At 53.5% G+C, this 438506-nt stretch overlaps 140 protein-coding genes and 1 non-coding gene across 141 annotated transcripts; 63 read left to right on the plus strand and 78 right to left on the minus strand.

Moving 5' to 3' along the window:
• Positions 1 to 34871: 34871 nt before the first annotated feature.
• On the plus strand, positions 34872 to 35483 carry MFIFM68171_04761 (uncharacterized protein; the record flags this gene model as incomplete). Its single annotated transcript, XM_071060181.1, has 3 exons — positions 34872 to 35126; positions 35178 to 35306; positions 35415 to 35483. The coding sequence occupies 3 exons, from the start codon at positions 34872 to 34874 to the stop codon at positions 35481 to 35483; spliced, it is 453 nt and encodes a 150-aa protein (XP_070916282.1).
• Positions 35484 to 49720: 14237 nt separating this feature from the next.
• On the minus strand, positions 49721 to 50739 carry MFIFM68171_04762 (uncharacterized protein; the record flags this gene model as incomplete). Its single annotated transcript, XM_071060182.1, has 5 exons — positions 49721 to 49828; positions 49893 to 50238; positions 50299 to 50349; positions 50405 to 50467; positions 50528 to 50739. The coding sequence occupies 5 exons, from the start codon at positions 50737 to 50739 to the stop codon at positions 49721 to 49723; spliced, it is 780 nt and encodes a 259-aa protein (XP_070916283.1).
• A 2064-nt stretch (positions 50740 to 52803) lies between these two features.
• On the plus strand, positions 52804 to 56394 carry MFIFM68171_04763 (uncharacterized protein; the record flags this gene model as incomplete). The annotated part of the gene is made up of 5 exons (XM_071060183.1): positions 52804 to 52903; positions 52967 to 54139; positions 54187 to 56163; positions 56223 to 56297; positions 56357 to 56394. The coding sequence occupies 5 exons, from the start codon at positions 52804 to 52806 to the stop codon at positions 56392 to 56394; spliced, it is 3363 nt and encodes a 1120-aa protein (XP_070916284.1).
• Positions 56395 to 57037: 643 nt separating this feature from the next.
• On the minus strand, positions 57038 to 57862 carry MFIFM68171_04764 (uncharacterized protein; the record flags this gene model as incomplete). Its single annotated transcript, XM_071060184.1, has 7 exons — positions 57038 to 57086; positions 57176 to 57334; positions 57411 to 57453; positions 57524 to 57601; positions 57664 to 57670; positions 57735 to 57755; positions 57812 to 57862. 7 exons carry the CDS (start codon positions 57860 to 57862, stop codon positions 57038 to 57040), a joined length of 408 nt encoding a protein of 135 aa, XP_070916285.1.
• Positions 57863 to 58162: 300 nt separating this feature from the next.
• Positions 58163 to 59873, plus strand: PGS1 (CDP-diacylglycerol--glycerol-3-phosphate 3-phosphatidyltransferase; the record flags this gene model as incomplete). The annotated part of the gene is made up of 3 exons (XM_071060185.1): positions 58163 to 58426; positions 58477 to 58548; positions 58611 to 59873. The coding sequence occupies 3 exons, from the start codon at positions 58163 to 58165 to the stop codon at positions 59871 to 59873; spliced, it is 1599 nt and encodes a 532-aa protein (XP_070916286.1).
• A 2026-nt stretch (positions 59874 to 61899) lies between these two features.
• MFIFM68171_04766 (uncharacterized protein) lies at positions 61900 to 62622 on the plus strand (the record flags this gene model as incomplete). The annotated part of the gene is made up of 1 exon (XM_071060186.1): positions 61900 to 62622. The coding sequence occupies one exon, from the start codon at positions 61900 to 61902 to the stop codon at positions 62620 to 62622; it is 723 nt and encodes a 240-aa protein (XP_070916287.1).
• Positions 62623 to 62864: 242 nt separating this feature from the next.
• Positions 62865 to 63641, minus strand: MFIFM68171_04767 (uncharacterized protein; the record flags this gene model as incomplete). Its single annotated transcript, XM_071060187.1, has 1 exon — positions 62865 to 63641. The coding sequence occupies one exon, from the start codon at positions 63639 to 63641 to the stop codon at positions 62865 to 62867; it is 777 nt and encodes a 258-aa protein (XP_070916288.1).
• Positions 63642 to 65034: 1393 nt separating this feature from the next.
• MFIFM68171_04768 (uncharacterized protein) lies at positions 65035 to 67048 on the plus strand (the record flags this gene model as incomplete). The annotated part of the gene is made up of 8 exons (XM_071060188.1): positions 65035 to 65242; positions 65317 to 65449; positions 65506 to 65843; positions 65909 to 66024; positions 66090 to 66233; positions 66292 to 66689; positions 66745 to 66888; positions 66952 to 67048. The coding sequence occupies 8 exons, from the start codon at positions 65035 to 65037 to the stop codon at positions 67046 to 67048; spliced, it is 1578 nt and encodes a 525-aa protein (XP_070916289.1).
• A 165-nt stretch (positions 67049 to 67213) lies between these two features.
• MFIFM68171_04769 (uncharacterized protein) lies at positions 67214 to 68724 on the minus strand (the record flags this gene model as incomplete). The annotated part of the gene is made up of 3 exons (XM_071060189.1): positions 67214 to 67772; positions 67914 to 68455; positions 68518 to 68724. 3 exons carry the CDS (start codon positions 68722 to 68724, stop codon positions 67214 to 67216), a joined length of 1308 nt encoding a protein of 435 aa, XP_070916290.1.
• Positions 68725 to 69995: 1271 nt separating this feature from the next.
• MFIFM68171_04770 (Rhodopsin domain-containing protein) lies at positions 69996 to 71514 on the minus strand (the record flags this gene model as incomplete). The annotated part of the gene is made up of 3 exons (XM_071060190.1): positions 69996 to 70768; positions 70826 to 71372; positions 71437 to 71514. 3 exons carry the CDS (start codon positions 71512 to 71514, stop codon positions 69996 to 69998), a joined length of 1398 nt encoding a protein of 465 aa, XP_070916291.1.
• A 799-nt stretch (positions 71515 to 72313) lies between these two features.
• On the plus strand, positions 72314 to 74199 carry MFIFM68171_04771 (Pfs, NACHT and ankyrin domain protein (Fragment); the record flags this gene model as incomplete). Its single annotated transcript, XM_071060191.1, has 4 exons — positions 72314 to 72534; positions 72627 to 73159; positions 73244 to 73478; positions 73536 to 74199. The coding sequence occupies 4 exons, from the start codon at positions 72314 to 72316 to the stop codon at positions 74197 to 74199; spliced, it is 1653 nt and encodes a 550-aa protein (XP_070916292.1).
• Positions 74200 to 74531: 332 nt separating this feature from the next.
• MFIFM68171_04772 (Peptidase S9 prolyl oligopeptidase active site-containing protein) lies at positions 74532 to 76627 on the minus strand (the record flags this gene model as incomplete). Its single annotated transcript, XM_071060192.1, has 3 exons — positions 74532 to 75639; positions 75700 to 76466; positions 76526 to 76627. 3 exons carry the CDS (start codon positions 76625 to 76627, stop codon positions 74532 to 74534), a joined length of 1977 nt encoding a protein of 658 aa, XP_070916293.1.
• Positions 76628 to 77765: 1138 nt separating this feature from the next.
• On the minus strand, positions 77766 to 79669 carry MFIFM68171_04773 (MFS gliotoxin efflux transporter glia; the record flags this gene model as incomplete). Its single annotated transcript, XM_071060193.1, has 3 exons — positions 77766 to 78106; positions 78174 to 79317; positions 79403 to 79669. 3 exons carry the CDS (start codon positions 79667 to 79669, stop codon positions 77766 to 77768), a joined length of 1752 nt encoding a protein of 583 aa, XP_070916294.1.
• Positions 79670 to 81057: 1388 nt separating this feature from the next.
• Positions 81058 to 82928, plus strand: MFIFM68171_04774 (FAD-dependent isoamyl alcohol oxidase; the record flags this gene model as incomplete). Its single annotated transcript, XM_071060194.1, has 3 exons — positions 81058 to 81317; positions 81398 to 81598; positions 81656 to 82928. 3 exons carry the CDS (start codon positions 81058 to 81060, stop codon positions 82926 to 82928), a joined length of 1734 nt encoding a protein of 577 aa, XP_070916295.1.
• A 560-nt stretch (positions 82929 to 83488) lies between these two features.
• On the minus strand, positions 83489 to 85241 carry MFIFM68171_04775 (6-hydroxy-D-nicotine oxidase; the record flags this gene model as incomplete). The annotated part of the gene is made up of 2 exons (XM_071060195.1): positions 83489 to 84923; positions 84988 to 85241. The coding sequence occupies 2 exons, from the start codon at positions 85239 to 85241 to the stop codon at positions 83489 to 83491; spliced, it is 1689 nt and encodes a 562-aa protein (XP_070916296.1).
• A 518-nt stretch (positions 85242 to 85759) lies between these two features.
• MFIFM68171_04776 (Cytochrome P450 monooxygenase) lies at positions 85760 to 87675 on the plus strand (the record flags this gene model as incomplete). Its single annotated transcript, XM_071060196.1, has 7 exons — positions 85760 to 85846; positions 85933 to 86123; positions 86181 to 86808; positions 86871 to 87090; positions 87146 to 87210; positions 87278 to 87385; positions 87448 to 87675. 7 exons carry the CDS (start codon positions 85760 to 85762, stop codon positions 87673 to 87675), a joined length of 1527 nt encoding a protein of 508 aa, XP_070916297.1.
• A 620-nt stretch (positions 87676 to 88295) lies between these two features.
• MFIFM68171_04777 (2-oxoglutarate-dependent dioxygenase tropC) lies at positions 88296 to 89316 on the minus strand (the record flags this gene model as incomplete). The annotated part of the gene is made up of 2 exons (XM_071060197.1): positions 88296 to 88946; positions 89008 to 89316. 2 exons carry the CDS (start codon positions 89314 to 89316, stop codon positions 88296 to 88298), a joined length of 960 nt encoding a protein of 319 aa, XP_070916298.1.
• An 806-nt stretch (positions 89317 to 90122) lies between these two features.
• MFIFM68171_04778 (Early conidial development-2) lies at positions 90123 to 91537 on the plus strand (the record flags this gene model as incomplete). The annotated part of the gene is made up of 4 exons (XM_071060198.1): positions 90123 to 90265; positions 90325 to 90463; positions 90536 to 90731; positions 90792 to 91537. 4 exons carry the CDS (start codon positions 90123 to 90125, stop codon positions 91535 to 91537), a joined length of 1224 nt encoding a protein of 407 aa, XP_070916299.1.
• A 2935-nt stretch (positions 91538 to 94472) lies between these two features.
• On the minus strand, positions 94473 to 96215 carry MFIFM68171_04779 (Efflux pump patC; the record flags this gene model as incomplete). Its single annotated transcript, XM_071060199.1, has 1 exon — positions 94473 to 96215. One exon carries the CDS (start codon positions 96213 to 96215, stop codon positions 94473 to 94475), a length of 1743 nt encoding a protein of 580 aa, XP_070916300.1.
• A 4372-nt stretch (positions 96216 to 100587) lies between these two features.
• MFIFM68171_04780 (uncharacterized protein) lies at positions 100588 to 102015 on the plus strand (the record flags this gene model as incomplete). Its single annotated transcript, XM_071060200.1, has 1 exon — positions 100588 to 102015. The coding sequence occupies one exon, from the start codon at positions 100588 to 100590 to the stop codon at positions 102013 to 102015; it is 1428 nt and encodes a 475-aa protein (XP_070916301.1).
• A 1961-nt stretch (positions 102016 to 103976) lies between these two features.
• On the minus strand, positions 103977 to 104790 carry MFIFM68171_04781 (uncharacterized protein; the record flags this gene model as incomplete). Its single annotated transcript, XM_071060201.1, has 2 exons — positions 103977 to 104538; positions 104588 to 104790. 2 exons carry the CDS (start codon positions 104788 to 104790, stop codon positions 103977 to 103979), a joined length of 765 nt encoding a protein of 254 aa, XP_070916302.1.
• Positions 104791 to 105790: 1000 nt separating this feature from the next.
• MFIFM68171_04782 (uncharacterized protein) lies at positions 105791 to 106784 on the plus strand (the record flags this gene model as incomplete). The annotated part of the gene is made up of 5 exons (XM_071060202.1): positions 105791 to 105860; positions 105920 to 106027; positions 106102 to 106229; positions 106276 to 106534; positions 106600 to 106784. The coding sequence occupies 5 exons, from the start codon at positions 105791 to 105793 to the stop codon at positions 106782 to 106784; spliced, it is 750 nt and encodes a 249-aa protein (XP_070916303.1).
• Positions 106785 to 110107: 3323 nt separating this feature from the next.
• On the plus strand, positions 110108 to 110458 carry MFIFM68171_04783 (uncharacterized protein; the record flags this gene model as incomplete). The annotated part of the gene is made up of 1 exon (XM_071060203.1): positions 110108 to 110458. The coding sequence occupies one exon, from the start codon at positions 110108 to 110110 to the stop codon at positions 110456 to 110458; it is 351 nt and encodes a 116-aa protein (XP_070916304.1).
• A 1940-nt stretch (positions 110459 to 112398) lies between these two features.
• MFIFM68171_04784 (uncharacterized protein) lies at positions 112399 to 124734 on the minus strand (the record flags this gene model as incomplete). Its single annotated transcript, XM_071060204.1, has 4 exons — positions 112399 to 117209; positions 117265 to 120264; positions 120338 to 124255; positions 124335 to 124734. 4 exons carry the CDS (start codon positions 124732 to 124734, stop codon positions 112399 to 112401), a joined length of 12129 nt encoding a protein of 4042 aa, XP_070916305.1.
• A 2056-nt stretch (positions 124735 to 126790) lies between these two features.
• On the plus strand, positions 126791 to 128136 carry MFIFM68171_04785 (uncharacterized protein; the record flags this gene model as incomplete). The annotated part of the gene is made up of 4 exons (XM_071060205.1): positions 126791 to 126980; positions 127040 to 127541; positions 127616 to 127773; positions 127835 to 128136. 4 exons carry the CDS (start codon positions 126791 to 126793, stop codon positions 128134 to 128136), a joined length of 1152 nt encoding a protein of 383 aa, XP_070916306.1.
• A 600-nt stretch (positions 128137 to 128736) lies between these two features.
• Positions 128737 to 130083, minus strand: MFIFM68171_04786 (uncharacterized protein; the record flags this gene model as incomplete). The annotated part of the gene is made up of 3 exons (XM_071060206.1): positions 128737 to 129728; positions 129797 to 129930; positions 129980 to 130083. The coding sequence occupies 3 exons, from the start codon at positions 130081 to 130083 to the stop codon at positions 128737 to 128739; spliced, it is 1230 nt and encodes a 409-aa protein (XP_070916307.1).
• A 1714-nt stretch (positions 130084 to 131797) lies between these two features.
• Positions 131798 to 133375, plus strand: MFIFM68171_04787 (uncharacterized protein; the record flags this gene model as incomplete). Its single annotated transcript, XM_071060207.1, has 1 exon — positions 131798 to 133375. One exon carries the CDS (start codon positions 131798 to 131800, stop codon positions 133373 to 133375), a length of 1578 nt encoding a protein of 525 aa, XP_070916308.1.
• A 2118-nt stretch (positions 133376 to 135493) lies between these two features.
• Positions 135494 to 137020, plus strand: MFIFM68171_04788 (uncharacterized protein; the record flags this gene model as incomplete). Its single annotated transcript, XM_071060208.1, has 5 exons — positions 135494 to 135667; positions 135726 to 135849; positions 135905 to 136028; positions 136128 to 136582; positions 136698 to 137020. The coding sequence occupies 5 exons, from the start codon at positions 135494 to 135496 to the stop codon at positions 137018 to 137020; spliced, it is 1200 nt and encodes a 399-aa protein (XP_070916309.1).
• Positions 137021 to 137282: 262 nt separating this feature from the next.
• Positions 137283 to 138221, plus strand: MFIFM68171_04789 (uncharacterized protein; the record flags this gene model as incomplete). The annotated part of the gene is made up of 1 exon (XM_071060209.1): positions 137283 to 138221. One exon carries the CDS (start codon positions 137283 to 137285, stop codon positions 138219 to 138221), a length of 939 nt encoding a protein of 312 aa, XP_070916310.1.
• A 752-nt stretch (positions 138222 to 138973) lies between these two features.
• On the plus strand, positions 138974 to 140163 carry MFIFM68171_04790 (uncharacterized protein; the record flags this gene model as incomplete). The annotated part of the gene is made up of 2 exons (XM_071060210.1): positions 138974 to 139107; positions 139164 to 140163. The coding sequence occupies 2 exons, from the start codon at positions 138974 to 138976 to the stop codon at positions 140161 to 140163; spliced, it is 1134 nt and encodes a 377-aa protein (XP_070916311.1).
• Positions 140164 to 141664: 1501 nt separating this feature from the next.
• Positions 141665 to 143649, minus strand: MFIFM68171_04791 (Glucose oxidase; the record flags this gene model as incomplete). Its single annotated transcript, XM_071060211.1, has 4 exons — positions 141665 to 141876; positions 141978 to 142597; positions 142654 to 143251; positions 143322 to 143649. The coding sequence occupies 4 exons, from the start codon at positions 143647 to 143649 to the stop codon at positions 141665 to 141667; spliced, it is 1758 nt and encodes a 585-aa protein (XP_070916312.1).
• Positions 143650 to 144493: 844 nt separating this feature from the next.
• On the minus strand, positions 144494 to 145535 carry MFIFM68171_04792 (Aldo/keto reductase subgroup; the record flags this gene model as incomplete). Its single annotated transcript, XM_071060212.1, has 2 exons — positions 144494 to 145198; positions 145251 to 145535. 2 exons carry the CDS (start codon positions 145533 to 145535, stop codon positions 144494 to 144496), a joined length of 990 nt encoding a protein of 329 aa, XP_070916313.1.
• A 1135-nt stretch (positions 145536 to 146670) lies between these two features.
• MFIFM68171_04793 (Protein kinase domain-containing protein) lies at positions 146671 to 147855 on the plus strand (the record flags this gene model as incomplete). The annotated part of the gene is made up of 1 exon (XM_071060213.1): positions 146671 to 147855. The coding sequence occupies one exon, from the start codon at positions 146671 to 146673 to the stop codon at positions 147853 to 147855; it is 1185 nt and encodes a 394-aa protein (XP_070916314.1).
• Positions 147856 to 153195: 5340 nt separating this feature from the next.
• MFIFM68171_04794 (uncharacterized protein) lies at positions 153196 to 154520 on the plus strand (the record flags this gene model as incomplete). The annotated part of the gene is made up of 3 exons (XM_071060214.1): positions 153196 to 153435; positions 154043 to 154389; positions 154466 to 154520. 3 exons carry the CDS (start codon positions 153196 to 153198, stop codon positions 154518 to 154520), a joined length of 642 nt encoding a protein of 213 aa, XP_070916315.1.
• Positions 154521 to 155544: 1024 nt separating this feature from the next.
• MFIFM68171_04795 (EKC/KEOPS complex subunit BUD32) lies at positions 155545 to 157002 on the minus strand (the record flags this gene model as incomplete). Its single annotated transcript, XM_071060215.1, has 5 exons — positions 155545 to 155750; positions 155825 to 155984; positions 156042 to 156349; positions 156398 to 156717; positions 156797 to 157002. 5 exons carry the CDS (start codon positions 157000 to 157002, stop codon positions 155545 to 155547), a joined length of 1200 nt encoding a protein of 399 aa, XP_070916316.1.
• A 2556-nt stretch (positions 157003 to 159558) lies between these two features.
• On the plus strand, positions 159559 to 160409 carry MFIFM68171_04796 (Alpha N-terminal protein methyltransferase 1; the record flags this gene model as incomplete). The annotated part of the gene is made up of 3 exons (XM_071060216.1): positions 159559 to 159788; positions 159889 to 160227; positions 160280 to 160409. The coding sequence occupies 3 exons, from the start codon at positions 159559 to 159561 to the stop codon at positions 160407 to 160409; spliced, it is 699 nt and encodes a 232-aa protein (XP_070916317.1).
• A 100-nt stretch (positions 160410 to 160509) lies between these two features.
• YAR1 (ankyrin repeat-containing protein) lies at positions 160510 to 161256 on the minus strand (the record flags this gene model as incomplete). Its single annotated transcript, XM_071060217.1, has 2 exons — positions 160510 to 160919; positions 161061 to 161256. 2 exons carry the CDS (start codon positions 161254 to 161256, stop codon positions 160510 to 160512), a joined length of 606 nt encoding a protein of 201 aa, XP_070916318.1.
• A 2863-nt stretch (positions 161257 to 164119) lies between these two features.
• On the minus strand, positions 164120 to 166297 carry MFIFM68171_04798 (uncharacterized protein; the record flags this gene model as incomplete). Its single annotated transcript, XM_071060218.1, has 3 exons — positions 164120 to 164581; positions 164649 to 165146; positions 165206 to 166297. 3 exons carry the CDS (start codon positions 166295 to 166297, stop codon positions 164120 to 164122), a joined length of 2052 nt encoding a protein of 683 aa, XP_070916319.1.
• A 1006-nt stretch (positions 166298 to 167303) lies between these two features.
• On the minus strand, positions 167304 to 169076 carry SPO11 (endodeoxyribonuclease; the record flags this gene model as incomplete). Its single annotated transcript, XM_071060219.1, has 9 exons — positions 167304 to 167572; positions 167627 to 167639; positions 167835 to 167939; positions 168012 to 168083; positions 168140 to 168220; positions 168273 to 168362; positions 168422 to 168530; positions 168592 to 168658; positions 168728 to 169076. 9 exons carry the CDS (start codon positions 169074 to 169076, stop codon positions 167304 to 167306), a joined length of 1155 nt encoding a protein of 384 aa, XP_070916320.1.
• A 482-nt stretch (positions 169077 to 169558) lies between these two features.
• On the plus strand, positions 169559 to 171954 carry ERG7 (Lanosterol synthase (Oxidosqualene--lanosterol cyclase); the record flags this gene model as incomplete). Its single annotated transcript, XM_071060220.1, has 3 exons — positions 169559 to 169822; positions 169878 to 171590; positions 171664 to 171954. 3 exons carry the CDS (start codon positions 169559 to 169561, stop codon positions 171952 to 171954), a joined length of 2268 nt encoding a protein of 755 aa, XP_070916321.1.
• Positions 171955 to 172560: 606 nt separating this feature from the next.
• SGT1 (Cochaperone protein) lies at positions 172561 to 174070 on the plus strand (the record flags this gene model as incomplete). Its single annotated transcript, XM_071060221.1, has 2 exons — positions 172561 to 173418; positions 173471 to 174070. The coding sequence occupies 2 exons, from the start codon at positions 172561 to 172563 to the stop codon at positions 174068 to 174070; spliced, it is 1458 nt and encodes a 485-aa protein (XP_070916322.1).
• Positions 174071 to 174553: 483 nt separating this feature from the next.
• HSX11 (Ceramide glucosyltransferase) lies at positions 174554 to 176214 on the minus strand (the record flags this gene model as incomplete). Its single annotated transcript, XM_071060222.1, has 2 exons — positions 174554 to 176045; positions 176105 to 176214. 2 exons carry the CDS (start codon positions 176212 to 176214, stop codon positions 174554 to 174556), a joined length of 1602 nt encoding a protein of 533 aa, XP_070916323.1.
• Positions 176215 to 177232: 1018 nt separating this feature from the next.
• On the plus strand, positions 177233 to 179263 carry SEN2 (tRNA splicing endonuclease subunit sen2; the record flags this gene model as incomplete). The annotated part of the gene is made up of 1 exon (XM_071060223.1): positions 177233 to 179263. The coding sequence occupies one exon, from the start codon at positions 177233 to 177235 to the stop codon at positions 179261 to 179263; it is 2031 nt and encodes a 676-aa protein (XP_070916324.1).
• A 193-nt stretch (positions 179264 to 179456) lies between these two features.
• Positions 179457 to 184315, minus strand: MFIFM68171_04804 (ABC transporter fgm5; the record flags this gene model as incomplete). The annotated part of the gene is made up of 5 exons (XM_071060224.1): positions 179457 to 180306; positions 180388 to 180492; positions 180555 to 181001; positions 181051 to 184046; positions 184106 to 184315. The coding sequence occupies 5 exons, from the start codon at positions 184313 to 184315 to the stop codon at positions 179457 to 179459; spliced, it is 4608 nt and encodes a 1535-aa protein (XP_070916325.1).
• Positions 184316 to 184827: 512 nt separating this feature from the next.
• On the minus strand, positions 184828 to 186201 carry MFIFM68171_04805 (Tyrosinase copper-binding domain-containing protein; the record flags this gene model as incomplete). The annotated part of the gene is made up of 4 exons (XM_071060225.1): positions 184828 to 185054; positions 185115 to 185482; positions 185541 to 185637; positions 185703 to 186201. 4 exons carry the CDS (start codon positions 186199 to 186201, stop codon positions 184828 to 184830), a joined length of 1191 nt encoding a protein of 396 aa, XP_070916326.1.
• A 1553-nt stretch (positions 186202 to 187754) lies between these two features.
• Positions 187755 to 188462, plus strand: MFIFM68171_04806 (uncharacterized protein; the record flags this gene model as incomplete). Its single annotated transcript, XM_071060226.1, has 3 exons — positions 187755 to 187839; positions 187896 to 188023; positions 188082 to 188462. The coding sequence occupies 3 exons, from the start codon at positions 187755 to 187757 to the stop codon at positions 188460 to 188462; spliced, it is 594 nt and encodes a 197-aa protein (XP_070916327.1).
• Positions 188463 to 189721: 1259 nt separating this feature from the next.
• On the plus strand, positions 189722 to 190501 carry MFIFM68171_04807 (GW domain-containing protein; the record flags this gene model as incomplete). Its single annotated transcript, XM_071060227.1, has 2 exons — positions 189722 to 189755; positions 189843 to 190501. The coding sequence occupies 2 exons, from the start codon at positions 189722 to 189724 to the stop codon at positions 190499 to 190501; spliced, it is 693 nt and encodes a 230-aa protein (XP_070916328.1).
• Positions 190502 to 191767: 1266 nt separating this feature from the next.
• MFIFM68171_04808 (Major facilitator superfamily transporter) lies at positions 191768 to 192546 on the plus strand (the record flags this gene model as incomplete). Its single annotated transcript, XM_071060228.1, has 2 exons — positions 191768 to 192264; positions 192330 to 192546. 2 exons carry the CDS (start codon positions 191768 to 191770, stop codon positions 192544 to 192546), a joined length of 714 nt encoding a protein of 237 aa, XP_070916329.1.
• A 1471-nt stretch (positions 192547 to 194017) lies between these two features.
• On the plus strand, positions 194018 to 196769 carry MFIFM68171_04809 (Zinc c2h2 type domain-containing; the record flags this gene model as incomplete). The annotated part of the gene is made up of 3 exons (XM_071060229.1): positions 194018 to 194186; positions 194282 to 194319; positions 194379 to 196769. 3 exons carry the CDS (start codon positions 194018 to 194020, stop codon positions 196767 to 196769), a joined length of 2598 nt encoding a protein of 865 aa, XP_070916330.1.
• A 284-nt stretch (positions 196770 to 197053) lies between these two features.
• On the minus strand, positions 197054 to 198642 carry MFIFM68171_04810 (6-hydroxy-D-nicotine oxidase; the record flags this gene model as incomplete). The annotated part of the gene is made up of 2 exons (XM_071060230.1): positions 197054 to 198481; positions 198568 to 198642. 2 exons carry the CDS (start codon positions 198640 to 198642, stop codon positions 197054 to 197056), a joined length of 1503 nt encoding a protein of 500 aa, XP_070916331.1.
• A 2696-nt stretch (positions 198643 to 201338) lies between these two features.
• MFIFM68171_04811 (uncharacterized protein) lies at positions 201339 to 202646 on the minus strand (the record flags this gene model as incomplete). Its single annotated transcript, XM_071060231.1, has 1 exon — positions 201339 to 202646. The coding sequence occupies one exon, from the start codon at positions 202644 to 202646 to the stop codon at positions 201339 to 201341; it is 1308 nt and encodes a 435-aa protein (XP_070916332.1).
• A 39-nt stretch (positions 202647 to 202685) lies between these two features.
• Positions 202686 to 203260, minus strand: MFIFM68171_04812 (uncharacterized protein; the record flags this gene model as incomplete). The annotated part of the gene is made up of 2 exons (XM_071060232.1): positions 202686 to 203008; positions 203185 to 203260. The coding sequence occupies 2 exons, from the start codon at positions 203258 to 203260 to the stop codon at positions 202686 to 202688; spliced, it is 399 nt and encodes a 132-aa protein (XP_070916333.1).
• Positions 203261 to 204160: 900 nt separating this feature from the next.
• On the minus strand, positions 204161 to 205424 carry MFIFM68171_04813 (Glycoside hydrolase family 93 protein; the record flags this gene model as incomplete). Its single annotated transcript, XM_071060233.1, has 2 exons — positions 204161 to 204818; positions 204895 to 205424. The coding sequence occupies 2 exons, from the start codon at positions 205422 to 205424 to the stop codon at positions 204161 to 204163; spliced, it is 1188 nt and encodes a 395-aa protein (XP_070916334.1).
• Positions 205425 to 209258: 3834 nt separating this feature from the next.
• On the plus strand, positions 209259 to 210070 carry MFIFM68171_04814 (Scytalone dehydratase; the record flags this gene model as incomplete). Its single annotated transcript, XM_071060234.1, has 2 exons — positions 209259 to 209466; positions 209775 to 210070. 2 exons carry the CDS (start codon positions 209259 to 209261, stop codon positions 210068 to 210070), a joined length of 504 nt encoding a protein of 167 aa, XP_070916335.1.
• Positions 210071 to 213345: 3275 nt separating this feature from the next.
• Positions 213346 to 215370, plus strand: MFIFM68171_04815 (Kinase-like domain-containing protein; the record flags this gene model as incomplete). The annotated part of the gene is made up of 3 exons (XM_071060235.1): positions 213346 to 214212; positions 214279 to 215275; positions 215336 to 215370. The coding sequence occupies 3 exons, from the start codon at positions 213346 to 213348 to the stop codon at positions 215368 to 215370; spliced, it is 1899 nt and encodes a 632-aa protein (XP_070916336.1).
• A 489-nt stretch (positions 215371 to 215859) lies between these two features.
• MFIFM68171_04816 (uncharacterized protein) lies at positions 215860 to 216210 on the minus strand (the record flags this gene model as incomplete). The annotated part of the gene is made up of 2 exons (XM_071060236.1): positions 215860 to 216048; positions 216109 to 216210. 2 exons carry the CDS (start codon positions 216208 to 216210, stop codon positions 215860 to 215862), a joined length of 291 nt encoding a protein of 96 aa, XP_070916337.1.
• Positions 216211 to 217092: 882 nt separating this feature from the next.
• On the plus strand, positions 217093 to 218284 carry MFIFM68171_04817 (Mg2+ transporter protein, CorA-like/Zinc transport protein ZntB (Fragment); the record flags this gene model as incomplete). Its single annotated transcript, XM_071060237.1, has 4 exons — positions 217093 to 217198; positions 217270 to 217817; positions 217880 to 218032; positions 218081 to 218284. 4 exons carry the CDS (start codon positions 217093 to 217095, stop codon positions 218282 to 218284), a joined length of 1011 nt encoding a protein of 336 aa, XP_070916338.1.
• A 1144-nt stretch (positions 218285 to 219428) lies between these two features.
• On the plus strand, positions 219429 to 221015 carry MFIFM68171_04818 (Potassium channel AKT1; the record flags this gene model as incomplete). Its single annotated transcript, XM_071060238.1, has 3 exons — positions 219429 to 219820; positions 219931 to 220602; positions 220793 to 221015. 3 exons carry the CDS (start codon positions 219429 to 219431, stop codon positions 221013 to 221015), a joined length of 1287 nt encoding a protein of 428 aa, XP_070916339.1.
• Positions 221016 to 221518: 503 nt separating this feature from the next.
• On the minus strand, positions 221519 to 223172 carry MFIFM68171_04819 (Amine oxidase domain-containing protein; the record flags this gene model as incomplete). Its single annotated transcript, XM_071060239.1, has 4 exons — positions 221519 to 222414; positions 222472 to 222887; positions 222940 to 222977; positions 223038 to 223172. 4 exons carry the CDS (start codon positions 223170 to 223172, stop codon positions 221519 to 221521), a joined length of 1485 nt encoding a protein of 494 aa, XP_070916340.1.
• Positions 223173 to 226527: 3355 nt separating this feature from the next.
• MFIFM68171_04820 (uncharacterized protein) lies at positions 226528 to 226929 on the plus strand (the record flags this gene model as incomplete). Its single annotated transcript, XM_071060240.1, has 1 exon — positions 226528 to 226929. One exon carries the CDS (start codon positions 226528 to 226530, stop codon positions 226927 to 226929), a length of 402 nt encoding a protein of 133 aa, XP_070916341.1.
• A 321-nt stretch (positions 226930 to 227250) lies between these two features.
• Positions 227251 to 228928, minus strand: MFIFM68171_04821 (uncharacterized protein; the record flags this gene model as incomplete). The annotated part of the gene is made up of 2 exons (XM_071060241.1): positions 227251 to 227565; positions 227636 to 228928. The coding sequence occupies 2 exons, from the start codon at positions 228926 to 228928 to the stop codon at positions 227251 to 227253; spliced, it is 1608 nt and encodes a 535-aa protein (XP_070916342.1).
• Positions 228929 to 229428: 500 nt separating this feature from the next.
• Positions 229429 to 230481, minus strand: MFIFM68171_04822 (uncharacterized protein; the record flags this gene model as incomplete). The annotated part of the gene is made up of 1 exon (XM_071060242.1): positions 229429 to 230481. One exon carries the CDS (start codon positions 230479 to 230481, stop codon positions 229429 to 229431), a length of 1053 nt encoding a protein of 350 aa, XP_070916343.1.
• Positions 230482 to 231639: 1158 nt separating this feature from the next.
• Positions 231640 to 232195, minus strand: MFIFM68171_04823 (uncharacterized protein; the record flags this gene model as incomplete). The annotated part of the gene is made up of 3 exons (XM_071060243.1): positions 231640 to 231671; positions 231745 to 231865; positions 231935 to 232195. The coding sequence occupies 3 exons, from the start codon at positions 232193 to 232195 to the stop codon at positions 231640 to 231642; spliced, it is 414 nt and encodes a 137-aa protein (XP_070916344.1).
• Positions 232196 to 233393: 1198 nt separating this feature from the next.
• On the plus strand, positions 233394 to 234763 carry MFIFM68171_04824 (uncharacterized protein; the record flags this gene model as incomplete). The annotated part of the gene is made up of 3 exons (XM_071060244.1): positions 233394 to 233496; positions 233556 to 234385; positions 234446 to 234763. The coding sequence occupies 3 exons, from the start codon at positions 233394 to 233396 to the stop codon at positions 234761 to 234763; spliced, it is 1251 nt and encodes a 416-aa protein (XP_070916345.1).
• A 198-nt stretch (positions 234764 to 234961) lies between these two features.
• MFIFM68171_t58 lies at positions 234962 to 235056 on the minus strand. The gene is made up of 2 exons: positions 235019 to 235056; positions 234962 to 234997 (listed from the first exon to the last, which is right to left on the minus strand). It is a non-coding gene; the product is annotated as a tRNA-Ile (tRNA).
• Positions 235057 to 235517: 461 nt separating this feature from the next.
• On the minus strand, positions 235518 to 237657 carry MFIFM68171_04825 (uncharacterized protein; the record flags this gene model as incomplete). The annotated part of the gene is made up of 7 exons (XM_071060245.1): positions 235518 to 235679; positions 235771 to 236584; positions 236642 to 236663; positions 236720 to 237067; positions 237124 to 237255; positions 237311 to 237509; positions 237568 to 237657. The coding sequence occupies 7 exons, from the start codon at positions 237655 to 237657 to the stop codon at positions 235518 to 235520; spliced, it is 1767 nt and encodes a 588-aa protein (XP_070916346.1).
• Positions 237658 to 239062: 1405 nt separating this feature from the next.
• Positions 239063 to 239579, minus strand: MFIFM68171_04826 (uncharacterized protein; the record flags this gene model as incomplete). Its single annotated transcript, XM_071060246.1, has 2 exons — positions 239063 to 239299; positions 239355 to 239579. The coding sequence occupies 2 exons, from the start codon at positions 239577 to 239579 to the stop codon at positions 239063 to 239065; spliced, it is 462 nt and encodes a 153-aa protein (XP_070916347.1).
• Positions 239580 to 242289: 2710 nt separating this feature from the next.
• On the plus strand, positions 242290 to 244293 carry MFIFM68171_04827 (uncharacterized protein; the record flags this gene model as incomplete). The annotated part of the gene is made up of 4 exons (XM_071060247.1): positions 242290 to 242633; positions 242702 to 243107; positions 243169 to 244056; positions 244120 to 244293. 4 exons carry the CDS (start codon positions 242290 to 242292, stop codon positions 244291 to 244293), a joined length of 1812 nt encoding a protein of 603 aa, XP_070916348.1.
• Positions 244294 to 245996: 1703 nt separating this feature from the next.
• Positions 245997 to 246762, plus strand: MFIFM68171_04828 (uncharacterized protein; the record flags this gene model as incomplete). The annotated part of the gene is made up of 2 exons (XM_071060248.1): positions 245997 to 246016; positions 246078 to 246762. 2 exons carry the CDS (start codon positions 245997 to 245999, stop codon positions 246760 to 246762), a joined length of 705 nt encoding a protein of 234 aa, XP_070916349.1.
• Positions 246763 to 248367: 1605 nt separating this feature from the next.
• On the minus strand, positions 248368 to 248862 carry MFIFM68171_04829 (uncharacterized protein; the record flags this gene model as incomplete). The annotated part of the gene is made up of 1 exon (XM_071060249.1): positions 248368 to 248862. The coding sequence occupies one exon, from the start codon at positions 248860 to 248862 to the stop codon at positions 248368 to 248370; it is 495 nt and encodes a 164-aa protein (XP_070916350.1).
• A 2055-nt stretch (positions 248863 to 250917) lies between these two features.
• On the minus strand, positions 250918 to 251667 carry MFIFM68171_04830 (uncharacterized protein; the record flags this gene model as incomplete). Its single annotated transcript, XM_071060250.1, has 1 exon — positions 250918 to 251667. The coding sequence occupies one exon, from the start codon at positions 251665 to 251667 to the stop codon at positions 250918 to 250920; it is 750 nt and encodes a 249-aa protein (XP_070916351.1).
• A 993-nt stretch (positions 251668 to 252660) lies between these two features.
• Positions 252661 to 254440, minus strand: MFIFM68171_04831 (uncharacterized protein; the record flags this gene model as incomplete). The annotated part of the gene is made up of 2 exons (XM_071060251.1): positions 252661 to 253177; positions 253239 to 254440. 2 exons carry the CDS (start codon positions 254438 to 254440, stop codon positions 252661 to 252663), a joined length of 1719 nt encoding a protein of 572 aa, XP_070916352.1.
• An 861-nt stretch (positions 254441 to 255301) lies between these two features.
• Positions 255302 to 258305, minus strand: MFIFM68171_04832 (uncharacterized protein; the record flags this gene model as incomplete). Its single annotated transcript, XM_071060252.1, has 6 exons — positions 255302 to 255508; positions 255580 to 257337; positions 257426 to 257802; positions 257874 to 257955; positions 258019 to 258150; positions 258219 to 258305. The coding sequence occupies 6 exons, from the start codon at positions 258303 to 258305 to the stop codon at positions 255302 to 255304; spliced, it is 2643 nt and encodes an 880-aa protein (XP_070916353.1).
• A 3536-nt stretch (positions 258306 to 261841) lies between these two features.
• On the plus strand, positions 261842 to 263839 carry MFIFM68171_04833 (uncharacterized protein; the record flags this gene model as incomplete). The annotated part of the gene is made up of 1 exon (XM_071060253.1): positions 261842 to 263839. One exon carries the CDS (start codon positions 261842 to 261844, stop codon positions 263837 to 263839), a length of 1998 nt encoding a protein of 665 aa, XP_070916354.1.
• A 252-nt stretch (positions 263840 to 264091) lies between these two features.
• MFIFM68171_04834 (uncharacterized protein) lies at positions 264092 to 265627 on the minus strand (the record flags this gene model as incomplete). The annotated part of the gene is made up of 5 exons (XM_071060254.1): positions 264092 to 264725; positions 264791 to 265164; positions 265232 to 265299; positions 265358 to 265394; positions 265451 to 265627. The coding sequence occupies 5 exons, from the start codon at positions 265625 to 265627 to the stop codon at positions 264092 to 264094; spliced, it is 1290 nt and encodes a 429-aa protein (XP_070916355.1).
• Positions 265628 to 267035: 1408 nt separating this feature from the next.
• Positions 267036 to 268275, minus strand: AAD14_1 (Putative aryl-alcohol dehydrogenase aad14; the record flags this gene model as incomplete). The annotated part of the gene is made up of 2 exons (XM_071060255.1): positions 267036 to 268001; positions 268060 to 268275. The coding sequence occupies 2 exons, from the start codon at positions 268273 to 268275 to the stop codon at positions 267036 to 267038; spliced, it is 1182 nt and encodes a 393-aa protein (XP_070916356.1).
• Positions 268276 to 269054: 779 nt separating this feature from the next.
• Positions 269055 to 270131, plus strand: MFIFM68171_04836 (uncharacterized protein; the record flags this gene model as incomplete). The annotated part of the gene is made up of 2 exons (XM_071060256.1): positions 269055 to 269750; positions 269817 to 270131. The coding sequence occupies 2 exons, from the start codon at positions 269055 to 269057 to the stop codon at positions 270129 to 270131; spliced, it is 1011 nt and encodes a 336-aa protein (XP_070916357.1).
• Positions 270132 to 270501: 370 nt separating this feature from the next.
• On the minus strand, positions 270502 to 270913 carry MFIFM68171_04837 (uncharacterized protein; the record flags this gene model as incomplete). The annotated part of the gene is made up of 2 exons (XM_071060257.1): positions 270502 to 270594; positions 270653 to 270913. The coding sequence occupies 2 exons, from the start codon at positions 270911 to 270913 to the stop codon at positions 270502 to 270504; spliced, it is 354 nt and encodes a 117-aa protein (XP_070916358.1).
• A 2587-nt stretch (positions 270914 to 273500) lies between these two features.
• Positions 273501 to 274978, minus strand: MFIFM68171_04838 (uncharacterized protein; the record flags this gene model as incomplete). The annotated part of the gene is made up of 2 exons (XM_071060258.1): positions 273501 to 274135; positions 274207 to 274978. The coding sequence occupies 2 exons, from the start codon at positions 274976 to 274978 to the stop codon at positions 273501 to 273503; spliced, it is 1407 nt and encodes a 468-aa protein (XP_070916359.1).
• An 841-nt stretch (positions 274979 to 275819) lies between these two features.
• Positions 275820 to 276778, plus strand: TFS1 (carboxypeptidase Y inhibitor; the record flags this gene model as incomplete). Its single annotated transcript, XM_071060259.1, has 4 exons — positions 275820 to 275965; positions 276065 to 276093; positions 276146 to 276670; positions 276741 to 276778. 4 exons carry the CDS (start codon positions 275820 to 275822, stop codon positions 276776 to 276778), a joined length of 738 nt encoding a protein of 245 aa, XP_070916360.1.
• Positions 276779 to 277885: 1107 nt separating this feature from the next.
• On the plus strand, positions 277886 to 280635 carry MFIFM68171_04840 (uncharacterized protein; the record flags this gene model as incomplete). The annotated part of the gene is made up of 7 exons (XM_071060260.1): positions 277886 to 278065; positions 278174 to 279002; positions 279073 to 279184; positions 279234 to 279300; positions 279360 to 279405; positions 279474 to 279900; positions 279954 to 280635. 7 exons carry the CDS (start codon positions 277886 to 277888, stop codon positions 280633 to 280635), a joined length of 2343 nt encoding a protein of 780 aa, XP_070916361.1.
• Positions 280636 to 280853: 218 nt separating this feature from the next.
• On the minus strand, positions 280854 to 285044 carry MFIFM68171_04841 (uncharacterized protein; the record flags this gene model as incomplete). The annotated part of the gene is made up of 3 exons (XM_071060261.1): positions 280854 to 282355; positions 282405 to 283498; positions 283555 to 285044. The coding sequence occupies 3 exons, from the start codon at positions 285042 to 285044 to the stop codon at positions 280854 to 280856; spliced, it is 4086 nt and encodes a 1361-aa protein (XP_070916362.1).
• An 896-nt stretch (positions 285045 to 285940) lies between these two features.
• MFIFM68171_04842 (uncharacterized protein) lies at positions 285941 to 287807 on the minus strand (the record flags this gene model as incomplete). The annotated part of the gene is made up of 5 exons (XM_071060262.1): positions 285941 to 286126; positions 286207 to 286349; positions 286409 to 286730; positions 286793 to 287310; positions 287375 to 287807. The coding sequence occupies 5 exons, from the start codon at positions 287805 to 287807 to the stop codon at positions 285941 to 285943; spliced, it is 1602 nt and encodes a 533-aa protein (XP_070916363.1).
• A 1247-nt stretch (positions 287808 to 289054) lies between these two features.
• MFIFM68171_04843 (uncharacterized protein) lies at positions 289055 to 290083 on the minus strand (the record flags this gene model as incomplete). The annotated part of the gene is made up of 1 exon (XM_071060263.1): positions 289055 to 290083. The coding sequence occupies one exon, from the start codon at positions 290081 to 290083 to the stop codon at positions 289055 to 289057; it is 1029 nt and encodes a 342-aa protein (XP_070916364.1).
• Positions 290084 to 291547: 1464 nt separating this feature from the next.
• Positions 291548 to 292924, plus strand: GTR1 (GTP-binding protein gtr1; the record flags this gene model as incomplete). Its single annotated transcript, XM_071060264.1, has 2 exons — positions 291548 to 291750; positions 291832 to 292924. 2 exons carry the CDS (start codon positions 291548 to 291550, stop codon positions 292922 to 292924), a joined length of 1296 nt encoding a protein of 431 aa, XP_070916365.1.
• A 420-nt stretch (positions 292925 to 293344) lies between these two features.
• On the minus strand, positions 293345 to 294692 carry SHP1 (protein phosphatase regulator; the record flags this gene model as incomplete). Its single annotated transcript, XM_071060265.1, has 3 exons — positions 293345 to 294089; positions 294149 to 294567; positions 294630 to 294692. The coding sequence occupies 3 exons, from the start codon at positions 294690 to 294692 to the stop codon at positions 293345 to 293347; spliced, it is 1227 nt and encodes a 408-aa protein (XP_070916366.1).
• Positions 294693 to 295318: 626 nt separating this feature from the next.
• MFIFM68171_04846 (uncharacterized protein) lies at positions 295319 to 295751 on the plus strand (the record flags this gene model as incomplete). Its single annotated transcript, XM_071060266.1, has 2 exons — positions 295319 to 295576; positions 295638 to 295751. 2 exons carry the CDS (start codon positions 295319 to 295321, stop codon positions 295749 to 295751), a joined length of 372 nt encoding a protein of 123 aa, XP_070916367.1.
• Positions 295752 to 296334: 583 nt separating this feature from the next.
• MFIFM68171_04847 (uncharacterized protein) lies at positions 296335 to 297835 on the plus strand (the record flags this gene model as incomplete). The annotated part of the gene is made up of 3 exons (XM_071060267.1): positions 296335 to 296394; positions 296475 to 297266; positions 297326 to 297835. The coding sequence occupies 3 exons, from the start codon at positions 296335 to 296337 to the stop codon at positions 297833 to 297835; spliced, it is 1362 nt and encodes a 453-aa protein (XP_070916368.1).
• A 731-nt stretch (positions 297836 to 298566) lies between these two features.
• On the plus strand, positions 298567 to 299336 carry MFIFM68171_04848 (uncharacterized protein; the record flags this gene model as incomplete). The annotated part of the gene is made up of 3 exons (XM_071060268.1): positions 298567 to 298746; positions 298861 to 299012; positions 299156 to 299336. 3 exons carry the CDS (start codon positions 298567 to 298569, stop codon positions 299334 to 299336), a joined length of 513 nt encoding a protein of 170 aa, XP_070916369.1.
• Positions 299337 to 299855: 519 nt separating this feature from the next.
• On the minus strand, positions 299856 to 300994 carry MFIFM68171_04849 (uncharacterized protein; the record flags this gene model as incomplete). The annotated part of the gene is made up of 3 exons (XM_071060269.1): positions 299856 to 299921; positions 299978 to 300700; positions 300788 to 300994. 3 exons carry the CDS (start codon positions 300992 to 300994, stop codon positions 299856 to 299858), a joined length of 996 nt encoding a protein of 331 aa, XP_070916370.1.
• A 623-nt stretch (positions 300995 to 301617) lies between these two features.
• SPE2 (spermidine resistance protein) lies at positions 301618 to 303189 on the minus strand (the record flags this gene model as incomplete). The annotated part of the gene is made up of 1 exon (XM_071060270.1): positions 301618 to 303189. One exon carries the CDS (start codon positions 303187 to 303189, stop codon positions 301618 to 301620), a length of 1572 nt encoding a protein of 523 aa, XP_070916371.1.
• A 1635-nt stretch (positions 303190 to 304824) lies between these two features.
• On the minus strand, positions 304825 to 305820 carry CFD1 (cytosolic Fe-S cluster assembly factor cfd1; the record flags this gene model as incomplete). Its single annotated transcript, XM_071060271.1, has 2 exons — positions 304825 to 305715; positions 305788 to 305820. 2 exons carry the CDS (start codon positions 305818 to 305820, stop codon positions 304825 to 304827), a joined length of 924 nt encoding a protein of 307 aa, XP_070916372.1.
• A 1117-nt stretch (positions 305821 to 306937) lies between these two features.
• Positions 306938 to 309343, plus strand: MFIFM68171_04852 (Glucan 1,4-alpha-glucosidase; the record flags this gene model as incomplete). The annotated part of the gene is made up of 1 exon (XM_071060272.1): positions 306938 to 309343. The coding sequence occupies one exon, from the start codon at positions 306938 to 306940 to the stop codon at positions 309341 to 309343; it is 2406 nt and encodes an 801-aa protein (XP_070916373.1).
• An 884-nt stretch (positions 309344 to 310227) lies between these two features.
• Positions 310228 to 311828, plus strand: MFIFM68171_04853 (Benzoate 4-monooxygenase; the record flags this gene model as incomplete). Its single annotated transcript, XM_071060273.1, has 2 exons — positions 310228 to 310535; positions 310595 to 311828. 2 exons carry the CDS (start codon positions 310228 to 310230, stop codon positions 311826 to 311828), a joined length of 1542 nt encoding a protein of 513 aa, XP_070916374.1.
• A 617-nt stretch (positions 311829 to 312445) lies between these two features.
• On the minus strand, positions 312446 to 314034 carry MFIFM68171_04854 (Trichothecene 3-O-acetyltransferase; the record flags this gene model as incomplete). The annotated part of the gene is made up of 2 exons (XM_071060274.1): positions 312446 to 312848; positions 312968 to 314034. 2 exons carry the CDS (start codon positions 314032 to 314034, stop codon positions 312446 to 312448), a joined length of 1470 nt encoding a protein of 489 aa, XP_070916375.1.
• A 493-nt stretch (positions 314035 to 314527) lies between these two features.
• On the minus strand, positions 314528 to 316048 carry MFIFM68171_04855 (uncharacterized protein; the record flags this gene model as incomplete). Its single annotated transcript, XM_071060275.1, has 1 exon — positions 314528 to 316048. One exon carries the CDS (start codon positions 316046 to 316048, stop codon positions 314528 to 314530), a length of 1521 nt encoding a protein of 506 aa, XP_070916376.1.
• Positions 316049 to 316818: 770 nt separating this feature from the next.
• MFIFM68171_04856 (ASCH domain-containing protein) lies at positions 316819 to 317483 on the plus strand (the record flags this gene model as incomplete). The annotated part of the gene is made up of 2 exons (XM_071060276.1): positions 316819 to 317132; positions 317195 to 317483. The coding sequence occupies 2 exons, from the start codon at positions 316819 to 316821 to the stop codon at positions 317481 to 317483; spliced, it is 603 nt and encodes a 200-aa protein (XP_070916377.1).
• Positions 317484 to 319440: 1957 nt separating this feature from the next.
• Positions 319441 to 320554, plus strand: MFIFM68171_04857 (Spherulin-4; the record flags this gene model as incomplete). Its single annotated transcript, XM_071060277.1, has 2 exons — positions 319441 to 319850; positions 319963 to 320554. The coding sequence occupies 2 exons, from the start codon at positions 319441 to 319443 to the stop codon at positions 320552 to 320554; spliced, it is 1002 nt and encodes a 333-aa protein (XP_070916378.1).
• A 1404-nt stretch (positions 320555 to 321958) lies between these two features.
• MFIFM68171_04858 (uncharacterized protein) lies at positions 321959 to 322177 on the minus strand (the record flags this gene model as incomplete). Its single annotated transcript, XM_071060278.1, has 1 exon — positions 321959 to 322177. One exon carries the CDS (start codon positions 322175 to 322177, stop codon positions 321959 to 321961), a length of 219 nt encoding a protein of 72 aa, XP_070916379.1.
• Positions 322178 to 325039: 2862 nt separating this feature from the next.
• On the plus strand, positions 325040 to 325885 carry MFIFM68171_04859 (uncharacterized protein; the record flags this gene model as incomplete). Its single annotated transcript, XM_071060279.1, has 2 exons — positions 325040 to 325543; positions 325781 to 325885. 2 exons carry the CDS (start codon positions 325040 to 325042, stop codon positions 325883 to 325885), a joined length of 609 nt encoding a protein of 202 aa, XP_070916380.1.
• A 963-nt stretch (positions 325886 to 326848) lies between these two features.
• Positions 326849 to 327766, minus strand: MFIFM68171_04860 (uncharacterized protein; the record flags this gene model as incomplete). Its single annotated transcript, XM_071060280.1, has 2 exons — positions 326849 to 327374; positions 327462 to 327766. 2 exons carry the CDS (start codon positions 327764 to 327766, stop codon positions 326849 to 326851), a joined length of 831 nt encoding a protein of 276 aa, XP_070916381.1.
• Positions 327767 to 330877: 3111 nt separating this feature from the next.
• Positions 330878 to 331229, plus strand: MFIFM68171_04861 (uncharacterized protein; the record flags this gene model as incomplete). Its single annotated transcript, XM_071060281.1, has 2 exons — positions 330878 to 330988; positions 331047 to 331229. The coding sequence occupies 2 exons, from the start codon at positions 330878 to 330880 to the stop codon at positions 331227 to 331229; spliced, it is 294 nt and encodes a 97-aa protein (XP_070916382.1).
• Positions 331230 to 332435: 1206 nt separating this feature from the next.
• MFIFM68171_04862 (Rhodopsin domain-containing protein) lies at positions 332436 to 333624 on the minus strand (the record flags this gene model as incomplete). Its single annotated transcript, XM_071060282.1, has 2 exons — positions 332436 to 333356; positions 333442 to 333624. The coding sequence occupies 2 exons, from the start codon at positions 333622 to 333624 to the stop codon at positions 332436 to 332438; spliced, it is 1104 nt and encodes a 367-aa protein (XP_070916383.1).
• Positions 333625 to 341370: 7746 nt separating this feature from the next.
• MFIFM68171_04863 (uncharacterized protein) lies at positions 341371 to 342735 on the minus strand (the record flags this gene model as incomplete). Its single annotated transcript, XM_071060283.1, has 1 exon — positions 341371 to 342735. One exon carries the CDS (start codon positions 342733 to 342735, stop codon positions 341371 to 341373), a length of 1365 nt encoding a protein of 454 aa, XP_070916384.1.
• A 979-nt stretch (positions 342736 to 343714) lies between these two features.
• Positions 343715 to 344413, minus strand: MFIFM68171_04864 (uncharacterized protein; the record flags this gene model as incomplete). The annotated part of the gene is made up of 1 exon (XM_071060284.1): positions 343715 to 344413. The coding sequence occupies one exon, from the start codon at positions 344411 to 344413 to the stop codon at positions 343715 to 343717; it is 699 nt and encodes a 232-aa protein (XP_070916385.1).
• Positions 344414 to 344595: 182 nt separating this feature from the next.
• Positions 344596 to 344948, minus strand: MFIFM68171_04865 (uncharacterized protein; the record flags this gene model as incomplete). The annotated part of the gene is made up of 2 exons (XM_071060285.1): positions 344596 to 344889; positions 344946 to 344948. 2 exons carry the CDS (start codon positions 344946 to 344948, stop codon positions 344596 to 344598), a joined length of 297 nt encoding a protein of 98 aa, XP_070916386.1.
• Positions 344949 to 346699: 1751 nt separating this feature from the next.
• Positions 346700 to 346960, plus strand: MFIFM68171_04866 (uncharacterized protein; the record flags this gene model as incomplete). The annotated part of the gene is made up of 1 exon (XM_071060286.1): positions 346700 to 346960. One exon carries the CDS (start codon positions 346700 to 346702, stop codon positions 346958 to 346960), a length of 261 nt encoding a protein of 86 aa, XP_070916387.1.
• Positions 346961 to 350168: 3208 nt separating this feature from the next.
• Positions 350169 to 351680, minus strand: MFIFM68171_04867 (Amine oxidase; the record flags this gene model as incomplete). Its single annotated transcript, XM_071060287.1, has 2 exons — positions 350169 to 351413; positions 351468 to 351680. 2 exons carry the CDS (start codon positions 351678 to 351680, stop codon positions 350169 to 350171), a joined length of 1458 nt encoding a protein of 485 aa, XP_070916388.1.
• An 802-nt stretch (positions 351681 to 352482) lies between these two features.
• MFIFM68171_04868 (Wsc domain-containing protein) lies at positions 352483 to 353864 on the minus strand (the record flags this gene model as incomplete). The annotated part of the gene is made up of 6 exons (XM_071060288.1): positions 352483 to 352520; positions 352597 to 352752; positions 352810 to 352847; positions 352903 to 353294; positions 353358 to 353609; positions 353679 to 353864. The coding sequence occupies 6 exons, from the start codon at positions 353862 to 353864 to the stop codon at positions 352483 to 352485; spliced, it is 1062 nt and encodes a 353-aa protein (XP_070916389.1).
• A 2181-nt stretch (positions 353865 to 356045) lies between these two features.
• MFIFM68171_04869 (Rhodopsin domain-containing protein) lies at positions 356046 to 357438 on the minus strand (the record flags this gene model as incomplete). The annotated part of the gene is made up of 5 exons (XM_071060289.1): positions 356046 to 356490; positions 356555 to 356913; positions 356978 to 357045; positions 357120 to 357176; positions 357240 to 357438. 5 exons carry the CDS (start codon positions 357436 to 357438, stop codon positions 356046 to 356048), a joined length of 1128 nt encoding a protein of 375 aa, XP_070916390.1.
• Positions 357439 to 358523: 1085 nt separating this feature from the next.
• On the minus strand, positions 358524 to 359645 carry MFIFM68171_04870 (CHK kinase-like domain-containing protein; the record flags this gene model as incomplete). Its single annotated transcript, XM_071060290.1, has 1 exon — positions 358524 to 359645. One exon carries the CDS (start codon positions 359643 to 359645, stop codon positions 358524 to 358526), a length of 1122 nt encoding a protein of 373 aa, XP_070916391.1.
• A 2102-nt stretch (positions 359646 to 361747) lies between these two features.
• Positions 361748 to 362422, plus strand: MFIFM68171_04871 (uncharacterized protein; the record flags this gene model as incomplete). The annotated part of the gene is made up of 1 exon (XM_071060291.1): positions 361748 to 362422. The coding sequence occupies one exon, from the start codon at positions 361748 to 361750 to the stop codon at positions 362420 to 362422; it is 675 nt and encodes a 224-aa protein (XP_070916392.1).
• Positions 362423 to 363531: 1109 nt separating this feature from the next.
• MFIFM68171_04872 (uncharacterized protein) lies at positions 363532 to 365512 on the minus strand (the record flags this gene model as incomplete). The annotated part of the gene is made up of 3 exons (XM_071060292.1): positions 363532 to 363699; positions 363756 to 365040; positions 365103 to 365512. The coding sequence occupies 3 exons, from the start codon at positions 365510 to 365512 to the stop codon at positions 363532 to 363534; spliced, it is 1863 nt and encodes a 620-aa protein (XP_070916393.1).
• Positions 365513 to 366429: 917 nt separating this feature from the next.
• On the plus strand, positions 366430 to 367653 carry MFIFM68171_04873 (Beta-1,3-glucanase, Osmotin/thaumatin-like superfamily, glucan endo-1,3-beta-glucosidase; the record flags this gene model as incomplete). The annotated part of the gene is made up of 1 exon (XM_071060293.1): positions 366430 to 367653. One exon carries the CDS (start codon positions 366430 to 366432, stop codon positions 367651 to 367653), a length of 1224 nt encoding a protein of 407 aa, XP_070916394.1.
• Positions 367654 to 369278: 1625 nt separating this feature from the next.
• On the plus strand, positions 369279 to 369584 carry MFIFM68171_04874 (uncharacterized protein; the record flags this gene model as incomplete). The annotated part of the gene is made up of 1 exon (XM_071060294.1): positions 369279 to 369584. The coding sequence occupies one exon, from the start codon at positions 369279 to 369281 to the stop codon at positions 369582 to 369584; it is 306 nt and encodes a 101-aa protein (XP_070916395.1).
• Positions 369585 to 370073: 489 nt separating this feature from the next.
• MFIFM68171_04875 (Isoflavone reductase P3) lies at positions 370074 to 371036 on the minus strand (the record flags this gene model as incomplete). The annotated part of the gene is made up of 1 exon (XM_071060295.1): positions 370074 to 371036. The coding sequence occupies one exon, from the start codon at positions 371034 to 371036 to the stop codon at positions 370074 to 370076; it is 963 nt and encodes a 320-aa protein (XP_070916396.1).
• A 1702-nt stretch (positions 371037 to 372738) lies between these two features.
• On the plus strand, positions 372739 to 374212 carry MFIFM68171_04876 (ATP-dependent zinc metalloprotease FtsH 2; the record flags this gene model as incomplete). The annotated part of the gene is made up of 4 exons (XM_071060296.1): positions 372739 to 373084; positions 373149 to 373582; positions 373634 to 373864; positions 374141 to 374212. The coding sequence occupies 4 exons, from the start codon at positions 372739 to 372741 to the stop codon at positions 374210 to 374212; spliced, it is 1083 nt and encodes a 360-aa protein (XP_070916397.1).
• A 5008-nt stretch (positions 374213 to 379220) lies between these two features.
• MFIFM68171_04877 (uncharacterized protein) lies at positions 379221 to 380393 on the minus strand (the record flags this gene model as incomplete). The annotated part of the gene is made up of 2 exons (XM_071060297.1): positions 379221 to 379815; positions 379882 to 380393. 2 exons carry the CDS (start codon positions 380391 to 380393, stop codon positions 379221 to 379223), a joined length of 1107 nt encoding a protein of 368 aa, XP_070916398.1.
• A 636-nt stretch (positions 380394 to 381029) lies between these two features.
• Positions 381030 to 381770, minus strand: MFIFM68171_04878 (uncharacterized protein; the record flags this gene model as incomplete). Its single annotated transcript, XM_071060298.1, has 3 exons — positions 381030 to 381417; positions 381514 to 381603; positions 381748 to 381770. The coding sequence occupies 3 exons, from the start codon at positions 381768 to 381770 to the stop codon at positions 381030 to 381032; spliced, it is 501 nt and encodes a 166-aa protein (XP_070916399.1).
• A 643-nt stretch (positions 381771 to 382413) lies between these two features.
• MFIFM68171_04879 (uncharacterized protein) lies at positions 382414 to 383586 on the minus strand (the record flags this gene model as incomplete). Its single annotated transcript, XM_071060299.1, has 3 exons — positions 382414 to 383315; positions 383381 to 383410; positions 383544 to 383586. The coding sequence occupies 3 exons, from the start codon at positions 383584 to 383586 to the stop codon at positions 382414 to 382416; spliced, it is 975 nt and encodes a 324-aa protein (XP_070916400.1).
• Positions 383587 to 383685: 99 nt separating this feature from the next.
• Positions 383686 to 384421, minus strand: MFIFM68171_04880 (uncharacterized protein; the record flags this gene model as incomplete). Its single annotated transcript, XM_071060300.1, has 3 exons — positions 383686 to 383691; positions 383787 to 384251; positions 384320 to 384421. 3 exons carry the CDS (start codon positions 384419 to 384421, stop codon positions 383686 to 383688), a joined length of 573 nt encoding a protein of 190 aa, XP_070916401.1.
• Positions 384422 to 384467: 46 nt separating this feature from the next.
• MFIFM68171_04881 (uncharacterized protein) lies at positions 384468 to 385044 on the minus strand (the record flags this gene model as incomplete). The annotated part of the gene is made up of 2 exons (XM_071060301.1): positions 384468 to 384814; positions 384888 to 385044. The coding sequence occupies 2 exons, from the start codon at positions 385042 to 385044 to the stop codon at positions 384468 to 384470; spliced, it is 504 nt and encodes a 167-aa protein (XP_070916402.1).
• A 1797-nt stretch (positions 385045 to 386841) lies between these two features.
• Positions 386842 to 388551, plus strand: MFIFM68171_04882 (Aldehyde dehydrogenase domain-containing protein; the record flags this gene model as incomplete). The annotated part of the gene is made up of 4 exons (XM_071060302.1): positions 386842 to 386883; positions 386945 to 387313; positions 387428 to 387838; positions 387913 to 388551. 4 exons carry the CDS (start codon positions 386842 to 386844, stop codon positions 388549 to 388551), a joined length of 1461 nt encoding a protein of 486 aa, XP_070916403.1.
• Positions 388552 to 389637: 1086 nt separating this feature from the next.
• On the minus strand, positions 389638 to 391275 carry MFIFM68171_04883 (F-box domain-containing protein; the record flags this gene model as incomplete). Its single annotated transcript, XM_071060303.1, has 2 exons — positions 389638 to 389738; positions 389937 to 391275. 2 exons carry the CDS (start codon positions 391273 to 391275, stop codon positions 389638 to 389640), a joined length of 1440 nt encoding a protein of 479 aa, XP_070916404.1.
• Positions 391276 to 392192: 917 nt separating this feature from the next.
• On the minus strand, positions 392193 to 392930 carry ade5 (Bifunctional purine biosynthetic protein ADE5,7; the record flags this gene model as incomplete). Its single annotated transcript, XM_071060304.1, has 2 exons — positions 392193 to 392464; positions 392522 to 392930. The coding sequence occupies 2 exons, from the start codon at positions 392928 to 392930 to the stop codon at positions 392193 to 392195; spliced, it is 681 nt and encodes a 226-aa protein (XP_070916405.1).
• A 3637-nt stretch (positions 392931 to 396567) lies between these two features.
• On the plus strand, positions 396568 to 397946 carry MFIFM68171_04885 (uncharacterized protein; the record flags this gene model as incomplete). Its single annotated transcript, XM_071060305.1, has 3 exons — positions 396568 to 396865; positions 396922 to 397087; positions 397145 to 397946. The coding sequence occupies 3 exons, from the start codon at positions 396568 to 396570 to the stop codon at positions 397944 to 397946; spliced, it is 1266 nt and encodes a 421-aa protein (XP_070916406.1).
• A 564-nt stretch (positions 397947 to 398510) lies between these two features.
• MFIFM68171_04886 (D-mandelate dehydrogenase) lies at positions 398511 to 399907 on the minus strand (the record flags this gene model as incomplete). Its single annotated transcript, XM_071060306.1, has 2 exons — positions 398511 to 399373; positions 399442 to 399907. 2 exons carry the CDS (start codon positions 399905 to 399907, stop codon positions 398511 to 398513), a joined length of 1329 nt encoding a protein of 442 aa, XP_070916407.1.
• A 762-nt stretch (positions 399908 to 400669) lies between these two features.
• Positions 400670 to 401186, minus strand: MFIFM68171_04887 (Integral membrane protein; the record flags this gene model as incomplete). Its single annotated transcript, XM_071060307.1, has 2 exons — positions 400670 to 401051; positions 401110 to 401186. 2 exons carry the CDS (start codon positions 401184 to 401186, stop codon positions 400670 to 400672), a joined length of 459 nt encoding a protein of 152 aa, XP_070916408.1.
• Positions 401187 to 401849: 663 nt separating this feature from the next.
• On the minus strand, positions 401850 to 403935 carry MFIFM68171_04888 (Glucose-methanol-choline oxidoreductase N-terminal domain-containing protein; the record flags this gene model as incomplete). Its single annotated transcript, XM_071060308.1, has 2 exons — positions 401850 to 403356; positions 403412 to 403935. 2 exons carry the CDS (start codon positions 403933 to 403935, stop codon positions 401850 to 401852), a joined length of 2031 nt encoding a protein of 676 aa, XP_070916409.1.
• A 1065-nt stretch (positions 403936 to 405000) lies between these two features.
• MFIFM68171_04889 (uncharacterized protein) lies at positions 405001 to 405975 on the minus strand (the record flags this gene model as incomplete). The annotated part of the gene is made up of 2 exons (XM_071060309.1): positions 405001 to 405447; positions 405847 to 405975. The coding sequence occupies 2 exons, from the start codon at positions 405973 to 405975 to the stop codon at positions 405001 to 405003; spliced, it is 576 nt and encodes a 191-aa protein (XP_070916410.1).
• Positions 405976 to 406564: 589 nt separating this feature from the next.
• Positions 406565 to 407686, minus strand: MFIFM68171_04890 (uncharacterized protein; the record flags this gene model as incomplete). The annotated part of the gene is made up of 1 exon (XM_071060310.1): positions 406565 to 407686. One exon carries the CDS (start codon positions 407684 to 407686, stop codon positions 406565 to 406567), a length of 1122 nt encoding a protein of 373 aa, XP_070916411.1.
• A 3310-nt stretch (positions 407687 to 410996) lies between these two features.
• MFIFM68171_04891 (uncharacterized protein) lies at positions 410997 to 411511 on the minus strand (the record flags this gene model as incomplete). Its single annotated transcript, XM_071060311.1, has 2 exons — positions 410997 to 411281; positions 411482 to 411511. 2 exons carry the CDS (start codon positions 411509 to 411511, stop codon positions 410997 to 410999), a joined length of 315 nt encoding a protein of 104 aa, XP_070916412.1.
• Positions 411512 to 412207: 696 nt separating this feature from the next.
• Positions 412208 to 412540, plus strand: MFIFM68171_04892 (uncharacterized protein; the record flags this gene model as incomplete). The annotated part of the gene is made up of 1 exon (XM_071060312.1): positions 412208 to 412540. One exon carries the CDS (start codon positions 412208 to 412210, stop codon positions 412538 to 412540), a length of 333 nt encoding a protein of 110 aa, XP_070916413.1.
• Positions 412541 to 414997: 2457 nt separating this feature from the next.
• Positions 414998 to 415658, plus strand: MFIFM68171_04893 (uncharacterized protein; the record flags this gene model as incomplete). Its single annotated transcript, XM_071060313.1, has 2 exons — positions 414998 to 415354; positions 415452 to 415658. The coding sequence occupies 2 exons, from the start codon at positions 414998 to 415000 to the stop codon at positions 415656 to 415658; spliced, it is 564 nt and encodes a 187-aa protein (XP_070916414.1).
• Positions 415659 to 419432: 3774 nt separating this feature from the next.
• Positions 419433 to 420598, plus strand: MFIFM68171_04894 (uncharacterized protein; the record flags this gene model as incomplete). The annotated part of the gene is made up of 3 exons (XM_071060314.1): positions 419433 to 419612; positions 419677 to 420046; positions 420111 to 420598. The coding sequence occupies 3 exons, from the start codon at positions 419433 to 419435 to the stop codon at positions 420596 to 420598; spliced, it is 1038 nt and encodes a 345-aa protein (XP_070916415.1).
• Positions 420599 to 421839: 1241 nt separating this feature from the next.
• On the minus strand, positions 421840 to 423676 carry MFIFM68171_04895 (uncharacterized protein; the record flags this gene model as incomplete). The annotated part of the gene is made up of 2 exons (XM_071060315.1): positions 421840 to 423237; positions 423290 to 423676. 2 exons carry the CDS (start codon positions 423674 to 423676, stop codon positions 421840 to 421842), a joined length of 1785 nt encoding a protein of 594 aa, XP_070916416.1.
• Positions 423677 to 424002: 326 nt separating this feature from the next.
• Positions 424003 to 425601, plus strand: MFIFM68171_04896 (uncharacterized protein; the record flags this gene model as incomplete). Its single annotated transcript, XM_071060316.1, has 4 exons — positions 424003 to 424270; positions 424348 to 425023; positions 425084 to 425520; positions 425582 to 425601. The coding sequence occupies 4 exons, from the start codon at positions 424003 to 424005 to the stop codon at positions 425599 to 425601; spliced, it is 1401 nt and encodes a 466-aa protein (XP_070916417.1).
• Positions 425602 to 427824: 2223 nt separating this feature from the next.
• MFIFM68171_04897 (uncharacterized protein) lies at positions 427825 to 429602 on the plus strand (the record flags this gene model as incomplete). Its single annotated transcript, XM_071060317.1, has 3 exons — positions 427825 to 428663; positions 428724 to 429081; positions 429144 to 429602. The coding sequence occupies 3 exons, from the start codon at positions 427825 to 427827 to the stop codon at positions 429600 to 429602; spliced, it is 1656 nt and encodes a 551-aa protein (XP_070916418.1).
• Positions 429603 to 430335: 733 nt separating this feature from the next.
• MFIFM68171_04898 (uncharacterized protein) lies at positions 430336 to 432524 on the plus strand (the record flags this gene model as incomplete). Its single annotated transcript, XM_071060318.1, has 2 exons — positions 430336 to 430805; positions 430865 to 432524. 2 exons carry the CDS (start codon positions 430336 to 430338, stop codon positions 432522 to 432524), a joined length of 2130 nt encoding a protein of 709 aa, XP_070916419.1.
• A 1596-nt stretch (positions 432525 to 434120) lies between these two features.
• On the plus strand, positions 434121 to 435564 carry MFIFM68171_04899 (uncharacterized protein; the record flags this gene model as incomplete). Its single annotated transcript, XM_071060319.1, has 4 exons — positions 434121 to 434416; positions 434477 to 434627; positions 434763 to 435386; positions 435451 to 435564. The coding sequence occupies 4 exons, from the start codon at positions 434121 to 434123 to the stop codon at positions 435562 to 435564; spliced, it is 1185 nt and encodes a 394-aa protein (XP_070916420.1).
• Positions 435565 to 436453: 889 nt separating this feature from the next.
• MFIFM68171_04900 (uncharacterized protein) lies at positions 436454 to 437505 on the minus strand (the record flags this gene model as incomplete). Its single annotated transcript, XM_071060320.1, has 3 exons — positions 436454 to 436855; positions 437009 to 437199; positions 437280 to 437505. The coding sequence occupies 3 exons, from the start codon at positions 437503 to 437505 to the stop codon at positions 436454 to 436456; spliced, it is 819 nt and encodes a 272-aa protein (XP_070916421.1).
• Between the last annotated feature and the right edge of the window lie 1001 nt (positions 437506 to 438506).

Consider the following 438506-nt stretch of genomic DNA (forward strand, 5'->3'; position numbering starts at 1 on the left):
TCAACGTATTCCTAGAACAACCCCCTTTATAATTCTGATCCTTCTGTTCTACTGTTAGCCGAGATGGCACCTACGATGAGTACCTCCCGTGAGCTGGGAGTAGAGTTGAGTCCAGAGGAAAACACCTCCCAATCACCTACAAATCCTATGCACCTTTATCGGTCGGAATTACCAGGATTTCGACCTCGCATATCTTCGTATACCCTTTCGGACTCCCGGATTCCGCGTCAAGCTCCTTACTATGATAACCTGTTGGAATCAACCCATCTTCGGATACAGTAACTGGAAGTGCTAAAACAACTGCGAGAATAAGAAGAGGGTTTACTTCGAAAGCTAGGCATCTCACTAGGCGAATCCTCACCGAAATGCAGGCGATATCGTTCTCCTTTAGCAGATTCTAGTGACTATAATAAGGACTAAAAGGCGATTAAGGTAAAGCATCTGATTCAGTTCCCTGACAATACTACCTATCGACGCCGTTTGGAATAGCTCCAAGATCTATAGCGAGTATTTATAGGAGACCTAAAACAGTTTAAAATGGGTATGAACTGGATTCTTTTCGCCTTGGATCAAATGGAAAAATGTCCTTGTAATCGATGGTATAGTTATTACAATAATCTTCTGATAGATGTACGATAAGAGGTCGAAAACGACTGGAAAACATTTGAAGATTGGATACTAAACTATATTCGAGATCTTATAGATCAAGGATCTACTGTTATAAAGTAACTTAATGTAATCCATAAGCGAGCAAGCCATACAAGCGAGCAAGCCACTTTTTAACGCGACCCCCCACCTTTGCACAAAACATCAAATTCCTCTACAACTAACAATGGCATGTCGGATGTACAGCACCTCTGAACGTTCGGAGTTAAATTTGGGATGGAAATTCAGATGTAAATTGAGGATGTCTTGTTTTCTTCCTTGTCTAACGGAGGTGAGCTTCCTTCTTATTCCCAATTTCCTGGACCACAGAGACCCGGGTTAACGGGTCTCCGAGAGATCGGATCACACTTATCCGAGTCGCACTAATCCGGATCACACTGATCCGGGTTCGTGTTTTGCAGATCCAGGATCCAGCTTCTTGACCCTTTTGACATGGCAACGCCTTCGTATGAGGCCAGGATGAACCTGTCGGAAACACGGCACCTCTGAATCTTGGGAAATGACAGTTGAGGTTTTTATGTGTCTTCTCTTGATTGTGTTGATTGTGCTTCTTGTGTGTTCCTCTTTTCTCTCGTCTATCTTTACTAGAGAGATTGCTCCTTTTATAGACGAGATACGCGTACAGGATAACGTCCGTACAGTAGCGCAGTTAGCTGCCAGCCTGCTTTAGCTGACTAGAATACATGGGTTTGACTCCTGCACTAGATCCTGTGATCCTAATCCTTGGACTAGCGCCTGACCCTTTTGACAGAACCTAGCTGTTAGGGCTCTTGAAAAGGATCCAAAGCTTAGTATCTGAGCTGCAGCAAAGATCTACAAAGTTGACAAGGATACCCTTCGATGCCGACGTGCCGGTCGGCCTTCACGACGCGATATTTCAGCCAACTCACGGAAACTTACGGATTTAGAGGAGCATATGATAATTCAGTATATAACTGAGTTATCTGCACGGGCATTTCCTCCTCGGCTTCGTTTTGTGGAAGATATGGCCAACCGACTGCTACACGAATGCGACGCACCCCCTGTCGGCAAGAACTGGGCTATTACGAGTTGACAGGTTTGAACCTCGGCCCATTGTGGGTCCACTTTGTCACATAAATAGTGCAGTTCTTCCGCCCTCACTTGCTTTGAGGGACGAGCAAAAACTAGAACTTTACATCATCTTTTTGCTTCGCAATATGGGCTCACAACTTCGTCAAATGCCAACCAGAACTCCAGACGCGTTTTACGCATAGATACGACTACCAGAGGGCCAAATGTGAAGATCCAGAGATTATTCACAAGGGGTTTGCGCTTGTATATAACACTAAAGCCAAGTACGGTATCCTTGACGACGATTTGTACAACTTTGACGAGACCGGCTTTATAATGGGTATAATTACCACTAGTATGGTAGTTACCACCTCTGACGGCTATAGTAGGGTTAAAAAGGTCTAGCCTGGTAATCGTAAGTGGGCTACAGTTATCCAAGGGGTAAATGCTCAAGGCTAGGCCATCCCACCATTTATCCTCTTAGCTGGGAAATATCACCTTGCTCATTAGTATCAAGAATGCAACCTTCCAACTACCTGGTACATCGGAACAACCGACAACGGTTGGACTACCAATAAGAAAGGTCTAGATTGGATCCAGCACTTCGATTCCTATACAGCAGCTCGTACAAAGGGTAAATACCGGCTGTTAATCCTTGACGGCCATGAGAGCCACCACTCTGACCAATTCGAGGCCTACTACCAGGAACACAGTATCATCACGCTTTGTATGCCTCCGCATTCCTCACATCTAGTCTAGCCACTAGATGTTGGTTGTTTTGGGCTGTTGAAGAAGGCTTACGGCTATCAAATCGAGGAACTTATACGTATGTATATCACATATATTACCAAGTTGGAATTCCTTTGTACGTTTAGAGAGGCTTTTTTTACCTCCTTTACCGACAAGAATATCCAAGGAGCCTTTGCCGGAGCTGGCCTTATACCGTACGATCCAGAAAGGGTGATTTCCAAGATGGATATACGGCTTCGAACTCCAACTCCACTACCCTCACCAGATACAACATTACCTTGGCTATCTCAAACGCCACACAACCCCCGAGAGGCCACCTTATAGAAAGACTTTATCAAAGGCCGGATATCCAACCACCAGGGTAGTTCTCCGACACCAATGCTGGCTGCTGTAGACCAATTGGCTAAAGGTACAATGGCTGTGATGCACGAAGTGGCTCTTTTGCATACGGAGGTTTCGGCACTACGAAAGGCCAATGAGGAGCTTAGTAAGCGACGGGAGGCTAAAAAAACACGTATACGGCTTGGAGAGTCTCTTACCGTATAAGAGGCACAGGATTTACTGGACTAGAAGGCTGTGGATGAGCAGTTAGTCCAGGAAACACGGCCAAATAGTGGTGGTGCAGGGAGGGTTCGTACGAAGATTCAGTGTTATGGTCTGTACGGCAAGCCTGGCTATAATGCACGTACATGTCAGGAGGCTGGAGAATCGTCTGATTCATTGATTTCTAGTTCAGTTATTGTTATTTCCTAGTATTGTGGTTTGATAATTGTAGATTGTAGTGGTAGAGTAGTGGAAAGTGGCTTGCTCGCTTATATGGCTTGCTCGCTTATGGATTACGTTAATGATACTAAGTAACGAGAAAACCAGTCTTCTTTAGACTTTTATTAGTACTTAGAATCCCTTAAGGCCTAATTCCCGAAGTAGGATGAAAAGGCTTATATTCTTACCTTTTATATAAAGCATTTATCTATAATTAGTAACTATATCGATTTATATATCTATAATAAGCTAGAGACTTGAGAAGAGATAGTTAAACTTACTACCTAAATTTAATATAGTTTCTAGTACCGAAAACCTTAGGAAACCCCTAAGTATTCGTCCTAACATCCTTCTTACTCTTCTCCTTCGTTATGTTCTTCTCTAACCTATAAATCGTTATTTTATCCTCGAAGAGTGTTATTATCCTATTATTACTAACGAAACGTATAGTTAACGACGTTATATATAAAACCTAATGACTACTCTATATTAACTCTATCTCATTTCAATCAGTTAAACCCTATAGACAGTTAGAGAAACCCTTTAACTTATTTTATTTATAGTAGTAATATCTATTTCACCAATAACTGCCTATAAAAGGGAGTATCAATGAATAAAGCTACTAGGTACCCTAGTTACCGAGGTAGGGGATCGCGCTTAAATCGGCGGGGAAACGGTAGATACCGGTGGACGTAAACCCTGATCACGTTGGTGAAGACGATATACTAGGGGTTCTAGTTAAAGAACGAATATATACTTCTATAACCTTATTAAACTATACTCCTAAATCCATTATAGTCGATCTCGATACTAAAGCAGAGATTGATGTTGTTAGTCTGGAGTTCGTGAAGTAGAGGAAACTCCGATAGATCGGGATGCAATTACCCTGTATTCGGTTTATAGACTATTATACCGTTAAAGTATTTGGTATTTATAAAGTTCCTTTGGAACTGACAGACTGCTAAGGAATTACTAAAAGAATATATATTTCTTATACCGCTATTAATTACCCCTTTATCACAAACGATTCCCCTATTCTTCTTAGGATACCAAGTTTAATATCCTATAAGATCTTGTTATATCTAGAAGGGAATTTATAGTAGTTTATAACGGAATCGGAGTGTATTTAGATTGAAAACCCAAAGAAATTCTTAAAAATATATCGAGGAGAAGCTTGTATTTACTCCTTGATGCAGTACCTAGATATACCAGAGGCGCTTTTTCCGGAGGAAGAAGAGGAGAATACCCCCTGAAAACCTGAAGACATCCTTCCTGAAATCTCAGACTTTATGGATATTATAAACTCTAGTAATATAGATATTCTGCCTTCTTTCAAAAGTACTGATTATGCTATTGATCTACTCCCCAATACTGTTCCTCCTATTGGACCTCTTTACTCTCTATTACGATATAAACTTTCGATTTTAGAGGAATATCTGTACGAAAACCTGGTGAAAGGCCGTATTCGCCTATCCTAGAGTTTAGCTGCAAGTCCTATCTTGTTTGTCCTAAAGAAAGATGGTACTCTATGCTTATATGTAGATTACTGCGAACTTAACTGGATAACGGTTAAGAATCGGTACCCTTTACTATTGATCTCAGAACTTTTGGACCGAGTATCCGGAGCAAAGTATTTCACGAAGTTGGACCTGAAAGAGGTATACTACTGGATTCGTATCCGAGAAGGAGATGAATAGAAGACAGCTTTCTGTATCTGATACGGTCTGTTTAAGTATCTTGTTATACCTTTTGGCCTGACAAATACTCTTACGACCTTCTAAAGTTATATTCAAACTGCTTTAGGCAGGCTACTAGACGATTGTTATGTATGTTATTTAGATAACATTTTAATTTTCCCTCTAGACCAGGAAACCTATACGACTTACCTCCGACGAATCCTAGAATGCCTGAGATAAATATAGTTATACTACAAGTCCAGTAAATATTTATTTTATTAGAATAAAGTAGAATTTCTAGGTTATATTTTAACTCCCGAAGGTATCGGTATAGATTCGGTACGAATTCAGACTATCTAAGATTGGCTTAAACCATAATCCTATCGAGATATCCAAGTTTTCTTAGGATTTTGTAATTTTTACTGTTAATTTATTCGAGGTTATTCGGAGATTACATTACTATTAAGTAATTTACTAAAGGGGTTATAGAATAGACGAAAACCGGGAACCCTCTAGTTAGAGGCTAAAGAGTATACGGCATTTGCACAGCTTAAGAGAGTATTTTAAAATATACTAGTTTTATATTATTTCGACCCCGAACTCCCTGTTATTATTGAGACAGATGCCTCTGACTTTGTAATGGGAGCTGTCCTGTCGTAGGTCCTGAAAGGGGGCTGAAAACGTCCCGTTGTATTTTAGTCGGTGAAGTTTTCTGAACCGGCCTAGGACTATAGAACTCCTAACAAGGAGATGATAGCTATTATAGAAGCCTTCAAGTATTGGCGATATTACGTTGAAGGGAGTCGCTATAAAGTTACTATGTTTTCGAATTATAATAACCTATAAAGGTTTATAAAGTAAAACCGATTGAACGGCCGATAGGCTAGATGGTATATGTATCTGGTAGGATTTGATTTCACTATCAAGTATCAGTCTAGGAAGTGAAATCCAGCCGATAGCCCCTCGAGAAGACTAGATTACGAGGATAAAGAACGTCCTGATAGACTCGAGTAGATACCTACTTTTAAAAGCAAAATTGCTTGGGTAAACCGGATTAGAAAGCTGATTGCGGAAAGAAATAAGATTGCCTATTATATAGAAGAGAGTAAATTAGCTTGTATAAGAAACCCTAGTAAATTAGCTAGTACCCGGGTTGGAAAGACGACTGTAGAAGGGATTAAGAGAGCCTACTATATACTAGAGAATAGCGAAGATACTAGTGTATAGGACCCTAGTAAACTAACTAGTTAGAAACTCGAAATAATAGGTTGTCCTTCAGAAGTTATTATAGGATCGCTGAGTATTTACCTACTAGGACCTCAGGATTACTAAGAAGCCGATTGGCTTAGACGAGAGCAGATTATTACTCATTAATATACAAAAGAGTATACTCGACTGGAAGCGGTTTATACTGCAGACCTGTCGAAGTCTATAAAAGAATTGATCTTAGAGCTGCAAGCTACGGATCCAGTAACTCTGAAAATCAAGGAAAGGCTAGTAAGTCCAGCCCGAAACTAAAGAGTTTCATCCGAATAGGCACTTGGATATAAGTAAGAACTACTATATTAAAGACGATTATTCGTCCCGGTAGAGCAAGCCATTAAATAGGAGTTACTCTAGCTTTTTTATAACAATCCGTTAGTAGGTTATTTTAGTATTAAAAAGACTTTTGAACTGTTATAAAGAAAATACTTCTGGTATAGTATAACCAAAGATGTTAAAGACTACTATAGAACTTGCTATACCTACTAAGTCAATAAGACAAGACGGTATTAACTATATAGATCGCTCGAATCGTTGCTGATTCTTATATGACCTTAGAGCGAAATTACTATAGACTTCATCGTAGGTTTTCCTGTAGTAAAGAGTCCTAATAGCTCTGAGAAGGATACAATTCTAGTAGTTGTTAATCGGTATACGAAGATAAACCGATTCTTCCTAATATCTACTACTATCACCAGCTAAGAATTGGTAGAGCTTATTCATAAAGAGATTGAACTTAAGTATAGCCCTATTGATAGTTATATTAATAATCGAAGTTCTATTTTCATATTATAGTTTTAGAGTAATTTATATTACCTATAAAAGATATATAAACGGCTTTCGACCGCTTTTTACCTATAAACCGATAGGTAAACAAAGCGAGTAAATTAAATACTTATTTAATACCTCTGTTACTTCGTATACTAAAACTAAATTACCTAGGTAAATCTCCTCCTAGAAGCAGAATTTGTTATCAATAGTACTATCAATTCTATAATCAAGATAAGTCCCTTTAAAGCACTAATGGGTTATCAACCTCCGATTTCCTGCTATATCGAGGGCGATATATAAAAGAGGAGGATATCCAATATAATTAAAAGAATTGAAAAACTTACTGAACTGAGAAAATAGTTAGAACAAAATTAGGCTGAAGCTATAGCAGTCCAGAAACGATATTACGACGAGAAGTATACGAAAAAGGAGTTTAAGAATAGAAGTTTGGTATTATTATCAACCCGGAATTTGAAATTCAAGTTACCGAGGAAATTGGTACCTAAGTTTATCGGTCTATTTCGTGTTCTAAACCGAGTCGGATCGTTGGTTTATCGTCTGGTACTCCCAGACAAGTATAATCGTTTGTATAATGTATTTCCTATATCAATGTTAGAACTGTGGTATAGCCGAAAAGGAGACGATTCGTCTGTAATACCGATGCCAGACCCTGAGGACGACGGAGAGTAGGAAGTTAAAGAGATTCGAGATAAAAGAAAATTCTAGGGTAAAACCTTCTTTTTAGTCAAATAGGCAGGCTGGCCTTCGGAGTATAATCAATAGGTATCAGAGGAAGATATAGCGAATATACTAAAGTTAATGTCGTAATTTCGAAAAATACGCAAAAACTAGCGAAAGTATAGACGATAAGACATTAATTAATATCTACCTATATTAAGCTATGTCCTGAGATATCTCAGATGCTAACCCTAACCTAAATAAAAGAAAAACCTCCTGAAAACGATATAACACTCAAAAAATTGAGGTCGGTACTAACACCAAGTCCGGAGCTATCTCTACCCAGACCTACTAGGCATCCTCCTCTATATTAGCAGCAACCTCCTCCTTTACCACATTAAGGAAACGGCACTTAGTACCCGACTAGCCTACAAAACTAATATCGCTAAGCAATACACGAATAACAGACTATATCTCCTAGGTACGTACCTTGGACTCGTACTATAAAACGTTAGTAATAACATAGTAGAAATATAGTGACTGAGACTGACCTCGATATTACAGCCGCGGTTCCGGCTAGGGCAGGACGACTACTATAGACGGAGTTAACTACGAAAAGTAACTAGGAAGTAATAGGTTATATAAACTTGCTATCGAAATGTCAGCGACTTATATACGAAAACAAGCCGAAAGATAATATTCACAGAAGACGGCTTAGTGGTGCTAGAAATGCCGAATTGACGGCGATAAGCGGTTTCGACAGTATCGAACGCCCTGACTAGGTTTTTAACGGTAGCAGCGATCTTCTTATAGCTACAGCACAAGAGAATAGAGATAAGAGGGCGATTACTCTCCTCATCGAGTTCGCCTTCGGCGTCCTCTATACGATGGTCGACGACGGCGCGAACTGCATTAATGAGAATTATAAGGTCAACGGAGTCGCCAACTATTCCAGCTACAGCCTACGATCGTTAGTAAATTGCCTATTAATCCTCTATAAATCGAATACGAATTTACCAGAGTATATAACTCTTTCTTTACGTTGTAATGCGAGTAACGCGACGACGTAGACTACTCGAACGAGTAGATAATAGAGAGAACCTCGCTGGAGCAAGGGTTAGCGTTCTTAAGTACCGAACGAATATATTTCATATACGGAGTGAGTTCAGCGGTAGGGGTGGCAAGGACGTCCATCGCAACAGAAAGGTAGCCGAAGTAATGCCGAAAAGAGAGAGATTAAGAGAGAGAGAAAGAGAGGGAGGGGAGGACAGAGTAGGCAGTAGACTATATACGAGAGCCAGGCGAAAAGCGAGCGAAGTGAAATATATAGAAAAGGGCCTGAAGAAAGAAAAGTTTTGGAAAAGGTAGGAGAGGAGAAGAGTATTTATACCCGAGGAGAAACGGCTAATATACATCTGTAAATTTGTAACTGTATACAAGCCTTACGATTGAGTAGTCGTATAATCTTTATATGTTTTGAAGTTACGAGGACAATATATGAGTTCGGATGGAAATTCGGACGATTCGGCTGTAATTCGGATCTCAGGCCCGAACCGGGAAAGTGGGACCTCGGAGCCGCGAACCTCACTACGGCCCGATAACTGGCTGAACTTTTCCTGAAAATCTCCCGACTATAAGACGACTTACTCCTTACCTTAAACCATCGTTTCTCTTTTCCTACTATACAGCTTGTTGGAGCGGATAGACTGTGAGGTCTACCGGTTCAATACTTATCTATTTGTGCAGCTATGAACAGTACTCGACGTATACCTGATATCTACCCAATGTCATCCTAAGTCTTACCCCCTAAGTTCAGACGATCCTCAGCAGTAAGGAACTTGAGGACAGGTTCTATAGAGGGGAGGATAATTTGTAACGAGAGTCTCTAGACGAATTTCAGGAGGACCTGCTGAATAATGCTGGATGATGTCACGATATAGGATAGATAAGAACCCCGTGAGGGAACTCTCTTACGCGGGGCACTTCTGATCCGTAAGGATCAGTCTCTGTGTAATTGATAGGAGGCTGTTTACCAAGATATCGCCCGCTGGTCCAGGTCTTTTCGGTATTAAGATATTGTGATCCATCTCCCTCAACGTGTTCCCAGAACAACCCCTTTACACTTTGTCAACGCTACTCTAGAAGATACTATCTATATATAGATACCTCCCAGCTACAAAAGTCCTAGCAAAGTTCTATAGCTGAAGAAAGCTCTATATAGCCTCCGCAAGTTAGCACTGCTTTAGCAAAAAGAACTCAAGATGACTCTCTCGATCCTAGGGTTCCAGGCCGTCCTATACAAGCTCTGTATCCTAATCAAGGACGGAATCCTAATTTTCTTCTACGTCAACGATATTGTTCTAGGTTATAAGAAGGAAAAAACAGCCGACGCCCAGACCCTGATCAACCTACTGCAGCAGAAATACCAGCTTACCGGTAGGGATAATTTACAGTAGTTCCTAGGCATCGCAGTTATAAGAGACCAATCCAAAGGATTGATCTGGCTGTCGTAAACGGCTTACTTTAACAAGATTATCAACCTGGCTATAACAAGCCCAATGGCCAAGATCCTAATAGCTACAGCCAAATTATTACCGTACGATAGTAAAGCAGAGTACTCGTCAATTACCAGTTATCAGCGGAAGACTGGATCTATCCTATATACTGCTATAATTACGAGGTCCGATATAGCTTTTACAGTATCACGGCTAGTCAGATTCAATACCAACCCTAGGCCCCAGCACTACAAAGCTGCAGACTAAGTCCTCTACTACCTACATCACATACGTAAAATAGCCCTGCAATTAGGGGGTAGCAACGACTACGTTATTACTAGTAATGCCTCCTTCGCTAATAATAGCCTTAATCGAAAGAGCTCTTAGGTATATACTATAAAGTTATTTGGTAGGCTTATAGGTTAGAGGGCCAATAAGCAAGAAACTATCACTACATCTACTACAGAGGCCGAATTACTAACCTTGACACAAGCCGCTAAAGAATCTCTCTTCGTAAACTGACTACTAGCTAAACTGTCAGTTAAACTGGACGACTACTACATCAAGATTTAGTATAACAATCAATAGACTATATGACTTATTACAGCTGAAGTGGCTACCCTTTAGACCCGACTACGACACGTAAATATTCACAACTACTGGTTACGCCAGGAAGTAGCAAGCAAGAAAATCAAGGTAGAATATACGCCCTCAGCCAAGATAATAGTAGACGAACTGACTAAGGCCCTTAACTACCCCTTGAACCAAAGATTTATCAAGCAATTAGGGCTAACGTAGATACCCAGTCTGTAAGAGAGAAGTCCAGATTTAAGCCCTTAATAGATTGAATCTGAGGGGGTGTATTAAAAGGGTCAGGAAGCTAGATCCTAGATCTGCAAAGCACGAACCCGGATTAGTGTGATCCGGATTAGTGCGACTCGGATAAGTGTGATCCGATTTCTTGGAGACCTATCAACCCGGGTCTCCGTAGTCTAGGAAATTAGGAATAAGAAGGAAGCTCACCTCCGTTAGACAAGGAGAAAAACAAGACATCCTCAATTTCCATGCTCAATTTCCCATCCTGAATTTCCATCCTAAATTTAACTCCGAACGTTCAGAGATGCTGTGTATCCGACAAAACCTAGTAAGATACCTACTTACAAGCCTTCCTAGAAGAACCTAGATTACAGGATATAGAGCTACAAGCTCGTTGTATAAAAGATAGCCACTAGAAGAACCTGACCGGATTTAAGCCCAGATCAATAGGGTACCCGGATAGAGGGATCGATCTCAGGTACACAGAATACTATAGAGAAAATCTATATAGAGGCATGGTTTAAGCCGCTCCTAACGCCGTTGCCGTCGCTACCAGCTGCAATAATCGCCGCTACGTTCTATAGATTAATAGAAGTACTTAGAGATAGACTTACAGGCAATCAACGCCAATCAAGTAGGATCAATTATACTTATAAGATCAAGCTCTATTATACTAAAAGCTAGAAAGCTGCGTTCCTAGGAGGAACTCAGATAAGCGAGATCAACCAAAATAGTTATAAGCTCTTAAGAGCATAGATAGCAAGGAAGTCGATTAAAGACCCTCTATTGAAGAACCGGGTAATGATTACCTATAAGGAAATAGAAAGAAGGCTCAGATTAAATAAGTGTATCCACTACAGGGAACTCCTAGAGCTACCTAACAAGCACTACGATCTCAAGGATTATCCCTTAGGGTCGCAATTCGAAGAAGCTAAATACGATCACCTCGAAAGCTACAACTATATAGAATCCTAGCTCGAGGTTAGAAAAGCCGAGGCGATAGGGTATAAGATCCTCGACTACCGATAGATATACATATATAAGTTCAACAAGTACAGTATCTTTGCTAAAGCGAAGGTACATCTTATAGTAAGAGGCGATTAATAGATCAAAGATCCGGATCAAGAGACATATATTACAACACTTACTAGAAGATCTTTCTGCACGATCATAGCGATCGCTGCGTACTTCGATTTAAAGCTCCTACAGTACAATATATCCAACACCTTCATCAACATAGATCTCAACAAGGTAGTATTTATATACATAGCACCTAGATACCGCAAAATAGAGACCATCTTACAGCTCAGAAAAGCCCTTTATAGATTACAAAGATTACTACTTCTATAGCAACGAACGTTTACAACGACTATAGTCGCAATAAGATTTAATCTAGTTCCCTACAAACTATATACCTTCATTAAAAATAGGATCATCATCTTCGTGTATATAGACGATATCGTCCTGGCATTTCCCGAGTACCTAAGAAAGGCCACCCTCAGTACAATCGCTGGGATCAACACGCGATACAAATTAACAAGAGGAAATCTACTACAGTAGTTCTTAAAGATCGAAGTCTTAAGAGATTATAAGAAGTGCCTGATCTGGCTATTCCAATCTATATACATTAACAAGATCGCTAACCTAGTACAATCAGAATAGCTTATAGCAACGCCTTTAAGCCACAACGAACTCCTCCTATACAATAGGAACGCCACCTACAATAAGAGATACCGATATATACGCAAAGTCGGATCAATCCTATATACAGCCGTGATCATACACCCAGATATTACCTTCACGATCTCGTGTCTCGCGCACTTCGTTACGAATCCCGGACCGCTCTACAATAAGGCAGCTAATAGAGTTTTACTCTACCTTAAGAGAACAAGCTCCCTAACGCTCTAAATAGGAGGTAGTAATAGCCTCCAAGTTGCTAGCAATGTATCATTCGCGGATAACACGCCTAATCGTAAAAGCTCCCAGGCATACACAATAAAGCTGTTTAGTAGGATAATAGGATAGCACATAAACAAGCAGGATACAGTGACGACGTCTACTACAGAGGCTGAGCTCCTCGCTCTCTCGTAGGCAGTAAAAGAGTCGCTCTATATAAACTGCCTATTGAAGGATCTAAACGTTTCCCTCGACGACAAGCACATTACAATAGAATATAATAACACGCAGACGATACAGCTGGTAAGCATAGAGTATATAGCGTTCAAGACGAGCCTAAGGCACGTTGATATCCACAACTACTGGCTACAACAAGAAGTTCAGCGAGACGCGATCAAACGTCAAGTACACGAAGAGCGCCGAGATAATCGCGGACAGCCTCACAAAGGCACTGAGCAAGGAGAAACACGATCACTTCGTAGCCCAGATAAGCCTCGTGGATATAGAGAATAGACTGGCAGAGCGCAGAGAAGCAGAGGATCAGCAGCAGGAGCGCCTGGACGCAGAGGAAGCAGTAGCAAAGGATCACGATGGAGATACCCTAATAGATTACGATTGATCTGACGGCCTACGATGGATTTAAGCGATTTGAGCGTTTCTAGGCGATTTGAGCCAGTTTCGCCCTGCGGGCTCAACTAGGGAGGTGTGTTGGAAATAAGGACTGTCGTCGCAAATAAGCGACCCACTTTGTACAGCTGGGGCACCTGCCGACAGGTGTCGGATCATATGACGAGTGCTCCCAGGGGTCAACTTTCTGAGCTCCCTGCTTCCTGAGCGATATCGGCAATGCAACCACACAACAACAGGGCGACTGCCCAGCCCATTGACGAAGACCTTCTAGATATGTGTGGATCTGTGCCCAACGAGCCTGACTAATTAAGTAGGTGCCACAGACAGTAGTTCCAACAGGATCGCTTACTGTACAGGATGCACAGGATTTGCAAGGCCAGAGGGACATAGATATGCAGATCAGGGGGGAAATGCAGGCCAGGAGTGGTCGGAGGCCGAGGACTGAGACACGCGCACGGCGTTATAGCAACTGCGGCGAGCCCGGCCACAATTCGCGCACCTGTCAGGTAGTCGCGGAGACGTCCGAAGAAGACGATTCTGAGTAGTTTCAATTGTTTTGAGCTGTTTTGGTGGAATCATTGGATGGTTTTGTTGCAAAGGTGCGGTTTGTTGGCACACTCGTCCGTGTGGCACATTCGTATGTGGAATACGTTAATACTCGTTGATTCTTAGGTAAATATATAAAGCAGCTGTCACGAACTGACTGCATAAGCGACCGGAACGATGCAACCCGGGACGCGGGACGATCCGGAGATGTCCCGCGTCCTGGAGGCCAATCGCTTAAGGACCAATCAGAAGGAAGCACAAAAACGTCACCACAGTCACGGTGATTGGGAAAATATATAACGTACATGATAAGCGAGTGACCAGAACAAGCAAGTGATGTTGGAAATGAGGAATGTCGTCGCAAATGAGCGACCCACTTTGTACAGCTGGGAGCACCTGCCGACAGGTGTCGGATCACGTGACGGGTGCTCCCAGGGGCCATCTTCCTGAGCTCCCTGCTTCCTGAGCGATATCGGCAATGTAACCACAGAACAATACACAACAACAGGGCAACTGCCCAACCCATTGATGAAGACCTTCTAGGAGGTGTGGATTGTCGGATGCACAGCACCTCTGAACGTTCGGAGTTAAACTTGGGATAGAAATTCAGATGTAAATTGAGGATGTCTTGTTTTCTTCCTTGTCTAACGGAGGTAAGCCTCCTTCTTATTCCCAATTTCCTGGACCACGGAGACCCGGGTTAACGGGTCTCCGAGAGATCGGATCACACTTATCCGAGACGCACTAATCCGGATCACACTGATCCGGGTTCGTGTTTTGCAGATCCAGGATCCAGCTTCTTGATCCTTTTGACATGGATCTGTGCCCAACGAGCCTAATTGATCAGTGGGAACCACAGACTGTAGTTCCAACAAGTGACCACTTTTCCACCAAACACACCACCCTACCACCAACATCTCAATTTCTCAACAACGCAAAATGGAGATTATTTCAAACGAAGCCCAATTAATTCTGGTTATTGCCGCTCTTGAAAAAGATCCAAATCTTAAGGTTGCAACTGCAGCAAATATCTATAACGTTGATCGCAGTACCCTTAGGCGTCGACGCGCCGGTCAGCCTGCACAACACGATATTCCAGCCAACTCGCATAAACTTACGGATTTAGAAGAGCGAACAATCGTACGATATATAGTTGAGCTGTATACACGCGCATTCCATCCCCGGCATACATACGTGGAAGATATGGCTAACCGATTGCTATACGAACGCGATGCACCCCCTATTAGCGTACGATGGGCTCACAACTTCGTCAAACGCCAGCCAGACCTTCGTACACGTTTTACACGTAAATACGACTACCAGAGGGCTAAATGCGAAGATCTAAAGATTATTCGCAAGTAGTTTGTACTCGTATAAAATACCAAGACCAAATACAGTATCCTCGATGAAGACTCGTATAATTTTGATGAGACCGGCTTTATAATGGGCATCATTACCCCAACTATAGTAGTTACTACCTCAGATAGCCGTGGTAGGGCTAAATAGGCCCAGCCTAGTAATCGTAAGTGGGCTACAGTTATCCAAGGGGTAAATGCTCAAGGCTAGGCCATTCCACCATTCATTATCCTAGCTGGGTAATACCACCTTGCTAACTAGTATCGAGAGTGCAACCTTCCGGCAACCTAGCATATTGCAACAACCGATAATGGCTGGACTACAAATACAGTAGGCCTTGATTGGATCAAGCACTTTGTGAGGACCGGCTGAGCGGGGCTAGCGTAAGGCGCGGTCCGGAAGCCTTGGAGCCGCAGCGTAAGCGAGCCTCAGAAGCAACAACGGTACTAAGCTGGAATGGCATAAATAGCACGTCAGATGAGCGTCGAAGGAGCGTACTAGCAAGGAGGACGACAAAGCAGCAGAGCGGGGAAGTAAGCCCTAGCGATACTATCACGGGCATAAGAAGGAGGGCGGGAGACAGAGCTTAGGAGAGAGGCAGAGTTCAATAAGACCACCATTCGACCCCTAACGAGCACTCTACTCCTACATTGCATGTGTACTGCTTGTACCCAGACACTCTGGTCTTACTACCCTTGGATCCTTGATCTTTATACATTGAACTCTTTGCCTTCTGGGCGACTAGACCGTCCGGGACGAGCATAGTACCAAGGTATCAATACGCTACTCTCAATTAGCTTGCAAGCGAAACAGAAGGCTCGCTTACGTCAAATAGCCAGCCTTCTAGTAGCGCTCAACTCCCTGATATCCCTGAGATTCCCGACGCTTAAGTCCTTAATCCCCTTAGTATGACCTAAGGACGCTTGCCTGCGGACGATCCGCTCGCTAGCCGCTCTCCTGTAGTGCAGCCAGGTACGCCGCTGCCTAAGCGCTAGCAGCGACTACTAGAGGAGGAGTAATGACTTAACAAAGAGATCGCTATCGCTCGAAGACAGGTAACGCTATACTATAAGAGAGCTGAGCTAGAGCTGCTCCTCTAAGACTAACCTGTCCCGGAGCCCGAACCTCTGTCTCACCTAACGGTATATCCTTCCCGGGAGGCTCTCTTGACCCCCCTAACCCCACTCTTACGAGCTCCGTAGGTATAACGTCCTAGCAGCTCGGAGCAGTCGTACTAGGAGGAGTAACTTAGAAGACCCTGGCGTTTACCTATCCTATATACAATAGGTCCAGTGCGACTGCCCTTCGCAATTTCCTCTTCGACTATAAAGCGAACTTCGCCTTTATCGGCAACGTTCTAAGTAACGACCGTGTTATATATACGGTAAGCTGCTTCTATAGGACTCTAAAGAACGCTTAGGTCAACTACATTAGTAAAAGGGAAAATGACCCTGCCTTCGACCTTACCCTAGTTATATAGGAAGAACTCGTTGAATTCTTTTATAGCTAGCTCTCGGACTCGGAGACATATACCCTTTCTACGGCTATACAGTTTGATAACCTATATTAGTATAACGACGAAACGGTTATAGAATTCGTAGATCGATATACGACTATTACTACTGACCTCCCCTACTAGATAGAAGAAAGTTAATAGATAATCGACCTCCTCTCGAAGTTCTGTAGGGAGATTCGCCTAGCAATTACCTGCTATAGTACCTTACTAGCTATGTACTAGTAGTTGGTAAATACCGCTCGGCGGATCGAAGATAGTTAATAAGCCGAAGGAACGTCGGGCTACCGCTCCTAGCCGCGACCCCCTACTGCCCTCGAGCTAGGCAATAGGAGCGCTTAAGCCCTACTAATGCGACTAGGGTATAACATTATCTACTATAACTGCAGAAAGGAGGGCTATATCGCTAGGAATTGTCTATCGGAGCCGTCCAACCCCCCAGTACCGAAGAGGGCAGACAAGCAGTAACAACGCTACTATACCTATAACTAGCCCGGGTACTACTCGACTAATTGCCCCTAAGCAGTCTATGGATAATACGACCAGGCAGGCCATACAGCGCTCCGATACCCTAACAACAGCCTTATTAGCAACAGTAACCAGACCCCTCTACAAGAACATACTAGGGCTGTAGTAGCAGAGTGATAGGACAATACGGAGGGCACCTCTCGTCGTATAGAATCCGATATTATAGTTAGATTGTAGGGGAGTTGGAAGAAGGTACCTACAATACTTGACTCGGGAGCAGATTACAATCTAATCAGCTATAGCTACCTTACTAAGCACTCCCTCCTCGAACACTTCGAGCTGTCTATAGGGCTTACTGGTATCGGAAATAAACTTGTACGAATTTATAGAGTATGTCCCCTCTACGTGCGTGCTACCGACTGCAAAGGCAGAACTTAGATATACCTTCTGCGCCTTATAGTTGCAGATATCGAGCCCTTTATCGTTATTCTCGGCCAGCCTTAGCTCGAGATAGCTAACCCCGATATCGACTTCTAAAGCAAGATATAGATATACCTGCCTGAGGTACTACGAATGGGCTTACGCGTTGAGCCTAAGCAACTGTAGGCAGGATCTATATTCGCCCTCATAGCTGTTGTCCCCTCTAACGAGGACCCCGCTAATATAACGTACGAGCTAGAGCAGCTGCAGCTCCCCGAGGCTTACCGGGTATACGAGAAGCTGTTCTATAAATCTAGGATTTTGCCTTTCCCCTAGACGACGACGAAGCATCGTATCGAACTCGTAGACGGTGTGCAGCTACCCTACGAGCCGATTTACCTATTGGGGGCAATAGAGCTCGAGACCCTATACAAATGGCTTAGGGCCGCTATAGAGAAGGGCTGGATACAACTCTCAATAAGCCCTATAGGTGCCCCTATCCTATTCGTCCTAAAGAAGGGAGGTGAATTACGTCTTATTGTCAACTACTAAGGACTAAATGCAGTAATACGTAAGAACTGCATACCTATCCCGCTGATTAGAGAGATCCTTGACTGCCTGTTATCGGCTAAGATCTATACCAAGATCGACTTAAAGGATACATACTATCGTATTAGGCTTAGCGAGGGCGACGAGTGGAAGACCGCCTTTCGCACACGATACGGCTACTACGAGTTCCGTATAATACTGATAGGGTTAGCCAACGCCCTAGCGACCTTCCAGATATATATCAACCAAGTGTTATCTAGACTAGTAGACGTTATGTACATCGTCTACTTGGACGATATCCTAATCTACAGCGACAACGAAGCAGCGTATAAGCAGTATATAAAAGAAGTCCTCGATCGATTGGAAAAGGCTGACCTCTATACTAATCTTAAGAAGTACCAATTCTATACCACTGAAGTCGAGTTCCTAGGGTATATAATCTTACCCGAGGGGATCGCTATAGAGCCGTCCCATATCGAGTCCGTTATGTAGTAGCCGCTCCTCCGCAGCGTACACGATATCCAGGTCTTCTTAGGATTTATAGAGTTCTACTGTCGTTTTATTAGAAACTATTCGAAGATCTCTGCCCCTCTGACAGACCTCCTATATAGCGACCAGAAACGCCTATTCGTACTCACGGAGGAGGTAGCCGAAGCATTCGAGCTACTAAGAAGTAAATTCAGCGAGGCCCCTATCCTTAAGCATTTCGATCCCTCCCTGCCTATCCGTATAGAGATAGATGCCTCGAAGCGCGCAATTGGAGCTATACTCTCGTAGCTCTACGAGGATCGGTGGTATCCGGTCGTCTTTAGGTTAAGGAAGCTTATACCTGAAGAGACGCGCTATAATACCAGAGATAGGGAGCTGCTTATACTCGTCGACGCCTTCCGTACCTGGTCTCAGTACCTCCTCTATACCCAAGTCCCGATTATAGTCTTAACAGACTATCTTAACCTAGAGTACTGGAAGACCAAGAAGAAGCCGAGCCAACGATAGCTATGTTGGAGCGACGACTTAGCTGCATTTGACTTCGTCATTAAGTACCGCCCTGGTATTCAGAACCCCGTTAACGGTCTCTTATATAGGCCAAACTATATAGAAGAGGAAGAAGTGGACGAAAACGCTGAGAACCCGCTGCTTCAACTCCTATAGGACAGGGTCGAACGAGGGTAATAAGAGAACCCCGGCCCTTGCCTTGTTGTTGCGGTAGTCCGAGGACTACTCTGACTATATCCCAAAGCTGCGTTGCCGCTATATATAAGGATAGCTGAAGACGAAGAAGCTATTGAAGAAGAAAAAGAAGAGTTTAAGAGGTTGCTACTAAGCTAAGAAGGCCAGAGCGATATAGTCGTCTAAAAGGTCTAGGACTATAGTAAGAAGCGCGGCTATAGCTCTATAGATAAGGACGAGGGCGTTATATCTAATGTTTATAAGCAGATATATATCGTTAGCGCTAGCCCCTCTAAGGGACTATATTGTAGTTATTATACTATATTCGGTATCGGGGGCCTCTACTATCGTATAGGGAATAACTCTTACGATAAGGCTATACCTAATTACTATATATCTATCGTAGGCGTCTCTGGTGCTAAAAACAGAGATCACAGGACCTAGGCGAAAGGAGGATAGCTCTCTTTAGAAGAGTTGTTACTTGAAGAGCAATAGAAAGATCAATAGCTTCAGTTGGATACTCGGAGGAAGCGGTATAGCAGTAGCGAAGGCTCGTAGAGAAAAAGAGAGGACGGGCTCGTCCGTTACTAAGGTAGAGTATATATTCCCCCCTCCCTTAGGCACAAGCTGATTGAAAGCTATTATAATGCACCAACTGCGGGCTATAGAGGCTTTAGGAAGATACAGGAGCGCCTAGGGCGCAACTACTTTTGGCCGTCTATAAGAGAGGACGTAGTAGCGTACATTAACAGCAACTATATAACCTGCCAACGTACGAAGCCGTGTATACACCGCCCTTATAGCTTGCTTACAGCGCTGCCGGTACCCGACGGACTATAGTAGACGATTACAGTGGACTTTATTATAGGCCTACCAACCTTAATTGACCCTTAAATAGGCAAGGCGTATAATACTGCCCTAGTTGTAGTAGACAAGTTTATAAAGTATATTCTCTATATCGTAATAACTACGACGTTTATAGCAAGTGCCTTCGCAGAACTGTTCTTCGACTACGTCTACCAGCCCTTCGGACTTCCCTAGTCTATCGTATCCGATAGGGGTAGCCTATTTATAAGCTCCTTCTGGAAGACCTTATATGAACTCTTGGATATCAAGCAGCACCTGAGTACTGCGTATCACCTACAGACTAACAGGCAGACGGAGTGCTAGAACCAAATACTCGAGCACTACTTACATGCGTTCTATAGCTACGATCAAGCGGATTAGGCATATCATCTACACCTAGTAGAGCATGCCTATAACAGTTCCTACTATACGGCGATACGGTTAACCCCGACCTTCCTTCTCTATAAGTTCTACCCTCGAGATCCCCCAGACCTTATAGCAATTCCTAAGAGTACCGTCCCTACTACGGATAAGCGAATGAGATGCCTGTTAGCGAGCTATAGGAAGATCTATAATATCCTTATCGCTACTAATAAGAACTATGAGAAGTAGTATAATCGTAAACGGGAAGATAAGGCGTTCGAGGTTAGCTAATAGATCTGGCTCTCAACGAAGTACCTCAAGTAGTGGCGCCCGAGTAGTAAACTTGCGGATAAGTATCTAGAGCCCTTCAAGATCCTCAAGATTATTAACGATAGGAAGATAGTATATGAACTGGACCTGCCGTAGCGTTACTGTATCTATCGAGTCTTCCCAATTACCCTACTCGAACTATTTAAGGGCAGTAAGGAATAAGCTCGAGAGTAGTACGAAAGAGTCGATATCAAGCCAGAGGAGCAGTATTATAAGGTAGAAGCTATTATCGACTATAGGGGCCTAGCGAAGAACAGGCAGTTCCTGATTAAATAGAAAGGGTATCTACCTAAGGATAATACCTAGAAACCCAGGGAGTACCTAGATAATAGACTACTGTTAAAGGCATACAAGGTAGAACTAGCAAAGGTATAGAGGCGACGTAGGGTATAAGTATATAAGGGTATACTAGGGTGAGAGAAAAAGCTTCGATTTATCTAAAAGGGTATTAAAAAAACCTACGAAAAGCTGTATATTAGTAGCGCTCCAACTACTCCTTACTCTCAACCTCAATATCCTCCTCCTCTATAGGGGCAAGATAATTAGCGATATACGAAAGTAGCTCCTCTATATCGCCTAAGTGTTTCTAGATGTTGGTTAGAACTGTAGTCTACACTTCTAGTAATAGAGGGAGCTCAGGAGCAGTACCCGAGAACGTAGGCGAGCGACTAGCACTACCAAAAGAGGCGAATAACAGGCCCTCAGCAACCCTACTAAAGCAGCGGAGGCGCAGTATACGACTAACGCACTTAGTACTAGCACGGTAGGCGGCGAGATTGGAGGAACGGGGCGTAGAAGCAGCGAAATCCTTAAGTGCGTGCAGGGCGGTATTACTAGCCTCCTAGGCCTCGATTGCGAGAGCATTAGTCTAGATAGGAAAGTACTATTAGTATAGGGAATATACAGCGAGGAAGTAGAAGGGAGAACTTATAGACTCGCTAAACTTAGAGAACTCTATATAATTGAAGGTCTCTACGAAGCAAACTACGGCAGTTAGAGTATCAGGAGGAACCTAGAAGGATCAGACGCTACTATTAAACGTTACAGGAGCAGTATAAACTAAGGAGGGAGGACCTACCGGCAGGTATATATAATTATAGGACGTATAGCGGGAGCAGCGGGTACCGGAGTTCCTCTGATTCTTACAACTAGCAGAGGAACCCTTTTTCAGTATACGGCAGAGATATATACGGTAGCTATATACAATCAGTAGAGAGCTAGTAGTAAGGGAAAGGATACTTACAAGATGATACGGCGGGCACCCTCAATAAACTTATTGCAAGCTTTGGGGGTACTAGTAGCGACCGAGGAGGACAAGAGAGTATTGTCTTCGACCTAAGGGAGTAGGTCAGAAGCAGTAAGAGTATAGAAAAGGAGGATCCAATCTACTGGGGAATCAGGAGACGCCGGGGCGACCTTAGACTTCTTGGAAGAGCTAGAAAGCTCTTTATCATCTTCAGCCTAAGATGAGGTCAATATACATAAACCCCCTATAGCAGTAGCGAGGGCGCTATATACAGGGTATTTGTCTAATATAGCGGACTAAGTAGAAGGGGTATAGAGAGCAGAGTAAGAGTAGCAGAGCGAGAGTAGCGTAGCGAGAGTGGTAACGGCTACTATAACCCACTAACAAGTCAGCAGACTAGCCTACAAGTACGTAGTATAAGCGACAAAGGAGTGTAGTAGGTACGGGTAAGAAGGAAAGAGATAGAGGAGTAGGAAGGGCGTAACCTACAAATACAAGACCGTAAAGAAGAAAAGAGGAAAAGAATTAATAGGAGGGAAGGTCTATTTATACCTAAGGCCAGGGCTAGGCCTACTTTTCCTAGGACGAAGTAAAATTCAGTGCAAAAAGAATAGCGAGATAGTAAATCGAGGATAACTACTAGGAGCCTGGACAGAGCTGCCTCTACGCTACGACTACGTAACCCAAGTACAACCCTTCTGCATCACCAACTCCGACTTCCTTCCCTCAGCAAAAATTCCCTTTCCCCTACCTCTAAGTCATTAACGTTGTATATATACTATTGTTAAGCCCAGTAGGAGGGCAATAATAGGCAATTCCATCAACTACCACGTGACTCGACACGGCGATCCCGATATACCCGCGCCTACAGCCCGCAGTATTAGTGCACCTGTAAATTCCAAAGACTGTAAGCGCCTAGACAACTAGCAGGTATAAGAGCTAGGGAAAATGCCGTAGTATAGGCGACCCTTCAGTTATCGGCGCCTTAGGCACTATACAGGAGGGGCAACTACGCAGCTCACGCATATAGCTAAGGTAGCCGGAATTCGGGTAGTGACCGCTTATAGGAGCATATAGCCCGGGCGGCTCCTGAGGGTAGGAGCCCGGAAGGAGGGAGGCTCTGTAAGGACCGGCTAAGCAGGGCTAGTATGAGGCGCGGTCCGGAAGCCTCGGAGCCGCAGTATAAGCGAGCCTTAGAAGCAACAACGGCACTAAGCTGGAATGATATAAATAGCACGTCAGATAAGCGTCAAAGGAGTGTACTAGCAAGGAGGACGACAAAGTAGTAGAGTAGGAAAGTAAGCCCTAGCGATACTGTTACAGGTATAAGAAGGAGGGCGGGAGACAGAGCTTAAGAGAGAGGCAGAGTTCAATAAGACCACTACTCGACCTCTAACAAGCACTCTGCTCCTACGTTGCGTATGCACTGTTTGTACCTAGATACTCTGGTCTTACTACCCTTAGATCCTTGATCCTCACACACTTCGATTACTATACAGCATCTTGTACGAAGGGTGTATACCGGCTATTAATCCTAGATAGCCATGATAGTCACCACACCGAGGAATTTGAGACCTACTGCCAGGAATATAACATTATCACACTCTATATGCCTCCGTATTCCTCGCACCTACTTCAGCTATTAGATGTTGTTTTTTTTCACCGTTGAAGAAGGTATATAGCTGCCAAATTAAGCAGTTGATACGGATGAGTATTACATACATCAGCAAGCTGGAGTTTCTCTGTAGGTTCAGAGCAGCTTTTTTTGCTTTAATTACGGAAGAAAATATCTAGGGTGGCTTTACTGGAGCTGGCCTTATACCGTATGACCCAGAGAGGGTAATATCTAAGCTGGATATACGCATTCACATCCCAACACCCCCAAGTTCAAGGCCAGGTACAGCACAACCTTGGGTCTCACAAACACTACACAACCCTCGAGAAGCCACCTCACAGTTAAAGCTTATTAAAACCCGGATATCCAAGCATCAGAGTAGCTTTCCAACACCTATGCTAGCTGCTATAGACCTGTTAGCTAAAGGAACGATGGCTGTAATACACGAGGTAGCTATTTTACATAGCGAGGTTTCTGCACTACGTAAGGCCAATGAGGGGCTTAGTAAGAGACGGAGAGCCAAAAAAACACGTATACGGCTTGGAGAATCACTTACTGTACAAGAAGCATAGGATCTACTGGATTAGAAGGCCATGGGTAGGCAGGTAATCTAGGAAACACAACAAAATAGTAGTAGTATAGGGGAGGTATGAGGATCAAGGATCCAAGGGTAGTAAGACTAGAGTATCTAGGTACAAGCAGTGCATGCGTAATGTAGGAGCAGAGTGCTCGTTAGGGGTTAAGTGGTAGTCTCATTGAACTCTGCCTCTCTCCTAAGCTCTGTCTCCTGCCTTCCTTCTTATGCCCGTGACAGTATCGCTAGGGCTTACTTCCCCGCTCTATTACTTTATCGTTCTCCTTGCTGGTACGCTCCTTCGACGCTCATCTAACGCGTTATTTATACCATTCTAGCTTAGTACCGTTGTTACTTCTAAGGCTCACTTACACTGCAGCTCTGAGGCTTCCGGACCGCACCTCATACTGGCCCCGCTCAGCCGGTCCTCACAGAGCCTCCCTCCTTCCGGGCTCCTGCTCTCAGGAGCCGCCCGGGCTATATATTCCTATAAGCAGTCACCGCCCGAATTCCAGCCGCCTTAGCCGTACGTACAAGCTACGTAGTTGCCCCTCCCGTATAGCGCCCAAGGCACCGATAACCGAAGGGTCGCCCGCACTACTATATTTTCCCTAGCTCTTATACCTGCTAGTTATGCAGGCGCTTATAGTCCTTGGAATTTACAGATATATTAACGTTACGGGTTGCAGGCACGGGCATATCGAGATCGCCGTATCGAGTCGTATAGTAGTTAATAGAATTACCTATTATTGCCCTCCTACTAGGCTTAACAATAGTATACGTATAACGTTAATAACTCAGAGATAGAGGAAAGGGAATTTTTGCTAAGGGAAGAAAGTCGGAGTTGGTAATATAGAAGGGTTATACCTAGGTTATATAGTCGTAGCGTAGAGGCAACTCTATCTAGGCTCCTAGTAGTTATCCTCGATCTACTATCTCGCTATCCTTTTTATACCGAATTTTACTTCGTCCTAGGAAAAGTAGGTCCAGCCCTAGCCTTAGATATAAATAGACCTTCCCTTCTACTAATTCCTTTCCTCTTTTCTTCTTTATAATCTTATATTCGTAGATTGTACCCTTCCTACTCCTCTGTCTCCTTCCTTTTTACCCGTACCTACTATACTCCTTTATTGCTTATACTATGTACTTATAGGCTAGTCTGCTGACTTATTAGTGGGTTATAGTGGCCGTTACCGCTCTCGCTATACTACTCTTACTCTACTGCTCTTACTCCGCTCTCTATACCCCTTCCACTTAGTCCGCTATATCGGACAAACGCCCTGTATATAGCACCCTCGCTGCTACTACGGGGGGGTTTACACGTACTGACCTTATTTTAGGCCGAAGATAATGAAGAGTCTCCTAGCTCTTCTAAGAAGTCCAAGGTCACTCCGGCGTCCCCTAGTTCCCCGGTAGATTGGATCCTCCTTTTCTATACTCTCGCTACTTCTGACCTACTCCCTTAGATCGAAGACGATACTCTCCTATCCTCCCCGGTTGTTACTAGTACTCCCAAGGCTTGTAATAAGTTTATCGAGAGTATCTACTGTATTATCCTATAAGTATCCTTCCCCTTACTACTAGCTCCCTACTGATTATATACAGCTACTGTATATACCTCTACCGTATATTAAAGAAAGGTCCTTCTACTAGTTATAAGAATCAGAGGAACTCCGGTACCCGCTGCTCCTGCTATACGTCCTATAATTATATATACCTGCCGGTAGGTCCTCTTTCCTTAGCTTACACTACTCTTATAGTACTTAGTAGCAGTATCTAATCCTTCTAGGTTCCTCCTAATACTCTAACTACTGTAGTTCGCTTCGTAGAGACCTTCGATTATATAGAGTTCTCTAAGCCTAGTAAGTCTATAAGTTCTCCCTTCTACTTCCTCGCTATATATTCCTTATATTAATAGTACTTTCCTATTTAGACTGATACTCTTACGATCGAGGTCTAGGAGGCTGGTAATACCGCCCTATATACGCTTAAGGATTTCGCTACTCCTGTACCCTGTTCTTCTGATCTCGCTACCTACCGTACTAGTACTAAGTGCGTTAGTCGTATACTACGCCTCTGCTGCTTTAATGGGGTTGCTAAAGGCTTATTACTTGCCTCTCTTAGTAGTACTAGTCGCTCGCCCGCATCTTCAGGTACTACTCCTAAGCTCCTTCTACTATTGGAAGTGCAGACCGTAGTTCTAACTAATATCTAGAAACGCTTAGGCGATATAGAGGAGCTACTTTCGTATATTACTGATTATCTTACCTTTATAGAGGAGGAGGATACTAAGGTTGAGAGTAAGGAGGAGTAGTTGGAGTGCTACTAATACATAGCTTTTTATAGGTTTTTTAATGCCCTTTAGACAAATCAAAGCTTTTTCCCTCACTTTAGTATACCCTTATATACTTATACCCTATATCGCCTCTACGCCTTTACTAGTTCTACCTCGTATATCCTTAACAGTGGTCTATTATCTAGGTGCTCCCTAGGTTCCTAGGTATTATCCTTAGGTAGATACTCTTTCTATTTAATTAGGAACTGTCTATTCTTCGCTAGGCCCTTATAGTCGATAATAGCTTCTACCTCGTAATGCTGCTTCTCTAGCTCGATGTCGACTCTTTCGTATTACTCTCGAGCTTGTTCCTCATTACCCTTAAATAGTTCGAGTAAGGTAATTAGGAAGACTCGATGGATATAGTAACGCTATAGCAGGTCCAGTTCGTATACTATCTTCCTATCGCTAACAATCTTAAGGATCTTAAAGGGCTCTAGATACTTATCTACGAGTTTGCTACTCAGACACTACTACTTAAGGTACTTCGTTAAGAGCCAGACCTATTAGCCAACCTCGAACGCCTTATCTTCCTGCTTACGATTATACTACTTCTCGTAGTTCTTGTTGGTAGCGACGAGGATATCGTAGATCTTTCTACAGCTCGCTAATAGACGTCTCGCTTACTTATCTATAGCAGGGACGGTACTCTTAGGAATTGCTGTAGGGTCCGGGGGATCTCGAGGGTAGAACCTATAGAGAAGGAAGGCCGGGGTTAACCGTATCGCTGTATAGTAGGAACTATTGTAGGCGTGCTCCGCTAGGTATAGATGATATACCTAATCCGCTTGATCGTAGCTACAGAACGTATATAAGTAGTGCTCGAATATTTAGTTCTGGTGCTCCGTCTACCTATCAGTCTACGGGTAATATACAGTACTTAGGCGCCGCTTAATACCTAAGAGTTTATATAAGGTCTTCTAGAAGGAGCTTATAAACAGGCTGCCCTTATCGGATATAATAGACTAGGGAAGTCCGAAGGGCTGGTAGACGTAGTCGAAGAACAGTTCTGCGAAGGCATTTGCTATAAATATCGTAGTTATTGCAATATAGAGAGTATACTTCGTAAACTTGTCTACTACGACCAGAGTAGCGTTATATGCCTTGCCTATCTAAGGGTCAATTGAGGTTAGTAGGCCTGTAATGAAGTCTACTATAATTGTCTGCTATAGTCTATCGGGTACCGGTAGTACTATAAGCAAGCTATAAAGGTAGTACATATATAGCTTCGTATATTAGTAGGTTATACAGTTACTATTAACGTATACCACTATATCCTCTCTTATAGACGGCTAAAAGTAGTTGCGCCCTAGGCGCTCCTATATCTTCCTAAAGCCTCTATAGCCTATAGTTAGTATATTATAATAGCTCTCAATCAGCTCGTACCTAAGGGAGAGGGGAATATATACTCTACCTTAGTAATAGATAAGCTCGTCCTCTCCTTTTCTCTATAAGCCTTTGCTACTGCTATACCGCTTCTTCCGAGTATCCGACTAAAGCTATTGATCTTTCTATTGCTCTTTAAGTAACAACTCTTCTAAAGAGAGCTACCCTCCTTTCGCCTAGGTCTTATAATCTCCGTTTTTAATACTAGAGGCGCCTACGATAGACGTATGTTGATCAGGCGTAGCCTTATTATAAGAGTTATTCCCTATACGATAATAGAGGCCCCCGACGTTGAATGTAGTATAATAACTACAATACGGTCCCTCGGGGGGGCTAGTACTAACGACGTATATCTACTTATAAATATCAGATACAACGCCTTTGTCCTTATCTATAGAGCTACAGCTGTACTTCTCGCTATAATCCTAGACCTTTTAGACGACTATATTGCTCTAGCCTTCTTGGCTTAGCAGCAACCTCTTAAACTCTTCTTTTTCTTCTTCAATAGCTTCTTCGTCTTCAGCTGTCCTTATATACAGCGGCAATGCAACTTCGTAACACAGTCGAAGCAGTTCTCGGACTACCGCAATAACAGAGCAAGGGCTAGGGTTCTCTTATTGCTCTCGTTCGACTCTATCCTATAGGAGTTGAAGCAGCGAGTTCTTAGTATTTTCGTCTACTTCTTCCTCTTCTATATAGTTTGGCCTATATAAGAGACCGTTAACGGGGTTCTAAACACTAGGGCGGTACTTAATAACGAAGTCAAATGCAGCTAAGTCGTCGCTCCAACGTAGCTGTCGTTAGCTCGGCCTCTTCTTGGTCTTCCAGTACTCTAGGTTAAGATAGTCTGTTAAGACTATAATCGGGACTTAGGTATAGAGGAGGTACTGAGACTAGGTACAGAAGGTGTCGACGAATATAAGTAGCTCCCTATCTCCAGTATCGTAGTACGTCTCTTCAGGCATAAACTTCCTTAACCTAAAGACGACCGGATGCCACTAATCCTCGTAGAGCTGCAAGAGTATAGCTCTAATCGTACGCTTCGAGGCATCTGTCTCTACACGGATAGGCAGGGAGGGATCGAAATGCTTGAAGATAGGGGCCTTGCTGAATTTGCTTCTTAGTAGCTCGAATGCTTTAGCCGCCTCCTCCGTGAGCACTGTTAGATCGAAAATTGGGATTGCTGTGAGAAAAGGAGAGTGAAAGGATGATTTGCATTGAAGGAGCGGCGTCTGTGCAGCTATCGCTTCTAAGGAGGTGGTAGGTGACAGTGTTGAACTCTGAACGTTCCAAAACTTCCGGCGAAGCCGGTAATTTATAGGCTCCTAACCCTAGCAGTGCCCCGCCTACACCTGACACCCTCCTGCACCTGATAAGCACGAATAGGCGTTTCTGGTCGCTGTATAGGAGGTCTGTTAGAGGGGTATAGATCTTCGAATAGTTTCTAATGAAACGATAGTAGAACCCTGTAAATCCTAAGAAGACCTAGATATCGTATATACTGTAGAGGAGCGGCTACTATATAACGGACTCGACGTAGGACGGCTCTATAGCGATCCCCTGGAGTAAGATTATATACCCTAGGAACTCGACTTCAGTAGTATAGAATTAGTACTTCTTGAGATTGGTATAGAGGTCAGCCTTTTCTAATCGATCGAGGACTTCTTTTATATACTACTTATACGCTGCTTTGTTGTCGCTGTAGATCAGGATATCGTCTAAGTAGACGATATATGTGATATCTACTAGTCTAGATAACGCTTGGTTAATGTATATCTAGAAGGTCGCTAGAGCGTTAGCTAACCCTATTGGCATTATACGGAACTCGTAGTAGCTGTATTGTATATGAAAGGCGGTCTTCTACTATCGCCCTTGCTGAGCCTGATACAATAGTATATATCCTTCAAGTCAATCTTGGTATAGATCTTAGCCAATAGTAGATGGTTAAGGATCTCTCTAATTAGCGGGATAGGTATGCGGTTCTTATGTATTACCGTATTTAGTCCTCGGTAGTCGACGACAAGGTATAATTCGCCTCCCTTCTTTAGGACGAATAGGATAGGGGCGCCTGCAGGGCTTATTGAGAGTCGTATCTAGCCTTTCTCTATAGCGGCCCTAAGTCATTTGCGTAGAGTCTCGAGCTCTGTTACCCCTAGTAGGTAAATCGGCCCCTAGGGTAGCTACGTGCTATCTACAAGTTCGATATGATACTTCGTTGTCGTTTAGGGGAAAGGCAAAATCCTAGACTTATAGAACAGCTTCTTATATATCTGGTAAGCCTCAGTGAGCTACGGCTACTCTAGCTCGTACATTATATTAGCGGGGTCCTCGTTAGAGAGGATAACAGCTACGAAGGCGAATATAGATCCTACCTACGGTTGTTTGGGCTCAATATATAAGTCCATTTGTAGTACCTCAGGCAGGTATATCTATATCTTACTTTGGAAGTCGATATCGGGATTAGCTATCTCGAGTTAAAGCTGGCCGAAAATGACGATAAAAGGCTCGATATCTACGACTATAAGGCACAGAAGATACATCTAAGTTCTACCTTTATAGTTAGTAGTACGTATATAGAGGGGATATACTCCGTAAATTTATATAGGTTTATTTCCAATATTAGTAAGCTCTATAGACGGCTCGAAGTATTCGAGGAGGGAGTACTTAGTAAAGTAGCTATAGCTGATTAGATTATAATCCGCTCCTAAGTCGAGTATTATAGGTACCTTCTTCTAACTCCCCTATAATCTAATTATAATATCGGATTCTATATAATAAGAGGTACTCCCTGCATTGTCCTATCGCTCTGCTGCTACGGCCTTAGTACGTTCTCGTAGAGGGGTCTAGTTACTGTTACTAATAAGGCTGTTATTAGGGTATCAGAGCGCTATATAGCCTGCCTAGTTGTATCGTCTGTAGACTACTTAGAGGTAATTAGTTAAGTAGTACCTAGGCTAGTTATAGGTATAGCAGTGTTGTTACTACTTGTCCGCCCTCTCCAGTACTAAGAGGTTAGACGACCCCGATAAACAATTCCTAGCGATATAGCCTTCCTTTCTATAGTTATAGTAGACAACGTTATACCCTAGTCGCATTAGTAGGGCTTAAGCACTCCTATTACCTAGCTCGAGGGCGATAGGAGGTCGCGGCCGGAAGTAGTAGCCCGATATTTCTTCAGCTCGCTAACTATCTTCGATCCGCCGAACAGTACTTACCAGCTACTAGTATATAGCTAGTAAGATACTGTAGCAGGTAATTGCCAGGCGAATCTCCCTATAGAACTTCAGGAGGAGGCCGATTATCTATTAACTTTCTTCTATCTAATAGAGGAGATCAGTAGTAATAATCATATATCGATCTACAAATTCTATAACCGTTTTATCGTCGTACTAATATAGGTTATCAAACTACGTAGCTGCAGAAAGGGCATATATCTCCGGGTCCGAGAGCCGGCTACAAAGGAATTCGACAAGTTCTTCCTATATAACTAGGATAAGGTCGAAAGTAGGGTCATTTTCCCTCTCGCTAATATAGTTGACTTAAACGTTCTTTAGGATCCTACAGAGGCAGCTTACTGTATATATAACGCAGTCGCTACTTAGAATATTACTAATAAGGGCGAAGTTCGCCTTACAGTTGAAGAGGAAATTACAAAGGGTAGTCGCACTAGACCTATTGTACGTAGGATAGGTAAGCGCTAGGGTCTTCCAAGTCACTCCTCCTAATGCAACTGCTCCGAGCTGCTAGGGCGTTATGCCTATAGGGCTCGTAAGAGTGGGGTTAAAGGGGGTCAAGAGAGCCTTCCGGGAAGGATATACCGTTAGGTAAGACAGAGGTTCGGGCTCCAAGACAGGTTGGTCTCGGAGGAGCAGCTCTAGCTCAGCTCTCTTACAGCGCAGTATTACCTGTCTTCGAGCGATAGCGATCTCCTCGTCAAGTCATTACTCCTCCTCTAGCAGTCGCTACTGGCACTCAGGCAGCGGCATACCCGGCTGCACTACAGGGGAGCGGCTAACAAGCGGATCGTCCGTAGGTAGATATCCTTGGATTATACTAAGGGGATTAAGGACTTGAGCATCAGGAATCTCAGGGATGTTAGGGAGTTAAGCGCTACTAGAAGGCTGGCTATTTAACGTAAACGAGCCTTCTATTTCGCTTGTAAGCTGATTGAGAGTAGCACGTTAACGCCTTAGTACCATGCTCATCCCGGACGGTCTAGTCGCCCGGAAGGCAAAGAGTTCAACGTATAAGGATCAAGGATCCAAGGGTAGTAAGACCAGAGTATCTGGGTATAAGCAGTACACGCGTAACGTAGGAGCAGAGTGCTCGTTAGGGGTTGAGTGGTAGTCTCATTGAACTCTACCTCTCTCCTAAGCTCTGTCTCCCGCTCTCCTTCTTATGCCCGTAACAGTATCGCTAGGGCTTACTTCCCCGCTCTGCTACTTTGTCGTCCTCCTTGCTGGTACGCTCCTTCGACGCTCATCTGACACGTTATTTATACCATTCCAGCTTAGTGCCGTTGTTGCTTCTGAGGCTCGCTTACGCTGCGGCTCCGAGGCTTCCGGACCGCGCCTCACGCTGGCCCCGCTCAGCCGGTCCTCACAGGAGGCTCGTACGAAGATTTGGTGCTGTGGCGTATGCGGCAAGCCTGGTTATAATGCGCGTACGTGCAAGGAGGCTGTAGAATCGTCTGATTCATCTGTTTCCAATTCAGTTATTGTTATTTCCTAGCGTTGTGGTTATGTAATTGAGGATGGTTGTGGTGGGGTGGTGAAAAAGTGGTCACTCGCTTGTTCTGGTCACTCGCTTATCATGTACGTTACATGCTAGCTAAGTAGTCACTCTTCCAGACGAATTTGGGAGTTCGTCAATAAGCAATGCAACTTGTTAGCGTCCGCTACCATTGAAACATTCCCTGTACGATTGTTGTGAACCTTCAGGCTTCACCGAATCTCCAACTCACGGACAGCGCATTGCGAAACCCTCTCAGAAACACGGGTACCGGGATTCGTCACAGCAGTGTGTAGCACAACAATATATATAAATGAATGACCTAAATATCAATGATATATAGAGATATTACACTCTTGTACGCAATAGCTCCGGCCTATCCACCAATAGAGGAGCCGGGTAAGCCGGGTAAGCTGGGGAAGCACTCACCGCATTTGTCTGCGCAACCCCGCCGTAGGCTGGTAGTAGGGTTAAAAGCAGACAGCTGAAATCCTACAATGTATAAAGTATTAGCCAAGATTTTGGTAGAGCCTGGTTACGAACAGGCCACAATTATTAGAACGGCTGCGTAAGGCACCTAACTCCAACTACTAATTTGTAACGAGAGTCTCCAGACGAAGGTCAGGAGGACCCGCCGAATGATGCTGGATGATGTCACGATACAGGATAGATAAGAACCCCGTGAGGGAACTCTCTCACGCGGGGCACTTCTGATCCGCAAGGATCAGTCTCTGTGTAATTGATAGGAGGCTGTTCACCAAGATATCGCCCGCTGGTCCAGGTCTTTTCGGTATCAAGACATCGTGGTCCATCTCCCTCAACGTGTTCCCAGAACAACCCCTTTACATAATTAGTATTTCGAGCTCCTAACCCGCAAGGCATACAAGGACGTCATCAACAGGCGCGTATCGACGTCGCCTCGGAATTGGAGCAAGGAGCTAGTCCCCGCGTCAGACTCCGCATCTGCAGCCTCTTCAGTAGCAGCCCCACCATACTCAGTGCCCTCCATATAAGCGATGAACTCGACCTGCAGCCTCCAAATTCCCATTCCTCAGACTTAACTAGAATGCACCATTCCGGGACCAAGGGCTTACCGCAACCATTGAACGGATTAACTCGGCAGCCATTGGCTGGCTGCTCGGTGGGATCCTGGTCCTTGCTGTCATCTCTTCCTCGCCGCATCCGCTACCCGCCTGGTACGAATTTGCTCAACGTTGCTCCTCTCTCCCCCTCCCCTTCCTCCCCCCTAAAGAAGGCGCTGAGGGCCGCATATATTTGCTTTTATGCTTTGCTTGGCGGATTTTTAAGGTGGTGAAACAAACGAATTTAATACTTTTCGGGAGGCTGGAAGGCGGGGGGTTAGAAGAGTATTTCGAGCGGAAACACGTACCAGCAGGGATATAGAGCGAGTCACAGCCTTGCTGCCACATCGTATAGCTGCCAAGGCAAAGTTTCATTCGCGCTCCAAGTGGTACTACGGCTGGATCCTGTGCGGGGAAATGACAAAGCTCGGTGAAGCCCTTACTACCAATAAGGGCGACATCCTGCGGGAGAGTTCATTAGAGTTGATTCACACCCTTCTAGAATAAGCCCTTTTGAAGGATTCCCGCCCAGCGTGCTTCTTCCAGTGCCTGGTGCCTGTCTCATAGTGTTGCTCGCCCAGCCTGTCTTGAGATAGAAAAGGCAGGTCAACTTCGTAGACTAAGTGCCAAATGCCATCTGATTCGACACCAGCACCCCCTCGGGGGCATCATCACACTTCACGCCTCGGAGCTTGCTTTGCTCTATGCACCTTGGGAATCGAACTGGCCAACGTGGGCCGTCCCAAGCAGTCTGTCCAAAACCATGAGCCTTGAGATGATACTTATATAAACGGGTGTCTCCTCTTCCGAAAATTAGGTCTGGCTTCCACCCTCATCACTTCCATCCACGTCTCCTCCTTCTCCTCTTCATCATAACACTTTCAGCCTACCTATCCCTAACCCAACATGCACTCCAGCCATATTCTTCTAGGCCTAGTCGCCTCTGCCTCCGCAATCGACATCTTCTTCCATAACCCCAACGACTGCTCCAGCGCCGCCACCGTTTGCACCGGCATCGACCCCAACATCTGCTGCACCGGCAACTCCGTCACCCTTGCCTACCAGGGCGTCCCGACCAACTGGCACATCAACGCCCAGGGCTTTTCCAGCGGTGGCTGCGGGTCACCTAAGTGGTTGGCTGATCTCAATGGACAGAGTTCGGTGTGTATGGGTGTTAGCTCGACAGAAGACTACACGGGGTCGTACTACTAGTTTGTTAACCTCAGGAGTGCTGAGAATAGCAACTGTACGGAGTCAGTTAAACCCGACACGCTAGTGCTTGCGGATGGGACTACGAAGTATGATATTGTCGAGTTGGACGATGTCAAGGTTGAGGAACTGGTAAGTATTATCTTTATTTTGCCTCCATTTGCCGACTAAAGCCACCATCACGTGGAGGCTAGGAGAGTTCATCACGATCATGAGCTAACTGGTCTTCTCTTTCACAAGCTTGCTATTGCTAGTTCCGGAGTTGGTCTCGAAGGGATGCCTAAGGAGTTCCAGGTGCGGCGCAAGTAAAATAGACGCGCAGGATCCCTCAGATACGGAGGCAGAACTCATAGTGTGACACGACTAAGATGAAGCGGTTCTTTCTACAAGAAGGGGAGGGTCTGCAGAATGAAATCTAGTTAGGACTTTTAGTTTCGCCCAGTACACGGCAGTGAAAAACAAAGTCATCCTCCAGTATGTATCATCGTTTTCTTTTTCCAATTAATGAAGTGATGAGAATCGAGGTGCTCGAGCGAAGCAATCCTCATAAGCTGCCACAAGAAAATCCAGATCATGCTACCAATGTTCTGTGGGGCACACAGCCGAGCGGTTTGTTGTGCTTCTCCCACCGCGGGTTGCAGGCCACTTACCCTAGTGCCACGTAGCTCCAACCCGAGGGTTTAAGAATCGCCTTCTCATAGTTCTTTGTTGATAGGATGCCATTGCCATAGGCCACTCTTTCAAAGAGTGGTGAGAAGCAGTCTTCAGCTGCGCCCGATGCATGACCCAGCGAGCCACAGATGCCTTAGGCATCTATTACCTACAAATAGCGGCGCCACAATCTCGTGTATCATTATTGGCGCCAGAGCCGCGCCGGCTACCTCCACGACGCCCATACAACCCCGCCTTAACTGCTCCAAAGACCAAAACCCAACGCTGACTTCATCGCAAATCCGTCAAAAAGTTACTCACGCGGTTCTATAGAGCTCTGCTCTTCCTTAACAGCGCTTCGCCAAGACAATGTCTAGCAATTCATCCGCGCAGAAGCCAGGTGAAAACCAGAATGGCTCCCCCGCAGCCGGCTTGTTTGCGACGCCATCGCAGAGTGGTCAGCAGCAAGTGCCTCCCGAAGTACCCCCTCAGCGCCAAGATCTTTCGACTCCCAACAGGGCGACACACAAGATCTTGGACGCCACCACAGTGGTCAACGTCATCTCCCAACCCAGACACTCTGGGAACCCGGCCTCTGGCAGCCTTAGAAATATATTCCACTACTCTCCTCTGTTGAAGCAGGGTAATATTCGCCTGCTTCGCTTGTTACCGCACAGGGATACAAAGGCGCCTATTCAATGCCGTCTCTTCGAGTATCCCCTGGAGGAGCTAGGCCAAGGAGTACATCTGTATGAGGCCCTGTCCTATGTGTGGGGTTCAGAAGAAAACAAGCAGCCCATCTATATCAAGTCGGATGACAATGATGACGGTCTTTCTGCGCGTCCTTCTGCCGGAAACCACCGCCGCCTGCTCGTCACCGCAAACCTTCACGGAGCGCTGTCAGAGCTTCGGGATCGCATCCTTGAACGTGTTATTTGGATAGATGCTGTCTGCATCAACCAGGAAGACGATGACGAAAAGGGACAGCAGGTTCAGTCGATGGCCAGGATCTATGCTTGCGCTAATCGCGTCATTGTTTGGCTCGGAGAGGCGGCAGGTGATAGTGGCGAGGCATTTGAAGCACTACGAAAGGCCGCCAAGGGACAGCGGACACCCCAGACCATCTACCATCCGACCCATCAAGCCATCTTTGCGCTGCTTGACCGGCCATGGTTCCAACGTATTTGGGTACGTGACAAACAACACAAAATTTGCGAGACTTACTCTGACAAACCAAATTAGGTTGTTCAAGAGGTTGCCGCAGCTCGACATATCCTGATCAAGTGTGGTCATTCGGAACTTGATGGATTTACATTTTGCTTGGGCATCGACGCATTGAAGATACTCTTTAATACACGGCCGGATCTACAGAGTTTGATCTCTCCTATAACCTACCTCATACGAGACGCAATCTTCCGGCCTCGGTACGAAACGCATCAGTCCCAAGCGAGCCAGACCGAAACAAGCCAGCCGAGTACATTTTCTCTTAACATCCACCCTTTGGGTGAGCTGGTGGACATGTACCACGCTCGCAAGGCTACAAACCGTCTGGATAAGGTGTATGCCTTACTCGGTATGAGCTCTGATAGACCTGGGACCGCAGGGTTATTAGCCGACTACAAGAAACCATGGGGGGAAGTCTTTCGGAAACTCATGAAATTCTCCATCTCCGATCATGTATTGGTGGATACATGGGACGACTACGGTATAGTGGTAGTTCAAGGCAAAGGACATATCCTTGGTAAAGTTTCCTCGGTTCAAAGTGATGATACTCGAGGCGATATGCAGAGCATCGGCATCGCTTGGAAGAACGCACTTGGCCATTTCAACACTGCCGAGGACAAAGTCTCTCGATTCAATCTCCGGGCATCAGCAAAGCTTATTCATGTCGGGGACGCAGTGTGTCTTCTCCAAGGAGCATCAAAGCCTACAATCGTCAGGCTATACGACAGCTATTCGGCAATCGTGAGGATCACGGCTCCCTTGATGAAAATATATGGAGAGTTCTCGGGAGGTTTGCCTTCTGTCAAAAGGAGTCCAACGGACTTCGTCCTTATCTGGGACTGTGACGTGCCTGAACACGAATCACCAGGTCGAGACTACGGATCTTTCATAAGCAACCAAGGGGGACGGCAACGGCAGTGGACAGAGTTACGAGAGTCTCTAGCCAAAGCTATTAGAATATGGAATTTCGGAGTCTTCCTGAATGGAATGGAAAGATATAGCGACGCAAGGGTGCAGCTGCAAAAAGCTGTCGAGGTGTATGGCACGGTACGGAGGAGAACAAGCTTTTACCTAGCATATAGAGCTTGGATAGAGGCGAAAAATGAGGTATTGATCGCGATGGATTATCTAGATGTTGGAAGCAAGGACGGCCTTATAGGGGGTGGAGCCTTCGACGACCAGACGCCGCTGTTGTGGGCTGTAGACAAGGGGCACGAGGGCATTGTGAGGTTGCTGCTCGACAAAGGAGCTGCTGTTGAAGCCAAGAGTAATACTGGCCAAACGCCGCTGATGTGGGCTGCTGAGAAGGGGCACGAGGGCGTTGTGCGGTTGCTGCTCGACAAAGGAGCTGCTATTGAAGCCAAGAGTAATACTGGTCAAACGCCGCTGCTGTGGGCTGCTGAGAAGGGGCACGAGGGCGTTGTGAGGTTGCTGCTTGACAAAGGAGCCGCTATTGAAACCGGAAACAATACTAGCCAGACGCCGCTGCTGTCGGCTGTGGAGAAGGGGCACGAGGGCGTTGTGAGGTTGCTGCTCGAAAAAGGTGCCGGCATCAAGGTCGCACTAGGGCAGGCTACGAGAAAGGGACAGGAGGGCTTAGTGAAGCTGCTACTTGAGAAGGGCGCCGACGTGAATACGAAGAGTGTCTACTACGCTCGCACGCTTCAGGTCGCCTCATATTTGGGCCACGAGAAGATCGTCCAGATGCTTCTCGAGGAGGGTGCCGACGTGGATATACAAGGTGGCGAATACGGTACCGTACTTCAGGGTGCCTCATATTGGGGTCGCGAGAAGATCATTCAGATGCTTCTTGAGAAGGGTGCTGATGTAAATGCACAGGGTGGCCGGTACGGTAACGCACTTCAGGCTGCGTCATGTGTTGGTCACGAGAAGATCGTTCTGATACTTCTCAAGAAGGGTGCCCACGTGGATATACAAGGTGGCGAATACGGTACCGCACTTCAGGCTGCCTCATATTGGGGCCACGAGAAGATCATTCAGATGCTTCTTGAGAAGGGTGCTGATGTAAATGCGCAGGGTGGCCGGTACGGTAACGCACTTCAGGCTGCCTCATATGCGGGCCACGAGAAGATCGTTCAGATACTTCTCAAGAAGGGTGCCCACATAGATATACAAAGTAGCAAATACAATAATGCACTTTAGGCTGCCTTTTATGGGCGCCACAAGAAGATCGTTCAGATACTTCACTGGAAAGGTGGCTACTAACATAGTATCTACTAGTGTTACTACTAATATCCAGACCTAGGCTATTAGTTACTTAGTTGTATCTTGGTCTTAATTATCTCTCTGAGGATTGTGAGGATAGAGTACATTTCTATGTGTCTAAATAGAATCTCAACCTCTCTCTTATTTCTTCATCGGCAATGTATTATAGAAGGAGCATAGTAGCGTCGTTTGATTTATAACTTTATATTAATCTATTCGCAGTGTTCTAGTGTCGCGTTGGAAATCGCATTTGTGGAGCTCGTTTGTTGACCGCCGAGCTCAGCAACCTGTTACGTGAGCTCGCCCAGACCATTTTCATTTATATTTAAGCCAGTTATTCAGTTTCCTACTGTAGTAGATAGACCCTCAGAGACTTTAACCATTTTACGCACTTCCTACGATCTCTGCTGAGCTCTTGTGTACGTGATATCTAGCTTTTTCGAGGTATTTCTTTCTCTTCGTAAGTTAACGTAACGTAATCCACAAACGAGTAGACCACTCAAGCGAGTAGAGCACTTCCCCCACAATGCGTCTTCTTCCACACAACAACCATTTTTCTATACAAGCCAATATAGCTTCCACTTCAAAAGAAGTCAGGATAGTCCTAGCCCTCGAAGCTCTTAAAAAAAAACAGAAATCTTAGCCTTCGAGCCGTAGCCAAGCTCTACAACGTACTGTATACGACTCTCCGACGACGACCTGCTGGCAAGCTTACACGACGCGATACTACGGCTAATTCGGGGAGGCTTACCGAATCCGAAGAACACGCTATTGTTTAATATATTATTGATCTAGTTATACATGCATTTCTATCTAGACTATAGGGTGTAGAAGATATGGCTAATATCTTACTATGTATACATGATATGTCTTCTGTTAGCAAGAACTGGGCCTATAACTTTGTCCAACGTAAGCTAGAGCTTAAGATATGTTTGGTACGTCGATACAACTGTCAAAAGGGTCAGGCGCTAATCCAAGGATCAGGATCACAGGATCTAGTGTAGGAGTCAAATCCATGTATTCTAGTCAGCTAAAGCAGGCTAGCAGCTGACTGCACCACTGTACGGACGTTATCTTGTACGTGTATCTCGTCTATAAAGGAGTAAACTCTTAAGGGAGACGAGAAGAGGACAGAGGAGACGATAAGGAAGACAATCAAATCAAGACACACAAAATCCTCAACTGTCATTCCCAAGATTCAGAGGTGCCGTGTTTCCGACATGACATCATCTACCATCATTCGGTCGGTTCTCCCGGTCTTGCCCAGTAGCTCTCATTATAGTATACTAGACCAGGTATTCCAATGTTTATAGGCTATGATAGCTAAGCCATAAATGCTACAACTCAGTAATCACTTTACTAAGCTATTTTTAGTATAAGTATTGAATCTATTACAGCGTATAATGAAAGCTGTATTAGAATAGGAGCGAGGTAAGTGTTCCAGAATAAACTAGTCGTATCGATCCACTAGGTAACAGAGAACAAAGCTATTTGTAATGAGAGTTACGGGGCAAGACCGGGAGAACCAGCCGAATGACGGTGGATGATGTCACTGTACTAGGGTAGATAAGAACCCCGTGGGAAACCCTCTCACGCGGAGAACTTCTGATCCATAAGGATCAGTCTCTGTGTAATTGATAGGAGGCTGTTCACCAAGATATCGCCTGCTGGTCTAGGTCTTTTCGGTATCAAGACATCGTGATCCATCTCTCTCAACGTGTTCCCAGAACAACCCCTTTACACTATTGGATCTTTGTAAGCAGTTGTTGCCAGGACTTATATCCTACTAAATACCTTACTTTTGCAATTCCTGTTATTATGTGGGATTTCAAAAATAAGATAAAATTTACGCTATCTAAGAAAGCTCTAGACAGAGTGTGTAGGAGCACCGAAATATATGACAGAAAGTGGGTCAGTGCCTGCAGAAGGTTCCAGAATCCCAGAGATCATAGAGACCCTAGGATCTAGGCCATTTGGTCTGACCTAGTGCCAAACCCCATAACAGTTGTAAAGATACCAGGTTGTAGACAAACCTAGGGTAGTAAGCTACATCTTAAAGTTATAGGATATAGTATTGCCATATCTGATACCTCTAAATCTAGTGAAATGGAGCGGAAAACACACATCCACTCCATCAACAAAATAACAAGATAACAAAACAAGAGGAGGGACAACGACTGAGAAACCTGACAACAAACCAGGATTCCCAACAACGTGGCTTGGACCAAAGTAGCAACAAAGACAGACAGGACTCTCTCTGATCAGAGAGAGGCCACAAAGACAGCTCCCAATGGAGTAAGTAAATCGAAAGAAAGAATTGGTTGAACTGTTGATCTTAATTGTCCTTAACTGTCGAGGCCGACAGTCAGGACAGTCTTAAATACAGAAAAAAAGTGGGTTCTCAGTCCGATCACTTGATCCAGCCCGGAGGGCCGGGAACCCGATACCCCGGACCTACACCGCCGGATCCGAAGTCTCAGAGTTGTCTTAGAGTGCTATCCGGCCAGTGCACTATCTCCCACTTCACTAGATATCTATATCTCTGTACCCTTAAATAGGTACTAGACTACTACTAGTCTATATATAGTTACTAAGCTCAGCTCTCTTATAATCATTGAACTTATATCTTTAGTTAAAAATGTAAATAATGAAATAGAGCGGAAAACACATATCTACTCTATCAATAAAACAACAAGATAATAAAACAGGGAGAAGGACAACGACTGAGAAACCCGACAATAAACCAGGATTCCCAGCAACGCAGCTTAGACCAAAGTAGCAACAAAGACAGGCAGGACTCCCTCTGATCAGAGGGAGACCGCAAAGATAGCTCCTAATGGAACAAGCAAATCGAAAGAAAGAATTGGTTGACTGTTGATCTTGATTTCTTTTGACTGTCGAAGGCCAACAGTCAGGACAATCTTAAATACAGAAAAAAGGTGGGTCCTTAGTCCGATCACCTGATCTAGCCTGGAGGGCTGGGAACCCGATACCTCGAACCTATACTATCGGACCCGAAGTCCCGGAGTTGTTTTAGAGCGTTATCCAGCCAGTGCACAATTTCTTACTTCAGTAGTAGTGGAAGATAAAAGGCTAGACTAAGCTTACCTCTAAGCTTACGGCTGTAAAGCCTTTACCTTAGTGTCACAGGACCGGCTGAGGGCGCAGCCCCGGGTACGTGATATAAGCAAGTGGTACGCAGCGTTCAATCACAGAGTGATTGAACTGGCGGATCTTTTGGTTCATTGGCAGAGTGGTTTACTGCACGCCCTCTTATACTTAGCAACAAGTACTTAAAAAGAGGTATTCAACAAGCCTAAAATCTTCGGCAATAGAATCTAAAGCTAGAACCAAAAGCCTGAATCGGCTACCTTATTAGATACAGCTCTTCAAATATTTATAGGATCTGGAATCTGGTAGCCAACAAGGTGATTAGTATAAGGGATATAGTATTTAACGAAAAGAAAATCTTTAACGAAGATATCTAAGCTTTAAAGAACAATTACTTGTATCTCTAACTCGATGAACTGAGCTACCTCCTTATAATGATATAACTATCCGAACTAGAGATACTAAGATCTATGGTATTAGAAGAAGTTGTCAAGCAGCTAATATTAGATACTAACGAGAACCAGGAAGATGAAGTGGCTGAAGAAGTAGCTGAAGAAGAGGTGGAATTTCTATATATTGAGTTGGGAAAAACAGTCCCTAAATGTTACGTGGGAAAATCAAGATCAAGTTCGTTGTTGTCTCTCTTTACTGTCAAGAGTGTAGAAGCTCAGTAATATATGACAGAAATGGGCCAGTGCCCAGAGAAGATTCCAGAATCCTAGGATCATATGACCCCTAGGATCCTAGCTGTCTGGCCCATCTAGGCTCCCACCACGTAACACTAAAGGATAGGGTCTCTCTGCTCAGAGGAACATAGTTGCTAGGATGATACCCCGAGGGTTGGAATTTGCCGTAGATCCATTTTTCTTTCGCACCATAAGTAGGACTGTCCTGGCCATTGCTCCTTAGACAAGACAATCAATTCAGTACTTTTCTTCACACTTATTGCAAGCTCAATTAACGAGCTTTCTTTATGTGCAAAGCGATCTCTCTCTGATCAGAGAGAGCTCTATCTGCACATGTTGTTTTGACCTTGTTTAGACTGTAGAGACCCGATTTGTAGTATGTCATCTAGCCTGTCTTGTCTATCTTGTCTGTCTGGCATTTGGCTGTCTTTGCCCTCCCCCTTGTTTTAGTAGGTATGTGGATGTAGATGTGTGTTTCTACACTATTTCAATATGTCCTTAAGATTTAAGCCATATCTTATACCTCTTTTGATATTACTAGCTACATTACTTACAGCTTCAATCTAGTAAGTTAATCAGTAAGCTGTACTAGATATAACCTTCAGAGATACAACTTTCAAACACTAGATAACTACCTTTATAACAGGTCAGTTATAGCAACCGGTTCGTGTATACGATGGTCAGATACTTACAAACACAATGATATAACGACTTGCTAGACTGCCTTATAGCTCACAGACCCTCTATAGCTAACATTTACCTCCTTTACCAAGGTGGTACTACCAGCTCAAAGACTTGTTAGAAAACACGGCGCCTCTAAATCTTAGGAAATTACAGTTGAGGATTTTGTGTGTTTTATCTTCCTTGTGTTCCCTTTCTGTATTCTCGTCTCCCTTAGAGAGTTTACTCCTTTATAGACGAGATATACGTATAAGATGACGTCTATACAGTGGCATAATCAGCTGCCAGCCTGCTTTAGCTGACTAGAGTACATGGGTTTGACTCCTATACTAGATCCTGTGATCCTGATTCTTGGACTAGCACCTGATCCTTTTGACAAGACTATCTATTCAAAGACCAATTTATCCAAGCTGAAAAGGATCACTTACAAGTAAATGCTACAATAGATTGTTAAACCAAAGTTGACTGGTAAGAGCTATAGAAAGAAGACAAGTACGTTTTAGACTGTATATAGGTATATATCTATAAGTTCAACGAAGATAAAACCTTCAAGAAATACAAAGCAAAGCTAGTTGTTAGAGGTAACCAATAAAGACTATCAGTATAGAAGACCTATGCAGCTACCTTTGTTGTTAGATCATTTTGCATCGTTATAGCTATTGCAGCTAGATTTGACCTCGAATTACAACAGTTCGATGTAGTCAATGCCTTTATCAACTTTATACTAGTAGATGCTATCTATATACAGATACCTCTCGGCTATAAAAGTCCTGGTAAAGTCCTATGGCTGAAGAAAGCTCTATATAGCCTCTACAAGTCAGTACTGCTTTAGCAAAAAAAACTTAAAACGACTCTCTTGATCCTAGGATTCTAGGCTATCTTGTACAAGCCCTATATCTTAATTAAAGTCGGAATCCTGATTTTCTTCTATGTTGAAATAGGGAATAGTGCACTGGCCAGATGGCGCTCTAAGACAACTCCGAGACTTCGGGTCTGGTGGTGTAGGTCCGGGGTATTGGGTTCCCAGCCCTCCAGGCTGGATCAGGTGATCGGACTGAGGGCCTACTTTTTTCTGTATTTAAGACTGTCCTGACTGTTGGCATTCGACAGTCAAGGACAATTAAGATCAACAGTTCAACCAATTCTTTCTTTCGATTTGTTTGCTCCATTAGGAGCTATCTTTGCGGTCTCCCTCTGATCAGAGGAAGTCCTGCCTGTCTTTGTTACTACTTTGGTTCAAGCCGCATTGCTGGGAATCCTAGTTTGTTGTCAGGTTTCTCAGTCGTTGTCCTCCCTTTGTTTTATTATCTTGTTGTTTTGTTGATAGAGTGGATGTGTGTTTTCTGCTCCATTTCAATGTCGACGATATTGTCTTGGGTTATAAGAAAGAAAAGGCAGCTGTCACCTAGATACTAATCAACTTACTGTAATAGAAGTACTAGCTTATAGGTGGAGATAACTTACGATGATTCCTAGGTATCGAAGTTATAAGGGATCAATCTAAAGGATTGATCTAGCTATCGTAAACAGTGTACCTTAACAAGATTGTTAACTTAGCTACAATGAATCCAATAGCCAAAATTCTAATAGTTACAGCCAAATTATTACTATACGATAATAAAGCAGAGTATTCGTTGATTACTAGTTATTAGCAGAAGACTGGATCTATTTTATACACCGTTGTAATTACAAGGTCTGATATAGCTTTTATAGTGTTATAGCTAGTTGGATTCAATACCAACCCTGGGCCTGAGCACTATAAAGCCGTAGACTAAGTTCTCTACTACTTATATCATACATGTAAACTGGTTTTACAATTAGGAGATGGCGACGACTATATTATTACCAGTGATACCTCTTTTGCCAATAACAGCCTTGATCGAAAAAGCTCCTAGGTATATACTATGAAGTTATTTAGTGGGTTTATAGGTTAGAGGGCTAACAAGCAAGAAACTATTACTACATCCACTATAGAAGTTGAACTACTAGCCTTAGTACATGTCAAAAGGGTCAGGCGCTAGTCCAAGGATCAGGATCACAGGATCTAGTGCAGGAGTCAAACCCATGTATTCTAGTCAGCTAAAGCAGGCTGGCAGCTAACTGCGCCACTGTACGGACGTCATCCTGTACGCGTATCTCGTCTATAAAAGGGGCAAACTCTCCAGCAAAGATAGACGGGACAGACGAGAAGAACAGGGACAATCAACACAACCAAGACAAGACACGTAAAAATCCTAAACTGTCATTTCCCAAGATTCAGAGGTGCCGTGTTTCCGACAGTACAAACTGCTAAAGAATCTCTCTTCGTAAGCTGACTACTAGCCGAACTATTAGTCAAACTGGATGACCACTATATCAAGATTCAATATAACAATCAGTAAACTATACAACTTGTTATAGCTGAAGTAGCTACTCTCCAGATCTAACTATAGTATATAGATATTTACAACCACTAGTTACAGCCAGGAAATGGCAAGCAAGAAGATTAAAGTAGAATATATATGTCGCGCAAAAGCGACGCTGCAATTGCTTGTCCAGCAATTGCACCTTAAGTGCGACAATATACCCTCAGCTAAGATAATAGCAGACAGGTTAACCAAGGCTCTTAACTACTTCTTATACCAAAGATTCATCAAGCAATTAGGACTAAAGCAGATACCCAGTCTGCAGGAGAGAAGTCTAGATTCAAACTCCTAATGGGTTGAATCTGAGGGGAGTATGTCAAAAGGGTTAGGTGCCAGTCCAAAGGATCAGGATTACAGGATCTAGTACAGGAGCCAAACCCATGTACTCTAGTCAGCTAAGGCAGGCTGGTAGCTGACTGTGCCACTGTACAGACGTTATCCTGTACGTGTATCTCGTCTATTAAAGGAACAAGCTCTCTAGCAGAGATAGAGAAGGAATACGGACAATCAAGACAAGACACATAAGATCCTCAACTGTCATTTCCCCACGATTCAGAGGTGCCGTGTTTCCGACAAGTAGACCTATTAGCGTAGATTTTTAGTTTTCGCCAACCTGTCAGCGAGAATGATAGCATTGCAAAGCGACCTGCTTAAAATCGAGTATAGAACATATTCGATGTGTTTTCGTTGTCAGTGGCAATTCGACGGCATCAGTTCCTTATGGTTAGCTTAAAACCCGCGACCTTTTCGTCCATTCGCGCTCACAATCCGATGAGAGATGGCTTTAGAGTGAGGCGGGAATGATATTTCGACTTACACTTACGGAGAGGCTCATACCTAGGATAGAATTGGACAATTGCCACCGTTCACCGCACCTCCCGTCAAGAGCCCGATCAGGGTGCCGTGGCGTGGCGTCAAGCGGAAAATCAGGGCGCCAGAAGTGGGCGGCCAATTGGATAGCTGGCATTCTCCTGCCCCGTGAGCTCGATTCCACTAGAGCTGCGATGCTGCCCAATGCAGGGGGCGGCGAATTGGCCGGTGAAACTTGGCTAAAATCTAAACCCGGGTTCTGCTGTTTGTTGTAATCGACATCATACTCGAAAGCCCCGCTAATCCTACATGCGGCGAGCAGAGCACGAGCGGGCGGTATACTGCCGTTCTTGGTCGACTTGACGGGACTTTATCTAACGGATGTAGAAACATTTTTCCCATCATAAGAGGAAGCGCCCCGGACACGTCATAGATGTACAAGACATGATCAAAGCTTAAACAGTTTTATTACCGAGGTCGTACCGTGTCAAGAGACAAGGTTGCTCATTACCAACAGCACCCATCCTTACCTGGCCTTCATCCGTCACCAGCCAGGCGTGCAGCGCCAAAAGCGATGGTGAGTCCCAAAAGACAACCTACTAGTGTTGCAGAGTATCGGCAGGGCTTCGGGCACCGAGGATTTCTCTATTCAAGAGCGGTTAGGTGGCTTGTATGCATTGTTGACGTGGACGGGAGAACAAGGTAGTAAGCTTCCTGTTCGTAGAGAAGACAACTAAGTCGCCGTACCCACTTACCGGACACCCCACATTTCGGACAGCCTGTAAGACAATAAGACTCCGCCAGAACCCACACTCATGAAATTACCTCTCCTTTGCCCGGGCTTATATCCAGGAAACCATTGAACTACTGGATCAGTGCAGAATCATCATGGACATCTTATTGCACCCACATACCCATCAAACAAGGTGGAGGGCAGACACAGACAAGGCTAGCCGACACCTCTACAAATCGGGTCCCTGTACGCCAGACAAGGTTAACACAGCATGAGCAGATAGAGTTATCTCTGACCAGAGGGGGAGTGATTTGAACGCAAGAAAGGCAGATTCACGGTGCGAGATACGCACTTAACTGTTGAAAGTGACACAAATGGGGCACGATATGTTACATGCAAGAGGCATCGCCGATAACATGATCACCCCTCGAACTCGAGGATATACGCGGCTAAGTAGTGCAGATTTAGAGCGCCGTGACGTTGGCATACCGTGTCAATCTGTGTGAGTCTTCCCGGAAAACAGTGCCAAACGAATGAATTTCTGTTGGTGGTGCCAGTACGCTATTAATTACTGTCTTGCCTGAATCGTGTCATCCTCCTTCGATGAATTTTAGCAAAAGCAACTGCCAGTCAGTGCTAGTGGGTCAACCCAGTCGCAGTACGTTAAGTCTTTGGACTTTGAAGTCGCTGTCATCGACAGATGGCTACAAGCCTGAGACTGCTCCAACTCTCACTTCAATTGACGAGCGGCCTAACAACCGAACTGGATGCCGCACCGAGTTGTCGCCGTGAACCAAACAAACGCCAACGCAGACAACGACGACAACGGCACCATAAGCCCAATTGACATCATCGCCCTTTCCTCCCCCCTCCACGATCGACGTCACATGGCCCTTAGCCACTGCTAGGGCACCACCATACCCGCCTCGGCTAAAATCATCATCACCACCCCCCGGGACACCTCCATCCGGGAAGAGGCGCCCACAATCCCCGACTTCCCCGGCACCCTCACCGACGCCATCGCCCTCGCCCACCGCCTGCGCATCCCCCGTCACTGGATCGACTCCCCCCACATCATCCAAGACGATCCCGTGCAGATGGGACAGGCCTATGTCCACGCACATTTCACTCCTGCGTCCGCCTCCGCCTAGGACCGGGCCCAAGGCTGCTATCACTCAATGGGGAGCTGGAGGTTGAGTGGTACAAGTTGCTGATGGATCATATTCGGCTGAGATTTCCTAAAAAAAAGACACGCATATCTTCCCGTTATAGGGTGTATAGCGAGGGAAGCCCAGTCGCGGGGTCGGAATGGCGAGTACTAGTAGTGTTGTGCTGGCTTACGGCAAGAGCATGAAGAGAGGGGCGGGGGACTGCGGTGAGTCGTGTTCTAGCGTCAAAGCAGAGCGCGACGATCCGCTGGCGTGCCGCAGGTGAAGGGTTGTAGGAAGGATCGATATACGGTGCCGCCCCGGTCTCGGGCGCTGATCAGGGTTCAAGTAGTACCGCTTTGGGAGCCCAAGAAAGACAAGGGGGAGGCGATAGCGAGGATGGCGATGGGGAGATGACAGCTTCAAGAGGTACTGAACATGGAGGCGTCACGTCGAGTAGGTCATTATGGAATGATCACAGTGGGATACCCCGGATTACCGGCGGGTTTGAGAAGGGGTCCTTAGTCCGGGCCGTAGCTCATTCCACGTAGGCTGTATCCGGAGGTAACATTCATGATCTTAAGAGCAGCGGCGTTAGGTTCGACGACCCGTTGGACTACGCAGACGAGGGTTCGTTTCGCGTTGCGCCGCGGGTTGCATGGTGAAAGGAGTGTTGGGTTGTCACAACGGGTGGACAAGCCTTAGCAAGCCGATATGCGACTGGGAATTGCTATTATAGAGGAGACATCGTGGCGGGAGATCTCGACGAAGGACGTAGTTATTGCACGAGAAGCACTAGGGGCTTGTGTCGAGGACATACCAGCACAATTTCCGTGATGTGCGCTTAGGAAAGCCTCTCTATCCCGGCGACTCATGGACCCGCCCTATTCGCATTCGGCGCCGCCTCACTCCATACAGGCCCGCCAGGGGCGACGTAGTTAACTTGGCCCTGCTGTATCCTCCAGAGTGCGGTGAGGATCTGAAGTTTTACACGAACCACGTTAGCTAATGACTAAAGTGCGCAAAGGAACATCCCCACTTACACCCGGATCGTCCGGTTTATACGCTCCTGGGAGTGCAATGCCCTGCGGCAATTGTGTGTTGCCGCCCTGCGTGACGCGAATCTGTGTGCAACTCGGATAGAACTGGGCTCCCATCCGTGTTTCTGCCACATGCAACCCCAATATTTCGTGCCTGAGAAGGTACTCGCCCGGTGCGAGCTTTGGGGGAATGGTCACCGACCATTTGGCTCCTTGCTCACGAAGTAGGTCGGACGCCCAAGGTGGCCTGGCCGACGGGTTGTACGATAGCTGCTCGATCTTAACCCACACATTGCCTGTGTCGCCTTTGAATGACTTGCAGTCGTCGTTGGGGCAGTGGGCGAGGTATCTGGTTATAGGGAGGGAACATTAGATAGGGCCTTCTGGCAACAGTGACGAGACAACTCACGTCATTACCGGGCCGCTGTGGGAGCTGCCCCATTGGTCCCAATTCAGCTGGCTGGCAATCAATCTTTATCAGCACCTGAGAATTAGTGTGCGGCAAGAGGTCATACACTTTGTCGCCGGCCTTGAGCTCAATTACCCCTTCGGCGGGAGTATTTCCCCCTGCACCACAGCTGGTTGTATTCCATCAGTGATTGCTATTTGCGCATCCTCGGTAATCGGAAGCAACATACGTTATATCCTTAGAGGTGAAGTCAGGCACTGGGCCATTGTTGGCGAGCTTGCGCGCGTATCGAACCGGAGTAGGGTTGACGTAGTTGTCCTGGCCAACCTGCCAAGCGAGGTAGTTCTTCCCATTGACGGTTATGCTCTTGAGAAAGCCATGGCCAGCCGTCAGGCTGGCGAAGGTGGTGAGAACCAAGGCAACGGATACCAGAGGGGCCATATTCATCGAGAGCGTATGACTGACCGATCTTTGTATGAGTCCAAAAGATCGATGGGAGGAGCAATCTCAAAAGGTGTTGGTGCCTTCTTATGCCGGATCTGAGATGAGAGCTAGCGTCATATCGGACACCCGAGAAGGCTGGACGACACTTGTGGTTGTTTCGTCTGACTCTCTACGAGCAAAGAGTAAGGTTCTCTGATTGGACGGATTAATTTAACACTGCCTGAGATTGGCTGCTAACCCGCCCAACGGGGTAGTAGCATCCGCGGTTGTCAATACTTGGTTAATAAACAGAATTCGGTAGTAGCAGGTCGTCGCGACACTTCCAGATGAGTCTGATCCAGATTACCGCACGTGCAACAATACCTTTCAGCATTAACGAAAAAACGGTCATAATTACTAGAAGATCTCCAGCTGCCTCGAGGCTGGGCGCGGTTCGACGGCGCTACCCAGTGAGCAGCAGTTCTGGGGCTAAACATCAGCCTAAGGAAATAGCTATAATTGGTAAATGAACCCAGCTCGTTGATGTTATTCTCATACGTGTCATCTCCATCATTGTTACCTCTATTGGCATCTCGGCGTGTAAGAAATTATCGGAGTGAATTGAGGGTTTGAATGCTTCGATTTTAACATCATCTTCGTAGCTATTGCAGCAATTGGAGAGTGAAGTGAGGTCCAGGACTATCCACACTTGGAAAGAAGGGTCAGCAGCTTTAAGGTTTCCCAATTCAGTGATTCCTAGCAGCACCTAATACGGCTGCGGGAGAACCCCAGTAGAGAAATCGGGATGATCTATTCATTAATAACCAGGAAAGGAAATAAACGCCTTATGAGGTTCGCTCACTCAAGCCGGGTGCACGCATGCTACCTTCGCTGAATTCTGCGCGTTGTAGAAATGACGTTGGTGATGGCTGGGTCGGCACGTCAATAAAGCCCGACAACCAATTTGTTAGGTACCTCCCTACACAAAACCGGTGCAACTTCAGTCGACAGCGTGTGTTAAAGATCAGAAAAAAAAAAAAAAAAAAAAGCCAACTTGGAGTATAACTGACCACATGTCCCCGAAACACGTGAGAGACGTTGCCCAAGAATCCAGGGCATAAGACTTAAGGCGGGCTTCCAAAAGGTAGGAAGTGGTGTGGGGACCCGAAAATGTCTCATAAAAATGAGCTTTCGGCGAAGAGATTCAAGAGCGGAAGGAACCAGACCAATAAGGCCCCATGGAAAGATGTTTGTGGAATGTGAGGAGTCCAAATCGTCCAAACATTTCGCCAGCTCGTCTTGGGATACCTAAGGTACAGTACCTTCCTGTTGATGGTCGGCTTCAATCGGGACAAGGCTCGTGGCTAGGTACTCTGCGAGCCTGTCTGGGTGACGCGCAGAGCCCTGTGCAATGGTGCTGTGCGTTGTTTTTGTGCCGAGTTGCGCCCTGTTATGGCCGCCGGTTGGTGTAACGTCTCCAGCGGGTGGAAGGATGGGATAATGGCAGTCGAGCTGACGGACAACCGGGTCAGGCGGGCTGGGCATTGGCTTCGCTGCAGTTATCTGCATGCTTGGACATTGGAGCGACCCCGCCCCCGCACTGAGACCCCAGGAATCGCCGGTTTCGATCACGTTGCCACCTTGGCACCGCTCGGCAGGCCGGCGTGTCGACCCATCCAACAAGCTCTGGAGAGCCCCTCAGGAAGTTGCGTGGTTAGTTACCCGCCGGGTATTTCTGGAGCCGCTGCTGGAACAAGGGTTTAGACGGGACCGGGCCCCGCAGGGGTAGAGCGGGGTAGGTTCGCACTGAAGCCAGCATCCCGGCAGGCACCGTCAAACAAACTGCTCCCCCTCCGCTCCTCACCGCATGTCTCGGGTGGAATCTCCCCCATGGCTTGATCGTCTGCGACTAAAGTTGTGCATGTCGCGTAGGCCAGGCACGCTGTAGCACCCAAGCAGATCGGTTTTCAACAAACTCGCCCTCGCCGACGTCACTGGCTGTCGCGTCGCGTCTGCATGTGAACAAATGATCACGCCCCCCCTTGCCTGCCTCGACGGCGCAAGCGTTCGAAGGCGACCATAATGTCGCGCTCTATCCTCCGGCCGGCATTGGCCTGCAGTGCTGTGCGCGTCCCTCGATCCGCCGGACACGTTTCTCTTCAGACGGCAGCCCGTGTCCTCGGTGAGCGCGCCACGGCCACCTAAGCCCTCAATTGGAGCTGCAGAGTCCTAATTCGAGCTACAGACTTGGTTTCCGTCCGCTCCGGCGCTGTCGCTGGGCACCAGCGAGCGTGGCACAACACTCTGCGGAGAGAGCGGCCAACCCCGTCCGCCCTAGCGCTCACTGTCCCGAAGCTTCAGTCTCTGCAGCTCGTTCGCCACGCCTCCGTCGTGACTGGTAGCCCGTCTCAACCGTCTTCTAGTGGCGCCTCGGCGACCGAGGCCCCAGTTGTGCTGCCGCCTACTACTCCTTACTCCCAACTATCCATAGGAGTGCCCAAGGAGACGTATCCCAATGAACGTCGCGTAGCGCTCTCGCCGCAAAATGTCGCCCTCTTGCTCAAGAAGGGGTTCGCCAAGGTTCTGGTCGAGAAGGGCGCGGGCGCCGAGGCCGACTTCCTTGATGACGCCTACGCCGCCGCCGGGGCAACTCTCGTCGATGACGCCTCTTCTGTCTGGAAACAGGCAGACATTGTGCTCAAGGTGCGGGGGCCCAGCGCTGCCGAAGCCGACAGCGTCAAAGAAGGTCAGACCATTGTCAGCTTCCTCCAGCCGATGCAGAACAAGGCCTTGGTCGAGAAGCTCGCCAGCCGAAAGGCCGTGGTATTTGCCATGGATATGATCCCGCGCATCTCCCGAGCCCAGGTTTTCGACGCGCTGAGCAGCATGGCCAACATTGCCGGTTACAAGGCGGTGCTCGAGGCGTCCAACAACTTTGGTCGCTTCTTGACCGGCCAGGTCACGGCTGCAGGCAAAATCCCGCCGTGCAAGGTCCTTGTCATCGGCGCTGGTGTCGCTGGGCTGAGCGCCATCGCCACTGCTAGGAGACTCGGGGCGATTGTTCGTGGGTTTGACACACGTTCTGCTGCTCGAGAACAGGTCCAGTCTCTTGGCGCGGAATTTGTCGAGGTCGACATCAAGGAAGAGGGAGCTGGTGTAGGCGGTTACGCTAAAGAGATGTCCAAGGAGTTCATCGAGGCTGAGATGAAGCTCTTCACCGAGCAGGCCCGAGAGGTGGACATCATCATCACCACAGCTCTGATCCCCGGAAAGCCCGCACCCAAGCTCATCACCAAGGCCATGATCGAGATCATGAAGCCCGGGTCCGTTATCGTCGATCTCGCGGCTGAAGCCGGCGGAAACTGTGAAAAGACCGAGCCCGGCAAGCTGGTTACATACAAGGACGTCAAGATCATTGGTATGTTATGTTGCACTGAGATTACGATTTTGTCTGACACCCCTCAGGGTATACCGATTTCCCGTCGAGGCTGCCGACTCAATCGTCTACCTTGTACTCGAACAACATTACCAAGTTTTTGTTGTCGATGGCGCCGAAGGACAAGGAATACGGCATCGACCTGACAGACGAAGTTGTCCGAGGCGCAATCGTCACGATGAAGGGCGAAATCCTTCCGCCTGCTCCTCGACCGGCTCCACCCCCACCCCCAGCTGCTGCGCCAACCGCTGCCAAAGAGGCCGAAGTTGTTGCCGTGACGCCGTTCCAGAAGACCTCGCGCGAGGTTGCATTGGTGACCGGCGGTATGGGCACCGCTCTCGCATTGGGCAAGCTCACGGGCCCTCTTTTCATGGGCAACGCATTCACCTTCGCTTTGGCGTCGCTCATCGGATACCGCGTTGTGTGGGGTGTTGTGCCCGCGCTGCACTCGCCACTCATGAGCGTAACCAACGCCATATCAGGGATGGTCGGTGTTGGTGGTCTGTTTATTCTCGGTGGAGGTTACCTTCCCGAGACCATTCCCCAGCTGTTCGGCGCAGCTTCGGTCCTGCTCGCGTTCGTCAACGTTGCCGGCGGTTTCGTCATCACGAAGCGCATGCTGGACATGTTCCGCCGTCCAACCGACCCGCCCGAGTATCCCTGGCTCTATGCTGTCCCTGGCGTGCTTTTCGGTGGCGGATTCCTCGCAGCAGCGTCAACAGGAGCTGCTGGGCTGGTTCAAGCGGGATACCTCGTGAGCTCTGTGCTCTGCATCACCTCGATCTCCGGTTTGGCTTCTCAGGCAACGGCTCGCATGGGAAATATGCTAGGAATGCTTGGTGTGGGGAGCGGCGTGCTCGCCTCGCTTCTCGCTGTCGGGTTTTCTCCCGAAGTCTTGACGCAGTTCGGAGGTCTAGCGGCCATCGGCAGCATCCTTGGATTCTTGATCGGAAAGCGCATCACCCCCACCGACCTCCCCCAGACAGTAGCCGCACTCCACTCGGTTGTCGGTCTCGCTGCGGTTTTGACCAGCATCGGCAGTGTCATGGCTGATTTGGCCCATGTCTCAACGCTCCACCTCGTCACTGCCTATCTGGGCGTCTTGATCGGTGGCATCACCTTCACGGGCTCCATCGTGGCTTTCCTGAAGCTCGCCGGCAAGATGTCGTCACGGCCGCTGATCTTGCCCGGCCGACACGTGCTCAACTCCAGCCTCCTTGCTACCAACGTCGCCACCATGGGTGCTTTCGTAACCATGGGCCCCAGCTCGCCTCTGATTGCTGCTGGCGCACTTGCCGCCAACACTGCCCTATCCTTCCTCAAGGGTTATACCACCACCGCCGCCATTGGTGGCGCCGATATGCCTGTGGTCATCACCGTCCTGAACGCGTACAGTGGCTTCGCTCTCGTCGCGGAAGGCTTCATGCTCGACAACCCCCTGTTGACCACTGTCGGAGCCCTCATCGGTGTATCCGGTTCGATTCTGTCATACATTATGTGCGTCGCCATGAACCGCTCGCTCGTAAATGTTCTCTTCGGAGGCATCGCCGCTCCAGCCGCAACAGACTTCAAGGTCGAAGGAAGCGTAACCCAGACCAATGTCGAGGAGACTGCGGAGGCGCTCACCAACGCAGAATCGGTGATCATCGTCGTCGGCTACGGCATGGCGGTGGCCAAGGCGCAGTACGCGATCTCGGACATCACGCGCATGCTGCGTTCTAAGGGCATCAAGGTGCGGTTTGCCATCCACCCGGTCGCCGGTCGCATGCCGGGGCAGTGCAATGTCCTTCTCGCGGAGGCCAGCGTGCCGTACGATATTGTGCTGGAGATGGACGAGATCAATGACGACTTTGGTGAGACGGACGTGACGCTCGTCATTGGTGCCAACGACACGGTCAATCCGATCGCCCTGGAACCGGGCAGCCCGATCGCCGGCATGCCAGTCCTGCACGCTTGGAAGAGCAAGCAGGTGGTTGTCATGAAGCGCAGCCTGGCAAGCGGTTACGGTAAGAAGCCCTGGGAGCTAGATACGGAGTTTTCGCTGAGATGATTGACCGTGATACAGCCGATGTTCCGAACCCGATGTTTTACATGCCGGGAACGAGGATGTTGTTCGGAGATGCAAGGGTCACGACGGAAGGTGAGTTGCCGTGGCGCCCAATAGTGATATGGATTGTAACTGACGCATTCTCTCCACAGCCATCAAGGCAGCTATCGAAACCCGAGTCAAGAATTAGTAGGATTGCCGGCAGATATAGAGCCCGTACATACGCATGTTCTCCCTCTCTCGAGACCGTGTCTCTTTCTTAGAGCAAGATCCTGTCGCATGCATCCGTTGGCGGAATTGACATTCTTCTAGACGCGAGTAGAGGGCGGCTAGATCGTCGTTGTTAGCACCTTTCTTTCATTGTTATTGTTGTTGGTTTCAACCGACGACCACGTGTCTGAGGTACTTCAAGTTGTCTTGTTTGATGTGTTTCGTTTATTTGCGCAGATATATGTATCGTTGCTGCCACGTGCTTTGAACCGAGCATGAGCAAAGGGATCACCTACCGTAGTTATACTGTAGATAGGAAGCGCTTGTTCTACGTCCTACTTATTTTACATGCTACAATCGCACAGTCGTGCCAACTCCTTTATCGAGTCGCAAGATTTGCACCGAGAACCGTGCGTCCCCTTGAGTACTCGGCCAACACCTAGGGAGCTTACCCAATGGCCGTTGTATATCAGTACTCGATACCCTTAAAACCAGACAGCAACCAGAGCAAAAAGCAAACGCTGTAGACTAAATCGGTTACATTGAACGGCAGTCTATTGACCACAACGGCAGCATATGTACACGTCCAAACCCAACCTCTAGGCTGTTTCCTACCGCCGTTTCTACCGCGGGGCGGCGAACGGCTCCCACGACTGGATCTTGGGCTTCGTCCTGTGACCGCCGTCAGCACATCCGCAGAACCAAAACCTACGGCATGGGACTTGGGGGGGAAGGGGAGGGGGGGTTCTGCATCGACGCACGTGCTGTATGTCTTGTACGCTCCCCGCGAGAAGGTGAGATTGGGCACGTGGGTGCGAGGCACCCAGGGCCGTTCGGCCAGCGCCCGGAGCGGGTCCTGGTTGGGCGGCGTGTCGACCGCGTACGAGATCCAGGCGTGCCAGAGCGGTTCGATGTGGCCACTGCGGTGGTGATGGGAGGTTGTTGGTTAGCGGAGAGGATGGGCGACGAGAGGGGAGGGGAGGGGGGGAAGCATACGCATCATAGTCCTGCTTGGCGTAGTCCACCCATCTTGTGCGCACTACAGTTGTTGGCGGTTAATACGAGTCCTTTGCGTTCCGTGGTGAGGTTGGTTGGTGGCGATCACGTACGCGGCAGCTCCTCGGCGTTCTCGTAGAACTTGTTGCCGAACCTGTCGGTGCCGACCAAGACGCCGGCCTTGGTGTCGCCTGTGTTCTCCTACGTCAGCGCTGTCCGCCGGTAATTTGTGAGTGTCAAACTCCAAGCGTACCAATGTACTGTGGTCGAGGAGCGGCGGGGTTAGCTGTGCGCGAGAGGTCAGAGACGGCGAGGGGAGCGCACATTGAGCTGGTGCCAGTATTCCTGTGGTCGCATTGTCAGCGCCCGATCGCTTCCAATGGTCTGTAGCCAGTACAAACCTTCAGGCCAATCTTGCGCAGATTGCCTAGGGTCCGCGTGATAGTCGACATGGTGGCTTGGGCGGGTCAATTGACCTTCACAGATGCTGGAATGTGCAATTCGGGCAGTTGTTCTGGCGGTTGCGGCCAAGATGGGCCGACTGACGCAGCGGATCCGGGCGCTGCTGGGGCTGGGTAATTCCGAGCCAATAAGCACACCCAGTGTGGAACCCTAGTTGCCAAGACCCGTCGCAAAGTCGGAGCTCGCTTTTCTCGGCTTGCACAACACCGAGTTCCTAGAATTCAGACGAGGTTTAGTAGCTTCCCGGCACCCGCTGTCCATAACCCTTGCAGCTTCCGTCTCTTGCGGCTATGCTGGCCAGGAGTCTTTCACGATGCTCCAATAAGCTCAGAGCTCCGGTCCCGCGGCCGCTCACACGGTATGCGAAACCACAATGCCGGCACTTCTCAATGCCTGCGAACGGAGCAGCACCACCGGGCTCTCCTCCGTCCTCGAGCGCCGGCATGCTTGCGCCGTTCGTGGGTGAATTGGATAGGATAGCGCCGTCGTTCAAGATCAACGGCTCGCAGATCCGCGTCTTGCAGTCGCCGGCCGAGTTTTACGAGACCCTAAAGGTTGTTCTTTTCGAGCCTGTCGTCGTGTACCCAGTCTGACCAGGCAACAGGACAAGATCCGCAATGCCGAACGGAGAATATTCTTGTCAACGCTTTACATCGGCAAATCTGAGAGGGAGTTGGTCAGTACTATGCACCGGCGCATCAGCATTCCCCGCTCTCTACTAACCGAATGACTTCTCAGATCGCGACGCTCCAAGAGACACTCCGCGCGAAACCCGAGCTCAAGCTCAGCATCCTCACCGACGCCCTGCGAGGGACCCGCGAGGCACCTGATTCATCATGCGCATCGCTCCTAGCCCCATTGGTCGCTGAGTTTGGCGCCGACCGCGTCGAGATCCGCATGTACCACACCCCCAATCTGACCGGGCTCAGGAAGAAGTACATCCCAAAGAGAATCAACGAGGGCTGGGGCCTACAGCACATGAAGCTGTATGGCATTGACGACGAGGTCATCCTCTCTGGCGCCAACTTGTCCAACGACTACTTCACGAACCGTCAGGATCGTTACCACTTGTTTTCGTCCAAGGATATCACCGAGTACTTTGCGAATCTCCAGAATGCTGTGTCGTCGCTAAGCTTTCTTCTCAAGCCGTCGAGCTCTCCAGCCGGCTTCGAGATGGTTTGGCCCGAGAACAATGCGGCACCATCACCGCTAGAAGACTCTCAACAGTTTGTCAAAGAGTCGACGGGCCTGTTAGCTGGCTTGATATCGCCCAAGACGGCTCCGCTGACTGCCTACGATGCAACGCCACCGCAGAAGAGGGATACGTCGGTTTACATGTTGGCTCAGTTCTCGCAGCTTTTGTCACCAGACACCTCAACGGAGCTCCCTGCGGTCACACATGTCCTGAGGACATTATCGTCTCCGCAGTATGCCAAGTCGTCATGGACCTTTACCGCGGGCTACTTTAACCCGGCACCCTCGCTTACGAAGCTTTTGCTTTCGGCTGAATCGCACAACAATACCGTCATCACCGCGTCTCCATTTGCAAACGGCTTCTACAAGTCCACGGGCGTCTCGGGGCTCCTCCCAGACGCCTATACTCTGCTGGCACGGCGATTTGTCCACGCGGTCCATAAGCACCAGCGCGAGGACTCGACGGTGCTCAGGGAGTGGCGCAAAGGCACGGTCGGCGAACCAGGAGGCTGGACCTACCACGCGAAAGGCCTTTGGATCACGCTCCCTGGGAACGAAACGCCGTCCATTAGCCTGATCGGTAGCTCCAATTACACGAAGCGCAGCTACTCGCTCGATCTAGAAGCGAACGCCCTAATCGTCACGGAGAATGAGGAGCTAAAGAAGAGATTGGCCGAGGAACAGCAGTGGTTGAAGAAACATTCCACCATCGTCACGAGGGACGACTTTGCGAAAACGGATCGCCGGGTTGGGCTCAAGGTCCGGATTGCCATGATGATTGTGCAGCTCCTAGGAGGGGCACTCTAAAAAAGGCGAAGTTGTGCGTGCTCTTGAGCATTCCGCGATGCCGCCGATTTCCTAAAGACTTGATCCGACCATCTCAAGACACCCCAGCCCCGAGGCACCTAGGCGACGGCCCATGCTGCGCCATTGGCTTTTCCATCAATGAGGATTGTACAACATTGTAATTCATACGATAGAGGCATTATACCCAAACACTATTGACCCAGATCCTTCTCCTGCGATTTCATTTCTTTGTGTCAGTGATGCCCTTTCTCCTTGCAAGGGGCCCAGAACGAAAGCACAGCATTGGCGATTCCTGACATGAAAGGTACAATGCCACTGTCTATCGTGAACAGTACGAGATAGTTTCTGTCCTTTATGCCCACCGCTACATAGCAAATAGCACTTGCAGCGGATCTATAAAACTAAGCGAATCGTTCTCTTGTTCTGTATCACCTCATCTCATCCGCAACCCCTGACGTAAGAGCTTCAACTTAAGAACCGTTAACGTTGCACACACCACCAAGTAACTTACCACAAAAACACCAACACAGAAATGCGTTTTGTGTCGCTCTCTGCCGGCATCTCTGCCGTCGTTCTTTTGAGCTCAAGCACTGTCGGCGCTGCTGAAAGTGCAAATGCGGGTGCGGGTGCAGCAGGTGGTGGTCTCTCGGGGCCGCCGCCGCATCCCTGCGACCGAGATGGTAAGATTTACTGCTTGCGAGACAACTACATTGCCGTCTGCAGCTGGGGCATGGCGCACCCGCGACCGATTGATCCCGCCTTTGCGTGCAAAGATGGAAAGCTCGTGTTGAGGATGTGACTCCCAAGCTGCAAGGCCTTTGTCGAGGTTAAGTTCATGGAGTGTCCGGTGTGTGCTGCGAAACGTTGCCATTGGGATTAATTAGAATCCAAAAACCGTAACAAGCTCGGATGGGCTTGACACGCTCGCCAGCTCCTTGGCGCCTTTTCCTTTGTTCCGAAGTTTCTTTTCTTTCCTCCAGAAATTGAAGCTCTTTTGGGTACCAATATAATACAAACACTTTCTCACTCCTCTGCGTGATTCCTAATCAGTGTGACACAGTTAAGCTTGATTTCAAATGCTCTGTGCATTATTGACAATAACTTTCTTGAAACTTTTAACGGAATATGTACTTACTGTTGATGATGCCGGGTGGGTAGAGAGAGCGTTGTTCCGTATTTTACCTCATCCTGTCTTACTAGTTCTAGTTAATGTTGCAAGTCAGTAGTACAGTTACGTGTTTGTAGCAATTTGGAGAGTCTTGTTTTTGATGCCCTATACTTTTACTTTACCTTCGACGCTGAACATGCAGCACAATCGTGGTTCGCCAGCAACGCTGTTTATGGCGGAAGGAACCTGTTTATGCCCGTAGTCCCAGCTTTGTTTTTTTACACACGAAACAACACCAATTTTTCTTTGCAATGGTTGGCCGTCCCTTCTCGAGCTCACACCTAATAATACAGTTGCCAGAGCGCCGTCACTATCAAGGAGCCTGGCTTCTATTTTTGCGGAATGATCCCTTCAAGATCAATCTGTACATATAGGTGATCTGAACAACAACTTCCCGACATCATGCTGAACAATTTATCCATGGGCTCTGCCTTTTGGCCAGTTGATTATCCGGTCAGTGAAGTAGGGCTAGGGAGGAGCTACCATCTGAGCAAACTTGAGCATTCATACATGTAGACATTCGGTGTCGTAACCGGCTGGAGAGATTAACAGCATACTACGTAACACAGCGCCGCTGCAGCATGCAGTGCTACTGGGAACTGCTTCGACCGCATCACAACAGCAGGCAGCACCCCGCAATCGTCACCACCATCACCATCCTGCAACCTGCGGGGCAGCCTTGGCGTACACCCCCGATATAACCCCCTATCCAGGCATCACCGCCGTTGACGTGGCCAGAGCCTCCTTAAGAGGCCCTTACAGAAACGACGATGCGCCCATCCATCATCTCCACGAACCCCCAGCCTCCGAACCCCGAAACCTCGCAGCTCGCAGAGAGTATTAGAAACGCAAAAGAAAATGGCCTTCCTCCCCCCGGAACAACTGACCCTGACCGGGTCCTGCCTGTGCACCGCGATCCGCTACACCATCACCGTCCCGCCGCTTCCCTCGCGGCCCCTCATCCCCAACGCCCTCCCCACCCCCGTGGACGCCACCGCCACGGTCCCCACCCGTCTCCCGCTGGTCAGCCTCGACCACTGCGAGAGCTGCCGGCGCGGCTGCGGCGGGCTCATCCAATGCTGGTTCATCTGCCCGCAGGACTGGGTCGAGTTCACGCTGCAGCCCCGCCGACAGCAACGAGCCGCCACCGATCCCAGCACGGCGGCGGCGACGGGGCGGGATGCGGGTGACGGTGACGGCGCCGCGGACCGGGTGTACCCGTCGGCCAGCGTCGCGTCGAACCCGCCGCAGAAGCTGCTGGACGAGACATACCTGGCCCACTACGAGTCGTCCCCCGGGGTGCACCGGTGCTTCTGCAGCCGGTGCGGGACGGGGCTGACGTGGTGTAACTCGAAGGATCGCGGCCCCGGCTGGACGCTGGGGCCCATCGTGGACGTGGCGGTGGGCACGCTGGACCGGGAGAGCATGGAGCGGGTGCGACCCGAGCGGCAAGGGTGGTGGGAGGATGGGGTGGGGTGGGTGAAGAGGCTGCTGAGCGAGGGCGATGGGGGGCTGATTAAGCACCCCAGTGGGAGGGTGAGTGAGCAGGTTGGGGTTGGTTTTTCCGGGGGATCGGGTTAATCAGGTAATCTGGTGTTTCGAAACCAGGAAGTGGAATGTCTGGACGACCCGGCGGGTCGGGAAGGGAGAGAAAGAGAGGAGCAAGGACATCCTTGGCAGGGGTCGCACGGATATATCGAAACGCCGCATCTCTGGCCAAGTCTTGGAAAGCAAAAACGCTCTGCAGCTCGGATACCATTCGCGATCTCTGATGATACAATCTAGCACCCAGTAATCTTACAACATGGCGGTGGAAATATTGCTTAATGTGACCTCAAAACCTCAAATATGCTGCTCATGCTGGGCGTCGTTCTGATACTCCTGTCGGCCGCAAGTTGCGGGGTCCGCGTAGGCGACGGCTCGAGCAAATCCAGCCCTGGGGTAATTGGTTCCGGTTCTGGTTCGAATGGAGAGAAAGCAGCGGGAAATCCACCCATGTTCGGGGTGGTAGGTGACGGCGTGGCTGTTGTGGTCGTCGAAACGGGCGCATCGCTGAAGTACGCGAGCAACAGATGGTGCAGCTCAGCTGTCGCGGTGGGTGAGAGGAGCATTGGGCGGCTGATCCTCTTGTACGATCTGGGCCGAGGCTCCGGAGACGGACTGGCCGGGGTCTCCTGGCGCCCGGCAAGGGCAGGAGTGGATAGTGTGAACGAGAGACGGTGGGATCGGTCGGAAGGTTGTTCGGACGGGTCAGGTATGGCCGTGACCGTTATCGTCGTCGATTGTCGGGACGCTGTCGGTTGCGATGCTGTCTTAGACCACCCTCGCGGCTCTGGTGCGGACGAGATTCTCTTGCTATGCCGTCGTTCCAGTTCTGCCTGCAGCGTCCTCACCGGTGACGAGGGCCGGTCGTGTTTCCTCTTCGGCTTAGAAGGGCCCTGCTCGAAGAGGGCGATGGCCTGCGAGACGGGGACATTGCTCGGGGTGGTGTGATTCAAGTCGTCCAGGAGAAGCGTGATCTGCGTGTCTTCCAAGTCTGCCAGCAGATCGAGGACGCGGTCGATCGAGGAGCGCGACCGGTGGTGTGATTTGGTAGGCATTGCTGTCGAGATGATGGGCAAACGAATGAATAGCGGAAAGCTCGCGCAGAGGGAATCCGGCTTCAAAGGAGAGGACCAACAGCTCACGGAGGAGCACGTTGTTGAGGGACACAGGAGCCCTGAAATTACGGCGAGCCAGCAGAAATTAAGGCCGGAACGCGGTCGCGCTAACTTGGCATTCGTACTGTATGTACATTATGTACTTGAGCAGATGCCCCAGCGGCCTGCTGTGGGGACTTCCGCTTTTGGCAGGGCGGTGGGACACCCGAGATTACGCTAGTCGTGAGAGCACCGACTCAGGTCGTCACAGCATTCCATCCCAGCATCCCGGCATCCCGGCTCAGCCGTCATGCTTCTTCGTCCCGCCCACGGCTTCCAGAAGCTACCAGTCCGTGTACAGTACATACAGTACGTGTATACAGGTGCAGGGGATGGATATTATTTTTGGCAACACTCCGGTGGGTGCCATCAATTGCAGAGCTCCTCACACCGATGCCCAAATACGAAGCTTGCAGAGAGGGGGCGCAGGGATCATCATAACACTATCACCTTTGCACCATAACTGGGCGTGGAGAGATTGATAATGTCGCTCGCCTGCCAATCATTCAGCCAAATCTTGGCATCTCCCCCGCGTGCTCGTCTCCGTTGTGGCGGTCTCATTCCCCTTGCTTTTTCTTCACCGACAGCAAGTGCCGCATGCGTTGCCTTGCTGCCGTCACAAATGGCGTGCACCCAGGCCCCAACTTGGTGCGTTGGATTGGCTGGTAATTCGGCGTGCTGGATCTCTCGCAAACTTGCAATGCAACCTTAAAACCCTAGGCCGAATCGCTATGCTGCCCGCCACTACATAACACACGACACCAGTACACTGCGGAGTGACGATCACTCGGTCATGTTCTGCAGCTGTGTCAGGTAAGACTAGGCCGCATGGCTGTCCCCAGATATAGGGGCGCTTTGGTGATATCGCTTCGTCGCGACACCAAAACCAAGAAGCGGAGCCAGACGTACATTAGCGTCGATATCACGGCCAGTCAACTCTGCCCTCCTTGCTGTACCGTGGCCTAACGGGCCAGCCCGACTATGGTTGGACAAGATACGGATACCGAATCGCAGAACGCTCTGTTCTGGTAGGGCCGAAGCCATCATGCACCAAGCCGCAAAGAGCATGCCTCTCGTCGAGCGACGAGAGCGCAAGGACCCGCTGCCATGCAGTCGACTAGTACGCGATCCAACATCGTCGACTCACGCCTGCAGTCGCTAGCCGTCGATCTGATTACGCTCTTTCTCCTCACCATGGAGCCGGGCCCTCCGGGATGTACATATGGACCATCTCCTGCCTCGTTCGCCCCGACGCGGCAATTCTCCGACCAGCCTCTCCCTTTGTGGTAAGAATATGGAACTAGATCTGCCGAGCCCTCTGGCCGTCCTCGGACTCGCTATCGTCATTCTGTCAGCCGCGTACCGTGTTCTTCGCCTGGTGCGCGACTGGCACAGACCCCCACTCCCTCCTGGGCCCCCACCAGATTTCCTTCTTGGACACTATCGCACGGTGCCCGAAGATGCTGCCTTTAAGTGGTACGATGAGCGGGCAAAGGAGTACAGTATGGCATCGAAACGGTAGCCGCATCACCGCCGAAGGGGGCTAACAACTGGCTTCCACTCATTGCTCCTACAGAGAGCGATGTGCTCTTCTTTCAGACGTTTGGTACAAAGTGGATCGTCTTGAACAGCCTCCGGTCAGCAACGGAGTTGCTCGAGAAGCGGGGCTCGAACTATGCCGACCGGCCACGTTTCGTCATGTTCGAGGAGTGAGCTCAGCGCATCGACGCACAAGCTACATGCCAACGCGCTGACTGCCGTACAGGATGGGCTGGTCCCCGACCCTGACCTGGCTCCGCTGGGGCCCAAAGTACCATCTGCATCGGAGAATTCTGCAGCCGCCTTTTACCAAATCCAACGTCGGCCAGTATGCCGCGATGCAGCAGAAGCAAGCGCTCCTATGCTGCAAGGGGATGCTTGACGCCCCTGAGGGCTGGGCCACTTCGGTTCGACAGTTTTCCGTGGCGATTATGCTCAAAATTGCGTATGGCCTCGAGGTGGATGGTCCGTCAAGCCCGTGGATCCGGCTGGCTGAGGAGTCTGCGAACGCGATCGGCAAGTCTGGCGCTCCAGCGAGTTCCATCATGGACCGGTTTCCTGCGAGTGAGTTATTGTCGACTTGCCTAGTCTGGTATTCACAAATAAATCTAATAGAACCGTGCATCCAGCTCGTTACCTACCGGACTGGCTTCCGTTCATGGAGAGACTTCGCTATGCTCGTACCTGTAGGTCCGCTATCGAGGATATTACTAGATTGCCGTTTGAGGCCGCTCTAGAGCAGACTGTAGGTTTTTGCCTTTGATCAGGGGGGGCGCGGCGTCCGTCAGCTGACTACTTCTGGACCTCTAGGATTCAATGACGGACTGCAAGTCATTTGTTCATTCCAGGGTTAGCACCTGGCGTAGAAACGCTCGTCAAGGGCTATCTGATGAGTTCACGCTCGAGGACATCAAAGGGGCAGCCGCAACCATGACGATCGCGGGTAATGACACGGTGAGTCATGTTATGCGGGCTGCAAAGTGTTGAGCCAGGGTACTGAGCTATCGATCAGACCACAGCCACGGTCATGCTCCTCGTTCTATACCTAATGCAGAACCCCGAGGTGCAGCGCCGCGCCCAGGCCGAAGTTGATCGCGTCGTAGGTAAAGATCGGCTCCCTACCTGGGACGATATTCCCAATCTGCCATATATGAACCTCGTCCTACAAGAGACGTACCGGATGAACCCGCTCTCTCCCCTTGGCATCCCACACGCCAGCATTGCCGATGACGTTTACAACGGCATGTTTATTCCTAAGGGCACAATCGTCTATCAGAACGTCTGGGCCATGATGCACGACGAACTCGTCTATGCCGACCCATTCCGTTTCCGGCCCGAGAGGTATCTGCCAAAGATTCAGGGCGGCAACGACGAACCACTCCCAGTAGGGAATTTCGGATTTGGAAGGCGGTAAGCAAGGCACGGCCTGGTGGTGGGTTGAGTGAGATGCTAATGCCGAATAAAGCGTATGTATCGGCAAGCACCTAGCTACTAACAGTCTTCTCATTATCTTGGCCACGATGCTTGCAACCGTCGATATCAGCTGGCCACTAGGGCCGCACGGCAAGCCAGTCCATTTTGAGCCAGAGTGGTCGTTTAAGGGGCAGGCGTAAGTCAGCATGGCTGCAACGGCCCCAACGGGCACTCAGGCTGTGCTAATCCTACCATACAGAATTGTCTTGCCGTTCAAGGCATCGATCACCAGTCGCTCTGCGAAGTCTAAGGCATTGCTAGAGGCCGAGGTTGCAGTGATGGACGCAAACCCATGATGCAGCTGAAGGGACTGCGAGCACAAGCACACACGCAAGCATCATCCAGGGTTCAGCTCATGAGTCCGTAACGTCATTCCCTTACGTCTCGTATGTACTTCGCTGCAGATACCCTGAATCGCTGTATTTACACCCCCATTTTGTTCATCTCTCTTCAACCCCACCTCAATCAAAGAACTCCAGCGGGAACCCGTCCGCCATGGCCTGGAACCCAGCCACGTTCGGATGCAGATGATCGCCGCCATCATAGCGGCTCGCCAGCTGGCTGGGCCGGTTGGGGTCGCCGACGATGGTCGCGAAGTCGACCGTCGCGTTGAAGGTGCCGCTGGTCAGGATCCACTGGTTGACGCGCACGCGCGTCTGGTCGCGGGTGGGGTTCGAGTAGGACTGGCCGCTGCCGCTGAACTGCGTGATGGTGGCGCCGATCGTCTTGATGCCGGCGGCGTGGCAGTCGCGCGCGATCTGCTGGAAGGCCTGCTGCAGCCGGTTGCCCAGGTTGGTCTGCGAGCCGCCGTCCGTAGGCCCGCCGCCGATGTCGTTGACGCCCTCGAAGATCATGACGTACTTGACCCCGGCCGTCTCGAGCGCGTCACGCCGGTACCGCGTCAGCAGCGTCGGCCCCAGCCCCCCCTGCAGCACCGCGTTGCCGCCCGCCGCCTGGTTGTTCACCCCGATGTGCGTCAGGCCCGCCTTTTGCATGCGCGCGATCAGGAGGTCGGGCCAGCTGTTTTTGGTTGGCGAGGTAAACAGAACCCCCATTCGTTAGTTATTTGTTGTGTGAACCAGGGGTTGGATGAATATATGCTCATGTTGTAGAACGCATTAAAAAAAAAAAAAAAAAAAAAAAAAAAAAAAAAAATCTCACCGGTTGTTGCCGTCGTCCGTGCTTCCGCGCCCGTCAGTGATGCTATCGCCGAGGATGACAAAAGCGCTGTGGTTTGCTGGCGCCCAGGCCTCGACGGCGCTGACGAAGTACCAGTGCTTGGTGTTGGACCCCGAGAGCGTTGCCGCGTTGACGCGGTTGCCGGACTGCATGTGCGATGTCGTCCGGCTGCCGGGGTGGCCCGTGATGCTGCTCCCGGACTGGCCGCTCTGCGAGTACAGCGAGATGGCGATGTTAGACTGGGGTTCGATCTTGAAGTCGATGGGGTCCGTGTAGGCGACCTGGCCCCGCGGGATCGTGATGGATGGGGACCCGTTTCGGAAGGTGAGCGGCTTGAGCGTGGCCGTGTCGATGCCGGCCACTCCGGCCCTGCCGCCCGAGGGCAGGGCGATCGAGGCTGCCGTGATAGGCAAGTCGCTCCCACCGAAAGTATTGCTGATCTGGATCCGGACCCGTTCAGCGCCGATTGACATGTGCAGTGTCTGCCGTAAGGTGGCATCCCTGAAGACGGCGCCGCCTCCGTTCTGTATCCTTATGTCAGTTTTCCCCACCACTCTATGCTTTGCCGTTCTTGCAGGGAACCTACGAAGGGCGAGGGAGGCATGTTATTCGGCTCCACGAGCTGTGGCATCGACGTCCAGGTGGCAACCCAATGCCAGTCGTCCTCGGCAGCAGCGACCTCCGCCGCCATCCGGGGACCCAAGTCATCCCCTGACGCCGGGATTGCAAGGACCCATCGTGAAGAGAGCAGCAGGGACGCCGCAACGGCGGCCAAACGAGAAGCGGAAAACATGCTGGGCAGCTTAGCTGGCAACTCGTAACGTCATCCAGCACTAAGGGCTAGTATAGGAAAGAAGCTGAACGAGGACATTGCGGCTTGTTTGTACTCGGTGTCGGGCGTTGATTTCCGGACGATGATTGCCCGAGGTTAATTTACACATCAGGGGAAGGACGTGTTGATTTAGCCAGAACAATGGCCGCGAGGGGACATGGATATGGTTTGTAAATCGGAGATTTATCCAGCGGGAATATGTTATAATTGTGCAGTTGCCTCGCGCCGCTCCACCAATGGGGGGAAGCCGGATGAGCGGCGCGCCGCTCGCCACTTTTGCTCGCCCCAGCGGCTCACCCGCAGGCGAGCAAGACGGAGCCAGGCGGTCATTCAGCGTTGTAGGTGGATCGGAACCACTTGGGGTCAACCCCCACCTAGTGCATCTACAGTTGGCCCATTCTCGCGCTGAGTAGCTTTTGAAGACAAAGGGGCTTAATGACACTCGGTGATTGTTCAACCTTGTGTTTACGGTACACAGCTGTCCACCTGGCGGTGGTAGTAAGCCTCTCTCTCCTTCTTAGTTAATCCCGCCTCCGATATTTTAGAGGTCCGTGTCAAACCGAGGTACAGATAGCGGCGATCGGTGTTGCGTGCCCATGTGGTACGGATGGCCTACGCTGCTCCTCTCTGACCTACAACTAACCTCCTTGCTTACCACAGTCCCCACCGGAACGGTCTGTAAATGCGAGTAATTGCAGTACAATAGAGCAATGCTGGTTGAGTAGCGATGATGGCGATCCTAGGAAAGGTGTGAAGAGGCAAGCTGGATAGGTGTGGTGCGGTTGGCCACATCGTAGAGCGGTGGTACAAGACCAGGGGTACCAACATTCATACTCTAGTAACCATCGTCCAAAGTCCTACCCATGGCATGATCTAGACAGTACGCCAATACATTAATGGGGGTACCAGTGGCGTAGTCAAGTGCACACAAAGACCAACTGCTCCTAAAGGTTCTGTTCAGGTGAACGGCGCGTCGGTAAGATAGCTTTAACAGTCAACCGCCATGACAAGATCATCAGTGAGGACTACAGTCTAGCCAAACATCCACAAAGCCTAGGCTTGATTCGTGTTCCGCAAATGTTATTATTGAAAGTCCATGTTAGTCCTATCTGCAGCCAATATCCGACTACACCCGCCTCGTCAGTCATTACCAGTATTGAAGTCTCGGTGATAAGCGTCTAAGTTACATTTTTAACTAGCAAGATCCGACGCTAATAGCTTTTTCAAGAGGGCTATTGTCCATTTGTTGAATAACCCGCAAACCTCGGCAGTTGCTGCCCGGGTAAAGATTCGTTTCCATGCGAAGAGGAAGCAGGGCTTGAAACATGAGCATGATACGATGATGCGTTTCCATGCGAATAGTAAGTAAAACTTGGTATTTGCCAGTCATATGAAGTGGCTGGGGAGACGCTGGCGACTGCTACTTTTTGCGTCCTGAGAATGGCATGATAATCTGACTCTGCGGGATCGATAGCGGAATCCAGAGGAAAGAAAGTAGTAGTCGTGGCGGTAGTTGTCGTCACGCTGCTTCGGTTGTTTCTGCGGATAAAGGTTCGAAGGCCGGAAAAGGTGGGTGGTGGAATCTTGGGGAAGTTCTTGAGGAAAGGTGAATCATCATTGGAGCCTGACATTGTTGTGTTTAACTCGAGGGGTTTCTCCTTGCTGCTAGGCTGTGCTCGTGCCAGCGAACGGAAGCGGGATAAGATTCTGTGTAGAAGGCCCCCGGCAGGACTATGAAGCGTAGTGACCTCCGCGGTCTTTGTCGGCTTGACGAACAATGTACGGAAGGCGGTGATGGATGCCATCATGACAGCCACAACGCCTTCGACGTGCTGCCAAAAGAATAAAAAGGTGTCGTCTTCCTTGCCCTCGTAATAGAAGCCGGCTACCCTGACGATGGCGCAGATCGCCATGAAGATGGAGAGGCATAGGAAGACGCCCAGGCCCCACTTGGTAGACCTGCTGAGCTGCGAGCTACGGAGAACTATGATGGGGAGGCTGATGACTGTGAATTGGCGTTAGCTTCTAACGCTAGTAAACCCTGGGGAGGGGGTTATCATACTGAATATGTCGCTAAGTATATCTAGAACCGTGACGAGTGAGGTAAGCCCCAGCGTCTTACTTTCGTCCACGGTAGAAGAAAAGCATTTCACTGCGTCCAGACCGAAGTAGGGGCAGATGATGAAGGGATCCGCGACGCAAAACGCCCAGGAGATAGCGGTGAAGTACACGATGAACCAATAATACCGGTTCATGTGCTTTGAGATGTGCCAGACCAGCGGACGCAGGAACGCCAAGAAACAGCCCTTGACGGCAAACGTGGTCGTCCATATGAGGGCTAGAAAGGGATACACTTTCTTCTGAAGGGCGAGAAGCTGGTTGAAGTTGGCCAGAAGCTCAGGCAGAACCTGGGGTACGTGCAGAGCAGCTGAGTGCAGGTAGAGGAAATAGGTGATGTGGTACAAGATGCCGACGGCCGCCACCAGACAGGCAGCGGCTAGAATCAGAAAAGCGTCGTCTAGGCGTAGACGCTTCTGGTATCTGAGCCGTATCCACATCCGCGCGACGAAGCATAAGAGGGCCAAGCCGGTCAAAACTCCAATAGCCACCTGCAAAGAATGTTAGCGGCCGCTATGAACAGCCACGAGGATCAGGTTGGAGTCTTGGAGATACCTGGAAGGCATTCATGTGAATCTTGCCAGCTGACTCAATGAGCCTCCTAAACTCCTGAGGGTCTGAAGACGTGCTCATGTTTGCTTTCGGCGGATGCCCTGTGTAATTACTACTTGGCGCGCTTATGGTCACGGTAGCATCCATCGGCATTTGACGGGGGATGCAGTTAAATACCTTACCTACCTTAGGTACCTTATCTCTCTAGACCGGGCTCCTCACTCATGGGGCCATGTGCGCGTGAGCAAAAGTGCCGCTCCCTCGCAGGTTTCAAACCACCCGCGCCGCAGCGTGCGCTCTTACTTGCCTTAGGGCTGAAGGTAACACGACACCTGCAGATCGCGTGGCCATAGCCCCGCAATAGCTGCCATTGCTGCCCTGCGATGGGCCGCAAGTGCCAAATTTATCCCTTTACAATTGTCGGTCTTGAGAAGAGAGCAAGAGAACTCCATCGCCACTTGAATTGTACAATACTGTATCCTGGTCTTTGAGAGTAGCCGTAGGAGACGGAAGATTGTTCGAAGAGCCGTTTGACCCGGAACCCGCAGCTGACCGCACCAAATTCTTAGCCGCGGAACCACACCTCTGGGATGGCGCAGAGACTGGGTCGCTTGTGGGCGTGCCGCAGGAACTGTTGTGGGGGGAGAGGCGCGAATTGAGGCGTAGTTGGGGCGCAAGCACGCTTGGCCCCTGTATAACGCGCGTGGCCGCGGGGTGTTCCACCAATTGTGAACTCTCATCGAAGCAGCTCCGCGACGGCTCAAAAAGAAACCAAAGAGCCCCCCCACCCCCCAGGCAACATCACAAGCGGACTCGAGCCGAATCGCAACTATTCTCTCCCGTCCTTCGCCGAGAAGGACGCATCCGCCCAGGGGTTGAAATGCTTTTCGATCTTGTTGCAACCCATCTGGTTGGGCTTTCCTTGTTGCTCACCACCGCGCTCTGGTTCCGGTACGCAGCCAAGCGTGGCAGCTTCAGAGCGTACAGGAAGCGCGACAATGCCAAAGCCGCTCCGCCGACGTTCCCCTACTTCTTGCCGTTATTGGGGAGCCTGCCGATCAAGTATCTGTGGAGTCCGAGACGGTTTGTTTCATGTCCAAAGTAAGCGAGCAGCTGGTTCCGTTTGCCACTCAGCCGCATGTCTCCTTATCGTGCTCGCCGCGCGCCACTGGCTGACTGGCGCCTATCATTAGTAATTTCTTCCAGAGCCCCCACCCTGTTCTGGTCAAAATACTCCACCATGAGTTTTACGTGATACGGGGCGCGGACAACATCAAGGCCCTCTTCAAGAACTCGTGGGCGTGCACTTCCATCCCCTTTGTCAAGTTCGCTCTCGGATACGCTTTCGGCTTGCCGGCCAAGGCCCTACGTCTGTATGACCGAGACGACTCGGGAGGCGGCCAGGTGCCTCACCCGGACAGCACAGTCGAAGCCCGCAACCGAATCGACTACAATGTGTACCAGTCCCTAATCCGGTTCTTGGAGGGCAAAGGCCTCTTGCCTTTTTGGAATAGGTTTGCCGACAATATCACGGATCGACTATACCGCCTGCAGCATCAGCTTGGGTCCGATTGGGTGTCCCACGACGACCTGATGAAGCTTGTAGGAGATGAGGGCGTCATTGCTATCATTAATGCCCTTTGCGGGCCCTATCTCTTGAAGCTGAACCCGCGCTTCCTGCAAGACTACTGGGATTTTGACCGCAATCTGCAGACATACCTCCAAGGTAACTCTTCAAGATCTGAAAAGAGAGACAAAATAAAGTATTAATTCGGCTCGCTGACACAATCATCTTATTCATTTTCTGTAGGCATCCCTTGGTTCCTCACTCCAAGAGCCTACGCAGCTCGAAAGAGGGTGTTGGACGCCGTCAAAGTCTGGCAGAAGCATGCACGAGAGCACTTCACCGACTCAGCTGTGGGCGCCGACGGCGACGATCCGTTTTGGGGGAGCAGCTTCTTCCGAGAGAGGCACGACATGTTTCTCCAGATGGACGGATTCGACCACGACGCCATCGCATCCGAGGATTTTGGAGCGATATGGGCGTAGGTACCGCACATCCCCCCTCCAAGGTGTTTACTAATATTTTTTTCCGGCAATAGAGCGAGAAATGCCATCACCGCTGCGTCTTGGACCATCTTGGAGATCTACCGAGACCGGGAACTACTCGCGGCCGTGAGAGCCGAGGTTGATTCCTGTGCTCAAAGGGGCGATGACGGCCGCATCAAGTTCGATCTCGACCAGTTGCTCCGCCTGCCGGTCCTCCAAGCCGTCTACGCCGAGACCCTGCGCCTCAGGATGCACTTCTACATCATCAGGATGGCAGACAGGGTTGATTTGGACATCCGCGACTGGATCATACCAAGGCGCAAGGTCATTGTTGCACTGACAACAGTCGCGCACATGGATCCCCAGGCGTGGAACACGGGCGTGAACAACGAGCACCCCCTTGACCAGTTCTGGCCTGGCAGGTTCCTCAAAAGTGATCCATCGTCATCATCGAAACCATCGTTTTCGACCAAGGAGCTCGAAGGGGCATGGATTCCTTATGGTGGAGGACCACGACAATGCCCTGGTCGGCATTTTGCCAAGCGTCAGATATTGCTGACAACCGCCCTATGGGTATCTCTGTTTGACTGCGAGATATCGAAAGAAGGGATGAGCGTACAGGAGGACTTTACCCTCATGGGCTTTGGCAGTGGTGTGTCACATCCGGTTGGCAAAGTGCCCATGAGAATACGGCGGAGGGAAGTACTCGGCTCCTAAGGCCGGTCTAGCACATGCAACGCCCATTAGGCACCTAATTATAGCAAGGCTACTCTGGAGGACACTGGATAAGAAACGCATGGCACGATGGGAACGGAGAACAGACGGTGTTATAAAGTTGCAGGTGGTGATTCAAGGGATACTTGGTGCTTCGAATAAATAATGATATGGACAAGTTTGACCTATTGAGCCTTTAGGATTGCGGACGCGGTTTATATGGCGATGAGTGAGCACCAATCCCTGTGATCCCCGGTTCTGGCACGGTTCGGTCCATCAATACTCGACCTGCAGTTACGGTAATTGAGGTAATTGAGCAGTTCTTCGACTTCAAGCTATTCCTTCTTGAGCAGCGTCTTCCGCCACCATTTCTCGCCCTCAATCAGACCGATGCGCAAGTTTTCAGCCCGTTTATATATATGGCCTTCGCCTTCAAGCACGATCAACTTGACCTCTCCGCCTCTTGACTCAATCCTACGTTTGATCTCTTTGCTCTGCTCGATGGGGACCACGGTGTCGGCGTCGCCATGTACCAGCAACAGCGGCGCCGTGATGTTCCCGGCGTGGTACAGCGGGCTGCGTTCGTAGTACAGCGCCTCCTTCTCCTCCTCGGTTTTCCCTTCGAACTTCAACAACCCTTCCACATAGTGCGATTCCATCTTGTGGGTCTCAGCATCCAGTGCCTTGACGTCGCTGACGCCGCAGTGCGAGATGCCGCCCGCAAAGACATGCGGATGCCCCGCCAGGGCGCACAGGACATTGTAACCCCCCGCGCTTCTTCCCTCGATGCCTACCCGCCCCTTGTCGATCAGGCCTTTCTGCGCGAGGTAGCCGATCGCTTCGACCGCGTCATCCCGGTCGACCACGCCCCACTCCCCGTTGAGTGCTTCGAGGTAGGCCTTGCCATGACCCGAAGAGCCCGTGTAGTTTATGGCGAAATAGGCGTATCCGCGGCTGGTGAAGTACTGGGCGTTCATCTTGAGACCCGGTGCGGTGTGCGACGTGGGGCCGCCGTGGGGAACCACGATGAGGGGCGGAAGCGTTCCCTCAGGGGCCTCGAATCCGGGATTGTGAGGGGGCCAGAAGAAGCCGAATACCTCACGCTCCGGTTTGCCGAGGGTGGTGAACCTGATGGACGCGGGGGTTGAAAACAGTGACTCCGGGAAGCTCTCATCGACTGATGAGCTTATCAAGGTGATATTTGTGGCCAGGCCTGGCAGGATGTCTACGCGGTACACGCCTTGTGGGGTTGTGTGGCCGCTTCCGATAACGATTACCGACGCTTCGGATAGACCCGCGATGCAATCATAGCGGATGTCGACCAGAGGAACTTGGAGCCGCGTGAATTTCCGCGATTCAAGGTCTATGTGCACAAGCTGAGAGGTCCCAAACCACACAGCAGCCGCGACCACGGAGGTTTCTGTGAGAAACACATATGTCTGGCTATCTCTTTGTCAGGTCCCCCATCCTTTGGGATGCTTAGCTGAAACCTTAGGTACTTACCATCCAATTAGGAAGCTAGCATTCCCGAGCTCGGCGTGCTCTAGGCCAGCAACAGATAGTCTTTCCACTTTCCCTTCGGCGTATCTGCAGAGCTGGCTAAATCCAGACTTGTCGGACCCAAAGTACAGTTTTCCGTCAGGGCCCCAACTCGGTTCCGCAATCGAGTCGCCATCATCGCCGGCAATCAACTTCACATCGGTAATCGACCCGTCCGCCGCGTTGAATGCGGCCGAGTACAGTTGCACACCTCGCCATGGGAGGTTGGGATGATTCCATTGCAGCCAAGCAACCTGGCGTCCGTCTGGGCTGAAGCGCGGGTACGCGTAGAAGTCAGCACCAGCAGCCAGTCTCTTCACTGTCTTGGTTTCGAGATGGATGGCAACAACATAGTTCTTGACATTCGCAGGCTCGGGCCTGGCATGGTCTTCCTCGACAGCTAGGACCCAAGAACCATGTCCGTGTCTTGTTGCAATCAGCGGCTGGCTGTCAAAATCAGCATACCGAAGCGAGGGCGACTGTAGAACCTCCTCGACTGTGCCGTTGTCAACGTCGAGGAGATTCACTGATTTTTTGCCGGCATCGGAGAAGACAATACGAGCTCCATCCCCTGGAACGACTGCGTAGTCCGACCCTCCGTACTCATACACGGCGGTGCTGGCGCTGAAATCAGATGGGAGGACATGTCGGGGGCCGTCGTTCGTGACTTCGACGATGGCGTTGGTCCCATCGCTGCGGGATTCGGCGAAGAAGACCCTTCCGGTCGTTGGCTATACAATCATAAGTATGTGAGCAGTACCTTTGGGGGGGAGGGCGGAGAAACACCTACGCAAACACGCGGTGATCTCAGGGACTTGCTCCCCGCAGTAGCGGCCTCCGCGCTGATGTGACTTTCCCAGTCACCATAGGAGGCGACCTTTTTCTGGGCCATTGTGTCGGATGCGACAGCCAATCTCTAGCAGTTTCTGATTAATTACAAGCCCTGGCCTTGGAAGTCTTGCGAGTGCTTACCGCGGAGTCGGAGCCGGAGATGGAGAATCGACGGGGCTTTTAACGAGCAAAAGCGGCGCCGCAATTGCCGAGGGCCCAGGAGCACTTACTAATGCACCTCTTATGCCATTGGGCAATTATCCGGTACAACCCTTCACAGTATCCACCCAAGGCGTGAGTGGTAACTGAAGTTGTCACCCCGATTCTCTAAGGTCTATTATTACGAGCTTCTCGAGGGCTGCCACTGTTTACTCGAAGCGCCGCGCAAACGGGAGGCGGGCCCATGCCCCGGGTACCCTACCCCAGGTCAACCCCTGTATACCTTATTTAAGCTTTCTCAATGTAACACAAAACTCCTGCTCTGGGGTAGGCCATGGTACATACAGCACAATAGCCTCCATAGTTTCGGCAATAGGCGTTAGGTTGAGCTCTCCTCGCCGCCGTCTTCGACGGCCCCGACGGCAATGCCGTAACCGTTGATGGACAGTGCTTCCAGTTTGGGATGATTCCGCAGCCCATTATTTGAGTGTCGTGATATACGTTGATGGGGGAGTCTGCTGCGCCCTGCTGTTTTGTCTTGGCCGGTGTTGCGGCACTGGGGGTATACTGCTTCCACGCTACATATTGCATCAATAATATGATTCATAGGCTTTCAGCCAGTACTAATAACGTCTTTTAGTGTATCTCTCCAACAAATAAATTGAAATCATATATTCGGTCCGCTCTGGTGAATAAATGCATCGCTGGTGATGTTGGCAATGTAGGCGGGAGCAATATCAGAGATCACAGATAAGCCTACACCATCGCAGTCAAGAAGTATGCAAGGCTCCGGCAATCTACCACGAAGCGAGTCAGCTGGGATCAGTTGTTCTATTTGCGTCATTTGGTTCGGCAAACTACCTTATGGAGCCGTTTTACCTATTGGCAGCTCCCTCGGTGGCCGTTTTGGAACTAATTAATTCGATGGTTGCCTCAGCTGACACCGCAACACATGTTTCATTCCACGACATCTCTTTTTATATATAAAAAAAGGTGAAAGAACCGACCCAGAAACACGAGTTATAGTATGGCACCATCTTCTACGCGGGCATGACAGTCGGAGCGGACTTCCCACTTTCCTCTCCGGCCTTGTTTGCATGAGTTGGGAGCCTGCCCCAGGGGATGAAGAGGGTGGCCAAGAAGGCGGCAGCGGAGAAGCCAATCGAGACGGCGAAGACGGCCTTGAGGCCGTGCATGTATGCGGCGATAATTCCAGGAAGCTCCTCTGGCGTGAAGGCTCTCCACAGCTCGGAAGCACCCGTCGCTATCAGCCGGGCACCGTTGATGCCGGGGGCTGTCTCGGGGAGCCTGGCCAACATCTGGTTAACGAAGGCAGCCTGGGCCGAAGAGACTGTAAAGGCACCGCCGACGGTTTGGAAGACTGCACGTTCTCGTTAGCTTTGGCCGAGGTATCGTAAGATCAGAAGAATGAAAAGAAAGAGACCTACAGTAGAGGTTGGCTGTGACGGCCGGAAGGTCTTCGGGGTCCACGCTCGCCTGGGCAATGTTCAGACCGTTTTGCACGGCAAACGCGATGGCGGCCCCGGTCAGAATCTGGTAGCCGACCCACTTCCCGGTCGAGGTGTCGGTATCGAGCGTGTAGAGGAGGCCGCACCCGATCGTGGAAACGGCCGCGCCGGCAAACATGGTTGGCGTCGGGTAGCCGGTCATGGAGACAAACACGCCACCGAGGACGGCGAAGATGGCAATTGAGATGACCATGGGCAAGTTGTTGACACCGGACTGGATCGGACTCGCGCCTAGGATGGACTGGAAGTAGAACGGGAGGTAGTAGAGGAGTAGAATCATGTTGCCCAGGAAGAAGAATTGGTAGGGACAGACGCTCCAAAGCGCCCGCTTCTTGAACAAGCGAGGCGTGAGCATGGCGTACTCGTCCAGGTAGATGGACCAGACGACCAGGGATATCGAGATCACGCCAAAGCCGATGATAAGGCCGATTACCTCGCTGGAATTCCAGGGGTGGGAAGCGCCCGCATACTGTAGGCCGAGGATGAAACAGATAATGGCGGCCATAGTTAGGCAGATGCCGACGGGATCCAGATGCAGCAGCTTATTCTTCAGAGTGGTCGCTGGAGGCTTAGCGGCAGCGGGAAGGTGGAAAAAAACTGTCACAATAACGGCAGCGACGCCTCCGACGGGCAGGTTAATGTAGAAACACCATCGCCAGGTCACGTAGTCGGTGAATGCTCCGCCAATCAGGGGACCCAGGACGGAAGCTAGGCCGTATGTCAAGCCGATGATGCCCATCAGGATCGGTCGCGTCTTTGGCGGGGTGCTGAAGGCGACGATGCTGGTGCCGCCCACCGAAATGCCAGCGGCGCCCACACCAGCAATCGCGCGGCCCACGATCAGCGTGACGGAATTCGGGGCGACACCGCAGATCAGACTGCCGACTTCGAAGATGAACAGGGACAGAATGAAGGTCCACTTGATGTCAAAGTACTTAAAGGCTTTGCCCCAGGCGGCCTCGAGGCCGCCAAAGGTCATGAAATATGCCGAGTTGTACCATGAGACGTCGCTTAGGCCGCCGAACTCGTCTGTAATCTTGGGAACCGCTGTGCCGACGATGGTCTGCCCTTCATGTTAGTGCTGGCGCGGGGGAAGAAAAAAAATAAAATAAACAAATAAATAAACATTAGGCGTGGAAGCTACTCGCCTGGTCCAAGGAGATCAAGAAGACACCCATGATGGACGCTCCGGCAAGGAGCACAAGGCGCATGCCCGTTGGGTACTCATCCGCACCGCCAGAAGCAGCGGCAGCTGGCTGGCCCGACTGGCCGCTGTCGCTCAGGGCCTCGACCTTTTCATTCCCTAGCGAGGTAGGCTCGTCGCTACTGTCCAGCGGACGGGCGGTTTCGTCCAACTCATGCTGGCCCTTGGCTGTGTCGGGCGAGTCCGTTGCGGGCTCTTGTGGCACACCCATGTTGCGTGCTTGCTACCCTAGCGCAAAGGTGTGCGTGAGGGCTTTGGTGTGTGCTTGCGGTTCGCAAGGCGAGGAGGAAGGGGGGCGGGGAGGTGGTTGTTGATAAACCAGGATCGAATAACAAACTGTTGGGGTAGCAGAGCGTGCAACGCTACGGCGGGGATTGCCGTATCGCGTATTCGTGGTGAAGATTGTGTATAGGTGTTGAAGAGTGCGTTTCCAGGTACAGGTATGGGCGGGCGTGTTGAGTTGATTACCAAACAGGGCAAACAAGGCGATGCTTAGAAATCACCAATTGGGGTTTGCTGTACGACTCGGAATGGCAGGTTCCATGTTCATACTCTCTACATCGGGTACGTGCAGGTAGCCGAGATCGTGGGGTAACACACAATGTTGGGCCGTGGTTGCTTAGAAATCAGAAACGGCCGGCGGCTTTCCTCTGCTGCCCAAGTCTTGGGTATTTCAGCTCGGGCCTGATCAGGGGAATCGGAGGTTGTGATTGCGCAATTAAGCCCGGCCACAAAGCGCAAAAGACTAAGAAGCTGCACTCGGGGTGCCTGGCCAGAAGCGTCTTCTGGATCCTGGTTGAAAGGGGGCGACGAGCGCGTAAGCTCAAAAGCTTAATTGAGCCCTATCGGGAATAAAACGCGGCTCCGGCCACGTAACCATGTAATTCAGGTTCCTGTATTACTCTAGATCCCAGGTCTGTCCGATTTTCCGACGCACATCCTGCTCTGGCCGCCGGCTTCTATGACTAGTAAGCCGCGAGCTAACCTGCGGCACCGATAAAAGAGGATCCATTGGGGTCGGCCGTGATGCTGTCCCAAGAGACCACTCAGACGGGGGCAGTAATATCTTAACAATTGTCCTCTCCCTTCGGAGGGACATTGGCCCATGTCCTATATGATTGGCCGCGGTGGCAGTGATGCAACCCAGAGTTTTACACCTGATTGGCCCTGAAATTCGGCCATTTATCTGCCTCAGGTTTGGACTGCAACCAACCCCCTTTCGAGTTCGGCGGTTTCTCACTCACTTGATTGGACCAATTTGCATCTTTGAGGTCAAACGAAAGGTCTGGATCTCAACGGGACTCGTGCATACCTATATACCATGCTGATTAATTCGCGACACGAGGACGCTGGTCTTGGGGTGGTGGCTCCGATCCCGCGCATGGAGTTGTCAACGACACGGGCATCATAGTTCAGCGATCGACAATCCTCAAAATCACTTCAGATCCCGGATCCGACTGTCGGGTCCTTGCCGACAAGGAACCGTAGCCGGTGATTTGGTAGCACTTCCCGCCTAACGTCAGCTGACTAGGGCACCTTGGTATCTGGTGAGCATTGAGTGGTCGAGCCACAGTAGTTGCGTTATCAACTTTGATGGAGATGGCGATCCGAGCCTTGATGTGCCTGTTGGCCGTTCCGGCCGTTCTAGCCTCCGGTTCCCGATGCAGGTATATTCCTGGAGATGCAGGATGGCCAAGCCGCAGAGATTGGGCTCGGCTCAACGCTACCGTGGGCGGCCGGCTCATCGCGACGGTTCCGTTGGCACACGTCTGCCACAAGGTTGGGCCGTTTGCGGCATACGACGAAGGGGCATGTGAAGATTTGGGCGATGCGATTCAAGACGCCGGCCCGTCAACCCTGTTTGTGCTACTCCTCTTGCCCGTTATTGCTCCAAGCTGCAGCTCGACGAACTTGTATTAACAACACCATCACCATCCAGATGCACGGTCCCTGGCGAGATTTTCAATCCCTATTGGCAAAATGATTCTTGTTCACCGTTTACGTCTCCATGGGCTCCATGCACACTCGGCAATCGCCCTGCGTATTCTATCAACGTAACTGGCCCTGCTGACGTGCAAGCGGGCTTGGAATTTGCGGCCAAGAATAACGTCCGTCTGGTCATTAAGAATACCGGCATTGAGTGCGTTTGACCATTCACCGCTACTTGAGTAACGTGCATAAGCTGACGCGGAGCAAGCTATTTGGGCAAGTCCACCGGCAAAGGGGCCCTCGCATTGTGGACATACAACCTCAAGACTACCGAGATCATTGCCAAATACGAGAGCTCATTCTACTCCGGGCCGGCGTTGAAGCTTGGCGCCGGCATTATTGCTGGCGAGGCGTACAAAGCTGCACACGAGGCTGGGTACCGTATTGTGGCCCCGGAATGCGGGCTCACGGGTGTCGTCGGCGGTTATCTTCAAGGCGTGGGCCAGTCGCAACTCATCACAGCCTATGGCTTGGCGGCTGACCAGGTCCTCGAATGGGAGCTTGTCACACCTCGGGGCGAGTATCTGACGGCCACGCCAGAGAAGAACACGGACCTGTACTGGGCCTTGGCGGGCGGCGGTGGCGGCACGTACGGCGTGGTGCTCAGCGCGACCCTCAGAGCTTATCCCGACGGCCCTGTGGCCGGCGGCGAGATGGTATTCCGGAGCCAGAATACGACGGCGTTTTGGGAGGCAGTCGAGATCTGGTACAACCAGGGACCTTCTCATGTGAACAGCACTCGCGACAACATCCAGTTCATCGTTGGAAATGATGCACTAACGGTTCTTTGCTTCGTCATGCCTGACCAGAAAGGCTCGGCCATCGACCATCTTATGGCCACCTTCATCCCCGAACTGGACCGGCTCAACATCCCTTACAACTACACCGCCGTCGAGTATCCCACCTACGTCGATAGTTTCGTCGCGTATTACGGAGACCTGCCTTATGGATCACTCTGCCCCAGTTTCCCCATCATTTCAAGCCGCCTTGTCCCACGGTCCACCGTGCTCGACAGGACTACCAACAAACAGCTCATGAATGTGTTCCGCAACATCACAGAGGACGGGAATTGGTTCATCGGGTGCTCGTTCTTCAGTGTTGATGACTCCCCTGGCTCGATCCGCCCGCCGCATCCGCCCAACTCCATTCACCCAGCCTGGCGCGACGCAATCGCCTACTGCAACCCCCAGACGTATGAGGGGTATAGCTGGGACAATCCCCAGAGGACCCTGGAGCTGAGACAGAAGCTCGTTAATGACTACTTCCCGGCGCTCGAGGCGGCCACGCCGGGCTCAGGTCTGCAGAACGAGCTGGATCCGACATACAAAGGGGACTGGAAGCAGGGTCTCTATGGAGCACACTACGACCGGTTGCTTGAGATCAAGCACAAGTATGATCCAAATTATCTCATGTATGGGTTGTTTGCGGTTGGCTCGGATGAGTTCTCGCTTGATAGCGGAGGGAGACTGTGTAGGGCCTGATGGTAGGATAAGGTATCTGATCTGGCGTGGAAGAAGTGGAATCTTTGATATAAATGCACCACCCCTTAACTACCTACTAGACTAGTCTTAACAATCGACCGGATGATGACACACAAAGGTCTGAGTAACCAGGGTGGCGACAACTCAACGTCAGAAATATCTGATAACCCCTCCCCAGATTCCACCTTCTAGGTGGGCATCTGTCGACGCTGTATCCCTTAACCTCCGCACTACTGCCAACAATGCAAACCTGATTACTACCATCGGCTGCCAAGCCGGTTATCAGGATCAATATCTGCGCCATCATATTGCCTAGTTAGGTGTCATCCTTTCACAGTTGCTGGCACAGGGTGATGTCGGGGTAACACAAGCGGCTCCTTTCCCCCCAGGTGACACCGCAAATGATATGCCGCCAACGAAGTTTTCTCTAGCCTGCCATTGCAGTGGCCTAATGTGTATCTGACTGCATCCGCGTGCACTTAATTCGCCGACGATTTACGCCGTACCCGCATCCCATATACCTCCATTTCGTCGGCCCTCAACCCCTCCCCCATCCTTCGTCAAGGAGCCTCGCACATCCTCCCATCAGGCCGCACCTCCCACTTCTCACTCCCCACCGCAATCCGGTTATAAAACACCCCCTCGGGGTCGTACCTCCTCTTGACCCGCAACAACCGCGCATAATTCGCCCCAAAGAACACCCGCTGCCAGTCGGCCTCCTGGTAGTCGGCCTCGTTGATGTACGCGCCAGCGCCGGGCGCGACGGCGTCGACAACGGGCATGACGGCGCCGGTGATGCGGTCCTGGCGCGCGCGCATGTCGGCGATGGGCGCGCGGACGTCGTAGGGGAGGCAGAAGGCGGACGAGGCGGCGGCCTCGCGCCACTGCGGCAGGACGGCGCGCGCCGCGCTGCCGAACCGCGACACGTCCATGGCCTGCCCGATGAAGGTGGCGCCCATCTGCAGCGTCGCGTTGATGGCCGGGCCCGCCGCCCGCAGGTGCGCCCGCGTCAGCAGCCGGCTCCCCAGCAGCTGCTCGCTCACCGTGCCGAACTGCCCCGCCGGCAGCGGGCCGAAGTAGTGCATGTAGAAGTCGTGGTACGAGGCGAACTGCGTGTAGGTGGGCTGCAGCGCAATGTCCATGGCGGCGAGCGACGCGATGAACGGGGCCAGGGCGGCTTCCAGGTCCGCTTGTGTGCGGTTGTACCCGGTGACCGGGTGCACGAAGAACTGGTCTTTGGTGGCCAGGTATGTGGCCATGGCGCCGGCGTCGAGAATGCCCGGGAGCGTGGCATGCCATGCGTTCAGGACGGCCGAGAAGTCGATGTTGGGCCCCCGGAGGTCAAAACCAACACCGCTGGTCACGGCGTCCGGGTACGCTTTCATCGTGACCGAGACCACGACGCCGTAGTTCCCGGCTCCGGCACCGCTCAGAGCCCAGAAGAGGTCTGAGTGTCTGGGCGAGGATGGCCTTGCCGTGACGAAATGCCCGTCCGCGGTTACTACCTCAAACTCAAGCGTCTGGTCGGCGCCGAGGCCGAATGCCGTGGCCAGGGGAGAGTGGCCCCCGTTTTGAACCCAACCACCTGCCACCCCGACCGTGGGACACTCTCCGGTCGTTACGACCAGGCCGGCGGCGGCGGCGGCCTCTAGAACTTCATGGCCCAATGCGCCGGCACCGATCTTGATGGCCTTGCCGGTATACCCGTCATCAGACCAGTCCTTGACTTGTGCACCTTTTAAATAGTGCGTCCAGACGCTGAGTCCGCCTGCGCCAGTTGATCGGCCCATGTAGTCGTGGCCGGTGTTCTTAATGACCAATCGGATATTGCGCTTTTTTGCAAACCGGATGGTCGACGCGATCTCCTCGGGCCCTGTCACGTTCACGGCATAGTGTACGTAATTGCCTAGCAGACATGCGGAACTCCGCGGTGTAAAGGGGTCACAACTGGCATTAGCGAATATCGCAGCCTGAATTGACGAGGGCGAAACGAGACTGCGAATTAGGAGCAGTCAGCGGTGCTGAGTTGGTTCCCGGACAACTGGCAAAGTCCACTCACTGGGTTGGCGCCAGCTTCCACTGAGCCCTCACTTCCTCGCACAAAGCCTCGTTGTAATGCGGATCGTGGCATGGCGAGCCAAGAGGGATCGTCTTGATCAACCGACCACCCACGGTGCGGTTGAATGCATCCCACTCATGCTCCGAAGGCCAGCACGCATCTCCCGGGAAGCATTTGCAGGTCTTTCCCCGAGTACCAGCGACCGACGCGGCAAGTTGCCCTAGGCAAAGTCCCGCAATTGTTAGGAATCTCATGATTGGCGGCTTCTGTTCTGGCTCGAGTCATTCACAGCTGTATGCCAAGCGATATAACACTCTAGTAGTGCTCCTTTCGCTTGGGCCCAGGATGAGATAATGAGGAAAACACACTGCCATTGGCCTCTCCCTGGCTAACCAAGACTGGTTGCCACGGGGTGGTTCCGGTCGCAAGTGGTCAATGCCGAGCGGCCGTCTGGACCGCGTCTCGGCGGTTTAAATGAGTAAGCGCCGACAGCTGAACGCGGCTCGGGGCTCGGTGGCACAAACTCCATCTCGCGTATTCCCCCGTCCGCTTGCTTACTGGGCTTCTGTGTACTGTAATTTGCCATCTTACGTATCTCTGTAAATAACCGACATGGTCTGATGTATGTTTTACAACCAGCGATGCCATCGCTTGACAGGGGTCGGTTCTATTATCACGTCTTTGACCACTTGCACCTGGCATGACGACGAGTGCAGCCAGTCTTCTTAGGGACTTGAGACATTTTACTCTTAGAGGCTAGAATCAAGGCAAAATGCCTGCATTAGACTGGGCACTGTTAGCACTTCCTTTTGCTGGTCTGTACCTGACCACGCGGTTCTATGGAGTTTGGATTCTAGAGGTATGCTGTGTGCAACAACTCTCCCTGTTTTATCATTCGCCCCTAGGAAGGTTATTTCATCCTGCAGGCGCTAACTGGGACGGCAGACGGTGGTTTCATGGCTTCTCGAAACCTTCAATTCGGGCGTCTTGCGGAATGGCAAGCAGATCTCGGGCCCCAGGTGGCAGTACCCCAATGGCACAGTCTTTGAAAGGTTCGTCAATGGACGAGTCAACTCGGAGAAGTGGCGAAAGTATGGCCCTGTGTACCGGATATGGTCCGGGACGCACCCTGAAATGTAAGCTGTCTCCAGAGTCGGCCAAGCCGAGGCGCTCTCTTTGCATTTGTCTCACAGGGTCAACAGCGTCATCACGACACCGGAAGATCTCAAACATTTCAGCTCGGACGCCAATGACCACCCCAAAACCCCCAACGTAAATCTGGGCTGGTTTGCCGGGGAGCTGCTTGGCAAAGCCATGGGCCTTCTCTACGGCCAGGACTGGAAGCGACTTCGAAAGATCTTTGACCCGGCCTTCACGCATAGTGCGGCAGTGGCTCGGATTGATGCTGTCGACCGCGCAGCTAGGAAGTATGTGGATGGATTGCCTCTCATGGCTGAGGCAGGGAAACACGAGAGCGAGTCCTTCAGCCTTCCTGTGTTAAAAACCTTCACAAAGTTCCCTTACTTCCTCACAGCTAGTGCCATATATGGGCCCATGACTGAAGACGAGGAACGCGACCTATGGAGTGTGACGGAAAAGAGGATTGCGCTAAATCCTTACTGGATTGGTGGAGGGCCATACCGGTCCGAGATGCTGACAAAGTTGTATGACGGCGAAGCGGTTCAACGCCTCAGAGAGTTCAACAATGGGTGGCGTGATTACAATGAACGCATGGTTAAGGTGAGGAGGGCTCGAGGAGAGCGGCCACCCATCATCACCTACTGGGAAGAAGTTGAAAAGGGGAATATGGCCATGGTAGAGGTGAGATTCCAGGGGAATTGGGTCTCACGAGCGGGACTAATTATTTGTCGGAATCCTCTCAGCTTCTGCATACCTTGGACGAATTGCTCATGCTCAATCTCGACGTCATCACCCACGTCATCACCTGGTTCATCACGCTCGTCGCCGACCACGAGCATATCAAGCGGGAGTTGCGTGATGAAGTGGCCGCAAACAAGGACAACCTCCTTGAATACCTTGCCAAGACCGACACCCATCTGCACCGATGCTTCGTTGAGTCGATGCGCGTTCGACCATTCGCAAGTAAGTCTTTTTATCGCAAGTCTCGACGAAATGTCGCGCTAACTGCATGGCTCAGTCTTTACAATTGGCGAGAGCTCATCCGCTGTAAAGAACTTTCACGGCGTTTTGGTGAAACCCAATGTGAGTAATTAGCATAGCAGTGGGCTTTGGATATTGGATCAGGATGCTGAGATAAAACCATATCTAGACCCAAATCCTAGTCGATGTCCTGGCCATCAACGTCCGTAACCCATTCTGGGGTGCCAATAGCGAGGCCTTTGACCCATCTCGGCTTAAGGGTATCAAACAGTCCGACGTACGTAAAAATCCTCATAAAAGAAAGCCACGTTCCCGTCATGAAGCTTACTCCGCTGGCAGCTTCGATATAACCTTCATTCGTTCGGCATCGGCAGCCGCAAGTGTATGGGGCAGTATGTGGCCGGCCACATTGTCAAGTCGCTTGTGCTTCACCTGTTCGATAGATACGAAGTCAGCGTCTTGGAGGGACATCAAGGTGGTGATAGTTACGACGTCGACAAGTCCAGCTGGACACCTAAGGCAGCTGCGTCTTTGCAGTTAACCAAGCGAGAAGCATCACTAGTTTGATTGTGGGTATTGTGGTAGGTATACGGATATCTAAGGCGATGCCGATTGTGCGAGATAGTATACAAAATAGCTACGTGGTATCTGCTTGATGGAAAAACAGGAGCCCCAAAGACGTTGTTCCAGTGCACATATATCGGTGTTAGGCTTGGCTGCAAAAGATTTAGACATCAATTGACGGAAGCCTCGGTATCTCGAGGGGCTCGTGTTTCTCTAACGCGGACATGATTATCTGAATCTGGGAGCGAGATGTTCTTTAGTTGTTACTAATTAGGAATAATACCTTACTGTGCTAAGCTCGTGCATGACAACATAAATACCTAAGGTATTGGTATTGTTAGTGCTGGGCGGGTAGTCTTGGGGCCGCTAGAAGATTGACTACGGAATCTTGTTAACACACTCCCTGTTCACATATATGAGATCGAATACTTGTTATAGTAATTGTAGAGATAGTTAATATTGTGTCAGCAAGACGCAGCGCTACGTTGAATCAAATAGGTTTGCAGAGCGTCAAAAAGGAGGGCCCAACCCCAATTTCCGTCAAGATAATTTCGGATCAAATATGTTGTGAGCCCAAAGGTCAAGTTAGATACTAGCAGTACACCTGTGAAACCCATACAGGATCAGGCCGCGCCAACCTCAGCCAGAGCCTCCTTGGTGAAGGAATATTGTTTTCGGAAGCGCTTGGCCAGAAGCTGACCGACCGTCTCCCTGTTCGGGTCATCCGGCTTCAGGGGGTTTGTAGCATGGACATCACCGTGCCAAAACGTCGCACATGACAGTCTCTCCCCTTCGGCCTTGTTGATGACTCTGTGTCTGGCACTCTTGTATGCACCCCCAGACCACCGCTGAATCATATCCCCGCAGTTGATGACATAGACGTCCTCCAGTGCCGGGACGTCAATCCACTGCTCCAGACGGTCATGCCATACCTCCAAACCGTTCTTCCCAGGCTGCTGGAACAGGATCGTGACGCCGCCGAAGTCGGTATGGGCACCGATGCCGAACTGGCCCTCGCGTGCTTGGCTGTGCGGAGGGTAGCGGATCATCTTCATGGGGACGATGGGCCGCTTGGCAAATTCGTTCACCATGGCTGCCGGTTGCCCGAGGCCCTCGAGCAAGATGGACCAGATGGTCTTGCCCAACTCGCTGGTCTGCTGGTAGTACGCCCAAACAGGCCCGCGAAAGTCTTCCTCCGGGAGGTTGGGCCAGACATTGGGGCCATAGAAGCCTGATAGCTCGACTACTGGGTCTTCCCGGCCAACAAAGAAACACTTTAGATGCGTAATTGTTAGCAACGCGGCCATTTTGCCTGACAAAACCTCTCGCACGTACCTCCTTTGCGTCAGGCAAAGCGTCCCCTTCCCGATGTGACATTCCGGAGGCTTCGTAACCCCGGCGGCAGGGATTCTCCAGGAATGACATTTTGAGTTTTTCCTCTTGGGGAAGGTTGAAGACGTTACCCATACATCGAACGAGCTCTTGCTGCAGATTCAGAGGAATGCCATGGCCCTTGACTTGGAAGAAGCCATATTGACGGGCCGCATCGCGCACCTCTTCGATGACCCGCTCCCTGTCCTCTGGGGTTTTGGGGTTGAGGTATCCACTCAGGTCGATAATCGGCAGCGCGACCTCGTTAGACATGGTTGCTGATGGACAGGCCTGGTGAGTTCCGACAATGAGAGAGCGAAGTGATGATGTTGCGGTCGTCAAATGGCTCCAGTAGTGTGAAGGTCCGAGTGTTGCATCCACACAGGTATTAGAACAACGTCTTCCCGGACTCCCCGACCGAACATTGACTAAACATTAATCACGGGCTCGATTATTAACCGCCAGAACATGTTGCCCCGAACCATCCGATCCAAGCCATGACGTAGAACAACGTCGAATGGGTTGATTCTGGGGTCCGAATCATGTTACCAAGGCTAAGATAGACAACCATTGTGCCGTCGGACAACGTCGGGGTGCGAGTTATTTGACCCGAGTGGGTGCGTGAGGCTGGAGTCAGCCCCAAATTCCCGACGGTAGCAGTCGGCATTGTGGCTTCGGCGATTTTCAATGCACGCTTACATATGCCGGTATCACGAGTTCTCTGTCCTGATTCGGCGGCTTTCTGTTTTAGCCGTTCCAGTAATTCGGCACCATCTTGTGCAACAACTAACATTACCGGTTTATGTTGCTTTGGACGACAGTGATTCGGCAATGATGTTTGTTGCCAAGTGTCTCCGAGTACCTTGTCGGCGCTTGCTGCGATGGCTTACATCTCGACGGATATGGGTCAATCGATGAATACCCAGTTGCTCAGGTTAACTGCAATTAACTGGGGTTTGAACTACATTACCTAACATCCACCACCACCTCTAGTGCTTGAAAGGGCAGCAGGATTCAAACGGACGGCCGTTGGACTTGCACCCAGAACTCCTCTATCCATATTTTCTTAGTCATCCACCATGCATGTCTTGATTGTCGGAGCAGGTGTCGGCGGGCTCGCCCTTGCACAAGCCCTAAGAAAACAAAACATCTCATTCGAGATATTCGAGCGCGACACTGCCGCCGATTCCCGCTTTCAGGGATGGGCGCTTGCCTTACACTCGTACGTACCGGCCGAGGGAAAAATCCAAGCTGGTCTGACCTGAAGGAAACTCGGAATAGCATGGTTGAGGCTCTTCTCGACATTCTACCATCCGACCTGCCTGACCTGAGGAAAGCGACAGATCACTTGCTGCCTCTGAAGCTTCCCGGCCAACTGGCTATCTACCTGCCGGGCAGAGATGACCGTTGGGGTTTTCAGGTGAGGTCATCGCAAGGTCTGCCGCGAAAATTGGATTGGAGGTTATTAATTTGTCTCCATCTCATGACTTAGGACGCACCGAACTTTCAGTTTATCCGTTCCGAGCGTCGCCGTCTTCGGAATTGGCTAACAACCAACATTCCCGTTCAATGGGGCCGCCGTGTAAGGCGTGTTGAATACAACGACGACGGCGTCTCGGTCCATTTTGAGGATGGTGGTAGCGCCAAGGGAGACATTCTTATTGGCGCTGATGGCATCAACAGCGTTGGTATGTCGCTCTGGACATTCGGTCACGAGTATAATAGTAACCAGGCTAACGATCGAACAGTACGGCAGCACCTCCTCAACCGCCCATCGGCCGACCTCCTCAATGTCGTGCCTCTTGCCACGATCGTTGGCCAGCTGGAGCTATCCGGAGAGGCCTTCAAGCGTCAGCTGGCCATCGGCCATAGTGGGTACATGCTGATCCGGCCGGACCTGGGCTTCATCGGCTTTGCAGGGCTGCACTATGTGCACCCGGACGGCAAATCTGCGCGGTACTACTGGAACTACATGGAAACCGACCACGACGTTGCCAACCCGGACCACTGGCTCCAAAAGGCGAGCCAGAAGGAAAAGCTGGACCACGTTCTCAAAGCCATCGCCCCGCTTGCACCCAAGTTCCGCGAGATTTTTGAGACGACCCGGCCCGAGCAGATCCGGCAAGAGACGCATGTCTGGCGGGACCTCGAACTCGACAGCCTTCCGGCGGGCCGCGTGATCTTGATGGGTGATGCGGCCCATGCCATGACGCCGTTCCGCGGGGAGGGTGGTTACCACACCCTTGTCGACGCCATCATCTTGAGCAAGAAGCTCGGGGAGCTAGCCACCGGGGATAAGTTTAAGGACATCGCCGCGGTTAAGGAGGTTGTTTCCAGCTACAATAGCAACATGCTGGAGAGGGCCGGGCGCGCGGTGCGCGATTCACGGAATCTGCATGCCGATGCCCAGCGGTTTGGTCCAGATGGGAAGCCATTGGTAGTCAAGATGATGCCTTTGCCGGATGTGGAGATTGTGCTAGGAGCACAGGCTTGAGTTTGCATACTAGTGTACTTACCTTAGGCTTTTATGGAGATACTAGTCTATTAGAGAGAAATCTTATTCTGTTGTAACCTTCGTTGATACGAGAGGCTACGCTATATCTGTGTGCGGATCCTAGCTCAAGCAACACGGAGATTTTGAGGCACATGGTGATTGCTCTTCTGCCAGATTTTCGTTGAGGTTTGACAAATCGCCGTTATGTCGGCAATACCATGAAGCAAGCAATATAATTGCCGGTACTTAGCGCTAATAGAGCATTCTCAATGTCGGTATTAATTAAAATGAGGCTGTTTCCCAGTATCTCTGTACTGAGTTTGTCCCGGTGACCTAGTGAAGCTCTCCGCTGCTGATTGAGTCCTCCTCTTTGAAGAGACCTAAAGTAACCGTGACATTGACTACAGTAACAGTTCGGCGCGGATTTCCTTTAATCTATTAGATGGAGCGAGCCCGAGCACCCTGTGGCCAGATGGGATGGAGAATCATAGTGCCATAATTATCAACGCAAGGTATCACGCTAGCAAAGAACTTCGTTTCCGGAGAGGGCCCGTTTAGACAAAAAAAGAAATGCCTCGGTACCTGTACTTGCGTGCGTTGCCCGCCCTTTCAAGCGGCTTAAGTCCAGCGTCTTAGCAGCACCCGCTGTATCAGCGGACTTCTTGGTAGAAGAAGCATTTCAGACTGCGCGGCGCACGCATTTTCCTGGCCAGTTGCCGTGAACTGTCTATCAAATCGGATTGGTTGACTGTCAGCTGATCGGAGGCCGGCAAGCGGTTAACCAATTCGACAGCGATTCTCTGGCCTACTGTGCCGTAGCTCGGGTGGCGGCCTTAACCCCTCCTTCGTTGATCCCGACTTCTCCCCTCCGTATCTCATCAAGCTAGCAAGCATCCCTCACCTCGGCACAAATCGACCGACTGACCGCTAAGCGAGCATCCGTAAAGATACAACATTCTTCGCCAACCAACTCCGCGCCTTAGACATCAGCATTATTCTATCCCTTCTTTCAAAGCGATAATGGCATCTGACGCCATCGTTATAGGCGCTGGGATCTGGGGCGCTGCGACTGTCGAGGCATATGAGAGGGCAGGCCGATCCGTGATATGGATTGATGACAACGACGATGAGCATTCAACTGCAGCGTCGGCGGACATTGTTAGAATTGTTCGAGCAGAGTATTCCGACCCGGCGTACCGAGAATTGGCAAAAAAATCGTTGCAAATTTTCAGGACGCAGGAACCGTACTCGAAATATTTCCATCAGTCCGGCTGGTTCCTAGTTCAGGACGAGCAACAGGCCCAACACGGAAGCGTTCCCAAAGGGATGGAGGCCGTACCAATTGAGGAATTCCGACGGAAATTCCCAGCTGTTGATGCCAACGATGACTTGCTTGTGACGAGAACAGAAAACGTGGGTTGGGTGGAGGCGAACAACCTTCAGCAGGCATTAAGTGCCGAAAGCCGTGTCAAGAAACGAAGGGGAACGGTGACTAGTCTGATTCTCGATGGCCGATTCTGCCGGGGAGTACGGCTGGGTATGGAGGACGTACTCGGCGAGGCGGTTATCTTGGCGACGGGATGGCGAACTAACAGACTTCTGGCAGCCCACGACCTTACACAAGTTGACTATCAGATCGTTGGAGTGCCAGTGTTGGGCGTTCACCTCACCGACGAACAGTATATGAAGTACAGAGATATGCCCATCATCTGCCAACCCGGAAAAGGTATTCATGTCCGAAAGCCTTATCTCCTCTGCTCCCACGACTAACATCCAATCAGGCGAAATTCTTCCCCCGACGGCAGAGCGAATTATGAGAGTCAATAACTCTAGGTCCTTCTCCCTTGACTCTGACTCCGAAGCACCAGTTCGTCTCCCCCCGACGCATTTATGCTTCAAGGAAAGCTGGGATTTCTTGGCGACATACTTCCCAGACTTGGCCGATCGCCCGGCGGTAATTTCCAAAATGTGCTGGTACGTTGCCACTACGCCGCTGGTAGAACATATGCGCCTGACATCTATAGGGATGCTTTGACAGACAGTCAGTCCTTCTGTATTATGCGAGTGGAGGGAACGAACAACTTGTACTACGTTGGGGGTGGATCCTTTCATTCCTGGAAATTTCGTCCGGTTCTTCCTGAATTGATCGCCGCGCGGCTTGGTATCAAGGGGGACGACAATAGCCAGGAATTGTGGGAGTCATTGACACAGGAGCAGAGTAGGAAGCATGCTGACTTGATTCCTACTCGGCATTGGGAAGGCAACAATGGTCGGTGTTAAGACTTGTTTTCAACACATTCTCGAGATTTGGCCCGTGGTCAAATATTTAACAATAGCTATCAAAAGGAATCGGCTTCGCTCTCTCAACTAATATACCTAACCAAGACTGACATCGTAATTAGTGCTCTCCCGGTGTTGCGTTTCTCATTATTTTAAACCATTCGTGCTGAACATAATAGTATCTAATGTGGTTGCGTTACCATTGCAAGATCCAACGGGAGACTAGATGCACTATAACCCTTCTATACGCATTTATTACTGTTTACCCCTCACTTGGATTTAAGATACGATTTACATGTATTTTTTGCCTTGGAATTTGAAAGCGTTTCTTGAGAAAGGAGATATGCCTACCATGTACGTAGCACTTTGGCTTCGTAGGCGGCCAGACTTCAGGTGAGGAAACGAAAGTGGCCAAAATCCAAGTAACCAGATTATAAGGTCATGCTTCTAATCTAATACCTCATTAAACTCATGAATTCGTATCCCTCTAAGTTACCAACAGAACCGCTCCGTAAATGCTCGAAAGCCGTTCAATACTCCTAAAACTCCAGCAATGCCAATTATCGCACGAATGCTCCAGCCCTTCCTTCTCCTCAATGCTACAGACACATCGGCCCGTCACAACCCGGAATATCTTAATCCCTTAACAACCCACTCATGCAGTCACAATCTCGCCAAACAATTTTTCCCTCTTCATCCCCGCCGCCGCTAGAATCATGATTGCACCCGACGAAATCACCAGCACAAACGACCGCTGCATGGCGCTCACAATCGAGCCAATGGCTGCCGTCCGCAGCTCCCCATCGAGCGTCTTGAAGACAGCGCTCTGCGCACCCGCCGTCATGGCCGAGATCTCTTCGGCGGTAAATCCATGGCCGGCCAACGCAGCCGTTAGATTCCGCACGGCGTAGGACTGGAAGACCTGGCCGCCGACGACGAGAGCAACGGTGCTGCCGCCAATCTGGGCAATGTTCTGGATGCTGATGGCGTTGCCGATGTCTTGCGTGCCGACGACGAGGGTGGCGACGGCGTAGCCGAGCTGGATGGTCAGGCCGCTGCCGACGGCGACAACGACGCTGAGACCGTAGATGACGCCTTCGCTGGTGGCGGGATCGAGATAGACCATCAGCAGCGAGCCGCCGATGGTGATGAGAATTCCGCCGAAGAGGTAGAGGGGCATGTAATAGCGGATGGTGGAGAGGAAGCGGCCGGCCGAGACGTTGGTCACGACGCTGACGATGATGAAGGGCAGCAGGCGGACGGCGGCTTGGATCGGATTGTCAGAGTGGACAAACTGGAAGTAGATGGGGATGTAGTAGACGACCACGAAGAGCGTTGCGGTGCTGGAGGCTGTGGCGGTCAGCAACATGAGCTGCGTACGGCTCAAGAGGAGATGCCCTGGGACGGCACGGGCCGCGGCAGTGGTGAAGACGTTGAAGTACTGCTGGAGAAACGAAGCGATGAGCAGAGCGCCGAACACCACGATGACGGCGATGGAACGGCCGTCGCTCCACTCCCACTCGACACCGGCCACGGAAAAGGCGACGGTGAACAACACCCATGATGCGCCGACAAGGGTGAATCCGAGCAGGTCGATGCTAGTGACGCGCTCGCGGATTGTCTTGCCCTCCACGGGATGGATAGGCGGGAGGTAGAAAAGCAAGATTGGGGCAACGGCGGCGCCGATGACGAGGTTGATGTAGAAGGCCCAGCGCCACGTCGCGCTCGACTCAGCGAAACTGCCTCCGATGATAGGCCCAAGCACGGCACCGACGCCCCAGAAAAAACCGATCAAGCTGATGTACAGGCCACGCTCCTTTCGGGCGGTGAGATAGCTGAAGTAGTTGAGGCCGCCGAGGTAGATGCCTGCTCCGCCGGCACCAGCGAGAACGCGGCCGACGATAAGGGCGTCCATGTTGGGTGCCGCCCCGCACAGCACGGATCCGACCTCAAACAGGACCACTCCGGATATGAAAATCCACTTCATGTTGAAGTTGTTGAACAAGCTGCCGACAAATAATATGACCGCAACAGACCCGAGGGGGAAGCCGGAGCCGATCCATGCCAGCTTCTCAACGTTGCCAAATTCTTCTACAACCGGTCCCTGGACATCAGCAGCGATGGTGGTGTCGAGACCGTAAAGAAAAGCCGTCACGTATAGAGACGCGCAGATGAGAAGCCATTTGAATCCGTGGATCGTCCTGATGCCGCTCTCGTTGGACGATTGGAGAGAGTCGGACGACAACCTCGGACTGTGGCCGCCGGCCTTCTCAGGGTCTGCCTCTCCAGCCGTCTTCTCCATGGTCGGCGCTGTGCTAATGGCAGGCGTAGTAGCGCTACTCATGTCTGACGCGAGGGGCTTTTCTGCCTGTGCAGGTGCGAGTTGGTCCAACGCCATTGATGTGATTTGCTCTTTTTCTTGTTGAGAAAGGACCGAGGATTGAATCTTGAGGACGACTTCAAGGGCTCCCCGCGGCGATGACAATTATCAGGTCAATGCCAAAACCTTGTCGGTGTTATAGACCTGGCAGAACCCGGAGTTGAGTGGTGTTTTTGTGCCTGAACCGAACTGCTGCCGCACACAGTTGTTTGCTATTTTCCATCTTCAAGTTCGAGTTCAGAGATGCGGGCGAGTTCATTTTGTAGATGACGCATTCGAAGCCCGTGTAGTTCTCTCGTTGTTGTATAGAATTAGCAATCTTCGATTACAAATGGGGGGAATTGTCAGATTACTGTACTTTTCATGACGGGAGTACATTTTTACAGCGGAAGCTTGCTTCTATTGGCTACTTCACAATTTTCCAAGCGTACGAGTGGGATTGGTTGACCGTCTGAGCACTGCGAAGGGCGCGCCTGCTTTGAAATCCAGCCGCTAATCTAGCCATTTTCGGCTTAGACATTCCGCACAAGAGCTAATCTGATTTAGGGAAACACGCATAAACTCCGGATTCTCCGAATTTCGATGCAGTTTGTCGCTTGTTTCAAAAGACACGGGCGTATCGGACGTTTCGCCCCGTATTTACGACTGAGTCACGCGATAGCAGGCCACGGCAAGCACATTCTATATTCCTCGGACATTAGGGCTAGAAGTGAAAGTCCCGCTTAGTAACTTGCGATTAAGTAACGAATGCGACGGCATCGACTTCCGAGTTCCTTGATCAAGGCTGATGTCTGATCTACGATGACCTCAAGCATCGGCACTCAGCACGACATTCTTTCCCAACACCAAGACTTGAAGAATTTGACAGAAGGACCAGACCGGCGTTGCGGGGCAGACTTTCACCAACCGAACCCGAGGTCCCTGTCACCATTCAGACCGCATTAAGCATATAATCGGTTACCTAGCAAGAGAAGGGGGTCATCTGACATTGCCTCGACCGTATAGCCCAGTGCTGGTAATTCCGGTTGATGGTGACATTATGACACCCTGCTAGGTACCAACCTGACTTACCAAGGCCATTATAAAACCCGGCTGACGCCACATTATGTTGTCAGCACAGAAACTATTGCAAGCGCTGAGTGATGCGGTCAGGGTATGGCAACATCATAACCAAGACCCCCCGGCCCCGGCTAGGGAGTCTCAACTTGTCAAGTACTCTACGGCTACTACCAATGTACCGCCTTCAAGCCTTGATGGTGCGGGCATGTGTGTGTGGTTAGAAGTGTAATCATGTCATTTTCGAACGCTATACTCAACGGTGTTGAGATTCATCAGTGGTATTGGCATTTCGAGGTTGCTGTAGACCATTAATCAGTAGTGACTCTGTCTGACGTTCCAAGTCAGCCTCTAATTATCACCGATCCTCTCCCATCTTAGCGAGTCTGGTGGATCTTATATATTGCCAAGAACTGCTAAATTCCGATACAAAGTCACTCGACCCATCGGCAGACAACAGGCAACAAGGGTTGCCGAGGAGACCCAAACTGTCAAGCCGATCCACGGCAGCACGTTGATAGGGACAAGCCCAAGATACCGGTGCTGCTGAGGCGTGGTGATAGATGACGTGTTTGCGAGACTCTGCTGGTTATCCTATGTCTCGAAAGCGAGGCCTTAGAGCCGTAGGTCAATGAGCCGTGTCCGGTGGTAGCTTCTCCCCATCTCGGACGCTCCAGCTCTGTCTCTGTTCGTCAAGGGGCGCGGTCGGATTCGGCATCCCAGGCTGCAGCTCGCTGCCTGCTGGTGACGGAGTACAAGCACCAGGCCGTTGATGCTGGTATGAGCGTTTCTCCTTGGCAAGAAAGGCGTCGAACCAGGCTTTGATCTCGTCGCTAAGTTCTGGGACAGTGTGCCATCCCAATGAGCTGCTAACCTTTGCAGCCTCTTCGACTTGTTTCATCTTGTCACACAACGAGGCTAGCTCTAAGCTTGTGTTAGAACCCTTTCATCAACAGAGCTGTCCGACTATGAGTGGGGAATTATACCTCTTGGTAAAGTGTCGGCATCACTGTGAATCACCGCTGGATGTCTTGCATATTCGGAAACACGGTCCTTTAGCTCCCGCAATGTAGCCAGATTGCGTCTCCTTTGGATTTTCCAAGTGCCACATGTTGGTATAAAATAGCTGGATAATGGACCCTTTCTGGACTTGAGGCCGGCTTCGATTCTCGCAAGCGAATTTAGGAAAAAGTGCACCGACTCGAGGACGGGGTTTGCGGGTCGCCGCCGTGGCCAAAAGAAGATCCTCGAGAGCCATGATGATGTTAGAAGCGAAGCTGGGGAGCCCTGCGAAGCTGCGGACTGCAAAGAGGTTCTCGGATTTTTGATCAGCTGCCAGAAACTGTGACTAAGATGAGCGTTACTCGATATTTGACAATTGCGTCTTGGCTGGCAAAGAGTGGCAATTTAGAACATCCTACTTGACTGTTCCCTGCGTTGTCGAGTGTACTGGCTTTCCCGGCTCACACTCCCCAGAGAATGTCGACCCAAAATCTGCTTCCGGGGGATCCAATGCCATATTGTGAGCCAGCGGTTGTGCCATGGGGCTGCGTTGACGGCGTTCAAAAAGGTTTGGGAAACGACCATTAACGGGCATGGTACTGCGAACGGTACTGTTGATACGAATGAAGGAGACGACAGTGGTCGGCAGGGAGCAAAGCCGACAGAAAAAGAGAACGATGGGCTTGGGGTTATCCAGCTGCCTGGCACAGCCACGCTGGATTGCTTAAGACAAGCCATTTGTGGCACGGATAAATCCTCGGTTGCATCAAGTCCTATCAAGCCCTGGGAGCTGACAGCGTTCCCCGCATTGCATTGGCTTTGCCAAACTTACGGCGTCGAGTTGATCAAATAAAAAGCCTCGAAGTCCTTGGCATGCGGGATGCAGCCAGTGCCTAGAAATTCAGGTGGACGATCATGAGAAAAGTCGATGGGCGAATCGCAATAATATGCTGTTTCTGAGACTGGGCTAACCACTCGGGTGACAGTACTGCGACAGCATCATTGCGAGTCCGCCATCTGCGCAAAGTTGAGCAATTGCCAGTTCGAGCTGCCGGAGTCCAATGTCCCGCGACTCGATGGCATACTGGGCTGACATGACACCACATACTGAGCTGCCAATGGTCAAAATGGCAACCATAACACCTGAAATCCAAAACAGTACCAGGTTGAGCAGATTTGGGCCCCTCCTGCTAGTCCTCCAGAACTGTCGCACCCCGCAAGGCGACTCATTCAACACCTCTGACACTGGTGCAGGGGTCAACGTTGCCACCGAGGTGCATAGGTGTAGGACTGTGCCTAAGTAGTAGCTTAGGTATGTACCTAGTTATAGCTGCCCAATGAAACAGCACGTTAGATGGATTTTCCCCCGCACCCATCGTAGCGTTGCACTCTTCATCTCATCTGCCATCGTTAGACTGGGTTTGGCAGACCGACTGTACCCTAGCTGCAACTCACGACTAAGGCCGACGATGCCGTCACGCTTACTGGTCTTCTTCTTCCTGATCCGCTCCCTCACTTGGATTCTGGGCTATTGTATCCTCTTGGGACTGAAATTGATATCCTTGCTGCTACACATCGTTATCTTGCTGCTGTACCTCCTGGTTGCTTTCTTCTCACGTCATGCTTCAGAGGATGAACTCTGTTCAGAGGGTGGGAAACCTGTGGCCGGGCCCAGTTCTAGCCTAACTTGAAGCCGCACCGCTCGGACGCGTCCATATCGAGAGTAAGAATCCAACTTTGTTAAGAGGTACTTAGTAACCCTCAGGCTCAACAATCGCACAGATATGCATCCGGGCCAGATGAGAGTGAAAATACCACCCTATGTCCGCTATGTAACCAATTTACCGACGACCTCAACCTAGCAAAACCAGAGGATTATTACTATGATCCAGGACGCTGGTCCCGAGGGAACTCAAGCATCGGCCCCGGCTTTCAACACCATATGAGTCTCGGGAGCCTATCCGCAAGCTCTCGGAAATGTCCCATGTGCCTTGTGCTTCTTAGCGCTCTCCAATCTGTCCCTGGAATTGAGAGCTTCGTCACCTAAGAACGGCTCCATTTATTTCCATGGCGGAAATGTCACCTGCAGCTCACCCCGTCCATACCGGACAAAGGCATCACCATCGCCCTATCGTTTGCCTCGGAAATCCGTCCTGGTTTCTCCAACTGGTCCAAGCAGTTCCGGCGAAAGTTCCCCCAGTTCGTCAACATATATCATCCAGCGGGATTCCATCAGCCCATCCGAACCCACGGGAGCGATTCGCCAGAAGCATTTCAAAAGATGCGGGACTGGTTGCGGGACTGCCTGCACAACCACCCTAGCTTCCAGAAAATGCTACCAGACGCAGAACACTCCCGGCGCGCTTTATCGACGTGGGTGTGGCGGATTGTGGCGCTTCCCGCACTGCGCACACCCTCGTCAGAGTTCGGGGCAACGCCCTACGCTGCGCTAAGCCACTGCTGGGGTGGCGATATCCCAGGGAAGACGGTGAAGAGAAATGTAGAAGCTCGAAAGTTCGGTATTCCCAATCGGGATATCGCCCTCACCTTTCGAGATGCGATCCGGATCACTCGGGAGCTGGGGATACGTTATCTCTGGATCGATGCGCTCTGCATCATCCAGGACTCGGCCGAGGAATGGGCTCAGGAATCGGTCAAAATGATGTCGTTGTACGCCATGGCAACCGTGACCATCTCGGCACTGGAAGCCCGGTCGAGCTCTGCCGGGATTCTCAAGCGACAGAGCATCCCGTTCGCCGTGCTGAGCGACGACTACGTCGCCCAAATGAACCTCCGACCTTTCCCCGAGTCTCTAGGCGAGTGTCCGCTGGACAGCCGTGCGTGGTGCATGCAAGAGAGGCTCCTGGCGCCGGCGATCCTGCATTTTGGAGAGGAGCAAATGTTTTGGAAGTGCCGCATTCACCAGGCCTACGAGGACGGGAGGGTCGACCCGGAAGGAACCTGGTACTACGACAACGTGAGCAGCTTTATGAAACTGCGCAAGTCGATCAATCTCGGGACCACCGGCGAGTGGGGCACCTGGTACCATATTGTTGAGGACTACTCAAGGCGGAATCTGACCGTAGCGTCGGACAAGCTGCCCGCCATTGCCGGAGCGGCCCAGACGTTCCGCGAGGCGCAGTCTTGCCGGACGGCCCCGACATATGTTGCCGGTCTCTGGAAGCAAGACATCAGGCGCGGCATCGCCTGGGGGGCTCACTATCACCACGGAGCCAACCGCAAAGTCGGGGGCTACGCAAGCGACAGGTGCGCCGTCCTCACCAGGCCGCGCCAGCAACGTGCGCCGAGCTGGAGCTGGGCTTCGGTCGACAGCCAGGTTGCTTTCCGTTGGCGGGGGGACCATGACCTGAAGCTGGACGTCAGGATGGCCAGAGGCGAGAATAATTTGATGGAGGCAAGCCCAGCTGGGACGCTCGAGGTTTGGGGCACCCTTGCTTCGGTCCTCTACTATCCACCGGCAGAAAAGAGCCATGATGTTGGGTGCTTGGCGTTTGGCTCCGATCCAGACCCGAGCGACCGTTCCAAAACTCTGCCTGGTTGTGTGCTGGATACACATCGTGATCAGCCACGCGCTTGTTGGGCGGTCAACATCGGCACACATTCGGATCAACTCTGGCTCGTGCTGCATCTACGAGAAGATGGGCTTTTCGAAAGAATCGGGTTATGCACCGGGAACTTTGCTGGCCAGTCTTTTGTTTCGGACGACACTTTTGTGGAAAAGAGGGTGTCTATTGTCTGACAGCATTTTGTAGGCCTCCACGTAAAGGTAGACAGGGCAAGTTGTCACGGAGATGGGAGAAAGGGTTGAGGCAACCTCCTAGTAGACAAGAAACCGACCCCTTCATCGTCGACTATGCATCTTGCGCACTGTTGGTCGAATCGTCTTAGCCCTGCACCGCACACATGTGAACCACCGCCTCGTCCAACTGTCTTCTCGTCATCTCCGAGAATCACCACTCGAGGTAATCCTCGTTTGCTGGCTGAGATATGCTCTATCTTATTTTCCTATTTCCCTTATCTAAGGGGATAGCGCAGGAGAAGTGTTGGATACAAGAGGTTTTGGGGATAAGGCTGCAAGGCATCAAGGCTTGGCCATATGGATAAAACCACATCCACCCGATAGACCGAAACTTCCGCAGAACAACAATCAGCAGAATACACGCTGTATCTGATAGTAGCCGACTTGCTATACAAGTACGTTATAGATTTTTATAGTTCGTATATACTTATAACTTACAGGTAGTACTGCTAATGTATAATCTTTAGTACGAAAAGACTTTGATAATAGTGAGAAGTTATTTGTTATACATTGGATAGTTAAGTCTAGATTTCTTGAGCCTCTGGGAAAGAATGTGACTAGGTATAGTCGTCCTTCCTCGTCTTGTTGTCCTACGTATCTCCCTATAGCGTATTCGAGGTCCCAGCCTCTATCTCAAAAGGTGTAGTTAGGTCTATGAGAACTATGGTAGAGTCTTCGAGTATCATGTTCTATAGTTACTAGAAGGCTACTTCTTATTTTTCATTAAAACAGAACTCTAAGTCTTTCTTAGTAAGTTCATATAAAGATCTGAAGAATTTTTTTTTCGAAATTCTACGTCTAAAAGACTATCCGTCAAGGGTACGAGATATCCTAAATAGATTAAGATAGACCTAGCCAAGATCAAGGCTATAAAAGAATAGCCGACGCTAACAAACCTAACCAAAGTACGAAACTTTATTAGATTCGTTAACTTTTACCGGATTATTGTCTGAAATTTTCTTCTATGCTTTCTTATAGACAATTCATAGTAATGGAGTACATCTAGTACTCTTTATTATGTTCCTTGTAATTCCTAAGGGCCTTCAAGTAGACTAATATATTATCCAGGTAGTATACTACAAACTCGTCCATGAATCGTCGAATAACGTGGTCCACCAACGCCTAGAAAGTTACGAGAGCATTAGCTAGTTCCAACGGCATTACGAGGTACTTGTAGTGCCCGTAAGATGCCTTCCATTCGTCTCCCTCCTTGATGCGTACATGGGCGTACTCGGTCGGAAAGTTCAGACGTGTGAAGTATTGTACTCCTGCCAGCTGGTCCTGTAGCTTGGTAATGAGTGGCAATGGGTAGCGGTTCTTTACCGTCTGTTCGTTCAGCTGCGGTAGTCAACACAGAAACGCAAGGCCCCGTTCTTCTTAGGAACAAAGAAGACTGGTAACCTGCGGGGGAAGTTGATGGCCTGATGTGTTGATACCAGCTCCCGTGATAGTTAGCACCCTGGAGGTGGCATTAAATATCCTCGCGATGCTTTGTAAATGTAGATTGTCATCCGGTTGCACGTGGGTGATGGTCATTTTGTACCAGCGCGAAACAGCAATTGGCCGGTTAAGAGATGGTGAAGAGGATTCGTAAATTGGTAAGTCAAGGGCAAATATTAAAAGAGAAGGAGGGGAAGGAAGGAGACTAAGAGCGAGAGGGCATTATATACTCTGGAAAATTCCTGGCATCCCAGACCTCGACCACACCAGCTGGGTTCGAATGGCCATTGTTTCCAATTGAAAAGCCAAGTGATAACTGCCTACCCGATCTCCTCCCGAACCTTCCCCAAAGCAATTGGTCTGGGTAGACAGGTGAATACCATGTTCCAGCCCTAGACCCTTCACCTTGATCAGCCCAATCAGCTAGCGAACACGAAGGTAAAGAACCAAAATATCCCGAGCTACTCAATACCCGATTCCTCAGCATCCGTATACGTGCAGCCGATGGGCTGGCCGGCAACCGCCTCCTTGGCGGCAGCAGACGCACCGACGGAACCTCCCCCCTGAGCCTGAGGAACAGCTGCATGCATCTTGCCCGCTCGCACCATGTGTTTCTTGACCCAGGCCTTGCTCATCTTATGGTAGCCGCGGAAGTGCTGCAGGAGGTGATCACGGCGCGCGAAGCGCCGTTCTCCCTCGCAGTACTCACAGACGTGCGACGGAGCAACAATGGCGGTGGCTGCCGCAGGGCAGACACGGGCATGGCGACCCAGCGAGTCGGAACGGCTGAAGCGCTTGCCGCACTGCAAGCATTTGAGCCGGTTGTCAGGGGCCGGGCTCCGCCGCGGCACGGTGGATGGGCCGGCATGCAGGTTTCCGGTCTGGACGTGGGTCCAGCTGGGCGAACCGATAAGCATGCTCTCCGCCTGGACGGGAGTCGAAGATGGCCAGGCGTTCAAAGTAGTGATGGGGAAGGCTGTCCAATCATTTGCAGACGACGACCCGTTGCCGTGGTACTCTCTGCTTTTATGCCGATTACGTTAGCGCTTTTTTTTTAAAAAAAATCCCCTACCACGCATGCTGCGGGAGTGTCTCGGAAAAACCAATGGAGTGGAAATTGGCCGGATCCATGGCAGGGTCAGTTCGGTCCCAATTGGTTGAGAGCAATACAGGTGTGGTGGTGGTGTCGCTATTCCAAAGGGCGGCATCAAGGCTGGTGAGGTACTCCTGCATCCGGAGGTACATGGCGCCATCAGTCGGGGGCAGCTCGGACATGGCGGTACGCGTGCTTTTTGATGTGAGGGTCGACAAAGTGGTTGCAGCGTGCAGGTGACAGATGGTCGTGGGGTCCTCGGCCCTTTCAGTTGCTCTGCTCGTGAGCCAGGGGCTGGGAACGTATCGCTTGTTCCAAACGATACTGCAGTACTGAGAGATTTAGTATCACAGTTCTGATGCAACAGGGTGGACTAATGCAGCAGGGTGGATGCATGCAGCAGGGTGGATGCAGGCTCGATATTACTCAACCTCTCTCAACCAACCGTGTTTGTGAAGCTTGGGAATCGTTCCATTGCCCCGTTTGAGCTCATGTCGGTGATTCATCTACGGCAATGGCTTGAGATAGCCTTCACTACCAAGGAGCGTAAAGCAGAATTTATGTAAGTCAACGTACGCACTTACGGGACACCCGACATCCGGGACAGTCCCCAGGATTACACCGTCATTCTACCCACCCACTTCAACTTACCGTAACTCAATCACCATATTTTCAGCACTTCTTCGTCAATTACTTTTAAGAACGTAGCAGAGACAGAGGCACTTGATCGTTATCAGCGCCGTCATGGCCCGGTTGCTCTAGATTTTGTCTGAGCTTTTGATCAGCTTGCATTAGCTTAGATTTTTCTATCCTGACCCTTTGAGCTTCGCCTTTTCCTGACAAAACGCAAATGAAACCACAAAGCCTAACCACCCCAAGTCTTATGTGGTGTGACCAATCACGCTGAATAATCATCAGGTGACAAGCTAGGCGCACTTGCACATTGTAGGTCCCGAGGATAGTATCGTGGATTCACAGCCTACGACTAACAAACAGCCTATGACTAAAAAGAGCACGCAACTCAAGTTAACGTCCCCAACCCCGCTGGGCAGATATGATCGAGCCGCCTTTCCCCGCGTCACGCCCTTCTTGCTTTTGCCGCCCCTTACCTCCTCAACTGCTTACCCCTTTTACACACCAACTCTACATATGCCTAGAACCCACCGCTGGCAATAATCCATCATGCCCTGGAACCTGAAAGACCGCGTCAACGCGTACACTGAGACTACCGAAATCCGATACGCCATTTGGGGTGCGAAGCATGGCCTGCAGCCGCTCCTCCACTTTCCCGCTAACCGCACCGTGTCATAGCGCTGTGGGCGGGCTCCAAAGAAGCCTTTCGTAATGGCGGATTCCGCGCTCTCCTCGACATTCGCGCGCTGCAAGACGCTGGCTTCCATCTATGGTACAAGACGTTGAGTCCGTTATATTTTCTGCCCATTATTCAGCACGACCCAGCACAGAATTATCCTGACTTAGTTTCTGTGGGACAGATGTATTTGCTCTTGAATTCGAGCAGACGAAGACGCCACTCCCAAAGCTGATATCCGCCGCCGATGGGGTCGTGCTCGAAATCGGACCCGGTATCGGCAACCAGCTGCGACGGTTCGATAAGAGCAAGGTGACCCGCGTCGTTGGCGTCGAGAGCAACCCCCATTTTATTCCAGATCTCCAGGACCAAGTGCGCGATCAGGGGCTGGAGGGACTACGAGATCGCGGCGTGTCACGTGGAGGACAGCGACATCCTCGAGAAGCACGGCATCAGCGCTAACAGCGTCGATACCGTCATAAGCGTCCAGGTCCTGTGTTCAGTCCATGATCCGGTTGCCGTTATGAAAGAGATGTACCGCGTGCTCAAGCCTGGTGGCAAACTGATCTTCTATGAGCATTACCGCAGCTCGGATTGGCTCACCGCCGCAGTGCAATGTAAGCGAAAGCTGTTCTTCACACGACAGATCAGAGGCACGGTGCTGATTCTGATCCTATGACAGATTTATTGAACCCTCTATGGAGCTTCCTGCTCGGAGGATGCAATATGACCCGGGATACGAAGGCAAACGTGGCTGCGGCAGGCGAGTGGGAGAACCTCGCCAGTATGGAAGTCGATGAGAATCCCTGGACCACATTCCCAAGGGCGTGGGGAGTACTGATCAAGCCCGGCAGTGAACGGGCTTAATAAGTGAAGTGTGCTACATTCTGATGTCTTCGAGTGTCTACGGGACTCTTTGGGAAAGAAAAGAAATCAAAGTTTATCGGACATTGTTAGTACTAGGCAGTATGCTTCCGGCACTAATCCATGATAGCTCACAACATCCAAGAGTTTAGGTCAGAGCACCTCAAAGTCCAACAGTAACTTATTAGTAGCGACCTGGATAAACATCAGCGTATGAAAGAATTCCCGAAGAAATGAGCCAGGGGCCACCTTATGCTTGTGGATTTCGAGCATGCAGAGCTTCGCGATCGCCAGTCTCTCGGCTTATAGCCGTTAATGGCCAGAATGCATCGACCTCGAAGCACCGTCTGGTATGCTGCCCCATATCTCTGTGCCCAGTCCCAGTCCTGGTCTGGCTTTCGCTAACCCGGTACCGCCGCCTTACATGCTATATCGCGAGGTCCTTTACGAAAGCCTACTGATCGACAACAATAACAACACCACGCCGCCTGTGGGAAACCGCAGCCCTTATATAAGACCACACCGAGACGGTCTTAAATATGTACTCCAGCATCTGTACGGCCGCCGCCAGTCGGTAAAACCTTCGAGGCCGCTCATCATAGGCAACTAGGGGATAGTACTGTCACCGACAAGACGTTCTGTTCTGGTGCGTGAAACCCTACCTCCGGCCTGTACGGACCCCAGAGCTGGATAACTCGGTGCGGCAACTGAGTGTAGGTTTTCTCTCGCGGTAGCGTTTCTCTGGAACTGACACCCTGCGGTGAGGCTTCGGTATATATTGGCCATTTTATATGCACTCGAGACGCAGTTTGTTGTGCATGAAGTGGGTACAGCTCTGGCAGCATTGGGTTGCTCTGCGGCGTTTGATGCCTGTACAATTCCGCCCGTGATTGACCAGTGGAATTGCAGCTGCTAGCTTGTATGCCCTTTGAGAATGCAGCATATCACCTAGCAACGTGCACCAATTTGCACTTGCAGCTGGCTCTACAGCCTGGGCACCACATCCAAAATCTGCCTTTGTGTCGAATTATAACTGGTAAGGTAAAGGAGGGCTATGGTGCTATGCTCTACGACAGTGTCTTCATCGTGAAGCCGCGGCTGCCGCTACTGGACCACGGCTTTGCTCTTGATCTAGGAGACACTCAGCTTCTCGCACATAGCGTGAACTGCCGGCGTTGCACAGTACCAATCTCTGGGGCTGGCGGAGAGGAGTGTGGAGCTTCCAAGTGCTTGCGGCCGACCTCGTAATCATCGGTGAGTCTCGCATCCGTCCAGGTGGGGTAGCCGGCGCACTGGGTGGCAGATGGGGTGGGTGGTGCATGGAGTGGGGATTCGGATAGTATCCACGCCCGGTCGGGGACCGTACGTTTGTTGCGAATGCCAGCTTTGAGACGTGCACCGCCTCATTGCAATTGGCCGCCTTGCCACCGCGCGCCAACATCGCCGCTTCGCCGGTGTTCTCGCCATCGGTTCCCAATCCATCAGGAATCCGTTTCCGTTCCGCTGTCCTTCGATGCACCACCCGGATTCTCTGCCTTGTCGCTATGTGGCCCTACCTTTCCACCGAAAATGGGCCCAGCGCATGTGGGTGAACGAGGTCTCAGTCGCGACCCCCGCTCCAGCGCGAGGGACCAATCGTCCCTCAATCCTGATACCTGCGGTATATCCTGGAGCCGACGCCGGAGTCAACCTTGGTGGGTTATAAGGGATGTCTTTAGCACTAATGAAGGACTATTCCTCCAAGCCTTCGGTGCATTGAGCTGTCTGATAACAGCTCCTCGATGACTATCCCCGCCCCCCAAAGTTTCAGTGGTAAGACGGACGACGCAAGCCAACTGTAAGGCAGCCATGCGTCCAGTATGCGGCATTTAATGTGAGTGGTTGGGGACCGCCACTACGTTTGCCGTCGCCACTTCAACCCCCCCACCGGAAACAACAATCTCACTCCCAGGCCATCTGAACAGAAGTACTAGCAACTTGGCACCGCACGCTCGACCGTCTCTCGAAATGGCTTCAGCGGAAGATACAGTGCCTTCCTCGGGGCTTCGCAGCGAGGCTCTTAGCGAGTTCCTGCGTCGTTTGTTTCCGAAGGAGATGGATACTATCGTTGTCAAGGTAAGTAGCCAAATAAATGTAACGTGCAGGTGGATAGTGATAACCATGGGCTTCCAGAAAAATGAAGCGACGGCAACGTATGAGCTTAAGCTGCCGCGGACGCTCTCCGATGTAAGTCATCTTCGCAGGCCCAGAAAACCTTTGTTGCGTCTAACAGCGACACCGCAAAGGAAGAGAAACAGACGCTCAACAAATTTCGGGCGATCGATCCTGATGATTAATGGCAGGGTGAGGACGACAGTTTCACAAACTTGATGTTCTTCTTCGGAATCATACTCCCTGGAGTGGTGAGTCGGCCAACGGCGCTGATTCGTAGCATTTTGCATGCTCTACACTAGCGGGAAAGGTTGTTGATGTAGACCGGCACGGTAATTAGCTACAAGACTTTCGGTAGAATGAGGACTTTAAGTACTTGCCAGTGTACTCTTGGGCCCCTGTTGTACAAGTATCATTGAAGGCCTGTCGGTTGTCTTGTTTCATACCCACGGATCCGGAACCGATGGCTGATGAACCATACATGAAGAAAAACATCCCAGTATTCAATTTGCTTCTGGTCAGCCGAACAATGTTGCGAAACCTAAGTTTTGGTAGCGAAACTAGCGCCCATTCCATCCGCCTGTCTGTCTGCTGCTTCGTTGGCATAGCTCCCTACCGCCTCTCCGCGGTGCCAGGGTAAACGGACTGATGGTTTCCAGCTTCTCCATCTCTATCTCCTTGAGAGCATCTGCCACCTGGTAGAGTGGCGAGCGGTGCTGTCTCCTGAACTTTCGTATTCGAGACGTGTTTCTGCGAAGCGGGTTGGTCTCGGGATGGGTATAGATATCTGTCCACATCGTGGCAGCTCGTTTCCAGAAGCGGCCCCGAGTCGGAGGCATTATACATAAAGTCCACGGCTGGCAAGCACCCGCGCCTACCGCACCAAGGTCACCGCTTCCTGCGATTCTTCTCCACTATGTTAGCCGCTAACCCGGCGTATGTACGGCATATACGAGCAGTCACGACGATAGCGAGGGAATACTTTGGGGACCGGGTTTACGAATGGAGCAAGACGAGTGGTTCTGATCGGTACATTCAGCGCAAAGCCTGCTATAACTGAGCCGAAGTCTATGCGGTGCTGAGTCGAACAGGCTAAGCCAGCTCACAAGGCACCGGCCCGGCCGCGCTTCCACTTCGAGATAATGACGAAACTATCAGTGGGATCATCTCGCTCGATGTCGCGGTCAATCCTCTACGAGATCAAGCAGATCCCAGGAACAGACCAGGGTATGATCGCGACTTCCGATATTCCCAGGGGCGCACGCATCCTGCTGGAGGCCCCTGTCTTCCGAATGCCTGATACAATGGGAAACATTCGGGCTGTCGAGCGGGCAGTCCTGCACAAAGTAAAGTCCCTCTCCCGGGACCACCAAAGGGACTTCTTCACCTTGCACAACGCCTGTGAGGGAGAATGTCCCCTCGTGTTGGGCATCACGCAAACCAACATGCTGCCGCTCCCAGGCGACAGTGGCGGGCTGTTCCTCAATGCGCCGCGGATCAACCACGCCTGCCGGCCCAACGTGTAGCAAACCTGGAATGACGACGGCGGGTTCTTGCGGTGCATGCCCTGCGCGACATCGGCATTGGCAGTGAGATCGCCATCTCGTACATGGCCGGTGTCACCATGGCCCATACAGAGTGCAGGCGCCACCTGTGCGAGGCCTTCTCTTTCCTGTGCGCGTGTGAGCTCTCCAAACGGGCCCCGCATCCGCAGCGACGACCAACTGCAACGCATCATAACCCTTGAGGATAAGCTTTACAGAGACGACGTCGGCCCGCAGCAGGTGGGATACCGTGCCGTAAAGATGCTCCGCCAGGCACGCCGGCCAATGGAACTACTGAAGGAGGAGGGGAACTACGGTATGAGTTTCTCGAGGGCACGCTTCACTACTTTTCATATTTTCGCCATTGTTGGGGACAAGGTGCGGGCTAAGGTCTTTGCAGAGAGAGCTTACACCGTACGGAAGGTGATCTCCGGAGAGGATCACCGATGACAGTCACTCTGAGGCGTATGGCAGAGCGGCCAGCCGAGCACCCATTGTCCGGGGCGAATATGAGGTTCTTTGGGGTTGGCTGGGAGCCCCCGGCTAATCCTGTCGGGGGAGAATTTGAGAAATGGATCTGGAACGTGGAGGATACCGTGGACTAGCCATATATGTGCTCGGCTGTAGTCAGTGTAGCTTTACACAAATAGCAGGATGGCCGCCTAGGCGTGATCTAATACTCGTTGGAGGAACCCATAGCTGACAGTCAATATCACACTTTCGGGAAACCAACACCTCGTTTGCTCGCGCAATAGCTAGGGAACTTGCTGTTGTATGGAGGTACCAGTGCTGTCCAATTTCTTAAATAAGTCATGTGGTAGCAAGATAGTGAATCTGGGCCATAGAGCACCCTTCCGAGTATTACTGGAGTAGTTAAACAAGATCGTCTGTACCTGTCTCTATGTCTACACTTCATCTAGCCAAGCCTTGACCTTGCTAACAAACTAGACGGCAATCCCTCGTTTGACACCCTTCTCAGCAAGGGACTTGGCCTCAACATCTTGTGCGTAGTAGTAGCTACTCGAGATCGAGGCATCTTCTAATGCAATCCTACAGGCATCTCGGTAGCCATTCTTCCCGGCCGCGTCAGTCACCCCTGCGCAGAGTCACTCACAATAACGGTACAGAGATTTATCAATTGATTGCGGAATGTCAAGCTTAGGTGCATGCAAATGTGCGTCACCTCTCGAGTCTCTGGTATCGACCCGTTGGACCAGAAAAATAATTGGCTTTGTTACTTAATTATGTCGTCAAAGGGCGTGCGCCTTCGTTTGAGGCAGATGAAAGAGATGCCTGCTTTGATCAACTCCTGACAGGGAGGATCGTCTTGCTTATCCAGGTTAAAAGAGAGTCATTGTTGGGCATGGGCGGTGTCAGATTTGCTCGCTCTGGTTGGCGCAGCAGAGGAGGATGAGGCGTCTCAAGTACTCGTGTGGGAGGCTTGTCGGCAGGAATAGCAGAAGGGAAATATCCAGTCGCAATACTGAACCTAGGTGAGCCCAGTGGTGAGCCGGGGCAGGGTAGGTAATCGATGTAGGGTACTTCGTTGGCGACGTTGATGAAAATGGACATTTCCTCTCATCAGAAGCTAATTTGCGGCAGTTTGAGCATGAACGATGAGTGCGGGGGATCATAGGGCGTGACTCACCTTGACGATTCTGGCGAAGAGGCAATGTCACAGAAATGGCGGTACCGCGTAAAACGTCAATAACAATCTGGTTGACTTATGGAATCTCTAACTGTAAAGCCCTAGACGCCGTCTATCCCCATTTATAAGCGCATGAAAAAAAAAAAAACCCCAAAAAATAAACAATCTCAGATCCACCAACAAACTTGGACTCCTTAAACTCCCTAATAGTACGTAAAAAATAGGAACCTTCAAAAGACCGGTAAACGTCCTGCCCCACGTGTTATTCACAACATCATCTCCGATTCACAAGCTTTGCTCCTCCGTTAGCATTCCGTATAGTAGCCTCTTGCGACGCCAAGATATAGCTGAAACCCAGCGCCTTGATCCTACCCATCCACTTGAGAATGGGCATCCGCTCCAGATTGTTCTCCCGCCCCCTGCGTTCCTCGACATACTCGTCGAGCTGCTCCATGCGGATGGTAATCGGACTCTCGTGATGAACAAACCGGGTGACGTCCGCACCATCCACCGCGGAATTCAACGCAGCTTCGCAAAGCCAGCCAGCCATCAGCGACGCAGGTATCAAGTCGATCCTGCCCTCCCATCCCGTGGCATCGTACATGCACCCGGAGAGGTCGACGCAGCGGACGAATTCGTCCAGGGCCTGCTGCTTGGAGGCGGCCGGCTGCGCGGGCGCCTCGGCCGACGACGGGAGCATGCGGTGGATGAAGGACGGGACTGCAAGCGGGCCGGCCCCGGAACGCTCCAGGAGGCGCTCGCTGGCCCACTTGGATGCGACGTACCCATCGGAGCCGTCGACGGGGGGCACGTGGGGTGCGGCCGAAGACGGAACGGCGGCTCCGGCGGTCAGGAGTTGGTCGCGGGGGAGGACGCCGGAAGTGGAGACGAAGTGGATGGGGATCCGGCGGGGCGCGGCGAGCCGCACGAGCTCCCGGGTCGGGTGGACGTTGGTGGGGCGGAGCATGTGGTAGTTGTCCCAGAACGAGCGCACCGCGCCCAGGTGCAGAATCACGTCCACCTGGCTGGCCAGCCCGCGGAACTCGTCCACGCCGAGCCCCAGCAGCGGGAGCGACAGGTCGCCGACGTGCAAGACAACCTTGGGGTCGGAGAAGAGGCTGCCTTCTTGGTGACGCGGCTTATCCCGGACGGCGACGCAGTGGATCTTGCCCACTCGAGGGTCTGTCAACAGCCGTGGGAAGACGTGCTTCGCGAGGTTGCCCGTTGCGCCCGTGACCAACACGGTCTTGGGCCCCGATTCGACATTCGCGGGAACATCCGCCAAGAAGCTGGGAATCGATGGCGGGGTTGTCTCGAGCTCCCAATCAATGGGCTCGACGCTTGGGCTCTCCTCAATCTTTTGCGCCATCTGGCCGAGCGTGTTCGCATTTAAGAGGTCAACGAGCCGGACCGCGACGTTAAAGATCTGGCGAATACGGGATTGCAGCCGGACAACCAGCAGCGAGTTGCCGCCAATTAGGAAGAAATTGGTTGACGGTGTTATAGCAAGCCCCAGCTTCTCGCTGTTTGGAAGGATCTGCCGCCAAATCTGCCTTAACTGAACCATGGTCTCGGTCAATTCCGTGGTCTGCTGGTCATCGTCGACCGGAGCAACACGCCGTGGGAGAGCCAAATTCTTGATAGCCTTCCGATCCACTTTGGAGTGGTTAGTTAGCGGAAGCTTGTCAAGCGAAACAGCCATTACGGGTATCATGTATTGAGGGATTGGGAGGCGGCCGAGAAGGTGCTCCAGGAAGCTGGATCTGTTGTTGTCGTCGACGTTGTGCTGCGGGGCGAAGACAACATGGGCCACGAGGTAATCGGGATCGCCTTCCCGGAGCGTGACGACAGCTTCTTTGAGCACGCCACCTGCGGTTGAGATGATGTTGCTCTCGACGTCACGCAGGTCAATACGGAGACCGCGCAGCTTGACTTGGGTGTCACCGGCAATGCGGTTTCGGAATACCAGAGATCCGTCCTCCTGCAAGTGTCCGATATCCCCCGTCCGGTGCATCTGAGTCCAGCCGTTGGCGACGTGCTCGGGGGTCGCGTAAGGATTCGGTACGAAGACGCGAGCAGTGAGCTCTGGGTTGGTCAGGTAGCCGAAGGATACACCGGGACCGCCAATGACAACCTCCCCCGGCATGCCAATAGGGAGTGGTTTTAGATTCTCATCCAGAATGTAGGTTGCGTAATTGGGTAGAGAGAAGCCGCATGGGATAGGCCCGTCCTCCTCGGGTGGCCTCTCCAAGCTCTCCATGCGGTAGTCGATCAATCCCTTGTGCGAAGCAATGGAAATCTCGGCGGGGCCATACGAGTTGTGCAAGCGTAGCTGCTCAAGACCGAGATCGGCGAACTGCTTCAGGACAGTCCTGGTCATGGGCTCGCCACCTCCAAAGGCGAAGCGCCAGCTAGATGCCTGCCGAAGGTTGTCACCACCGTATTGCATCCACATAGAGTATTCTGACGGCGTGACTTTGGTGTACGTGATAGACTGTTCCCTCATGATCTCAGTAATCGAGACCGGATCCCCGCGTTTGCTCCAGGGCACCACGTATAGCATACCGCCGTTAACGAGGCCGGTGAAAATCTGGTCGACCGAGAAGTCAAAGGTGAAGGCGCTCTGCTGCAGAACGCGTTCCGCTCCCAGATTATACGTCTTTGTGTACCCCTCCATCTCGTTCCGGATGCCCGAATGTCTAATGATAATGCCCTTAGGGGTGCCTGTAGAGCCACTGGTGTACAGGATAGCTGCGGGTGAGTCAGGATGAGCAACATTAACGACACCGGCCGGAGCCGACGGCACCGGCCCGATGCGGGATACGTCAATGACAGTGGCGACGTTGAGCTCGGGCGCATCGTTGACGGTTGTGTCATCAGCGAGCACAGCGCTTGGTTGGCAGTGTGCTGCTTGGGCCGCTAGGCGTGCCATGGGGTTGCGGAGGTCCAGTGGTACATAGACGCCTCCGACGCGCATGATGGCAAGCAAGGAGCATATCCAGTCCGCGGAAGCTTGCTGGAAAACGAGCACACGAGACCCAGGCCCAACGCCGGCTATTAACAGTTGCTCGGCGATCGCCTGAACTCGGCTAATCATCGCCCTGTATGTGAGTTTGTTGCCGAGGCCGTCCATAAGCGCAACGTTGTCAGAGTGTTCCTGAGCGATTTGGTCGATCCGATGGGGTAGGGTTGCCGGCCAATCCGAAACCAAGTCGGGGCCTAGGCCGACACGTACAGCACGGGCAAGCTGATTCTCGCTAAAGAGTGGCGTGTCCTCCTGGGAGCACGATACGTCTTGCGACAGGACGTTGATGAAGTGCCCATACGTCTCTAGGAGAAGATTCGCTGCCGTCAGGTCGTAAAGCGCTTTCTGCACGCGAAGTGTGATACGCGCGTCTGAGCCAAAGTCAGCCACATCGAGGGACAGGTCGTAAGCAGTTCTCCCTGGATGCATCTCCTGAAGCTCGAGCTGGCAGTTGCACCAGCTCTGGCTGTCGTTGACGAGTTGCCGGTAGTCAAAGAATGCCTGGAATAGGGGGCTGTACGATGAGGAGCGCGCCACGTTCAATTCGTTGAGGAGCATATCGAATGGTAGACGCGAGTTCCCTAGCGCGGCGTAGGCCGTATTACGGGCTTCCACGACAGCGTCGGCAAAGGTCTGACGAGGTTGGCGACGGAACCGCAAGGCGAGGAGGTTGAGGAAGAAGCCGATGCTGCCCATGACATTGCCATCGCTGCGATTAGCATCGGCGATGCCAATAGTGAGGTCCTGGGCGTCTGTGAACGAAAACAGCATGGCTTTGAACGCGGCCAGGTAGAAGTGGAAGGGCGTGCAACGCTGTAACTTAGAAACCGATTTGACCCGCTCTGCTAATGCCGATCCGAGCTGGGTTTCCACCTGGTGAACGGCATAGTTTGTCATGGCTACTCTGGAACTCGACCGGGCCATGGGGAGTAGCGGTAGGATCGGCGGTTGCTCGCCGAGCGGGTAGATTCCCTTCCAATAGTTGAGCTCGTCGTGGAGTTCGCCCCTCTCCAGCGCTTGCCGTTGGGCTACTGAGAAATCGGGGTACTGTAGGGGCGGGGGGCCAAGGGGTTGGCCATTGTAGACCTTCTCCAATTCTGAGAGGAGGATACGGAAACTAGCCATGTCCATGATGATGTGATGGTAATTAACCATAAGATAGTGGGAGGTCGGCGACTGCGTCAGGAGCATGAGTCGCAGCAACGGGCCGCTCGAGAGATCGAACTCATGCGTGCGCAGCTTTGCATACTCAGCCGCAGCCTCCTCTACCGAACTGATTGCCTTGCGCTCTAGCCTGATGGAGGAGCGAGCTGAGACTTTCTGGGACGCCTGGTCTGCCTCATCCCCGTTTTCGATGAAGCATGTGCGCAGTGATTCGTGCCTGGCAGTCACGACACGAAGAGCCCTCTCCAGATCACCAACTCTCATACTGCCAGTCAAGTGGAAGCTCAAGGTGACGTTAAAGGTCGTCGGATCCTCGACGAGCAGCCGGAGGAACCAAAACCGAGATTGGCCAACCGAGATGGGCTCGCTCTTGACGAATATTTTGGATGCAACATCCGTGTCGGCTTGTACCGAGGTTTTCACATCATCCTTGTTTCCGAGGCGCAGTGGGTCCTCGGTGTATGTAGAAGCTGGCGTATATATTGTCGGAGGTGTCTGGAGCCCTGGAGTTGAGTTTTCGTATTCGGATGAAGAACTTGAAGCTCCCGTACTATTCGCGGTTGGGGCCGTAGGGCTGAGCAGCGAGTTTGACTGTGGAAGTTGCACCACGGGCTTCGGTGATGATGCGGGAACAGAAGCACTGGCAGCTTCTCCTTTCCCGATTTGGGTAGCAAGGTCGTCCGGGAGTTTCTTCATAGCCAACTCGCAGATCTCAGCGAGGGAAGACCCGCCGACTACTTTCAGAACCGGAATGTCCACCTTGAGCATCTTCAGAAACCAGGACCGTACTTCAACCGCAACTAGGGAATCGATGCCAAGCTCAACAAGAGGAGCATCCTCGGCGATATCCTGGTCAGCACTCTGGAGGACAACACGCAGCTTCGCTGAGAAACATTCTGTTTGCGTCGCATTAGTATAGTAATTGCGCTCGGGTGCTTGCTTCTACCCTACCTTTCAATACTGCCAATGCTTCCTCCATGGTTGCTGCCCTCGCAATCTGGTCCTTCACTGGGAGAGTGGATGCTTTGTTCTGGGACTGATCGCCCGCATCGTCCGAGCCTCTGGATTCGATAAGGATATGCGAAAAGATGGGATTGTTGTACCGTAGCGTATGGTAGCCGCTGGACGAGATGGTTCGAAGACCTGTCGTCATCACCCCTCCGGGGATGGCGCCGGGTAACTGGTCATTTTTGTCGGCGAAGCCGGCGTAAATGCTTTCCGCGAAGGCTAGCCGGACATCCGGCTCGGAAAGGGGCGCTATGCCGTACTTTTGTAGGGAGTCAATGACTTGTTGGCCCGCAGCCTCTGCTACGCCGATACCAAGAATCAGGCCGATATCAAAGGCAGAGGCAGCCAGGCCACGACTCCTTCTCTGTCTGGCAAGCCCGTTCAAGTAGCCGTTCGCCGCAACGTAGTTGGACTGACCCGAAGTCCCGACGACACAAGACATAGACGAGAACAAGACAAAAAAGTCAAGATCGTCGTTGTAAAAGGCCTGGTCTAGGTTGTAAGACCCGTCGACTTTGGGACCGAGGGCTTGCAGCATCAGTTCTGTAGACATCCCGGTGAATGGGGCGTCGCTGAGGACATTGGCTCCGTTGGCCACGCCTGCGATCGGCGGACAGGTTGCTCTGATGGTCTTGAGAACTCCGTCCAAACTGTTTTTGTCCGTGATATCGGCTGCAAGGACCTTGACCATTGCGCCAGTCCCCCGGAATGACTCGAGCCATGATTGATCCACCCTGGGCCGGCGGCTCGTCAAACACACACAACCCGCTCCATTGGATACCATCCACTCGCAAAGCGACTGTCCGATCTGGCCGCTAAGACCAAAGAGGATATAAGTCTTATCCTTGGAAAAGAGGCTGCGATTATCCAGCGGGCGCACCTCTACTCTAACTTGCCCATCTACTGGCCAGCGGACGATGCTCGTCGCATGGGCCGTGGAACGGTCATGAATTTGGTCGAGATCGAGAATGATATCTTTGCTTGACTCCTCCAGGAGCATGGATGGCGCAGACATCGATGTCCTGGCGCCGGTAACGGCATCTTGTAGCCGGCCTAACAGGGCCTCTCGACCAACCGACTGGGGGAGCAACGCTTGGCGCCGAGAGAGCTCAGAAAGGTCTATATGCTTGCAATACGGGGACAAGAGATTGGCAACCTTCAGGCCGACGCCATTCATCGCAGCCAAGTCGAGGAAGTGGGTAGGCTGCAAAGCCGCTAGCCGTTTTGCCACGGCATGGCCAGGTGTGCGAGCGCTCAGCTTGATCCACGACGGGTCCACGTCTTGTGCATCTTCGCACAAGAACGTAACGCGGACGGATTTTTCCGTAGCCCGCCGCGACAGGGCCGCGGTAAACGAACGGTCCCTGGCCGAACAGTTGACCAGGATGCTGCTCCCTTGAGCTAAGGTCTGAACCAGTGACGCAGCTAGCAGCTCGCTTGTGATGGCGACAATCAAGTGGTTGTCGTCAATGTCGGCGCGGAAATCTTCTGCTGCCGCCAAGGGCAAGGATGCGAGAGGTACCGTTGAGCGAGAATTATTTGTCGATAGCAGTACCACGCGACGTCTTAGCGAATCGAACTCCCCGATAGCGAGGAAGAGGAAAGCATCGGGGGCTGCACAGAGCGCCATGAGACTTGAATATCTGACTGTTACCGGAGCCTCCCGATAGTCCTTTGTCTTAGCGGGGACCGGGACGTCCTCGACTAGGCGCGTCGGCGACGTGGCACTGTTTGAGACGAGGGAAAAGTTCGATGTCGATACGGGAACTGTCTTGGTAATCTCACGCCTGGTGGAGTTTAGCCTGGCGTTCTGGTCGAGATTTGGCACGAGGCGAGGAACCAGAAGCTTGCCGTGGTGCAGGAACGTCTCGGGTTCCTTGGACCACATGATCTGCGGCTGATCCCATTCCTCGAGAGCACACTGCCGCAGAAGTTGCTCTGCAATGATATTGGAAGTGGCTCCGTCCACGCTAGTGATATCAAGGGTGTTTATACAGATGTGTGTCGCCTCATTGCTCAGCGAACGGCAAAAAGCAAGGCTTGCTGCGTGGTAAGGCTCTTCACCCCTGACGGCGCCGCGGGTGACCCACAGGACGTGCCTGGCCAACTCAAAGAGCCGCTTCAGGCCATCCATCTTGCCGTCGATCATGGACTTGAAAATTGGTGACTCGAGGTCTACGAGGTTGAGGAACGTGCTCATCGGGCTAAGAGCAAGTGCCTCGGCCTCGGTGGGCAGGCCGCTAAGGATGGTGACATTGCCACAGAAGCGGCTAAGACTGTCGGAAACGTCTTCGGCGATGCGCCAACTATCGATACTCCCAGTACCGAGAATGACAAGGCTATCAATGAAAATAGGAGGCGAATGTGACGATAGCGGCCGTCGCAGGAAGAGCACTTGGTCATCGATAGCCTGGGCAGCCATGACAGAGAAGGGCCAGGGGGAGCCAGAGCCGTCGGTTCTGGGCGTAATGGCGTCAATGCCTCCGAATCCGGTTTTGCGCAGGGCCGAATGCCATATCTGGGGCGTCGCGGTCGGTGCATACTTGCGGCCGTCGTGAACCCCTAGCCACCAAGCAGGAAGACCGCCCATCATGGTAGTAAACCGGATGGGATCATTGTCGGTCCGCTCAAGCAATACAAGGTATCCTCCAGGCCTTAGGAGCTGGCGGGTGTTTTCCAATACCTTTTGGAGCGAGGCCGTGGCGTGAAGGGCATTTGAGGCGACGACGATATCGTATGAATGCGGTTCATACCCCTGAGCTGACACCGCCTGGTCTATATCCAGGGTCTTGAACGTCAGGTCATACTTATATGTTCTGAAAGCCTCAGCAGCATTCTTGAGAGAGTCTGGCGACGCGTCGGTATACGTATATGAGGGCACCGCACCACCATGGCTCGCAATGGCTCCCAGGATTGCTTCCGTGGCCGCGCCGGTACCTGCGCCTGATAGATCCTGGGAGTCAGTGCTGACTGCATTGATAACGCATATAAGTAAATCTAGGTACTGAGTACTGACCTATTTCCAGAATACGAGCGTGCGGATAACGGTGGGTGATCTGTTTTACCGTATCGGCTAACAGGGAGTAAAATCTTGCACACCCAATGTCCCGGTCGAGGTAGTGGTCGAGCAGACCATCCGATTCCATATGCTCGAGTATCGTCGTCTGGCCTCGCACAGCTGCCGGGATATTTTCTCCGACGACTGAGATTAATCTGACCATGCGCTCGCCCGAGTGTTTGGAGATCAAAGCCTCGATGTCTTCAGTGCTGTCGTTCGCCCATTCGCGTCTCAACGTCGGATGCTGCCCACTCAATGCGCGAACGAGCGTGTAGTTGACAAAGTCGCGGAGATTCACATGGTGCGGTTGACCGCTGTTCGCCCATTCGTCGTCGCCGATTTCTGACTTCCACTTGCGCACGTAGTGATATGATATCCTCTCGCAGGCGGTTGCCACCTCTTCCTCATCCGCAGACGGCCGGGCTGAGTCCGCACCGACAAGGAAAGACGCGTCCGGTGCCGCAACACCGAATTTGGTCGACGTGTACATCCAGCGATCCTCGGCCTCGGTAGCAGGTGCAAAAGGCTTCAGCTCAAGGTCCTCAACCTGGATCATGCCTTGCTGACCATCCTCGCCAAGTATGTCGATACTCGCCGAGAACAAATCCGAGTTGCTATTCAGGGTGGTGAAAATTGGTACCCGGCACCCTGAGGTCGGCAGGGCGGTGCAAATCTCTGGATTGACTCGAATTGTCCGGATGCTTGTGGGGACATGCAAAGACCACAGACGTTCGTCTCCCGGCGCCGAGTACGCAAGCATTGACGATTGGATAGCAACATCCAGCATGCTCGGATGGACCAGATAAAAGGTCGACTCGTCGTCCGAGTATGCGTAGGCGTCTACGAGGGCAGAGGCGTGGTTGAGCCTACGTTTCATCGAGGATAGTCCTCTGAACGGGCCAGTGTAGCCGTATCCCAACTTGGAAAAGGCGGCGTAGACACGGTCGGTATCAACTTCGGTCATGTTGTAGTCTTCTACACGGGCCGTCGTGCACGGCAACGCTGCGGGGTCTGGGTCGCCCAGGAGGATCTTGACGGATGCGCTCGCCACGAGGTCAAGGTCTTGATCCGATCCGCTGCTTGCCGCGGGGCCAGAATAGATTGAGAAAGCAGCCGTGATGGTGTGATCCGAATGGTGCTCGATTGCGGTTAGTGTAGCTAAAATCTCCACGCCCGAGTCGCCCTCTTCAAATGTAATGGCTCTCGGAATGGCCAGGTTATGCAGTTCAAAGATCTCGACCGCTTGGTCACCCGCAACGATTCGGCACGCTTCTATTGCCATGGCAACATAACCTGCCGCGGGGAAGACAACAAGACCCTGCAATTGATGACCTTCCAACCACGCGATCTCGGACATCTTGAGCACGTTTGACCAGCGCATGTCGTGGGCGTTGGATTCCGGAGAGAGAACGCCAAGCAGCTCATGAGGAGCCTGTTTGCGGCCACGGATCTTTCTCGACCTTCGGGATTCGCTCCAGAACACCCGGCCGTGGTCCCACTGGTAGGATGGCAGATCGACCACGAGTTTAGGGGTGCGTGGTCCCCCGGTCACGGCCCTGTCAAACGACTGCAAATCGACCGCCTTGCAGCCCAGGAGCGTCCACACGAACCCTAAACACTCCGAGAAAGCCTCGACATCGTCATTTCCACGGCTTAGCACACCGGAGTATGGAAGAGGGGTCGGCCGCACATCGGCAATGTTTTGCGTGGCCGGGCCTTTGAGCGCCGGGTGCGGCCCAATCTCGAGGACGAGGTTAAGCTGGTCGTCATTGGAAACGGCATTCTTGACGGCATCAGCGAACAAGACTGTGTTGCACATATTGTCTCTCCAATAAATGTCTTGGAGCTCTTGGGTAGGCTCCATGACTTTGGCACCAGGGATCACACTCGAATACCAGGTGCAGTTGGTGTCCCGGTCACGATTAACTCGCACGCCACAAGCCCGCAGTGCTTCGACGTATGGATCGGCACAGGGAAACATGTGGTGGGAGTGATAAGCCGTGTCGACCTTCAGCAGCCTCGCAAAGATCTTCTTCTCGTCAAAGACCTTCTTCGCGTGAACAACGGCATCCGCGTCCCCCGACAAAGTTACGCTTGCCGAGGAGTTATGCGCAGCGATGGCCAGCCGACCCTTAAAAGCTTGCAACTCGACAAGCTCCTGTGCATCCTCCAGAGACGTTCCTACAGCAAGCATGGCGCCTTTCTGGCCGTTTGAGGTGTTGCCGGCTAGTCGCGCGCACACTCCGCGATAATATGCAACGCGAACGGCATCACGGGCCGAGAGGAAACCAGCAGCGTACGCCGCGGCAATCTCGCCCGAGGAGTGGCCTACTACAGAGGAAAACGTGATACCAGCTGCCCGCAGGAGGTCAACCAGGACGACTTGTATGGCGGTACACAAAGGCTGTGACAGGGCTGCCTCGGCAATGCGCGATCTATCGGCACCAGCAAGCATCTCCTCACGGAGGCTCCATTCCGGCCTATCCGCTGGCGGTAGAGTGGCCAGCGCCTCTTCAAGGTGGTCAATCCTTTCCTGGACGAAGCTCGAGGACCGGATCAACTGCGCGCCCATCGCTGGCCATTGTGCACCCTGACCGGTGAAGACGCCAAGAATGCGAGGCGCCCCAGGCTTGCCGCTAGATCGGATACCGATTGCCGTACCGGTGTTTTTCTTGACATTCTCAAGCTTGCTGTCTATCTTAGTGATCAGCTGTTGAATGCTCGACGCAGAGAAAGTCGCTCTGGTGGTGAGTTGGCTCCTGCGAGTATGCAGAGTCCAGGCCAAGTCGGAAGTGTCAATATCATCACATCGATCCTTGAGAATTTCGGAGTACTGTTGCAAGAGAGCAACCAAGGACGTCTCTGTAAGAGCCGAGAAGACAAAGGGACTGAAAGAACGCGGCAGCTTGTCGTCGGCACCGGCTTTGGGCCCAGGATGCGCGTACTCCTCCAAAATAGCATGGGCGTTGGCTCCGCCGAAGCCAAAACTGTTGACGCTGACGCGCCGGGGAACGCCATCGGGGAGCGCCGGCCATTTCGTCAAGGTCGAGGGAACCTGCAAGCCTTTGTAAAACGGCTCAATCTTGGGGTTCAGACGATTGAAATGGAGGTTCGGGGGGATCAATCCTTTCTGAAGGCTGTTGGAGGCTTTGAGGAAGCCTGCCAGCCCCGCAGCACCCTCAAGATGGCCAATGATGGTTTTGATGGACCCCACAAAGAGAGGATGGCTACCATCCAAATGGTTATGTCGACCAAGAGCCTCATAAATGGCGGCAGCCTCCCGGGGGTCTCCGGCTTGGGTGCCAGTCCCGTGCGCCTCAAAGTACTGTGGCCGGTCGTGTGGATTGTTCTCAGGGTCCAAGCCGGCCCTGACGTATGTCTGACGGATCAGTGCGGCCTGGGCCTCAGTGCTAGGCACAGTGATGCCGTTCGAGAAACCATCCTGGTTAGCACCAGTCTCGCGGATGATGCACTCGATATGGTCGCCGTCGGCGATGGCGTCGCTTAACCGCTTCAGGACGACGACGGCCACGCCCTCGCCACGGGCATAACCGTCCGCATCGGCGTCCCACATGCGCGACCGTCCATTGGGAGAAAGCATTTTCAGCTTGCTCTCACCGATAAACATGTCGTATCCCAGAATGACTTGGGTACCGCATGCCACAGATACACGCGACTCGCCATTGCGGAGGGATTGTACGCCCTGGTGAACGGCGATCAAACTCGACGAGCACGCCGTGTCGATGGTCATGCTCGGCCCATGCCAGTCGAAGAAGTACGACACTCGGTTCGAGATGATGGCCCGGTTGATCCCCGTAGCGAAGTATTTTGGGAGGGTGTTGGGATCTCGTGTAAGGGTGTCGTGGTAGTCAACGGCTAGGCACAAAAGCATACTAAGTCAGTCACATAGGACGGCATCGGTTGAGGCTACACGAGGTATGAATCATGTGCTTACTCATGGTTCCAACGTAAACAGAGGTGTCTGATCCGCGTAGCCCTTCAAGCGTGTGGCCGCCTGCTTCCAGGGCTTCGTACACCGTCTCGAGGAGGAGGCGTTGTTGGGGGTCGATTGCTTCGGCCTCGTTGGGGCTGATGTTGAAGAATGCGGCGTCAAAAACACGCACATCTTCGTCGAGAAGGTACGAGTGGCGGACATTTGTCGATCCATGTCTGGCACCATCATGGTGGTAGAAACCCGTTGTGCTGAACCGGTCAGGGGTAATCTCGCGAGACAAGTCACGGGGGCGTTCCAGGAGCTTCCACAATGAAGAGGGTGAATTGGCACCTCCTGGAAAACGGCACCCGCTGCCTACAACAGCAATAGGCTCTGGGTGCAATGGGGTTGCTTGGGTCATGATGGCGTCTCGGTTCCTAGCCGATCGAGAAGGATCGGAATTAGATGGTAGGATAGTGTTGAACACGCGGCGTCTCCTTGGCTGAACTCGCCTCAGATTTGCTCGAGGATTCGATGCTCCCAAAAAGATTTAGCAGAAGCGATAGTCGAGTAAGTATATCCACTTCTATTTCAGTCTATATTCCCATGGTCGGGGCTTACACGCCCGCAATGTCTTCTTTCGGCTTACAGGTAGTGCGACTGTCGGTCCTATTCCTCGGAGCCTCCATTCCTCTACGTCTATCCACCCTGCTTGTGCCCATCCAAGCCGTCCACTGACATGCCCCTGAACGTTCCAGATGCTTTGCGAAGGTACGCAGAGCACCGAACCTCGATAGCAGGGTCCTTCTGCTTCACTAATGCATAAGACGGGGGGATGCACATACAGCAATCGTCAGCCTTTTCAGGGATATCGCCGACGGCAAGATTCCCGCACCACATGGCGCGAAGCCGGGTTGCACCGAAGATGCGAGCGTCGGCGAAACGAGTATCTGAGCAAAGGGGGTGGGACAAACGGCGCGCCGAAGGTGTGGCTGGGCTTCTGGAACACAATGTTACTCTTCGGCGATTTATGACGCAGCTCACTGCCTCATGGAGCGAACGGCTGAGTTACAGGGTCTGCCTCTCCCGTTCTCGCTCTATAATCCGCATTCAGCCGCAATGACATGTCCGCAACTGCGGGCCGAGTCCCTAGCTGAATGGAGCTGAGGCGTCCGCGAGGTGTCCACGAGGCGTGCGAGACAAGTCACAGGCGACTCTATGCCCCCGAAATAGTGTAACAAGTTCAGTTGCAGCCTGCATATGCGTGGTACAGTACCAATTTGTGAGAGATTGGAAATCAGACCCTTGCAGTCTTGGCTGTTCTCCAAACTCTTGGGATTGGATTTGACAGCCAACGGAGTGCCTAGTGTCTACCACAGCACGCCCTGTCATACCGTCCTTTTGGATCAATGAAACCTCAGCACGTGGCTGTCGCAAGAACCTGGATCAAAACAACAAGAACCAGGGCCTATGTTTAAACTACCCCAATCCCGGCCGCGAACCGTCAGGTTCCCTCCCCAGACGGAGGATAATTACACTATTGATCGAATCTTGGTATTTTGGTGGAAGCCACCATAACGAACACTCCAGTAGCGGCCCTTGCGCTGCGACTCGTCGACTTGGGATCCGGGCTTGCATTACGAGAAATAAGTAAGGCTTGGATTGCGCGAAATTTTCACTAATCTTCTCCCTCCAGAAGGCACAGGAGGCGCCATCGCGGTACGGACGCCTCAAGGCGTGACCCAGCCGCTTCAATTGGTGCTTGTTCCAATAATTGTCTGGTGGTGTGTCGGACGGCGCAACGCCACAACTTCCCGAGCAGGTGATCTCTCTTACCCACCATTTCGTCCGGTCAGGTCAAACTATTGCTTCACTTGAAATGGTAGCGATTCTAGGCATCAGCTCGGGGTTCAGTTCCGTATCGATACTGGCAAATTACGTATCCTGATGAAGCTTGTGCGAGGTAAAGGTTCTTATATAAACTAGATCTCGCCTGAGCCAGGGACATGTAGTATTATGTGTTGCATGAGACATGTAGATCACTTCCCAACTGTCCTATCATGGCTCCCATTTTCCTTAAGCTTGCAGCGTCCCTGCTTCCGCTGGCGATCAGTGTGTCTTCCCTGTCTCCCACGTGGCACAACTGGCATTGGCCTCACAGGCCCCGTCCGCCTCACAACCACACCGCACATGCCAGTGACTTTTGCCGCCAGATCAGCCACCAATTTCCAGGGCTTGTACACTATCCGGGAAGTGCGGGCTATCTTGATTCGCAGACAGACTACTACACAGCCGAGGAGCGAGAGCTCGACCCTGGTTGCGTCTTCAGGCCCAGGGATACATCCGACGTTTCTCAGTTTGTCAAGCTGGTAGCGTCACGTAGCCGCCATGGCCCTCGTCATGACCGTCACAGACCTAAAAAATACGAATTCTCCTTTCGATGCGGAGGCCACAGCTTCTTTGGCGAAGCCGCAAATATGGATGGCGGTGTGACTGTCGATCTGCGCTCGCTGAACTCGTTCAAGTTGAGTGCCGATAAGAAAACGGCGTCCATCGGCGGCGGCTCGGTGTGGAGCGAAACGGTGTATCCGAACCTCGATCGCCAAAATCTTACTGCGCCTGGCGGCCGAATCACAGGGGTTGGGGTTGGAGGCTTCTTAACCGGAGGTAATCACTAACCATCCTTTATATATTCAACGAGACAATAGCTCTGACACGACCCATAGGCGGGCTCAATTTCCTCGGCCGGCGAGATGGTTTCGCCTGTGATAGCGTCCGCGGCTATGAGGTCGTTCTTGGCACCGGAAAAGTTGTTTATGCCTCGGCAGAGTCGAACCGTGACCTTTGGCTCGCTCTTAAGGGAGGCTCCAACAACTTTGGCATCGTCACTCGTTTTGACATTGCGACATATCCGCAAACTGAGATGTTGGGGGGGTTCATTTCATTCAATTTTACCGATGATACACTAAAACACCAAGCAAAAGCCATCAGCAGTTACATGGATCCTCGAAACTTCGACCCTTTGGCGCTCCTAGAGGTAAATTTTGCCTGGTTTGGTGGAGCGTGGCTTCTGTCCGATGCACTTTTCTACCTTGAGCCCAATATGAATCCCACCCCGTTCAAGGACGTCCTGGCGATTCCTGGCCGGGTGGAAACTAACCTGGCCATTTCACCCGTAACCGGCGTTGTGACAGCGGCCGCAGATCTGGTCCCCAAAACTGTCAACTGGTGAGCAGCTGCTTTAACAGACGTCTTAAACCCCCATGTATAAATAGCCGCTAATGTCAAAACCTGCTTCCTAGTGCTCTACAACTGACGTACACTTTCAAAACCGGCGACGCATCGGTTTATTATAGGTTGTTCACCTCACTCCGGGACGGAGTTAACTCATTCCCGGCTGTAGACGGCCTGCTGTTCAACTACTTGGTGCAGCCACTTCCGACCACAAATGGCACCAACTGTACGTCATGCCGATTTCCACACGCATCCTTCATTGTGCAAATGCTAACATGTGTCGTAAGCCCTTGGGGTCGAACCCAACAGAAAAGATCTCGTCATTGTGGATTTGGCCGCGGCCTACAATAACGTGGCCGACGATGCCATAGTCATCAACGGCCTGCAGGCAATCTTTGATCAACATGTGAAGATTCTCAAGGAGGCAGGTCTGTTCCATAAATTCATCTATCTTAACTACGCTGGCGATACCCAAGACCCAATCGGAAGCTACGGCACCCTGGAGCAGTTGCGGAGAGTTAGCAGGAAGTATGACCCGCAAGGCCTCTTTCAGAAAGCCGTACCCGGGCCTTGGAAACTGTTTAAGTAATAGATGTAGATAGGCGCATGGTTGTGACGTTCGTTTCTGTTCTTCCTATATTTACTCTAATCACTTCAATCTATGAATCGGCATATGAAGCTGGATCCAGATACCATTCTAGCAAACCGCGATGTCAGCTCTGAAAATCACTACCTACAGTGCTCTGAGTATTCCGTCCACTTGCACAAATACTGATGTTCCAATCGTTTAGACACCTCCATTACAACGTTATATGTGCTGATTTAGTACTACTTATGCGGCTAGTAACACATGCCCCGGATCAGCGGCCTAATTACACGTAATCCTGATAAGTAAGGTACCTTAGCTTCGCTCTCTATAGGTATACAATACCCTTATAAAACGTACCACAGCCGAAGTTTAACGTCCCTAACTTGAGCTACCTAATCACCGTTACATCAAACCGATAGCGGAAACTGTGGAAATTCCATCACTGCCAGTAGAGTATATTTTGCCAGCCCTCACAACCTTTACAATGACCCCAACTAGCTCTGAAAAGGTCAAACCTAAATGGTAGTTTAAACCCACAATTAAACCCCCCCAAAATAGCCATTTTCTCCGGCTTCACCCAGATTCTTTAGGTCTTCTAGGTCATCGGAATGAACTGGTTGGGCGCAGCCCCAGGCCGCTCTTCTCATACGCCATATCGAGCATCCTCATCTGGTTGATTGAGTCCTCTCCGGTGACCCAGTACTGCGTCTTGCGGCCCTTGATCCGATTCACAAACTGCTCGAGCTGGTGACGATACGACATCCACCAGTCCTGACCGGGCAATCCTGCAAACTCTCCGCCCGCCTCTTCAAAACTGTAGGCCTTGTGAGAGCTCGACTCGGTCCATTTCTTGATCGGCCGGCGGTCGACCTTGTTGCGGACGACGTATGTGTCCTTGACGTCGATGCGGTGCCAGGCGACGGCGTGCATGTAGCCGTGGATCGACACCACTCGCGTTCGGACCTTCTCCTGCGTTTCGGGCAGGGACTTGTCCAGAATGACGACCTCCTTGTGCGTCACCGTTGCTTCGGAAGGCTTCCACCAATACCCGGGCCCCCTTAGCGTGGTAGTGGCCTCGCCGATGCCGCCGTTGGGGAAGCGGAACTGGGCCCTAAAGTCAATGTCGCACTGGTCGTGGATGCCGTCGCCGAAAACATTTGTGGTGCAACTCAGGCACTCTTCGGGCTCGGCTTGGAAGGCCATGCGGAGTATGGCGAAGTTGTACGTCCCCAGCGCCATCATGCTGCCGCCTCCGAGTTTGTAATTGAACTCGATGTTGTCCTTGTTTGTGAACCACCACGGAACCATGGAATCGGTGTAGATGTGTACCACGTCGGCTGGAGAGACGAATGATAGAAACTTATGGACGGCGGGGTGGAATCGGCTGTGGAAGGCTTCCAGGATGATTGGGCCATTCGGCTGGGACAATTCGGGCAGGTTGAACAGGATCTTGGCCTCGGCTTCGGTATTGACGGATGGCTTCTCGACCAAAACATGCTTCCCAGCGCGAATGGAGCGGACCGCCCATTCGTAATGAAGGCCATTGGGTAGGGGAATGAAAATGGCGTCAATGTTAGGGTCCTCGAGAATTTCTGCAATTCACCAATCATTAGAATTAACCAGCCCGCTAAGCTGAGAGGTGTTGGGTAATAAGACGTGCCCTCATAAGTGTCCCTAACCTCGGGGATCCCATGTTTTTTTGCGAATTCCTCGGCACGCGCACGATCCCTGGCCGCAATGGCTTGCACAACGACTTCAGGATGCGACCTGGCTGGCGTCATTAACGCCATCGGCCTTTGCAGCGTTAGCACAACGTAAACACCAGGTGGACGGATATACTCACGCAATTTTAGCAGCACCCAGAATGCCAAACCTGATTGCACCCTCCTTCTTCTCAGCGATGGGGGGCCCGAAGGCCGTGAAGACACGATTCAGCAGCGCGAACATTTCGCAACTTGGGGGATGATCGTCAGGCACCAGTAGACTGGCATGCGTTCAAGAGCATGAACCCAAGAGGCCCAAGGTACGGGTTCGTGATGTTATCTACATGTGATTGCAACCCAGCCTTGAACCCCAAGTCCCCCGGCGCCTGCAGCCTGCAGCTCGGGACGGGCCAGGTTCTAGGTTCCCAAAGTGGATTTGTAATCCAAGCGGAGGTCGATTCATCCGAGCAAAGCCAATCGAAGCCGGAATAAACCGCCGAATGATTGACGACCACTCACCAGACATGTGTAGTACCACCATACATATGCTTTTAAAGGCTGGATCACGGCAAAGAACCATTATATGCTCAAGCCGCACACCAAGCCCACCGAAGCAGGAGGCATCTATAGTCGGAGGCGGGATATCCCATGGGCGTCGACTCCCTCGAGATGCTTCTGCGAGGAAATTTAGGAATCTGACTCGGTCCGTGGAACGGGCGGGCGGGGGGTGCGCATATGCTGTCAGAAATGCTGTGCATACAAATATTGTATCGGCAGTGCTTGGCCAAGCTGCCCCGTATGACGACTTCAGCGATGCCGAACGAAAAATGAGAGATCTGCTTACTTGAGATCTTCGCCCTAGCGAGGCTGGACCCCCGCCCGCGGGCCGGCGTAACAATACGCGTTTTTACAATACAAGACTGCGGCTGCGCTGCTGGACAGGGAAGTAATCCTAAGGGGCGTGTGGATAAAAAAAAAAAAAAAAAAAAACAATATAGGCATCTTTGATTTTCATTAGAGTAGGGCCACCAATTAGCTCGCCGCGGTTTTATGCGACACAACCTGCAACCTGCTGCAGCGAATGATCACGCCGTCTCAACCCTACCTTACGTAGCACCGAGCACTGGGCATGTCTACGGAACATTGCCGATCTTTGTGCAAGTGTGGTTGCAGGCTAGTTATTGCTTACTCGCCCTACTTGCGAGTGGCAGCCCTCTTCCTTGCATCTCCCTATCTCCCCGTCCCGAACGGCCGGGAAGCGAGAGCGGCTGAGGGCTCAAAGTAAGATGGAGGTTGAAATCTCCGGCCATCGTGTCCAACAAGGTACGAGGACTCAGCCATGATCGGTTCCTGCCGAAAAGAGACATAGCGGAGGTAGCAGCAGCAGCCTCCCACACCCATGGCGCCACGGCACACCATCACAGCGCTGCTCCAAGCATATCGCAACTCCAGGTTCACGCAGGGCCTACTGGCTTACACAAAGAATCTTGCCAAACGGTTCCATGGGATCTGAGCCTCCCCTTGGCGTAATGCACGTATGTGGCGATACACCCCCAATCAACGAGCGGTGAAGCCACGCCATACACGTCTTCTACACAAGTCCCGCCATCCGACACGTGGGACGCTTTCCGGTTTGGACAAGGCCGTCCCCGCTTGGAGTGGATAAACACCACGACCGGAGGGGGTTTCCTACCTAGGTAAAGGAGAGGCGTTATAAATAGGAGAGCTGTGCTCGCCCAGGCCGTTTATTCGACGATGGCGGGGCGTTACGTTAAGGTTATTCTACCGGACCCTTTGGCGTCTTGGCTGGCGCGGCTAAGGGACGCACCGTTCCGTTTATGCTTCTTATAAGTCGGTTGGGTCTTTTTTTGTATTCTTGGGCCAGCTCATTGTGAAGCCGTCGGTCTTTCTTTTTCCGCTTGTTGCCTTGCATGGCTTTGCATGGCTGCCAGCACATCATGACACCAGTTACTACTACCAATACGACGGCGGCGGCAACACCCCGGCGACAATCATGCGACCGCTGCCATGGGCAAAAGCTCCGGTGCACACGCCCAGATAACGCCAGGACGGGCGCCTGCGATAGATGCCTCCGCAAGGGGGCCCAGTGTGCCTACAGTTCCAGCTTGCCCAAGGGCCGCCCCTCTCTCTACCGCTTGAGCGAAGTGTCTGCGGGGGCCAAAAGTTCTGGGAAGTCGTCGAGTGCGTCCCCAACCCCTCCAGCAACAACTCCCCCCGCAGCCGAGAAGACGGCCGGCCCCCCAGTCTTCCCCATCACGCCCATCACGCCAGCGCCACGGGATGCCAAAACTGGTGCGGCTGCTGATGGGGACACCGATCGAGATGGCGACGTGGATATGGACCTGCAGGATGGTGCTTTCGTCTGGCCCGGACCCGTAGATGCCTTTGCAGATTTCTGGGGCTCGTGGTGGCCGGAAGACGCCAATCATCATATTCTAGAGAGCATGCCGGCCATGACTCCAGGTTCGATGTTTAATCTGGACCCGGCAAATGAAACGCAACCTTTGGCCAATTTGGAATTCGCAGCCCCTTTCCTTGGGAGTCCGGAAAGCGTTATAAAAGAGACGAGTAGTTGTGCTGGCCAAGGTCGTGCTTACCAAGACGGCGTCATCATTGACAGCAATCTCGGCGAAAAGAAAATCTGCACGAGCAGCAGCAACACGGGCGGCCGTCTTGTCTTTACAGCGGACAAAAATGGGGTCGACCTCAGCATTGCACATCTATCCCGACTTAGCACGCGGCTATCGACACTGCTTGGTTCCTCGAGGCGCTTCCTAGCGGAAGCACTAGATCCGTCGGATAAACCCAAGAACAAAGACCCGACACTGCAGGTCCAGCTTGGCATCGAGGCTGTCTTTAAGTCGATCAACGCCTGGCTCGTCAACGGATCCACCAATAACGATATGAGCGCAGCCTTGAGTCTTGAGGCGGGCCCGACGGACGGGTTCGATTTGTTGCATCACGTCTTCTCGGCATCCAACCATTTGCTCGAGATTCTGCGTCACATCCGCGTCAACGTAGTATCCAACACACCAAGCCCGACCACACCACCCTTCCCCTCTCCGCCAGCTTCCAGCCTTAGTATCGAGACCACGACAACAACGCCAACGTCGTCGACCGATGGGAACCTCCCCTCGACCTCTGTGGTTCACCACTTGGTGCTCGTCTGCATGACGCTGCTTCTCAACATGTACCTGGCCATTCTCATAGCACTCCAGCGCAGCGCCGACGCCATGAACATGTCGCGGCGCGAACGTGCCGTGGTTTTCAGCGAGCCTAACGATCACATGGACGCCTCCTCGCGGGTACACTTGCAGCTCGTCTCTGTCGTGCAGCTGTGTTCGTACTTCATCAAGCGGCAGAGCCAGATTTTGGATATGAGCGGCCGAGGGCCGGCACGAGAGAATGACCGCCGCCAGGCCGTCACAGTACCGTCGGATGCCATGACCGACCTGATGGCCGAGGTGGAACAACGTTTGACGCGGCTTCAAGAGAGCCTTTATATGCCTACTTGATCCGGCATTACTACTAGATTTCAAATCAATCAAACTCTACGTGATTTCTGTCGTTGATACACTGCCGCGTTTGGATTTCGAATGAACATGGTGAAACGTCGGTATGGCCGGCTAGGAGGTACGGTGTACCGTACGGTACTATCTGCTACAACGTGAGATATTAGACGCACAACAAAGGGACCGGCGAGCCTTCCCGACCTCCATCTACGTCCCGGCGCACCTACCCATGTACCTGCCTCGCCTCCGTTAGCAGGAAGTCGGGAACTCAATGCGGACATGTCCTAGAATGCATCTTTGGCCGCTGAACAGGCATCTTACATAAGGTATTCGCCGAGGATTTTGACTGCATGAAGTGGGTCCGCGATCATCGCCTCCTGCCCGGAGGCTTACTCCGACGGGAATACGACAGCGGAAATACGGCGGCGGGATCGGATTTGATTCGGGCGCGACCACACCATACTCCTGCACGCGGCTGCTGGGACTGGGGTCCAGATGGCTGTTTCTCTACCGTGACATTGCACTATCCCAGGACAGACGGGCATTGCGAGCCCCCGATCTTCATTCGGCCCTTCGCGTGCGCGCCCCGAAACCGCCGGTACAAGTATGCAGCTATGCTAGGCTGCCTTACCATTTACACGTGGACGGATTATTCACCGTGGCTTCCGTCGCACAGCCCGCGCCACGAGGGATAACTTCTCGGCTTAAAATCGACATCTCGCCCGTTGCGGACTAGGCTAAGGCCACAGCCACAGCCCTTGTCATCTCAGGTTTACCAATTGATGCTCTGCGAGCCCCTGGATACGATATACGTCAAAATAAGCTTCCCACGAATCCTAAGCCTCCACATCGCACCCCGCTAACCTTGCTGTTTCGACCTTGCCCACCGTGGGTTAGCTTGCTGATCTAGCGCGAGATCTTCGACAGGGGTGCCGGTTCGCACGCTGAGGGTACAGAATCTCTATTCCTTGGATGACCTAGCGTTCTGGGATTACGAACTCGGGGCTTTTTTCTGGGCCGGGTGGAAGATGTGGAGGGACCGGCGAACGATGGGGGCCGCCACTCCTCACGGGGCGGAACAAAACGGCCATGACCCTTGGCCGAAGACCACCGCCAGAGTCCCAGAACGTCGGCGGACCCCGGTCGCTCATCAGAAAAAGAACCGTGGTCAGATCCAAAATCAGAGTAAGCACCTTAACTACCTACCTTTTAGGAGATAGGTTTGTGGAGGTCCAGGGTCGTTTGTAACTTACACGTCACATATGTTACGTTACACGATGGGATTTATAATATGCACACTTCGGAAATCTGCCAATAGCACTCTGTATCTTCCCCGCCATTTTCTAAAGCCACACCACGGGAATAGATTTTCTCTCGACGACGAGGCAGTGTGTTTTAGCTCTGTGATGAGTCAATGAAAAGGGGCAGACGGAAAAGGTAGAGCAGCACGCGCGTCCGCCGCCCCGCACTCGTCTAGCCGGGCCGCTGTGCTCTATCAGTTTCTACACGACCTTCCCTTTTTTTTTTCCCTTTTAGTGACGCTCCATGAGAAACGAGCAGGCAATTCGACCCGAAACGCCTGTCAAGAGCACGCTGACGACAGTCAGACCCACCTGGGCCAGTAAATTCCATTCCTCGGCATAACCAATCACACCGAATCCTACGCGTTGCGGGGACTCGAGACTTAGCAATAATTATCTGTTGTCCATGCTGGTTTTCCTTTGCCAACAGATCCACGGCAGATACACCTGAAAGGAAAGCATAAACCGCGACATAATTTTCAGTTGTGATGCCAGGTGAGAGAGGGGAGAGTTCGGTGTATTTTGTGTATGCTGGCCAAAAAGAGGACAGAAAAAAAAATGCCCGATGCCAAGACCGATAAATGTCAGCATAACAAGGAAAATTCCTTACAAAGCGACTTTTAAGTAGATAACCTCGTTTTGCTACACATATCACTTACAACACGTAGTTATAGAATTATCGCGAATACATACCTTTAGTTGACCGCGGCGCGGGACCGATAACCATCCTGGACCGCTCCTTAGAGTCCAAAGGTTTACTTCAAGCCTGTCACAGACTTCGTTGGTAAATCTGCAGTTCACGGACAAGGACGCCAACACCATGGCATCCACCCTTCCTGATGCAGCCCTCATCGCCGAGGCAGAACAACTGGTCTTGGACCTAAAGACACATAACGGCTCTCCCGCCGACCAAACAAAGGCCGTGCGACGGCTAGACAAGCTCCGATGCCTCCTCCACAAGGGTCCAGATGCCTTGATGTTCCATGCGTATCCGGTATAGCGCCGCCCTTGCAGGACTGGATTTCTAGGACCTGAAAACTGACGCCGCATAGTTCCAAGTCCTCCCCGCGCTGAACGTACTGTCTGACTTTGGCGTGTTCGATGCGGTCCCCCTCGAAGGGAGTATCTCCATCGAGGAGCTTGCGGCGTCGGTCAAACTCGACGCTACGATCCTGAGTGCGCAAAACGGGCCCCAAATTACTTGCCAGGAGGGCTTACACAGGCATCCTAGACCGCTTCCTCCGCATTGTACTAACCCAGGGGATCTTTAACGAGAAGGCACTCGGTGTCTACGAACACACGCCTGCGTCGGCGATCTTTCGCACAGATCACGCCGCTAGCTTCTTCCGGTTGGGGTAAGTATCGGGGGAGAAAAAAAAAAAAAAAAAGAAAAAAAGAAAGAAAGAAAGAAACCGGCCCGGAACACATGAGAGTATGGCTAAGCGGGTTTCTAGGACGATGCAGTTCGCCAACTGGTGGAAGGTCTCCGACTATCTCAAGTGCCACTCGGCCGAGGACGCGCAGGACGCCACCCGAGTGCCCTTTGTCTGGGCAGAGGGCAAAGAGGGCAAGACGTACTTCGAGGCGCTCGAGGAGGACCCGGTCAAGGCCGAGGCGTGGCACAAGGGCATGATCATGATCGAGACGACGCAACCCATCGGCGGCATGTTCCCGTTCCGGTCCATGCAGGCGGCCGTCGAGGCCGAGCCGCACCGGCCTTTCGTCGTGGACGTCGGCGGCGGCCGGGGCAACGCGCTCGTGGCCATCATGAAGGAGTGCGGCGGCGGCAGCTTCGGTGCCAAGATGGTCCTGCAGGACCTGGCCGAGGTTGTCGAGGGCAAGGATCCCGTGCGGATTGATGGGGTGGAGACCATGCCGCATAACTTTTACGATGCGCAGCCCGTTAAGAGTAAGTTTGGCCACACGTTCCCCCCCACCCCCGGAACCAACCCCGTGCTAGGAGTGTGTGTGTGTGTGTGTGTGTGTGTGTGTGTGTACGTGCTGACGGGGTGCATTCTGATTAGACGCGCATATCTATTACCTCCGCAACGTGCTGCATAACCACTATGACGACCGGAGCCGGAAAATTCTACGGCGTGTCGTGGACGCCATGGCCCCGACTTCGCGCGTGCTGATTGGGGAGATGATCCTGCCTGCGACTGCTGCCCCTGGATCGGACCCGTTTCCGTTCTTCATGGATCTGAATATGTTCATGGAAGGCGGGGTTGAGCGCAACGAGGAGCAGTGGCACAAGCTGCTTGGCGATGCCGGCCTCAAGATTGAGAAGATCTGGAGGCTGCCCGACAATCCTGTCCAATGCACTATCGAGGCCAAGTTGAGGGATTGAGGATCCCGTCCTCTTCATGTTGGTTTGAGTCACGGTGAGGATTGATTTCTCCGGGCGCATTTTATTTTATCCGAGGTAAACTGGCTCGTGCGCGCGTAGCTGTGTGCGGTACAGTAAGGTGCGTAGCTTAGCAAATAGTACCTCAGGTTCAGGGAGCAAGGCTCCCATTGAAAACCGACATCGGCTGCGCGACCTGAATAGTATCTTACTTGAATCAATCAAGAATCTAAGGCAAAAATATCACGACGTATCGATTTGAGACATGGAATCCAACCGTTCCTCTGGTAGTGCGGCTCTAACCGCCCTGTCAATAGCCGAGCTCCTCACTCTCATTCTGCGCCACGTCGATGTCCGCACCCTCTTGTTCGCCCAGCGAGTGAATCGCACATTTCGTGCAGTCATCTCAGGTTCATTGGTTCTGCAACGCAAACTGTTCTTCCAACCCAGGCTGCTGCAGCGGGCTGCGATTGATGAAATGACGGCGAGTGAAAAAGAGAACACAGCCCAGCTGGTCACGTACGACGACGAATCGCGCCACGAACCGCGATATGTACGCCACGTGCGGCTCAACCCTCTGCTTGTGCGATCGTTTCCGAACTTCTTCCCCAAGAGCGACGTGGGCGGTAGACGCGAGGACTTTACCCGCCTTGACTGGGGCCGCAACGCCGAGCGCGCAGCCGCCTATGCGTGGCCGGCGGCGAGCTGGCGGCGCATGCTCCTCTCTGATCCGGTACCCGCGAACGCAGAGCTAGCTTGGACCACCTCGTACATGAGAGGCCACGATACATACCGCGTCGATCTCCAGCAAGATGGGCAAGAAGGTGTCAGGATGGGGCTGCTCTACGACCTGGTCCAGGAGCTTGTGATCGAAAAGGGCCGGCATCATAACGGCAGGTTCGCCGTCAGCTGGCCGTTAGCCAAGCCTTATACAGAAACAGAGCAGCTGCGCGAGCGGGTGGACTGGGAGCATCGTATTGTCGCAATCGAGGGCGAGCAGTTTGACCTGGAAGTCGGCGTCAATCACGTGCACTCGTGTGTCGATCATTATGACGACTACATCTACCTTCCTGGAAGTGACGTGGTTTTGCCAGTTTATCACGAGCGGGACATGGCGATATTTCGGAGCGAAGCATCAGATGTTGCAAACATTGACTCCGTCGAGAAGGAACATATGGTATATGGCATCGGGAGTCTTATTTAGATGAGGCATACCATTTCTCAACCGGTAATTACAGCTTTCGCCTTAGCGTTATATTTTCTTTCCCTAGACATCAGTCGAGGCCCCCCAGGGCCCCCACAGTAGCTAATTATTTTCGCGCCAACTTACTCACTAACCTCAACCGCTTCGGATGCGGGATGGATACTACCTTACGGAAGAGGGATCGATGGTAAGTATTGTGGCGGTTTGTCGGGTGGATCGCCGGGCCGAGGAAGACGCGGATGCCGGGTAAGACGCCCGGGGTCGCGAGCGGTGTTTGCCACCTTGCGGGGACATTCTTGGCGATCTACCTTCACCGGCACCTTCACCCAGAGTGCTCCCACTGGTCTTAAGATATTACGGTGGGGCGTTAGTCCAATACAGACAATTTTGGTGGACTGCCTAATGCTTGGCATACACACAATTCAATGGTTCTTATGTAAACAAGAGCATCGTGTTGTGGCTAGGTCCGGGCTCCAATGGTGATTATGAGTCAGACAGTCGACTGCCCGGCGAGGATCGCCTGTCGCCTTTCTCACATTAAGGCCGACCCGCAGTGACGATTCTACAAAAAAAAAGTGTATATATTCGCTCCCGTCTTCTCTCTGGCCCGTGAACTGGAGTCATAGAATCTTCAACCTCAAGGCACCGAACAGGCATCATTTCCTACAAGAAACTGTTTCACCGAACTTTTCGAGCTGCACCCATCCATGCTCAATCAACAATCGCCTACGAACAACCATAGCAGGTTCACGATGGAGTTCTCACGGCCATCCAGCACAGCTTCTCAGCAACCTACCTCCGGCTTCCCCTCCAAGTATTGCAATACTTGTGCCGCCGGGATGGAGAGTGCTGACCACCTGCGCGCCCACGCCAAAACCGAATGGCAGTAAGTCACACATCAAAGCTCTTAATAAGAAAATCCGGGTTAACGAATATTCCCAGCCTCCAAAATCTCAAACGCAGGGTATCCGGCTTGGAACCCCTAGACGCCGAATCGGCAGCAACACCAGCTGAGTTGGATGCAGGATCCGAATCGGAGCAGTCCGACATTGAAGACTCGCAGTCGGGTGAGATTTCCTCCACGACAAGTACCTCAGCCGAGTACTACTTGCCACTCGAGGAGGTACCAGAGTTCAACCCGACAAAGTGTCTCTTCTGTAGCACTACATCTGAGTCCTTCGACGACAACTGGGCCCATATGCAAAAGACCCATGGGCTCCTGATTCCGGACGCTGACAATCTTGCTACCGACCTCGAGACGCTGACTGAGCACCTGCACCTGCTGATCTTCTGGTATAACGAATGCCTCTCTTGCCGCGCTTGGTGGGGCTCGGCCGAGGCGGTCCAGCACCACATGCTGGCCAAAGGCCACTGCAGACTTGAGGTAGCCGGCTCTGACTCTGAGTTCTCAGATTTCTACGACTTCGACTCGGCCAAAAGCGAAGACGGAGACATCGGTGAGCACGCACTACAACTCCAAGACCCAGACGGTACCTTGGCCCGTCTTCCCTCGGGCAAGATTGTCAGCCACAGGTCTTCCGCACCTGCCCGCCGACACAGTTTCAGCTTCTCCAACGCTGCACGAGCCCTAGGTGTTTGCAAAGAAGCGCCCCGCGCGACGTTCCGGCCTGGTTCGGCCCCGAAACATGGCGGGACAGACTTCTCCCCGGGGATGGTCCCCTTCGAAGACGCCCCGCTCACGAGGCAGGAGAAGCGTGGTGACACCCTTGATAACCTACTGGCTTCGCTAAGGATCACAGATCGAGAGGCATTAGCCCACCTGCCGCCTTCGGAGCAGCGCGCTATACTCATGACGCAGAGAGACCAGGCGGACAAGGCAAGACGAATAGAGCAGCGGTACCGGAGCCGTCTCGAGATGCTGAACAACAAGACACTCATGAAGCATTTCACCAACGACGTTCCGGGACGGGCGAACGGCTGAACGGCCCAACGATTCGTTGCTGGCGGCGTAAACACGGCATGGCCTTGCTTGATACGAGTAGCTTCTGATGGTTCACTCCTTGCCTCCAGAGATGGCGCGGTAATCACATGCAGTAATCAATACAGTCTTGCAGAATTTTTATTTCAGAACTTCGTTCACTCCTTCTTCGATCGTGGTCTGATGGCAAATGACTTGTCCCGTGGCTTATGTTCGTTGTACGGGGGGTGAGCAATTACCTGAGGTAGTAGGAACATTCTCCTCTACCGAACAGGTCTCTGACGGATCAAAATGAGTCATCATGACTTCATACAGAGAACCGAGACCCCTGGCGTAACCACTAGTCGGCCTGGATCAACAAGTCAACATGCATCAGATTGGTCCGGCCCTGGCGCCAAATTTTCTTCGCGGCTTTGGGGCCTGATGGTGTACTCCTTCCCCTATAGGCTGGCCGAATAAACGTGGCGGATCCAGAACTTCCTCAGCTTGATGCTTACCTCCCTGATAGCTCCGATACCCGCGCTTATCAGCATGTCTCAGCCAAACGGCCGCTCATATCAGCCCATTTTTTCCCTACCCGAAATACGACGAGAGGCCCACTAGAGAATGCGGTAGCTGAACGGATGATCCTGTCCCCCAAAACAGCCAAGCCACCCAGTAACGTTTCGCAGATAGCGCCGGTATTACTCTCTGAGTGCCAGCAGCTACATCCCGCTCGAACCAATCAATTCATAAAGCATTCCTGCGACTGGCCAATCTCGGGAATTGCCTTCAGAGTAAGCTGCAATGATATATCCGGTTACATAAGGTATGATGTGAGATCGTACCGCTCATGACTCTTCGGCGCTCAGCCTCAATGAACGCTACCAATCTTATGATCTATCACACCAATGCCTGCAATCCTTGATTTTATGACGCGGTTATGTGTGTGAGTAACATAGGCAGCCTTGGACTTGAAGCTGAAGTGGGTAAAATAAGCTATCGTCCAGGCTGTAGTTGATAACCCCGCCATAAGTGCAGTGACCAGGTCTCCCAACGTCTCACAAAGTCCGGTCATCTCGATGCCGGCTCCCTGCCTGTGCAAATCCCATTCAAGGACTTGGCGGATGTAACCGGACGTTTCAATTCGTCGCGGTCTTCCCCATCCAGTGGTTACTGTCACTCTTTTTGGCAGATTATCGCTTGAAGGCTCCGTGGCGCTGTCTTTTGCTGCGCTCCAACCCTATTCGGTACAACGAAGCACTGCAGTCAGTGACATGACAGTTATGTGACACAACATATGAATGGACGGGCTCGGCATCATACGGTCAAGGCTGACAGTGTACGCAACAGTATCCGAGGAGTATGCACTTAGCAAGGGTCGGAATTCTCCATCGTCATAGATTCCCAGCCATGTATTATCCGTAACGTTACAGAATCTCGATAGAGACACCCCCTTTTTCAAGTAACAATACCTAAGTCGTCTTGAAGACTTTGGGTCTAGACATGCCTAGCTGCCTCGATGTTATCCGCGATCTGCTTTGATCAGCTCCGCCGCCCTTTCCGCGACTGCATACACGGGAGCCATTGTATGACCCGTCATCTGCATCGGGATGATTGACGCATCCACCACCCTCACGTTCCGCGTGCCATGAACCCTTACTCGAGAATCGACCACTCCACCGAGCTCTCGCGGCAGCATGGCACACGTACCAACAACGTGGATAGCATTTTGAACTGAGTTTTGAGAATGTGTCAGCACGGCTCATGAACTGCCACGATGGCAAGTCCCCTTCCCCCCCCCCCCCCCCCCCAAAAAAAAAAATAAGAATTCTTACCATTTCCGGTCACAAAAGCCGCCCATTGCTCGTCGGTTGCATCTAGGGGAAGCACGTCATACCCTGGGGAGATGTTGGTCGCCACCAGCTCGGTCAGAGGAGCGGTGCTGTAGGCTCTCTGTGACAAACGTCCCACGCCCGCAACCATGTCGCGGTCGAAATCAATGGTCAAGAGCTTGGAGTCAATGAGGGGCTCGTCGGTCTTGTCGGCCGCGCCGAGGTGGATGCTGCCCCAGGAGAAGGGCATGGAGGTCCAGAACTGGGCGAGAATCTGCGTCCCGGCCGAGGTCGGGAACAACTCGGCAATCGTGATGTTCTTTTCAAAGATCAATGAGTGCTGGACCCGGAATCTCCTTTCGACGGCCTCGGGACTCAGAGCTCCTTGGGTGCCCGCCGCGACCACTCTAGCCCACTCGGCCAGCTTTCCACGGGTCGATTCTGCAATCGCAGACGTCTCGTTACCCCATACGTCGTAGGCCGTAGGCATGGTCGCAAACGGAATCCGTCCCTCGATATTGCCGTTCAGACCGTACATCATGGAGACGCCATTGTGGTCCTGCATAGACTCTCCTACCCCTGGGAGGTTTACTTTGGTCTCGATTCCAAGTTTTTTGAGAATCCTGGTTGTCAAGATCAGCCAATATGCCCTGCATTAAGGGCCGCTATCGGCACTCACCGGGGGTTCCCGACTCCGGAGGCTTCGAGGATGAGGGGGTTTCTAAAAGCACTAGCGGACAATATTACTTCTCTCCTGGCCCCGATCTTGACTAGCTTGCCGGCTGGGTCGACGTATTCGAACCCGTCGGCGACGGCCTCCCTGCCACGACGGTTTGCCCATGTGATTCTCTTCACAGTACCCTTGATGATCTTGAGGTTCGGTCGACTCTCGACCGAGCGGTAATACGCGCGGGCAGAGTCATCTCGAACATTAGCATCCCGATCCACTGTCAGCGGGGCGGAGACGAAGCCGTGGCAATAGCCGTCATTGAGATCGGTTGTGGCCTCCATGCCCAACGCTTCCCACGTCCTGCGAGCGAGGCTGTAGAAAGAACTGTTGGACAGGACGAAAGGAAAGCCAACCGAGACGGGCCCGCTGTCGCCGTGAGCCCATCTCTCGTACGTGGCGCCGCTCGCGACTTGTGCAGGTGTTGGTGGCGTAAAGGTCTCGCCGCGCTTCGCAGAGGCAAACACGGCGTCCCAGTTCCAACCCGGGTTGCCGAGCTCCTCTTCCCAGGCATCGTAGAGCGCCTTGTCGCCCCGTATGTACACCATTCCTACGAGTTACCCCTCAGTCCCCCTTCAAAGCCAGCAGTACATGACCAGTTCCCTTAGAGAATGACATACCGTTGATTGAGCTGGATCCGCCAATGGCCCTTCCACCAAAATATGTCAGGTTTTTACCGCCGAGAGTGGGCTGCGGGACCGAAGTGTACCGCCATGTCAGGGACGTGTCGAGGCCGGCAAAGGACCAGTTGACCGTCGTGACATTGGGGTTGTTGCGCTGGTCATCGCCGGGCTCAATCACAGCGACCGAGATGTCTGGGCGGTCAGAGAGTCTGTTGGCAATGACCAAACCGGCCGTGCCGGCTCCGGCAATCACGTAGTCGAACGTCTCGCTCCGCACCCCGGCTACACATGCCAGCAAGAAGGCGTGGCGAACAGATGCGCGCATGTTAGGGACCGTCAAAACGAGCGACTATTGGCCAGTAATCTTGGTGAAGACTCGTTGAAACAAGATATTGAAGCGCAGGTAGCGATACCCAATGGAACAGAACCCGAGAACGTCTTAGCTATAGTACGTTGCAGGTTACATTGCAGGTACATCAGATGGTGAAGACGCGGGTTTATATGTACAAGCTACTTGTTTACGCCATCTGATCCTTTACTGTCCTCACCGAGCTTGATGCCCTTTACGAGACGTGTATACTGCTCATTGACTGACCACACAGCCGCGCCTACCCCTGAAATCACGACCCTGAGTAAAGCCGCCCCTTTGCGGCTCCCCACCGATGTCGGGAGTCATCCGGCTACCAATCACGCCGGGACAAGAAGTTCGGCGATTTATAAGCTGCTTTGCAGAAGGCCACACCGACGACTCCAAGTATCTTGGCACGTCAAATCTCCGGTTCGTCTTGGTCGCTCAATCTCAGTCCGATTGGTCGCCTTGCAGCACCAGGAGCAAGCCATGCGCTTCGCCGTCGGCAGTGTCCCGTCATTCGTGTAAGCAGCCTCCAGGTACTGGGTAGGCGTTCCTATCGATGCCTCGGTGCCAGATGCTCCGTAGTATGACGGTCAAAGTAAGCGTAGGTAGTCACATGGAGTCTAAAGGCTTCGGTGTAACTGGAGCCGAGAGCGAGACCGCTCCTTTGACTCGAGGGAGGAAGAAGCGAGCGTAGTTCGCTGTGTTAGAAAAATAGAGCGGATAGGATCAAAATTACGATCGCGGAATTGAAATGTCCCAAGTAAGAAATCTCTCTTTTGATACTGATACAAATGGACGAGATAGTAATTGAACGTTACGTCGGTGGCATGGGCAGCAACTCACGCTCGCGGCTCAGGAGCTCGTAATTGTCCAGCCACGCGTCATCCTTGATGCTCCCCCAGATTTCATCAATCCTCTTAGCAGCCTCCTGACTCAACGGCCCTTTCTTGATGGCAGCAACCGTATCCCTCAGCTGCTCCTTCTTCCTTGCGCCCACAATTACCGCATCCCCCAGGTCGCCCCGTAGCTTGGAGTGGTACACGATCCAGCGATAGGCCAGCTCAGCGTTTGTGACGCCCTCGTCCTTGGCAATCTGGTCCCAGACGTCGAGCGCGGCCAGAAAGCTGGGCTTATTGTACAAGCCGTTGTAGATGCCACTGAACAGGTTATTCTTCCCAAACCGGCTGTCGGCGTCGCTCGTCAACTCAGCCTTGGACTTGGACAGAAAACCGCCGGCAATGGGGCTGTACGCGTAGAAGGAAAAGTTGTGCTTGCGGAGGACAGGCATGATCTCCTCTTCGGTGCGGCGCGCGACGGCCGAGTAGTTGCCCTGATAGACGGTGGGAACGACAAAGTTGTTCTCCTTGGCAATGCGGATGACTTCTTCGATCTCGTCGGCGAGGAAGTTGGAGAGGCCGAGTCGCTTGAAGGCACCTTGCTTGTAAAGCTCATTGACACCGCTGAGCATCTCTTTCCAGGGGACGCGCCGGTCCGGAGTGTTGATGCAGTACACGTCGACCTAGATTGCGCCGTCAGTCGAGTCCAAATTCTTGCCTCCGAGTCTCACTTACCGCATCAGTCTGGAGCGTTGCCAAGCTCTTCTTTCCCTGCTCAATGACGACTTCCTTTGTGGAGGCGCGGTCGCCTGCACCACCGGGCAACTTGGTGTCGATGGTGAATCGCGAAGGTGCGCCAGCCTTGCCCAGCACCTCTTCGGAGTCGCCATACAGCCGGGCCGTGTCGATGGTATCGATACCGACCTCCTCAAAGGTTTTCAGCCATTCCGCTGTCTCCTCGACCGAGATGGAAAGGAACGTCGCAGATCCGAAGACAATCTTGACCCCGTTGGTAGCCATGATGCACAACTACCACTGTAGGTGTTATTCACGCCACGATGCAGCTCTTTTGGTTATCTCGCGGCCACGATTACCGGTAGCACCTGGAAAGGTTCTGTAGTTTAGTGTATCGTGCTCCCCCAAGTCGCTGTGTGTCGTGTTGCACGAATCTTGTTGGGGGCCTTATATAATGTGCCAATTACTCTCGGAACGATGCAGATTTGTGATTTCGGCATAAATCGACGCCGGCTTGCCAATTTGTCATCAAGGCGCCGTGAATCCCCGTTTGTGCAATATGCATCCACACAACGATGCTTACAAATCATACATTACCGGCGGCATGTCCTGCTCTAGTGCAAAGTGGCCTGTTTTACGGTTCTATCGTGCTCAATACAACGGGAACGCCATGCGCCATCGCTTTGCCAAATTGCTTCCCCCCAACCCACACCCTTGACGCTTTAGTAATATGGGCGACGGGTGTGTCTACCTTTACTCCGACCTACAATCCAATGATGCTCGTGCGAATATAGGATATGGGTCTCTATCCTAAGATGGGACCGAACCGTAACTATAGGATAGAACTCGAATGTTGACTGGTTCTGATATCCTTGTCAGCAAGGCGTCTACCATGACAAAACGCGCGTGGTGATCTTGTAAAGATTACAGGGGGAATAAAGATCTTGTGTAGGAACAAGTGCTCGGATTTGCTCTATGTACAACCATTACTGGATGAAAAGGCCCGATGCAGTGTACGTACTAGAACTGTACTGTAGGACAGCATGCTGCCAGATATTCGTACTATCTAGTATTGATGTTTTAAGAGAACTATTCGACATGTACTTTTATGAACGTTTCGCTCAAGTGTCAAATACAAAGAATGTTGTTTGCGAACAACCCAAGGTGCTAATTAGTACTGTACAGTTGGTTCTGATTGACAAGACACCCTTCCCCTTTTCCCCAATTCCGAAGATGGAGTTTCTTTGAACGGAAACGTCCAAGGTTTGCTCGATAGCCTATAATAAAGCAGGCTCCACTGTCTTAGTGGAATATTGAGCTGTATCATCCCTTAAGCTCCCCAGTATAGATTCACTTACTACGACGTACTAGCACCGAGACGCCAAAGCCTTGAGGGAGGAATCAGACCCCATCCCCGGATATGGAGGAGTCATTTTGGCGAGTGATCCATACCAAGGCCAAAGAAAAGGGCCATGTCTTCATTTTCCACTCACAATCCGGCGTGCCCTACGTCTTCCTAAAGTCTTACGGACAGGGCTTTCAGAACAAGGTGCAGTTAGTGATGAATACTGACACTACGGAAATCGCTGTCCAGAAGGTGAGCAATGACCAGATGCCCCTTGAAGGTGAGTTTAATCTTACCAAGCTTCCTAAAGACCGCGAGATCCGTATGCTAGATCACCTCAATGCGCTCGTTCGCAACCCCGTCAATCCGGATGCCATCGCGCTGAATCCTCGCTGGGCCACATACATTTCCTATGAGGCCGCTCCCCATTCCATCAGACTTGGGGCTAGGACCAACACGGTTGTACGGCGGGTCAGCTACTGGAAGTTTTGCAATGGTGGCTGCCTCGCCGATTGGAGCCGCTCGTGTAAGGAAGACTCACCCAGAACGTTAGTGTTCCCGGTTAGCATCGTAGCCCGGTGTATCGCCCAAGTGTGCCAGACTCTGGAGTTCATGTATACAGCCGATAGCAAGCCGATCTACCACTGCGATCTCCACCTGTCCAACATCTTTGTACACTTCGCCGATGACAAGGGCATCCTACCCGATTTCTATATTGGAGACCTCGGTCTTACTCGGACAGCTAGTGAATCACTGGCTGATACGCTGATGAAGGAACAGAGGGACGGCCTTAATGCAGCCTCAGGGCCAGTCTCAGTGACGACTCCACCGAACATTCCCCCCTTTGGCCAGCGTCGGCAATGGGACATTGGCCGCTTCATCGACTGTCTCGAGGAAATTACCCGGGACATTTTTCGCATGAAGTCCGGCGAACAGAGCGAGAGTTTGACCGAACTCCGCAGCTTGATGTCGCTGGTGGCGTGGCTCAACTCTCAAGAGGCCGCGCTTGCGGCCCGGAACCCCACTAGCAGACCCCCTTCTTTGCGCCCGATCATGGACCGGGCGAGGAAGTTAGAGGAAACAGCTCGAGCTATTGAGTTAAACACCGAGGCGTACAAGGCCTTCTGTGAGTTCGCTCATCACCGAAAACACATAATATTGCACTCTAATCCGTTCGTAGTGAGCGGTGAGAAATCAGAGGCGGAAGAATACGGACGGATGATGGTTGCCGGGCCGTGGACCGTGGTTCGGTCCATTTGAGGTGTGACATGATTGGAGAGATGTCTGCATGTTTGCAAGACCCTATGGGCCCGTAAATACGTACTAAGTAAGGTGATAAGTAAGGTAGTTACCTTGCTTCTTCTGTAAACATACCTAATGTTCAAAGCGCGCCGACAACGAAATTACCCACCTTGCCCTGTCTTAACCATATCGTCCCTGATTTAAAGATATCTAAGGTTTGCTAACTTTCCTAGTAATTACGAGCCTGCAAGCCAAGGAACGTGAATTGAGAACCAGCCGCTAGAAGCTGCCTTTAGTAAGCGGGTTTCAAGAAGCCCAGAGTGCAAAGGTTGTAAAGACTCATAATCCCAGCTATTAGACCCTCAATCTGACGACACTGCCACGGAAACATGGGTTCGATGTTGCTACCACGACTCTGTTTCCTGTCATGCAGGAACGCCGACAAAGAAGGCTAATCACACGACTGTCGAAGCACAAAGCAGCCCCAGCGTAGCGGTCCGAGGTAGATCCCGCCGCTACTTACCCAGGCCTAGCGGCCCCTAACATTTTAAGCACCGCCGGAATGACGCTGTCACTCTATCCTCGCGAATTTGCTGTTGCGACTAACCACATAGACCATGCTGCATTGAACGTACTACGATAACAATGGTACTACGATGCAGACCTACAGAATTTCTGGTTTTTACGCATTTGCCGCGCCATCTCAGCTGTATCTTTTACATAGATTCACCAGAACTTTTGCATAATTAGTATCGCGCAGCAAGAACACTGACCAATCCATATCCCATGTGTGCGACTCGGATGGTGAGGGCGGAAGCGTTCCCGAAAGGGATGAGTGGGGTTGCTTGCAGATTTTCTTAGGGACTCAACGTCAGTCGCGGACATTTTTTACCTCGTAGGTGTATATCAATTGGGCATCGACTATTTAATGCATGCAGTGGCAGGCTGTGATGCTTGAGAGGCTGCACTCGTAAGTGGCCGCGACTACCCCTGAATATGGAAGAGTCTTCCCGTCTGCGGCAGTATTTTCAGGCAACAGAGCCTGTCTTGGCCTGGTCTGTGTTCTGAAGGATGCTCAGGGAGTGACTGATGGCGCCTCCTACTATACATACTACTAGTGCTCGTATCTACCGTACCCTACCGTCGCTTAGTTTCATTGCGTTCCTCACCCCAAGTTGCCCAGATCCTAGATACCATAGCTACCAGTACGCAGTCGGGCATCACCATTGCGCAGCCTAACGCGCCGTACACCATCGTCAATGATCTCCCCCGCCCATTGCCTGGAGCGGGCCAGGCCTTGGTCAAGTGCCTTTGTGTCGGGCTGGACCCGGCGTTCGTATTCTACTGGGCGAAGTCCCTAAATGTGGGGTGTCCCATAAGTGGGTACGCCAACTTAAACCGCCGCTCAACCCAGGTCATCAGGGATTGCCGAGCAGGAGATGCAGGCGCTGCGCACTTCCCGGCCACTAGGTGTAGTTCATGCTCCGACACTTTTGATCCGCCGCCAACTTAACGATTGGCTGGCCCCGGGTATCATTCGCAGCTACTGGTCCTTTGTCGAAAGAAGAACGGCATGAATCCCCAGCCTGGTGCTGGAGTCATCCGACTGGCGGCTGCCCCAAAACTAGAAGCATCCAGAACCACTACACTTCAACCACAATGTTGCAGCCAATGAAGCATATTGGCGGAAATGATTAGCCGCGGGCGCGCGGTGATGCGACCTAGATAACTGCATGTTGGCACCACTTATGGCCGAGTAAGGTAGCTCGTCTCCGAAGACCGCGAATGCCGCGACAAGCGCAGTTTGGCGTCCCGCAATTCTGACGTGGACCAATGTTCCACCATCCTACGGGTCTCAGAGCAGCCAACGGCTTCTCGTCGAACACGCGTCATCGTAATACAAGTAACTTAACACACGGTGGCACAAATAATTCAATTGGATGAAGCCTGCGTGTCTATCATGCCCCGCAGACTGCTCACTCCCCCCGTTTGGGGAAAGCTATCCCCAGGAGGGACCTACTGGGGGTATTGCCTGGTTGGCAAGATTCCAGAGGAGAACCCATTTTGATTTTCACACTTTAAGTTGGGTCGTCATACCTGTTCCATAGGCTGGACAATCAACCGACATTACATTCAACACCCTTTTCCACGCTTGTCACTTGCCCTACTCGAGGGCTTTCCTTATGAGCAAGGGAGTCTCCCTCCGATTAGAGGAAGCCCCGTCAATCCATGTTGTTTTTGGTGTTGTCTGGGCTGTAGGAACCACTGTTGTGGTTGTCTGGCCTTACCTGTCCGGTTGGTTGTCTGTCTTTGCCCTCCCCCCCTGTTTCCATGGGTATGATATGGGTGTGGATGTCTATTTCTGCACCATTTCACTCCTCTCCCCCATCCAGTTTCCTTTCTCAGAGTTCTTCGGTCTCTCCTGATCTTTTGCTCTTCTGCGCTTCCGCCCGGCGGAAAATGCGGAAATGCCTTGACTTCAGTTTCGGGCATAGTCCATGTTGGGGCTGCGTTAACACGTCACAGCAAGGGGTACTTCAATTTCCGCGCGCATCCCCGGGCAACGATCGTCTGGGTGACTGTAAGTTGGGAGAGATATCCCTCAATTTCAAGTTCTTATGTGCTGACCGCAACTCCTCTCTAGCTCCAAGCCACTGTGCCCCCATTGCTGCCGTGCTCTTTATCGCTGCCAGCCGGGCCAGAAGCGAGGCACTTCCGTCGACACCGTGAACAGAGACGATTGCAAATCCCTTCCGGGCATTCCTGCTACTCACCGCCATGGAGAGATCAATATACCGGCGATTAAACCCGACCTCCCGTGAAATTCGACTTCTCCATCTACAACCTTCGTCCAACTTCAGGGCCCCTATCCGATGCATCTTGACGACAACCGCGGAGTGGGGTTTCTCTGAGCAGTACCGGGCACTCTCGTATGCCTGGGGTGATCCAAACCGAACCAAACTGATCATTGTGAACGGCACCGAGACTCGAGTCACCGTGAACCTCGAATTGGCGCTCCGGTACATACGTCACGACTCCGACCCAACAGTCCTCTGGGTAGATGCGGTTTGCATCAATCAGAAAGATGATGTGGAGAAATCCAATCAGATCAGGTTGATGGGCGACATATACAAACGCGCACAGACCGTCATCGTCTGGCTTGGAGAACCGGACCCCAAAACGGTAGAAGTCTTGTATTTCATACACCAGATGGAAAGCAATTGCGAGGGTCCTTCCTCAAAGTCCTTATCGGGCCTAGATGATGAAGATCCGAGGAAAATGAGTCTGGGGTTGCGAGCCATCAACACCCCCAAGTCTGATCATGACCGGGATGAAGAAACCAGAGTGATACGGGGGATAATTCGGGAGGCGTCGGCGGGCATGGACAGCATCTTACGCAAAGACTGGTGGAATCGACTCTGGGTCGTTCAAGAGTTTTTCCTCGCTAAGGATGTTGTCTTTAAGTGTGGTGTTCCGGAGGTGCCCTCGAAAGCCCTATTTCAATTGGGAGGGCTTGTATGGAGTGGACGTACAATTTCCAATTCGCAAACCCCGGAACGCGCTGCTCCACAAATCATGGACTTCCTCTCGGCAATAGATGAAACGGAGCCTCTCCCGTCAGGTCTCTACGACCTCATGATCCGGTTCGCATTCCGACAGACGACGAAGCCTGAAGACAAAGTTTATGCGCTCATGGGCCTCGCATCAGACGCTAGGGAATATGGGCCCCCTGACTACACGGCAAAGGTTGAGGACTTATACACCAGCGTTGCTCTGACTAACGCTAGGCTGTCCCGATCTCTTCGGTTTCTTACCCAGGCCGGCATCGGTCAACGGGGCGGCCGGCACGGATTGGATATCCCTTCTTGGGTTCCGGACTGGACTCGACTACAGTTTTCAGAATCCATTTTTTGGCAGATGGAATCGCCGTTTTGGGTCAGACCACCAAGATTTCGGGTGTCTAAAGATTCCCGGATCCTTTACGCTCAGGGAGTTGTTTACGATGTTGTGTCGAGCGTTCAGTCGATCCCCGCGGGAGGGACCGGCCTAGCACCCGTATGGGATTCCCTTCTCCCCGTCAACAATCTGCCCCAATACCGGACAGGAATACCAGTCCTGCAGGCCCTTTTCCTAGCTTTGGGCATGTTCTTCAATCCGGAGACACCAGAGCAGAGGGGTTCAAGTGGTAGCACTTGGCTGTTTGACTGCTTCACAGTCTTCTTCCGCCGCTTGGGCCCTACAATCAGCCTTGAGTCACTGGATGATTATAAAACAGGGGAGTTGGGGCACTTGATAGATGCCTTTCTCCGCTGGACCGGCGAGAGTCGGCGTGGTAGAAGTGACGAATCTATCCTAACGGCCTTTTTTGGTCGTAGTGATGCTCGCCGTTATCTGCAATGGCTGAGGGATAGCGACTACGAGCAGAGAGTCGAACACTATTTAGCATACCTCGGTCTAGTCTCGTTCACAAAGGGTGAGCGAACGCTCTTTAGAACGTGTCAAGGCCTAATTGGCAATGGGGTTACCGAGGTTCGACGGGGTGACCGAGTGGGCGTCTTACTCGGCTATCCATATCCGCTGGTGTTGCGTCCAGTACAGTCGCACTATATCGTTGTGGGATGGTGCTATGTTGTGGGTTTGATGGATGGGGAGGTGATGCAGGAACTGGACGAAGGGAAGGTCCAGCTGGAAGAGATTGGTATGATTTAGGCAGTCTCTAGGGTACAGCTTAGTTTCCTTTAGAAATGGAGAGATAGAGATGTTGTTTCTGTTTGTCAAATGTTATATAATTAAACCCTCTTCCAATTGTAGTTCTATTTCCGGTCCTTGGTATCAGGTTAGGGTTGTAAATTATATGAAGAATTTTGTCCCCTACGAGTAAAGTTATAATAAAAGCCTCTAATGGAGCTCGGTGATGACCGGCCAAATTATCTGGGATAGTGTCAAAATACCTGATAATAAGGACCTACCGAAGAGTCGGGAATGTCCTTTAGTTGCAGGAGGTCGTTTACAGTCTCCTTAGGTACATATTTTAAGCTCCCTTGGTTACGGTTGCAGCTGTTGGTATTGCGGTACAGCGGGGCATACCGGTATAGAGGTGTCTAGCGCCGGTACTAAGGGTGTGCAGCGGCTGTGCTAGGGTGTACAGCGCCTGTACTCGACCTCAAAAGCAGCAAGGGATTTCCAGGGGGCGGAATGAGTGAATTCAGATTTTATAACATCCACTTGAACGATAGCACATTTCCACAAGCTAGTCGTAGTTATAAGTCCGCAAGAGGCCCCAGGAAGTGTCCCAGACTCCCAGCGATGATTATCCAACTTACCTTCTTTCAGGTCGGCGGCTTCCTCACGGGCCTGATGCACGGTCTCTACCTCAAACGCCATGGCAGCGACGTCGTCATCCTCGACCAGGATCCCAGCGACGTGCGCAGCAGCCATCATGCCGGCATAACCTTTGGGCCCGCCGTTGAGGAGCTCTTAACACATGTGACGACACAGGTGTTCAAAGCTGCATTCCATCTGCCGCGACCCGCTTTGCCTACCGCAAACGCCGAGACTTCAAGCGCCCCAACGTCTTCAGGCACCAGACAAGCTGGGGTCTGCTATATCATATCCTCCGCGCTAACTTTGACGGCATGACGTCCGATGCCATTCCGAATCCGCCGCCGGGGAGGCCGGGCGATGGCAAGGCAGAGTATCACGCTGGGAAGCGGGTTACATAGATAGACTACAGGAACCAAATCGTAACAGTCACCTTTGTCAATCAGGCGGAAATGAGGGCCCCATCACGGCCGAATTGTCATTGGCGCCGACGGCACTCCACCGTGAGAACCCTCCTTCAGATACCAACAGTCAAAGATGGCGTAAAAGCGGATAATTGCAAAGCAGCAATTGCACCTTAACTGTCACAAAAGAATACTTAGGCGACATCGCCTGGCTCGGCACAGTCCCCGAGACCGAAGTCTCCGCGGAAACAGCCCGATACTTCGAAAACCACACCACCCTCAACCTGCTCAAGCACACCTACCTCGTCTGGTAAAAACCAGCCTTCCCTTCGCCAAACCCACCTTCCACCTAACCTTGCACTTACTTACTCAACACCCACTCCCACGGAGGAGGAAAAAGGGGGTGGGTTGAAAAACACAAAATCCCCGCCGGCACCCCTACCTTCGCTTTGGAGGCGCGGCTGATCAACTAGGTATAGTACGCGAAGGTGAGCGGGGCAAGGCCGGCAGGGCTAGACGCAGTACTGACGGGTGGGCCGGGGGTTCGGCACGGCAACACGGTAGGGGCGGGCTCGGTACGGGGCGAGGTGTGCCGGCGCCAGCTCGCGGCGGCCCTGCCGCCCACGTCTTCGTCACCAAGGTCAAGGACGCCGTGTGCAGTGCCCCGTCTCCAGCGCCGGCCGCGTCGTCCTCGTCGGCGACTCCCTCGCCGCCTTCCGTCCCACCTCGCCGCCGCCACCGAGCAGGCCGCCCGGCACTGCCTAGCTCTGGGAAGGGTTTGGGCCGGCAAGATCAGGATTGACCAGCGGGTCCGCGAGGCGTGGGCGTATGGAGAGAGGATGTGGTTGGCGAGTCGGGTGTTTGGGGTCTTTGGGCTCAGTGGGTGGTGGGCGTTTCTGAAGGTGCTTTTGTGTGTATGTGGTGTTTTGGGTGAGGTTGAAGTTAAGAAGGGAGTGAAAGGGGGTTAATTCAGGTTGATGACGACATATTTTCCTTGGGATTCCTGCGGAGCATCGTGGCCGGTTGTGAGCGTATAGAGCCCGCATTCTGCTCGCCTTGCCACAGGGTTACGCGAATCATGGAACTCCGTATGTGAATATGGAGTAAGGAATGGGGAGAGTTTGGTTTGGATGCAAGTTGTAGCTCGCTTGACCCAGGAGGTCGTACCTGGCAGGTGATCTTTTCCTAGAGGAAAAACAATGGCCCCGTACCACCAAGCAAACCTATCAACTACTGTCACGCGTGCAGGAGCTCAGCAGAGGTCGTGGGAAGTGCGTGGAAAGGTTGAAGTCTCTGAGGATCTATCTACTGCAGTAGGAGACTGAAGGACTGGCTTAAATACAAAGGAAAATGGTCCAGGCGAGCTCACGTGATGAGCTGCTGAGCTCGGCGGTCAAGAGCCGAGCTCCACAAGTGCGATTTCCAGCGCGACTACTACACATATACACAGGCCATTATCCTTTCGCACCATCATTGTTAGTCGTAACCACGCCGAGATTCCACAAAAGCTACCTAGTACGCTGATATTATGGTGAGATCAGTAGGTATTACACCTCTGCGCTAGTGTTAGAAATCTTGCTCGATAACGCTTGCTCCTATAACCTTTCCCTCACAACGTTGCCGTACATATGCAATTCTTGGATAGATCCGAGTTTCGTTCAATCCCCCCTCCCCCAGTGACCCTTCCTTCGACTTGAGAGGGGCCCTACAGCGTACTCCTACGCCGCTTCTCTGCCCTCGCGATGATGCTAGCCACCCATCAATTGCCAATCTGGCGGCGACAACGGTACGTATCTAATCGAATGGCAGGTGCTTCTCGGAGGCAACTTGTACAAGACCGATCGAGACATAGTCCCGGTTCTTCCCTCCAGATCGGTCTTTTTATCTTCGATATCCCCACGGATCTGCTCCGCTACCCACTCTTTCCTTAACAAAGAACGTGGCATGTAGAATTTGGGTAAGCGGCAGGATCAGTGTCGCTTTATACTGTGGTCGCGCTATTTTCAATGCCATGCTGATTCAGAAACTCGTCGTCGAAAAGATCCTCTGCGGTTGGGCGATCTTCAGGGAGCCAACACAACATCTTGCGAACCAAGGCGATGAGAAGCTCCTTGTCCTTGCCCTGCAAGCGCCTTTCACGGCTCTCAATGGTCTGCTTAGGAATAGGCGTCTTGGCAATCCAATTGCCTTTGATCGTCAGCAAAGCTGGTCTGTAGCATGACCAAGGGTTCATCCCGGTCCTCATCACGAGTAACACTTACCCTCCGAGTCCCAGTAACGACGGCACTTGTCGTTCAGATCCAGAAACCTCTTCGGCGGGGGCCCTAAAAGGGAGACCATCTCGGCGAGATGCTGCTCATCATTGAGATGACCATCTTTCACGGCACGGAAGAGACGACCGCCTTCGAATAGGTCCCAAATCTGCGCCATCAGGCTTAGACATGTGCACAATCAAACTTGGATCGCAGACGTACGTACCATGACCCCAACAGACCATATATCAATCTTAGAATCCCATTCTGCGCCAATGATGATCTCGGGTGCTCTGTAGACTCCCGGCATGACGTCCCCAGAGTGCTTCTGCCCTGGTTCCCCTAAGCGAGCAGCACCAAAGTCGGAAACAACCGGCGCTCCAAAGGTAATGGGCATGGTATAGGAAAGATAGATTATGCGATCCGACAGAACCTTCCGGGGGGAAGGGTTCTTCTGTTCTGCCTGCTCGATTTGAGCAAATATTGCCGCATCGTGGACTCCAAGCATTATGTTGTTGGGAGAGATGTCTACGACTGCGGTTAGTCACTATCTTGCCAGAGATGTCATGACGTGAGATGTACCTGTATGCACGACGCCGGCTTGGTGCAGGAAGTCCAGGGCAAGCAAGACCATGAGCAAACTTTGCCGCAAGAGATCAACATTGAGAGCGTTTTCGGGGAAAAGCTTTCGAAAGTCGGTATAGGTTAGACCTGGCGGGGTGAATAGCAAGCATTGGTGGCGCCCGAATGGTCCCTGGACCTGAAAGTTGTCCAACATCACACGCAGTCTCTCCTTGCCAGGGTGCTCTGCTTGGATAGATTTGATGTAGTTGGATATGGTCACCTCGTTTTCAGCATTTTCTTCAGCAACACAGACCTTGAGCGTCAGGAGCGTACTCTCACTGGCAATTGGTAAATCGATCACCAAATTAGTGCCATGCCACGAGCGCATGTAACCCGAGTAGCGATGGGCACACGTACTTGAGATCCCGGCAGAGCCAGACGGTCGATCCAGTGCCATAGCCAAGCTTCGCTACCACCTGGTATCTGGACTCAAATATCTCGCCGAGTCGGACGGGGTAATAGTTTTCAGCCTTGTAATTCGGGATACTCTCTTCTTCTATTTTCTTGGCCTCCAGGATGGCCTCAAAGCGCTTGATTGGGAAGGGCCAAGCCTGGGAGGACATCCTCCGTTATATCCGCGAACTCAGTTGGAGGGGTTGATTGGAGATGGAAGAAGGGCGACTAAAATGCAAGATGCGGCATATGAGCCCACGGCTTTGCGCGCTGACGAGGCGCGAGCATATCGGACTCATCACGTTCGGCGAAGGGAGAATCTGAGGTTTGCGGAACGGTAAGGAAGGAATGCTAGTGATGCGCGCAAAATAACAGCGAGTCAACGCTCCGTGCGTTTGTGCCCCAAAAAGCTAATTTGGTAAGCGGGGCGCCACTCTTCCCTCAATGACAGCGGCAGCCAACGCACCACGGCAGTCCAATTGACGACGCTTGCCCACGTTGGTGACCTCGAGTTGTCCGCTGTGGCTCCCATCATCTATCAGAAGCTTTATGATGAGACGCGGCGATCACATTCATCCAGGAACGATATTGCCGTCTTGAATACTAAATAATTCTCGCTACCTTGGTACGTACAATATAAAGTTAGGTACTCACTGATTACCTGGGTACTCACTAATTACCGCAACGCTACTAGTTCCAGCTACCGCGTCCATCTCGCTATAGCTACAGCTAGGACAGTTCTTCGGTCCGCTCATTTACCCTTACTCGCGTTGCGCGACGGGAACTCATTCCAGGTATTGTCGTCGTGTGCGTGAATAGAGGTGGCTCGGGTGCCCCTCTCGGTGTGATAGCTGACGGTGATGACATCCTGTTTGTCGCTAGGATCCTTGCGCGATTGATGGGGAAAGCCACCCCTAATAAACGTCAACAATTAGGTCAACTGCCCTCAAGCCCGAGCATTAGAGGCATTTGCGTCAACTCACTGGATTTTAGCCTCCGTAACTCTGGGATACTTCGAAAACTTAATTTGATGTGGGCAAAGCTTGGGGCCGATATTTCACTTACCTTAGACTCCATCGCTTTCCAGCCTCCTCGACCGTTGATCTGAAGCCACCTGGGAGGTCCTTCAGACCTGTGAATCCCCCATATCTGATCAGAAGGTAGCCGGTTCTCTGCATATTGAAACTAGCTATAGGCGGAGGAGGGAATCTGTGACAGCAGTGTAAGCGCTGGTAATGGACTGGAATATGAGAGGAGTGGGAGAAGCATGCCCGGGGCTTGAGCATCCAGGTGCTATGCCAGGATGAGAAATGGGGAAGCATGCGATGAGTGTGATTTTTGCTGCCCAATATGACACCAGCGCAAGCCCTTAGTGGCTAAAAACCCGATTCCTTTCAGCTTCCGCTCAAAAGCGGTCCTGTCCGCGAAGTGTGTTCTCGACAGACGTCTCTGACTGGACACAACAATTGGCCCCCATACAACCACGGTGTCGCTTATGCAAAGAACCTGCATGTCTTCAATCAAACTGCTGCTGATTTGCAAGACTCCGATCGAACTGGCAGTGCCTTAACCGGCACACGGGTTGTCGATGTCGCGAGATTCCTGGGATTATCATGAGCTGCTCCATCGACCACAGGAGCACCGTACATCCATCGCAGCCACTCGGCGGGTAGAATGGAACGGCTTGCCTTAGCCGAAGACCAGAGCGACAGTCTAATAAACTTTACAATCGAGCACAAAACCCGGTTACATCGAAGTAATACCGAGGGTGTGCCACACCGTTGCTGGGTCTTCTCCGGTCCTGGAGCTGCGATGATGACCTGGACCCAGAAGCTGAAAACTGACGGCGGCGTATGGACTCGGAGATCTTCGTCGAGAATTGGCTGTCCTGCTTGATACCTATGCATGGGACCCGAAGAAAAACCCGCTGCGTTGGTGATTACCGGTCAACCTGGACTAGTAAAAGAGCAATCCACGCAACGACTTCTGATCCGAAGACCATCCCCCACGTAAATAACAGAACATCGCCCTGTAGAGCCTCTCTCAAACGGCGCCGTGTCAAATTAAGCCATAGCCGCTCTAATTACACGCTCTCGATGAACGCGCCGGGATTCACAAAATCAGTCAGCGTGTCGCTCCCCTGTCAGCGGAAGAAGTGTCTTCCACTCGACCACTGGCTGCCCTTTAACAAGTAAGGAGATTCCGAAAGGGAGGAGCTGGCGCAGTGGCGCGATAGTAAAGTGTTGTGGCAGAATAGAAATTTGTCCATATACCGTTACCACGTTGTGGAGCCAAGAACCGGGCTCATCTCGAACCCTGTAAGTTACCTTACCTTAGGTACCTTAGTGAGCGGATCTCCATCCAAGACTGTGGCACGTCCGACACCTTGTCATCCGTCGGCCCACCATTGCGACTTTCATCCTCGGAACAAACTTGCTCTTACAAAAGTTCAGGTATTAATGCAGGACGAGCCGAGACGTCGAACACAAAATTGATCTGTTCTGAGCTTTAGCCGGGGTCGGGACGGAAATTTTGCACGTGACGGAGACTAATAAATGGTGGTGTCCAGTGGAGATTCCAGCGGCCAAGGCTTATTCAGGGTTAAGAGTTTGGGGCCGATGGAACCATGGAACCTAACCCTGCTGCAACGTTTTCGCCCGTGTGCCGCCATCATCCGAGCTCGTCGACCCGAGCCGAACGACTAGCACCCCAAGCGACGCCTTACCATGGCAGAAATCACGAGCCCTCAGAACCATACCATCGACGCCCTCATCAATAAGGATGATGGGCTAAAGTACTGGGAGGGCGTCAACGCCGACGTCAACGGCATGCTCGGCGGCTTTCCTCAGGTCAGCAAAATCGACATTAGAGGTTCGCGCACGTTTCTCGCCAAGCTGGGCATCGGATCGAAACCGGGTCAGCGCGTTGCAGCGAGCGCCTTGGAGGGCGGTGCAGGGTGAGTTTCCGCGCGTACCAGCTCCGCCAAGACACATCCATTCAGACCCTGGGTGTATGGCTGACCGAATCGCCTCCTTCTGCCTGATTACCTGCACCAGTATCGGCAGAGTCACTGAAGGTTTGCTCCTTGATGGCATTGCTCAGCAGGTCGACGTCATCGAGCCCGTTGCCAAGTTCACCAGAGCGCTAAGCGGGAAGCCGGGCGTGAGAAACATCTTCAACATAGGTTTGGAAGACTGGCGTCCGGCCGAAGGTGATCAGTATGACTTGATCTGGATACAGTGGTGTGTGGGCCACTTGACAGATGGGGAACTGGTTCGGTTCCTGGAGAGGTGTAAGACCGCGTTAAACCCAGACGGGGGGGTCATTGTGGTCAAGGAGAACAACAGCACGGACAAGGAGGATGTCTTTGATGAAGTCGACAGCAGCGTTACGAGGTGTGTGCGGCTCTCCCATTTCTAGCCTTCGCTGCTCACACGGATATCTCAGGAATGACCAAACCTTCCGTCGATTGTTTTCGGAAGCAGGCTTGCGACTCATCCAGATCGAGCTCCAGAAAGGCTTCCACAATATCGGGCTGTTGCCAGTCAGGATGTATGCACTGAAGCCAGCAAAATAATAAGGCCATCTTTTTTCCGCCAGAGGCTCTGCATCATAGGTATCAAGTCAGACAACGGTATCCCAATCCGTTTCATGTCGCAATTCATAAAATCATGTCATCAGCTTTTCTCCACCTCCTTCGCTTTGCCTTTTCCCTCTCCGTCTTGCGCAGAATTCCCCCCCTCCTTTTCATCATCATCCCCATCAGTGTCCTCCAACTTCACGCCCTCAGCACTCATCCCCTCCTCGGCATTCTCACTCTCCAGTCCGCCGGACTGGGCCAGGAAGTAGTCAACCACGTCAAACTTGTCCCCAAAGCTCGCCAGATCCAGCGGGACATAGTTCTTGTCGTTCGCAAGCGCCGGCGACGCACCGTTCTCGACGAGCAGCTTCACGACGGCGAGGTGGCCGCCAAGGGCAGCCCAATGCAAGCCCGTGTTGCCGAACTCGTTGGGGGCGTCTAAGAAGGCTTGTTTGCTCTCTTTGGCGGCAGCATCGGAGAAGTGCGAGAGGAGGAGGTTGACAATATCTCAGGACAGGGGGAGCGGATGTTAGTTTGGTGGGGTTGCTAGTGAAACAAGTAGAATTAGGTACTTGGGGGTGTAGGAAGCAAAAATAGGGGTATTATTTGTACAGAATACCAACTGACAGACCGAAATGGGTTACTCACCAACGTGGCCATTTCCCGTCGCCATGTGCAGGCAAGTCGATTTTCCCTCGTCCTTTGCATTTGCAAGGATATCGGAGGGTGACGTCTTTTCCCGCTCAGCCAGCGACGAGAGCAGGGTTGTCAGCTCGTCTTTGTCACCTGTGCGAGCCGCGTACAAGAGATCATCAATCTCATCTTCGCTGAGTTTGGGCGCCATTTTGTTGTCGATGGGCGCTTTGAGATTGTCGGATGCCGGGGGCAAAACGGGGAGTGTGCGTTGAGAGCCGCGCACTCACACAGAGAAGCCCGCGGAAAATTTTTGGGAGTCGTTGTGGCCCAAACAGTGCGAGAGTAGGAAACCTTCAATATCGATACGGTCCTACACCAGCAACGAAAAGCAGCGTGTATTCAGGAACCGTTCCTCGGAGGGATACTATTCGTAACTGGCGGTTACCTTGGGCTACCTAAACCAGTGTAATATTATCCAACCCCTTTTTGACCAGACCGACTGCCTCCGAGTAAACATAGCTACCCCCGTCTTTGAGCCCATTGAGGCCGCAACGTATGTACTCCGCACGCCCTGTTCGTGAATCGTGCAACAAGTTATCTTTGTGAATGTTGGGGGCATGGGTGCTAAACCGGATCCTTGGTCTTGATTTGGGATGTTTGAGTGTTTTCCAAGCCCCACGTGCTTTGGCTATTTGGAAGTACAAATGCCCATTCATGGCTGGCTAAAATGACGTATAAAGACTTCCAAGTCTCCCGTCCATCTCCGGCCCCATCACTACAGCAGTCAAGTCGCCTCAACCGAGTTGCCCGGGCATTGAGGGCCTTCAAAAATTATCAGTTTCTGAGAGATCGCAACATTCTTGACACGGCAACTCACTCCATGTGCACTTTTGGCAAAGTCGTTTACTTATGCGGCTGCTTCATGAAGTACACTCTCGATTTCCCCTGCTCCTCGGTTGCTATGGGCGGGGCCTGCGAGGGCGAGATTTTTGTCGACGACCCTCCGCATGTCAGAGGTTATAGATGCGGCAACCATGAGCTCTGCTAGTGCCCCTGGATAATCCCGAAGCAAGTGATGGATTTTGTCCTACAAATCTAGTGGTGGCAGGAGAGTCGGAACGGAGCCGAGCTACGGAAGGACATGAGGTGAACTGGGACAACGATAGAACCGCCGGGTAATGTTGCGTGGCCTGGATAGCGGGCAGGTAAGCTTAACCTGCCTGGTGCTTGGGGTTGAAGCATCAGTTGCCGCACTTGGGGTTAGGCGCGCGCAATACCTTGGTCACGACGGGACGACCAAACACGAGGCGGATTTCCACAATTCCAGAATATGAAACCGAATATGGCGCCTGCCGCATGACTTCTTTGTGTATGCACGCATAACCCCGACCCGCTTCGTTCACTGATAGTAGTAGCTGCCAAGCTCGTTTTGTCTGTTGATAATTACCTTCATGAGAGACCGGTAGAGCTTGCAGTTTGCAGTGAGGTTCTGAGATGATGGCAAGAGTCTCAAAACGCGATTGACTTCTTATTGACATCGCGATTCTGAGGGACCCCTAAGGCGTGTAGCTACTGGTGCAGGTGTTTCCAGTCGAAATAGGGTTCGAGCCGGCCAAGACGAGCTCCCTCTCTCGGAGAACACAACCAAGGCACGCACCAAGTCGGGAAGACTGCCGATGTCGGAGTCAGCCGTAGCACTTCTCCAAAGCCAAAACCCGAAACTCCTATCCCTTTGACACCCCCCCAGCCCTGGTACATTGAGACCCGAAAGCGTTCAATGTAGCGCCGTCCCTGGATAGGAAACGAAGATCAGGGCGGTGAGTCGAGGTAAACAATCAATGTGTACAGTTACGGTCCATGAGCAGAGAAGTGGAGAAAGGAATGTCATAGAGTATAGTTTACACAGATAGTATGCTTGCAAACCCCGTCAAACTTCAATCTACCCGGAATGTCGTGCTCTAGCCAGTCGCGCGTGATTTCACCTTGCCTAAAAACTTGACGGGCGATGTCTAAGCCGAGCTCGGCAGTTGGATAAGTACCTCGAAGAGAATGAACGTCCGATCGACCCCTCCATAGTCCTCCCGTCTCACCTGAAGCACGATTCCATGTCAAAGGAGTCGAAACAACTATGGCATACGTCTGTCCGGTCGACACGTTCGAGGGCCAACAAGGTACGTGCAAGGAAAAGATACAAGCAGCCAGGTTGTTGATGAGATGCTCGCCCTGGGAGCTGTAGCGTCCGCAAGACAACTCTCCCGCAGACTTTGATGATAAGAGCCGTTTCATTACGCTCTTCCATAGTTCTGAAAAGCTCTTACCCATATAGACAGCTCGGTGAGACCCATAACCACATAGTTGTGTGCACCATGCCCCTGGTCAACTGGCAACTCTCCTGCGGCGGTTCATCAAGGGGTACGTTAACGGGAAAGTAATACGCAGACGTCATATAAAGCTAGAATTGCCGTTTCCGAACATTCCGTAAGTAAAGTCCACGTCTCCAGAGAAATCTGTGACATTGATACCCAACCGGAATCTCTTGTACATGCGGTAGGGAGGGTGCAACCCTCCGGTGTTAAGTTGACGGCCGTGGTGACGATGACAAGGAAGAAAACAGCCCTGATGAATATTTCGACACTGCAAACAAGAAGCATGCGAGAAATCCAAGCTTGACGTATTCTAGAATGACAGAGATTGAGGCTTGGTCCCTCACTCATCTATTCATCTTCGAGGATATTCTGGGCTGTCAGCGTGATCAAACTACTGTAAAGTGCTTTGAACACAGAAACATGACTTCGTTGCACCTATGACACTGGTGCGCAGCCATACCATGCTAGATGACTTTGTGTGACATCTTCCTGCTGCGTAACCACGTTTTCTGTCGAAAGCTTGGTCTCCGTACCAACCTAGATGCAGGCTCACGGCAACACGAATCATACAGTAATATGAAGAGCCACACTTTTACAATCAAAGAGTTCCGATATATTACTTGTAAATCGGAGCGCTAGTGTTTTCACGTATAACTCAAGGTACATTCGCGATAGTGCTGGATCTGTTGCACGTTAGATGGTATCCTACTCGGACACGGCCGTTTGCGCGATTCCACCACAAAACACCAAAAACGCTAGCAGAAACCCCCCAATGGAAAACCCTCCCTGTACGTCGCCCCGCGCAACGGACCAACCCACGGCAACCACCAAGCAGGCCAGGAAGCCGGCACACCGGAGCACAAAGAATAAGAACCATTCTATTCCTTCTACCAGTTGCAGCCCCCAGCCCAGCGAGCTCCCCCGCGTCGGGCAGGCAGTCAGCTCAGCGCGCAGCTTCCGGGGGATGCGGTTCCAAATGGTAGGAACCACATCGGCGTGTTCGGGGTGTTCGAACAGATGCGCTTGGAGGTTGGGACCGATGGGCGGGATGATGTCGAGCTTCAGCTGCGCACCCGCATCAAAGGCATACTCGGTGCCGATTTTATCGGGAGGAGGAACCGACGGGCAGAGACGGATGTCGACGAGATGGCTGCGGTACATTTCGAACTGCGATTTTTTCCAATTAGCGAGGGGAACCAGGATGGTCAATGATGAGATATCATAAGTAAGGTACCTTCACGAAGTTGATCGACTTGATCTTGAGCAGCCACCTCCAAGGACTCCGATTCCTCTTGGTCCTGTAGTGGTGTCGGAGCAGCTGGACGAACTCCTGATCTGAGTTTATGCGGCAAATCTCGGGCTGATACAGCTTTGTGGCAACGCGCTTGAAGGGAATGCAGAGCAGCAAGAAGTCGTGGGCGCCTGTACCGCTTGTTCCTGTGCGGGAGCAGGCACCGGTGGTGATGACCTCTATCTCGTCCTGGCGGTAGCGCGGGAGGATGGCCGATGCTTTCGCAGAGGCGAATGCTAGTAGTTGAGCGCCGGCGGTGAAACCTTGTGAGATGGTCTGTTTCCAGTCTCTCGATTGTTCTTGGGCATTCTCCAGGTCAAACATCTCGATCGTGCTGTCGACCGTCGCATCCTTGCCGTAACTCTGGAGCAGGCTGTGCAGCTCAGTCAAAGTACCCCGTCGAAGGTCGACAAAGTCGTCATACAACGCCCTACCACAGACCTAGCACGCTTGAGGTCAGCTTTTACCTTGCTTGGCCTTAAATTTTAATCTAGACTTACACAGGTCCAATGAAGCCTGGTTCTGTTTTCCAATGTCGGCTGGAAATGCTTGCCGCCTAAGAAAGCATTCTCAAACCTTAGCTTAGCACGGTTCCAAATGCGCTCCCCGAACGAAGTTGCTTCCGGTGTCCGGAGTTTTACCAACGCTTTCACATTGGGTTGCAAGAAGAGGATCGGCTCGGTCCGGAAGAGGAACGCGTCTGCCGCTTCGGGAACGCAGAGTAACTCATCCTCTGCACCGATGTCGTTATTATAAGCATCAGGTTCACGTCTGATCTCCAATCCTTCCGGCTTCTTATGCCAACTGCCCACCAGCTGTGGTCCGGAGACATCGTGATAGGTTTCGCAGAGTCGCTGTGCAATGTTGACTCGCCATCGGCGGACAAGCTTGGACACTTGAATACGCAAAGCCCTTTCGGTGCTTGTAATCGACCCGTTGGAGGTCTCGTCGAGAGCAAGCTTGTGCAAGTCGTCGGAGTATCGTCGGAGCAACCGCTCGATGGTGCGGTGGGATCGTTGCCAAGTTGAGGATCGTGCAATGAGCTGCGGCCATAAGTATCGCAGGTCCCCAAAGTGCAAGAGCTTAGAAACGAGCAATTCGACCATGTTGTCGGCAATGGTTGTCACCGACGAGCCGAGTGAGACGGCGCTTTCTCCATCCGCGTTGTGAGAGCCATCCGGCTTGTCGGTGTCGCGGGACATCCGGTCGGAGTCGCCCCCTGCAGTAGCATCCGGAACATTATCTACCTTGGGTTCAATTTCAAATGCAACCTCCAACAAGGAAATCAGGTCCTTGCTCGAGGCAGCTCTCGCATTAGGCTCATTCCTAAACCAGCTGGCCGCGTGGTTGCTCAACCGGCGGCGATGGGGCCGTTTCGGTTCAAAAGGCTTGCCGTCCTCGTAAGCTGCGTATCGAAAGTTATGGCTACTGGAAGTACTCGAACTCGAGTGTTCGTTGCAGGTGTATCCAACCAGGATAGTTCTCCGCGCGATCGGGTGCCCCGGCTGCCCATATGCGGCGCATCTTTCAACGCGATGTTCGTAGCAAGGACATCGGCACCCCGCATAGAGCTCAAGGAGCTGATAGCACATGCCGGTCTATCAGTAGGTAGTCAAGAAAAGAGCTATAGGGGAGCGATTGGGGTATAAGCAGCGGGGTTTCTCGTTCAAAGATACAGCGAGGCCGCGTGCCCGAGGCGCTGGTTATCGGAAACGCAACCTGCGGTCTAACATCATGCTAAACAGCACCGGCACTAGACGGCTACATATCTGGTAGGCCACCTGCGATTCTCTAAGTCAACTTGGGCGGCCAGAGATGTATGGTCTGAAACCAAGGTACTGCCAATTTGTCCTCCTGGGACAGCTGAGGTAGGGATTCTGTGAAGGAGGTATAGCCATGTTCCGTCGGGGTGATCCTTGGCATTGTGGCTATGGCGCAGATAGCCAATTAGTGATTCGGCGGACCACGCCGCGGCCAATCTACGCGCAACAAACATCCATCATCCGGGTGGCGTCCAGCTGAGCCCTCCCCGATTACCAATTCACGACCCTTAGGAGAACTTGAACGATATTACAAGCTTAACCGCCCATCAACGGCGGATGACGCAATAAGCTGGTGGGTAGATTATAGGGAAGGCTTCACTTGGTTGGCAGCCCTCGCTTTAAACGTCTTGCCTGTTCTGGCATTAGTAGGAGACGGTGAGAGGACAACACATGTGATAAGATGGTGCTGCCTACTGTTTTTATCGAGTCCCTGTTGGGGCTCACGTTGGGCCACCCGGGCAGGGACTGTTCCTAGTCTCCCTCCCCGCGGCTAGAGTTGAACCAATGCCCAGTCAGCGCCAGTGCGACTACTGCCTAAAATGGTGCTCAGGGTGAGCAAGGGCGAGCAGCATCTAAGAAACCCGAGCAAAGTGGCGAGGTATCGTGTGGGTGTTGCCAGGTGGTAGTCGTCTGGATCCATCCATCTACAGTAACACGGGATGGTTTCCCCGCTTCCACCGTTATTATCAAGTCCATGCGCCTCAAAACCTCGCGAGCATGAAGTGTCAATGCCCCAAATGTTATTGTTTTCTCATTTTTGTGAAGCTTCTACGAGTTAGACCTTCAGCTTTGTGTCCAGCCAGTCGGCGATGTCGCCGTAGTTGTCTGCCGCTTGTATCTCTGCCTTGATGTTGAGAACTAGCATCCGCTGTAACTCATGTATTTGTTCAAGCGCGTGGTTGTCGACGGCCTCCATCAGAGATATTTCCCTCATGACTTCTACAGCTTTCTTCCTATCCTGTGGCGTAAGAAGGGAGACGGACTCGCTTGGAGAGTTCATTGTGCTGACCCTGGCCCTTTTTATTGGCCTCGGGCTCTGCGAGCCTGAGTCCTGAAATTAGCAAAATTACCATTAGGCGTCAGTGCATATAAGTTTACCGTCGAAGGAATGCTTCGCAGACCCTTGGTTAGAAGGTTCTTGGCTTGTCTGACTGGCGTTACCTTCGGCCCTCTCGCCGGCTTCTAGAGAACCATGTGATAAAAGGTCATCACTACGAATCCCAAGCTATCTGAGTCGCGGCGCGGTTATGTCCTGCTCATGATCTAGGCGCAGGCTCCCGTTCTTGTAGGTCCGCATAATCGCGACCCCGTGAGGGTCAAAGTCAACTAGAGCAAAGATGTCTAACTCTGGCCGAACGTTCTGCAACATGCTAACAAAGCGCCGAGTGGCCAAGTCCGGGAAGCCTTTGGCCTGTGCAGACTGCACGTTAGCAAGTCGTCTGCCGCTTGGGGGAATGTAATATGGAGGAAGATCACAACGTGCCGTGAGGAGGATCCCATGGCCTGCTTTGGAGAGCCTAGAGTACTGAGAGGCAGCCAATGTTCGAAACGTTGCCTTTACCACTATGAGCAACCCGTCCGCGAAATACTGAGTGAGGGACGGTCGCATACCTCTTTCTCAATGACCAACAGCCATCCGGTGGAGCCGAAGTCGATCGTCTGGATTAAGTTCACTGCGGGCAAAAGCAACCCCTGCGATTGTTAGCTAGGTGGCCAGCTGGGTATGCCAGATTGCTGTCCATACTGTATCGCTCGGAAAACCGCAATTGTTGACGGAACCATCTCGAAGTATCAGTTCTATCGGCCCAGAAATTAAACCTTTAGCAGCGGCTACCTAGGAGGAGTCAGTTGGGCCGCTTTTGTCTAGGTACTCAGTAAGAGAGCCGTTGTTACTATGTTTAGATCGCCTCGCCCTACTCCTAATGTGAATGCGAGATTGTCGACCATGTCGTCTACAACGCTCTGTGACTTGAATAGCGCCGGGTCTTGATAATAGATATTCCTAGGTGCGTCGGTTACCAGCGAGTTAGAAACTTTCCAAATTGCAGAAACAGGGTTCAAACCTCTTTGTAATGAGCTTGCCGGAGAGTAGGGCTTCGTGAGACAGCTCGAGGATGCGGAACAAGGCTCCTGGACAGATGCAGAGTGTCAGTAAGCAATCACACGTAATTCAAACCTTCTCTGCACGGTAGCTCGTACCGAACTTCCTTGCCTCCTGGATTGTCCGTCCAGGAAATCTTACACCATCAGACTGGCGGCGGTTTTTCTGAGCGGACCTCAATCTTGTGTCCGCAGGGAGAGACCGCACGTTTTGATACGGGATAACCAGCTCGACACCTGTATTTATGGCTTCTAATATCGTCTCTAGAAGGCTTTCGATCTTGGCAAGCGCGCCATTCCCGGACTCAGGTGGGACTTGAACTATGCTACTGGAGTTGGGGCTGACTGTCGGCGGCATCCGCGGACTTTGCCTGCGGGACACGCTGGAATACCGGGAGTACCGGGAACTGTTCGGCTCCCGCTGCTGGCTCGTTGGCGATGAAATCATGATTCGTAGGTGGTAACCTAACTAACAATGAACCTAGGGAATAAAGCGTGAGGCGATGGGCCATCAGTCACCTAGAATGACCAAGCTGGCTATGTTTTCGCTAAATGTGTGTTTCAACTCTCAGGATGACGAAGCGACCGGAAAAGAATTTATAGAGTAGGTAGCCTTGCACTTCTACCGACGTAGCTCCCGTCTGCACTTGCAACTCTTTCTCAACCCATCAACAGCGTTCCTTCCGCTCGCAACATCACAGGCGTGTTTCCACAGTATGAGTAAAATACATACTGTACTGTACAGTACCATTACGCTACTGGCAGTGTCGATGGTGGGGTTGTGGGGACCGTCGGGCTGCAGGCGGAGATTGGGCGGGTCACTCCGTTCAAGTGTCTGGGTCCGTATGGAATTGGTTGATCGGATTGGCGAATGGATTGAACCGCCGCGCAAGCTCGTCGTGACCACCGCAACGAGACATAGCAATCAAAATGGCACGGAAAAAGGCGAACGCGACGGTGGCGGCCGAAAAGGAGCCGCTCCTGAAAAAGGGATCGACCAGGAAACGACTCAGCGATGCCGGTGACTTCGACCACGCCACGAAACGGCAGCGGCTAGGAGAACGAACCGACTACTCTCGATGGCGCTTGCGGGATGATCATGGCCGGCATACCTGGCGCTATCTGGAGGACGACGAGGAAGTCAAGAAATGGCCGCAGACGTACGCCGACAAGTACTTCCTGGGTCTGCCACTGGTAAGCGCGCTGGAAGTTGTTGCTGGTATGCCGTCGCTGACCTGGTGTCTACCAGGATCTTCCCGACCTCCCCAAACCCAAGAGTCCCCTTGACGCGGTTCGGAACGGCCTCGAATTCTTTGAAAAGCTCCAACTTCCAAGCGGCCACTGGGGATGCGAGTATGGCGGACCCATGTTCCTCCTGCCCTGCGTCGTCATCGCGTGGTACGTGACAAAGACACCGATTCCGTGGCACCACGCGACCGAGATCAAGAACTACCTCTTTGCCCGGGCGCATCCGGAAGACGGTGGTTGGGGCTTGCATATTGAGGGAGAGAGTTCTGTCTTTGGCACGTCGCTCAACTACACTGTTCTGCGCATCGTTGGCGTGGATGCCGACCACCCCAAGATGGTCAAGGCCCGTGCTACGCTGCATAAACTCGGAGGAGCAACGCATGCTCCGCACTGGGCTAAATGGTGGTTCGCCGTCATGGGCGTTGCGGAATGGGACATTGTCAACCCGGTCCCGCCCGAGCTGTGGCTCCTGCCGGACTGGGTTCCGATTGCGCCGTGGAGATGGTGGATTCACATCCGCCAGGTCTTCTTGCCGATGAGCTATCTGTGGTCTAGGGGATGGAAGGCTGAAGAGACCGAATTGGTCAGATCCCTCCGGAAGGAGCTCTTCGTGGAGGACTGGGAGAGGATCAACTGGGCCGGAAACCGCAATACCATCCACCCCATGGACAACTATCATCCCAAAACCTGGCTTCTCAACACGGCTAATTGGTTTCTCGCCAACATCTGGAAACCCTTTTTCCGGACAAAGGCCCTCGTGAACAAGGCTGAGGCCTGGGCCATGGAGCTGATTGAGATGGAAAACGAGAACACCGATTGCCTAGATCTCGCGACCGTTTCCGGGCCCATGAACCTCGTTTGCCTCTACGCGCGAGACGGCCCGGACACGTATGCTGTGCGTAGGCACAAGGAACGGGCAGAAGAATTCCTCTGGGTGAAGGACGAGGGTATGCTCGCCAATGGCACCAACGGGGTGCAGTGCTGGGACACTGCGTTTGCTGTCCAAGCCATCATGGACGCGGGGCTCACTGAGGATCCGCGATGGAGACCCATGCTGCTCAAAGCTCTCGAGTTCCTCGACGACCAGCAGATTCGCGAAAACGTCAAGGACCAGAAGAAGTGCTATCGCCAGCAGCGTAAAGGGGCCTGGGCGTTCAGCAACAAGGACCAAGGCTATGCCGTGAGCGACTGCGTCTCCGAGGCACTGAAGTCCGTCATCATACTCCAGAAGACGCCCGGCTTCCCGACCTTGATCGATGACCAGCGCATCTTTGATGCGATTGACACGGTGCTGACGTATCAAAACCCGGATGGCAGCTGCTCTTCGTACGAGCCCCCTCGGGCTGGTCCGTGGATGGAGATGTTGAACGCTGCCGAGGTATTCGGTAACATCATGGTTGAGTACTCGTATCCGGAATGCACGACCGCTGCTGTCACCGCCCTATCGCTATTCCGCAAACATTGGCCCAACCACAGGGCCGAGGAAATCGAGCGGTTCATCGCCAGGGCCGTCACGTGGATCAAGGGCAACCAAAAGCCGCACGGTGGTTGGTATGGCAGCTGGGGCATCTGCTTCACATATGCAACCATGTTTGCGCTTGAGAGTCTGGCTAGCACTGGGGAAGTGTACGAAAACAGCAGTCATGCTAAGAGGGGTTGTGATTTCCTGATCTCTAAGCAGAGAGCGGACGGTGGCTGGTCCGAGCACTACAAGGTGAGTCCCCAGCGGCCGGTTCTTGTCCCGTGACTTCGGTAAACGTGGCTAACACGATGATGTTTCTCCCTAGGCCTGTGAGACTGGCGAATATGTCGAACACCCCACTGGATCCCAGGTTGTCATGACGGCATGGGCGCTGATCGGCCTGATGAAAGCGAACTACCCCAACATCGAGCACATCAAGAAGGGTATCAAACTGATTATGGACCGCCAGCAACCAAACGGAGAGTGGCTGCAAGAGGCGATTGAGGGCGTCTTCAACAAGAGCTGCATGATCTCGTACCCGAACTACAAGTTTACTTTCACCATGAAGGCTCTGGGCATGTTTGCTCGCAAGTATCCCAACGAGACGGTTGTCTAAAACCAGTAGTACCTAGCGTTTTGCGTTTTACTCCCGAGTCAGGAGACATGGCCATTGATAATGATAATAATCTTAGTTACTCCCTCCTTGCAATACTTGCAGGCTGCTATGGAGTTTCTGAGGTAGGATTTTGGTGATTCTCGTGACGTCTGATGCTGTTATTTAGGTACCTAGTGTATTCCGCATCGGAAGCTGGTTCCCGAGCGGGAAGGCGGTGGAGGCTGGTTCACAGATGGGCCCCACGTCAGGCACCCCTGGAAGCGGCAGAATAAGTACCTGGCTAACCCCGCCACATTGAGCTTCGCCCTGGAGAGCTTCTGCTGCCTTCGACCAACATCTTCTCCGGGGCTGGCCCTTGAATGGCTGCAAACACTCCCTTCGTTCCACCAGTTGTTTGGTAATGCGACCATTTTGATCCAGATGAGCCTGGGTTTTATTCCGCGACTCTGATCCAACGCTATCGAGTCAAGCAGGTGTGCTGAGTCCCGTGCTGCAGAACGTTGATCTGTTTATCGCTTCTCGTTGTCGTTAAGACCGTCTTACACACTTTAACGCATTTACTGATTCTGGACGCAGTTGCAAGCGCAACCCCTCCCCAAATCTATCATGTCCGCAACAACATTTGGCCACAAGGGCGTGGAGGCCGTCCAGAAAAAGGATTACGAAGCCGCCATTCCGCTTCTTGACAAAGCCCTTGAGTCGTCCAACTCGCCCGTTTGGCTCCTTGCGCGCGCGCAGGCTCACCAGCAACTTAAGAATTACGACGCCGCTCTCCACGATGCCGAGCTTGCCTACCACTCGGCGGCCGAGCGCGGATCTGGCAGCTCACGCAAGCAGATGATCGAGGCGCAATACCGCCGCTCTGTCATCTACCACAAACTCGGTCGCTATGCCGATGCGGATTGCTGCGCAAAATGGAGCATGCTGCTGGCAGAGGGCCGCCCGGCGCGCGAAGATGATGGCGTGGAGAAAAAAGTAGACAAAGATGGGAATTACACCGTTACCTTTGAGGAGGGCATTGCCGACAAGCAGGGACAACCGGACCAGGGCTCTCCATCGAATATCCTTGGAATGATGGGCGGGTCAGCGTCGGCGACGTCAAAAACCGGTTTTGAAGCAGACTGGAAGCGGGCCTACGCTTGGAGGAGCCAGGTTCTCAGCATCTTGAAGACAGTACCCGAGGATCATCCCGGTCGGAAGATCAGCGTCACCAAGATCCCCACCAAGCCCCAAAAGAAGGTTGAGAAGGTTGAGAAGAAGCCAGAGCCCAAACCTGAGCCGGAAGTCGACAGTAGCGACGAAGAGGAGCCGACCGAGTCCCAGGGCCCCGCGCCGGGTAGTGTACCCGACGACCAGCTCAAGCTCCGCGTCGACTTCTACCAGACCAGCCAGAACGTCACTGTGTCCCTCTTTGTGAAGGACGCCAAAAAAGAAGACCTCCGTGTCGATTTCTCCAATAACCAGGCAAGTTCCCGCGCTGCCCTCACCGTTTCGCTGTATCCTAACCTGCCATCAGGTACAAATATCTCCCTTGCCCCGCGCAGCGGCCCCGTACGTGAAGCCCGGCGACCGCGAGGCTACATCGACTCTGCTCCTCGGCGGGGACATTGTGCCGTCCGGCTCCCGCTGGTCCGCCACCCCTCGCAAGATCGAGCTCGTCCTGCAGAAGGCCAACCCCGGCTCAAAGTGGGGCTCATGGGGTAAAGAAGAGATCGGCTCAGTCGGCGACAGCGCCCAATTCACGGCTGCGCCCACCCTGCAGCCGGAGGCAGCAGCCCCAGCCCCAACCAAGGCCGCCTCAACCCCATCGACCGCTCCGCCTCCCCCGTCAAAGCCCAGCTCGAGCAGCGCCCCCGCGTACCCCACCAGCAGCCGGTCGGGCCCCAAGAACTGGGATAAGCTTGGTGAGGGAGAAGACGACGACGACAAGCAGGATGTCAACTACTTCTTCAAGCAGCTCTACAAGGACGCGACACCCGAGCAGCAGCGCGCCATGATGAAGAGCTTCATCGAGAGCAACGGCACGGCGCTCAGCACCGACTGGGACGACGTCAAGAGCCGGAAGGTCGAGACGGTCCCGCCCGAGGGGGTCGAGGCGAAGAAGTGGGACAGTTAAGCGGTGGGATTGGAGTCTTGGGTGGTTCGGGTCTAGGGTCTGACGGGGCATTACGGGGAAAGTTGATGTGCTCTTTGCCGAATTCGCTACGACATGGATTCACTTCGGGCGTTGTACGGCAGGAACGTGCGGTTGCTTTAGCTTCGCGGCGTCAGACGGTTAGTTGGGCGTGCGTAAAGGTTATTTGGCGTGTTACTTGGTATCAGAATCTCAACCTCTAGAAAGGTGTCTTCCGCTAGTCTCGTACGTTGCGCGCGCTCTTTCGATGGCCGCCTCAAACCCGGCATACGGCAATCCGACAGTAACTTCACAGGACTTGACTTCGGCTCCGGAGTGGAGACGATCTGAGGATTGGTCCCGAGAAGACAACCTGTAATGCTGAGTAAACATAGGTAAAGCATGGCATGTAGAAACGTATGTGTATTATTAATGTTCTATGCTCTATAGTCTAAGGGGTATAATAATGGTCTCGCTCCCAAAACTCTAATCTACACGGGCCTTGTTCCGAGACGCAGGGCGGCTCATGCCGGCCGAAGGGGAGGGTGCATGGGTTGCAGTGTCCCCAATCTCCACCACGCTCATATCCATCCTCACCCTGAACCGCTTGCCTCGCCAGGCCACCGTTGTGCCCAGCATCACGGCCCACGTCCAGATGGGCAACGCAAGCAACTCCCGTCCCAGCCAAGCCGGAAGCCACTCACGGAACGACCGCTGCTTGATTCCTCCCCTGCGGGACGATCCTAAGGCAAATGGAGGAGTGTTCTCATCCGCCTCTATGCTCTGGAGCTTGTGCATCATAGTGGTCAGACGCCGGTCGAGGAGCATCCATACAATGACTACCAGAGCCCAGAGGGCAGCCATGGCGCTCCATGTCTGAGGAATCGGGAGAACCTCATGGATCCACGGAAGGGTGGTCATCGCAAAGCCGAAGTGGAGGCCGCATATCAGCGACTCCACCCCCGGTTCCACAAGCGTGGCAGCCAACACGGTCCACTTCCGAACGCGCAGCCAGCGAACGCGACGGGCGATGTACGCGCCAACCGACATGCCAGACATGGGCTGTATCGCCACTTCGCCAAAGACGAGACCGTGGTTCTTGAAGCCGGGGATTTTGGACCTGAAGATCAGGTCGCCGATGAGGTGGTCCTCGCAGATATACGACGAGAAGAAGTCCAGGCCGCGGCCTCGCGAGGCATCCGACGAGGCGAGGATCGGGTTCTGCGAGGGATCGGTGAAGCGGTCCAGATGAGACTTGCGGAACATGTTGCTCTTCCCAACGATGCAGGGGGCGATCCCCACGGCGTTGATGGCGCCGTAGAACTTGGCATGCGAGGTCATCATGAACATTTCCTCGAGCCTTCCCCCATAGTCCAGGATGCTGTTGTTCGCGCGCGACGGGCTGGCGTCTCCAGACAGGAGCGTCTGTTCTTCGGGGGTCTTGGGGTCGTCGATGTCGATGTCGATGTCGATGACGAGAGGCAGCTGGTGCACAAACTTGTAGGGAGTTGCCCTCGCCCCGTTGGGACGGAAGCCGCAGAGCTTGTCGACCATCCTCCCCGCCGAGTACGTCCCAATCCAAACATTGCAGTCGACAATCCAGATCAAGTCGCCCTTCGCCTCTCGGTACCCGCGGCTGATGTTGCGGATCTTGGGATTCGGTCCCAAGTTGTTGGCGTGTCCTGCTGCGCCGTGTAACAGGGGATCGTCCTCCTCGACCAGGATCGTCGCGTCAAAGCCTGGGAAATCTGTAACAACTCGTTGGAGGATTGGATAGGCAGGGTCATCGGTGGACGCGACACAGAGGTAAATCGTCAGTTTAGCCTTTGGGTAGGCGAGCCGGAACGTCGACGCGAGGCATTCGTAGAGTCCCGGCTCGACGCCCTTGGCGGGCCGGATTATCGTAATGTGAGGGACGTCATCTTTCCCCAGCGACGGCGATACTGGCTTCGGATGCGGTGCGGAGTGGTGGCGGAAGCTACACGGGTCAGTCAGCAGACACGGGCGCGTCGCGCAGCGAACGGAGAGGCACCGTACAGTTTGTAGATGCCGATGCTCTGTACGACAAAGACAGTGCAGCTCCAGATGAAACTTACCAAGGCCGCGCCTTGGACAATTATAGACATTGGACCATCACCAGCAGTCATCGATGTCGAAACGGACCTGGAATGAAACGGCGGGCGGAAAGGATCTGGTGCGAAGGAGGATTCGGCCACGCAGAAATAAGACTAGCAATTGACCGCAAATCCATGTGGGGCGAGGAGGTCTCCAATTGATACTCGGAATGAGCGGCAAGCCACGAGTCGTGAAGAGGAAGCTGTTGACGAGCAGGAAATTTGAGAAATAAAAGGGAGGGCGTACGGATGTTTGGTTAACTTTTAGGTACTACCTGAGGTGCGGCGGAAAGCCATCCCACGGGAGGTCTGCAGTCTCTTCCCCGAGTCGCGTTCCTCAGACGGCAGATCCGAAGCTGATTCCCGCAGGCAGCCCACAAGGCTCTGAGAGGCCCGCCTGCAACCACTGCAAAACCACTGCACTGCAGAGCTTTGCTGAGGCCACTGTGCCTGGCACAGTGCCGGAGATATCCCGGCGGCCGCTGCCCCACCTTCCCGAGCAGCCGGAACAAATGGCTGCCTCAACAGTCAGGCGCAAACGGAGAATTTCTGGAGCTTCAAAAATCTGCACCCGAGCCGAAGTCTTCCGCGCAGTTCCGTGCGAGCTCTGGCAACCTGAAGTCTGTGAGCATCATGCAAAAAGCAACCACAAAACCATTCCTCCAAATGTGAGCCAAACTCGACGCCGGTTTCTCAAACTTCCCTACTTCCCTCTCTCCACTAGCGACATATCGCGGGACGCTAGACGGCCAAATTGTCCCTCTTGTTCGTGTAGTGGGTGGGATATCCCTCGTCCAAAGTAAGTCGATCTCAGCAAGGACTGTTGCCTTTTTTCGGCTTCCCCTCCCCTTCCAATTGCGGTGATGACATCCGAAATATTTGGTGCTTAGAGCAATGTACTTCAGTGTACGCTCGATGAATGCCCTCTATCATAGACTACAACGGTATCTGAGCAATCATTTGGCTTCCAGGAGGCGCGGTGCACTTTGCCGTTACCAGCCAAAAAACTAACATCTGCTGCACTGTTAGGTCGACATGAGGGGCAACGAACATGGCTGAAAGTCCAACGTCCACCGCGCCCTCGACCGGGAGGGATACCGGCAAGGTCGGCGAGCTGGCCTCAGGCGGCGTTCCCAGCGCAGTTCCTGACGGAAACCCACCTACCTCCGTCCGGCCGGCACCGCCGCCAAGGACACCTTTGAATCAGGTTTACACGCTACCCGCTCCAATCCGTATCTTTCCTCTCCCCTCCTTCTATCCGAACAACCCGATATCTCTCTTGCATCTCGCCTTTGCATGGCTGAAGCAGGTCCTTCGCCCGCCGCCTCCCGAGCCGTCTGTGGTCCATGTCGGGATATGGGATCCTGAAACGCGCTCCGTGCACGTCAGAGACCCGGCATCTATACGTGCGCTCTGGGAGCAAGGCTTCTATGGCAAAGGGAGCCTCAGCCGGAGCGAGCCAAACTGGCTTAAACGCGAGTTGGCCCGCCGCGGTTCGCCCGAGGGCAAGACGGTTAGCGAGGCACGCACCGAGTCGAGACGCGAGGAGCGTCGCCTTGCCAAGTGGGAGAGGGCAAAGGCGGAACTGGAGGCTATTGAACGTCAAAGGCTCGCCGAGGCCGCATCACACGCGGCAGTGAATGAAGCGAGCAAGCCCAACGGCGAAGTCAACGGCCCTCCCAACGGTCAAGCTGGACCCGGGGCACTGGGCAGTTCTGTGCAAACCGTCGCCCCCAAATTGGTTCCTACGGACATTGCGGCAGAGCGTACGGCGAAAACCGCGCCGCATCCCGAACCGGTTCAGCTTACGGAGCGTGATAGCGTTTCTGAAAGGAATCTTGCGGAAGCGAAACCACCTGTTGGCCCAGCAGAGCTTCTAGCGCTTCCCAATTCTTTGTCAAAGCCCACTGATTCCACGGATGCCCTCCCCAAGCAGTACAAACCACCGATTGGCCCCTTGGAACTGTTGTCATTGCCCAATTCTGCTGCAGATATAGCGCCGAAGTTGCTCGGCGGAAAGGCCAAGTTTGAGGTGGGAGCGGTTTCTCCCGACGATGCTACTACTAGTCATCGTAAAACCAACGGTCTGGTCAACGGCAACGGCCATGCAATCGAGGCGAGTGCCTTCCCCAGGGACCACTCCATGGACGAGCTGTCCATCAACAAGGCGCGGCCGAACGGCTTCAGTAATGGAATTTCCACTCCCGTCCCCTCTTCTCCATCTTCCGAGCCTGCCGCAAGCCCAGCGCCGGAAAACAAGGATCCTTTCAAGCGCCGGAAGAGCGTCCGCTTCTCGCCCAGGGTGCAGTCGACGACATTCCAACATTTCGACCCACCAAGCCCAAACCGCACGCCAAGTGTCTTGTCTAAGGGTAATGTCCTTGAAGCAGCGGTTCAGGTAAATGGAGTGGAGTCCAAAGCTGCTTCTACGCTTCCTGCAGCTACTCCAACCATTTCTGAGACTGCGCCAGCTCCGAGTACGGATACCACGGCCAGCGCGGCTCATATCGAAAACAAGGAGCACTTCCAGCTCGCCCCCGAAGAAGCCTTCTTCCTCGCCTTTTCAGTCGGGGCCCTGTCGGTCGTGGATCCTGTAACCACATCCCCCATCCCAACGGAGCATCTGCTCAGACTCCTCCGGTCACACTCATACTTCCCTCCTCGGTCGACAGGTCTCAGGTCCGACGACCCTTTCCTCGTGAATTACGCCGTGTACCACCATTTCCGCTCGCTGGGCTGGGTGCCCCGCCACGGAATCAAGTTCGGCGTCGACTGGATCCTCTATCAACGCGGACCAGTCTTTGACCACAGCGAGTTCGGCATCATGGTCATGCCCGCGTTTTCTGACCCGGCCTGGAAGGAGTACGAACACCAGCCACCGAAGAGGTCGTGGTCCTGGCTGATGGGTGTCAACCGGGTTCTTTCCCACGTCCTCAAGAGCTTGGTGCTCGTTTACGTCGACATTCCTCCCCCTGAAGTGTTTGATGAGGCGATGCAGAGTGGGGGTATCGCGGCTGCGCTGAAAAAGTACACTATCCGCGAGGTTATGGTTCGGCGGTTTTCGGTTAATCGGAATCGGTGATGGTCGGGGACGGGAGGTCTAGGTTGCATTGGGCATGGCGTTGCGGCATTAGTTGTACACTACTTGTGACAGATGGATGGATAAGGTCGATGCTAAGATGCATCCGGATGATACGAAGAGCTATGGTCTTGGTTGGAGCAATATACCACGGTCAATATCCGAGATAAACCATATTTCAAAAACAGCCCCCCTCTCAGCCCCTCCCGTTCTTCCCAACAAGCCACAACTCTCTAAACCTCGACCCCTCCCGCTCGACCAACTCGCGTGGCCGACCCACTTCCACAATCCTCCCTTCGTCCATGACCACCACGGTATCAAACCCCATCACCATGCCCAGCCGGTGACTCACCATGACGATCGTATACCGAGCAAACTCCTGGCGGATGATCCGCTGCATCGCCTCGTCCGTCTCCAAGTCAACGCTCGAACTGACCTCGTCGAGAAGCAGCACCCCACCGTCGTCGTCGTCGTTGTCGTGGTCGTCATCACAGCCGTCGCCGCCAACTCCCGAAGCCGCCGCCCTCCTCATCCCGATCCCACTCCCCCTCCTCCTCCTCCTCCTCCTCTCGCGCGCCCGCACCCGCCGCCGGAGGATCGCCCGCGCCAGGCTGAACAGCTGCTTCTGCCCCTGCGAGAACGTGTCGGGCGACATAGGCGCGTCCAGCCCGCCGCGCGACGCGACAAACTCCCAGAGGGAGACGAGCTCGAGCGCGGCGCGGCAGTCGTCGTTGCCGTCGCTGTCACTGTTACTATTGCTGGTGCTGGTGCTGGTGCTGGTAGTGGTGCTGGTGCCGAGGGGGTCGAGGTTGGCACGCACGGTGCTCCCCTCGGGAAGGAAGACGGGGTCTTGGGGGAGGGCGATGAGCCGGTTGCGGAGGGAGGGGCGGTGGACGGTGGCGAGCGGGAGGGAGTCGATTGTGATCTGGCCTGCTTGGATGGGCGGCTGGTCCTCGGGGCGAGGTCCGGGTTCCGCGGCGGCGGTAGGGCTCAGCGGTAAGGGGTCGAGGAGGCGGAGGAAGAGGAGGAGGAGGGAGGATTTCCCGCTGTTTGTTATGAAAAGGGGAGGTTAGCACGGGGAAACCGGTGCGGGATGGTGGGGAGAGGACAAAGCGAGGGCTACGTACCTCCCGCTGCGGCCGCAGATGGCAACTTTCTCGCCTGGGGATATCTCGAGGTGCAGGTTGTTGAGGGCAAGGGCCCCGGTACGATCTTGGTCTTCATCACCGTTCCTGCAAGGATGTCAGTGCGGGTGGTCCAGTAGCGCTGATTATGGGGTACAAGGGCACTGTACCCGTACGAAGCTGACACTCCATGGATCTGAATAGCACCCTTCGGCGGCCATTCCCCCGGCGGCACCACATCCTCGCCTTCCTGGTTCTCGGGCTTGACTTTCTCGGTAAACGCCTTGAGCCGGCTCACGGCCCCGATGGACGTCTCAAGCATGGTGTAGAACCGAATAATGTACGACAGGTTTTCGCCAAACGACATGATGGTAACCAGACTAGCGCCAGTAAATGCCGTATTAGAGCGCAACTGCGTTGACAGCGTCACAACTACGAGAGCGAGAAGTGCCACGATGAGCTGGAGAGTGAAGCCCAACCAGCGCTGGATCATGGCCAGCAGGTAAGCTGGCCTCTGGGACGTGTCCAAAAGTCGGTTATTCTGGGCGATGGCCTCTTGTACCCAGCCGAACGCGCGGAACGTGGCAATTCCCTTGATAGTGTCGATGAAGTGCGAGCTGGCGCAGGTTAGTGGCCCCTATTGCGCGATCCAGGATGGACACTCACTAAAGAGGGCTCTTGGCCTCGAGATCCAAGAGCCTGATCTGGCGAGAGGTGCGGAGGTAAAACATCTGCAGGCCCCAGAGAGCCGCAGCCAAAAATGGATAGGTGATGGCGAGATAAGGGGAGGCTGTGGCAATCACAGCAGCCATGCCTAGACAGGAAAATCCCTCTAATACGAGATTAACCAGTGCCATAGGAAGTTGGCCATCGATGAGCGTCATATCCTGCGAGAAGAGGTTGATTACAACACCGGTGTCGGTAGTGGTGAAGAATCTGAGAGGCGCGTTGATGACCGTCCTCAGCGCGTCCTGGTGCATGTTCGCGCCCGAAATCTTGATCATGGACGTGAAAGTGATGAGGGCTATGAAAAAAAAGGATGCAAGGGCGCCTATCTGGAACACGGCATACAGCCCGTTATAAAAGGCGTTCGAACGTGAAGCGTTGAGAGATGCCACATCTTCGGACCAGAACTTTAACCAAATGGTGGTAAAGTTGATGAAGAATCCCCAGCAGACGCCAAAGACAAAGAATGCCGTGAGAATAAGGCCATTGATGCGCGTGAAATAATACCGGTATACTTCCCAATCACCCGTCATTCTCGCTTGCTCTTCCGCTTTGGAAAGTCCCGCGGGTGGTGCGAGTGCGGGCTTCGGAGGCTCCGTTGTTCTCGGCGAGTCTTCAACTGGCGTGGTGCTGCCCCCAGACTCTGACCTCTCGCTTTTTGTAATCCCAAGGCTCTGCACGTACTTCTCGTTGGCCACCAGCTCCTGAAAAGTGCCCTGCTCAACAATAGTTCCGTCCTGGCCGAGAGCAACAATATGGTCCGCGGAAGGTAGGTGGCGAACGGAATGGGTGCAGAGGACTGCCGTGGCATTCCTCCGCCGGATGAGGCCAGTGGGTGAGAAGACCCGAATGAATACCTGCTCCTCGGTATCTGCATCGAGGCCACTCATGACATCGTCGAATACGTAAAAATCCGTGTCGAGGTACAACGCCCTAGCTATGGAGACTCGCTGCTTCTGCCCCCCACTGAGGCTGATTCCGTTACTCCCAACATTGGTGAGATCACCCTGTGCTAAGATGGACAAGTCCGGACGGAGCATGGTCGCTTCGATAACTTCATCGTACCGCTGCTGGTCAAACTGGGAGAAACCGATGATATTGGCTCGGATCGTCGAGTTGGACAAATAGGGCGTTTGATCGCAGTAGCCAATTTTGGGGGAAGCGTTCGACGCTATCAGGACGCGGCCTTGTGTCACGGGTATCTCGCCAAGGAGGGCCTTGGAAAGCGTCGACTTGCCGGATGCTACTGGGCCAACAACGATGGTGAGGCGAGACGACGGAACCTCGAGGTCAATGTCTCTTAGGATCATCTGCTCGGGTTGCCACCCAAAGTTTCCCTCGATAATCTTGACTTTTGCTGTATTCGGTAGTTCAGAACGTTGCAGGATTGACTTTTCTCCAGCAGAGCCCTCCAGGTCGTACGGGCCTGGTAACTCTCGAAAGTCTGTATGCGAGTCCTCTTCAAGAAATGCCTGGATCCGGTTTAGGCACGTGAAAGCGGCAAGCAGGCTGGGGATTGACTGGAACAGGGTGAGGAGAGGGTTGGCTAATAGTAAGATGTAAGATATAGACGTGAAGATGGTCGTCACATCCAGAGTCCGGGAAGCGAAGGCAAAGGTGACGACTGGTGAGAGACACAAGGGCACGTGGGCTACCACGGCGGCAATGACGAGCACTGTTCGAAACCTAGCTCCCGAGCTGAGTTCGTCGACTCTCATAGCCTGGATCGCCTTCTCCACAGGCTCAGCCAGCCCGGAAATCTTAAGGTGTTTCATCTGGCTGATGATGCCGGAGGTCAGGCCGATGCGCTTCTGGATCTTCTCCATCCACACTTTCTGTCTCGGCCCGGACAGCTTGCCCAAAACGGTCGAGCAGATGATGCAACCTCCAACTACGATGAGCGGGGCAACAAATGCTGGCCCGATCTGACGAGAGAGCAACCAGCATGCCAGCGCAACCTCAACGGTGTTCGCCCAGAACTCGTGCACGTTCAGGCAGCCGGAGATGATGCGCTCGACATCGGCGCTCATCAATGTAAGCGCTGCAGAGTCGCCGCCCGCCGCCAGCTTCGCTTCCGTTGTCTTTCGGTAGATGGTGCTGGCAAGGAGGCCGCGGGCCGTGTACATGACGCGTTCCTGGTAATACCAGTAGAAGGCGCCTGAGGCCGCAATGCCAACGTAAATCAGAATGCTTGCTCCGATAAGCCCGTAACCAATGTTCGGCGGAGATTGGTCAGCGGGCCGCTCAAGATAGCCCAGTAATGTTTCTATGAGAAACGGCTGGCAGAAGTGGAAAGCACCTAGGGCAATTCTTGGGCCGACGGGGAACAGTAGACGGGCTGCCAACGCCCTTACGAGCGCTTTGTGCAGACCGTACTTTTTGCCTCGAAACTGAAAAACGTCAATTTGGGCGCCGTATCTGGCTTGCAGAACCTCGGAAGCGATGTTCTGATCCAAAGGGAAGAGATCGCGTAGTTCTAGGACCTTGCGGTAGCCCGTCAAGAACAGGCGATTGAGCCAGAAATAAGCCCCTAGGCCGTATAGGCCGCTGGTCTCCTCTGGGCTGTGTTCTTTGACATCCCAGAGACGAATCCACGTCGACTTTGACTGGGATTCGAGCACGATGAGGAGGGCTTTGACAGCGCCACCGCAGGTGAAGACGCGCGAGAAGGCGAGCTCATCGCTGTTGGTCGATGCCAGCCACAGCGTCCGAACCTGTGCGACATCTAGCAAAATGGTAATGAGCAGGTATGCATTGAAGAGAATGGATGGCCGGGGAGCGCGCAGGTGCTCGGCATTTGAGAGAACAAGCATGCACAGCGCAGATGCTAGCGTCACAGCATCTGACGGGATGAACAATGGGCCGAATCTGCGGGACTTGGTACTGCTCAAGATGAGAAGGGCGAGCTGAAGGACGCTGTAGACGCCGATTGCAATCTGTCGCCCTCTTGGTGAGCCTGCTGCCGCAAAGCTATGCCGTTTGGGATTAGCCCTACCAGTTTCGCTGCGCGCAGGAGCCCGCCGCTCACGATGATGGGTTTGCGCGCGAGATGCACGATGCGGGCTAGCGCAAGCGCGATGAATACGGGCGCTGGAATGAGCGAGAAGAAGATCCTCTCGAACTTGATGGTGAAGTCAAAGTCGCCTCGACAACCTCGAACGGCGGGACCGAACGACTGATCGTCGAGGCAGCCTGAAAAGTCCATGGTGCAGCAGCGATGACGAGACTGATCAAGCGACGAGGGAAACTCTTCCGAGCGGCATTTCTTGCTGGTGTTTTCCGGGCGATTTTATTTCGGGGCGGGTATGCGGTTTTTGGCTTGTTGGCCGAACGTGAACGAATTCGGCGGTTGGGTTGGAACTTGGTCGAGATAATTACATGCATTCCATTGTATTCTGTTGTATTTAGCCTTTAGGTCACCTGCCTGCGCTACGGCACAGATTGGGAATAACTTGGGAATAGCACAAGAGCATTGGCAGGAACCAACGCTCACCTGGGGAGTTGGATCCGGGTTAAGTTGCCGCTCCCAGTTTCCTCGTCCGCTTGAGTCTGTCGCCAAAACCGGAAGGTAGAAGATGCAGAAGAGAGTTGACTGTGGCCCAATCAAAAAGAAGAAAGAAAAAAAAAAGTAATAAAAAAAAAGATAAGAATAATTATTGAATTGCTAAATCGCTAGGTAAGGTACTGTACCTTACCTAATTTGCTGTAATTCCTGTGCTACGCATATCGATAACACAACTCGCCTCCCTCGGGGTCCATGATCTGCGCAACTTGCACATCACCGTGGTGTTCCAATCCTCCCATCCATATCGAGTCTTGCAGGCTCGCCTGACTGGTACCCTTTTTGCTGCCGCTGTATTCCCTGAACCTGGTCGCTGGGTCCCGTCGCTGCCACTGAAGCCACAAGCGGTCGAGCTGTGCGTGGTGAAGGTACGAAAGCGGATCTATTTCCACTCAAGGTCAATTTGCCAATCCCACTTTTCTTTGGGGGAAACAAGCCTCACCATACGGCGCCGTGAAGCTGTAAAAGTCCCCCCTCACTGCGTTTGGGATCGCATTGTGCGGCCCGTTTTCAATGTCGAGCAGGAATTGCATGTATGTGTCGGCCTGCAGTGCTTTCTCGACAGCATCGGGGCTCAGCGCCTCCAGAGGCATGTCACTGAAATTGAAGCCCCGAGACAAGCAGTGTGGCTTCTTGGTTCCGCCGTAGAATAGGGGCTGCAACGGGCCGGCTAATGGGCCCGAGGTGACGCATCGGCCCCCGCCCACCGTCTCGGGCAACGAGGGATCGCCGTCGCCCCCGAATCCCGTCGTCGTGGAGAAGATTGGGGACTGAGCAAGAGACTCCCAGTCAAGAGTCCAGTCCCAGTATCTATCACGCCCGGTCAGCGAGAAAACGCGGCTTGATACTTGCATGGGACGAGACTTACGGAAGGCTGCCGCGGTAGCCACATAGTTCTTGGAGGTACTGTTCATAAACGTGGAGGAAACGGCGATGCCAAGACAAGAAGGCCACTTTCCCGTGGGCTGGCGCTCCGGCTGTCAGTGGACAGGAAGTGGTTTTCTACGCTAAACAGAGGACGACGACTGACTGTGAGGGGCCATCTGGTAGTGCACCCAAGGAAAATCATCGTATACTGTCCCGATGCCTCTGAGAACCGAAGGTGTACGGGCAAGACAGTTGACTGCATCAAGGTAGGCCAGTTTGTTCTGCCTAGAGAGACTTCGCCACTCTCGCCTGAGCGATGGATGGGTACAGTTGTTGTTGCGGTCTGCATGTGTTCCTGATGTCGTCTCTGGCGGCGATATCTTCGGCGGCGTGAGCGGTGGCATGGGCTGCATCACAGAACTGCTTCCTTCTTGATAGCCTTTTGCACGGCCAATCTGAAAAATCCACCAGCCACTACATAGGAGGGTGACGGCGCAAAGCACGCCGAGGCCTAAGATCTTGTACCATCTAGAGATCCTAGACCAACGGCTAGCTGCAATATGCAGAAGATACGGCCGCTTCTCGCCGCCGAGGTGCTCAGAGTCGGATTCGTCTGGGTCTTCTGGAGGCACAATGTGATAGGGGATCGGTGACGTGAACATGATCAGCGACGAAGACAAGAGAGGTGCTGGATTGATGGAAGCGGTGATCTGGACGAGGGCCACATTGGACGCCCAATTCCCCAAGTTACGGCGCTCAGAAACAAATTCCAAAGAGGTCTGCTCAAGAGGGCCCCAGAGAGAGTCACTTACATGCATGTAACGAGACAACGACCCCGACATGCTGATATTGTAGTACAGGGGGATCCTCTGACCGCCGCTTCCGCGAGATGCCGAGATCATATGGCATGCATGGAAGCGCCTCATCTTGTGGCACTCGACGACCCAACGGCCATAATCAAAGTAGCAGGCGCCGGGCAATTACAGGCATGACAATCAAGCTGTGCACCGGGTCCCGGAGACAACGGCAGTCACCTTCCCAATTCGGTAGAGTCTAGGGTGTTCCGGCCTGTGGACAGGGTATAGGACTCACGTCGGAAGGGATTATATTCCGTTCACACGCTAATCCTGAGTCATGTGCCCGGAATTATCAGACACGTAGTATGGCGATTTCTGGGTCTTCTGTAGACATCTACTTGGTGCAACTCTACCTTGTATGCCAAGCAGAGCCTTGCAGGTTGTTGGGGGCCGGAGTTGGGGGCGGAAAGTCGCACATGTTGTCTTAGTGGCGCTCTGCACGGGCCGTATCAAGCGGAGGTTCCCAGATCAGCTTCTGTCTTACCTTTTACGTCCTGAATCCTCCTGCAGGGGCAATGTCCTACTGCCAGGCTCGTGTGTAGGGTGGCAATGCATCGGCGCACTTGTCATCAAGCTCCGTTGTCGGTTGTTCTAGCCCCATTATCTCCGCCCAGCCCAAACATTCTCCATCCGAAAACGACTGCTAGATTCGCGACTAGGTGTCACTTGGGCATAGTGCTGGACCATGGATGTCATTCCTGGCGATGCTTGAGCACCAAGTCAGACTGTCATCCTTCAAAGACCGGAACGACCGGCAATTCTACCCTTATCCGGCAATCTCCGCCAGATCTACCCTCCTAGCGTCTCTCTACATCCCCTCTCTTGTTGGATTTCCACTCGCCGGGTGAATCTTACTGCCCGAAGCACGACTTGTGTGTTTCTCTCATCCCTCGAGTCCTCGACAACATCCGAAATTCCAGTCCGACTCGCAGTGCACTTGCGCACAAGAATCGAAGCTTCTTGCTCGTCGAGATGGCTGAGATATACCCACGACCTGAAAAGGAACCACTGTTCCTGGACTCAGAAGCGGGTTCGGCAACAGGCACCACAGAGTACAGCGACTCCTTGAGTGATCGAGATGTTTTTCTCCAGAAGAGCCGTCGGCGCTCATCGAGACCGTGTTGGCTCTCACAGGCTTCAATCGCCGTCATTATGGCGTACTTGACTTTGTTCTCTATCTCACTTCTGGCGGCATTCCTGACCGGAGTGACATTTGCCGAAAGAAGATGCGGCGAAAGCACACTAGGGGCGTACTGTGAGTTGGGTGTTTGGTGTTCTGAGATTTGCTCTGAGGGATGTGTCGCTGACCGTTCTCGTCTCCAGCCCCGGCATCTGGTTCCCTGGTGCCAGAGATCCAGATGTTCAATCTAAAAGAAAGGACAAACCCGTATATCAACAAACCAAGTCCAGAGCTTGACGCGGCCTGGTCTGAGCTACTTCAGTGTATGTGCACTTTCCAAGATCATTTGGACAAGATACTGATCCCGTTATCCATCCAGATTCCAACGTCCGGCTCACCGAAGCTGAAGTAGATGCCATTGCCCCAGACCGCAAGGAGTCCTCAATTAGGCTCCCCGATGGCGGCTACTTTGGAATGCTCACAATCCACCACGAGCTTCACTGCGTTGTAAGTATGAAAACACGACAGGACGGAATAAATCATAGCTTACGATATGCTACAACAGAAACATCTGCACAGATTCATCTATGCAGATTACTATTTTCCAGAGCTTAGCAGTGAAGAGCTCGGCCGCCGCAAGCTGCACATGGAACATTGCCTTGACCTCTTGCGGCAAAGCATCATGTGCCATGCTGATGTGCAGCCCATCACGATGCGCTGGGCTCAGAGCGTGCCTGTGCCGGGGGCCAACTACTCCACGCCACACAACTGCTACAATTGGGAGGCTGTTAACAACTGGGCGAAATCCAGGACGCTCGACAGAATCTTTGAACCGGGATATCTAAAGCATCCTGTATTTGGTGATGTCTACTCGTGGGACGGACTGGAGAACTTGACCCGAATTGGTCTGGCAACAGACCCTCCCAAAGGAACAGAGAGCAATTAAGGCGCGCTCAGACCCCAGAATTACTTGATAAACTATCGTCATTGCTAGAACAGTTTGTTTCTTGTTGACAAGAACTTGATATCGCCCATGATTCCGATTTGATCCCGTGCTCATGCAATATGATGACGTGCTAATTAGTTAGGTGTCTAAGGTAAGTGGCTAAGAAAATTAAGACTGCTTACGGAGTTCGCAGTGTATATCGCGTGTGTAACGCTGGCACTGACCCAAATCCCATCTAGGCGACGATCTTCTCCTTTTCCGGCCATATGCGATGGCCAATCCTACCCGAACTTTGATGCATAACCCGTTGGTCTCACGTAGAACTGCCCGTCCAACAAATGGGCATCAGGTAGCACAGTACCGTCTCCCCGGACTCTACCGAACCTGGCCGACCAACGAGCCGCGCCGCAATTTGTACAGTCCTTACCTGGATTAATTAACCGCCGAACCAATCACTGGGATGCATCTTACAACACCGGCGACTGGATCAAAGGCAATAGCAGTCGCAGTGCGGAGCCGACGCGGAAATAAGCCCGGCCAGGCAGGTCACAGCTTTGGTTAGGTAGAGCAGGATCGTCTCAGCCCTCACAATTACTAACTCACCGCTCTTATGCTGGCAAGAATCGCCCATGGTTACCTGCCATGCCGGGGAACTTGCTCCGGTTTGAAGTTAGTTCGCTTGTATCACCACCCCTCCACCAAGTTGGCAGTGTGAAGGAGAAACACAAGGACAGCGCCGGGACTTGCTGTATGGGGACGGCAGGTTGGTTTCTCCTTACAGTTCGTAATAGTAACCCACCAGCAGTAGTGAGCAGAGATGGTACTGTACCTTCTGACAGGCCGACCAGGCTTGATTAGCCCTCGCCACGATCCTTTATGCATCTCGTAGCATGGATGTGAAGCACCGCATGGCCAACGGAACGTCTACCCCTCAGAGAGTTGCAGGTGGATACGCACCACACTTCCTTCGGACGAGTTCCGTCTTCGGACAGCGAGCAGTAGGCGGAACATGAAGGCCATTGTGATCACATACACGGGCCAAATGACAAGCCAGATCATCACAGTGGCATGATATAAATGAGGCTCCCTCCAACTTGACGTCTCTCTCTCCAAGCAGCTCATCTTTCTGAAGCCTAGCCTCTCACGGGTCTATCGAACTCTCAACCCTTCGATCACTTTATCACTTTCTGACAGAAACACCCAACTTCATCCACCAGCCAACCAAAATGTTGTCCTCCAAATCCATATCCGCCCTCACCATGGCTCTGTACGCCACTGGTGTCCTCTCCGCCGGTATGTTCAACTCCACTTTATTTTTCCTCGGCGAAGGGGTTACGCTTGTCTCTAGAAAGAATGTGATTTACTAACTTAAGGCCCAAGCCATCGGCCGTGTCGTTGCTCCCCGCAATGACGCCGACGGCGCGTACGTGCAGGTTCACGAAGTGGGCAAGCGCCACAGCGATGCCGACGGCGCGTACGTGCAAGTCCACGAGGTGGGCAAGCGCAACGACGCCGATGGCGCCTACGTACAAGTCCACGAAGTGGGCAAGCGGAACGATGCCGACGGCGCCTACGTTCAGGTTCACGAGGTGGGCAAGCGCAACGACGCCGATGGCGCCTATGTGCAAGTCCACGAAGTGGGCAAGCGGAACGATGCCGACGGCGCCTACGTTCAGGTCCACGAGGTGGGCAAGCGCCACAGCGATGCAGACGGGGCCTATGTCCAGGTCCATGAGGTGGGCAAGCGCAATGACGCCGATGGCGCCTATGTTCAAGTTCATGAAGTGGATGCGCGCAATGATGCCGACGGCGCGTATGTCCAGGTTCACGAGGTGGGCAAGCGCCACAGCGATGCGGACGGCGCATATGTGCAAGTCCACGAGGTGGGCAAGCGGAACGACGCCGACGGGGCCTATGTCCAGGTTCATGAGGTGGAGAGCAGGAATGATGCTGATGGCGCTTATGTCCAGGTGCATGAGGTTGGGAAGCGGAACGACGCCGATGGCGCCTATGTGCAGGTCCATGAAGTGGATGCTTGAGTGCACCCATTCAAGTAGTTAGTCTTGTAACGTCCTAGGTACTTGGTTAGTACTGCCGTGGGAGTCCTACTGGACCCTGTCGGAAAGGTTCCGTAGCAACCACAAGGATAGCAGGTTGTGGAACCGACAATTGAACCCCCGTGTTCACCTTCCTGAGCATCTTCCTTCAACATAGCTTGTTGTTGTCACACCCCCCCTCCCCCCCCGGGGGTGCATATGAACCAAACACTCGGTGATAGGTATTAACTACCTGTACTTGCTGCGGGTTTATGGGTCCCCCTAGTTTGGGATCCAGGTGCTGGTCTCGACGTTATTTAGAATCCCTGCACTCGGTTGTACCGGACAGGCCGTCTAGAGCTTTGTTGGCGTACCATGGCTGCGGGGGCATGTTACACCGACTGATTCTGTACTGGTAGAGAAGCGTAACACTCGCGGGTATGGAGCGGGAGTCGTCTCGCGGACTTGAGTAACAGTGTAACACAACATAGGGCAGCTGTACGTTGGCTGTGATGCCAAATCTAGACGCGCCGAGAGGATCCGTGAAGTCGGTGGTGTAACAGGTGGCGCTGGAAGCCAATGTTTCTTGGAGAGCTTAGCTTGCGGCTGTGCCTTTGCCCTGCATACCTTAGGTACAGACCTGTAGCTTACTCTACATAGGATGCTGCGGATCCACAGACCACAAGGCAGGCAAGCACTCAGAACTTCCTCATATGTCGCCATGCAGCCAACAGGCCGATGTGCGGCAGCAGGTGACATCTTGGAACCGGTCCCGCCGGGGGAGGCGGATCATTTCCCTTGCGTGTGATGAGAATTGACCGACGTGCAGCTCACAATCCTGGCTGCTCCTGCATCGATGCAAGTTCAAACATCCTGACGGGCTATATGCATATCTGATTATCCGGACACACGCCTACTTGAATATTGATCTTCGCCGCCAAACCGACGAGGAGCCCAGTTCTTGCCCATGGTCTGCTGAGCTGGATCACATAACTCACCTCTTTCTCGCGACTTCTCCTCTCGTTGCCCAGTCAGCTCACAGGGTCTTCCCACTTCCCACTTCCTACCTCCCACCTCCCACCTCCCACCTCAGACTTGCCTGCCCTTTCCATCCCCCGTCCCAGGCTCCCTCCAAGAAAGCGTCCGTCTTCGTCCATAAACCCACCCTGACGGGCGCAATAACAATCACTATTTCGATACCGGGTTCCGCTGTGAACCTTGAGTCTTTCCTCGTCTCCTGGACTTTCCCTCAACAGTCTCCTCTTCGCCATGGGTTTCAAGGATCGCTTTTTCCCGCGCCAATTCCGGTACAACTCGCTCGACATCAACAGCGAGAAGTCGTCCATCAGTGATGGCGAAGCCGACCCTCTTCGGGGGCGTCTGCCACTGTCACCAGCACAGCGTCCCAGCAGCCCTAGACATTACTGTCTTCTCTTAGCTATCAGCGTCCTGGCGCTCGCCCTGGCGATTGCTTTAACAGTTGTCACGACAATGCACCTCCGCCTGGTCCGCGAGACGGCTCCTAGGGAAGAGATCAACTGCGGCAACTCGATGGAGGAAGCCCTCGAGAAAGGGTGCTCGTTCGACGAGCTCTCCAAGGCCTGGCTTCCGCCGGCTTGCCCGCGCTACGGCACGAACGAGTTCCTCGAATCGGCCGCCGAGCTGAACAACGGGAGTTGGCAGTACTGGACTGGGCCAGACGGGGCCGTCGAGCTCACCTTCGAGGAGATGTCGAAGAGGATAGAGAATAACCCTGGCGAGAGGTGGTACGTACATTTGTCCAACACAGTGCTGCAGAAGAGAAGGCGGGATGACTGACAGTCCGGAACAGGTCTTGGGCTGGCACTGACCGGGAGCATATGGCCCACTGCGCATGGCTGATCATCCGGCTCGCTCATGCGTATGATACGGGCGCGCGGGTGGATATGTTGACGGCCAACTTCCAACACACGAAGCACTGCACTCTGATGATGCTGCAGAGGGCCATGTCGGCGCCATACCTGGATGAGAAGATCACGAGGGGTGACGTTGTCTTTGGGTATTGTTAGTCAGCGATTCTCTAATTAGCTAACTGGAATACACGTTGGTTTCCGCCGCCGGGCTGCCGGGGCACGCAAAAAACGTCGGTTGCGCCACCTTCTTGCGAGCGAGAGATGGTGTTGGGGGCCGCTTACGTTCAGGTTTTACTCTACTCCACAGGATCGGGAGTCCCTGAAAGACCTGACATGCAGGCCAAGACTGCGCAAAAGCAACAGCACGCTCGCCGATTTCCGGGTGTTGGGCCAAGCGGACGGGAACCGCGATATTGCGCCGCGACTCAGATAAGGTAACTCGGCTGGGTCACGTCGCTGCGCTAGACGAAGGCGCATAACCTGACCAGATCGCGTCGCGTACCGCGGCTGCCGGAAGTCGTCGCCCATCCAGCGCTCCGGGGTTCCCAGACGGCGTGATTGATTCGCGAACGCCAGAGGGTTGCGCGCTCGCCATGGAAGATGGGTGCACAATGGAACCCGGCACGGCTGGTGGACAATGCAAATGAAACAGCTCCGCGGAACGCGCCGTTTGTCTCGGGCTCGTCATTGCTTATCTCGGCCTGGCCGCCGCGTCGCCAACGTGATTGCTGTTTGAGCTGGTGCCGGGGCATGGGGAACTGCCAATGGCGTCCGAGTCACCGAGGGACTTGCCGCCGCTTGCCCCTGTGGCCCCCGGGAGAGATTGGACGAGGCCCTGGGACCCCCACGCCTGTCCTCAAGGTCCTGCCCAAAAACCTGCCCAGCTGCAACAGCCCAACCTTGAACTTGTGTGGCCCTGGGACCCCTCCATCGGCAGCAGCCCGGGCCGCGCTGCTCAATGTCCCGCTCCCCGGTCCGGGCCGCGCTTCATTTTTCCTTTCCAATCAGTTCTTATCCGACAACGGCTCTCGATCGCCGTTGCTGCGCTGCTATCGTTTGGCAGCGAGTGGGTGACACAAGCGGAGAACAGCCAGGGGGGGTATTGTGACCGTAACAGATTGCCTGAACAGGACGGCGAGCGCGATGCCTTCGTCCCTCCACGTGGACAAAATGGAGGGTAACCGCCGGCACTGGTGGGGTGTGGAGATGAGCGTGGGGGGGCGTTCTTCCCGCTGCCCCATTGTGACATTGTGCACCCACTCGCCCATTGCCCTGCACCCAGCGGTCGCCCAGAAGCGAAGACGGGAGTGGAAGCGCTGCAAGCTGCTGCCCCGCGCCGAGCTATTTTTCCCCAGGAGTCGTGGTGAGCTTACAAACATGGTCGGGCCCGACAAACCCGACTTTGCTGTCTTTTCCATTTCCAATCGACTCCCGTCCCGAGCCGGTCTTCCAGAGCAGATCCGATGTCCTTCTTTTGCTCTGGATAGGCGCGTACGCTCCCGCGAGTCCGTGACCTTGCGGTCCCTGCAACTCACCTCCACTCACCTCCACTTGGCCGCCCGCCGCGAAGAATGAAACGCGGATCCCGCCACGGCAGCACAGTAACGGATAACCGCAGCCAGACCTCATGGAACCCCAACCGCAAGCTCGGCAACCCCAGAATGGCGCCGCTGCGGCTCCGGGGCCGTACAAGCGCGCAAGCCGCAAGGGTGCACCACGCCGTTTTGGCTGCGACTATCCGGGCTGCGATAAGCTATACTCGAGGGCCGAGCACCTGCAGCGACACCAGCTGAACCGTGCGTGACCTGTTTCGCGTCAGATCGGCCAGTGTGCCGTGTTCGTTCTCAAGGGGGGGGGGGGGGGGGGGATCTTGACTGACTTATTTCCTCAGATGCGCCCAAGGAAATCTACCGCTGCGACGTCGCCGGCGTACGTCTGTCGAGGCCAAGTTCAGAGGAAGGCGACACCTTGCTAACATGGTCGGGCAGTGCGAACAAAAGTTTGTACGTGCAGACCTCCTAGCCCGTCACAGGAAACGACATTCGGCCTCGTATATCCCCAGGAACCGGATGCCGAGCTTCAGTGCTACGACGGATACGTCTCCCCCGGCTGCGGCGATGTCACCTGCCGCCGCTGTCACCGAAGCCCGGCCGACTCTCGCCCGTGTTCCGCACGACGCTGCTATACTTCTGTCCCCGGATTCGAACACGCACCCTGCGCTGCCGAACCCTGGTGGACCCAGAATGGCTCAGCCCGCCAGCTGGGCTTCACAGCTGCCGGACCTCGGGGCGTGCAACGTGATCCGGCCCAAGCCGGGCTACTATCCCCGGGAAGAGCAGCGCGTCCCCGAGCAGCCCACAGCTGTGCCCTTCCACAGCGTCGAGTTCCAGCATGGCGATATATCCCGCGAGAACTTCGCCGTCTGGTTATTCGATCCCCAGGCGCCTTACAGCGAGTTCAGCGTCTCCCACCTTCCCTTCATGGATGGCGGGCTTGAATCGACCTTCAACAACAACATCCATTACGACTATGAATCCTTGACCAGCGGCCGGTCTCAGATGGAGACTCCTACGCGCTTTATCGAGGACGAACTCATTTCCGAGTTCCGCCGCCAGGAGATCCTTCGGTGGTTCCACATGTTCCGCCAGAAGCACCCCAAATCTGAGCCCCTGGTGGCGAACCTGGTCCACGACAGCAGCGGCGACATTCCCGCCCTGAGCCTGGAAATGATGCGCGACTGTTTGCAAGAGTACTGGGAGCATGTCTCGCCCCGGCTCCCCATCGTCCACCAGCCTACCTTCTCGTGCAACCGATGTTCCATCTTCCTTCTCATGGTCATGGTTGCCCTGGGTGCGGTGTCGCTCCGCGGCAGAGACTCGAGCGGAAATCTCTCGGACTATGGCGGCTTCGCAGACGTCGTTATCTTGGGGGTTAGGTCCGAGATCCTGACGGCAGAAGAGGCACAGCCTCCTGTCTGGCTTTGGGTTTCTCAGGCCCTGCTCCTCCTCGAGTTCTACGAGAAGATGTATTCATCGCGGCGCCTGCACGAGCGGGCCCACATCTATCACTCGGTAGCACTTACGCTCCTGCGGCGAGGAAGCCCCTTGATCGGACGCTCTGGAAGCGAATCACCCCCTGAGATGCCGTCGGCCGAGCACCCTCAGGGAGTCGGGCTCGATTCGCGCACATGGTGGTGCCGATGGGCGGAAACCGAGGCGATGCATCGTGTTGTCTTTGCGGCCTTCATGATGGACGTCATCCATGCCGCCATGTTTGGCCACGCGGCGGACATGGCGCCGCACGAGATTCGCCTGCCGCTCCCGTGCGACGACAATCTGTGGACAGCGTCAAACCCGGACACCGTGCGACAGCTCGACCAGAACCTCCGCATGTACGGCGTGCAAACCATCTCGTTTCTCGACGGCCTGAAGCGTGCCCTGCATGGTAAAGAAGTCAAAACGCACTCGTTCGGTCGGATGATAATCATGTCGGGCCTCCTCAGCGTCGGTTGGCACCTCAGCCACCGGGAGACACATCTCAAGTGGTTAGATCTAAGAGCACCGTCTACCGAAACCCAAGACGTCTGGAAGAAGATCCTGCTGAACGCCTTTGACGACTGGAAACGCAGCTTCGATGCCGCTCAGGGCATGGCGGGGGCGTCGAGCCTAGCCGAACCATCCCCGCAGTTCTCTGGAGCCAACGGCCCGATCCACAGCGCAGCTGTCCTTTACCACCTCGCCCAAATCAGCCTGCATGTTGACATTATCGACTGTCAGGTATATGCCGGCGCCAAGCGGTTGCTTGGAAGAAAGGTGTCCGTAAGAGACTACACGAACGTTGTTGGCCGAATGAGGTCCTGGGCTTCGTTGTCATCCACGCGCCACGCCGTTCTGCACGCTTTCAAGCTCCTCCATCGGGTGTTGGTAGACCCACGGCGGAGTACCGGCACGGGTGAACGCGAGCGACTGGATATTACCGGCGTCAGCCTCCCGCCTATCGAGGTTCAGTCGTATTCTTGTCGCAACGAGCCTGACCCACATCGACCGTGGGTTATGTACTACGCGGCATTGTGTATCTGGTCGTTTGTGCGCGCAATTAGCCGTCAGGATTCCCTCCAGGAGCCCCCTAGCCAGCCGCATACTTCTTTCCGCCCGATGAAGCCGTTGCCGGTCAACTACCGCCGCGTGGCTGCCTATCTCTCCAACATTGCGAGCCTCTCAGAGTTGACCGAGGCTGCCGCCATGGGCTTGGGAGACGGGTTGGCGGATTTGCTGGACGCTCTGCGTTCTATCTTCTCCGAGGCTCATTCCGAATTGCTGCAAGAAGCACACGAGCGCCTCAGGATCTGCAAAGAGATGCTAATTAGTGCGCCTGGTTGAAGGCTGCCATCATGAGATTGGAGTCATGTTTTGGCGAGGTATCCGGCATAACCAAGGCAATACCGAGATCATTCATCGGGAGAGGGTTATTTATACCATGGCTTGTAAGTTTGGCAATCTAATTACCTTATCTACACAGCCGCGGTCAGGACTTATGCTGACAAATTAACTACTAGTCCACTCTTAGATGTACCCCATGCCGATATGTTCCCTCGAGGATTATCATATATATATATATATATATATCGCCCTTATCCGACGAGTCTCCAGAGATGCGAGTTACTTCATAGCTTGAAATGCCCCTTCCACAACTCTCGGAACCGGCCGTTCGGATCCCACCTCCCCGCGGTCCTCCTCAACCTCTCCAAGTTCTCCCTCCCATACCCGGCATAGACATCCTGGGTCCTTCCCGCATAGTTCATATACACAAACCCATTCTTCGACCGCGCCCCGCGCTCCGCAGCCAGCGCGTCAATTTCCGTAATCAGCTGCTCACAGTTCTCCTCGACGACTTCGTCCAGCGCCGCGCTCGACCACGTCGCCGCAATCTGCATGATCATGAGCGGGCCGTCCTCGGGCTTCAGACCCAGCGCGTTCCCCCCGTTGGCCTGCATCGCCTCGATGATGTTGAGCGAGATGGGCTGGAAGATCAGAAACGGCGCCACGGTCGAGTTGTCGGCCTCGGCGGCCGCCGACAGGCGCGCGACGAACGCCTCGAACAGCGGCACCGTGTCCAGCAGCAGGTCCGGCGACGACGTGGCGGCCACGGTGGTGTCCCACCACGTCTGGCGCTCGCCGTAGGGCTGCGCAATGTCGCGCGAGAGGCGGGAGACGTTGGCGAGGCGGATGTTGGTCGTCAGCGCGGGCACCGAGTGGAAGGGGGCGAAGACGGCGGGCGGCGAGGCCGTGTCGGCGTGGGCCGAGTGGAACTGGTCGGTGAGCACGATGTAGCCGCCAAAGGCGGGCGCGTGTGTGATGACGAAGTAGAGGTGGGCGGCCGGGTCGGCGGCGAGGCCGCGGACGAGCAGGTCGTGCATGAGCGGGACGAGCGTCGCGTTGGCGCCGCCCGGGTAGATGAGCGAGCTCGCCCACAGGTCGCCCTGCGAGAGGGCCGCGAGGTCGAAGCGCGTGACGATGCCGAAGTTGGAGCCGCCGCCCCCGCGCAGCGCCCAAAAGAGGTCGCGGTTCCGCGTCGGCGACGCGTTGACCACGGCCCCCGACGACAGCACCACCTCGAAGTTGACGACGTTGTCGCACGCCCACCCGCGCCGGCCCGAGAAGTAGGAGATGCCGCCCCCGAGCGTCAGGCCGCTTACGCCAACGTCCGCGGACCGTCCGCCGACGACGGCCAGGCCGAGCGGGTCGAGCGCTTCCGAGACGTTGATCCACCTGTTGCCGGCCCCCACGGAGACGGTCTTCCGGTCCGGGGCGACGGTGATATCGTCGAGGTGGACCAGGTCGATGGTGATGCCGTCTTCGATATTGGAGCCCCCGCCGTAGGCGATGTGGCCGCCGGACTTGACGGTGAAGGGCGCGCGGTACCGCGTGAGGATCTTGACGGCTTTGGAGACGTCGTGGGCGGTCCGGGGCGCGACGAAGCACGAAGGTGTAAGCTCGGCTTGTCGGGTGGACCAGTAATTGTTGTGAGTGTCGTAGGCGGCCGAGTTGGGGAATACCACTAGCCCCGGGAGAGCGGCGGCCAATGCGTCACACTGCGAATAATTCAGTTAGGAATTAATTAGGGCACGTAAATGAATATTTGACAGTCGATGGCGGGTGCGACGCTTTGGGATCTTACGGGCTCTGTCTTGTGCTTGCTCGCCGCGACGACGGGCAGCGCTAATGCGCATAACACATGCCACTGTTGGAGCATCTTAGACGAGCCGAGAAGGGTCTAATGTTCTTTCAGTGCAGGCGGCGTCAATACCTTAGACAGCCCCCGGATTTGAAGGTGGGAAACCTTGACATTACATACTAGTCGGTAGTCCGAAGGTACCCGTTCGGGGCTATAACATGCAGATCGTAGGATCTGTCATCAAATATCCCATCCCATCCCTGCAACCGCGGCGAGAAATCCTGGGCGCCACACCCTCTGCAATCTGTACCACCCACCAACCGAGGAGTTGGACCACTGCGTCCACTGGTTATGGGGTTGCCCTGGCTCAACGTGCTGGCCAATCTGCCTGCGGCAAGCATCTCCACAGCGCTAGATCGGGTGCGATTTTAGGTAAGTTATCCATCTCCCAATCACGTACATAAGATGGTCCTGCTGTTTGCTGAGGAGGTAAAATGCACGACAAATTTCGTCTGGCGCGCGGGAGGCGCCCGTTCCGACATTAGTGCTGACCCCCGCATGCATGCCTTTTCACCCAACCAAGGTCTGTTCTTGCGCGTATTTTTACACACTATATTGCCACAACACTCCTGAGGGTATGGGTGTCTGCTCGTCGGGATGCCCGGAATTGGTGCGACCGCCGGTTCCTTACTACACCGAGCTAACCCTGCAACTGCTTTCGCTTCATACTATGCAGTGTTTAGCGTCTTTGAGGCTGTTGAAGTTTACGCTGTTAGTACTAGCAGTTAATCAAGAAGGGAGCGGGTCCAGTCATATTTTAGTAATGCTGACACCCATTGCGGTGAAGTTTGTGTCGGGCGCTGGCAGTAACCGAAATGATGACAACCTACGGTCGCGCCCACTATGTAGGTAGGTAACGCTGCCTTGTTAATGCCCAGCCAGGCACTACGGGCCCCGCATCAAAGTTGTATTGCCAGCGATGGGCGCAGAGGTGAACCGTGACAATATTTCGACAGAAACCGCTTCTGCTGCTCCGTATTTAGATAACCTATCATGATCTTGAGGCTAAATCCTCGAGACTAGGGCTGACACTGTTTTTATTCATTGATTTAACGGGACGGGCTGGATGACATGGGCTGATGATAGATTAATAGCGAAGGAAATATGGTACTGTTGAAATGATGCAGAAACACACATCTACACCCACATACCCATCAAAACAAGGGGAGGGCCAAAGATGGCCAAAGTGCTAGACAGGCTAGGCGACATCACCACAAATTGAATCCCTGCAGCCTAAACAAGGTCAAAACAACATGTACAAATAGAGCTCCCTCTGGTCAGAGGGAGATCCCCCTGCACGTAAAGAAAGCTCGTCAATTGAGCCCACAACAGGTGTTAAACAGAGTGCTGAATTGATTGTCTCGTCTAAAGAGCAATGGCCAGGATGGCCCTACTTATGGTGCGAAAGAAAAATGGGCCTACGGCAAGTTCCAGCCCCGGGGACAACATCCTAGCAACTGTTGGCCTCTGAACAGAGGGACCCTACCCTGTTCCCTGGGGGCTGTTCTCTCCAACTCATTACTTTGCACGTAAAGAAAGCTAGTCAATTGAGCCTGCAACAGGTGTGGCCCTCCGACCAGAGGGACCCCGCCCTCTGGTGATTGTTTTCCCCCAACTCACCATAAGGTTTCCAATAAGGATGGTTCTAATGTGGAAATTTCGGATGAGGAGAGATCCGACGAGGAGAGCTCCGATACAACCTGATGAAATACAGTGGACGAGAACAGGAGTGAAAGAAAAGGGAGAAGATCAAAAAGAGGATTAAGGTGCCAGGACGGTATATATTTATCAGGAAGAGATGACGTAGAGATGAAGCAACTGGTCCCTGAAGCTTCGGATCGGTTGATAGGGTGGGTGACTAAAGCAAGTCTCCAATGGGAGGGGCAATGGGCGTTACAATATGTTAAGTTACCAAGTTGGCAACAGACTGCAAGGCAGGAAGCCATGAATGCTAGACAGTAAGGAACAAAGGTTACTGCTGGGTACTCGGACAGTCAGGTCGCTGTCGCAACGGTTTGTTCTAATACGGCGCTTGATGGAGAGTGATCAAGATTATGGACAATAAACTGAATTGCTACCGTGAAGAACTAAGACAAGTTCCTTATAATGAATAATGAGACGCGAGTATCTTAACATATAGATTTATGGATGTTGTAGAGCTGTGACGTCCTAAGTCCTAACCTAATTGGTATCTATATGGACTTATAGGTCATTCCACTCCCATACAACCAGGCTGTACACTGCCATCGGCTCCCCTGGCAGCGGCCAGCTTCCAGTGCTGACATGAAACGCGAATAGCGCCGGCTTTGGTCGAAGGATCGCGCCCGCCCTCGAAACAGGGAAGCCTTCCATTCAACATCGTTCCGCCAAGAGGTGCCCTCCGTGGACGGTATGCTGAGAGCGGCGGTATGTTGTCCTAGAGTAAAGACTCTGTTCAAATGGTCGACGGGCAATCGGCCTGGGGAACTCGACTGTTCAAGCTTGGGAGGAACGGTCCTGCCCGGCCCCCACTCTCAGAACTCCAGAAGGGACAACCGCCTTCGGACTGGGCTCTCATCGATTCAATTTCACGATTGTCACAAACCCGTGGATCGGGGAGGGCATAAAAATAGACCCAATCACCATCACCACGTTTTTGGTATCCGTAACATCATTCATCCAACATGCCACAGGTAGGCACTCAAATCATTGTCGATAGATAATGTGCACTCAGCCTAGACCAGGGTGATCTGTTTTCTCTCGCCGCTGCCGTACTGGGCAGACCATTTATCCTGATCATGGGCGTATCCAACCCTGCGGAATTCATTCTCCCTTTTGCCATCAGTTCTCTCTATTATGAGAAATGTGTGCCAAAATGCACCCTCTGGTTTCCCGATGGATACCCACTGCGCCTCGATGTACGTGATCTGTAGGAAATAGCGCTTTGGTTGGGGGCCATTCGCCACTTTATGCTTCTCGTCCCAGAAACAACTTAGCTGTCCAGCAAGTTGGGTCTTATCGTACAGCGTCCCGATGGCCGTGATGCGTCCGCCTCTGACCTCGCCAAACGAGCCGGGAAAGACCTCATCGACGACAACGTCCAATACCTCCAAGCCATTGGCCCCCAACGCAGCCACGGCGGGATTTTTGGCGTTCACCGAGACACACCATAGCCACTTCACTCTGCCATCGACCGATGCCCAGCTCCAGGGCGGCGCCCGGTCGTTATGCCGCTCCGACGGAGATCCGCGCTCGACATGCCATAAAAGGCCTAGGACGATGTCCTCTTTCCAAAGTCCGGCCACATACGTCGCCCCGGTGGCCGCCACCATTCGAGACACAAGGCCAGACAATACTGGGAGTTTGTCCTTTGGGACAGTAAGACGTCGCTCCGAAACCTGAGACACCCAGGGATACAACGCCCAAAGCGGATTGGCCGGCGCTCGCATTTTTGGGCGCACCCTTTCACCCTGAGTGCTGGCAGCACTGGCGGCACTGGCAGCACTACTGGTGATTTGTGAGAGACGACGGACATTGGATGCCCAACTCCCCTTGGGTGTTTCAAACTTTGCCATGCCACTGCCACTAATGGGAACTAGCAAGTCGTGTTTCACTCCCTGTCGACAAGATCGGGAGCAGCAATCCCAATACAGACTGTGGTGGCAGACAAAAAGGGTGGCGATGGACACAAGCGTCTCCTGGAACACCCAACCTCTTGTGGAGAGAAGACTCGAGTCGGGAGAGTAGTCGCTAGGGAACTTGGGCTCGCAAACGACGACAACTTCAGCATTCGAGCCCTGGGTGGATGATGAGGATGATGCCGTACCAAGACGGACACTGTTGCGTTGCGGAGTGCGAGTTGCGCCGGCATCACAACTTTGAGAGTCCGCGACGGCGATGTTCAGCGAGCAGCCCTGGTAGATCGCCGTCATGGCTGTGGCTTGCTCCTGCCAATCGGCCGGGTTGTCTTGAATGATACACAAGGCGTCAATCCAGATGTAGCGGAAGCCCAAATGCCTCGCAAGGGGGATGATGTCTCGCATGATCGCGGGAAAGGCCTCGAGGGGTATCCCCTTTTTGTGCTAGCCAAGATTGTCCGTGAGAGTTCTCAGCGGGAGGCCGTCGCCCCAGCAGTAGCTCAGAGTCGCATACGGCGCTTTTTCACCCTTCATGTTTGCTTCGTACAAGGTAACCACATCGTCTGTACGGGAGATGTCGAGCACTCGTTTGGGGAGCGGAGAGTCCAGACGTGTCTGCTGGCAGATGGTATGGCCAGTGCAAGCATCGATCCAGCTTCGGATTAATTCGAGGTTCTCTTCCGTAGACGGATAGTTGTCCGGGACCCGAATGGCGCCATCTGCGGCCATCAGGACTTTGCCCAGCTGGTAGTTCTCATGGGCGTTGGCTGTGGTTGAGTTGAGGCGTAAGTGAAAGGGTAACGTCTTCCGTTCTTGCTTTACCGAAAATGCGCAGGTAGTGTCATTCGTGTCAAAGTGTATGGTTGCGAGGCGATCGCCGTATAAACTTCTCGATGACCAGTCGGAATCTCTCGAGCCATGAGGTTGCAAAGGTGGCACTCACTGCCGGATGCGGTGAGTGCCTCGAGGGTGGTATGATGTGAGATGTTGGATCCAGGCGTGGTAGATGTGATTGTCATGGGCAAGAGAATTGTGTTGGCCAAGTTCCGACAGGGCTGGCAGAGCGCGGTATCGATCCTACAGTCGGTGTGTCCCACGGGACAAATATTTCGAACCCCGGTCGGCTATCGTGTGTTAAATTTGCGATTGCTGACGGCATTGAAGGGGTAACTACTGAAGTAAGGGGCTGAAGTTTGGGAAGAAGGAAGGCCTGAAGGACGGTCAGTCTTTGATATCGAGTTTGGCGTCAAGAAACAAAGTCTTTTCAAGAATTCTAGTCGCTAGGTTTATTCCGCTTTGATTCAAGTGCGGATGATGTGATGCAGATGAATTCATTCGACAGATGCTGTTGGATGAACTCGGAGTTCAAGTTTCGCACAATCCCCGTTCGTGAGACATCGGCAAAGGCACCCATAGCTTAAAACATCAGGCCGCAATGCAACCGGTGCCCAATCCAATTAGGAACTGGGTGTGGGCTAAGTACAGTACTGTGCAGTACCTAGGCATGCTGTGCACCTAGTGGTCATGATGACTCTGATAGGCTGGTAGCAGCCGCAAAAACGGAAATCCCACTTCCCAGGCAGCCTACCAGATACCTCGTTTCCCCATCTAATGCGAAGATGACAGACAGGGAAAGAAGGTAATGCCCATCAACGCTCATGTCTTGTCTTCACCAGCAACAACACACCAGAGACTCCCCCATCCATGACTCCCTTCCTCTACTTAACACCTGCCTAAGTGCGCCTTGTTGTTCTGAGACTTTGAGCGGTAGAGATATGAAAGAGATCCCTCGAAGGAAGAAGTCTGGACATCAGAGACTATAGTCGGCCTTGACGGCTCTTCTCATGGACTGCAGAAAACGCGGCTGCCTGCATCACTGGAAGCTACTAACACATAATATCGTAAGACATGTAGCCAAATCAGACCAAAGGCTTTGCATCCCCCGGGCCCCACCTCAACAACTCCTCCACATCAACAACGCTCAACGACAACGGTCTATGCACCGCCCTTGAATACCTCGCGGCTCCTAAGATGACCAACTGATTTGGTCTCTCCCGCGGCACCAACAACGCGCGACTATACGCATTCATCTGCGGCGTTGCATGCGCCTCCCACCGATCCGGCATCCCCCCAAAACTATTAGTAAACACATCCGAGTGATCGTTATCACTGACGATGATGGTGCCATTGACACCCCCGACGGGGGTCCATACCACATACGGACTCGATCCGGGCTGGACACCCTTGACAACAATCGGTATCCCACGATCATTGTCAAACTCAAAAGGGGAGTTGGCGAAGCGGTAATACACGGGAAAGGTATTACTCCATTGCTCGCCGCCGGTAGCATTCAAGTCCGGAGTACCGGGGTACTCATACACCACAATCCATTTGCGAAGGGGAGGGATGTAGGTGATGACAGTCATGCCGGGGCGGTCGGTGTAGGTTTTATAGGCGACGTCGTTGACGACGGGACCCCAAGTGACAAGGTTGGTGGATTTTTGGTGGGCGAGTTTTTGCGCGTGGAGGGGGTCGCGTTGGTCGGAGTAAAAGACACCTATTGTACCGTTATGGGCGCTGTACATGATCATCAGCCAGAGGACCGTCTGAGAACGGGGCATTTGAAGGTAGGTTAAGGAGCGTGAATGCGTACAGGATATATGGCTCCCAGATACATGGGTTCCCATTCTGCGTAGACGGGCCGCTTCCCCTAGCCACGTTGCTCACAAACTCCCAGGTTCGTCCCTTGTCCTTGCTCGCATACAGATCGATGTTGGTACTGTTCCTTCCCCAGCTGTTTCCACTGGCCAGTACCGTGCCGGCGGGATACTTGCCAACCGCCCACGGGAGTTCGGCAATGGCCGGCTGTGCGCTCATGCCCAGCCCGTTGACCTGGTCAGTCAAGTTGGAGATCCATTCCCATGATGCGCCTCCATCCTTGGAGCTGAAGATGGGGAAGATGGCTGGGTTGCTGTTCAACCCGGCTGTCGCAAGGATGGTGCCATCAGATAGCTCTGTGATACGTGGATACATGATGGTGCTGCCATTGGTGCTGTTTGCGTCGGGCCACCATATGACATTTTCTGCGAATGTCCCGAATGGTTGTGGCTTTGCAGTTGCATTTTGGGCGTCCGAGAGGGCGATGACAGAGGCAAAACCAAGGGCTAGAACGTTCGACCACATGATGTCTGTTGGTGAAGGAATGCTGGCATCAATGTCGCGCTCACTGCCTCGAGCTAAGAAGCATCGGATTAAATATCTAAATACGCGAATACGACCGCTGCCATAAGTTCCCTTCCCCAGTTCCGGGGTACGCCTTGTCAACCTTCCTTGGCACGCATTCTGCCGTAAATAGTGAGGTCTGACCCGCTCTGCCTCAATGCTACTACAATCTCCGTTATACTAGCGCACCAATCGCGATTTCGGTCAGGGTCAACGAAGAAGCGATCTAAATACCACGTTCAATTCCTAGTCGAGCGCTTTGTGACCGCAATGCCACGAAACTGAACTGGACCGAGGTGCCAACTCGTCCTGGGTAAAAGGCTGTCCGGCTGTTTGCTCCGAGGCCAAGTGTTGCCCCCGACTGGTAGCCTTGTGTGCGTCTCCGTCCGCGAATCTGAATTTAGACAGGACAGAAACCTGGCCTGAGTGAAATTCCTGCTGACAAAATCTCCCCTACTATTGTTCTCTCTCTAGCCAAGTTACACCCGCCAGCCTGCAACAGCCCCCCGAGCCAGCTTACATGGCTCTTAGGCTCGCCTCACCGTTGCCGCGAGAGCTCTGTGAGTCGCAGGACAAGCTGGCCGTCGCATGATCTAGTGCACCTCCCAAGGCCTAATTAGTATTTGCTAAGGTCTCTGCGTGGCTAATGCCTGGGCGCCCGAGAGGGTGAACTTCAACCATACACGAGTGACAATCCATTCAATAAATATCTCGATTTTCCCAACAGTAACCTGCTCCCAAGAGCGTTTCTCCGTCCTACCCAGTGGAAGATGCGAGGCAATACCGGGTGCTCTCCGTTTAATATGGATGACGTAGAAGAACTTATAAATTCCATCCCGATCGTCCTTGCTCCGGGACGGCACCATCCTCTAGTCAAATAAGTTGACAAGTGGATGGTCCCTCGCCCTAGGGGTCACTTCTACCACTGCCATACACTATGGCACGGGTGTGTGCTTTGTTATAAAAGCTTCCCTGCAGCCGGGAAGTTCGAGGAACATCAACACCTCACACTCTGCCAGGTTGTGCATTTTCAGCCAGATGGCGTTTTTAATTACCGAGGAGCAGCAACAGCAACTTCTCGGCCGAAACAAACGTCGTTACAAGACAGATGAGTGGCGAAATGTACCGGATCCTCTTTCCGGGAGAGACAGTGTCCCTGGTATCAGTGACTCCTGTCGGATGGTTTCTAACAGGCTATCGTCTTAGTTCGGCGTTGGACGGGGAGCCTACGTCCCAAGGCAATCCAGGCTGAAGGGGGGGGGGAGAGCCCTTATGCGAGACGTCACATCCGAGGGTATTAAGGGGGCGCCGAAAAGGGAGAGCGAGATAATCGCGCATAAGTCAAGCTAACACTGTGTCGGAACTTTCACAATTAACAGAACGCCAACAACTCCTCAATAGCCCTCAAATGAAGATAACATCCTCATATTGATCTTGGCGGTGCGATGCCCGAGACACCAGCCTTCTGTTCTCTATTTCGGGGCCTCTTCAACAACCCTGAGTGGGATAAGACAGCTCGATGCAAGAGACAACGGGAGCAGCAGCAGCAGGAGGAGGAGGAGGAGGAGGCCGAGCTGCGAGGACAGGATGAAGTGAAGCCCTGAGTTACTCAAATAAAAAAAGAAGAACGGCGTAGAGAGAGTGCATAGAACCCTCGCCCGGTGTTCATGGACAGCACAACGACAAGCCCGGGGTCAATAACGATAATACCGGGGTGGGAGGGGCTAATGGAAGTTAGCCTGCGGACTCCAGACAGCGGCGAAGAAGTTGCGAACCTTTTGATGCCTGCTCACCAGTCAGCTCACGATGCAGCTGACGAGGCCTCCTGAACGCTACCGTCTTGGAAAGTCGGTTGATGAACTTGGAGGGGTGCAAAGTGCTCGTTAGGATGTTTTGAAGGAGGTTATGACGTTGCTGAGACGGACCGGACGGGATAGGGCGGTGGGAAGTCCCACCTGGAAGGTAAGGAAGAAAGAGGGGGTGCGAGTCGCTATGTGGTGAGCTGAATTGGATGTGAAATGTTAGGTGGAGATGAAGATGAAGGATCGCCGCCTGGATGTGGGGTTGGTAGACGAGTGGCAACCCTGATTAGGCTGTCGGTGAGCACAAGGTGAAGGCTGGTGGCTGATGAGGGTGCGGTGAGCATAACACTGGACGGATAACAGCCCCAAATCATCACACATCACTCTAATAAGCTCAATAATTTAGCTGCTTCCTTAACGATGTTTGCCGCTTCCTTCTGTTCTTTAGCCGCCAAGCTATCCTTTTCCTTCGATTCTCCAACTTTTAGGCCCGGTTCAGCAATTGGTAGTTATCATACTCCAACCTGCACTTGTTCCGTCCGCTCGCGTGACACCGGCACTCCCAGTCCCGCTAACCTGTTTGCAGACATTCCAGCAGACAAGCTGGCTGCCCAGAGCCCGTGCTTTCTGACAGCGAAAACGATTCGGTTGTCTTTCTTGAACATTCGGTCCCCAGTTTCTGTTAATAGATAGCAGATGTCTTCGATGTCATTGGCAGAGACTTACTCGGCTTTTTGGCGTTTATCTCATGTCCACGCAGTTGAGGTAGATTTTCTCGTTGACGCCTTTGCCCAGGCCGACAATATGCATCGGGAAGCCGTCTGCGTTACGGAGATACCGTCAATGACTCTTCCAGGTCCGATCAAGCCGACCAAAGTACTCTACCCCGGCGCCTCGACGGCTCCTGTTGCTCCTGAAGGCGAACATGAGGCTCTTGGGTGCGAGAGCATGCCTTATCTACCACCCGGTGACAACCCCTTCTTCAATTGAAGCCGCAGGCTTGTGTCCGCGGGAAACCAGAACCATGCGTTCATCCGCAGAGCCTCATCAAAAACGATGCCCTATTACCTAACTCAAGCTACTAACCACAGACGGTATCCCGACATTGCATAATCAATTTGTTGGCAAGTTCTCAATGGTCACCTGGCCCCATTTTCGAATGCCGAAATGGCGCCTTAGGTGCCCAACCATGCGGTTCCAACTTGGCGAAAGCTGGTCCGAGGAGACTGGCAGGGGGCTGACAGCATACAAGCCGATATTATTGCTATCCTTCCCATGAACACCATGGACCGCTCAGAGGAAAGATACGCCCGGATGACGAGTTCCTTTCCACTCCGAAAAGTGACGCCTGAGAGTTGGTTTGCTCGCAGAATCTGACATAAATGATACGTGTCTAAATCGTCCGGAGGGGAACTGGCGGGACTGGTAGAACCGGGGCTCCCCAGGAAGCTAAGGAGGCGTGGTCTCATCGAATGTCAGTCTACTTTGACCGGGATACAGTTATGCGTTTGGACTCCAAAGTCAAGAATTAATTAACCTCCCCCAACTCTGACGTCAACGAAAAGTACAGTACTTGGTTGTTCTGAGTAAGCGTTACTTTCCATCTTTGGTACCGACTGGGGGTAATGCCAATCCTTCAGCCGGAAAATCTCCCCGTCAGTTCCGCAGCGCCCAAGCCAAGAGGACCGAAGCATCGTGTTCTACTACCCCCCAACCGCAGTAGAGTGGGATTTTCTCTTCAACTTTTTTCAGTGAGCCTCACCATAAGAAACTAATGCAGGGCGCTTACAATCATCGACCCTTTGTCGATCATTCCCGTATTTGGTTGTCCTGCATCCGAAAAGGGACGGTCGAACTTGCTATGGTGTGTCCTCAAGAAGCCTGAGACTTCCCGTATTCTTCAAGCTGTTTGTGTTGATGTTCACTTCCTCAAGCACACGACAAAAGTGTCCTCACCTGTGATTTCTTTCCAGCAGAAGCGTCTGAGTATCAAATGAAGCCTTCCTTTTCCGCCGTGGGACTCTTCGGAGCTACTCTTTTCCAACATGTAGCCAGTCGTGCACCCAGAGCACCAGGCCTTACATACTTGGGCACCGCCAACATTACCCTCGCGCCACCTATTCCGGTTGGCCCTGGACCTCGTGGGGACCGCAACATATTTGCCATCACCGGTGGGATTTTCTCCGGTCCGCGTCTCTCTGGTATGTCATCTTTGTTTCCACAAGGACCTATTCCTTTCTCTGCCCCTTTCATCTTTCCTTTTTATCACCCCTTTCAAATGCCGGTCGATATCTTGGGTTTCTCTTAGACACTTTAAATTTTCCCCCTATGATTTCCTTCGTCCCCCACAGTCCATTTCAGTTTTATCGGCGTCACTTCATCTTTGTCCTAGCCTCTTTCCGCATTCCCGATGAACCGCCTTTTCATTTTTTCCTCTGCCGGTTCTGAACATACGCTCCTTCTTCTCCACAACTTCCTCACTCTAATTCTAACGGCAACACCTTGCAAGGAACTATCCCTGGCTTCGGTGGTGACTGGGGCCTGGGCGACCCTACGGCTGGTAACTTCTACGTCGACGCACGGTATCAGATACAAACGGCCGAAGGGGCAAACATCATGGTTGAAGCCAACGGTCCGCAGCAACCGGAGGGGATTTTGCACACTCGAAACCGGTTCGAGACAGGCCACCCGGATTATTACTGGCTGAATAACATAGTGGCTATCGGCATTGTCCAGCCGGGGCCGGATGTCAAGTACATCATCGTTGACCTGTGGAAGATGGAATCACCTGTGACGAAGGGTTAATGAAAGGCAAAGTGAGACAATGCATGTAAGCGTTGAAGATATTACTGAAGAATGGCACAACGTCGCTTTGGTTTTACTTACGAACAAAGCTGCGTAAACCGCCGGGCCGATAGTGCAGGACGAACTCTCGTTCCTAAGTAGATAGTACTTATCAGAGAAGGAAAATTTCCAATGTCATTAATCTCAGAGTCCTTCAGTACGTTATTAGGCCAGTAAGGACGCAGAATGTGATGATTTCTCAGTCGAATCGTTGCGGAATATTTAGGAGCGACTGATTCTGCCCCCGTTGAACTCGACAAGAGACTTGAACAGCAGAAAGTCTATCTCGCAGTAAATCAATAATCTGTTGTACCAAAACCGTAGGCACACCGAGAAAAATGTCTTGTGCAGCTTCTGTATACTAGGACCAGCCCGTTTGTTTGAATTCCGCCGTTATAAAGAAATGTAGGCCAAGGAGGGTAGTTCTCAGCGTCCTATAACTTGATATCTAGCTGTATACAGAATGGTCTAGAGTACCGGGCTTATAACTATTACGTGTATAGGAGCTTGGTAGAGGTTATAGGAAGTATATAGAAAGGTTGAAGTCTCTGAGGATGTATTTACTGTAGTAGGAAACTAAAGGACTGGCTTAAATATAAAGGAAACTGATCTGGGCGAGTTTACGTGATGAGCTACTGAGCTCGGTGGTCAGGAGCCGAACTCTATAAGTTCGATTCCAGTGCGATATGTGGTAAATAGGTAGGGGTGGCGCGTCGTGTCGAAAGGTACGTCACTCGCTCATATGCGTTACTCGTTTATAAAGTACGTTATGGGTGAGACTGAATCCTTCTAGGCAACTCTAAGAGGTTCGGCGGCCGCTTCGGGGGGGTCGGTGATATTGCAGCGCGACCGGCGGTCTGCGGTCGGGTCTTTGACGCATTTAGGTAATTTGGTCTGTATTCAGGGGAATGAGGTAGGTAGTTAGTTCTCTAACAGAAAATTCCGCAGAAGGCGGCGGTGTTTGGGCTCATGTTTGTGTAATCATTTCCAGTGCAAGTTGCTCGGCAACTCTACCAAACAAACTTCTCGGACGAGCAATCTGGCGTCCATCTCTACCAAGCTTACATTTGTGTTAAGCGAACCCCTTATTAATCACAGGGTTAACCAAAACTCATCACTTCCTCCCGAAATTCGCACGCCAGAGGCAATTGCTATATTGTGCAATAGGAATAGAAAGATGTTCATCAGGAACATGTCTGGACAAGACTACTAAAGCTAATCAGTATATCAATGCTACTCTTTCTGCCTATCACTAAGGCAAGAGTCAGCTTTAACTCTTGCGACAGCCCGTGAGAGGGAAGGCTCCCGTTGTTTATGTCCTCTTTACAAGGTCAAAGGCTCTCAGGGATGGACTACTGGATGCAACGGAAATGTCCTGAGAGAGGAAGGGCAGTGATATAATCGAAAGTGGCGGGCAATGTCTTGATATAACGTAGATAACCTTTAGGTATATTTCCAATTCCAGGGGAGAACGCCGAGAAATGACACTCCGTTATGCTTCCGGTGGTATCTCCTCGCAGAAAACTATCTAGGATTCACAAAGTGAAAATATGAGAATTCTGGGGTATTGCAGTTCTCCCAAATCAAAACCCCAAACATTCGATAGACCCGGTGGAGTGGCCGGACAAGATCAGATCTACTGCGAAGCGCCCCAAACCGAGATTTTGAAGACATCTTGCTTCAGCTGTAATTTCATGGTCGCGTCAGCTCCCAGCTTCCAAAGTTGACTATGCGCTGCACATACCTGGACCGAGTATTGACCCGCGTAGTACGTGTCAAGTTGCTTTTTGAGAGACGTTGAGCTGATCCAGGAGGGTGTAGTGAAGGCGGTCCAAGACCCGTCTTCCTCAGCTACCCATTGTGAACATCCGATGGTGTTGGGTGGTTGTGTGAATGTAGTGTTGCCCGTGGACTTAGATGTTTTGGCCCTGCTATTTGCCGCCATCATGGAATCATCGGGACCGAAGTTGGGAGAGTGAAGGGAGAGGTCGAAGGGACGGAGGGCAACCGGAAATCAGCAGACAGTGATGTGAGGGCGTCAGAATTAACAGGAGTTCACTGGTGTTCGATCATCTTTATACCAGTTAAATACTCAAGCGGTCAGAGAATTTTGCCCCGTTGAGGTAGGTACGGAGGTGAAACAGCTGACGAGGCACATTCCGGGTGGACCCTGTCCAGCTTAAACGCATCTCATCTTGACACGGCGTTTTTTTTTTTTTTTTTTTTTTTCTCTCCGTCTTGTGTTCCTGGAACTTTCGAGTTCCGAAGTTCGCGAATTGGTCAGGCTTTTTCGACGTGGCCCTTATCCCCGATGGCCCTCAGCTTTGATATGGCAAAGAGAACACACTTTGCGCAGGTGGAACCACCTCAAATCGTTGTCCGTCCACGAAAAGAGTTATGATTGGATAACATTCTTTGCTGTTCGGAGGCCGTTTCTTCGCCACAATCTAGGCAGACACGCGGGCGCGGCATGTTCGTCCTACATGGCGCCCAGCCCTGGGCGACGTGCTCCTATTTGCCCTAATCGAGGAAGGTCAAAATGGTCAACAGCTGCCACCGAGACGTGGCAGTTCCCAAGAGAGTTCATAGAATGGGGTTTGTGGCTCTATCACCTCGTGTCGTGTGGCCGATCGAGACGTGGTTTCCCGAGTCAAACCACGCGAAATGTGCTGCAATCAACATCTGGGCGCAACCGACTTTTTGAGTGGCAACCCCAGGTGGGAGGTTCTCACCGAAAACTCCAGGCATCCACCCCACCTGGCCGGCCTCACCCTCCTTACGTGCCCAATCAGACTGTTTAGCAGTTCTCAATATTTATTAGCTGCCACACTCTTCAGCGCCTCTCGGCACTGCCACGGCCCAGATTTCTGGCCTTGATGGCATTCAAAGTGCTGAAGTCGCTATGGACCAGTTACTCACCGACTAGCGGGGTGATCCGCTGAGGCAGCCTGTCAAGATGCCCGCCAACCAGCCTCATCGGCACTCTCTATTCCCAATCCGTGTTTGCTGCGCCATCGTTCGAATGCACGCATTGCAGCAAAATGCAGTTTTTTTTCCACGGGAGCAACCCAGGAACGCTGCGATCATCCGATTCAGGCTTATTGCCAGTGCCAAATCAAAGTTGACGCGCATTTAAGCCCTAGGGAGAGCCCGCGTATTATCGGGAGAGATTTTGTTGGGATGCTCTTGCATTTGCTTCATTTCCATTCGCACACATCGACATCGAGAAATACGAAATGCCACCTCTGCCGAGCGACCGAGTTGGCAACGTGGAGGTATCGGGTAGTGGGGCACAATCACAGCAACGAGTGGATTTGAAGTTCGGCCTTGATGGCTCCATCACCAAAGTCGTCCACGACCGGGGCGAAAAGGAATACCGCGAGGACTTCCCATCGGGTGCCGACATACCTTACGATTGCCCAGTGACCTTAAAACAGCTAGCCAGGGCTTTGAAAGGGGCAAAGGTGGACTCTTTTCACGAACAGTTCGCCTACATCCCGCGGAGTGAGCTAGAGAGGATCATGAGCTATCCGCAGGTACTCGCGGTCATGACAGAGTTGAAAGCGCTCCAATTCGGCAATGAGGACACGAAATCGTTCGCACACCGGATATGTTATGGCAAGAGCTCAAAACCGCCATGTCGAAAGCTCCTGGCCGTCCTAGTCGCTACTGAGCTCGAGGGCCTATTTCAAGTGGCTCTGAACGACAAAATGGACGACGACTGTCTCCCGCTAAAGTACACGCCCAGCAAGCAAAGTAGATCGCTCAGTTGTCGCATTCAGAGCCACAGGCACAGCGGATTCGAAAGTCAACTCGACATAGGCGATCTAGAGGCCCTAATCAGGTGGACTCGCGCCCTCACAGCTCCCTACATAAAACAGTTACCAAACAGACACTTTCACTATGTGCTTGAACATGGAGATCACCTTCCATTTCAGACCGCCGGACAGGTCATGCAAAATTTGGAAACCAGCAAGGTTACTTTCGTACCCAGCGAAACCCATGTGAACCCCAACGTGTACATGGCTCATGGCGGTTTTGGAAAAGTTTTCAAAGTCCAGATTCACCCTAGTCACTGGAACTTTGGTGGCAATGATACAGGGGTAAGTCCAAGCTTCACTGGTTCAGAGCGAGTCCGCGAGTTGGATCTTGGCTCACCAGCGAAATAGTACCTGAACCCACAAAAATGGTTCGCTCTGAAACAACTCAACGACAACGACGCCGGCAAGTTCGAAATGGAGCTCAAGTCACTCCTGTACTGTCTACACCATGAGTTTGTTGACGGAACCCTCCTCCGGGAAGGTCAAAAGCACATGGCTCACGTCCGCGCATCAATCGAGGTCCGTAACTCGATAAATAACAAGACGGACTACTATTTTCTCTTCGACTGGCAGAGCGGCAATCTTTCGCAGTTCTGGCAAAACGAGGAAGAACTCAGAGATGATCAAGACCACCCTCTATGGATGTCGCAGCAGATATTTGGGCTTGCGGCGGCACTTCAATGTGTCCACAACGATCGCAGCGATCACCAAACTCCCGATCGGAAGCTGAACAACGTCACTGTTTACGGCAGACATGGAGATCTCGGGCCGTCCAACATCCTGTACTCGCGAACGGAAAACGGCGACCTGGAGCTCAAGCTGACCGACTTTGGTCTTGCTCAACTTCACAGCCGCTTGTCTCGGACATTTGGGAATTCAACCTACACCCCCCGGACCGAGACGTACGGGGGTCCCGATTTCGACATCCAAGACGGCTACATCTCCCGCGCAACCGACATCTTCAGCTTCGGTTGCGTGGTTCTGGAGTTCATCACGTGGTACCTGCTCGGGTATAAGGGAGTTCAAGACTTCTCGGAAGCGAGGCTGGAATTCGAACCCCACAGGGCAGGCTTCCAATCAGACAAGTACTACAGCATCATCCCAGTGTCGCCGAACGGCCAAAAGGCGGTTCTGAAAGAAAAGGTCAAAACCCACATCTTCAACCTCGAGCAGAACGAGAGATGCAGCTGGTATCTCCGTGAAATGCTGCACCTAGTGCGAGACAAGATGCTGAATCCCGAACCCAAAAAGCGCATGAAGTCGCATGAGCTAACCCAAAAATTGAACGTTTTTCGCAAGACCTGCGAGGCAGACCCCTCCTATTATACCGTCCCCTGGAAGTCGGGTAGGTATTTCACTCCTTTCCTGTCATCGTCAAGATTGTCCAGGGGCTAATTTCTACAAGTTCATCACAAGGAGGCGTGGCAAACCGGCATTTGAAGTCATCCAGGGTGCATTCCAGCCCAGTTGAATCAAGTTGCCTGCGCCTCATCAAGCGCGTTCGCACAATCGATCGCTGATGGAATAAATGACGGAAAACCTAGCAGTTGTATCTCGTTCACCCCTCTGCCACCGTCACAGCGGCTTATGATATTACTATACCTGTATTACGAATATTTTTCCTTGGGACTTGCTTCACGAAAGTCATGTACATTCTCATTTTGTTTGATACCCCTGGGTGGATTTCCTTTCCTCGGCTGCTGATGTGGAATTCGACGGGCTGCACGTGTTTCATCTTTTTTTTTTTTTAACAAAAAATTCAAGGGATGGTAACTTGGGCTCAAAGGGGGGATAACCTCTCTATATCATACCAGGTCAATTGATAAGAACAGGTGGGTATATGCTTCGTACTAGCATATTCTAAGGCATTCGACCTCTTGCGCAATCTCTTCATCCCCTTGGCTTCTTACGGACTCATCTCGACCGCCCTCACTCGGGCATTATATTGTAATAGTAGGTCGGGTCATAATGCACCCGGACCTGACTTTCAATGTTCTCCATCTCATGCTTCGATATTTGCGTCAGTCTGTTGTTCGCGCACTTGAACGACGATACTTTCTTGCTCACTTCTTGCCAAGGTCTCGTAAGGCCTATCATCCACCGGTTGTTTGACTTGACCTGTAAGGATCATGTCTCATCAGTGTATTGCCCTTCCCTCAACTGCGATCACCAACTCACCTCCACCCGCCAGTTTCCAGGTCCATAAACAGCGTCCAAGTATTCCTTCAACTTGTCTGGATCGTTGTACTTTTGCTTCATCACTTTCTTGTGCCAAGCCATCGTCTAAAATGATGTTCACAGGGCCAAGTGACTTTTAGCGTCGTTAACAATTGTTTGAATTTGAGCGGGGAAGCGGAATCAAGCGACGGATCATCACGCCTAACGATGTCGTGATGGTGGTGTGCAACAGTAATCGGGTAGCAAAAACTGCAGTGCACCCGACACTGCCACCTCCCTTGACCAATGGGGAGGCCTCGGGTGGATTTATATGGCACGGCTTTCTGCGGGGTTGTCTCTTGACGCCTTATAAATGGCTGCGTCGCGGCCTGCGCGAGTTAACTGCATCTCGCCTACTCGTTCCCATTTGCTCTTTTGCACAGCCACTCTCCTTTTGGTTAGCAACATCGAACGAGTTACATTACCTTTTGACCCGGATTTAAGGGAAAGATGGATTTCTCCGGCCATATTCGGGATATGTCGGCCCACGATTTCAGCACGTTCAAATATGCGGAACGGCAGGCGGTGGTGGTACGGAGGTACAAGTCTAAGGTGTGAATTCCAATCATAGGCCATTCAACCGTGTGCTGATAATAGAAAAGGATATCAAAATCGACCGGCTAAGCGGAAAGGATCAGTGGGACGATTGGTTTGCCTCCGTATGCTTACTTATAATGCTACACTTTCATATCCGTAGGCAAGAACAGTTTTCTAACCGGGTATACTAGATAGAGAGAGAAGTGGATGAAAATAGAGGAGCCGCAAGTTACATTCTGTAAGTTAATTTAAATGTCACTCAAAGCTACTCGACTTTGGGAATGAAGACGATGCTGATAAGAGGTGGCAATTAGCATCTGTAGCCGAGCCCCTGATGTATCTGAAGGCCTGCCCGCCCCTGTGTCGTATCTACCATTCACCGCAGGGACCTGGCAAAAGCTGTCAAAAATGTTGCGCGTTCAGCGGAGTATAACACGGACAATCGCGAGGCGAGTTGCCTATTTCTCATCTATCCGCCGTAAATTGCAGGACGACCACTCTAGGCTGGAGATCAGTAAGTTCGAATAGGGTCACTCCCGGCAATCACGTAGTCACTCAGCTTATAACTTACCTTCTTATTTGGAGCATACACTGCCCGGACGTCTGCCGCATTTCCCGACGACATAGCTTTTTCTAGTAGATACATCACCACCAACAACACCAGTTACGCCGTCTTTTATGGATGCAACGAACGACAAACGCGGGACATTGTAACCAGCTTACGATCCGCGCCAAACGGCGTCGACCATCCACTGCTCTGCGTGGGCATATTTACAGAGCTCGAACGTAAACGTCTCGTCAACTTGGCTGAGGATCTCGTGGACAAGTTCACCGTCAATTCGGACACCTTGGAGAACCAGTCATGGAACCTGAACACGCTGGAGATGCAGGAGTCGCTCGCCATCTGCGTCCGCAGCCGCTCGCTGATGGACCAGATCCGTTCCGTCAAACGTCAGCTAACCAGGGCTTTGGACGAAGTTGCCCTACTTGGGCAAGAGGAGTGGCTGTCAGCTCCGGCTATTGATATGGGAATGCTGGTCAAACAAAAGATTGTCGATACACTGGATGAGTTTGAAGACAAGATTGACGAGTGCAACATGATGGCTGAGAACCTGTCATTGGCCATGCAGACTGTGAGTCGACGGAGGATTGCATCGGACTAATTGAAGAGATGGCTCACCATCTATTTTATCAGGGATGGAGCCAAATAGCCCGCGAGGATTCTATCGTCAACACTCAACTCGCAAAAGCAAACACAACGATTGCCATGGAATCACAGATTGAGAACTCGCAGATGAGGTCGATCGCCGTCCTCGGAATGGTCTACCTACCACTATCGTGCGTCGGGGTACGTGAACCTCTACCCACTCTCTTAGTATTACTAACTTCCTGCTAGTCTATATTCTCAACCACGATCTTCAATTGGCGACCCAGCGACGGTGAACCCGTCATCTCCAACTACATCTGGATACTTCTCGTCATTTCGGCTGGGTTGACTGGGTTGACGCTCTTGGCTTGGCACTTAACGACAAAGCGTGAAAAGACGAAACAAGATAAACGGAGCAAGAGTTTCGAGATCGAGCTGGATCGCATAGCATAGGGCAAATCTCTGTAAATATTATTATTATTCTTCCTACTCTGCTATGCCCTCTATATAGGGGGTGTTGGTCCTTCTGCTACTTATTGTACAAGGAAACTGTACCTCGAAAGCTGGATGAAAACCTGCACCAGATACTTTAGGTTCCTCTGCTCTACAAAATCCGGTTGGTTGCAAATGCCAGAGTAGTGAAATGGTGCAGAAACACACATCTACACCCACATACCCACCAAAAACAAGGGGGAGGGCAAAGACAGCCAAATGCCAGACAGACAAGATAGACAAAGACAGACCAGGCGACACCACTACAAATCGGGTCTCTGCAGCCTAAACAAGGTCAAAACAACATATGCAGATAGAGCTCCCTCTGATCAGAGGGAGATCGCTTTGCACGCAAAGAAAGCTCGTCAATTGAGCTTGCAACAAGTATAAAGAAAAGTGCTGAATTGATTGTCCTGTCTAAGGAGTACCGACCAGGACAGCCCTACTTATGGTGCGAAAGAAATTGGGCCGACGGCAAGTTCCAGCCCCCCCGAGGCACCATCCTAGCAACTGTGTCCCTCTGATCGGAGGGACCCTGCCCTCTAGGGACTGTTTTCCCCAACTCAGTGGGTCCGGTAAGTGGGTACATGAACTTAATCAATGAAATCGGCTGGGTGTACGGATCGCAGAGCAATCCTTCAACAACGGACTATCTAATCTATATATCTTATCGACACGTGATATCTGTCCATCCCGGCGTCCTCAGATACCGGTATCACCGACCCTGGGATAATGGATGGTGAGGGGAGGAAGAAATGACGGTGTGGCTGATACAAGTTAAATTGGCAGGTGCATCGTTCCTCGGCTCCGCCGCCAAATGAAGAAGCGCAGTCCAATGATCCCGGCGCTTTTAGCGAAGCCATGCAACATAGACCAGGCGGTGCCTGAATAAATCCTCATGGTGCAGCCGTGCGGTTTAATTTCAATGCCAACCCTATTGCTTGTATGTATTAAACCCCGTTGTACACGACCTGATCGATTCGCCCACCTAGTTGGGAAGATAGGTAATTAAGGCACTTCGGCTTCTCGCCAGCTTTGCGAACCTCGATACCCAACCCCAATATCTCCGCAGCGGGGGTGGTAGCCGTATTCCCGTTCTGGCAAGATGAGCTTCGGCGTGGGAGTGGGCGATCTCGCCCTCGTCGCTCGCTCCGCCTGGCGGCTCTACAAAGCCTGCAAAGAGTCCTCCGAGGACTTCGCCCGTCTGTCCACCGAGCTCCTCTCCCTGCACGCGGTCCTAAACGAGACGCACGAGTTTCTGATAGACAACCCCAAACTGGATACCTCACGGCGCCACCGCCTGTCAATGCTCTGCGACCAGTGCAATGCTGCGCTTGAGGGGCTGGACTCCATCGTTGCGCGGTACGAGAGTTTGGGCACCCAGGCTCAGCGGACGTGGGACCGGATGCGGTTCGGACTGAACGACCTATCGGACGTTAGAGAGCGGTTGGTTTCAAGCGTAACGTTGCTGACTGCGTTTAACACGGCCATGATCAAGTACGTACACTCATGACTACATGTGGTAATTAGGCGGAGAGAGTGTCCGACATCGCCGAGCATGAGGGTGACATTAATCGCACGCGAAAACTAACTTACGCTTGTTCCAGCTCTTCCACCGCACGCATCGAAAAGAAGCTCAACAAGTTCTTCGCTGAAGTCCAGGCCGGACTGCGCGAGGGCTCTGTCGTGACGACCGAGGACGTGGCGCATGCCATCGAAACGGCCGACGTATGGGCCGAGTTCCGCCGTGAGATAGCAGACGTGGGTATTACCACTTCGGCAGCCGAGGAGAATCACGAGTTTATACTGGAGAAATTGAGGGCTGCGCTGGCTGAGGGAGCACTGGACGAGCAGGTCGCGCCCGGCGACAACTCTACACCGAAGAATTGGGATGGCAAGTGGCCGTCGCCCGTGCCGCCGAGCGACTCTGGCTACGCCAGTAAAACGTCATTTTCCGAGAGAGGGAGCATCTCATCTACCATCAGTGCGGCGAATCAAGCTTTTGAAGCGGAGCTGCGGCGACAGCGGACCGAGTGGCAGCCCGGTATTACGGTCGAATATTCCCAGCCCGGGTCGACAGACAGGCGCATGACCAGCGATCCTGGCGCCACCGGTTCGTCGCCGCTGAGGGTGAAGAGAAGTACGAGGCCGGTAAGGTTGGTGAAGAAGTGGTTCGTGAACGAGACGGCGATCATTCAGGCAGCTAGCGACGGTGATGCCGGACGGGTAGCTGAGCTAATCGGCTTGGGGGTTGATGTTAATGCAAGGGATCGGTGGGGGTACGCTTATTTTCTCGTTTCCTATCCTTCCCCCTCCCCTTCTATTTCCTCCGCCCAGCGCCTTTTTGGCATGGTTGATTATTCTCTTGGATTTTTGGTTTGGCTCGAAAACCTTAACGGCTACCTTACCCGGATGGTGAGGGGAATGGGAAGCAAAGGCAGCGACGGATGCTAACTCTAGAAAATATAGCTGGTCGGCGCTTAGTATGTGCGGCTATAGTGGGAACAAAGCAATTGCTCGGATGCTCCTCGATCACGGTGCTGATCTCGATAATGTCGATGTGGACGGCGATACCCCGACGACTTTGGCAGCGCAGAGGGGCCATGCTGAGCTCATCATCATGTTTGATGAAGAGAGGGCGGTCCGCGATCTGAAAATCAGGGAATCTGATAAGGAGGCTCCAAGAAAGTAAGGTTGATACAAATGAGCCCTCAAATCAGTCAAGCGCTGACACTCTTATAACGTGATTAGGGTTGAAGTACAGGTTGATTCGGTTTGATTCACCGCGTTTTGGTAGCCTATGGTAAACTTCAGAGCGTTGGTATTTCATGTCGGCTTGCCTCCCTTATCTGTCAATCCTCATTTCCATTTGCGTCTGCCTTTTGAAGAAGCCGGCGAGGGCGATCCAGTTCAGATGCAATGTGGCGAGACCCATTAACAGACCCCTTCGTGGTCTTAATGCAGTTAGTAAACTGAATTGTTGGAAGTCCGAAGAACTACTTTACTGCTGTAGGAAATGAAAGACTAGCCTAAATACATACATGAAATGATCTGCAGAGCTAGCTGTCTTTGTCGCAGAGCTCCGCAAGCACTCTCCACTGTGTTGGCTCAAGCTCAAGTATGAATTCATGAGGTGTAGTTACTTAAACCGATTAAAATGCGAAACCCCTCAGTTCCATATTACATCTCTCCTGCCTACGTAGCGTGTTCAGGCTTTTCTGCGCTATAAAGGCCCGCAATCTTCTTCCCAACCGACTCGCCGCTTAGATATGCCCCAGCAACAGTACCACACTCCTCAAACGGCGCGGCATGCTCGCCGCAAAACCAAAGCCGCCGATCCGGACATCCCTCCCGGAAAGCTAAGACGTCTCGGTCAGCTGCTTCGGCGCCGACCTGGAAGTTGCAGTAGCTCCCGTAGCCATTCAGCTCGTCCTTGAGCCACTCAGTCGCTAAGATGGCTTTTGGTGTACAGCTGGCATCGCCGGCGAGATACCCCGGTAGACGGGAGTAGTAAGGGCGGAAGAAGGCGTCAAGGAGCCGGAATCGCTCCTCTCTCGGCTTGCCGTAAACCATGTTGACAACATAGCGTGAGCAGTCCCCGTACAGATAGAAAAGGATAGTGGGGTGGTTGTTGGGGGCTTTGAAGGTGGATAGGTCCCAGGCCTCCTGTGGCCACCCCTCGGGGTTAGTACCGGGAGTGTAGGCTGGAGTAAGCCAATTGATGTAACAGGGGAATGTATTGGCGGCGGGATCATTGTTCCAGAAGACGGCTGGAAAGGTGATGAATACCTTTTCGAGCTGCGACAGCGAAAGACTGTCGACTGCCGAAGAGAGCCGACCGGGTAGGGAGGGGGAGAAGACCTCGAGATGGTGGTGCTTCAGCCAGCCGAGGGGCGTTGTCATGACAACCTCATCGAATGTGAATGTTTCGCCGGCTTTGGTCCCAATAACGACTTTTTGGCCAGGGGCCCTTAGTTCGTGAGTTTTGACAGAAGTGACGAGGGTGCCGAGACGGATGGTCGCGCCCTCGAGGGCAGGTTTGGCAGCTCGTTGGAGGATGGCCGAGTAGGTAGACTCGACAAACATCTCTTCTGTTACCTTGTATGTCAAGATCGTATATCCCAAAAGGTGATGATAGATATGCATACCTCCGCCGCAGCACTCTTCCATCCATGCAAATCTCAGACTCTGCTTCCAGATGGGCACGCCCACGTATGCCCCGAACATCTCGCTCATCTGCATCAAGAGGCCGCGTTCCTTCTCGTCAGGCATCATTTCCGTGGCTTTCCGTTCCACAAAGTCGTAAAGCGAGTCTCGGCTGGGGATATCTTCTCCCTTGTTCTTAACGTGGGCTTCCTCGCTAAACTTGAAGGCCAGCTCAATTATTTCCCATATTAAGGTGGAGAGCTTGTCCGTCAAGTCATCAGAGAGCGGGTTTCCGGACGAGTCATAGATGAGTTGCTTGTTGTTCCAGTAATGCAGCGGAGTGTCGGTGTCAGAGGCGAGGGCATAGATAGGATGCGGTTCGTCAGAGTCGGTCCACGCGTGGATCCAATTCGGACCTCTGAGTTAAGATCAGTATTTGGGAGTATTCAGTCGCCCTTCAGATATCTCACATATCAACAGCGTAACCAAGCTCCTCGGACTGACAGATCTAGATCGCACGCTCAGCAAATATAAACTGGAGGGCCTTAGGAGTTCAGGGTGAGCGAACTCTACCACCAATCCTTTCCCGCGCCTCTAGGATGGTTACCTGGAAACCGCGAGATAGGAGGATGTCGGCACATCGAAGGCCTGATATTCCTGCACCGACAATGCAGACATGTCGCTTAGGGATATGATTCTCCATTGATAGGCAACGGATGCCGCTTGGAAAGGAAGCCATGCGAAGAGCACAATGTCCCGTGGAGTCCAGGAGCGCCAAACTGAGTTTGCGGTGGCGCAGCTTTCAGATGGTCTCGGCAAGGCGGTGAAGAACCTGGAGTTACCGGCTCTACTCGTGTTTGTCGGATTTTGGTTCTTTCGTTCAAAAACTGGGGTAATGGGAACGTTTTGAAAAAATGAGATGGGTCTTGCTCTGTTTTATGCCGCTATTTCAGCCATGCCCTAAAGTCGCTCATAGATGTAATACGGAGGGGGGTCCAAAAATGCCTGTGGCTCTCACACGCATATTGGGCGGAAATTAACAGAACACGATTGGTTCCCCAAGCCGTGTTAAACGAAGGCACTCCACAAGGCGGTGTTGTAGCTACATAGGTACCTAAAAATCTCTGTAGCATCGCATAGGGATTGGAGGCTTCTTTGTACTTTAGGGTCCAAAAAGTCTTGCGCCACTGCCTCACCACTTTGATCAATCCACTTCCGCCGCCACTTACACATCTCGACTTCGGAATTTGACCGCTTTTTCGTAGTAGTCAGGATGTTCGGAATATCGAAGCCCTTTCTAAAAGAGGTTACAGAAGCCAAAGGTCCTTCATTCACGGCCTCCACGTTGCTAGGCTTACTAGGGGTTCAATTTCAGCCCAAACTACCTTAGGTTCCACTGCTCCACCGTTAACTGAGCTATCCAACTAGGTAGTCATCCACAACCTCGTCTACAGAGCCGAATCGCCTTTCTAATCGAAGCGCAGCTCAGGAAGACTACCCAAATTAGACGAGTGAGCCGTACAGCACCTTCTACATTAAGTAAATTTCGAGCGAAAAGATACTCTTATACGGTAGCGCTTACCACACTTTCAAATCTGGCCAAGGTAACTTAGCAACCGTTCTACCGTCTAGGTCGTTCTTAGAGCTAGTAGTAAAGCAGGCCGTCGGGCTCGCAAGAAGCTGCAGATCAACCAACTAACAAAATAAAGTGCCTATCTATTTACAAACGTAATAAATAGACTCTTGTTCAAATTGCACTTTTCTTATCTTTTCCTTCATTATTTCCTTTTATATCATTCCTGTTTGTTACGGGGTTTCCGTCATGGCCCCGTAACTGGTGACCTCAAGGGCGTCAGCCTTGACGTTGAGGTAGGCACTTCATGAACACTGGCATGATCTATGACAAAGTAAGATATGATGATGGTTGATTGAAATGAAGGTCCTCTGAGGACAAATCTGAGGGGTCTTTATAGACGTATGTGATGGCCCCTGGGCCGTCATCCCTGACGGGATGTTGTGAGGACCGGCTGAGCGGGGCCAGCGTGAGGCGCGGTCCGGAAGCCTCGGAGCCGCAGCGTAAGCGAGCCTCAGAAGCAACAACGGCACTAAGCTGGAATGGCATAAATAGCGCGTCAGATGAGCGTCGAAGGAGCGCACCAGCAAGGAGGACGACAAAGCAGCAGAGCGGGGAAGTAAGCCCTAGCGATACTGTCACAGGCATAAGAAGGAGGGCGGGAGACAGAGCTTAGGAGAGAGGCAGAGTTCAATGAGACCACCACTCAACCCCTAACGAGCACTCTGCTCCTACGTTGCGCGTGCACTGCTTGTACCCAGACACTCTGGTCTTACTACCCTTGGATCCTTGATCCTCACAGATGTGGGCCCAGATACTGCTGAGCAATGCTGGCCTCCGCCACGTAACACTTTTGGTATTCATTACCATTGACACATACACGTAGCAATTCTTCCATCTCTTTAGGAGAGTGGTTGCGAGTAATTGTCATATCAACGACCTCGGACTCCTTACCTTATAAAATGCGGAGTCAAAAGTCTGAGCACAAAGACCCCGCACCCAACCTCCTACATTTTGACCACCTCGATACATCTGGCCATATCTTCGTACAGGCTAATCTAGGTAGAAATATGATAGTATTAAATGAAAGCTCTGGTATTAAAGGTTAATATTTTGTATACCAACCCCTAGACTTTTTAACAGCACGCAAGCGCCAGGGCATAGTATCTATAAGCCTGTCAATCCAGGCCTGGTCGATGGCCCACCACGCCACTCACAAACACCTCGTGAATTCTTCGATATTCAACTCGTTTTTTTTTTAGTTCCCATATATCAGGGAACATCCTCCTCATATTTCGCTTTAGAGCTGCCTATATGTGTTCAATCGGATTTAAATCCGGGCTGTGTGCGGGCTATTCAATCTACGAAATCCCTCGCACTTGGAGCTACTCTTCCGTTGACTTAGAGACGTGAATCTTTGCGTTATCTTGTTGGAAGTGCCGGGTCTTATCGTAATGGGGTAGAAGACCTTCCTAGAGTGCTTTTTAATATGACTTTGCTGTGTAACCTTGCTGTTTTGCACTCTTGTCTCTTTCTATAATGATGAGCTCGCTCCTCTCCCCCTTCCAGATCATTCCCCAGACCATAATCGAGATATTGGCCTTTATATGGTCCCGTAGGTTAACAAACTACTTGTCCTACTTCTCAGAAGGGAAACGGAATACCCAGGTAGTGGGATTCGAGGTGTTATTTTGGCAGGAAGATTCATCTGAGAATATAGTTTAAAACAGTTAGTGATACTCAAAACCAGAGGTTAACTTCGTGTTACAAACCCGTAAGAACTCATCAATATTTTCAAGCCAATCGCATGCAAAATCGTACCTATCCTTTGCCACTTCCTTTGTCAATGGAATGCGTTTCATTGCTTTCCATTTATGTAAGTTGTGGGTACGTAGGCATCGCTTGATGGTTGACGGTGACACTTTCTTGCCTACCTCAGATATGAGGGCTTTTTTTGTGATTCGGCGGTTCCTTTTTACAAGCGACACGATATATCGCTTCTCCCGTCGTGTAAGAGCCTCTGGTCGGCCTTTTCTAACGTTGGAATCGAAGGTGCGTTGATCTTTCCAAAGTTGAATCGCCTTGCGTACTGCCCCGCGGGAAACGTCGAAAAGGTCGACAACCTGCTGTTGCGTTCGGCCGATCGCAATTAGCGTGCAAATGGCTGCACGCAAACCTGGCGATAGCTCCTCGTTAGAGGCCCTTCCAGCCTTCAAATCCCTTGCAAAATCAGCCAGATTGATAGCCATTTGCACAAGTTGTGGTGGTTGGAATATAACAGGTTGTGGGAAAAACGCGGTCGCAGTCGCGTTTTCGCGTTTAATTGAGTGGGGTGTCCCCTCAGACGCTAAACTCTTGAGCACGCATGTCAAGTAATTAAATCAAACCCCCGACAATCCTACATCTCGTTGACATCGGCCATTCCCCCCCAGCAACCCGCATCTCAAAAAAGGAGGAAAAAAAAAAAAAAAAAAATCTCAACAACATGCCATTCGATACCTTTCGCGCGCGACACATTCCGGCGCTCCTCCTCGCCTCGACCACAACCCTAGGCGGGTTCTGGCCCTGGGTGGACCCGCGCTCCGCCATCCTGGCATTCGGGTTCCCCGGGCGCATCGCCGACGCGCCGGCAGCGCACCCCGTCATGGTGCAGGGCCAGTCGCGCAGCACCATCCTCGGGCTGTTCTTCTGGGTGTTGTACTTCCGCCGGCGCTACGTCGAGATGGACGCGCTGATGGCCGTCATGGGGTTCTGGGGTGGTGCGGTCGATGCGTATTTGGTGTGGAGGACGGGAAGTGCGAGGAAGGCAGTCATGAGGCTGGTTACGCTATGGGGGTTTGCAGCGCTGGGGTTGGCGGGGGTGACGGCGGGCCTCGGGGGGGTGTGATAAGAGGGTGTGATGGGGGGAGAGTTGGTAGTGGGCTTTGGACATTTTAGCTTGGCCGGCGGTAATCCCGAAGCTCAAGACATCCCCTAGCCATGGGTTGGTTGGTTGAAAAGAACTGCTTTACGGAAGTGGTGAATTGATGGTTGTATACAGGCTGCCCGCTGATGCTGCTTCCTCAGCGGAGATGCATAGTCGATGGCTCAGGTGAAGGAATTCGGATTTACTAGATATGTCCCTCACCTTCCAAATCACCTGGGGGTCTGAGTTCCCTCTGTTGAGAGCACGGCTGTCCGTTATCTCGTCTGAATTATTCTTACCGTCTCAATCCCGTTTCAACCCCACCCTCTCGACCTTCCTGAGCGACACTAACGCTATCAAGCAGATCAACAGCATCCAGCCAAAGGCTGTCCAAAAGGCAGCCCTGTACCCATCCGCCAACGCCTGGGGCCCCGTCTTGTCGGCATGGGGCGACCTCTGCGTGAAGCGCTCTGCGACAATACCGATCAGCGCCAAGCCAATCGACGTCCCGAACTGACCAGCCGTGTTGAAGACGGCGCCGGCCAGCGCCTGGGTGTCATCCGGGAAGACCTCGCTGACGACGATGAGGCCGATGGAGAAGAGAACGTCGGCCGACATCTGTTACCGATCCCTACGATCAGCCTGCGGTTGTTACGGCCGTGCCACGAACGCGAAATCAAATTCTTACCGGCTGGAGGAGCTGCGCGGGAAACGCGGCGTACCAGTAGGGCCACTCTGGTTGGTTTAGCGCCATCAGCAGAGGCGCCCCGGCGCACAGGAATGACGAAGGAAGCACCAGGTAGATGGGGGAGACCTTGTGGATGAACAGGCCGGTGGTCAAGACGAGGAGGGTGGCGACCACCATGGCGGGCACCATGCGCAGCGACGACTGGAGAGCGTCCAGGCCCTGGACGTGCTGGAAGAACAGGGTGCAGAACAGCTCCATGGTCTGCATGACTGCATACGACAGCAGGACCATGAGACACACGCCCACAAACGACGTCTGCTTCCAGAGAGAATTCGGGATCAGAACCGGGTAGTGGCGGCGTTCGGCGATGTGCATCCATGCCGCGAACGCGGGCACCAGGGCAACGCTGACGGCCAGCATGGCGATGATGGAAGGGTTGCGGACCGACGACTCCGAGTTGGACAGCTGCACGAGCGCGTAGGCCAGCAAGGCCAGCGAGGTGGATGCGATCAACGCACCGGGCCAGTCGACCTTGGTGCGCAGCGCGCGGAGCGTGACGGGGTCCGCTAGAGCATCAGCTGGGAGGAGATAGAGCCCGGCAACGAAGAGCGCAGTGGTGGCGGCGGCCAGCGTGTACCAGCCCACGCGCCAGCCAACTGTGTCAATAAAGAGGCCGCCAAACAGCAAGCCGATGAAGTAGCCGAGTATTTGGCCGAGCCCGATGCAGGCGAAGGCGAGGTTTCGGCGGCGGCCGGACGCGATGGCGCGCGCCAGGATGCCGACCGACGAGGGCAGGCACAGCGCAACGGCGATGCCCTGCATGGCGCGGAACATGACGAGCTGGATGTTAGTGCGCGCGAGGCCGCAGCCGAGCACGAAGGCCGACAACAGCAGGTTGCCGACGGCAAACACGCGCTTGCTGCCCACCACGTCGGCGAGCACGCCGGCCACGAGCAGACACGCCCCGCTCGTGAGGCCGTACACCGAGAGCGGCCAGTAGCTGGTCTGCGGCGGGATGGACAGATCGGCGGCCATCCTGGGAATGGACGTCGTGATGAGCCCCGTCGACACGCTCGCCATGGCAATCACCAGCGTCAGCTGGCTCATGATGAGGTTGGCCCGCGGTCCGGACACATAGCGGCGGCTGGTCTCTACCGGCTGCGACGGGAGCTGGCCGGGTTCCGTTGGCGGTGTAGGGAGTTGATGGCCGTCGCTTGGTTCTTTATCATTCGACAGGCTAAAGGGTAAAGGCAAATCATCGAGCTCAATCCGCGTGGCTGTGGTTTGGGACATGATACCTGCCGGTGCCGGTTGAGCCGCGCAATCCTCTGGGTAGTTTGCGTTCACTTACTGGTATGGAGTGTCTTGGGTGAATATTTTCTATTCTCTCCTCTCTCTCTGAGAGCTGCATTTTATTGCACCGTGTGTGGCTTCGGTCGGGAAGGATCGGCTGTGTGCGTCATTTCCATGCACCCGGAAGGGCGTAGTCTGGGAAGCTACAAAATTTCCAACACCAAGGCAAGACTTGCGGCCGGGGTAGGTGGTTGGGTGGGGGCGGGCAACGGCAATAAAAATTCAGATTCAATACGTAAAACAACAACATTTGAACACTTAAGAGCGAAGCGTAGGTGAAACTACCTTCAAGTCACACAGCATTCAGGTCATCATGTAAAGCCAAGATTCTCCATATGAGCATTGGTAGGGTACCTACCTGATATTACATTAATTACATACTTCATATTTGCTATCTTGGGCGCACCCGCTTCATCATCATCATCTAGTCGCCACCGCACTTACCTGAACCCTCTCGGAAGCATGCTGTAAGCTTGGCCATAATAGCCTTCATCACCACGGCCACGGCCGTTGCATGCCCAGTCCGAATCGCGCCATCGCGAAGCCCCCGACGTCTCGGGCTTGACCTGCTTGTACTTGTGCAGATTGACAGACTCGCTAGAAAGGTACCTCGCCAGCAAGCTCAGCCAGGCCTTGGCCTGCGGGTCGTCGGGGATGTACATCAGGCGCCCGACGGCCTCGTACCAGACCCGGCCGTGGGCGGCTTGCGGGATGTCGCCGCGGTCGCGCTGGATCTCGGACAGGATGTACTTCCACTCGCCGTCGTCCTTGTTGCACCCGTGGGTGATGCGGGCGTACTGGAACCAGTGCGGCCAGAAGCCGGCGCTCTCCCAGTCGATGATGGCCGTGACCCTGCCCCGTTGCGGGTCGACCATGACGTTGCCGACGTACAGGTCCCCGTGGGTGAAGACAAACTTGCCCTTCGACGGCGGCATGGTGAGGTACGCCCGGCGGATGAGGTCCCCGGACACGCCAGCTCTCCGGAGACCCGGGAGGAATTCGTAATTGAAGATATCCTCGTCGTTGTCCCAAATGCCGAGGTGCCCGTGCACCGGCTTCGGGACGAAGACGTTGTGGAAGAGCTTCTGGCCCGAGATGGACTGCATCTTGCGGCTGGTGAATTGGCTGAGCCGAGCCATGTACTTGGCAACTTGCTCGGCGATGTTGATCTTGTCTCGCATCGACAGCTTGCGCCAACAGTCAGTGAGCGGTTCGCCCTTGATGCGGCCTTCGAGAATGTGGTGCCATTTCCCATCCTCCGACAACCATTCGGCGTAAACAAACGGGACAGGGACCGATGTGTTATCCGAGACAAAATTGTGTGTAGCCACCTCCGAGTTGATCCCGTATCTGGTCTTCTTGATAATGTAGTCCTCGCCGACTGTGTAGACCTTTCTGTCGCCAGCCTGATAGATGAGAACACAGTTCCTCATGTCAAAGCCCTTCGGGGGCTTCCTTGGGAGCTCTGTCGGCCGGTAACGTGAAGACGGCATGGTTGCAAGTGGAGGTGTGTGTTTCTCAATGCCAAGTGCTGGAGAAGTAGACACCGACGCGGATAAGGAACCACTAGGACGATTATTTGGGTTTGAGACATGTTTTTTATATTTCTTGGAGCATCAGGGTGTATGAGGGCGAGAAGAGCCCAGGGGGAACTTGAATTGTGTTCTCGAGCGCCTGTTCAACCAACATAACACTTGAAGCTTCTTTGATGACTCTGCACCCCCACTCAGGTCCTGTGTGAGACAATAACCTTGACATGACAACAAAGACATGGTGCTCGCTAGTTGAAGAAGCAACGTATTAGCCTCACAGGTCCTCGCCGTGTAGCGATTGTCATAGTTCGTCTTCTTACTCGTTCGCCGTCATTCACTCTTCTCTGTAGGACGGCGTTGGGATTCCCCAGGGATCGAGACCGTGGCAATTGGTGCCGAAGGCAAAGTTCGGGGTGAAAGGGGAGAATGGGGGAGCCGGACGGCCGAAGCGGGGAAGGCCATGGAATAGGGACGTCTGGTCCAGGAGAAACCGGAGAAATCGGGCATTTCGTTGCTGCGTCCAAGGCCGTCTCTCGCTTCGCTAGCATTCCCACGAGACTGAGGGAGTACTGAAGGGGAAGACACGGAAGGTTCTGGCATGACTTGGTCGTGGATGGCGCTAGACTCTGCCCAGCATGTTGCCATCCGACGAGGAGAAGGATGAGAGATGGTCTTAGAGCACGAAGGCGCCATTCTAATAGGTATCTGGAGGGTACTGAAAACTGGTCGAACAAGAGACGAGGAATTGAAGACGGTGAAGTGGTTCTGGACGAGACTGAGTTTTGTAGCAAGCCCGGCCCTCCAGACCGCGCTTCAACAATTTCGCAGGAGCTGAGGCTTCGGATAAGTGCGTCGGGACGGCTAGCTGCCCCTTGCGACAGGGCGGGCTCTGTTTGTCGCTTCGCCCTGAGACATTCTTTTTTCCTCTGCGCTGCATTTCGCGCTTTTGCAATAAGTCTCTTTGTTTAAGGGCGGCTAATCACTAAATGCGCGTAGTGTAATCTGACAAAAATTTCAGAGGTCGGCGGAGCAGAATCGCTGTCGTTGGCTTCAATCACCCGCTTTTGCCTACCGCATTCATCGAACGCCATCATTCGATCACATCTCAACTCTTCTCCTTCATTCCTTGATTTCCTGTTTGTGAAACACGCCTGCTGAAACATTAGAGCCGCGGCCTGTCGCAGTCTCGGGTGGTCACGATTGGGTGCTTCTGAGTCACTATACCTTGAATCTCCGGCATCCAGTCCGGCCGGCTCTTGCAAAAGAACTCGCCTTTGGGCGGAATCTTTTCGGGCTCATCCAACGACCCCCACATGACGTAGCGGAACTTATCAGCGGCAGCGTCCTGCGTCGTCAATGAGCATCGAGATCTCGCAACCTCGCAGGGTCAACGGCAAAGCGCCACCGCACATACCCCGTACTCGCAAATAAAGGCACCACAATTGTCGCAAAACTCCCTGGTCACCCCATTCTCCTGTTTGTACTTTTTGGGGCTGCCGCTCTCATACCGAAAGGCTTGGAGAGGGACCTTGGCGGTGAGGCCGTAGTTTGTGCCGAACGCGCGACGGCAGCTGTGGCAGTGGCACAGCGTTGTGCGAGCGTCCTCCGGCGACTCCAGGTCCAGCGAGTACTGTAGTTTTTTGCACACGCAGCGGCCTTGCATGTGAAGAGACATGATGGTGGCTGGTTGGCGTTGTAAATGATGGATGGCAATGGCGGCAAGTTGGGTTCGCTTGGCGGAACTGATGAAGAGCGCAGTGCGTGGTGCTAGCCTCGGAAGGAGCATGCTCAACTTTTATTATTTCCCATGTAGAAGTTTGGAAAACTGGCAACTTGACTTTGCTGGGACTCCATGATCCATCATTAACCGTGGTGGTTGCTCTGACGTCAATGACACGGTCCGTCTCGCCCCAAGGGCCATAGCAAGAGCCAATAGGAGAAGATCCAGTGTCCCGAGGTTAAGGGTGCTGAAGAGTAACGTATTCCAGGTGTGCAAGGTCCACTGAAACTTGCAAACGGCCAGCTAGGCGCCTTGTACTGTACCCCAACGGGCCAAATGGCATCCGCCAGTGGTGTTGCGCCGCGCCTCGCCCCTTTCTTTCAATCTCCACAGCCAAGCATTAGGGTCAAGAGGCATCGTGCTAGTGTACAGTACACGGACCTTATGGATGCAACGTCACTCAACATCAATTATATGTCGAAACATACGAGGGTCAGCAGTTCAATCGTGCCACTGGGTGGAAACAACGCCTTTTTTTAAAAAAAAAAAAAAAAAAAAAAATTATTTATTTATTTTTACTTTATTTTGTTATACTTCATTTGCTGGAGCCTGTCTTTACCGAGCTCTAAGTTCTCGGACGTCTTAAGTCATCTCGTAGGTTTCTGGCGCCTCTTCGTCCGTTTGTTGTTCTGGCGCTAAAACGCGCCGGAGGGCCCCCGCGTCAGTTGAGCCAAATGAGATTGCCGTATTTCCACGGCTCCACAAGCTGGAAATCTCTAACCAATCGAGACATGCCTGTAGATCTCGGCCAGGGCTGACAGAGCTAAAATTTCTGGGAGCCAGGGGCTGCACCGTTATCTTTCTTGCAGTCCTTCTGATCTTTGTCCCAAAGCTGTGCTGCATTTTCTCGCCGTGGCCAGAGTCTCGGCCCTTTCTTATTATCCCTGTCACTTTCACCTCCGTGGTTTGCAGTAGGAGGTAATTTTGGCCGCCTCGTGTTTTACAGTGGCCATAAGTTGATACTGTGACTCTCTTTACGTACCGACCGCCAGTAGCTGCTCGACCCAGCCCTCCTGACTCCTGCTTCCACTGCCCTCCGGTAGAAGCCCGGACGAAACGGCACAGTGGCACATTGCCCGCCCATCACTCGATGATGGATGATATCGTCTTTGACGAGCAGCTGACCAAGGCGGATCGCCTTGTCCTCAAAGCCTTGGCAGACGATTTGCGCGAACACTCGTCAGCCACAAAACATGGTATGCCCAAGTTACTAAGTCCTAGTCTATAATTAACTAACTTGTTCCCAACTGTGCAGCCAAGGGTCGGGATGACGCTACCATTGCGACCCTAAGCGCCATAAACGATCCAAAGGATGCCCATTTCGAACCAACCGTGTTTAACGGGTTTGACCTTGGCAGTATCCGGCTTCCCCCGTTTCTAGATGCGTGGCTGTTGCGCCCCTACATCCGCATGGCCCGGTCCGTTGTCCGCGTCGAAACCGACGTCGTGATGCTCAACCACCTCTTGCTCTACTTTGCGACGTCGGTTCCCAGCGCGGCTTTTCTCTTCTGGCGCTTCTCTTGGCTCCACGGCCTGCTACACATGGTCATGCAGGGCAGCTACATGGGTCCCTACACCCTCATGATGCATCAACACATCCATCAGAGAGGCATCCTTGCCAAGCGCTTCAGCCTCATCGACACTATCTTCCCATACATCACCGACCCCCTGATGGGCCACACATGGAATTCGTACTACTACCACCACATCAAGCACCACCATGTCGAGGGCAACGGACCCGACGACCTCTCGTCTACCATCCGGTATCAACGCGACGACATCTTTCACTTCCTTCACTATGTCGGCCGCTTCTTCTTCCTGATATGGCTGGACCTGCCTTTGTACTTTGCCCGGAAGGGGAGGACATCTCTTGCCGTGAAGGCGGGCTTCTGGGAGGGAGCCACCTATGTCACGCTTTACGCCTTGTACCGTCTGAATCCCCGCGCTGCTCTTTGTGTTGTCCTCCTGCCGCTGTTCTGTATGCGGATCGCCTTGATGACGGGAAACTGGGGTCAGCACGCTTTTGTGGACGACGAAGAGCCTGATTCGGACTACCGATCCAGCATCACGGTGATCGATGTTGTGGTAAGTATCTTCTTTTACCCCTAGGTGGAGCTCTTCAACAGCTAATGTCTTCTCTAATAGAGCAACCGGCACTGCTTCAACGATGGCTACCATACATCGCACCATCTCAACCCACTCCGTCACTGGCGTGAACACCCTGTCTCATTCCTCAAGAGCAAGGATACATATGCCTCACAGAACGCCCTCGTCTTCCACAATATCGACTACATGATGATCACGATCCGGCTGCTGCGTAAGGACTACAAGACGTTGGCAAAATGTATGGTGCCTATTGGCAATCAAATTTCCATGACGTTGGACGAGCGCGCCGCCTTCCTGAAGCGGCACACACGGAGGTTTACAGAGGAAGAGATCCGGAAGAAGTTCTCAAAGAAATGAGAAGTGATCCAACGGTCTTGAGGCTTGATGCCGGCGACGAGTATCACAACTACGTCGTAAATGTGTCCGAATCATGAGGAAGACCGCGCCGTACTATATATAGATCTCTTTAATCCACATAGATATTTTGTTTCTTACCGGACAGGCGGCGGCAGGTAAGATAAGAAAACTTCAGAAACAGCCAAAGAAAAAAAACAATGCCCAGTAACAGGATTGAACTGTTGACCTTCGCATCACCAATTATAATCAGGATTATATTAGTACGACGCTCTAACCAGCTGAGCTAACCGGGCTTCTAATTGGCGGTGGCTATATCGGCTCTCTTGTGCAGAAGCACCCCCTGACGTATTTTTGGCTCCAGGGCCTCTCAGCCCCTGAGCGCCCCGAAGCTGATCCCTCCGGTTTGATAATGTCTTGGGTATAATTAGAAAAGCTTTTCTCAACCTAGCGACGGGATGTTTTGGCGGGGTGAGATGTAAAACCTCTGTTCGGAGAAAGAGCAAACGGCTCCAGGCTTATCCGCTGGCACGGAGAAGGTAATATCGCAAACGGTAATCGGCCACACTATCCTTAGGAGCTCGAACTGCTGTTAGATGGACTGTTGAATGTCTAAGAACAGCTGGCTCTACCGTCGTCAAGCACGGAGACACGTGAGCTTTTGAATTCAATCATGTAATTCGATGGCTACAGCTTCCCTCATCACCGCTTCGTGACACCATCCCATATGCCTTATCAACCCACACGTCGACCACAATCACACCGTCAAAGTATACTCAACCCAATTCCCATTCCCCTCCGCGCGCGGATAAAACTCCCACCGGAACGTTGTGTTCTGGCCCGACGCGATCACCGCATCGACCGCCGCCCTCGTGATCATCACCCTGTCATGGTCAAAATTCCACTGGCTGAGATACGTCTGTGCAACGAACAGAACACTCGTTAGCGCTCATCCCCTCGGTTTAGGTAGGTGCCTAGCTAGCAAAAGCAGCAGTAATCAGCGCACTTACCCCGCGCCCTTTCTGCAGGCCGCCCAACCACTGCGTCCAATCGTCCACCAGGAACCCGCCGTCTGCCTTGGTGATCTCGACCGTCGCCGCCCGGTGCAGACCGCGCCACTCGACGGGGATGTTCAGGTCCCCGTCCGCGGGCGCGTCCCGCGCGGGCGAGGACAGCGCGCTGAACCGCGGCACGTCCCACTGCACCAGCTCGATGCGAGTCGGCGCGCCCGAGGAGAAGGTCACGGTGATGTTGGCCTTGGTCCCCGGCGAGGCGGTCGCCGAGAGGTACTGTGCCAGGAAGGAGGCGTGGAAGGTGAGGGAGGCGTCGGCGTCGGCGTCGGACGGGGTGTAATCTCTGCCTTCGACCAGCCTGGTGGAGCCGATGGATAGGGGGCCGAAGGTGTTGCCGTTGAGGAGGAAGGGGAGGGTGTGGTCGGTCGGCGTGGTGCCGGCTTTGTTGAAGATGTAGGCGGAGCTGGCCTGCGTCATGGCGGCCGGGTCGGTGGTGCTGTCCGGCAGCGAGTTGGCCTCGCCGGCAGTAGCGTGCATGATGATGTCGATGGCGGTCTGGTCGCGCCACTTGCCCGTGGCGCGGTCGAGATTGTCGAGGCCGTTGTCCCAGAGCACAGGGAGGATGTCGAGGGATTTGGCGGTGCGCACGACGTGGTCGAACCATTTCCACCGAGCTGCCGGCTCGAGGTGGACTTGGGACGCGTCGAACTCGCCGAGGACGATGGGAACGTCGGTGAAGTTGCCTCGGACAGACGAGAGCTCGGCGGTTACGCCGGCTTTGTCGGCGTCGGAACCCCAGATGGTTTTGCCCCTGAACGTGTGTTAGTAGCTACATAAGCTGAGGGGTGCCAGGCTCCCTTTAGCTCACCAAGCATTGAAGACGAAGTCATCTTGTATCAAATCAGTTAGCTATCGAGCCGGCCTAAGAGATTTCAGGGAGACAAACAAGGGTTGTAGAAGTGGAACTGGAATGCCCAAGGATTAGTAATGTTGGTCGGCGCCTTGAACCAGTGCATCTTGTCCGCCCCCATCCCTGGGCCAGATAGGGTGATCACTCTCTTTGTATTAAACCCCCCGGTCTCGGTTAAGGCTTGCAGGAACAAATCATTCAGCTTCATGAGTTTTGCGCCATCCTCGGCATTGTTCCCCGGGGGTTCGTTGATGGGCTCGAATGCAACGACCTCAGACTTGCAGCACAGCTTGTTGGCGATCTGCAGCCACGAGGCATGGAACTTCTCCTGAATCATGGTCAGGTTGGCGCTGGGTTGGGAGACGTCGGCCCATGACCACGAGTCTTTTAGCCAAATTCTAGTTAGCAATTAGGAATAGGTAGGGCACGGATAGATATACCGTGGTGCATGTTGGTGATCACGTAAAGCCCCCTGGATGTGGCCATATCCACTACATCTTCGACACGCTGCAGCCACTTCGGGTCAATGGACCAGTCCGGAGAGCTGCTCACATAGTGCTCGGCATATGTGACTAGCCCCGAATGTTAGGAGAGACAAGCCTCCGATGGGCGGGCGGAGTTCCATACCCGGAATCCGCACAGATTTGAAACCTGCAGCCTTGACATAGTCTAGTGTGGACTCTTGAAAGCGAGGATTGTTCCAAGAGCCCTCGTCAGGCAAGGCATCGAGTGTGTTGCCGATGTTCCAGCCTGGATTGGCTGCCTTGACCCATTCCTGGGCGGAGAGCGGCTTGAACGCAGCAGACGCGCAATCGCAGGCTGATTCCTGCAAGGCTGGTATCAGAATCTGTTGTGTTTTATGTTTTGAGGGGAAAGTGGAATACCCGTTTCAACCAGGCTGTGTGCCTGGTGGGGTTGGCGGACACCGAATGCGCCGCGACGAGGGCAATCGCTGCCGCTTCTAAAGCTTTCATTGCGAAATAAAGCAGGTGGTCTCCAGAAGTGGTAAGGGACTATGTCTGCTCCAAGCCGCAACTGAGGATGCTGAAATTCATTGTAGTTCAAGGTAGAGGTAGAGATACATATGGTGAAAAACGAGAACGGCGCTTTGCCCCTCAGGGGAATGTGTAACCCACAGCTCACTGCAACGTGGGCATGATTGCCGACTACCTTTCACAGCTGGAATATTAGTGGAGGACTTTAAAAAACCCATCGGTCCAGGCTCGAGGAAACGGTTACTTCGGAGCCCGATCCGCGGTGCCGGGTTGTGACAAACGGAGTTATCGGCTCCGTGCATCCTCCAATTCAGCCTGGATTAGGAGCGAGGATCCCACGATGATCAGCCATACTTTACAGGGTTCAGCTAAATGGTTAGCGACCAAGACGAGAATATCTCTCGAACTGAATGACGAACCGAATGCACATAAAGGGATATCTAGTACTAATGTGGGAAGGAGAGAGCTTTCCGTCAACTGGACATGCTGCCGGAAGCATGCGATGTAAACCCCAGCGATGATGCTGTATGACCAAACTGGAAACTAATCAGTATGGCAATCCAATTCCAGGATGGCATTTGTGTCCGTTTAACAACGCTCCCTATGCTGCCCGGCAGGAACCGCAAGGTACGGTAATCCCGCTTAGGGTCCTGATAATTAGTTGCCAACGCGCTGGTACAATTAGCGTAGGTCCCTTTTGAGTAGACAAAATTTCACATTATTATCGTGGCAGCGTCGGCGCAGGTTCTATCTCCTACACTTCGTAGAACTACTCAACGGTTGTATACCTGCTAGATTGCAAACGAGCCGGGCTACCATAATCCCCAGTCCTTCAATGTCATCCTTCTAACCCAGATGATGGGCGTGACTTCTGAATCATTGCAAAAGTTGTCAAGATCACCGCCACTGCAAACGGAAAAAGGCCAAGCGATGCGGACTACGATTTCGATCTTGGCTTCTCGGCTGCGTCCCAGGCGCGACTTCGTTTCTTCAACCGAATTCTTGGTGGACAGCGGCGGCTGTCTTTCAGTGGCATATGCTAGCGGTGCCAATGGGTCTTCACTAAAGGAACTCCGGCTGTTGAGCCGGCCGCAGTCATGATTTGGACTGACTCGACGATTATGTCAACTGCTTCCCCGCGGGTCCGGTAATCTCGAGCACGAAACTTGGGTTAATCCCTATCGCGTTGTCGATCCCGCCGGTTGTCCAAGTGAAATGTCCCGCGTTCTGAGCATTCTCCAAGGTTAGGTGGGTTCACAGAAGTTGGGACTGAAATGAGGCCCGGGAGAACGGGCAATGACGCCGATCTTGCCACCGGGTGTGTCCCAGGGTTGGATGCGGATATACAGATAGCTAGGTACCTATTGGGGAAAAGTGGACCGGTTTACGCTGGTCTATCGGCCTGGATCTGATAGCCACCCTCAGCCTTCTCTACAATCCAACGACTCTCCGCACTTCGTAGAGACTCATTCATCGCCCCCCTAATCAGGTCTACTCCGACCTTCTTGTCTGCTACTACATTTACATGCGAATACGTATGGCGATGTTCCTTTTTACCAATCTGGGCCTGGACATTGACGAAGGGCACCTGCTTCCCGCGAATAGTTACATTGATGACGCCCTACGGTATAACCTTCAGCTTCTATTCCTCGATGACAAGATCGACTCGGACTTACCTGACGATCAATAGTTGCTGTATCCAACGGAACCTTATCCTTCACGGCTTTCAGTTCGGGACTGCGATCAATATCGGCTCGGGATACGCTGACGAACTGAGGGGGGCCGCCTTTGGAGGACAGCGTATGCTCCTGGAACCCGCCCTTGGAGTCGTTGATCATCCATTCGACCACAGTAGTCTGCCACTTGTCGGCAGGAGTGACATTGTCGTTATTAGTTGCCATAGTCTGCTCTGAGCAAGTGGTATCTTGGGCTAGGAGAAATTTCCTGACAGGAAAAGTTCTCTTGCTGGGAAGGGCCTGGCGCAGGTAGATTTTAAATCGAGGTCTGGACTTCCCCGTTCCCACAACCACGACGTGCAGTTCCTGGTATATTAATACCCACATCGACTGCAAAGCGTCATTGCTTGACTGGCTAAGTACCTTGGGTAGCACCCACATATCGGCAGCAAAGAGTGCTGAAGTACAAAGTACTATACACCGCCAACGGCTCTCATGATTGAGGGAAATGCACGCCGGCCAGTCCAATGAAATTATCTATAGAGGGCCTCCTGCGGGATGTTAACTCGATCATCTTTCCGATCAGTACGACGTCCTTGTGCTGAATGGCCCGGTAGTGCGCCACCGTGACGCAGAACGAGGCCTCTGCTTGTTGATTTCGTCCTCAGCTTTAATAAGGATCTGTTTACGGCAACCGCGCCAGACGCGGGTGGCTCGCATCGGACCCGATGCTGTGCATTTGATGTATCCATAATTGGCCGTGATGGAAGCCGTTCGGGAGGATCTTTGATGCCCAAGCCCGCGAGGTTGCGACGTCGGGTGGTCGGATGCTACCCCCCTTCTGACAGTGCTCCAGTAAACATGCGGCGCCGCCCCACTGATGTCTAGAACTTGGAATACGAGGCGGTCACCAAGGTGCTGTCAACCCCACCACCGAAGCCGAACCTTGCTGCATATCGCGTAGTTCACGGCTGAGCGTGGGTGGCGAGAGCCCGAGAGAGAGAGAACGGAATATGAAGCACATTTCGTTGAGCAGGTAGGTACTGATTTATAGCAGCAGTTACCTAAATGAATTCACCACCTTAGCATCGAGTACTGTACCTTGGTAGGCACTCTGTTGAGGGTGACCTTCGAGCCAGCCAGACCATCGGACATGCTCCAAAAGCTTGTAGCCCCCCGTAGCGCTCTCTGTTGCTTTATTTCCTAAAGCAGTCTGCCGAGTAAGCCGCGGTTTTGACGCTTCCTTTTTCTGCTTACTGAGGTATCCGTTAGTTTTGACTGGGTGATGCATGGGCCAAACTACAGTAGACATGGCCAGGCCTACACTGCTTACACTAGTGTTGTCAAGTCGACCCACCAACCAAAGTGAGCCGTCCGCTAGATTGGGTCCTAACGGGAGGGTTGTTATCGTCTGGGTAGATGGACTGTGTAATCCACTGCCTTGCCCAAGGCTGGGAAGATGAGGGGAAATGGAGCACAATGACTGATGACAGGATGCAACCCAATGAGATGTCCTTCTCACTTGAGGCGGGGAGCATCGTCTCCGCCATTATGGACACCACGCTACATCTCCGGGTGATGGAAAAGTGGGCCTGGCAGATGCTGAACTCTGATTCAAAATCCTCACTGCGAGATCCTGAGAAGATGGTAACATTACCTTACTTAGCCAACTGCTTGGGTGCATGTTAAGTTGGGTTATTGGAAACTGCAAACTAATGCTAAGGCCAGTCTTAAGTTAAGTTAACAATCGATGTTTAAGATGTTATTTTTCCAGTTCGCATTGTCCACAGATTCATTCTGAAGGGCATATGGTCGGTAGGTAACAACCCCCGGTAGCCACCCACTAGCCACCCCAGCCACCCATCACATGTGCCCTATGGACCGACGGGTCTGAGGCTCTGAGCACCTGAGACCACTTCAATGAATGAGAGTCTGCACCAGAGACCAAAGTAGAGAGGCGGTATCTCCAACGCTTGGCTCGTTCCGAAGAGCCTAAATTTGTCCGGCACGAGAATTATGGGGAATCAAGTCGCTCATCTCGCTGCTCCTTCCTTTCGGGTGTACAGTGGTTTACCCAACCAAATTACACTATTTTAGCGCCGTCAAGCCCAGTCGCGGCGCGGCAACCGAGGCTGCAGCAGCCCGTCCCGTGCCTCGATCGATTCTCCATTAATACTCCATTAATTTTAGCAACATTTTCATCCCGCTGTGAAAACACGCAACCGCCTCTGCTGCTCTGCATTTCTTCATCGTCGCATTAAGCATTGAACTGCACATTGCCGCTCTCGAAGGCGTGCCTCATCACGCCAATCATTTCCACTGTCCGGATCCTCGGTCGCTTTCGCCCACTCTCGCCATCGCGCCGACCGGTGTCTCTCGTTGCGACACGCCAAGCTACTAAGCGGTGGGTTTCCGTGGGTCGTGGGTGACATCGCCGGCACCTCGTGGAGCGTGCTGTTGCTTTGACCAAGCCGGCCACCTCCTCTTCCGGGCGTGTGGTTAGCGCCAAGATAGGCGAGCATGCTCCTGTCGAGACTGCGAGCGAGGATGGGCTGTCTTCCGTTCGGCGTTGCCCTCATCAGTCCAGGGATACCACTGCCCCGGCGACCTGGCTGCTTCTCCCGGCAAGGCTCATGGCTGTAATTTATTTAGACGCATCGCATTATAGCCATGAACTTGGGTTGCATCCGCGCAGGAACCGCACAACCCTTCTCGGGAAAGCCCAGGGAGCCGCTTGGCAATGTAATCTGGCGATGCACCCTTCTCGAACAATCGTCGAGCCCTGATCCCGGGGCCGCGTCGCTCTGGTACGCCAGTACTAAAACCCTCCGAGCTCCCGCTTGCTTTGGGATCGGCGTCTGGCCCACCTCGCTCGACTCTTGCCTCTGTCCATCCCTGGTTCCGGTCCCGATCCGCCCCCGCCGGCACCTACACGATGCGGAGTGGCGTCTTCAGCCTCCTGTGCGGCGCGGTGCTGCTCGTGCGCCATGTTAGCGCCCAAGGCACTGCGCAAGCCGCCAGTTCCTCGTCACCGAGATGGGTGTACCGGAGACAGAGCGGAGCTGACTACGCTTGCAAGTGCTATCCGGGTGACGACTGCTGGCCCAGCGACGTGCAGTGGCGGAATCTCAACAAGACGGTCGGCGGGAATCTGCATGTCAACATCCCCCCCGGGGCACCCTGCTACAGTACCTTCCAGGGGCCATTGGGCACCGTAAACACGTACAATGCGGCCGAATGCGAGAAGGTGACTGCTGGATGGCCTAATGAACAGTTCCAGTGAGTCAGGAGCCTCTCTGTAGCGTCCCGCTGTCGATGTACACACGATACTAAACCACTTCCGCCAGAGTCGAATTGCCTGCTGCAGGCCTCTGGACCTACTTCACCAATGACACCTGCCGGCCAACCACTAACCCATCCGACACCTGCACTCTAGGTTACTACCCAGCCCTTGTGATCATGGCCAAGACCGTCGCTCATATCCAGGCCGGCATCAATTTCGCCAGGGACAACAACCTGCGCCTGGTCATCCGCAACACCGGACACGACTTCCTCGGCCGCAGCGTCGGCTGGGGCGCCCTTGTCATCAACACGCACAGTTTCCAGGACATCAGGTTCTCAGACTCGTGGCGCGGCGGCTGCGGATACACCGGCTCAGCCGTAACCGTGGGTGCTGGCGTGCAGGCCTTCAAGGTCCTGGAGCAGGCCCATGCCCTCAATCCTCCCAAGATCATGGTTACGGGAGAATGCTCGGTAAGGGGGGAGTCGGAATCCGATATTGTCGACGGGTCCAGAGCTGACATGGAATATCCAGACCGTTGGTGTGGCGGGTGGTCTCGTCCAGGGCGGTGGGCACGGGCCCCTGACCAACCTCTACGGCTTCCTCGCCGACACGGCGCTCCAGTTCAAGGTCATCACTGCCGATGGCAAGCTGCTGACTGCCAGCCCCAAGGCCAATGCGGACCTCTTCTGGGCTCTGAAGGGCGGTGGTCCGGCCGCCTTCGCCGTCATCGTCGAGGCGACGTACAAGACGTTCGATGACAAGCCGAGCGCGGGCATAAACCTCGATATCAACGCGTCGCACACAACCAACGCCACGCTCTTCTGGGAGGCTGTCCGGAAATTCCACGGCTACAGCACCCACTTTGTCGACAATGGTCTGTATGTCTATTATGAGCTGGGGCCTGGCTTGAACCTCCATGTGCACCCCTTCGTAGCGATAGGCAAGAGCCCCGCCCAGCTACAGGCTATCGTAAAGCCGCTCTTCGACGATCTCGACGCGCTCGATATCCGCTATTCGACGAGCAGCCAGGACTTTGCCACTTTTTACGAACTGTACAACGCCATGTTCGAAATTGAGATGGCTGGTAACTCGGCGCTGACTGGCGGGTGGACGATTGGCCGCGCCGACGTGGAGAACAACCACAGTGCCATCATTGAAGCGTTCCAGACCGTCTTTGAAGCCGGCTCCTTCATGGTCGGTCACATGTGGAATGCCGGCCACGGCCTGCCGAAGGAGGAATGGGGCAACAGTGCCGTTAACCCCCGCTTCCGCAACGTCGTTGACAAACTCATCACTATCGTGCCCGTGGCCGGAAATGCCCCTCTCGCCGAGAAGGAGGCTGCTCAGCACCGGCTAACATACGTCGTCGACGGTGCGCTACGCGCCGCTGCTCCCAACGGCGCGGCCTACATCAATGAGGTAAGCCGACTTGCCCTAGTATGAGCTGCTTGTCAGCGACATGATTTAACACTAGATAATCAGGCCGATCCTTTCCAGCCCAACTGGCAGGATGCTTTCTGGGGCACCAACTACCCGACTCTGCTCAAAGCCAGGAAGAAGTGGGATCCCAATGGCGTCTTCTACTCTGTCTCCACCCCCGGAACGGAGAACTGGGAGCAGATCGAGACGGGCACGAGGCTTTGCCGCAAGCTTTGATTTCATTGTACATTGGTTAATTATGACAAGGGGCAGCGGGTAAAATTCAGTAACTGGGTGGTACGGTCCTTCGCAGCATATACATATACTATATTCCAAAACAAGCACATGTAGCAATACGCAGATTTCGCTTTTTTCGTACTATCTAGCATCTCTTGTCTTTCCCGACCTGCCAGATTGCCTAAACTCCTCACATAATGTTCTTCCGGATACAAATCGGTTGGAGGCGCTTTGCTCAGCTACGACACGTTGGACGTAAGCTATACGGCGACGGTCAGAGTCGCATCGAACCGATGATGATGCCCCCGTGTAACGCCTTCTCTCCGCGCGGTACTACCTAGGAGAACATAACCCCGCTGGTTGGACACGAGCCTGATGCCGTTCCGTATCAGCTGGGTTGAGTAGTGTGTGTGTCCGAAGACCCACATTTTGACGCCCTTCCATCCCTCCTGGTCCACCAGGTCAGTTGCGAACGCAGATGTCCACGGATTGCTGACTTGATCTGGCCCGGAAGTGCCCTTGATGCAAGGCGCGTGGTGGTTGACGGCGAGAATCTGCCGCTTTGATATACCGGCGTCGGCCTGCATTTGCGCAACCTGACCACGGAGCTAGGCGACCTCCTCGGCGTGGATTTTGTTATGTTTTTGTGCGCTCCACTGGGATATCTTTATGAAGTCGTTGACTTTAGCTTCGACGACGCTATAGGCGTCCTCTGGGATGGCTGAGCAGAGTGTGTAACCGAGAACGGTCAGATCCGAATCGGGATCGTCCTATCTGCCGCAGTACAGTAGCACCAGCCCGTTCGCCAGCGACAGTTCCCGTACGAGGCGCCGCGCAGTATCAAGCCCGGATTCGTAATCGAGACTGTAGAACTTATAATTAACCAGTACCAGAAACACTTTTCAGTACCAAGTGACCTGCACTTCGAGGAAACCGCGATATACATTATAGTCGAGCAGATGGCCAATGTCGCCACCTAGGAAAAAGGGCGCCGTTGCGTCAAAGGTAAATACCGAATACTGTTGTCCCACTTCGAGGTGCTGGTCTGAGAGGATCTGGACTCGACACCCTGGGGCAAGACGCTGCCGAACCATCCTCAAGAAAGCGTCCATTGTCTTCGGTGATCGCAGGTCAATTGGAAAGAAGTTGTCGGTGTGGGAACAGTAGGACTCCTACCTCAGCTCAAAAGGACCAATGACGCTCTTCGTCCAACATCGGTGTGGACCGGCAATGCGCCGACAAGAGCCTGTTCCACGAACCTCCCTCTCTGCTTTCAGCTGCGACTCACTGGAGTTAGTCTAGGGAGAGACCATGCGATGAAAGTGACACATTCACGTTCAAAGGAAAAGCGAAGAACGTCGGTGATCGAATTCAGTCGCGTCAGCGCCTGGCCAGTCACGCAGCCACGCTACCTCCACATGGTCCAAGAAAATGCCAGGGTTTTCTGGACAGACGCCTCCCCGCCCCGCCAAATCTCCCAGGTCCTTCTTCCACATACTTCCTCAATCGATCACCAACCATCAGTTATCAACATCAATTACCTGATATCAGCCATCTAACATCCGTCATCCGGCACCCGTACGCAAACCAAACCAGCATCGCGGCTGAATATGGAGTGACAGTACTAAAGGCCGCGTGCTCCATCCTTAAACCCCACGGGGTCTCCCCATGTATCATCGGAGAGCTTGCTCTCAATTATTACAATGTGCCTCTCGTCTGGCACGTAAGCGCCAGGAGCCTGCCCTCTTGTCCCCCGCGAGACAGACGACTAACGGCCTAGTCAGGACCTGCAGATATGCGTCCCGGAAGCGAGCGCCGACGTCGCGCCTGACTTACTACGCTCGACTGGGCTTTCGAGCCATTGACTTCGGGCGAGATGCCGAACAAAGCAACTATACGCAGAACAAGCGCGGTCTGCCCCATCTGCGCACCACCAGCTGGGTATATCCCACACAGACGCTCGTCATTTTCCCCGCGGGCTTCCTCGGCCTGGTCCCAATGGAGAAAATGCTCATCAGACCGCCCGCGGATCGCAGATTTCCTACCAGCAAGGAGGTGCAAGGTCTCGAGGCGGATGACATCGCCAACCTGCCATTGCCGCGCCTGGCACCACTTATGAGCGGCTTGGGTAGGAGATATCTAGATACACACGACGATGTATCCATGATTGCGCTAGAGCAGCTTGTCGATGGGATGAAACCCGACGAGCAATGGGTTCAGAAAAACATCGGGGACACTGACCCCGCCGTCACCACGCTGATCATTGGCCTGGTTCGTGACAAGAAGTCCAGGATAGATGATTTCTCGGAAAACAAAGTCACCTGCTTTGTCAGAAACGAAGAGGAGGCAGAGACGGTGAAGCTGATCCCGGGTTTGAATGAGCACAATGCCGCTTTGTTCCAACGCCTGTGGGATAACAGTGCTACCAGGAGAGGGATGTCCACTTCGCTTGCAGATGCGCACCCCTAGGGAAACCAACTCTCCATGTCTGGCGAGTTTTGCTTGCGTAGGTGAAATCATACGTGAGAGTTGGCGGTAATCGAAGCGAAGTAAGTACTATAAGCCTATATACTACTGTAGGATTGGTTGGTCGTCTCGCCCGCCTTGTACTGTTTGATAGCGTTTGAATAAGAGCCCCCTAGTCAAGTAAGGTAGGCAGTGTCTGTGGACTACTGTGCTCGCTTTAGAGACGGCAAATTAGGACGCGAGATTCGGCATAAAATGAAGTGCTGTCTGGCAAAATCCTTTTAGCATTGCGAGGCATATCAAATGACACTACGCACCGTGGCGCGGAAGAGTCTTAGAGCTTCTCGGGTACGGTACACATGCGATGGAGAAGATGTCGGCTCAGCTTACTCACCGCGTCGAGGCTCACAGAGCGTTCCCGAGGTAAACGAGAAATCCTCTAGAAGAAATTAACTTGTAAAGTGATGCGGGCGGAAATCGAGCGCCGGCTGCGGCAATAGGAGTGTATTGAGTTACCGGCTTGTCATATTACAGTTTTGCAGAGGATTGAGCAGGGGTAGTTTTATGCAAGCATATGGAGAGTATGAAGAGAAAAGTTCACTGACTGCTTTTAGGCAGTATTAACCTCCAAATACGGTCGACGTACGATGATTTTGAACGTAAGTATCTAGTATCGGGTATTGAATGATCCCTTTCTCCCCTTTTTTATCCTCTGACAGCGATTAAACGGGTCTGCTGATTGACGCGGCATTCCTCTTCTTCCAACGCTTCGTCCTCTCCTCCAGAAATGGCCTGCCAAGTATAAGCACGTCTTGAAAGGTTTCAAACACCTCGCATTCGACCGTGAGAGGCGGGAAACGAGCACTGTGGTGGGCGCTACTGTTCCACAGAAAGGTTGTTATCCAATGCTTCTCTGTGGGCGGGCCGTTCCGAAATCGACGGCAACGCCTTCAGAATGATCCGTCAACTCAACTTGCAGGCCAAGCCTTTGTGCCCATCCTATCGATATGATATTAACCTCTCCGTCTCTGAGCAGTTTTGCTGTGACATGATGACGCTTCGAGAGCGATAATTTTGATGCCGAGATGAAACCTCCTATGCTCTCATATTCGGTGTATGGGTCGTCAAGGCGCAGCATTCTATGAGCCGGTTTGAAACTGATGGACCTTGACATCGAAGCGGTACTGGATTTTGACGAATCCTTCGAGAACCGGTATGGAAGAAGAGTCAGTTCTGGGGTATCCCGAAGTAAAGGGGAATGGTCGATGTGCGTGCTTGAGTAGGGTTGCGGGCTTTCCGGCGGAGTAGAGAGCCAAGTATCTACTCCTAGACTATGCTCAGAGCCTGAGGGCCAAAGTCGGGGACTCGGGGTTTCGGGGACTATTCCACGCCTGTACATACTCCGCCCTAGATGCAGCAGAGCTTCTTGTTGACCACCACCGGAAGGCGTGGATGACTGTAGGCCATCAAGCTGGCGGACACGGTTGACCTGCGAGTACAAGCGGCGCATGGTCTTTACATGCTCACGGATGACACGCTTCAAATCGCGGCTTTGCAGTGCTGGTATTAGCGAAAACGAATGCTTGCCAACCCTATATTAATGAGCACCTACATCTCCTTTTCTAGTCCTCCGCTATCCCTAGTTGCTTCAAGCTGCGTAGTAACCAACAGCAAACCCAGACACGTCTTAATGCTCTCCATCTCCGGGTATAGTTCAAGAATGGAAGCCTTGTTCCATAGCCACTTGAATGTCGCCCACAGCATTGACCTACTCCTCAGTGTTTGGACTTGACGTCTAATAGCCTGGAGATGCTGCTGAACATGTTCCGCCTCGCTGCCGATATCCTCGAGTACGCGGTGTTTGGAGATGTAGGTGACAACGCGAGAATGTCTGTGTTCGGTGCAATATTGATGTAGACCAAATTGCGCCACCTTAACCGTGTTCGAGAAGGACTGGACCTGAGTTGCAAAACGCTTCATCTCTTCGCTTGCGGCCCCGACGTCAGTGGCGAGTTGATACGCGATTCTGGCAAGCTTTTGTGCCGACTTCGACAGCTGCATCACGGCCGCCAGGCTGCCAGCGATCGCCAGAGTCTCGGCCATTATCTAGACGTCACGCTTGCTCCTGGCCCAACGTAGGGGAAACCGGAATCTCCGGAGAATGGCAGTCGCCGCTGGCCCGCTTCATGGACAGGATGGAGTGAGAGATACGGTCGGATTAATGGGGTAGGATCCTAGGATTCTCTCGCAACTCTCCAGGCAACCCGAGAATCCAGATGCTACCAAGGAGATATCTCGGCCTAGGCAGATTTCTGGGCATAGTCGAGGGCTTGACACTGAACAAGGGCAGGTGGTGTATGCGAGGGAAACCGAGAGTTACACAACACATAAAGGAAACCGTGTATTGGGCAGAATAGGTCCAAGAACCCCGCAGTGATGAAATACGAGGCGAGCGGCAGAATCCTGTCTTTATTGGTCTGGACTGTTGCAAATCAGTCAGGGCAAACCCGAGCAGCCCCGCTCGGATAAAACACTCCGGCCCCATAGGTGTCAAGGGGGAAGCAGAGTCCGCCTGATATCGGCGCTCACATACCATACCAAATAGAAGATGCTTCGCCGGGAATGGGCAGACATTCATAGGGCGGTACGTATAATCAGAATCCCGGCTCCAGACAAGGCCCTATAGACTGTCCGCGGAGGGACGTGTTCCCCGCGAAAGGCTAGGTTATGATCTACCCTGTCAAACTGGGTATGCAAGGTTGGCTAAAGCTGAGAATAACAGCCCTGACAACCACCCCTTCCCCCGCCCCCCCCCCGCCCCCCCCCAAAAAGCGACACTGGTATAGTAGCCAGCCATGCTTGCTACGACGTAAAAGATGTAAGGCATGACTCTGCATGGGTCTACATGATCCCCCGGGATCGCAACGAAGCCCTGGAGAAGTAAGGGATGGGTGGATTCCATGCCGAGTATCGGCGGAAGCTAGTATTGTCGTGTCAAGGCTAGGCCCGGGATCCGCTCCCTCCCACTATGCACAAACGAGGATGGACTTCCCACGTTGTAATCTCGTCAAACTGCGAACCGACACCCAAAATCCCAACCAGGAGTGCTTGGCCATCTACTTACACTAGCCATCACAATCTACATAGCGACGACGAGTTCTCTGTCCGACGCCTTGCGTGCCAGCTCGTTTGTCGTCGGCGGATGACGCATTTATGTGGCTTGATTGCGTCAATCGTTGGGTTGCGGGTAATGCCGGAATCATCAGTGCCGAGTCGATCCTTTCGGCTCCCTTTCCTACCATAGAACGGTACGGACCCCAATGTAACCAAGAACCGCAACGGAGAAGTGAGCGATAAGGAAAATCAGATTAATGTGCACCCAGGCCAACCTATGCGGTGCTCTGTGTTAGTAACCTAAAGCCACGGACAGCGCTGGTGTTAGCTTTCTTTTGATCAATTAGCAACGCCGAAGCGCAACCAACATGGATATTATGTGACAGCTGAGAGCTGGAGCTCGAGTCCCGAATGCTGAGATGATTCGCTGTGCAGGGCATTCAATGCGTTCTCCCGAACTTTATTCTTGACGGACATTTAAGCGTTGTGAGAGCCTTATACACGGCAAGGAGCGGCGCTGGGGTAAACACGGGGGAAATAGGAGGTTTTAGGAGAGGTTCCACGAAGTAAACGAGAGTCTTGTGGAGGGGGTTGAACTGTCAATGGTACTTCCAAGGGTAGTGCTTTCATCAGGTACACACACTTCTCTACGGATCTACAGATTTTTTCTATGGAACGATTCTCCTTTCGCAACTACCCATAAGTAAAATGTACAGCTCCCATCCACTATACTCTGGCTTCCTATCATATAAAGCTTTTAGAGTCAACCTACTTAGCGGGCGGAACCGGCCTTTATCATGTATTGCCCCCATTGGCATCAAGGCAATTCCTGGGTCAGTCATCGTGCTCAGCTGGGCGTCCTCATTCTACGATTGTCGTTACTGGGCAGCAATGCTTGCGTGTTGACGAACAACCCCTTCCCACCAAGCAGGTAACGTCTTCAACTCCCATGCTTCTCACAACACTAGCACTACTGCATCCACAGAGCCATGAACACCGTAGAAGGGGCAAGAGTTCCCCCAAACTCACCCGTCAACTCCACAGTCACTCCGCGTTCTCCTCCCGGGCACTGACCGCATCCCTCACCATCGAGCACTCCACATACTCCCCGTCCAAATACTCCAGCCTCTCGACGACCTTCCAACCAAACTTCTCAAACAGCGGTCTCCCATCAGGCGACGCCTCCAGATAGGCCTCGCACCCGTCCGCATCCACCTTCTCCAGCCCCCACTGCAGCAGCCTCTTGCCGACCCCTTTCCCCATCTCCCCGGGCTTGGCGCAGATGAGCTCCAGGTACCAATGCTCGCGGCGGCCCATGTATTTTTCGTGGCGCTCGTTCTGCTCGGTGAAGAAGCGGCGGGCGAGCTCGGGCTCGGCGGTCATGCTCCACAGATCGACGTCGGGGTCCGCATCCGCGTGCTCACCCCCGTTCACCCCGCCATTCACCCCCTCCCCATCGGCGGCGCGGGGCTCCTGACGACCAGCAACATCGCGGGCGCGGAGGTTGGCGCCGGCGCGGAGGATCCCCGGGGCGGGGGCGCCGGCGCGCACGTGGACCCACTTGGCGAAGCCGAGGAAGGCGGGCGGGGTGGCCGACGCGTCCTCGGCCACGACCATCTCCGTGTCCGGGTCCTCGATGCCCGACGCCACGACGGCGCTCCAGAAGGCGCGCGCCACGTCCTGGGCGTTGGGCGACACGCGCCGGATCAGCGCGCTGTTGGCGAAGGCGGCCGCCGCGGTCGAGGCGCACGCCCACGTGTCCCGGGCGGTGGCGGGGCGGAGGGTGATCTGCATTTTCCTTTTTATCTTTTTCTTTTGCTTTTCCTTTCTTTCTTTCTTTTTTTTTTTTTTTTTCTTCTTTCTGTTTTCTCTTTTCCCCTCGCTTTTTTTTTCTTCTTGGAGTGTTAGACTGGTAAGGACACGGGTTTGGTTATGGCAAGATTGTGATTGTTTGAAAAAAAAAAAAATACTAGAAATCTCGGGAGGTGACGCTGTGATGAACAATTAGAGTTGTGTGGAGGGGGGTTGATGAAAGCTTTGGTTCATGGTGTCCGGTGACTGCAGAATAAGTAGTAAATAGCTGGGAGTTCGCGAGTCGGGATGTGACATCTTGTCAGTCAGACAGCACAGCTGGCATTGGCTGCCCAATCTGTAACCTCGTGGCGCAGTATGCATAATGTAAGGTTTTGGCGCCGGTGATAAAGTTCCGGGACCTGGGAGTCGGATTTATCACGCAAGAGCTGGGGCCCGGCTGACTGCTGTAGGGACCCCGCCCCGGTTTTTCCGGCGTCGGAGAGCCAATGATCGTGAATCCGACCGGGGATGCAAAAGTGACGATGGACTCGTCTTACTCCGGCTGGCGAATGCGGCGTTGCGAAATCCTTCAGCGGGCCGCGGGTTCCGCCAGGTTCGGGATCCGATTGAGCACGTCATCCAAATATATGAGGAGTATGTTATCATACGGTCCTGCCGCAGAGCGGCGCAGACGAGGAACAATACGCACAAACCCTCACTTGGAACGAGAAGTACCGTGGGACTGATGTGCTGTATCGAACAACCCCGGCCAATACCGACCGGCGCCGGTAATGCTACTGTAGCCGGAGCTAACCCGCACCAAATCGCCGAGTGTGGGCTCGTTCGGCGTTTCTAGCTCGCACCTGAGATACTAGTACTCTATATCATAGCATAAACAATAACCACTTTCCCAAAATACCAGCAAAGGCAACCAGCTGGAAAAGGTTCGTAGCACACGGTATCCGCTTCATCGCATACCACTGCTGCCCACATCTACCGCCTCGCCCTCTTACGCCTCGGCTCACCACTCGGCGCCCCATTGGCATCACTCTCAGCCTTGCTCGGCCCCGTGGCACTCGCTCGGGTCGGCCCTCCGCGGGTCTGAGCGGCCGCAGGCGCCCCTTGCGGGCGTCCGTTCCTGGTAGCAAGAGGGATATTGTTGGAGCCAGACGCAGCCGGCTTGTGCGACCTCCTTCCCTGTGCCGGCGCCGCGGGCGCCGAGCCGACAACCAACCCTTTCCCCTCAATCACCAGGCCCCGCACGCCCTTCAGGCCCATCTTGGACACCAGGCGTTGTTCAAGCGCGGGCGGCTCGTCGAAGCCAATCGACTTGCCGAAGCGGTTGCCGAGGTCTACCACGGTGGTGGCGTCAACGCGATAGAGCTTCATAAGAGACTTGATGAATCCTAGGTTGGAGATGTAAGCTTGCATCCGGGTCTGCTCGGGCACCTTGGCGATGGCATTCTTGATAATCTCCGCCGAGGGGTAGGCCGAAGCTTTGGGGTGGGTACTGTGAAACGGGGTTAGCCAATCCTCATGTGTGAGAGAAGGGGGAGGTTTGTGCAACGTACAACGGCCCAACATTCTCAATCGGAAACTCCGGGTTGTTCCTCACGAACCACATCTCCTCCGGAGTCAGAATCATGACGGCCCGCCCTCCCTTGCCCGCCCGTCCTGTCCTCCCCACGCGATGCACGTACTGATCCTTATCGGACGGCACCCCGATCTGCACCACCAGATTGATATCGGGAAAATCCATGCCACGGCCCACCACGTCCGAGGCAAACAGCAGGCCACGGTCCGTCGCCTTGAACTCCTCAACAGTTCGTGTCCGCGCCGCCTGTGCCATGCGTGATTGCATCTGGAAGACGGGCAATTTCGGCGGGGCAGCGCCTCCAGTGGAGCCGAAGATGTGGTAGAGCAGGCCGGCGTGCCGAGCGGTTGGACAGAATATGACTGCTTTGAGAGCGGGATCGTCCGCCTTCGCACAGGAAAGCACCGAGTGCAATGTCGGCAGGGCGTCTTCGACGGAGCCGACAGGAATGAGTGACTGCGGGACTGTATCGATGGTGGGCGCCTCGTCCTTGTCGATGGTGGAAACGCGGGCGTGATCTTTGTTGAGGACCAAGTGTAGCACTTTGTTGATCTCGGGCGGGATCGTGGCGCTGAAGCACATTCCCTGCCATCCGCCTTCCGATTTGGATGGGATCTGTTTGAGAATCTGCATCAGGGCGGGCATGAAGCCCTGGTCGAGCATGCGGTCAGCCTCGTCCAGGACGAGGCAACGGATCTTGCTGAGCCTCTCTTGAGGTTCTGCCTCGGAGAGGTAATCGATCAGGCGACCCGGAGTAGCGACCAGGATTGTCGGCTTGCCCTTCAAGAACTTGGAAAGGTGGGCTTTCTTCTTGCTTCCCCCGACTGCAAGATGGCACTCCAACGGAGGATCGCACGACTGGGTCAATCTGTCGCATTCATCGGCGATTTGCTGCGCGAGCTCGCGCGTGGGAGCCAGAACTAGCAGGCCGACATACTCACGTTGCAAATCCCGCGCTGATAGCAGCGAATGCAGTGCCGGTAGCAGGAAGGCGATGGTCTTGCCGGTGCCCGTCTTAGCCTGGACAAGACAGTCCTGGGTGAAGCTGGGGAGTTGCAGGACCTTCTCTTGCACGGGCGTCATGTGCGTGAGCTCCATGGCATCCAGGGATTTGAGCAACTGCGGCTTCAGCCTGCCGGCCATCTGCGCAAAGGCGACGCGACCGTTGTCTGCCGCCATGGTTGTTAGGCACCGTGTCAAGGTGCGCGACGCGACTGCCTTGAGAGTACTCTGCGACTGAGTTGAAAAGTTAACGACAGTTTGAAAGAGACGACTCCTTGAAAGCATCGTACTGACACGTAGTAGATATTCCGGCTGCTTTTTGTACTTTGACAGGCCGACTGTTGTTTTCGGTTTGGAGGAGACGGAGGATGGACAATGGGAACGAGGCGACTGAAACTGCAGCGGGCGGGCAGCCTGACCGAAATTTCAGCTTTGTGCCTTGTCAGCGACTGGATGCCGATTGGTGTTGGCTACGGGATATGTGGAGCCCGAGATAGCGAGCCGGATCGAGCCGCTCAGGGGCGACTTCACCTTCTTCATGTTGCATGCTTGGGCGGACAAAGCTCACCAAGGGACACCATCTCGAGTCACAGGACGCTCCATTATGCGGATCCATATGAACTTGCCTCTTTGGTCCATTGCCGCTGGGTACAAAGCCCTGTATGCATCGCGCCTGGGAGCCAGCTACTGTATCTTGCCTAATCTGGACCTTTTGAGCGACTCGGCGTGCGAAGGCAACGCGTCTTTGACGCACTTGTAATTACTTCGTACATTTACACCTTACTCTAAGCGCAGCACACTACACCAAATAACATAATGAGCAGAATTTCATAGAAATCAGGCGAATCGGGATAAAGGCTAATTACGCGTCCTATACCTCGATACAAAGACCTCGACAGAAATAGTACTGTAGTAGTATCGGGTACACGCAGCAACTCGTCAAACGATGGAGACCCGCCTCCCTAAACTCGCATACGCCAATCCCGAGCATAACGAGAAATGTCAACGACGGCGAAATAAAACTGTCCCGTGCCTTATCTAGTGAAATTCGCCAATCCTCGGGCCAAAGTACTCGCCCTCTGGGAGAACCTTGTGGACGCAGTCGCCAGTCGCATCGCAACCCTCATTCAGGACGCTGTTGCCCCACCAGTCCACCTGGATCTCCGAGATCTGAAGCGCAAAGAAAATCACGATGGCGCTAATTGCAACACCGCACGAGAAGGCGGCCGACGTGACGAAATTGTACTGCCAATCGCGGTTAGCCTCGCTTCTGCTTCTGCCAGTTGAGTAAATGTTGAAGCGAGAATATGACGAACCTTGGACCAAAGAGCCAGGTAGCGCTTCTTCAGATACAACCACGAGAAGGCCGCAATCGGCACAGCCGGCCAGATGTAGGACAGGTTGAACGGAGCCCACGATAGCGCACCGGCCATCATGACAACTGGGTGGGCATTCCGGAGAACGGGGTTCTTGGGCCACTTTCGGCTCATATAGTAGAATAAAGCAACGAGGACGACGCCGAACGGGAAACCCAGGAGGGTAACGGCGTACTGGCCCCCGACACCCCAGATCTTGCGCGGCCCGACGGTCCCCCAGAAGACGGCGGCCGTAAAGAAAGTGTTGGGTCCGGGGCAGGTGAAGCGAAACGGCGCCTCGCGGGTGCAGATCTTGTCAATGTTCACCTGGTACTGAAGGACGCCGACGCTGATGAACGTCGAGACCAGGGTGGGCACCATCTGCGCCCAAAAGGTGAAGCGGGGCGCGATCTTGAGGTAGTGGGCAAGTTTCAGGTCGGCACTGAACCACAGCGCATGGGCGCAGGTGACGTAGCCGTACGATTTGAAGAAGCACATGGCGATGGCGTTGCCCTCGACCCACACGCCGCCAATGAACTCGGCAATCACGTTGAGGGTGACCTCGACGCCTGTCATGGCGTTGATGATGCCGATGGGCACTACGAAGACGAGGCAGAGGGCGATGCCGTACAGCACCACCCACGGCGTCGTGTTTGTCGGCCACGCGGCGATGCCTGCCATGCCGATCCCAATGGCGATGGCCAGGCAGATCATGTACCACCACTCGGGCACCTCGGGATAGGCACGCATCAACCGATTGTGCACGTCGAGCAGCTGGATATCCTCTTCGTCCGACTCCTCCCCGCCGCGGCCTCTTCTCCGAAACACCTGCATCCACCATTGTTTCACGCTTGCCGCGACGTCGCGGAAGCCGAGCATGATCTCATGACGGTGATAGAGGGCACCGTACGTCACCGTGGCCGAGTACAAGGCGAAGAAGAACATGTACACGACCACATTGGCGGCAGAGAGGAATGGCGGGGAATAGGCCTCGTACTTTGCGCTGTCGAAAATGCCGTTCTCATCGGTAATAGCGGTGACATTGTACGGCTGCGCAAAGTGGTCCCAGGGCCGGTTCGAGTTGATGGGGAGATAGGCAGTATCGAACGTGTTGGTGTAGTAGATGGCGATGATGACGAACATGGAAAAGAACATGCCGAGGAACATGTTGAACGTTGAGAAGAAAGGTACCATCAATGGGTCAACCAAGTACTTCAGGACGTTCCAGTCGAAGGTCGGAACCGGGTTCAGGGCCAGGCCGGTCAGACTACCCGTGATATTGGCCAGGTCGGCGTGGTTGGGCGCAATCCACGTCATCCAGCTGAAGTAGCTCAGGGCGCCGAAGAGGTAATTCGGGAGCCAGAAGTAGGCGAACATGAGCCCAAAGGCCCAGCAGAAATACCGAATGCGTGACATCCTCCAAACCGACTTAAAGGGGCCCACGACCGTTGCCGTCTCGGTCGACTGGTCATGGAATGCCGAATTCAATGCGATGGTAACCAAAGACGATGGCCACACGCAGTAAGCGGGGTATACGAGGAAGCGGCGGCAGAGACCCGCCAGACCGTAGCCAATAAAATTCGTCGACAAGGCAATCATGATTTGGTAACCAACGTTCTTTGCCCAGGGCTGGTTGAAGTACTGCGGAAGCACCTGGATCCAGATGATGTAGTTCGTATATGGCACGCTCTTGGCCACATTGGACATGATTGTGATGAGCTGGAGGTTGTTAGTCAGTATTTTCTTCTTTTCTTTTCCTTTTCTTCCCCCCCCTCTTTTAGCGGGGGAAACCTCAAAAACAACTTACCATGTGTTCCTTCTTCGAGAAAGGGCCTGGGTTCAGGCTGTGGCGGACGCCAAACAGAGTGAAGCCGACGTCTGGGAGTACACGCTCCAAGAATTTTCCAGCAGGGTACGCCAGCAGTTGAGGCACGGTGGCAATGACGTAGATGCTGGGCAGACGTACGTCGAAGAAGGAATTGATGAAGGAAATGCCGCAGGCGAAGAAGATTCCAATACCCCAGGCCCTGAGCGTCGATGCAGGCATGTTCGGGTCATCATGGTTGTCGACTACGGCCCGGACCTCCGCGTACGGTGAGTTGTTGGTGATGAGAGCAGCCTGAATCTTCATCTCTTCGATGAGGTGCTCATGCTTTTCCGGGTTATCGAAGATGTCCTCGTTGCCTGCTCCCAAGTCAGTCTCTCCTCTCCAAATACCCTAGAGATAGGAACAACAGCGCAAGACAAACACGTACCCAGGAACTCCTCGATCTTTGTAATGATTTGAACTGGGAAGTTCGGATCACGGACGTACTGCTTATGGGCCTGTCTCATCAACTGGATGGCAGCTTGTGTTAGCTCATGTCGTCTATTGGCGACTCTGCTGCGTAGCCCACTTACCCGCTTGGTATCGTCGAGCGTAAACCGTCGTGCCGTCTCCCTAGCCTCGAGCAGATCTGCCTCGGTGACGTTGAGCGTCTGGCCCGTCTCTTGCAGGTCAGAAGGCAGTCGATCTTCGCCGGTACCCGAAGCCTTTGTCATAATCGGGGTTAGCAACCGCCATGGTTCAATGGTTCAGATCTGGTATGTAGCCGCCATACGAGAATATTGAGCCTCTCGCCATTGAAATCGCTGGCGGCAACCGTCATCGGCTCCTTCGCCTCGGACTTCTCGCTCGAACCCGACATTGTGGGCAATTCCGACAGCCAGATCAGCGAGGCAGAAAGTGGGAAACGACCATCGACCGTTGGGCGGTCGTGAGAAGAATGGGGTGCCGGACCTCGAAGGAAGAAGAGACGGTAGTCGCGCGACCTGGGGCTGCGGTGCCCCGCAGTATTAATCGAATCGGTTTTTGGTCCAAGCAGAAATCCAGGCGTGCGGGCGGAGGCCAGCTCAAGGGGCAAGGGCAGATTAACGGCGAAACTTGAGCGGTGGATGTCGCACTTGAATTAGCCGGGTCGTCCGATATTACGTGCTGCCGGGCAATCGAGGCCACCCGACCACCAGCGGCCAGAGGCTCCTTCCTCTTGCGATCCGTACATGGTGCCCTCGTTTCCCCGGTGGCCACCTCTTCCCCGCGAATCGTCTGCTCCATTCCGGCCCTTGCTAGAACTACCTAGACCAGCAGCTGCTTGGCTTCGGCCCCATCATGATGATATCAAGACGCCCAGCCGGGGAGCGAACCAAGGGACCGGCAACTCTCATTCCGCGACCCCTCTCCAGGCCGCTCAGCCGCTGATGCCGGATGCGGCGGGCACATGTCTGACCCGAGCCCGTGCCAGATCCCGCTGTCCCATTCTCCCACCGCCCTGGATTCCAGATTGCCACCGACCGGAATGCAGGCGAAGAAGCGATCTACAGGCTACGTACCTTAGCTACCTTACCGGTCTTACCACTTAGCGCATGGGTCGGACGAGCAGCCGCCCGCTGGAGGGTCTGGGTTGCCGCGGGAGAAATGCCCCATCGTTCTTAGCCCGTCCAAGCGGGATCGCTGATCAGGGGGGCGATTTATATGCATGCCTCGTTTTAGCCTGCCCGAGTGAATTGGAACGAACTGGATGGACGGGGGCCCGCCAAGGCAGAGATAACGGGAGTGCACCGGCCAATGGCGCAACCTCGTCCCCTCCCAATCTGGAAGCTGTGGGGGCACGGCGGCCATGGCGGGGAGAGCCATGCGAGCTCTCATACGGCCGGAAGACGGGAAAAGAAGCTTAAGGCAACGTCGGGTACCGGCCAGCATGGTACCTCGTCTCTGTAGTCTGTACCCCGCGATGCTTAGCGATGCTTACGGCGTACCGAGAGTATCGCACACAATGCCGGCCAGCCACAGCGTTTGGAGACGGCACTGGCCATGTTTCATGGCCCGTGATCCACAAGGCGAGCTAAAGTTGCCTTGCCGAATTGACCCAAGTCGCTGGTTGCTTATAATACAACTTATGATTCCTGATCGTCGCCGGGGCCCTCATGCAAGCGCCGAACCTTGTGCTGCGTTGCGCCGCTGCCGCATGGCGGAGAAGCTCACGAGTCCGCTTGGGCACCCGGATTCTCGGCCAGTCGGCCTGGGCCCCTCAACCTGCGTTTCGGCCCTTTCTCGCTATCGCAACGGAGGGTGGATGGCGACTCAACACTAGCTGCAAGATATTGCATTCCAACCGCCAGCAATGCCGTGGTAGCAAGAATGCGGAGAATCGTGCTGCCCACTCCCCAATTGTCACACCTCGGCTCCCCACAACCTTGGCACCTGCCCGATCACACACCAGCGCTGGCGAGACACAAACAACCGGTGCAGGCCCTCGTGGCCTCGTGAGCAGATTTCAAGAAAAGAAAAGGGGGAAGAGAGAGAGAAAGAAACGCCAGGACAACCGGCGGCGCGCGGGGTGCATGAGGCGCTGTCAACACCTGCCGTTCTTGCCCCCCTAACCACATGAACTGGCCACCTCACGGCTCGAGGCGAACTCAAATTACGTGCTGAGGTGGTTTTGGAGTTGAGCAGTTTAAATGAGTTGCGGGTTGCTTCGCTCATTGTGCGTTTGTCAATGAAATTGATGGTGCCGGCCGGGTAGGTGGCTTAATTCTCTCGTTTATTGCCTCGCAACCCTGGTCGGCGGATTGATTGGTGCATTAAAGTGCCGAATGCTTGCACATCGGCTGCCACAACAGGAAGCTTTGTCTGGGATTTTGGCTCGGCCTGCCGATGTCCCGCAAAGGGACAGCTGGGCGAGAAGGTTGGGCGGGTTCCGTCTTGGCCACCTCCCTCACTGCTCCCGTCCTCTCCCAGTGGCAATGGACCGATTGGGCCGCCCGTGGGCAGGGTCGGGTGGTACACCGCGTAGGTCGCTAAGAGGGACCAAAAGAATGTAACTCGCAATGTCCAGTCTCTTTTTGCAACGGCGCGCTGCGCCCAAACATAACGCCGACGACTTGTAATCAGCAAGCTAAGATTGGCCAGGGCCCAGACATGTGGCTTGTTCATAGCCCTTGCGTGGCCAATCACATTGTCAAAGGCATGCGGAGCATGAGCAACCGCCAAATCGACAGAGGCATTTTTAAAGTAATTAGGTAGGCAAAGGTAGGCACCTACCTTATCTTTGCCTTCATACTTGGGCCAGCAGAAAACATTAACAACGGCGCTGCAGTGCCAGCCTCTGATCGGAACCTCTGGCTAGCGAAACCGGACTGCCCCGACGCACCTTGCGTCGAACGAGCAGGAGTGCCAAAGCGATGACGGAGAAGCAACGGAGGCAACCTTGCAGTCATCGATAATTTTGTTTGCATGGAAAGACCGGTAGGAGGAAAGATAGGTTATTGAGGGAAAACAGTCCCTAGAGGGCAGGGTCCCTCTGGTCAGAGGGACACAGTTGCTAGGATGGTGCCCCGGGGGCTGGAACTTGCCGTGGGCCCATTTTTCTTTTGCACCACAAGTAGGGCCGTCCTGGCCATTGCTCCTTAGACAGAACAATCAATTCAGCACTCTTTTCCACACCTGTTGCAGGCTCAATTGACGAGCTTTCTTTGCTTGCAAAGTGACCTTCCTCTGACCAGAGGGAGCTCTATCTGCACATGTTGTTCTGACCTTGTTTAGGCTGCAGGCACCCAATTTGTGGTGGTGTCGCCTGGCCTGTCTTGTCTATCTTGTCTGTCTGGCATTTTGCCGTCTTTGCCCCCCCCCTTGTTTTGGTGGGTATGTGGGTGTAGATGTGTGTTTCTGCACCATTTCATTATAACCTATAAGAGGATAATTAAGAGACGAGAAAACGGAGGAATCAAAGAACAAGAGATCAGCACGACGACGGAAACCGGACTAAACGTGTCGCGGCCATTACCTTTTCTTGACCGCACCTGGTCTGTTGAATCCTAGATCCGGGCTCTACCTACTTTACCTAATTACTACTGGATTTCTCCCATCATCGGATCCAGCCAATCAACGAGTGTAGGTAAGCAGGGGCAATTGACCATAAGACCCCAATCTATGTGCCAGCAGAAGCTCAATTGTTAAGAGGCAAGAAGCAACCAGCCGGATGCGGCGGTTTGTCCCAGCCGAATGTCTTGATAAAGAAAGTGCCAGTTGTGGTCCCTTTGTTCTATTGCCGCCTTTAGCTTAGAGAGAGGATGTCTCGGCGCACTTTAAATCTCGCCAAACGCAAATCAATGTCTCAGAGTAACAGAGCCAACCGGATGCACCAGTACCCTAGCAGAGCCCGTTCAGCCAACATCACCGTCTACAATGGCCAAAGCATATCTTGACGACTTCGGGGGCTCGCCGCCTCCGGGCCCGCGCGCGCGGCCACGCTTCCCCAGCCACCGTGACTTCCCGAACCCTCTTAGGGATAATGACCTATTTGACGCGCGCAGTCCTGCGATTGATCAGAAACTAAACCGTGTGGATGACGAGAGATTTCTCCGTCACACCTATTCTCGGGCGCTTCATCCGGTCCTTGACGAGATTCCGGAGGACGAAGAGTTGGAGGGCTTCGACCCTAAGGGCACCTTCGCCGCCTTGGAACACTGCCACAACGGTCTCTGGAGGGCACGAAGGGCCGAGTTCTTGGAGGCTTCTGATGTCTACCATCTTGCCAACAGGCTCATTGCGTGGATTCAAGATCAGCCGGGGGCGCGCTTGGGCGGCTGCGCAGAGGGCAAGTGGTGGATTGCGCCCGATGCCTACGTGCTTAGAGCAGGGCGTATAAGCAGTGCGGGGTTCGGGGCATACGGTGGCATGGAGAACATCCCCAAACTAGGAGATCCGATGCTCGCCGAGATTGGTATTTACGGTGACCGGAGCGAAGATAAGGACCTGTTCGAACGGGCCTGTTTTACGATTCACTTCGCCCACTTCGTGACGACGGTGGTGGACCACTGGGGTTTGCTGATCCGGCAGCGGTCGACTGGAAACACATGGTACATCGACTCCAACCCGACATCTGAAGTGCCCCGCCGTAGCGAGAAGGCGCTCAAGGTATTCAAGGGATGGTTAGAGCTATCGGGCATAGCTGACCCGCCGGAGGCGGTACATTCGGTGGTGAAATCCAAGATCCAGATAGACGGGTGGAGCTGCGGGCTTCATGTTATCGCAAACGCAGCCGCCTTCATACGTTTCGAGGTCCTGGGATGGGAAAGGGTCCCGTATTGGGGAAGGATGAATTCGAGGCAGATGATCAAGCGGTTGCTCAAGTCGTTGCACAATCTGATGGGACTCGCAATCCCCGCCGACTTTTCGCCTTCCCCCGCCGCCCTCCAGAAGAAGATAAGGAAGCCCGAGCCGATTCCCTCTCCCGTGAAACCATCAAAGTTGCCCAAGGCAGGAGATCAGACGCATGAAGAGCCAGGTCCAGATTCCAGTGTCCCATCAAAGGAACCGGAAGCAACTCCCGAACCCAGTTTTGGAACTAGGAAAGCACCCAAGGGAAGGGCAATCATACTTGCAGCCCGCGCAGCTGAGGCAGCGGAAGCAGTAGTACGACAATCCCGGAGAGGCAGATTGGCCGCAGCCACGCCTGAAGTTGCCGACCCCAAAACAGCCTCCGTGAAGAAAGCCATAACGAGGAGCGCTACAGCAAAGTGTAAGGCAAGCTATTCGGGAACTGAACACCTGGGGAATGGAGATATCCCATTTAAGAAAAAGCGCAAAACAGTCTCGTTCTCCAGCAATATCGTCGCGCCATCAGCAGCAACAAAAATTCCACCCAACCTCAAGCGGTCAGCCGCCTCGACCGATGGCGCCAGCTCCAAGGCCAAGAAGCAGAAGAAAAATGACGCCGCCGCCAAAACCCAGGGCACCGCTAACTCTCCTCCAGCGACGGCCAGGAAACCTCGCAAAACCCCCGATATCAAACGAGGAATCGCCGCTCCCTCTCCCAGCGCTATCGAAGAACCGGAAACCACCATCACCATCACCACCACCAGGAAAAACAGGAAATCGTCCACAAAGCCGACAGAAAAATCAAGCCAAAATCACCCGGAACTAGGGGCCCCAGCTCCCACAACCGCCAAGGGAAGAAAGCGTGAGCCAGCGTCTGCGGCAACGGGAGCAGAAGAACAACATCATGGGAGCAGGCGGCCAAATCAGAAGGCTGGGGATCATCAGGAGCTCGAGGCGGCCAAGGGGAGACAGCCTCCGCCCTCGGTTCTTAGGGAGAGCTCTCGGTTGAAGAGACAGAGGAAGGTAGATGATGGCGCGGAGAAAGAAGCAGTGGGCGGAGAGGGTGAAAGGGGGGGCGAGTAAGAGGAGAGAGGTTAAGAATTGAAAGTAACCTCTTGTTATTAGGTAGTCTTGGATGCATTTTTGGCTTAATTATTAAATATTATGTTATCTTCAACTAGGGGTATCATCACGAGGAAGTAGACAGAGTAATAAAAAAAAAAAAAAAAAAAAAAATCAAAACAGCGAGTGTCCGGCCCCCTGTGCCGCGCCGCGCCGGGGGGCCCTTCCATCGTACATTGCCGGGGCGTCCATCATCAATCTGACCAGCCCAGCTCACAAATCCATCTTGTCAATCGTCCTGCCGTCCGTCTCCTCATCGATCCCAGCGAACGACACCTTTTGCGTCACCACCGTCGTAGTCTGGATGCCCGGCTTGCCACCCTGGCCGGCCTCGGGCGGCTGCTTCTCCGTCTCCCAGCCGGCCGCCACGACGCTGACGCTGTACCGGCCACGCGTGTGGCAGCGGCTGGCGCCGTCCAGCTCGCCAAACTCAATGTCGGCATCCTCGCGGCTGCCGGGCGTCGTGGGGAGGCGCAGCCCCTCCGTGCTGTCCGATTCCCGCACACTCTTCGTGGCCGGGTGGCCGCCGCCGCCGCCACCGGCCCCGTACGTGGACGCCCGCGCGGCGCACGAACCGGCTCCCGGCCCCGTGAACGGCGTGCGGCTGTGGCGGCCCCCGGTGCCCGGCGAGTTGCCCGACTGGCCGTTTGAGCGCAGGAGGGAGCCGAAGATCCGCGGCATGGCGGAGACGAGGACGGGGCGGAGCGTGGGGAGGCAGATCGCAATGACGCCGACCGTGAGCTCGAGGAAGGAGAAGGTGGCCGCGTCGACGTTGTCCCACGTCGGATCCGTCGACTTGGCCGCCGCCGCGAGCGTCCGGATGCGGTAGATGGACACGGCACAGGGGCTGGCGGTCTCGTTAATGCGATTCGGAGGTGGGGATTTGGGCCTGATTAAGGGGGCTGCACTTACAAGACGCCGAGAGTGAAGACAATCAACAGCATGGCTTTCTGCCGTGCGGGCAGGTGCAACGAGCTGATGACGGGAATGGGCATGGTGAAGATGGTGAAATCCGTCACCACGTTGACGCCCGCCATGACGTACCAAATAGTCGCACTATCCAGGCAAAACCCATCGACCGAGTCGTCCCAAAATGCGGCAGTCGGCACGCAGACGAGGGGAAGTAGGATGCTGAGAGTGATGCCCCAGCAGGTAAGGAAGCAAAGACCGTAGAATATGATTTGTCTCAGCATCGTATTCGAGAATATGCGTCGATACTGGAGGAGAATCGAGATTTTCGTGAGGCAGACGGCAACGTTGTAGACAACGATGGAGCTGTAGAACGACTGTTGTCGGGTTGGTTAATCGCCGTCCCGAAGAGAAGAATGCGGATTAATGAGACTCTGAACCTGCCTTCATGTAAGGGAAGTAATTTTCGTCGGGCATCATCCAGACGTGGCGGCCGAGGCCATATTTTGCTTCTGTCTACGGGTCAGCACGCTGAGGGATTTTGACCCGAACGGTAGGTTCTCTGCTTACCAAGGCCGATGGCCACGGCCGAGGCCAGTGTTAAGACCTGGAATGGTGTTAGCCGGGCCGGAAGTCGACTACGGAGCGGAGGGGATACCGTACCTGCGCGGGAAGAATCAACCCATCATCCCACCCGAAACTCCGGAGCATAAAGGCTCGGCAGTATATCCTCAGACCAACCGCCAATGTCGATAAAACACTAGCCACGGACAGGATAGCAATAATCTCCCCGACTCTGGATTCGGCATCCAACGCCGGATCTCTGGCTGGGCCTGACATGGTGTTGGCCCGTCTGACACGATAGATAGTCGTTGTGAAGTCGGAGCCCGCTCCCCAATGTGGCCGGACGCGGGTATTATGCGAAACCATGTGGGCACCTCTTTGGCACCCCGCCGAGTCTCGCCACCGTTGATCTTGGATCGGCAGCTTTAGGACAGTGGAGTGTTATAGAATCGTTTCTGGGACCCCAGATGTTGCGAATAAAAAGACGACACTCAATTTGTCTGTGGGTCTGAGCTGCTGTAACCGCAAACCCCCTGGACTGCACCATGTCCGCAGAATTTGATGTCGCCGCAAGGGTTCCGAAGACCAGTGCATGCCGATCTCCCATCCCAACCAACGCAGGGATGAGTTTGTTTGGCACTTTACTGCGTAGTGTGCAGCAAAAAGACCGACAGGGTCTTCGATCTCCACCACACGTACAGGTGAGCTAGACTCGATATCGGGATGTTCCCTGTTCAACCACACTTGAAACTGGCGGTCATCGGGCCAGCTGTGGAGCCAATCATCAAATTCTCGCTGCGATATCCCTGGCATTGCCCGGCCAGATGGCAAATTGTGTCGCCTCGGGCATCCGGATCTGTGGGGTGGTCGCCATGCTCGAGCACGTTTAGCCAAGCCTGCCCTTGCGTAGGCAGCGATCCATTACGCTTGCACATCGATATGAAGATGTGTCACCACTCCAAAGACAGAGAGGCATCTCCTTGGGTGGAAAACTGGTCAATTCAGCTAACTCTTGCTGTCTGGGTGTTGCAGCCTGATCGAGCAACGCCAGTGCGCTGAGGACTAGGGAACTTTGGGACCAGGCCCTTAACGTTAAGTACTTGATACCGTACAGTACCTTGCGGACAGTGGGTTGTCAACTCACATGAATCGCTCCCACGGAGGAGCAGGATGCATGCTTGGCAGTCTAAGCGTCCGCCAGATTTTCCTGGGGGATCAGCCCCGATTCAGACCGCGTTATACTACTGGTCACGGGGCGCTAACCACCCCGGGCCGCGGTCTGTGACGAGGTGAGGTCTGATGTGCATGCGACAAGCTCGATGGGTGAGATGGGTGAGACATCAGGTGGCAGGGCCAAGGGGAAAACCGATCATGGAGCAAACGCCAATCGTCATGTTCCTGGCTGGGGTACGGTGTCATTGGGACGTTGATCGGCAATTTGGCATCTTGGCTTTTGGTTTGGTGATCGACCGATCAACCGACCACCGAACCTGCCGACAAGCGGGGAGAAAAGAAACAAAAAACATCTCAGATTTCTGTGGGAGAGCCCATGCGTTCCCGGGGCCCTGGTTCATGGCTGGACTCACCGTGCCCATCACTTTGTTTTATCACGCTGACCGAGGCCCCACCCATCCAAGACCACGCCGACAGGACACCGAGGCGCTGAATTGCACGCAACCCACCTTCACCTCCGAGCCGCCCCGCGAAACGCCAAAAACGCACCATTCGCTGACATGGTTCCCGCTTCACCCGTAACGTTAGGATCAGGGCCGATGAAGTTAGTAGGCCACCCGATCTCAAACTCGTTGACACTTTCGAGGTAATCCATCTGCTCCTCCGTGAGCCGGATGCTCAGCGCCGCAATGTTGTCCCCCAGCTGCTCGATTTTCCTCCCGCCGATGACCGGGAACACGTCGTACACCCCACAGAGAGCCGCTTTGTGCAAAATGTAGGCCAGCGCGATGCGCACGACGGAATTGATGCCGTGTTCTGCGGCGACTTTCCCCAACGCCTCGCTCGTTTTGTCCTGCAGCTGGCCGCCGTGCCGGCGCAACGGCTCGCCTGCCTTCTCGCGCTCCTCAACCGCCTCTTTGGACTGGAATTTCCCCTCGCCCAGGACGCCCCAAGGCGCGATCGCCATGCCGAACTGGCGACACATCGGCACTACTTCTCGCTCGAGGTCACGCGCCAGCAAGCTCCACCTCCCAGAGTAGACGCTGAACTGCGTCTTGCCATGTGCCTTGGCGTACGTGTTGGCCGCACTGACGATCCAGGCCGGCGTGTTGCAGATGCCCAGATACAGGACCTTGCCCTGTTGCACAAGGATGTGTAGCGAGTCCACGACCTCTTCGATGGACGTGGTGTAATCCCACCAGTGCACGTACAAGATGTCGATCCAGTCGGTCTGCAGCCGGCTCAGCGACTCGTGAACGCTCATGTGCATGCTGCGCCGAGAGTTCCCTCCGTGGTTTGCTTTCTGGCCTTTGAGGACGCCAGGGTTCCGAAAGTCATACAGGCCGAAATTGGATGTGTACTTGGTTGCAATGACGAGCTGATCCCGAACCTTGCGCTCCGCCATCCATTCCCCTATCCAGACCTCGGATTCCCCATTCTGGTAGGCGTTGGAAGTGTCGATAAAATTCCCGCCAGCCTACAGCGCTTGTCCATCAGCAGGCTCAAGGAAGACAAGGGAAATGGCTGGCGCGAACCTCGAAATACGCGTCCAGAAGCTCAAATGCCCGTTTCTTGTCCATGAACCCCCATGTTTCGTTCCACGCCTGCCCAATGTTTCCCCCACCAAAGACAAGGGGCGAAACACGGATGCCGGCCGTCTTGGAAAGGATACGGAGCCTGCCCAGTTCCGTGGGCGGGCCGGGGGGCCCTGGAGCGTAGGGGGGAACTGGAGGCCGGGCGAGGCCGGCCATCTCGGATCTTCAGGCGGTGCTTGTAGCAGAGCCAGAGCGGTAGGTGGACATTAAGGTCCGGAGTTGAAGCTGTCCCCACAGCGTGTCGTCCCTTTCCTTTAAACTCACCTTCGGACGGACACCCCGCGCGGGGGGCGGCTCAGCGCGGGGGACGCTATCTAAGCTGCAGAGAGTTCGACTGCCGCGCGGCTCAAATATAGTTACAGCGGAGGAGTAATCCAACCAAATATGGCTGGCATGTTGCATCCCGAATCCCAATTGCCGTTGACTGGAGCTGGTATGACCGCTTCGACGGGAAATATTCACCCGAGAAGATGCCCCGGCTGGATTTCTCCCGGTCTGAGCATCCGCACCGAAGACACCGTCTGGCGCAATCTCCTCATTGACTCGTCTCTTGACCGAATTTCCAGCGGTAAGGGTGCCATCTGGATAACAAGGCTTTCAGCCAATCACCATGCTCCCCAAGTGCCGTTGAACAAACAAACGGTGTTAATTGTGTGAAACTTTTGTTGCGGAGCGGGCCGTAGCCTGCCTGTACTGTACCCGCCAGGAACAGGGTATTTTGTACTGTGCAATACAAGTCGTGATGTCATCCCCAAGGACTGAACTCTTGATGCCATGCGCGCTCCTCCAAAACGTCACAATGATGACGCTCGGTTTCCGGTGCAAAGACAATTTATAAAGCATGAACAGTAATTAGACGCTGCATCCTTGCATCTTCCACAAGACCCTTTTTCATCCGATCTCGATCCCTGCAGTATAAGCCCCGAACTCCAAAGATGCAATCCATCCTCCAAAAGACGACAGGCCTCGGCCCAAAGCCCGTGCAGCCCGACGACCTCAACGGCCGCGTGGCCGTCGTGGTGGGCGGCGCCTTCGGCATCGGCTTCGAAGTCTCGCGCGCGCTCGCCAACGCCGGCTGCCGCGTCATCATGGTCAACCGCAAGCAGGACCAGGGCGAGGACGCCATGGCGACCATCACGGCCGAGTCCCCCGGCGCGTCGGTCGACTGGAAGGAGTGCGACATGGGCAACCTCAAGCAGGTGCGCGAGGTGTTCTCGGCGCTCCGCCGGGAGGGGGCGCTCGACCGGCTCGACTTCCTGGTGCTCTCGGCGGGCATCAACACCAACGAGTACGGGACCGACGCCGACGGCATCGAGCGGCACTTTGGCGTCAACTACCTGGGCCAGTTCTACGTGGTCAACCAGCTGTGGCCGGTGCTGCGGAAGACGTCCAAGATGCCCGGAGTGCCGCCGCCGAGGGTGGTGTTTGAGGCGTCCGAGATGCACAGGACGGCGCCGAGCAATGTTCATTTTGCGAGCTTGGACGAGATCAACGATCCCAGCCTGGGCCCGACGGAGCTGTATGGGAGGACGAAGCTGGCGTTGATCTTGTTGGCAAAGTACGGGTTGGCTAGCAAGGTGATCAAGGAGAACGCGGATAATATCTATGCGCTGTCGGTGCATCCCGGGGCGGTAAGGCCCTCTCCCCGGGCTACTAACGTCTCCAACGGACGAGGCTGACGGAAGTTGTTCTTGCAGGTCAACACGGCTATGCAGCAGCAGTGGAAAGACGCTTATCCCGGCCTCACGGGCAAAGTCCTCACCTGGGCCATGCTTGCTTTCGGCCGAGATGTCAAGCAGGGCTCATACAGCGCGCTATGGGCGCTCACCGACCCCAAGATAGAGAAGGAGAACATGAATGGCTTTTACTTCAACGATCCCGACAAAGTCGGAAAGGAGTCAGCCCAGGCGTCGGACGAGAAGCTCGGAATTGCGCTTTGGGACCTCTCTCATCGGATAATCAAGGAGAAGCTGGGCGAGGATGCGTTGGTGGATTGGAAGGCTTGCGATTAAAACCTCTTGAGGCTCAAGGGGAAAATTATTTCCTGATAGTCCATATAAGACTAAGATGCGGAGAATACCCATTTGACATTAGCAAATTATGGCCTTGACTACCTATGTTGTCCCCACCAGGCTCGAGTACTCTCGCAGTTCTTGCAGGATCGAAAACTCGCACCTGGTAAATACGAGGAACTTTGAAACCGTAGGTGAACTAGATTTGGCAGCCTCATGCTATCTAATGCACAACGCTCTTATGTATGCCCTTGAAACTCCATTTTCTATGGTTACATGACCCGTCATGAATCATACCCCCCGTAGTGGAAACACTTTTGTACAGTATTGAATACAAACACCTCGACATGATTCAGTATCTCAACGCCAATCAGCCCTTGTGTGTCTGCGCATTGTGGTCGGCAATCAACTGCACGGTAGCAGAGAAAGAGTCCTTTCCCGGAGCATGGCCAAGCGCACGAGTCTATTTTTGGAGTTAATTAATCAGCAGAGAAGATGATAAAAGGGACCAGATGACGTACCTCGAAATGCCGCACCCTGGCCGCATCGTCCTTAGTGACCTGGTCGGCGGACTTGCGGGCAACCTCGCCGGCTATCGCGAGGAAGTTCTCCTCGCGGTCGTGCAGGCTTTGGGCAGTGGCAGCCGGCCCGCCCTTGATGGGCCCGCGGTGCGTCATGTCGGACTCAGCAGCGGCGATGGCGGAGGCGGTGGACTGCGTGATTGGGAGTCCCTGTTCGGCCTGGGCAGCGAGCTGCTCCTTTGGGGGGAGTTCAGAATCCATTGCAGATTCCTGTTGCGGAAGTTTGGTCTGGTTCTTCTTTCTCCGCTGCTGCTGTTCCTGCGATGCAGGGTCCCCGGAGGCAGTGGCTGTGGTTGTTCTAACGCGGGTTTGGGTGGGTTTTCCAGGGTCCAAAGATGGAAGAGGTCGACGTGCTGCATTTTCGGCTAAAAACTAATTGCGTTTAATGCTTAAAAGAGTGCGCCTTTATTCATTGCGTTGCTGCTTCAACTGATCAATATAAGTCAAAGCGTTGATGTAGTACTGAGCCCCCTATGATCTCATCGGACGTCACAGCCTGCTCGAAGCTGACGTTTTCTGTGGGCCGACCACCGACCCCGGGAATTGTCGAGAAACGACACCAGACCCCGAGAAAAGTCCAGACGTTACACAGGAATGGTCCGTAGCAGCTGCGCAACTTGTTTCTTGTCGTAGACTGGCTGCCAGCCTTTTACGATCGGGCTTGGCATTTTCTGGATCGACACGGAACCGGGCGGTTCACTGACCTGTCTTACTGCCTCAAGTCCCTAAACCCGCGGGACTGAGCATATCTGTGGTTGTTACAAGCCTTATGTTCATTGTAGACTAATAACGATGAACTGGTCTTGTTGTCTGCAGGATGACTACTTGGAATCGTCGCTACTCTCCGACTATATTGGGTTGCAGTGCTCATGAAAACTTAGTGGTAGGAGTGCTATGGAGATAGCGAGAACTATCAGTAGCTACTTGCTCATGTGCGACGGTTTAGAAAAGGGAATGGGGGAGAGGAGCGAAGTAAAAGAAAATAGTGCAACGGAAAACCAAGAAAGGAAAGAGGTTTGGGGTTTAGAAACGTTTATTCCGAATTCGTCTATGTTACTCTATCAGTCACGATGGAATCCAGCTCGGTCGGAGGCTACAGTAGGTATGTAGCAGTTGGAAAACGAGCACATGGCCCGAAGCCAATGAACCGACGAGATGACCATACTTCTTACGGCAATACTGCCAAATTTAGTCAGCCTTCGAGAAATTCGCATTCACCCCCTTGGTGATCCTTCGCTGCGGCCGTCTTCCGGCCCCATGGGCCAGGCCCGGGATTCCCATTCCGATGCCGCGGTGTCCGGTGGTCGGACATACCCGACGCGTCGGGTGGTAACCATTGGTTTGGGAGAAAAAAAAAAAAAAAAAAAACCGGGGTTGGTTTACGATACGTCGTGGCCTTGGCTTTCAGTTATTTCATTGGCCCTTACAAAGGCCCTCGATGACATGCTTGCTACCGTTGGGTTACTTCGGCGTCGGCATCCACGATCATCCTTTTGCATGTGTCTGCCATGCAGCTGTCTGTGTTTTTGGGTGGGCCGCGAAGCCGGACCCAGCAGCCTCCAAGTGGTATTGCAGAGGAATTCCAGCCATAGGCTACTAGCCAACACAGAGACGCGGTCCGTGTACTGTATGCAGGATGTTCAAGTTGCATGTCCCAGTTATTGCTTGGCAAGGACCCCTGATCACTATCATTCGGGTCGCTTGCGTACTGGTTGAAGTCGTATTCAACGACAAGCTCTGCCAGCATTCACCAATGAATTAATTAGCTCATCGGTGCGTGAGCGGAAAAGGAACCGCCTCCCACCGCTGACCACCAATCTCCGTTTGCGCGGTATCTCATAGGAGGAGCGAATTAGATAACATCGGCCTGCCAACACCTGAGCGCCGTCCACGGAACTAAATCAATCCACCGACTCTCCCATTTCCTGCAATTTCTTGCGATCGGCCTCTTTTGCCTTTTCCGAGACGTGCGGGTTCTTCAGCGCAGCTTTCAGCCCGCGGTTTCTGCCCCCCCCCCCCCCCCCCCCCATGGAGTCAGAACGTACCCCAAAGGATACGGAATGAGAACGGGTACTTGTACTTACACGTTGGCCCTGTCTTTACCTTCGCTCATCTCGTGCAAAGTCGAGCCGGCTTCCCCACTAGAAGCCCTTCTTGCCTTCCTATCAGAAGTTTGGGACTGGGCGCTATGCAAACCAGTTGAAGAACCCTGGTGGGTCTCAGCCGTAGTTGCGGATGAATGGGGGCCGGTTGAGGAGCTCTTCTTGCCACTTGAAGCACGCCGTCGGGCTGGTCCTGATTGGGCATCCTGGATGTGCTCGCCAAACTCACTTTCCAAGATCTCACGGTCGCGTTGCTTGGCTTCCTCCGATACACGAGGGTTGTTGAGAGCGGCTCTGAGGCCACGCTCGCGGTTTCCTTGGTCCACCATGGTGCAACACCGGAGTCTTTTACGCTATGTTGTACGCTGAAGAAACACTACGGGTGTGATCGCTATGGTTGTAGTTTTAAATAGTGAAAGCCATAGATATGGGAACACAATGACCAGGTGTGATACTGAGTTGACGCGGCCAACCATCTCCTGTGATGGGGACTCTCAGAAAAGTTACGGGACCATGACGTATTGGCTGTGCAATCTCATAGTCTGTGCTCTCATATCGTACATGGTACGCAGTACCCTTCCGACATTCCATACTCCACATAAAAACCCTAAAGCGAGAGAGTCGTTCCATGTCCCTGCCAAATACGTTACACTGTTGTACAATCTTACCTCAAACGGCTTGCCGAATCAGACCCCAAACGGCCATGTCTCATCAAACTCGAGGGGGGTATGAGGCTGATGAACCTCGAGCGCACCCACATGCCGCGTCTCGTCAAACCATACCAGACCGTCAAACTGCTCCGGGAGCACAGCCGAGGAATAATGCGACTGGCGCTCGGTGTGAGGGGCGTAGATGACACCAATGAAGCGCTCCAGCCGCTTCTTCATCAACTCCTTCCTCAGCTCTTCGTTGCAGTGTCCTTCCCTCAGGTCGAGGACAAAGTTCTTCACGCCCGTTGCGTGCATCAGCTGCTCATAGCTGTTGGGGAGGCCAGGCCTGACTTGCATCACCTGCATGTCGCCGTCCCAACGCCGAGCGGCCGCAACCGTGCCGGTGTTTGTGAGGCAGCCGATGTTGACTGCCTGCTTGCCAAACGTCTCCTTGCACAGCTGTCCGATGTTGAGCTCCTCGCGTGACCAACCCATGCTTGTTGCACGGGCGTCGCCAATGTGGCTGTTGTGTGCCCACACCACGGCCCTGGAAGGGCCATTTTTTCCACGATGCTTGAGGATGCGGACCAGCGTCTCGAACATGTGTCTATCGCGCAGGTTCCAGGACTCGTCGCGGCCGTAATACATAACCTTGTAATATTGTTCGGCATCTGCGGTTTCGCGCGTGTTAAAACACCGCACTCGCCCCTTGTTCACCATCAGCAGATAGCAAAATACTCACCCTTTACCAACCTCGCGTTCTGTTCCCCGCTATGAAACTCCTCCCCATCCCCACTTGCGGCCGCGTACTCCAACCTCTTCCCCAACAGGTCTCGCAGCATCCTCACCACGTCCTTCTCGCACCCCTTAAACCCGGCCGCGAGCGCCTCCAGGCCGTATTCATGGGGGTCCTCGGCCCAAACCATCATCCTCGCGTACCGCTCCCTCGCAACGTCGGCCATCTTCCTGTCCACGTGGTCAAGGTACTCAATCACCGCCTTCATCGACGTGCCCAGGCTGTACAGGTCCAGGCCGTAGAACCCCACCGCGTCGGGCCCCTTGGGGTCCCTCCCCTTGTTCCACGTCCTCAGCCACTCGGTGAAGCGCTGCACCTCCTGGTTCCGCCACATCCACGTCGGGAACCGCATGAACGCCGGCTCGCGCCCGGCCTGGACCGTCTCCGCCCGCGGGCCCACGCTGGCGCGCGGCCCGGGCCCCGGGCGGTGCCGCACGTACCGGTCGACCGCCTCGGCGTCGGGCCAGTCGGCCTCGACGGCCACGATGTTGAAGCCGTGCCGCTCGACCAGGCGCCTCGTCAGCTCGGCGCGCGCCGCGTAGAACTCCGAGGTGCCGTGGGACGCGTCGCCGATGAGGACGATCTTGGTGTCGGGGGAGACGAGGCGGGAGCAGAACTCGGCGAGGCCGGCGGTGGACTCGCCGAGGGGCGGAATCGGGGTGACGTGGGTGTGGAGGAGGGAGACGGCGGGGTCTTTTTCCGGCACTGGCGAGCACATTTTGGATTTGGGTGGTTGGTGAGTGTGGAGGGGATGTTGGTGGTGCGGGAGAATTGGTTTGGTGGCTTGTGAGGGCAATGCAGATGTGCTTGCCAGTAACCGCAACAAGGGCCGGAAAGTGGCGAGGCAGTTCATGTGATTTGCAGGGTCATCCTGGCTTTTTGCCTCCCGTTTGGGATTCCGGTGCGTCGTGCCTAGGCCGGATTGCAAGTATTCTGTAGGCTCTTGGGTGCGCCAGGAGGGACTAGCATCGTACTCGTATACGTATGGTCCGCGGTGGACAGTTGGTCATAATGATGAAAGCGGTGAATGGGAGGGACAAGCGTTCTGACGTCAGGGTGAGGGGAAGGAGCGGTCAGCTTTGTCGATCGTGTCGGGGTGGAGGATTTGCCGCAGAATTGTTTGCAACATTAAGCCGTTGGACGAAGCCCAATAAACAAGCGCCAACTACAGCAAAGGCGTTGTCAAGGATGTGGTAGCTACTGCAGAGCCCCAAGGCAGGACGCCTGGTCATCTAGCAGAGAATGAGAGCAAAGCGAAAGGCAAAGGCTTAGCTTGGTTACAGATAAATAACACTAGGTACTAATTAGACAAAACCAGAGTTTGTTAAACTACGGTACGTGTCGAGCTCAATGTTTGGAAATTTGGTTCGGCCAAGGGCTGTTATGCCGTCGATGACATCATCACGAGCACAATCACAGAGCGCTGGGATGGAGACGGAAATTTCCCTTCAACACACGCTCCAAAGCCGGCGGAATCTAAGTTAGAATCCGTGGAGAGTATTTTCATACAGGCTGTCAAATCCGGCGCCTTTCGATCTCAAAAAGTTTTGCTGCCCGTTATGGCCCGTCTTTTCCTCGTCCTGGTGACCCTTGGGGCGCTTATCCTCAGCCACCCGCATGAGATACACCCGGGCCAGCATGTCTTGACCCCAGGCTCTATCTATCCGGCAGCTCATGTGGAGGGTGCAGATGAAGTCCGCGAAGAGTGCGTATTCTGCGCGTGGCTTAGCCACCTACCTTGTTAGCTGCCCATCGAACCCAAACAGTAGCTGATGTCCAACTTGAATCACGCGTACCTCATTAGACTGAAGAAGGCCGAGATTATCCCTACCGGTATGGATCGAAAGCCTTGGGGCTGAGGTACTTCAACTGATTTTCGGCCCAGTTATTGACGATTTCAGGCCCTCGCTGGCCGTCCACGTCAAGTGGCCGTCCGGGAGGCATGCTTCCCTGGGCAACACGCTCAACCCAAAGAAGCTGCAGGATCCGCCCGTCATATTGCTCCACGATATCTCCAAGGCTTCGGGCATCTGTGCCGCGGGCATAACTTACGTTGTAGCGCTGACGGATCCGGACGCCCCCTCCCGTGACGACCCAAAATGGTCCGAGTTCTGCCACTGGATAGTATCCGCCACCTTGAAGCCGTTTTCTAGGGACCCCAGCGGCTGTGATACGCGCTCTCGAGGTCAGGCCATGCTAGACGAGGTCATGCCATACAAGCCACCGGGACCCCCTGAAAAGACGGGCAAGCATCGCTATGTTTTTCTAGCCTTTGTTGCCAGCAACGGCACGACCGACAAGTTACACTTGTCGAAGCCGCCGAACAGACAGCACTGGGGCTACGACACCAAGGAGGGGGAGACCAAGGGAGTGAGGGAATGGGCTGAGGAGAACGGACTAGCTCCGGTTGGTGAGTGGGCACAAGCAACAGCCCTGTCTTATTAATTGCACTATACTGGAGGCTAATGGGAAGACGCCAGCGGCCAACTTTATTTACGCCAAGCACAGGAGGCAGTGAGGGCTTCGGTGTAGATCCAACTACGGGCGGTGAATCAAATCTGATTGCTTAGGTTGTTGGAATGCAGTGTAGACTGCAACCTGCATTTGAATCAACGGCGATTCCCGACGTCTTGATTGAGACAACTGCCGCGCTGCTGCAGAAGCCGGACGCAGGCATTCGGACTTGGGCGCACAGTGCCGGCCTGTGATCAGCCACGGCATTCGAGGCTTCCCCGCAGCTGAAGGATTGTGATGACACAGTGCCGGCTGCAAAGACCTCGGCGCTGACGTGCCCTCTGGCGACACTTCAGGCGCCCCTCTGGCTGAACACAATCAGCAGATCAGCAGGGCTCGCCTGAGGAAGAACAAAGAAGTGCAGCGTTGCAGAGCGCAGAGCAGATCGCAGAGTGCAGTGGCCTGAGTTGATGCCCAGCAAGTATGTACGTACGGTATGGTATGTACATACACGGCGAACCGCCTCCTGCTCGCCGAGCTACCCGTCCCGTCTTCCTGCGCCGCAAAGTCGCAACTTGCATATGTGACGGTCCAATATCATCAGTGGACCCTGGAGGACACCTTCGTTTTTCCTGACGCTTGATACACCGCCCTGCATGGCGTGCTTCTCCCTCGCCGAATCGGATGCGGTATCTTAAATCGCGGAGCGGCAATTGCAGCCCACATTGACACGTTCTCGTCCTCGCCTCTGCACGAGGATGGAAAATTCTGATAGTCAGGCCGCGATTGCTCAGCGCTCTCTGCTCTGCAACCTTCAGCACACTTTTGCTTCTTCTGGCTCGCCCACGATGGCCGCGTCCGCCACCCTCATGAGACCGGGGGAGGTATGTGGCGCCCTTCGCCAATCATAGGGAGGTCTGTCGGCAGGGGGTTCCGTCTCGAGCAAAGGGGGGGAGGCCGTCGCTGGCTCAATCTGTGGCATGTTTTCTTGGTACTCGCAAACCCATCTTTTTGCATCTAGGGCAGCCTCGAGAGAGTCGAGCAGAGATGAATATAACCGCTCGCCATCACACGGACGGTGCAGTGATTACTCGGTTTTTCTGATCCAACGACGCGACCCTGGAGAAAACCATACGGCCCTGTTGCCGGATTCGCTGAATATTGATCCCCAATGACCCCACCGAACCGCTACCGCGCCATTCAGCCCGCTCCCGTGAAGCGCGAGAGGCCCGGAGCCAGCTCCGGATCCTCCGCCCACTCGGCACCACCATGGCTCAGCGGAGAGCGGCACACGAAACGGCTAAAGGCCGTGACGCAAGCATGTCATGCATGCCGTCGCAACAAAATGAGGGTGAGCACTGGAGAAGACGCCAGGTCTCCTGTCGACGACTCGACCTCTCCACCGTCGCTGTCACTTTTTACGTACGGTTGTGCTGACGGGCTCTTGGCGGCCCTGTAGTGCGACGGCGAACGGCCAAAGTGCGGTGGATGTACTAACAGGGCGTTGCCATGCGGCTACGAGGGCGAGGCAGGGCAATCGCGGCAGGCCGCTCTAAAGTCGCGCCTCCAAGCCCTCGAGAAGCTGGTCCGTGCCCTCAAGTCGAAGCCCGACGACGAGGCCGAGCAATTGCTGCGGCGCATCAGGACCGCCGACGACATTCTCTCCATCTCCAGCGACGACGACTCCAAGACCCACGGTACCCCGCCCGCCCCGCCGTCGACCACTGCCGCGTCATCGGTCTCGTCGCAGACACAGTCGTCCTCGGCAACCTCCGGCCTGGAGAGTTCCTTCGTGGCACTCTCCACAACCGTCAACGGCGCAATGTCCTCGCATGCCCCATCCGAATCCTTGTCGCTGGCGCGCTCTCCGGCGCGGACCGGGCAGGGGCTACCGGCCCGCGCGTCGGCTCACCTCTTCCGTCTCGTGCTCCCCGACGTGGATTCCACTTGGGACGGAGTACAGAGCTTCTTCAGCTTCAGTGGGAAGCTGTTTCACGTCTTTTCTCTGCAGGACGCGATAAACTACAGAAATGCCATCTATGGACTCGATGGACGGCCGGATATCTCCCAGAAGGTGGCCATCTGCTGCTTGTGCGCGGTGGCGGCCGTGGGCATCCAGTACAACTGCAACAGCTTTGAAAAGGGCTCGGAAGAAGTCCTTTACGATGTCAGCCGCCACTTCTTCTCTGACGTCCTGGAGCAACGGCCACTGGATGCAATCAAGGTCTGTACGCTGTACGCCCTGTACAACATCATGAACAAGGCCACGGTGGCTCTAGCTTATGTCGGTGAGTAGAACCATCCGCGAGGGACTCCTTTTTACCCGTTTTCCCGTCTGCCTGCTGACCCGGCTCGCAGAGGTTGGCCTGAGCATGTCTAGGAAACAAGCTGCAAGCCACGCTTCCTCGCTTTCTGCCAGCGAGTCGGTCGACTTCCGAAGAACGTGGAGAACGCTGGTGTTCTTCTCCAGGCAAGCCCAGTTGTGCGCCCCTTCGGGTCCTGGTGTTAACCATAAGCAGTTGGCTTTCGTCGACTCTAGGATACATATCGAGCGCCGGCGATTCGGATTTTGCGAAACTAGTCCCGGTAAGCTACCCGGCTGATCTACCGGCTTGGTGTGGATGTACTCATACCGTGCCCCCCAGGTTGCCGAGCAGGATGCCGACAACTACAGCGCCGAGGTTGGCGAACGTAAGTGTGAAAAGCGTGGGCTCATTGATTTGGTATTAATTATGCTAATTCTGAGTTGCTCCCCGCAGTTGTCCAGGCGGAGATCACCAAGATATCGTTGCTGAAAGCCGACATTCTACGGACTCACCTTGCCGTCGAGGAACTCTCGACGCGCAGTATGGAAAGTATCCGCAAGGTGCTCTACGACTGGCATGGACAGCTCCCGCCGCAGGTGCAATTGCAATCCTTGCAGAATCCGAACTTGCCCCCCCTGGTTAGATGGTCCATCTACCACACACACCTCTTGTATCAGGGTGCCTTCATGCTGGTATATCGCCGGATTGTTGCCCGGTGTTTCCGTGCCTACGAGAACGGGGACGGCTTGTCTTACCTCGTCGATAATCCGATTGCTCTGAGCCTGGTGGAGCAAGGCGTCAGGTCTGCGAAGGACTCGGCTCGCATCCTCGGTCTGCTCCTCGCCGAGAAGGGCGTCATCAGGAAATGCTGGATTGTCATGTACAGTAACCAGCGCCTTCTGCACGCCAGACCTGCAACTGACACCCTCCCAGATTCCAGACACATACAGCATGCATCGTCATCCTCCACTCAGTGGCCCAAAAACAGCTCCACGGTTTCCCGCCGTCGTCCTGGGTAGACGAGATGAAGCAAGCCCAAAAGTGCCTCGACGTACTCGAATTTTGTGGCGCCTTCGACCCGGTCGCGTTGCGCTTCCGCGTTCGCTTGTCGAGCATCTACAACAAGTTGATGGTCCTGGCGCCCGAGAGCCCAATGACGGCCATGACGCGCGTTGAAGAATGGGTTCCTCCGCCGCCGGACTTCCAAGTTGCGGATGGCGACGCAGCCACGGCCGAAGGGGACCCCGGCGTCCCCGCGGAGAAGAACGTTGCCGTGGAATACCTGTTTACCATCCCGCCCGGGGCGAACGAAGAACTGCTGCTCCTGTCTTACAACTTGCTGCACCAACTGTGCCGTCCCTGGGGCGACGGGGAAGGGTCTTGCCGCCCATCCGAAAGGCTGGAAGCCGGGAAGCAACTGGTGGCCCGCGACGACCAGTCACAGGCGTTGGAGACACTGGACTGGAACTTTGCCAAAGTATCACCGTTCCGCTGGGACACGGGAGGGATTGGCGTGTCGGAGAAGGACGTGGCTGTGGATGCCAGCTGCTTCTTAGATAGCGAAGCGCCGAGCGGTTGGTCCCCGGCCGAGGACGTTGAAGTTGGAGGCGGGTAACCAGGCCGCCGCCTAAATTTCGGTATGTCACGCACTCACGGATTGGCTGTGATCTTAGTTGGGAGCGCTTGGTTCGGTCATGAACACATATCTCTCATTCCCTACAATCATTGCAAACGAAACCCTATTTAATAATACGAGAAAGTCCCGGAATTCCCTTTACCCCCTTTTTGCGCCCAGACTCCACACAACCACTCGCATTTGGATCTTGGGTGATGTTACGTGAGCAATTTCCTCTCTGGCCCGGCCACCGCCGCCACCCCCCGTTGACTCGCCTGCCACCGCCTCAACTCCTCGAGGTTCACCTGCCCAATGATATTCCCCCTCTGCGTCCTCAGCTCGGTCATCTTCATGTCATGCTTCTCCCTCACCCCGGCCCGCTTCAGCCCTTCCCTCTCCGCCAGTATCCTCTCCTCCTCCTCCCTCCTCCCCCTCGCCAGCTGCTCCTTTCTCCACCGGTGCTCGTACTCCTGCACCATCCTGACGTTCTCGAACTCGAGCTGCTGCCTGTTGCGGTCCTCGGTGCCCGCCCACTTCTGCCTCTGCACGTCGCGCAGCTGGGCCAGGCTCTGCGCGTGCCGGAGGGCGCGGTGGTCGGCGGCGAGGCGGGCGCGGTCGCGGCGCTCGTCGAGGCCCTGGGCGTGGGCGCGGAGGCGGTGGGCCGCGTCGGCGTCGCGGCGCTGCGCGAGCATGGCGAGGTCGTCGTTGTGGTGCTGCCAGCGGATGCCCGAGGCGACGTTGGCCTCGCTGGTGCGGATCGCCGAGGCCGCGTGGTGCGCCTCGGCCCCGAGCTGCACCGCCTGCTGGTGGTCGAGCCCGCGGTGGCGCCGCCGCTGCTGCGAGAGCTCGTCCGAGTGCCGCAGCTCGAGCGAGTGCTCGTCGTCGCGCAGCTGCAGCGCCGTCTGCGCCTTCTCCCGCTCCCGCCGCAGCGCCGCCGCGTGCTCCTCCTCGGCCAGCTGCCGCTGCCGCTCCCGCGCCCGCCGGTGCCGCTCGTACTCGCGGATCTCCTCCGGCAGGCCAACCGCGTCGTGCGGTTGGGGCTCTTCGATGGTCGCGTAGAAGCGGTCTTCGCCGCCGTGCATCTTCAGGATTTGGAGGAGCGTTTGGGATGCAGGGCCAAGGAGTATGGATTTGGTGATGTACATGGTCGGGGAATAGTGGTAGATGCCCTGTTGGTAGGTGTTTTCGTGGCTGTTGAGGGTTTTGTAAAGCATCCGGTCTAGGAGGATTCGCGTTATCGCTTCGTTATTTTGGTTATCCAGCGCGAGGAAAATGACGGTTTTGCCGTGGACTTTGAGGAGCGGGCTAGCGTCGACGGAAGAGAGGAGATCTAGAGCCTCTTCAGCAACCGCGGTGTCGTGTGGTACGGTGGCTTTGAACGCCATCTCCCCCAGAGCAGTGCGGCCGCCGTGCTTGCTTGACCTATAATTAGGATCATGACCGGCTTCTACGAGAAGCTTCATGGCCTCCACGTGGAAGCCGCGCGAGGCTTCGTGCAGGCTTCCATCGTTCACGATGGGTTTGCTCTTCAGCAACAGCGAAACGATATCAGCACTGCCTGCCCGAGAAGCGTAGAAGAGGGCTGAGTGTCCCAAAGCGTCCTTGGCAGAGGCCTTTGCACCAGCCTCGAGGAGAAGCTGCACCAACTCCCTCCGTCCAGACTTTACTGCTAGCAATAACGGGGTTGTCCGCGACTGCGATGTAGTAAATGACACGTCGGCTTGGCTTGTCAGCACGGCACAAACCGCTCGTGAGGAAACAAAACTCACCTCCGTGGCGGAGCAAGGCGCCCACGACCGCCGAGCTTATTAGCTTTCCTTCTTGGAGTAATGCCCACATAAGGACCGGAACGGGCTCTGCGGCAGAGCCGAGCGCTTCTCCCTCGTCTTCGGTTGTCTCGGAGCAGACTTGCATCGGAACAGTTGCCTCCAAGTGGCAGCCAGCCTTGACCAAGCTGTCGAGAATCGCGACCGATTCTCCGTAAGACTTGAGGCAAAGGAGAACCGGCGGCGGCATGCCCGGGAGCGACCTGTTGAAGTCCGGAACTGCATAACGCTGGGCTGCAAAGATCTCGATCATTTGAAGGAGTAGAGCCTCGTCATGGTGAGCCATGATTGCTGCAGTGAGTGCTAGCGTGGCTGATGAAGATGTAGCGCCGTTGGCTAGGAGGTAAGAAAGCAGGCGCGGATCTCCTCGGCTGGCGGCGATGCTGATGGCTTTCCCGTTTCCCGAGTTGACATCAACATTGACCGCAAACAGCTTGCCCAACAGAGTCTTTGCTAAGTCTGCTTGGGATTCCTGGCAAACAAGGTGGTCCACGATTTCAAGCATTGCCCGACTAGCAACCTGGCGGGATGCACCGAGTCGGAGCATAATGTCCATCACGTCGACATGTTCAAAGGCGATCCATTGCTTGTTGCGGTTGATGATGGCTGCAAAAGCCTGCGTGTAGATGGATTCGCTCTGACCCGAGTACTCGGAGAGTAGACCGAGGAGACCACGGTCAAGGTTGGAGGCCGCATGTCGGATGCAAATTCCGTCTTCGTGCGTTGACTCAGCCCCCGAGTCAAGGAGCATCTTCACCAGTGGCAAGTCAACGTTCTCCTCAAGCACAACGTGCTTTAAGGCCGTGTTCAGGTGGTCGAGTTGCAGCCGACTGAGCAGCTCTCCAAAGAGAATTGCCCGGTCTGGTCTCGGTGCTTTCAGCGCCTCGAGGAGCGCTGTGTACAAGGCCTTGTACCCCATACCCTGACTGAGAAGGAGGTGGAAAGATTCCAGGCGGAAATTCCGGACTGCATAGACGAAAACCTCTCCATTATTATAGTTTACCGATGCGCGAGTGAGAAGCAACTCCACGAGGCTCCTTTGCACCCCAGTTAGCATGCGCTATCATGATTCTTTTTGGATAACTGAACGTACGTATTCCCCGGGTCCTCTTTTAGGACGCTCACCAACGCCTTTCCAGCGGCGTCCGCATTGATCTCCCGCCGGAGGAGCATTTCGAAGAGCAGTTGCTTCTTCTGCGGGTTAGGAACATCCATGGCCCAGGACAACGCGGCACCAAGGGAATCCGGGGACGGTTCTTTCGCCACGATCTCCTCGGCCACCTCGACGCATGATGATCGCACAGCGATCTGGAGGGCCTCTCCGTTTCCGAAATTAACGTCTGCTTTTCCATCGTGCAAGACAAGATGGAAGAAGCTCCTGTCTCGTTTTATGCTCCTTTTGTCGCCGCGTCTGAGATTAGCGACGAGACAGTGGACAATCTTGACCAAAGCCTCAGCGACGCACGGCCCTTGGGCTCCAGCGTCAATGAGAAGCCGCGCAACCTCATACCGAAGCTTAGGAGCAATATTGAGGGTTTGCGAGATGGCAAGGGTGAGGCTGGTAGGGGATGGTTTGAACTCGAGCAACTTTGCAACAACGTCTAGCTGCTCGGAACGGATTGCCTCGATTAGGGCAACTGCTTCGTACTGGCTTGGGGGCCTCCTGTGCCGCAGGATCGTGCCCAGCAGGTGGATTTGCCCCCGCTTGACTACCTGGACCAGGCCCTCGGTAATCAGACGCGTCGTTTCCGGCCCAGAGGAACCTGCCAACAGGCACAAGTGCAGGAGCGTGCAGTTCACAGCACTGTCTTTTTCCCCTATGAAACCCTGAAGCGTCCCCACGGCAGCATCGAGTGACCGCGGCGAAGGCCGGACGGGCGCAGACAGGAGAATGGCGACGATGTCCGGGCGGGAGATTTCCACGGCTTTTACCAGCGCGATTGCATCTCCGTAGTTTACGTCTGCCCAGTGGTCGAGGAGCAGACGCAAAACATGCACCGACCGGTTCTCCACAGCAAGCCGAAGGCTTGTTGAACGGCAAGCTAGACAAGGCAGGTGATGGCCGGATAAAAGGACCCTGATGAGTTCGACGTTGTCGTTGAAGACGGCATTCTGAAAATCGTCGTGTAGCTGGACTGGACTTGCCCCGTGGTTGAGCAACGCGCGGAGAACAGCCAGATTGCCCCTGATTATTGCGTGGTGAAGAACACTGTCGAGATTCTCTTGGTCGGCGTAGGCAGCGACTATCTCGACGGTCTCGGGTCGGCACCGGAGCGTGGCTCGGAGGAGAACGTTGCTCCTCTCGCCCTGGTGGTTTCGCTGCGTGAACTTGTTCCAAGTGTTTGAGTTCCTCCGGCGGACAAAGTTGACGTCGGCCCCAAGGGCTAGCAGGGCCCTGACGACGCCGGCCGAACCGTCTGATTCAATGACTTCGGCCAGCACTCTGTTCACCTCTCGGTAGGTGAACTCGTTGCCGGCTTGGGATGAAAAGCGGTGCCGAAGCCACGACAATGGCTGCCCATCGCGGTCCAGCGCTCGTTGGGCTTGGAGCAGTCGCGTTGCCTGCTTGGTCTCGTTCTCCATGGTCCATGTCCCGGGCCCGAAACTCCGAATGTGGACTCGATGACGAGAGACTCGAGGGTTGAAGATCCGCTACGACGGCTGACGAGCAAAAGAGGCTAGCGGAACATTTCAAGCGATTCACTTGACAGGAGTCGAGAGTGAGGCTGCAGCAGGTCGCACATTTGAAACGCTGTTGACTACGCTGCAGCGCTGCTTGGCTAGCACGTTATGCAGGGCGATGGGACTTCAGTGTCGCATCTTGGGGCCCAGCGGCGTGGATTGGCCGTTGCCCGCCTCTGGCTGCGTCGCCCGCACCTGCGGATGAGCTTCTGCCGCAGCATTCCATTGGCAGGACGGCGTGCATCCAGGAGGATCCTGCTGCGTTGTGTTGGAGCGACCTTGGCGTTTTGCGCGTTGGTTGGCTCTCATGCTCCCAAGCTGTGTCAAATAGCCGCTGAACCGCTAGACCCGGAGCCAACCGCGGTAGCCGGTCGAATTGCCCGCGTCTACCGAGCCAGGAAAAGCGCGCTGGGTGGTCAGCTTTGAGACGACCAGACTGTACCGTTTCCGAAACCGATGCAGTCCCCTGCATCAGGGTGTCTTTTTATCTCTTTATTGCCGATATGTGACTGGGATCAGAAGCACCTTCGCCTCTTCCAGAACGCCAGTTAACTGGGTTCGTACAGTACCGTACCTATAGTAGCACCTGGTAAGGCAGCAACTCACAAACCGAGGCGGGCATTTTGGAACTTTGCACTACTTTTTGCTCTTCTTTCTTTTCTCTTCGTTGTTTTTCAACAGATGCAGCTACCTCCCTCTTAACACAGCCTCTCGACCTCGACCGACGCGTTTTGACAATTGCCTTGGCCTCTGCATCACACCACAAGCTCGGGGAACTCTTGCTACCGGTGGCAAGCTTACTTGGTGCTCCGGAGCCCCGTTGCTCTGGCCAAAAGTGCGGTGCACACCGCGACAGCAGCGACCCCTGTCGACATTGCAAATGAGTAGCGGAGGCCCTCGTAGTAAACGAGCCGCGCTTTAAGCTGCACGTCCGGTGGGAGGGTCTTGATGGCAGACACGGAATGTCGGATCTCGTCAATAACCTGTATTCATCCGAGCGGTAAGCATCGCGCACATCTCCAGTTTTGCACATCGCCCGACTCGTCAAAGGAACAGGGCGTACTCTCCATTTGTCTGCTATCTCGCCCACGGCATCCGGTAGCCGGACGCTGAGCGTAGTCTGCACAACGGCAGATGTGATTGCAACGCCGTAGACAGTCCCCAGCGAGCGAATCAGGTAGACCGTAGACGCTGAAACAGCGTGATCTGCGGACAGCCCGGTGAGCAACTCCACGGCTTCGGATCATTCTCGTCCCTGTCCTTACCTGCATGATCAAACGCGGCAAGTGACGTAAACAGGATGCCGGGATACACTATCCCTTGGCCCAAGTTCGCCGGGAAGATGCACACGTTGTACTTCCACGTCGAGTCCTCGAAGCCAAGAGATGCCACCAACGCGTTACCGAAGACCATGAGGATGGCCCCCAACCGCACAAGCGTTAGCAGCTTTCCCCACCTCGACATTACGACGCCTGCGACGAGACCCCCAATTGGCGTTGCCAACGAAGGAATCGCTAGCCGGGCGCCTGCAGTTGTCGCCGAATCAAGCAGGACGACTTGGAAGAAGAGGGGAAGGTTGAAAAGGTACTGATGAACCGAGTAAGCGCTTGCTGCGGCGGGCATAGCGCCAGGCCAGTAAAAGTACTCACTGCATATGCAGACAGCCCGACACAGATATTAGAGAACTGAATCAGCAACGGCAGGCTTCCGCGGAGCATGCGCAGTGGAATGATGGGGATGGCGCGGGTCTTTGCTTCCACCACCAAGAAGAGGACAAGGAGAAGGACACTTCCGACGAGCGACGTGACCACCCACGGATTGCTCCATGGAACCTCATTGCCGCCAAGGCTGAGGCCAACAAGTTGGGCGGAGATGGCAGTCACTAACAGTAATGCGCCAATGAAGTCGACCCTGGCCCACGTATCCCCGAAGCTCGGGTTCAAGCCAAACCCTCCTTGCGGATTCTTTATGACCAATGCTCCAGTGAAAAGCGCAAAGGCAGATATCGGGACTTGGAGGAGGAAGCACCACCTCCAGCCAACGCCGTCGGCGATTGATCCGCCAAAGGAAGCGCCGCAGATGGCACCAAAACCAAACATGCCGTTCTGCAACGCCTGGTACATGCCACGCTTCCGAAACGGGATCATATCCGAGTTTACGATGGTTGCTTTGCAGCTTAATTAGTTACGTTTTCAATCTCTTCGAGCACTCTGGAGATAATTAGCACATACCCATCGTCATTAACCCGCCGCCGCCGAAACCGGTCAACGCACGCATGCAGTTTAGCAGGACAATTTCATTCGCAATACCACAGCCAAGGCAACCAAGGCCAAACGTGATGCTCGAAATAAAGAAGCAAATCCGGCGTCCGAAAATGTCTGATACCCGGCCATATAGAGGCTGGAACGCGGTACTCGTGACAAGATACGACGTCGTCAGCCACGACGCCGTGTTGGCGGAATTGAACTCGGAGCTAATCACGGCATATGTCGCCGCCGTGATGGTGCCGTCAAAGCCGTATAGAAAGACATTGGACATGATGGCCACTTGGATCCAAAAGAAGCCCCGTGGCGGTTTCCATGAGTCCTCCTCGGGCGCTTGGAGAAGCGGCTGGTCTTCTCGCGGCGCCCGTTGGTCGGTGCCCCTAACCTCTGATGAAGTCATCGTCCGGATGTGGTGAGTCCCAGATTACTTGGTTAGAGAAAATTGAATGCAATGGAAGTGAGATCGTATCCTGTTCAAAAAGAGCGATTGTCAATAATATAGGAAAATTGCGATTGTCGCATTGCCGATGTGGACAGGGATATGGATATCCGCTAACGACATAGCTCTGATACAGCGATATCTCTTCCCCCTGAGTCCACCTCAGCGCGCGGTCCGACTTCACTAACTGGGAATGGGGTCCGCCAGGCTACCTCCGGTCCCGGAACCTTCCCCGCAGAGTATTCACCCAAACAATACGGGGAATCTGATGCCCGCAGGGCACCCTGCATTAGGTCTCTGATATCTGCCAACTCGGCGCCGACAGGATCATCAGTCACAATAGGGGGCTACGATGGTGGATCGACGCGTTCCGCCTGAACCTTTGCGGTTCACCAGTGAAGACGAGGTAAGGCGCCTGTCCGGCACGTTCACATTTTCATCATCCCGAATTGCAACCTCTCTAGTATTGTAGGGTGTCCGAACTGATTGATGGCTAGCGGATCGTGCCCGTAGGTTGGCTCAAAAGTTATCGGGTAGGTAACCAGCCAGATCTCGCGTTACATTGACGCAAGCTACCGTAGTTCATAAATCAGGAAGCACGGAAGGGTATCACGGCAACAGCAGGCTTGAATTAGATACTCTGAAGCCAAGGTGAGACATTGTATCCATTCTATTTACCACGACTTTGCCTTCCGAACTTACTACCTGGGATCTCTCCAAACTACTGTCAGCTTTCAAAAGGGAGTGCCGTCAGGGGCCCCACCTCTGATGGGAGGAATATCGAACACATGGCTGATAAGCGTAGAAAAGTACTACGGATGTCTAGTCAAAGCAAAATGGGTGTTGGGGTTGATGTGTTTCCAGTTGGAGCGAGAATTGGAAGCCCGAAGGCCGAGAAACAAAGTATGCCGTTGAGAAGGGTTACGCCACGAGTCAAAAAATAGTTATGAAATTGGACAATGGTAGTTTATTTTGCTCGCCTCAGGACAATTGCATTGTATGAAGTGTACATAATATTTCGGTTGCCGCACCTTGTGCGATAAACACCAGAAAAAGAGCTAAAGAGTGGGCGTTCAATTGAGAGTACATTCATTCTTCGCCCCGAAAAGAAATTCGTGAAAACAATTAACTAGGTACATGTACCAGGAGCTGCAGTAGCTGCCGTAGTAACTATCCCTCCGAGCACCCCACACGGCATGTCTAATACATTAGACCAAGAGATGATACCCAAAGATCAGCACCGCACCCGCAGAGAGCGTGAGACGCTCTGGATAGGACGCCTGAGGCGCCACTGACTGAAACCATTCCGGCCAGTCATTTCCGGGAGTCCACGATCCGGGTCCCCTTCCTGTACCTTCGGGCACACTAGTGGGTGTCGCAGTCGGTTGATGGGCTCTCTGGCAATCTGGTAAGTTTGGTGATGCCGAAGTAGGGGAAGGATGCTCACCTGGGGAGCTCCCACTGGATCCATCGCCATATTCGGCACCATCGTTCCCAGCGCCATCCCCTGAGCCAGAACCGGAGCCGGTACTACCATCGTCACCGCCTGTAGAAGGAGCAGCGGCAGCGCCGCAGTTCCCTACGGGCGGCACAACGTTCCCATTGGAATTGACGTCGGGGCCGGGCTGAGGGAACTTGAGATCCTTCGACTCGATCGTCGTGCAGCCGTTCCCAACGTTCGCCTTGAACACGGTCGGCCTGTTGGCAAACGACACCTTTTCAGCGCTGCTACCGGCCCCGCCGACGATATCGACAACGGCACAATTCATGTACATCTCGCGGTTCCCCAGGTTGTTGAACCACGTCCAGGCAAAAATGGCGCCGTCAGTGGCAGGTACGTCGCTCGGCACCCGGAAGTTGAAGGACGATTCCGACGGGCCGGGACACCCGCCCTCGTAACTGTGCAGGACGTGGAAGGTCTTGCCCCCATCAACTGACAGCGCGGCCTGGCAGGAGCCGCCGTTGTGGCTGGCGCCGCCGGAGATGGTAAAGTTGTACGAGCCGCCTGCGTTCCAAGATGCCACCGACTTGCCCTGCGGCGTGCCCAGCAGGGAAAGGTATCCTTTGCAGGGGTAGTTGCTGCCGTCGGCACTCAGTGGCGAGGTGATGCTGTAATCTATATCGAAACCCGAGTTGGGGTTGTACTTCGACCTGAGGGGCGCCGGATAAGTCATCGTCATGTGCCCCGACGAGCACACGGCGAAAGCCATGGTGGAGAGGATGTGGAAGGTCTTCATGATGGCTGCCGTCGGCCGCTGGAAGCTGTGTGTTGACGGAAGTGGAGGGAATGATGGTCTGGCTGCGCAATAGCATGGCTACTACTGGGGGTTTTAAATACTCTTGTACTTGGTTGAACAGAGAGTTACCTGCCAACAATTCTTTGTTGCCACGTGCAAGAAGAGTAGTTTGTACCAGCCTCAGCAAGTGATTGTTTTAACAACAGACCAAAACTAAGATGGGCTGGGCTGGGCTCCTTCATTGAGTCATGGCGCTGGGTTCACAAAACACTTGTAATCACACAGGGATGAGTATGGAATTTAGCAACCCATTCACTGAAACTTTCCGTCCTAACAAAGGTCGACAAAAAGTTGGCGTATTGGAAGGCTTTCAGTCTGGAATTTTGTGTTATCACATCCAGCTGAACAGCTACTGAGCATGGGTTACAGTTTTCTGCTGTTGCGCCTACTGATTTTTTTTTTCTTTTTTTTTTTTTTTTTTTGGTGAACACCACTTGGAAGAAGCAACTGGATTACACTACAACTTCAAACGGAGAGAGAAGTGAAACGATCTACATCTCCATTCCACCTCTGGAGTGTAAGGAGGTCCCCAAGAAACTAGGGCGGCAGGGCCGCCCCACCGTTGTGTATCCCTACACCAGGTATCGGCCACATACCTTGAGGTGGCAGTTGACCCCCTGTGTGTTCCATGCTACCGCCCCTGTTGACCAGCCACCCATACTGCGCAACCGCCATGTCTCACTTGCTTCCTCCTCCATCCGCTACCTTATGTGCGCACATGTGGCGTTTTGGATTAGCGCGACCCCCGTGCTCTGGATTACAATGCCGGCGAAAGAAGCTTTGCCCCGGTATCACCCCGGCCGGGCCGTGCTCCGTGTGAAGTGCGGTGCAGACGAGACGCACCTCGCACCGGACAGCGAGCTAGCTCGGGGTCGGGATTGCAACTCATGGAGAGTTTAATCTGTCAGCAAGTCCGGAACTGCGGTTCTAATAGCTAGCCTGAGCGCTCACATCACGCCTGCACAAATATAGGCCAGCTTAGGCTACCATCAAGATAACGGTCTCAATCCCGCAATGATAAAATAAAACTGGGCATACTTAGTACGCTTGGCCAATATCCCAATTGCATTTAACTTTCCCTATGTTTGGTTGAGTTTCCCAAAACCAGTAATGGTGTTGTTGGGGAAGGATTGGCAGCTACAGAAGAGCAATCAACCCTAACCCGCTCATCTTAATCCCAACTCAGTGCTCACGTGAGCCATACGCTTCAGCCCGTTTAACTCGCGAGCACACCGCCATTCCATGTTCGGCTAGCGTCTGCCCCGCTGCTCGGCAGGCCTTCCCGGGGCACCCTCAACTTCGTCATAGGGAAGCCTGCGAAGGCCGAAATCTCAGCTCCGCCTGTGCTTGCGCTGTGTTCTGGCACGAAGATAAAAGGAAGTGCGGATGAGCTGACCAGTCGCCATGTCGGATTTGGAGACGACGGGCACCCCGTCCGCGGCAGCGCCAGGGACCATGGCCGATTCGGCGGGTCCCGCTGCTCAACATGCCCAGCTCAAGAAGGTCAAGAAGCAAAAGGTGTTGCTTATGGGCAAGAGCGGTTCCGGAAAATCGAGCATGCGAAGCATAATATTCAGCAATTACCTTGCTCGAGACACCCGGAGATTGTGAGTCTTTATAGCGCACTTTTACGGGACGGACTTAGCATGCTGACTACGGCTCCTTCCACTTCTTCCCCTCCAAAAAAGAGGCGCCACCATCGACATAGATCTGTCCCACGTTAAGTTCCTGGGCAATCTCACGTTGAACCTCTGGGATTGCGGCGGCCAGGAGGCCTTCATGGAGAACTACCTCTCTCAACAACGAGCCCACGTCTTCAGCAACGTCGGTGTGCTCATCTACGTCTTTGACATTGAGAGCCGCGACGTCGAGCGCGACCTGGCGACCTACGTCAACATCATCAGCGCCCTTGTCCAGTACTCCCGCGAAGCCAAGGTCTTTGTCCTGATCCACAAGATGGACCTCATTCAGCCCATCACGCGCGAGGACGTCTTTGACCACCGCGCCGCCCTCGTCCGGCGCAAAACGGCCGAGGCGGTAGCCATCATGCACAAAGCCAAGCCCGAGCTGCTCCTCCTCCAACAGTCACAGCAACAGCAGCAGCAGCAGCAGTCGCAACCGACCACCGGCTCGGCCGCCGCGCCGGACCTGGACATCGACCTCCAGCTCTTCGCGACGTCGATCTGGGACCAGTCGCTGTACAAGGCGTGGGCGTCCATCATCCACGACCTGGTGCCGAACCTGGCCGTGATCGAGACGCAGCTGGCCAGCCTCGGGGTGGCGATCGACGCCGACGAGATCCTGCTCTTCGAGCGGACCAGCTTCCTGGTGGTGTCGCGGTGGACCAGCCGCGAGGGCGACCGCAACCCGTACGGGGACCGCTTCGAGCGCATGAGCAACATCCTCAAGAGCTGGAAGCACACGTGCTCCAAGTACACGGGCACCCCGCGCAACGCCGAGCAGTTCTCCGACTTTGAGTACAAGATGGGCGCCACCTTCAGCATGTTCGCCACAAAGTTCACCACAAACACCTACATCCTCGTCTGCATGCCCCCCGGCGAGGCGAGGTTCAACAGCGCAAAGCTTAACGTGGCGGCCGCCCGGCCGTGGTTCAAGTTCCTTGACGGTCCTGTCGTGGCCGGCGCTGCTCTCCCCGGTACTGGTGCCGGTGCCACCGGCGGGGGTGGTGGTGGAACTGGTGGCGGGATGGGCTCGTCGCAAATGCTCGTTGGAACTCCGGGGTATAGCGGCGAATCGGGTATGGGGCAATCTGATAGTTGATGATAGAACGGTCAGCGGCTTACATGGATGGGTGGGCGAGGAGGGTATGATACCCGCGGCAGGGGGCGTTTACAGGCGTTCAAAAAGGGCGGGCGGATACAAGGAGCATTGTGGATCTTTTAGAATCCCCAAATGTAGTGATGCGATAGCCATGGCGGTTCTGAAACTGGATCAGAGAGATCCGGGCAAGCTTGTGGCGGTCACAATGGACATCCTGACTGAGAATATGGCAATTCATTTTTAGCGGTCATAAATAGCCTCAGTGCTATCATCTCGTCTATGGTTGGGAACCGAGCCCAGCGAGACGAGTTGTGGAAGGCCATCCTGTCTATTGTTCATGAGCCCCATACCATCCCAACGCCGATCGTCAATAGGCCCCAAACCGTGTCATAACAAGCCCAGACCGTCGACGGCAGCACCTTATCTCCACTTGACCACAGCGGTCCCGCCCCGCTTGAACTCGGCCATCTCACCCAATACCAATCCCTTGTCTTCGTGCTCCTTGTTCGGGAACGTAGTTGAGAGCACCCACTCCCGGCTGCGGATCGCGGGAGAGGCGCGCTGGATGAAGTCATAGACATCGCCAACCGTCTGGGTCGTGTTGAAGCGCGCGGGAAGACGTGTGCCATCAGGCAGCTGTATGCGGAGCATCAACGTCGGCTGTGATTCGTCCACACCAGTCGAGGCACCCTGGCTCGAGCTAGTGGTTGTAGAGGTGGTGGTGGCCGCCGGCGGCGCGACAGGGGCTGTCTCGCCTGGAACCGGGCTTCCCAGCCGCCGGCCCTCGCCGCCGAATGGGCGGTATACCTTGGGGAGAGGGCGATAATTCTCGTTGTGTTGCTGCAGCTTGACATCTACCCGTTGATCAAGCCTGACGTTCATAAGGTGGATTGGCGCTCGTCCTTCTCTAATCATCTGCAAATCGGCCCGGTTAGTGGGGTCGTCGAAGCGCCGCAGCTCGCCGTCGTCAATGCTGAAACCATCATTCCAAATGTGTAGAATCCGCTCTTGCACTGGGCCTTCGTTGGAGACGGTCGGTATGGGGCTGCCTCGGGGGTCGGGGATCCGGCGACTCTCAACGCCATCTCCGCCGAGTGTCTGGCCGGCTCCGTGAAAGCGGGATCTCGAGGGACCAGCTTCGGAGGCTTCAGGTTCCCGCGCATTGCTTTTGCCACGCATTGTCAGTTAGTCGGTCTGCGGAAAACAGGCAGCGGCGAGACCTACGCTCGGGCCTTGGCCACAATGTCGCCAATCAATTTCCTGGGGTCATGGGAGCGTTGGGCAGGGTCCTGGACAGCCAGACCCGACTTCTCTCCTCCAGCAAACAAGTCCCGGGGGCCGCGGCGCTCGTCATCGTCGTAGTCGTCGTCATCATCGTCATCGTCATCGTCGTGGCTGTGGCCGCCGCCTAGAGAACTCAGAGTCGCCAACCCAGTCCGTTTTTGCGGTTTCTTGGCTGTCGACGACGAGGAAGGGCCGGCATACTCGGGCGCGGGGCGGCCATCTAAGGTCCGTGGACCGGTGTATTCCGGGGCTGGAGCAGCACCTGAGGCTTGTGATGCGGGTGCCTCATCCATGTCTGTGTAGTATGATGTTACGGCAGCATCAATATCCCACTGGCTTGCGCCGAGGTATTCGGTGGCCTGGAGCGGGTTAGACGGTCTCCGAGAGCAAAGGGTATGCAGATGGAGGGGCGAAGTAGTACCTGTTGTGTTGAAGCGCCCGTCAACTCACAGAAGTTGCTGATGAGCGTATCGTGGTCCGCCATTTTGCAATTGGATGGGAGACTCTACAGAAGCGAAATTGCACTGGAAGCGAGTATCGACTAGAGTTGCAAGTGGAATGGATGGAAGAAGGAAACGGTGAACTCATGGGGCACTTTGGATCAGGCAGCTCAGGGCGACGTGCACCTGCACCACAGTGGGCGGAAGCTGCCCCGCGTCACTGACAGCAGCCCGCCCCACTAAGCCAGTGCACTTATGTAATCTGTCTTGGTACCTCAGCCACCTCAGGTGAGCTAAGGTATTCAAGTCGAATAAAAAGGACAAGGCTGTAGCAACTCCACTCAAACCTTGGTAATCCAGTTAGAGCCCTCCTTGTGCTCTCAGTTCAATTCTCGCTAAAAGTCAAGCTAGCTTCCCCTCCTAGCTGCGATACGCCTTCGCCATCCCAAGTTTCTGCCGTCATTCCTCGCCTGCCGGTCTCGGCGAGTCCGGATCAATCTCTCACCGACCTCCGGATCTACCTAGTTGCAGGCAAGGGCTTGGAGCTACCTTACCAGGGCAATTCCGGTTTCCTTCGGTCGGCCGATTTGCGACGACGTGCGTTCCCTTGGATCTTCGCTCATCGGCATACCGAATTTACGGCAACATCCTCACCCGAGCCCCCTGCATCATGGCATCAGACGAACCGCCAAACCCCATGGCCGAGTCGGGAGTCACCATCCCGTCAGACAGTGAGCAGTACTCGGGTTCTTCGCCGCCCTCGTCGTCGTCGCCCGCCGTTATTCTCTACCAACCACCTACAATCTGGTCGCTTCTTCGAGGCGCCGCGATCAACCTGTTGCTCCCCTTCATCAATGGAATGATGATGGGATGGGGCGAGCTCTTTGCGCACGAGACCGCCTTCCGGCTGGGGTGGACCAACACAAGGGTGCGTTGCGCCTGCATCCTTACCAGGCGCCGAACTCATGGAGATGCTAACCTGGGAATAGGTATTCCCTCTGTCGAGGCGGCGGGCGCACCCCATCGGCCCTGGGATTGAGGTGGTTGACAAGCCGAGGCGGAAGGACACCACCACACTCGATGACCTCACCAGTCTGGAATGATGGCCGATGCCCGGCGGATCCCAAACGATAGATTCTGCAACACTTGGGCGGATTCCCTACCTACGTTACCCCTTGGTTTTTTTGGGAGCTTAACGGGGGCCCTACCTGCACTATCCGCCGCGGACGATGTTCTGCGCTGGACACGATCCGCGGGTAGAAGAGGGGGAACACCACACCGGGTTGCATGTATACATACCACCGAATGGGACTCTGAAATCACGCTCTGTATTGCTTGGTGTCAGGACGACATGGCAGGCGTCTTAGCATGAGATAGACAAATGGCAATTCGCAGCTTTACCAAATACTATACCTTTGCTATGGCAGCTTTCCTCTTCCTCCGAAGCTTGTCCGTTGCAGGACCGGCACCTCTTATAACCCACTTAACCGTAGGGAGCCAGGCTTGGCAGTCCTGTCGATTGCCCAGGGTCGCCTGCGGGCCAGTGCCAGCCGAAGCTTAGCCGGGTGGAACCGAGACCAAAAGTTTGGGAAAACCTCCGGGCCGCTTTCGCGGTGCAGAGGATTTTTTGGGCCGCGTGCGAAGTACTCTGTCCCGGCTTCTCGACGCAGGAAGAACCAGGCAAGAATGATGCTTCCCAGCAGAGGTCTCCTCCGGTCGAGCCCTTCCTTGGGACTCGCCAAGGCGGTAAGTGCTTGCATTCGAGTCCGTTATCGTTCATTGATTCCGTTTAGCGATTCCCAGCACAACGCTGACGCCGCCCCAAGGCGTTCCAGAAACCCTCGACCCGGGCCCTGTCGCGACAATTCGGCACAGCTTTGCGCGGAAACAACGCGACGGTTCTGAGGAGGACAGGTAGCCCATTGGTTCTTACTGCAGCGTCACGGACCTTCGTTTCTCCCCTACGGCAAGCTCGCTATGCCTCAACCCAGCCCGCCCCCCTCCCCGACGCCGCACCCGCCGATGCCTCGACGCTCGCCGAAGTCACGGCGACTCCCGTGAGCCTGACTGGGAGCGACCTTCTCGATATCCCAGAGCAGATTGGCTTTCTGAAGACCCTCGGCCTTGACTATGGCTGGGGCCCAACCTCGCTCATGCAGACGCTGCTCGAGTCGACCTACGTTTACACGGGCCTGCCGTGGTGGGCATCCATCGGACTTGTAGCCTTAGCCGTCAGACTGGCCCTCCTCAAGCCGACGCTAGACGCCTCGGAAAACGCGCAGAAATTACAGGATCTACAGAAGGACCCTCGCTACGCAGCGGCGACTGATCACATGAAGAAAAGCCTCCTATCGGGCAACCATCTTGCAGGCGCTGAGGCGCGACACAAAGTCAGCTTGATGAACAAGGAAGCAGGTTACAAGCCGTGGAAGAACTTGATCGGCCTCATTCAGATCCCCATTGGCATTGGCATGTTCCGCCTCATCAAGGGCATGGCTGCGCTTCCCGTCCCTTCGTTCGAAACCGGCGGTTTTCTATGGTTTACCGACCTGACCGTCTCGGACCCCTATTTCCTGTTGCCAATTCTGACTGGCATTGTCTTTACAAATGCCATGAGGGTATGTCGCCGTTGCGCCCCTTCATTTCCAGCTCGGCCGCTAACTGCAGCTCTTCTCAGCTCCCTCTGCCCTATATGGCTCCCCAACAACAAAAGATTATGAAGATCATGACTGTGGTCATGCTGCCGCTTTCTACAGTGGTTGCCATCTTCCTGCCGGCCGGCGTGCAACTCTACTTCTTCGCAACGTCGGCGTTACATTTCCTACAATCCTTTGTAACACACCAGCCTTGGTTCCGACGCTGGGTTGGTCTTAGGCCATTGGTCAAGCCGTCGACAGCATTACCAGGCGGGATAACGTGGGAAGCGCCGCGGGTCGTCGACGTGCAGGCGCCGAGGGTCAAGACGGATCGGCCGGTTGCAGCACCAAAGTCCGAGAACATGTATGAGAGCTTCCAGTCGTCTCTCGGCACCATCAAGGAGAAGTTCAACGAGTATGCGGATCGGAAGTCCGGAGACCGTGATCACAAGATTGCCCGCGAATACGAGGAGAAGCGGGCTCTGGAGGAGAAGGAGAGGTTGATTGCCCGTCTTCAGGGCAAGCGCGCGAGGGACAATGGACGCCAATGAGCCAATGGGCCGCCACCTCTACAACCCCTCTCGGAGTCTCGGCGCCAATGGTGTATCCCATTGACAGCAAGGAGGTCACCATTGTTCTTATCCCTCTATAAATCCTCTCTCCAACCCCCAACAAAGGCGTTCCTGCGCCAGCACCTTGCGCCCTCTAACCTTGACATCCCGCCCATTGACTCCGAAGCGGCAAAGGACTCGCACGACCTTTTCCCCCCGGATTGCGCCGCAGAGATGCAGATTATTTGGGATGGTGAGATGCAGTGGCTTTGTGATGCCATTTCACACATATCCGTGTCACGCTGATTGGGGCTGCACAACGCGGAGCAGTGAGCACGCCATTGCGATTAGCGAGCTGCCTTCCCCAAAGCAGCTCACAGAAACCCCGCTGTAACAACCGCCAAGCCTAACTTTGTCTAAGCCGGAAGTTGAGATGGTGGTTGGTGGAGTAGATGGGGACGGTCGCGGGATATTGGGATTTCACGATATATAATACCTGCTGTACCATACTTGTATCTGTATAGACCTGCGCCTCTGTTCAGCTGATTTTTCTATTCCCTCTTGGCTGGTTTTGAATGACAGCAAGTGAAACGAGTTTCAGACCCCTCAACCCCCTATTTGAGTCGTGCGCTCAAGCATCTTCTCATATATTAAGCAAGCTGGTAATCCTGTGTCCTTCTTGATCCAATCCCCCTCATTACTTCTCGAGACCTCTTCACCCTATCATAACCATGAGCGCCATCCAAAAGAACGTCGAGGCCTCCTCGGAGCGCTACTCTGCCTCGTTTACCCAGGGCCACCTTGCCCTGCCGCCGGCCAAGAAGTACCTCGTCCTCACTTGCATGGACGCCCGCATCGATCCCGCCAGAGCATTTGGCATCGAGTTGGGCGACGCACATGTGATTCGCAATGTGAGCGCCTGTCCCTTCCCCCCCTTTTCCCCTTGACCATTTTGTATTACCTGGGATGCCATGGATTCCAATTCGACCCTGTTGCTAATCGGGGACCAACACAACGACCAACAGGCCGGCGCGTCTGCCCTCGACGCCCTCCGCTCCATCGTCATCAGCCAGCAGTTGCTGGGCACCAACGAGATCGTCCTCGTGAAGCATACCGGCTGCGGCATGCTGACGTTCAAGAATGAGGATGCGTATGCGCTTGTCGAGCAGAGGCTTGGGTGAGTTCCGTCTGGCCTGCTTCTTTGGGGGATTGCCGAGTTTTTTTGTGTCGAGGATTGCTTTCCAGGGTGACGGTGATGATGATGATGATAATGATGATGATAATGATGATGATTGGCTGACGTTTTGATTCGGATATTAGTGCTGAAGCGGTGGAGGAGCTTCGTCAGAGGAAGGTGGACTTCCTGCCGTTTTCGGAGCTGGAGAAGGCGGTTGAGGAGGATGTCAAGCTTCTGAAGGCGTCCAGGTTGGTGCCGGATGATGTCGTGATTAGCGGGTGGGTGTATGAGGTTGAGACGGGAAGGACTCGGCGCGTGGTATGAGTTGGATTTCTTCTTTTTCCGGAGGAGGCGTGATTTATGGGCGAGCTTTGATACCTGTCGGGGGGAAGGCGCTGGCTTTCAAGGCGGTAGTTTGGGTGTTTGTTGGTGATCGGCTACATGCGCCACTGCGTTGCGGTTTTTCCGGGTTGGATTGTCTCGGTTTCCTGTCATCAAGCTACCGACGGTATTACCCATAACATGGTAATTTTTGCCACAACTCCTTGTTGATGTTGATAAACAGCACCACATACAGTTGTAACTAGCAATATATGGAGCAGGGTTCTAACTAGCTCTGGATGACAGCCATTGACTAGGAGATCACAGGCTCCACAAACCATATGACAGGTTTAAAATCAGGCGCATCCAACAATCTCTTGCTCTGGGCCTAACTGGGGCCACCATGCCCCGGGCACAATGTAAGCCTGAGGCGGCGTGTGCGGTGGAGGCGGAGGCATAGCGGGTTCCGGCTCCCTTACCGGCTCCGACCCACGGCCAGAAGGTACTGGCTGGCCAACGCCCCTACCCAATGCCCTGTACAAAGGCGGGCTGCTGGCTGGGCGACGGCGGGCTGAGCGGGGCATTCTCCTAGCATTGGCGGTCTTAAAGGGGCGTTGAGGCGAGCTGGGGCCGACACGAATTACTGCATCAGGGGCGACGCTTCTTTCCTTTCCGGACGGACCACTCTTGTCCTGCCGATTATCGGTGCTTGCCGCGAAGAATGACTCGGACTTTGAGGCGTCGGGCACGAGACTCTGCTCGACTTTTCCAAAGCAATCTAAGTCCCCCGAGGTTTGAAGCTTCGGGGGAGACAGGGGGACAGGGTTCGGTGCGTCGAGTACGTATCGCCTTATTTGGCTCATCTTCCTTGCTCTTGATCGGCTAGATGATGTCGAACTGCTCGTGTTGCTTGGTGACTTGGCATGCGTCTTGGATCGAGCCTCAACCGGCCCCCCGAGTATCCTGATGCTGGCCGAGCCAAGCGTCAAGTGGCTGGTCGCGTCGTCGAACACTCCCCCAGCAGCGGCATAGTCATCGAAATACAACGGCGATATCCAAGGTGTGTCGAATGGGCGGTTTGCCAACTTGAAAACAAAAAGCATGTAGCAACCGGACAGGAATCCTAGTGCACAAGCGAAAATGTCAACTTTCAGGTTGATGGTATTGTGACCACTACGTCCGCGGTGGATCGCGATGGCAACGGCGATGATCGCGCTCGCCCACATCGCAACGGCAATTCGCGCTACAGTGATGGCCGAGGTGTGGAGCTGGTGACGGAATGACGGGACCCGAGGGTCAAAGTAGAGGTCATCGCCTTTGCGGGCGGCGGATATATGTGCCAAGAGGTAGAGCACAGAGAGGATAGACTGTTGGTACGTAACGTGTGTGTATGGTTAGCTAAGCCTAATCTCAGACTCCTAAGCATTAAGGGGTTTAGAGGATGAGAAACCTACGGCAAACATGACAAAACTCTGTGCTACGGCGATCCCCGGCTTCTGTAAGTCTTCAGCGCTGCTAAATACCACTGCGGACATTGCGACTCCAACTGTGGACGCAACGGCGAGTGAAAATATGGCAATGATGACGGTCGGAGGCAGCCATGGTTTCCGTTGCGACCCTTCAAGGCTATGACTCTCGGTGTGCGACACGGAATCGGGCATGGCCACTTGGCGGTTTTAAATCCAGGTTCGTGTGCCCAAGCTGCGAAACACACAGTTAACCTTAAAGAGCGTAAGGGGTTAGTATACGAAATCCGACCTTAAGAGCCGTGGGGCGCATAAAATGCTGCTTCGAAAGACTTGAAGTTCCCGAAAACCCGAGGGATCAAGAGCGGGACGTACTAGCTGGGTAGATGCATCATGACTATACACTCGTCGTGAAAAGACCCGGCGTAGCTATCAGTTAAATCGGGGAATACATTGGAAAAGAAATTCCCACCACATGTGGTTGACAACATTCTTCGACATCGTGCGGGGGGGTTGGGGGTGGAGGATTGAGGCAAGTCCGGAATGTGACAACGTGGAATGGGGCGTTCGTGGAAGGCTGGACGTCGCACCTCGCGGTCCATGAGCCCGAAAGCGATGAGGTCCATTCCACGCTAACGGACGACATATATTGAAACAGCTACCAAAGCACCTATCGACACGGGCTTGAATTCATGTGCAAGTGGTAAAAGACGGCGAGAACGAGAAATAACGACGCTGGCAAATACCAGATGAAGCAGAAATGGCGAAGGAGAAGTCATGTCTCGTAACTCAATACAACCGGCCTTGGCGTGAATTGTTTAGTCGTCCTCGCCAACCATGGCTCCCTTATTGCCAACCCAACCATCGCGCTCATAGTAACGGAAGACGAGATTGTAATCGTCAAAGTCGTGGACAATGCGGTCCATGCGGCGGTATCCCTTGATACCGTCCATGCGCTGCTTGAGGCTTGCTTCCCGGGTAGCCGGGGCGCCATTTTCATCGTCCGTCGACTTGTTTTTGGTCTCGAAGAGAGTCATGGTAAAGCGGCCAGGCTTGAAGATGTTGACCACGTGTTCGATAACGTCACAAGTCTCGCGCCCATTTTGCCCGCCGGGAACATTGGTCTCAAAGGAGGCGTAAGAGCAGATGGGCTCCGGCGTCACATGGACTGTGAAGTAGTGGGCAGCCTTAGTGCCACTCTCGTCTGCCCCCGCCACCGGAGCCGGCACAACCCCATTGGCAGAGAAGCCGCAAGGCGAGAACAGATACGCATCGATGCGCGCATCTGGGTAAGTCGAAATGGGGTACACCTCGGACAGGCCACAGGTGTCCGAAACGACAGTGCCCAAGGCATGCCCTTCCGTGGTGAGGCCCTCTATGGTGGCTTGGTCGACGGGAGGAGCCTGGGTGCCAGAAATGTCAGACTCGACGCCATTATCGAAGACGTCGATCTCCGAGTTTGCATCGGCGACCGGGCACTCTCCATCCAGGTTGCCCAAGCTCTCCTGAGCGATATGCCGAGCCTCCTGAGCCTGAACAGGCACCCGTTCACTGGCGACCGCACTCGCCTGTGCCAGGTAGAACTGCTTCGCGAGCTCGGGATCCAGATCCATCATCAGGATTTCGAGCGTCTCGTCGGCGTTCGCATCGACGGGCCCACTGAAAGGCGACACGATACCTGTCGGGATCTTGGAGCTGCGGGTGGGACTACCGGCACTGCTCGAACGGGGGGTGAGAGGCGGCGTCAGGGTGGAGCCGGTCGGGGTCGTCATGTAAAGGTACCAATGGTCGGCATTCATCCTGCCAACCATGTACGCGCTGCCGTTCTCGAACGTGTCGTCCAGGAACTTGACTTCCTCCTTCCAGCTAGAATGGGGCCCACGCTGCCGGTCGGGGAACAAGAAGTTCTTTCGGCTGTAGAAGACGCGATGCGGGGTGGCGGCGACATGGATGTCGTCGAGCGACGCGGCATTGTGGAACGGGAATCCGGCGTCCACGGCCGCAATGCGCAGGAGTCGTCGAAGCCCTAGAAGCAGCGTCGTGGTCCCGCACGTCTTGAGGATGAGCTTGTGCGGGAAAACGAACATGCTCGACTCGGAGAGGAGATAGGCGTCGACAAGATCCGATTTGACGATCGACAGGACCTTGCAATTGACTTGGTCCAACATGCCCTCCCAAGTGGAGGGGCTGACGGCCTTCAAGCCATGTTCCTGGACGCCTGGCGGCAGAGCCTTGGGGCTCGGCGAGAACCAGACTTCGAGAAGTTTCTCGGGGCCCTCAAATGCATTGGTCGAGTCGAGGTCTGCAGCAACATCGTGGTTGATGGTCAGACTGAGGCTTCCTTCGGACGGGGAGAAGGTGTAGTTGTCGGGGACACTGAGGTGGACCATCGTCAACGGGAAGGCAGGGCCTGGTCGTGCAGTCTGGAACGAAAGCGTCCGCGGGACACTAGCTGCCGCTCAAACGAACCTTGCGGCGTCCGTTTGAGAGAGTAGGCCCACAGGAAAGTGGTGACCGTTGAGTGCTGGCGGAGCCAGCTACAGTGCGCAGGTGTAGTAGCCGAACGTCTCCAAAGGGACGTTAGGGAGGCCGGGCGCGGAGAGGGAGGTGGTGGAGCTTTGAGAACGGAATGTTGGGCTTGCGTTTAGAGTGAGCCGTGGTTGCGGTTGAACCGATACCTATAGCTGAGTATCGGGAAATTGATTGCTGGAAAGCAAACCAAGGCAAAAGCGAGGCTGGGCAATCAGCAACAAGGTAGAACGACGATTGACGACGGGTGTTATCGAGGCCTGCGGATCGGGAGGTCAGCCACAGGGTTCGAAGGAGGGCTGCAAGCTTGAGACTACGGACTTTGCAGGCTTCGAGAGAAAGCGAAGGAGATCGGTTGCGCTCATTGACCGGAACGTAGGCTGGAGACAAGAAACAATGCCCAGGGCAATGCGCAGACGGGAAGTGCAAGAATCGATGTTTCTAGCACATGGCAGTGGCGGGGTCCCTCTGAGGTTGCGATGGTCTAAGACCGGCGAGGATTCGAGTCGCGAGATGCCCCGCAACCGACTCAGTTATTGAAGGGTTGTCGCAATTTTGGAACGACGGCAATTCCAGGATCTAGGGCAGAGGATAGCCTGGCAGACCGAGGAGAAGAAGTAAGGATTCTGTGTCGGTGACCAAAGTTTGAGAATTTTCTGATGTCAAAAGATTGGGGAGGGAGTTATGGCGGGGCAACAAATTTCACCGCCAAGCGGGCGGGTGACCGGGTCCCACAGCACAGCTAGGATTTCGTGGCCAACGGTTCAGGTATTGTACAGTACATTGCACTACCAAACAAGCAGGACCTGTGTCAGCGCATGGTTGTCTACAGCCTTCCCGGGGACTCGATTGCGACATGGCTAATGAATGGCTTGAGCACATCAGGGAACGGCAGTTTGAAGCAGGGACCCGTCATATTCCGCAGAGCTGCCATGTCTCGAGGCCATAGCTCTTTGCAGCAGGACAATGCACCCCCAAGCCACTTTGTAGCGCCAAGTACTTCTATCGGTTGCCTCGCAAGGGCTCGGTGCAGCGAGCCAGCGGCCCAGCCCACGATCGCCCCCGCAGTTGGGCAGCCCTACCCACCAACGACAATACCTCTGTGACGGCGAGGTAGCGATTGGATTCCAGCAAGCTATCCGAGGGGAACGCCCTGGCCTTGGCCAAAACATCAAAACCGCCGGCTTCGGCGGCAGTGTTTTGCGCCAAATTGTGGTAAAAGCCGCTTCTCAACAGCAGCGGTGGGCGACTGTAATTTGGTTGGCATGCGCATGTGTGGCCCTGCCGAGGATGGTGCCAGACCCCCGCTGGGTACATCAGAAGAGACAAAAATGCCTCGCGGACCATGCGGCCATTGTTCGCCTCTCCACCGCCAACGGCAGTCCGACTGACCTATCCTATGGTTCCGTCTGGTTGACAAAGCCATAAAACAACCGGAGCGGATTGTGGGTTGACTCGAGCTTGGCGTGAAACCTGCGGTGATAAACAACCGAGGGCTACCTGCCACCAGCCTGTTGTGCTGCGGTCACGACGTCGGCGGTGATTGTGCTGAAGATGGGGGCTAGCGAACAGTCCTTGTACTTATGCACTAGGAGTGCAGAGTCCCTTGTTTCGTCATTGCCGGTGGGCGCGTTGGCCGGCGTCGAAATGTCCTGCCCATTGACTGCCGTGCCCTCCGGGTATCTTGGCCTCTTCCCCGTCTCGATCAGGACTAGAAACTGGGGGTCGATTGGTACCCGCCCCAGGAATCGGACGTTAAAGTCCTTGGCCATTACTTCCCCTCCGCCACTCATGAAGATATTGGTGCATTCGCTGCAGTTCGGGCACACGAACCCACTCATGTTCTCGACGACACCTAGCACGCGGATGCCAGTTTTGGTGCAAAAGTTGAGCTCCTTCCTGACATCGGCCGTTGCGACGGCCTGCGGTGTAGTAACAACCACGGCGCCGGCAAGTTGATCGGGCCGCGCCTTTTGTAGAAGTGTCTCGGCCAGGGATATGTGTTCGTCGCTGGTCCCCGGCGGTGTATCGATCAAGAGGTAGTCGAGCTCATCCCAGAACACGTCGGATAGGAACTGGCGGACCATGGCCGTCTTTTTGGGCCCTCGCCACACAACAGCATCGCCTCGTCGCGGCAAGAGGAACCCGAGGCTCATCACTCGAAGGGAGCCGATTCCGGCAGGTGGATCAGCTTCGTGGACGACAATAGGGAGCCATCCGCCGGGCGCTTGTGTGACTTTTGCGTCTTCAATGGCAAACATGCGGGGCATGGAGGGGCCGGTGAGATCGACATCAAGCACGCCAACAGAATGGCCCGCCCGAGATAGCGATAGTGCAAGCTGTGTCGTTACGGACGATTTCCCGACGCCTCCTTTGCCCGACAGCACCTGGATGAGTTCATGGTCAGTTTGGTGGCAACAGTGGTAACACAACGAGGCGAGGACTGAGCCAACACTGACCAGGACAATGTGCTTAATTTTGGAGAGCGACATGGCCGCACGGGTCTCAAGCTTTTTCCGGAATAGATGGAATGGAACCTTAATAGAACAATGGCATAGGGTTCTTCCACAAGCTACGCAAAAGGGAAAAGTCGTCTCTCACGGCGGTCTGGGAGGTGTTAGCATATCGGCAGATATTGCTAAGCAATGAATTTTAGTTTGCATCTCCGAAGTTCGAACATTTGCCCCTCCATCGGCCACAATCGGGGCCAGCTGCTTTATCAGCAGGTGGGGATTCCACGGCCAGCAGCTGCGTCGGGCCTCCCGGAGGGGCGGCATGCAGAAGTGAGATTCACTGGACCAGCAAGCGTGTCGAATGTTTGGGATGCTGGAGCTTGCCTGGCGCAGATTACCATTAAGCGTGACCTGTCAAACGCTGAAAAGCGCAAGATCTCAGAACCATCCCAAATCGTGGTTTAATTGCCAAGCATGGATATTCCATCGGATCATTCCGCCAACCCTGGCTGTCAGGGGGCCAGACCTTCACCATGTTTTATTCAAATGTGCCTATCTAAAACCTATTAGAGTTCTAGTTTGTCTAATGCGCTCAGATTGGGCTATTACGAATAATCATGGAATCCAATTGCAATGCAATGCACTTGAGTGGCTCGCAGGCCGAATGGTTGTTTCTCGAAGTGCTCCATGCTGGAATCGAATTCCCCCTATCAGCCGGCGTGGAGACGCGCAATCGGTCGAAACAAGCCAAGACGGCTTACCGGGTTGGTGGAGCCATCCGGCAGGGCCGTACCAGGTCGCATCATTGGTTTCCAGCCCGTACCCCCCGAAAGACGAGAGCCGGTTGAATCCACTTCTGCCAGAAATTATGGGCAGTGAAGATCGTGCCATCGAGACACCGTTGCCGCTGGCTCGGATTCACGTCATCTTCGTGGCTATTCTGCAGTGTTGATCCTATGCGAATACTGGTGCTGCTTGGCTTGCGGCAGTACATCGAATTTGCCTTGCAGTCGCCGCATTCGCCGTCGTTCGTTCTCACAGCACCAGTCCTTGCCCTGGCCTAACGGGTTTCCAAAAGCCGCGTTCCTCGACACGACATGGGCAGTTCGACATCATATCTGTGACCCGCACAATATGACAATTGTCGCGACGCAGGATGGACGATCCGTGGGGCTCACCATGGGCCGCGACAGACTCCGACAAGGACCAGAAGCTTGCGTCGTCGTCCGCCAAGTCGGACCTTGCCCCCCCACCGCGCGCCTTCCTTTCCGCGTCCAACTCTCCTCGGATCTCCGCCGCTTTGGAACAGTCGCCTTGGGGAGGTGATGGCGATGGATTCGGGCAATGGACGGCTGCTTCGGACACCCCATCGGCGCAGTCAGGATGGGGTGGCGGCGGATGGGGTTCGTCGAGTCCAAGCTTGACGCCGCCTGCGCGAGACGATGTATTTGGCAAGGCGAGCCCGATCGCATGGCCCGGAAATATCGCGACTCCAAAACTAGCCGCTGCTAATGGCTCGGCTTTTCGACAGCCGTCCCCGGATCCGTGGGCTAGCGAGCTGTCTTCCCGACGAGCTTCAGCCGACGGCGCAACCACTCCTCGCTTGATTGTCGACCCCGCATCGCCTGTAGACGCGCCCGTTGCTCGCACCGGGGATGAGGGCCTTGGGATTACGATTGAGACGGTATGGAAGAGACCAGATGCCGACAGCGCAGAAGAGCAGAGGAATACAACCGGGGAGCCCAATTGCTCGTTGCCGGATTCGACAGAGACGGCACGCGCGGCAGATCATAGCGATGTGCGACTGAGCGTCGAGTCGGCTGCCCAGTGCCACGAATACCAGTCATCGACAGCGTCAAACGACAACACGGACCACGAAGAGGAACCACGCGATTCTTCAAACACGTCCATCGACGAGGAGTCGAGCGTACCCCGACCAGAATCCCGGAAGGCATCCAGCAAGGTCCAAGAGCTTGTTGTCAAGTTTGACGGGCTCGCCCAGGCGGCCAGTCAGGATCGCCCTCCCAGCCGACAGCGCAGCAGGAGCCCATTGAGTGTGGGCAAAGGAGACGCGTCGGACGATACGGGCGACTTTGGCGACTTTGAGGATGCAGACCCGGACGGGCCACCAACACCCATCGAGACCTCAGATCCGGGACAACCAGGAGAGGACCTAGTCGTGGCTGCTTCATCACCCGTGTCCTCGCCCCATTCACTAGATCGCCCGTCTACTTCTGAGTTATTGATTGCCAGGTTCGGTCCGCTCGATTTTGCCGTTGACCTGAGCGCAATTGGGAGACTGTTCGAGACGGCCGCGCAGGAGCCTGCGAGACGCGATCCTTCCGCCGACGCCGACGTACCTGATCATATCATCAGAGACAGTTTCACCGAGATCTCGGAGCGCAAGACCTGGTATCGTGTCTCCCGGCTGGGGTCGTCTCGGAGACATAATGCTGGAGACGATGACAATTACAGACAGGTAACGTGGCCGTCATCCACCGTTCATGACGATACGATCAAGATTGTCCGCCGGTGGATGGAAGAGGACTCCATCGCAGGCCGTGTTGCCCTCGGCGGCGGCGTATCCAAGACACAAAAGAATATGTTTGGCTGGGACTCGACAGTCGAACCAGTTGCCCTCGACGCCGTGTTCCGGAAGAAGAAGTCGCACTCTAGAACTGCGTCTCTACAGACGTCACGGATGGCCGGCCTTTCATCCCAAGGACTCGATGGACCGGTGAAATCCTCCCGAGACCCGGCGCATCAACTATCGGGCAGCATAGGCCAGCTTGGCGCTTCATTCTCGTGGAGCAGCGGTGCTCGTACGTCCGATAGGGAGGTGAACATACCCTCCACAATGTCTAAACAACCGGTGCCCACTGCCGCCGCGCTTTCCAATATCCCAGCACCGGCAACCCCAATTCCGAATCCGCCGAGGCCGGGTATTACCATCACAACACAACCGGTTATGGCCGCGGGTCCGATCCAAGCAATCACTTCCGAACAACGGGAAGGCAACGCGAATGACGGAGGCGGCGGCGACGATGACGACGACGACGACGACGACGAATGGGGCGAGATGGTCTCTTCCCCAGTCGAGCAAAAGCCCGCCGCGTCTCAGTTCCAATACCTAAACAGCGCCTTCGACAACACAACAGTTCCAGCAGCGCAACAGTCTGTTGGCCCGCCTGCCCCAACCAGATCCGAAACCAAGACTCACATGATTTCTGGGATGTCGCACTCGAACACGCCTCTTACGAACGATGCCTGGGGCTCTGCCGATTTTTCTATATTTGAATCCAGCCCTGCCAAGCCATCGACCAAAGCCGGATGTAGCTTAGCCGTTCCCCATTCCCTCAAGCCTTTGGCCAAGGAACCAATACCTGGTTCCATATTGGAAACCCCAGCAGCCTCTTCGACTTCGGGGGCTTCTGCTCCCTTGCCAGATCTGCCTGAACTATCAGAAATGGATCCATCTTTCAACAATCACGACAGCAACAATGATGAAGCGGCACGCCACATTCTCGCCAACCTCCCCGACCTCTCATATATGCTTCGCTAAAGCCCGGTCCCTTGGAAAAGCGACAGCGCGAAACAACCTCTCCATCAACACATTCACCGTGGGGTAGCTTAGTGACGTGCAGACGTCAGGATTGTCTTTAATGCATGGCATCGGCGTTAATTGTTTTACGGATGGTTCGGAGTCAACTGTACATTATGTCGTAGAAGGAGCTGCGGCTGGTGGTTCTATAAATACGGATTGGACGTGTCCATTTGTTATCCACCACCCTGTTCACATGGTTGATAATAAGGTTAATGAATCGGCGGCATATTTGTGGGGTTCCGGTCGTCCAGCTGTCTCCCAATTCCCGGGAAACCCCAGATACCCTAGGGGAAGATCGACTCGGGTACTCGCTCTTGTGCTCGGGTGTTCTGGTAATATCCACATTCCGGATATCTGTTTCCCCTGACTGTGCCCAAACAGACTCGGAATCGCGAATAGCGCGAATAACCCCGGTTCAGACGACGCTCGGCTCGTGGACTCCTCGGTTGACCCCACGTGGTTTTCAGTGCCGGCCAGTGTTGCCGGGATGCTGCAAATCCGCCCCCCGCACTCTACCAGCTCGCCGTCCTCGTCAGCCAAGGAGCCAAGATCGCCCCCCAGGCCCCCCAGAATCCGGGGTTCTCGCATATCGCACGCGACACACCGCAAAAGCCGGATCCGCTCCCGAGTGTGCAGAACTGGAGGCTCTATGCTCGCTCTTTGCAACGCTGACAGCCACCCAGGACCACAGGAGATGGGATGGCCGACTCAGGCCAGGCTCGGCTCACCCCGAGGCCGAGGCGGGGAACGTCAGCAGCTGATATAAGCCATATATCTTTTAAGGTTTCTTAGACCCAGCTTTTCTTCCGCTCCAGAAGCCTGTCATCTCAAGGGTCCAAACGATGGCGGTCATCAGCTTCATCCTTTCGCCGTGGGCGCCGGTCGCCCTGCTCTTCGGCCTCGTGGCTTATTACATTTATCCTTATCTTGTAACCTACCGACACTTGCAAAAGATCCCGGCGCCCTTCCCTGCCCAGTTCACCAATTGGTGGCTGCTGTTGGTTTGCCGCAGAGGCGACCGCTACCATACCGTCGACAAGCTGCACAAGAAGCTGGGGCCGGTCGTGCGCATCCAGCCGAACCATGTCAGTCTGAATGATGACCAGGCCATTCAAATGGTCTATGGCCACGGAAACGGCTTCTTGAAAGCGTACGTCGACCTAAGATTCTACACAAGGATATTGGAACCTATCCTAACTCCAATTGCAGGTCCTATTATGACGCCTTCGTCAGTATCCAGAGAGGTCTGTTCAACACGCGGGACCGCGCTGAGCACGCACGCAAGCGCAAGATCGTGTCGCACACCTTCTCGGCCAAGTCGGTCTCTCAGTTCGAGCCCTACATCCACAGCAACCTCGAACTTTTTGTCCGCCAACTCGACAACCTGATCGAGCGCTCGAACAGCCCGGATGGCGCGGCCCATGTCGACTGTCTCAACTGGTTCAACTATCTCGCCTTTGACGTCATCGGTGACCTGGCCTTTGGCGCCCCCTTTGGCATGCTCTCGTCGGGCGCCGACATGGCCGAAGTACGCGCCTCACCGGACAGCCCGCCCATCTACGCTCCCGCCATCGAGATCCTCAACCGCCGTGGCGAGGTTTCCGGCACGCTCGGCATCCTCCCCGAGATCAAGCCCTACGCCAAATACTTCCCCGATCCTTTCTTCACACAGGGCTTGCGGGCTGTCGAGAACCTCGCCGGCATCGCCATCGCCCGCGTCAAGGCCCGCCTCGAGAATCCCCCGCCGGCGGACCGCAAGGATCTCCTCCAGCGCCTAATCGAAGGCCGTGACGAGAAGGGCCAGCCCCTCGGTCGCCAAGAGCTCACTGCCGAAGCACTGACTCAGCTGATCGCCGGCAGCGACACCACTTCCAACTCGTCCTGCGCCCTGCTCTTCCACGTCGTCCGCACCCCTGGCGTTATGGAGAAGCTGCAAGCCGAGCTAGACGCCGCGATCCCTGCCGACTTGGATGTGCCTACGTTTGAGCTGGTCCGCGACCTTCCGTACCTGTGCGCCGTCGTCAACGAGACCCTCCGGTTCCACTCGACCTCTGGCATTGGCCTGCCCCGGCAGGTCCCGATGGACTCGCCCGGGGTACACTTCAACGGTTATTTCTTCCCGCCCGGGACCGTCCTCAGCGTGCCGACCTACTCGATCCACCACTCCAAGGAAGTTTGGGGTCCCGATGCGGATGAATTCAAGCCCGAGCGGTGGGCGAATCTCACGCCGAGGCAGAAGAATGCCTTCATTCCATTCAGCTATGGCCCACGGTCGTGCGTGGGCAGGAATGTGGCCGAGATGGAGATGAAGCTGATTGTGGCGACGTGGGCGCGGAGGTACGACGTGTATCTGAGGCAGGATTACATGGACACCAAGGAGGGCTTCTTGAGGAAGCCGCTGGGCTTGGAGATTGGCCTGCGGCGGAGGAAGATTGGTGCTTGAATGGGGGCTGGTAGTGATGTTGAGACATGTGTACCAGTAGTGCCACGTCCTTGTAGGTGGTGCTACGTAGAGCCTACCATGACAGGTGTACGCCCAGACACTAGCGTTACGCTCTAAACTGGGGTTAGCTCTGAGTATTCCTCAGTATCTGTATATATCAGAATCTTGAACAGAGTAAAATAAAAAACCAGCTCCCAACATCTCCCTCGTGAGGTACAACCCCGTAACCCCCCACCTTTAACGCCTCTCTCCTCTATCATGGCGTGTCAGCAGTTCCTCTCCTAGCAGCCCCTCCTAGCAGATCGGCATCCCGGGCCTCGCAAATCAACTCACAAAAGTCGGTTCTTGAGGTCTGAAGCATCTTGCGCGACCCGGGATAGATCCACATCTATGTTCGTGCATGTTGATATTCGGAGAAATCGCCCCTGCCCGCGATAATTCCCTCCGAGCACTGCCCCTACAAAGACAGCAGCAAAGGAGCCGGGCCCTGCTCATGCATAGGTATTTAGGTCCTGTCAAGTTCGGCACCGGGCAAGAATCTCCGCCTGACGAATGAACATCCCAGAGAACCCCGCGGCGAACAGCCGGAACGGCATCTACTTTGCAATTCAGGTATCTTAAGCAAGCACCGCCTCCTCCGCGTAGACGCCGCGGAACTCAAAGAAGCGTGACCACTCCTCGTCGGCGAGCAAGGGGCCGACCAGCTCCTTCTCGAAGGCGATCGTGAACTCGTTCCCCTCGTCCTCCCCCGCCGGCGCCGCCCCGTGCGCCCGCACCGGGTACACCACCGTCGTGCCCGCCGACACCGTGTCGAACGGGAACCGGAAGCACCGCGGCCGCCCGAACCCAAAGTCCGCCTCGCACGGCCGCGCGTCCCGCCAGTCCGTCGTCACGTTGCTCAGCGGCGGGAAGCTGTCGATGCGCAGGAAGAGGCTCGACTTGTCGCGCACCGCGGCGATGGCCGAGAGGGTCCGCTCGAGGGAGGACTGGGTGACGGAGTTTGTGACTTGGCGGATGTAGCTGGGGTCGAGGGGTTTTGTGAGTTTTATTTGTGCGCGGGCTTGTTAAAAGGGGGATTGGGGGGGGGGGGGGTGATGAGGGGTGGGAGGGACCCGGGGGTCGGGGCGGCTCGGACTTACTGGGCGAGTTTTGACAGCGGAGCTGTGGAGATGACCTCCTCGGCGGTCAGCTGTGGGATTTCGGGAATTTGGAAGCTCAGGGCCACGGCGACGACGTTTCCCTGGATGCGCTCCGGCATGCGGGGGTCGCGGAAGCGCCTCCGCATATCAACCGCCTCGCCCCAGATCAAGTTCTGCTTGGGGTCGTATGGGAAGATCTTGGCTCTCTGCTTTGACAGCGCCCGCCAGATCAAGGCCATGTACGCGTCGTAGCTCGAGATCCAGTAACTCCCGTCCTCGGGGCTCGCCAGCTTCTTCAGCTCCTCTCTTTTGCTCTTGGGGAGGTGGAACAGCAGCCATTGGCCAGGCCTGTGGTCACGGTGCCGCAAGGGTATGGCAGGGCCGTCGACCCGCTGGTCTTCTGGAGGATCTGGCCTGGTAACACGTGAAGGATCCAGACAGGCGGGGTCCCAAGGGGGAAGTGCCGGGGTGTCGGGAGATTTCCACACCGCGGCGCAGTTCTCGGCGAGTTGGTGAAGCTCTCCAGCCCAGCCCATAATGTCGTTGGCGTAATGGTGATTGTGTATCATGAAGACGAGGCCACCCCGGATGAAGGTTGCTTTAAAGGCCGACGCTCTGGGATTGCTCGACGGTCGAGCCCTGGACTTCTCGCCGTACGTCATACCGGCTGCGCACCAAGTGTTCATATCGCCCAGGGCCGGTGTGACGAAGTGGCGTTTCTCAAGCTCATCAAAAGAGGGATATTTGCCCTCGTCATCAAGACCATCCAACCATTGCACGTAGAACGGGACGGTGCTCTCCCTCTTCTTGTGGAAGCAGAGTCCGCCGTCGGGATGCTCCTCGAGCACACCACAGAGCTGACGGCACTGGCTGAGCGTGATTTCGAGGCCGCGCTTGAGAACGGGGACGACGGCGGCCTTCTCGGCATCCGAGAGCTTGAAAAAGAGAGCGTAATTCGTAAAGACCTGCGCGACGCAATAATCCAACGTCGACAATTTGAAGAATTCGTCTGAGGGGTCCGACTCCCAGCCTGCGGGATGCAGTTCAAAGACTTGTTGCTTGGCCATCTTGATAAGTAGTACTCCCGGAGTGAGGCAAAAGAGTCTGATGATTGCGAGATGCAAATAGCGGCTTATTTAAGACGAGCCCTGTGCGGATCGCGACCGCCAGTCCGAACGGAGCGGTGTGTAACAAAACCGAGCCCCTGTAGTCAGATATTCAGATATTACAGGGTTATTATCAACGCAGGGTGTTGCGTCAGTAGAGGCGTTTTGTTTTAGTATCCACTACACCGTTGCAACAGAGATATGTGGGATCGAAGGATCCACGGCGAATCAATCCGGCAGCCTCCCTGCAGCTGTTGCAAAGATCTGTGGATCCCAACCTACCTACTGGGAGAATGCTGACCACCCTCCAATAGTGAGCACTAGTGGAGCTGTGAGCTTACCCCCCAGGGCTATAGCTTCCGATAACCTCTTGACGTCTATCGCGGTGGTTACGCAACCATCAGCCAAAGGTAGCATTATTTATACCACACACCGGACGCTCCGGCCCGTTCCCTCACCGGCCTCCCTCCCCCCTCAGTACCACACCAGCCAAATACTCAACGGACCACGCTCTGAACAGCCTCCGCGGATCGCGCATCCACCTCCCCACCTCCTCCCAAACCCTCCTGAGCCCTTCCTCCCCGAGCTGCTCCCTCAGCACGGCGTAGCTGCAGAGGCCGTCGGTGCCGAGCACTCGCATCATGTCGTAGCCGCCGGCGCGCACGTACAGCGACTTGGACAGCTTGGCGCCGCTCCAGTCGACCACGAGCGGCGCGTACAGGATGTGCGGGGTGCGGCCGGCGGCGAGGCCCGTGGCGGCCGACCAGGCGGCCAGCGGCTGGTGCAGGAACGCCTCCTGGTACGTGCCGGCGTAGTCGGCGCCCGTGACGCGCACGTGGTGCGCGCCCGCGTCGAGCAGGTGGCTCATGCTGCGGATGAGGTTGCGCGTGGGCGCGTTGGCCCCGAGCCGCGCCACCTCGGCCGGGCGGGAGAGGTGGACGGCGTGCGGGCCGTGGCGGGGGCAGTGGAAGGTGATTTTCCCGCTGGTCTCGTTGCCGTTGTTGGCATTGTTGGTGTTGGTATTGGTGTTGTCGTCGAAGTGGTACGTGTTGAGGCGGCCGTGCTTCTCGGCTAGCCCGCATCCCGGGACAGGGCACGCTGCGCGGAGGCCGAGGGTGCCGTATTTGGGAGAGAGTTGGCGGCCGAGGGAGGAGTGGTGGGAGATTATGTAGTTGAGGATGACGGGCATGCTGGGGTGGGCGAAGAAGTCGGATTGGAAGGCCGTGGTGAAGGAGATGGAGGACCAGGCGGACAAGAGGGTGAGGACCTCTTTATAGTCGTCCATACAGGTTTCGAGGGCCCCGGGGACGTCGCGGTACGACTTTTGATATTGGATACCGTCGATTTCAAGCCCCTCCCCGTCGACTGGCGCAGTGTCCACAAAGGTTATCTCGACGGACACAGGGCGCGGTTTGAAACTGCTGCTGGCGACTTTCGCTTGTAGTCGATCCCGTATCGCCCGAGCAACTGCGAATGCATAGCAAAACACTACGAGAGTCCCGCAGTGTGGTGAGTTGTTCGGCTGTGCGCCGGCATGAATGAGTATGGGATGTGTCGGAAGGTTGCCGGTAGCCTGCATAGTATCGACATCATCCTCTCCGTCGTCCTTGGTACCGTCCGTTTTGGTCTGGAGCGTCTGACAACCCACAGCCTCTATGCTGGAACTAAGCTGCTCGTCATTAACAAGTCCAATGATAATGGGCTCAATGAGGTCGTCGCGGAAGGCATAGGCGCCGCCGCCTAGCGGATCATGAACCTGGCCGTCGTGGAACGCTGCATAGACGGGTTTGCCTGGGATCAAGGACAGCAGCAGCTCCTCGGTGGCAGCCAGGATTTCAGTGTGTGAAGGGGCCATGGAAGTAGATGACACGGATGCTGCCCTTTCCGACTCCGTAACTAGAGGAGTAAGCAAGGAGATGAGTTTCCGGGCAGCAATGGCACGGTCAAATACGCTCAGCGTTCCATTTCCGGCCATTTCCGTCTCGTGGAGGCGCATAGCTAAGGTATAACGGAAATTTAAGATCATCACACCGTACAGAGTGTGAGAGAATGATGATGGAACTGTCCGCCAGATGGTGCCATGGCTAAAGTAAGGCGAGTCTAAGACTAAATAAGGTGCCGCGCCTTAGGACCATCTGAATGCATTAGAGCGGGTTGCCGCTGATCACCCATGACATAATTACAACAACATGCAGCCTGATGCAGCGAAGCAGAGTGATTCGTAAGAAGTGAGGCCTACTACATCAAACAAAGAGGGGCGGCGTTGCCGCGTTTCCAGCTAGGAGAAAGCGGCTGAGCACAAAGCAAGTCAAAATGCAGATGGCGGATTCGCGAGGCTTCGCGCTTCAAGCGCCGAAAATTGTGCGGAACATTATTTGCTCGGCAATTGTGCTGCTGTGTGAGGTGTGGCATGGAGATGAGACGAAGTGCCCCGGGGGGGTGGGCTGGGTAAAGTAGGGTACTTACTGTACAGTACCAGGCAGTTTTAGTGGGGATGCCGGCTATTGTTTGGGCGCTGGGTGCGCTACCTTGTGCCACGCCCCGCTTATTTTGTCAGCCTTTTGGCGACACCACGGCAAAGCAAGGTACAAGACGAGTCTGGCGCTTCTTTGATTCGTCAATTCCGTCAATGCCGTAATTGACTGGCGAACGCGCCAAACACGCGCATCATCTTCCTTCCCGGCCTTCCTCCCCTTCCTACCTTTCCTTCCCACTGATACGAAGCCACATTGAAGAGAAACCAGAATGGCTCCCTCACGACCTGCCTTGCGGCAAACGACCCTCAATAGCTGCTTTCGCCAGGGAACACATCGCGTGTCCAAGGAGTCGTCCAAGCTGGACAAACCCAACAGCAATAAAGCGGCATCGCATGCCAAGCCCAAGTCAAGCAGCGACCGCGTCGAAACCGACGTGCTTCTCGCCATAAAACCCGTCCACCTCGCCAATATCGCCAGCCAGCAAAAGAACCACGAGTACCGCAAGTACTGCCTGCGCGATGGAGTGACGCGTCTCTGGTTCTACGAGACCAGCGAGGGCGGACACGGTCGATCGGCAATTACGTATAATACAACCCTAACCCTAGTCCAAGACCACAGCCGGCCCATCGACTGACACGCTGCAGACACATTGCCGTGATCCCCAAGTCGGTCAGGCGCACCCCAGGCACGGTGCCGACAGAGCCTTTTGGCATCGGCAATGACGACTTCAACAAGGGACTGAAGCAGTCCAAGTACGGATACCCCATCCTGGAACTCTACGAGCTGATCGAGCCTGTTGCACTGTCCGAGATGAAGGATCGCTGGGGTTTGGCCGCGCCGATGGGGTGGCGCTATCTAGGGAAGGATCTGTGGGAGGATCGCTGGGGCCGCAATGAGCGGGGGAGGAATGAGAAGGTGCGGAAGGTGTTTTGAGAACTGCCACGGTCTCAAGGGTTCTGAGATGCCCGTTTGTCTTGGACGATGAGCAAGGCACAAACAACAGGACTGAGGTTGTTTTCCAAACTTGAGCCAGTTTAGGATTGCCATAGATACCCATCATGAAGGTGCGGAAGGTGTTTTGAGAACTGCCACGGTCTCAAGGGTTCTGAGATGCCCGTTTGTCTTGGACGATGAGCAAGGCACAAACAACAGGACTGAGGTTGTTTTCCAAACTTGAGCCAGTTTAGGATTGCCATAGATACCCATCATTTTAGCTTTCTTCTACGGTGCTCTGCTATCGTCTTATTGTTTTATGATGTGATTTTATATATCCGAGCGAAAATATTGGTTCTCTGAATGCCGTGTCTAGGCTACAGGGCAATCGAGACGGCGGCGGCTACACCACCTTCACGTGGCAAATGTCAAAGCACCCAAGTGTCCGACCGCAATCATCCGCCTCCTACGCCGTTGGGACAGAACATCCCAGCCGACAATGCCTTATCATCCGAAAAACATCACGCTGGCCGCATCAAGGAAACTCCACAGTGGAAGAGGAAGAAAACATGGGAGATTCTCAGTTTCGTTTTTCTTTATTTATTTTTTCCCCTCTTATATTAAAATTACCATAACCCTTCCTGCTACAGCTTTCCATTATATTTACAAACAGCCACCTATACGGCCCCGTGAATACTGTGATTGTCGGTCAGTGTTTGGCTGCCAACAGAACACTGCACTCATCGCTACCAACAACATACCCCAGCAGCATAGTTTGTCAAGAATGCTCCGAGGCATCTGTTTCGTCATCCCAAGTCTAAATTGCGGGGCGGGATCTCCGGCCAGAGGTTAGGTCTGCCATGTGGTTGACCGGTATATCTTATTCCCTAGAGTCCAATGGACAGAATAGGCACACGGGCGGGCCCTCTGGGTATCGCACACCCACATCGGAATCGAGTGAGGCGAAGGAAAAGATACACTTTGAGTGGAGGCACCGTTCGGTCATGGGTGAATACCAAGTGCTCTGCTGATCCACCAAGATGACCCCTCCACGTCTGGAACTGATTAATCTGATTTAGGAAGCTACCGCGAGATGATGGGCATGATTTCCAAATGAATGAGGGACGTAGAGAGGGAAAACCAGGCATGCCACCTAATGCGTAATCACTTTGTCGTATGCTCTGCTTACCAATTGGTTATGCGGGCAGACCGGCTCAAGATGAGGACATAATAAGGCGAGTTATAACATCACGGGATGTGGAAATTTTGTCTAGACACGGCCTTCTTTGGGTTCCGTTCCAGAAATCAGGAGTAGGATTCGGCTAAAGGTGCTTTGTGCAACCTGGAAGAGCAGGAATCGATGCTCGAAGTTTGGAACGGTTCTCATTGGGATTGGCCTGCATGAGTAGGGCTGACAGCTTGTGTAAGATGCCCAGGGTAACGCTTGCTTTTTGACCCTGATCATTTCTGCAATCCAAGTCTTGCCCTTGAAATGCGACTGGGTCAACAGGGCATCCAGTCAGCTATTAGAGGGCCCTCGGACTTGAGCTCGCAACGCTGTTCGGGTGACTTCTGAGGCATACACCTCCCTGTAAAATGCGAGCCTAGGTTCCCGGATATAACCAAATATCCATGGTAACACGAGGAAGCAGATCCAGGATTCCCTCCTCCGTTTAATGTAAACTGACATTTGGGTGCATGAGGTGGCACAGCATTAACCAGGGTCGTATTAACGTGCTAGAAAGGCTGACAAGGGTAGAAACCAACTTTCCCTATTACCAATGTATGATGAATTAATTACACCTACGCCATTTGCCTCCCGGCACCTTTGGATATATAAGCCCTCTATGTCTCCGGAGTGAATCATCTACAACCTACCATTCGCTGCACGTCTCGTCCGCCAACTATCCGCAGGGGAATCCAAATCTATTACCGCTCCACCCCGAGATTATCAGTCATGAAGCCATTTCCACTCCTTCGTCTTGTGGGCTTTGCGGCAGTGGCCGCCGCCCGCACCGAGGTCATGTTGCCCCTATATACTGCACCCGGTGGTGTTACACCTAATCCGGATTGGCAAGCCGCCGTCGACGCCATTCGCAACAACCCGGACATGCACTTCTACGTCGTCATCAACCCAAACAACGGCCCGAAGAACACGTCATTCCCCGGGAACCCCGGATTCTGCAATGTCTGGAACGACACTGACAACCGCGACTGGATCCCGCACGGCTGCAACAAGGACTGGTCAACCAACGTCGATATCCTCAACCGGCTGCCCAACGTGCAAACACTCGGTTACGTCTACACGCGCTACGGCGACACGGCCAACCGTAGCATCGCCGAGATTGAGGAGGACATTGCAGAGTGGTATGTGTTTTGATACGCTCTTCTAATTAGAGCTTCATCAGTAGCCCTTGATACAGGTATTACACCTTTATGCAAAGCCCGAGAAACTGACACAACTCCCTTCGCATCTCAGGGCGGCGTGGCGCGAGGAGAACACGTGGACGGGGCGGGGCAACATCTCGATCCACGGCATCTGGTTCGACGAGACGGGCATCAGCATCGGCAACCGGAGCGAGTACGAGGAGCTGAGCGGCTACGCGCGGCGCGTCTTCGACGACAAGGGCGCGGACCGCGGCCTCTTCAGCGTCGTCATGAACCCGGGCTCCAACCCGGACCGCGACTACGAGCCCCACCTCTTCGCCATGTCCGACGCCGTCGTCGTCCGCGAGACCTGCTGGACCACCGTCCGCGGGCCCGACTGCCCCGGCAACTACGTCCCCTTCAACTACTCCACCCTCGCCCCCGGCAGCGGCCTGCCCTACGACGACGCCCTCAGGCCCAAGTCGGTGGTGCTCGTCCACCAGGTGCGCGACCCGCCCCCTGCCAACAACGAGACGCTGTACGAGCAGATCCGCGGGGTGGTGGGGCTGGGCCTGCATAGTACGTACTTCACCTCGGCGGAGTGGAATGTTACGACCATGTTGCCGGCGAGTGTCGGGGTGGTGGCGGAGTTCTTGTCGCGGGCGAATAATGAGACGCAAGGGCAGGGTGGGGAGGCGAGGTGAGTGCGAGACTGAGAAATCACGGCGGTGATTGTAACCGTGATAGAAGGCGTCAAGGAAGCGAATAGAAGAGAAGGCGAATATGATGGTTGATTGTGCAGCTTTCAATCTGGTGATGTGTGGGAACGCGAAAGAGGTTAGGCCTTGGTTAAGTACAGACTTGTTGGAAGTGGCTAGTATCTTAGTGCCTTTGCAATTGAACCGCTCCGAGCTGAAACAGAGCTGTGAATATGGTTGAACGGTGAACTGCGTAGCAGGAATATATGAATAAATAAAGAGGAACTGAAGAAGAGAGGGAAAAAAAAAAGAGCGTTGGATAAGTCCAACCGTTCCTTCTCATCACGTCGTTTGTAATAAGGTGGCGCTTATTACTCCGTTACGTGAAATTCCAGTCTCATACCACTCTCCTTAAGCGGAGGTCAACCACACAGTTCGGCAATCACGTTCTATGTTAGTGATGCCAAGTTGCGCCATGCCGACCTTGAGAGCTTCAACGTAGGGAGGCGTGGTCCTCACTACCCTGTTCTTGTCGATAATGTAGGAGGTAGCGAAGAGTCGGAGACCTTGCGGCGTCTTGCGGAATGTCGGGTAGTAAGTCGCGGTTCGCCCTCCGTAAGTGATAGTAACAGTATATGTCTTGAAATCTTGGACATCGGTTCTCAGGACTGTGAAAGCACTTTAATTTGAGATGAAGATTGACAGGTCAGCGCGGTTCAAAAAAAAAGAAAGAAAGAAACTGCTTTTCCCCCCGGCGTGCGAGTTATAGTTAATCAACCTCCGATGGAAGCTAATTAGCCCATCGTTACTGTCGGATCATCTCTTGGAGTATGGCCCAGTACAATGACCGGTACAGGCCTTTAGGGTAGAAGGGCGTACGAAGGATAATAATAATAATTAGCGAGCTTGAATTATAGATAGCATATAAAGGCTTATCTCCTTACCTATCCGTCCTTCTAATTGGTGCTGGAACTTTCATCGGGGATCCGGTGGCCTTGACAATATCGCAGTTCTCGGCAAAGGCCAATCAAAAGGAGAATGAAACCTTCTCTCCCTCTTCTTGGGGTTTTTTTTTTTTATCGTTTCCCGGGAAATTTATCATTATATTTGCTACTCAGATACCTAGCAGCTCAAAGACCGTTCCTAGTTGGCATGAAGCTCTCGCTTAACAACTGTTGAGAAAAAGAATAGGCCATGATGAGAAATGACGACAGTGCTCGTCTTTCTTGGCTTGTCCATCTGGTGTCATCCATCCAAGATTCTTCACTGCAGGACGACCTCGAATAGACATCTTCCAGATGTCGCGTTTCCTGCCTACAATACATCCAGTTAGCGTCCCGATTGACGGTCCTTGTAATGTAACTGGCAATGGGAGCAAAATTCCTACCTGTAGGAAGCGAAGAAGAATGCTTAACACGAGCAGAAGGCCGCAGAGGTAGACGACTGGACACAGCAGTCGGGGCCGCCACACTGGGCAGTCAAGACAAACTGGCCCAGCGCGTTGCACTCAAAGATGGCACCATCCGGGCCAGGAGCACCGTTCTGGTTGCCGCACGCAAACGTGCCGGGAGTGCAGGCTTGAGCGGCGGCGACGAGGCCGAGGGCAACGAGGGCGCGGATGAAGTACATGGTTAAGTTGGTTCTGAAACCGGGGTTTCTATGTGGCTAAAAGTTGGTAGAAACTGGGTCTGGTTGGCGATGATGTTAGACTGCGAGAGAAACCACCAAGGCGCGCAAAGAAGGGGGGTTATATACGCTTTACTCCAACCTTACTCTCACATTCGTACACTGGCCGAGAGTCCGAATCCGACCATCTTGCCGACGAGATTACCTGCTATGCAAGTAGTTTGTCCAAAGTCAGAACTTTAACTTACTAGTGTCCTAACAGAGAGTCGAAGTTTTGTAATCATGCTGATCGAAAACTTGGAAACAAAGTTTCTCACAGAGCTAGGAGAGCGGAACATGACCATACGCTTACTGACCAAAGTTAGAACTCGGCGAACCCTACCTGATCAGGGCTTCGGAGTGTTATGTGTAATACAGTAGCACGAGATAGATGGTGGGAATGGGCTCTTGAAGCGGAAGGTAGTCAACTGGTTGCATGGCAACTTACTAAGTACAAACCACAACATCTCAACCTTCGGCTGACGCGGCCGGGAAACATCACAGTTGAGGCCTATTGCCGCTATTTCCGAAGCATCCCCCTCCAAACGGTTAAACCGCTGCAATATTCAATGATTCTTGAACGAATAGCATTCAATAGACGGGTGATATGCCGCGGTACAGCGACGTATAGACTTGTCCTCCAGAAGGACTATCAACCAATCAATCCATAATCCCTTACTCTGTATCTACATCATGCCAGTGTTCATAGAGTGCCTACCACCAGAATCAAAGACAACGACCACATAGAACGAGCAGCTGAAGACGCGCCAAAGCCGACGAAAGAGCCCGAGACACCCGGGCCGGCCGACAAACGTCATGCCCCTGCCAATGGCTATAGCAACGGATCTCCGCAACCAAAGAAGCGGAACGTCAGTAACGGCAAGACCGCCGACCTGAAGGCAAAGAATGACAAGCGTGCGCATAACGCAGCCAAGGATGGATCGACACCGAAAACGAGGTTGGTGTTGTCAGGCCTATTTGACCTTAAGTGAGGAAGGAATGACCTCCTTACTAGAGAAGATGATAGGCGGATGGAAGAACGGAGGAGAGTGAGAGAGGAATGTGTTTGCTTTGTAAGTAGTTAATGACAACCGGGTAGTTGTCTTTTTCTTCGAAGAAGGGGAACTTGTTACGTAGTGCAGACTAGTACGTCGGGCTATATCTCGTATACGTCAATGGCATCCGGAAGGTTATGGATGATATGTTTTGAGGGCTTGTAGTTCAGTCCGAGTCGGTACTGGACGAATTGAAACCCCTCCCCGCGGAAACCCGCAACAAGTGTGAGATAAAAGTCAGGGGAGTTACCTTAAGCAAGCTTTCATCAAAACGTGTAAAGCTCCTTTCAGTTTGGTATCGTTAGGGTAGCGGTACGGATGGAGTGTGCTGCAGAAACGAAAAACTTCTGTCGAGCTGTAGACACGGGGATTGTAACGGGCTGGGTTGGTTCAGTATATTTGTTAGCATGATTGAGATTATTTGACCAATCTAATCCCATAATTTAGCTTGCAGTTTTGCTCAAAAGCGGTCAATTCAGCTTAATCCTAACCGTCGGGTTGAAGTGACTGAATTTTGCAGAACGTTGGTTGAATACCGTTGACGTAGCACACGCAGCAGCCGGCGACAGCAGGAGTTGCCGGCATCTGTGGAAGCAGCCAGCGAGAAAAGAGCGGCCGTTCTCGTTTGAGCTGCGAGCTAGGGCCCTCCCCAACGAGCCGTTTTCGTTGGTCGACACTAGTAGTATTGCTGCAAGGGGCAGGACCCCAAAGGAAGCTGACAATCGTTTCGACGATGATCATGGGGGGTGAAGGTGTCCACGCCAAGGCCCAGTGGCCTTTCGCCTTCCAAGATCACCACTTCAAGGCGCATGAAGATCACGTTGGGATCTTCAGACAAGCCTCGTATGTTGAGGCGCATTAGAGGTTGGTTTTACCGCTACGCTATTATTCCCCTCAGCTTGCATCGTGTTTGCTAACTTGGATAGACGACGGGGAGACCACCAGGGACTGGGCCTGGAAAAGTGCTATGAAACCAGGTTGAGCAGAAATTGCAACAGGCCAATATATAGGTGGCGGCCAGCTGGCAGCAGCCCACGGAGCTGAAGTTTGTACTAACGAATGCCACTTCAAGACGTGATGTCCCACTGAATCCCCAGGAATCATCTCTAACTGCCAGAAAGATTTATGGACTTCCTATAGACACAATAGGATCTCCCGTCGTGACAGCAACGCCTTCAAATGACGACTGTTAGGTTGCAATAGCAGACTCACACCGATCAGATTTCGGGCCGGGCGCTTGAGCTGGGGAGTCACAGATGCCCCAAAGTTGCTACGGGGCTGACTGTGGGCCAATAATCCCATTCTGAGCACGGGCGCCTCGTGAGATTTTCAATTTAAGGGGATGTGACAGGCACACAATTGTATGGAGCTTGAGAGCATGCTTTGATCAATTTCTGCAGAAGCAAAGCCACTGTGCATTGGTCAGTACGCAATGGTCAACCCTACATCGATCGGCTATTTGCTCAGCTGCTGTTCGCTTTGCTCGGTATTTCAGCGGCTTGTCGACTACAATATGGAACATTAGCTACTAAGTATGTCTCAATTCGTTTACGTGATGATTTCATCGATTTGGCATCTTGCCTTATTCAGCAACGCGCATGTCCAGCAAACATGAGCCACCGTGCGCCGGTTGCGTTTCGCCCAATGTGGAATGCGAGGGGATTTTAGCAAGGTAATCATAAAGGTAGCTATCCCTCAAAACTTGCCCTAATTATCCGAACAAAGACGAAAGGGCATTTACTCAACCGCACATCGCCCGTTTTCAGATCCAATGGCTCCTCAACAAGAGAAATCATCGTCGCGGGCAGCGTTCTGGTCTTCCCCGCTTCATCCCGCCAATCTCCCGCTCAGCTTCCTCCGCCATGGCTCCGGGCTGATCGGGTTCGGCCTGCTCTTTGGCTTCGCCGTTCCCTTCACGCCGTACCCCCGCCTCGCGCTCACGGCGCACATCCAGTTCGCCGTCGAAGGCACCATGGTCGTCGCTGCGGGGCTTCTACTCAATTCCAAGCCGTTCCGGAATCCCTCAGGAGAGGCGACCGATAAAACGGTTGCGGAGTATCTCGCGCCGTGGCAGCGACGGGTCGTGTATTGGGGTCTCACGGGGATATGGGTAACCCTGCTGTCGGAAGCGGCGAATGCGTGGTGGGGCACGCAGTGGGTGCTCAAGATTGCGCACGACGCGGCCGGGTTGACCGGGGATGGGCCGGCTTCGATTTGGATGGAGAGGGTGGTCGCGATTGCGCATAAGCCGTTTGCCGCCTTGTTGGCTGTTGTGGTAAGTGCCTCGCCGTTTTGTGCTTTTTGTGTGGCGACTCTGTGAGAGTGCACTGGGCACTGCTGAAGGACTGACCGATTTTTTGGTCGTGCAGTGGCCGGTTATTACGACGGTTTTGTTTGCATCGGACTAATCCTGACTGAATGATGGCCAAATGGGTAAAGAGTCAGGCTCCATGCTAGGTGATGCGGGCTGTTAACAGCACTCTGCTTAAGAGATGCGTTGGGGTGTCGTTAGTGGTACGAATGGGAGGCCTTCATGCCGTACTCTAGGATATTTGTTAGCGGCGACCCCGGCACAGGAAAATCCTACCTGTCGTCCATCAGCTTATCCAAGACCTGAGAGACATACCCCCCGGAGGATTGCAAGAGCACTGGGTGTCTGTAGCCCTACTTCTACGTCAAGGAACACGACCAAGACCTCCCAGGTCTTGGAAACCTATTCAAGAGCTTAGCTTATCAAATATCCAAGTCTAATCCAGTTCGCAATGCCTTCCACGTGCATCAACCACTACACAAACCCCTAGTCATTGGGCATGGTAGTGTTACTAGGTGCCCGCCATTACACTTCACTTTCTAAATTTTCGTTCCGTGCAACCTAGCCTCTGAGGATGCTTGCTAATAACGTAGTACGCCCAGCCGATTACTTTACCTTCGCTAAACCGAGGTAGGTAGCACGCTTTCTTCTGATGGCAGTGCCCAACCATTATGAATTTTCTGAGTAGCATATCGGTAGGTCCATCCCACAGGCCGCAAGTACCTGCCCTAAACTTCTTGATGAGTTCCTGGGCGATTTGTGGCCGCTTTAGCTCCCTCGCTATGGAAAGCGCAGTTTTTCTCGCAGGATATCTTTCGTTGGCCGAGGCACCGTCCTCGACCAGTGGACGGATCAAAGTAGTATTGTTGTCCCCGACTGTTCGGTGCAGAACTAGTGATGCGACGCTTGCGTCTGTCTAAGGTAGCGAGTAGAGATCTTCACCTCCCGATGCTGTGATAGCTCCCGCCCAACCCACTCGCGAGGAACCTGCTTACCTTGGGCCACCTCCGACCATTACGTCCTTTGCTCTCTGTGGCCAATTCGACACAATATATTTAGTGCCAGGAGTATTTCCATCGCTGAGTTCGCCACAACCTCCGTTAGTGCCCCGTACTCCCCGCTTTCACCATGTTGCCATGCCATGATCCTGCCACCACGGCTGTGGTAGAAATGGGGAAGATTGGTATCGTTAAGGCAATTATAAATCACTCCACAGCTTTACAACCAAGCCCGGTTTTAGTACTTATAGGTCTGATTACACTCAATTACCTAGGTAGTTTTCGCCGGCAGCTCTTGTCTCTCCTGCCCCTGCACCCTGGAAACGAGAAGCTCATGCCGGCCACTAGCATCCCAGCCCGTCTCATACGGGCTTTGAGTGTTTTCGCTGATATTAGTACGAACCGTTGGACCCGCGACTCCAAACGTGGTATTATTCTGCGCCATTGCTGTTGACCTTGCCTTCTTCTGCCTCAGGTGCCACGACAAGAAAACCGCCAGGAGCGTCGCAATGACCCCCAACGCCGCACCGCCCACTACGCTCCCCGCAATCACGCCGGGACTGGGGCCGCTTGTCGCCGTCTCGGTCACTCGCACGGTCACTGCCGACGCTTGCGTCGAGACACTCCCGGGCCCGTTGCTCCCGGTCAGCCGCGGTAGTCCAGGCCGTGCGGTAGCCTCACCCGCTGAGGTGAATAACACGCTGTTCACCAAGGTGACCGGGTTGCGCGCGCAATAGTACTGCGTGAAACCATTCTCCCAGCGGTTGGTTCCGCAGACGGGATAATCCGAGTTAATGCTGGGGTTGAGATGATGGAATTAGCGAGCTAAGGTCAGCGGAATGCATTGACCAGTGGGTGATCGAGAGTAAGGGGGCGGAACAAACCAGTAGGCAATCAGCTCGGGAACGGGACCGCCGCAGCTTGGTATGTAGGTACCGATGCTAGCTGTTGCTGGGGAAGGATTGTAGTCGCAGCAGGAGGTTCGCCAGTCGCACAAGTCGTCGGAGCAGCAGCCGACGGCATAGAGGTCCGTATTGAACTTGCAGGTCTGGCCGGAGGGGCATTTGACAGACGAAGTGCGCTCGTGGAAGCCGCAGAGCTCGGGGGGACCAGTCGCGTCAGCCCGGAGTTCGAGGGCTTGGTCTGACCTCCGTGGTCTGGTTTCTGTGGGGTGACCGTCTCTCGTCATGGTGCGTTCGGTTCCACTTTCGCAATGCTACAACAAGTTGACAGCGAATTCAATACCTTAGTCGCGAAGGTGAGAAGTGGAAGATGGCATTTACGGGACGAGGAAACGCGGCCATGGAAGAGGTCTGGGCTGATTTGTCCAGGAATCGACTTTTCCATTTCAGGCCAATTTGAGGCTGAGGTCGGAGGTGTCGACTGCGTGGCTTGCTACACGCATTATCAGTGGCCTTTCTCGCGTTTGCCAGACTAAATACCATGTACTGGTTACATCGTGCTAAGCTTTCTAACTGTAGCGCCTATGCTAGGGCGGTGGCGTCTGCAAAGTGTAGGAGCTGAATTCGAACCATCAATCTGTAACGTAAAAAAAAAAAAAAAAAAAAAAAAAAGGACCGCTGTTTCACAAAGCTGCGCGTATTTCGCGGTCAACGTGCGCTCCTCCTTGTCGTGATGGCAACAACCCTCAAAGGATGGCGATGGAGCGTGCTACTCTTCGGCATCACAACTCTTGTATCGTTTACCATCAACCTAAGGTAATCTCCACTGTCTAGGGCGCCGTGCGGACTGTGCTCGACGTGAAAGGTATTGGGGCACGTTTTGGCTGTCAACACGAATGGCTAATGATGCGCTTGCACAGACAGTAATGCAACGGGAGGGTTACCCCGTGCCCTCTCCTTTTCCACGCCCTTAACGTTGCGTGTTTCGGTTGGTGAAGACAGCTACAACAACGGTCAATGAGTATATACACGAGTAGAAGAAGTGATCAGATACCTAAAGTGCTTCGCTGCATGGAGAGATGAGTATATTCAACGGCCGTCCATTTCATCTAGCCTTCTCACCGCCGCCGTTCCGGATACCATCTGTGCAAGTTGGGGCTATATCCGACGGACCCGGAACTGAGACGGAGTTGTATCTATTCATATGGATCCTGCTATTATCGGCGATGGCTTGCAGCAAAGTAGACTCTTCTAGTCAAATCCAGAGTGGGACTTCTGTGTCAAGAGGTTCGATAGTCAATCGGCGTGTTCGCGAATTTGGAACTTAAAGAATCCCGTCGGCTTTGATCAACGAGACTTGATGCACATGGTCGGTAAGTTTCTTGACCACCTTCACAGAGAGAAGCATGATCTCCTAGGAGATGTTGAGAGCCTAGAAAGCCCACAGCTAGTTACGAGGATTTGGGATCTAAAGCGGGCTAGGGTAACAGGGAAGGTTCTCACGGAGCGGTTTCATTTGCTCGACGCCTTCGACTTTGCAGTCGAGGCGCCACATCGTCGAAGACAAGGGCGATCATTCGACTCCATCAAGTTCACAGACTCCGTTCTTGGGTATAGGGGAGTTTGGCCGAGAAGATCTTGGTGGCGCTGCTCCAGAACAACAAGCATCCCAAGGTTTGGGGGGCGGAATCGACGGCGATGAAGTAGGAAAAGGAAATGAGCTCCCTGCTGTAGGTGAAACTAAGGTAGCGAGCGGGTAGTGATTGATATCAGAGCTGACGATCAGGAGGGCGCAGCCACTTCGAAATTCAGGGAAAGTGCACCCTCTGAATGACTTTTTTAGAGGTCGGGTCATCCGAAATGGGGCACGCAAGCGACCGCGACTTGGAGGCAGACAGGAGAGGCTCTATTTATGCTGTAGGCGCTGCTGGGCTGTACAAGCATGCGGGTCGGACGCGGCGCCGTACCCGAGTCGGAGGGGCGTAATTCCCGGCAGGGGCAATAGCGAGTTCCCTATATTGACAACCTGCGATATAAAAATGAGTTGCACGGCAGAGCGCGTCGGTTCGTGGCCGTCTTGTTCGGCTCGTCAGCGTCGGGCTTGGAGGGCATTACATTCGAGAAACAAAAGCCTCAAGTCTAGTACCCACTTCCCTAGACCTCTAGAAGAACCGGTGTAACCTTGATCTATCCGGACGTGCCTACTCTGGGGTAAATCTAGATCCTTTCACGTGATGTCTTTGTCGTTGCTGTCCTGGATCCGCCTCGACCCATGTGCCGGGAAAAAGGTACATGTGCTCCCTCGGCTTACCAAACAGTAAGTCTATCGTCACGGCTCTCGGCACACCTAAGGCTAGATGCTTGATGATCCATTCCTCTCTACGCTATGGCCATCGTTGCAATTACTCTGCGGGAGTCGCCACTCTGGGTAGTTGGAGCAGAGACCTTGGCCGCTTGTTGTAACTTATTGGTATATTTGTTTTGCTTCGAGGCCCACCCAAATGAGAATCAGGGACGAGCAGCGAAAGGAAAATTCGCAGGCCCAAGCCACCGCAGTTGTTACGGGATGTGGCAGGCTTGGGCATGTTGTGAGGTTTCTTGCAGCATCACACCTGAAAGTCATTGGGCGTTTACCAAGCTTCACATGGGAGGCAGCATGGCCTCGCAGTCGCAGTCCTACAGTTGCATACCTCGGCGGAGAGGACGATACAAGGCACGCTGGGGTCGCTGCATCCACTGTTTCTCCGATAATCATTCGCTGGTATTGTGTCCTCCGCGGCCGGATGTAACACCATGACGATCGTGTGCGGAGAGGACCCATGTGCCCCGCCGGGTCCCAGCAAAGTGCAGGGGTTGGATGTGAGATTGAGGAAAATCCGGGGTAAAGGGCGGCCGTTTTTTGCATCGGACCCAGCGCCATCTTGCTAGTGTGTGCAGCCGCAAGCATGACTTTACAACGGCAAGGCCCATCCCGTAAGGTACCTACCTTAGTCTTGTTGATAGCCAATTCTCAGTCTAATTATCTCCTCATGCCATGTTCAGCACCTACCGTCGCCATGCCAGGCGCTAACGTTGATGCCTGCATATTATCGACCACACCAGAGGATTCCAACCTGGGATGGGAAGCCGAAGTGAGGGGGTTAGAGTAAGACAGATGCAGATTGAGGGGGAGGTAAAATGGAGAGGGTGAGTGGCACCCACTTGAGGTCAACGGCTCGAGACCAGGTAGCCATCTGAGAGCGAAAAGGGGGGAGGGGCGAACAAGTATAAATAACTTCGTCACCTCCCTCCCTATTCCATCTCTTTGTCTCTTCAGCACCCGCAATCACCTCTCAGACTCTTAGTTCACTCCGCTTCTCGCAACAACGAACAAAAACAACAGCCCTTCGACCACCAACATGCAGTTCTCCACCATCTTCATTGCTGCCCTCGCTGGCCTCGCCTCTGCCGGCCCAGCCGTCAAGCGTCAGAACGACTGCCCCGAGGTTGACGCCATCCCTCTCTGCGGCGTAAGTCTCGAGCCATACCGTATGGTTGACTTCTCAGTCTCTGACAGAAACTGCACAGTACCCCTGCATTCTCGCCGCTGCTAGCAGCATCGGTTGCGCCACCGACGACTACCAGTGCATGTGCGGGCAGTTTGCCGAGCTTCGCCTCGCCGCCGCCTCCTGCACCTACACCAACTGCGGCATCGAGGGTACCCAGGCTGTCCTGGAGGCTGCTGAGGCCGTCTGCGCTGCTTGCGCTTAAGCGCTTTGTCTGGAGCACCGACGTCAGCAACAGCCCCATGTCGACATTGGACGGAGCCTCAATTGTACATAGCTCCTAAACCAACATCCTCAATATTCTTTCCTTTGTCCTAGTAGAGAAAGGCCCTTGGAGGACAAGAGAAGCGTACATACCAAATAAACGCAGACTGCAGTCTTGTAGATTCATCTCCTGGTTTGTGATTTAAAATTGTCCTGGGATGAAACGAAGACGAGATACAACCGTCCGAGATACGCCAGCCACGAATCGCAACCGTCTTCTCAGAACCCAGATCCGAGTACACCACCTGGAAAAGCCACACATCGAGGCCGTGTTCCAGGACCGTATCGATACCGGGGACGCAGCATCGGTGATATCTGCACCAGGTAAAGAGACTTGGCGCGTCACCACACCAAGCAAGAAGAGCGTCTTCAACTTAGTAGTCAAAAAGCTGTGGGTGCGGAGTAAAAAGGAGGGAAATAAAGTTCTCTCGACCCTAATGAAGCCGCTGGCCTTCCGGCATGAATAGTTCCTTCACAGCTGAACGTGATAGCCAACTACACCACAAGGGTATCTACTACTTATTCCTTTGTTTACGGGTTGGATTCCCGGTTACGACGCGCACTGGTGTGATCGCAAAGGCTTGAGCCAATGGCCCGGTGACGATGGGCGTCAATGCTGAGACTATCACGGACTCAGTGCGATCGCGGAGGGTTTGCCGTCCTCGCGCTCCTCGTTGGAGTGGCTGTGGTGAGCGATAATATGGCGGATATTTGATCCGGGGTTACGAGCACAGCTCGGAGGCGGCTCAGAGCAAAGTGGCGCTGGTGGCTTCCCCATAGCCGGCACGAGCGGGGGTTAGCCGGCCACCGACCAAGTCTTTACACTCCTCTTGGCTTTCAGAAGTCCGTCGCCTGTAAAACTGTTTGAATGGAAAATCAACGTCCGATCCGGAGCCGACTCCCATAAACCGAGGCAGCCCGTCAGTGGTGGAGCCGGAAAGAGAGCACCCAGCCAAATATCGGAGAGCTGGCCCACTGGTGGAGCAGAACCGCATATACTGGCATCATGAGGTTTCCGACTAAGAGGGCGGTCTAATATCCGCGATGACACTCCCCCCTTTCAGGTTATGCACAAGGCAAACCTTGGTTGTGCTCACAGGACGATCCGACAGCGGCGTGATGGTTGCCCCTGATAACGACAACTTGTTCAGACTTCCTCACCATCGGCACCCCGAACCCCAGACATATCTGAGGTTTCGCATGAGGTCGAAGCAAACGCACTCTTATCCCGAGGTGCTTCTACATCGGCCTCTCTCGCCCTCGCCGCAGCGAGGTCTGACTGAGCAGGGTCGGCGCCCATGGTCTCCTCGCCGAGCCACTCCCTGGCCTGTCGCCTGAATTCCACCTCCCGCATGCGGGAAGGCACGTGCACAAACGAGAGATAGGCGTTGCTCTTGACGAGGGCGACGCCACACCTGCCGAGCAGCTGTTGGATCGGCCCCTTGAGCGACGGGCTGCAGGCCGCCAGCACGGAAACGAACTGCTCCGTGATGGTCCACGTGGCGATGGCCATGGCCTTCTCCCACCTGTCGTCCATGCTGGTCCAGCGCGCCACGGCGATGGCTTTCTGCGCCGACGCGACCGAGGCAAAGAGGCCGGCGCCGGTGAGGGTGCAGATGAGGATGCGCTCGCGGAGCGGACGGCGGAGGTTCCAGAAGAGGAACATGGGCGCGATGGAGAGCGCGACGTCGGTCAGAATGTTGATGCCTGAGCCGATGCTGAAGACGAGGATGTCGGTAGCCTCGCTGGGACAATGCTGATTGGACACCGAAAAATCCCACGAGGCATGTACCGGCCGACACTTGGCGAACATGTAAACTATGTGGGCCAACCAGTAACCGCCCTGGGTGGCTAGAATCAGGTATAGAGCGAGAGTCCAGACTCGCTTAAGAGGCAGCCGTAACAGGGTGAGGGCGACCGACGTCTTGATCAGCGTCATGGATGTGCACCATACGGGGGTGGCGAAGTTGGCGAGGATTACTGCGTGTATGACCTCTCCGAAGCTGATCCATTGGGCGTGAAAGTAGAGTTCGGTTTCATAGAGGGCCCAGTCGACTATCGAGCACAACTAATTAAGCAACCCACCGAGGAAGTATCAGCACTGCAGCGGCATCTTGGGCAAGAGAACAACACGGAGCCGTGTCCTTGCTTACCAGGCCGGCCACAATAAAGGCGTCGTCCAGTCCAAACCTCCATACTGGCCACACGCGAACGTGGATGCGCGCAAAGAAGGGTACGAGGCAGAGCGCAAGGAGCGGGATGGTGACGCCGACATGGACGCGCGCCAGGAAGGCAGCGCGCTCGGTGATCCAGACCTGTGCAGGAGCCCCCTCCATTGCGAGTCGAAGGGAGCGAGTTCTGGCTCGGCACCATGAAGATGGGGAGGAGAGAGCGGTGGATAGCGCGTGAGCGAGAGGGAGTTCGAGGAGACGCGCGGTTTAGCACCCCGAGTTCGTGTCGAAAGCTTACCGGAATCTGCGTGCTTATCTCGGCTCATCCCTGAGCGGGCTAAGCCAGAAGCCATGGGTTCATGGTTCGCACAGACACAATACCGGGATTCTCGGGCTTGGCAGGGTCGATGTGACAAGCTAGCGATGGCTCATCTCGGGAGCGCTAAACCTTAGACGATCCCCATCGGCTGGCCCGGTGCGGCGGAGAGAAGGATCGAAGCCAAATCATACACTACACCAGTGTACAACGGTATTGAACCAAAGATTTTCTCTCGTGCCATGATACTGACCAGGGACGGCGTGAATGCCCCACCTTACGCATTATCTATCCAATTCCACGCATCCTTCAAGCCTACCTAGGTAAGGTACTCCGTACTTTCTTCGACAATACCGTCAAGATAGCCCGAATACCCGGCGATTCCTCCCACATATTGCATCTTACTTCGCAAGCGGAGGTTTTTACGTAGGGTGATCTTTACCGTATAGGTCGAATGAAAAATCTTTGCCAATTGTTATTTCCGGTGACTTTAGGGGTAAGAAAGACCTGGGAAGCGGAAGGAGAAGGGAGGGTTAAACACCGGATATCGATCTGTCGGACCATTAATTACTGGGTTCAATGCATTGAGAAACAGAATTCTCATCGAATTGCGGCCTTCCTCTGGGGATGATGCTGAAGGCTGAACCGGGTGTTGGGTGTTCATCCCTTTATTCCTGTGCAACGTCAGTATCATACATTCACGAGTGGGTTTGGAACAAGACCATGGTCTTCTACCGGATTCTACCATTCTGATCTTGCCCAAATCGGCGACCATGTGTCTAAACCACACCTAGAATCATGAATAGGGTAGCCGTGTATTCAATAGGACATTGTAGCTGAACATCGTCGCAAGTGGTTGTTAGTCACCCAGCCAAATGTTTTACCAGCTTTCTATAACATTCCGTGTTCCGGTGTGTGGTTCCGGAGAATGGATGCGAACCGTTTAAGCCGTATGATAAATATTTGAATGAAGTCGGACTATATGTTTATAGATTTCCTTTTGGCGACTCCTTGAATGCTTGCCTAATTATTTAGTATACCGAACGGATCTGTCGAACCATCACTGACAACTACAGCCCGCAGATGAGCTGAAGTCAATCTGAACGACACCTAGAACCAGAGAGGAGTCACCAATCCCTATAGCCAGGATGAAAGTCCAAAATCTCAAGGGTTCGCGGCGATCAAAGGTGAGTGTCCGAAAGTCATTAGGACTCTGCATCTCCATGTACCCCTGTAGCTGGAGGAGCTTTTCTCCAAGGAACGGAAAGCCGGCACGAGCCGAGTAGTTGCTACGGATTGGTGTGGATTGAAGATAATCGAATAGGGGATGCTCGCGCCATCGCTTAGTACACAGGTCACAGAATGGCCGTAACCCTGGATCGCCCGCTATGGATAGACTCGGTAGGGACCTGTCATCTTGGTCGTTTTCGAGAGCGTGAAGATAATTTCTCAGTCGCTGATTTGTTGAGCAACCGGATCTCGAATTTGAGCCTTCGGGTGCTTGTTTTGAGTCGTAAAGCATGGACAGCCACGCAAGGGGATGAAGATGGCTTGCATGAGCTCGAGTCGTCGGTTTGCGGCTCTTCGTCCTTGTTACTTCTAAATGTTGCTCCGAGATTCGGACTACGGTATCGAGCGAGGTATCTGCACCATCTGCCAATGCTACCAATAAGGCCCTGAGGCAGGCGCGGACGACAACCACATTCGTGCATGCTATGGTGTGAGTATGGCGTCATTGGGAGTGGCGGGCTCTTGTACAGTTCGTCAATACGACGAATCAACCAATTCGAGCAGCGCTGCTGGAAAGGCTGCTGGTTATCTGAGTTGCCACCGAAGGTTTTAATAGGCTGTCAGCATCGAGTGCGTCCATATTAATTGCCACGTCCGCTGACGGGTCGGTTCTGGGTGTCGGTCGCCTCATCCCGACCAAGTTCCTTGCCATCCTGTTGTCGAGTCCGATTGTAGACGGGACGGGGCGATGGACTGGTAACAAATTCATGCTCCCGAGAACGCGGCGCAGCTTAACTTGCACACAATGCGGGCACTGCCCACTCGGCCGTAAATCTCTCAGGCACCTAGACAAGGCGCCGAACCGGTGTGGTAAGATGTAGGACAATTACATGGGAGGAGATTACAAGCACCTCAATGTCGATGATTAATGCACGTCTATTACGGATTTACGGCTGCGGGATGCAGGATCAAGAAGCGCTGCCTTTCAACGTCTTAGAACAGCTTATCGAACAGCACGCGTTTTTTCAGCTGGCCAGGGCCTTCTCGATTCCGTGCGAACGATCGTGGTTTCAGTCTCCCTGTCTTCTATCATACGCCAAGTTCCTGTTCGCATTCCTTAGCAGCTGCATGCACCCTAATTCCTGCAGAGAGTTTCAGTTCGCAGCCTCGTCTCAGTTTACAAGCATCGGCGGCAGGCGGCTCCGGAGCATGACGATGGCCTCCCATGCACTCATGATCGTAAGGATGAGCGGTCGGAGTTTGCAGGTCCGAAGGCGGCCACTCCGTATGGGGCGCCGTTGAATCGAGCGTAACCGAGTGGGACAGTGCCCACAGGGTAACCCGAGATTGCGGCTATAGTAGCAGTGCGGTCCATTGGTATGCTCATTATGACATCCACTTCGTATTCCTGAAGAACTTTGTCAATCCCCAACTCTTTATTGTTCCTGCGTAGCGTTCGGGAGTACTCTTCGTACTCGTTCTTGGAGACGTGGTTGTTGGGTGCATCCTCAAGGAACTGTTGGTCAGTTCCTGGGCAGTAAAGTTAACATCAAAGGTTGTCGAGCATGATGTTCCAAGGCATTACCTAGTGACAAGCATATGGATGCATGGTCTTTGTTGAACGCTACAAACTCCTCCATAGTCTTTTCGGGCCATGGTCGAGCCCCCCAGCAAACTTCGCGAACTCGTCGGCATAGTTGGTGGCGACCGAAAACCTGTCATCGTGTTCCGGAAGCACAATGAAGACGGCTGACCCACAAGCTAAATCACAGAACAGCCTGGTTGTATGAGACGAATCTGGGCACGGGCACTCACAATTGCCATTCCTGTTCGTAGTCCTGAGCCACGGTGAGCTGTGGCTGGTTTGCCCTGAGCTTTCCCTGATTCTTCCGTGAGCTAGGGTCTCAAAGGCCCGTCTTCAGTCCCCCTGGCTAAAGCTGCCTTTCAGTGGAACGTAGATGACGCTTAATCTTGGCCCCCTTGGTTATTCCCAATTCTGGGCCCAACTTCGCGTTGCTAATTTTTAAGCATGTTAGTCGTAACAATTACTAGCCTTGTTCTAGGCCACCCTATATTTTGGGCTGGTATGTTTAGGCTAGTATATATTTGTCGCGATCTGAAGGGTTTGGCACTGCCAAGAGTTAGCGCAGTTAGCTGCAGGGGATCTCTTTTGTATATATACCGCTCAAAGTCTCCCACATATTGGGATCAGAACAAGGCATACTTTTCCTTCTTTTCTTCTACCTGTCAAAAGGATTAGGTGCTAAAGGATCAGGATCGCAGGATCTAATGCGGGAGCCAAACCTATGTACTCTAGTCAGCTAAAGACAGACTGGCAGCTGACTGCGCCGCTGTACAGACGATATCCTGTATATGTATCTCGTCTATAAAAGGAGCAAGCTCTCCAGAAGGGGTATAGAGGAAGAGCGATAATGAAGACAAGACATAGAAGATCCTCAACTGTCATTTCCCTACGATTCAGAGGTGCCGTGCTATCCGACAATTAAGAGTCTCATTCGCTCAACCTCCGATTAGCAAGCCAACAAAGGAAGTATAATCAAAAGCGTCTCTGAATCCGATTTAAGATGACAGCCGTTAATAACGATAAGACTATTTCCCTGTCTAGCTCTGACGACTGGGAATCCTGGAACCTGCAGTTCCAAGCTCAGGCCGTTGCCGGGAATACGTGGGCCTAGATTCAAGGACTGACCCTATTTCTCAACGAGTCTACAGCTCCGGACCCAGTTGTTACGGGGTTTCCGTCGTGGTCCCGTAACTGGTGACCTCAAGGGCGTCAGCCTTGACGCTGAGGTAGGCACTTCATGAACACTGGCATGATCTATAACAGAGTAAGATATGATGGTTGATTGAGTCAAGGTCCTCTGGGGACAAATCTGAGGGGTCTTTATAGACGTAAGCGATGTCTTAATACCGAAGAAACCTGGACCAGCGGGCGATATCTTGGTGAACAGCCTCCTATCAATTACAGAGAGACTGATCCTTACGGATCAGAAGTCCCCCGCGTGAGAGGGTTTCCTACGGGGTTCTTATCTACCCTAGTACAGTGACATCATCCACCGTTATTTGGCCAGTTCTCCCGGTCTTGCCTAGTAGCTCTCATTACAAGTAGCTGAGTCTCACTGGCCTCTGGCTAGCTCCGACGGTTAGGAACGTCTTCCACCTCATAGCCTCTAGCTAGCTCCGACAGCTGGGAACGTCTTCTATCTAATAGGGCTCCTTCTATCTAACAGTGCTATCTATATTTCGAATGGCTTTAGCAGCTCTTTATCCACCCATTATCATTAGATTTCAAAGAGTACAGCTAACACAGTGTTATCGTATGGGTAGCTAAGCCGTCCCAAACACCTTGCAACTCGACAGCCTCTGCAGTTCTGTGATTAGAGGGCTAGGGCCATTCTTCGATATTGAGGCTAACTGTATAGTAGAGGAATGTTTTCTGCAGTCGCTGAAGGTGAGTTACTCACCCTACGCGATTTTACCACTAATTTAGCTCAGCTCGGCCCTCGTTGTTTTCTATAGTTATTAACTGGTGTTGAAGGGCATTAGATGTAGCTCGGTAGGATGAAAGAAAGCTCTTATCCCGATTTCCAGGGGATGGTATAATGGTAGGTATGATGGTAGGTGTATTGTGAATAGTGGGATAACCTCAAACCATCCGCTGACGAGTGTACTTCTATCAGATCGAAATGGGGTTGTAAAAGGAGAGTGAAAGGAAGATTCGCATTGAAGAAGCAGCGTTTGCGCAGCTATCGCAAGGAGGTGGTAGATGACAGTGTTGAACTCTGAACCTTCCAAAACTTCCGGCGAAGCTAGCAATTTATAAGCCTTTGCGGCTCCCCCGTACCCGACGCCGGTAGCCATATCCCTGACCCTGGCAATTCCCCTCCTGTACCTGACAACTTCGGAAGAATTGCTAACAATAAACGCCAGAAGTCTAGGGTTCGTTATTGCTATGTAATAGTCGTTGTATATTTCAGCCTCTTCCATGTAGGGTTTTCCAGTTATGCTGGGTACAGTAGTGACGCTGGATGGTATCCTTCTGCCGGGTAACGTAAATCTACTCGTACATTTATACCTATCTGGAAATGGACCCTCAAGCTCTGGGATTGCTGGTACCTGTCAAAAGGGTCAGGAAGCTGGATCCTGGATCTGCAAAACACGAACCCGGATCAGTGTGATCCGGATTAGTGCGACTCGGATAAGTGTGATCTGATCTCTCGGAGACCCGTCAACCCGGGTCTCCGTGGTCCAGGAAATTGGGAATAAGAAGGAGATTCACCTCCGTTAGACAAGGAAGAAAGAGGACATCCTCAATTTTCGATCCTGAATTTGCATCCAAAATTTAACACCGAACGTTCAGAGGTGCTGTGCATCCGACAGTACCGGCTGCTGTAACAGTTGGAATAAATCGGGGTCCTTTTGCTTTTAATATACTGCTGCTGCTTTCTGAACTAGCTGTACGATAGAAGCTTGTTGCGAGGTAGTGAATTGCCGGTAAGTTGTATGTAAGTGGGTTTCTGCCAGAAGAGAGTGCCAGCAATGCTTGCAAGCTAATAAGCCGTAGGGCTGTAGGGTCGTAACAGAACAAATGGATCGATACCAGAATATCTGGCTGTGTTTTATATAGTAGTAGTGTAGTAACCGCGCCGTGCCGCCTCGTTGCCGCTCGCAGTTTGGGTAACTGGTCGAAAACTTCTTATAACCCAACGCTACGGTGCAGCTTGTGTGCTGATGGCCTGTGCGCCAGTGGCCTCTGCGTTGTAGCCTGTGCAGCCTGTACTAGTAGTCTGCGGGCTGGTAGATTGATTATAGCTGATTGGTTCGCGTAAATTTACTGGCCCACCCCTCATCGAAAAACATCACCCAGCTCAATCCATTATATCTAACCATGCATCTATCGCACGGGCATACAATTTTCCACCGGGTTTCTACCGGTCGATACCTTTATTTTGGTACCGGTTGCACAAAATTTGAGGTAGATAGAGTCATTCGGATATACTCGAGAAATTTTCATTCGGATCTACCCCTGCTTTTCCAAAATGGTCTGAGCTTTTCACTGCGTTTCACTCGGATCTACTATATCCGAATGGAGTTGGGCATATGGCTCAAAGCCGCTTTCAACACATGGGAGGGCAAGCCATCGGCCGGTAGCTCAAAGGTTGACAGCCATGTCTTTCGCTGCGCGCCCCTTCCCAGGTAAGGTCGCCGGATAGAGAGCTACCTCTATTTGCGTGACCGGTTGGTGCTTCTCAAGCAGAAGTGCGACGCAGCGACTATCCCTGGAAAGCCGAGCAAGACAAAAATGGGGTTCACGGCGGCTGCGGCGCTGAACATTGGGGTTACCACTTGAGGTGACACGTGCAGAGTCGTGGAGATCGGAATAGATTCTAGGGTCAAGTAGTACTCATCGTTAGTCATTGTCTTTAAGTGCTCCAACTCGCGGAGCCCCAACTGTGATCGGTGTAGTCATGGGACATCGTGTAATATGCGGAATCCGCAGTAACAGAATCCTCATCTCCAGCTGCCTTCCCAGTCACGTGGTAATCGCTGGAAGAAAGACAGGTTGAATCAGCCCCGGGAAGTAAAAATCTGAACGGGTCTTCCCCCATGTCTTCCCCCATGTCTTTCAATAGCTCGTAAATCCCCTCCCCTTGGTTGTCCACAATGCTCGGCATCTCGGTAACCATGTTTTGGTCTTTGTCCTCTAGGGATTGTTGATCTTGCTGGTAATTCAATGTTCTCACAATTTTCTGGTGGATGTTTGCAACCATGTCGCTCGCTTTTTCCGTTACCGTGGCTCGGACAGCTAAGAGCGACTTCTCCACCTCTTGTTCAAGCATAGGTCGCAAGGCCCTAAGAGTTTCCTGTTTTATAAAGTCTCTCATCTCCTCAAGCCTGGAATTGGCACTACCAGCAATATGGGTCTCGAGACTCTTCGAGCTAGTTTCGGAGTCGTAGTCTACCCGGGTGTCAGTATCCGTGGCGAACGCTAAGAGTTGGTTGGGTGTCTTACAAGGTGACGGAACTTCCTTTGTGCCTGGGAAGATAATACGGTATACGTCATGCCACATCTGCTCTGGCGACAACCCTGGCTTGACTCGAGCGCTCCGCGCTCGAGCGCGGAGCGCTGCCTCTGCGTTCGGATCGATAGTATCAGTAGTTGGCTGCCCCAACTGGCAAGGCGTTTCCGCTCTTTGATGTTCCTTCAATTCACGACTGTCCGCAAATCTGTCGTGACATCTTGGGCAGCGGTTCGAGCTACCATGGCAGCGATATATATGTTCCCTAGCTCGGTGTCAGTCAAATCTGGGACACTCGATGATGTTGATGAACTGTGGACATCCTTACATGACCCTGTGGACATCATTCCACCCCGGACCACCGCAAGTCTTTACGTTTTGGTAGAGGTCTGGGGAGTTTTTGAAAAAGGGACATGCAAATCGGAGTGGAGCTTCCTTGCTACCGCTTGGTGTAATCTTGTTTCGTCTCCGGCCAGGCTCCTTCGCAGGTCCGTGATCCTGGACGTCCCGGCTCTTTGCCATTTGTAGCTGTTTCTTCGACGGGGTCGCAGAATGTCCAGCTAGCCAGATGTCCAATTGTCTCTCAAGTACTTCGCCTGAAGGGGAAGTTCTTTGTAACTTCGCGGCATCAACTTCGCGCAGTTCCGACTCTCGTTTTTCGATGAGCGGAGTTACACCGATATCGGGGTCTGTTGTGATTTTCTCCGACGGAAGCCTAGCTGATGGATACGACGATTGCATCGCGGAAGATCCGCAAGAGGCAGCCGGTATTGCTTTTGAGACTGCCCTCGCCATATCCAAGTCAGTGTCCTGGCGGTCCGATTCTGTTGGCCTGGACCTGTTCTGCAACCGAGAAACATCAGTGAGAGCTCCGTCGACCTGCTTTTGGAGATCCGGTCCGAGATTTTCTGTTGTCGTAAACCCAATGAATGAGACCGCTGAGGACTCAGGCAGAAGGCTCCAAATCTGGACAGGCATCTTGACGAGTAGGAGCGAGGAGAAGCTCCCGTAGAATCCTTGGATTTTGATAAGATCCCTTGCTTCCGGTGGTGCTTCAAGGAGCCACTTCACCCAGGTTTCGACGTCGAAGAGATCCTTCGTCACGCGGAAGGAGATCAAGACTTGTGGGAACTCGGCTCGCGCAAATTGAACCACACCGGTCTCCGCTAGATCCTGTGGAGTGTCGACTGAGGTTGATACGGGCGACTTGTGCGACAGCTTGACCACGGCCTCGAATTCGTCGCTCTCACCGGCATGCTTCTTCCGCAGTGGTGCAAGTGTAATGCTCTTGGGCCGTCCACTTAGCCAATAATGCACTGGACATTGCCGTCTTGACTTCTGCTCCACAGGTGCCCCGTTTCTGTCGACAACAAAAGAAGATCCGCTCCGCAGTCGTGATGGAGCCTCGGGGAACAGCCGGTTGATGATATGCATGTACAAATCAACGACTTTGAGGGGACCACGAGATTTCGCTAGGGCGAGAGCTTCGTCCAGATGATGGGTGAAAGAATCTGTCCCGGGCTCCGCGGCAACGGCTGCCCCAAAGCCGACTGCCGAGATGACTTCAATGACATTTCGGCCGGCGCCGCTCGGCCGGTTCGGTGGGTGGTAGGCATTGCAGCAGTCAAAGAGGAGCAGGAAATCGGACTCGGCCTCCTCGATTGTCGAAAGGATGCTGCCGGAAAACATGGTTTTGCCGTGTGTTCGGCGAGATGACCACAGAGGCGCGCCACCGATTTGTGGATTCGGCATGGCATGGCCGGCGTAGTAGAACACGACGAGGTTGCCTTGGGCATCGTTGGTCCTCAAAAACTTGATGAGTCGTTCCTTGATGTCCCAGTCTGGCCTCTTGCTGGGGATTATCCATGTTTCAGTGTTGTAGTGATAGACATCACGTAGCGTAGACGCCAGATTCTCCACCTCGGGTGCCACTTTGAGGTCGCCGTCTTCCCAGTATAGCAGCAAGGAGAAAACGTTTGTGTACTCAAGTCGACGGTCCCAGGCTTCGCTGGCGGCGGATTGGATTTGCTCTGCGACATGCGACAGGCTAGTAATGTGATTCGAGATGTCGGAGATGTCGTGGGACGATGCGGGTTTCGTTGTGGAAGACGGGGGTGGCGATTGGGAGAGCGGCGGAGGAGTAGTAGCTGTCGAAGAGCCAGCGCCGCTGTTCAATCGACGTCGCTTTGGTGCGCGTCGTATTTGCGCATCGCCGTCGTCATCTGCTGGGCGCCATGGGCCGGAAGTGTCGGAAAACAAGCTGTCGATGCCGCGACCCGGTGAACTGGAGTCGCTCCAGTCAGGAGTTGTGGAGCTGTACGAGCTCATCATTGCCGATCGACCGGACGTTGTACGCTGTGATGCAGGAGAGATAGGAGCGGGGTAGAGATGCTCGAAGGGAAAGTTTTCTGCGCATTGCGCACTGCCAGAGCCTTGCTGCCATTCTTGTCGTCGGTGAGGATTGCTGCCAGCCAATGAGACTCCAACGTTGCCGATCGCGCTGCACAATGCATCTAAGACTTCTTTCGACACAAGCAGGGGAATTGGTAGTCCGGGAGATTACTCTGGGAGATGGAGCGGCTCAGCGGCAGAGCCAAAGCGAGCGGGGTGTTCTAGCTCCTGCTATGACGCCAGGAAATGTTGAAATCGTTTGACGGTCAAGGGGACGCTACAGCGGTTCTTGTTTTGTCTGCGTCCATTGATGCCTCAGGTAAAATCCCAACTGGATGTGATTCTGCCCAGCAACAGGCCACCTGGCGCTCCACCCGCTACCCCGTCTGTCCTTCTCCTTCCTCTTCCCGCAGCACCCCAAACACGGCCGACAAACCCTCTCCACCCAGCCCAGTCCAGCCCCCCTCGCCTTCCTCTCCGCCCCATCCAACGTCTCCTCAAACCAAATCCCCAACACCATCACCGCCGACAATAGCAGCGCCGCACCCAAGATATTCGGCGCCAAAAACGGATACACATCCCCTCCCACGGTGCCCACCAACAACCCGCCCAGCGCCGGACCGGTGATACTCCCCAAATTATACATCACCGGCAACCACGTAAACGCCATACTCTGATTCATAAGATCCGTCAACTCCCCCAAACAGGTCGGCACCACCGCCGCATTCCCATTCAACAACCCCATCGCAATATGCACGAATATCAACTGTATGTAGCTCCGGCAGAACCCAAAGAATACAAAGCACACCATCAGCAGCGCCGTGCCTAGTAGCATGACGGGTTTGCGCCCGACTCGATCGGAGAGGTATCCCCAGAAGAGATTTGTAGCTAGCTGTGCGGGCGCGAAGGCGGAGGTGAGGAGGCCGACGTAGAGGCCTACTTGGGACGGAGGGATCTCCGGAAAGGAGGAGACCATGGTGGGAAGGTAAGGAGAGATGGAGTTGAGAGCGGTTTGTTCAGTGAGGGAGAGGAGGGAGAGGAGGGCGAGGAGGGAGAGTTGTTTCCAGGGAAGGGGAGTCGTGTTGTCATCGTGGGTGTTGGCTGAGGCGTGGGAGTGGGCGAAGGAGCGACGGCGACGGCGGCGGGTGAAGTAGGAGGTTACGCCGTGGTGTTCATTGAGGAGGAGAAGGGATGTTCGGCGGGGCGGCTGAACCACGCGTCGGGGTTCTGGTGGGCTTGTTCGGAGGGGGTTTTCGGGGGAGGGGTCGGGAAGGTGTGGTAGCGATGCGTGGATTGGCGGTGCTGCGGGCGGAGGGCGGCGGTCGTGCTCTTCCGACGTCGCTTGCCGACGGGCGGCGTCTCGTCGTAGGGGGGAGGGGGGGGCTTGGGAAGGGCGCGCCGGCGTGGAAGGAGCCGGAGGAATGGAGACGGCGCGGACGGGTGATGGCTGGTCTGGACGAGGTCGACGCGCTGGCTGCGACAGCGCTCGCGGCAATGTTGGTGTGCACCATTGGTGCGATATCTGAAGATCAAGCTCGCTGGGTACTGTCAATTCGTTGCCATTGAGCCTCTCGCATTTGAGTTTGGGGAATGCGGGCTTTTCGGGAGATGTTGCTGCACACTCGGAGTGGTGCAGGTCAGAGGGCCAGGGAGGGGCAAACGCCGACCCCACCAACGCCACGATGTCTTGGCAATCCACTGGGTTGGTTCCTTGCCGGAGCTTGACGATGATGTCAACGCTGAACTCGGATCACCGTCTCGAATCTCGCGATGGAGACGGTCAACTCGATCAAAACAAAGCGCGAAAAGAAGATTGTGGAATTCCGCAGCACAATTGATCAATCAGCACCACGCAGGCAACCGTGGAAGCAGTCATCAAATCAGCGTTGCTGCAGATGCAAGCAATGTGACGCGCATGGCAATCGTGTTCCGCCAGCCAGTGGAGCAACTCCACTCCAGACGGTTGAAGACAGACCGTTTCTTCCACCGCGCGTGCGGCCAGTAGCGATGCGTACCTTCCTGCCCGGAAATAGAAGAGAAACCCGCCAAATTTTGGGCCTCGCAGACTGCCAGCTCAGATCTCGCAACCTCTTATCCTGACACTGAACTTGTCGACCCTAGCTACCATGGACACTGTTTAGTAGGAAGTGAACGACTATTCGAACGTCAACTCCCAGTCTAATCGCGAATCCGAATCAGTGATCCTCCCCGACGAAGCGAGCGACACCTCATCTTCAAAGCTCCCAAAACTTCTGCGCCTGTTCCGAAGGCGAATAATTCTTCGATACCCAGGAATAACCCGATCAGCCAAAGCCCGATTTCGATGCTGATACCGATCTCGTCAACAGAGCTAATAGAAGAATCAGCGACAAGCTTTGGGACAGCGTTGGCCGAGATAGCGAAGGCTATGCATCGGTGGCCAAGTTCTAACGACCGCCCACACAAGCCCAACCTCCAGAGACATAGGGTATATCCAGAGAGCGGCCACGAACCTGCTCACCCCGATCACCATGCGGCCTCCCTAGCATCTGGCGCCACCTAGACCCACACCAAAACCGGCTCTATCTCTCCATATTCCAAACTTTCCTGGCGGTCACTGAACGTCCCCACGGATTGGATACCGTAGCTGGACACCTGGGCCTTCGAATGCTTCAGCTGCGGCGAGAGACTGCCGCGGCCGGTTTCTGCCTCGCCCGACGTGAACCATGGAATTCGCCCGTCCCATGAAACGTGGAACTACACCTTTTGGCCGTACGAACGCCACAAAGACTGGAGGCTATGCTCCCGTTGTGCCGCGTTATTTTGGCCGAAGAATCGTCTAAAGATTGAGAATGGGCACCGCTCGCATGGGGCAGGGCGGCTCAGATCGGAGACTGAGCAGGGTGTCTTCAGCAGCCTGATAAGCACATTCGGAGCGTTGAGGCGGGTGATGCAACATCATTCAAAGCAGAAGCGTTATACAATAGAGATACATGGCAAGCCAATCCACAGCGCCGTATCTACAGACACCAGACTACCAATACCGAACCATCAGTCCTGAGCGCCGTCTATATGTTGACCGTGTATCACGTCCTCTTCATGGCTCTGTCCCTGACCCTCTGATCTCCCGATCCATCATCGCCATTACCTGCATCCCAAACCCCTACCATCTGCCATCTACACAACCTCCTTCTCTCCCGCTTCTTTCCTCTCCACCTTCCAACCCAACCACAAGCAAGTCATCACAACCTTGATAAACACGGCCATCCACAACGCCGCCGCCATGCCCCCCTTACTCCTCTGTACCCAACCGCCCGAAATCCCGCCCACAAACGACATGGCCACAGCCGCGAACCGCCTATTCCGCTTCTTATCCGCCCAGATTCCGCCCTTCGACGAAAACAGCAACGGATCGCTTAACAAGTCGCAGTACAAACTCGTCAACACATTCGTCGGCACCTCATTGTACCCCAACGTCCTACTCGCCACAATCTGGCCCCCAAACCGAAACGCCAACAACACCAGGGGCGCCAGCGACAAGTAATTATTCTCAATTTCCTCACGGTGTTTCGTCCCCGCGGCGTCTAGCGTGGTTTTGAGGGAAGTCTGCGTAAACGACGGGATGACGTGACTTTGCGCCAGCACGGCGGCGGCGATGGGGCGGCGGCATTGTAGAGAAAAGGAGGCGAAGAGGGTGAGGCGCGAGCGGGGGCGGAAGTGGCGGATGAAGCGGGAGAAGAAGAAGCAGCCGAGCCAGAAGGAGGCCAGGGAGAGGAGGGCGCGGAGCCAGAGGGTCGGTTGGTTTGGGGGGAGGCGGGCGGCGCCGAGGGAGAGGATGATGGTGTTCCCTGCAAGACGACGAACGATTAGCCTGGGACCCGAGAGGGAATATGGGGGGGGAATGGGATAGGAAGAGGGGGAGGGTGCACCGATTTGCATCGACACGAAGGCGCCGGTCGCATTGAAGGCAACGCTGTCGCAGAGGCCGGACACGCAGCAGCAGACGATCAGTATTAGATCGGCATGGTGAGTGTCAATGTCTTGGTGCAGGCGTGCTAGAAGCCCCTACGGCTCGGATTTCTTCACATCGCTGGGCGGATTGCTTGGTGGTGGGAGCTGTGGTTTTTGGTGCGTAGGTGTTGTTGCACCTGAATCCGAGGTCATTGTGGTGCGGAGGACATCAACATTTTGGTGGAGTCCGAACGTCGCAACTGGAGGAGAAAAGTGGGGCCGAGCCAAACCCATGTACTCTATTGAGCTGAGGAAGACTGGCAGCTAACTGCGCCACTGTACAGACGTCATCCTGTACATGTATCTCGTCTATAAAAGGAGCAAGCTCTCCAGCAGAGATGAGGACAATCAAGACAAAAAGACACATAAGATCCTCAACTGTCATTTCCCACGATTCAGAGGTGCCGTGCTTTCCGACAATTAAGAGTCTCATTCGCTCAACCTCCGATTAGCAAGCCAATAAAGGAAGTACAATCGAAAGCATCCCTGAATCCGATTTAAGATGACAACCATCAATAACGACAAGACTATTTTCCTGACCAGCTCTGACGACTGGGAATCCTGGAACCTGTAGTTCCTGTCGGAAACACGGCACCTCTGAATCTTGGGAAATGACAGTTGAGGATTTTTTCGTGTGTCTTGTTTTGATTGTCTCTCTGCGTCTCCTGTTCTCGTCTCCCTTAGAGAGCTTACTCCTTTATAGACGAGATACACGTACAGGATGACGTCTGTACAGTGGCGCAGTTAGCTGCCAGTCTTCCTCAGCTCAATGGAGTACATGGGTTTGGCTCCCGCACTAGATCCCTGTGATCCTGATCCTTTGGACTGGCACCTGACCTTTTTGACATAATCTAATAGAGACATTGATAAAACAATTAAAAATTGATCTTTCTTTATTTCCTTACGTAATAACTGGTAGTGATAAGATCATTAGTTCAATTCTAGGTATAGACACTAGTTATTATATAGGAAAATCAAGATTTGTTTTTAATTGCTCTATTGAATAGCTTTATCAGAGTGTACAGAATTCCTGTAATATAAAATATCATGTAGGTTAGTATCTAAGGAAGGTTCTAGAATTCTAGAGACCAGGCCACCCCTCATCTTGAAGCGAGTCATATTCTTGGGCTCCTGGACGAATTTGACCATCATGGCCCAAATGGAAATCATGTCTGCTTCTTCTTCAAAGCCATGGGTCCAGATATTTCGAGATACAGACGGCTTTTCCCAAAGCTGAGGATTCCCCTGCCCCTCATGAAGGAGATTTCGAGAGAGCTCCTGCTTGCTCTATCTTATCTACACGATACATGTCAAGTTATCCACACAGGTCAGCGCATGTCTGCGGTCAAGAAGATTGGCAGGCAAAAGCATTCTCGCACCAGCCTGCCTTGTGCCTTGACGATAAAGTTAGTCATAGACATCAAACCCCAAAACATCCTTATTGAAACTCCAGCTATCAACAAGATGTTCGAGCAAGCACCTTCCGTAGCATTTCGGCCGCATCGCTCACCGCTGGAATCGCCAAACGACTTTTATATGGAATCAACGCAAGTCTCCTCGGCCGAAAGACATAACTCACCCGACTGAACTTTCAGTTCGATTGGCAGATTTTGGAACCTGTGAGGATTTCAATTCGGAGGCAACCGCGCAGACCTGGCTAATTCCTGCTAGCCAGTTGGAGTAACAAGCATCTAACAGAGTGGATCCAACTTCAGATGCTCCGAGCACCCGAGGTGATACTTGGGGCAGACTGGGACTTCAAAGTCGACATCTGGAACTTGGGGTTGATAGTGAGTCCTTTCCTGGATGTCGACCAAAGCTAGTTACGGCAGATGATAACACCATTCCCCTGCCAGATATGGGAGCTTGTCGAAGGTCAACTTCTCTTTGACAGCACGTAGACCGCGAATGATCCGTACAACACCGAAGCTCACCTGGCACAAATGGCCGCCGTCCTTGGCGCGATACCTGGACCGCTGTTGGCTCGGTCCAGGAACCGAGATCGATACTTTGACGCTGATGGTATGGGTATCCCGATATCGCTTGTCAGACGTCGAAGCCATCTGCTTGGGTCGTAGCTAATCCGCATTCTAGGCAATCTTCTTAAGCCCTCATCCTTCCCACCTTGCTCGCTAGAACAGTACTGTAAGAACCCTGATCTCTCAGGCTCGGAAAAGAAAGCATTCTTGAACTTCATTGAGTCAACGATAAGAGTGGACCCAGAGAATCTTCTTGATGCCAGCAAGTTTGTTAGAGTCGGCGTGGCTAGGTTAGCCCTGTAGAGATCGCCCCTGATGTATCCCAGCGAGCTACTTCGCGACACACCATCCCAACAATACCAACTTTAGCTGAGTGTCACCACAAGACTTTTCGAGATAGCCCAAATTGTACAACTCTCAGGCTTAAATACGTCTGTCCTGTCAGGAAAATCCCCGCTTGCTAGCAGTCGACTGTATTTGGTAGGGAACACCCACGATGCCGCTGCTTAGAACAAGATTTTCATCAGCATGAGGGTACTATTGATGCGGAGAAGACTACCAAATGGGTGCGGTGGTACTGAGTTAGTTGACGCTGCTATCAACTCCCGCTTTCGGGCGATCACGCCACTTGGTGGAGGCTGAGGATTTCGTGAAGTGAAAGTTCTTTGGTGACTTAATCTTGGCAAGTCTTAGGGTTGGTACTGTTGATAGACGGCAATCTGGAACTCCTATCTCCACAGGAAGCGCGAGTTTTGTAGGTATTTATAAGCTTGCCACCAATCTCGGCAGCAAAGTATCCGTGAAAACCCACAGACTGGTCGAGATGTGAACTGACCAAGCGGCACCAGTAAACCATGTCGACCGTCGACCCTGCAGGCCATTCAGCCTTTGTATGAAGCCCGTGTTCAGCACCTCGCGTGAAACATGAGCGCCCACCAGACCGTGCGACTCAAACAAGTGAAATGTCAACGGCTGAGGGGGCTGCGTCTGGCTGACCGTTCCGGCCACAACCATTTTATCGAATGTAGCCGAGATCATGTCTTGCGCTTGATCTTTGGTAAAGGTGTGGTCTCCGGCGGCGACAACGCGGTAGTACGACGAGTTAGCGTAGTTGTCGAAGCGAACGTTGAATGGGGATTTCGGGACAGCAGCGATCCAATTCCCGCCTTCAGCAGCTCCCGGGACGTTGGTGATGGAGAAGTTTCGAGGGAGAGCTGGGTGGGAGACAACTCCAACGTAGGAAGTGCTGTAGTTGAAATCCTGGAAGACACCGCGTTCAAAGTCGTCAGCCTCGAGAGGTGCCAAGTTAGAGCCGGTCGGCGGTGCGGTAAACAGCAGCTTCTTGGCGACTATACGAGTGACATTGCAAGTGACCGAGTTGCGTACTTCGAGCACAACGCCCTTATCAGAACGTTTGGCTCTGACGGCTGTGCTTGATAATAAAACATCGGGACCGAGCAGCTTCAGGATGTTGTCGTAAAGGTCCTGGTTCTTCCCCGATGATGGCACGAAACCGGCGTTGATGCCCAGGATTGTGCGGGCCATGTCGACATTGAAAGACCGCATAACCCACATTGTTAAGCTGCCTAGCATATCATGCTTGCCAAACCCGGTGGTCGCGAATATTTGTGGTACACCCGCAGTTAGGTTGTACTTCTCCACGAAGTCCCGAAAGGGTAACACCAGGTCAACAGGTATGTCTTTGGGTGCTGGAAAGCTCCACCAGCCTGGTTCCATGAAAGGAAGATATTTCTCTGCTAAGGCGAGATACCTCCGAAGTGCGTCGTTCCGGTCTGTGGTTGACGGCAGAGTGTAGTTGCTCAACCTCGTGCCTGTGCTGAAATCAACGAACAGAGGGGGTTGCTGGGTCGGCCGGTTGTTTGGCATTGTTGAGACGCCCATTCGCGAGAAAAAGTCCTTGGTGTTTGCCAGGTCCACGTAGCTTTGGACGCCGGCCTCGAAACCTCTCCCGGTAGCTGGATCTATCCAGGTGTTGACATGACCGCCCTTGGTGACATATCAGCGTCCTCCAACCTCTCAGAACAAGGTTGAACAGCTTACCAACATAGGTTCCTTCTCTACGACCACGACACCAATTCCATAGTCCTCCCGTAGCCGCACGGCCGAGTATGCTCCCGAGCCACCCCCACCAATGATCGCGACGTCTTTGGATATTGTGGGCACTCCGTTAGCTGCCCCAGAGCCGATGTCGGGACAGAGCGCTCTAACTCGACGAGCACATAGAAGCCCCGCAGCCACGAGAAGTTTTTTCATGCCGGGACACGACATTTTACCTTACTACTATTGAACGGCGCTAGGGAGGAGCAAAATACTGGTTAAGCTGTGATGGGATGACTAAAGCGTTTTGGAAATTGCTTTAGTGCAAACACATGGAAGTTTGGATGACGATGAGCATGCGGGCTAGTCGAAGCCCACGAGCACCGGTCAGCTTCTACTGCGCTGCAGCAACATTTTCGAAGAAGACCCTGGCAATGCCGCCTCAGTCCCTGAGTCTTGTGTTGCATTGTAGGCAGTCTGGATGTAACCATGGGCGGCTTCTAATACCTTAGGCTACAAGGTGCTGGCTCGGCAACGTTCCAGTCCCCCCGGCCATCTGCCCGGATCACTCCGAGCTGAACTTCGTTTCTAATCACCGGGTCTGTCAGCGGCTCGATATCAGCGAAGTGAACGGCGGGCGTTTCTGCAGGTTATCATTTCTGGCTAATAAAAAGAGGCGAAAGCCCTGTTAGAATCTCGTTCTAGCGACATTAGCTCCCCAAGTTCAGGCGGGTTGGTGTATCTTTGATCGCGACGGTTATGCAATCACGACCCCGCACCGGCAACGGCAGTTATCATTCAGCATTGGCCGACTCCGTACCGTACAGTACCACTCGTCGCCTCCGCAAGCCCGAGGGAAGGTCTTGGCTGCAAAAGAATGGCTAAGATGTAAGGCCCCAAAGTAGGGGATCTAAACATCCAAGTAGAACTCTAGTAGGTGTTCTGGTCTGTACGTAAAACGTCATACTCAGCAAGGGAATGGCTCGTTTCCAATCCACCCGACGTGGTTACCCCATCCCTATGTCTCAACGACATTCCCAGGGATTGCTGGAAGCCCTGCAGATAGGTAGTATCTCAGCATCAGCAAACTCTCGCGCTATGGAATCCCCACTCTAGGATATTTTATACTCACATTCTCCATTGGTCCCTACATTCTCTTGGACACGCGATGGGATGGTGCAGGCAATAGCATCCTTGCCAGATTGGATCTTGAGGGCGTTGCAAACTTCCAGGGTGCACCCGTCCTTTCCGAGGTTGTCCATGCCCCTCTGGAGGGAGTCATCTTTCCCTGTAGGATGTTAGCTTCCGGTGACGAGCAGGCCTTTTGACGTGATTGGAGCCGCACATCCGAAGAGGTAGTCGCCGTGTTGGCCATGGCCAGAACTGCGAGGATGTCAGCGACGTATGGGCTGAGAAGGTTGAGACCGCGGTGGCCTACCTATCGCCAAAACTGTAGACAAATGGTTGTTTGCCTCCCTGGAAATACTTGGGATCGTTGAACGGCCTGGTATCAAGCATAATCTCATACATCACTTGTGGTACACGGATCGGGTGCGATGCAGGGCAGTTCGGGCCTGCCAGAACCGCGCCGGGTGCGTACGCCATATGGCTGCTGTGGTCGGGGCTGTCAAGGTTCTTCCCGTCCCAGCAGCTGGGGAAGATGATGGTAGCGCGAATCCCGCCGGGACACATCTTCAGCGGGAACTCGGACGAGTCGCGTGAGTCACAGGGGACGCCGCCTTCGCCGTTCCCGTTGCAGCGGTGGCAGATGCCCGGGAGAGTGCCTTCCTTTGTACGGAGGGCGGGATTCCCGGCCACCATTCGGAACCCCTGGGTGAAGTTTGTTAGCCGGGATACACCTTGAGGGGCGGCATCGACTGGATGTCCTCATACGGGCTTGAAAGATGTCGTCTTGGCGTTGCCGCTGAATGGTTGCATATAGTAAACCGTTAGACCGCCTTCCTGAGGAAGTTTTTCTTGACTGTTGGGGCGGCGGAAGTTTGCCATTTGTGGGACGAGTCGGTAAGAGCCATTCTCTGGGGATTTGAAGTACACCGTGGCCGTCCAATAGTTACTGAAGTCTTCCGCGTAGGTGCAAGACGTGCAAGTTGACGTCTCAGCCGGGTCGAAATCGGCCGGGTCCATCTACATTTGATAGGTAAGCACAGGTAGCTCCTGTCGTAGAGGACACGAGGGGAATCGGGGGCCTGATACCGAAAAATTGAACGAGTTGCCACCGACAATCTGGTGGGTGTGAGAGGAGGGGGCCATGCCGGGTTGGACGATAGGGTCGGCTCGTTCGATCACAAGTTGAGAACACCCGAATCGAAGCATATTTCCCTGTGCCATGACATGGCCTACAGCCAACGCCGTGGCGGCGATGAGGATCTTCAGAGTCATGGCGGCGAAGGTGTTGACCTGGAGGACAGGAGCAATACCGGATGTGAAATTCTGTGGAAGTGTTTTTATTTTTATCCCTTGGGCCAAATCCCCAGCGGAGCCCCTCGCAGTACGCGTCTTTGAAACATCCGGAGACAAGCTTAGATAGTGGGGTTAACCAAGGTGGCCGATCATAAGTGATTAAGATAGGTAGGTATCCAGAATCGTGTCTGTCCGACACGGTATAGGAGGTCAAATTTGTGTGCACCTCTCGGAAAACTGCCGAGACGGAATGCATTTGCTAGCATCGTCCACTTTCCTGAAACTAGGCAGAGGTGGCTTGGGCAATTCATTGGCTGTGGGGAAATAAGGATGAATACACCGTGGGTGGGGGTCTATTAACAGCGGGCGGTGTGTCTGCTCGCTTAACACCTGGAACTTCCCAACAAACGACCAAGTTCTTGCGTCCTATATGGCGAATAATGTAGAAGCTAGATAAACGTCCTCGCTTGATTCGGAGAGATTAGTATTGGCTGTACATGACGACCGAGCACCCAAAGGCGAAGTTTGTTTTGGTTTGATCCCGGCTGTTTGGACTAAGGTGGTAGCGCGGCCTCTTTAGTTGGGATCTAGTATCTTCTGTCCTCGGAGAGGCGGCCGTTTGCGGTGGCCGTCAAACCGGAGGCAACTGGAATTCCCGGTTAAGTTTAGATGTTTCATAGAGTTAGGAGGTGTTCGGAGTACCTCGGTCTCGTGACTGGGGAGTTCGGCGTCTGAACACCTGTACGCGGTACGCAATAGTTAGTTTCTGCCTACTAATAGTGCCTGGGAATGACTTCGATGGGGTCATTGATTCCTTATTGTAGGGGATTGCAGCTTCTGCGCCCACACAGAGCAGAAACCTCAGTATCTAGCCTGGAGCGGGGGGTCTTGGTCATGATGTTGCCATACCCTGACTGTATCGCCCAGCGCTGTCAATAGTACCTCTACTGATAATATTATGACGGCTAGCTGGACATCATAATAGCCTATGTTGGTTATGTTGGTGTCTGGCTGGGCGTCATAATGTGACCAGCATTTCGGAATTGGCAGCGCTGGGATATAGGGTCTGGGTAATGGCAGATACACCCCTTTTTCCTGCTAGGTTTCAATGTCCAAACCGCCGCTACAAAAAACCCTTCACGCCGTAAAGGCGGCCGTTAGTCGCTGGAGGGGGAACCCTGTGGTCTCATGCGCTTCGAAAGGTCCAGAAGCGCGTTGGAAGTATTGTTAGCTGCAAGGCCTATATAGACCTGTCTCTGCTGCCGGTTGCTTTCGAGACACATCTTTCTGTAAGTTCTATTGAACAAGTTTTAAATCAGAGTTGACTTTGGAGATTGTTTATTTCTCTGACCTTATTACAGAGCTAATTGGTCCAAGCAAGTTTGTCCTTTATGGCCGATATCGGGACTAAACATGCATTTTAGGACGAATAACTTACCGTCAGATTCATGCGGCGCTGCTTCGAAATTGGCGTTGCCTTATAAAGACGCCCGAGCGTACAGTGGTGGTGGGTGCTACATGAGGACTGCAGCGGAAGTGCTGTGAAGCCAGCGTATCGCAGGACGCTCGCCGAGTTTAGAGCGGTATATAGTTGTAAACGCAGCATTTTGCCGTTCCATAGCGCTTGCGCCGGACTCCAATAACAGTAACTTTTGGCAATCTTTACTCTCACATTGAGTATGATAGGAGCATGCTGCTCGATAATTACTTTATGCCCCCCTTTCTGCTAACCAGCCAGCCCGTCACACCTCTCACACCCTAGTGCAAAGTGTCTAAATGACCTTCAACGCACTACGCATTACTATCTAGCAAGGTTGGAATTGATTGTAGGATTAAGCCGCTCAGACGGGCTTTCCATCACCCAGCGGAGTGACTTGATGGCGGCTGCCCGTCTATACAGCGGTGTTGACACAGGCAACGCGACGCTTGAAACAGATCAACGGATCTGGTCTCTCCCTATTCTAATAACTAGGCCTTCTTGTTTAAAAAATCGCAATTCTTTTGCCTATTAAAGGCAGTTACTCAATGGAAACTGAATGGAAATTTGCACCTCTTGCACCGGCAGCGCTTACAGACCTGCTTTAAGCGTCGCTATATCAAGGGACTGGTCAGCAAATCTGCGGCTTGTACGGCTCACTTCAATAACATAAACAGTGCCGCTCATACCGGCTGGTGTGCTATGTACTGCGGCGCCAGAATAGAATCTGTACTATCCCCCTTGCCCGTCGTAGTCCCCTTCGGCCGACTCTCATACTCGACGGAAAACTGATCCTCGATGACAATATTATTATTCCTGGGTTCCCCGTGGTCCGTCTCCCCGTTCCCCACACTGTGGAGCTGATAGCTATGGCCCAACCCCCGGCTGCCCTTGCTGGGCTTGGGGTACGAGTCGTCGGTCCTGCCAGCGCCGGAGCCGGTCTTGGAGAAGAGTGAGGGCAAGTGGCGTCTGACGAAAGGCTTAAGCGCGGCGAGCGAGTTGCAGAGGATGCCGAGGTTCATCTCGAGCAGGGACCAGACGGCGGCGGAGCACTGCGTGAAGGTCACGTCGGGGTTGTCCACCATGGCGCGGACGTAGGCGACGCGGACGATAGAGGCAATGCAGGCACTAGACACGCGAAAGGGGGAGAATTAGTACGGGCGTGAAGAAAGTTGCGAGGGGTTTGTCATACGCTGAGCCAAGCACCAGAATCGCGCCGACAGTGATCCTCTGCTTTAGGGGCATTTGGAGGCTGTGGATCGTAGAGATCGGGAGGATGATGATGGCGCCATCGGTGACGATGTTGAGGACGGCCTGGGAGACGGCGATGTTGTTCAGGCAGACAGCGCTCTCAGGGGTACCCAGGAGCGGGTTGCAGGGTCCGCAGAACAAGCCGGTGAAGGTCACAGAGTAGCCGACGAGCACCACGGCAATTACGATGATCTGGGCGCGGAAGATCTTGTTTGGGTTGATGCGCCAGTAGAGAACGAGAATGGACAGCTTTGTTAAGGTGGGTGGCCAGATGTAGGTTAATGCCAGTATGATGAGGCGCTGTAGATTGATGGGGATAGTTAGTTAGTCCCCCGGAACTGTGTTCTCATCAATCGCGACATACCTCGAGATATCCCATTAGTTGTGTTGCTGTGACTTCGTACAGATTTCTACCAAACCCCGCTGGCATGGCTAGAACGGAAGGGTGTGTCAGGAGACGATCATCATGTCGGATAGAACGGTGGATGTCATGGGAAGAGGCATACATTTAAGCGATTCAATGAAGAAGGCCAAAGTAATCGCCCATGCGCTGATGAGCAGTGCTGCGAGAATGTTAGACCCGGCTATATGGAATAGAAATGCGATCAACGGCATGGGTAACATACGTTCATCGAGTCCCACGGATTTAACGACAAAGGCCCGAGTGTACACCCGCAATATAAGCGCCACCGTCGCCAGTGTATACGTCACGGCGAAAACGGCAATGAAGCTGATCTGGACGGGCGTTGTGTGATGGAAGTCGGGGATCACGCCCGGTGGTGGCGGCATGAGGCCGACCTCGCCTGCCGGGTCGGTAGAAGCCATTGTTGATGCAGGCCCTCTGAGAGTGACTCGTCGGCGTTGGGGAAAGGAACGATAGGATAGAAGGAGAGGCAAGGAGCAGACGAATCCGGCCAACCTGTGGACATTTCCACCCCACCGGGCTCACGAGGATTCTTATCCTCAGCTTCTTAACAAAAAACGGGCGGCAGGGCCCCCATCAATAGGATGACTTTCCTGGCAGTTTTGCCGCAGAAGAAGAAAAAAAAATGAAAAAGTTCGGAGGACGCGAGAATGTCCCCTTGATTGCCATCCCTGCTGCGTTGTATAGACAATACCAATCGACGGACAAGCTGTTCCAACGTCCGTGTCCTGGTTGGCACTCCCCGGCTCCCCGGTGGCACCCACATTTCACAACGGTCGCATCCAATCTACTGGAACAGCAGCCCATGGAAGCTTTGAATCGGCATGGAGGAAAAGAAAACAAAGTGAGACAACACAAATTCAGCGAAAACCCCAAGCTGCGCTGCAACCCGTCGATCCGAATACTCCCCCTTGACGCAGTTCTATACGTACATTATGTTTGACCTGGCAATTGTTAAGACTATTTCCTCGCGGAACGTCAAGGTTCCTCCCGGGGTGGGGTCCCGTTGGCCGACATGAAATACCTGGCAAAAAGTGGACAGACAGGGGAGCCACTAGCAGAGGTAGGTTAGTGCCGGTACTTGTATTAGTTAGTCCTCGTTTCATCAACCATGCGTGAGCGGGCGGAGGGTGGAGGGGCCTGTTTAACTTGTGCGAGGGGTCCGTACCGAACCGGGGCTAGCGGTCCTCACCCACGGATGCGGGTCTGTCAGTGCCAAGTTTTCTGGCCCTCTGCTCGGTTTTCTTTTCTCCTGTTCTTTTCTTTTTCACCTGAAGTGTGGATGGAGTGTGAATGGACGGCCGGTTCGATCCGCCACCACAGGACCAAAAAGGCAACATGCGGCTGAGCGGGGTCCATGATACGATTTGCCCCCGGTTTCTCTCCTATCACATTCTGCTGTGCGCGGCATGGGAGAGAATGTGGCGTGACCGAGAGCAGAGGTGCATTGGTGGGTATTAATTACCTAATCTCCGTCTCCCTGCCCCTACGCCTCTGTAACATAGCCCGGAAGACTCTCCAACAGCTCCAAGCTCTTGTGGTCTACAATGGCCGCACAGTGCCTCTCCGTCATGATATCGACTTTGGCCTTGGGTTGCATCATGGGTGGCGTCAAGGACCAAGCAAAGCCATGGAGATGGTGCTTCCGGTAATCGTCCCAGAGAGCCTCCTTCTCCAACTTGGGCCCACCGGACTTGTGCAGGGTGGCAAGATAATGCTCAAAGAGCTCGATCTCGTTCGCCCTCCTGTCCTCGATGGTCAGGGAGCCGACGACGAAGTACGTCACGTCGTGGAGGAACGAGTTAAAGTGTAGGCCCTGCCAGTCGATGAAGCCCGGCTCGCCCGCGGGCGTGATGAAGGTGTTGCCGATGTGGGAGTCGCCGTGCGTAAGGCACAGGTGGCTCTGGTTCGTCGTCGCCCATAGCGTCTTGAAGGCGCGGATCATCCTCTCGCGGTCCGTCATGTGGTCGGGGACGGGCGGCCTGGCCGCCTCGTCGAAATAGCGCTTCGCCCACTCGGACTCGACCACCATGGACAGGATGACCTCGCGGAGGTCGGGGCCATCCTTGAGCCAGGGGAAGTCCTCCTGCTTCGCTCCCCATGTCTTGGCGTGGAGTATGGCGAGCTCCTCCACGCCAGCGCGCACGCGCTCGACCGGCCAGGGCTCGAGCGGGTCACCAAACCGGTAGCCCATGGCCTTGAGGTCGTCGAGCACCACGATGCCCTGGCCCGTGACGGTGTCGCTGCCGCAGTACCAGGCGGGCGGGAGCCGCATCGACACAGTCGGGGCGATGTGGTAGAAAAACTCGGCCTCGCGGCGGTAAACGGCGTTCAGGGCCGGGTGGAGCTTAACGAGGACGGGGTTGAAGCCACCCTTGACGCAGACGTGACTCGGCAATGATGCGGCATCGTTGCCGTCTTCATATGTGAGCTCGTAAAGGAGCTTGCTGGCCGTCCCATGGATTGGCTCGACAAGGTTCGCCGTCTTGACAGGTCGCCCGAGAATCTTAGTGAACCAGGCAGCTGTGACTTCTTCGACTGTCACGGGTAGCGCATCGGCGGAGTTGAGGGCGCCATTGGCTCCAGCTGGAGGCACAGGGAATGTCATTATTTTTCCCCCTCTTCTTCAGCTAACAATGAGACGGAATTAGTGATGCTAAGGTGGTACTCTGTACTGTTCCCTCCCTCTTGTAGATACAATAAGAATAAAGGGTATTTTTCTGGACGAAGCAACACAGGAAATAAGGAGAGGCATACCGAGATATCCCATGGCGTGGCTTGACTAAGCCACCTGCAATACCATGTGGAATTCCGTTTAGGCAAGGGTGTGATGGAGGCGGTGAATGGGTATCTGGACCAGGCTAAACCTCACTACGGCGGCACCCCGGCGAATCAACAGATGACCAATCCCAATGCGGAACGGCTTACACACAGCTAGGAATGTGGTTTCAAGTTCCGAAGGGACAGGACAAATCGCAGCAGTTCAAGGTCTCAGCGGAGCTGTTCCGGGGCCCACCTGCAGGATTAGTCTACCCCTCCTTCTAGCTGCTCTGGGACTCTGGGAGAGATGTGTCTCCTGGGTCAGTTGAACCCAAGTCGAGAGCGTCAGCTCCACCGCATTTCATCTTGTACTTTGTCCGCTTCATCGGCAAACGGCACAGAGGCTCACCACTGGAATGCAATGCCCAGCACCGGGCTTACAGTGTATTTTTGTCACTGAGGCCTTGGGGCCGCCCGCACTCACTCGATAAGGGATGGCGATGAAAACTCAATGATGAGTCTCGGTTGCGTGGTGGACAGGACCTACCACACAGGACCTACCACACAGGACCTCATCCACCTAATTACCCGTTGACAAGCCGTGCCGATACAAGCTCACGGGGACTGCTTTGGAAGAGGAGATTCAGAACGCCCTTGTCACATGGTTGAGGAATGGCCACTTGGCGCAGTCCTGAAGCACGTTATGGTGGGGTGTCCCCGATGGAGGTAGATTGCTCTTCCGAAACGGCACAGCTGCAGCGCGGCTGCCTGCGGAGAACTCTTTCAAACCAAGGTACCTGTAGCTAACGTACGTTACCGGACACGTTGGAATCCCTAAACCGCATTACTAGAACCTGGCACACGTGGAGTCGTGGTACTAAAAGTTGTGGAACCGTTAGGCGCGTTCTTGGAAACAATAGAAGTTTGTTGGACCGCATTACCATAACAGAGGAACTGGTGAAACAGCGTTCCCGGTCATTTGGCGGAGCCGTGAACCACATTACTAAGTAGATACGGCGGAGCTGTTGAATCGCGTTTCTTATTTATTATTTGGCGGCCTTCATCTATACTCGGCGAGTCCTTGAGGCATCGGCGGCATCGATCGGCGGCATCGATCGGCGGCATCGGCCCCGTGGACGGTTGGACTGGGAGGTTCCGACGACCGGATTGACGATTGTCGGTAGCCGAGGCGGATAAGAATGGACAGGACCGCTCGCCGGTGCAGCACGTCCCACACTTTCTTTTCAGCGGAAATGATCTGGTGCGACGCGCCGTTTCGCCTAGATTCGCCTCATTTTTTGCCTCACTTTTGCCTCACTTTGGCATCCATGTTGCCTTAATCCCTAAGTCGCCCATCACTGCATTCTTGAATATTTCACGGTGACTTAATAAGGCGTAACTATAGGGATTAGGCACAGCCACATCCATGCTTGTGACAAAATTATAAAATACCAGCGGTTGACCTGTGATCCATCTCAGCCTCCGACGTCCTAAAGAATCAACTTTATCAATCCCGAGTTAGGTATCATCTCCATCATTTACGCCTTTTGGTGGCAGACGAATGGTACCAGAACCCTCCGCCCTCCACGCAATGGCAGAAGATGCCCGATATTCTCCAGCCACAGCCTTGCCTCTTACCCTATGGTCTCGGTAAGACACATACAGACAGCGGGAAAGCCATGTATCATCGCGCACTGGCGACGCGCTGCGGTTTAGCATACTATAGACATCGACTCCTATCAACTCGCTGTTAGTGACCTCAAAGTGGAGCCGATGACTGTAGTATGCTAAACCACAGAATTGAAGCTAGCGACAGTGTCGTGCGTGTACGTACCCTTGCTCTAATCGGGTCGGTAAAGTTGCCGACTCGAGTTCAGGTATTCCGGATGACCCTCGTTTGTCCTTTCCAGATCCTTTGTCCCACACCCAACCCCCCTCGCCTACAATGACATGAACAGCCACTCGACCAACTTATACACAGACCAGGACACCTGGAATATCCCAACTGGGGAGTTCCATGCCTGGCAGACTGAGCAGTCCCCACTCGCACATGATGACCTCACAAGAGGCTTAGATATCAACCCGGTGGAAGTCATTCGTCCCGAGCACTGTCAACCGACTGCGGATCGCTCATTTACCTCCAACACTCCTCGGATGGAATCGGTCAAGCCGTCAAGATCGATCTACCGACATATCTGGGATCAATGCGGAAAAGGCTTCCAATCTCAGAAAGATGTCGATCGTCACCGGCGCTGCATCCACGAGAAGTCTACGCCATACGTCTGTCGCGAGGCAGGATGCCGCAGGTCCAGCCGCGGTTTCTCGAGGAGAGAAAATTACGAGACGCACCTACTCAACGTCCATCGGAAGCCCTCGAAATCAGGCAGCACCAGCTTTGCTGTACGCAGGGAAGGGAAGGAACCTAGTAGTACCGCCACGGACCACGGCTTGGAAGGTTACTCGCGAGGGCAGTGGGCGGATATCCTATTGGCGGAGCGGGAGAAGTGCCAGATCCAACAAGAAGAGCTCCAAGAGGCGAAGGCTGAACTCATGAAGCTCAAAGGCAGAATTGACCAGTGTGAGGATATGTGGCTGAAGGTCCTCGTGGCTAAGGTGACGAAGTAGGACAAGCAAAAGACAACCGCTGCGTCAGAATACACGGTGCTAGGATAGGCCATGCTCATGGGAGTGTCCCCGATGGTAATGGGTGCTGCCTGTGCTTGGTGTATGAAGGTTCTCTACTAATATATGTTGAGTCGGGGGAAACCGTCCCCGGGGAACGGGAGCCTTCGGATGAGAGGTCATACTTACTGAGATGGCGCTCCAGGGGCTGGAACTCGTCCAGGGACCTTATTGTGATTTGCACTATATTAAGTAAGGCCATCTCAGCTATATCTACTTAGACGAAACACGCAATTCAGCACTTCCTCCCACATTTGTTGCAAGCTCAGTTGGGGAGCTTTCTTTGCGTGCAAAGCAGTCTCCGTATGATCGGAGGGAGCTCGATTCAGCCGTGTTGTTTTGATCTTGAGCGGGCTACAGGGACCAGATTCATTGTGGTGCCGTCTAGTCTGTCTTGTTTATCTATGTTTGGCATTTGGCCGTCTTTGCCCTCCTTTTTGCTTTGATGGGTATGTGAATGTAGATGTGTATTTCTGCACCGTTTCACTTTTACTTGCTGATGTAGACTTTTTACCCTTAGGGGGCCTTGGGCTCTCCCTGCTAAACGTGTACCTTAGTTATTGGAGTTTGTTGGCTCACATTGACAAACGCATGTTAGTCTATGTACGCGCTAAGTACCTGTAGGTAGTAAGATATTCGAGCGCGACGGGTGGATTAGGCCAGTTGAGCCTTCCACAAAATGTATTTCTATTCCAATTTACTTTCCCCCGGGGGGGCAGGAACAAAGTACATAGAACAGCCCAATGTGTAAAGGAAATCATCAAGAGTTCCCTGCCCGTCTTCTACACATGACCTCGTCGTTTTTCCTGCAGGAACGGCGGTAAGTCTACCCCATGCTTGTCAAGATAATGCTGTCGCGCCCTGTCTCGCCGGACCGAGCTGTAAGCGCACTGATCACAGGGGATACGCTGGGTTTCGGGGTCGTGTTTCTTCTTGTGCTTGTATAGGCCGGGTCGTGAATGGAATGTGTTCCCGCACCCCGGGTACTCGCAAATGAGGATGCGTCTTGACATTGTGATTAGCCTCTGATGTCGCCTAGAAGACCTGTATGCTCACTGTCTCTTGCTTCCCGGGGGACCTTCACTCAGCTGGCTATCCGAAGGATTACGGCGCTTGCCTCGCTTCGCAGGCGTGTCATTGCTTGCTGCCGAAGGGCTGGGTGACTTTCCAAGTATCCAGCTGATGAACTCGGCCCGTTTCCCGTGAGACTTGAAGTATTCCTAGCCCCTTGATCAGCTGCTTTCCGCAACATCAGTCGATTCGGGCATCATGTTACCCTGGACACAGTGAACAGATAACCTTGGACTTCCTCTTCTGTGCCGAACAAGCCCAGCACGACGAACTTCTTAGCAACGGCTAGCAGCGCTAAAAAGCAGGCGTCGTCTGCCCCGGCTCTTTTGAGGGGTTCAAAAAACTCCCTCTGCAGTTTCCTCTCAGTTTTGGAGCACTCGCTGGCGGAAGTTGAGCCAGTCCTGCTGCGTGCCACTGTTTTACCGCGACCAGAAAGCCGGCAGAAACATTCGCCCGCGTCTTTAACGAAAGCAAAAACGGCAAGGAATAGGACCATGTTTCGCAGGTTCAAGACAGCGCAGTCGGAGACTTTTTTGGTTATCTGGAACTCATACAGACGCTCACAGATGAATGGGGACTTGTGGGGGGGTGGAGGTGGCGTTATCTGGCAACCTGCAGCCGGCAGACTTGAGGCCGGAGAGCAATTTGTCATGGAAGCACCGAGAGGTGACAGGATGTACCCCGGGATCGGTTGCTTGGGCTCACAAAACCGTCCAATCTCCCTAGGGTCGATGTCTTTTGGCGCTTCATAGTCGTCGCCATTGTCGCCGAAGCCGAGGAGTAGAGAGAAGTTGAATTCCTGCTCGGTGAGACTTGTGACATCCACCACATCTTGCTCTAGGTTTGCCGACGAGATTCCGGACTGGCCCGTCTCGGACAGATTTTCGGCAAGATGGCCCATTTCCGCGGAAGCAATGATTGCTACTTGCTGCAGAAAGTGCGTGTTATTTGGAAAATGAAGGGAGTGGTCTCCACCGTGAGGGTCGAATGTTGGGGGCCGCTCTCGCGGTGGTGGAGACGCGAAGCGAGAGGGCCACATTCTTGACGCCAAGATAACAAAAGCATCTCTTTCATCCGCATCTTTAATGTAGTCACTCCATCGTTGCAGCCCTGATAATACCTGGGCTTCCTGCATCCGCTTCTGGCGCACCAACATTCGGGATATAGCGTGGGATAGACTAGCAAAAGCAAAGATGTCAGCGAGGGTGTCTGGTACAAGGCCTTCCAAGACATCGCGGTAGACGAGGGTCCCTCGATCTGCTAACGCCCTGGAGCTGAAAAGCTGGGCGTGAAGCTTGCGAATCGTCGGAGGTATTGACCCGGAAGCTATAGCTTTGAAACGTTGGAACTCGGCTCGCATGCCTTTCCTCAGAGAGCGCAACCCTCTCCAGCTTCTATCCAGATCCCTTGTCATTTGAGCGGGAGAGTTGGGTTCCGGTGCATCCTCAAATATCTCATCCAGTGCTATGTCAAGTACGGTATCATCGCCCCTGCCATGAGTTAGCCTTTGACGTTGGTGAGTGCGGTAGGATTTCGCTCAGGGGATGTATACCAGCGTTGGCACTGAAAATGCCCACTACCAAGACCACGCAACCCGAAATCATCAACATATCGCAGTCCGCGCTGCAGGGATTCAACGCCATCTTCCCTCTCAACCTTGTCCAGAAACTTTAAGCCAGCGATCATGCCATCAACCTCTGCTAGCGCTCGTTTCGTATGTTCGCGAATCTCGAAGATCTCGGCGGAGATGGCGAACGGGCGTAGGGGGTCGGCGAGAAACGTCTCAACGCGAGAACTCCGCAACAACAGATCGTCGGCGGCCGGGGTGGCGTTCCCATGATGGCTAATGTTATTGTCGCCACAGTTGTTCTGGTCTAGTTCGAAGCTCCAGTTGGGCAGCAATGGTGGACTGAGGCTCCGCGGAGGGATATCAATGAATGTATCCATTCCTTCTTCCGTCATGGTTTGCTAACGTGATTGATTGACAGATAGGGCTGAAGCCTGGCGTAATAGCTTTCGTTTGCAGAGTGTCGGATCTTTTTTAAAATGACAATCCAGTGTTATACTTGATCGTTTGGACAAGCCCAGCGAGAAAATAAGACACAAATGGAAGCCAGGACAATGTGAGGTACCTTACGTAATGCTTGTCCTGGCAATATTTGTCCCCCCAAACGTGGTCCTGCTTGACAGACAAGGCGGGATTGGAGACCGGGGTTAGGGTTCTGATCGTGGCTGTGGCTGCGACTGATTGTGTCATACTACATCAAAACTCTGCCTTTGAAACCATCTCCTGCTCGTAGTAAAATTTGGTACTTCGGTGGTTCGAATCGCTATCTCGCTGCTTACCTTGGTCAGGGGAGAAGGTTGGACAATACAGCGAGGTATTGTACCACGCAGATGGAAAGGCGGGGCGCTGTGGAGCCCCCGAGAATTTAGCATAGTCCCCTTCCGCCCATCCAGTACTGTACTGTACTGTACTGTACCTCTGGTCCTCACGAGATCTCGCCGACTTCCAGGTGAGAAGCCACCTTGACATTGCTTTTAACGTTCTCTCTCATCCCACTGTTCCGTTTGAAGTACCAATTTGCCGTGAGTTATGGATCGAGCGAGCCGCCGTTCCCAGTTTGTCCTGCCCTGGGCCCAAATGTGGACTCTGGCAGCACAGCGTCCGAACGCGATTGGGGTGCTGCGGGTGACCTTAAGTGGCCACCCGACATTGACGGCATGAGCTCTCCAACACAGCACGACACAAAACAGCTCACCTTCCACGGAATCGCTGCGACCAAACCAATAACTCTCTTTATCGCTATTTGGCCAGTGGTGATTAGCACGCCTGTCTTCAAGTTAACCAGCGGCGGCATCCAACAAAGGATCGGAAGATGCCCGACGCACTTACCATCCAGCTTGTCAATCACTCGACGACCCCAAATGTCTACGCCTTTATCACCGGACTAGCTATTCAGCGCGACATGGCGCGCGTCTTTCTCAAGGCTGACGGCAGGACGCTCTACTTCCCCGAGTCACCTCCGGGAGGTAAAATCCTGCAACCATTGACCGAAGACTGCGCAATCCCGCTCGGCCCACCGGGAGCTTCGGTCGCTGTCACCATCCCGCAAATGGCCGGCGGCCGCATCTGGTTCAGCGCTGAAAGCAAGCTCACCTTCCTGCGGAACCCGGCGGGGCGCGGCGGCGGCGCTGCGCTGGTCGAGCCGTCGGTACTGAACCCAACCGACCCCAATGCGAACACGGACTTTGCCTTTTGCGAGTTCACGCTCAACGCGGACCAGCTCTTTGCCAATATCACCTATGTCGACTTTGTCCCGCGCCTACCCATCGCCCTGACGCTACAGACGCGAAGCGGAGAAGTGCAACACGTCAGCGGTATGCCGCCCGACGGGCTGGAGAGGGTGTGCGCTAGGTTGCGGGCACAGGCTGCCAAAGATGGCCAGCCGTGGGACAAGCTTGTGGTCCAGCGCAGAGGGCAAGATCGACCACTGAGAGTGTTGAGCCCGACGCATGCCGGCGCAATCGGTGCGAGCTTCGCCGGGTACTTTGAGCCGCTGGTTGAGGTGGCATGGGACAAGTACGCGCTCCAGGTGCGGCCGCACCACCGGCTGCCAATGTTCTCGCGCGGCCATGAGCCGCGAGCAGTGCTGCGCATCGACACGCAGGCGGCGCCCGGAGTCCTGGAAGGCACTGTGCATAGGGGTTCCGACAAGCTGGTGATAGGCAGCGAGGAGTTTGCGCGGCCTACGACGGCCGACATCTTGGGTTGCAATAGCGGGCCATTTACCACCGGGCCGTCGCCCACGCGCAACGCAATCATCCCTCGACTCGCTGCGGCTTTCCAGCGCAGCTCTATTGTTGTCGTGGCCGATCACCCCTCGCACCCGGAGACGTTTTACCGGTGCGAGCCGACAAACCACTACGCCCGCATCGTGCACCAATGCAATCTCGACAGCAAGGGGTATGCGTTTGCATATGACGATGTCCAGCCTGACGGAGGGGCGGATCAGAGTGGAAAGGTGAATGCTGGAGATCCAGCAGTGTTGATCGTTGCTGTAGGAGGGAGAAGCGCGTATGTTGGGAACAGAATGGCTTGAGGTAACGTTCGCCCGTGAGCAAGATGACTCGCGGTTGCTATAGACGGACTGTAAGTACGGTACTATTGCAGGGCGCGAACAGTCATATGCCGTTTCGAGCATGAAGTTTGGGGCTATCTTCAGCTGGGGGGCTGCTGTACCTATTTTGGTCCCTCTCATAGCCCCCCGGATATGCATTTGAGAGGTATGGTCTTACTCCGGGGTAATCTGATCGTCGACGCCGATACACACAGACCGACGGACAGAAGCAGTAAGGTCGAGATGTCTAGATGCGAGCAATCGCGATGCATTTGAGTGCTTCTCTGACTATTAACACAACCAAGTTCCTCGGCACCCTTGTCCTCATGCCGCGCCGTCATCTCGTCCCAAATTAGACACAGGCATTGCCCGGTCTAGACCCAGGCGAGCCCAGCACAGGCCAACAGTCCTCGGATGCAACCCAGCGGCAGTGCGAATAACGACGCGCTGAGCTCGATGCCCGAAGCCGTCCACTGAGGAAGACACAATCACCAACGTTCCTAGAGTAACATTGGTCGATAGGATGAAACCGGGCATCTCGTCTTTTGACGTGAGTCCGAACACGATGAGATGAATTAGTTTTCATCACCCACTGATTCTACGATGTAATGAAATATCTACGTTATCTGGCGTAATATGCCGCTCATGTCCTCCATGATCCGCGTGCTCGTTGTCTCGTTTGAGATCTCTCTCTTTCTAGATGTCAACAAGGCACGTCGCTTCCTATAGTATGTGGTTCTTTACCGACTAGCGTGATGGAGCGATCGTTTGGAATGAATTGTCAATCCACGGGTTGCGCGACATGGCGGTCGGTACCGCGCCTGGACTGCGCTCACCATACGGTATAATGAGCAACGGGGCAATATGACCCCGATTCAAAACGACAAAGTTATGCGGGCCAAAAATACCACACTTAGCGTCCCAGCCCCCAAGCGGTCTCGTCCACCAACGCTTTGCCAAGCTCAGTCTTAGGCCAGGCACCTTCAGCCGCTGAATGGCTGATGGCAAGTTAGCCTCATTTCGCCTTGTTGTTGATTACTTCCCCAGCCGCCTTGCCCAAGCTCTCCGCAAAGGCGCAGCAAGAGGACAGGAGAAATCCGGTATGACATAACGCCGTCTTCGCAGTTGAGCCACCCAGCTTGTGTCTAAACGCGGACTAGGTTCACACAGACGACAAACAACACGCCGTTGCTGATGCGTTGCACTGCTGCTCTTGAGGATGAGCATCGTGAGTCCCATTGTTACGGGGTAAGACGATGCAGGACACGGCGAGATGGCCTCTGAGCTGATGGTTGATCCATTTTCGGCTCGGTAAGGTCACCGTTGGCAGACACCTAGGTCAAGGCAAGAATGAATATATAAAGAGGTCGACATCCTCAAGATGAAGCAGGAATATCTCAGCATCAAGCTACTCAACACTCGACAGAACAAAGCACAGCCGGAAAAACCAACAGAAATCCTGCCAGCCTTCATCAAACCACCAGCTACCTACCACTCACCGCGCAAAGTCTTTTGCCACATACACAAGTCAGTCCTCCAACGCACTCGACTCTCGGCCTGACGCATCTCACTAATGCAATTTAGAACCCACACACAAAAGCGACAAAATGAAGCCCAGTGTTCTCTTCTTTGTCATCGCTCCCCTCGCTTCCGCCTGGAAGCTTGAGCTCTGGGGTTCCGATGGACGCAAGGTCACCATGCATGGCAAGAAGGATAGCGGCTGCAAGAACATCTCCTTCAGCCCGGTGCTCAACGTCAACCGCGCCAAGTTCAGCCCGAAGACCGACTGGCTGCCCGACCCGGACACCTTCGAGCTCTATATCAACAAGAACTGCGACGGGCTGAGCTACCGCAACGATGGCGGCGATTACAAGATGAAGGCTCGCAAGATCCGCAGCTACAAGGTCAAATAAATGACCGCGGTCCGGCGAGTTTTGGGATGTGGGCCTTGTGGGGGGGGGGGGGGGGGGGGGGTGTTGGAACAGGAATTCAGGGTCCAACCCGGAGATTTCACTTTCATCCGCTTGGCTGTAGATTTTTACTAGCACTTCATCGGCTTTACCTTCTCGAGCTGTATATACCTTTACATATTTGTCATATTTGAATGACGACCACTCATTTTTCTTCTCTCTACGCTGAGTCCGGAACCGAATTGCTTGCGGTAGCTGACTTTGTCCTTATTTTCTCCTTGTCACGCGCACAGGAGCTCAGCAGAGGTCGTGGGAAGTGCGTGTAAAGGTTGAAGTCTCTAAAGATCTATCTACTGCAGTAGGAGACTGAAGAACTGGCTTAAATACACAAAGGAAATGGTCTGGGCGAGCTCACGTGATGAGCTGCTGAGCTCCACAAGTGCGGTTTCCAGCGCGACACTCCTTTATGTCTCCATGATGTTAATTAACCTTCTACTCCACCAACCTCACCTTATTCTTTTCCACATACTCCTTAAGATTCATCAACACAACACCCCTCTGGTAGTTCAGTGTCTTCTCCTTCTCCCAAGCAACCCCCACCCCCCCGCCAAATACATTCTGATACTTGACCATCCCATTCTCCGGTTCCCGGTCCATCCGCCGCCTCAGCTCGTCCTTCCCCCAAACCTCCCTCTCAAACCCAGCACCATAAACCCCCTCCACCACATCCGCAATCTCCCCATACGAAACCGTATCCCCCGCAGCGAACACCACCTTATCCTCCGTCTCCTCCGGCCGCACAAATACCACCTCAGCCACCATCCTCCCCACGTCCTCCACCGCCGTGAGAGTAATCCTCTGGTCCCAACCCCCCAAAGCCCTCACCACCCGCCGTCTCAAATCCACCACCCCAAACAGCGGCAAGAACAGAAAACTCATAAACAGCCCCGTCGAAATCACCGTCCACCTAGTCCGCTGTTGTGCGCGCAGCAGCTCTCTGACGCGCACCATCTCCCCGAACAATCCCTCCTCCCCACCGACCCCGCCGCCGGGACCGTTCATGATGGCGTCGTAATCCACCCCGAACTGCCAGGGCACGAACCGGGCGACGCCGGCGCGCACCGCCGCCTCCGCTACGCGCAGCTGGGTGCCCGGCGGCGCGCCGAAGCCGGCCGCCTGGATGACGAGGTCGTAGCGCTGGAAGATGCGGACGAGCTCCGCCAGCGGGGCGGCGGCCAGGTCGGCCGTCTCGAATTGCACGGGCGGTGTTGTGCTGTCGCTTTTTTGGGCGCTGGGCGGGCTGGCGAGGGAGCCCGGGCGGCGGAGGACGGCGAGCTTGGTGCGGTGCGACGGGTAGGACGGGTGGGCGGTCAGGGCGGAGAGGATGGCGGTGCCTAGCTCGCCGAGGCCGATGATTAGGATGGACCGCGGGGCTGGGGTGGGGGAGGGGGACATGGTGGGCTCGGTGGGCATTGGTGGTGGTTTTCTGGTCGTGCTGGTGCTTTGATTCCGAGTGATGGTTGGGTTAGGTTGGGTTGGGTGGGTTGGTTGGTTCCCGCAGAGTTGTTTGTTTGCGGAATACCTAACGCAGTGAACTTCTCGGGTCGGTTGGCTTTTCCTGGGGCTTTTATCTCTATACGCTTCTTTGTTAAAGACTGCTGTGACTAGGACTCAACAGGGACGCCAGGCTGCTAATTAGTCTACGTCAGCTCAAGGTTGATGCTGCTGACAAATTCAACCCCGGCAAATCCGCGATTTGCATTTTTTGGTGACGTTCGGAGACCGAAATACCGGGTCAAATCACCAGGTCACGTAGGTTGGGGCCAAAAGTAACCAGGATTGTCTTGTTAGTGTATACCACATGACTAATACATTTTCTGGTGCGTCACGTGGTCTGCACTAACATATCTATCCGGACCCTTTTGGTACCAACCTCAAGTAGCTTAGACACGGAACGATCGTATTAGCATCATACTAGAAACGATGTTATCCAACGAGCAAAACTTACTCGTATCAATATGGGAGCCTAACAATCTTGCAAAGACTTGACTGTTAGGCGCTGTAAAGGAAGTCGTCAGGACATCGATCCACTCAGTGAGCCTATTCACTAGCGGCTCATCTCATCATCTTGGAGTGACTTGGAGTGTGGTTGGGGTACTAGCGAACCCGGGGCACAATTGAGCAGCTCGTTAAGTGGAGGTTTAACCGAAAAGCAGGGCAGTCATAGGTAAAAGAGACGCCAATCAGCTGAGTTCACATCTCGGAGTCTAAGGAACGGACATAGCACTCCGATATGTCGGTATTTCAGGATTAAAATATATAATTGCGGAATATCAACTTAGATGATACTACAATGTAACCTTAGTGAACTAGAGAGTTGTACTGTATACCGTTGGTCTCTGATAGCTCCCTAATCAGTTGGAGATATACGCGGCTCACTCCTTCCAAGCCTTTGACTTTATAGAACGCTTTGAATTCTCTTCCAGGACTTCTAGCGAAGAATCCATGACCTCCCATCCGCTTTCATAGAGAGGTGAGAGAGTTCACACTAGTTTCGGACATTGTGATGTTCATCCTGCACATTGATCCCAATCTCGATACGCTATCAGTGTCCAACGCATCTACGTGAGCTTTTTCGAAGAGCCAAGAATAGCAATCCACCGGAGTAATTGGAAACCAAAGGTGCATAGCCTTTCACCTCGCTATATCTTACTAGACTGACATTTTGCCACATCGCGTTGCTTAGGGTTTCGACCGAAGGCTGACTACGCTCCGGAGTCCTCGGGTGCTTCCCGGGGTTGTTTCCTTCTTCCCAAAGAAGCTTGGCCTTTTCACCTGATAAAAAATAAATAAAAAAATAAAAAAATAAAAAAAATAAAAAAATAAAAAGAAGGGGGGGGGGGGGGAGGGTGGTTGTGGGTGGAATCTATCGGAAGTATTTCAGACACTTACCGGAAGGGAAAATCCCCAAGCACTCTACCTTATTAGTCAATCTATGCCGCCTTTTTTACCCACAGCGCTTCGTTTCTCTGCATCGCTCTGCCATAACCTGCAATCTTGAGCTTTGATAACCATCATACCGGCCAAACTAGTCATTTTCCACGCTCGCGAGCAATCTGCAAACCGACACCGGACTCAGACCGCATCAGGGCTTAAAATGGCCGGGATTAATATCAGCTCTATTGACGACTCGGTCTTGCGTTCCGCCATCTCAGCTGCCATGGAAGACATGGAGCACCAAATAGTGGAAGCGGCGATCAAGGAGAGCAAAGCCGCAGTTGATGCCATCTCTACAGGCGGCGACTCGGGCTCTAGAACTCCACATGAGAAGGAGTCTAACACGAAGGGAAAGAGAAAAGCGGCCGACAACAACTTTGGCATCGAACGGGGGGTCCAGAAGGTCTCTGTCTCCTTCGTCGTAAACGGGGTGGGCTCTACCGCCTCGTGCGTTGGCAACTGGGACGATGTTCGATTCGACTTCGCCCATTGCATTGTTCGGCCTGGTATGTGGCGGATTATTTCCTGGTGGTAACTATGGGGTAGTAGACCTGCTAACCGTTGGACAAGAGAACATCAAAGAGACCTTTGTCGATGTACACGCGAGTTCTGACGTTATAGAAGCGCTCAGTACTCTGACGCTCTCGATCAAAGACCCAGAAGCCTTCCAATTCGGAATCCTCGCCAGCCGCTCGAGTCTCGGCGTCCTCCGCTACGGACCGCCTGGGGTCGGGAAGACGCTCCTCGTCCGAGCCGTGGCTAAACAGGCCAGCGCGAAGGTCATTTCGGTCTCGGGCGCAGACATTCGGTCGAGGTACGTCGGTGTAGGCGAGAAGCGCATCAAGGGCCTCTTTTCGTACGCCCGAAATAACTGTCCCTTCATCATTTTTATTGATAAGGCCGACTCCGTCTTCCACTCGCGGTCGGGCGAGAAGATCTCGAACGGTCACCTCAGCGACATCACCCAGTTCCTCGCCAAGATGGACGGCATCACATCTTCTCAAGTGGCAACACACCTACGGTCATCGCGGCGACAAACCGCCCCTTCGACATAGATGAAGGTGTCCTCCGCCGTCTTGGCCGCCACATCCTCGTCGACATCCCCCGACAGGATTGGGCGCGAGAGGATACTTGACATCCATCTCGCCGGGGAGCGACGGGACTCCGACCTCAATCTTGGCGAGATTGCCGAGCACACGAACGACTCCACCGGCTCCGATCTGCGCAATCTAGTATGGGAGGCGGCCATTCAAGCCGTCAAGGACATACACTGGCTCCATGCGCAGGTCAGCCCAGAACACTAGGTCGACAAGCCAGCAACAGGGGGCAGCCGGAATAGCTGGCGGTAGTGTTGCTAACGCTAATACCGCCAGCGGTAACAGGGGCGGTGCGAACCGGGTACTGCGCCGGGAGCACTTTCTTCGCGCCAAGCAGGTAATATCGCCAGCGCCCAAAGAGGGCCTGGTCGTACTGATTGCAGATTTCCACAAGAAGCATAGTAGTACTGGAATCGGTAGAGAGAGAGGCTGGGGGCGTGATCGCCGGCCGGCATCATAAATAAGGTCAATGGCATCAACGACATGCATGGAAATAACAAGTCGTGGCCGAGTGGTGCTTCATCCTCGTCCTCGTAATCAAGAGCACCTAGATAACTTGAGTATTGCCGAATCAAGACGTATTTGCATCCGCCCTCACGCTGTATCAGTATCATCCCTTGTTCATACTTGTATCACGGCGGATGGATAGTTAAATACTACTAGTCAAATTTCAAACCTCCGAAAATACATTTCAAATTCCAATAACGTACATTATAAGCGAATGGTCCACATAAGCGAACGGTCCACTTTCTAAAGCGACGCGCCACCCTTGCACTCAACACAGATTTTCTCAACAACCCAATATGCCTCTTACTTCAAAGGAAGCCAGGCTAATCCTAGCCCTTAACGCTCTTCAAAATGACAAAAACCTAAGCCTACAAGGTGTAGCAAAGGTCTACAACGTCAGCCATACTACTCTTCGCAACCGTCGTAAGGGCCAGTCTACGTGACCCGCTATTCCAGCTAACTTACGGAAGCTTACAGATCTCGAAGAGCTGACGATAGTTCAGTATATAGTTGAACTATCTGAGCGTGCATTCCCACCTAGACTGAGTAGTATAGAAGATATGGCCAACTAACTACTACGTATATGCAACGCGCCCTCTGTCGGCAAGCTCTAGGCCCACAACTTCGTCAAACGCCAGCTAGAGCTCCGGATATGTTGGACACGTCGGTACGACTACCAGAGAGCTAAGTACGAGGATCCAAAGGTTATTAGCGAGTAGTTTACACTCGTACAGAACACTAAGGCCAAGTACGGTATTGTAGATGACGATATCTACAACTTCGATAAGACTAGGTTTATAATAGGGATTATCTCTGTGGGTATAGTCGTTACAACCTCCGACGGCTATAGCAAGGCAAAGCTAGCCTAGCCTAGCAACCGTGAGTGGGTAACAGTGATCCAGGGTGTCAATGCCCTTGGCTGGGTTATCCCTCCCTTCATTATCTTAGCCGGGCATTACCACCTTACTAACTAGTACCGAAAGTGCAACCTTCTAGCCAACTAGCATATTGCGACTACTGATAATAGCTGGACTACCAATGTAGTGAAGTGGGGAATAGTGCACTGGCCGGATAGCACTCTAAGACAACTCTGGGACTTCGGGTCCGGTGGTGTAGGTCCGGGGTATCGGGTTCCCGGCCCTCCGGGCTGGATCAAGTGATCGGACTGAGAACCCACTTTTTTTTTCTGTATTTAAGACTGTCCTAACTGTCGATCTCGACAGTCAAGGACAATCAAGATCAACAGTTCAACCAATTCTTTCTTTCGATTTGCTTGCTCCATTGGGAGCTGTCTTTGCGGCCTCCCTCTGATCAGAGGGAGTCCTGCCTGTCTTTGTTGCTACTTTGGTCCAAGCCGCGTTGCTGGGAATCCTGGTTTGTTGTCGGGTTTCTCAGTCGTTGTCCCTCCCCTTGTTTTGTTATCTTGTTGTTTTGTTGATGGAGTGGATGTGTGTTTTCCGCTCCATTTCAGTAGTAGGCCTAGATTGGATCAAGCACTTCGACTACCACTCAAAATCTCGGAAAAAGGGCACATACCGGTTATTGATCCTCGACGGCCACGAAAGCCACCACTCGACCGAGTTCGAACTCTACTGCAAGCAGAACAATATCATTACGCTCTACATACCTCCGCACTCTTCCCACAAGTACTAGCCACTTGATATTGGCTGCTTTGGGCCACTGAAGCAGGTATACGGTCGCCAAATCGAGGACTTAATACATATATATATTAACCACGTTAGCAAGCTCGAGTTCCTCTGTGCCTTCTGCAAGGCCTTCTTTGCTTCTATAACAGAGAGCAATATATAAGGTGGCTTTGCAGGGGCTGGCCTTGTACCGTATAATCCAGAGAGGGTGCTTTCTACCCTGGATATACAGCTTCGTACACCAACACCCCCAGCCTCACAGTCGAATACCGTACAACCTTGGGTCTTCCAGACGCCATAAAACCCCCGAGAAGCCGAATCGCAGTCAATACTCATCAAGACTCGCATTACCAACCATCAAAACAGCTCTCCGACTTCGATGTTAGCTGCTGTAGATCAACTTACCAAGGGTACAATGGCTATAATGCACTAAGTTGCTCTTTTACAGTCAGAGGTCTCTTCGCTCCGCAAGGCCAACGAGGCACTAAGCAAGCGCCGGAGAGCTAAAAGAACACGTATATAGCCTGGGAGGTCACTTACTGTACAAGATGCGCAGGATCTACTGGCCCAGAAGGCCGTGGGTGGGGAGGTAGTGGGAGATACACAGCCAGAAGGCAGTAGTACAGGGGGGGGTCGTACGAAGGTTCGGTGCTGTGGTGTGTGTGGCAAGCCTGGCCATAATGCGCGTACTTGCCAGGAGGCTGCAGAATCCTCGGATTCAGCTGTTTCTAATGTAATTATCGTTGGTTCCTAGTGTTGTTGTGTTGCAATTGCAGATAGTATTTGTAGGGTTGTAGAAAGTGGACCGTTCGCTTATAATGTACGTTAGACGAAAACCTGTCTAATCCACCTCTCACACTGTAGCCTACACCTCGTCCACGATGATCCCCGAATCTACCCGTAAGGCCTTTACCGAGTCAGAGGTTGTTTCGGATTGCGAAGCAAACCGTGGTGGCACAACGACCTGCGCGGCATCCCTGGAGCAATCAGAGACCGAGAAAAAAACACAACAGAATAAAAACAAAAAGAAAAAAAGAGGCCTCACGTCATGAACAAGACTCGTACTCCCTAGGAATGGTAAGAGCCCGGAGAGGAATCACCACTGCCCCCCAACCATCATTCTCCCGTTGTCGATGAACGTTGTTGCGTTTGCGGAGGATCTGGAAGTGGACGACCTGGAATACAGCTATGACGAGGGTGGCAAAGGCCAGGACAACGGAAAAGACGCCAAATATGGTGTCTTGGGTGACGGAAGGGTTGTTTCTGGAGGATCTCTGGTCGTCCGCCCCTGTTGCTGTTGCCGTTGTGAACGGTACTAGTTGGTTCACCTTGCTGGTGGTGGTGAGACTCTCTAGGGTGGAGATGATTATGGTTGGAGATATGACGAGAGCAGGTAGGTCCCTAGAAACAGGTATAATACTTAGGTAGGGATAAAAAGGAAGGAAAGAAAATATCACGCGCGTGGCAGCCCGCTTGTTGTTTGCCGAGGAATAGAGGCAATGGTGTGTGTGCACAGCGTAGGTAGGTACGGTGATTGTAAGAGTCGGTCATGGATTCTAGTGCCGTCATTGGTCGGGGGAGGGAGTGCCGCCCATGCGCCAGGGAGGGGGGAGGCAGTGCGGGCATTGGCCGGGGAAGGGAGTGCGGCCGTTGCCCGGGGGGGGGGGGGGGGGGAGTGGCTTAAGTCTGGGATAAAGCTCGGACCACTGACCCATTTCTTGCCCTTTTGAGCCCTCCTTAACAGCACATTTTACGTGTACATGCCTCAGCCAGACTGGCCACCCCCTCCCCTGTCACGATGTATCGAAGTGGATACCGCCGTTGGATCACCCAGGAATGGAAAAAACAATTCTGCCCATTTTCTGACCCCGGACTGGCCAGTCTAGTGCAGGCCCAGTCGCAGTTGGGACGTAGGTATTGGGTTTACTGTTGGATGAAAGTACCTATCTTAGTGTAAATACAGGTTAGATCTACTACAATACGTCTACAGCTGCTATAACACCAGTACACTCGCTATATATGTCCTCTAAAATATAAGATCGTTGTGTAGTGTCCTCATTAGTTGCTATTTTACCAAATTTTAGCCAACAAGTCTTCGTTGACCATTGCCTGGTGGGCGGCGGCATTATGAAGGCGGTGAGCCAAAAAGGCCCTTGAGTAGCCAAGACGCTAAAAAACAGTACATCGTCGCCCAGACCAACCTTCAGAAGTATCAGACTGGACCAGTCGGACTGGCCAGTCAGTTCGTAATCTGGCTCTAATAAGACTTTTGACGCCCAAGCGATACGGACTTGTCTCCGCCAATGCCCTCGTCATCGCGCAAGCACTGCACAGAAAATGCCCGACCCAGTTCGTTGTTCGGCTATGAAACCGGTCAGTGAGTCGCTCGACAAAATTTGAAAAAACCTAGTCGGCCAGAAGACCGAGCGGACGGAGAGTTTGAAGGTTAGGAAGCCTGATGCGGCTTGTGCTCGTGCACGTGGCAACAGGATGCCGATTGCATCCGCGCTCTGATGTCGACAAAGCAAGAACCACGACGAATGACATTACGAGGAGGAGTTGAGAGGGCTACTTCTTCGAGGTCTCGCCCGCCTACACTCATCCGAGTCTATGTCGCGGATACCGTGTATAAACTTATCTCCCTCCTCTATCTTGATCATTACGCTCACGACTGGACTCACGACCCCGACGCGGCCGGTGCATTTGCATTCTTTTACCCACAGCAGTTCTCCTCAGTGTGGGGCAAAGTGATCCATCCCAAAGGCAATCTCATTCTTATGGGCGAGGCAGCCAGTCACCACCATGCATGGATCGTGGGTGCTTTGGAAAGTGCCGTATACGCGGTCTGCCTGTGGCTCACCACCCGCCGTAATGAGATAAAAGGTGCGGATGCAGCCATCAAGCTGCTTAGGACATAGACGCCCGGTAACCCTTTTCTTGGGCTGCCTCTGTACATGGACCCAAACGTCATTGATTGGTTGGGCATGAATACGGCCCTGGGGCTAGAGGAGGAGAAGGGGAGGCTAAGTAATAGGGGAGTGGCCGTCAGGGGATCATGGAACCAAGATCAATGAGCCGCAGGCCACGGGCACTGCAATAGGACGGTGAATCAGACTGATGCGGGATTGGTTTGTGTTTGCAAAGCAGCAAGATTCGCGGCCATAGACTAGACCCATGGTGACCATTTGTAGGAAAATAGTGGTAGTAGCAACCGAAGTTGACCGCTGTCCAACAAATATTTGAACACTGAAGTGGGGAAATATAGCCAATCGCATGGGTTAATTTGACTGGCTCTTTAAAGGATACTGGAGTCTGAAAATACAGGTAATCCCAACAACAGTCAGTTGGCGCCCATTTTCAAAAGCAACTTGAGCCCTTCATCCACGAATCATTTAATCAGGCGTAAGCCTTGGATGGTAATCGCTGTCCCAAAGCATGACCCAGAAGCCGGTGGCTGCCTCGCCCGGCATCTCCCCTTGTTCTGTAATCGGATACCAGAAAGTCATCATCTGCGGGTCTGATGAGGACTCCCAGGGTACGTCAAGTCCCGTTATCGATCTTTGTTGTCTTGCAAGCTGCCTGACACCACTGAATATCTTCTCAGACATGCACAACATAATCCTCTTATTCGTGGCGGGCAGTTGGGCGATTGCTCGCAACATGGGGCCAAGGACGGCGTTCTCAACCTCTTCCTGGGGTATTGGACCTCCATGAGCCCGGTGGCCACCGAGGGTCCAGCGCAGATATCTCAGCTTGGGAAAAACGCGTGGTAGCAGGTCGACCTGCTCGTTGAAGGGTAGGACGTCCTTTATGGCAGGGGAGTAGTACGTTGAGGACACGGCCAGTGAGGTGATAAGTTGCAGGCCGGGGCCGATCAGCTGGGGTATTCCAGGCATGGTATTCAGCTGGAGAAGTTCATTGAGTAATCGCCTGTTCTCGAGCAAGATGAGGTTCGTCGAGTAGAGGATGTAGAGGCCCTCATTGTAGCTAGGTGAGCAGGGTAGTTGAGTAAATGCCCCAGAGCCGTTCCATTATCAAGCGGAACCAACTTACGCCCGTTTACACGACAACAGAAAACCCATGGCCCCAACCCGGTCGCTATCTAGGAGCGGTCCTCGGTCAGTCGGCTCGCAGCACCAACAGCCGCCGCGCCAACAGTCATCCCAGAAGCGCGGATACCACAACCACAGATGTTTGAACTTGTCCGCGGCCTTGCGTTCGGCGTCGTTGGCATAACAAACACAGCTGTACCACGTCCAGTTCGGCACATCGGAATCTTGACCGTAAACAGTACGCGGTGGCGGTGATGCTAGCCAAGGAATCAGGCGGCGCCATCCCTGACGCGGCAGTTTCGACACCACTTGGCGGCTCCGGTAGCCCCGCGGGCGTGCGTCGAGGTGGATTTTGCGGTCGCCAAAGGCGTGTCGTAAGATCATTGCGCGGAGTTCTGGCGCGAGCGCAAATAAAGGCGACACGGTTTCTGGTGCCGTGTCCGTGTCGGCTGCGCGACTGCGGGGTAGAAACCACACTGAAAGCGAATTTCGTGTTCTTGTTCTTTGGACCATGGTTTTTATCGTGATTGTCAAAGGTGTACTAGATGAATAAGGTACTCGGCATGACGGGATGAAGTTCAATACTGTTACATACCGATAGCATTGCCTGATGATTATTTGATTCAGCTGAGAAACTGCCGCCAAGGCCAAATCATGCCCCGAGCGATCTCAGCCAGTCATGTGTTGGGGGCTAAAGTACAGGGGTCAGACGGCACTCATCATGGACTCCTTCTAAACTACCTCAACTAAAGTGTGCCAGAGAGCGAAAAAGAAAAAAGCGGCAGTTCCGGTGTATGACCTCCCAGCGAAGGAGACGTGGACTGGGTTGGACGTAGCAGTAATTTCAGCGTTGAAGGCATCAAAGGGGCGGCTTGGCTGGAGTTTTTAGCCAGTTGGTTGACAAACGGAAAGGAAACCCATCGGCAACATCTACCGGGAATGAATCTCGAGCGCAATCTACCAGTACCCGTACCAGTAGTGCGTTCCTTTCACCCTTGCACCCCAACAAGCCGTTCCTCCATCGCCATCATTTGCTTCTCCTTTCTCAGCCTGCTTCGCTTTGTTCTCTTTTTCTACATCGCTGACATCAAGAAGCGCGACGGAAATCTTGTCCAAAATCTCGTTTGGGTCCTTCATCAGGTAGAGTTCCTAGAAGTCGAAAGAGCCTATGAAGCAAGGAACGCAATCCTCTCCGTCCCCGACATTGACGAACCTGTGGCCTGGATGCTTGTTCTCAGCGCCACCATAGACTTCAAGGACTTCCTTGTCAAGGTCAATGACATAGGCCCACTCGCACAACACGTCATCGTTGGCAAACTCCAAATCGAGCGACACAGGGATCCTCTTGGACTTCTGTCCGGTATCGCGCTCTGCCACATCCTCGGGTTCGGTTATAGCCGCGCGGGCAATGATACCTAAGATTCTGGACGAGGTGTTGTTGGAGAGGCTGGGGTAGAGCTGGTTGAGACCGTCCATGGGTTTTCGCTCCCAACCGAAACCGAAGTAGTCCAGCTCCCGTCGACTCTTGTCCCAGGCCCTGCACTCAGCCAAGATTGCATCGTACTCCTCCTTGGTAGGCTCGTAAACGTAGCTCATACCCGCTTTGAGCTACTTAATGTTGTGTGCGACGGACAGGAACTTGCATAGCTTAACCCCTTGACTCTCCGGGTAACCATCCCACTGGCCGTACTGGGCGATCACCCATTTACCTTTCCAGGAGATGCTGCAACGTCTTGTTAGCGGGCTTCGTTTACTTGTGCGACACGGGAAGTCGATCAGGGCTAATTAATTGACAACGCACACGCAGGTATGGAACCACAATGCAGCCGGAAGAGAATGAATGCTCCCGAATCAAGAAAATACGTACCAGATGAGATGTTGGGTGGCCATAGTAGCATTGATCGATTGAATCGACTTTGCCTGGATTTGGCTGGTGGTTGTTGTTTGTTGGCAGGTGAGTCGGTTGAAGGAAGGCTGTCGGAGTTCTGGAGGTGAAACACTGAAATCAAGTAAACTCCGGAGGACCCGAATAGTGCGCAATACGCGTTAACCTCTGGCGTGCTTTGTACAGCTCGTCTCTTACACAGTACAAAAAGTACGAATTTCACAAGTTTTACGCGACCAACAGGCCATGGCAGTATCGAGTCCACACTTACGGCATTCCAACAGCCAAATACACTTATGAAATCGCCTGCGCGTTCACTACGACAATTGTTCTGGATTTGCAGTCAACCCAGCTCCCTCCTCTGGCCACACAGTCTCCGATCTCCATCTTCAATCACGTCGTTTCAGCTCCCCGACATTGTCGAGCGATTCTAGCCCACTATGTCAGTCAAACCTGGAGATATTCGCATCGGCGACAGCGACAGCGACAGCGATGTGGTCGTTTCCAAAGCCACCGTGCCTACTACTATCAAGCTGAAGGGCGACAAGGGTCTTGAGGAATAATTAGCAGGCTGTCCACATCTCCACCACATTCATCATCCTGGAACGACCAAGGGCCAATGATATATATCCCCGCCTCAAGCTGCATTCACGGCGTCGGAATCTTCGGCGAAGTGAGCGTGTCCTCATCATCGCCATTGCTCGCCGACCCCTCTCCAGGACAGACGTTGAACCAGGTCACCGCCGAGTTCTCGATGCTGTTCGTAACGTGCAAGTCGGCGCGGCCGTTGCCGTCCAGGTCGGGAAAGTGCTCGCAGCTGCCCTGCGCCGCGCACTGGTACACGGTGCCCTGTGGCTCCCAGGTGAAGGCGCTGCCGCTCGCGGGGACGGGGCCCCGGTTGTACCAGACCGATGCGTCTCCCGAGAACTTGTCCAGCCAGAGGAGGTCGGCCCTGCCGTCGCCGTTGACGTCGACGAAGCGGATGTTGGCGCGGTCCTTGCCCTCCGTCTTCTTGAACTGCGAGACGTACGTCAGGGTGTTGTCGTCGTTGTTGAGGTAGCCCCACGTGCGTCCGTCTTTCTCGATGCAGAGGTAGTCGGCCCTGCCGTCGCCGTCAATGTCGGCGAAGCGGACGGCAAGGTCGTGGATGCCCACTCCATGCCGTTCGGGGCACGGGGCGTTGTTGGGCCCGGGCCCATCCAGCCAGTTGGTGACGCGGACGAAGTTGAGGGGTGAGAGTAAATCGCGGGTCAGCTCGTGTTGATTGATCCAGAGCCCTTCCATGTACCCGGTGTCTGGGTTGACGTAGATGATGTCGCAGATCCCGTCACCGTTCCAGTCCGCCAAGTGGAGATCACGACGGTCGACCGGATAGCCGAGATACTCGGTTGCCGACCAGAATTTGTAGTTGACTCCCCAGTATGGTGATGACGGAGGGAAATGGCCGCCTAGGCTTTCGTAAACGCGCATGGAACCGGTGGAATGGACCCGGACGTAGTCCATGGCGTTGTTTTCGCGGGACATCATTTTACAGTAACGATTTCCGTCAGCTGTCAGGGGAGTGGCCATGTCAATAAAAGCGTGGTAAACGATTTTGTTCAAGGTTAGCATTTACCTTTCAACTTGTGGCACCACCGCCCGTATTCTTCCAGACGTGAACTGTGTAGGTAATGTTGGAATACTCAACCCAGACGTAGTCCAAGCGCGCACGGAGCGTGAAAGCCCACGGTGAATTGTAAACGTTGACAAAGTGGATGAATCACGGCCGACTTCCTTACCCATGCCGAAGTGTGTATGGCCTACGCCATCGGCAATGTTCATTCCTGCGCGCCAGAGAGGCGCCAATGTCCCCTTGGTGCAACCACGGTTGTTCGTGTACGTCCACGTCCTGCCTGTGTTGTCCACCCACAACCAGTCATCTTAACCCTAGCGAGGGAATTAGAAGTTAGTCCTCGCAAGATAGAAAAGGAATAAGGAGAAGAACATCCAGGGGAGGGAATCAGAGAGAGGGGAATGCCTACATCACCGTTTATATCAGCAAATCGAACGCCATCCACATCGCCCATGCCCTTCCCGGTGAAGACGACACCGAGAGCTTGCCAATAATCAGACAGACTCCCTTGTCCTCCATTCCGCCAGCACGAAACGTCACCGTTGTCGGCAATGGTGCACGAGGATTTTCGGGGCTTTGCCGCGATATGCAGATTCGCCATGATACTTTCTCGACTGGCACGAGAGAGTACGGATATGGGTAGCCAGCTTGGTTTTGAGGAGAATGCTGCGCGTGAGCGAGGCGACGGGGGTGTCGATAAGGCTTCCCAGCCGTGACATTGTCCCCAGTTGAAGGAAATGGCCGTGTAGAGACGAGGCTGGGCGAGTCGATGCAGATGCGGATGAACAAGTGAGATGGCATGAAGATCAGTTTGCGACAAGTACTGCAGAATCAAGAGTTGGACATCCTCGTTGCATGAGAGGAGATTCATCGTCTGTTAAAGCAGCAAGAAATCAGTATCACAGCTGTACATGTAGCCTTGTTGTTCTGAGTGGGACCTACCATGGTGGCGGTGATTTTGCTCAGCTTCGAGTCCTGTTCTTGCTTCGAGTGGTAATTAGTATAGGCTGGGGTGTCTTGTGGAAGAGTTGTGGTATAGAACATGCCTTCTCCAGTCGGCGGTTCAGCGCATGTCCCCAGGTGACGACAGCTAGCTTGGCCGTGACGTAGCGGCAGAAGCCGTAGCCCGCGTTGTCGGCGACGGCGGTATCGTCGGGCGCCGGGTAACGAGGAGCTCGAGCTTTTCGGGGTTGGTGGGAATCGAGGGCGGGATGACCTCGAGGTTGTTCTTGCCGGGCTCATGAGCGTCGCTAGCAAACAACACGATGCGTCCACCGTCCGGGCCGAAGCTGTTGAGCAGCCGCAGCACCAAGGCCACATGGGCGAGATGGCAGACTTGCATCGACTTCTCGTAGCCATCGTCCGTCATCTCGAGAGTGCCCAACAAGTTCCAGTAGCATGCGTTGCAGACGATGCCGGCTAGTTGGGGCAGGCTGCCTTGGGAAATCTCAGCCACGATGGCGTCGGTAAACCCGTGTACTGCCTTGAGAGAGGCAGTACACGAGTTTACCGATTACATGGCGCAATGCTTTGGTGTGGACATTGTCGTCGCCATCATTGCGGACCGTCAGCACCAGCGTGAAGATAGGGAAGTGGGTGAGGAGGTACTCCACAGCAAGGATGGCCAGGGAGCTATTCGCGCCAGTAAGGATAATGGTACCGGTCATGGCGCTGCTCAGGGCTGCCATGTCTATTTTGGTAAATTTGAGAGCAACCGATCTATAGCTGTGCTTTTTAACCTCGCTAGCCGCCTGCGACTTTGTCCTCTGTTTTGTACGGTATGCACGGCATGTCCGGGAAACAATTGAGGTCTAGCTGTGCTCTGCGCCCCTTCACGCATGCTTGTTGGCGATTTAGGAAGACGAGGTTGGTGTAATTGGTTCGTTTGATCACCGCTGCCGTCGAAAGATCCCACCTCCGAGTCCCATAGTCCGCTTTGAAGCCCGTCAGAAAAAAAAATTGATGCCAAACATGGGCAAGTCCCAGATCACGGATGACACCTGCTTTATACGTATGATTTATAATCAAGATTGTAAACTGGGGTCGTGCGCAGATGCCGGGGCTACGAAGCTCGGTTTTATTAATTATGACGGGCGGGTGTTCAGGTTTTGTGCTTGTCAAGTTTAGAGTTGTTCCGCCCGACGCGGCCGGGGGTGCAGCCACGTCACCTTCGAGCTCGAAGACGCGTCCGTTTCCGCTGTATTGTTACCGCGTGAAAATTTTGTCGAGACGTCGGAATTGTAAAAGTGGCGTCTCTGGGGATAGTGGTACGTAGGACGATGGTTTGAGTTCGCAGAGTTGCGTTGCCGTCCCCGTCCAGGTGTCAACCGACGACGCCCGGCCGACGCCGTCAGACCAGGGTGCCGATGGGCAGCACAACGGTATCCATTGCGCTTTGCCCATCAAAGTCTATAACTCTATGGTTGCTTGGCCGAGACCCAGCCTGAGGAACGGCAGCGCAGACCACAGGATTCCGACTGGTCCTCGTCCCGGGGATTACAAACATGTATTCGGCCAATTGCGCGGCATCATCCTCTATAAACAAGCATGCTGCATTATAAATTTCCGTCTCATGAGTACAGGAGATCTCCTAGCTCATGGCCGAGACGAAGTTGACACGGCAGGCTTGGGTGTTGCAGACGGGAACCATGCACCCTTTTGTCGTCACCCTGCTTACTTGAGGTAAGCTGATGCTCCATTACCCCGCGCTCGTGTAACTGCGGCCGATGAGGGGATCAACAAAAAGTTACTAAACGCTGGGCCACAGAATGCACCGTCGCGGGGCGCGGGTAGTACGCAACCAGGTACCCCGCGATGCCTCGGCTACAGGGGGTTTTCAATCCATTACACTACCTGAGGCCGAAACCAACACGCCGCTGCAGAGCGAGAGAAACATCTGCCGGCGACCAGTGTCGGCCTCAGCTACGGGCAATGCAATCAAGTTGCTGGCCTGCAAAGTGAGCATTTTAACCGTGAACCTGCCAGAGAAGGGATGGTATGCTCTGCCGTGTCATCCTAGTGCAGATTCCCTACAGTAATGTATGACGCCCACCGATAACTGAGGGGTCAGAAGCCTAGAAACCGCATCTCGGCAAACCCCTGGAACTGCCATGCCTTTTGCGGCACGAGGTTGCAGCACAACCGCGCCATGCGCTCGGATTCTCCAAATCGTGTACGACACGACCACAACAGGGCCTATACCTCCTTAGACCAGTTAGCCGACGCCTTCTTGTCTTGCACCATGCATGCCCCGCTCTGCCGACGTTGCTATGTTGGAGACGGGGACAGGGATCCCATTATTCAGCAGGATACATTAAGATAAAGGACCCTTCGAGCGTCGGGTAGATATGTATCTCCACGTCTCGTCTTTTGCCTTTACTCAATAGTGTATAGTTCTGCACCAGCTCACCCATCCTTCCACGAAACCCCACCCAGCCGTCAAAGCCTCTGGTTCCCTTCTAACCATGGGTACTACGGTTGAGAACTATAAGATCGAGAACTTCCAGGTACGACCGAGATGCTCTCGTGCTATATATGGCGCTCAGCCCTCTTGGCTGACGTATATAGACCTTTTACAATGTAATCAACAATGAGCTTACGGCCACGGCTGAAACACGCCATGCCACCAACCCCAGCACTAACGAACCGTTGCCCGCCGTGCCTGTCTCATCGCAGGAGGATGTTGACCGCGCCGTAGCTGCCGCCCAGGCCGCGTTCCCGGCGTGGAGCAATCTCTCCCAGGACGAAAGAGCCGAATATATCGCCAGGTTCGCCGACGCTTTGGAAACAAACAAAGAGGGTTTTGCCAAACTGCTCGGTGAGGAGGCAGGCAAACCGCCGCAGGCCGCAGGCATTGAGCTATACCTTGCCAGTTTTTACAGCCGTGGCGCCCTCCAGCACCGGCTAACCGAAGAAATAATAGAGGAAACGGATGAGGTATCGTGACTTGTTTGCCTCCACCACTTCCCCTAACCCTCCAATGTCTTGCGCTACACCTTCTCCCTGATTTGCTGAATGGTTAGCTAATACGATGCGCCTTCTCGCATTTAGCGAACCATCACTACCCGCTTCGTGCCCTTAGGAGTAGGAGTAGGCATCATCCCGTGGAACTTCCCCATCTTGCTCGGCATCATCAAGCTCTCGTCGGCACTGCTTGCGGGCAACACTTTCATCTGGAAGCCGTCTCCGTATTCGCCTAACACCGCCCTCAAGGTTGGCGAACTAGCGGCCAGGATTTTCCCCAAGGGCGTGGTCAATGTCTTGAGCGGCGACGAGTCGCTGGGCCCCTTGCTCACAGCCCATCCCGGCGTTGCCAAGGTCAGCTTCACCGGATCCGTAGCAACTGGTAAGAAGGTGATGCAGGCATGTGCTGCCACCCTCAAGCGTGTCACTCTCGAGTTGGGCGGTAACGATGCAGCCATCATCTATCCGGATGTCGACATTGCAGCTGTGGTGCCCAAGGTATGTATACCTAGACTCAGACGCCTTTGCATCCTGCCTTCAGTGGTCTGGTCATCATGCTAACAGTGATACAGATCGCCAGATTGGCGTTTGTGCACACCGGCCAAGTTTGTATGGCAGCCAAGCGCATCTATGTGCACGAGGACATCTACGACGCCTTCCTGGCCGCCCTGAGCAAGTTTGTGCAAGCGGCACTCAAGGCTGGGTCCCACACGGACCCGACAGCCGTTCTGGGCCCGGTCCAGAACCGCATGCAGTTCGGCAAGTTGCAAGACATGTACTCGCAGATCAACAAGCAGGGATGGAAGGCCGTCCCAGCCCCCGACCCGTCCACGCCGACCAAGGGCCCCGAGGGCGGCTTCTTCCTGCCGCCCACGCTCATCGACAACCCGCCCGAGAACTCGCGCATCGTGACCGAGGAGCAGTTTGGCCCCATCGTGCCGCTCCTCAAGTGGTCCGACGAGGATGACGTGGTGAGGCGTGCCAACTCGACCCTGATGGGCCTCGGCGGCTCCGTCTGGAGTTCCGATCTGGCGAAAGCGGAGCGCACCGCTCGTCGGCTCGAGGCAGGCTCCGTCTGGGTGAACAGCCACTTTGAGCTTAGCCCAAAGGCCGCGTTCGGCGGCCACAAGCACAGCGGTATCGGCGTCGAGTCTGGTTTGGACGGCCTGAAAGGATGGTGCAATACCCAGGTGGTTTGGGTTTGCAAGTGATGCGCATGCCGGCACCAGTTGTTTGGTTACAGTAGAGAAGCCAGTACCTGTTCCGTATCAGCGTCTGATAAAAGCACCTACTTGTACAGCTTGCCCTAGGCGACAATGTAAACGTCATGTTGCTCATACCCTCGTTTTCTCCGTATCAACGATATGGCCCTGGAGAAAGGGGCTTACGGGGTATTCTCACAATGCCGAAGATTTCGACAATACATGTCCAGCGCTAGCAATAGTTGTCACAGTATTCAACCGAGTGGCATCAGTCCCGCATCACACCCTCAGTGACAACGTGGGGGCCCCCGATCAGGTTTCATTGAAAGGACCGGTCCCAATTCTGTGCAAGTAATCTGTAGTCTATGTCATGAAATAGCACCACAGCGCCTGGCAGAAATCACATGTCCTCCGGCTTAATTTCTAGCAGAGGTTATATGTACCTAACACAACAACCAGCTCGATAGGGTATTCAAGTTTGAGCGGAGCAGTGCACAGCTGCCGTTCACCTAGATGTGCTAATTAGGACCACAAACTGCTGTTGGATATGATGCAGGACTGTCATAATCATATTAAGTTTCTCAAAGCAGAACCTGAGACACAGCGGTGATCTTGATCATAAACACAGGAAACAGATGCTTGTATGGTTGCGCTTCTCTGCATGGGATGACGATTCGTCACCGAGCTGTTTGCCTTGGTCTTTGAAGGCATTGCCGGACACCAAACTCCATGGAAATGTCTATTGGGTTGTCACCACTAATTAGATGCAGGCACCTTGCCAAAACCGAGCATATAATTTATGTGTTCCGAGCATACTGGGGATAATTAGGAGATGAGTTTCGAGGAAGACGTAGAAAAGCAACGAGTGCGGCGTACCACTCGTTCAGAGTGGATTCTCGAACAGGTAAAAGCGGGTGTAATTAACGACATCAGATAAAAATCCACAATCCAGCATAGATAGGCCAGTCTCATCCAAGTCTGCAATTATGTGCCGTGTAGTACCGACCTCGTACGCCATCCACGGTGATTCGCTCTCACATCACCGGAATTTCCAGAACCGAGTATCTACGGTCAGGGGGAGTCGATTGCTACTTGTTATTCTTCGTCATTGCCATCATCGTCTTCGTCGTCATTCTCCTCTTCGGCTTCGTCCTCATCTTCATCCTCTTCCTCGTCCTCTTCACCCGAATTGTCCACTGTAAATGCTGTTAATTACTGATACGAAAACCGCAAGATAGAAACGCATAAGAGAGGCAAATGTAAACAAAAAAAAAAAAAAAAAAAAAGGCAAGAAAGAGCTGAGGGTCGGAGAAGGAGACACAGTTGTGGAGGAGCAAGCAACTGGTAAACAACCGCGTTGGGCATGAGCAAATCTCTACGGAGTCAATACGTACCGGACATGGGGTCTTGATGCGGCCATTCCGCCGTCATTCGCGCAAGGGTCTCCTCGATGGCTTTCTCCAGCGTCAGGGAGTGGGTAGAACAGGTCCATGTGTGATCCTCATTGCCGGTTTCGGGATTCTTGAAGGACACTCTGCCCACAAAGTTGGTGCTCGTGCAATGCTTCAGAAGGCTGAACACGAGCTCACGGAGGCCCACGCCAGGCACTTTGGCCAGCTTAGACAGGAATACCTTCCAAGGATTGATCTTCATGCCGGGGTCGTTGGAGTCGCGCAGGATCATCCTCCTGAGATGGACCGAGCGCAGCGTCGGGGCGAACTTGGTGATAAGCCTCAGCAGTGCCTGCGGCCAGATATTGGCGCTTCCCAGGTCGAGCCGCTCGAGACGGTGAAGCTGGACTGGCCCACTATCGAGGGGGTCGGCTGTGGCCTCGGTTTCTCGCAGACCTAGCCACGTCAAGAGATGGTTCGCGGCATCATCCTGGTCGTATCGCAGACGGTCGGAGAAATTCAGACGCAGCCAGACCAGGTTCGGAGTGAGGGATAGGAACTTTTGGATCATGAAGAATTGCTTGGGTGGCCAGAGTGAGAGATGAAGCGATTGAAGCTCCGAGAGAAGCGGCACCATCAAGGCCTCGATGCGCGGCGGGATGAAGAAGGCGTAGTCCTGGAGTCCCCACCTCCAATTCTTCAGGAGAATCTCGATGCTCTTTGGGCGCGATTGTGAAACAGCCAGGGCAGCCGTCACGGTGGAAAAGAGTTGGGTGGCATAATCGTCCGGGTCAGCGAATGGCTGGCTTGTGACGACCGAGAGGGTTGTCTTGGTGAGAGTGACGGCGCCATAGCTTCTCCACGGGATCCCATAGCCGTCACGGTTCCGGCTGGGCGAGTTGAAGTCCCTGATGTCGACCGTCTCGAGGCTGGTCAGGTTGCCGAATGCCTCCGCAAGCATGTCTCGGACAATGCCCGTAGCCAGCAGGCTGAAGTGGTCCGCTTGGGCGAGGCGGGCGCGCCGCCTTTGTTCCTCATCCATAGTCACATTGAAGGTACCGTGCAGGCGGTCGGTACAGATAATTACATGTTTGAGGGAGGCGGACAGAGTCGGGTGTTTGGAGATGTCGATCAGTGCCTGCAGGCTCTCGGACGAAACCATGAACTGCTTCTTGCGGAAAAACTCGTGTGAAAAGAAGTTGAACAAGTTCCTCTCCAGAGCCTTGCATGTTAGGCGGACGTTTCCGAGTTCGATTGTCGAGATGAAGTAGGTGATGCGGATCAGCACTTCGAGGGGTACTTGGACCAGCCTGGAGTCGAGCTGGGGGTTGATACCGGCCATTGCTGTGCTGATGACTTCGTGCTTTGATATAGAGTAAGGGAATCAAAGCTAAGGTATTGAAGTTGACAGTAAAAACCGGGCGCAGAGCAAACTTTGAAGGTTTTGGCGGTTTAAAAGTTGCAAACAATTGCGAGTTTGGCAGCTGCTGCCTGCCTGCCTGCCTGCCTGCCAAAACCCACTTTCCTTCGCGTTAGGCAGGCACGCCTTAGTGTTGTACTACCGCGGAGGTTGCCGCAGATTCATGCCAACCGCAAACTCTGCCTATTATCGTCAACCTTTGGTTTGCTGATCTGTTAATTCTCGCTCGTTAATTTTCTTTTCAATTAATCTTTTCGATCTCACTCTCTTCACTGTACCTCTCCACTTTCCCCTAGCTCACTTGCCTGATCAAAGCGCTGGAGCGACCGATCTAATTAAGTGCAGCCGAGAACATTCATGACCGTACCTGTATGTACGGGTTGTGTAATTATATCTGGTGGGCTAAGGCACGCCTACTCTAATTCATGCCCGTAGCTCCTCGATGGGAGTTTTACTTCGATCAACTGCAGCCGCTACCGGTTACCTCAGGCCGTGCCATTGCAAGGCCTAATTATCGGTCTTCGGTGGTTCGAGTCCAGGCAGTGTGCGCGGTTACCAAGTATCCACGCTACTTGCAGCTTACAAACTTTTGGGATACCGCATTGACCTCGGAATCATCAGACAGATTATCACTGCTAGCCAACCAGAACGGCAACATCGCCCAAGGGATAGCCAAACTATCCGAGTCCCTAGGCTGACCATTTGGCCGTTTATTTTGAGGCCCTGCTTCGCTGGAGCACTCGTGTGTCGTTCTATTCCCATAAGGTATTCCAATTCCGACACAGAGATACGGGTGATACTTTGCAGTATCTAGCGGCCATAAACAGCGCAGAAGCAGGCTATTGCACCTTACTCTTCCGAGCAAGGATCTCCTTTGCAACCTTTGCAGTTGCTTCCACAATCAACTCATGCTCGTGAGCGTGTATCCTCTCCTCAAGTTGGTGCAGATCCTCTCCCTCGCGGCACTCAATCTCTCTGGTCAAGATCGGTTCTCCCCGATCCACCTTGTCAATGACATAATGAACCATGATGCCAGTCATGTTGTTCTCGAGTTTGCCTGCCTTGAAATCCTCAAACGCCCGCTCGATTGCATTGGCTCCGTCGTATTTCCCTGTGAGATTCGTGAGTCTCGGTGCGGACCGGATGCTAAGAGGAAAACCTTCCGTACCTGGTAGGGCTGGATGCAGGTTGATGATCTTGATTCCCGCAGCATCCAGCGGGTCGAGAAATTGCTTGCCAAAGACATACATCCAGCCAGCCAGAACCACCAGGTCTGGCTTACAGTCGCCTTTCACCACCTTTTCTGCCAATGCCGCGTCATATCTGTCTCTCGCCTCTTGCACCTTGTGCAGGTCTTTCTCTCCCTTCGCCTGGAAACCGTTCGAGATCAGGTTGAAGTACTCCCATGGAATGCCGGCATTTTCCGCCCGTGTGGTTGCGTAAGCCTTTCCCCGGTTCACAACAAGACGGACAATCTTGGAATTTGGAATTCGGCCGGTGCTGACGGCGTCGATGAGGGCCTGGAAATTTGAGCCGTTGCCGCTGGCCATGACCAGGATGCGACAAGGGTCCGCCATGGTGTATACAAGCGCGGGGTAAAACGAACTTGTGGCGGGAAACGGGCGGTCGGGATTAGGGTCACTTCTTCGCAGGCTCTGCAGGGCCGATCGAATTCCTAACCGAGACTTGGACACCCGAGATGAACTGGTTTTGAATGAGCGGTGCGCACACTTCAGAAAGCGCGATGCCGGTTTCGGCTCCGTCATGATGCGCCAATTTGCTTTGGAGCACAAACCAAATCTTTTCTGGCGGATAAGCGGGGCCACGGCCCGCGGCCAATGATAGCGATTCTACCCGCCGACGTAACTGTCTGACAGTTGGCACCCCTGGACTCGGATAAACCATCAACGTAGGTACCTTAGACATCGAGGTCGACACCGCACTTGTGCAATGCCGACGGGTATTGTCGTGTTAAAGTGTCGGCAGTTGAGAGTCACTCAGAGAATTGGTCAAAGAAATGATACCGCCAAAAGATACCACGGCGGACCGGGAAAGTTACAGAGAATCAACCTCATCAAACGCTTTCCAACATCACGCGGATTTGCAATCTGAATTGAATGCTGCGAAAGCTCAAGACAAATGTATTCTTAGTCTCCTCTTCGATCTGCTGTTGATTGTTAACTGCAGTATTCCCCTATCATCATGCCCAGCACACCGGATCCACCGGTCCACAAAACTCCTTCCTGGTCCTTGAACGCCAGCAGCGCAAAAGTTAGAGGGAACGGATGCAGCGGCCCATCGTTGCGTCAAGTTTCTCAATCCCAGAATTCCGTAACCAGCCCGGATCATCACCTAAGTATATCGGCCGCTGGCTTGTCAGTGATGCTCACGTTGTCATCCACTTTGCCCGCATTCTCCTCGGCCTGAACTACGCCCTCGCCAAGCAAGTACCAGACACTGGCTGAAATGAAGACATCATCTCGGACAACCCGAGCGAACCTCGGGAGGATGTCGGTTGCGGAGTTACCACCACACAGGATACTCCTAACCTATGCACGCCGGAAATTCCATTAGACACCATATGAGCATTGGGGATGCCCACGGAGATTGGACCCCGGCAATCTCCCACAATATATGTTCACTTGATAATAGTTGGGAATTAAAACTACGCAGTAAAACGCGTTGGTCGGACTATTCGCACGGCGGGTACCAGAGACGGCGCAATTTCCCATGTTAACCCCGGACAGGGTGTCGAACACCGGCTTCTCGACATATGGGAGGGACAACCAACCCTCCGAATTGAGGGTGTTATTCGAGAAGATCTTGGCATTTCCCCAAGTTTGGCCTACAAGACCCAGCAGCATTCGGTATTTTGGGTATTCCGAGCTTTATTTTCCTCATTTGTGCCGTACTGACCAGGAGGGTTGTCAGGGCCTGGGCCACTGGGCGACTCGGGAATGTCGTTACGCCGAAGCCCCAATACCACGTTGACTCCTGTTAGCTATCAAGTTTGACTCTGCATCACTGCGGAAGAGGCGCGCTCATCGTGCTAAACGAACTTGCCTCGGCCAGGGCTGCATGTCACTGATGGGCCGATTTAGCTGCCGGTGAGGGGCTCGTGGTGTCGGCGGTAGGTTGTGCGTAAACGTCTTTCGGGTGGCTGCAAAGGAGTAGCCAATCGTCTGCTCTGGGAGCTTAAGCAGTGTTGGGGCCTGAGCATATGTAGGCGGGGAGGCTTGGCCCTCAGGGAAACGTCGCAAACGGTAGGAGGCGCGAATGGGGTTCGTCTGAGAGGGGCGGTGTTGGTGGCCGTCGGGAACGAACACGGCCGTAAGAAATCCGGAATAAGAGTACAGTCTTCACAATGGTAGTAAAGGTAGACATTGATGAGGTATTTGAGCTAGTTTTTGCGGTTTTGGGCTGCGGCTCAAGTGTACCTTAGCTTTTGTAGAGGGGAGGCGTTGGATAGAGAGCACTACCCCATTCTTCCTTTCAATATCATTTTTCTTTTCTTTTCCTTCCTGGGTGGTTGGAGGATAAGTCGCCATCCCGTGGCGACGTGGCGTATGAAGGGAGGTTCGCAACGGAAATGGCAAAGGCTCTGGTTATTCTCAAGCTGTGAGTCTGTCATATTTAGGTATATAACCTACCTTATCGAAGGTACCTGACCTAGCCACTGCCTTGAGCTTCTGTTAGTGTAATCGTAACCTGAAGGCTATAGTTATATGTATTCAAAAAATTAGTTCGCAGCACGTGATAGCTGGAGTGTAACCGCTGAGGCAGGGGCCCCTTGGGGCAATGTCATCCTTCGCAGACAGATGCAGTAGAGAGGCTGATCAAACACGTTAATTAATAGGGTTACAGACTAATATTTTTGTAACATGAATTGATTGCCTCGCCTCTTTCGCCCCATTACCGTATGCAGGTACGGCCTTACACAACAGCCAGCCGTGCAGAAACGAGATGCTGTGTTTAGTCGAGTTCATCTTGTCGATACGACGTTAAGCGTGAATAACTCACGTGGATTTCCGGAAGTGGTGCATGCCGAAGCATTCATGATTGGCTGCTGCCGGGCGGTGTTTCAGATGGCTTGCGGCCTACTTCCCCATGCTGGGGGTCGGGGATGGGAAACCTTCATCCAAACGAAGGGTACGGCTCTCCTCCGTTGCCCTGTGAAATGCGGCTCCAAGCCATCGTCCGGAATGGGCCTGGGCGCAGCTTCGAAGAGAAAGGGAAAAAAGCCACCACTTGGCGGCTATCGTGACCCACTTAAGCCTTGTCAATCGCGGAGATTGGGGACTGCTCCCCTGTCGAGACCCCGGGAGTTAGGCAGTCACTTCGGTGCTCGTGCCGGGCGCTATCCCGTCCAGCCCTGGATCCCCGGATGAACATCGTCCCTTGACGAGGGGGTGATTATCAAGACCCCGCCGGAGCTGAGTTTGTGCGACGCTCACTGGTTGTCTCACGAATGGCTGCAGGACTTGTCGCCAGTGGATTGGCCAACGGGGCGGCATCCACTTCTATTTTTTGCTGGGTGAGGGGGAGCCCGGGTGGTGCCCAGAACGAAGTCCCATGCATCCGAAATGGCTCAGGGCTGCCAGGATCCCGATCGCTGCGCGACACGCGGGACGTCGCGCAGCAATGTCTTGCTCTTGTCTTACTGCGCGCTTCCTGCTGAGGTTGCTGTCCACCCACTGGAGACGCAAAACCCCGTTAGTCGGTCCATCACCGGCCCCAGCCCGGTCCCAGTAGGTTCCAATGAAAAGCTCACGGCTAGCACGACCTCTTGAACCCCGCTTGGGCTGCTTTTTTTTTGTCGGGAATCGATGAGGACGGCCCTGGGGAAAAACCGCGCATCTCATTTGTTGCTCCCTCGCGGGCTTGCTCAGCCCACGGCGCCATGCCGAATCCTGGTTCTGGTGGGGATATCCACACCCCCGTCAGCTTCAGGGCTTGCCTAGCCACGATGGTGCATGGGCTGGGCGGTCGACGTGCACCCCCCAGTCGATTTCCCTCATTTTCTCGTGTCGAGAAAGCTTTTCGTCTTTTCAACTTATGCACCGTTTTGGCGACAATACTCAATCGCCCACTGGGAACCAAAACCACCGGGATCGTTTGGCCGCCACCAACAGCGCCGACCAACTGAGCCCACCCCCGGATCGTCAAACTAACATCAGAGGGAAAAAGCGACCCGCGCGCAAGCCAACAAGCGTCATGCGGCTTTCGTACGCCCTACTGGCGGCGGCAGGCCAGCTGGCCGGTGCGGTAGATTGGATGGGACAGGAACTCGAGGGGCGCGGAGGACACTTAATACACGCGAGGCAAACCCGGGCGTCTGAGCCTGACGGCGCAAACGGATGGACACCGAAACCTACCGAAGCCCCGTTCGTGGGGGACGGGTTGGACGCTTTGGAGCTCGCCAGGAGAGGGGAGGAATGGATCAGGCGGAAACGGCAGACGGAAAACACGTGGCTAAATGAACGTACTTGCGGATGGCGTGCCGGAATATCGTGTAAGTGTGGTTGGTGCCGTGCTTGTATATATGTTGCTGACCACGACACCCGATAGCGTCGGCTTTCGTCTGCCCATCATCAGCCACCTGCGCGACAAACCGGGATAATGTTGTTGCTTGCAATGAAGAGGGCTCGTCAACCAACTTCTTCACCATGTGCTTCGACTATCAAGCCTCCGTGGCTGGGGCGTGCGAGAGCATGGGGCCGAAGACGGGTTGTTGGTGAGTCGTCCAGCCGGAGCCTGTGTATGTGATGCCGAAGCTAACCCACCTTGCCAGCATGACTTCGTCCATTGGCGCTTGTGTGACGTATCTTTGGCCTGGCACGGCGCCGCGGTCCATGTTCCGGTGCCACACCGAGCAATCAATTGTCACCATGCTGAGCGAGCCTCAGTTTGTGATCGACGACCGGACAAGGACCACATCCACCACATCTTCTTCATCTTCGTCTACCGCGTCGGAATCCGTCACATCACCCATTGCGCCTGGGCAGACAACCGATGGCGCCCCGCCGCCCACCGCTGGCGAAAGCAGCTCCAGCAACATAGGCGCCATCGTCGGCGGGGTCGTCGGCGGGGTGGCTGGTATTGCCCTGATCGCGGGGCTCATCTTCTTCTTCCTCATCCGCGAACGCAACAAGAATGCGAACGGCGCCAGCCCGCAGGCCTACAGCGCTGTAGCGCCTGGCGACACCTCTTACCCAGGTGCCGGGGGCATGGGACAGCCGACTGGCTACCCACCGACAGCGTCGCCTTCTGTGTCTCAACCCGGCTACTTCACGCCCTCCAGTATGGCGGCCACGCTCCAGCCAGACGGACTCAACGGCCCCCCGCCCCCGGTCCCGGGCATGTACGATCCGCGACAGTCGTATTACGAGCCGCACAAGGTGGGAGAGTACCAGCAGCAGCACGGTATGCCACATCCCACCGGATATGCTGCTTACCCTGGTGCGACCCCGCCTCAAGGAGCGCCATATCCCGCACCCCACCAGCCCGTATCGGAGCTGGACAACACGAATATCGCGGCAGGCCAGCACGGCAACCCCGTCGAGATGGCAGTCAATTCGCCGGTACAAAGATGAGTGTCGACATCCAATGTTTGAGCATAGTCCATCAGAAAGGTGGATTGTGGGACTAGATGAGACAGGGCTGCAGTGCTACGGCATGAGCCATAATGTTTTTATCTTTTTTTCTTTGTTATCTTTTTCTTTTATTTACCCTGATCTTCATCTGTTACGCTTTCTTGTTAGCGAGATATTTTTCGTGTATATCCATTTCGAGTTCAGGGTTAGGCAGCGAGCCACGGGTCTTAGCATTGCATTGGTTAGTTGGGCCTAGGAACGGTAATCCTAAGAGTTTATTGCCTTGGATCCAAACTTTTGACGAGTTCCTCCGAGGCTGCTCAATATTGGTAGTAAAAATTATACACTCGGCGAGAGCTGCGACTGGTATTTTTCTTGTTCCATGTATGCTTGATCAAACGCTTTACGATTGTCCCGTGTCGACAATTTCCGCTCCCCTGACATATGCAACACGTCTCACTATGCACCACACACCCGTTTGGCAATCCTGTCTGTCTCACCCCCAACACGGGAGAACATCCCGCGCCCCTCAATCCCTCAAAAACCCAAAATCCTCCACCCCCCTCACGCCGAAGGCCCCGGCCGGCGCAAGAACTGCAAATTCACTGGCGTAACCGCCTCTTGCCCCCGTAAAACCGCCAAGATATTCCTCATGCTCAGCTCCTCAAACCCAATGTGCGTCTCGACGGTGCCGCCCGCATTATGGCACGTCAGCATGACCCTCCCGGGGTGCATCGCCGTCGCCGTCCCGGCTCCGGTCCCGGTCCCGGCCCCCACCCCGGCCCCAGCCGCGGCGTCCAGGTCCAGCCCGGCCATCCGCGCCAACCGGGGGTGAACAGCCGGCTCGGCGGCGTGCACGTCGAGGGCGGCGGCGCCCACGACCCCGGTGTCGAGCGCGTCGGCCAGCGCCTCCTCGTCGACGAGCGACCCGCGCGCGACGTTGACGAGGCGCGTGCCCGGCCGGAACGCGCGCAGCGCCTCGGCCGTGATGAGCGGCCTGCCGTCGGCCGGGGCGGGCGCGCAGAGCACGACGCAGTCCGACGCGGCGGCGAGCGCGACGAGCGTGGGGTGGAAGGCGGCGCGCAGCTCCGCCTCGACGGCGGCCGGCTTGCGCACCACGTCGTGGTACGCGATCCGCATCCCGAACGCCGGGTGGCCTAGCTTGGCGGCGATCTGCTGGCCGATGTTGCCGAAGCCGACCAGGCCGAGGACGTGGCCGCGCGGGTTGTGGCTTACGGCGGTGGCGTTGGCGTGGCAGGTCTGGAAGGCTTTTCGGGCGGCCGAGGCGGACGAGGAGGGAGTGAGGTATGGGAGCGTCGCGGCGCCCATGCACCAGGGGAGGTGCCGGAAGGTGGAGATGATCATGGTGACGGCAAAGTCGGCGACAGCTTCGGCCGCGGCGAGGCCCGAGTTGCAGTAGATGATTCCTTGATTCTGTCAGTCCCCGTGGGCTTCTCGCTTCAGTTGCGAGCAGGGGAGGAGAGGACTGGCTCACCCTTCTCGCCCAACAGCTTGGTATCGGCCCAGTCGAACCCAGCGCCCGCGCTGGCAAACACTTTCACCGAGTCTGGCAGTAGGTCGATAAGCTCAGCGTCCCACCGGCCCATCTCGCCGCCCGTGCCCCAGAAGGGCCGGAAGATGGCGCTGAAGTCCCCCCAGCGCCGCTCTTTCAGGGCGCGTACAAACTCGGTGCGCTCGCGCTCGGCGGTGCTCGGGCGTATCACCTCGAAGGCCTCGCTGAATTCGGCATATGTCCGCGGATTGTACTTGATCGGGTCGCCGATGTGGAGGACGATGGGCCGTTTCAGCACCGCCGCGCTGGGCGATGTCTGCAAAGGGATCGTCAACGTCGTCGCATTAGGGGTTAGGCTGGGGATAGGCGGCGCGGGTGACGTCGAGCGCGGAGTTGACGCCGGCACCGGGGTGCTCGCCGGCATGGGGGTGTTGGTCGGCTCGGCCATGGCACCGTACTGGAGGAACCAGGGCCGCGAATGTAGCCGGGAGCTTGGGTCGTCGGGACGGGAGGGAGGCTCTTAGTAGCAACGCCACGGCGCACGAAGCGTCTGGCGCAGTTTGCGGCCGGGCGGAAACGTCGATGCGACACCGGCGCGGGTGATGGCGGCAATGCAAGAACCCCCGCTAGCTCTGTCGTGATGGGCTGTCCCGAGTGGTCGGTGCGATGGTCACAACGTGGATAGACTACCCACGGTGCCCGATAGCGGCCGGTCTGGCTCTGCGGTCTCTCAGCCATCGTGATCACCCAGCGAGAAAAAAGAGCGGTCACGGAAGGAAAGCCTGGTTAGGTACCAGGTCGTCACACAGAATGCGGGAAAACGCCCGATGATCATGGACCCCACGTGGGGACTCGTCGGGCGGGGTCACTTGAGCTTCGGTGGGCGGCTGTGGGCACTGTGCGAGCCGAGCCGACCTCCCACAGCTTTAAGGTAGCTCTTCTCGGATGGTGGGTGTGGGGACAACTGAACTGACCCCCAACGACCCCATCAGGGCCATCACCCAACCCATCACCCAACCCATTTCACAGCCGATGAGCAAGAAGAACCGGGAAGCCAGTTGCCCAAGGTATTCCGGAGTTGAGTCGCTAACTAGCAACTTGCTTGTCTCAGATGAGAATATCCAACAGCCACTAATAGTCAAGTTTAGACCCAGGGAGCAGTAGTGCGTGTTTAGGTGCTCTTACTGTAGCACCGACCTCAAGTACCCCTCTACAAACCCTTCCGCTCCCTCGCTGCGTCACCACTACGCGCCACCTGCCTGCTCTCCTCTTCCCTCAGTACCTTCGCACACCATAGCGAGCCCATCATAAAAAATACGTTCCCGCAAAAATCCAGCCACATCATGCTGTTGATCATGCCGCCGCCCGGCCCGATTCCGCTGCACCAATAGTTCCACCCGATGTAAGGGATCATGGCGAGACCAAAGGCTGTGAAGCTGAAGGGCGTCATATCTGACGTGCCGAGTAGCAAGCCGCACGTCATTGCCTGCGCGCCAAAGCAGCGGAACAAGACGTCGGTTGTTTCGTTGGCGAGGGCGATGTACTTTGGCGTGAAGCCGAGCGAGATGACCGAGGCTGGGTGGAAGAGGCACCTACCATTTTACCCCGTTAGAACTTGAGGTGTCAAGGATGGTTCAAGGCAATGCTTACCATGCGCCCAGGCCGGAGTAGACCGTTGCCATGGCCGTTTGCAGGCGGCGGACCGTCTGGAGTCTCGTGGTCGTCATTGTGAGTTGGTCAGGTATATTTTCGATGCTGTGTGGAATGAACACGGCGAGAGCACAGCATGGACTCTGCAAGCCTTTTTGTACCTGGATGATGAAGAACTCTTGGTACTCGGTTCTCGTATCCGGGGGGTTGCACAGCGGCCTAGCCGACGAACAACTTCAATTTATGCACGCACTCAGCCTTTCCTTCTTTCATGGTCATCCAACCACTAGCTCCCTATCGTGTTTCACAGCATGATGCCGGCAAAACATATTTATCAAAGCAGAGCACTTCTCATGCGACAGCGATACCGAAAAACATTCGCAACAACTAACACCGCGGGCTTGTCGAGTATGCTCCTCGCCTATCGCTTGCCGAATGATGCATAAGCTAGGGTGCCTTGATTAGCAGACGAGCCCTACCTAGCCGGAGATTTCCGTTGCATCTTGCATCTTAATCAGCACAGCCGACCCTCCCCCTTACACCACTTCTAAAGAGTGGCATTCTTGTGGCAAGCCACCGTCGGAAGGGGGAGATCCGAGTCACAGCACCGAATGACTAATAGTCTCCAAGGATGTAGAGGTGCTCGGTGTGAAGAGGCACAACACCACACGGTTCGACACTTCGGATTTGCCTAGCAGTTTTGCCGGTACCCGATATCGACCAGACGATGTACTGTACCATCATATCCTACCGCGGCCCTCCCTCGCCGCATCATCTAGGATATCCTCTGAAGCCTTCTCACTAAGCAAGAAAGTCGCAATAACAGGAAACGACCCGGGCGTCTTCGGAAACGCACTCCCGTCCACAACCCTCAACCCGAGCACGCCCCTGACCCGAAACTTGCTATCCAGCACGGCCCAGGGATCCCCATCGTTTCCAATCGCGCAAGTGCTCGTAGCATGGTGCCCAAAAGCCTGCTCCCTAGCCCACTGCTTATCCACCTCCCTGCACCCATTTCCCCCCGAGCAAGGCGGTTCCGTGGTCACCATCGGCCCAACCGGCGCCTCGACGGCCGCATACACCCGCCTCGCCCATGCGGCCGCATCCGCGAGCGCCTCCACATCCGCCTCCCCGCCCTCACCGTTCAACACCTCAAAATTAATCTCAGGCGGGTCGCGGGGGTCCGCACTCCTGAGCCTCACCGTGCCCGCCGCGCTCTGCACGTCCATCTTGACCAGGGACATGCCGAACGTGCCCGGGGGGTCTGGCGGGATGTTGGACGCGGCCTCGAGGGGCCAGTAGCCGCGGAAGGCGAAGTTGGCGATGGAGAAGACCAGGACGTCGACCTCGCCGTCGCGGCGCGAGTGGTTCGTGCGGAGGAGGAAGGCGTTGGAGTTGGCGCCGCCGCGCGCGTACGGGCCCTCGCCGCGCCCGTCCCGCCACGCCTCCACGCACGGGTCCTCCGCCGGCGTCGGCGCCCCGAACGTGCACGCCGGGTCGCCCGCCACCGCCTCCGTCAGGAACGGCTGCCCGTTCGCCGACACCCCCACCACCGGCAGCTCCGGGTTGTCCTGCAAGTGCGTGCCCACCCCCGGGACGTCGGCCAGCAGCGGGATGTTGTGCTGTTCGAGATGCGCCCGCGGCCCGATCCCGCTGAGCAGGAGCAGTTGTGGCGTGTTGAAGACGCCTGCTGATAGGATCACCTCGCGCCGGGCGTGCGCGGTGCGGGGAGTGCCGCCGGCGGAGGAAGAGTTGTGACGCGGGTCGGCGCGGTACAGCGATTGGCCTTGGAGGTATTCCACGCCTGTTGCTCTGGGCTTGCGGCCGTGGTGAGGCTGGTCAAAAAGCACGCGGGTAACGAGGCTGTGGGTTTTGAGGGTGAGCGGGTAACGCGGGCTGCCGTTGGGCTTTTTGGCGGCGAAGGTGGAGAGGATGATGTCGCGCGCGCTGAAGCGGCCCCAGGTTTCGTTGCCGTGGAAAGGGAGGCCGAACAGGCCTTGGTTCGTGTCGCGGGTGGGGCTGATGTTGTTGATGTCTCGGGTTGTCATGGAGAGGGTGTCCGCTGGATTGTCGCCGATGGATGAGACCATGGATTCCAAGACTTCGACAATACTGGGGCTGCGGACATAGACGTCACCATCGTTGCTGACGATGTCGAGGTAGCCGTCGAAGCCATGCCCGGGAGTGCCGGGGTCAACGTAGTGGTTGTCCTCGATCCGCTGAAAGAGGCGCCGAAACGTGTTGGCACTGGTTTGGCACTGTTAGCCACTTTCTCGGTCGTCTCCACGCAAACAAAACTTACTTCCAGCTCCTATCCCCAGTCAATCTTCCAATATAATCCCAGTCGCTGCGGCTAGGCAGGACCGCGACGCCGGCATTGATGACTGAAGAACCGCCAAGCGTGGCACCGCGGGGATAATAGACACCAAGCAGATTGGCGTCGGCTGGTGCAGCACTGCCGTTTCCAACCCAGAGAGACCCGTCAGCCCTTTGCCAAGTAAGGTGGTTGTTCTTCAGCTGCTTAGCATCATCCGAGTACTGGCGCACAAAAAAGTCCCAGCGGTTGGCGACGGTGGCTCTGCCAAGCGCGAGGATACTGGTTGTGATGTCGGCGCTCTGGTCATCGCCTGCCTCGAGGAGGAGAACCGAATGGCCGGCTTTGGCGAGATTGGAGGCGAGCGGAGCACCGCCCGGTCCGCTTCCAACCACGATATAGTCGTAAACGTCATTGTCACCGTCGCCACCGCTATGGTCTGGAAGAGCGAGAACGTGGCTTGCGAGAAGCGAGAGGCCAGCGGCAAGACAGTAGCAGATCCTAGCTGCCATTATAAAGCGCGAGATGGAGTACACCTCTGAGCCTGCCCGGACAGGGGCATTTGGGATTGCGCAGCTTTATGCGTCCTGTCTTATAGACGGTTTCTCGGGGTCTTGGGTTTCATGGCGGCTGATGAGCTAACGGGGACTAGTACATCGAAAGTTTGGTAGTGTATGTATGTCAGCGTTAGTTTAAGGGACCTAACACCGAATAAGGCCAATATTTCCGTCTTACCATAAGATTGTGACGCAACCGGACGCAATTCAAGCTTACAACGCCCGTTTTAGCCAGCCCCCGAGGGGTTATGATGAAATCGTAGACGCCAAGATCCAGCCACTTGGCGTGTTTTACCCTCGGTGTCTAATGGCTGAGCCCATTCTCCGTTCAGTCTAACCTGTGCATCACGATTTGTATCATCGCATCCATGTCATCGTTACGACCATATTGTCGCTGTGTTCCGGTAACCCACTTTCGCCAAGCGACTGAAGGCTACCTTATACCACTGGAAGTATTTGATGATGGTGGAACGTACCTAGAGGGAACCGGCCAGTCGAGAAGTCTGCATAGCCAACGGCGGAGGGCAGCGATCCATCGAACGTAGAAGGTTTCGTGGAGAGCCGAATGAACTGTCGGACGCAGCGCGAGCAGTCAGCAATGGGCAGCAACCGCGGTTGGTCGGTCGGTCGGTCTGTCTGCTGTGGGACGTTGCGTGAGGCGAACTGGGATGATGGCTAGATCGAGGTGTATCAGGGGCATCGTGGGCCTTTGTCGTGGGTTTTGCCTAATAAATGATGAGGTAGGCCACTAAGCGCGCCGCCGCGCATGCTTCCTGTAAAGCGCGTGTTGCCTACGCTTCTGGTGTCAGTTCAACATCTTCACGATATAGCGACGGTAACAAGCTCTAGAGCTCAAAATCCCCCTTGCAAATTGTACAATTCCTCCAAAAGTGACACAAGGACGCTCTCGATGACGCTCTGACGAAAGGCCAGGTCCTTGGGGTCCGTATCTGGGTCAGCGAAACACTTCATGCAGTACGCGATGACGCCGCGGAATGCAAACGAGAGATTCGCCCTTTCCTACACCATCCACCGCTTGAGCATCTGCAAATCCGTCGCCTCGTTAGGAAGCGAGTGAGGCCCGAGGTCCTCACTGCGCCGCGAGTCCTCAATCCGGTGGTTCGACCGGATCTCCATAAGGATCTTGGCCAAAGTTAAGAGGTTGACGCTGTCATCGCGGGTGGACGATCCGAATGCGCCGGCTGCAGCGGAGTAGATGGTGGTCCCAGACGGCAGGGTGATGGTGAAAGTGGTGCCAACAACCTTTCTGTACGTCTTGGTTACGAAGGGATGCTGGACGTCAATACGCGTACTCGTTACGTTTGTTATTTTGGGGCACCTCCTCGCAGAAGAGAATATCCGCTCGCTCCAACGGTCACCGATCCAGGGCGTCGTGTAGAGCTGCAGGAACGATGCGGCCAGCGTAATAGCGAGTATGTAACAGTCTTCCTCCGTGAAATGCTGCCACTTTTTGTTGCGTCATGAGAATGTCCTCCAGGGTGACCAGGTTGTGGCCAAGCATTACCGATCGTGTGCTGCCGAATATGTGCCCAGTAACACACCTTGGGAAGCGAGGTCTAAGTAGAAGCCGAGATGGGAATGGCTGGTAAATGTTGAGCAGAGGGCTTTATTATCTCCAGATTAAATGAGTTGCCAGGGCTGAAGCTCGAAAGATACGGCGTTCCGATTACGGGTGGCGGTGAGATATGAAACACGACACCAACAGTTCTGGAAACGCCTTGTTAACAACTTTCTTTGCCAAGGGCAGAATATGCGATACCGCAACGGGCTCAAGACGCAGCCGGACACGCCATACCCAGCAAGGAGAAATATTCAGGGAAGTATGACTTACCGCGGTGGAAGGACCTGGTCTTCCCGCACCTTAACCTCAGCGACATTCCAAATGGCAGTCCCCAAGTGATCCGTGTCCTTAAACCACAACGTGAAGCTTGTATAGTCCGGCTCCCAATCGCCTCCCCCACCGCGAGTCCTCATTTGCCTCTTCCTTGCCTTACGCACCAAGTGGTGCTCCAGCAGCAGGTGGATTTCGTGAGACGAGTGAGAGCTACAAGTTCAAACCCTGTACAACACCTGGTGTAGGTGGGTGGCGTGGCTATGGACCTGCTGCCTCCCGTTGGCCGCCCGTCTGAGATTTCGTGAAATGAATCTCATGCTCTAGTGGCTGAAGACGACACGGCTTCTCTCGCCACTGTCAGTAAGAAGAGCGTCAACATCTTCTCAATCAAGGCTGTCTACTCATCTATGTCACAGACCAAGATTCTCTCTATATTGCAAGTCACATCTACGCCTGTCCGTTTAGACTTGGCGAAGGCAGTTCTCAAGGGGACCTACCAAATGCCATTAGTGAGTTGGTCCTTATGACAACCGCGGCATCTCAGCCAGGTAACGATGAGGATCATGATTTCATGATAAGGGTACCGGTATGAGATAGAAGCTTTCTAAAGATCCAACTCTCCTCACTAAATATCCCAGATCTCCGTAAAGTTCAGAGGTAATCTGCTATCCTAACTCTACCTTATGTACATACGGTCCCAAACCTCCCAAGTCTCTCGCTAACGCAAGTTTAGTTCGGGGTAAGCTTCAAGAGCCGGCCTCTAGGACCATCCTCGATCACCCAGATGGCGCCGTCCTTGTCCTCTCGGATACCGCGCATGCGCCTACCCATTGAGATACGCTGGGCCTCCCTCGCCGTATCACCAGTGATGGTCACGCGTACAATTGATTGTGAGCTGAGACCGGTGATGATGGCATTGCCCTTCCAGCTGGAAAACAGGTCGCCCTTGTAGATGATCAAGCCAGCCGGGGAGATGACGGGGACCCAGAAGGCCTTGGGCGGCACGAAATCGGGGCGTGTGCTGTGCGCGGGGATCGTCCGGCCGTCGTAATGGCGGCCCTGGGACACGAGCGGCCAGCCGTAGTTGGCGCCCGGCTCGATCAGGTTGAGCTCGTCGCCGCCCATGGGCCCCATTTCGACCTCCCAGAGACGGCCCTGGGCATCCCAGTCGATGCCTAGCGGGTTACGGTGGCCAAGCGACCAGATCTGCGCCTGGACGGCGCCTTGGCTGGCGAATGGGTTGCCTGCGAAGGCGGTGCCGTTGTCGTATAGCTTGATCATCTTGCCGAGGTTGCTGGTCATAGACTGGGACGGGGTCATCTGGTTGATCTCGCCGGACGAGATCCATAGCGCGCCGTCGGAGCCGAAGAGCAGGCGACAGGCGAACTGCAGTCCGCCCTGGGCCCTCTGCGAGTGGCGCCAGATGACCTCGAGACCGGATAGCGCGCCGCCGCCGTTGGCGTTCAGCGTCAGCTTGGCCCGCGCGACTGCCCCACCTGCCCCGCCACTGCCGCTCTCGGCGTAGCTGATATATATAATACTGTTCTCGGCGTATTGGGGGTGTAAGGCGACGTCGTGGAGACCGCCCTGACCGCCGTAGGCGACGGCTGGTACACCGGTGATAGTACCCTTGGACTTGGTAGTCGGGTCGACAAGAATTAGGTTGCCTCGTCTCTCGGTGACGAGGATACGGTTGTCGGGCAGGAAGGCGATCGCCCATGGCTCGTTATGGTCGGTGATGGCTGTCGACGTGAACGGCTGCTGGCGAGTGTCCAGCTGTTGCGGTGGGACAGCCAAAGCACCGGCCACCAACGCCAGAGCGTAGGTGACAGAAAGTCCGAGATGCATCATTTTCGGGGCGACCTTTGCTCCCAAATGTATTGTTTTCCTAGACGATCGAGGGGTTAAGTGGCGCACATTGTATAGAAACTCGTAGGCTGTCTGTTCCCCCAAGGTAGGTAGGTATATAAGCAACGGGAGGACTCGACCAACCTCTTGTCCAATTTCAGGCTATTCCCGGCCTTTAATGACTTGATATATTTAAGGTTAATCAGAGCATCTGTACTTCATAACCCCGCTACCGGCAGAAACGAGTTTCCCTCTCGTCCCTATCGCCTGTCCCCTGTAAGTCTCCATGGGTCGACACGTTTGGCAAAGAGTATCACTCGGCGCACCCACCACTTTTACTCCAAACACCCACCCAACCCTGCAGCCACCTGCAAGACAGCTGATTGTAACGCCCCCATTTTGGCCGTAAAATCCGGAAGTTTCCATGTCATGCTCCCGCCCACAGCCGCGCACTAGGTAATCCTCGATTATTACAGTGCGCACCGCTTAATACTGTCGGCGCTATTCCCGACCCATAATTACCGCGATCGAAATGAACTGTGCGATCGAATTGAACACAATGTGCAATCGAATTGAACTATGCGATTGAATTGAACTGTGCAATGAATTACACTGCGCAAATAGATTTAAATTACGTGTACGTGCCTGGGCGTTATCCTACTCGTTGTGCTGTTTTCACTTTTAGGACCCAGGTCGCCACCGTGGTTGAGCTTGCGATGGATGCTGCGTTGCCTAAAGATTTCAGGTTTTTACAGCCAAAAAGTGGGACCTCAGATGGCAGCTGGCAATGCTGCTGAGGGGTAGGGTTATGTGTGGAGGGTGGGTGCATCAAGGTTTTTGGTGGGGTGTCCCGGGTGATACTCTGGCAAAAGTCCGGCATGGCATTCCTAGTACGACCTTTTCTCTCTGTTACGATGGCTGCCGACGCCAAGACCAGGTCCTGTGCTGTAATTTTCCGGGCATCAATATACCAGTTATCAAACTCGTCATCCCCTTTTTTCTTCGTTGCATCATGCGGGGGCTCTCGATCCGTCTCCGCTATCTTGGGATATGTGATATCCTTGTTGAGCATAACATAGTCATGTATTTACTATACCCTACTGTCCTCTCGATTTCGCCGCCCGGAACATCCTCGATATGGCTTGATATCTATCTTCGCCCTTGCTATTGCCGACCATACCACGTGACAGTCCGGAACAAGCTGCACATAAGCATAGACTACCTGGAGATAAGCGGGTATTATAATTAGCTGAAAAGGGGCCATGTGCCGACATTTGGAGGAATTAGAAGTCGGCCTCTTCGACAACAGCATAATTGTAAGGGTAAAACCGTACTTTGGGCTTCGAGTTAGGGGTAGGATATACAGTTGGAGAGGTAGTTGTATGTCCATGCCTTCCCTTGCCCCTGGGAGCAACATATCGTCGCCCTTCCTTACTCCTAGTGGAAACGTACTATTACCCTTAGTTACCCCTAGGGATAACGTACCTCTTGGCTGCTTCGACTCTTGTGGGCGGCTCGTGGACACGGAAGAAGCCCAAACTCCATACTCCGTTGATTCGATCGCTGCGTTCTCGTTCATGCACGTACCAGGGACACAGACACTCAGAATAGCCGAACTAGGTTCCATTGATATCACCCGCCCATATTTCTTCGTTCTTCATTGTGAATTTGTACACTTGATGGAGGCACTCTCGTGGCTCGGCCCGAGTAGTCGCTTTAATGGCACTACAGATCTGGAGTTTGCGATATTTCAGAAGTAATTTGACTTCCTTAATATTTTGATAGAGCTTGCTAGAGAGTTAGAGGAGGTGAATACGCGGTAGTGTGTGTCTAACCATTAAATAGTGAGTTGGGGAAAACAGTCCCCAGAGGGCAGGGTCCCTCTGATCAGAGGGACACAGTTGCTAGGATGGTGCCCCGGGGCTTGAAACTTGCCGTGGGCCCATTTTTCTTTCGCACCATAAGTAGGGCCGTCCTGGCCATTGCTCCTTAGACAGATCAATCTATTCAGCACTTTTCTTCACACTTGTTGCAAGCTCAATTAACGAGCTTTCTTTGCGTGCAAAGCGATCTCCCTCTGATCAGAGGGAGCTCTATCTGCACATGTTGTTTTGACCTTGTTTAGGCTACAGGGACCCGATCTGTGGTGGTGTCGCCTGGTCTGTCTTGTCTTAGGTATCTTATCTGTCTGGCATTAGGCCGTCTTTGCCCTCCCCTTGTTTTGGTGGGTATGTGGGTGTAGATGTGTGTTTCTGCACCATTTCAATCTTCGACTTCAGATTTGTCCACTACCACCTCCTCCTCTTCAGCCTCTTCGGCTTCCAATTCTAGCCGACGAGCTAGATTGTATTCCATCAAGCGGCCCGAATCTATCAGCCAGCCCAAACCCCTCCTTAATAGCCTGAGGTTCCGGGAGCCCTGGCCCTATAATACAAGGCTAAGATCCCGGTGGGTTCGAATTTCCGATCTTAGCCAGGTTCTAAGCTTTGGTGGTATTGGGAACTACACAACCAGGTGCGCTACTGTTTCCCGGCTCTCCCCACAGCTACAGTAGGGAGTAGGGAGGTTTGGGACCCCCGTTGGAAAAGGAAGTCCCGTAGGCCAATAGTCCCTGTTCGGGCCTGTACTAGTAGGGAGCCTGGACTTTGGTGAGGTCCTGGTGTCTCCGAAGTGCCTTGTCGGTAAATAGTAGTTCGGGTGGTCTGGGTAACCTATGGATACCCATGGGTAGATTTTTCCTACCTTAAGTCTGTCAACGTCTCGGTTCCAGCTCTTCGGTCTTTCAACTCCCAACGAACCAGTATCTGCAACCGTACCATAATTCTTGTCTAAAATATTTGTCCATTGGCCTACGAAACCACTTAATGACGATCCCATTATTTGCGTCCTCGAGATCCCAGTGCGGCCTGTTACTCTTTTTTGGTAAGAGTCCAAAACTTATCATCCCCACTAATTAACAAGAGCCTGCCTTTTCGGACTGTAGTGTAGTGTCCCAGGATACTGTAGCCCCACATAAATGGCACGTACACCGACATCTTCCATATATAACCCCAACCCTGACACGGCCAAATGGACACGACAATGGACGCAAGATGCCCATTTCAGCGCAAAAAGTCCACTAAATACTGCAATTGCAATTGACGTTGTTAAAGTACTTAATTCCCCTCAATACGTTGATATCTTATAAGGCCTATAAGTGCTGTTGTCCTACAGTTCGACGGCCTAGTTGTCTATCTGCCTATCTATGTAACTGTTTATCTGACTAAGCTCCTCCCCTACTTCTACGCCCTCTTCTACGCCCTTGTCGCAACCGTTATAGCACCGCTTGACTGGCGATACTCACGTTGTTGTTGTCGTTGTTGTTGTCGTTGTTATTGTCGTTGTTGTTGTCGTTGTTATTGTCGTTGTTGTTGTCGTTGTTGTTGTCGTTGTTGTTGTCGTTGTTGTTGTCGTTGTTGTTGTCGTTGTTGTTGTCGTTGTTGTTGTCGTTGTTGTTGTCGTTGTTGTTGTCGTTGTTGTTGTCGTTGTTGTTGTCGTTGTTGTTGTCGTTGTTGTTGTCGTTGTTGTTGTCGTTGTTGTTGTCATTTTTGTTGTCTTCCTAGGCACCTGCACCCAGACCTCCCCTGCTTCTACGCCCTCTTCTACGCCCTATTCCTTGCGATCCTCGTTGACTGGCGTTGTCGTTCAAGTCTTCCTGCGCTAGGTCGATGCCCTCCATCGCGACGTGTACTGACGTTTAGATGGCAGTAATCCTGTCGCCTCAGAATGCTGGGTGCCCTGAACTGAGCTCGTCGTTACTCGCGACATCGAAGTCGAGGTTATCCGCATTACAGGGGCTAGCGGGCTGCTCGCGTGTAGCGATATCTACCGCAAATTAGCACTAGAAGAGCGCGCGAAAGCGTATACTTACTGGGCGTTTAAATTCGCTCTATTGTGTATGAGATTGAGGCGACTTCAAAGCTCTTGTCGACGTTGTGGTAGGTAGGATAGAAATGAAAGAGACGATGTATGGTGGCGGGATAGGAAAAAAAGGTGGTATGTGCCGACAGTATTCAAGTTGGGTGGGGCTACAGTATCCTGGGACACTACACTACAGTCCGAAAAGGCAGGCTCATTAACAAACCCGAATCACGCAACCTTTTCCGAGTACCCGAACCGTGAGCTGCTATGACGGTCGAAACCATTACATTCCCTGTGTATAAAAGTCGCTGGACATCTTGGTGCCTGTGTCTTATTGAGGCCTAACTTAGCGCCAGGGCTTGTCTACTGGTCAGTGCGTTCTATTTCGTAAAGGGTCATTAACCACGTAGAGCGGCAGAATCGACTGCGATGTATCTTTCTGGGTTACTCGGTGTGAAACTTTGTGTAATTCCGGCGGAACATCATTGTGGCTTTAGAAATGCACCACAGTACCTAGAACTGGCCCGGTTGATTTTGCGCCCATTGGGGCGGTGCAGGCCAGCCATCAGGGTGCCTCTCTCACGTCCCTACAGATCGACACCCACCTAGTGCAACCTCTTCACCATGCGCCTCCTCAATACCCAGAGGATGAGATTGATGCCGCATTCGGTGGGCCTGCATGTTCCCCCTTATGCGATCCTCTCTCACACATGGGACGACGAGGTCCTCTTTGAGGACATTTGTGACCCGCTCAAGCCGCTTGCCGCGCAAAAGAAGGGCTTCGCAAAGATCAAGGGCGCCTATGACCAGGCGCTTCAGGGTGGTAACATGTACATTTGGATCGACACCTGCCGCATCGACAAAAGCAGCAACGCCGAGCTGTCTGAGGCCATCAACTCCATGTTCAGATATTACGCAGAATTAGGACTTGTGTTATGCCTATTTCACCGATGTTGATACCCGCGCCAGCGGGTTTTGCTCTGTTTTCGATCCGGTGAATACTCAGTTTGAACAGAGCCGTTGGTTCACACGGGGCTGGACTCTGTAAGAACTAATTGCCCCCCGGGATGTTCTCTTCTACGATAGGCGTTGGTACTTGATCAGCACCAAAAACTTTGGCACGGAGTCGCTCCCCAACATTTACAGTCTTACGGAGAGAATCGGCGAGAGGACAGGTATCCCTGATCACAGTCTCAACTGGGCCAATGGTCTGATCGAGGGGGGTTTCCTTCTGGGGCCCACGGTTGTGTCGGTCGTTGTCCATGTGCCTCTCTACGACCGACCAGCGCTCTTGCAAGTCTCTTAAATAGTTGCAGTGTAGCACAAAGAATGTCCTGGGCGGCCCACCGGTCTACGACGCGGATTGAGGATGAGGCCTACTCGCTGCTAGGGCTTTTCGGCGTGAATATGCCCATACTCTACGGGGAAGGATGCCAGGCGTTCTTCAGCCTGCAGCAAGAGATTATGAGGGTCTCTTGCGATGATTCTATTCTTGCTTTTCGCGACCCCACCGTCTTCTTCGGTCGTGGAAGCCCGCTCCTCGCGGATTCTCCCCGACTTTTTGCGAATTCCGACATCGAAAGGCCCGTCCGGCCCGTTTCACATGGCCAGCGCGCGCTCGTCACTCCCACTCGTGGGCTCTCGTCTTCGTCAAAAGCTGTTGACTTAATCATCATCCTCTGCCCACCACTCTACACACCCCATTCACCAGATGGGCAGATATCCCTCGGCATTTTGAGCTGCGTGTACCGGTCTGACTTTTGCAGTGGTCCCGCAATCCTCCTAAGAACCGTGGACTTGAACACGCGGACATTCTACCGATATGGACCCATGACTGAAAGAATCAGCTCAATGTATGTGGACCGTACCCCGCCGCTATTCGTAGGTCACCGTGATCTCCTTTCTCAATCTTAGTCCGGTCCATGCTTGCTTCAGCTGCCTTTACTTAATGTCTAACAGCAGCAGCTTGGTGAAGGCATGTTTCTCTGTCCGACGCATCCTTATCCGCCGTCCGCATTTACTTCCATCCGCCTGAGGTGGTACGCGAAAGGTTCCCGATTGGAAGATCCTTTTGCTTTGCCACTCCGGGCATGAGAATCCAGTTTGACAAACAGGGTTCCCTACACGGTACGCCGCCTACCCCCACATACTGCAAGTCGGAGAATAGCAAATGTACGCCCCGTCTATGGCGCTCACAAATACAGCACCGGTCCTATGGAGCTCGAGTGAGCAACCCGGGTCGGGTGGGGCAGTGCCGGTACGCTTCTCTGGAGTCATCATTCTTGGCTTCGCCAGGTTTGGGACCCTCGCGATTGCATGGGGTCGGCGGTGCGTTGGCGGTCCGGATGATGCCCTAAGACTGTGGTGTGCCATCCCGAGCTGGCCCAAATTAGCAAAAACCTTGGGTTTAGGCGCTGGGCATCCTGTTGCCGAGGGAAGTGGCCTGGCGAGAAAGGTATTTGAGAGTTTGGGGCAATGGATGGTGTGGGTAGACAGCCCTCCGTGCGAAGTTGCGGAACAGGACAACTTTTCCTGGAAGGTGGGCTGTGAAATCCGGTGTGGTGATTTTCTGGGTAACCCACTTCTTGAGATGAACGTAAATCTTGTCAAGGATATCTGGGGGCTAGAACAGTGGGAAGAAGAGTGGCTAGATGGAGATCTGGATAGCGCGACGCGGTCTTCAACCCTGTGTACTAAGCTTAAGCAGTTCGATTGGCGCCATGATGTCTTGCTTTTTGTCGCGGCCGACACGGCCCGAATCTGCAAAATGTAGGGGAGTTTGCAAAGGCCAGCATCGCCAAGGAGCAGTACGCGTAATCCGCGCAGGGAGATGGCAGACGCTGAGCTCCAGATTTCACTCTAGCGCGTGACAGAGAATTACCAAATGCTGAGAGATCATCAGATTAGAGTCCATCCGAACGGAGAAGAAGACGAAAGCCCAAAGTTCCCACTGCCACTGCAACCCCACGAGCTTGGTTTTTCACTCACCCTTCCCAGTCGCTAATTAAGGCGGGGTAGCTAGCCCGATGAATCGCATTCTCGGCGCGCCAGTCGATTCGATCGATTGCGCCGAGGGGTATCTTCCGCAATAACCTAATTTGTAGCTTGGCTTGTTAGTCGCTCGGAGGGAGAAAACCGTTGTCAAAGGGACCACGGAACGGGAGAATCACCTACCGTTTTTTCACAAGCGATGGGTAGCACATCCCACGCACCCGACCACACGGTGGGTAGCACCGATCTTGTCATCCCAGTTTTGCCCGGAAACGCATGTCGACCCTGACCATGATGGCAAATAGAGTAGCCAAGGGCATCGCGGCGTCGGGGTTCATATATTTCTCATATTCCCCCAGATTGTCGACCCCAGTTTTCCCCGTCAGTGACATCATGCTCCACATCGTATAACAACTACCCACAATGCACCTCTCCAGATTATTAGCATCCCTTCTCTCTGCGCCGGCCCTCGTTGCTAGCGCTCCCGCTCCCGCTCCCGCTCCAACATCCGCTGTCGACCTCGTCGATCTGCGCACCAAGGCCTTTTCGGGCATAGGCCAGCTCCGCACGCGCTGGAACGAGGGCGACTATGCCGATCTCGGGTGCCTGACCGACACGGGGCTGTGGACGTCCAACGACGCGCTCTGCGGCACCTTCCGAGCAGACCAGAGGGACTCGTTCGGGCTCGCCGTATTCACGCTCACAAGCGCCGCGGGCCCGTGCAGGATCTACGGCGGGAGTTTCCACTGCGAGAAGGGGAACGAGGCGCATGAGTTCGGGGTGAGTACCTTTTGACGCAAGGCGGCAAAATCCTACTATACCGAATTGGCTTTAAACTGTGGTGGCGTCTCGGCTAATGCACGGTGATGCGGCGTAGATCTGGCCGTTCCCCAACTCGATCCCCGGGGTTGACTGCCTGCGCTACGGCAAGTACGGGCTCATGGCTACCTGGGGCAAGAGCCCGCCCAGCCCGGCCGACCCGCCGCAGGAGCTACACATGGTTTCGTACGCTGAGAAGGGCAAGTATGTGTGGTTGACTTGGGCGCCGTTGCGCAAGGGGGGCCCCAAGGATGGGAGCGACTAAAGGGCGATGGGAGTGCAATCTCGAGTCTCGTTGGGTTCAAGGTCAGAGCTCTGGGTGGTGGTAGTGTAGATATCGACAGTGGAGAATATGTAAAACATATCTGGCACTTAGTTTCCAGATCCACCCGGACTTTGCGTTTTCTGCAGATTCCCGTCCGCTCCGCCTAGGGTACGGAGTCTGGAGCCACACCGGGGAACGGACCGAAGCGAACCTGCCGTTGTCGACCCCCAACAAAGCACAGGCCATCCCCCAAGTCCCGAGGCAATAATGGTCTGTGCACGTCTGCAAATTTGCAGACGTGCACAGGCCACATGCTCTTGGTATATAAATTCGCTGCCCCTCCCCCCAAACTTGCTGCAGTTCTCTTTTTCTTCTTCATACTTACCTTGATTGGGTGCACCTGGATCATGAAGCAGGGGCACCAGAGCGAAAGGCCTGCATTGCACATCGTGGAGCCGGTCGCTCTGAATTGTCCTTCTGGGGCCGTTCCGGTCGGAATTTTTGCTGTTCACATCTTTTCACTGTAGACGTTGCCTTGAGTGGCGTCATGGGGAAAAAGTGAAGTTCATCGAGTGTGCCTGGTCATCCCAATGCCTCGCAATTTGATCGGGCGATTTTACGTATACATTGCGCGCCTGCTCTGAACGCAAGTCTTTTGGGCAATCTGGTATTAGGTTCCAAGAGGGCGATTACAAAGAGCCCACCGGCAAGCGACCGTTGCAGAACAGATTCCCCCAGGGCATGGGCTTGTACTAGATTTATTCGGCGTCTATCTTAGCAGCATACTTACGGTTCTCATTCGCCTCGCTCCGCTGGGTCGCGAGCTGCCGGCTCAACGAGCTGTCATATGCGAGTCTCAACCCCCGGATACCTATCCACCCAAATGTAATTGACACCCTTGGGCTTTGCTACAGTGGCACGCATCCGCACCCCATGCATTCCACTCGCTGTCAAACCCGCGGCTGGTCGTCGACGCGCGTCACCCATCGCCGCCAGTCAGTGTTTCCGGAAGCGCGGCATCTCGATTTCACCCAGCCGCTCGACCTGGGCTTCGATGCGTTTCTTTGAAGCCACTAGGCCTTGTTGGATGACTGAGTCTTTGCCTAGACTTACATAGCCAAGAAGACACCCTTGATGCTCTTTGATGGCTCAGTCAGCCTTGCCTCTGCCTGAAACTGTCGGCCGTGTCGCCGGGGCTGGATGGCCGCGTCTCCCCACATCTTGTCGCACGGTCAACACCTCGGTCACCGGCTGAAGAATCTACTAAATCGGTCTTTGGGTTGACTTAACCCCATCTTGGCAGGTTTGACACCAGTTCTCAAAAGCACAACCTCGTCGGTGTTGGCGGCATTGTTGGGCATGGTAGCCACGACACGGTCCGGAGGGTCGCGCGGCGCTCCGCCCATTGCCAAACGGTCATTTTGGCGGGACCCGGTGCAGAGTGTCTTGAGGGAGCGCAAAAAATCGTTAACCTTGGCGGTGGCGGACCTGGCCAGGCCGCAAGTCGAGAGTCTTTTGCCCCACTGCTCGATCATCGCCTCAAGAAAGTCTGCAAGGGTCTGGAGCTCGAGGATACTATGCTCGGTTACGTGAAACGATGCGTCGAAGAGTTGTTACACGTCCCTGCTAGTCATAGTCATGCGCTAGGAGGTTGTTGGCGACGTTCTCGAGCGTTCCGCTGGTCTCGTATGCGGGCACCCGGATCCTGTTATTTTGGCAGCAAGTACCGATTGTGCGACTGGAATCCGCAGCCCGGCGTTCGAGTGGGCGATAATTAATAATGCTCGGGGGCGGGTGGCGTTTCCAGCTACTGTTGATACGCCAAAGTCAAAGCCACTGGCGTTCCTGCGCATTAAGGCATCTTGGATCTCCAGCTGGTCGGGTTCCCACCCCCTGATGCTCGCGCATTTTGACTATTCGTTGGCGCTTTCCGGGTTGTTTGGGCAGATGAAGCTTCCGCGCCGGAATGTTGATGAAGAGCCCATCGCGCGCTACTCCAAATCTCGATTTTCCACCGGTGCCAGGCCGCTGTGATTCGTAAAATTAGTAGTAGTAACATTGAGTAGACCTCACCTTGCCGGACCTGCACTAAAGTGCAGTGAGGTGGCAATCATGCTCTGAGGGCAAGGTACTGGGAAGTCTAGCACTTTCTACGTTGTCCAGAGCAATATCGAGGATTTACCGGCTTCGACGGCGGCTTCATCGTGAGCTTCACCTGATAGCACGATATCTCGTCCAGCACCATGGTGAATAATTACAGTTACCGATAGTAGGTATCGATTAGCGAAAATCCAAGAGGGTGCCCGCGCTAAAACACTGGAGCAGCTACAATATATCTGGCATGGTAGTAAATTTTCGAACTGCATATAAGGAACAAGCCGAATCTTCAAGTGCGCGATTCGGCGACGAGGCTCACACCCTAGCATTCGGCGTAAGCAGCTCCGAAGTCAGCCGCAGGAAACGCTCAGCAAAAACGCCACCCATCTCACGCTGTTCCTTTATTAGACACAGATTCTTGTGGCGTTGTTAGTGTTGTTCGACGTCCCACACCGACAAGGCCGGTCAGGAAAAGGAGGCGGCCCAAAAAAACGACCTTGTTCTCTCGAGGGGCAAACTCGACATCAAGTCGACCAAGCTCGGAGAGAGACGTTTGATGACAGGCTTGTCTTGATCGAGGATGGCTGGCTCCCCTGATCTCCAAGTGAGACATGGACGTGCACAAGTGCCTGGGTAGTTCACGGACCGCATGGTTCATAGACTATGCTTTTTTTGATCGATGTTCCCCGGCAGAAGTTATGTTGTCTTCGTTATTAGTACGTAACGTTACAACCTAACGGCTGTTTGTGATAATACGATGACTTGGTGAGATCAAAGGTTGATGAGGACGAGGATTACCTGTGGCGTTGAAGGGGCAGATGGTTTCAAATCGTGCACCAGTTTCGCCTTGGTTCAGCATGTGTCTCGAAGATGGGAAAACAGGGTTGCGGCCGTGGCGATGTGCGGGTAAAAGGCCATTTCAATCTGTGAAATCTGAGATGCGTTGACCGCATCCCCACCACTCACACTCGGAAGCCTAATGCCGGGGACCACCAGATTTCAGTCGTTTCACTCACGGCCGATGTTTGGCAGGCCTCTGCACGATTCTCGGGCTGATAGCGCACAGTAATGGCGCTTGGGACTCATTTGGCCCACCTCCCCGGCTGGAGACAACTGGAGTTCAGCGATCTTCCGCGCGACTGGACGCCACCGCTGCCCATCCATGGGGGGCGCCGGGTGCTCGCCGGGTGGAGATGCAAGCCCACTCGAGCACGCCCCTGACCCATGTCACCGAAGACTCGGCGCCGTCTGGGCCAAGGGAATTGAGTCGGGGCGGTATTATGTGTACGTGTACCATTCATGGGCATTTGAGAGCAGATTCGCACTGTTTGTTCGAGCCCGCCGATTATTGTGGCTTTTTGCCTGTGGTCGTTACCGCCGGTTGGGAACCAATTTCGCTATGGTGATCATCCCGCCTCTGCTCGGCCCCACGGCGTTTCCCCCTGGTTGGTTTTCTCTTTCTTGCGTGGACGTTATGCGCAACGCGATTGAACGACAATAAATCCTTTGCGCCACCGCGAATCCATAGCTACGTCTCTTCCCTCCCTGCCTGGGTAGCTCTCGCATCATCGAATTCCACCTTCGGACTCTTGCCCAACCGTCTCGACCCGCAACCGGCCGGCGCGCCGATGACGAACAGGGTTTTGGATCGATGATCGGCTTGTTGGCCGTTTCGTTATGGCGGTCAGCAATGCGACGGCGGCGCTGCCCCCAGACGAGAACCAGGGGCCGATGCTGATTGGGGTCGTTCTCGTTCTCTTTGTCTTCACCTTCATCGTCTATGCCGCCCGGATATGGTTCCGCCTGTCTTCCGGGTGCGCGTTGACCGTGGCAGATTACGCCATTACCGTTGCCATGGTGGGTTGCTAAATTGTACCCTTGCTGCCCCAGCACTTCTGACGTTGCCTTTTGTTGTTGGTAGATCGCAAAGACCATGTGCATCGGCTTCATGATCGCGGCAATCCACCAGGGCTTTGGGAGGCATACCGCTCACATTGAACCTGCCAACATGCGCAGCATCCTCAGCAACCTGCTGGGCGTGTTCATGACGGGCGTGGCCACGTCGGGGACCGCACGCATCTCCATCGCATCCCTGCTGCTGCGCTTCACCATGGAGCGAACATGGCGCATCGTCCTCTGGATCCTCATCGCGCTACAGGTCAGCAATATTCTGGCTTACGAGATCGTTAAGCTGGCGCAATGCCAGCTTGTTATTGCTGGCCAGGCCCTGCTCAGGAAATCGCGGTGCTTCCCAAAGACGCAAGTCTGGGCGTTGAATTACACCAACGTTGGTAAGCTGCGGTCGAGCACCCTACGCTGCAGCGGCGCTGGCCGGGTTGGAACTGACGTGGTTAGTAATCTGCATGCTCAGCGACTTGGTCTGCACCGCCCTGCCCATCTTCGTCGTCTGGCATCTCTCCCGCTCCGTCGTCGAAAAAACACTCGTCATCATCCTCATCGCGTCCTGTCTGATCGCAACGGCGTGCAGTATCCCGAAGATCTACTATCTCGCCACGTACGACTTCAACTCAGACGATAGGATGTGGCATCTCGTGCCCGAATTCTTCTGGTGCCGCATCGAGGAGGGCATGATCATTATTGCCGCATGCGTGCCGCTTCTGAAGGGACCGATCGAGCGCTGTCTGAGGAGGTTTGGGCTGCCGCAGTTTGACTCTCGGCCCCGAACACTAACTAGTATTGACACGCGAGTTCTGGGGAACAGGGTGAAGGGCGGATGGCCAGATGAGGGGCAGAGGCAATGGAGTATACCGAGTGATGTCGAGGGGGTGGTGATTACAAGGACCGGGACGCGTGAGAGGGAAGCTGCGAATAGCGGAGCTTAGGTAGCAGGAGGGCCTCACCGGCGAGTACACGGACCGACAACAATAGAAACAAGAATCTTGTGCTCTGGTGTTTGGGAAAGGAGAACTTGGGTCGGCATTTAGAATGGTACTGTCCAGTGTTGGTTGCGGTGGTAAGAACTGCACACTTACGCATGGGCATGGTATGACAGCGGACCTCGATGGTCTTTCTCCTATGTCCTTTTTACGATAATAGGTTCTATATCTCAACAAACAAGAATACATATTGCTACTTCCTTAACATGGTACCGCGGCTCCGTTGTCAGCGACTGATGAGACAGCTTTACTCCCAACGCAGAGGACAGTGACCTCGATACGGAGGGAGAAAAGCGGCCTCGAATTGTTGGGGAAGCTCGGGGGCTAGTTTAACACTCTAGAATATCCGCGAAACCTGGCCTGTCCGGGAAAATTACGAAATTAGATAGTGACCACTTGGGTAGTATCATGTCTTCTCACGCCGGGGTGCATTTTGACAGAACCGGGATCCCGCCGCCAGCGTTTCGGACATGTCCCGTGTTGAAGCGGACCCACAAGCGCCGCCCGACCATTCCCCGCCCCGACCGGTAATCCGTGCCAAGGAGGGCAAGTTCTATGCTCCACTCCAGTATTCCCTGAGCTATTGAACAACACCTAACTGGAGGACGTGGGGGACTCAGGCTTTGCAGCTTCTGATGTTCTAATTACATATTATCCGCCGAGACGTACCGCATTGCGTTTTTCCTCTGCTCTGTCCTCGTTCAGCGGGAGTCTCGCGACTTCCGTGATGGGACGAAGTGCGTTCTCTTCCAAATTGTAACGGAAAAGGCACAGCGAATTGCCTATTAGAGGTCACATTCCAGCATAAGAAACAGTTGATACAGGGCTACGTGGTACGAGCATTTTTTTTCGCGATTAATAAAGGCCTTGCCTATGGTTTCTCATCTGTTTGGACTCCGTGATTTGACCAAGACGAGTTACGGGCATGGGCGAGCTCTTCAGGAAGCTCCGGCTAGATTCGCCTTGCTACTGGATGTAACGTTTTCATCATGTCCCACCAGATCCATGACGCAAGGCAGCGGCAAACACGCCACGTAAGTAGCCGACGCCTGGGCAGCATGGTTCTAGGCTTCCCGACCACGGTCGTCATCCATTTCAAGCACCCAGGTTTAGTGTAACAATAAACCTCACATTGACTTGTTTACAAACCGGCGGAGAGCAAACCTATCACCATGGGCTTATAATCCCTAACATAATTCCTCCAAGTCTTCTTCTATCCTTCCGATAATAGCAAACACCTCCTTCTGAAAGGATTCATCATCGATCGCCGTGTTTGAGTGACAGGACTCGCATTGTATGCAGCGACGTACTGCGTCCGCATAATTTGAACCACCGGCGGTGTTGACTCTATCCAGCAGCTGCAGGGCTGATTGTTCGTTGTTATTTATGAACGGGTCTTCTCTGCGGGCGTAGAAGGTAGTGATTGTTTGGCCGAGCATGAGCTCTGTGAGTAGTACGCCGAGGGCAAAGAGACTAGGATTCATGCCCGGTTTGACGGTAGTAGAAGGCTGCTCCGGCCGTGGTGCCCCAGGCAATTCCTTCATGAAATACACCTCCTTATACGGCATCATCCCGTCCAGTCTGGCCAAAAAGATGTCGTTATGCGTCGGGGAGGTAGAAACCCATGGCGTCCCGTAGAGCTGTAGCATACTCCTGGCAACGAGGGAGGCCAGGCGTAGCTTGTCTCGGTATGGAAGCTGGCATCCCGAGCCTACGCCGCCCGCTAGGATATCTCCCAGGCAGGCCAGTGACCAGTGGCCTGCATCGCCTAGGCTACCGTGTAAATATACGTTGTAGCGCCGACGACTTGGACATGCACCATTAATGATGTGCCCGCAGCATATCCCACTTCTATGCTTTTGCGATCCGCGTATCACGTTGCATATATTGTCAATTTCATAGGTGGCGCATCCTCCGTCCAACGCCCCATTATCTGCACTGAGCGTTGCAGTAGTCGTGACCGACGCCGTACTCGTCATCGTATGCTGGCTTCCCGTTGCCCTCTGGTCCGGCGGTGTGCGGGCTGCTGTGCGGAGTGATTCAAGCTGGGTGCCTGCCAACGAGGGGAATCTGACCTTCCTCCGCGCTATCTCGATGGTTGGCATGGATGCCGCTGCCTGATGCAACTCGGTTCCCAGGCATCGAACAGCTATCTGCTGCCATACTTTCATGGACACTGGGTCCGACGAGTTCGCGTCTGAATCCTTGGGCAGTGGCTCGAGGGAAATGATGATGTGGAACTCGAGGCTCTTCATGACTTCCTCATCGTCGTCTTGTGGGACAACGGGGTGTGATTCGGTTACCATTTTCATTCCCACGGTATGGGAGTTCGGGCATGCACAATGCATGACATGTCGTAGTGCGTGATGGATGCTGCCGGATTCCTGGCGGATAAGCTTGAAGAGCCTTCCCTGCGACCGCTTCCGTCTCTCCGGTTCAAGCTCGATGTTTAGAGCCATCAAACTCTCTAGGCTTGATACACCCGATCGGATCTGAGCGATCAACTCTTGATAACTGGCTTTCTGCACGACGAATGCCAACGGCTTCAGCACCCGTTTCATGGTCACTTTTCCCATCCACTCAGCCTATCAAATATCTGTCAGATATTGGCGCCAATAACTGATGCACGCTGCCCACCTTTCCATCTAGCCCTATGTCCAACTTTGTTCGGATGTCGTCTACCGCTTCCTGCATATCGCGCACAGTGGCCTCGAATACCTCGATTGACCGCCATAACCTCTGCCGGACTCTCTTGTGAATGTGCGGTTCCCTCCATAGATGGCCAAATGGGTCGCGGATCATTTCCTCAATCTGGCCTTGGTCTGCAATTCCAATTAGAAGCTTGTCGAGAACGTTCTCAAGCTTGACACGCTCCGTGTCAAGCTGTCTGATTAGGCTCTTTAGCTCCCTCTGGTAGAAGCGCCAATTGTGCAGCGTCTTGACTCCTTGCGAGTAGAGTTGTAGGGCTGACACAATAATCGGCAGGCTTCCTAGAACAACGCCAGCGACCTCAAAGCCGGACATTTCTTCCAAGGTAGCGCGAAGGAGACGGCGTATGAAGTGAAGTCCAGGGCCATGGGTTGTAGAGCATTCGGAGCTGGGCTGGGAACACCGCACGTTGCCTACGAGGTGCGTCTAGCAAACTTCATCCATCCAATCAGTTGCTCTCCCAGATAGGCCAGGCAGCAATCAGACTGCGGGGAACCCCGCGCGATCTTCCCACGGATATCAAAGCTCTGGTGTCGTTGACTGCCTACCTTACTTCGGATATCATGACCTGACACAAACGTGACCTTCATTCGACTTTCAGAATTCACGACGACCAAGACAAGCGGGCTTTTCGACTAAGCATGACGAATACCATCGCCACAGAGGTCAAACAGTGTCTGTATCAGTTTGAGGTGCTTCTAAGGGCGCTCCGCGACGAAGATGGTGTCAAGGCCGGCATGACCGACGGTGGAATCGCCGATCAACTCGCTCGCTTCAAGGTGTGGGCGGGTAATATTGGAGCACACCGCGCTGGTACAAGCTCGCTTGATTATCGACTCCGCGATGCGTCGAACATCCGAAAGCAGGTGGTGAGCTTATTGACGGACTTGGAGGATTCCCTGCGAGATGGTATGACAGTAGCCGCAGCCATGCTATTTCTGGATTAAATTCGGTATCTTCAATCGAGACTGATTGGAATTCTATAGCATATTCAATTGTCCGCGGAGAGACACTACCATTGGACGAATCAGCAGCAGCGGATGACGCATCTTCAAGTTCCGACGAAGAGGCGACCGACGCGCCGCACTCAACAAGCACGCGCCAGGAGGTAACCGTTGAAACAGAGATGGCTCAGATATCCGCCGCCATTATGGAAGTAGTCGACTGCTTGTTCAGACTATCTGTGGCAATACGCAACCCGGCACCACACGACCGTCTTAAGCGTGTTCCTCGCCTTAGTTTATCTGCATTGGCGTATTTTGACAGATCACACGTTCGCGAGAAGTTCCGACTAGCACCGGAAGATATGGTGGAGAAACTAGCGTTAGCAAACTCCCGAAGACGCCAATACTTGGAGTACAGAAAGTCCCATCATGAGACGCTGGCTCAAGGCTTGGAGAGTGGAGTAATTGGCGATACGGATTCGAGCACTGTTGCTTCTTCCATTCCGCACCAATTTAAAGACGGGCATGATAAAGGGTACGAGTCGCCGGACGAGGACACACGATCCCGGTCCGACTGGTCAGATACCTCATACGCCTCGTCTCTAACCGCCACCGGTAAACCGAAAGTACCTCCACTACCCGCAGCCGCCAGCCTAGGGCCTTTCCAGTGCCCCTATTGCTTCATGATGATCTCCATATCAACAGAATACGCATGGAGGTAAGTTATCGCCCTCTTTTTCGAATATCAATGGCTAACCTAACTGGTTGAACCATGCAGACAGCATGTCTTCAGCGATCTTAGACCCTTCATCTGTCTCTATCCAGATTGCGAGACTCCAGAACAAGACTATGCCAGACTCCACCACTGCATGCAGCATGTGAAACAACAGCACTGGCGAATCTGGAGCTGCCCGTTTGGCTGCAGTGGCGATATGCAGTCCGCTCGCTCCTTGAATGACCATCTCTCGAACTCGCACGGAGATCAAATCAGATGCCGTGAGCACTTGCGTGATCTTCTAAAAGGTTCCCATAAGCCTGACAGCGCTCCCGAAACCTGTCCTTTGTGCCAAGAATCTCTGGCTGGGATGAAGAAATTCGTGCGGCACGTTGGCCGTCATCAGAGAGACTTGGCCTTGTTTGTACTTCCAACACTGGACGGGATAGACGACGAACTTGAGCCAGAAATCATTGACAGCGGCATTATTCGATCAATAGGTGAAGTATGTGAAATAATGAGCTACGGTAAAGCCGTGATACTGATGTGGCCCGATTACAGGCTTCGGGGGCCTCTTCTGAATGGGACAGCGACCCAGCTGCCGGTCAACAATCTCCTAAAGAGTCCGTACGCGAATTGCAGCCAAATATTGAAGGCCAAGGCTCCGAATTGATTCACTCTGTTCAAACAAACCCCGACGATGCTTCTAGCTCCGGATCTAACCGGATTTCCGACAAACCTCAAACACCATGGCTAGGGCAGGCGGGGTGGGAGTGGACGGACCCGGAGGCTGCCGATTTGGCAGCGACCGAAGATTCCGGCCTATCATCCTCTTTTACTGACCAGTCGGCTCAGGTGCAAAAGATTTCACCAAAGTTGGCATCATCCCTCCCAGAGGATACCGAACTGTCTCAAGTTACCCATTCCGAGGCTCGCCCCTTTGTCTGTGAACACTGTGGCAAGATGTTTGAAAGAAAGGACCACCGCGAGAAACATTTAAGGAATCATACGAAACCTTTCAAGTGTATCTCTGATGGCTGTGATGGCGGCTTCGCCCAGCGCAAAGACATGACCAGGCATATATGGTCAACGCACCCGGACCTGGCCCGGCTTCAGGGAATTCCTTCGAGAACCCATGCCTGTCCGGTATGTGCTTACACTGGCCGGAAAGATAACGTCAGAAGACACATGAGATTTAGACATGGCTACTTGAACCCCTCGGGCTTTCTAGATTCGAGCCCGCCAAAGAAGCCAGAAGAAGGTCTTGAGGGTTAGAAAGGTTGGGCTTGTTCTCGACAATGGCGGTTGTGTTGAACTGTAATTAGTGTATTTCTGAACATATGGCGGAGGCGTATTCAACAATGTGCGCGTGACCTCCGTGGTCGCATAAATGCATCCAGTCTGGTTTTGAGCGACAAAATCCCTACGGCGACGGATATATGCTGAAAAACCGCCCTTTGCTCGGCTTGGGCATCACGCTGATGGTTTCTCAAGCCCAACCAAGGTGACTCTCTTTTAATCTATAGCTATCTGAAGATGTCGTGATTAAGCGGCTTTCCAACTATCCCGTTAACTGACCGTCGTCGATGTCGGCTACGAGTGACTTAAGCTGATCATTGTAGCGGGAGATCTGGACCTGGACCTCGGAACTGCGGTATCGCAGTTCGGCTACTACCACACTCTCATCCAAATGTCCCCATATACAGGGGATGCTGAGATTAGTACCAGCAGATACTTTCCAGCTCATGTTGCATGGTGCGAGCAGTGTGGACGATAGCTGGATCAACGACGGGGTGCCACCGCGGTGCCGTGAGCCTTGATACCCGCGCCGCCAACGCTTCACCCCTCAACTCGTAGTCCACGGTAGCAATACTTCCCTATTCCGATTCGAACTTTTGATGTGGTTATGTGCCCTGAGTGCTGATGATTGGAGGTTGTGGATGGATCGGGTTAATTACCTAATTCAGGTTAAGGTACAGTACCTACATTCGGTTCTGGGCGTTGGTGCTTGCAACCCAGACGTCTCGCTTCGGCCCTTCATCTGGCCGGGCTCTCGCTGTGTAACCCACCTAACCGAGGATATTGGTAGGCTGGGTTGCTTATCCCGAGGGATGGGTGGGTTCACCATGACCCCTTGAACCTCTGCTGTGACAAAACGCCAGCTCGCCTCGCCGGCTGCGGAGGCCTGAACGCCGGGCAGTTGTGCTGTGGTGTTAAGTGCCCTGCATGACCAGCTGCGCCACAACTCTGCAGAAGCAGAGGAGGCAAGGCGCCTCCATGATTTAATGGAACTAAGCCAAGCCATCGGCCGCTGCTGGTCCGGTTACCCCGCCAAATACTCGGGGATTCAAGGTTTGATAAGCTTTATTCCTTTTTTCTATCGCTGGACATTGCTTTAGGATATTTCTGCAGCGCACCCCGCCCATCAGCGCGCTGGCAAGGCTGTGCTGGCGCTGCTACCCGACCCCAGACTATTGACGCCTTGCATAGGACATGGTCAATCAGCCACCACCAACCATGGCGGGAAACGGCCTGGTACCGTTTGAGAACGAGTCCTGGGCCCTTGACAGGATGGCAATGCAGATGCTCCGACGCGGGGAAGAGCCGCCTGCTCTGAGAGGGGGTGATGCCTCATTGAACAAATAACTAAACTACCAGCAAGGCTTTTGCTTGCTTAGGTCTTGCGTCTTAATACCGCACACGGCCCTGGTGGGCTATTGGTCGCCAGATTTGTCCCCAGTTCCTCTGCCACTTCCCACGCAACGGCAGCCCTAGACTCATCCGATCCAGCCTAGCACTTTGCAATGCTCGCAAGTACACAGCAGCTCTTCTTGTCATTCTGCTTGTTGGTGAGCCAAAGCTGGGCCGCGCCACTCTGTCATCCACCTACTATTGAGTTGAGCTTGGGCGACTGCAGAATCCTGGGAGCGGACGAGGGCGAAGATGTGGACTCATGGGGCATCCGAGTGAGCATCGATGGCGCCAGCGACCTGTGTCTGGTCCCTTCTACGGTTGTGAACCACACATTCCTTACGACAGACGATTTGTGCGGGCCCGACCAGCTGAACGCTCATGGAGTGCAAATGTCAGCCGCGCAATGCCGTTCGAGACGTGGCGGGTATATATCTCAGCCATTGTCTATTGTCTCTACTGACGGCCTAGGTGGCGCGAATCCTGGCTGGGGGAGCCTGGGCAACTCCATCGACTCGGCCGCAGAAGCAACCCTACATTTGCTCAATCAAGCGGTAACGATGACCGTGGGCCTCATTACCAGTGGCCAGCAGTCTACTGCATCTCACCTGGGCCTTGCTTCGGGTTCAGTATTGTTGGAGACGTTGAAGAACATGGGCCTGATCGGGGCGCGGTCGTTTGGGCTCAATGTAGGGTCCCAGAGTGTCCTCTTCCCCAAACGTGGCAGCTTAGTCTTGGGGGGGTACGACCAAGTCAGCCCTGCCGGTTCTTTCGCCCAGTTCGCCATCTCGAATCCCGACCAAATTCATGAACGGCATTGCCCCCTCCAGGTCTCGGTTACGGGGATGACGTTGAGCATGGAACGGACCAACAACACGGCAGGAAACAGCACGAGCCTGCAGAGCGTGCCGATCATCCAACGGGCAGACCCCATGAGGTTTTGTATAGAACCGCAAGTGTCGTCATGATCCCGGGGTGCAGAATGGTGTATTGCTGACCGCAAGTGCTCTAGTTATGACAACCTCTTCAGAATGCCCGGCCTCACTGTTGACAAGGTGGAAAATTACTTCCGAGAAGTCACGGGGTATAACGGCGAGACAGTGGATCCTGTAGTGTACAGAGACAGGCTGCTTAATCTGGAGCCGGGCTTGGCATTTCCCGCCAGCGCAGGCTCCTTTAATGGAACGTTGCGACTAACCATCGAAGACAAGCTGACCGTTGATATCCCACTTTATGAATTGCAAAGGCCTTTGAGGGGTCTTGACAGCAACGGAAGAGTGGTGTTGGAGCCCGAATACAACGAATTGCAGATTTACCGCCAAGAAGCTCCTAATGATGCCCCCGTATTGGGGAAGGCATTTCTTTCACAGGTAGATAATTGCGCTTCATGATTTCATATTACCTGCAGTGGCTAACTATTACGCGTAATCAGGTTTACCTGTTTGTCGATTACGAATCCGGAAACTTCTACCTGGCGCCCCAGGCCCCTGGAGTCACAACCTCGCGTCCTATTTCTTCCACAACGTGTACTACGGGTCTGAGTCCCACGGACAAGGGCCTCATCACAGTCGGCTCTGTTCTAGGAGTCATTCTTGTCGTCTCGATTGGATATGCAATGTACCGGTATTGCTGTGCACCGTTACTAGTACGGGAAAAGAGGAGTTCACCTGTGTCGGCACCAGCAACCGATCAACACACAACCCAGAAAGCAGGCCCTCCAGGTCATGACGCTCAGTCGACCCAGCAGGCCAGAACCGAGGAATCCCCTGGCGAAGATGGCCCTGAGGATGAGACTCACCAAAAACTTCCAGGACCACTTCCGCAACCTGTGGTCAACTTCGAAGAAGCCCAAACAGGGAACCAAGAGCCGGGGGGGCCACCGATACGGTGACAGACATTGCAGCGGTGAAGATAGAGAAGCCAGATTCTCTGGTACAGTCGATGGAGAACCTTTGCAAGGTTTAAGGGTGCAAATTCCCTGTGTGGCAATCCTCTGAGGTGCTTCTGTAAGGTAGTCTGCTCTGAATGTAATTATGCGCCTGCATCTCCCGCGTTCTAGGTCATATTGGGAAGTCCTGTCAACATCCTGTAGCAGGGCAGTCCCATCCCGTAGTCTTCAAAGATTTAGGTTTGCACATGATTGCCATCTCCGTCATCGCACCGGTTGGCATCAAAAGCGGCTGGAGAGAGATTCGCTGGATTGCACAGGGTGGGAATATCCAAGTATACGGAATTAGTCACAAACGACGTTCCAACCCTTCATCCAGTGGGCGGCGAACAGGCAGTCAGGAGTTGGGCCGAGTGACACCCTATACGGTGCAGGGTGGCGGTGGCTGAGCAGTGCGCCGCCGCCGCCGCCGCCGAGTCCCCGTTCATTAACCCGCGAGCAAAGTGGGTGAGGTGGGCAGAGGGCGCCTCGGTGCCTCAGCAGCTGTGGCCTTGAGGAAGCCAAGTGGCCCGGGAAATTATTAAGAATACTCATTGCCCCGTTAGTAGCCTTCACAGTCAAGTCAGACTCGCAGTAGTTCTCCTGCACAGCCTACATTACCTTGCAGCATGACATTGCTCGTCCCACCTTCCTTTCTGATAGTGTCGATCAGCACCAAATACTACGACAAACACCAATGGCAGTCGATCCCTTGACCATCACGACTTCCATTATAACTCTGTCAAAGACCCTCCATCAGGCGATCCATCTCCTGAGTGATTTTGGCAGTGCCGAGGAGAAGGTTGCCGAGATTAAGCGTAACTGCGCGCTCACGGCCAGCGTACTTGATTACCTGCAACAGCAGCTGAAGTCGAGCGTACCCCCAAAGCTTCTCATAGATGGCGCCGATCGAGCCGCCGCGGATCCTGATGTCGGCATCAACCTCGCAGCCATCCTCAAGGACAATGTCTCCCAGCTTCAACTTGAACTCGACGTTTTTGTCGTCGAGCTCGCGAGCCTTCGCAAGCCCTGCCTCACAGAGACGAGAATCGGCAGGCTGCTTTCGAACGGGCTCGTGGCTTGGAAAATGTCGTATTTAGAAGCAATGGACCACAAGATCGTCAGGAAACGAATGCAGCTGGAGCTGGTCCTGAATAATCTTCAGTCGTACGCATGGCCCCGCACTGTCCTGCTGGTCGGCATACTGACGGTATCCTGAACCATAGGCACAATGCCGAGCGACGGCTCTCACATGGCAGCATTACCTCCGCCCTCAGCGAGTTCATAAAGCGGCGTTTGTCCCATGCCTCAGATCCCTTGCCGCCCCCTAGCTACGAAGCCCAGGAGAAGCTCATTAAGGCTATCAAAGACGGTAATAAGCGCGAGTTGGAAGCCCTGCTCCAAGAAGTATCCCCAAACTTCCACTTCCGGCACGGCGTGGACGAGCTATTTCCCTTGCACCTCGCAGCTATGGGTGGCGACTCGGCTATGGTTGATCTTTTAATCTCGCAAAATTCCAAGGTCGACTGCTGTTCACGCACAGGCGAGACACCGCTCATGCTCGCCATCAAACATGATCATGCGGTCGTGGCGATAACCCTTATCCGGCGAGGGGCCGATATCCTGATGGCTGACGGGGAGGGTCAGACGGCACTTCACATTGCCGCGAGGAATAACATGTACGCTGTAGCGCAGGTGCTGCTCCGCAATGGCGCCGACGCAAACGCATATGACAAGGCTGGTAGAACCCCCCTGATGGAAGCGGTATGCCGCGGCGACCGAGACACCCAGCCTCACGACACAAGCGTTCTGCGAGTGCTCCTGGAGCCGAACCGACAAGGAATAGCTGCGGATCCGATTCTTGGAACGCCGAGAGAGCACTACACCCCACTGCACCACGCCGCGGCCCAGGGCTACCTCGAGGACGTCCAGATCATGCTGACCGCAACAGGGTCGCGCAGGGCCATGGACCGCTTGGTTCTGGACTCGCTCCAACGCACCCCTCTATGGTTCGCCGCGAAGAACGGGCACGTCGACGTCGTGAAGCTCCTGATCCGCCTCGGCGCCGACGTCAACCATCGCTCCCGCGACGCAAACGACCCAACGCCGCTGTGGGCCATGGCGGCGAGCGCGCTGGCCTCCAGCTCCTCCCTCTCCGGCGTCTCGGTCCTGCTCAACGCCGGCGCCGATCCCAACACCCGCCACCCGGGCGACGGACACACGCTCCTCCACCGGGCGTGCCGCGCGGGCGACGTAACCCTCGGCGCTCTGCTCCTCCAACACGGCGCGGACCCCCGCCTCCGCGACGTCTCGGGCATGCAGCCGATCCACTACGCGGCGCGGGAAGGGCGCGAGGCGTCGGTGGAGCAGTTGCTGCGGTGCGAAACGTTCCGGGTCGACGTCGACTCGGCCGACTCGGGCGGCGTCACGCCCCTGATGCTGGCCGCCGAGCACGGCCACGACTTCCTGGTCAAGTCCCTCGTCGAGCACAAGCCCCAGGGCGCCGACTGGCGGCACCGGGACCGCGCCGGGTGCGATGCGTTCTACGTCGCTTGCGCCAGGGGCCATGTGCTGTGCGCCGCGTATCTGCTGGGATGCGGGGCGGATGTGAATATGAGGAACGAGAAGCACAATACTCCGCTTCATGTCGCCGCGAGGATGGGCGAGGTCGAGACTGTGGGCTGGTTGTTGAGGATGGGGGCTGATAGAGAGGCGAAGTCGATCGTGCCGTTTGATGGGATGACGGTGGTGGGGACGCCGGCGGATATCGCGAGGGCTGCGGGGCCGGAGGAAGAGGTCTACAAGAGGACGGCAGAGTTGATCGATCGTTGGGACGCGAACCAGCGGAGGACGATAAGGTATACGGTCTCGAGGATATCGAGGTGACGTTGGTGGAGAGGAGCTGTTGGCCCGGGTGCCTCGTAAGTACCTTAACAATGGATCAGTGGTTTAGACGGTGCTACTCAAGAGTGTTAAAAATAAGAACGAACAAAAGCAAAACCGTCCCCTGTAGGAATCAAGTCACCAGGGCGTTCCCCTAGTAAGTCCAGCGTTTAATCAGAGGGCCTAGATGCCCAAGGACAGTTTTCCCTAACATTCAGTAGTATGGTGGTTCGGGCGCGCTCTAAGGCGCGCCCAAGGAATAGCCCCGTTAAGGATGCTACCGAAGGTATGGTTAGAAACTCGTGATTATTCTAATGCACTATTGTAAGACCGTTCTGACTATGTATACCCTGATGTTTCTGAGGCCTCTTTCCCTGACCTACTAATTAGTACTTCCTTATGCCAGGTTGTGTTCTTTGTCCTTCCATTGCATTCAGCAACCCCGATCAGGGATATAGTGGACTGGATTCCAGGTCACCGGCCAAGGGTCGCCCAGGCCGATACCGGGCTTACAAGCTTGGCACTGATAGGGTAGACAGTGGTTGGTATAAGTCTAGGTAGAGGGGAACTTGGCTTCCGCTTCCTTACCACTGGGCCGTGGGCTCCCGTACCACACCTTGGTGAGAGGCTAAAAGGCTCACAAGGTCTCAAACTATTGCTTGATGGAAATGTTGCATGGCCCCTCTCCTCAATGCACGGGCTACAATAACCTCTTAAATACCTATCCTCCCCTCTTTATACACCGAAAGGAATCATGCTGTGCCTGAGATACTACGTAGGGGTTGATTCTGCTTGTATTACCGTGCAGCATCGTGAGTCATTTTCCAATTGTCCCTCCCAAGCCCTTGGCTCAGCCACATTCACCATCCAGGTAGCAATCCGGCAACTCAGCCTTGGCCGAAGATCCCACCAAAGTCCCCTTGTCTTTTCTGAATCAATGACTCAGATGTTATCACCTACAAGGATTTACAATTTAGTCCCAAGATATTTGTCTCTTTGCTATACTACCCAATGGACTCGCCGCCGTGTCCGCCGTGTAACAATCTTTTTGGCGCACTCCGAGAGACCAACTATGAAGAAATATACCGGAGTGCCCTCGAGGGCTGTCCCGGATGCTCGCTTCTCCAAACAGTCGCCTTGTACTTCGTCGCCGGGCAAAGCGATATCCACAGTGTTCAGGTTGTCCCAAATAAACACCGAATTGGAGAAATTTGGCTCTTGCTGTTGAAGATCAACATGGCGAACGGTGCTGAACGCAACGTGGAACTTTTCCGACAACGAGACCCGTCAGGCCGCGGAAGTCCCCGAGTAATGGGACGTTGCCACAAGAGGTGCCAGATGGAACGGTGGCCCGAGATCGAATTGGCCAGGCCCGTGTCAGGTCACTCTGCTTCGGCCGAATGCCTTGGCTTGGCTAATGACTGGCTCAAGAACTGCTTGGAGAATCATGCTGAATGCCCGAGATTCGAGCCTGCCAATCTACCAACCCGGGTGCTGTACGTGGGCGCGGCATCGAGGAACCCGCAGCTAGTAGTAACCACCAAAGGGGCCCGAGGGACCTATGCAGCACTGAGCCACTGCTGGGGTGGTACTACGCCAATGAGTCTAACGGCGCAGACGGCTAGCCTTTGGCAGGACGGCATTTCAATTGACAGTCTTCCCCTGACCTTTCGCGACGCCGTAGTGGTCACCCGAGCCCTTGGAATTGACCACCTCTGGATTGACTGTCTCTGCATCTTACAAGATAGCCGCGACGACTGGGCGTCCGAGTCGGGCCGGATGGCCGATATTTACAGCAATGCGGTCATCACAATTGCCGCAGACCAAAGCGCTGACTCCCACGGCGGCATCTTTGCCGAGCGCAGCAAGATGGAAGCCGACGTCCTGCCTATCAAGTTGTCCTCCGGCTGTCTCTGTAATGATTGTATCGTATTTGCTAGATTGCAACGGGACAGATCGTATCCTTTTGCCAGCCACTCCACCGACCACTCTCGGTTGCTAAGAACCGGACTACATTCGCGCGGCTGGACCTATCAAGAGCGGCTACTCTCCCGCCGAGTCTTGCATTTCACGCCGTCCGAGATGGCGTGGGAGTGTACAAAGGAAGTATCTTGTGAATGCCGGGTCCACGGCACGGTCCTAGGGCAGTACCTGATCTTTCGGCGGGCATTCGTCAATCCCATCATCACGCAACACCCAGCTGACAACGAGGCAGAGGCCTCTCACGACCTACTGAGATAGATCCACGGGCCACTCTTTGACGAAGCCGGCGGCGACACGACAAGTCTCGTGCAGTTGCACTGGAGCCTCATCGTGTTCGAGTTCACGGCGCGAGCGCTGACGGTGGAAACAGACCGTCTCTCGGCCCTAGCCGGCATTGCCGACCTGCTCTGCCGCTGCACCGCGCAGCAGTATTATTTCGGCGTGTTGTCCGCTCATGCCGTGAAGGGTTTGCTCTGGCGCAACCAGCCAAACACGAGACGGAAGCGCCCTAGCAAGAGGCTACCGGCGGCTTTCGCGCCCTCCTGGTCCTTCGGTTCCATCACGGGGCGGGTTGGCTTCGTGCCGAACCCTGAGAGGTTTACTCTATTACGCCTAACCGCCACAGTACATGCTATTTCGCGACAGCTGTTGTCGGCGGCAAATCCATATGGGTCGGGTACCGGAACGATCGATCTCGAAGGATGTGTGGTGCCTGTGCGGGTAGAAGACCCTAGACATGCGACGGTCAAGAAGGGACAGTACGTGCTGTCTGTGGTCGACGACGCTTCGCTCAAGCCCAATACGGAGAATCTTCCATATGACTACCCTCCGGGGCTTCCGTGGGGTTATTTCCAGCCCGACGTAGATGATTTTGAACACGAGGTATACGGGGCAACGGAGATATGTGTCTTAATCCTAGGGCTGTGCGGAATGGCTAACAGAAGAGGGGAGCAAGCGCTCGGACTCGTTCTTGCTAAGGGAGCTACAGATGGTGAAAGCGCTGCGTATAATAGGGTGGGCCTTTTCGTTAGCGGCGGTAGATTTGGCCAGTACACAATGAGCAAATGGGCCAGTTTTGGCGCTAGAAAGTGTATCTGTTTGGTATAACAGCCTTGTAGCTTTGACAGGGACGTTTTGGTGTGAAACACGGTTTCTCGCATGAGAACTTCTCGGGTCACCACATCGGCATGGTGGAGATCTGGGGCACCTTAGGACCACGTCCAACCGCTAAAAATCACCGAGGGAATCATTCAAGGTCTGCGTCGGGCTTGATAGGATATTACCCGTCGAAAAGAATATTGAAGTTAAGGAGTGGTGTACTCATTTTTTTTTTTTTTTTTTTTTTTTTTTTTTTTTTTTCTCTTGGTTGAGGAAGTTGTTGCCCGAAGACGAGGTGCTATGCATAGCCACTAATGAAACCTGTTTCCCCCTTTCACTCCGTGCCCAACCGTCTAAGCAACCATTTTGGGTCTCTTGGGCGCTTAAGCCATGCGTGTCCCAATGGTACATTGTTCTGCACGGTTTTGTCGGGGGGGGAGACCGGAGACGGGGGATGCATAATCGCAATTGTTGGGCGTAAGCAGCAAATTCACCATGTTCTAATTAGAGGGAGGTATGGTCTGGTTCTCTCACACACTGGTTTATGGGACGGATATGCAATCCGTGGCTAGCCAAAAGGCAACCTATGCAAGATATTGCAATGCAGTCTTCTTATCGTCACTGTCGTAACCAAAAAAAATAAAAAAATAAAATAAAAAAAAATAAAAAAAAAAAAATCGCAGACCATCCCCTTCAGCGTATGTACACCATGTACCTGACGCGGTAACTTGCTGATTCTCTCATCGCTAGGTACATACCTGAGGCGCTCCGTTCCGCTCGTGCCCCGTTTCCACCAAGCGTCTTCGGCCGGCCCGCAACCCCCTGGGTAATTCAACCCATGCACATATCTCTCATATCAGTATCACGACTAACAGAAGTAGCCCGACTAGACTGCCCTCGACAATCCGCACCGAATTTGGGATGATTCGGCCCACAATGACCTCCGGTTCGATTTTGCCATGCTCCTTCTCTTGGGCGCCGTCACTGCTCGACTCGATCTGAGGCTCGATCACTCTACGTTTCGATAACAAGATGTTGACGATATTCAAGGCCGAATCCGTTGTGTTGTCGTGCTCGAGCACCTGCGAGCCGTGGGCCAACATGGTCTTCCAATAATTCTCCTTCAAGTCCTCTAGTCGGCTTTGCTGCTCGCTCCTGACGCGGGCACTGGGGAGGTCGGCCCACTTTGTTGTCACTAGCACGCAGTGCCTAAGCCCGTCCTTGCCCAACAACCGCTGAAAGTGTTCGAGGTGCTGAAGACTCGTTAAGGGGCCAGGTTAGCAATAATGCAGCAAGTTCTAGTACGAAGGAGCACTTCCTGGGACGAGATGATTTTGGCCAACACGGGTAAGGGAGGGAAAGTAAGGAAGGTGACTTGCTCTTTGGCCCAAGTTACCCATCCGAACCTGGGTAATGTCATGCATGTAGATAATGCCAGTCAGCAACTTCGTACCGTGGTGGGTTTTCAACATCATTTCTTGCAACGCGTGCAAAACGTCTTCGTCGCCCATGCGATCGTCGTCGAAGCCAGGGGTATCGACAAGATGCACGTCTTTTCCGTATGCAACACCCTTGTAATACGTAATTTTAGCCGTCTCTAGGTGCGACGAGCATGTTAGCAGCCGGCCATGAGTGGTAAGGGAATATGGCAGAGGTGTTTTTGCACGACCAACACACCTGATTTTAGCGTGTGCCCAATCGCCGGGGGGAGGCCCGTGTCGGTATCCACCGCCCCCAGCTTGTGAATGAATGTGCTCTTCCCTACTCCGCTTCTACCCATGAGCAAAATGACGGGAATGCCCGCGTCTATCAAGTTCTTGGTCCTGTGTTCGGAGATGCGGAGGCTGAGGAAAGCCACAATGACGATGCAGATTAGCCGGACGATCCTTTGGTGGGACGACATGCCTTGGCGCCGAGGTGGCCGCTCCCGGATGGCCGCTTGCAACACAGCAGAAAGTCAGCACCGCCTAGTCCTGGAGACAAGGAAAGAGAGAGATAAAAGAAGGAACATGGAGAGAACGAACCTGCGGGATTTCTATCCCCTTGGAAGACCTGGCGATGGGTCATTGATGGTTCAAGGTGCAAGAGGGAAGGTCCGTTTGAGACTGAGGACCAAGTAATGAATGGAGGATCATGTCTGATCAATGCGGATCGGTTGAAGGGGTTTAAGAGCCTCTTAAGTATACCGAACCGACGGTTCGTGTTCGGGCTATAACTGCCCGCTGTTGCCTATGATTTCTGCCACACTGGGGAAACATCAGATCTCCGACACGCTGCCAGTCGGCCTCCCCCTCCTTACCCGTATATTCCCCTCTCTCATTGGCTTGACTTCGGACCGCCTTTGGCGCCTAGTCCAATCGATCGTTACTCGGTGCGGTTCAGAAGAAACGAAAAGCAAATAAACAATATAACTACACACTGGTAACAAAGCATGTTGGCCAACCGATGGAAGATGCCTTGGTGTTACCTTCCTGGCGTGTGGGGGAAATGGTTGGTAGTTAGTCCGCGAGATGCATTGAAGGCCCCGCGTCAGTTTAAGTAAAGGCCAATCGGGTGAGCAACGGAGGTGTCGACTTGCGACAGCCACGCCATAGGGCGCCTTATCTCGCCTCGAAGTCGGAGACGATAGGAGCATAGCGGGTGGCTCGGTGCACTGGGAGCTAGGCTCCCAACAACACGTGGGTCGCGAACGAGACACTGTCAGTTTGAGCTGTGTGAGCCAAAGATTCCACGCGAAGCAAGCGAAGTTCAATTTCCTGTTCACATTCCTTTCCCTCTCCGCCTCCTGCCCACTCCACCGTACGGCTACGGAATCGACGGGGCCACGTGCGAAGTGACTATTTCTCTGCAGAAGATTGGTGACATCCAGCGGCTGATGTGCAGCGCGCACGTGCGGTACTTGTG

Source organism: Madurella fahalii, assembly GCF_045866475.1.
Source record: "Madurella fahalii IFM 68171 DNA, scaffold_2, whole genome shotgun sequence".
Classification (NCBI taxonomy): Eukaryota; Fungi; Ascomycota; class Sordariomycetes; order Sordariales; genus Madurella; species Madurella fahalii.